Source organism: Schistocerca gregaria, chromosome 1, assembly GCF_023897955.1.
Source record: "Schistocerca gregaria isolate iqSchGreg1 chromosome 1, iqSchGreg1.2, whole genome shotgun sequence".
Classification (NCBI taxonomy): Eukaryota; Metazoa; Arthropoda; class Insecta; order Orthoptera; family Acrididae; genus Schistocerca; species Schistocerca gregaria.
In genome coordinates this window covers 646,409,159-646,985,874 of record NC_064920.1, presented here as the reverse complement: position 1 = coordinate 646,985,874, position 576,716 = coordinate 646,409,159, and the positions used below count along the sequence as shown (strand labels likewise).

Below are 576,716 nucleotides of genomic sequence, written 5' to 3'. Positions count from 1 at the left end.
ATTGTCGTGTTGAAGACTGTGGTCACCTTCCATGATCGCAGACTGTAAGATGGGAGCCGCTGGCCACAGTGCAGTGACACAGAGTCACCTATCTAGTATTCTGTAACAGGTACTTGTCATTAGGTAACGCTTGCTATCCCTTGTAGGGTGCATTACACGAGATATCGAAAGTATTGGAAAGTCATTTAGGTCGACTTCCGTTCAACCGGCACCCATGGGCCCAATATGGACGCAATTCACTCGTCGTCATTTCTCACACTCTTATTAGGACTGGTATCACAGGAACTTTGAAATCTCACAATCTTCCTCATATCCTTATACCATGGAGCATTCCTCCAACCATTGTGGCACAATGAGGGAGAGAAGAAGGGGTACATTGTCTTTCTGAGTGAATGAGCGACCTAGAGTGGTGCATGCGAACAGGCAGAGCCGCGTGTTTGGATAGTGGGTTTCTTTACCGTTCGTGGTGCCAGATGATGACAAACTTATTTGGGACTGCATTTAATTCTATGTAAACTTGCTTCACTTGAAAAATTCGTTGATGGCCACCTTAAATAATGACTTGTTCGTGACACTGTGCCTGTACCAATTTGCACCACAACTATTCATTCTACGTAACCTTTCACATGCTTTGAGTGACCCATATTATTCTATGTAGCGTGTGATATGTCGAGGTACATATGTAAGACTTCAAAGAGCTCCTTCTGTATCGCATTGCTACTCACCAGCATTGAACTCTCGAGACATTTAACCCGCTGTGGCCAACCTAAACGTATTATTCGATGTGGATCCAAGTCAACAACACGTTGATAACCACAGCAATTGAGTCTCCCTGTGTAGGAGACGTGTGCCACAAAGACGTGCATCTTGATAGCAGGTAAGTTGGGCGCTGTCCGGAGCTTCAATGTAGCCATCAGTATCAGCCAGAGGAAAATCATTCCGTGACAGAGCCATCACAGAGCAACATGATGCGGCTCCATATCTGTGTTTCCTGCTATAGTCACTGACGATGTAATTGGTTTAACGTATATGCTTTGTACACATTTTTACTCAACTCTATTTTAAGGAACACTAACGGCGCCTCCTGGGTTTTGTCCACACTATACATTTCTCGAGAAACTATGAGATAACGCCATCAAAGATGTTCGACCATACCTCGTACTCCATGTTTGTGGCATTTACTTCCTCCTTGACGCAAAATGAGACAATCACTCTTCTGTGTAGAGCCAATTCTCTCCTAGCGGTATTTCTAGCTGGTATGACGGCCAGTGTAATATCACGCCCCCAGGCGACCTCATCTAACACTCGCTGCGAGTGACAGCTCAAATTCAAGACTCTGTATCTGCAAATACTGTCTGGTTTCCTTGTCTTCAATTTACATTCAGCGCCCTTCATGCTCATGCTCCTGCATCATATATTCTGTTCTATAATTTAGGTCAAACACAAAACAAAACAATGATTTTTTCGCTTATTTCCATTTTTTTTAAATTCATTCAACTTGTAATTCTAGACAACGCCTGGTTTCCCTTGTATTGTTGTTGAAAACCGAATAAAACTGTTGATCATTACTGAGCTGTAAATGTCTATTTTTGCAACGTGACAATGACAGTGACGTCAGCATTGTATCATCTTCAAGCCGCTTGACCCTCATTAACGCGCTCACTGAGTGTACTAAATACAGCAGCCGTGGGCATCCAAAGAGCCGCCTCACTTCCACGATAGTCATTCTCAGCTCCCAGCTCTTCAAAACTTGTCTCTGTCAAATTCGTTCGAATCTTTCCCTCAAGCGAATGTACACAAAATATTTTTACACCGGTACTTGTTATTTTACTTCTCTTGTTATTGAAAAACCAGAAGAGTTCTCGTTATCACTGTAGAGGAGACGTCAATCAACTAAAATTTTGAATATGAAAATAATTGAAATAGATAGTTTGTATTTCAACAGGCCACTTCAGGAAATTACTTGCACAAGACTAGATGGGATCGTAGATGCCGAAGCCAGTAGTGCATGATACTGTAATATTTCAATAAATAATTTAAGTGGAGTACTGTGTACATGCTACATTTAGACGAAGAGGTTGGCTTAGAAGAGTATCTTGGCGAGCCGCGTCTAACCAGCCAGAAGGCTAATGACGCCCAAATACAAACGTGGCGGACTGCTTGTGTGTAGGGGAGATTGTTGTATCTCGGTACAACTGCCAGACTTTCACATTCTATCCAGCCCTGTAACTGAAGTTTAATATTTTCTTATTCCCCTTTTTAGTGCTGGAATTCACTTTCTGTGTGCTGCAGTCTTTTTCTGAAGTTGTAAAAATATCTTTGCACAGTTAAGATTTTTCCAAGTGTGAAAACACGTCAGAAGGTGCAACACGCCCAACTACCTATGAACAAATCTTATGTTGAAAAATAAGCATCTTCTCAATATTGTATTTCTCTAGTATCTGTTACATTTTAGTCTACTACATACCAACAATCAGTACGTCACATCAAGTTAAGCAGAAGAACCAGTTAAAAGTTACATACATTTTGATACAGAAGGTATAGCAAGTAGCAGATATTCCATGGTAAAACACCTTATGTTTCATTGCACAAAATGGTGCACGGCCGATGACACATGGTTTAACTGACATGTTGTATAAATAGTTTATGTAGTATTACACTCACCATAAAATTTTGCCCGTGAAGAATTAACAGTATATACCAAATAGCTTTAATATGTTGTGTAAGACTTAAATGTGTAGCCTCCCGCTGTAGCTGAGCGGTTCTAGGCGTTTCAGTCGGGAACCGAGCTGCTGCTACGGTCGCAGGTTCGAGTCCTGCCATGGGCATAGACGTGTGTGATCTCCTTAGGTTAGTTAGGTTTAAGTAGTTCTAGGACTAGGGGACTGACGACCTCAGATGTTAAGTCCCATAACGCTTAGGGCCATTTGAACACATTTTTTAAATGTGTATTAAGAAAAATATTTACAGATGCTGCAGAAACACAGCCTCATTTTCCACAGCAACAAAGACTGAAAAAAATGGCGGAAACTGCTTATGTTTGTCTCTAGTCCTCATTCCTTCGTGTGATTCTAATATCAGTCACGGCACTGAAATACCGAGCAGAAAACGTCGTGCCGTCATAGGAGAAGTAACCTAGCGGTACAATACTCCATATATACTGTCAGCAAAAAGGTATACTAGAAATTTAGGGTTCCACGCACCAGTTTGTAGAAACGGAAGCCTTAAAGGTCACTTTGTTGTCTGTCAGTCTGTCCGACAGTTAAGAATCCTTTTTTTCAGGAATGGATAGATGGATCGAGTTCAAATTTGTGTCACATACTAAGTAAGGTCTATGGCTCCCTGGCGGTGTAAAAATTATAAGCTTGTAAGTCAGTGCAATCAAAAGAAACGGCCATTTATGTCATATATTTTGTTCAAAACTCACTCATCGGAACCCATAGGGTGTAATGCAGAAACCTAGGATCATTAAATTTGGCAAGAAGCAATGTTTCAAAGTGCGAATAAAGGAAAATACTCGAAGACTGTTAGTTTGTAGTATATCATGTAAAAAATATTTTTTTTACATTTCTTACCCCTCTATCTGTTCGTCTGTTAATACCCTTCTCTGGAACATTTTGGCGTATCAAGTTCAAATTTATGTCAAATATTAACGTCTATGGCAGCGGTCGGCAACTGGCGGAGCGCTGTCGAAATCCGAACCGCAGAATGTCAAAAACTGGCCGGCAAAATATATTTTTAAAAGTATAAATTATGTACTTAAATTACTTTAAAAATTATTTTTCTGTAGGTAAAAATTCGTTTTCCAATGGCCTCCCCGCAGTGGTAACACCGGTTCCCGTCAGATCACCGAAGCGCTGTCGGGCTGGGCTTGCACATGGATGGGTGACCATCTGGTCTGCAGAGTGCTGTTGGCAAGCGGGGTGCACTCAGCTCTTGTGAAGCAAATTGAGGAGCTACTTGACTGAGAAGTAGCGGCTCCGTTCTCGTAAACTGACATACGGCTGGGAGAGCCGTATGTTGACCACATGCCCCTCCATGTCCGCATCCAGTGGCGCTTGTGGGCTGCGGATGACACGGCGGCCAGTCGGTCCCCTTTCGGCCTTGGTTCAAATGGTTTTGAGCACTATGGGACTTAACATCTGAGGTCATCAGTCCTCTAGACTTAGAACTACTTAAACCTAACTAACCTAAGGACATCACACACATCCATGCCCGAGGCAGGATTCGAACCTGCGAACGTAGCAGTAGCGGTTCCGGACTGAAGCGGCTAGAACCGCTCGGTCACAGTGGCCGGCCGTTGAGCTTTCCAAGGCCTGTTAGGACGGAGTTTAGTTTAGTTTAGTAACAATTTGTTTGAGCCGCACCTTATAATTTTTTCTGGTAGTGTGGAATTAAGTGGTGTGTAATTAGAATTCTTAATGGTTAATCACAGGCAAATTAAATACAGAGCTGCTATGATGTGTAGCGCAGAAGAGTGGGCTGAAGAGCGGCGGCGGAAGGGAGACATCGAATAAAAAGTAAAATATTTGCGTCTCGGACTGGTTTCTCGTCATATGGAATGGAGAAAGTTGGACGTCCGGCGCAGCGTGTTATATCGATCCACATAAAAGCTACGTCTCACGAATGCACCTCAAGAATTTTATGTGATGCACAAGAAAATCTGAGAAATCGATTTCAGATTCTAGCAACCTCTGAAATCTCTGTTAAATCGGAGACGACATATTTATTTAAACACAATTTTTTGTGCTGCTAACTCGAACGATAGCTTAAAGTCGCTTTATGAAAGAAACTTCGGGCAAGTTCACTCGGCGGCTCCTGTGCGGTGCCACTCTTTGGTGTGAGGCAATACACACTTTGACAAGATAGTAGCTCCTTTGCAGTGTGTTGGCAAGTGTTGTGTTGGGCGTCGGTATTTGTTATAAAGAACGGATCTAAACAGAGTACACAAATTTTATCGACAGTAGTTCTTATGACCTCGTACGGAGCGTTTCATTATTATCGGGCTTACAATTTTTTATTTACATTAATATGGACCTTAAAAAGCGTAAATTTGATACTGAAAATAGGAAGCTTTTGACTATGTGGACTGAACAATGTTGTTTTACCCTACCCGATAGACCTGGAGCTGATCCAGTTTGACTCATATGCAATAGAACTGCCGCTCTCGTTACAAGTGCCAATTTAAAGTGACACTACGACACAACTCGTCAGTGGTTTCATTAAGATTCTCGTCTACGCAATGAAACTCACCAAGAGAAATTTCACACATATTTAGCTTCTTACAAAAACAGCACGGCCTTGCTAGTTCCCTGTATAAGGGAGCAAGAAAAATCTGCAGAAGCAGCGATGCGTGTGTGTTGGACGCCTAATAAAAACCAGAAGTCATTTACAGACTCTGATATAGTAAAAAAAGTATGTTGGAAGTGGCCGTGGCGCTTTTTCAAGAGCAAAAGGATGTTGTTGCCGCAATTCAACGTATTCCATCGCCAGCAGGAAGTGCTACAAGATGAAACGTAGTTTCGGCTGCCGACAATAAAAGTAGTTACCTCGAACTTCTGCAGAAGGCGCCTTGCTATATTACTAAATGAATACTACTACATTGTTGACGAAGAACGAATATTCATTTTCGTGCGATTTTAGGATAGTGAAAGTAAAGAATTTATGGAAGAATTACGAACAATATCGCCGTTGAAAGGCAAGACTCTCGGAGAAGATTTATTAAAGACTTTTGATGACTTCCTGACAAAATAAAGCGTTATTCATTATAAAATGGAGTCTCTTTCAACTGAAGAGGCGCCGGCTGGGGTGGCAGAGTGGTTCTAGGCGCTACAGTCTGGAACCGCGCGACTGCTACGGTAGCAGGTTCGAATCATGCCTCGGGCATGGATGTCTGTGATGTCCTTAAGTTAGTTAGGTTTAAGTAGTTCTACGTTCTAGGGGACCGATGGCCTCAGAAGTTAAGTCCCATAGTGCTCAAAGCCATTTGAACCATTTTTGAACTGATGGGGCCCCAGCAGCGATCGAAAAGAAAAAGGACTAGTAAAGAGAATCTAAGACAATCATGCTGGGCTACTATGTTACCAGTGCATAATTCGCCAGGTAGTCCTTTGCGGGAAACTTAGTGTAACTCTGAAAGAAGTAATGGACAGTTTGATCAAGTTGATTAATTTTATGATATCTCGTTCTGCTCTTCAGCACAGACCGATCAAAGACTTTCTTTCTGAGACACATTCGGTGCATTCTGGCTTACTGTGGTACAATGATGTTCTGTGACTAAGTAAAGATCAGGTGATTGAACGTTTTTCAAATAAAAGAAGAAATAACATACTTCTCAGAGAACTTGGATTCACAAGAGGCAAGAACCATTTGGAGTTCCTAACAAACCAACGCAGTAATCTAGCATAAATGCGCTCAGTACCGAACTACAAGGAAGTGAAAAACAGATATGTGATCTAATGCAAAGTGTGTCTTCTTTCAGTTGCAAGCAGGATATCTTAGAAAAAAGCAAAGGAAGTCAAGAACCTTAACACAAAAAAGTTTTAATATGAAAATAGTTCTGAAACAGATATTTCAGTAGTCTCAAATTTTATGTCATATCTTAAGAAGGAATTTGCAGCACGAGTCCAAGACTTTTAAGATATAGGGAAGCTGTCGCGGTTCTTAAAATCGCCTTTTGAAGTTTCTGCAGCGTCAGAATGGACAGATGTGGTTACGAAGTTATTCTGCCTTTTAAACCCTTTACTGCAAATGGAGATAACACATTTGCACGAAGACATTTCCTCGCAAACGTATGAAACTGCATGCGCTAAAGAACTTTGGAATAAAGATGTCCCAGAAAAATATGATAATTATAAAAAATTAGCCTTACACCTGGCTACTATGTTTGGCTCCATATATATCTGTGAACTTTCATTTCAAAAATGAATTTTGTGAGGGACAAATATCGCTCAAGATTAACGGTCGCCCACCTTGAAGACACTATTCGCATAACCTGCTCCATATATATTTGTGAAATTTCATTTTCAAAAATGTATTTTTTGAGGAATAAGCATCGCTCAAGATTAACGGTCGTCCACCTTGAACACACTATTCGCATAAGCTGCTTCCCACATGAAGCTAACTTTTCAAAAACTGGCTCAAGACCGCAAATGTAATTTCTCCCATTGATTTTGTAATACAGATATGGTTATCTATTGTATTTCATATTTTGTGAGTGAAATGTAAAGTAAGAAATACTACAGAACATACATTTTCTCGATTTTTTAATACAAATATGCCTAATTATTTACTGCATTTCATATTTTTTGCGAGTGAAAAGAAAAAGAGTGAAGAATATAAGTTTTTTCTGGGTTTGTAATAAAAGTATGCCTACGTATTATGTTTCATATTAGTTTGAGAGTGAAAACCCGCCAAGGTAGCCGAGAGCGCTAACGCCCTGCTTCCTGGACTCGGGTTGGACCGCCGACCTGGATGTGGTTTTTGGGCGGTTTTCCACACTCCGCTAGGTGAATACTGTGCTGATCCCCACGTTCCGCCTCAGTTACACGGCTCGCAGACATCTGAACGCATTCACACTCTTTCATGGATTCCACTCGACACAGACGGTTGGGGTACCCCAATTCCGTCCTGGGGGGTGCGGGGTGATGGCAGGAAGGGCATCCAGCCACCCCTTTTAAACGTTAACGTGCCAAATCCGATTAACCATGGCCGACCCTGCGTAACTGCGGGACAAGGCGAAGGCGCAAGCGATATATAGAATTGGTTTGAGAGTGAACATTAAAATAAAACGTTATGATAAGAAATATGAGGTTTTTCTAATGGATCTTGATAAAAATTCTCGCTACTTTTTGTATGTCCGGGCTGGTCTGAGAAACTACTGTAGAGATTTTGGTAAGGTGTTGGTATTCCCAGGACCAATATCTTGTCAGTATCGACATCGATAACATGCAAATATCGTTGAGATTCTATACTCCCAAGATGTATGAACTATCTATATATACTATTAAGTTTGTATGGAACCCTTATTCTCACTTGGACTCTTTTCTTCTAATTAGTATTTCCAAGAATACTGTTGGCTCCATAGTACATACCGCATAAAAAACTATAGCAAGGTAAATGATATTAGACTTGCACACAAGCAGCCATCTACCGTTACTTCACATCTGAATTTAATATTGTAGGGACTGGCTGTATGGGAAGAACCATAGCTGCACTGTGTAGCTGCTTACGGAATAAGGCTGTTACAGATGGTATATTGGGGAGTCATTCGTCAGAATTTTTTGGATTTATTTCGACTGCAGAAATGGTGTTGAGTGCAGACAACAGGTCATCATTAGAGTTTTACGGCCGTGTAGCGACTAGCTGTTGGCCAGGTTGTGTAATAGCGTGGACGCTGGCAGCGCCACGGGACTCAGTTATGAGGCAGTTGTCGGCGCAGCAGTTCCGGTTTAGTACCAGCAATAGCCGTGAGCGGCTCTGTTACAGCCTCGGGACACTTACAGCGCCCTAAAGACGTCCAGAAAGGCCCGCTGGATCCCTCACGAAGTTGCCTCTCCTGCTTTCTCGGAGCTCCTTCTTCCCACGGACGCGCCAGCTGTTCTTGACAAGGAAAGCGTAAATGTACTCTTATTGCAATGAACTTCTCCACTGTCAACTGACTGCTTTTTACCACTGTTGATCGCCAGCTCAAGCCAACCCGTATGTGATTATTGCTACTAAATACACACTGAAAGTGGATGTTTGTGGTCCTGCTCAAACAGGCAACGAATGTTACAACAACACACGTATTTAACATAAATTATATGCGATCAACAGAATCGATCAATCATAATATGTGTAAATAGGCTGTTTAGGTTATTATATTGGTAACGCCACGTTGCGCTCTGTATGAAAATCACTGCCTGTGCTGTGTGCAGTCTGTGGCTGGGTGGCATTGTTGTAATATTCGCTATTGTAGTGTTGGGCTGTTGGCTGTTAACAGCGGTTAGCATTGCGCAGTTGGACGTGAGCCACAAGCAGTGGTGGATGTGGGGAAGTGAGATGGCGGATTTTTGAGAGCGAATGATCTGGACGTGTGTCCATCAGAAACAGTTCATTTTTAAGAATGGATGTCATGAATTGCTATATATATTATGACTTTTGAACACTATTAAGGTAAATACATTGTTTGTTCTCTATCAAAATCTTTCATTTGCTAACTATGCCTATCAGTAGTTAGTGCCTTAAGTAGTTTGAATCTTTTATTTAGCTGGCAGTAGTGGCGCTCGCTGTATTGCACTAGTCGAGTAACGAAGATTTTTTTGAGGTAAGTGATTTGTGAAAGGTATAGGTATGGGTTATTGAAAGTCGGACTGCGTTGCGCTAAAAATATTGTGTGTCAGTTTAGTGTTGATCAGAATAGGTAAAGAGCGAAATTTCTGAGTACGTTCAGTTTTGCTCAGCTGTTTGGAAATTAAATATTGTGAGAGGTTTATCAGCACAGTAATTCAATAATTTTTCTAAGGGAACGTTTCACATGTAACACTTTACAAGGAGGGACAGTAAAAACAACAGAAACAGTTACGTCGCACCGATAAGAATGTTGTGCTGTGATCTGCAGCCTTCATAGACTTTCTACCATCAGGCAAATACACTCCTGGAAATGGAAAAAAGAACACATTGACACCGGTGTGTCAGACCCACCATACTTGCTCCAGACACTGCGAGAGGGCTGTACAAGCAATGATCACACGCACGGCGCAGCGGACACATCAGGAACCGCGGTGTTGGCCGTCGAATGGCGCTAGCTGCGCAGCATTTGTGCACCGCCGCCGTCAGTATCAGCCAGTTTGCCGTGGCATACGGAGCTCCATCACAGTCTTTAACACTGGTAGCATGCCGCGACTGCGTGGACGTGAACTGTATGTGCAGTTGACGGACTTTGAGCCAGGGCGTATAGTGGGCATGCCGGAGGCCGGCTGGACGTACCGCCGAATTGCTCAACACGTGGGGCGTGAAGTCTCCACAGTACATCGATGTTGTCGCCAGTGGTCGGCGGAAGGTGCACGTGCCCGTCGACCTGGGACCGGACCGCAGCGACGCACGGATGCACGCCAAGACCGTAGGATCCTACGCAGTGCCGTAGGGGACCGCACCGCCACTTCCCAGCAAATTAGGGACACTGTTGCTCCTGGGGTATCGGCGAGGACCATTCGCAACCGTCTCCATGAAGCTGGGCTACGGTCCCGCACACCGTTAGGCCGTCTTCCGCTCACGCCCCAACATCGTTCAGCCCGCCTCCAGTGGTGTCGCGACAGGCGTGAATGGAGGGACGAATGGAGACGTGTCGTCTTCAGCGATGAGAGTCGCTTCTGCCTTGGTGCCAATGATGGTCGTATGCGTGTTTGGCGCCGTGCAGGTGAGCGCCACAATCAGGCCTGCCTAGGACCGAGGCACACAGAGCCAACACCCGGCATCATGGTGTGGGGAGCGATCTCCTACACTGGCCGTACACCTCTGGTGATCGTCGAAGGGACACTGAATAGTGCACGGTACATCCAAACCGTCATCGAGCCCATCGTTCTACCATTCCTAGACCGGCAAGGGAACTTGCTGTTCCAACAGGACAATGCACGTCCGCATGTATCCCGTGCCACCCAACGTGCTCTAGAAGGTGTAATCCAACTACCCTGGCCAGCAATATCTCCGGATCTGTCCCCCATTGAGCATGTTTGATACTGGATGAAGCGACGTCTCACGCGGTTTGCACGTCCAGCACGAACGCTGGTCCAACTGAGGCGCCAGGTGGAAATGGCATGGCTAGCCGTTCCACAGGACTACATCCAGCATCTCTACGATCGTCTCCATGGGAGAATAGCAGCCTGCAATGCTGCGAAAGGTGGATATACACTGTAGTAGTGCCGATATTGTGCATGCTCTGTTGCTTGTGTGTATGTGCCTGTGGTTCTGTCAGTGTGATCATGTGATGTATCTGACCCCAGGAATGTATCAATAAAGTTTCCCCTTCCTGGCACAATGAATTCATGGTGTTCTTATTTCAATTTCCAGGAGTGTATGAATAGCATTACATATCGGAGGTAACTGAAGATAAAGGAAAGTAAGGGCACTGAGAGGGATTATGTGTGCGAACATTATATAAGCCGTTAAAGCATAGAAACTTTTAATTGTTTCGTTGCAGGCTGACTGGTTCACTATGTAAGATTAGAAGGTAAGAAAACGATCTAATTAGGAATAATCTTCTGTAGCCTTTGAAACATGACCAGAAATACTGTATAAGCAACATTAAGAACGGATGACGTGTCGACTACGTGCAGAGTATTTATGGCTTTGCACTCGTCGGTGTAAACTTTGTCAGAGAAATTTAGTCAGCAACATTTGGAGTGACTACACGCCTCCAAATGGAGTATCAAGACGTACGTAAAACGTGAAATACCGCTCACGGTTTAGGCCTTAACTCTGTTCCGAGTGGGCGACTGCTGCCTGCAACGCAGTACGGAAGCGATTCTGATAATGGGACTTTTGATCAGAATGTCGCCAATATCTCGAGCCGTTATTGCCTGTAGATAAACCTCGATCATTCCGCTGTTTTTTTACTCAAGCACATCCTCATTTGGCCTCACAAGGGCTTAGTGGACCTCATAAAAGGCCTTCCTTCCTCAGACAGATCCCTGTGGAGGTACTATGAACCGTAACAGAGAGTTTCGCTTCGTCGGTAGCGACTCTAACCTGTTTTTAAAGAAATCATCATACGATACGCTTATGAGACGCTTAAGTGCGTGGATTATTTCGAGTGTACTTCAAATGAAACAGGGGGACTGATGACCTAAAGTCTATTCACTGAGAGCTGGGACGAAACATAAACAGTGTCCCGTGAGCGACAACGCTCGCTCCAGAGAAAGCATTTGGTGCTCACGTGTTACATAGGGGTGTGGAAAATCCTTGGCGCACACTTTGCAGCTGGCGGCGTTCGACTGGATGCCGAGCTGTCACAGCGGACCGTTAGAAACCTGGGCAACAATGTGCGAAATAAATTTAACAATAATGTTAAAATAATGTTAAACTGAGTCATTCTGTCGAAGCAGATTTATTTTCATTCAGGTTGCTAACGAAACGCTCCATTCACACACAATTAATTGTTAATTTTAATAACAATACCAGTAATAATAATGATAAAGGACGAAACAGGTTCACTCTGTCGAACTTGAACTGTTTTCATTGAGGTTTATAACAAACCAGTCCTCTCTCTCCTCTATAACTTTTTCTACGACATGGAGGACGCACTTGTTCCAGTCCTCTGCAGTCACTTTTCTTACTGCTTCTTCTAGTAGTACTAAAACTCCCGGCGTTTTGTATGTTTTGTTTTTCGCTGCAACATAGCCTTTGATTCTGGTCCACACTAACTCGATGGCGTTTAATTCACAGTGGTACGGAGGAATTCTGAGAACAGTTTTCCCTGCATTCTTCGCCATTTCATCTACTGTGTATTCGATGTGAGCTGTTCTGTGATTTTTAACTATATCTAAAAGTTCTTTCTTCAACATACGGTCTTCAAAATCGATGTTTTTAGATTTTAGCCACTCTGATATTTCGTGCTTATTGGAATTCGCATTGGGAACTTTTTATTTTCTCCGAGAACGGTACGACGCATTATCAAGAAAAATAACTGCATTTTCCTGAAGCTGACGAAGAACATATTGAAATCACTTCTCGAAGTTTCGGCGCACATCTCCTCATGATAATCTCCGCTTTTCTTGGATTCAAAAGTCCACAAAAATCCTTCATCGAACCCTGCTTTTATGCCAGTGTGGGCGATAATCAGACGTTTCCCTTTACCTGATGGGCCCTTGCTTCCGGTGGATAATCCGGACAGAAACGCTTGTTTTGAAGAATTGATAGTGTCATCTACCCAGACGTAGCTTCGGGTATGTCCTGCGTTCACCCACGCCTCGTCCAAATAGTAAATGGGTCTGCCTTCATCTCTCAACCGTTTAATGCTTCAAAGATAACGCCTCCTCCATAAATTGATGTCATCCCTGTCTATTAGCACGCTATCGCGCCCACGCCGGACATATTTGAAATTCATTTCTCTCAATAACTTATAAAATGTAGTTCTCCGAAAATTGCATCTGCATCTTCGTTCACGACTGTAAGCTCTTTGTCAATTGTTGGCAATTCGTCACAAAAAAAAATTCGTGTACTTTCCTTCGTATCGCATTTCTATCGAAGTTATCAACACTTTCAGAAAGTTTTTATAATTTTCCTTTCTTCGGAGACTTCAAAGAGTGTGTGGCCTTGAACTTACTTATCACACGATACACTGTAGAACGTCCAACACCTGTAGCTGCAGCTGTTTTCGAGACAATGTCACTCATCGACTGCTCTGGATGTAACAGTTCCGTTTTATACACATTAAGCACCATATGCTTCTCAGAAGAACTTAATGATTTCTTCTTTGCACGCTTCTTTGGTGGACTCAGAACTGACACGTCGACCTCGCTCGCTGAATCCATGGATGACATAATGAGGACAGCCGTATGTGATGCTAATGAAATAAGTGAATATATAAAATAAGAAACCATGCGATGCTATTGGATGCCCACATAAACAGTGAATGCTCAGCGTGACTACAAAAACATATACTTACTCTAATAATCAACAACTAGTATATCAAGAGGCTTTACAGATGAACTTAAGATATCCTGAAATCGCCGCTGTACAACACCTACTAAAGAGCTCGCACCTGCAACTGAGACGGCCACACTGAGTGCCGCACCTGCGAACCGCACAATGCATCTCTCATAAAGGACAAACGGTTGCACCCATCGCACTCTAACAAACTACAAAATTAAATTCAAACCTTTCTGAAACTTTTCTCGCTTACAACCCACAAAAAAAAAAATTAAAGGGGAAAAGTTTGTCGCTTACTATATTTCGGATGATGATTTCGTAAAAGTTCTGCATCAGACTTGAGTTTTTAATTTATTGCTTCACTATTACAGACTCTATTGGGCAGAAAATTTGCAGACGTTGTCAACATATAGTACTGAAGGGAATTATAAAATTATTTTGCTGTGAGACACACAGTGAAAGCTTAAATATTTCTCTTTTTCAGTGACAATAAATTTTCATGTAATGTAAAAAAAAAGGTGTCGGAAGGTGGTTCTCGGATCACTTCATCATATTCAGGTGCCAAATTATAAAAAACACGACTTTCAGTTTTTTAATTTCTGACGCCCCTGCCTTGTACACCCCTCGACGGCAGCGCTGTGGTCGCGCGCCTTGACGTGTTTACAGTACGTCTCTTGTTTCGGTGAATGGAGTATAGCAGTTTGGTCCCTCCCCCCACCCTCTTTCAAACCAACCAACCAAATGAAACAGCATTTTCTCTACAGTTAATTTTTATCCATTGACTAGAAATTGAGGGATACAGGCAGCTAAGGAAACAATTTCGTGTGTGTTTTTTTTTCCTTTTTCTTAAGTTATACAGTGTAAAACGAATAACGTAAAACTCCTTTTTTTAACAGAGGAAAAAGGAAAAAAATAACTTCAAGATGCTCCTGATGTGCCAAATTTAAACAGAGGCAAAATCTCCAAGATTGGCGATCTTTTACGCTCGAAATTTAGCGGGTCTTCAATGCGAGATATTTGTAATAGTTTCCACAACAAAACTTTGTCTCGGAACCTGGTTGAAAATCCAAAGAGATTCTGGTCGTATGTGAAGTATGCTAGCGGCAAGACACAATCAAAGCATTCTCTGTCCGATAGCAATGGAGATGCTGTCGAAGACTTTCTGCCAACGCAAAGTTACTAAACGTAGCCTTCCGAAATGCCTTCACAAAAGAAGACGAACTAAATATCCCAGAATTCGAATCGAGAACAGCTGCCAACATGAGTAACGTAGAAGTAGATATCCTCGGATTTGTGAAGCAACTTAAATCACTTAATAAAAGCAAGTCTTCTGTTCCAAACGTTATACCAATTAGGTTGCTTTCAGAGTATGCTGATGATATAGCTCCATACTTAAAAATCATATACAAGCGTTCGCTCCACGGAAGATCAGTACCCAACGACTGGATAGTTGTACAGGTCACACCAATATTCAAGAAAGATGGTGGGGTAATCGACTAAATTAAGGCCCATACCATTGACGTCGAAATTCAGGGTTTTGGAACATATATCGTGTTCGAACATTATGAATTACCTCGAAGAAAACGATCTATTGACACACAGGCAACATGGATTTAGAAAACATAGTTCTTGTGAAACACAACTAGATGTTTACTCGCACATGTTGAGTGCTATTAACACGGTATTTCAAACTGATTCGGTATCTTAGGATTTCCGGAAGGCTTTTGACACCGTACCACACAAGCGGCTTGTAGTGAAATTGCGTGCTTATGGAATATCATCTTAGCTATGTGACTGGATTTGTGGTTTTCTGTCACAGAGTTCACAGTTCGTAGCAACTGGCGGAAAGTCATCGAGTAAAATACAAGTGATTTCTGGCGTTCCACAAAGTAATGTTACAGGCCCTTTATTGAACCGTATCTATATAAACGATCTGGGAAACAATCTGAGCAGCCGTCTTAGGCTGATGCAGATGACGCTGTCGTTTGTCGATTAGGAAATTCATCAGGAGATGAAAAAAAATTGCAAAAGGTTTTAGAAGAGATATCTGTATGGTGCGAAAATAGGAAATGGACCCTAAACAACGAAAAGTGTGAGGTCATCTACATGAGTACTAAAAAGAATCCGTTAAACTTGGGTTACTCGATAAAGCAGTCAAATCTAAAGGCTTTAAATTGAACCAAATACCTAGGAACTACAAGTACGAACAACTTAAATTGGAAGAAACACATAGAAATGTTGCAGGGAAGGCGAATTAAAGACTGTGTTTTATTGGCAGGAAAAATGTTGCAGGTCTACTAAGGAGACTGTGTGCACTACGCTTGTCCGCCCTCTTTTAGAATACTGCTACGCGGCGTGGGATCCTTACCAGATACAATTCACGGAGTACATCGAAAAAGTTCAGAAAAGGGCAGCACGTCTTGTATAAACGCGTAATAGAGGAGAGAGTGTCACTGAAGTGATACACGATTTGGTATGGACATTACTACAATAAAGGCGTTTGTCGTTGCGGAGGAATCTCCTCGCGAAATTCCAAGCACCAAATTTCTCCTCTGAATGCGAAAATATTTTGTTGCCGCCGATCTACATAGGAAGAAACGATGACCATGATCAAATAAGGGAAATCAGAGCTCGCATGTAAAGGTATAGGTGTTCGTTCCCTCGACGCCCTGTACAAGATTGAAATAATAGAGAATCGTGAAGGTGCACCGATGAACCCTCTGCCACACACTTACATGTGATTTGAAGGGTATCCATGTAGATTTAGATGTAGATGTAGATGCACAGCTGCACCTGTCAATCCCGCTTACCGGGAAGATTCCAACTACAGGGTAGTTTGGAAAAAATGCTCCCTAAGTACTTAGCAAAAGCGGACTGGTATTTGACTTTCGCCTACCCTGTGGTGACGTGTTAGCAAAAACGCCCAAAAAATTGATCACATTCTCGGTTCCATTCCTGAAACAATGAAGAGCTGCCATACCGTTTATCCAGGTGACCGCATGCGTCTGTGATGGCGGAATATACGTCTCCTCCGGTTAGACGAGTATGTTGGGGATCACCATGTGCATAGGTATCCGAAGATAAACGACCAGTATCTCCTGCAGACAAAGTCATACGTCCGGCTCCTCGAAGCAGATGAAACGGTGTTCGTCCATATCGTCCACATTACGCCTTAGACAGATGGAGAGAGGGGCGGGGGAAGTGTCTGCCAGGGTGATAGCATGGAGTTTGTGTCGCATCGGGTATTTACCAGGAACCACTGTGTACCTAGTGGTGCTCGTTTTCGTTCTGTGTGTTGATATGTTGATGAACCGCGCTCAACACCGGCCGTCTGGGTGTCGTTCGTAGACAAAGTTCCAAGGGTGATTCCGCATTAACAAGTGATAGTTATTTCGCATAGTGGGTGCCCTAGAGTGAGGAAAGTTTTCATGGACATAGCCGTATTCAAGAAGAAAAAACTTGATATTTAATAGCGCTGGTGCAATTTATGCCAGAGTAGTCAGCGGTTGGCGCAAGTAGGTCGACCGAAAGTTCACTGATACTGTTGAGGTCGTGGTTCCATGACTTCAAAAAGATATGCAAGTAAAGAGTTGTAGAGCGCTCATGGACACTGACCAGGGCACCCCTTCGGCTACAGAGCGGGTCCAATATCCTTGACGCTGGCACAGTCGGTGTGGAAACGTATACGGGAACGGAGCAGAAAATGCGAGACAGCCTGTGGGTCGGCGGGCAGAGCTGTACCCTTGACTCCTTCCTGGGACGGGGCGTAACTCGTCTGTCGACGCCTGCGGAGTCGGCGACGGAGCCGACGCCGCAGCAGGCGAGATTACGCCCGCCCACCGTTGACGTGAAAGGCCGGCCGCCCTTCCGTCGCGGCACGGAATTGCGCAGCCTCGAAGCAGTTGAGCTCGATGCCGAGACGATCGCGTTTATTAAAGCTGGCCGTCCTCGAGCAACTCTGCCAATCCAGATGCGGTGGCCGATCACTTCGGGGAGATAGGAAGAGCACAGCAACTGACTGCAATCTGCGGCGCTCCAAGTTCAAGTAATTGCTGCCGCCCACCAGAATTAACTTGCTCCTCAGTAGGCAAAAGCTCGTCTTTGTGATATAGAGAATTCTGAACAATTTATCAATCATCAAAAAATTGGCTTTTAAGGATCATTAGTTAGAACCTGGTTCACTGAAACAAGAAAACCTTAATCATTATTTTGCTTAAAGTTTGTGTATGGCTGCTGGTCATTTTACCACAGTACCTCGATGTAATAATACTGAGGAATGGCAATGCTGACCGGAAGACCTCGAGGGATGCCTTGGCCACATAACAGTTTTCTTCCTCCAGTCAAAAGTGTCCCTTTCCTCGCATTGTGTCAGAGTTGTGTCTTCCTCATCGTTCTTTGATTTCCGGCATAGGCTTTACAACTGAGGAAAACCTCCCGAAAACCTTGGTCGGAACCTGGAGATGGAAACCATATTGATTTATTTCTGGGATATCATCCTAAGTGTATCTGATGAGTGTAATCAGCTGTGATAGATGTGCGTGCTTTGCTTAGTCATGTTTGTGTTGTATGGTGAGAGAAGGCAGGCGGTGGAAAGTGCTGACGACACGTAGTCTGCTCCTCTAGAATATTGCAGTCGGGCATAACTCTGCTGTTATCTTCGGGTCAATAAGATCCTAAAGGGAGTTTTTCTTCCATAACGTTTTTATGTTTAAACTCTAGAACTTGTTATGGATTAATTTGTTACGCATGAGTCCCTCGAAATTCAAAACATGTACAAATATCGCCCGCAAAATTTTACTTCTATGTATGCCATAAATACATTGCATTTTTGTGCCTGAAACCCATGTATCAAATTCAGGATAGGAAAGGATCCAACATCCACGCATGGAAGGGAGATCTACCAGATCGTTTTCACTAAATTAACGTTTATTTAAGAAAAACATACGGATCAATTAAATTCCTGATTAATTACAACATGAGAAACATCAAAATTGTAGTGACACATAATGTGACAAACTACTGAAATTTACGAATATAAGCAAAAGAAAACAGTATTCAATAAACACAAAGCATCTGAGTTTAAAACAATGAGAATGAAATTTTAATCATAATTTACAAAAGTTCACGAGATAATCCCGCGAAATTCTACAGCAGACAACACTAGCAGCAGTCGCTCAACCCAGATATAGCTCCAAGGAACTTAGACCTCGGACGTTGGGCTGGATGCTGCCAAGGAAGCGGCTCAGAATTTACTGCTGCAAACACCAAGGTAGACTCGCGTGTTTTGCAATCAACTGTGAACATAAATCACACGTAAGGCGGCACCCTCAAACACTCACAAATGATGAGGCACGTTTTAGCAACATACGTGCAACTCTTAATCTTATATAAAACAAATAGCGCCAAACTTATATATATATATATATATATATATATATATATATATATATATATATATATATATATATATGCTTTTAATCAAATCGGGGAAACTAGCTAAGATTAACAGAGAGAATTGGAATGGGTTTGGTCGTAGACAATAAATACATACGCCTCTGTCGAGGTAAGATGATAACCGAGTGCATGTAACTGACTAGGTGCACGTACAAACAGAGCAGCTGCAGTTAAACCCTTAAACAAGGCAAAACATTTTACTCAGTATTAGCCGTACGTAACTCAGTTATGACTAAAAAACATCAACGTAGATTAGAATAAATACACTTCAGTAAATCACAATTAGATTTCAAATTCATACCAGTTACCTGATAAATGGTTCAAATGGCTCTGAGCACTATGGGACTCAACTGCTGTGGTCATAAGTCACCTATAACTTAGAACTACTTATATCTAACTAACCTAAGGACACCACACACATCCATGCCCGAGGCAGGATTTGAACCTGCGACCAAATCGGTCGAGCGGTTCCTGACTAGGGCCTAGAACCGCTCGGCCACTCTGGCTGTCGGTACCTGATAGAGTACCATGACATTGCCACCAGGTACAGTGCCACTCGCCGGTGTTACCACTTCACTTCATAACTTCGCATCCCAAGCGGGTGCACACAAGCGGTTTACCACTTAACAGAATCATGTGGCTTCAAAGGAGACGCACTAACAATCATTGGCCACTCTCAAGCCAGGGAAGACTGCGGAACAAACAAATACATATTAATCACTGAACACGACACAATAATATTGCTCCAATTTTCCTTTAAATACTAAAACCCCCGGACCAGAATGTCCGTAGGCATGATGGTACGGTGCACTCTCCCCACCGTGAATTATCCGTTTAACTCCTCTTCAAATAACAGAAGCAGACCCTCGTCACCATAGTTACAGAGCACGACCTTCGTCAACTTATTTAGCGGCTGCCCAACATTCGACAAGTCGCTCGGCGATCCGACTGGGTACACGCGTTGTCCATCCCAAATCTGCCCAACCACATCCCGCTGCCAGGCACTGCTGATACAGCCCTCCCTTCTTCCGTCAATTGAAGTTCACAACTTACTCCGCCGCAGCCGAACCTCCACGCCTCAAACAGGAAAACCAAAGATAACTCACTATCGATACCGGTGCCAGAGGTTGTTGGGCGAGCAAACCGAGCCCCTACGGCTCGTAGACAATGCAGGTCTTTCCTTGCCTATTGTTGAAAAGTGTGGTCTCACGAAAATTGGCAATTGACCCCAAATACTGAAAAGTGTTATGTCATCCAAATGTGCTCTAAAAGGAATCTGTTAATCTTCTGTTACACGCAAATCAATCAAATGTAAAGACCGTAAATTCAACTAAATACCTAGGAATTACAATTGCGAACAACTTAAATCGGAAAGAACACACAGAAAATGTTGTGGGGAAGGAAAACCAAGGATTGCCTTTTATTGGCAGGACACTTACAAAATAGCACCTGAGTGTAGCTTTTTTCTTAAGGAAAGGAGCGGGGCTAAAGTACTCATCTCACAGGCGTTTCATCAACACCAGTATCACAACGCCCCGCTTAGTGATATACTGTGGAGAGGCATAGAATTTAATCCGGGATATCGAGTCAAAGTCAGGAACTTTACGCTACCTCCTGTCGTCCACCTATAGTCGCTTAATATTGGCTGTGAAGATGTCTGCCTTTGCGTCGAGCGACCTTGGCTACGAAAGTGGGTAACATTATGTGCAAAGTTTATCGTCGCCCCATCCCGTCAAGTTATCAACTCATGTGTACGAGCCTCTTTAGACAGTAACACCAGGAGTTGTGAGAACAAGAAAAACTACCTCTCTGGGGTCAACAACGCTACGGATAGCAATATATATTGTAGGTATAGAAATTGTCAGAATCTTCCTGATCACACTCAGTGACCCTGTGGCGAAGAAAATGTCTTTATAAATTTGGAACTACACGCGGTATACGTGAGGTGGCTGTGTCATCGAATAAAGTTGCTTGTATGATTTTTACGCTTATCAAATACTAAACATCTTTCTGAGAACATTTAAAGATGTTTTTAGCAAACCAATTCTTATAAAACTTCGCATAGCCTTTTGTAATACAATAGTTAAACCACAGTATGAGTTTAAGTTTAATATCGAATGTAAATTTTGAAATACACAGAATCACCTAAAAAGTTTTTAACTTTATGTGATAAATAACTTCCCGATAAGCTAATTTGTTTTGTGTAAAAGTCACTGACGTACGTCGTTTAACACTTTGTTACTAAATAATTGATGAAACAAAAATTTGATTAAATACAATTTATGCAAGATTTGTGTTTTCAGTCAACATACGTCCAGCCGTTGGACGCCCTATATTGATTTGTTATATTCTCTTGGTGAACGAGTGGGCGAATATGGCATTTATGTGCAGCATGATTCGTTGAAATATCTGATAATGAAATGTTAGTAAGCGTGGGAATCAGATTGGGCAGAGTTGCTTTGGGTCACAACTTGAAAGTGTGGTTTTTGTGGTTCAGTAACCTGATGTATACTTCCGTTTTTGAAATAGTGATAGAGTAATTTTTTAATTTTTTAGTTTAAGGAATTTATTACATTGGGATTTGTGTAAGCTGATTTCAGGATTTCGGACTTGTATTGGTCTAAGGAGGGAGACTGCCGGGTTGTACAGGTTAAAATACGAAACTGACGGACTAGCATTCTTTCGATCAATAAGAGATGATTATTCATGTAATTTGGGCCTAGGAGATGATTTCGTGCCTTCGTCTCAGGGAGTCCGTGGAGACTGTGCTAAATTTATTTTAAGCAGAATCCAAAATCTCTAAAATGGAGTGATTAGTCGCAGATTATGTCTGCAGATATTTCAAGCTTTTCTGCTGAGAACTGAGACTTTTCGACGGATATAAATTCCACGTAACGTGTTACGCGATCATTGTCCTGTTCCGAGTCCTAAGACTTGATCAGCTGCACATCACTTGAGCAAGTATTCAAAAACATTAAACATTGTGTACTTACAAACTCGACAAAAGATGATAGCTTATGGCAAATCGAGCAAGCCTGAATTCAGAGGTGACGTGGGTGTGGATGTTAACAATAAAATAGTGTCACCAATGACACCTCTGATTGATCAAGGAATTTCTATCAATGTACGGGAAGAGAAGAAAAAAACTGTAATAATCACTTCTCAGTATAAATTATGATATAAAAGAAGAGATCGAGAAAAGGAAATGGATTACTGACGAAATACTTTCACTGATTTACTAACACTGAAAGCATAAAGCCTGGAAAGATATAATTACAATAATATTGAAAAAATAAAAGATTAGAGCAGTTAAAATAAGTAGTTACGACGCGAGTGTAAAGAAATTGAAAGCCAGTGGGCTTCACATGATGATTTTCTGTTACGTGAAAAGCTAAAACAAAGTGTTAGGATATGCATAAGAAAAAATATCTCCACAAAGGAGATAATAAATTAGTTCTTGTGTTAGTCGCGGTAAACAAAGTCATATGGAAACACAATATTAGGAACCTCTTCGTCTATGATAGGCCAAATGTTGAGATTTCTAGGAACGATAATCTAACAGGACATCCAATCGGGAAAGAATACATCGAAAAAGGCGTACGAAACATAAAAACCAATAAAGCAACGTGACCTGAATAAATTCCGGTTGTGCTCATTAAACTTCTTGATGAGGAAAATATCAGTCTTACGAAAACCTTAAAAAAATTATGATACAGGTCATAACTCGGCCCAGTGAACACTATAAATTTTCATTCCATTATCAAAGGAAAAGAGTGCACGAATGTGTAAAGATCCTAGTCTCGTTAGCCTAATGAGCCATTTCTAGAAAATATATCTAAAAGTCTCCCAACAAAGGTTATATGAAAAATGTGAGAACTTCATTGGTGAAACATGTTCTAGTGCAACACTGCTATGATCTGAATAAAACTGGAGGCCTTCGTTTTCATGACAATGAAAAAGCCTTCCAGAGAGAACAACATCATGATAATACGGAAATTCTAAAAAGAACGAATATTGATCAGCAAGACATCCGCTGTTAGAGAATTCATATTGGAATTACAAAGCACAGGTTAATTTTGATAATAAGGTGCCGAGTTTCTGAATATCTGTAGAGGAGTTTGACCAGGATGTGTTCTGTCACCTCTGTTATTCAGTTTGTGCTCAGAGAATATCTTTCAGGAAGCACATTGTGATATAGAAAAAGGCATAAATGTAAATGTAAATGAAATCATCATACAACATTCCCTGTCCTGATAATACAGTCTTGAATGTCGAAAATTTAATTGATCTTCAACAATTGGCTAAATGGCTCTGAGCACCATGCGACTTAACATCTGTGGTCATCAGTCGCCTAGAACTTAGAACTAATTAAACCTAACTAACCTAAGGACATCACACACATCCAAGCCCGGGCCAGGATTAGAACCTGCGACCGTAGCAATCGCGCGGTTCCGGACTGAGCGCCTGGAACCGCGAGACCACCGCGGCCGGCTCTTCAACAACTCTTCAATACTTATCGACAACAAAACGACGCATATATGATTGTCACACGACTCCCCGACTCCTTGACAAATGCAAATCTTCGATTCATTGTTGCTTAATACAATGAGTAGGCACGTCTAAGTCCCTTGGAATTAACTGAAGAAAACTCCACAAGCCGCAAGATTGCTAATCTCTTGCGCTTCATAATGTGTGTGTACGCCCCACTTCGAGCCGGTCATCCAATAAAATATTTTTTAGAGTTCTTGGCTTGTGAAGTTTTCTTCAGTTACCATATATTGCAGATCGCTCCCCAGACTGCCCGTGTCGGGAATGTATATCTTGTAAGTGGCTATTTGAAGATTGGAGATCAGACATGAAGATAAAATGTTGCAAAGAGGACGCCTGTAAAACTTTCATAAAGTTCAAGAAAATTTCAACCTAGAGTTAGATTAGCAAAACGCTACATTTGATTTGTAATTCTATAAGGTTCGGAGAGGTGGGCACTAAATGTGGTGACAGCAAGGAAGATTGAGGGCTTTGAAATGTGGATATTGCAAAGAATGCTTAAATACCAAAGCTCAGCTGGAATAACTAATGCTGAGGTATTGCGAAGAACACACGGACAACGGGAAAACAAGTGGGATGACCATCTGGGCTTCCACCGAAAACAGGAAATGGTGGAGCACTTTACTGAAGGCGTTATCGCAATCTACAGCGACGCCCGCTGCGCAGAGTCTGACGGCCTCCGCCATCACAATTAAGTCGCGGCATTCCCTTGTGACTGTATGTTAAACTGTCCCCCAGGCTTCGTTTGCTCTGGGGAAAGAACGTGACGGAGTATTCTACTGAGGCGCATCGCGAAAACTTTGTAATCGGCGCTGAGTGTGGTGAGCGGCGTATAGCCCACGACTGTCGAACCTCGGGCAGATTTGTGGACTTGAATGATAACGCCCTCAACGAAGGCGACTGGGATTGCTTCGTCAGATGTCATCAGTCCTTGAAACAGTCTACCGCATTGTCATCAGTTCCCGGAAGGCTAGGTAAAACTCATCCGACAAGCCGTCAATGCCAGTCGATCTGTTCACTGCACCCTTACCGATTGCGTTGTAGACTTCGTCTCGTTGCCGACCGCGGTGGTCTCGCGGTTCTAGGCGCGCAGTCTGGAACCGTGCGACTGCTACGGTCGCAGGTTCGAATCCTGCCTCGGGCATGGATGTGTGTGATGTCCTTAGGTTAGTTAGGTTTAAGTAGTTCTAAGTTCTAGGGGACTAATGACCACAGCAGTTGAGTCCCATAGTGCTCAGAGCCATTTGAACCATTTGAACTTCGTCTCGTATGACTGCCACTGTCAAAGCATCCGCCTCTGTGTGGGGGAGTGTGTGCGTGACACAATGCAAAATGGAGGCGTCAGCTTCAGTATCGGCATCTTCTTCGCTATAGGCGATGACGGTAGTGCTCGACGAATACGTGAACGATGTCACTCTGATTGGTCACCTGCCGGCCATGAGGAGAGACCAGAGTGTCGATGAGCTTCCGACGACGCCGTCGTTCGTCTGACACTATATGATTTTTTTATGGAATATCCAAACCCCATGATCGTGGCGTCACGTCCGTACCGCCACTCCCTGCAATTTGCGGTGTGCCAGCGCAATTATCTTCGCCTTAGTTCTTTGTCATTGCAACTGGTTGTCTGGGGTTGGTGACTAAGTATCAAGATCGCGGAGAATCGCATAGTAGAAGTCGAAGATGTTCCGATGCCAGTTAGCCAAGTGCTTCCCATATCACGTCAGTGTCCTCCAGATCGCTGGTTTGGTGAAGTTCATCCACCACGTCAGTGTAGAGCGGTGGCTGAGAAGGTGTCGTTCGCAAGCTGCCCTTGTCTCGGTGACTTGCTGGCTACAAGCCAGGTCATGCAGATGACAAGTATTTAGTTTCCATAGTGCATGGCTGCTCCATACAGATTGGGGCAGAAGGAGGACCGTGCAGATGTGAGCACAATGGCTGGGAAAGGCCAGTGGCCAGTGGTCGGAACCCCATATCGCAGATCTAAGATTCTATGAGGCATATATCTTGTCTAGACAGATTGCGGAATGACTGGTATAAAGGTTATGGTCAGAATAGTCGCCATCTTGAACTTCCCATATATTATGGAGCAGGAGGTCCTGGATCACTGTACGCAATTCCTGGCATGTAGTATGGTGTGGAATGTGATCTTTTGTGTGAAGAATACAGTTAAAATCACCTCCTAATAGGCAGTGGTCCCGTCGCCCTAAAACTACGGGGACCCTTTGATGTCGTTGGTCAGTACCTGAAGGGGCGTAGATATCAATGAAGCGTGTCCCCATTGCAGTGAGTGGCATGCCCTGAGCTGATGTAAGGAAGGCGACATCGGTGACAGAAATCCCGTCGCGGACATAGATGTCCACTCCGCGGGCCATGGGATCACTCGCAGAGGCTGTATTGCCTTTAATATCTGACCCGTTGATGTCGTTGGTCAGTACCTGAAGGGGCGTAGATATCAATGAAGCGTGTCCCCATTTCAGTGAGTGGCATGCCCTGAGCTGATGTAAGGAAAGCGACATCGGTGACAGAAATCCCGTCGCGGACATAGATGTCCACTCCGCGGCCCATGGGATCACTCGCAGAGGCTGTATTGCCTTTAATATCTAGGAGACTGGGCATGGAAATTCCCGCAGGAGAGCGAAATCAATATTACAAGCCCAGAACATCTCCTGCATAAGGCAGATTTTCACTTTGGAACAGATGTTGTTGGTGTTGATGGTTGCTATACACTAGGCCTGGTGGCGGACTGCTGGAGGGTGGTCTACTCCAGTGTCAGGGAGGAGCGTATGTGTCGCGATGGAATGTCATGCCACTTGCACCTAGGGGGTTCTGGGGAGGGTATGATTAGTGTAGCGACGCCGACGGTGTAGCATGCCGTAATGAGTACTCCTTGACCTCTTCGTTGTGCCATGGAATGAGGGCGGGCATTTTGTCTTCAAAAGTTGGAATAGTGTTTCGTGGTGTAGTTTCGCCTGTGCTATGCTCATTAAGTAGTTCAGTGTCCACATGGTGCTTAAGGAGGTGGCGGGGGTGGGAGGTGGTGGATCTTTGTTGACCTGTCAGGCGCCGTTTAGGACAGGATATGTCTGAAACAGTGTCCACTTCTCCGCAGTATGGCCGTGGACTCTGCCATATAGTCAGAGTGCCTTCCTATGCAGGAAGTTCAAATGGCTATTCGAAAATGCGTATCGTATGCATGCCTAAGCCCGCGTGGTCGACTGTCACCTCACCAACACTGCCATCAGCATGACGGAAGCGGAGCCTCTGTTTAGTCTCGCATAGGATGCGTTCGCACGTCACGTCGGTAATTATTTTAACATAGACCGTGCTGCTCACGGTCGACAAATGTATTTCGATAATATCGGTTGCCGGGATCTTCATTTCCTCTCTCAAATTACCTCGAGTGCTTTCGTCGCACATAATCGTTGCAGAAAGTAAATCGGAGTGTAGATTTAAGGTAACGGTTCGTCGCGTATCGTAGATGGTAAACCGGCACGTAAGCAACGGCCGTCAATATGTAAACAAGGCGAGCTAACGTTCCGCACACGGAAACACTGATGCGTCCGCTCTGTTGCCCTGCCAAAGGCAGACCTACCACTGAGCCACCCGGACACAATGGTCATTGGAGCTGCGTCAGATTCCAATTCTCAACTTACCCAAACACTGCTAATGTAGTAAGACTAAGGCAGTACAAACAGGATGTTTCACTAAATGTGTTTGCCCCTGTAAGTTACGAAGTAATAAGCGAGGGAAATATTTCTTGTGGTAGGTCAGCATAAGAAACGTTAGACTGCTGAGGACCTATGAACATAGATTATTGTGTTATTATCCGAAGAGTTGCAGCAAAAAGGATAATTTTTTTTTAAATAGAACAATAGTTGTTTCTATCATGCGCTGGAATCAGTAACACCAGCTGTGTATACATCACTTTAAATTCCATTCCTGTCACTTTTAGTTTGGGAGCTATAACCCTTCAAAGTTTCAGGGGCAGATATCACACATGCTGCGCATAACGCAATGCGCCTTCTAAATGTGGTCCGGCCGAGTTGTAACGTAGCCGTTTGGACTGAGCGAGGAGCTTCCTCGATGCGCTGTAAACCCGACAGTTTGAGCCACACAAACAGACAGGGCTCAATATACCACAGTTACTGACATCGGATGAAGATGGCAGACACGAACAACGAGTACGTTGACATGTTGCTGATGCTCGGAGAGTGCCGACACGATGCCACTGAAGCAGCCATGGCGTACGCCGTGAGATACCCTTGGCGAAGAGCTCCGGCGGCCATTACGTACTTACGTGCCGACAACGACTTCGGGAAACAGGCAGCTTGGCAATGCGCCGCAGGAACAGACGAACAACTGCAAGAAGTGAGGAGGCGGAGGTGTTTGTTTTAGCTGCCGTACACCACGATCCTCATGTCAGCTTACGAGCCGTTGCTGCAGTCGATAGTGTCAGTGTCACATCTGTGTGGCGTATAGTACACAGCCTCAGGTTTCACCTGTACCACCTGTCACTGACCCAGAAGCTGCATGGGAACGATTTCCGTGCGAGAGTTACATTCTGTGAATGGGGTATGCGTAGTTTGGTTCAAATGTTTCAAATGGCTCTGAGCACTATGGGACTTAACATCTGTGGTCATCAGTCCCCTACAACTTAGAACTACTTAAACCTAACTAACCTAAGGACAGCGAACAACACCCAGTCATCACGAGGCTATGCGTAGTTTCACGCTGGAGTCTTTACAAGGTGTTATGTTCTCTGACGAGCCCACGTTCACCATTTATGGTGCAGTGAATCTCCATAACGTGCACTACTAGGCCGCAGACAATCCTCGGTGGGTACCACCTGTCGACCGTCAACGTAGGTGGTCTATTAATGTATGGTGTGGAATCCTTGGAGTTGAAATCATCGGTCCACACTACTTTAAAGGTACACTCACAGGTGAGGTATATCGCGTGTTCATAGTCAACAGTTTGTGTGTCTACACACGAGAGTCCGTATGTGGAAGCAGCACTGTGGTCACCCAGCCCATTCTGCGCGTGCTGCTGTGGAAGAACTAAACAACAGGTTTGCAGGAAGGTGGTTGCGGCGCCATGGTTCTCATTCATGGCCCTCAAGGTCGCCCGATTTAACACCATTATATTTCGTTTTGTGGGGATATCTAAAGGATCGTGTTTATGTTACTGAGCCCACATCTCCAGATGATCTAAAACGGCGCACCGAGGACACATGTTGCTCCGTGACACCGACGATGTTACATCTCGTCCGCAGATCCTTTAGAAGGCGCGTTGCATTGTGCATTCAGGAGCATGGACTCACATTTGCACATCTCATTTAAATCAACTACCCACCGCCAGAACATCCATCACCACCACACAGTCATGTATTATGTACAGTGTGTGCTATCTGCCCCTGAAACTTTGAAGGGCTATAGCTGGCAAACTAAAAGTGATAGGAATGTAATTGAAACTAGTATTACTGATTCCAGTGCATGATAGAAACAACTATTTTTCCATTTTAAAGATTGTATCTTTTTGCTGTAACTCTTTGGATAATAACACAATAAACTATGTTCATAGCTCCTCAGACAATGTAACGTTTGTTATGCTGACCTACCGTAATAAATATTTCCGTTGCCTATTACTTCGTATCTCACAGAGGCAAACAGATTTAGTGTAACACTCTGTATATTCGTATTTACAGCTAGAGCTAACACAGACCTAACAGAATGAACCGTAACACAATTGCATAGGCTTCCGCGGCCTGAGTCAGTCGACACAAAAGTTTTCTGGGTATGGTGCCACTACTGCTGGAGAAAACCAAAGTTTCGGCCACGGTTGCAGAGGCCTTCCTCTTCCAGAAGAAGGCCTCTGAAACCATGTAGTTTTATACAATAAGGCGCTCTACCATATCCAGAATGAACCCTCTTAACAGTGATGGCACTATGAACTCAATGGACCCTGTTGAGACGTGTAGTGCAGCTAGCTGTTTCTCAGTTTTCCTTAGCCGAGGAACACTACACGTGCTTTCAGGGCTTCCGTCCTTCTGGAGAACTCATAATGGCGAGTAAATTTGATACTAGCAGAACGACACATGAGGACCACCACATATGGTGTATAGTGTGCCCAAAGAATAAAAGTATATCAGATTAAGAACTGAAAAAAAAAACTTTTGTAGCTCAGAACCGCTGCAGAATGAAGGTCACATTGACAGGAGACAATGCACTCAGTGGGCTCGCAAGAATAAGAGATCATCTGGTCTGTGTGGTGAAAATAGCTCGCTACCGCCTCCTGATGCTGACAGTCATCGATCACGAGACGAGAGCGACAGATTAACGGAACACTAAAACAGGAGCTGACCGGCTAGTAAGCTAATGGCTGGAGTAGAGGCTTGGGATCACATTATGATGTAGCTGATATAGTCCCACGGGGAAAAAAACATCGCTCTTGCCACAAATTTCAAAAGACAAGTCAGACGTATTTAGTTTAGTGGTCGCTGGTGTGAAAAAAAAATCTGGGTGGAAGTGAGTGATATTCACTGGCAACGAACGAAGGTGATATGCCACATTTCAGTAAGGATGTAAGACTTCAGAACAGCACTTCACAACAGAGACAGGACTACGAAATCGAGTGCAATGGTATTCTGTTGGAAATTTACAGCAATTATATTTAATTTGGGGAATAGAACTGGAACAGAATTCATTACTTTCAATTTCATCATCGATTCGATGACTTTGCTTATTCTGATATGGCTTTCGCTAATTAGCATAAAGCAAATGAGTGGGACAATATGGAAGCAGATGGGAAATTTTGTTTGTCACCTGTTAAGGACAAAAAGAGGAAACAGTGCGAGAGGAAATCAACAAGCATGACAATGTACACGATACACTGGCTGAACTAATGATGACCGTAAGTCTACAGTCCACTAAACTCAATCGAAAAATTTATTAACAGTTAACAGTTAGCTAACATCAGTAATTTGGTACTTTCTCTCTCTTCTTCTTCTTCTTCTTTTTCTTCTTTTTATATATATATATATATATATAGCCATCAATATTGTAATTGGTTGCGGTTCACCACGAATTCTTCTATTGTGTATCCCTCTTCATATCAGATTACCACCTGTACCCCTATGTCATGTGGGATGTACTCTAATCCCTCTCTTCGAATACAGATTTCATCCTTTACAGCATCCTTTAGTACCAAGGGAGTTATTCTCTGATATTTAACACTTGTCCTGTCATCCTGTCTCTTCTTGCCCGCGTTTTCCATTCGTTCCTTTCTTCGCCGAATTTGTGGAGGAGTTCTTCATCCTTATCTTATGATTCCACGTAATTTCAACGTTCTTCTGTAGCACCACATCTCAAATGGTTCCATTCTGTTCTGTTTCGGTTTCCCACTCTCCATGATCCAATTTCCATACAATACTGTACGCCAGACGTACATTCGTGGATTAAGACCAACGCCTATTGCCAGCAGATTTCTCTTGGTCAGGAATGCCCGCTTTGTTCTTGCTAACCTACTTTTCACTCCTTTCTTCGCTATTCGAGTAAGCAGAGTCCTTTTTCGTCGTCTACTTCATTGTCACCAATTTTGATATTACGTATACGTTTATCCCAGTTTTTGGTGCTCCTCTTTACTTCCATTTTGCTTCGGGTTACTCTCAGTCAACGTTCTGTAGTCATTAGAATTTTCAGTCCATTCAGCAGGTCCTAAGATTCTTCTTCCCTTTCACTGACTTCCTTCTCACTGATGTCATTTCACCTTCAATTTCATTTCCAGACTTCAGACTTTCTTTTATTTCCCTTACATATGACTGTGCCTGTGGAAAGCGTCCTCCAAACACATACTTTTGTACTCTGACAGTTGGTCGCAGGAAGAACGACTAGTGCACTCACACGATGACGTAACACCATCACACTTGTGGAACTGTCTCAACGACTGTACAGGCAGAATATCCACAGCGTTGCATAAAGAATTCCTGCATTGGTGAGAGTAGAGGCAGCAACGAGCGCAGGCAGCAAAGGACTCCTCATACGATACTCGCGAGACAGACGACAGTAGCAGCGGTAGTGGATCAGAACAGCGGCACAAGCGAAGCAGGGTAAGGACTCAATGTGTAATCACCGAACTGTCACGAAAACAGATGTTCGTAACACATTATTATTAATTTGTAAGAGAAATGTATAAATAGAAGAGAGCACACACTGCATATAAAGTAACCTAACGTAGATGTACAAACACGCCACCCGAGGACGAGAGGCTCAATGTTTTGGTGACGCAGTCGCCTTCCGATAGCGAGTACAAGTAGACTGGGCGGAAGCTGGTGGGCGTAAGCGGCTGAATGTCTTTCTGAGCCACTACCTCCTGGAGAGCATCGGTGGCGGCGTTCTATTAACATAAGTGTTTTGTACATTCCTAATTTTTTGTCTTCTTAGTACATAAATTATTAACTTAAATTATTTCTGTTTCCTACTTAGTTTCAAGTTTACAAGAATTTATAGCTGCAAGACTTGAATTTTATTCAATTAATAAGAAATCAAATATGCTTCATGCACCGCATACGTAAAATTTACTATAGCGATAAAAAGACCTACCTTAGTGACTAGGAGGCAGGTCTCTTGTAAGATTTAAGACTTTCCCGTCGTACTGATTGCTCCATAAAATTTCGGGACGAACTGCCGGATGTCTGCAACTTGCTGCCACGATATTTCGGCGCAGAATCTTCTGGCCATCTTCAGGTGAATACAGACAGGAAAGGTACTGAGCTCACGTAATTAAGATATGAATTATTTGCATTTAAATACCTCAAATGGCTCTGAACACTATGGGACTTAACTTCTGAGGTCATCAGTATCCTAGAACTTAGAACTACTTAAACTTAACTAACCAAAGGACATCACAAATATCCATGCCCGAGGCAGGATTCGAACCTGCGACCGTAGCGGTCGCGCGGTTCCAGACTGTAGCGCCTAGAACCGCTCGGCCACCCCGAGCGGCATTTGCATTTAGAAGTGGCGACAAGACTGTCGTCATTGTCTTGGGAATGGGTGGATATCTTAGTCGAAGAATTAGTGAACATCATTGACTATAAGTATCACGCATCAAGGAAAGACGATGAACGAAGGAGTTAAAATTATGCGTGTGGAATGCAAATGGAGTTCGAAACAAGGACTTTGTTTCCACTAAAAACGTTGAGGATCTGTTATTAATATAAGGACATCTTTGAGTGTCTGAAACTTTCCGACTACGGAATATGACAGGATGAGGAACGGACAAAGTAGGAGTTAGGACGGTATTTTTACTACGCAATTACATCGCGCGCCGTGAAGAAAGGCAGCGACCATTACAACAACTTGAGGCAAGAACAGAACCATCTGGACAACAACGGGACAAGTAAAAATAATAGCGACATCCTTAAGACCAAATGTCCAGCTAATAGCTCAAGACATTCAGAAGAAACTTCACGGTTTCAACATGAACCAAAGCGAAGTAGATCTACGACAAGGCTGCGACGAGGTAAAAGTGCAAAGTTTGACCGACTTCCGACACGGGTGCCGCAGTAAGTTTCTACTCCATGATCCGTTATTAACTTGACGCGGAAATCTGTAGATGAGGCGACTGTGTGCGTGTTTGGAAGAGGTCTTAATTTTTCCCTACATCTGTTTCACCGCCTCTAGTGGTCTTTGTCAGTTTCATCGAAGAAGCTGTGCGCCGTCTTCCAGCACACGCAGCAGCGGAAATTCCTCGAGGGTCTTGGCGCGTGTTGACTAAAGCCGCACCACCGAAGACTAACATCTCGTTTATGGAGAGAGCAGCGTCCCGTACATTAATACTCAAGTCGGATAAAGGTAGTGTTACTGTTTAAGAATCATGAAAGAAGGTTGTATACGTGGAAGAACCCTGGAGATACTAAAAGGTATCAGATAGATTATATAATGGTAAGACAGAGATTTAGGAACCAGGTTTTAAGTTGTAAGACATTTCCAGGGGCAGATGTGGACTCTGACCACAATCTATTGGTTATGACCTGTAGATTAAAACTGAAGAAACTGCAAAAATGTGAGAAATTAAGGAGATGGGACCTGGATAAACTGAAAGAACCAGAGGTTGTACAGAGTTTCAGAGAGAGCATAAGGGAACAATTGACAGGAATAGGGGAAAGAAATACAGTAGAAGAAGAATGGGTAGCTCTGAGGGATGTGGTAGTGAAGGCAGCAGAGGATAAAGTAGGTACAAAGACGAGGGCTAGTAGAAATCCTTGGGTAACAGAAGAAATATTGAATTTAATTGATGAAAGGAGAAAATATAAAAATGCAGTAAATGAAGCAGGCAAAAAGGAATACAAACGTCTCAAAAATGAGATCGACAGGAAGTGCAAAATGGCTAAACAGGGATGGCTAGAGGACAAATGTAAGGATGTAGAAGCTTATGTCACTAGGGGTAAGATAGATACTGCCTACAGGAAAATTAAAGAGACCTTTGGAGAGAAGAGAACCACGTGCATGAATATCAAGAGATCAGATGGCAGCCCAGTTCTAAGCAAAGAAGGGAAGGCAGAAAGGTGGAAGGAGTATATAGAAGGTTTATACAAGGGCGATGTACTTGAGGACAATATTATGGGAATAGAAGAGGATGTAGATGAAGACGAAATGGGAGATACGATACTGCGTGAAGAGTTTGACAGAGCACTGAAAGACCTGAGTCGAAACAAGGCCCCCGGAGTAGACAACATTCCATTAGAACTACTGACGGCCTTGGGAGAGCCAGTCATGACAAAACTCTACCAGCTGGTAAGCAAGATGTATGAGACAGGCGAAATACCCTCAGACTTCAAGAAGAATATAATAATTCCAATCCCAAAGAAAGCAGGTGCTGACAGATGTGAAAATTACCGAACTATCAGTTTAATAAGCCACGGCTGCAAAATACTAACGCGAATTCTTTACAGACGAATGAAAAAACTGGTAGATGCAGACCTCGGGGAGGATCAGTTTGGATTCCGTCGAAATGTTGGAACACGTGAGGCAATACTGACCTTACGACTTATCTTAGAAGAAAGATTAAGAAAAGGCAAACCTACGTTTCTAGCATTTGTAGACTTAGAGAAAGCTTTTGACAATGTTGACTGGAATACTCTTTTTCAAATTCTAAAGGTGGCAGGGGTAAAATACAGGGAGCGAAAGGCTATTTATAATTTGTACAGAAACCAGATGGCAGTAATAAGAGTCGAGGGGCATGAAAGGGAAGCAGTGGTTGGGAAAGGAGTGAGACAGGGTTGTAGCCTCTCCCCGATGTTATTCAATCTGTATATTGAGCAAGCAGTAAAGGAAACAAAAGAAAAATTTGGAGTAGGTATTAAAATTCATGGAGACGAAGTAAAAACTTTGAGGTTCGCCGATGACATTGTAATTCTGTCAGAGACGGCAAAGGACTTGGAAGAGCAGTTGAACGGAATGGACAGTGTCTTGAAAGGAGGATATAAGATGAACATTAACAAAAGCAAAACGAGGATAATGGAATGTAGTCAAATTAAATCGGGTGATGCTGAGGGAATTAGATTAGGAAATGAGAGACTTAAAGTAGTAAAGGAGTTTTGCTATTTAGGAAGTAAAATAACTGATGATGGTCGAAGTAGAGAGGATATAAAATGTAGACTGGCAATGGCAAGGAAAGCGTTTCTGAAAAAGAGAAATTTGTTAACATCGAATGTAGATTTATGTATCAGGAATTCGTTTCTGAAAGTATTTGTTTGGAGTGTAGCCATGTATGGAAGTGAAACATGGACGATTACTAGTTTGGACAAGAAGAGAATAGAAGCTTTTGAAATGTGGTGCTACAGAAGAATACTGAAGATAAGGTGGATAGATCACGTAACTAATGAGGAGGTATTGAATAGGATTGGGGAGAAGAGAAGTTTGTGGCACAACTTGACTAGAAGAAGGGATAGGTTGGTAGGACATGTTTTGAGGCATCAAGGGATCACAAATTTAGCATTGGAGGGCAGCGTGGAGGGTAAAAATCGTAGAGGGAGACCGATAGATGAGTACACTAAGCAGATTCAGAAGGATGTAGGTTGCAGTAGGTACTGGGAGATGAAGCAGCTTGCACAGGATAGAGTAGCATGGAGAGCTGCATCAAACCAGTCTCAGGACTGAAGACAACAACAACAACAACTGTTCCCATGTCAGGGGAGAACTGTATCAATAAGATCAATATTTTGTTTAGTGACTGAGCATATCGCAAAATCGATAAGGATACTACTAATCGAGTGATAAGGAAAACAGTAGAAATTCTATCTAACAGTTCCCTACAAAAGGGAGGTCTTTAAGAGACTGAGATCCATTGTAACCAAGTGTCCACATCAGATATGACATTCTAGTGACTTTTATCTGCAGATTTCAGTCACCTAAGGTGGAAAGCAATGATTTGTTGGTCAGTTTGACGTCGTTTCGCTTTTTGCAAATGTGCCTTTGTTGGACTCATGGCATCTCATCGGCAATAGGTTCGGGATTGACATTACAAGGTTGTTCGAGTACACTCGCTCCTTGACGTACTTGTTATTTAACAGCGAGTTTTTTTAACAATATGACGGTGTCGAGATGGGACACCCTAGTCTACCCTGCTGGCCAATCATTTTATGAAAGATTTTTTGAAGCGAGTGCTCACGTCAGCCGTTTTAAAACTGACAGTATTTTGGTGGTACGTTGATGACGCTTCTATAGTTTGACCTAATGGTTTGGACAGTCTTCGAGAGTTTCTCCAACATCTCAGTTCTGTTGGTGATATCCGAAAATTTACTGTGGACGAGAGAAAGATGGTTGCTTAGCTTTTTTAGTCGTCGTGGTGCGATGGAAGGGCAATGGCACACTTCGGCATTCGTTGTTTCGAAAGCCCACTGCAAGTGACTGGTTGCCACCGTCCGGCCACCAACGATGGGAGTTCTAAGGACATTAATCCACGGAGATAATACCATCTCGGTTGCCGACAATATGAAAACTGAAGTGGACCACCTGCAGATAGTGTTCCAGAACACAGACCGCTACAGACGTACAAATGACAAATCAAACAAGAGGATGAGCCCTTCAAAACGATTGCTTATTTACTACATACGAGAAATATTTCAGCCAAAATAGGCAGAATATTTAGAAGTGATAAAGTTAAAGCAGTTTTTCGTCGTCCTTCTAAAATCGCGGCGCTATTGACATCTGTTAAAGATAACATAGAGTTGCGCAAGGCAGGTGTTTACAAAACTCTGTGCGAGTACGGCAAATCTTACACAGGACAGGCGACGCGCCCAGTGCAGAAACGCATCATAGAACATCAGCTGCAAACTCACCTCCTCCAAGCCAGTAAGTCCGCTATCGCCGTACATCGTATTTCCACTGGTCACTTGATGAAATACGACCAAACAAAAATTGTTGGCTATACGTGAACGTTTTGGAGCTCCATCATCAGTGAACCTGTGGATATACGACTGTCTGAGTCACTATTATAATTGAGACGGCGATTTCTAGTTAAATTTTCCATCTAATCCCGTCATAGAAAAATATTGTCCTCTACCTAGCCAACGTCGTTTGCCATGCGAAGACAATCGATCTGATGTCGATGAAACCAGCTTTCACTACGGAGGGCGCGTGACGCAGCGGACAGATTTGCAGATAAACAGCGCATGCGAAGTGCCAACTGGACACACCACGCACGTGCCGGTGGAGTCTTAAATACGTGAGCTCGGTGTCTTTTCTGTCAGTATTCACCTGAAGATATCCAGAAGACTCTGCGCCGAAACAGCGTGGCAGCAACTTGCAGACACCCGGCTTTTGCCCGAAATATGGCCATATGAAAAAGGCAGCAAATGAAATTATGAAATTAATATGTTACTAAATCTAATATTATTGTTACAGCGAAAACTTTTATGATGTCTGCTTTCTGACTAAAACTTCGACCCGAGAAATGAAGATAAGATCTCTGTCCTTATTAGGTTGCATGTTTTATCTTTGTTTACTGCTTCCAGCACGCAGCCTATTGTCATTTAGGCCGGAACGTGCTAACGACCTTCCAAATGGCAGATTTTTACGGCCGGGGGCGAATCGAGTGACGGTGGCCGGCCGCACGTATCGCCAGTATTAAAATATTAATTACGTGGCCGCGGGTGGCGGTCGCACAGCAATTAATTTTTGCAGTGGGCGCGTCCTGATTGCCTTCATTACGAGGACGCAGGACGCAGGCTTGCGCTGACCGCTGCCATTGCACCTGCCACACCTCTCCGCTCCTCTCCTCGTAAAATTTTCCGCTGGAAAAATTCCAGATCACACTTACCAAAATGTACACATAGTCTTTGTATTTATTACCATACATCCGCATCCACCGCACTGAAAGGTCCCGCCTTTCCAATTAAAGTAATTCCAAACATGCCGTAGGTGAAGCCTGAGTCTCCCTTCAAGAAAGATCGATATTTCGGTAGGTGAAAGAAAGTGTCTTTTGAAGCACGGAGGTTCTCTTACAGAAACGATCCATTTCGGTCGGATTCCGTGACTGACGCTTGTAAATGATCATCACCATACGGAAATGATTTTATTCTGGTTCTGATTAGTGTGCTTATGCAAGCAGTTGCGTCCTGGGATTTGTTTCTTAACGCTGGCCATACTGCACCACTTGTAGATAAACTTAGACATCTGTATAATCCTCTTTATAATATCATCTATATTCCGATGACTGGTCTCCAGTTATAGTGCCACAGAATTACCACGGACTTAGGTCCCTCTATTTTAATACTGAAATGTGTATTCAGTTTCATGTGCCGCAATTGCAATTATTTTCATACGTATAATGCTCGCGGCGGGTGTAGTTAACCTTATTCAATCCTATAAACAACTAGTTGCGAACCGTATGCTAATTCTCAAGTTTAGGATAGCTATAATAACACAGCCACGGCGATTGAGTTTAGCTGAATAATGTTATGGTACTGAGTTTCAATTGCACTATATCTTCGTCAGTAGATGCAGCTAAACTGATTACGGCACGTATGTACCTTCTCTTCGAAATCTACAATGTACAAAAACAAAATTGCCCTAGTTCGAAGAATGTACTTCACGTGTACAACTTATCACACACACACACACACACACACACACACACACACACACACACACACACACGGATCCCCTCCGTTCCGACGGAGACCTGCGTGAAGCCTCCGTGGTGGTGGTGGGGTGGTGTGTTGGGGCTTATGGGCGCTCAACATCGAGGTCATCAGCGCCCTGACACTCATTAAAAGGAACGAACGTGGACAGACCTAAGAAAACTAAAGCACACACTCAAAGAAAGCAGGAAAAGAAGGAAAATACTACAAAAGAAAGTAAAACCTAAGGAAAGGGGAAACATAGCAACAAGAATGTCACAGGAAATTGTTATTGGCTGGCCACTTACATAAAATATGGGCTAGCTTGTCACACAGTGAGGAAATTAAAATCCTCTCCCTAAAATCTTTGTAAAAACATTTGACATGGCACAGAACTTTAAAACTTTAGCCACATTCGTCCGAGTGTTGCCTAAAAGAGATGGCAGGTCCGCTGGCAAGTCAGCTGCGGCCCGCTGGTCAGAAAATAAAACGCAATCCAATAAAACGTGGCGTACAGTGACCTGGACGCCGCAAGCACCACACATTATAGGGTCCTCTCGCCGGAGCAGGTAGTCATGCGTCATAGGGCTGTGGCCTATTCGAAGCCGAGTGAGGAGAACCTCGTCCCGTCGATGGGGCTGAAAGGAAGTACACCACACACGCGTTGTGGGCTTGACTATACGGAGCTTACTGTCAGTCACTTCCAGCCACTCATCCTCCCACCGACGCATAACCCGTGAGCTCAACAGCGAGGTGAGTGCGTGCAAGGGGATAGCACACTGAGATACGTGTGGGGCGAGACACGCCTCCTTGGCTGCGAGATCTGCCCTTTCATTCCCAGCAATGCCGACATGCCCCGGAACCCAGCAGAAAGCTACAACCTTCCCCAGTCGCTGTAGTCGGAGGAGGGCATCCTGGATAGTCTGGACTGTCTTGTCCGCCGGATACAAACGTTGAAATAAGTGAAGGGCACTGAGTGAATCGGAACAAACAAGAAATTTACGAGAGGAAGAAGGTCTCGTGTGCTCCAGTGCCCGCAAGATCGCAGACAATTCTGCATCAATGACAGCGAAAGTCTGAGGCAGGCGGACCTTGAAGACACGATCTGCAAAAACAACTGAGCAACCAACAGAATCCCCTTGTTTCGACCCATCCGTAAAAACAGCTACATAGTCGTGGTGCTCAGATAAAATGGCAGAAAATGGTGCATTAAAAACTGTGGCTGGAGTGCAATCTCTCTTGTACTGCAATAAATCTAAAATCACTCCGGGCCTCTTCAGTAACCAGGGTGGCAGGCGGTTAAAACCCTGGATTTGGGGTTGTACAGACTCCACACCGAGGGACTCTAGTACACGTTGCACACGGATCCCAAACGTCAACGTAGCCCGGGGACGGCGGGAAAAAAGGCGGTCCAGAGGTGGATGGGCAACAAGATGGTGAGCAGGCGAGCTGGGAGCTGCAAGAAACCTACAAGCCTGGCGCACCAGCAGGATCTGCCGCCGGATGGTAAGTGGCGGTTCCCCAACCTCAGCACAGAGGCTGGGTATGGGACTGGTCCGATAAGCACCCGTGGCCAGTCGAATCCCAGCATGGTGAACAGCGTCAAGGATCTGCAAATAAGAAGGCCTCGCTGACCCATATACTGTGCACCCATAGTCCAACCGTGAACGCACGAAAGCTCGGTAAAGCTGAAGGAGACGCGCCCTGTCCGCTCCCCAAGACCTGTGGCTGAGGCACTTGAGGATGTTGAGTGCCTTCAGGGTTCTGGCTTTCAAGTCACGTAGGTGTGGTAGCCATGACAACCTGGAGTCAAAAATTAGGTCCAGAAACCGCACTGTGTCTCTAAAATGTAGGACAGTATCCCCCATATGCAAGGAAGGCAAAGTAAAAAGACGACGAGAACGACTAAAATGAACACAAACACACTTATCGGCAGAGAACCGAAAACTCGTCTTTGCAGGCCACTCCTCTAACCGCCGCATTGTTAGCTGCAACTGACGGCTCACGGTTGCAACACTGGAGGAGGAACAGAAAACAGCAAAGTCGTCCACAAATATGGAGCACTGTACCGGACTCCTCACTGTAGACGCTATACTGTTGATGGCTATGGCAAAGAGGGTAACGCTTAAAACGCTGCCCTGGGGGACACCGTTCTCTTGCTCAAAGCGATCAGACAGTGTGTTACCAACGCGGGTCCGAAAAAACCGCTGAGACAGAAAAGACCGAATGAAAATCGGGAGGCGGCCACGAAAGCCCCATTGATGCAGTTGTGCAAGAATACAGTGTCTCCAAGTAGTATCATATGCCTTACTGATATCAAAGAAGACACCAATACAGTGATGCTGACGGGGAAAAGCCTGCTGAATAGCCGTCTCGAGGAGGGTCAGGTTGTCGACCGTGAACCGAAATTTTCGGAATCCACACTGAAAGCGGCTAAGGAGCTGTCTGGTCTCTAACAGCCAGACCATACGCCGGTTAACCATCCGTTCCAGGGTCTTTCCAACACAGCTTATCAAGGAGATACTACGATAACTACTGGGACATGTGCGGTCCTTTCTTGGTTTGAGGAGAGGGATGAGGACTGCCTCCCGCCACGAGGTGGGGAACACTCCTGTCTGCCATATGAGATTAAAACATTCGAGGAGGATTTCCTTTGACGCCGCTGGCAGATATCGAAGCATGGAGTACCGGATGCGGTCGAACCTGGTGCAGTGTCAGAAGTCTCACCAAGAGCCGATTCAACTTCCCACATGGAGTTGTACGCCTCAGAACTGTTCGACCGAAAGTCCAAGTTCGCTCTTTCGACAGTCGCACGGTAGCGACGAAACGCTGGATCCTGATTTGCAGTGGCAGTAGTTTGCGCAAAATGCTCTGCCAGCGTCTGAGCAATGGCTCTGGGTGTCGTTTGGAGGCATCCCTGGTTCAGGACAGCAGCTATTGGTAAACGGCTATGTTTACCGGAAATCCACCGATGGCTTCCCATACTTTTGTGGAAGAAGTGGAACGGTTGATGGAGTCCAGGAACGCCTGCCATGACCTTTTCTTGCTCTCTTTAATGACACGGCGTGCCCTGGCTTTCGCGATTCGAAAGGCGGTAAGATTGACCGCTGTTGGACGGCATTTAAATCGGCAAAGAGCCGCACGCCTGTCCCGGATGGCTGAACGGCACTCTTCTGTCCACCAAGGCACAAGGCGCCGCTTAAGAGTGCCAGAAGAATGTGGTATGGACAGGTCAGCAGCATGATGGATCACAAGCGTGATGTGATCCACCCATTCTTGAATGCTATTGTGGCGGTCAAAGACAGCTAACCGAGTGAACAGTCTCCAGTTAGCCCTCCCAATTATCCGCGATGGTGGCCGCTGCTCCAGCAATACACCATCCAGGAGATGAATGCGGATAGGGAAGTGATCGCTGGAATGAAGGTCGTCAATGACCTCCCAGTGAACAGAGTCGGTGAGGGTTGGAGAGCAGAAAGATAGGTCAATGGCTGAGAATGACCCTGTAGCAGGGGAGAAATGAGTCGGAGTACCTGTGTTGAGGATGCACAACACTTGAGATGTTAGGAGGCTCTCCAAAATTCGACCTCGAGCGCAAAGAGAAGTGGAGCCCCACAGGACATTATGGGCATTGAAGGCTCCCAGGAGGAGATATGGGCGGGGAAGTTGGTCGATAAGATCTGTGAGAGCGTCTAAGGTCATTGCATCCAGAGGGGGTAAATAAAGGGAGCAAACGGTAAGCCTCCGAGGTTTCCTGTAAACACAAGCACAGGGGGCTTTGCTGTGCTAGGAGGTGCAGTTCCTCCACATGTGTCCGGAATCCATTCATGTTCCACTGTATAATGGGAGCCATCTATCAGGGTGGGAGTACCTTCATTCGCACTTTCTGTCGGGGAGGAGAGCCCCCAACAGACGGTGGCTCAGTTTTGGGGCGAGATGAGTGCCCCAGTCTGACATCAACCCCCATCGCCTCTGTAGAGGAGTCGAGAGAGACGTCAGAGACAATGACATCCACATCAGCAGACTGTAGAACGTCGGTCTCCTTTAGCGGGCGAGTCTTCACCTTTGTCTTTGGCTCCGATTTTCTGGCCTGAGGCGGCATTTGTGCCAAAACCTCAGAAGCCCTAGGCGGTGTAGCAGCGCTGGGCAGTGCACAAGACTGGACCCGGGAAGGGGCAGGCCTGGTCAGCAGGCGGTGGGGGGGGGGGGGGGGGGAGCAGCAGGCTTCACAGGAACGTCAGCAGCACACGTACATTGAGAAACGCAGGTGCTAGTGCTGACAGTAGCAACCTCCGTTTGTGTAGTGGCATCGGATTTCATCACTGGCTGTTCGAGAACGGAAGAAAAGGAAGCAGCGAACGTGGGCGGCTGCATGGACTTGTAAATTTTCTTCGTCTCACCATACGAGAGGCGTTTTGTAGTTTTAAGTCCCTGGATCTTCCGTCCCTCAAGGAAAACTCTGCAGTCCCTACTCCACACAGGGTGATCCCCAGAGCAGTTGACACACTTGGGAGGAGATGAGCAACCAACTCCCTCATGGGTGGCTTTACCACAATTCCCGCAAGTGGCTTCCCCTCTACAGCCGAGAGTAGTGTGTCCAAAGTCCATTTAAAACACCGCATGGGGTTGGGGTAATAAGGCCGTACATTGAGACGGAGGAAACTGGCCTTCACATGCTCTGGCAATTTGGTGGTGTTAAATGTAAGGATAAACGAGTCAGTCTTTACGAGAGTACCATCCACCCATTTCATAACGTGTTGCACGTCGACAATTCCTTCCCGGAACCATTCAGCCTTCAGTTCGTCTTGGGGAATGTCAACGAGATCTCTGCAAGTCACAACACCCTTGCTGTAGTTCAAGGTGTTGTGAAATTCACTCTCTATCGCAAACTCCCCAAGAAATTGCGCCTTCTGAAGGTTCTGGGCTTGCTGGAAGCTAGATGTTTCAACCAACAAGGTGCCATTTCGCAAGCGCTTTACAGATTTTAGAGTGCCAGCAATGCCTTCTAAGCCCTTCTGAATATAAAATGGTGAAACGTTTGCGAAACTCCCATCTTTTCTTTTAAATACAAGAAACACATTCGGCGAAGCAGCATGCGTTCTGTTACGACTACCTGAATCAGGAGGACTGGCTACACGAGCCCTCTTTTAGATTGGGTGTTAGAACCTACCAGCGGCCCACCCTCTCCGCTGGGAGGAGAAGAAGAAAAGTTCGAGGGTTCCATCTCGGTCCCACGAGCAGCTAGGGAACTACGAATCCACCTAGACAGAGCCCCGCGTGCCTAGGTAAGCCTCATACAACTGAGGTGCGGCAGGTTCCCCAGAGGTTGCCCGCTAACGACTGTTCCACCTCAACAGCCATGCATCTCATCGGCGCGCAGCACACCTTGAGATTGAGGGGTTGTTTATAGAGGTTTACTCCATCCTCGCGATCCGGGCGGCCAAGCCAAGATCCCCACTCCCTGAGACACACAACATTCCACCGCCGCGCCGCACGGTTGTCGTTGAAGCATGCCCAGAGCTTACGGTGACAGGGGACTGGCGGCGCTTACCAGTCCCCAGCTCAGGAACCCCGGGGTCGCTAAGCCCGTACCCAGCAAATGCATGCTGAGCCCCTGGGGGCGTGAAGCCTCCGTCTGACTCATCGAATGTCAGGAATGGAACCCCCCTTCCGGACTGGGAGCCCATCTGGCTCACTCCTAGCTACTGTGTATTTGTTCTTTATCAATCCGCCGTACTCCCAGCAGTTGGGAATGAAGGATGAGAAAGAAAACTAAGTGCCACAACGCTGACGACACATCTAGGTATGTAAGTATGTACGCATTCCTTTATGCGTCTAAATATGTAACATTGGTTATCAAAATATTTTTAGGTACGTAAAACGTCCTTTTGCTACTTTCATGTTAAGAAATGTACCATTAGGCCTTTTTTATGTCCACAGGCATCAACGCGTAGATTTACTGGTGTTAGACGCATACTAATCTACTAACATTCTCGACTTTTAGCGCTGTATAACGATTCGCTAGTCTGCAGAAAAACTATAAGACGACACCCCGAAAACGGTATGGCTGTGTGTATTAACTAAACTATAGCACAAAGCTGTAGATACAGCGATAATGAAGACCACAGTGAGCATTTCTGTGTAAGAGAAATGGAAGTCTCTAAAAAGGACAATCATATTATCGGTCGGACAAATGTAAGTGCAGCACAAGGAAAATAGCTGCGAAGTAATCTTGGGTAATAGAAGAAATACTTCAGTTAATCGAAAAATAAGCTAGTACGACAATGTTTAGGAAAGTACAGAAATACGGCAAAACAAAGCACATGAGAACCACACAAATATTAAGTGTAGGAAATCCATGGTGAAATTGGTGCAGCAGAAAGGCCAAGACTGATATAATGTGCAGAAAATTCAGAACAACCTGCGGTAAAATTAATAGCGACAGTGTCAGCGGTGTGAACAAGAGGAATTTTACTGTTAAACATAGAGAGTGGATAGCGGAAAGATTAAATAGAAGGGCTCCATCTGGGAAAGATACTGTTAGATGACGTGATAGTAGGAGAAATTGAAGTCGACGTGCAGGACATAAGATATCCAGTATTAGAGTTTGACAGGGCTTTGAAAGATTTGTGATCAAATAGAGTAAAAGGGATAGATAACGTTTCTTCGGAATTTCTAAAAATTGGTAGGGTAAGTGACAATCAAACGACTGTTCGAGTTGGTATGTAATATCTATAAGCCTCGGGACCACCATACTTTCGGAGAAACATCTCCATGCAAATCTTCAGCCAGAAAGGGAAGGTAAGTGCAAGAATTATAGCGCAGTTAGCTCCACAGATCATTCATTAAAGTTGTTTACAACTTTGATTCGTGAGATTAACAACAGAATTATCCCAGGTGGTGACCAATCCACCCGTCAACAGACGGAAACTGGGTCTTAGCATTCTGGGGGACCTGGGCTACCACGATCGCAGAGAAAGTCGGAGTTCTCTGGCAAACTACCATCAAAGAGACCCACTGACATCGGGACCTTCAACATCAACACCTTACAAAAACCAGGTAAACTACACATCTTAACATCAGAATCAGATCGACAAAAGGTACAGATACTGGCTCTGCAGGAAACACGCTTTACAGATGAAAACTCACTAGACTATGGTAATTACCGTATATTCAAAAGTAAAACAGACAAACGAATAGAAAGAGGTGGCACACCACTCCTTGGTATGGCATTTGTCGTTCACAAGAGCATGGTTGATTCGACTAAACAAGTCACTCCCCCTCCCCCCCCCCCCCCCCCGTAAGTAATATACTAAAACATATGCGCATACAATGTGGAAACAAAAAATACACACTAATTAATGTTATCCATCCACGAAAATTGAAAATAAAGGAGATCTGCGGAAGGTAGAGCAGTTATGATCTAAACTCTGAGAATATTATGGCATTAGTACTCAAAGATGACACAACGATATTACTAGGCGACTTCAACGCCCAGGCTGGCAAACAAAAGGAATACCAAAAGAAAGTAGGCAAATTCCCGGCCCATAAATTCACCAACAAGAATTGCATGAGACTCGCTGAACTGTGCCAACAGAGCAATCTGAAAATAATCTCCACCTCCCTGAGGAAACATCCTCGAAAACAGAAGACTTGGAGATCTCCTATACAGTCTTTCAGAGAATACGAGATCGACCACGTGGCCATCGCACACTCTTCTCAGAAGGAAATTCGTGACGTGCAAGTCCGGAGAGGAGCCGACATTGACTCTGACCACTATCTAGTGCTGATCAAAGCAAAATTTACTCCGAAAAGAACCCACCTGGCATCAATTCCGTAACAAGATAATCAAGAGAGCCAAAGAGGCAGTACCGCTGAAGAAAAATACGAAACACCCGTGGGGGGACTCCGCATGTGAAGAAGCACTGGAGGAACGAAAGAGTGCTTTCGAGAAATATAACTCTAAGAAGTCACTGGAGACTCAACAACATTATCTTCAGACCAGAAAGGAAGCTTCAAAAATTATCAGACAAACAAAGAGCAGGCACATGAAGGACCAGTTGGACTCGATAGAAAAAAAACTTGCAAGATCACAATACTCGAGACTATTACAGAATGTTCGCAGGGAGGATTCGAGTATACACCCCTCAGAACTTATGTTTCCGAAACCAGACGACAAACTCGCGCTGACCAACCGGGATAATTGTAGAGAATTGGCTCGATATTTCTCAGAGCTACTCAACTGCCACGTGCCCACATCAAGATGGCCCAAAGAGGCACCCGCACAAGTAAACCCAGAATCTTCACCACCTACCAAGGAAGAAATCCATAGACACATCTCTAGACTCAAGAATAACAGGGCATTTAGACAAGATGGTATAGTTGCAGAACTATTGAAGAGCATAGGCCAAAATACTGTTTAGGAACTCACACAAACCATCATAGACATCTGGAAAACGGAAAAGGTACCGGAGAATGGAAATGTACACTCATTCATCTGTTACACAAGAATGGTGACAGAACAGAAGTCAATAACTACATACGGATTTCTCTCCTTGAAGTCAGATACAAAATTCTATCCGCGTGCCTTCTTCAAAGAACACAAGAGCAGCTTGAAAACAAAATTGGTGACTATCAAGACGGTTTCCGACTGGGGTGTTCTTGTGTTGAACAAATTTTCAATTTGAAGATGCTATTGAAATATAGAGCAACCCGAAGCTCTCCGATCATCTATATGTTCGTCGACTTCTAGAAGGCATATGATTCGGTCTATCGACACTCCCTCTTTAACATCTTAGATGAACAAGAACTTGATCGAAAGACATTAAGACTCATCAAGGAAACACTCACGGGCACGAAGTCAAAAGTGAAATTCATTGGCGAATTGTCAGAGCCCTTTGAGATAAAGACCGGTGCTCGTCAACCTTGTTCTGGATAAAGTCATCCGAGAATGGGAGAAAGAACTGAAAACTCAGGAACACTGGAAACCCATTGAACTCGTACGAAAGAATGATGACATCATGGTCAGTTGTTTCGCTTTCGCTGACGACCTAGCGATAGCAGCAGCTTACAAAAATACAGCGATCAAACAGATTGAAGGCCTCAAGGAATGCGCTGAGAAAACTAAACTACAATTTTCATTCGAGAAGATCAAGTTCATTTTCACTAAATTCGACATTCGGAAACTGAAGAAAAAGTATGGGAAGATCAAATGAGTTTCACACTTCACATACCTCGGTGAGGTCATAGAACCAACAGGGTTGGAAAAGGAAGCACAGAAAGTTCGGTAACAAAACCTCAGAGGAGCATATGAGAGTGCGCGTGAAATCTACAACAAGAAATGTACGTCCATTCATACAAAGATCAAACACTATAATACATTGATTAAACATGAAGTGCTGTACAGAGCGAAACCTTGGTACTTAATAGAAAAGGCGATCTGGAGAACATCTTGAAGGACGAAAGCCGGCCGCGGTGCCCGAGCAGTTCTAGGCGCTTCAGTCCGGAACCACGTGACTGCTACGGTCAGATTCGAATCCTGCCTCGGGCATGGATGTGTGTGATGTCCTTAGGTTAGTTAGGTTTAAGTAGTTCTAAGTTATAGGGGACTGATGACCTCAGATGTTAAGTCCCATACTGCTCAGAGCCATGTGAACCAGTTTTTGAAGGATGAAACAAAGATCATCAGGAATGTGCTGGGACCACATAAAACAGAAGAGGATTACAGACTCAAATCGAGCAAAGTAACAGAAGAACTGTCCAACCTTGCCGCAAATATTAGGAACCGAAAGACACATTCATAGACTCCCATCTCCAAGGCTAATGCACAAGATTTTGACATACACTGCTAAACTGAAGAACATTCCATGGATGGAAGATATCAAATATGATTTGGAAAAGTCACAGATAGAAACGTCGGACATCCTAGACAGGAATCTTTACCGTCAGAAGATAAGTAGATGGGTAGTAAAGCCAGAGAATGAAGTCCCTATAAGTTCAGGGACCAAGTGGTGAGAAGAAAGGAAGAAAGCACATAGAGAAAGAATGAAAGCTATAGAGGTTATTAGAAAGGCGAATTATAAATGTAACGCTTTATCCGACACGGTCAATGCGTACATAATAATAATAACAATATTGAGGAGGACGGAAAGGAAAACAGAGGATCTGTTGGAAGATCAGTTTGGTTTGAAGAAAGTAAAGTCACAAGAGAGGCAATTGTGACTAACGGGGATAAAGGAGCCAAGACTTATGAAATATCAACACACTTTCATAGGATTTGTCGGTACAGTGAAAAAGTTTGACACTGTAGAATGGTGCAATATTTTCGAATTTCTGAAAGAATGTCATTAAGTTATACGTAAAAGAACCAAGAAGTAACTAACAGAATGAAAGAACAAGAACGAATTGTTCCTATTTGAAAGGGAGTAAGCTAGGCATGTAGCCTTTCAACCATTACTGTTCACTCTACACAACGAAGAAGCTATGACTGAAATAAACAAGTTTCACAGAGGGGATTAAAATTCAGATCGAAAGGATATCAATGATAAGATCTTCTAACAGCACTTCCAGTGAGGACGTGTTGAATAGAATGTACAGTCTGGCTGCGCACACGCTACGAATTGAGAGTAAATCAAAGAAAACCAAATAGTGTGGAATAGCACAAATGTCAACAACGATAAACTTAACATAAAAATTACGACCAAAAAAATGTACGAATTGAAGGACTTCTGCTACATTTGAAACAAATTAACACACAGCGTACGAATGAAGAGTTACTTCAAAAGCAGAGTATAACAGGTAAACAGAGCGTTCATGGACAAAGGAAGTACACTCATATCAAACGTCAGCCTTAACCTGAGGACGAAATTACTGAGAAAGTACGCTTGGAGCGCTGCATTGTATGAAAGTGAATCACAGACTGTGGGAAACCTGGAAGAGAAGAGAACTGATGCGATCTGGATGTCGTGCTCTCTAATAATAATGAGAAAACATGACTTGTAAGACAAGAAAGGTAGGAAATGAGGCTCTTCACCGATTCGACGAGGGTTGTGTTATCACGGAAATATTGACGACGAAAAAGGACAAGATGATAGGACATCTCTTAAGACATCAAAGAAGAATTTTCAAGAAACTTGAGGGAGCTGTATAGGATAAAAACTGTAGCGGAAGACAAATAATTGAAGATCCTGGAGGTAAGTACTACTCTGAAATGAAGAAGCTGGCACAGGAGAGGAACTCGTGGCCGGTCGCATTAAACAAGTCTGATGAACCATGACTCAATTATTTACTCTTAAACATCCCAGGATAATACTGAAATCATAAGTGCATCATGGTCTTCACCGGTAAAGCCTTTCACTTTTATTCTTTTAGTGAGCTGTCTGCTAGCTGGTTCGATGCGGCTCGCCTCTCTCGTGCCAACCTCTTCATCTCGAGTTGCACTTTCCCATCAATTCCCGTTCAATGTATTCCAGTCTTTGCGTTCTCCTACATTTTTTACCTGTAATCTCCCTCGAGGACTTCGCAAGTTACGTATTCCCTTTTCTGTGGAGTGTGTCCTCATTCCTTACCTCACCAGTCCACCTATTTTAAACATTCTTCTACAGCACCGCATGTAAAACACTCTGTTTCTCTTCTGTTTTGGCCTACAACAGCCCACGATGCAATGCTGTGCGCCCAACGTTCGTTATCACAAATTTCTTCCTCCAATTACGGCCAATGTTTAATAATAGCAGACTTCTCTTGCCCAGCAACGCCTCCTCTGAAAGGGCTAATCTGCTTTTTATGTCGTCAATGCTTTGCCCGATATGTGTTTTTTGTTTCCAGGGTAGCAGAGTTCCTTCACGAGGTTTACTTCGTGGCCCCGAATTTTGATGTTCAATTTATCGCTAATTCCGTTTTTGGTACTCCCCGTTACCTTCACCTTTCTATGGTTCAGTCTCAGTCTATATTTTACACTCATTAGACCATTGATTTTTAAACGTTCTTCTTCACTTTCGCTGGGGATGGCAATGTTACCAGAGAATCTGATCACTGATATCATTTCACCTGATATTTTAATCGCACTTCTGTACTTTTTTCAATTTTCATTGCTTCTTCGCATTGTATATTGAACAATGGGTGAAAAAGACTACATCCGTGCCACATACTACTTTTAATGCAAGTACCGGTACTTCATTCATTGTTTTCCGTTCTGATTGTTCTCTGTTGGTTCTTGTACGTATAGTATATTACCCGTCTTTCCCTTTATCCTACTCCAAGTTTTCTCAGACCCTTGAAATTCCTGCACCATTTTACATTGTTCGACACTTTTTTCAAATCGATAGATGCTATGAACGTGTCTTGATTATTATCAAGTTACGCTTCAATTACCAATAGCAACGGCAGAACTTGCTGTCTGGTGCTCCTACCTATGCGAAAGCCAAACTGATTGTCATCTAACACTTCCTCAGTTTTCTTCCCCGTTCCTCTGGACATCGTTCTTACCAGTATTTCGGATGTTCGGGCAGTGAAGCAGTAGTTATCCCGGTTGACAGTCCTTGCTATCTTGATATTCTGTGGTTGACATTTTAGCAAATTTTTGATGGTATGTCTCCAGCCAGGCTCAAAGATGCTACGCACCAACTTAAATAGTCGCTTTCGTAGGGATCGAATGAAGGGTAGAGCTACGGGTCGTAACACATCTGAAATGTAACGTCCACTGTTCAAAGTTCCGTCAGTGCGAACAAAAGATGACCGAGACCAGTAACCAATGGCACCCCATACCATCACACCGGGTGATACGGCAGTATGGTGATGACGAATACTCGTTCACCGCGATGTCGACAAACACGGATGCGACCATCGTGATGCTGTAAACAGAACCTGGATTCATCCGAAAAAATGACGTTTTGCCATTCGTGCATCCAGGTTCGTCGTTGAGTACACCATCGGCGACGCTCCTGTCTGTGATGCAGCGTCAAGGGTAACCGCAGTCATGGTCTCCGAGCTGATAGTCCATGCTGCTGCAAACGTCGTCGAACTGTTCGTGCAGATGGTTGTTGTCTTGTAAACGTCCCCATATGTTGACTCAGGGGCCGACACGTGGCTGCACGATCCGTTACTGCCATGCGAATAAGATGCCTGTCATCTCGACTACTAGTGATACGTTGGGAACCATCACGGCGTTCCGTATTACCCTCCTCAACCCACCGATTCCATATTCTGCTAACAGTCATTGGACCTCGACCAACGCGAGCAGCAATGTCACGATACTATAAACCGTAATCGCGACAGGCTACAATCCGACCTTTATCAAAGTCGGAAACGTGATGGTACGCATTTCTCCTCCTTATACGAGGCATCACAATGACGATTCATCACGAAACGCTGGTCAACTTCTGTTTGTGTATGAGAAATCGGTTGGAAACTTTCCTCATGTCAGCACGTTGTAGTTGTCGCCACCGGCGCCAGCCTTGTATGAATGCTCTGAAAAGCTAATCATTTGCATATCACAGCATTTTCTTCCTGTCAGTTAAATTTCGCGACTGTAGCACATCATCTTCGTGGTGTAGCAATTTTAATGGCCAGTAATGTATATGATTAACATTGCAAGATCACAGGTCAGTATAAGTGCGATATAGGCCATTGGAAGTGTGAAATGCTGGTGCGTTAATAATTGGTGGAACCGCCAACATCTTCATTGCAAGCAGGCAAACGTGCATCCATCGTCTTGTACTGATGCCGTATGTCAGTTTGTGGGATAGAGTTACATTCCTATTCCACTTGGTCTGTCAATACAGGGATGGTTAATGCAGGTCGTGGTTGAGACTGGCGCTGTATTCCGATTATGTCCCATATGTGCTCCGTTGGAGACAGATGCGGTGATCGAGCAGGTCAAGGCAACATGTCGACATTCTGTAGAGCATACTGGAATACAACAGCGGTATGTGGGCGAGCCTTATGCTGTTGGAAAACACTCCCTGGATGCTTGCATGAAAGGCAGCACAACAGGTTGGTTGGTTTGGGGGAGAGGATCAAACAGAGAGCTCATTGGTCACATCAGATTAGGGAAGGATGAAGAAGGAAGTCAGCCGTGCCCTTTCAGAGGAACCATCCAGACATTTGCCTGAAGTGCTGAAGTGATTCAGGAAAATCACGGGAAACCCAAATCCGGACGACCGGACATGGGTTTGAACCATCATCTTCTCGAATACGGGTTCAGTGTGAAAACCACTGCGCCACCTCGCTCGGTGGCACAACAGTTCGAATCACCAGAGTGACGTACAAATTTGCAGCCAGAGTGCGTGAGATTTCTCCTGCTGTCATACGTAATCGCACACCAGATCATAACCCCAGCTGTAAGCCCAGTGTAGACAGGTTGGTTCAAATGGCTCTGAGCACTATGGGACTTAACATCTGTGGTCATCAGTCCCCTAGAACTAAGAACTACTGAAACCTAACTAACCTAAGGACATCACACACATCCATGCCCCAGGCAGGATTCGAACCAGCGACAGTAGCAGTCACGCGGTTCCAGACTGAAGTGCCTAGAACCGCACGGCCACACCGGCCGGCAGACAGGTTGGTAGCATGTTCTCAGCTACCCTCATACTAACCAACAAACGGCTATCACTGGCACCGAGACAGAACCAGCTTTTATCTGAAAGCACAACAGACCTCTACTCAGCTCTCCAGTGAGCTGTAGCTTAACACCTCCGAAGTTGCAGGTGGCGGTGGTTTGGGGTCAGTGGAATGCACGCTACAGCGGCTCCGGCTCGGACCTGTCATTGAAGTAGCCGATTTGGAACAGTTCATTGCGTTACTGCGGTGTCAACGGCAGCTTAAATTGTTCCTGCAGATGCAGTATGACGAGCCAGAAGCATATACCGAATACAATAGTCTTCCATCTCGGTAGTGCCATGTCGCCGTCCAGAGTCCAATCTTCTTGCTATGGTACACTCTAGTGACCACCGCTGCCAGCAATCATGTACAGTGGCTACATCTGCTGAGTTTTTCTGCAGTATCGCAGAAGGAACATCCTCTTTTTCGTATCTCTATTACAAGACCTCATTGGAACACATGAGGTGTTGATAATGGCGTCTTTGCCGACTTAAACGAATTCTTCACCAATACCCATTCATCACTTCCACTGTCAAAGGTAACTAATCCTCACGACCGTTACTGCGTGTATTTAAAACAGATTTGATTTGCATCCTCATAGTGGCACTACGAGCAACACTCCTGCAAATGGTGCGAAATTTGAACAGACATGACCTTTCAGATGTAGAAACATGCCTACAACTTTCGTTAACGTAGCACAACTATTTCTTGGTGTTGCTTATTTTTTTAAGCCCATTTACTCTAATCTGGACGGCCGGAGAGGCCGAGCGGTTCAAGGCGCTACAGTCTGGAACCACCCGGCCGCAGGTTCGAATCATGCCTCGGGCATGGATGTGTGTGATGTCTTTAGTTTAGTTAGGTTTAAGTAGTTCTAAGTTCTAAGGGACTGATGACCTCAGATGTTAAGTCCCATAGTGCTCAGAGCCATTTGAACCATTTTAACTCTAATCTGCTACATGTCGAGAGCAAAAAGGATGTAGTTTGAGAGCTGTCAATTGTCATCGATGCAGATGCAACTCACCGAATTAGTATGCTGTAGCTTCATTAACCAGAGACTCTAGAATAATTACTGCAAATATTCAGAGTTGTACATTATCTAATGAGTCTGTATTTTATTGTGAGTTAATAGCAGTTTGTATTAGAAGAAACTAGGGCCAAGTGTTCAGTTCAGAATCTAAGTTGCAGCTTTCTTTCAAGTATTAGATTGGGTACTAGGTGCTAAACTGTGGACAGGATCAAAATTTATATTGAACCCATTGTAATCGCTACTGCAACGGGGAAGAGACATCTTAAGATACTGAATGAGGGTCCTGCAGATTTTTAGAATTCAAAAATCATTAGAAATTTAGATAAACCGAAATTTGCGAGGAAACTGTTTCTTGTCTTATATAATTTCACTGTATGATACAGAACCACATCCAGCTTCATTATCAACTGTGAGAGAATATTCATCTCCATCTCGTGATGCACTACTAATACTTTCGTGGGATGGTGGAGATTTGTCGGAGAAGAGTATCTTCCTAACACAGAAATATTGAGTCTACTGAAGAAAGATAGTAGATGAATGTGGACTTACCAATGACGAGTTGCCTTTTAGAAGGTGATAAGTACTGTATGCTCAGCACGAACACTGAATGAAACTAATAGTTTTTTCTTTGGACACTGAGCAGCGTATGTTACAGGAAGAAAACTATTAACTTGCTGAAGTGCAGATATGAAAATAACATTTTATGACAGTATTTGCAAGACAAGCTTTAAGTGTATGGAAAAGAAACCATATGGTTCTGATCGGGAATCACCTACCATTGTAAGGTTATTTGAAGAATTCAGGAATTGTCTTCTTGATAGATATACAAGCGCTACAACCTGTCATTGCGTATTGTGTTACCAGATGCAGCGTCAAAAACTGCCTAATCAAATAAGTTGGGTGAAACTAATTGAAAAGTATTCATTGAAAAACGAGATGTGTCAGCAAGAAAGCAGACAGCAGGCGAAAGCGAAACTGATTATGCATAATATTAACAACTATGTATAAATAAAGAAACATTCATCTCTTCAAAGCTAAACTAACAGTCCAGGAATTGCCATCAGTATTACAAATGTCTTTTTAAGATTAAGAGACTTGCAGTACCTCACAGTGCACAAGTCAAATGCGTAAACTCGCAAATATTATGGACTAAAACACATAGGGGATTTGAAAGTACTACGTACTACGAAAAGAACAAACAATTTGGAGCACTGAGTACTTACAAAACTGATCATAATATACTAATCACCTTTTTTAACCCATAGTTTACCCACTATGTAACTTCATTGATCTGGCACCTGACGAACTCTAACAATTATCAAGCATCATGCCATAGGACACCATGTTAAACCCAATTACAATACTGGAGTACATACAACACATAGTAGACAGTGTGACAGAGTACATAGGAACCCTGAAGTAACATCTAATCTTCACTCATAAAAAAATTCACAAAGATCATAGAATCTTAATCAAAGAACACTCTTATAAACTATATTATATTGCGTTACCATCTTGACATGTGGTAATCATCTTATTATCAATGCAGTTACAAAATGAAAAGGTGCAAGTGGACAAAGAAGAATTTATAATACCAACTGAATGATTGAACACACATTTTTGTCAGGCCACACAAAATTTTTTACATGGATTATGGTCGTATTACACTATATCATTAGATAAAATAAAATTTTCACACCACACAACTTTTGTAAACAGCTTCAACATGTAAGTTTATTTTATTTTGTATTATACCAGGTACCTAGTTGTGAGAGAACCGAATAAAATGTTTATTCATGGATGTGATACTAGCTCAACAACATTAATAACCACTTTAAACTAGCTGAAGGTTAGAAATTACAAACTAAGTAACATAACAATTATGACCATAAAATGTTAAAGGAGGTTGGAACACATATTAATGATATTAAATAATTCTAATACTGGTGTCAGCTTGCACACAAGATGTTATGACACTTTATTTCTGAAGCACCTGGTAGTATTAAAGTGCATCCCTTACTGTAATAACCATTACTTCACAATTATAATAAAGTGGATACACAATGTAGAGAATATATTAGAGGCTGTAGAGTATAAAGCTTGTAATCTTTGTAATGGTCTTGTTAATCTACAGACTGGGTTTTAATTGCTTCATGTTCTTGCCATGATCACAGAGTAGTAGGTAGTGTTACAGCACCTCCCTTTCTGTGGTAACTAATAATTTCCAGTCAAAAGAAATAGTTGTGCAATATATTTCTAGCTGATATACAACAAGGTGGAATTTTTGTAGGATTTTTGTTATGTAATTTTTGCTGATGTAACATTGTACAAATTTTTTGCAAGTCATGATAATAATTCAACTTTTGCAATAATGACGGAACTCACATTAGATACATGTGTATTTCAAACAGTAAGATTGTATCTGGCCATTTTAAATGTGTATGTAACAAATACATTTATATAAAGTTCACATTGAGAGTGAAATCAATAGTTTTGTTTTGTAACACTTAATGTATTTGTGATCGCAAATATATTTATAACATAAGAAATTGATGGTAGTGGTTGATGTACTTACACCATCATTGTTACATATTCACTCTTTAACACTTATATTGTTAATATTTTATGTTACTTGTCCTTCTAAACTTCAGACAAGTTAAATCACCTATGAACATATGATACCCATGAAGAGACATTGTCTTCAGTAGACACTGTCTTCAGTTCAAATAATAAATAATAAATAAACAAACAAATAAATAAATAATAATGTACTATTTTTAAGTTGCATACCAATATTTGTGACTTTTGACAGGATACATTCAATTTTTCTGAAACTTTTGTTATATGTAATGATTTAATGTAAAGTGGCCACAAATTGTATGCATTTTTTTATTTGGGTTGACTAACTTATGTGTTAATCATTTTGCTGGTATAATAAATTCTTCTTTGTTTCTCTTAGGCGTTGTAATTTCGTGAATGATTTAACTATAGGGAGATTACCACACGTCAATTTGGGAATACAGTATAACGGCATTTATAAGAGTGTTCATCGGCCCTTGGTAGTATCTTTAGTTACGACTCTACCAACTTTGACGATTTTTTTAGTGACTGAAGATCACATGCCGCTTCAGACTTATTACATGCTTCAAGTCTCTTACCTACTCTGTGCTGTGTGTTCTCCAGTATCGATGTTGGATTTAACATGGTGACTTGTGGCATGATGCTTGATAACTGTTAGGATTCGTCAGGCATCTGATCAATGATAACACATTAAACGTATACAATAAGTCTAGAATGGTGATTAGTGTATTAAGACTGTTTTTGTAATTATTTACAATGCCTAATTTCTTTGCTTTTCGTAGTATGTAGATGCTTGAGGATGGTCCGTTTCTGATCGAAACTAGTTGTTTAAGAAAGTTTTGATACATCTGTGTGTAAACCTTGAACCTTCAAAACCTCCTTGCCGCTGTAAAACAGCGTCTCCTCAAAATAATATTATTTTATGTCTGTGGTTGTTACGAGCTCTTTTATGTGCAGTTGGCGAGAAGCTGAAATGGCACTATACCTTTTAAATGTCGTGAGAGTGCATTTTATTTTATGACAGACATCAAGGTGGAAATAATAACATTTCATATGCAGGTGCGCTTAGCGCAGACGTTTGAGTATGTTACATTGATGGTAGCTTTTTTTCCATTACATGGTCAACGACCGCAACATGAGACTCCGCTGCGCGCATAATAAGGAATGAGGCGGTGGTTACATAACTAACGTATCACACACAGCAGCAGAGAGATAGAAACGACCCAATAACTGTCGTGTTGCGCTAGACCGCACCCGCCGTGGGCACCTGTTAGTCGCAGAGCAACTACTCATCCCTTACAAATGAAGTCGACTTTATCCCCAGCTCCTCTGTCCTGCACAGGAAGTCACTGTCACCGCCATAATCAGATAAGGTGATTGCAAGAAAATATTGAGAAATGGATAGCTTAAATGCAGGTAACAGTCCAGTCTTTACAGTATTATGTAAAACAAAACAAAAAAAGTCAGTGGTCAAATGACGCAAAAAGTGACTGCAATTTGAATTCTATAGACGACACACAAACGAAATAAAATTACGTATTCTCTTTGTTTATAATTTTCATGTAAACGTTTTAAATGAAATTATTAGTGTTAACATATTCCACGTAGTAGTAAGTATTTCTGATGTACGGGAAAAACCAATTATGTTGCTTAAGATGTACCATGAACAGTCCCTAACACAACACTGTACATTGGCGTTTTCTTTATTTAGACATAAAGGCCTATGGCTCATGATTTGTTTACATATAGATATGACCGATTCTCGCTTACAACACCGTACATGTACAGAAATAAGTTTTTATTGTGTGAAATAAGAATAACGTAGTGAATATGTTTTTCTATTCTTTTTACTCTGAGTGAAATTAAAAATTCTATCAGTAAAAGAGAGTAAACATGTTAATACTTTTTGTATTCCGATTCATTATTATGAGTGTTTGTAGGTTGTACTACTTATTCATCATGTCTCACCGCATTCCCGTTAATACTACTTTATGCAGTCTGTGAATAGTAGATAGTATTTCCAAAATATTAAATGAATAAGAATTTCAGATGTTGTGTAGAGGAACAGACCTACAGCGTAAGTTGCTACTTTCATTATACGAATAGCTACTGTCTTTAAGTTGAAGTGTATCAGTGTAGGGTGGACTAACTGCACTAATTTCAGTAAAATACGTGCACATCTTTGCAGCGGATGTTATTATTTATTACGACGAGGATTTCCAGAAGTTTTTCATTCGTACAGAGTTGATTTTCCTATCAGCTGGAGTATTGCCATTACGGGATAAATATTTGCCTAATGTTCTACTAGCCGACTGTTCAGTGATGAAACTGAAACATGCACTGTCATCGATGCACCCACTTCTCTTTTCGGGTCTCTCCCAGTTGTAATTTGTTAATTATGGGTGTAAAATTCTGTACATCTGTTACAGTTCGAAGACACAATTCCTTGGTTATAAACAAAATAAAAACTTCACGATAATATAAGATTGGCATGGTTGTAAATTAGTGACTATTTAAAATGAGTGGAAGTATTTGTGGTCATTTCTGTTTAATTCCCACCCAAGCACACACACACACACGCACACACACACACACACACACACACACACACACACAACAAATGAAAAATATTACCACACACACAAGGCAAACAAAGGACGGCAGATAAACACCCAGCGACATTTGGCAACACTACACAGCGAAAACACACATATTTTGAACACAAAATGCAAAGCAAAAGTGATGTATGCGATGTGTTGAATCAAACGTGGGTGAAAGAACGCCGGAAATCGGCCCACTGGAGCATGAAGACTAATGAACACGTCTCCAGGACCACAAGCATGAGGTAAAAGCGCTGGAAATCGTAACACCGAATGATTATTTCACATCACGGATTTTGTGCCACAAAAGTTGATTCTAACCCGAAAAACAAGACAAAAACACGACAAATACGAGCATAGATAATAACATAATATAACATATTGTAACTACCACATAATACCCTTCTTATATGTATAAAAAGCACATGAGTTACATATCACTGAAGATGCTTCACGAATAAAAGAAGCGAAATGTCTATGGCAATAAAAAGCTCCCTTCAATTAGTTGCATAGACGGAAAATAGTTTCATGAATTATAAAGCAACTAAGAAACGACGGAAAACAGAAAAAAGTGACGATATATATCATTGGTTCCTTCGCCATTATTCATTAACACTTGAAGATTCATTATTGCAAGATATTCGTGCCGTTGACACATCCTGTTTGTAAGTTATATAGTATTTTAGTTCCAAATATTTTGGTTGAAATTTCAGTTTTCATCTCTTGCAGTAAGACTATATCTACCTCTCACAGACAAATATTTATTCCAGTACCTCAGTCTATTTTCGGTTTGAATGACACAAACCTTTACTGTGGCTATGCAGTGCGTCTGAAAAGGTCAAAGAACGTTGCCTAGTGCCAGAACTAATATCGTTGACCTCAGTTACAGGTTGTGAAAGTTTTTATTTATTCCACTGCTACTCTGTTAATTATGTTTTCTGTTGCTGCTTTTATTCTTCGCGTACTCAGACTACCATCTCCCTGGGCTATGAGGTTAGCATTTTCTGACCTTCTGGCGTCTGGAACACCGTCCGTTTATATCCGACGCCTGTTATTGCCAGCGTCTCTGCCTCAGCGATCTTTCTACACTAAACTTGGTGGTCGTTTCTCCTGGTTTCTGTGACAGCCTGTGGACCTTCTTCTTTAATCTCAATTACGTGTACACCAACTCGTGTTGTTAAGTGTTATTGTCTCTGCTTGATTGAGCCTGTATTTTCAACAACGTACTTTAGTACGCGTCGTTTCTTTCCTACGATAGCAGCCCTATTTTTTCTTGTAAATTTTCAGAACTTTTGCAGTGGGGCAACAAATAAATGTTGTTGCAGTAGTCGCCCACAGCTAAGCAGTAACGGAAATTCATTCTACGGAATGTGAAAGACCAGTACACATCGGTATCAATAAGATACAAGAGAATACGATGTCGGCGTTGTCTTAGCACTTAACTAATGGTAGGAAGTGATGGTCATTTGAACCAGTACGAGTGGTTGCACGTGGGTATGTGACCCTGAATTTAGCAGCGAACAAGATTTGGACTGTTATATCTGGGACTGTTATTTTCAAGAAAATTCCTGTCCCAACGACGACTTACACATAAAATTTTCCTTATAAAATAATTGAAAAGAAGGAAGCTAAATTCGGACGATCGCCAAGGGAGTACACCTTTCTGAGAAATAATAAGTGCTGTGAAACAAGTACGCATCAGGCCTGTTAAAAATGTTCTGAATATTTGAGTCGTCGTCTTCAAGGCATTCGCGACTAACATCAAGTCACTACGTCCCGTCTCAAAACTAAGTCTCAGGACAGTTACAACGCATATTTAAAGCAAATATGATGTACACCATCATAGTGGCGGCACTAGCGCCACTCTTATGACTGATTGCACAAAAGTAAGCAGAATAATCTTTAACATTCAACCAGGGACTTCTTGTAGATACCTCTTCAAGGAGGTAGGCATTTTAACTGCAGCGTCGCAGTACGTATACTCACTAACAGAATTCGCCATAAATAATTTATCATAATTTGAGAACAACAGGGCTGTATATATCCGCAACACCAGAGGCGCAAATGACCTTTATTACCAACTATTAAAGCTGTCAGTGGCTAAGAGAGCAGTTAAATATGCAGCAACAAAAATTTATGATCATTTGCCCAATAACATAAATGCCTGATAGATAGCGAAGTAATGTTAAATCTAACTTAAAATAATTCTTCCTGGATAAATTCTTCTATTGCATTGACGAATTTGTACTTAAAAATAGTAACGAGTAGAAAATAAAAGTATCGGAAATGTTGCTTTCTAAATAATTAGTAGAATATTCCCCAAAAGTTTAACTAATGCTAGAAGACATTAAGAATCAATTTTATCTGTGTAAATTAATCTGTAAAGTAAGGAGAAAGGGCTACGATTTAATATAATTCCGATAAATAATGTTCCAGAAAAATGTTTATATATCGAAATTTTGAGCTCTGTAGAGGACGTTGAAGGCAGTCGCCATAATTTGTTCCAGCTGATATAAAAGCAGGGGCCGTAAGCTCTCTCTCTCTCGTTTGTTTCCGATGGCTGTTTCGTAAAATAAAAGTGTCGCTTTCGTATCTGTAACTTTTGGCTAAATAATTAGGTTAATTTAATTATAATAGCCATGTTTGATTCAAGAAACCTCCTTTCTCCCTCCATTAATGTCACATCACAATTTTCTATGTTGTATTTTACAACCTTTTCAAGATTCACCGAAGGAGAGTTGCCGACGAATTGTTTGGTGACCACAATTGACCGCTACTAGTGTTCAATTGGCATTTACTTTACCAAACTTTTATTTTAGCGTCCCTGAGATCCTTTATATCGAACTTTTCTATCAGTATCCGGGCAATGTAATTACGCAAACTGCATAATTTTGAGATCTGTCCCTGTCCTCTATACAACGCCGACGGTCAACGTTTTCGTCGGTCTGATGGGAATCTGATGCTGGATGTCGGAATGAAATTTCATTGCTAACAAGAAAACAATTTCTGTGCACCGTTCTACCATTCCAGGAGCTATGCCACCACCAGAACTGATTAAGAAGTTTCATAATACTACTATTTTTTTAATATCAGTGATATTATACGCCGGCGCATGAGCAGGGCTAAATAATAATGTGTTCAATAATGTTTACACTAACAAGTATACATATCCTATAAACTGAGCGTCCCACACCAATTCGATAAAAGAATCTTTAAAATGCTCTGTGCAACATGGAGCTAACTAACTACGCGACTGGCACGGAATTTGAACAAACGTCATATTTCAGATGAAGAACACGCCTACCAACTTTCGTTTATCTCGCACAATTCCTTCTTGGTGTTGGAACTTTTTGCGTCAATGTATGTACTTTCCATGCAAAACTGCACTCCAAACAAATACGTCCAGAGTAACTTCCTAAGATTTAAAGTTGCATATTTTATTTTGAGAAAAGACTCTCATGCTCCTTTCAGTCTGTATTCTATTTCCTCCTTACTTCCATCATCGACAGATGTTTTGAAAAGTGTCAAAGCAATAGTCCTCGTCAGTTCTAGCTCCACAGTAAGTCATTATACAAACCACCCACATTTTTCATGAAAATGAGTCAGCCTGACCTGCAGTTCAATTACGTTCCAAAGTACACTACTGCCCATTATAATTGGTACACCAAGAAGAAATGCAGATGATAAACGGGTATTCATTGGACAAATATACTAGAACTGATATGTGATTACAATTTCACGCAGTTTGGGTGCATAAACTATGAGAAATCAGTACCCAGAACAACCACCTCTGGCCGTAATAACGACCTTGATACGCCTCGGCATTGAGTCAAACAGAACTTGGATGGCGTGTACAGGTACAGCTGTCCATGCAGCTTCAACACGATACCACAGTTCATCAAGAGTAGCGACTGGCGTATTGAGACGAACTAGTTGCTCGGCCACCATTGACCAGACGTTTTCAATTGGTGAGAGATCTGGAGGATGTGCTGGCCAGGGCGGCAGTCGAACATTTTCTGTGTCCAGAAATGTAGGGTTTCGCAGGGATCGAATGAATGGTAGAACCACGGGTCGTAACACATCTGAAATGTAACGTCCACTGTTCAAAGTGCCGTCGCTGTGAAGAAGAGTTGACCGAGACGTGTAACCATTGGCACCCCATACCATCACACCGGGTGATACGCCAGTATGGCGATGACAAATACACGCTTCCAATGTGCGGTCACCGCGATGTCGCCAAACACGGATGCGACCACCATGATGCTGTAAGCAGAACCTGGATTCAACCGAAACAATGATGTTTTACCATTCGTGCACCCAGGTTCGTCATTGAGTAAACCATCGCAAGTGCTCCTGCCTGTGATGCAGCGTCAAGGGCAGCTGAGCCATGGTCTCTGAGCTGATTGCACATGCTGCTGCAAACGTCGTCCAACTGTTCGGGCAGATGTTTCTTGCCTTGCAAACGTCCCCATCTGTTGACTCAGGGATCGAGACGTGGCTGCACGATCCGTTACAGGCATACGGATAAGATGCTTGTGATCTCTACCGATAGTGATACGAGGCCGTTGGTATCCAGCACGGTGTTCCGTATTACCCTCCTGAACCCACCAATTCCATATTCTGCTAACAGTCATTGGATCTCGACCAACGCGAGCAGCAATGTTGCGATACGGTAAACCGTAATCGCGATAGGCTACAATCCGACCTTTATCGAAATCGGGAACGTGATGGTACTCGTTTCTCCTCCTTACACGATCCATCACAACAACGTTTCACTAGGCAACGCCGGTCAACAGCTGTTTGTGTATGAGAAATCGGTTGGAAACATTCCTCATGTCAGCACGTTGTAGGTGCCGCCAACGGCGCCAACCTTGTGTGAATGCTGTGAAAAGCTAATCATTTGCATGTCAAAGCATCTTCTTCCTGTCTGTTAAATTTCGCGTCTTTAGCACGTCATCTTCGTGGTGTAGCAATTTTAATGGCCAGTAGCGTAATTCCAATCGAAATCGTGGAGGCAGTGGAAATGCATGTTTATTTTCAATTGCAGTGTAACAATATTGATTTTCTCACATCCGCACACTTCTAGAGGTTGTGCTGAGTACGAGCTGAGACGATTTCGGCGTTCTGTGCCATCCGCAGAGGAACAAGGGCAGTTCAACAGAAGAACCGTCCCAAGCCCCGTTGGTTCAACAGGCAGGGAATGCGTTGGCTTCTGGTGGCTAAGGTACGGGGAGGACTGATGGTGGAGATAGTTGTTCATTGTGCCCTATCTGCTCCCTCAAGAGACTTTGCCAGGCAGCTGCACTCTAAATTTTACTGCTAATGACGATCTGCAAAACTTTTTCTGGTGGAAAGAGGATTCGATAAATAACACGGCCAGTTTTCGGTCCATTCTTAAGAGAAAACTCTCTAGGGAAGGTAACGATCTCAAAAGCTTTCTAAAGACACAGGAAATCCCTGGGAACGACAACAAGGACTTCGACCCCCTGTTCAGCAATTAGCCCAATAATTTTCCCTTTTATTTCTTTCTCTACGTGTTCCCACGCTAGGAAACATATAAAACTTCTACCGTTACGTAAATTTTTTATCCGAAAGTAGAGGTATCAGTACTCTTGAATGGAAGTGCTACGGTTTTGCTACGTTGGTAGGAGTAGAGCGGCGTCTGCTTAATTTTTCATAGGCGGATCAGAAATGTAACTTTCTGATTGACAATTGCTGCTTGAGACACTGGAAACGTCCACGGAACTAACGCGTTCTTGCTTTTTAACTTCACTTCCGGTTCTGCTCGCAGTAAGGTGACTTCAGGCTCTGCTTGCATAGAGGACACGTCAGCCTCCGTTTGCAGCAGAGACATTTCGCGTGTTCACCCTCAGCCGCACACCTCGCCAGAAGACGATGCAGTGGTGACGGGCGCAGAGGCACCAGCCACAGACAGCGCATTCACCCTCCAACGGAGGCGATGTTTTCGGGCCCCATCGGTGGTACAGGTCACGATGAATTCAATAACCGTCAACAATTTCTGTATTAGATTCTACCTGGCCACTGGGGCTGGCACACTTGCAGAACAACAACACTTGTATTTCAAGCATGCACGCATGTTATCGAGTTGTAGATTTGAGCCAGTACAAATATAATATGTTAGAGAGCTGAACGCACCATCAATAGCTTCTCTACCTTAACTTTGGTAACCATAAATCATTTCAGTTTTATCTTGCTGTTTGTTTGTGTTTGTGTTTGTGCTAATAACTCAGAAATTCATCCTAACTTAGAATTTCATTTCATAGCTAGTCGACTCTGTGCATAAGTAAGGAATGTGATACCCCCTACCACTGATCCATTTCTGTATCGAAAATGAGCGTTTATTAATTGCGTTGCACACAGTTTATTTAGCGTTGTTCATAGGTGGAGAGAACTAGATAGATAACCAACTGGCGTCATTTCTGCGGGAGGGGATGGGGGGTTCACGAAATGGTTCAAATGGCTCTGAGCACTATGGGACTTAACTCCTGTGGTCATTAGTCCCCTAGAACTTAGAACTACTTAAACCTAACTAACCTAAGGACATGACACACATCCCTGCCCGAGGCAGAATTCGAACCTGCGAGCGTAGCGGTAGTGCGGTTCCAGACTGTAGCGCCTAGAACTGCTCGGCCACCCCGGCCGGCTGGGGGTTCACAGTTTTCCTACAAAAATATAGCAATTCGGCTACTATTTTTAGTGGTTCATTTCCAAATCCAGTTCCCTCAGCATCGCCAGATTTAATTCGACTCGACTCAATCATCCATGTGTATCTTATACTTTTCACGTAAAAACGTGATACAAGCTGATTTCAAGACAATCTACATTCTATTTATTGTTCTTCCAAGTTCTTTACCTTTCCTGAGTGAATTACAAAGTCATCGACAAACCTTCTCCTCCTGATTCTTAGACTTGACCACCTTAATTGTGTGCAGGCTCAGACAGGGTCAAGGCCAGAATAGAAAGGATGTGAGCATCTGAGGGGAGTTCTTTCACTGAAAGAATTAGTTAAAAGTTAACACATTGTATTCAATAGGCGGAGCAAAACCAGGTATGCGCGTCAAAGCGGATAACTCAAGTATTCATAGAAACGTGCTGCCATCAGATAATTATGATTTATAAATTGCTGCTTGCCTGTCATTCAGCAGTAACAGTCAACTACGAGTTCGGAAATTAATTTAGTTTTATTTAAGAAATGTCTCTAAAGAATCTGTACAGTTAACAGTGCATTTTTATCAACTGATCCACTCTAAGCAACACAGCTGGCTCTTTCTCCTTTATCGAAAGTGCAGGTTTCATTGCTCAAATGCCGCTGGAGACAATTACGTTATATGACAAAAATAAAACATCTACAGCCGTCCTTATGATTTTATTTTTAAAGAAATAAATAAATAAAATCATAAGGACGGCTGTATGTGTTTTATTTTGTCACAAAAGTAAACGGCCATCGTCCCAGGGACCTCCTGCCAAAAGGATGGACATGCAAAACTATTACGTTAGTTTGTCCAAGAAACCTTTGCACACATAACAGTGATTCTAGTTAAGATGGCTACTAAATAACAAGAGATGTAAGCTTTTACTGTATGTTTTTCAAAACACAATTATTATCCACGTAAAATCCACCGTTACAAATAAATAAAACTTAAAGTTGTTACTTTAGTTGCTGACATGGAGTTTGAATATAATTTTTAGCTGTGTTCACTGAACTATGAAGAATAAAATTCGAGACGTTGGGCGTGAAAGCTACAAATGTTTTGCTCGTATTCTTCTTAAAGCATCGGCTTCACCATTTACAATTCCTTTGACATATTCTTATACAAATTTCTGTTTGCAGCTGGTAATTATTATTTACAGAGAAATAATACTTCCACCATTCCCTTACCCTCTCGTTATGTAGTCTTCTGTGGATAGAAAACCACGCTATTGCATAGTTACTCTTAAACAACTTGAAGCACTTAATTTCACTTACAGTCACAGCAACTACTTTCATCTCTGTTCAGATGGATACTGAATCTTATCGTGCAGCTTTTAGCGCTTTCAGACTGTTCTTGCACCACAGTGCTGTTTTATTTACAGACGCACAGCAAAATGATGTTAACAGAGCCACAGCATAGGAGCAACTATTCGCCTTCCTTTCTTATATAGTAGTGCTCATATCTCTGTTTTGGCGAGCTCCACGTCAGTAGTCGAACAGAGTAAATTCTACCCAACTCTCCATTGTTGTTAACTTTATTCAAGATGGCGTTTGCAATATGGTGGCGATAGACATGGCAACGTCGCAATGACGTCATTGTGGGAAGTTCAAATTTTGGTGGGTCAATTGGGCTACCTCCAACTAACCTAACCCCTCCTCTCCCCTTCCCCTCCCCTCCCGCAGAAAATGACAGAAAACAAGTAAAACTAATGCAATGCACAAACACTCAGTGCACGGTAAAAACACTTCCAAACTATCACCGACAGCGAACTGTTCTAATGTGTGCATGCTTTGATGCCACAAAGAGCCATTGCTCGCGCACCAGTGCAGATGGCAGTAGAAAGTCGCATTTAAAGTTAGAGTTCTTCGACTGTTATTCTGACGTCTCATGTCTATGTAAATAAGAGCCATGTCACCGTCAGGACCAGCTGCGTGTGTTTACCATTGCTGGTGCGAAAGCTCTCTAACTCTGGATACTGACATCACAGGTCGCACTATAGAAATCTGTTCCAGTGCTCCCCAGATTAGCACAGGGTACATTGTTACTAGCAATCGTAATGGGACACGGGAGACGTCTCCAGCCACGTATGTGCTTACCCAGCCACACTGTGTACCTGCCGGTCCAGTGCATCCCTAATTGGATTCAAATGGCTCTGAGCACAATGGGACTTAACATGTATGGTCATCAGCCCCTAGAACGTAGAACTACTTAAACCTAGCTAACCTAAGGACATCACACAACACCCAGTCATCATGAGGCAGAGAAAATCCCTGACCCCGCCGGGAACCGAACCTGAGGCAGCCCTAATTGCCAAGCGATAAATGTCTGCGGAGTGATTAACCCACACAGGCGCATTTAAATGCTCTCAATGTTATACTGATGTATCGTGTCTATGTAAATAGCAGCCAAGCCCCCTTCTAGACACGCTATAGAAATCTTCTGCAATGCAGAAGCGGTTAACGAAAATAGTCGAGAATAACACCGAATGCATTCTTCCTGATGCTCCTAACGGCAGAGCCCGTCCATCACACATCAGCCCATCACAGAAATCGTAAAGTGTCCCAGAAATATTTAACAGTCGCTTTTGTAGGAGTTTTCGTGACGTCTCAGCTTATCTGCATGGAAATTCTTTCCCTGACATGTGCCCAAAATACACCCGAGTGCTCTGCGTGGCTTTTAGAGCAGCGTCTACTTGCGATTGTTAACAGTAAACCTCTCGGTCATCACAGGACTTCCATCTCATGTGTGATTAAAAGTGACACATTCCTCTATATGAAAGAAGATATATGCAATGTACTCCATTCCCTTGTCGCATATTGGGTGTAAAATCGATAAAACTGTATTATAACTAAGATGATTCTAAGTTCGCAAAAGGTGTTTGTTAGCCACTGCGTCCGCAGCTCGTGGTCGTGCGGTAGCGTTCTCGCTTCCCACGCCCGGGTTCCCGGTTTCGATTCCCGGCAGGGTCAGGATTTTTCTCTGTCTCGTGATGACTGGGTGTTGTATGTTGTCCTTAGGTTAGTTAGGTTGAATTAGTTCTAAGTTCTAGGGGGCTGATGACCATAGATGTTAAGTCCCATAGTGCTCAGAGCCATTTAAACCCCCCCCCCTTTTTTTTTTTTTTTTTTTTTAGCTATTGCAATCTTCGTGTATGTGCTGTTTACAGAGTTTGTGGCGGCATGACTTGTAGTTTCACATGTCGGACGCCGGTGCTATGTGTTTATCTGTTTCCTTGTAAGAGGTATTCTCCATTATTAACCATCATTTTGTATAGCACTGATGTGGGCATAGTATAATTCCCGAACCGCGATCGGATGTGAATAGTGGACGCTATACATCTCTGGAGAGCTATATTGTATATGTGTCACGCAGAACCACTGTTGAAATGTAGTAGTTTTTTCGTTTTATAGTTAGTTACCAGAGTTTATCGTAGAGAAACCTGCACGAAGGAGGTATGTCACGCGCTGAAAATATACTTCTTATCATAATATGTGTCAAGTGCAGAACTGTGTACCTTAGGAGTGCATGTCTTGATGTTCTCTCTTACCAATACCCTCCTCGTACTGATCCCAGACACTAGAACGGTACTTTAAAATTAATAGCGTAGTTGATTTTTGTAAAATGTTGCGAGCTTCATCATGCGTAACAACCACCCATTTCTTGTTCTTCGTAACCATCTGCCATAAAAAAAAATGGTTCAAATGGCTCTGAGCACTATGGGACTTAACATCTGTGGTCATCAGTCCCCTAGAACTTAGAACTACTTAAAACTAACGTACCTAAGGACATCACACACATTCATGCCCGAGGAAGGATTCGAACCTGCGACCGTAGCAGTTGCGCGGTTCTGGACTGAGCGTCTACAACCGCTAGACCACCGCGGCCGGCATGTGCCATCAGGGGAGTGTTATGGGACCATTGCTTTTCACGATATCTATAAATGACCTAGTAGATAGCGTCAGAAGTTCCATGCGGCTTTTCGCGCATTATGCTGTAGTATGCAGAGAAGTTGCAGCATTAGAAAATTGCAGCGAAATGCAGGAAGATCTGCAGTGGATAGGCACTTGGTGCAGGGAGTGGCAACTGACCCTTAACGTAGTCAAATGTAATGTATTGCGAATACATAGAAAGAATTATCCTTTATTGTATGATTATATCATAGCGGAACAAACAATGGTAGCAGTTACTTCTGTAAAATATCTGGGAGTATGCGTGTGGAACGATTTGAAGTGGAATGATCATATAAAGCTAATTGTTGGTAAGGCGGGTATCAGGTTGAGATTCATTGGGAGAGTCATTAGAAAATGTAGTCCATCAGCAAAGAAGGTGACTTACAAAACACTCGTTCGACCTATACTTGAGTATCGCTCATCAGTGTGGTATCCGTACCAGATCGGGATGACGGAGGAGATAGAGAAGAGCCAAAGAAGAACGGCGCGTTTCGTCGAGGGTTATTTTGCAAGCGTGTTAGCGTTATGGAGTTGTTTAGCAAACTCAAGTGGCAAACTCCGCAAGAGAGGCGCTCTGCATCGCGGAGTATCTTGCTGTCCAGGTTCCTAGAGGTTGCGTTTCTGGATGAGGTATCGAATATATTGCTTCCCCCTACTTATACCTCCCGAGGAGATCACGAATGTAAAATCAGAGAGATTCGAGCGGGCACGGAGGCTTTCCGGCAGTCGTTCTTCCCGCGAACCATACGCGACTGGAACAGAAAAGGGAGGTAATGACAGTGGCACGTAAAGTGCCCTCCGCCACATCCCGTTGGGTTGCTTCCGGAGTATAAATGTATATGTAGATGTATTACATCAAATCACTTTTAAATCTGTTACTATACATCGATAAGGAGGGCTAACTTCTTCGACATGGAGGCAGCTGGAGAAATCTTGTGCACTTGGATGGGCAAGGACTCGTCATGATCCATTCATTCACGAGGCGCAGAATGTAGCGGTCTAGTTCTGGCAGCTGCAGACTAAAACGGTAACAGTGCTGCAGAGTGGGCTTGTCAAAGACAGTGCGAGGGGGTCCCTAAGTCTCTAATTTTATCCTAGGGCTGAAAGAATCCTCTGTGACTCCCATCCACATAGAGATAGATCGTAAATTATGCACAACGCTGGAGGTGCTAGAAATATGTAGAGTGCTGCATGGCATACTTTGATGATGTATGTGTTGGAGAATTAACAATCAATGGACGTACTGCACAGTCATCTATCCACATTCACAATGATACTTGTAAAGTAGAGGAGGGGTGGTTTAGGTGTGATACTAAAATTGGGAAACATGCTGTTGCATCATTGGTTGGTGTTGAAATCACTACAAAATTTCTAAAACTGATTACACTATCGACTGTGATGGTTATTATTACAGAACATCGACGGTGTCTTCTTCACTCCATCCGTCCACTGGTGTGCTGTTGGTTAACTGACTGACACCGCTTATTCGACTTGGAGAAAGAGTTTTGGTGGGGGGGGCAACACCTTCTGGGGATGGCTAGCATCGAAACAGTGATCGCATACTTGACTGCAATATGAGGATTCAGTCGAAATGGAACACAGAGCCATCAGCTATTCCATCACTGCGACAGATGATTTTAAATGTAGAGGACGTCCATCACATTCGGACTGCAGTTTGGAAACTCTCTCTTTTATTTACAATCACCCAGTGTGTGTGCAGTGTTGTGGTAGCAGCAGTAGCAACTTGATTTACACCGTACAACATCTAGTCTTCTGCGAGAACCACTGAATCAGAATGTGTTAATGTCAGTTTGGAACTTGATACAGACCTCGAAGTATGGCGGAAAAATAAAATGTATGGCAGTGTACAAACTGTGTTACAGCAGAAAAAAAATTGTTTCAAACAACGACACAGGGTCACATGGAGGTTCTCTTGCGACTTACAGTATAGTCAGTGGAATACGGTCATCCTCCCACAGGTGATGTAACTTGAAACTGGTCTGTGCAGTGGATCAATACCTGTATATTTCATAGGATCATCACATGTGATTGATGCTGACACACATTCGGTACTTTTTTTTATATATGGGAGGAGCGTTAAAAATCTTATCGAGTTCTCTATCGGATGGAGTTAGTCTAGCTTTTATATTTCGTAATTTTTCTCTGTTGGATGGTACAGAATAACGATGATAGAATGTTGGGGTGATAGACGTGAATGGGCCCTGAGGGACGTGGATCTGTAGTACCTGTTTGTAGTTTGGAGAATCACCACAATGCTGTAGCAAAATCCACATTCTTCCCCCAGTTCCTGTACTGTCTTTTATACTGGCTCATATTGCAGGAGTAGACTTCGTTTATCATCGACCTTACACATCATGCATAGTTGGCGGAGCTATGACAACATGTTCCCGTTTCCATCAAATGGTCAAAACACAGTCCTTTTGCAGTAACACAGAGTAGCATGTTTCTACACTGGTTGTGTTAGGTGGTAGATATAGCTTTCTCTGACTGCTACTCAGTTCTGACTTACATTGGAACTATGACATGCACAAAGCTGCAGGAATGATAGTGCAGAGTCTGAAGGGCAGTTGAAAGATGCATAGGGACTACCTAAAACCATGTTGGAATTATACTGCAGCAGATAGGTACGAGAAAGGTGCCTCGTTTTGAGATATGAGAGGCCAGAAATATGGCTCACCAGTGGCTGTATCGTTAAAGCCCTTCTCCATCAGATACAATGCAGGTATGTGACTGAATGGAAAGATTTGAATCCAAATCATAGACTTCATTTCTACCGAATGTGTAGCACTAGAGATCTGAGAAGCTAGCATACATTTCTGACGACATCGATCAGCACACCATCTACTACTGTTTGTCATCCTTCTCAGTCAACCATCGCCTATAACTCATTGGATGTACTGCAAACCTCTGACATGGTATCGATACAGAATGCATTGAAAATACTGGAGAAATATCTAGCGACAGCATGAGGAAATTTCAAGTACTGGTTTCATACCACGCTTCTTAGCCGAATCACTTTCAAAATTCGGTAATTTTATTACGAAGATGAACCGTCTGTGACACGTAACCACACTGCTGGTCTGATAATATACACTCCTATGATCACCGTCTATATTCATTGTCGCGGTATTTGTCTGTAAAAACAAGATGATTCTTAGGTAATGCCACATCTCGATTTACGATGAGAATATAGCTTTTAACATAGACACTTGCGTGCACCTGTAGAACCGAGATCACTTGTGACAGTAACATTCAGTAGTTGTTGCGATAGTGATTTTTAAAAGTCTGGCGGATTGTAAGACGATTACGCCTGTCTTTCTAAGACACAGTGATAGTACTCGCAAGAAAAACGTATGAGACGTGCCCACCCATCTCTGATTTTCTCTCAGTACTATTTTTTATCATCAGCAATCAGTTATTGGCGAAGTATTGTACTTAGTAGTAGGCGATGTGTGGTAGGTTCGCCTTGAGCATCAGGCTTTTGAAGTATGTGTGTGTGTTTTGACATGTGCAAAGGGAATTACTATGTCCAGTCGTGAGGAAGGAATGGATTTAATGTGGAATACTGTGATAGCAAAGGAGAAAGTTTGTTAAGTCACAGGAATAGTACAGATGTTTCTATTTACAGGGCTGCAGCCGTCAGCAGGGTGTATTTACGATGCTTCGCTTATTGTTGAATGTTGTTCACCTGAGACCACAATCGTGACATTAACTGTCAGTAGAGAGATTAAATATGTTTGTGACCGATTTCCTGGTTCGGTTCTGTCAAGGAGTGCGTGGTGTGCTGGCAGTAGCCCGTGGCGAGAATGACTACATTTCCGGCTAACAGTAGGAGCTGCCCGAATGGAGAGGCCTGTTTGGATGCAGCAATGTAGCTGACTTAACCATGTCGTCCTCTAGATGACTGGATAGTGAACTAATACTTTCTACGTGTTGGGCAGATTCCATCATTGCGAGTAAATTTATGAAGTTTCAATATAGAGTGTGGTTGTGCTGGACCATTGTTCCCTCCCACGTAAATCCTCCTGTTGATGGCTTCCACACATTTCGCGTCTTTATTTAGTTGAGGGAACATCGAGTGTGGTGTGTGCATCTAGCAGGCGAAAGACGAGGACAGGTATGCTGGTTCTCTAGACATGAGAAACAAATTAGTTGACTTTGTAAATTATAGGGATGATTTCGAGTCCATTGCATCACCGACATCGGTATTAGCGATTGGAAATATCAGATTCCTCTTTTTTTTTCGAGTTGTCATGTAAAGGTCTTCTCAGACAGGATACGTTTCTAGTTACCCAGTGGTTAGAGAACGCGCCATCTCGCAAAGTTTCGCGTTTCTAGATAAATAATTTTGCTAATGACTTTTTTGCATGTTCTTATTTAAAACAGAAAGACTGCAATACAAAGTTGCCAGAAAGAAGAGCTAGCTGTAGCGATCAGTGACGTATTAGAAGGGTCTAAGAGTTATTTGAAAGTCTCCAAAACGTACAATATCCCACAATCAACACTGGAAGGAAAGATGAAGAAAGCCCGCCAAAATGTGTATCTCCAGAGAAATCTGCTAGAAAAGATTAGGGCGATATGACACAGTTTTTGCAATAGACCTGGAAAATGGGATAAAGGAGTACGTGCGACTGATGGAGGAAAGATTGTTCGGTCTCACCTCGACTAATTTACGGAAACTACTCTTTGAGTCAGTAGACCAAAAGAAGGATTTGTCCCCCATTGAATACCGAAAAGGGCAGAGAAGACGTGACTATATATATTCTTAAATATGTACAAAGAAATCTCTCTCAGTAGATCTAAACCGACTTCTGTTACTCTTACATACTATTTCAAGCAAACAGTAGTTATCATTGGCTTCGCGCTCTTAACGAGAAACAGATAATTTCTCGAAATGTCTTTTATAACGTCGATGAGACCGGAATTACGACCGTTCCCAACAGACTCTCCAGAGTTTCGGCCTTACGTGGGATCATTTTTATCAGGAGAAAGAGGCACGCTGGTCACTGTTGCAATCTGTAGGAATCCTGCAGGAAATTTTATGCCAATTAGTTTACTTTTCGTGGCAAGAGGTCGAACATTTTGATGACGGATTAGGCACCACCTGAGGCCCACGTTTTGTTTCCACTTGTCAGGATAGCTATGCAGGGAAAGCTTCCTTTGTTGATTCGATAAGTTTGTTGAATTTTCTAATACCATACCAGAGAAATCAGTGCTATTGGTTCTGCATGGATATGCCGTTCATAATGAAAACGTTCTGCTGATTCGTCGCGCAAGAGAAGAAAAATATCTTCTATTGTGTGTCCCTAAACGCTGCACTCACACACTGCAACCACCGGACATTACTTTCATGTCTCCTCTCATTAATGAAAGCAAGAGGTTAGAAATTGGACGATCGGCTATCCCGCGAAACAAGTAACAATTTATTAAGTGATAAAGCTCTTTGGGAGCTCATTTACGGGACAGCTATGATGGAAACAACCATGAAGAGTTTTAAAATAACCGGAATTATTTCGTTAAACAGATATACTATCCTGGAGCATTTATGTGCTGCTGCCGAAACAACAGAAAAGCCTACGCCTAACCACCCACAAGTGGCGGCTGTAACGGAATCGTGCTCCACCCAGCGCTCAACGACAGAAGCAGGCAAGGTTGGTGATCAGCCCTTCAACATCTTTAAATCTTCCAACATCACCAGCAGTTCCATGTGCTCTTTCAATGCCAAGTCGCTTCAGAATTAATGTAACCTGTTTTTAAAATATTTTCTATGATATCGCAACCCCTCCCCTCACGAAGAAGAAATAATTGAATAGGAAAAGGAAATAGAAAGAGAGGGAACACAGCGATTCTTACAGAAATACTTTACAATACAGTACTTGAATAAAAAGAGACTGTCAATATGAAGAAAGTAAAGACAGGAAGAAAACTTTTTGACCCACCTATTGGATCTAAAGTAAAGGAGCATGGAAGGAGCAACCCCAACCACCCCCCCCCCCCCCCAAAAAAAAGAAAGAAAAGATAAAAGGAGAGATTTCTTCATCTGGAAATGAGGGATATTCCACTGAATCCTGACTGTTTTTTAATGATCTATATGTTGAATGCACTGCTGAAGAAGTTTGGATACAGCACAATGCGTGCAGGCAAGGGACACATGAAGAGTGCAGTGCGTATCAGGCAGGAGGGCAGTCTGTATGCGACTTTCGTGATAAACTAAAGGCCGTAATGTTCTTGAGTGTCTCAGTCTCGATAATTTATTTTCTGTGATACAAAATTCATTACTTTAATTTATTATGCAAACTGGAGAATAACAATAAATTGGCAACAGCAACTGAAAATTATTGATTTTTTCGAGTCCCCAGTTTTATCCAACCCCTTTTCAAAAGGACAATTTTTCCCTGATGTACAATTTGCTACCTTTCGAACGTGTAAGAACATTATTTAAGTGAAGTGGATTATCATTTGGTAGTCTACATAGTCTGAAGAGAGTAGCTGGGAAACTGATATAATTTTCATGTCCAGAAGTTCGAAAATTTAAAAAAGCTTTACATTATCCGGCTTCGCCACACATTACCTTACACACGGGGCCCGCCCTGGTCGGTCTGTGAGGCCGTCAGTTAGCTGTGGTGGTCATGTCAAAATTTCGTTGTCGGAAGAATGTTCGAGAAATGAAGAGAGTAGGAGACGGATCACGTCATTCCTACATGAAAGCCAGTGCCGGAGAGCTTGTAGATGGAGCCGAGGCACTTCGCGAGTATGGGAGAGAAAACAAGTGTTAACCTCCGGCAGCAGCCAAAGTGCGCCGGCTGCAAGCAAAAACTCTCTCTGGCACCGGCTTTCATCTAGCAATGACGTGATCCCCCTCCCACCTTCCTCATTTCTCAGACTCGTTCTGACAACGTCGACTTTACAAGACCACCGCGACTGCTTGAGGGCCTCAAAAACCGACCTGGGCGCGGCCATGTGTGTCGCGTCTACTGAAAATAAACTGTTCCACTGAAGGAACTCCCTTCAGATGCCCACACCCTTACCAGTTGAGATCAGGCCCAGTTCTAAGCCCGCACACTTGTTTGTTCTTTCTCCAGGTTGAATTATATGGATGATACGCTACAATCATGTCTCATTCGTGTCTCCACTACTCCTTCTCTTACATATGCTTCGGCTCTTATCACTGCTTCTTTGTTTGAGAAGATAGCTTTCCGTTTTCCGTAATTTGTAATGCACTAGACCACGCAATTCTACAGACCGCCGTCGGTCTCGTTGGCAAAGCTTCTTCTTGTGTGTAGTCTCCTCTAGGAAGCAGTGTGAACATTACAACCAAGTCATTTCGTCTCGACACAGACTTTCCTCTTAGAGACATTTGTACTTATACTGCAAGGGAAAGACTGCGCAATAATTAAAAAGGACTTCCCACGATTTCTTGTGTACAATTCTTTACGCTCAGCGTCCTAGCTAGTTAAGTTTGTATGTCTCCATAAAAGATGCTTGGCTTTAGTGCTTGTCTGACTTTTCACATGATAATAACGACAATGGCAGTCCATCTGGGCAAATATAAGAGTGAAATATGTCTATGGAAATAAGGTCTCTTTGAACATTTGAGGACAATTTTGATCATGGTATCCAAAAACTGTAGTCAATTATCGACTATACATGAGTTCCAATAAATTAAAATTTGACCATATTTATTTAAGTAACAGTCATTTATGATCGTGCACACCATGTCCTTTCGCTCGGCTCAATGTGCACAAAAACTGTCTTTTGACACATTGATGCATAGATTGACGAAATACAGAGTGATATTATTGTATGGTCTGTGTATTCGGTTTTCGTAGTATAGTCCGAAATCCAGATATTAAAATATCTGCAATAAAAACGTCAGTGTAATCGAAGCACTACCGAATGCTAAGGAACACATCGCGGTACCTTCAGTGAGCAGCAAATGCGGTACGTGACGCCGCTCACCTGCGCTGGCGCCAGTAATCGCAGTTTTCAGGCCGGCGATCATTGCCGCTCTGGCGTCCACTCGCTGTTGATTTAGCAGCTATTGCGGCCGCGTCGGAGCGCGTTATTCCTGATGGGATGGCGCCAGATCGCGCCTGATACGTGCTATCTGCCGACAGATACCGCCCACTGCTCTACGCCGCTATCGCAATGGACACATATCGATATATAAATTTCTGCAACTGATTGCGTTAAGACCGTCTAGAAAAACCTAACTGTTTTTGTTTGCTACTGTCAAATGGCCGTTTTTTTTTTTTTTTTTTTTTTTTTTTTTTTTTTTTTTTTTTTTGTTTGTGCTACGGTGGCAGATCCAATTTTGCGTCTGGTTAAGCGAAGAAGGATTTCATAAATAGTTACTGCAGTTGCGCATTCTATCAAGGTATTAGACCGCCATGTATTTAAGGCGACCCTGGTGTAAAATCTCTTAACGTTAATTTGACCTTGTGATGTCAGTCTCTTTCCCATCCCACCCCCCCTCCACTCCCATGCTCCTCCTTTCCCCTACCCGTCTGTCTGGCTAAAATAGCTCACTACTCACAAAGGTTCTGATTTCGAGTGCCAGTATATGTATTTTTCAGTTTTTCCTAATTTTCTTATATTTTTGGGAATTTCCTGATAATTCTACTGTTACATAGGACTGTCATTACCTCTACATGTTGGAATGTGTCTGAGAAAGATCGTAGGTTCATCACGCTGTAGGGACATATGTCGTTTCGTAACACAGATCATGACTTCGACGTCCTCAAAGGGTACTTTATCACGAAGTGAAAGCCCATTCTAGTGCTTATTACAAGATGAGTACAAATGAGATTAAATATGTGGTTTTTTTTAACCTAAAGATGTGAAGACTTCAACTGGAGATACGATATATACACTAATTCCAAAGCTTACACTTTTGAAGGTGACAATCTGTCCTCTTATGGTCCTTCCTTGCAGAAGGCTTCTTCCAGTAACGAATGGACGGTCGGGGTGGCCGAGCGGTTCTAGGCGCTACAGTCTGGAACTTCATTCAAGATGGCTGATTTTGGCGAGAAGTTTGAATTTCGGAAGGAAGATAGGTCTATTGAGCTACCTCTACTAACCTAACCCCCTCCCCCAGAAAATGGCGCTAAGTTCAAATTCCATCAGTATAATGCAATACACTTCTACCATTCTAAGAAAATGGCTGCAAGATAGGTCAATTGAGCTACCTCCACTAACCTAAGTCATCCGACCGCCACCTCTTCCTAGGGACTGGCGGGCAGAGGCGACCTGTGCTTGACATAAGTCCTTATTTTTTGCAGGTACTATTTTACTTAAAAAATTAGAGGAATTACCACAATCCAGTTTGGTCGCGAAAGGGTCTGGAATCCAACTGATGCAGTACACAGTACCACCACCAGAGGATGCTGTCATCCCTCCTGTGATGTAATCCAAGATGGTGGAAGGCAATCGTGGGAAACAGACTGTTCACCACAAGGTGTGGACCTAGTACACACTGCTGCCACCAGATAGCGCTGTCGTGCATTCTGTGACATAACGCAAGACAGTGGGGGAAAACGACGGAAACTGTGTGGCCACCATGAGGTGTGGACTTACTACACAGCATTGTCACCAGAGGGCGCAGTCATCTGTTCAGTGACATAACTCTAGATGACTGTCTGGTGGGGAAAATGGCTCGGCCTGCGCTAGGTTGCTGGAGAGAATAAGGAAAGAGTGTACTTTATTTATTTTGGAGCAATTTATTTGGGTTTTAAAGATAGTATATTTATAGCACCAATACAAAACACACACTCTGACATGCTTGGGGTCACGCCACACAGCCCACAGACCTGTAAACTACTCCTAAATAACGCTCTGCAGACACACAAACAACTCCCAAATTACCGAAATAATTTCACTGCAGACATGCAAACTCCTCCTACATAATGCAGTACACAGCTGTGTAGATATGCTCAGTACTCGTAAACTGTCCAAATAACACATAGTGGAGCCTACAGACCTGCTCACAAAATAATGTAACAGACAAGCGCAGGCACCACCCACCGCCGCTTGTGCACTGGGTCGCACAGAAGACTACCGCGCATGCTCCCAGAAGTCGAGATGTACCAGCAGCTGTCAAACCACACACAGGTGCCTGTAAGCATGAGGCGGCGACATCCCTTTCATACTTGACACCAGAGAAATTCCTCTCGAAATACAAGATCACCTAGGCACTGTTGCTGACGCGACCGGACAGGAGTGAAGACCTGTTTTCAGTGCGCAGACGCTCCGAGAGAACGGGCGCGTCGGTGTCGCCGCGAGCTACCGCCGGACACAAGCCAGCAGGAGCCATCACCCTCACGCCATTGCCGACGCCATGTGAAAGTTCTTCGAATGTTATACTGATGTCACATGTCTATATAAGTAAGCACCAAGTCTTCCTCTGGACCACGCGCGAGTGTGTTCACCACTGCTGATGTCATCCCCTCTCTCTACCTGTGGTTCAGTAAAGACCTATTTGCAGAGCGACTCACCCTTGCAGACGCTATAGAAAACTGAGCAATGATCCTAACCTGGAACTTAATCATGGTATGCAATTGTAAGGTGTGACGCAAATGCAACAACTTCCATGAAAACCCTGACATGATAAGCAAATCCAGTAGTATGTCACATAGCTCCGAATAAATCGCGACATTAAATTAACCAAAGTAATACGAGTAAGGAGCGAGCAAATGGAATACCACAGACTAACACAAGAATGCCTAAATGCATGTCATACCTTCCCACCGTGAGACAGACGTAGTTCCGAGGGGAGAGTTGCTTCGGAAACGCGAGCTGCATGCAGCTGCGCCGGCTGCCGCCCCCTGACGAACACCGACAAGATAACCCACGCGATGCCGCATTTTTGAGCGTATAAGGCTTCACTCTGAACTGCAGAAGTCTCATCTGCTACATCCCCTTTTTACATAATACTAGTGTCGACCGTCATTCAAAGCTCATGGTATTCACATTTGCTACGTAAGTTAAAATCTGAAACGCGATGATTTTTCTGTTATATAATTATTGAGAAGCCACATCAGCCACTGTAATTTACGACAAGTTAGATAAGTAATTAAAGATAATTGAGGGTCACTGTAGACCATTTTGATAGTTTTCTCTTTTGTGAAACTTAATTTAAACCTAGATTATAGATGTGATATGGCATAGGTCATCCTTCGATCCATTGTAGAACTTGGAAACCCATTCAGGGAATATTCGTTCACAATTTTGTTGAACGCAGTTGGTTTTTATCGTCCTGTATTAAAACATTTCATTTTATCAATAATGCAATTTATAAACAATGTTTCGTGAATAGAATAAAATTTCCAATGGTAAACTTAACTGCTTTTTCGACGTTATTTTACCAGCTAACTAAAAATAGGAAAGCCGTGAACCCCTTCCACTAAATTTAGTTAGTATTAAGATTCTTTTCAGGGAGTGCAGTGGAGCTGACGCTGAAATCATTAAGTATTTGGTTATATCATCGCCAGTCTCACTGAACTCTTCTGAACTCTACATGTCATGCGTGGTCTGGCGTCTCCTTACCAGCAACAGGTCGCAGGTTCAAACTAGTCAATTCCCTAAAAAACACGCTCAGAGGGCCGTTGCGCGAAAGTGGTAGGGAGACACGATATAGAACAACACAGACACCACGCAGAATGTTAGACAATTAACAAATGTTACTGTCTCATGTCGAAATTAAAATGTGATTCTTTCAATTTTTATTCGTTATTCCTCTTTGCATGCCCTTAAAAATGTTTCTACGAAATTTCATTGTCTCATGATCAATTGTTTTTTCATGATAACACTCTCAGGTAGCGAAAGTTTAATTACAGCCACCTAATAGATATTTTTACATGCTCATCATTTTGACTGGAAAAGAAGAGAATTCTGCTTGCGTAGAAGTTTTATGTTCCCAAGCAACTAACTTCTTACAGCTTTCTGAGGTTTATTTAGTAAGGATCTTCATCGTAATTTTTATCCGTATTTAGTGAAATTTAATAGCGTGCGTCCATTATATCACTAAGTAAACAGTGAAAAAGCGCGGCCTCAGCACATTACCTCATCACTGTAGTAGAAATCGGAAAGATTTTTTCTCTATAATTAGATTTTCACACACAGGAGTTACTTTGAAGTCACGAAAATATTAATATTGTAATTTCTCACTCGAGAGATTTTCTTTTCCTCTTTATAAATTTAAAATGGTCCTATTCAGCCGAAAACCATTGTATGGATTAAAATTTAAAAAAGAAACAGAAACGACGCAACCAACCACTGTTAATCTACATCTACATCTTCGTTTATACTCCGCAAGCCACCCAACGGTGTGTGGCAGAGGACACTTTACGTACCACTATCATTACCGACCTATCCTGTTCCAGTCGCGTATGGTTCGCAGGAAGAACGACTGCCGGAAAACCTCCGTGCGCGCTCGAATCTCTCTAATTTTACATTCGTCATCTCCTCGGGAGGCATAAGTAGGTGGAAGCAATATATTCGATACCTCATCCAGAAACGCACCCTCTCGAATCCTGTACAGTAAGATACACCGCGATGCAGAGCGCCTCTCTTGCACAGTCTGCCACTTGAGTTTGCTAAACATCTCCGTAACACTATCACGCTTACCAAACAACCCTGTGACGAAAATCGCCGCTCTTCTCTGGATCTTCTCTTTCTCGTCTGTCAACCCGAACTGGTACGGATCCCACAAAGATGAGCAATACTCAAGTATAGGTCGAACGAGTGTTTTGTAAGCCACCTCCTTTGTTGGTAGATCACATTTTCTAAGGACCCTCCCAATGAATCTCAACCTGGTTCTCGCCTTACGAACAATTAATTTTACACGATCATTCCACTTCAAATCGTTCCGTACGCGTACTCCCAGATATTTTACAGACGTAACTGCTACCAGTGTTTGTTCCGCTATCAATGTAATCATACAATAAAGGATCCTTCTTTCTATGTATCGCAATACATTATATTTGTCTATGTTAAGGGTCAGTTGCCACTCCCTGCACCAAGTGCCTATCTGCTACAGATCTTCCTGCATTTCGCTGCAATTTCTAATGCTGCAACTTCTCTGTATACTACAGCATCATCAGCGAAAAGCCGCTTGGAACTTAATAATGCTATATATTAGAACAAGTCGAGCCGTTACCGGTTTATAAGCGACAGGTTAATGTTGAGACTGCTACTCACGTTTAAAATTACATTTCGCTTGTGTTGTGCATGCGACGTTGGTTATTTTTTGCAGTAGTGAAAGTTCCTTGGGTTATTGGGTTTGTGGTGCTACGTAGGAAATGTAAAAATGGGCACTTCACGTAACGAAAAGACGTCGTATCCTATGGCATCAGTGCGTCAAAATTAGACTCGTTGAGTTTATATGAGTACCTCGGACTAACTCTTTGTAGGGATATGAAGTGGAACAATCGGATAGTCTCAGTCGTAGGTAAAGCAGGTGGCAAACTGCAAGTCGTTGGTTGAATACTGGGGAAATGCAATCAGTGTGCAAACGAGACAGCATACAAAACACTCCTGTGGCCCGTCCTAGAATCCTCGTTAAAGGTTTGGGATGCACGCCAAACAGGATTAATGTTGATAGTGAATGGATACAAAGAAGGGGGACACGAATGGTCACAGGTTAATTCGGACCATGGCAGAGAGTCGCGAAGATGCTGAAACAACTAGACTGGCAAATCTTTGAAGTTAGGTGCAAACTGTTCCATGACAATATATTTACATAGTTTCTAGAACCTACTTTAAGTGACAAGCCTAGGAATAAATTTAACAGCTCCCCCCCCCCCCCCCCCTTATAGATCTCATAGTGATCGTAAAGACATAACTGATTAAATTACAACACGTTCAGAGACATTTAAGCAATCATTCTCCCTGCGCTCCATATATGAATGGAACAGAAAAAACCCTAATAACTGGTGCAATGGTACATATCCTCTTCCATGCAGTGGTTTGCGGATTATTGGTGTAGATGTAGCTGTAGTTGTTACATGGCCTAACGATGACGGAAATAACATAAAATTTTGTAAGATAAAAACGGTTAGTTTTACTTTAGACATATCAAAAAAAGTTTTGCATCACCTCGGTTCCGAGAGTTCCAGAACCTGTACAGAAAATTGGAATGGAGATCAACATAAACATCATGTCCGCCGTTTTTAAGGCTCGTGAAAACCACTTATTGCATGTTATACCACCATACAGCGAAACCTTCAGAGGTGGTTCTTCAGACTGCTGTACCTTGTAGAGCGTCCTCTTGCACTGATGCATGCCTGTATTCGTCGTGGCATACTACCCACAAGTTCATCAAGGCACTTTTGGTCCCGATTGCCCAACTTCTCAACGGCGATTCGGCGTAGATCCCTTGGAGTGGCTGGTGGGTCACGTCTTCCACAAACAGTCATTTTTAATCTATCCCAGGCATGTTCGATAGGGTCAATGTCTAGAGAGAACGCTGGCCCCTCTAGTCGAGCGATATCGTTATGCTGAAGGAAGTCATTCACAAGATATGCACGATGGGGGCGCGATTTACCGTCCATGAAGACTAATGCCTCTCCAATATTTAGCCGATATGGTTGCACTATCGGTCGGAGGATGGCATTCACGTACCGTACAGCCGCTACGGTGCCTTCCATGACCACCAGCGACGTACATCGCCCCATCATAATGCCACCCCAAAACAGCAGGGAATCTCCACCTTGCTGCACTCACTAGACAGTGTATCTAAGGCGTTCAGCCTGACCGGTTTGCATCCAAACACGTCTCCGATTATTATCTGGATGAAGGTATATGCGACACTCATCGGTGAAGGGAACGTGATACCAATCCTGAGCGGTCCATTCGGCATGTTGTTAGGCCCATCTGTACCGCTCTGCACGATGTCGTGGTTGCAAAGATGGACCTCGCCAGGGACGTCGGGAGTGAAGTTGCGCATCGTGCAGCCTAATGCGCACAGTTTGAGTCGTAACACGACGTCCTGTGGCTGCACGAAAAGCATCATTCAACATGGTTTGATGAGTGCATATTGAATTATTAACAGCAGCTGCCCACTATGGTTATTTATATGTAAAATTATTCTATACTTTCCCATAGACGCCGTCTCTCCATGTTAATTTTCAACAAAATAACATGTAAATGTTTCTTGACTTTGACAGAAAATGCACCGTCCAGCATCATTAATGTGAGCGCCTTTCAAAAGCGTGAGGAATTATTTTTTGTAGCAAGGACGTGCAGGAAGAAAGTCACAGAGATGTGGAACTGACTCCAGTGCTGCGGCCAGGTGAGGTAGGTTCCCCGGTTGACGACCCAACCAAAAAATATATAAAAAAAGGCTCTGAGCACTATGGGACTCAACTTCTGAGGTCATCCGTCCCCTAATCCCCTAGAACGTAGAACTACTTAAACCTGACTAATCTAAGGACATCACACACATCCATGCCCGAGACAGGATTCGAACCTGCGACCGTAGTGGTCGCGCGGTTCCAGACTGAAGCGCCTAGAACCGCTCGGCCACCCCGGCCGGTTGGCGCGAACATCTCGAGTATAGTGATCCCATAGATTCTCGACCGGCTGTAAATCCAGTGAGTCTGGTGGCCAGGTGAGTAGCGTAAACTCAGCTTGAGAATCTTCGAACCACACACGTAAACAGTGAGCTGCACGTTGCATTACCCTGCTAGTAAATGCCATTTTAGCAAGGAAAGACAAACTGCGTGTAATGATGGACGTGTTTCCCAAAGATATATGCGTACCTTATTTGATCCACAGTGCCTTCCAGAATGACGAGTTCGCCCAGGAAATGCCACGAAAACTTTCCCCATCCACAACGTTCCCTCCTCCGGCCACGACACTTCCGACGATCGTTGCAGAGCCGTTCAGACCAGCGGCCATCCGTACGATGGAGTATAAAATGTGATTAATCTGAAAAGGCCATTGAGCCATGCGCGGCTCGTGTTCATGCCGTTTCTTGCTTGACAGTTTGTCTTGACGGAACTGTCGCCTCGTTTCTTATTCAATTTACTGGCAACACTAAGCTGCTGGTTTGCTTGTCCGTGAGTGGCAGCAGTAGCACTTATCGGTAAGTGCATTGTCGTACTATCTCTGGAGGGACCGCGAGTATTTCCGGTCGTCGTCTGTAGGAGTTCAGTCGGGACGCAGCGCCAGTGAGGTCCGGGCAGCCAACACTCGCCGACCGCTGGCGGCACACATGCACTGTCCGACGGAAGGAGACTGGAGTGGGAACGACCGTTGGTTGGTCGTTCTGTGGGTCATCTCATCTGGCGTCGTGTATTTGGTCTTTTGACCATCTGGGCCTCGTCGGTTGGTCATCTTCCCGGACGTGGGTCGGTTCCTTCCTGGTGCAGACGTGTCGGGTGCCGAAGGGGCAAGTGTTCCCTCTGCATGGGGTTCGGTCCCAGCCAGTCTGTCCGGGTCGTCGTGTCTCCGAGTTCCGAACGGACATCAAGGGAGTCGGGATGGAGCTGAAGTGAGCTCCTGACAGCCGTGACTCGCCAGATCTTTGCCGACACACATAATTTGAGTGGGAACGACCTTCATTGGTCATCCGGTCGGTCGTTTCATCGGACGTCGTGTATTTGGTCGCCGACCGCTTATGGAAATTCTGTGTGTGTCGACTTGTTCAAAATGGTTCAAATGGCTCTGAGCACTATGGGACTTGACATCTGATGTCATCAGTCCCCTAGAACTTGGAACTACTTAAACCTAACTAACCTAAGGACATCACACACATCCATGCCCGAGGGAGGTTTCGAACCTGCGACAGTAGCAGCAGAGCAGTTCCGGACTGAAGCGCCTAGAACCGATCGGCCACAACGGCCGGCTATGTCTACTTGTGATTTCTCCTTGTTGTTCCACAGTGATTGGTTTTAGGATTGTCGTAGTTCTTGCTGCAAGTGTTTACGTGGAACTGTGTGTAGCTTCTGTGTTTTGCTCTGAGCAGATATGAATGCTGTCTACGTACTGGAGTAGGCAGTCAGTCAGTTGAGATAGAGTAGCGAGTCTGTGTTTCCTCGCTGCGTTGATGCTGTCCGGCATGGCGTGTAGTTCGACAGTCTTCGGTGTTTGTTTATATTTTTGAGAGGTTATTGTGACTTGGCTGTATTTTGAAGACGCAGTGCTGCTGGTATTTTTGTTCTCGCTGATATTTTCCGTTTCGTGGCGTTGGTCGAGCGGAAGGAGAGTGATTAGGTTGTTGGTCGGTCCTTCGGCCGTCCCTGGGTCGGCTTGCCGTCCGAATATTTAATCTTACTTTTGGCTGCCTGTCTCACCTAAGCCGGTCGGTGTGGCCGAGCGATTCTAGGCGCTAAGTCTGGAACCGCGCGACCGCTACGGTCGCAGGTTCGAATCCTGCCTCGGGCATGGATGTGTGTGATGTCCCTAGGTTAGTTAGCTTTAAGTAGTCCCAAGTTCTAGGGGACTGATGACCTCAGAACTTAAGTCCTGTAGTGCTGAGAGTCATTTTTCTGTCTCACCTAAACCTATGTTAGAGTTATCTCCTACGGCTGACCCTTGGAACACTTCTGCGCACCACTGTTCTGTTGTTTTTAGATTGTGATTTTCTTTTATCTCAAGTACTGTGCGAGGCCTTCAGCCGCCTATTAATTTAGTTTGTTTTACTTTTAAAATAAGGCCTTCAGCCGTCGTAAGTTAAACTTGGAAGTTTCTTGTTTGAACTAATTTTTTTAAAAGCAAAAAGGGGAATTTTGTTCTACTGCAAATCCCTGTTATGCAGGCTTTAAACCATGAGTTGTTGTGTGTTCAGTATGTGGCCTTCAGCCGAGCTTTTATAAATTAAAATTTCAATATTTAATTGTTTAAAACCTTTTCAAATTTCCCTCTCAATTGGAAATTCTTGTTATCCAGGTCTCAAGCCTCAGTTCTTCCATGTCCAGTGTGTGGCCTTCAGCTGAGTTTTTATGTAAAATTTTGGTAACTAAGACCTTTAGCCATGTGTATTCCTTGAGGTAATTTTAATAACTTGTGTTCGGGCCTGTAGCCGTATTGTTTTTGAATCCTTTTAAGGGCATGTGTGATTAAGTGTTTTTACGAAAATAAAATTTGCGTGTTTTGTGCAACCAACAGTAACTAATTTTGGCCCCTTTCCACAAGCATGATCTGATTCACTCTGTCCTGCCACACCAGATTTCAGCCATCCGTCGCCACTCAGTAGACGTCCAGTTGAGGTAATGGCGTGCAAACCGCCTCAGCGCCGGTTTAGAATAGTGGCATCTTGTCATTCACGGTATACCTTAACCGTGGCGGCACGCGAACAGTCTACAAACTTAGTCGTTTCCGAAATGCTTTCACCCCTAGTCCGCAAGCCAATGAACAAGCCCTTTTGGACATCGTATCAATAGCTCAGTTGCCGCACTGTGATAGCGACTGCACTGTTTTCCGCATCCCCCTACGTGCTTCATTTATCCTCCACTGCCTGAGCTGCCACATGCCGTCTAAAAGTTGTTTTTGTTCGTTGACGTCGGACGTAGGCGGTGCTCGCAATTAATGTGACTGGGACTTGTAAAACTTGGAACTATTTGTGGCAACAAGTGAGGTTAAGTATGGCATCGCAGAGAGGAAGACAGCACTCACCACCGTTAGGCCAGAGCACGAGTGCACAGGGAGCCCGGACTGACGTTCGGCAGAGATCGGGCGGTTCCGGTGCACGGCGTGCGGCGCTTCTGCGCGGAAGGCGGCCGCCGTGTTTTTCAACAGCCGCCGCCGACAATCCCCGCTCACCCCTTCTCACACAATCCGTTGCTGCCCCCACCACGTCCCCACTGCCGCAGCTTGCATTGTCTTGCGCGTTCCGCAACACAGCAAGAGTCCCGTGGCCCGCCAGGATCCTCGGCAAATATTTCATTTCTTTGTTCCATGTAAATTCGGCACATTCTGGCGAGAGTAATATTTCGCGAGCCCGTTATTTGAGTTAGCCGGCTCCGTGGCTCGCCGCCCCCAGCGATATCTTCCAGCGATCTCGAGAACAACGCAGCTCCTTATGCACGTTGACAGCTTCGCGTCTCCTCCTCCTGCAAATCTCTGCGTATGTGCTTCAGAATTCTCGATCCTTCATCCGAGAACGTAAGTTATTTTAATATTATGTCACCATGAGGAATACAAGGATGTTTACAACTGATCCACTGATTCACGGAGAAGATTTTTGTACATAATTTATAAATCTTTCGTACAAATTATCTGAATTTCGATGAATTTCACCTACCGAACAGTCGCCATAACTTGAGAGAGCACCAGTGCCTCGAGTTAGCAGAAAGCGTTAACTATTGCCCACTTGGTGTGATAGCTTTGCGGTAGAGCATTTGGCTAATAAGAGAAAAGCTACAGGATTGAATCCTGGCTGCGTCAATTTTTTTCACTGCGCTTTAAACCTAGCACTCACGTTTCTGTGGGGTAGAGATTCGGCAGAAAGAAAGGTGGATCTGAATCCACGTTACACATTATGTCTCCATTACACGGTTGTATAACTGCTTAGGGACAGGCAGGTTGCCAAAATTTCATGCAGTTGATTACAGTCGTTTCATAAAAATAGCATAGCAAAAAAAACACCCGAGACCGAAACATGTGACTTTCATTATTTATACGTAGAGTAAAACGCAGCATGGAATACAGCTTTACCACATTTATATAAAGAAAGCTTTGCAGCGGAGCAGCAAATTACTCAATTTAAGCTTCCCGCTTTTTTTAAATCTAACATAGATGTGAACATCATTCTCTGCGTGTTGGAGCGAAACATATTATTTGTTTGGCCTTATAGAGATCAGAAAGGCATGAACACGATCTTCATGAACGGGATATAGAAATTTCTTGCGGATGAATACACAAGGCTTCGAAATACTTCGACAGATGATTGAAGGACGCATTTCGAAATAAGACTAAAAGAAGGTAAAAAAGATTGAAAAGTAAACACATCTGATTAGGAAATCCGTGCAAGAAATTAAGATAACGCGGCTCTTCGATCAGCCAGTTATAAGAAAGCACCGCGTGCTGTGTGACAGACAGAGAAAAAAAAATCTATTTTAAAATATTGAAAAATGAACAAATCTTAATATCTTGTTTTTGTATCAGAAGATCTCAGCGTACGTTCTTAAAAGCAGCGTCGCCAATTACGGGAAGCGACCTTCCGAGTTTCCTTTGTTACCGTGAGGCGATATGCAAATGAACTATTAGCTGAACTCGGAATCCTATTATAAATTCCCCCAGTACGATTCTTGTGCGCTTTTCTTTGCAATACAGGCCTCTTGATGAATCGGCCTCTTGATGAATCGGATTGGGTGGGGTAGCTTGCCTCATAGAAAGTAGTGATGGATGCAGATTATTAACATCAAGTTAACCCCATCAAAATTTTTGACTACGTTGTAGGATAGAGTTGGTGTGTCAATGTAGGTAGTTTGAAATATAGGGAAAGATAATGAGATTTATTCCATTTGAGAATTTACAAATGGTCATAAATCGTATTAACGAGGTGATGCCTCTTGAATGTGCAGATTAATAACTTGATAAGGAGAAAGAAGTACAATACGAATGTACGAGACACGTTTGAAAAGTCCGTGAAAAAATAAATTTTTTTTACGTGTTTGGGGTAAACCTTTTTCATTTTTCGACATAGTCTCCTTTTAGACCTATATTTGTTGATCCCTTCCGAATAATAGGAATTGCCCAAGTCTGCAAAATAGCTATTACTTGCTGCAATCACCTCCTCGTTTGAATAAAATCTTTGTCCCGCCAGCCATTTCTTCAAATCGGGGAACAAATAGTAGTCCGAGGGAGCCAAGCCTGGAGAATATTGAGGATGTGAAACGAGTTGAAATCCTATTTCCATTAATTTTGCTACCACAACTGCTGAGGTGTGTGCTGGTGCATTGTCGTGATGGAAAAGGACTTTTTGCGGTCCAATCGCTGGCGTTTTCCTTGCAGCTCGATTTTCAAACGGTCCAATAACGATGAATAATATGCACCTGTTATAGTTTTACCCTTTTGCAGACAGTCGATGAGGATTATCCCTGTCTAATCCCGAAAGACAGTCGCCATAACCTTTCTGGCTGAAGGAATGTCTTCGCCTTTTTTGGTGCAGTTTCTCCCTTGGTAACCCATTGTTTAGATTGTTGTTTGGTCTCAGGAGGATAGTAATGGATCCATGTTTCATCCAAAAAGACGAAACGACGCCTTAAGTCCTGCAGATTCTTCCTGAACAGCTGCAAACCATCATTGCAACACTTCACACGATTCCGTTTTTCGTTAAGCGTGAGCAATCGCGGAATACATCTTGCGGATAGCTTCCTCATGTCCAAATATTTATGCAAAATATTATGTACCCATTCATTCGAGATACCCACAGCACTAGCAATCTCACGCACCTTAACTCCTCTATCATCCATCACCATTTCATTATTTCTGGAGTCGTAACCTCCACAGAGCGTCGAGAACGTTCAGCATCACTTGTGCCCATATGGCCACTCCGAAAATTTTGAAACCACTTATAAACTGTTCTAATCGAAGGTGCAGAGTCACCGTAATATTTATCAAACTTCCCTTTAGTCTTCTGAGGCGTTTTGCCTTTCATAAAGTTATGTTTAATCACCACACGAAATTCTTTTTCGTCCAATTTTTGACAATCACTCGACTTTCGTGATTAACACGAATGCCAAACATAAAGAAATAGACCAATATGGCTGAAACTCGGTGTGTGTTCTTTTTAAAGATGTTACTAACTAAACGTGACCTCGACACGCGCCGGTGGTGCCATCTCTCGGAGCCGGCCGCGGTGGTCTCGCGGTTCTAGGCACTCAGTCCGGAACTGCGCGACTGCTTCGGTCGCAGGTTCGAACCCTGCCTCGGGCATGGATGTGTGTGATGTCCTTAGGTTAGTTAGGTTTAATAATCTCTAAGTTCTAGGCGACTGATGACCACAGATGTTAAGTCGCATAGTGCTCAGAGCCATTTGAACCATTTGAACCATCTCTCGGACTTTGCACGGACTTTTCAAACGCCCCTCATACAACTACAAAACCTAGCGATGCGGATTGGCACTTCCCCTTAACTAAATGAGAGTATCTAATCACAGATAAGGCGAGAATATGCTACGATGTTCAATAGGCCATCGGCCAACCATTTAACTTCTATGAACTCCAAGGCTGGTGGTGCTACGGCCGCGGCTGCGTGTATTACCTATTCTGCTCTTCTCCTCCATAACACGTCCCAGACTGGCTGTTTTCGTCGTGTTGTTATGCCGATCAGGTATGATGTCTCTGCAACCACAGCGGCGCGCGTACGCGACACAATACCGCGAAATAATCCGGAGTTCGGATAAGGTACACAGCTACTCCGCAATCACTCTGAATCGGAGTACTGCGTCCTTATCGGACGGACGCTGAAACGCAAGTGTCTCATTTCTACGAAAAATTTAGTGCGACGTGCCGCTCTGCTGGAGTGGCTGTCCAAATGTTTTCACCAATGAGCGCTACTCCCGTTCGACTGTTGAGTGCGCGGCGAACACCGCTTACGTCACGTCGATCTGGCCAATCTCGGACGCCTGTAGGGGTCGCCGTTCCACCGAAGAACCTTCCAGACGCTTCCTTGGCGCCAGCGTCTAAAATGGACACATTCCACTTTTCTGTCCCACGCTCAAAAAATATGGGATGAGGGATTCGCAGAGGTACATTACTTGCTGGCAATGTCTGCCGCGAGGCTCGAGGTTTTTGTGAACCCAGGCCGACACGGCCGAGGGAGAAACAGCGTCTCGTTGCGTGGTGTTCTGTCGGAAATGCCCCCTTCCTGTCGGGCGGCACAAAGCCCTGCCTCTGGAGACCGCCCTGGCAGTGCCAACGCGTACTGGGGAGCTGGAGGTTGTAAAACTCGACCTTCGAGCCAACGTGCTGCTGGCTTCCCGCCGACGGCACCCTGAGTACAATCCCGTACGAAACTCTACCCGCAAAAATTATTTGCACTTAATGCGATGCAGTACATTCTCATTGTTCTTCCCTTAGCCACCGTTGTAAGAACAGGGCGATGAACCGTATATATTAGTTCACATCCATGCTGCTATTTGTGATTACTGCCTTAATTAGCTCTTCAAAATTACAAAGTGGTAATTGAGGTAGCTGTTGCACTCACAAGTATGCCACCTTGCAACTTCAGCAACTTTGCTTCATTTATATTCACTATGTTCTTTCAGGAGCTCAGCAGACGACTCGACGTTTAGCTTAGTGCTTTCTTGAATCACACCAACAGATTTTTGCATGGCACTGCGAAGAAGTCTGCCATAAAGAGTCCACGACGAAGAAATGCGGCAGTGAATCTCAGTAGTGCGTCTCAGTACACATTAAGCTTGAAAAGAGAAGTGCCGTAACATGAGCTGAACGTACATCACGGGTGTTTTTCTTATTTTTTTCTTTTATTTGTACCACTTCACCCAGCTTTCGACACACATGGAATCACACACACACCACACACACACACACGCACGAGTCACGTGCAATACCTACATTGGTTGTAAATAAATTACTTACGTTACGTGCTCCATCATTGTCATGGCATGTCACCTAAATGCCAATTCAGTGTTGTTGGTGTTGTGGTCTTTAATCTGAAGGTTGGTTTGATGCAGCTCTCCATGCCACACTAGCCTCTTTATCCGCCTTCTTTATTCATCTCTTGGTCTCCCTTTGTGGTTTTTATCCCCCACTCTTGCCTCATATACTAAATTAGTGATAGTGATCCCTTGATGTCGCAGAATGTGTGCTACCAATCGATTCCCTCTTCTAGTCAGGTTCCGCCACAATTTTTTTTTTCTCTTCAATTCTGCTCAGCACCTCCTCCCTACCAAATCTTCACCATTCTTGTGTAGCACCACATCTCAAAAACTTCTGTTCTCTTCTTGTCTAAAGTGTTTGTCACCTGAGTTTCACTTCCATACATGGCTACACTCCCTACAGAAAAACTGAATTTTATATATACAGAGTGGTCCATTGATCGTGACCAGGCCAAATGTCTCACGAAATAAGCGTCAAATGAAAAACCTACAAAGAACGAAAGGGGGAAACCAGAAGGCACTATGGTTGGCCCGCTAGATGTCGCTGCCATACTTTTTTTTTTTTTTTGTAAATAGGAATCCCCATTTTTTATTACATATTCGTGTAGTACGTAAAGAAATATGAATGCTTTAATTGGACCACATTTTTCGCTTTGTGATAGATGGAGCTGTTATACCTGTAAATACCGCATTAATGCAATAAATGCTCCAAATGACGTCCGCCAACCTCAATGCATTTGGCAATACGTTAAAAGCGGTGGCTCGTTTTATTTTACAAGTTACTATCCCTCTGTGTAGGGGCTGTAACTTTTGATATTCTTTTTTTTTTCTTAAACCAACAAGGTAAAACAGCGGCCACTACTTCCATCACATCAAGTGGATTTAGTGCTCACGTACTCACACTGAGCCGTGAACACTTCCCAGTTTATCAATGGTGGATAATTGAAAATTATTATTACTATTATCGGTGCCATCCGTCCAATGGTCGTGCCAGGCGCGCGATATTGAATCTTGATTCTATCATTAATGGCGCGAGATCTGCACGACCTTGTAGCAACCGTTATAGTTCTTCATTATTCTACTGTGACACTAAGGATGGTTTCACGCAATGAAAGGGAGAATGTACAGACTAAAGGACTCATTTATTTGACAGTTGAATACTGAACAATTGTACAATCAAATGAGGGTGGGGGAAGAAAGAATTGAGTTCAGCAGCTTGCCCCAACGCTCGTTCATAATAAGCCACGATAGCAGGAGACAAAGAATTTTAAGGACGATAGCCGTATTTTCAAATAGGGTCCAATTTACTAAAGGAAGGGGTTGCAGGAATCCAACGACCACCACCAAGAATCAGCGAAAGACTAAGAAAGATGCTACTGTGGGTGAATCGCTAGGTAGCCTCCTGTACTAAAGGAATACAATCAGCAAGACGCGAAACTATTCATATAAGTTTGGCTCGCGGTCCGACTACGTTAAAGAAACATGAAGGGGCGCCAGACACTCACCACATGGCGTAGGACAAAGGAAACAAGTTTTCAAGCTAGGAAGACATAAATTCTGAGTCGAATTTTACACAGGAGAACTGAAAGAGCTACTGTCGGACGAAGTGGAAAAGTGAGCATGAATGTATGCACTTTAGTGCCGTACTGCAAGCTTCTGTGACTAACCAACACGTCCCGCGCATTATTCCCGACTGTATAAGGAAACCCCTACAGTCTTATAAAACGTAAAACATTGCATAAACCGTAATTCAAGGAACTCACATCAGTACAATCACCTATAAGGTTCCCCCTGGGCCGCAGGGCGCGAATCTACAGTGCACGTCGGCGCTCATGCTTACCGAACTTCATCTCCTGGAAGCAGCACCTCCAGCCTCAGGCACGGTCACACTAGAAGTGCCTGCTGCCCCCTTGTCCACTATCCATCCGCGGAGGGCGGTTGGCGCCCGCCCGCGAAAAACGTGCGCGCACCTGAACTGGCCAATCATAGAGCCGTAATTTCGCATGGAGGCGACCTCGCGACGTTCAAGTTGAGAAAAAATATCAGTTAGAAAGTTGGTAAGGCAGGTTGGGGAACTGAGAGCAGGAGAAACTTTGGCCCCTACTGAACTTTCAAACGCCATCACGCGCTACCCTGGTTATCGGAAAAAGGAAGACTGCTGCCCTCGCCTATAAATAAAGAAAATTCTGGCGCCAAGCTCCTCTCACAGATCCGTGTGAGACAAGCTGTAAAAATCGTCAAATAATTCAGGCAACCCATAGATATTATTAATATTACCTGAATTATTATTAGTTTACCAAATACCAGAATGCGTGGATTAGAAAGATGAAATGCGAGCGCTGAATGGTGAATGAAGTGCACGTCTTTCAACGTGTAACGACATTCCTCTCAACAGCGAGTAGTTCGCCTTCCGTAATGTTTGCACATGCATAGACAATGCGCTGACGCATGTTGTCAGGCGTTGTCGGTGGATAACGATAGCAAATATCCTTCAACTTTCCACACAGAAAGAAATCCAGGGACGTCAGATCCGGTGAACGTGCGAGCTTCGAGCACCAATCCACTTGTCATGAAATATGCTGTTCAATATCGCTTGAACCGCACGCAAGCTATGTGCCAGACATCCATCATGTTAGAAGTACATCGCCATTCTGTCATGCAGTGAAACATCTCGTAGTAACATTGGCAGAATATTACGTAGGAAATCAGCATACCTTGCACCATTTAGATTGCCATCAATAAAATGGGGGCCAATTATCCTTCCTCCCATAATGCCGCACCATACATGAAACCGCCAAGGTCGCTGATGTTCCACTTGTCGCAGCCATCGTGGATTTTCCGTGTCACTAAATAGAACGCGTGCAAAAAATCTGTAATCGTCCCGTACTTTTTCTTGTGCCCAGCGGCAGAACTGTACACGACGTTCAAATTCGTTGCCATGCAATTCCTGGTGCATAGAAATAAGGTACGGGTGCAGTCGATGTTGATATAGCATTCTCAACACCGACGTTTTTGAGATTCCCGATTCTCGCACAATTAGTCTGCTACTGATGTGCGAATTAGCCGCGACAGCAGCTAAAACACCTACTTGAGCATCATCATTTGTTGCAGGAGGTGGTTCACTGTTCATATGTGGCTGAACACTTCCTGTTTCCTTAACTAACGTAACTACCCGGCGAACGGTCCGGACACTTGGATGATGTCCAGGATACCGAGCAGCATACATAGCACACGCCCGTTGGGCATTTTGATCACAATAGCCATACATCAACACGATATCGACCTTTTCCGCAATTGGTAAACAGTCCACTTTAACAGGGGTAATGTATCACGAAGCAAATACCGTCCGCACTGGCGGAATGTTACGTGATACCACGTACTTATACGTTTGTGACTATTACAGTGCCATCTATCACAAAGCGAAAAAAGTGGTCCATCTAAAACATTCATATTTCTTTAAGTACTACACGATTGTGTAATAAAAAAATGGGAGTTCCTATTTTAAAAAACGCAGTTGATATCCGTTTGACCTATGGCAGCGCCATCTAGCGGTCCAACCACAGCGTCATCTGGTTTGCCCCTTCAAGCTAGATGAGTTTCGTCCTCTGTAGGTTTTTCGTTTGATGCTTATTTCGTGAGATATTTGGCCCGGTCCTATCAATGGACCACCATGTATATTCGGTGTTCACAAATATCTCTATTTTAGATAGGCTTTTCTGTCTGTTAGCAATACATATTTTATAACCGCTTTATATATCAAAACTTATCTACTTGGAATGCGTAACATTAATGCCTGCAGACAACTTTCCTGGTGTGTGCTACTTACTGCGCATAAATTAAGCGAAAGTGACTATATTCAGTAACATAACGACGTTCTCTGAATTTTATTCGTGGTCCCCACACAAAATACGCTACGCAAATGAAGTCGCCTGCTACAGTGCAAAGCCGGGCCGGGACGCTAGTTGTATAAACAATGCAAGTAGTTGTGTGGCTGCGCGTCTAAATATGGTTTCAAGATGGAGATGTTGACGGATACATGAGCTGCGACTGAAGGGTGAATGTAATAAGGCTTTTTCATTTAAAAAAAAAGACCCATAGCTGCAAGTCATTGTTTGCTGTTGGAAGTTTATTGAGCGAGTGTAATCCCACGAGAACAGGTGAGATTTTTGGTGTCTGGGTTGTTTGGTTTCCAATGGACTGTATTGGAACACCTTGCAAACACCCCCGGATCTCTTCGCGCCACTGCTTGGCCCGTCTCCACTTCAGGAGGCTGTTGTTAACTGACTTCTAGATCTAGATATCTTTTCTGCCGATTTCGACAGATTGGTTTACCAGTGGAACAAATGGTTAGACAATCGAGATTACCATGTGGAAAAGTAATATTTACTATGGTCTTATTAACTTACTAGGGGAGGCCACCACGTTTGGACGCGGGTTTACTGCAAACTTCGTACACTCGTAGTACACCATGAGGACAACAAAATGTGTAAGCAGTAGCGCCGCATGCTTCTCAAACGTTAGTGAGAAGTATGCGCTACTGCTTTATTCCGAAGATGATATACCAATCAGGCGTATACCGTTAACAGTTTCAGTCCAAATCAATGTGTTCAGTCCAAGTTAATGTTTCACTTCCATTTTAATATTTTGGTCAGACTGGTGTCATTGAAAAAAAATCATTCATTAGACATTTTTTACATGAACACCATCATATCTTGCCGAGATACTACAAACCCTCACATAAAGCTCCCGCAGTCATTACGAAGACAATATTAGACCAGTTATAGTGCGAAGCGAAGTGTTTAAGCAGTTTTCGAGCAACAATCCATACATGTGCGTATAGAACGGGAGGAAGACGTGAGATCTGATACAATCAGAAGTACCCTCCGCCATGTACTTCCCAGGGGTGCGAATATAGATGCAGATATAAAATTATGGAGTCTCCTGTTTCGTTACTAGTCGTACGCTAAAACAGATCTATCGGAAATATTTACTGAATCTTAAAGGCGAGAGTGGTGGGAGTTGGTCTCCCTCGGGGTGAAACAGCCGGGCGGAGACTCGACGCTGAAACGAGTGTCCGGCGCGCAGACTTCCAGGGACGGCGGCGCAAGCAATCTGGGGAAATGCACGGCCACCAGGCAACCCGCCCAGCGGCCGCCAATAAAGCGTATCGAGCGCGTCCAGTTCCCAACTCGGCGGCAGTCGGACGCAAACTTTATTCGTTCTCCGTCACGACCTGAACAGAGCGCGACCGCCCCGATGGAGCGGAATAACATTGGCGGGTCCGGCCGCGACCTCGTTCCGAACCGATTTCCACGCGATCCGGCAAAAAGTTGTCTCGCCGGCGCCAGCGCCGGACTGTTTCCCGCGATTAGACTGCGCCCGGGCCGGGCCGGCTTCTGCCACACACACTCTGCGTCGACTCCATAAGTAAAGAGGACGCGGCCGAGCGAATCACTCGCCGACTGCTGCTCGGCAATTATAGGGCACGTGTTGTTGCAAATTGCATTGAAAGAGAGTGCATACGCGAAGGGTCAGTTATCTGCTGCGTGCATATCCACGAGAAAAAGCAGATGCGTTTCTTCTCTCTTGTGTTTTCATTTGTTTGCGTTTTCCTTCCCAAATATCCATGTTCCTGGAGATGGCAGTCTGCCCGAAATAATTAATATGTATATATAAAAAAATTGTGAATTTTAATGTATTATCCAAGAACATAAGCGATTTATCGATTACAAAGATGTAAGTGTGAAAGGACGCTGCGAGCTAGCTACCGCTGAGACGGAGTATGTGAAGCTAAGAGCTTGTATTAGGTCGCGCGGTAGTAGGCAGTTGCTGCTCGGGAGTAGCAGGGGTGTCACTCCAGAGTCTGCTGCGATGCTCTGGAGTGGGCAGTCGCTTAGTATTAAATATTCACTGTAATAATTTCAGTGTTGTGTATTAATGATTTATGGAAGAAATAACATATGAAGTAAAATTAATTAAAAATCGTACAAATATTATTACGAAAAAAGATCATTGATGAAGAACCTTCCTACATATTGTTACGTCGATCTGCATTATTGTTTGGTGTTGTTGTCGTTGTTGTGGTCTTCAGTCCTGAGACTGGTTTGATGCAGCTCTCCATGCTACTCTATCCTGTGCAAGCTTCTTCATCTCCCAGTACCTACTGCAACCTACATCCTTCTGAATCTGCTTAGTGTATTCATCTCTTGCTCCCCCTCTACGATTTTTGCCCTCCACGCTGCCCTCCAATAGTAAATTGGTGATCCCTCGATGTCTCAGAACATGTCCTACCAACCGATCCCTTCTTCTAGTCAGGTTGTGCCACAAAATCCTCTTCTCCCAGTTCTATTCAATACTTCCTCATTAGTTATGTGATCTACCCATCTAATCTTCAGCATTCTCTGTAGCACCACATTTCGAAAGCTTCTATTCTCTTCTTGCCCAAACTATTTATCGTCCACGTTTCACGTCCATACATGGCTATACTCCTCACAAAAACTTTCAGAAACGACTTCCTGGCACTTAAATCTATACTCGATGTTCACAAATTTTTCTTCTTCAGAAACGCTTTCCCTGCTATTGCCAGTCTACATTTTATATCCTCTCTACTTCGACCATCATCAATTATTTTGCTACCCAAATAGCAAAACTCATTTACTACATTAAGTGTCTCATTTTCTAATCTAATTCCCTCAGCGTCACCCGACTTAATTCGACTACATTCCATTATCCTCGTTTTGCTTTTGTTGATGTTCATCTCATACCCTCCTTTCAAGACACTGTCCATTCCGTTCAGCTACTCTTCCAAGTCATTTGCTGTCTCTGACAGAATTGCAATGTCATCGGCGAACCTCAAAGTTTTTATTTCCTCTCCATGGATTTTAATACCTACTCCGAACTTTTCTTTTGTTTCCTTTATTGCTTGTTCAATATACAGATTGAATAGCATCAGGGATAGGCTTCAACCCTCTCTCACTCCCTTCCCAACCACTGCTTTCCTTTCATACCCCTCGTCTCTTATAACTGCCATCTGGTTTCTGTACAAATTGTAAATAGCCTGCGTTTTACCCCTGCCACCTTCAGAATTTGAAAGAGAGTTTTCCGATCAGCATTGTCAAGAGCTTTCTGTAAGTCTACAAATTCTAGTAACGTAGATCTGCCTTTCCTTAAATTTCTTCTAAGATAAGTCGAAGGGTCAGTATTGCCTCACGTGTTCCAAAATTTCTACGGAATCCAAACTGATCTTCCCCGAGGTCGGCTTCTATCAGTTTTTCTATTCGTCTTTGAATTCGCGTTAGTATTTTGCAGCTGTGACTTATTAAACTGATAGTTCGGTAATTTTCACATCTATCAACACCTGCTTTCTTTGGGATTGGAATTATTATATTCTTCTTGAAGTCTGAGGGTATTTCGCCTGTTTCATACATCTTGCTCACCAGATGGTAGAGTTTTGTCAGGACTGGCTCTCCCAAGGAAGTTAGTAGTTCTAATGGAATGTTGTCAACTCCGGGGCCCTTGTTCCGACTCAGGTCTTTCAGTGCTATATGAAACTCTTCACACAGCATCATATCTCCCATTTCATCTTCGTCTACATCCTATTCCATTTCCATAATATTGTCCTGAAGAACATCTGCAGTAAGGCAATCAATATTGCTATCAATATTGCTATCTAACGAACTTGAATGAGACCAGCTTTGTACGTAACCCGAAGATTTTTATCCAATTTTTTATAAAGATCATTCGTTTGCGTAAATGTGTTTTTTATGATGTGGCATAACTATTGTAAGTCAGTTTCACATCTAGGAAGATTTCCAAGTAATATATTACATGTTCCGCCTCCCAGTTTCAAGTCGTTTTTATTTAAACAAATTCTAAACGTGTCTCAGTGAAGTATCTTGCATTGTAGATTTTGCAACTGTATTTAGTTAAGTTGAGAGCAGAACAACGCTTTATCCAAGGCAACACCAGTACGAGGTAACAAAGTTATCCCACACAGCTGAAAGATTTTCACACAGGGACCACTTCTGTACTTACTTAGATTTACAGGGCCGTAGCAAGATCGATTAGATATGAATGTACTTACCTCTAATTTGTCATTATCGCGCACAGGCTTCAATTATTATGGGTTTACTGGTATTGCTTTTGTGCTAGTAGACAGATTGTTCAAAGTAGGGTCAGGTAAATATGCAGATACACGTAATCAGATACACAATTAGCACAACACTTTGTGTAACTGTTCTTTGTTAGACACGAACATCACACCTTACTTTAGACATAAACGTTAGAATGATTAATATGAAACCAAACGACAGTTAAGATAAAGGGCCAAAGTCAGCGATACCGAATAAAAAGCAAAAGCGCAGGCCTACTTTTAAGATCAGAAGGTACTGTTAAGCATCAAATTCGTATTTCTACAACATGAAGTCGATGCACATGATGAGAGAAATGTTGAGACACGTATTGTAAAAGGCTAAGAGAAGAACTGGATATTTTGTTTCTCAAAATCATATGCCTCCCGTGTGTGCAACTGTTATCAATCAAATTTTCATCACTGTGTCATCTAATTAGACTGACGGCAAGAAAATCAACATCAAAAACATTAAAGTAGAATAACGAAATTTCGAGATCACGTTTGTCAAGGTACCATATTTAATTGATTAAAATTGCAAGATCATAAGTTAATACAAGCGCGATATAAGTCGTTGCAAATGTGAAGTGCTGGCACATTCATAATCGGTGTAACCGCTAGAATGTTGAATGCATCCATACAAAGGTACATGCCCTGTGTTGTACAGTTGCAGTATGTCAGTTTGAGGGACGCAGTTCCATGCCTGTTCCCCTTGGTCCGTCAATATAGGGACGGTAAATGCATGTTATGGATAATGCTGGGGTTGTCGTCCATTGGAGACGGATCTAGTGATCGAGCACGCCCAAGGCACTAAGTCTACACTCTCAAGAGCTCGGGGTGTTACAAAAGCGGTACGTGGGTGGGCGTTATCGTTTTTGAAAACACCAACAGACTGACGTACAAATTTGCAGTTAGTCTGTGTTGGACAACTATGAGAGTGTTCCTCCTGTCATAAAAAATCGCACCCCAGGCCATAACTCTAGCTGTAGGTGTGGTGTGTCCAGCGCGCAAACAGGTTGACTACAGGCCCTCAACTGGCCTCTCCTTCTAACCAACACACAGTCACCTGTGACACCGAGGCAGAACCAGCGTTCATCAGAAAACACAGCAAACGTCCACCCTGCCCTCCAATGAGCACTTGCTTGGCACCACTGGTCGCAGATGACGGTAGTTGGGGATCAGTGGAGCGCACGGTGCAGGGTTTCTGGCTCAGAGCTGTCTTTGAAGTAATTTGTTACAGTTCTTTGTGTCACTGGCGTGAACGTTCAACTGGGATTGATGCTTATGCAGTCTCAGCTGTGATACCAGCTAACACAAGAGCAATGTTGGAAAACAAGGCTATTGGTAAGCTACACACAATACAGTGGTGCAAACAAAACATATTGCCCATAGTAGGACAGGAAACAGCGTACATAATGCTTAAAACACCTGGCAATTAAAATAAACAACACAAATTTAAAACGCGAAGCTGTAACAAGCTACCTAGGGGGTACACGTTGACGCGCGATGTAGCTTTAACGAATGATACAACTAGTCACCAACAAAGCCGAATGTATACTTCACAGACTAGCGAGATTAAATTCGGTACGATACAGACCACCGTAAAAATGTACCACTGTGGACTTTTCGAGTCGGTATTAAGTTTCGCAGCTAGTACATGGGCACACAGATTCGCTGTCATGAACAGGATCCCTGTTTGGTGGGGGTAGAGGATTGAGCGACTTGGACATCAGTCGATTCGCTGTATGTGTGCTTGGAATACACCTGATCGATATAACCATCAGGTATGAGGCTGCAACATACTAACTGAAGATGGGTAGGCCTGAGAGTGTTGCAGCACGTAGAAGATAGGCGAAAACTACTTGGCAAGAAGAGTGGGACGGGAGTGATAAGGGCCGTCGAGTGTATTTATTCTTTATCAATACCAGGGAGCTGTTATTGTTGCACTATGTCAACCCCAGCCGAGGCAGGGTTCTTTTTGTGACTGGACATGGCCCTTATTCCATTTTCCTGCAGCGCGTATCGCTTTCAGAAAACAAACGCTGCAGATAAGGAGAAATTGGTTTCCCATAACACTTACTTTTGAAATGCATTAGATACAGCCACTTACGTAATAACATAGAACACACAACGGAAACAACACTATATGATGCACTGAGGAACCCAAATACGTCGACACAGTTGAACACAATGGCCAAAACACATCAAAAGCGGAACACGACTTACAGAAACAGAATCATCAGTACAGAAGCCCAGAAGACAAAGACACTGAGACATAGATAGCTTGCGTAGCTCCAGTACTGACGATGATACAAGAGATCGTGACAACACTGCAATAACATTTACACAAAATAAACATAATGTGAAACCCGTGAAACATGCACAACTACTCATGTGAACGTTAATCAAACACTGCGATTTATACACTCCTGGAAATGGAAAAAAGAAACACATTGACACCGGTGTGTCAGACCCACCATACTTGCTCCGGACACTGCGAGAGGGCTGTACAAGCAATGATCACACGCACGGCACAGCGGACACACCAGGAACCGCGGTGTTGGCCGTCGAATGGCGCTAGCTGCGCAGCATTTGTGCACCGCCGCCGTTAGTGTCAGCCACTTTGCCGTGGCATACGGAGCTCCATCGCAGTCTTTAACACTGGTAGCATGCCGCTACAGCGTGGACGTGAACCGTATGTGCAGTTGACGGACTTTGAGCGAGGGCGTATAGTGGGCATGCGGGAGGCCGGGTGGACGTACCGCCGAATTGCTCACCACGTGGGGCGTGAGGTCTCCACAGTACATCGATGTTGTCGCCAGTGGTCGGCGGAAGGTGCACGTGCCCGTCGACCTGGGACCGGACCGCAGCGATGCACGGATGCACGCCAAGACCGTAGGATCCTACGCAGTGCCGTAGGGGACCGCACCGCCACTTCCCAGCAAATTAGGGACACTGTTGCTCCTGGGGTATCGGCGAGGACCATTCTCAACCGTCTCCATGAAGCTGGGCTACGGTCCCGCACACCGTTAGGCCGTCTTCCGCTCACGCCCCAACATCGTGCAGCCCGCCTCCAGTGGTGTCGCGACAGGCGTGAATGGAGGGACGAATGGAGACGTGTCGTCTTCAGCGATGAGAGTCGCTTCTGCCTTGGTGCCAATGATGGTCGTATGCGTGTTTGGCGCCGTGCAGGTTAGCGCCACAATCAGGACTGCATACGACCGAGGCACACAGGGCCAACACCCGGCATCATGGTGTGGGGAGCGATCTCCTACACTGGCCATACACCTCTGGTGATCGTCGAGGGAACACTGAATAGTGCACGGTACACCCAAACCGTCATCGAACCCATCGTTCTACCATTCCTAGACCGGCAAGGGAACTTGCTGTTCCAACAGGACAATGCACGTCCGCATGTATCCCGTGCCACCCAACGTGCTCTAGAAGGTGTAAGTCAACTACCCTGGCCAGCAAGATCTCCGGATCTGTCCCCCATTGAGCATGTTTGGGACTGGATGAAGCGTCGTCTCACGCGGTCTGCACGTCCAGCACGAACGCTGCTCCAACTGAGGCGCCAGGTGGAAATGGCATGGCAAGCCGTTCCACAGGACTACATCCAGCATCTCTACGATCGTCTCCATGGGAGAATAGCAGCCTGCATTGCTGCGAAAGGTGGATATACACTGTACTAGTGCCGACATTGTGCATTCTCTGTTGCCTGTGTCTATGTGCCTGTGGTTCTGTCAGTGTGATCATGCGATGTATCTGACCCCAGGAATGTGTCAATAAAGTTTCCCCTTCCTGGGACAATGAATTCACGGTGTTCTTACTTCAATTTCCAGGAGTGTATCTTATTATGAATAAATCAAATTAAAAGTAGGAGTAATTAGAATAGTCTGTGGAAAAATATTATTCTATAATCCACATTAAACCTAGACCCAACATTTTAATAGTTACATAAATGAACACATCATGGTAAACATAATAAGTTAAATGTAATATAAATTTAATATAAACTAAGCAAGCAAAATCCAAGAGTATAAATACACAACAGAAACAGAACATATATATTACGCAAGTATACAAAATTAATGAGTCCATTGCTCAATGAAGTCTAGTTTGAAACGTCCCCATAGAAGAATTATAGAAGACTGTGCTTAAACTGATACACAATATTTTTAGCGCAACGCAATCCGACTTTCAATAATCCTTACAAAAGAATGGCCCTGACTAACATTAAACTATACGTTTCACAAATCATTTACCTCACAAAAATCTTCGTTACTCGAACTCCTGCAATACAGCGGGCGCCGCTACTGCCAGCTAAATGAATGATTCAAACTACGGAAGGCACTAACTACTGATAGGTATAGTTAGCAAATGAAAGAGTTTAATAGAGAACAAACAATGTATTTACCTTAGTAGTCATAATATATATAGCAGTTCATGACATCCATTCTTACAAGTTTTACTCTACAAAAATGTATTTACAATATTAATAATAGGTTAATGGTGGCTTGTTATATCTCCTACAGCTATGTAGGAATTATGTATAATTTAATTAGATTACACTAGTATATAGTGTTTCAAAGCCATGCAGAATTTGTTTGCTAGTTAACCTAGTGGTAATAGTTGTTATGTAATCTAACAAACATAACTCAAGCAGCACTCTAACAAACAACACCGACGTAGATTAGACCCGCATGGACTGAGAAAATGGAGTTTTCCTGAAGAGGGATGTTCATGTGGATAACACTGACACGGGCAGAAGTACATGTCGACGCTGGACGTGAAGTTCAATACCAAGTCCTCTTCCCCAGGTGGTGTTCTTTCATTCTGTTCTTAAACTATAGCATAAATTTACGATTTCCTACTTCCAGATTTCTGTATTATTCTTTGAAAAACGAGTGTAACTGCCGTAAGTAAATAAAGGATAACACCAAAGTGCAGACAAAAGAATTCCACGCAGCCCCCTTCACGTGGTGCTGCGTGGGTAACAATGCCCGAGGCCCCAACTGCACAGCACAATTTTGCTGCACTGTGGTGGCCGTGGGTACTGGGCAAGAGGACCGTGTGGGACACTACGGCCTGCATAAAGTAGTACAATGGCAAGTCCGAGTAGTCGCATAATGCAGAGTGAAAAAAAAATGCTGCTTGTTACTGTGTTTCCAATAACTGCTCAATTTGTTGCTGCAGACGCAGTACGATGCGCCAGAGCCATAGGATGGTCTTTCCTCTAGGTACCGCCGCGACCTTACATTCTCATGACTACCATTACCTGCAGTCATGTACAAAGACAAAATTTCAGCCAAATGTCTCCGTAGTATCTCAGAAGGAACGTGAAGGTGTCGTAGCCGTACTACACTACGTCGTACAAACCCAATGACGTGTTGATAATGGTGTCTTGACGCCTTAAAGGGATTCTTCACTAACACCAATTAACCACTTCCAGTCTCAAAGGTAACTAACAATCATGAATGTTACATGGTGTATTTAAAGCAAACCTGTTTGTATCCTCAAAGTGGCGCTCCTTGCAATACTCTTCTGCGTCTGGCACGAAATTTGAACAGACATCATCTTTCAGATGAAGAAACACGCCTTATCAACTTTCGTTTACGTCGCACAACTCCTTATTGGTTTTACGATTTTGTTTTTCCGTCAGCGTATTTTACTGGTTTTCGTTTCTTTCTACTGAAGTGACCCTTTTCTCTCGTAGCAAACACAGGTGATTTTCTGTGGTCTTGAACAAAGTTCACGCAGCCTCATTCGTACAAGTAAGGAGCTGCTTATATTAACTGACAGTGTCGTTGGCATGTTAGTTACAGAAATAATCTTAAGAGTACATGCGTGAATAAATATACTCACCGAACGATCACCAAAATCCTGCGGTTCTCTACAAACAATAGAAGCATTACTGAATAGGCTGTTGTATTTTCCCGAGTCAATTCTAATGTGTAACTAATAAAAGAGAAAGCAAAGATGGATTAAGTGAGTATATTTTCTGAGTAGAATCAAGCCAGTTATCAAAAAAAGAATATTTCACGTCATTAAATATTGTCCTAATATCAACTACTCTAACCTGACTAAACTAAACACTGCGTTTAATATTTCACCTTTTTTTCATTTTCGTAAGTCGTAACCATTTTTAAAATTTGTTATAAACGTTATTCGGAAGCAAGTTACATTTCGTCTTTGTAGTTCGGAATGCATGAACATCAATGAAACTTACAAATAACAGTCTCCAGCTCCAATTATTCTCAAACACTAGGTTGTTTCAGGGAACGCATTTTAGGTGCATACATAACAGTCATAGAGGAAGAAAAGAACATTCATTTAGAGTCGATATCCACAACTGTCACTACGCTTTATGAACTTGCAGAGCTCGTACAGTGCTCCTGCAGGTGTCGGCGCTTTTGACGTGCAGCTTATGGAATTACAGGTCTGAAGATCTGGAACTGCTAATGACATTCCGGAATGAAATTTTCACTCTGAACCGGAGTGTGCGCTGCCAGGAAGTTACTAATGACATTATATGTTATTGTGATCATGAGGCCACGAAAGTTGTTTAAATGAAATACAAAATCCAACGGCACACGAAGCGCTAACGCCCCTTCCATCAGTGGAAGTTTAATCCTCCAATATGTTGTTTCGAAAGTGATGTTAAGGAAATACAGAACACTATACGTAAATCTAACGTCACTTATTACAAGTAACACTTGTATATACAGTTTTTTTATATTTTTATTTTACTACATTTGCGTTAATCAAGGGAACAGGAACAGAGGGTTAAGACAGTGGACGCATAGTTAGTTGGAGTGAAGCTTGGATTCCCCTCCGGATTTCTAACTCTCCTTCCAGCATATGTGCATTCAAGCAAATGGTATTGTAACTGAACCAAGGGCATATCCATCTTTGTCTCATCCTTGACTAGCTGCATCATTATCAATAAGTTTCAGCCTTGATATCGATGTCACGTTGAATTCGAAGTTTTTCCATGTTTCTATCCATCTTAGAATGTGATTAAACACATTTCTTTTCATGTCCTTTTAGTTCAGCCACCTCACCTTAAATGTTTTCAGATAGCTAGCAGTTTCACATACTTCGAAAATCGAAATCTTTTGGCAAATCTCAACTGGTCGTGAATTTCCTTTACCACGTCGGTTCTATTGGCGGGTAAGGCGGCAAAAGACATGTTTTTCTTGGAGGCAAACGAACTACATGCTTCACAGTCCAAAAATAATATTTCAGTAGACCAGTGAATGGGCTTTATTGCCAGTGGCAACTGCTCTGTAAGAGAACAAGAGGACGTGAACACGCTGACTTTCGACACCTTGCGGGATTTATTGGTTGTTTTTCTTTGAATGCTGTTAAACGTAACGTTGCCGCGCTACTGCTCCTCTCGACTTCGTGAAACTTGGCATCAGGGTCGCGAGCACACCTTCACTTGTGCAAGTTTTAAGGAGCTTTTACGCTTGTGTAGCTCGAGTAAAATAATTTTCTTACGGTCCAAATACACACAGATTTGATAAACAGTGAGCACGGTTGACGATGTGCACAGCTAGCCCTTGCCACTCAATTATAAGTTCACGTCAGTGTCACCAGATGGTAGCACGCTGCGGCAGACTTTTATCCCCGATCGCTCGGCATAAATCCTGCTAGATGATAGCACACTCTTCATATGTGCTAATTCACTCAGTATGTACTGTAGTAAAATTATATTGGATGTCAGTATATTAAGTTATGAGTTTTATCATACAGTAATACATCTGAGGCATCAATAAGCATAAGGACCTAAAGCACATCACCGTCGAGTGAGAGGTTGTAGCATTTATTCATGTATCTGAAATCTGTGAGTCAGGTTTGTGTGTGCTGCAGGTCCACATTATGACACGAAAATCCACGAAAAGCTGTATGAGTGGTTTCTCTGATATTCACTTAAATGTGTGAACGACGGCGGCGTGCTTTAGGCCCTTATAGATTTCAGCGCCACCTTTGTCTTCTGGTCATGTTCGTAGACATTATTGTTTCAGTTTAACCATTTCCACAAACGGCGCTTTGTGTTTGGAGTTGGTTGTTCAAAAAATGGGTCAAATGGCTCTGAGCACTATGGGACTTAACATCTGCGGTCACCAGTCCCCTAGAACTTAGAACTACTTAAACCTAACTGACCTAAGGACATCACACACATCCATGCCCGAGGCAGGATTCGAACCTGCGACCGTAGCAGTCGCGCCGTTCCGGACTGAGCGCCTAGAACCGCTAGACCACCGCGACCGGCAGTTGGTTGTTCACTGTGCCGGAATCGGCTTTCATGTGCAGTGTAAACATGAAGTGTGTTGAATCTATTTTAAGTGCTAACAGAACAGTAAAACTGTGAGGACAGGTCGTCAGTCGTGCTTGGATAGCTCAGATGGTAGAGCACTTACCCACGAAAGATCCTGAGTTCGAGTCTCGGTCCAGCACACAGATTTAATCTGACAGGAAGTATCATAGCAGTGCACACTCCGCCCCAGAGTGAAAATGTCATTCTAGAGACAGAAAAGTAAGTTACGAGAAAAAGTTAGTCGCAAAGGAACTACGTCTCCCAATAACAGATCCTTTGATTGAGAGAGTGACGAAATCAAATAAGCGTGACTACAAGCGAACATTTAAGAAGGAAGTGTACAGTTAATACAAGTTGTTGTGTAGACGGAGCATAAGAATATCTTATTTTGAGCTCGGAAGTAAATTCGTGAACTAATGCATCTAGCATGGATCTTGTACATTTGTCCAAAAAAAATTATGGAAAAGCACGAGAACTCTCTCTTACACAAAAATGCGAAATGGAGAGTTGTGAAAGCTTGCACAGTATTTCGTTATTTCCCTAAACTGTACTTAATTAAGTAGAAAACAAAAAAAATCCACAAAACAGTTCTTTCTTTCGTCAAATAATATATATAATGGGAATGAACTCTATAGATGTAGCAGTCAGGGTGAACAGGCTTACATGGTGGGGTCATGTCACACGCATGGGAGAAGCAAGGTTACCCAAGAGACTCATGGGTTCAGCAGTAGAGGGTAGGAGTCGGGGCAGACCAAGGAAAAGGTACCTGGATTCGATTAAGAATGATTTTGAAGTAATAGGTTTAACATCAGAAGAAGCACCAATGTTAGCACTCAATAGGGGATCATGGAGGAATTTTATAAGGGGGCTATGCTCCAAACTGAACGCTGAAAGGCATAATCAGTCTTAAATGATGATGATGATGATGATGATCTATTATTATTATTATTATTATTATTATTATTATTATTGTCACTGTCGTTATTCTTGTTGGCAGAGGCTGTAGTTGTATAAACGTGTTGATAAGCATAACTGTTGTACAGCAGATGGTATTAATTTCACTCTCTCAAATTATTTGAATCTAAAAATTTGCAACTTCAGTTATACTTTACAAAATTGAAAATTATCTTCTATATATATCATAAAGCGTAAATTAATGCACTTAATAACTTTGGAATACCTCAAATGATGTTAAAAAATGTAATCAGCAAATAGTGATTGAACAGTAGTCTCGGAAAATAGTTTCAGATGTTCTATTAAAGCAGTACAAAAAGAATTACAAGCCGAAATGTTGATTACAAGTTTAAAAAATCGCATTTTAGTGCAAGATAAATTGTATATCAATAAGTACAACTGTTTTATTAGATAGTAGACAACAATAATTATCTGTACGCATTTTATTTTCATTTGGCTTTAAACGGATAACAGTAAATAATGCTAATTTTGAACATTTCTCTGAATAACATATAAATAACTCCAAAACCAAAAATCACAGCAAAAAACTGACGCCAGGGAAAATATGGTGAAATGTTAGCTCCTATTAATGTGTAGTACTTACAGCTCATCTGTAACTAACAATAGCCAATATGACTGATTTTTTTATTAAAAAAAGGCAATTAAAGCGGGATATTTAACAGCACGAAGAATTCTGTCCACAGATACTACTCTTGTAAAATGTATGAACGTATGGGATCAGTAATTGTGTGCAGATCAAGTTTATATAAGGGCAGCAGGCATGTAGGCGTGGGGGAGTTCGCTTCTAGAGGTCGGCGAGCACGGGAGTGTGCTAACGAGCTGCGTTCAGTCGCGAATAAATTGCTCATAATTTTTAGGGCAATAAGTAGAATTTCTACAAGAGTTCAACAATTTACAGAAGCTTTCGAGAGTTGCAAACGCAGATTTTTAACTCTGAACTGCAGCGTTTTATTTAAACCATAGATTGTTGACTAAAAAGTTATGCACAACCGATGTTTTTCAACTTTGAGCATGCGGTGTGGTGGACTTACTACATGCTTAATCGAGCTTCCGAATCAGTTTTTTGTTGCACTCCTACTATTAAACAATGGTTCAATAAATATTTTCGTTACTGAACGTTAATAAGCTTTGTTAAGGACTTTAATTAATTTAGCCAATCCAGCCTGTGGTTTCATCAAGTTATAGGACGGCAACAGAACAATAACAGGATAATGTGACAGGTGGACGCCCCCTACACACATACAAAGCCAATGAACTTAAAAATTAGTGAAGTACTTAGTTAAGCTCTCTTACAGAAAGGATAAGTGCTTCACAACATCAATAGTAATTTGCAACCTTAAAAAGGAAGCAGTGCAATGTATTTCTTACATGAGATTATCTGAGTTGGCTGTAACGGCTTTGTAAGAATCATCTATGGAGTTAAACAATGCATAACACACTCAGTTTTTGGAGCTAGGCTCTTGTGAAGCATACATTTCTAAAATTGTAAAATGATTTCATATTCTGAAGTTGATAGTTTTAATTTCAGGAATATTACATCTAGAAGATTTTGTGTTCATGATTTGATGCAGAAATCTGAAAGTTGTTCTTTCCACTGTCATAATACCCCCGACTTACCAAGGTAATAAAACAAGAAAAAGAATTAGTCTTCTTATTTTCATTATATTTCCAACGCTACTACATTCTACCCTCAGCGAGCAATGAAAGAAGAAAAGAAGTTCTGTACTTCTCTCTAGTCGCAGTTCCTGTTAGCAGAAAGTATACGTGGGAGACGGCAGAGGATAGACGGTATTGGTGGCATTATACATTAAAGAAACAAAAGTGCAGGAGTCAGATATCATCCCACAGTTATGCAGGTCCAGACACAGTGACCAAACAGTTCCTTTCCCAAACCACAACATCAGATTTATAAGAACCAAGAGGTATGTCAGAAAGAAACTGAGAACAGAAGAACTGAAAGAAAAAGCAAGAAAGATGGCTTTTGAAGAAAGAACCAGTTAAACAGCTAATGAATGTGATGACCCAGTGCAGTGGAATAATATCAAAATTGAGCTAACAGAAGTTTTCATGAAAAAGGAAACTGGAACCAAGGAAACCTTGGGCAACAAAATAAATAATGAACCTAATTCAAGAAAGGAATAAACTGAGGAATAAAACAATTAAGATGTTATAAAAGAATACAAAATCACACAATGAAATTTAGAGAATAAAAAGAAGAGTTGACAAGAAGCACTGCTGGAGAGAGACTGAAATATCAGAAAAACGGTAAACAGTATCAGGTTTATAAGAACATAAGAGACCTCCAGCACAAACCTAGAGCAAAAACTGTGGTAATAGGAAATAAAGAGCAAATGTTACTGATAGACAATATTGGTGTACTTGACCGTTGGAACGAATACGTAGTAGAGCTATACGATGGAACTGGACTTCAAGAAAGAAATTTATCTAATTGAGAACATTAAGAAATGTGGAAGAGAAATGCAAGGTCCCCTAATCAAGGGAGCTGAATTTGAAAATGATACTCGGAGTCTCAGCAACAGGTGTTGATGGCATCTCTGCAGAATCGCAGAAAAATTTAGGTAACATCATGTAACACTACTTGTTCAGAGTAATAAATGACTGCTACGAAAGAGAAATCATGCCACAAGACTTCGAACAATACAGTATCACTACGATAACTAAGAAGAAGGGCAGCTAACTGCGCTAGTTGTAGAAAACTATCAACGACGTAAAGAAAATAGGACTGCAAGTATTAAGGACTGATTAATCAACTTTATTAGAACTAAAGCACAAAAATAATGATAAGTAAGGTAGAAGAAGAGGCCAGGATTAGAAAAGGAGTATCACAGTTATGTCCTCTATCACAGTATGTATTCAACGTGTTCATTGCGGACGCTGTTCAGATCATGAAAAAGAAGAAGACAAAGGGAGTAAAAGTCAACGTTGAAAGAATACATTCTATCAGATTTGCTGATGACATCGAAAAAGAAATGAACAGAATGCTGCAACCATTATGCCACACTCTTAAAATGGGGAAATTAAAAGTGAACAGATTGGAAACGAAAGGAATTGCACTGCGGAAAAAGTGAAAGAAATTAAAACCAATATAAAACTGATGACGTCAGAAGTGTACAGATGAAACAATTTTTGTATCTCGGTAGTATAATCACAGAGATTGGGCGTGTGGAAGCACACCTCTCTTCCAGTCGTTGTCGGGATTTTGACGTTGGAACAACTACTATCGGTCTAGTAGTTCCTCCGTTGTCCTCAAGATACTGAGTATATCCCGTCCCAGTTCCCCCATCAAGAAAAAGCTCCTGGCAGTACCGGGAATCAAACCCTGGCCCCCGGATTGCAGTCGGCCGCTCTGACTACTCATCTACGGAGACGGAGAGAAAAAAATTATGACACAACTTAGAAAATTAACATTTTATTAAGAATGTTCTAACGAAGAGCCATTCCAAGAACTGACTAGTCATAAGCGCCAATAATAAAGTTTCTACAAGCTGATCCTTGCAAAGAAGCAAACAACAACCTACCACTGTTTTAATGCTGTTTGTTTACGCCAAGTAGCACCGTTATCCGTTCCGAACTAACAGATTCGTCCTCGGCCGGCTGTTCACTTTTAGTACATTTGCTGTTGTTTACATTAGTTGTTGGCTCTTTTTTTCAGAAACTAATGTAAACAACGACATATGAAATATGTTCATGTGCAGCCGTCTGAGGACACATCTGTCGCTTCTAAACCGCATTATCAACAGTGATTGAATGCTGTTTCTTCTTTGCAACAATCAGCTTGTATTTAGTACACAGCCGCTGTCTCAAAAACGTCAGTATTCAACAAATTAACAGGAAGAAACTTCTTGTTCTAGCTGCCATTATTTCTGGGACACTACGTGTTATTTGTGATAATACATGTGCAGAAATACAGAATTAGACATTTGGCAAGTAGAACTGTAGCGAAAGAAACCTTATGTCTTTCAAATTTCAGAGTTCCAGAGGGAAGCACAGCCAGGCTAAACGCCGAGTATTGACGTTTGTTTGAAATACTTGTACCATGGTTTGGTACCTGGATCTAGCCCAGCGAGGTGCAAAAGACTACAATAACACTATAGCACTGAACATGCGATTTTTGGAAAAATGGCCCTTAGAAGTTTTCCCATGAAAAAAAAGTCAGACAACGAAGCTACGTTCTGCAGATCACATCAGCGTATGAGAACTACTCCGAAGATCGCAGTGAAGTTCTTCTACCTTTTCAAGTGAAAAGCAGTTTATAGCAAGGAATCAGTGATCGAAACCGACTCTATGATCGCTCTCTGACGTCTCATCATCTATTGGGCTACACGATATTTCTGGTTAGAAAACTCGCGGGTCAAGTCTCACTCGTTACTCACGTTCTAATGGCGAGTTAGCTCCTTTACTGCCCTTTGAATAGACTTTTAATCTCTGTATGTAGGTCACGCAGTTCGTAACTAATTTACTGCAAGAATCACTTTGCAGGCGTTACTAAGTTACTGCAAGAATCACTTTGCAGAAGTATCGCGTATGAAAGAAATTACATCGATTGAATGTTCAAGAAGTTAAATATTTTTAGCGTGATTGTAGTTATCACGAAGCACCTTTGAAAATTAAACAAAAAGTGAACTGCTCAAATCTACCACAATTATAGTTACAGGTCTTCTATAAATCTTCTACGCCCTGCTCATATCTGCCACAATTGTAACTACAGCCCTTCAATAAAACTTCTACGCCCTTCGTCACACTATTTTTCAGTTTACTTGCTCAGTGAGTAGTTACGTCAACGACTATCGGTTGACATATAGTCTTACTACAGTATTGTATACTCTCTCTTTCAGAATACACATGCGTTCTTTTCATGGATATGGCCTTTTTCTGACTATGTGTTTTGCACTGGGAATTAATGCCTGCACACACAACTCTATATTAACTTTGTATGGAAGGTAACTCGTCAAGACGTTCCAGAAGGTAGTACCTTAGTACCATCATTGTCCTCAGTATACATAAATAATTTTAAAGCTGTATTAATCACGTGCAAAAAATACTCTTTTCGTATGTAAGCAACACTTTGATTACAGGTAATACACCATACCTCCAGATGGAGAAAAATAAAGTTTGCAGGAGAGACAAAAACCGCTTCATTCAAAAATTCTAAAGCAAAACTTTCCGATATTTTTCCTAAAAAAATGTGATTATATGTGGTTGTGGGGTGCTCTATATTATGTAATTTGTATCCAACTTTGTGTTACTGGTAACTTAATTTTTCTTTTATTTCATCTGAACATGTTTCCTTTTTGTGGTAAACAATGTGGAATATAATGTTCAAATTAGAGTGAATTCCTAAGGGACACACCACTTAAACTAACCTGTACTTAGAACAACACACACACACCCATGCCCTAAGGAGGACTCGGACCTCCGGCGGGAGGGGCCGCGCGACCACTCTCCGCTGCGAATATAAATCAAAACCCTTATGTTCTAAGAATAAAAATTTATATTACATATTTTCCTCAAACTAAATATATTTTAAACATTATTAAGTCAAAAGATGTTCATGGACTTCAACATTCTTTTCATCTTCGTCTCTCTTTCTTATCAGATATGTCAAAATTTCATTCCGGAATTCATCTTTTCTTCCAGAATGTAAGTTCAACGTTATTAAATGTCATCCATTTTTGAGATGTTTATGGGTATTTTAGCTTTTTAGACAGGTTTCTTTTGAAGTTCTAGATTCACTTAAGTATCCATTAAATAAAAACTATACATTGAATGAAAGATATCAGCCCGCAGGCAATTGCCGTGAGTTACACCTGTTGCTGGAGGCCCTTTACTGACTGTATACAAGTTATGTACCTGCAGTAAACGATGCGCAAAACGATTTCTGAAAAGTCTGGACACGTTCCCTTTCTACAGTTAATGATTATACCGTTTAGCAAGCAATAACAACATGAATTCAGTTTGACACAAAAAATAATGTCATTTTAAATGTAGATAATTCGGTAGATTGTGTAACAAACATAAAATTTTTAGGGATAAATATTGACTGTCAGTTGAAGTGGAATGAGTATACAAATATACTAGCAAAAAGAATGTTACCTATAAGTTTCGTGCTGCCATCAGTATGTAACAGCAAATGCCTCATAGTTGCACGCTATTCCCATATATATTGAGTCCAACTATGGTATCAGTTTTTGGAGATAAGTGCAAAAATATGACCACAGTATCGAACTACACAAGAAAGTCGTCATAAAAACTCTAGAAAACAATGAGCCTCCCTATAAAAATCTGTTTGTGGAATTCCCATTCCAAACGCACCATGTGAGTTTAGCTACGATTGCATTATGCATTGTATGAAAAAATTCATAATTATTACACTGAGGTCTCTGTTAATGATCATGGAACAAGGTACAGGGACAACACGTTGAGTGCGTAGTCGATTTTAATTGGCTTTCCGTTGATATGGCAGTGCCTCGTGCCGGCGACCACCTCACGTGTTCTGAATTGGAGTACAAGCGAGCGAGCGACGGTGCGCCCGCGCCTGTTGCGCGGCAACCCTTCCGACGACCGCCCAGTGCTTGTCATCTAGCCACAGGCGTCACCGCGCAAGAAATTCTCTCGGCAGCTGCAGCCGAGCTGGGTATGGAAGCAAAGTTCACATCTGACGGTTGTTGAGTTGAAGTACAAACCGAAGTGCTACGGTAGGAAGGCCAGTCAAAGAACTCCACAGTTGTGTAGTGAGGGAATAGTTTCACACTGATTATTTTCAAAAAGCTTTGTAGTCCATAGTAGCAAAAATATCTCTAGAAAAGACACTGATTCCTTAAAGTGCTTTATTTTTACCACGTAAACGTCGCCGTATAATGCGGTTGCCATCATCCAAAAGTGAGAATTCGTCTAATGGCTCAATAGGTGACCGATGTAAGAGCTTTGATCCTCCAGTGCTGTAGAGACAAACTAAATGATGAAAGTGTGCAAAAGGGTAACAAAATAGAAAATTTTTGTGGACCCGTTGTCACAGATGAAGTATTTGAACACGTCAGTGAAAAATGAAGCATGTATGACACACAGACGACAATGGTTTCCAAACGTTTGAATGAATGGGCGCCAACAAACAGGATGAAATAAAGTAGTTGTTTCGATTGATTCTGTGTATAGGATTGCCGAAACATCCGTGCATCCATTTTATTGGTCGTAGAATCCAAGATAATCCAAGATAATGAGTAATATCGTTCCAAATTTTTTTCTAAAATGTTGCATTTTGCTAACAATACAAAAGTTTCCGCTTTAGACCGTCTGTCAAAAGTTCAGTTCCTCACCGTCGAAGCACGATGTATGGATGCACCTATAATAAGGGTCCGAGGACAAATTATATTCAGGCAATATTTCATACAGAAGAGATCCAGGTATGGTATTACGATGTTGAAAATACAGTTTGCGAATTTGCACTGGCAAATTACCCACAAAGGGAATATCACACCAACAAATGTTGTGACGAATTTATGTCAAGCTGCATTCAGGAAAGGCCATTTGTTATGTATCGATAATTGGTATACCAGTGTAGAGATGGCAACGAAACTCATAACGAGGAATAAGCGTTTGATTGGTACCTTCAAATAAATATAAAAGGATTTTCCAGAAAAACTATAGCGTCAAACTTGAAACGCAGGGAAGCAATTGCAAAAGAGAAGCCAAGAAATTACAATCGTGAAATGGAAAGACAAAAGAAACGTTTTCGTTCTTTACACCAAACATTCGATCTAAATGAAATGAGAGATTAACGCAAATCAAAAATTGTTACTGAGTATAATAAGGGAAAAACTGCTGTGACCTTCCTCATCAGTTGACTGCGTATACCAGAGACAGACAGTAAATTGGTATGCAAAGTTAGCATTCAATCTCTTTTCCAACACTGCTATTGTGAATACGTTATATGTATTCCAAGATGTGACTAGACGGGAAGCGTCAATTACAATATTTCGGAAATAGTTCGCAGATGCTCTCACCTGGCATTCACATAAAGAAACTACAATTAACTTCTACACATGAAGAAGCAAACACCAGCTGGAAACAAAGGAAGACAAGGGACATAAAGTGCGTAGATATTTACCTGAATGTTACAATACAAACAGAAAAACATTCGCGCGCAATGCAGCTAGAAAATTAGCTAAACAGTTGGCTACCTTTTGAAATTCTTCAAATCTAGACCCTATCTTCATGAAAATTACATTTGTTTTTTATCGTTGATGCTGCCGCTTTCGTGCACTGATGTCGTCCAAACGAGACATTCACTGTTAGGCAAAGAGGACAGACGGCTCGCGTAAGATGAGCTGATGGGTACATACAGGCTAATGTAACCTTTACCGTTTGAGGATAATTGAACCAAATTTGCACGTGTTCTCATTATGTTACTGGCTATAATGTGGATCTTTTTCAATTGTTTGTCAAATAATCTGATTAGAACATAGCTGGGTACTTTTAGAGCACATATTGTGACGTGAGGAACATTTTCTAAAAGGTTACTTTGCCTATCACTTTCAAAATGTGGTAAGTTGTTCAAATGTGTGTGAAATCTCTTGGGACTTAACTGCTAAGGTCATCAGTCCCTAAGCTTACGCACTACTTAACCTAAATTACCGCAAGGACAAACACACACACCCATGCCCGAGGGAGGACTCGAACCTCCGCCGGGACCAGCCGCACAGTAAAATGTGGTAAGTTACCCTTAGTAATTAGATAGAGAAATACTTGCATCAATTTCTTAATTTCAGTCTTAGAGCTCTCACAATATTTAAAAAAAAATATGTCTACGATACATAGCAATTTTTATTTCGCAAAAATTTAAATATATCTGACAGTAATGCACTTTGAAGAATTTTGTACCACAATATGTTGTGTTACAGTATGTACAAGGTCTCTAGAATATTTCACCTTTTTATCTGCTGTGGTTCAGCAGAAAACGTTCCTTATATACTGAAAATGAAAGTTGTAGGAAGTGCAGAAAAAAGATTTTATTCGCATTTACGTCAGTAACAAATACCTTAATGTTGGACACACTCATATATTTGGCCGTTTTGGCCTTCGTGTAGCTCTCTTCTTCTAGTCTTCTCCTTCTGGTCAGCCCTTTTGGCAATGTTCTTCACTAACATTCCAGAACTAGCAATACGCTCTGATTCTTCCGCTACTACCGTCTCTGAAAACCAGATCAGCGTCATATGACGAAATTCTGTCAGTAGTACAAGAGCAAATGCTATCTTCGGTCATCTGTTCTAAATGAGGTTCTTAAAGCTTTAGTTCGTGTTTTATATTCCACCATGTGTGCATTTCCTTACTAAATCGTAATTAATAGCATCGTAAATGGGTTCACAGCCTTCTATATCCTACAGAAATAACAAAATATCACAAAAAAGTACAGAATGGCATAGAAAACGAGGCGTAGCACTGCGAATTGGTTGAAACAAGGTGGCTTTTACATCATTTGTAACACGAATTGACCTATGAAAATTGGAGACAACACTTCTAACATGTTACAGAACTATCTGATGGCAAAAAAAATCAAAAGCCAAATTGTTTTAAAAAATTCAGCATTTGTGAACAAGTTTGCATACCTCCCCTTCCCCCCTTTAAAGGGTTGATTAACAGGTACTCAGAAAAGTTAACCACGAAAAGCAAAATAGTACTACAAAATCATCTTGTAGCGCAAGCGGTTGAAATAAATGGGAAAGATAACTGTAATCAAAATGTTATATGATACAGGATTACTTAAACAACATAAAAGTCGGCTTGGTGAAACTTCTTAAGGTTGATAAAAACTTTTAGGATTGGTAAAATTTACTGTCATGAAACGTCTCTTTTGTTGCACAATACACGTTAATGCATACAACTGGAAATTTTTAAGCTCAATATCTGTGATAAAAAAGGATAATTTTCTTTCATCTACTTGAACATAATGTCACTTTGGGGATCCATTTTTTCACAGGCGAAGAGGAAGTGACCCGTAACGAGATGTGATTAAGCAGTGCTGCGTAAGTTCCAGAAATAACTACAACTGTTAGTATTTATATAACTGCCATGTTTGTTAACGTTTAGTTGTTTATTCTTGTTTTAACCTGATATGTATAATACAATACAATGATCTGTGGCTTCACAATTCTTACTGAATGTCCATAGTTTTCGTTGTGTACATGGCCTGTTTACAGAATCTACAGAGTAAAGCGGTTTGTTTATTTTCCATTTCGAGTTTCGATGTCCTGCGATTGGATGGAGTCTGGCAATCTTTCTCTGTCACAGAAGACCTGGTTGAATGCGTTACAGTTATTTAAGGCTATTTTTGTCAGTTTTAAGACCGTAAGGTGTCTTTAATCGATGACAAAACTGAAAAAATGTAGTGGGCCAACTTCAAAGGACAGGTGTTTGACGTCCAGAGGCGGGAACGAAACGTCGGACCGCAAGCGCTACACATCGGCCGTTGGCTGCACTACTACCGCTTGCCAGACCAGCAAGTACGAGTTTCCACCGCTTGGTGCGCTGTCTCGTTGACCGTCGAGTCCGGGATACGTTATTGCTTCCGCGCCAAGTTAAAATGCCCTACAGTAAGTCGACGATTAGATAATCTTGCTAATGTAACAGTTTTCTCTCGTTTGGACAAAGTGCGACGATTACAGTTTCCAGTCCTCAGCCGTGATTCGCCAACAGACATTCATCTGAGCTTTTAGCTTGCCAGCAGTTTTACTTGAAAAGTCGTAAAGTATTTCCTGCATTAAAAACTGGATGATAACTGAATCTTTTGTCAAGTATCTGTTGAGTAGCTTTCTCAACACTTGCTTCAATTTATTACGAAATTTGATTCGATTATTTATTGACTTTGACGGTCGCAGTGTTGCCCAATATCATTTATGTAAACACCACAAAATATACTTTCGGAAATGTTGTCTGTGTTCAGTGTAACTTGTTCCTACCCGCTAACATTGCACCCATGGGAGCCATATAGATGCTTCTTTGCCTCTGGTGGAGAGGCGGTGGACGTAAATACCTACTGAAATGATTGTGATGTAATGTACTATAAATGACTTGGTCCATAATTACTAAATGCAGGATTAAATGTAAAAAATGAAAAAATGTAGAGAAGCCCCTCAGCTACGGAAGTAGCCTGGCGGAGTGGAAAAGTTGTGGCTGGCTTCAAGTGGACGAGTAAGGAGTCTGGGCTGAGCAGTGCTGTGGTTAACACATTGCTAGCGGCAGCGGTTCATAGTGGCTCATATTCATGCAGTTTTGAGGCCAGAAGAGGTTAAGGGCAGTATTTATGGGCCTCAGATGCTGTATTTGGTGATAACATTATCATGACATGGTTTTTGCCCTATAAAAATATTGTTTGGACGCCAAGAAGATCAGTAATAGGGCGAGGCTAAAAGTACTGCCCTATCGCCGCCAGGTTAACAGCCACTGTAAATTGCGCCGCCAGTCTTACACTATATTACAATTTTGGCAAACATTTTTGGAATACAGTGATCAATAGATTATTACATTTTGACTAAAGTTCAGTCTTGATCACACCATTTATGTTTCAATGACATAGGTAACGGGTTTCGGTTATTTTTCATAACCATCATCAGACCCATAGCTCCCTTAGGATGGTAGGCGGAGCTCTCCTCAGCTGCTACGAAGTCAAGATCAGTTGACTTCGTAGCAGCTGAGGAGAGCTCCGCCTACCATCCTAAGGGAGCCATAGGTCTGATGATGGTTATGTAAAAATAACCGAAACAGGTTACCTATGTCATTGAAACATAAATGGTGTGATCAAGACTGAACTTTAGTCAAAATATTCCACTTTATTGTTTCGTATTTGATACTCTGTAAATGGATTAGGTATTTGTGAAAATTTGCTTCATTTAATAATAATGGTAGTGTTACTAAAAACTCTATCTTACACCCGTGATTATTCCAAATCACAAACCTGGACAGGATTCCTACTGTAGTGAATTTAATTCCGAGTGTCCTAATTTATTATAAGAAAGGGGCTGAACTTGAATTTAACGTTGTGTTATCACTTGCACAGCCAATTATAATTTTGAGTAGATCAAAATACTGCTTATGAGAGTAAATTTGTTATTTAAAGAGTTATAGTTTGTTGGGCTTTACTTAACTAATAATTAATGATTAGAATACTTACATTTTCTCATACATATTGAGGTAGTTTCTTAATGAGCATGGTTCTTCAAACTATGAAAGTTTAAGGGTCCTCATGGACCTGCCTAGTTATTTAATGAATCAATGCAAAGGCTCCTTCAGAGCATGTGTAGTTAGATTTACATTCTGTTTAGTTGCTTCAAACCGAGTTTAAGAAAGAACTGTTTACTGTACTGTCTATTAAAAGGCGAGTTGGTTAATGAACAGGCAGAGATACCCTGTATTAAGCAATGAAGTTTCAGATTAAGATCATTAGTAGACCCCCCTGATTTAAATTCAGAATCATTTCAAGATTTTCCCTGTTAAGTATTGCTACTAGTATCACGTGTGTCGGTATTTGGTTTCATAAACTGTTGCACTTAGTTCATTTAAGGTACGTGTTGTTGGTAGGCATATGTTGCTGTTTCCCATTGTCAATTCGCTTATCTGACTTAGTTAGTAGCACATTTATCTGCAAGGGTAGGTTACTGTATTGTAGTGTGAAGATATATAAGGAAAGAGTTAAGTGAGTGTGTCAAGGAAGGTTAGGCTAGCCTTAGCACTGCCTTCTACTTTAACAATTTGTTTGTCACAAGAGTACCTAATTAGGCTTGTGACTTGTTTTAGTATGTAATGTTACAACTTGCTTTGTGCTGGGAGAACGTCTGTTCCAGACCCACCGTTTACTATTGTTCCTACTCTGCTGGAGTATTTCTGGAACGAATCCCAGTTTGATTGCTCTGTTTCCAAAAATTCCTCGGAGAGGTATAACGTTAGCATCGATTGCTGGTGATAACCTTAAAAGTTTCACGCTGTTCAGATAACCCATCCACATCATATGTATACCAATAATTCTATCAAAAGATGGACTAAAATATACATTTCACTTTGACAGTCGTTTTTTGAAGACATATGAAGAATATCTAAGTCACTTGGCAACCGTGTTGAAGAAGTACGTTCAGCCCGCAGGCCCGCGCCTGAATCAGATAAAATTCCTTTTTGTCCCCCAAGAAATAAAAATCCTGAAGAACCTAGTAAATGAGGATGGAATCCATTCCATGCCAAAGAAAACAATCGCAGTCACAGACTTTCCAACTACTCATCACATCTGTGATGTGAGAAGTTCTCTCTGAAGGTGATTAGATTAGTACTTGTTCTATAGATCATGAATACGACACTTCGTAATGATGTGGAACATGTCATGTTAACAAAAGGTGTCTATACAAGATATTACATTAGACAAAATATTACATGACACTCAATAATCTTTTTTTTTTTCTTTTTTGTGAAGGTTAGGAAATTACCCACTTACTATATCTAAAAATTCATCTAATGAGTAGGAGGAATTGCCATTAAGAAATTCTTTTAATTTCCTTTTAAATGCTAAATGGCTATCTGTCAGAATTTGGATGCTATTAGGTAAGTGACCAAAGTCTTTTGTGGCAGCATAATTTACCCTCTTCTGAGCCAAAGTTATATTTAACCTTCAGTAATGAAGATTATCCTTTCTCCTAGTGTTGTAGCCATGTACACTGCTATTACTTTTGAATTCGTTCGGATTGTTAGTAAAAAATTTCATGAGTGAATATATATATATATATATATATATATATATATATATATATATATATATATATATATATATATATATATAGATTGTGAGGGTACAGTGAAGATTTCTAGCTCTTTAAATAATTGTCTGCAGGATGATCTTGAATGAGCTGCAGCAATTATTCTGATTACGCACTTTTGTGCAATGAACACTCTTTTACTCAGTGATGAGTTACCCCAGAATGTGATGCCATACGAAAGCAGAGAATTAAAATAGGCGTGATAAGCTAATTTACTCAGATGTATATCGCCAAAATTTGCAATGACCCTAATAGCATAAGTAGTTGAACTCAAACGTTTCAGCAGATCCTCAATATGTTTTCCCAGTTCAACCCCTCATCATTGCATACACCTAGAAATTTTGAATATTCTACCTTAGCTACCGACTTCTGATTGAAATCTATATTTCTTAATTGGGTCATTCCATTCGCTGTGTGGAACTGCATATACTGTGTTTTGTCAAAGTTTAATGAGAGCCCATTTGCAGAGAACCACTTAATGATTTCCTGAAAAACATCGTTTACAATTTCACCAGTTAATTCTTGTCTGTCGTTTGTGATAGCTATACTTGTATCATCGGCAAAAAGTACCAGCTTTGCATCTTCATGAATACAGAATTGCAAGTCATTAATATATATTAAGAACAGCAGAGGACCCAAGACCGAACCTTGCAGCACTCCATTCTTGATTGTTCCCCAGTTTGAGAAATCAACAGTTTCTTGCATATTGTGTGAGCTATTTCTTTCAACTTTCTGCACTCTTCCAGTTATCTATGATTCAAACCATTTTAGCACTGTCCCATTCATACCACAGTACTTGAGCTTATCTAGAAGTATGTGCTCATGCTACCGACGATTCATAAAGCACTTCTGGACCAAAGCATGTTCCTTGCGGGGTCTAGTGCAAGGAGACGCCAAATTTTTGTGAACAAGGTGTAATAAAGACTTTTCCTTGTCCTTAAGGAGGCGCTGACATCTTCTCCAGTCCTAGCACTGTATGACGAAAATGCCATGTCGGAACGTCACGCCAACAATAACGGTTGGTGAAAATTCAATAAGGCACTAAAAGGGCGATAGCTTATGCTTCCAGTGTACCCTCTAAGAACTACTCTACAACTGAACGAAAGTGCCTTCCAGTTGCTTTTTCCATCACAAGTTCCAGCCTTATTTATTTGGCAAACCATTCACCACTGTGAAGCACCAAAATTCCTGATTCTGACTGACTAGCCTAAAGGATCCATCGAGTCGACTGGCGAGATGGTCACTGAGGCGTCGGGAGCACGACGCCACCATGGTATACGAGAGAGGACGCTAACAGTAGGAAGACGAATGCCTTTCAAAGAATTCTTTGTGTGGATACGGCAGAGTGGATGAAATCTCAGTCATCGCTGAATTAAACAACATTGCTCCTGAACAGAGGGCAGGTACATCACTGCTAAAACCATAGAACCCTCGAAGACGGAGGAAATGACCAAATTTCAATTAATAAAGGGACATGGTATAAGAGGCGCTGTGATCCAGTAAGGCGGAAATGGTTGTTCGTTATCCCAGCTCATGTACGGCCAGCCATCCTTAAGTTTTCCCACGACGCTCCAATTTCTAATCACAAGGAATTCATAAAAACTCTGGACAGATACACTGGCCTACAGATCAGTGAGGCACTGTAAGGAATGTCAACAATGAAAACAAGCGGAGCAGTTACCTCTGGGGCATCTGGTACGAATCCTGCCTGCAGTAGCGCCACTCCACCGAAATGGGATCGACCTATTGGAGCGGTTCTTAAGATCGGAAAGGGGAATAAATGACTGATACTCTACACTGCCAACCTCCATCGATATGTTGTCGCCAAAGTCGTACCAACTGCCGAACCTCTGGGAATTGCAAAGTGCCTTGTATAAGCCATCATTTTCAAGCACGGAACATCCCACATGATGATTTCCGATCGTGTAAATGTTTCCTAGTCGACACTAGTGTCAGAGGTGATTTCACGTTACGACACCACCAACTGGATGACAACTGCCAACCACCTACAGAGGATTGGTATCACAAACCCTTTAATAAGACGCTGACAGATATGCTGTCCATATACTCTAACGTTGATGGTGAACAAAGAGACTGGTATCTAATTCTGTCCATCGTGACAGTCGCATACAACACAGCAAAGCAAGACATTACATGTTCTTCGCTGTTCTTTCTGCTCGACGGTCGCGAAGTCGAAGTGACAATGGACACACAGTTACCCTGTCAAGCGGATGATTACGTGAAACACCTCACCAACAGCACTGAAGAAGCAAGGCATCTACTTCGCATACGGGCTTTGGGCACCCAGAAGAAACACCGAGAGTACTACAATCCCAAACACCGGCCAATGAGATGCACCCCGCAAAACATAGTATGGATTTTTACGTCTATGCAGAAAGTGGGACTATTGGAAAAGTTACTAAATCGCTACTTGAAGCTGCATCGTATTCTTCGTTGTTTGTTGGACGTAATATATGAAGTCGAAAATTATGACTCTTTGTCAAAAAGACATAAGTGCAAAGGCGTCGTCTATCTCCTTCGTATGAAGCCCTACTAAAATACACAGGTGCATATCGACGGTGGGAAGTTCAAGGGAACTGAAGACCCACTTGACGATGTTTCGATGTTATGGTCTACCTTCGATGCTCATCAAAGTGAAGAGGATTTAAAAAAAGGACCAGATATCGAGTCACCGCCAGCACCGCCATACGGAGGACCACTGACGGTATCTAGATCTTGGGTGCTGTAGTTGGGTGTATTGAGAACTTCTGAAGCAGTTCGTCGCTTTTTCTGCAGGAGAGGGAGCAATGCCGCATGCTGTGATGCATGCGGTCTAGAGTATTGATTAGCGTCACTGGCTGGCCAGTTGGAACTTCAGCAACGCCAGTTATTGGTTACTTCGTATTTACCGTTTCTGGAAGGTCCTTCAAAATCTCATTTTTGTAATGTTTGTACATATTCCCATCTCGAGTTGGTTTTCTGACCAACTGCTCAAGGTTGTATGTCGATAGCGCTCCTAGTCTTCGCTTCTGCCACCCGTGAGAAACGTGTAATTTTCCCAGTCAATGCACCCCAGATTAAAGTCTCCACCTATAACTAATGGATAATTTGGATATTTATTTCCTATGTACCCAAGACTTTCACTGAAACGATCTGCGTCGTTTGTTGCGGATTCTGGTGGCCTATAAAAACATCCTAATGCAAATGGTCACCCCTTGTCTGATTGACAGCTATATCCAGACTATTTCACAGTCCAACTCAGTATCGATCTCCACTGCGTTTAAACAGCTTTTAACAGCAATGAACACATCAACTCCCGTAGCATCAGTCTTATCCTTCCTAAATATTGTGCAATCAGAGTTCAATATTTCACTATTATTTATGTCTGCTTTCAACCATCTTTCGGTAACTAATACAATATTGGCATTACTACTGTCTATTTCGGAGCGTAACTCGGGGATCTTGCTACAGACACTTCCACAATTTACTAACATGAGATTCAGCATATTTAAATCCTTTGCAATGACGTGTTTGGGCGAACTAACAATTTTTAGAGTTGGCACACCCACATCAGTGTCATGAATTGGTAATTTTTCAGGACAACAGTTTGTTTCCCGTGGGGAGGAACCTAATTTAAAAAAAAAAAAAAAAAAAAAAAAAACCATGCGCACATCACAGGTACAGTGCTACCTGGGTAGCTGCTCCCTGTGTTTAGTGCACCCCTGTTAAATCGAGGACCGACCTACAACCTTCCACTCCATAGCGTAGGTCGAGGAATCTACAACCATTTTCGTCACAGAGTCGACGTCGCCTTTGGTTTAGATTCTCCGCTCGACTCCAAACCAGAGGACCCCGGTCCACCCTGGGTACGAAGCTGCAAATCGTCAGCTTGGCTTCCACTCCTCGAGAGCCGTCGAAATGACTCAAGGATTTCCACGAAACCCCGATGACTGGCATCGTTGGTGCCGACATGTGCAACAATCTTCAGCTGGCTGCACCACGCACGCTCGATAGCCTCCAGAAAAGCCTCTACTAACATCCCAGACAAGGTCCCCTGGCAAGCACACCGAGTGAACGTTGGACTTCTTCCCCGCCATAGCCGCTTTGTTTCTGAGGGGCTCCATGACCCGCCTAACATTGAAGTTCCCAATAACTAACAAACCCCTGCCCCTACGTGCCTGTCCGGACCTTGCTGAAGGAGCAGCCACTAAACAGGCAGAAGGTGCAGCCTCCCAACACCCCCCCCCCCCCCCCCACACACACACACACACACCTTCCCAGAGTCACATAGCACACAAAATTTATAAGCAAAGTGCATGGGATTTGGCAGGAGCCTGCTTCCCCCATGCAGCCTTCGCCTTGAGACTCGAGACCTCGACAGTCTGCCACCCACACCAAGGTGAGAGTGGGTCAGTCGGCTCAGTCGCTCCTGAGGTCGGCTCAGTGACAGAGAGCTGTAACACCCCCCCCCCCCCCCCCCCCCTACACATCAGGAACAGCAGAGACTGCTCCAAGCACCCCATCCCCATCACACCTCAAGGTGGCACTCTGGAGCCGGTTGACTGTGGCCAACAAAGCTTCCAGCTGCATTTGGATTGTGGCCAACTCCTCCTGCATCCACACACGACAGACACAGTCCCTATCCATTTACTTAATATGTGATTTACTACAAGAAACATAAGGAAACCTACTGCCGCACAATGTTAACAGCTACACTCTAGTTCGCAGAAAGGACACTCGACAATGAAAAACAATAAAAATGTATGATGGAAGCTAGATCTGGTGTTTATTTTCCTGCTAGAGGCTATCTAGTGAATTAAAGAAAGAAACAGTGACCTGCAGTAAGCTGCTAGGGCAACCTGGTGAACATTATTAAAGAATTAAACAGTAACCTACGGTAAGCTGCACGTACTGATTATCCCTCGTATTTACCATGTGAAAAAACGTTTACGTACATGCGAAAATGACCTAACAAAACTATAAAAACTGCTACCTTCAATGTCGAGTCAAAATGACACTAAATACTGAGTATTTTACACTGACAGATGCAGGTACAAAACAAAACCTTTAGTTCAGAATGAATCATGGACCTTGCCGTTAGTGGGGAGGCTTGCGTCCCTCACGGATACAGGTGGCTGTACCGTAGGTGCAACCACAACGGAGGGGTATCTGTTGAGAGGCCAGACAAACGTGTGGTTCCTGAAGAGGGGCAGCGGCCTTTTTAGTAGTTGCAAGGGCAACAGTCTGGATGATTGACTGACCTGGCCTTTGCAACACTAACCAAAACGGCCTTGCTGTGCTGGCACTGCGAACGGCTGAAAGCAAGGGGAAACAACGGACGTAATTTTTCCCGAGGGCATGCAGCTTTACTGTATGGATAAATGATGATGGCATCCTCTTTGGTAAAATATTACGGAGGTAAAATAGTCCCCCATTCGGATCTCAGGGCGGGGACTGCTCAAGGGGACGTCGTTATCAGGAGAAAGAAAACTGGCGTTCTACGGATCGGAGCGTGGAATGTCAGATGCCTTAATCGGGCAGGTAGATTAGAAAATTTAAAAAGGGAAATGGATAGGTTAAAGTTATATATAGTGGGAATTAGTGAATTTCGATGGCAGGAGGAACAAGACTTTTGGTCAGGTGAATACGGGGCTATAAACACAAAATCAAATAGGGGTAATGCAGGAGTTGGTTTAATAATGAATAAAAAAATAGGAGTGCAGGTAAGTCACTATAAACAGCATAGTGAACGCATTATTGTGGCCAAGATAGACACGAAGCCCACGCCTACTACAGTAGTACAAGTTTATATGCCATCAGGCTATGCAGATGATGAAGAAATTGAAGAAATGTATGACGAGATAAGAGAAATTATTCAGGTAGTGAAGGGAGGCGAAAATTTAACAGTCATGAGTGACTGGAATACTGGAATTCGAGAGGAGGAAAAGGGAGAGAAGGAAATATAGTAGGTGAATATGGATTGGGGCTAAGAAATGAAAGAGGAAGCCGCCTGGCAGAGTTTTGCACAGAGCAAAACATAATCATAGCTAACACTTGGTTCAAGAATCATGAAAGAAGGTTGTACACATGGAAGAATCCTGGAGATACTAGAAGGTATCAGATAGATTATATAATGGTAAGACAGAGATTTAGGAACCAGGTTTTAAATTGTAAGACATTTCCAGGGGCAGATGTGGACTCTGACCACATTCTATTGGTTATGAACTGAAGAAATTGCAAAAAGGTGGGAATTTAAGGAAATGGGACCTGGGTAAACTGAAAGAACCAGAGGTTGTACAGAGTTTCACGAAGAGCATAAGGGAACAATTGACAGGAATGGGGGAAAGAAATATAGTAGAAGAAGAATGGGTAGCTCTGAGGGATGAAGTAGTGAAGGCAGCAGAGGATCAAGTAGGTAAAAAGACGAGGGTTAGTAGAACTCCTTGGGTAACAGAAGAAATATTGAACTTAATTGACGAAAGGAGAAAATATAAAAAAGCAGTAAATGAAGCAGGCAAAAAGGAATACAGACGTCTCAAAACTGAGGTCGACAGGCAGTGCAAAATGGCTAAGCAGGGATGGCTAGAGGACAAATGTAAGGATGTAGAGGCTTATCTCACTAGGGGTACGATAGATACTGCCTACAGGAAAATTAAAGAGACCTTTGTAGAAAAGAGGACCACTTGTATGAATATCAAGGGCTCAGATGGAAACCCAGTTCTAAGCAAAGAAGGGAAAGCTGAAAGGTGGAAGGAATATATAAAGGGACTATACAAGGACGATGTACTTGAAGACAGTGTTATGGAAACGGAAGAGGATGTAGATGAAGATCAAATAGGAGATATAATACTGCGTGAAGAGTTTGACAGAGCGCTGAAAGACCTAAGTCGAAACGACGCCCCGGGAGTAGACAACATTCCATTAGAAATACTAGCAGCCTTGGGAGACACAGTCCTGACAGAACTCTACCATCTGGTGAGCAAAATGTACTAGACAGGCGAAATACCCTCAGACTTCAAGAAGAACATAATAATTCCAATCCCAAAGACAGCAGGTGTTGACAGATATGAAAATTATCGAACTATCAGTTTAATAAGTCACAGCTCCAAAATACTAACGCAAATTCTTTACAGACGAATGGAAAAACTGGTAGAAGCCGACCTCGGGGAAGATCAGTTTGGATTCCGTAGAAATATTGGAACACGTGAGGCAATACTGACCTTACGACTTATCTTAGATGAAAGATTAAGGAAAGGCAAACCTACGTTTCTAGCATTTGTAGACTTAGAGAAAGCTTTTGACAATGTTGACTGGAATACTCTCTTTCAAATTCCTAAGATGGCAGGGGTAAAATACAGGGAGCGAAATGCTATTGACAATTTGTAGAGAAACCAGATGGCAGTTATAAGAGTCTAGGGGCATGAAAGGGAAGCAGTGGTGGGGAAGGGAGTGAGACAGGGTTGTAGCCTCTCCCCGATGTTATTCAGCCTGTATATTGAGCAAGCAGTGAAGGAAACAAAAGAAAAATTCGGTGTAGGTATTAAAATCCATGGAGAAGAAATAAAAACTTTGAGGTTCGCCGATGACGTTGTAATTCTGTCAGAGACAGCAGAGGACTTGGAAGGGCAGTTGAACGGAATGAACAGTGTCTTGAAAGGAGGGTATAAGATGAACATCAACAAAAGCAAAACGAGGATAATGGAATGTAGTCGAATTAAGTCGGGTGATGCTGAGGCAATTAGATTAGGAAATGAGACGCTTAAAGTAGTAAATGAGTTTTGCTATTTATAGAGCAAAGTAACTGATGACGGTCGAAGTAGAGAGGATATAAAATGTAGACTGGCAATGGCAAGGAAAGCGTTTCTGAAGAAGAGGAATTTGTTAACATCGAGTATAGGTTTAAGTGTCTGGAAGTCGTTTCTGAAAGTATTTGTATGGAGTGTAGCCATGTATGGAAGTGAAACATGGACGATAAATAGTTTGGACAAGAAGAGAATAGAAGATTTCGAAATGTGGTGCTACAGAAGAATGCTGAAGATTAGATGGGTAGTTCACATAACCAAAGGACCGAAAAGCGATACAATAAAGGTTCTGTTTTAAAAATTTCAACGGATTGGGAACGTGACGGATGAACGTGCTGGAAAGGTAGGGCGACTGCGTACGGCAACCACAGAGGACAACGCGCAGCTAGTGCAGCAGGTGATCCAACAGCGACCTCGGGTTTCCGTTCGCCGTGTTGCAGCTGCGGTCCAAATGACGCCAACGTCCACGTATCGTCTCATGCGCCAGAGTTTACACCTCTATCCATACAAAATTCAAACGCGGCAACCCCTCAGCGCCGCTACCATTGCTGCACGAGAGACATTCGCTAACGATATAGTGCACAGGATTGATGACGGCGATATGCATGTGGGCAGTATTTGGTTTACTGACGAAGCTTATTTTTACCTGGACGGCTTCGTCAATAAACATAACTGGCGCATATGGGGAACTGAAAAGCCCCATGTTGCAGTCCCATCGTCCCTGCATCCTCAAAAAGTACTGGTCTGGGCCGCCATTTGTTCCAAAGGCATCATTGGCCCATTTTTCAGATCCGAAACGATTACTGCATCACGCTATCTGGACATTCTTCGTGAATTTGTGGCGGTACAAACTGCCTTAGATGACACTGCGAACACCTCGTGGTTTATGCAAGATGGTGCCCGACCACATCGCACGGCCGACGTCTTTAATTTCCTGAATGAATATTTCGATGATCGTGTGATTGCTTTGGGCTATCCGAAACATACAGGAGGCGGCGTGGATTGGCCTCCCTATTCGCCAAACATGAACCCCTGTGACTTCTTTCTGTGGGGACACTTGAAAGACCAGGTGTAACGCCAGAATCCAGAAACAATTGAACAGCTGAAGCAGTACATCTCATCTGCATGTGAAGCCATTCCGCCAGACACGTTGTCAAACGTTTCGGGTAATTTCATTCAGAGACTACGCCATATTATTGCTACGCGTGGTGGATATGTGGAAAATATCGTACTATAGAGTTTCCCAGACCGCACCGCCATCTATTGTTGACAATTGTTAACTACTGTAATTTCGAAAGTTTGTCTGCCTGAAAATGTACTGTTGTCCCAAGCATATTGCAACGGTGTATTTCTATTGCTGCTCGTTTAGTTTGTATTCCCGTTTCAAATATACCGGTCATTTTTGAAACACCCTGTAAGTGAAGGAGGGCAGACCGATCCCCTGGAGGCTTCTGAGTGTTGTTTTCTTTATTGTCTTTTTCACCGATGTGTAATTGTCTTTGCAAAAATAGACATAATGTCTTATGGGATAACAGCAATCAGTGATTTCATGTTACTTAAAAACCGTCTTGATTGCAATTTTTTTTAATTCCTATGACCGGTTTCGGTTCATTCAGAACCATCTTCAGATCTGATATTTCAGTTACAGGAGCAACCCGTCCAAGTCCAGCAATTTTCACATGCTGGACTTGGACGGGTTACTCCTGTAACTGAAATATCAGATCTGAATATGGTTCTGAATGAACCGAAACCGGTCATATGAATAAAAAAAATTTGCAATCAAGACGGTTTTTAAGTAACGTGTAATTGTCTGTTTAAAATCTATCATAGCCAATGATTAAAAAAATTCTATGTTTTACTGTGTTTTATGTAAGTAAGATTTGAATTTCGTAAAGTGGATATTTGCTGAAAGGTTATTGCCGTTGTTGTCTTTCCTTTTAGTCCGGTTTGAGCTACTTAAAACTCAAAGCTTATGGTTATATTTTATTTTTAGTTTGGAAAATTGATTGTGGTCCTTCAACCTTGGAACCTTATTCTTAAAATTACCTTTCAAGCTTAAACATTGCGGCTTGGAACCTTATATATAATTACTTTTGTATGTAATTGTAACTGCGTGTTTTCTGTTAATTGGAATTTACCTTGTTGATTTTTAAGATTTCTTGTTTGGAGGCCTTCAGGGTTGTAGGATTTGAAGTTTGAAGCTGGTAGTTGTAAAAGTTCGGCTATGTGCCACTTTGGTTGTAAATGTGTTATTAAATTACATTAAATTACAGTGTTAAGGTGAAACTGAACCAACCTTATTTTTCCCTTTCCACAATCCTAGTCACCTGGTCTGCCCATCGGGTTTAGCGGGCGTTTCACTGCCAACTCAACTATTTGGATACAAGTGGTGGTATCCTCTCGCGAAGGGAAGAATACAGAACACTTAGGAAATCACGGTAAATTCAATTTCAGGAGTGTGGGAACATTACAAAAGAATCACTGAGGACAACTGGTTTACTGTATACTCTGAACTTTTCACTACTTAACATGTTTTGAGTTTATGAATCAAAGATCACGAATCTTGCTGGGACCCGAATTACAGCAAAATCAATTACTCCACTAGCTTTACACTTTGCATAATGAGGTACTTTAACTATCAAGCTTGGGGGAAACGGTTAGATTTTAACCAATGGATGTGTTTAAGGCACATGGTCAGATCTTAACCAGAACACATTACACTTACAAGTTCACCCTCTCATGCCTGGATTTCATTGAAATAATTCGTAAATCAAAGCGAAAATATTTCCTACTGCGTAACTCAGTTGAATGAAATTGCTGCCCAACCAAATTTAGCAGCTATGTTCCACATAGAAATCCGCGATTACTTTAACCAATATTCCAAGGAGCACCAGTACTTACAGGTCTGTCGCTGGAGACAGAGTGAGTCCGAGGTGCAAGACAACAGCGCACTGCTGAATAGTCAACAGCATTTTCACTTGGTGGAGGAAGATTCCGTTTCCTTAACTAAGCCCAGGAACGGCCAAGACTTGTCACACGTGCCGTGCTCTTCATGCATCTGGAGCTCTGTCACACGCGTGCAGACTTCCCTGACTGCCATGCAATGGTGTCTGAGTGGAGGAAGCGAAGAGGAGGAAACTGTATATGCGCTGCCTTTAAACTGGAAAGCAATTACACAAGGAATACAAAACGTCTTCCAAGTATCTTGGTTTCATACTTCTCGACGACGCAGATTACAAACAAAACCATTTTCCACTCTTATTTTATTTATTTTTCGTGCGCTGGAAACACAATACAATTTATGTGTGTTCCAAACTGTTGACTTATGGACAGATGCAGCCAATTTGCCTTCGAGTTGCCAGGTAATCTTGACTTATTTTGTTTCATAATATAAAAATGCCTTTCATTCACATATGTTGATCGAAATATTTTATCACATTTGCAGCCTCATTATGGAGACGTGGAAACTCTTCCTGTAGAAAACCACATAGAACCCGTGGACGCTTTAATGTAAAAGAATTTGTCTTTTAAACGAGTATTATATTGCACATCGATCAGTTCCATCTATATATGCACAAAAGTGCTTTCAGCTGAAATGCAGCGGTCTCTTAAACAGCTCAAAAACAGATGTAAGTCTGGCGTGTCCTCAAAAAGTTTAGAAAACTATCCTTGTATTTCTTTCAGTACAATAATGAATTATTCAAAAATCGCGTTTCCTTTCACATTGGCGAGCTTATGTAAACGGACTGTTTTTGTCAGAATTTGTCCTTTCCAAAATGCGATTGCCTTTTTAAATTCGTATCCATCAAATCAGAGATAAGTTGTTTCCCACGTTGCTGTGGGTAGCGTGCAGTCAAGACCAGTTCAAACGCCAAGACTGCAACTAATCCGCAATGTTCTAATGTTCGTTCCTGCTTTCCTTTTTCCTTTATAAATTCAACAGTAGTAGGGTTTAATTGAAAAATCGTTCCAGACCTGTTCTATGACTTAATCAACGGACTTTTCAATGATATATAAGTTTCTCCATACTCTTTGCTTAAGTTACATCAATACTTGTTGCAACTGACAGTGTAACAATGTGTGCGACTTCAGCAAATTTACTGCTCTTACAATCAATTCCATTAAATGCCCCATGCCTGCAAAGTTTGCAAAAAATGTTCTTCATGTACTGCAAAATGGTTTCCCTACAAAACGTCTATCGACCGCTGTAATTTTTTGCCATTTTGTCAACTAAATCTGCAAATTTTTTCTGCATGGTTCAAATGGCTCTGAGCACTATGGGACTCAACATCTTAGGTCGTAAGTCCCCTAGAACTTAGAACTACTTAAACCTAACTAACGTAAGGACATCACACACACCCATGCCCGAGGCAGGATTCGAACCTGCGACCGTAGCAGTCCCACGGTTTCGGACTGCAGCGCCAGAACCGCACGGCCACCGCGGCCGGCCTTTCTGCATGGTGTAGTAATATAATTCCATAGTCACTAGAGGTATCCATCGATTATGCGACTGCATAATAAATCTTGACAATTCTCATACTTCTCTTCTGTGATTTTGCATTCAAATTTAAATGATTGTGACGAAAGATCGCCATACTGCTTCTTTTAGGGCAAACAGCCACTGGACCTGTGAACTGTCTTTATACCATGAACAGATAGCGAAGAATAAGGAGCACTGACACCATGATTCTGTGCAACAGAAGAAAGTCGTGCCGCTGCACCACACTGCTATAACAAACGTCGTGCTGTACCGAGTAAAGTCGAGACAAACCGATTTTTGCTGGGACAGGTCGAGCCTGGAACCGCATACTTGCAGCTCATAGTGCGCCCCTGCAGTTTTGCATGTCGTGGCCGACCCTGACCCAGCCTATAGTACTCCAGAAAATAGCGGGAATACTCTGAACGGAAGGTATGCTGTTTGTCGTAACGAGCCAAGGAAGGTTGGTACACCTAGAATGGAATGACTCTCTCTGACCTCCATCAGTGTATTCAAAATTGTACACTTACTCATTCACACTATGCAAAAGGAAAAAGGTTGCTGTCTTGATAATAATATGAAATGAGTTACTACAGACCTGTTTCAACAGCTCTCATATGCTATCAGTTATTTATTGTTGACGTTTTCAACCATTAGAAGCTTCACACCCATAAAACATAAAAATGGGAAATAAACAGAAAAACTCGATCTGTCCTCCTCAATGATTAGACTTTTCAGCAACTTAATCTGAAATTATTATTGTCATTTCAGACTAGATTACGTTGTTGCCTGTATTTGTAACAAATGTTTGTAAGCAACCAATTTTATTTATTTCAGATTATAGATCCATTTACTTTTAGTGTGTGTTTTTATTGTTGTCATGTTCACAATAACTTTTCCTTGCACGCAACATGCTGTAATACATTGCAGCCACAAGCTTTGGACAATATAATTATATTTACGCCAGACTTGTTATCGTGAGATTTTTCGGAAAGCCACAGGAAATGGATATGTACAGTTTTAAAATGTTGTGTGTCGCTCTGAAAAGGGTGTCCCATTAAAAAACTGATTTACAGTCAGGGATGCCGCTGAGGTCTGAGTACCTGAGACAAGTACCTGAGACACCTAAGTGAGAGCTTGAAGAAACATCTGAAGGAATTCTCAGTCGTTTTCTTGAGAAAATTCGACATGTAACCTACTAGGGAACCAGCCACCAACATAGCAGGTGCCTCAATGGGAGAAGGAGTGAAAACATAATAAAGTTTCCATATTAAACATTAGCTGCCGCTCAAGGAAAAGGTTGGTATCCTGTACTGAGAATGACAAGGGTGGTTACCCGCCTCGACCATTCATTGGATAACATTTCAAATTGAGTCCATAAATGACTAAAAAGGTACAATGGGAATTCCAGCGCCCTAAGGAGCAGAGTAGCGAACTGCTGAGTAAGGGAAACCTGAAGATCATTTGTGGGGTGATTCAGGAATTGTCCTTAGGAAATTATTTTGGTTCTTTGAGAAATCATTCAGAGTTCATTCCGTGGGACTCCGATTGAAAGATAATTTAGAGATCTTTGTGAGTTCTCATTCAGAAGTTATTCTGGTTCATTTGGAGATATCTGACTCTAATTCGGAGACGATTTTAAGAGCATGCTGAGACCTTCGGGAGACCATTCTGAGAAGACTGGAAGGGGACATTGGAGATCCTTTCAGGTGATACTCATGCATCATACTGAGTGATTCACCTGTTGTTTGGCATAAAGCATTCTGACTGCTTCTTCTACAGGCATAACAGCTTATTTTCTACTCAGTTTGTAGAGTAGTCTGATCCCCACATTCATTGCTATGTCTATTGTCACTTTGTAGCATTCTCACATTCTGTTCCACCTCGGGCGGTGTTTCTGGAAGTCCGATGCATGTATCTTTAAGTATGCGACTACGGTCCCCTCATCTGAGCTCAACTTGCAAAATTACATGGACGCCACCCGTGAAATATAATTACTGCAGATAGTTGAAACTGGATGTGAGCTGGGAGCCAGCGAATGGCCACTCCGATGATTACAACAGACACTGCTTTGGCCATTGAGTTGGTCTCTGGGTAGCAGATTTACTGGAGACTGCTTGCGCAACAAGCGTGGAACGAGCAGATGGTTAAGCTGCACTGAGCTCGCTCCAAAGCCACGATACATGAGGGTGAAAGCTATCAGCTGGAAACCAACGGATACACAGCATTACAAGAGACTCGTAAGGAGAGCAGTATATTGCGCCATCATCTCAGCAACTCAACACGGCTTTAAATGAAACCAAGTCTACAAATAAGTGGGATATAATGATTAATCCCATACAACTATCTATCTGTTTCTATTGATGATTTGTGAATGCTTTTAATAAATGCAAACTTTTCCCTGCTCCATTAATTTGAATTTATTCCGTTCTTATTCTATTTGCGTCTCATTTCCAATTCCATGAACTTTATTACGTTCTAGCACCCGTTGTGGGTCCATATCATTCCAATATTCGTAATAATGCACCTGAGCCGTGCTGCGGCTTGCGTTGGTGCTGCCTGTAGCTTTCCGTCCTCTGTTGGAGGGCAAACCGTAATGTTTAGCTGACATGTTTGCGGTTGTCTGTCTTCTTCTCGTGTTGACTGGCGCTACTTGGTTTCGTAAGTGTTGCCTGTCCGCTAGTGGCAGCAGCGGCGGTTATCGATATGTAGTAACTGTGGCGCTATCTTTGGGGAGACGTCGTGGTTCTTCTGGGTCGTGACAGTGTGCAGTTCGGCTGGGTACTCAGGAGGAGCCAGCTCCGCGCAGTGCGGGAACACGCCGGGACCGCTGGTGGCGTGCATGGACTGGCGGATAGAAGGCCTCTGGCCATGAGGGTGCACGAACTCGTTGTAAACCGGATCCTGCAAGCTTTAAGTAGAGTGCATTTTGATTAAAGTAGAGAAGCCTCCACCATTGTGAGATCTTGCGATCCACCAGTGACTTGGATTCGTGTTGCTGCTCGTAGTGTTGCTGAGGCAAAGAGCAGCGAGTGGAGTGCTCGGGGAGGGCGTATCTGATTAGCTTTCCTGGACTTCTAATTACTATTTATTGCGTTCAGTTTGTTACTATTTGTTAAGTTCAACCGGAGGTATTTTTTCTGCCTCGTAGCCGCTAACGCCCCAGTTACCTGCCCTGGGGGTTAGTGTATGTAACGGCAGTGTAAGTTTCCTCGCTTTGCCTGTCCTGTCCGGTGAGGTGGGTAGTTTTGACAGCTTTCTAGATTGTAGGTTGGTTGCCGATTCTTCTACTCTGGTACTAGTGATTCCTTTCTCGTACCGGGCGCTCTAAGCACAGTAGAGTCCAGACCACCGGTTCTGGTTTTGTCGTATTTTTACATCTTTGCATTTGGTTTATTGAACGTCAGGTAGCCTCAGAAAGATTATCATTAGTCATTCGTTACTGCCACTAGTCTGAGTTACCATCTTGTGAAGTGAATGCAACTCTTGGCTGCCTTTCTCATCGCCCGCAAAAGTGTTTTTTGCCGGACCTGTTCAGAGGTCGATCGTCTGTGACTGGTCCTTGTGTTTCATTATTGTATGTTTCTAAAACTTTTTTTACGTAATTGCCATTCTTGGCGTTACAGCAGGTTTAAATGGCTCAAATGGCTCTGAGCACTATGGGACTTAACATGTGGGGTCATCAGTCCCCTAGAACGTAGAACTACTTAAACCTAACTAACCTACGGACATCACACACATCCATGCCCGAGGTAGGATTCGAACCTGCGACCGTAGCGGTCACGCGGTTCCAGACTGAAGCGCCTCGAACCGCTCGGCCACACTGGCCGGCCTGGTTTAAATGGTTGTGCTACCAAGTCTACCATCATTTTGTCACACCTGTTGGCGATCATTTGCCTGTCTTTTTAAATTAACCTTTACTATTGCATTGCTGTTTTACAGTGTGTTTGTTAAATTTTTTTATAAATGCCGTTCTTGGCGTTAAAGGCCTTCAGCCGTGACTGTGGTTACTTGCCTTAAAATTCTAATTGGGATCACATTGGCTTGTTTCTAAAACATTATTTGCTGTGTCTGTATTTTATGCTCAATTAGTAAATTGTAACGCACTGAAACCACTGTTAATTACAGAGTTGTTTATTCCTTCATTAATAACGTGTGACATCTCTATTTATTGTTGAGTCTGGAATTACCGTTAAAATAAGTGTGTGTAGTTGCAAAAGGGAACCAATAGTAACTGATTAGCCCCCGTCCACAACCGTAACCGAATCCTGCCTTCCTTGACCACCAGGTCTGAGTACTGAATAGTTGTAAATTCTTATGACTCCTCCTTACCACCTTTCCTCTTTCTGATTCCATATACAACTTCTTGATAGCACTCCGGACACATTCCGACTATTTTCTTAATGTTAACGCAAACATTCATGGTGACCAACGTGCCGGTTTTATTTATAATCAACCAAATCCACAATTCTATATACAGATTGATCTGAAAACAGTGTGAAAAACTTGTATTGGTGTTGCAGAGTAGGTTGCGCTGAGAAATATTTGTTCAGAAAAAAATTCGATACGTTGTGCCGTTTCAGTTAAGTTATCAATGAAGTTAGCCAAGCAGGTCTCTGCTGGAACAGATTCAAGCAGCCTTCCAGAGACAGTATCGCCAAACGTGCTCTTCGTTTGGTTTCTGATCACCTACCTTAAATTTATCACTCCCGAGAAAGGCACATTTTAACTGGTAATGAACATTTCCACAAGTGGTAACTGACCGACTTACAGCTGTGGATTACAGCATTTTAACGCGTGCAAGTTCTTGAAATTGCGCGTGGAACAACCTGACTGGCTAATGTCAATCGGAAACGGTGCAACGTATCGAATGTTTATCGTACCAATTATTCCTCAGCACAACCTACCCTGCAGCATACTTCGAAGCTTTTCAGACGATTTCTGACCAAGCTGCATAATTTAAACAGGCCTGCATATTTACTGCATAGAAGCAAGAAGCACAACTTACCTCTTTCTGTTTATTATTCTTTTCATGTTTCATAGACCTCAAGGCGGTCGCCCCCACCGCCGACCTCGCTGAAACATTAGTGTGCACTGTTACTCGTACATGGCCGGCTCGAACGTTGGTGGTGCAAGAAATAATTGTCAGTGGTATGTGGCCGTTAAGGGAAGAAGAGCAGTGTAGAGATGACGATCCCCTGACATCGCGCCAGTGCCCTGTACTACATTCCAAACCTCTCTGCATTGTCTCACAGAGTGATACTGTTGAAGGTGATGCGTCCTTCGGATGTTACGTTTATCGGTCCTCTTGGTGATATTCGAGAGGAACAGGCTATGTTCCGGCACTGGGTTTCGACCTCTTCCATCCATCCTTCTGTAATAACATGACACGGCACAAGACTGCCCAACGACTCACACAGTCACCCACGAGACACAGACAGATACACAGGCCGCAGAAAGGTAACGGCAAGCCATCTCTCATAGGACATTACTTAGGACAACAGGGCGGGAGCCTAGCATTTGTCTCCAACCTAACTTCCTGAGTATGGGACGCAGTTAACTTTTTTAGTTCTTAAGACGTCTCATTCTGGTCGTAGTCACCAATTTCATTTACGTCGTATGACTGAAATAAATAATACTCCAATATTGACCTCACTCTTCATAAATAGTAGCTTTACAGTCAGATCAGTTTCATTTTGATTCCTACCTTTGATTAATATGACAGTGCATCATGATAATCTCCGCCAGTTCAAAAATTAGGCAATTTACCTGCATAACAAAGCTACCGGTGAACGTTATCCATATTGTCCCCAAGGCAGCATTATGGTCCTTCTGCTTTCAGCATTTACTTTGTGTACTTAGAGTTGAGGTAGTCTGTGCATCGCTATATATTGTGCATCTTCCTACAGAAACGTCCCTGAGTTTTTGAGAACAGGTCTTTATTTTTCGATTGTAAAATACGTGGCATCTATAACAGCAAGTAACAGTGAGGCTGTCACCTAGGTTACAGTTCTGACTGCACCCGCCACACCCTTAAGCTTAAACAAAGGAGTGTTTCGATAGATAAATATATGAAATTTATATCACATCAATTGTTTGTTGAAATGGATAGCCGACAATCACTGTACCGTTACAGATTTATGAAGCAATTTAGTTATAAACACAATAATTATTTAGAGAAAAAGTGTTGCATAATATCGTCATTGTAATGGCCAGAGCAACGCTACAGTAATTTAAAGCTCAAAGATTGGGCCTACTCAGGTCCTTTTAGTCTGAACATTTAAAATCTCCAGGAGTGCTGTTTGTTTGCACTGATCTATAACCACAAAGCATATTAACTATGATACAGTTAAATATTCAGCAGAACTACGAAGTATAAGGAGCCCAAGTCACTTTGTTAAACTTTTATTGCGCTATGTCCTGAATTATTGTATTTTCTTCCGTCAGATCGTTTACTGTGTTCGTACAATGTACCCACTAATAATATTTGTATTTGTCGGAGTCTTCCAGTTTCACTCAGTGGTTAGATTTAAGAGATTTTACAAGTTAATTGTTTGTTGTTAATGAAAGCGACATAAACAAGTCATTGGTTCTCCTTCTCTGGCATGTCTGTTCTGTTAGAAGGCAACGCAAGGTTTCCGTGATGACGAAGATTATTGGAACATTCCATATATCACCTGGAGCTAACTGAAACAAAATATTTACTAGAGGCTTGCCGTAAATCAAAACCATTTCAAGCGTAACAGACAACGAATAAAAATAGCAAAAGGTTACCAAAAATACTTTTATTTTGAATATTCAAAACAATATGTATAAGTAAATACACATATAAAGTAATTAGACATAAATATTGCACTGATTACATCTCGAATGTTCTGGTAACTTGTGTTGTACATCGGTTAATAGAGGCTTACCTCAAATGAAAAATCTGTTTGATGATATTTTTAAAAGATGCATTTCTATTCTGAATTCGAGTCACTTAGGTTTTCATGACATGAAAATACTGAGACGACATTTTTACTTGTGACTCAGACATTAGGTAAATGATGTATGGTTTGTCTTGAACAATAACGGACACTAGATTAAGGCTTACAACTGCGTTCCTTTCAGAACCTAATTGCAAATCGCTTCCAAAGCTTCATGCACTCCTGTAAACAAGATATTATACCTTTACAGTAAATAAATGTCCGTGGTACATACTCTTGAGTTAGTTCACAAAGAAATGTGTCCTCCCCAATAACGGGTTGTTCAACCCGAAAAAGTTTAACATCGTTATACGGTAAGGAAGATACTCTGAACATTTTATATCAAAGTGAAGGATAGGAAATGTGCTTTGACAACATAGATTTGGACACTGAATGTTTTAAGGAATCTCGAACACACTGCAGGTAACTACTCATATGCAAAGGCTGACTCGTGTGGACCATTAACAAGTTCTCGTCAAAGATAACTCACGGTCTTCTTACAAATACATATGATATTGTTTATAATAAATAAAATAAAGCCCTTTTTCTCAACAGACACGTAAAAAGTTCATAAATACAAAATGCTTCACATAAAACACGATTTAGTGATTTAGAAATGTTCTTCAAAAAATTAGTTACATTTGTCATTATACAGATTGAGATAACAATGCTTGACTCTTTATTTTTAACGGAAAAATGGAGTCCAAGAAGAAGTATTACATAGTAAAAGCGAAAAAGAAATCATAGACGTGTAATTATTATTCGGTAACTGTGTTGGGCACCACTCATCACTTCGCAGTAACAGAAGTTATGTTGCACAGTCACTGATCCAACTTGAAGCATTATGCACATAAAAATACGCTGACGCATGCATGAACTCACACTCACCTCGTAGTTTACTGATTACCGTGTCACTTTCACAAGTTAATGTTATGTCCTATATCACGCATATTTTCCGTCGGTGCAACAACTCTAGAACACTCTTTTTTTATTATTAAAGGAGTATCTCCAGTAACCAAGCAATAAATAAAACAAATCAGTCGCACAACAGAAGAAATACCTGGCGGGAAACATCTACAGAATCTTTCATAAACTGCATTGGGATAACAAATGAGTTTTATAGCACACGTCAGAGAGAAGGCAATGCGGCATGTTCTTACCTACGTGTCACCTTACTTAACGAATGAACTAATATTTAACGAGAGACACTGCTGTCATCGTGGATCAACAGTTTCTAGCGTCGCTTTAGCCTTCCTAACATACGGAGATACATTAAGGTATTAGAGAAATTTGGACGCCATCCGAGAAGAGTGTTGCATTCACGCAGTACAGTGAATATAACGAAGGGCAAGGACGAGGCGGTTCCGCCCACCTCGTGGCTGCTATTGGCTGCACGGCAGAAGAGGTCTGCAGCTATTCGTATCTATTATCATTCCAGATAAAAGTGTCTGAATAGTGATTCTGTTTTACCACGAGTACCGTCTTCTTATTAGATTATTATTGCTCTCAAAAACAGAGCGCACATAAAAGTTACAACGGCTTTTAGAAACGAGGCAACAGGGAACGTTCAGAGCTTTTTTTGGGGGAGGGGGGGGGGGATGAATATTCCTCCTTCAACACTCACCGCTTCAATTGCACGGCACAGTACCTGCTGATAAACATAAACATAAAGAAGTCTTAAGTAGTGAGAACAGGGTGGTGCGGATAACCCTGTGAAACGGCTTTCTTTAGAGTGATAAGAATGCTTGAGGAAAGCTTACCGTCTAACGTTCCCCACTTGATACTCTGCCTAGTTTATCGGAGGAAAAACAGGCCATCGTAGTGTCAAAAAGTAGGCGGTCAGTGCATGAGATGGACTCGGGATGGAAATTCGCCTGAAGTATCAGGTAACTGAGCGCAGACTATAGATACGTTGCTTAGTACACTGAATTCGACATAAATCTGACAGTACGTAATACTTTTTTATACTATCTTGGCACTTCCGTAAGATTCGTACAATAAATAGAATACATATTTGTTCGTAACACCGTGTAGTGGCTACGCATCCAGAACTCAAGTGTAACCCTGTTCTGAGTTGGCAGTTCTGGCGTCGTTTAACATTCGCCCTGCACTGTAGGCTGCACTCTTGGCTGCCGCACCGGGTCCTGTACAGCGTCGCTCGCTGCGGGTAGTCTACGGTAGAAGCGCGACGCCGCCGCTAGCGCACGGAGCCCGCGTCGCGGTGGCTGGGCCGGCGGCCTAGCGTGGCGCAAGGCGACGCGCGGCCCGACGCCGGCGGCAGGCCGGGCGGGGGCGGCGCGGGGGCGGCGGGGGCGGCGCCCAGGGAGCTGGCGGCCGAGGCGGAGCTGTGCCGCTGGCGCTGGCGGCGCGACGGCGCGTGGCCGCGGCGCAGCTGCGCACCCTTCAGCGAGTCCTCGTAGCTGCCCCTGCAAAGCCACACGTAGCAGCGCGTCGTACGAAAGTGTTTTAAGAAGTGATATGGAATGAGAACATTTACAATCAGTAGTAGGGAATGCAGGACCTAGATTTGTTGGAAGGGTCATGGGGAAGTGCAAGTTCTAGTCTAGAGTAGTTCTCCAGCAGTAATACAACCCACACCACACATTTACTCCTGGCAAATTCACGTCTTTGCCCACATGGCTTGATTGGGCCATTCTTCTTTGAAGGCACAGTTGCCGGTAAGGTGTACCTTCAGAAGCTTCAGACATCCATTTTACCTGCCATCCGAGACTTGAATGGAGACGGAAAACAAGATGGTGCTCCATCCCACTACAAAATCGTGTTAGGGCGTATCTCGACTACAATCTACCAGGAAGATGGATAGACCGTAGAGGTGCTGTGGAGTATCCACCACGTTCCCCAGACCTAACTCCTCTTGGCTTTTTACCTGTGGGCAATACTAAAGGACGTCGTTTATTGACAAAAGCCACGCTCATTGGATGAAATTCGAGTATCCTATAGTGATATTTTTTAAGTAGAACTTTAAGCTACACTTTCACCAAAAATGATGCAACTCCGTCAATTAGTTTGCAAGTTATGGACTTTTAAACAGTGGATACATTTTTTCGGACCCCTCTGTGTAATGTCACGTTTCACAAATGAAATATATGTCAGGCTAATAACTATGAGACAAGCCTTCTTGGTAGAACATTTTTTTCTATATTATTAAGTTGCTGGTCCTAATCTGCAACAATTACGATTGTGTGAGCTGTAAACATTTCACCTTTAGAGTTACAAGCTACGTTGAAAGGCAAGTCACTAACGTATGTATCTCACCAGAAAGAACAGCCCGAAATATGGAATCCTGGGGAACACTCGACATTGCCTTATGCTGACCACACGCTAGCTTATTTTTAGGTAAGTGAGAAATTAAAGTAATGTTCTACTTCTTACTGTTCAGGTATCGCTGCAATTAAATGAATACCTCAACAATAAGTCCATAATGAACTTTATCTCTCTTGAATGTATAAAACGAGCAGTAGTCGCCCTAAAAGAGCTCCCTGCGGAAAAAGTAAGTTTATGCCTGTGGCCACAGTCTGTACTGGGTAACGTGACACATTCTACACTCATGCTCATAAATTAAGGATAATGCTGATTGTCGCACGGCGGCGCTCGCAGCAGTCCACATACGCAGAGGTGTGTTGGTGCATGTCAGAGTACGGTGCAGCGAGTAAGTGTGCAGACGTATTCAAGCGTGCTAATGATGACTGTGTGTTGAAAATGGCCCAAAGAACACATATTGCTGACGTTATGAGGGGTAGAACACTAGGGCGACTTGAGGCTAGTCAAACAAAACAGGTCGTAGCACGGGCCCTCCATGTGCCACAAAGTGCGATCTCAAGATTATGGCAGCGATTCCAGCAGACAGGAAACGTGTCTAGGCGCTACAGTACGGAGCGCCCACAGTGTACAACACCACAATAAGACCGATATCTCACCATCAGTGCCCGCAGACGGCCACGGAGTACTGCAGGTAGCCTTGCTCGGGACCTTACCGCAGCCAATGGAACCGTTGTCTCCAGACACACAGTCTACAGACGACTGAACAGACATAGTTTATCAGCCGGATACCTGCAAGGTGCATTCCATTGAGCCCTGGTCACAGGAGCCCGTAAGGCCTGGTGTCAAGAACACAGTATATGGTCATTGGAACATAGGTCCCAGATTATGTTCGCGGACGAGTCCAGGTATAGTGAACAGTGATTCTCGCAGGTTTTTCATCTGGCGTGAACCAGGAACCAGATACCGACCCCTTAATGTCCTTGAAAGGGGCCGGTATGGAGGTCATGGTTTGATGGTGTGGGGTGGGAGTATGATTGGTGCACGTACACCCTTGCATGTCTTTGGCAGAGGAACTGTAACAGGTCAGGTGTATCGGGACGTCATTTTGCACCAGTATGTCCGCCTTTTCAGGGGTGCGGTGGGTCCCACCTTCCTCCTGATGGATGATAAGGTACGGCCCCACCGAGCTGCCATCGTGGAGGAGTACCTTGAAACAGAAGATATCAGGCGAATGGAGTGGCCTGCCTGTTCTCCAGACATAAACCCCATTGAGCACGTCTTGGATGCTCTCGGTCGACGTATCGCTCGCTGCACGTCTTCACACTCCTACGACACTTCAGGAGCTCCGACAGGCGCTGGTGAAAGAATGGGAGGCTATACCCCAGCAGCTGCTCGACCACCTGGGAAGAGTATGCCAAGCCGTTGTGCGGAATGTGTACGTGTGCATGGTGATCAAATCCCATTTTGATGTCGGGGTATATGTGCAGGAAACAGTGGCGTTTTGTAGCATATGTGTTTCGGGGCGGGTTCCTCAACTTACCACGAATACCATGGACTTAGAGATCTGTGTCAGGCGTGTCCCCTATGTGCCTTTGCTATTAGCGCCAGTTTTGTGTAGTGCCACGTTGTGCAGCACCACATTCTGCAATTATCCTTAATTTATGAGCATAAGTTTAGTTGTTGCGATTTCTCCATCCAGCTGAAAACCTATATATGAAGATTTTCTAGCGTTCATAAACAAATGCCTGAGCTCAGTCGTAATGCGAGAGAGACAGCTGGCAGCGGTCGCCACTTGCCGGGCGGTGGCGGTGAGAGCGACTCACCCGCTGCTGTCCGAGGAGTGGCTGGTGGAGTGGCCGCAGATGCAGCGGCCGCCGGCGCCGGCAGGCCTGTGGGAGCCGCCCACGCCGGAGTCCCTGGAGTGCAGCGAGGCGAGGCTGGCCTGCAGCCCCTGGTGCGCCCTGGCGCAGCCCGGCCCGTGCCGGTGGTGGCGGTGGTGCTGGTGGCGGTGGTGCTGGTGCCGCAGCGGCCCGCCCCCGCCGCCCCCGCTGTCGCCGGAGCGGCGCGAGTGCATGTCCACGTACGTGTCCGTCGTGTCGCCGTTGTACGCAGGGCCCGACGGTGCCGCAGACAGCGTGAACGGCGACGTCAGAGCCTTGCCCAGCTCCTCCTGCCGCCTGGGCAACACGAAACAGGGGGCGCTTCTTTCTCTGCACGTGGTATTTCGACTGTGTTCATTCCTTCTAAACACTCAACGAGCACAGTAATTTGTGGAACACTGATTTTCCTTCGCCTGTAGTTTTTCATCTCCACTAGCCGCGCAACAGCTCGAGAAAGCCAAGAGTGAGATTTATGGAAGAGCATGGCAGCTAACACAGTGACACAGTGTACACGATGCTTTAAGAAGACCCACGAGAGACCTGATGCTTGCTCAGTTCAATTTTTTGGATAACTGACAGTGACAAGTGTTAAGCTCGTCGGCCAGGGACGTAAAATGGGCGTTTCTGAAAAACGAAAGCCGTAAATGTTTATGACAGTCGCGGCAAACTACGGAAATAAGCTCTGACTCTACCGAGCACAAATGTTTGATATTAGCGGAATAATATTGAATCATACGTGTTTAGATATGTAAGTTAATACTCTCCTCTTCATGGCAATGGAAACTACTTTGTATAACGATATTATGTAACAGCAAAGAGGCCATCAAAGAGATAATAGGGAGGGCTATGTTGCGAAACAATGGGAAACAGAAGAATACCAGAAACATTACAATATAGTAAAGTCGTATGGCATTGCTGACAGACAAGAGACCTTGAGGTACCAGACAAGAAAAATAATACAATTATTGTAGCGTTAATTTGAAAGCCCATGTTGTGCGGAACTGAACTTGTTTAAATATATTGAACATATACTGTACTTTCATATGGTTACAGGTTATACGGAAAGGAACGCTCCTCTACTTCAGCGACCTCGGTATTGCCCTGGAGTGGGCCCTGAAATACACTGAGACGCCAAGGAAACTGCTATAGGCATGCGTATTAAAATACAGAGGTATGTAAACAGGCAGAATATGGCACTGCGCTCGGCAACGCCTATATAAGATAACAAGTGGCTTGCGCAGTTGTTAGATCGGTTAATGCTGCTACAATGGTGCGTTATCAACATTTAAGTGAGTTTGATCATGGTGCTATAGTCGGCACACGAGCGATGAGACACAGCATCACTGAGATAACGATGAAAGGGAATTTTCCTGTATGCCCATTTCACGAGTGTACTGTGAATATCAGGAGTCCGGCGAAACATCAAATCTCCGACATCGCTGCGGCCGGAGAAAGATCCTGCAAGAACGGGACCAACGACGACTAAAGAGAATCGCTCAACATGACAAAAGTGCAACTATTCTGCAAATCGCTGCAGATTTCATTGCTGGGCCATCAACAAATTTCACCGTACGGACCATTCAACGAAACATCATCGATATGGGCTTTCGGGGCCGAAGGCCCACTCGTATAAACTTGATGCACGACACAAAGCTTCACGCCTCGTCTGGGCCCGCCAACACCGACATTGGACCGTTGATGACTGGAAACAAGTTGCCTGGTCGGACGAGTCTCGTTTAAAATTATATCGAGTGGATGGACGTGTAGGGGTATGGAAACAACTGACCTTACATGTCAGCAGAGGACTGTTTAAGCTGGTGGAGGCTCTTTAACAGTGTGGGGCGTGTGCGGTTATAGTGATACGGGACCCCTGATCGTCTAGATACGACTCTGAAGGTGACACGTACGTAAGCAACCTGTCTGATCACCTGCATCCATTCATGTCTATTGTGCATTCCGTCAGACTTGGGCAATTCCAGCAGGACCATGTGTTACCCCATACGTTTAGAATTACTACAGAGTGGATCCAGGAACACTTCCCCTTGCCACCAAACTCCCCAGACATGAACATCATTGAGCATATCTGGGATGCCTTGCAACGTGTTGTTTAGAAGAGGTCTCCACCCTCTCATACTGTTATGGATTTTGTGGACAGCACTGCAGGATTCATGGTGTCAGTTCCCTCCAGCACTACTTCAGACATTAGTAGAGTCCGTGCCACGTCGTCTTGTGGCACTTCTGCCTGCTCTTGGGAGCCCTATACAATATTAGGCAGGTGTACCAATTTCTTTGGCTCTTCAGTGTATAAGCTGCGCTATCCTAGCGTCAAAATGGAAGTGAGTGGCAGATATTATACCTAATTATTACATTATTACATCTAATTATTACATATACGGGTCACTGTTCTCTCGCGACAATGTCGCAGCTTGTGAGTTATTATATCTTCCGGAAAACTGTTGGCTCAAATGGGGGTACTAAACCGCAAGTGGGAAAAACAGTAGCAGTGGCAGTATTCTACTCCGCCGGTGCATATGCATCTATCGTCTGGTGCAAATACGGCGACGCTGGGAAAGTTGACGTCGACTCAGCGAAAGGTGCAGTCTGATGAATATCTTGAACCTACCCCTACAGATAAGTTCTACTGCCCGTCTGGAATCGCTCGACCGACAATCCGACGCAAGATAATGGTGCTAAAAAGAGAGACAGACGTCCTTTACATCCGTTCAACAAACACTGTATGGTATTCGATCGCCTACCCAAGGGGTGAAATTGGGAAATAGCTTCTGCACAGCGACCGAGGACTACAAACACCGAATTCACTGGTATTAGGAACAACATGATCGAAAGGAAATCTAAAATCTGTCGGATTGTGGTGACATCCAGACAACTCAATAAATGTATTTCTGCCCTGAGGACCTCATGCGACCTACTCCTAATGCAACTGCCGTCGCATTGTTCTGGGCTAAACTAGCATAGATAATCTGTTCCGTTGTGTAATATGTAATTTGTACTGAAACTTAAAACAGTTTTATTGCCCTCGTAGACTAACGGTTAGCGTTATTAACTAGTAGCAAGAAGGTCCCGGATTCGATTTCCAGTGAGCACACCAGATGTTTCTATGGTGGAACGGGTTACAGCCAACCTCGTGAGGCCAAATGAGGAGCTGCAAGATTTAAAAATAAAAAAAAAAAACAAAGAAAAAAACAAAAAAACGGCCAAACTGACACGTAAACCGCTAAAGTGGCGTCAATTCAAAAGGCTTCCACCAGGATGGGAAACAAGCGAAATTTATTAATTTTTTGTTACCATAACTTGTACTTCTCTCTTTTTTTTAAAAAAAAAGCCAAGTTGATGCCTCTGAAACGAATAAAAATCTGTATTAACATTCTGTGGGTACCTGAAGATATAAGGTATCGTAAATTTTTACTGTTTTAGTCCTTATTTAAGGATTTCCCGGCGTAATCAAGGTTGCTAAACCTGCTCGCCAACTTCAGATGAAACGTATGGGTGTACAAACACTTCAGTGGGATGAATTCGGCATCCAGACGATAGTGTTTTTGAAGTGTCGCACCTAACACAGTTTCTTGGCGCCTGCGCACTCGTGATTTCGCACAACAATCAACTGCATTTGTAGTTTAAGCATCCACTCTAATTACGAAGTGCAGAGAGGACATTTGGCGTAGGAAGCTGGCGAGTGCGGAGCGACCGCAGGTTTAACGAGCTGCGCCTACGAACCTGAGCCTGTTCTTGCGGCGCGCGCAGCCGATGCAGACGGCGGTGGCGAAGGCGCCGACGAAGACGATGAGCCCGAGGGCGAGCACGACGGCCTCCAGCGACGACAGCCAGCGGCCGGCAGCGGCAGGGGTCGGGGGCCGGTGGGCGGGCGCCGGGGGCGGCGCGGACACGTGCAGCACGCGGAACCGCTCCAGCCGCCGCCGCACGTCCGCCTGGCGCGCCGTCAGCACGCTGCCAACACCGCGACACGTTCAAACCTGGCCGCCACTTGGAAAGACTACCAGTACATGGAAAGCAATACACAGCTGTCAGAGAAATTTGTAAGTTAGCAGCATTTACCTGCGTGGGTACAAAGCTAGTTCACATTTTCGTCTCTGTCCCACTCAAACAAACCCACCGACTCACGCAAATACCCTAGAAAATGAGGTATTTGTTGGTGCTATACAGCAGGTTTTAAACAATCTGGAAAAAAAATGTGTATAGACTGTATAAATAGGTGGCAGGAGCTCCTAGCTTTGGGGTGGTCGTGGCGCCACGTGCCGTGACTCCAGTCTGGGCGCCAGGAAGCAACAGAGCTCCCATGCGGCGGCTGACGTGGCGAGTGCCGTACAGATATGCCGCGTGGCACAGGGGAAACAGGGCGACGCTTCCGGCCCTCAGTGTGTGTGTGTGTGTGTGTGTGTGTGTGTGTGTGTGTGTTTGTGTGTTCACGCGTGGTACATATGCCCACCCCCAGGTGGCTGACGATCACAAATCGCAAACCACAAATTGTTGGACTGATGATTTGTGGACGCAAGTTTTAGTGGAGAACATTCACGTTCTCAAAACAACATTCCGTGCCTTCATTTCGAATAGTACTCTGTCCTTAATTGGAATACCACCCGATATTGACTGTGCCAGCAAAACAACGGCATTTGCTGGAAATCAGTTCAGAAACCTTACATATAGTCTTTAATGGAACACACGTCATTTGACGAGCACCCACTCCGAACAACTGTGGGAGAAAAGACGCTCGCATTTAGTTGTCTCCACACACCTAACACTGATTTGAACCACCGATATGCCATGTTACTCCTCATTTCGTGATGATTATCTGTTGGCGGCGCTAAGTATTCATCCGGTTAACAGCTATGGTCCATTCAAAGCTATGTTTTCCTTCACCAGAATATTTTCATTTCGCATAATCTCGATTCCTTCAGATATATTCTTCCCCGAACTACGCCGTCAGACAGTTTTCCGTGGAGTGTCGAGGTGGCTATCGAATGAGACACGTCATCGCTTCCCTATGTGTGTCAGCTATGTAGGCCGCCCAACTCAAATATCCCACTACACGCTTTCGAAATGTACCTGTGTGAACAAAGCAATACATGATCAGGGTACTAAACCGGTCATCCCCCACTTGAGCGAAATTCCATTTCTACACTACCGATTTTCCTGTTGCGTGCGTTAGGTTTCCTAAAACTTTGAGTTAAGAGTCTGCAGTTCAGGTTTTAAAATAAGTTTTAGGGCTAATATAATTGTCCACAATTTATACCCTATGAAATAGTATTTACGCAGAAAATAATTTAATAATAGCAGCCTGTAATATGTAGAGCCGTTTATTGGAGAAGAAAAATGAAAAGCTGAAATGAAAGGAGTTCTGCGTAGAACATCCACGCAAAAAATTGCAGTATTAAGCTGTTGGTATGCACCACCAGAATTTCTGTAAAAAGCTGTTAGTGTAAAATTTATGTTTCTGTCAGCTTAAAATTATTGATAGCCTTACATTAAATATCTGATAACTATTTCTATTCCTTGGCTGATGACCTCGCTTTAGAGTCTCTTTGCACCCAGTCAACCAACTAATCATTTCGATTTCTGCTTGTTATACAGGGTGCGGAAAAATTGTGTCACGAAATTGTAACCATGTATAGCTGATGCCAGCAGGAACAAAAATTACTAATGTTGTGTAGGTCGAAAACGCACCATTTTCATACTACGGAAACTTGGCGCCACGCGCTCCAATTGGTCGTGGGATTGCGGTGTTACCGTTCGCCTGTTGGCGGGCAGCGCTATGGTTGTCGGTTCACACATACGAACGGCCCTCGCCCCGTCACTGCCCCAACGTGATACGCACACGCGTCCAATATATCTTGCTGTTTGTCTTCACCTCACGTCAGAGGCATTCACACCTAAGCTGCGATTTAGTCATACAGTAACCATGGCGGCGCAGTATTCGTTTGAAGAACAACGAGATATGGACTAGCTGACGGTAATGCTCATGAAGCTAACGTTTGTATGAGGAACGGTACCCAGCAAGACGCTACCCACACCCGCAAACGTTTACAGCAGTTCACCGGCGACTTGGCGAAAGAGGCTCGTTAGCGAAATATCACGGTGATTCTGGAAGACCTCCAACACGACAGGATGCTGCATTTGAAGAGACTGTTCTCGGACGCTTCGGGGAAGCACCTATGACATGTACTAGAGCGGTTAGACACGACGTGGGGGTCACTCAATAGTCTGGGAGGTTTTGAGGGATGACGGCCAGCATCCATTTAGTTTCCACCCTATACAAGTTTCAAATCCTGAGCGGACTATGAACACAGGCTAGGGTTTTGCCGGTGGTTTCTGCGACGTTTTGCACGAGATCCCGGATTCCGCGCCATTGTGTTGTTTACCGACGAGTGCACCTTCCATCGGAACGGCCTTTATAACACTCGAAACGTTCATTACTGGGTAAGGGGAAATCCTCACGTCGCGTTCGTCCACGGACACCAGGAACGATTTTCGCTCAACAATTGGGGAGCCACTGTGACTGACAATCTAATTGGTCCAGTCCGTCTAACTCCTCGACTTATCGGGGAAAATTAAATTCACTTTTTGCATGAAACTCTACCCGAGCTGCTGGATGATGTTCCGCTGTGGTTGCAGCATGATGTGGCGCCAGCACAAAACAGTCGTGCTGTGCACGGATGCTTAAATGAACTCTTCGACTGGCGGGTAATGGGCAGAGGTGCCCCTGCGATCATCGGACCACACGCCACTAGATTTCTTCCTGTGGGGATTCTTCAAGGTTGTAGCTCACCCTCCCGGACGTGAACCAACCTTGAAATGAAGAGGAATTCATGGACCGCATTCAACATGCCGCCAATCACATCAGGGCAATGCCAGGAATCTTTGAAAGACTTCGGCAAAACTTCGTTCAACGTTATGAAGCTTGTGTCCCCTTAGAGGGTCCCCAGTTCGAGCACCTGCTTTAAGTAAACAATATACTAGCTACAGATAAGGCCCTTTTCAGGGCCGACACAATTTGTAACAGACCTTCTGTACGTGAACTGACAGCTGTTGACGGTTTTGTCCCCGGTACGTCTTAGCATGACTACAATGGATGTATCGGGACACCGGAGGATTCGCCCCCAGGTCCCCAGAGTGGAAGGCTGGCGCGCTACCATGGAGCGTGCGGGTCGCCTTGGATACATCGATATCTTCGGCACGCAAAGCATTTGCCGTCATGCGTTGTCCAGGGCCTACGCAACGGCAATCCCGTGGTCAATCGTAGCGCGTGGCGCCCAAGTTTAAAAATGGTGCGTTATCGACCTACACAGCATTAGTAATTTTGGTTCCTACTGGCATCAGTTATCCAGGTTAAAATTTCGTGACACAATTTTGCTCCACTCTGTATATACTTTTACATCTGTTTGCTTATCCTTCCATGTCTGTGCTAAGCAGCATATGCATTTAAGTTTCATAGAGCTCAGCTGGACTGCAGTTTTCTTGCTGTCAGCTACAAGAACACCGTCACTTGCCATTCTTTCCGTTGGTACATATTTCTGTTGCCCATCTAACTTCGGTTTTTTTCTCCGAGACGATACAAACAAATTACTTACTTTTGTAATGTGTCCATATCAATGACGGCGTTCATATGGGGGTCGACAGCGTACAAGTACAAGTCGGTCCTGTTAACAGAAGAAACATTACATGTACACTGCATACGTACACTCTAATGTAAGAGAAAAAAACACAGTTGTGCGCCAACAGTCGCTACTGGGGCACAGCGCTGAGCTACGCACCCTGAGACGATCTCGCTGTCCCGGCCCATGTGCGGCTCCAGCTTGCGCACCCGCACGTCGAGCCCCGTCGCGTTGTACAAGGCCCTGCGCACAACACAACAGTAAACTGCAGCACCGTCGTAAGAACAACAACAACACTCGAGTCTGTCTCCTGAAATAAACAACTTGAAAGCACTAGAAGGAAATTCGAAAGTCTCTACATGCGAACGGGTACTAACAAGTACTATTGGATGCTTATGCTACGGTTACTCTCTTGTTGTTCTTCGTTACCCAGACGCGACATGGGTGGCTCCTTCTTGCTCTCCAGTACCGCTATAGAAGAGCAAGGCTTCGGAGGAACCTGCTTTACTGAAAAGAGGTTCTTGTCACGTTACCTGAGACTACACTAGATGCGATAATTCCCAATAACCGTTGTCTCATCTGATGACCTGAAATACAGCTTTCGCCGTCAGCTGCTCTTACGCTAAATTCAATTCTTAGACGCGCCTTTCAATTTCTGTCTCCTGTGATGTGATCACTCTGCCATGGAAATGCGTGTTTCGTAACACCTCAGAAGTTGGACATTTACCTACATTCAAAATAAACGACGGCAGTTCATTCTTTGAGACCCAGTGAGTCATTTTAATCGACTAACATATCTTTGTTACAAACAGAAGCATTAAGCTATAACGTTACCGGGCATTGTACAATTTAGGGATACTTTTGGCACATCAAAGGCATGTATGTCGACAGTGTAAAATGAAGTGGTTTGTGTGATACAGTAGCAGGCCTAAATCCCACGATACGCAAGTATAAATAAATGAAAAAAATGAGAATATGACAAGTCTGGGTATACAGAAGACGTAGATAATCTTATACCTCAGTAACATAGTATCTGATTACAAATATAAACCGAGTCTGCCTAATAATAAAACGTTTGCCACTTCATGATTAAAATTAAAGTAAGGAATAAAAGCACACATTATATCTACAACTATCGAAATAATTATAATAACTGAGATAGACTACTGTTTCCTTCTTGAGACATGCATGGCTCGTGTTCGTACCACATCTCATTTGACATCCTGTTTTTCACTGTACTACCACCACGTTACGTTAATTTCAATTACTGCTGTCACGAAGTTGCCGCCATGCCTGCCCGTGAGCGGCAGCAGCGGCGCTTATCGATATAAGCACTGGCATATTATCTTTGCTGACTGCTATTATTTACCGGTTGTCGTGTGTTGGGGGTCAGTTCGGATCTGCCAGTGAGCTGGAACGCGCCTCCAGTGGTGGGAGTAGTAGATTTGGGATGCTGCGGAAATCGGTCGGGTTGGAGCAGTAGTGAGGCTTGCAAGCCATGACTTGCCCGACTGTCGCCGGCACACATGATTTGAATTGGGGACGGTCTTGGTTGATCATCGGTTGGTCGTCGTACTGGACGACGAATATTTGCTCGCCGGCCGCTTATGGGTTGGCGGTGTATGTCTTAACTCATGGTTTGGCCGTGTCGTTGCTCCGTCACTGCTTTGAGCATTGGTTGCGTTCTTCTTTATAGTTTTTGTGGAACTGTGTGTAGCTTGTGATGTCGACTGCTGAGTTAATTTAGTGCTGTGTCCGTGCTGATGTGTGGCAGTCGGTCAGTTGGCGTGAAGCAGCGCGGAAATCCCCGCAGGGCGTGGTTTGGCTGGGCCTGCTGGCGGTCTCTACGCAGTGTTGGAGTGTGTGGGGCACTTCTCATTGCTACGAGGTCCGTGGCTCACCGACCCTGGACACGAAAGTTGGGTTTGGATTTAATTTACCAGCAAGTAAAGACTGTTCACATTGTGCTATTTGGTTATTTGCAATTGAAGTGCACCAGCGGAATTTTCTGCCTTGTGGCCGTTAACGTTCCGGTTACTTGCCCTGGCCGTTGACGTAAATTTAGTCAGTGTCCTTTCCTCACCGTGTTGTCGCTGTCCAGCACAGTGTGTAGTTCGACAGCTTAACGTATGCTTGGTTGTGGGTGTCCATGCCTTTTATGTTTGCATTGAACTCCCGGTTTTGTGCTGGTTGAGTGCAACGCAAGTTACTCTGTCGGTGAGCCCGTCAGTTGGTTGGCTTGTCATCGGGTCGAGAATGGCCTGTCTCACTTAAGTGAACGTTAGTATTTCAAGTGCTGGCCGACCCCCAAAATTTCTGAGCACCGTTAGCTGCACTGCCTTTTCTTATTTTCTGCTGTGTGTATTTCTATGGCTCATAGCCAATGGTTTTCAATTAAAGTTGAATTGTTTTTAGTGGTGTTTTAAGTCATGGTCCTTCAGCGGTTTTAAAATTAAAAGTTTCTTGCTTTTCAGGTGTTAGATTGTTTGGGCCTTCAGCCTGATTAATACATTGTTTAGAGATAAAGCCTTGGGCCTTCTGCCTACTAAAGATTATTTTAGTTGTGCTTTAAGTCATAGGCCTTCAGCCGTTTTGGAATTAAAGTTCCTTGCTTGTTCAGTGTTAGATTGTTTGGGGATTTCAGCCTAATTTAATATAAGGCTTTGTTGTTTAAATTTATTTTACCTTGACTTTTAAGTAATGGGGCCTTCTACCGTTTTTTACATTAAGGATCTTTGTCTTTCGAGCATCAGACTGTTTGGGGCCTTCAGCCTAATTGGAGATAAGGCCATCTGCCTTGTGTTTTTTTATTTAATTTTACCTTGAGTCTTAAAACATCGGCCTTCAGCCATCTTTAAATTAAGGTTGTTGCTTTTCAAGGGTTAGAGTTTTGGGCCTTCAGCCAAATTACAGAACTTACTTCACGTGAGGCCTTCTGCCTTCTAAATATTCTTTTTTGCGTCTCAATTTTGAGTTTATGGCTTTTAGCCGGTTTCTTTTAAATTAAAGTGGTTGTGCCCTTAAAGCATAAGATAGTGTGGCTTATTCATCCGGTAACTAAGTTCAAGAATTTGTTTGGTGAAATAAATAAAGTTATATGTGTTCGAGTGTAACTGACAGCAACTCATTTTGGCCCCTTTCCATAATTGCAACTACCAGTCCTGTCCTGATAGTTTAGGAGGGCGTTTCACTTCTTACAACAGCTCTCGCTCTCGCTCTCGCTCTCGCTCTCGCTCTCTCTAATTCATACCACACTCTGTGTCTTTTTCTTCATCGACTGTTCATTAGACATCCCGCTCAGTCTTTCCAAAATCTCTTACTTTGTGTGTACGTTATTTTACAGCGCCCCCGAAGTGAAAAAAAAAAAACAATCATAGTCTGTTGTTGCGCACTCCACTGCCTTCTCTTGTATTACGGTCCAGTGACATTCAACTGAGCCGCGCACCGCCTCATATCGACGCCTGATGAGGGCGGCCAGAGACAGCGTTGCCGCACTGCAGCGTGGTGGTCTTTGCCAGGGCTTCATTGGAGCTGCTTGACAGTAGAAGTGAGGATTTAATGTCGCAAAGCCCAGCTGGTGTGGAAGAGGGCACAGACGCCACGCACTGAAGTGGACAGGTTGTGCACCGTATGTTTGTCGGGATGTGTTGCAGCGTGACGAAAGGAGTTATCGAGCAGTCTCGTTCGGCAGCGTGTTGCGTCCCTTGCAATGAAGATTTCTGCCACACAAGACTTAATCTTGGCTACAGGTTGCCAAGGCATATTGACTCGGCCATCTTATCCGCGCAGCAAGATTGTGTTGGATGTGGCGGGCCGTCATTTGTTAATCTGAGCCGCTCGTCTTGTTTTTTGGAGACCCGTTTTGATTGTACTGTCCCTGGCTGCACTTAGGCGATATTACATTCATTTCTGTTGAAGATAGTTTTACGTAGCTTTTCTTATGGTGAAACCAGCTAGCATTCAGGTTAGTTTCTAGAAGTGTATTAAGATAAGCCTATTAAGCATCTCAAGGTAGGGAGATTTTTCTGTTTAGCAAAAGTGACAAAAAGCAGATTACAGAGTACCTGACGGCTCAACACAAAAGTTTTGTCTCAAGTACAGATAGTGTTGAGGATCAGTGGACAAAGTTCAAAACCATCGTAGAATATGCGTTAGATGAGTATGTGCCAAGCAAGATCGTAAGAGATGGGAAAGAGCCACCGTGGTACAACAAAGCCTTGCAGACAAACAAAAATTACGCGAAGCGAAATGTAGTGTGAGGAGGGCTATGCAAGAGGCTTTCAATGATTTCGAAAGTAAAGTTCTATGTCAAAGCGGTTGGTGGATCAAAACAAAATGTCCAGACACTCTGTGACCAAAATGGTACTGAAACAGAGGATGACAGACTAAAGGCCGAAATACTAAATGTCTTCTTCCAAAGCTGTTTCACAGAGGGAGACTGCACTGGGCTTCCTTCTCTAGATTGTCGCACAGTTGACAAAATTGTAGATATCGAAATAGACGACAGAGGGATAGAGATACAATTAGAATCGCTCAAAAGAGGAAAGGCCGCTGGTCCTGATGGGATACCAGTTCAATTTTACACAGAGTACGCGAAGGAACTTGCCCCCCTTCTTGCAGCAGTGTACCGTAGGTCTCTAGAAGAGCGAAGCGTTCCAAAGGATTGGGAAAGGGCACAGGTCGTCCCCGTTTTCAAGAAGGGAAGTCGAACAGATGTGCAGAACTATAGACCTATATCTCTAACGTCGATCAGTTGTAGAAGTTTGGAACACGTATTATGTTCGAGTATAATGTCTTTTCTGGAGACTAGAAATCTACTCTGTAGGAATCAGCATGGGTTTCGAAAAAGACGGTCGTGTGAAACCCAGCTCGCACTATTCGTCCACGAGACTCAGAGGGCCTTAGACACGGGTTCACAGGTAGATGCCGTGTTTCTTGACTTCCGCAAGGCGTTTGACACTGTTCCCCGCAGTCGTTTAATGAACAAAGTAAGAGCATACGGACTATCAGATCAATTGTGTGATAGGATTGAGGAGTTCCTAGATAACAGAACGCAGCATGTCATTCTCAATGGAGAGAAGTCTTCCGAAGTAAGAGTGATTTCAGGTGTGCCGCAGGGGAGTGTCATAGGACCGTTGCTATTCACAATATACATAAATGACCTGGTGGATGACATCGGAAGTTCACTGAGGCTTTTTGCAGATGATGCTGTGGTGTATCGAGAGGTTGCAACAATGGAAAATTGTACTGTAATGCAGGAGGATCTGCAGCGAATTGACGTATAGTGCACGGAATGGCAATTGAATCTCAATGTAGACAAGTGTAATGAGCTGCGAATACATAGAAAGATAGGTCCCTTATCATTTAGCTACAAAATAGCAGGTCAGCAACTGGAAGCAGTTAATTCCATACATTATCTGGGAGTACGCATTAGGAGTGATTGAAAATGGAATTATCATATAAAGTTGATCGTCAGTAAAGCAGATGCCAGACTGAGATTCATTGGAAGAATCCTAAGGAAATGCAATCCGACAACAAAGGAAGTAGGTTACAGTACGCTTGTTCGCCCACTGCTTGAATGCTGCTCAGCAGTGTGGGATCCGCACAAGATAGGAGTGATAGAAGAGATAGAGAAGATTCAACGGAGAGCAGCACGCTTCGTTACAGGATCATTTAGTAATCGCGAAAGCGTTACGGAGATGATAGATAAACTCCAGTGGAAGATTCTGCAGGAGAGATGCTCAGTAGCTCGGTACGGGCTTCTGTTGAAGTTTAGAGAACATACCTTCACCGAGGAGTCAACCAGTATATTGCTCCCTCCTACGTATATCTCGCGAAGACACCATGAGGATAAAATCAGAGAGATTAGAGCCCACACAGAAGCATACCGACAATCTTTCTTTCCACGTACAATACGAGACTGGAATAGAAGGGAGAACCGATAGAGGTACTGAGGGTACTTTCCGCCACACACCGTCAGGTGGCTTGCGGAGTATGGATGTAGATGTAGATGTAGATGATTTTACATAAACTGATGGTATCTGTAGCTCATGAGTATTAAGTACTGCCAAGCACAGCTTAACTAGTGATTATTCTTGGCATGCATGTCCACTGAGTGGTTACATTTCTTATGTATTCAGTTGTATGGCACTTGTGTAACCATCCGTTCTATACGTTGTAGTCAGGTGGTCCGTTGGTACTATTGGTATTCGTAGCAAGTAAGGCTGACACCACCTATACGGAGCCAAGCTCATTTGTTGTGTTGTTTGGATGCCCTTGCTACAGAGGAGCTGATAAAGAGTTGTTATTTCTTTTCAAACCTTTCTGTCTATCAATCTCCCTAGTAATCAAGTGCTTAAGGCTCTGATTAAAGTGCGTTACTTTATTCTTATATTGGTTTTAAACTACTTTGGTAATTGAAATGGCTTAGTTTAAGTCGTACCCTTAATGATCAAGATCTTTAATCTACTATTTTATCTAATTTTAATTGACAGCTGGGTCAGAGTGTTTTTTTTTTAACTGTATCAAATTACATGCAATTTTTTTTTAAAAAAAATATTGTACCAGATTTCCTTTGTGGAGACCTCTGGAGAATAAAACTAATTTCTGTATTAATATCTTACTCTAATAGAGCCCTATAGCTACCGCTCCCCTGCTCTGTGCAGTTGCTACCGTGATAAATATGTTCACCATATCAAAATGAATACACAGTGATGCAGTATTTCATTTGAAATCAGACCTTATCATTTTCTATAATGTTTTATCTTTATAAACGTCAGCTGAGCAATCAAAAACATGATTCCGTGTAAGACAGATGAGATCATAAAACAATTTTTTTTCCATACCCTTAACGCATTAAGTGCCAGTGTCTTACTCTGAGGACAGAGCACATATTTATTTATAAATACACAATAAATTATTAATTTGCAACTGTTCTACTTCATTTGTTGATGCTTTTTATAACAAATGTATGCATACAGGAAATTAAAAATAATTAATCCTACCATTAATTGATTATTGAATACTAAGGCACACTTTTCGTTATTACAGGTATTTATACTTTATCAACAATTTAGTAATATTTGAAATATGTGGTAAAGTCTTTTTGCGATTTTTTATAGTCAACTATGTGTCTTTTAAACTACTTGCATTGTTAGCTCAATTGGAGCTATATTCATTGTTAGAAAATTTGGTGTACTCAAAATAAGACACTGGGACTTGGTGTTATCATTTCAGTTATTTGTATTGCTGCACGTTCAGATATGAAACTCTGCTACTGCTGATGTACTTTCTTTTTAGAACGTGGTAATTTTGCCAGATTTTGTTGCTGAGGTAAGTAACGACCCCTCTTTTATATATATTACAGGATATGAAGTTACTTTGAAATTTACAGTGTATTATGTAAGTATATTTATGAATATGTTATATGTTAGTATATTTATGAAGATGTTTCCCATTAGTAAATAATACAGTTCCCAATGGACAGTTTATCTGAGGCAAGCCTATTAGATTTGGCTTCAAGTTGTGGTCTCTCTGTGGAGCAATTGGCTATTGTTTCAAATTTGATTTATACTGTGGAAAGGATCCAGAAGATACTGCAAGGTATGACCTACTATTGGGCTCAAGCGTAGTCCTAAACATCTTGGACTGAATTGAAAAACCCGAAATCATTGTGTGTACTTTGACAATTTCTTCACTAGTAGAGATCTTCTGATTCATCTGAGAAATTTGGGTTTTCGAACAACTGGGACTGTCAGAGAGAATCGAGTTGGTGACTGACCACTACTGAGCAGCAACGAACTGAAAAAGACAGTTCGAGGAAACTATGACTACCAGTTCGACAAGAATGGTCAAGTCTTTTTTGTTCGATGGCACGACAACAGATGCGTTACAATTGGTACAAATTTTGACCAAGTTGAACCTTTGGGAGCAGGTACGCGGTACAGTAGACAAGCAACTAAGAAGACATAAGTGCAACAACCTGCCGTTTTGAAGTTGTGTAACGCGTACATGGGAGGTTTTGACCGCCATGACTGGTTAGTTGGAAAATATGCAACGGTAATTACAGGGAAAAAATGGTACTGGGTCCTATTACACGTATGCTGGAGATGGCCCTCGTAAATGCCTGACTCTTCTACAGACTAGTACATGGGAAAAATGCACAGGATTTACTGGATTTCAGACGTGTTGTTACAGTTACATACCTAAAATTGGACACTGGAAGACCGAATATTGGACGTCCAATGGAATACCCATCAAGTCAGTTGAGAGTGATACCAAACATCAGGTTTGATGGAACTGGTCATATGATTGTCAAAAGAAGCACGCAAAGAAGACGTGTAAGAGCTAAATTCAACGGGAAACCAAAAACATATTGTGTTAAATGTCGTGTAACACTGTGTGTGGGGTGTTTTGTACCATTTCACAATAAATAAATAGTTAAGACTTGAATACAGTTTCGTATGCTATACGATACTGTTAGATCCCAGAGGACGGCCATTATATTAAAATTTTATAAATATTCTTTGGCTATTTTTGTACTTATTGTGGTTCATACACTATGTACATTATAATTAAGGAATAAAAAATCAATTAAAAATTAATTTGGGACTTAATGGGTTAACACAACAAGTACTATAATCGTTCACGTATAGCATTGGGTTGCTACCAACATTTTAGGTATATCTCGAATGAAATCGGCAATTATCACCAGTTGTATCGTATTATCATATGCTACGCTGAGTGGTCAGCGTGGCGGATTGTCGTCCTACGGGCCCGAGTTCGATTCCCGGCTGGGTAGGGGATTTTCTCCGCTCAGGGACTGGGTGTTGTGTTGTCTTCATCATAATCATTTCATCCCCATCCGGCGCGCAGGTCGCCCACTGTGGCGTCGAATGTAGTGAGACCTGCACCAAGGCGGCCGGACCTGCCCCGAAAGGGGCCTCCCGGCAAATGACGCCAAACGCTCGTTTCCATTTCCCTATACTACGCTCCATTCCACTTAAGTTATCGCATTCTCTCACCACATGTTAAAGTGAGGGATTCATAGCATCGTTCTTGACCCCGTCGCGTAACTAACGCGTAAGCTTTCATGGATCACGCCTTTAACACTGTATCCGATATTTTGTCTGCGTAAATGAAATAGAAAATTACTTGTTAGCGCGGATTGGAACTTACGTGGTGATGTTCTCAACGTTCTTCTCCACCATTGTGGGCTTCGTAGCAACGACCATGATTACTTGCTTGTCATCTTCCAAGACGTATACCTGAAACAATTCGATAAACGGCTCTAAAACAATAGAACGTGCATGTTTTCTTTACAGTCAAACTTTCTCCCACACGACTTGTAATTAGGTATCAACAATCGTTTTATAACTCAGTGATACAAGTAACAATGAAATAGCATGTAATAAAAATAATAAAATTTAAAATTAAAAAAATTATAATCAAAAAAACAGAATACAGTTTAATATCACTGTGAACTGACATGGGCTACTGTTCAAATGTTTCAGCGGTTCCTCGCCGTGACCCAATCCAGAAAAGTTCCTATATTTCTCCGGAATTCTAACTGATCTACCCCGAGGTCGGATTCTACCAGTTTTCCCATTCTTATGTAAAGAGTTCGTATTAGCATTTTGCAACCATGGCTTATTAAACTGATACATAGTTTTCAAATTTGTCACCAATTGCTTTCTTCTGAATTGAAATTATAATATTCTTCTTGAAGTCTAAGGGTATTTCCTCTGCCGCGGGCATCTTGGGCACCAGATGGTGTGCAGATATAGGTATACCGTAACTCGTGGAATGGTTTCTTTCAAAGGGCACAACCTGTTACCGTCCACATTCGCTGATGACGTCGTCGACTGGGCGTTAAACCCCAATCCCATCAGAGTGGAAAAAAATCTTGAAAATACCACGTCCCACTACTGTTCCGAAGAACCCCCCAAAATTGCATTTTTTAAAATTATTTTATGACTTTGGACATCTAACTGGTGAAAAAAATTTGTGTGCCGGTAATGTGTCACACTCTACGTAATTTTCTACCACAATCACAGGAATACGTTGATTACTTTGCCCTCTATGCACGTTTCCACATAGCGAGATTCGCCTAATTTGACAAGCTAGGAACGCGTTCATACACTCCTGGCCATTAAAATTGCTACACCACGAAGATGACGTGCTACAGACGCGAAATTTAATCGCCAGGAAGAAAATGCTGTGAAATGCAAATGATAAGCTTTTCAGAGCATTCACACAAGGTTGGCACAGGTGGCGGCACCTACAACGTGCTCACATGAGGAAAGTTTCCAACCGATTTCTCACACACAAAGACAGTTGACCGGCGTTGCCTGGTGAAAGGTTGTTGTAATGCCTCGTGCAAGGAGGAGAAATGCGTACCATCACGTTTCCGACTTTGATAAAGGTCGTATTGTAGTCTATCGCGATTGCAGTTTATCGTATCGCAACATTGCTGCTCGCATTGGTCGATATCCAATGACTGTTAGCACAATATGGAATCGGTGGGTTCAGGAGGGTAATACGGAACGCCGTGCTGGCTCCCAGCGGCCTCGTATCACTAGCAGTCGAGATGACAGGCATCTTATCCGCATGGCCGTAACGGATCGTGCACCCATGTCTCGATCCCTGAGTCAACAGATGGGGCCGTTTGCAAGACAACAACCATCTGCACGAACAGTTCGACGACGTTTGCAGCAGCATGGACTATCAGCTCGGAGACCATGGCTGCGTTTACCCTTGACGCTCTATCACAGACAGGAGCGGCTGCGATGGTGTACTCAACGACGAACCTGGTTGCACGAATCGCAAAACGTCATTTTTTCGGATGGATCCAGGTTCTGTTTACAGCATCATGATGGTCGTATCCGTGTTTGGCGACATCGCGATGAACGCACATTGGAAGCGTGTATTCGTCATCGCCATACTGGCATATCACCCGGCGTGATGGTATGGGGTTCCATTGGTTACACGTCTCGGTCACTTCTTGTTCGCATCCCTGCGAAACCCTACATTTCAGCAGGATGATGCACGACCGCATGTTGCGGTCCTGTACGGGTCTTTCTGGATACAGAAAATGTTTGACTGCTGCACTGGCCAGCACATTCTCCAGATCTCTCATGAATTGAAAACGTCTGGTCAATGGTGGCCGAGCAACTGGTTCGTCACAATACGCCACTCATTATTCTTGTTGAACCCGCCATCCGAGGTCTGTTTGACTTAATGCCCAGGCGTTTCAAGGCCGTTATTACGGCCAGAGGTGGTTGTTCTGGGTACTGATTTCTCAGGATCTATGCACACAAACTGCGTGGAAATGTAATCACATGTCAGTTCTAGTATAATATTTTTGTCCAATGAATACCCGTTTATCATCTGCATTTCTTCATGGTGTAGCAGTTTTAATGGCCAGTAGTGTAGTAAGAGAGATCCTGCTAGAGGTGTCAGCCGAATTGCTTTCCGCACACGCAGTGAGCAACGGGAGGTGCGGCGGCGAGGCGACGGCAGCGACACTCACGAGCACGTTGGCGATGGTGGAGCGGCCGTCGTCGGCGCCGCGGCGGTCGGTGGCCTTGACGTCGAAGCCGAAGACGCGCCCGGCATCCCTGCGGAATGTGGACAGGGCGCGCACCCGGCCGCTGGCGGCGTCCACCGCGAAGCGCGCCTGCGGGCCCGAGCCGGCGCCTCCCAGCAGCGAGTAGCGCACCTCGCCGTTCGCGCCCTCGTCCGGGTCCTCCGCCTGCACAAACAGCGCGCACTCATCTTTCCACCGCGTTCTGCACTACAGATGTCTATAATCGTACAGGAATACTGGATGGCACACCCTGAGGAGAAAATCCTCTCTCCCCGTAAAAGTATATTATCTTTAACAAAATCATGTGGTTATCCTTGTAAAGATATTGAGCACAGTGATCATCACATAGAACAGTAACAAAATTTTACATAGAAGAGTCTTCATAGCATAAAATCACTTCTAGGTCCACTCCTCGACATCAGTGGATGGTATCCACAGTTCCTGCTCTGTACTATCACCTCCACAAGTCATTATTGGAGTACGTTCTGAAAATGACCCACATCTGGTGGAAATCTGCGCCCACTTATGAATAGAGCTGTTTTTATGCAATCAGGACTTTTCTATATATTACACTAAAAAAACGCAACGGCCTTGCCGCAGTGGATACACCGGTTCCCGTGAGATCACCGAAGTTAAAAGCTGTCGGACGTGGCCTGCACTTGGATGGGTGACCATCCAGCCGTCATGCGCTGTTGCCATTTTTCGGGGTGCACTCAGCCTCGTGATGCCAATTGAGAAGCTACTCGACCGAATAGTAGCGGCTCCGGTCAAAGAAAACCATCATAACGATCGGGAGAGCGGTGTGCTGACCACACGCCCCTCCTACCGGCATTCTCAACTGAGGATGACACGGCGGTCGGATGGTGCCGATGGGCCCCTTGTGGCCTGAGACGGAGTGCTTACACTAAAAAAAACTATGCACCACGAAAGAATTATCCGAATGGAATACAAATCGGTAAATGTGGTGCACATGTACGGAAAAATAAAGACGAGATGATATATTAAAGGAAAGAGCTTGCCGAAATGAGGAAGCCTATAATGCGTTGACCTAAAACTGGCCTTTATGCAAGCAGTTATTCGGCTTAATTTTGATACACTTGTTGGCTGTCCTCCTGGGTGACATCGTGCCACATACTGTTGCTGGCTTTCAAAATAGTATAATATAATGTGATGGTGTGGCCCTCAGCTACGTACCGTCAGACTCAGAGTTGAAATATTAAACGTTTTGGCTGGTTTCGTTGTCTAGGGGCTGGGATACGTAGTTTCCACATTACAAGCCAAATACTGCTGGGTCTACAGTATACAATATGAAAATACACATGAATCGAATGGTCGAAGGTTCCTATCACTCGGCAAATCCGAATTTTAAATGTAACATTTATAAATGACAGACTGCATTTAAATAAAATCTGCAGGTACTTTTTTAACGACTTTAAATGATGAGTACGAAAACAGAAGTACCTTTAAGAATGCCGTTTATTACTGCAAACACTTACTGGTGTCTATGGTGCAGCAATTACATAAAATATAAGATGAATAACACGGAAACGATGGATTCCTACTTCACGTAATTAGTTATGAACAGGAACATAGCTCGCCAGATATTCGCTTCTAAGCGCATCCTACGTCTTCACTGCAGAAGCCACGGATATCTCATAAGTGTGCAAGTCGGCACTACGAAATATTTCTACCTCCCACGACCACACGCAAACTGCTCCACTCTCCAAGTCTTTTCTGCGACCGCCCGCCGCGCCTTCGCGTCCTGCACTCTCTGCGTCCGGTCCAGTACTGACGCTCCTCCCCCACTTCCAGACAGTCTCTCCACGTGTCCTTTCTGGAACGATCGCTGTGATTGGCTAGAGCGCTCCCGCCCTGTCTCCGAGCCAATGCACACTCACAAACATAATGAAAAACATTCGAAATACTAGATTTGACATTTAAATAACTTGAAATGAAATAAATATTCCTACGGCTGGACCATAAATACACTCCAACACACATTATTAAATAAATACATAAACAAATTAAATAAACAAATATCAAAGGAATATAACCGAAGGTAGGCCAGTAGGCTAATGTCTCTGTGCTTTCTATAACATAGTAAATATTTAACCAATTTCTTCATGAATAGTATACATCGGATATAGACAAAGACACAGACGAGTACATATATTTTTTCGTCCACGAGACTCAGGGGGCCATAGACACGGGTTCCCAGGTAGATGCCGTGTTTCTTGACTTCCGCAGTGCGTTTGATACAGTTCCCCACAGTTGTTTAATGAACAAAGTAAGAGCATATGGACTATCAGATCAATTGTGTGATTGGATTGAAGAGTTCCTAGATAACAGAACGCAGCATGTCATGCTCACTGGAGAGAAGTCTTCCGAAGTAAGAGTGATTTCAGGTGTGCCGCAGGGGAGTGTCGTAGGACCGTGGCTATTCACAATATACATAAATGACCTAGTGTATTACATCGGAAGTTCACTGAGGCTTTTTGCGGATGATGCTGTGGTATATCGAGAGGTTGTAACAACGGAAAATTATACTGAAATGCAGGAGGATCTGCAACGAATTGACGCATGGTGCAGGGAATGGCAACTGAACCTCAATGTAGACAAGTGTAATGTGCTGCTAATACATAGAAAGAAATATCCTTTATCATTTAGCTACAATATAGCAGGTTAGCAATTGGAAGCAGTTAATTCCATAAATTATCTGGGAGTAGTTATTAGGAGTGATTTAAAATGGAAGGACCATATAAAATTAATCGTCGGTGAAGCAGATGCCCCACTCGACACTTGTTCGCCCACTGCTTGAATACAGCTCACCGGTGTGGGATCCGTACCAGATAGGATTGTTAGAAGAGATAGAGAAGATCCAACGGAGAGCAGCGCGCTTCGTTACAGGATCATTTAGCAATCGCGAAAGCGTTACCGAATGACAGATAAACCCCAGTGGAAGACTCTGCAGGAGAGATGCTCAGTAGCTCGGTACGGGCTTCTGTTGAAGTTTCGAGAAGATACCTTCATCGAAGAGTCAAGTAGTATGGTGCTCTCTCCTACGTATATTTCGAGAAGAGACAATGAGGATAAAATCAGAGAGATTAGAGCCCACACAGAGGCATGCCGACAATCTTCTTTTCCATGAACAATACGAGACTGGAATAGAAGAGAGAACCGATAGAGGTACACAAGGTACCCTCCGCCACACACCTTCAGGTGGCTTGCGGAGTATGGATGCAGATGTAGATGGTAAGGGGCCACTTTGGCCTGCAATAAATCATGTACTATTACATGCATGTAATTATAGCAATTTAGGTTTACTCTAATAGCTTTCTAAAGACACGTCGATCTACAAAATCGAATGAACCGTTCATATTTTGGAAATTCGTTGCTGGGTGTTACTTGTATAATTTATCGTCAGATACAAAATTTTAACTAATAAAGATACTGAAAATCTGACTACACCGTGAGATTTGTCGTGCAAATAATGGTAATGTGCATGTTTCTTTTTGAGGTATCATGATTCATCTGGCGCCTTCATCGACACAAAGCCCATTCCGCGACTCAGCATTAACATGGAATTATCAGTATCATGGAATTCCCAGCCACGTGGTCGGCCTGGACCACGCGCTGAGGCTACCCCTCTCGCTCCGGCTTACATACGGCACCACGCGGTCGCTGACGAGCCCCGACTTGCATAGCGACCCGTGCGATGCTCGCCAGCTCTGAACTTAAAATATTTCCAGGGCGCCACAACTCGCCCATTACCTCACTCTGTTCAGCTGACGCATTAGATCGTCAAAATCCTGAGCCGATTGGTGGGCGCTGCAAGTAATGCTCCACACATTCTCAGTTGGGTGAGGCCCAGCGACCTTGCTGGCCACTGTAGGGTTTGGCAAGCACGGAGACAAGCAGTAGAAACTCTCGCCGTACGCGGACGGGTTTTATCTTTCTGAAATGTAAGCCCAGGATGGCCTGCCATGAAGGGTAATAAAACGGGGAATAGAATATCGTCGACAAACCATTGTGTTGTAACGATGCCACGTGTGACAACCAAAGGCGTCCTGCTATGAAAAGAAATGGTACCCCAGACCATCACTCTCCGTTGTCAGGCCGTATGGCGGGAGACAGTCATATTGATATCCTTCTGCTGCCCAGAGGGTCTCCAGACATGTATTCCCCCTGGATTCTTATTGACTGGAGTAGTATTGTCTTCAATGATGAGTGGCGCTTCAAATGGTTCAAATGGCTCTGAGCACTATGGGACTTAACATCTGAGGTCACCACTCCCCTAGAACTTAGAACTACTTAAACCTAACTAAGCTAAGGACATCACACACATCCATGAGTGAGGCAGGATCGAAACTGCGACTGTAGCGGTGGCGCGGTTCCAGACTGTAGCGCCTAGAACCGCTCGACCACTCCGGCCGGCAGTCCCGCTTCGAACAGAGCCCCGATGACCAGCGAAGACGTGTCTGGAGACGCACTGCAGAGCGGTGAGGTATCAACGGCGCTGTCGCCCTCCATACGGCTTATAAGTGTTAATAACACAAAGACTGTATGTCATTATTACCTTCAATTTGAACTAATAGCGCAGGCCACGGTGGCCGAGCGGTTCTAGGCGCAACAGTCTGGAACTGTGTGACCGCTACGGTCGCAGGTTCGAATCCTGCCTCGGGCATGGGTGTGTGCGATGTTCTTAACTTAGTTAGGTTTAAGTAGTTCTAAGTTCTATGGGAGTGATGACCTCAGAAGTTAAGTCCCATAGTGCTCAGAGCCATTTGCGTTTGAACTAATAGCTTCTAGAACATTCTGGGAAAACAAAGGGTTATTGTGTAGACGCGAATTCGCGCCAGATCTTCCAATCAGAAATCACGCAGCCTGTGATTTGTATCTGTCTCTGTGAACGCTTGGACTGCGTCCTTTATTCCGAAAGGTTCTGCGCAAAAACTCCTTTGCGTGGCAAAAAAACCTACGGGGTGCTTAACTTCTGTGACGAGATAAAATGTGAAATAAAATGAGAAGAAATTTTGAGAAATAATGTTTCACTGAAGAATTAAACACCTAAATGTTCTATAAAGACGACGAGCGCTGCAATTTCAGCCAAGGAAAGACGCATGCGTGTTTTAAGGATATAATACTCAGCAAATTTAGTAATGAGTGACTATTATTTCTGTTTATCTAAATGTGCTGCATTATCAAAAAGTGTAGCTAAAATGTACATAGTTTCTATAAAAAATCGAAAAAAATTATTTTTACTTAAAACGGAGAAGAGGGTCGTTTCAGGTGGAATGGCTCGTTCAGGATATTATATCACGGATGAACCAACAGCTTAGGCTATACCCCAAATTACGCAGATAAGGTTATGTGAAATCGTTGAAGGCGTTGGATAGAATATTTAAGTTCGATGCTGTTCGAGAGCAATGGGTTATGTGCACGATCTGCCCTATCTTTCCTTCATTCCAGTCATCCGTAACAACACAAATACAGTAGTTCAGAAACGTTGCCCACAGTCCTCCAAAAAATGGTTCAAACGGCTCTCAGAACTATGGGACTTAACATCTGAGTTCTTGAGTCCTCTAGAACTTAGAACTACTTAAACCTAACCTAAGGACATCACACACATCCATGCTCGACCCGACACAGTCCTCTACACGATAAGGTACTTAGAAGGCAGTTTATAAAAGGCTAGAGGATGGCAACAGGAAACCGTCTCCATTGGCATCTGGATTTCGTCCATGAAAGAGCAAGGCGGAATTCCAGCTTTTCCCCAGTGCTTATAGTATGACTGACTATGAATACCCAAACTGGAGAAGGGTCTAAGGTAATTTATATGGTTTAGGCAGAAAGCAGACTTCGTACAAAGATGCTTATCCAGTTCATGCTGCACGCTGCATTCTGCTATTGGATGTAACTTGACCTTTGCTTCACGACGTTCGTCTAGAGAGCTTATTCGTGACCAGAGAATCGATATCTGATGTTTCCACACATTGACATTGTTCTAACCTCTCTTAATTTTTTTTCATAATACAAATCAAACATCAATAACAGTCAATTGCAAATTTATCTTTGAACTTATTGAAGACGACATTTACTTTCTCAGTTTTCGGCTTGAATTATTCTGCAGACTTTCTGTAGATTGTAAAGCAAGTTATCTCATAATTTTGACACCCTATTTGATGTTCCATTGTTGAAGGCTTTCTGTGTGTCATGGAATGTAATAAAACTTAATGTATGTAAACAATGTGAACCAGACGACAGAATGATATGATCTGTGAGTTGTCGCCCCGCCCACAGTACCTTGACAGTGAGTATGTGGTGGCCGTAGGTGGTGGAGGTGGGGATCGCCGTCACCAGGGGTCTCCCGCTGCCCAGGAAGCGGGGCGAGTTGTCGTTCACGTCCCGAACCAGCACCACCACGCGGGCCTCGTCGTGACCTGTACACATTGTCTTCTCAATTAACGCTGACCAGGAGTTGCTACTAGAACATGTTCATCCAAAGATCTCCTTGCACTACGCAATTTGCTATAGTGATAATTCGTTACACGTTACATAAAAGTTTTTGTAAAAGATGAAACAGATTTTTATGATTCTATCATTAGATTAATAATTATAAGGTATGTGAGTAACGTACAACTATTTTTTTTATGTACTGAAGTTTGATTAGTAGTCTCAGGCCCTGTTTACTGATTTGTCTCATCGTTTACGAGAATGTCAGTTTATTTTCTTTTCTATTATAGCTAGTTCTTAACTTCGGTTATTGGTTTTGTTTGTTTGTGCGATTCAAACAGCTACATTACAGAATAACCAAGTTATGAATAACGTCTTGAATTTTGTATATATTTACACCAAAACAACATAAAATCAAAGCCCATTTACACCACCGCGTGATCGGTCCATGCATCTGCAAGGAATTTATAACAGTATCCTCCAATAGTTCAAGTGTTACTATGCTGACGCTCTTTTAGCTACAGTGTGTAAAGGGCTAACTCTTGAAAGTGATAAGCCATTACAAACGCCTGAGTATCAGTTACAAGTTACATTGCCAGGTCTACGATTGTATCATATCTGGACATAATCAGAGATCGTTGAAAAATAATTACACCATGCATTAATGCTGTTTACGTGTAAGATCGAGTGAGGCTATTAAAGCAACTGTTAATGAACCTGACGTATCTCATTTTTCTCCTACTTAGTTTTTCCTTATTTTCGTGTACACCTGCGTCTAGCAATTTTTAAACACATGTCGTGCGAGTTAACTCCTACATTAGGACAATGGAGTCAGAGAACAATTGAGATAAACGATTTCATGGGAACATCTTACCATGTGGCGAAAGTGTCTTCAGGGCCTAAAACAAAATTATAATCAGGACTATAAATCTGTAATAGAAACAACAGACTGTAGCGACAGTAGCTGATAGTATTTCAAAGGAGACCAACATGAGTGCGCCAGCTCTCGCCTCTGCTTGGCATCTGGGCAGCAAGAAGGCGAATGTGCCAGCCTGGAACAGTTGAAAATAGGAGCATCGCCAGGCTAGATGTACACTAGAGGGCTCCAAGCACGCGGCCCATCCGCTTAGTCTTCACTCAACTTGGCTGCACGAGAAAGAGGATGAATAAACGTCGTTAGCTTGATGGAACTTGCCAAATGTGACCCATACTATCTCCGCCCCTGACAAAGCCACACGCTCAACACATGCAGCCACATTGCTGTCACTCGGCTGTATCCACTTGGTCACAGGGTGGGAGGGTGCCGAGTACCTATTCGTGACGCGGTTCCTTTACTGAGTACTGCGAGCCGCAGCGTACCGTGGTACGGCCAGGACCTTACTGTGTTGCACGTCTGCACGTGCTCGTCCGCGTGAAGACGAGTGAGTGAACTGTCGGCCGAGTGAAGCCGAGTCGCATGAAAAGCGAAGTGATGGGGAGCGACAGCCAATCACGCGCCAACGCCACGCAGGTACACTGTTCAGTGTGGGTCTGCAATCGATTACAGCAGCGGTCGTCAAACTGCGGTGCAATTCTTAACCACATTATGTAACTACGTGCATGTAGCAGCTGACAGCAGAATACAAAAACGCCAACCAACGTTAAGAGCTTCTAAAGCCTTTCAGACTCGAAATATTAAAAATTTGGTTGTTTTGATTTTTTCTTTTTTTTATTCGATTACTAGATGTGCATTGTTTAATACATACAGGTTGAACTGAAATGGAGCCACTACGCATGAAACGACGTTGCTTTTTGTGTTAAAGCAAAATGTATTTCCTTTCTGCAGACAGGCATAGGGCTGCTTGACAGAGACCACATTTCCATCTGATTGTGTGAGGTTCGTTCTTTGCGCCGTGCGGGGTAGCCACGCGGTCTGAGTCGCCTTGTCATGGTCCATGCGCCTCGCCCCGTCGGAGGTTCGAGTCCTACCTCGCGCATGGGTGTGTGTGTGTGTATCGTCCTTAGTATAAGTTACTTTAAGTTAAATTAAGTAGCATGTAAGCTTAGGGGCCGATGACCTCAACGGTTTGGTCCCATAAGACCTTAAAGCAAATTTCCAATTTCCTCCTTTGCGCTACGTTGTACACAGTACCTTAAGGTGCCATTTGTTGGTAGATGCTTTGCTTCTGTTGTATGTTTTTCAGTTTAACTACAACTTTACATTTTTTTGCTGATGATTCTTATGATGTATTTGGAATTCCAGATCTTTCTGATTAGTCTGCAAAGCGTGTTGCTATAGAATACTTCTCCCAAATCGAGATCACTGCCTTCATCTGACTCATCGTCTCCACTTTCACTGCTACTGTCAATCTGTGAGCCGGAATCGGAAGATATCTCTCCAAAAAGGAACCCCAGAATGTCCTCTAGCTTTTTTCTGCCACAGTGCATCGTGTGAAACTGTAAATGCAACAGCCGGTCACAGCTGGTGGTTTCTAAAGGAACCACCACAATAATCACGAAATAAATAAATAAATAAATGTAATTATTTTCGGAGCACGTGAAGTACAAATTGGAACATGGCAATTTCTGTACCTAATCCATGCGCTAAGCAAGTGTCATTTGAGAGAAATTCATTCAAAATTAGGAAACAAATACAATCGTTCGCCGCTTACAAAAATAGCTCCTACGTTTGCTTGTCTCGTTTTCTTCCTTTTTTTGTCATCAGTTTTCTGACTGGTTTGACGCGGCTCGCCACGAATTCCTCTCCTGTGCTAACCTCTTCATCTCAGAGTAGCACTTGCAACCTACGTCCTCAATTATTTGCTGTATGTATTCCAATCTCTGTCTTCCTCTACAGTTTTTGCCCTGTACAGCTCCCTCTAGTACCATGGAAGTCATTCCCTCATGTCTTAGCAGATGTCCTATCATCCTCTCCCTTCTCCGTATCAGTGTTTTCCACATATTCCTTTCCTCTCCGATTCTTCGTAGAACCTCCTCATTCCTTACCTTATCAATCCATCTAATTTACAATATTCGTCTGTAGCATCACATCTCAAATGCTTCGATTCTCTTCTTTTTCCCACAGTCCATGTACTCGAGACGTAGATTCTCAGAAATTTTTTCCCAAAATTAAGGCCGATATTTGGTATTAGTAGACTTCACTTGGCTAGGAATGCCCTTTTTGCCATTGTTAGTCTGCTTTTGATGTCCTCCTTCCTCCGTTCGTCATAAGTTAATTTACTGCCTAGATAGTAGAATTCCTTTACTTCATCTACTTCGTGACCATCAATCCTGATGTTAAGTTTCACGCTTTCTCATTTCTACTACTTCTCTTTACCTTCGTCTTTCTTCTATTTACTCTCAATCTATACTCTGAAGTCATTAGACTCTTCATTCTGTTCAGCAGATCATGTAATTCTTCTTCACTTTCACTCAAGATAGCGATGTCATCAGCGAATCGAATCATTGGTATCCTTTCATCTTGAATTTTATTTCCACTCCTGAGCCTTTCTTTTATTTACATCATTGCTTCCTCGATGTACAGATTGAACAGCAGGGGCGAAAGGCTACATCCTTGTCTTACGGATGCTATGACACCAGACTCATGCATTCTACAGACGAAAGTGAACAGTTGTTTTGTTGCTACTTCCCTTAATGATTTTAGAAATTCTGATGGAATGTTATCTATCTCTTCTGAGTTATTGCTCGTGTTACTCGTAAGATTTGAAACAAGTGAAGGATTTCCAGCTGCAGCCTCTGTGGGGCAGCATCTGCTGGAGGCGTAGCTGGAGATGAAGCTACTGTTCATATGCCACGAAATGAAAAAAATCCTAGAGCCACATTGTCTGAAAGGGTTAAGAGGAGCTTCTTAAACGTATTGTGTTACTGTTCAGTAACGAAGAAAAATTCTTACGCAAACAGTAATATTTTACGATGTGTTTCATATTCATTGACGTTTCTGGATTCGGTGATGTGTTAAGTAAAGATTGCCGCTTTACATTAGGGACAGAAGCGTAACTGGCGAGGCCACTGCGGGATGTGAGAGCGGGGATGTTTCATTCCTCGTCTTCCACTACTGATAACCAGTAACGTACGCGAGTGAGCTGCTATGGTGAATTTCAAACGAAAGTAACGCGGATCCGTGAATGCGCTGAGTGTAACAGTAAACTGAAACAGAGAGCACTCGACACGAAGTGTTACGAGTGATGGCTGCTTTTAACAGTCAGTACTTGGGGACCGGCAGACACCTTACGGCGCCATTACTATAGCTAGTCTGTAGCGGACTTGCAACGTAACAATTTATGTGCGTTACCAATTAATACACTACTGGCCATTAAATTGCTACACCACGAAGATGACGTGCTACAGACGGAAAACTTAACCGGCAGGAAGAAGATGCTGTGATATGCAAATAATAAGCTTTTCAGAGGATTCACACAAAGTTGCGACGATGGCAACACATACAATGTGCTGACATGACGAAAGTTTCCAACCGATTTCTCATACACAAACAGCAGTTAACCGGCGTTGCCAGATGAAACGTTGCTGTGATGCCTCGTGTAAGGACTTTGATAAATGGTCGGATTATAGTCTATTTCGATTGCGGTTTATCGTATCGCGACATTGCTGCTCGCGTTGGTCGAGATCCAATGACTGTTAGCAGAATATGGAAGCGGTGGGTTCAGGAGGGTAATACGGAACGCCGCGCTGGCTCCCAGCGGCCTCATTTCCCTAGCAGTCGAGATGACAGGCATCTTATCCGCATGGCCGTAACGCATCGTGCAACCACGTCTCGATCCCTGAGTCAACAGATGGGGACGTTTGCAAGACAACAACCATCTGCACGAACAGTTCGACGACTTTTGCAGCGCCATGGACTATCAGCACGGTGACCATGGCTGCGGTTACCCCTGACGCTGCATCACAGATGGGAGCGCCTGCGATTGTGTACTCAACGACGAACCTGGATGCACGAATGACATAACGTCATTTTTTTCGGATGAATCCAGGTTCTGTTTACAGCATCATGATGGTCGCATCCGTGTTTGGCGACATCGCACATTGGAAGCGTGTATTCGTCATCGCGATACTGGCGTATCACCCGGTGTGATGGTATGGGGTGCCACTGCTTACACGTTTCGGTCACCTCTTGTTCACATTGACGGGGCTCTGAACAGTGGACGTTACATTTTAGATGTGTTACGACCCGTGGCACTACCCTTCATTCGATCCCTGCGAAACACTATATTTCAACAGGATAACGCACGACCGTATGTTGCAGGTCTTGTTCGGGCCTTTCTGGATACATAAAATGTTCAACTGCTGCCCTGGCCAGCAGATTCTCTAGATCTCTCAGCAACTGAAAACGTCTGGTCAATGGTGGCCGAGCAAGTGGCCCGTCACAATACGCCAGTCACTACTCTTGATGAACTGCGGTATCGTGTTGAAGCTGCATGGGCTTCCAAGGTCTGTTTGACTCAATGCCCAGACGCATCAAGGCCGTTATTACGGCAGGAGGTGGTTGTTCTAGGTACTGATTTCTCAGGATCTATGCACCCAAATTGCGTGAAAATGTAATAACATGCCAGTTCTAGTGTAATATATTTGTTCAATGAATACCCGTTTATCATCTGCATTTCTTCTTGGTGTAGCAATTTTAATGGCCAGTAGTATAATATATGAATGTCAGTATTGGGGCTGTTGAGCAGAGAAGTTCGACGAGAGGTTGCCTAGAAGGGGGCGGAGGGCTCACCCAGGTCTCCGAGGTCTGGCGGGTAGAGCAGCACGAGGCGGCCGCGGCGGCTGTAGGTGGCGCGCACGGTGGCCTCGAGGCGCGGCGTGGCCTCGCGGTCCGGGCTGGCCACCAGCAGCAGCGAGCTGTTGTCGCGGCCGATGGCGAACCAGGCGGCGTGCCGCGACGGCGCCACGCTCAGGTTGAGCGGCAGGCCGCGGTACGGCGCCGACACGTTCAGCGCAGCCACCACCACCGGCGTCTCGCAGTTCTCCTCCACAGACACCTCCAGGTACCGAGGCGAGAACACCGCCTGCCGCGCCGACGGCCCTTCCGGCTCCGGCTGCACCTCCACCTGTCACACACACCAACACACACGTCTATAACGTTAACGCTGACGTCCACACTGAGTCAGCTACAAGTTAAAAACGTGTATTTCGGATCTCTTGTTTTCCAGCATGCATTAAAGTTAAAATCTTCTGGGTTGTTAGACCGCGTCATATTTCCTTCTAAAATAATCGACGATTCGACCCCTCTACTCCGATCTTCCTCGGTATGTTTCGGTGTTCACTATTGCTAGAATATTCTTCTAGCAGTAGTGAACACGGAAACATTATTTTAGAAGGAAATATTAGGAGGCCCAACAACCCACAACATTTTAAATTTAATGACAACGGCCACGAAAGCTTACATAGCCTTAGAGATTGTCCGTAGACACAGTGAACAGACATGGAAATACACTATGTGATCTAAAGTATCCGGACACCCCCAAAAACATACGTTTTTCAGATGTAACTCTTCAGGCTTTCCCGCAAGATCTTGACATGTGGAATAATCGGGTCTACTACCGGATGTTTGTGCTGCTCTGGCACAATAATTCGGCCACGTAACTCGTTGCCTTGTTCAGGTGCCACCTGAGACTGCCGTATTGGAGGATCTGGACAAGATCTTCCAATACGGCAGTCTCTGGTAGTACCTGAAGAAGGCAACGAGTTACGTGGCCCAAGTATTGTGCCAGAGCGACACAAACATCCGGCAGTAGACCCGATTATTCCACACACGTTTTTCATATTAGGTGCATTGTGCTGTCACCTACTACCAGGTAATCCATATCAGTGATCTCAATAGTCATTAGACATCGTGAGTGAGCAGAATTGGGCACTAAGCGGAACTCACAGCCTTCCAACGCAATCAGGTAATTGCGTGTCGCTTGTGTCATACGCCTGTAGTCGAAATTTCCACATTCCTAAACATCCCTAGGTCCACTGTTTCCGATGTGATAGTGGAGTGGAAACGTGAAGAGACACGTACAGCACAAAAGCGTACAGGCCTTACTCGCCTGTTGACTGACAGAGAGCGCCGACAGTTGAAGAGGGTCGCAATGTGTAATAGGCAAACATCTATCCAGACCATCACATAGGAATTCCAAACTGCATCAGGATTCACTGCAAGTATTATGACAATTAGGTGCAGGCGAGAAAACTTGGATTTCATGGTTGAGCGGTTGCTCATAAGCCACGCATCACGCCGGTAAATGCCAAACGGTGCTTCGCTTGGTGTAAGAAGCGTAAACATTGGACGATTGAACAGTGGAAATACGTTGTGTGGAGTGATAAATCACGGTACACAATGTGGCGATCCGATGGCAGGGTGTGGGTATGGCGAATACCCAGCGAACGCCATCTGCCAGCGTGTGTAGTGCCAACATTATAATTTGGAGGCGGTATTGTTATGGTGTGGTAGTGTTTTCCATGGAGGAGGCTTGCACCCCTTGTTGTTTTACGTGGCACTATCACAGTACAGACCTACATTGATGGTTTAAGAACCTTCTTGCTTCCCACTGTTGAAGAGTAGCTCAGGGATAGCGATAGCATCTTTCAACAAGATCGAGCACCTGTTCGTAATCCAAGTCTTGTGGTAGAGTCGTTACACGACAAGAACATCCCTTCAATGCACTAGCCTGCACTGAGTCCAGACCTGAAACCTACAGACAACCTTTGGGATGTTTTGGAACGCGACGTTGTGCTAGACCTCACCGAACGACATCGATACCTCCACTCAGTGCAGCACTCCGTGAAGAATGGGCTGCCATTCCTCAAGAGACCTTCCAGCAGCTGACTGAACATACGCCTGCGGGAGTGAAAGCTGTCATCAAGGCGAAGGGTCGGTCAACACCATACTGAACTGCAGTATTACCAAAGGAGGGTGCCACGAACTTGTAAGTCATTTTCAGCCAGGTTTCCGGATACTTTTGATCACATAGTGTAGCTTCACCCACATACAGCTATGTATTGTTAACCAGATCGAGACCGTCACACCGAGGAAGTGAGATTAATGCGTCATCATCAAGATCACTAGCAATGAAGATGTGCTTCGTGTCGCACAGTGTTGAGGGAGGCTATTATGGATCGCTCTGTTGGAACTGTCCATCGAACTGTTTAGAGAAGCCACATCACGACAATGGAAAATACAATTGGACGCATTAGCGTCATCGCAGCACAAGATACAGAGGCAACGATTAATGAATTCTGTACACGATGACAAAAATACAGAGGTAAAGATGCAAAAAGGCATTCGTTGTACGGGCTCAGAATGGTATCCCAATGCAAATTTCACCAGCCTATTAATCATCGCATGCAGTCTCCGTCCGGCTCAAGCCACTGGCTGACACGAGACCACACATTGTCAGATAGCACCTTAAACTTATCAAGTCGGCTACAACTACACGGACTTCATAGGTCGCAGGTGAAAATATGTAATGATACCGTGATCGATATCCTCGTCACAGATCTGTAAGGGCTATCCGGAAAGTTCGATAACATTTATGTTCCAGCACTATAGACAATCAGAACGTAATCAGTAATGATGACCCACCAGTGACATACTGAATGATACCACCTAAAAGAAGCCTTTTTCTCAGAAAAGCACTGCATACATCGGTTTATGAAGGGTGACGATACTGCCTTTTAATAGTAACTTAGGAGGGTGTTGGGAAGTAGGGTTGAAGGAGAAGCAGAAGAGAATAACTTGGAAGAATATTATAATAAAATTTGGGTACCCGGCATTGTCCGCGTATGTACTTATTCCAATCTTCTACTAGACCGTCTCCTCCTCTCTCTGACCATTTCCCCTTCCACTGTCTCTGTCCATCTCCTCATCCTCTTGTCTCTGCCTATTTCGTCCTCCCCTCGCTGCCTGTCCATCTCTTCGTCCTCCCGTCTCTTCCGCGTTATCACACTCCTCCTCCCCCCCCCCCTCCAACAGGAGGATGCTACTTCTGCAGTATTTATTTCCATTTTGTAACTAATATATACACAAAATTTGCTTTAAATCATGTCATTGTGTTTAGGGTGAGCTTTTTGCCCATTTCTCTGCCAGAATACGTACATGTCAAACATTTTTCAAGCATATTTAGCGTATTGTACACATATTTCACCAGTATGTCTTGCGAATTTCGCCCTGCACTTTCATTTCCACGCTGCTCAATGTTTACGGATACGTATTTTCTGTACCATGGCTGCACAATGATATAATTTTCCAGGTACATTCAGTGGTACACGTGAATACTGTCTGCAAAATGCGTCGCGAATACAGTTAGTAGTAAAGAAGTATTAAGTGAAAACGTTATGCATCACTTTTTACAGCATGAACAGCGATAATTTAGTGAGCGAGAAACTTTTTTCCTTTCATTTTGTGGAAGTCGTCATCGAGAAGAAGCTTCGTAAAGATTTGAAATAATGTATAAAGTTTATTGTAATACATGTGCATACATGCACACATACACACGTAACCGGAACAGAAGAGAATCGAAGCATTTGAGATGTGGTGCTATAGACGAATGTTGAAAATTAGGTGGACTGATAAGGTAAGGAATGAGGAGGTTCTACGCAGAATCGGAGAGGAAAGGAATATGTGGAAAACACTGATAAGGAGAAGAGACAGGATGATAGGACATCTGCTAAGACATGAGGGAATGACTTCCATGGTACTAGAGGGAGCTGTAGAGGGCAAAAACTGTAGAGGAAGACAGAGATTGGAATACGTCAAGCAAATAATTGAGGACGTAGGTTGCAAGTGCTACTCAGAGATGAAGAGGTTAGCACAGCGGAGGAATTCGTGGCGGGCCGCATCAAACCAGTCAGTAGACTAATGAACCAAAAAAAAAAGTCTGCAAGTGTTCTCATTCTCAAATGCTGGATGACTAAAGTACGTGTATTCTCGCGTCATGGAGCATACTAATTTACACCCCCACTGGCACCCCTTTGACGGGTCGATGGTTCTTACCCCACAGTGATTGTTGCCAGACAGTAAGTGATATGTGGGCCAGTGTCGTAGACAGAGATGTGGAACACACCTACATACGCGCATACATGCACACATACACACGTCCATCCATTTTTATAATTTGTATGGATTGTGAAGGAAGCAGATGACCAATAAAGACTCACAGACGATAGCCGTCACCAGTATTTAAAGACTGGAACGAACTAGAGTGGTTCTGTGAAATAAAGCACATATCAAACAGGGACTGTCCAATTGTCAGATCGATTCTGCTTTGAAGAACGTCTTGATTTACCACCAAGATTTTGCTGGTAAAATTTCTCTGTTGAACAAGTGGGTTCAGTCCAAAAACCGTCATCCTGTTCATAAAAGCATTTACAACAATGTACTAGGCCACATAATATGAATGCTTTTATGAAACTGATGACGGTTCGTGGACCGAAACTGGCTGTTCTGTAAAGAAAATTAGTCAGCAGCTCTTGGCTGTAAATCGTGACGTTCTTTATACACGAGCTGTGGGGCACAACCCTCTGAAAATACGACGGCCTACCTGTATGAGGGCAGTGGCGCTGAGGCTGGGCGAGCCCAGGTCGGCGGCGACGACCCTGGCGCTGATGACGGGTGAACGCTCGGCGTCGAGCGCGGCGCCGCCTCCGGACAGTGTGACGACGCCGGAGCGCGGGTCGACGGCGAGGGGCGGCGGCGGGGGCGGCGGCAGCAGCGGGCGCCGGCGCGCGCCGGGAGGCGGCGTGGGGGCGGCGTCCAGCAGCGAGAAGAGCAGCAGCGCGTTGCGGCCCGCGTCCGGGTCCCTGGCGGCCAGCCGCAGCACCTCCTGCCCCGCGGCCGCCGACTCGGGCACCGAGGCGCGGTACACGGGCAGCGGCCGCCCCGACGCGTCCGTCTCGATGGCCGAGAAGCTCTCGAACGCGGGCGCGTTGTCGTTCACGTCCAACACCACCACCTGCGGCACCGGCACAGAAAGCTCTATCACCCTGTCTCCTCAAAATTCTCCTAGCTGTGTGCCGAGTCTTGAAGTAAACAACTCGCCACTATTCCAAGTCTACCAAACAGCGGTAGCGGCCAGAAATACGAGGTCTTTCGCATCCTGACGACTGTATGAATATAGGTGAGCCGGAACCCCAATGAAAACTTTTCCGATTATGATCACTATAGTTTGCTGGATGTTCCTGATCCGTGCCGGCTCGTATCGATTGATCGATCGGGTCGGCATTGTATGATCTTTGGGCTCGGCCGTTTGAGTTGGCTTTTGGCCGCGACGGGCGTGTGGCGCTAGAGAGGGACAGCCGGAGAGCCGCGCGGCGCGTGAGAATCGGAGGCCAGCGTGGTTGAGCAGGCAGGGGCACGACGCAGAAGTTGTGGCGTGTTCGACACGTTTGCAGGACCGAACCTGGCTTGTAGTGCGGGAATTGGACTCGGCCAAATCATCCGAATCGAATCGTGCGGCCCTGATTTGGATCTGTAAAGGATTACAGAAAAGATTTGGTGAGAATTGCTTGTCATGTTTTTGGTGCGCATATTATACTGATCCTTGCTTCCCAAGTATAGGCACCAAGACTGGAAACTGTTGTCTTGCCAACCAAAAGGTCCCCTCTGTTTAGTGCTGTTTAAGTAAACACGTGTTATTGTGTTTGGCTAAACGTTTATCTGGATTTTGTGATGCGATATAGCCTGGGTAAGCGAAGTGTGTCCGTAGTTCGTGGTCTCGCGGTAGCGTTCTCGCTTCCTGAGCACGGGGTCCCGGGTTCGATTCCCGCCGGCACCAGAGATTTTTCCTGCCTCGAGATGACTGGGTGAGTGTCGTCTTCATCATAATGATTCATCCCTATTACGGTCGGAGGAAGGCAATGGCAAACCACCTCCACTAGGACCTTGCCTAGTACAGCGGTGCGGATCTCCCGCATCGTCCGCTACGCTCCTCGGAGACATCATCATCAAGCGAGGTGTGTTAATTTGGAGTGACGGACGGCAAAGCCAGTATGGTGAAACTGTAATATTTTTCCTGTGTGGACGTTGTTATAGTTGGTTCAAAACACAGGCTTAACATTGAATCTGCACGTTCTGTGTTACCTAATTGCATTACTTGTTCACTCGTAAACAGTGAAATGGTAGTCTTACTTGGCTGTTTAAGTTTATCAGTATCCTGTTAAGGGGTAATTTAAATGAGCCCCCTAGTTTCAGTGAGCATATGCTAACCTACTAGTGTAGTCTAAATTTCTAAGCTGAGTTCGTATTATGCTATTCGTCCTCGTCAATTAAGATTACGTCAAGGCCATTTGTTACTGATTCACCCTTGACTATTTTATTTTAATGTTCGCGAAATAGGATATTACTTTATACATCGTAGTTATTTATGTTTGTGGAATTAATGTTTTCCGTTTTCAGCCCCCCCCCCCTTTCTCTGAAATTGTGCAGTAGCACGGGCTCCATGACCTTTTCTCCAGTGTGTTGTAGTGTACCGTGTGCGGCACCCTGTCCAGCTGGCCCGCTTGCTGTTGTTTCTGGGTGTAGCCGCCTCTGGTCTGGGTCCAGTACCGCCCCCCCCCCCCCCCTCTGCTAGTTGAATTAGCCCGTGCCTTTGTGACGTCACCTGTTTTGAAAATCTGTCACGAAGTGGTGTATCTGGTTGTATTTTATTGTAAAAACACTTATGATATCCATGATTGGTTAAACTTTATCTCATTACTGTAGTCTTTTTGCGAGCTTTACTGTGTACAGAATTTAATTTACTTGCGAATCACTTAATGTCTATTTAAAGATTAATGTTGTTTGAATAGGGCGCTTGCCCATGATTGTAAGGATTCTTTGCTAACTTACCTAAACACAAAAAGTTTAAAGGTAAAATTTTATTCCCTAAAGAAAAGTTTAACAACAGTGTTGTTGTTGTAAACTGTGAATGTTGCTTATGTGACCCGGCCCTTACGCTCAACAGCAATTGCCTGATTAGGGTGGATTGACCAACAAAGTTTCGATATCCTTGGTGTCCAATTGTATATTGCAGAGTAGTTCAATTTCTTTCCCTAGTTAACGCTCTGGCTCTATCGGATGGAGAATAACGGCACAGCACAGCGAGTAAGTGTAATACCGACTCGCATTATTGGATATCAGCTTCATAATAAAGGCCCTGTAATGTGATTTTCTTTTACAATTTATGATCAAGTTCTTACTTCAGAAGACTCTATTCAATACAAACATAGACTACGGGTTCATTACATTGTAACACTTAACATACAACACTCAGCAAGCGCTGAATGTTTGCCGCTGAACTTGCGGATACGTTTTGTGTATGTAATCTTTATAAGTTCACCTGCATTAATATGAAGAAACACAATCTGCTAATATTTATTTACGTACTACACGAGTATATAATAAAAATGGTGGTTCCTACTTTAAAAAAGGCAGTTGATATCTGTTTAACTTACGGCAGCGCCATATAGCGGGCCACCATAGCGCTATCTAGTTTCCCCCTACAAGCTAGACAAGTTTCATTCTTTGTCGTTTTTTCGTTTGACGCTTATTTCGTGAGATATTTGGCCCGGTCACTATCAATGGACCACCCTGTATATCTGAGAGTAAAAGAAACAAATTTCAGAAGCAGGAGAATAGAACAGTCTGTAAATAGAGTCAAAGTACACATTAATGGATGGGACTGAAACAGAAAATGGAATGAAGGGAAGCGAAAAGTTTTTTTGTCTGGAAACGTAGTCAAGGAAGGCCATTTCAGTGGGCTTGTATGAGATTAACTACTCAGTTAGTGTATGTGAACAATAAAATACTTGTATATTGGTTCTATATCGTCTAATTTCTCATGCTGAGAATGAGTTGTGCGCTTGTGACGAACAGGAAAGGTGAAATGAGTCAATATATGTTTCTGTAATTGTCTATACTCACATTCGAAAACCACTGGTATTTAATGCGATGTGTGACCTAATAATAAAATTCAGGCACAGTAACTTAAGAGGGGATACTGATAGAGTGTGTACCAGTGTATGTCGTTTTCATTGAGGAACACACTATCAGCAGTAATTCTGGTTGCTGCAAATGTGGCCCATACAGTGAAGATGGCTAGAAGCCATTCAGTGACCAGTGAGTCTACAGAGAAGCTCCAATGTTAGTGCTGACTCACCAAAGAGTGTTGATCAGCTGCTCTAGTTGACACTGATCATACGTAGAGCGTGAATGAATGTGATACAGTGGCAAATTTAGAAGCTGACACAACAAAGTGGGAGTTCAAGAACGGACGATTGAAATCAAACTGAAAACTTTTCTAAGACAATTGTATTGTTATCATTGGAAGTCTAACAGCATTTTAACAGGTTAATGGTAAGACCGTGTGTAGAGAATTATTTCATAGGAACCAACTACGTATTTGGTACTAGAATGAAATTTTCACTCTACAGCGGAGTGTGCACTGATACGAAACTTCCTGGCAGATTAAAGCTGTGTGCCGGACCGAGACTCGAACTCGGGACCTTTGCCTTTCGCGGGCAAGTGCTCTACGAAGTAAGCTACCCAAGCACGACTCACGCCCCGTCCTCACAGCCTTAATTCCGCCAGTTTATGTATTTGGTATTCATCACCGAATCGCAGTATCGCAGTGCTTAGTGTTTATTATTTGTGTCTGCAGTTCCATTTCGTGCTAACGTTCGTTTTTTTTCCTTTTTCTTTTTTGGCATTCCTAATTTTATTTGTGCAAAATGTGGAGAGGAATTGTTTCATGATTTGCAGGTTTCAGCTGAGTAATGTCCACGGCAAGGTTAGCCAGTTGGCCTTGGCTATAATTATCCCCACTGTACTGGCCTACTTACCGGTGGAATTAACTTCAAACGATGTTTCTGCCGAGCGCAACACATTTTGTAGACAGGCTATCGATGTATACATCTCGCTGTAGGCAGAACACTTTAGTACGGAAGTACGTTTATGTATTATAGAGAAAAATTTCTCCTTCACAATGCCAGTATCTGATTCAGTGGCGCAAGTTGAATCACTGGCGCCCGGGGGACGTACCATTCCCTATCGACGTTACCCTTTTATTTCCTCCTATTTTTCAGCAATTCTTTTCGTTTGATAGAGTTCAAAATATAAGAGGGTGAGTCAAATGAAAACCTTAAATTTGTAATAACAAGTCGAAATTTCGCACCGTTATCCTGTAAGTTGGTAAGCGTGCTACAAATACCTTGCAGAATGGCCTGTAGGTGGCAGCATAGTGCAGATGCAGACATACCATCGCATTACCAGTATAAAGATTGCCGCTCCATTTGCGACTTGCACCAGGGAAGAACAGCGTTCTGTTATTCGGTTTTTGCGTAGTGAAGGTGTGAAACCTATTGAAATTCATCGATGAATGAAGGTTCAGTACGGTGATGCATGTTTGTCACAGCAGCAAGTTTATGAATGGAGTAGAAAGTTCGCAAATGGTGTGAGTTCAGTGGAAGATGCTCCTCGTCCAGGTCTGGCACAACGAGTTGTGACTCCACAGAACATTGCAGCAGTTGAAGCTAGAGTGAAGGAAAACCGCCGAGTAACACTGAATGACATTGCTGCATGTTTACAGATTAGTCATGGGTCAGCACACCACACTGTCCATGATGTGCTCCAGTTTCACGAAGTGTCTCCAAGATCTGTGCCATGGCAGCTGACTCCTGAAATAAGAGAACGACGTGTTGATGCTTGTGAAGAATTTCTTCGGCGCTTTGAACGAGAAGGTGACGGCTTCCTTGCAATAATCGTTTTTGGGGACGAAACATGGGTTCAATTCCCCCAACCGGAAACGAAGAGAGCGAGCAAGGACTGGTGCCATTCCTCATCACCAAAACCAAAGGAGCTTTGAACAGAACCATCAGCAGGTAAAGCTATGCTGACTCTCTTTTGGGACGAAAAAGGCGTCATTTTGCCTAGAGGGACCACTGTCACCAGTGCATCGTACACACATCTCCTAAAAAGTCATCTGCGGCCTGAAATCAAGTCAAAGCGACGGGTATTGCTGTCAGCAGGTGTCCTTTTGCAACATGACAATGCAAGGACCCACACTGCCCGTACAACAGTTGCAACAATCACAGACCTGCATTTTGAGTGTCTTCCTCATCCACCATACTCACCAGACCTTGCCCCAAGTGATTTCCATATGTTTGGACCACTCAAAGACGCAATGGGAGGAAAGAAGTTCCGTTCTGATAAAGAGGTACGCCACGCAGTGCATGAGTGGTTGCGCAGAATACCAAAATAAATTTTTTCTGAAGGAATTTATGCACTTTGTAAGCGCTGGAGGATCTGCATTGAGCGTGGGGGAGATTATGTTGAAACGTGATACAGCTTTGTAACGCTTCTGCACAATAAATAATATTTAAAAAAGTATTTAAGGTTTTCATTTGACTCACCTTCGTAGAGTGAGATTTAGAAAAATACCGCTATCCCATTTACAGTGTTGGTCAATTAAAGGCGCAACCGACTGAACAACAAACGCACAAAAACACTGCCGTTGCTTTGACTCACTTGACATAAGGACAGTGTCGCCATACAGTACTCTAAAAGAAGAAATGTGTCCTCACCAAGGAGAGATGGTGCTTACGGAACTGTTGCTGCAGTTTTAGTTCTACCCACTTGTTTTACTACCTTCTTTTCGCCTTCCTCTTTTGCCCTCCCTTTTCCTCTTTTCATTTTCCCTTAAACATTTCTGTCGTCTGTCACAGAACTGCGCCTCACGGAAATGGTGACCGGGCTACCACGCTCTGGTTACTGCACTGCTCCAACCCTCACTGCGCCTAATTTGTTGCGTGAGCTGCTGCAGCTGGCCTCACTGACCTGGACGTCGACGGTGGCGGAGCGTCGGAGCGGCGGCGGCGCCAGGTCGACGGCGCGCACCTTGAAGGCGTACACCTCGCGCTGCTCGCGGTCCAGCGGCCGCGTCGCGGTCAGCACGCCGTCGTCGGCGCCCAGCCGGAAGGGCAGAGCCAGCTCCTGGCCGCGTTGGCCGCCGCCGGGCAGCAGGTGGTAGGCGAGGCGCGCGTTGTCGCCGTGGTCCAGGTCGCGCGCGCGCACCCGCCCCACCTCGCGCTCCGCAGACGAGTTCCACTCGGCCACCTCGAAGCGGTACCACGGCCGCTCGAACTGCGGCGCGTGGTCGTTCACGTCCGCCACGCGGATGCGCAGCTCCAGCGTGTCCGACAGCCCGGGCCCGTCCGTAGCCACCACCTGCAGCCGCGCACGGGCACACTCGTCCCACATCATTCGGAAAAGGCTGTGGAGTTCCTAACAAGGGAACCTCCCCATCGCACCCCCTCCCCCCTCAGATTTAGTTACAATTTGGCACAGTGGATAGGCCTTGAAAAACTGAACACAGGTCAATCGAGAAAATAGGAAGAAGTTTCCAGAATGAGATTTTCAGTCTGCAGCGGAGTGTGCGCTGATATGAAACTTCCTGGCAGATTAAAACTGTGTGCCCGACCGAGACTCGAACTCGGGACCGAGTTCGAGTCTCGAACTCGGGACCGAGTTCGAGTCTCGGTCGGGCACACAGTTTTAATCTGCCAGGAAGTTTCGTATCAGCGCACACTCCGCTGCAGAGTGAAAATCTCATTCTGGAAACATCCCCCAGGCTGTGGCTAAGCCATGTCTCCGCAGTATCCTTTCTTTCAGGAGTGCTAGTTCTGCAAGGTTCGCAGAAGAGCTTCTGTAAAGTTTGGAAGGTAGGAGACGGATACTGGCAGAAGTAAAGCTGTGAGTACCGGACGTGAGTCGTGCTTCGGTAGCTCAGTTGGTAGAGCACTTTCCCGCGAAAGGCAAAGGTCCCGGTTCGAGTCTCGGTCGGGCACACAGTTTTAATCTGCCAGGAAGTTTCATATCAGCGCACACTCCGCTGCAGACTGAAAATCTCATTCTGGAAACATCCCCCAGGCTGTGGCTAAGCCATGCCTCCGCAGTATCCTTTCTTTCAGGAGTGCTAGTTCTGCAAGGTTCGCAGAAGAGCTTCTGTAAAGTTTAGAAGGTAGGAGACGGATACTGGCAGAAGTAAAGCTGTGAGTACCGGACGTGAGTCGTGCTTCGGTAGCTCGGTTGGTAGAGCACTTGCCCGCGAAAGGCAAAGGTCCCGAGTTCGAGTCTCGGTCGGGCACACAGTTTTAATCTGCCAGGAAGTTTCAGGAAGAAGTTGTGTGCAACTATGACAAAAAATTAGCAAAATATACAAACTGAGTAGTCCATGCGCAAGATAGGCAACATAAGGTGGTGTGAGCTCAGGAGCGCTGTGGTCCCGTGGTTAGCGTAAGCAGCTGCGGAACGAGAGGTCCTCCGGAACAAATTACATCTCGGATTCTACTATTTCCGGATCAACAGTATTTCCAGCGCGCCAAGGCCAACGGTGTCACGTGGATCCGTGTGCATGCGGTACGCTACATATTTTCGATGGACCGAAAGATGTATTAGACTTTTGGAACTTGGTTCAAAGGGCTGTGAGCACTATGGGACTTAACAGAGACTTGTGGAACTACCTATAAGAACGTCATTGCAAGATCGTACGGAACCCAAAATACAGACAGTATTTTTCTTATTACTTAGGGAGTGCCCTACGCGACCCTCCACGCAGCTGGATCATCGACAGGTAGGAGAAGACACCCACTGAGTGAGCTGACAAGACTAAGTTAGATTCTCGATGGAATAACATGACATACGTGAATACGTACCTGGATGATGAAGTGTAAGGAGAGTAGCGACACACCCTTCTGCATAATGTGTGCAGCACTTTTTTTACGTTTCCCCATATACATTCCCTCGGTGTAGGAACGTGCCCGAGATAGTGTTTTCTTTACTGAGAGCACGATGCGGTGCTAGATACATTTATTTTTGTTGTGGTATAAAGTAAAACCAAATTAAGAATGTATTGAAACAGTAAATAAAAATAAATAAATAAATAATAATTCCCACAAAAGATTTCCCCTTCCCATCTGGTTCAAGTCTTCCCTCGAGTGAAAAGTTTAATTTTATGTTTTCAGACAATTACTATCTGTCCGTCTGATGTAAGGTAACTGACGGTCTACACACGGAATAATTTGAAAACCTTAAAAACATATGTTTCGACAGAGCGCAGGGAAAACTGTGCGACTGTGAAACGGTTGCATTCATTTGTTGCAGTTTATGTGACAAACTCTTCTGTTTTCATCACTTTTTTGGGAGTGATTATCACATCCACAAGAAAATCTAAATCGGGCAAGGTAGAAGAACCTTTTTACCCATACGCCAAGTGTACAAGTTAGGTGGGTCGACAACATATTCCTGTCATGTGACGCACATGCCGTCACCAGTGTTGTATAGAATATATCAGACGTGTTTTCCTGTGGAGGAATCGGCTGACCTATGACATTGCGATCAAATGTTTCCGGTTCCCATTGGGGAGGCACGTCCATTCGTCTACTAATCGCACGGTTTTGCGTTGCGGTCGCAAAACACAGACACTAAAATTATTACAGTGAACAGAGACGTCAATGAACGAAGGGACAGATCATAACTTTGCGAAAATAAAGAAAGTCAACTTTTCACTCGAGGGAAGACTTCAACCAAGGATCTTTTGTTCCGCAGCTGCTCACGCTAACCACGGGACCACGGCGCTCCTGAGCTCAGACTGTCCTTGATGTTGCGCATTGGACTACTCAGTTTGTATATTTTGCTTATTTTTTCATAGTTCCACACCACTTCTTCTGTTTTCTCGATTGATCTGTGTTCAGTTTTTCAAGGCCTATCCACTGTGCCAACTTATAACTAAATCTGAGGGGTGTGCGATGGGGAGGTTTCTTTGTAACAAGGGAGCGATGTAAAGAGCAAACATTTCTATCTTTCGGGGTTGAATCTTTGACTATGAAACTGATCGTACTCAATAAAGGAAACTTCCCGACAGACTGTGACGATGAGTTACACGTACAAAATCTCAATGGACGTGAAAGTATGGCTTCTTGTAACACCACACAGGGTGACAATTATTGCACTATGCGAAATAAAATCCTCGTAACTTCTGAACGGTTTGTCTTAGGACGTTCAAACTGCACGGCTGGCCGCAAGGCATGATGGCAATTAGTATGCGCATGTGCATATTCACACATGCCTGCTTGTTGTCGGCCATTTTCACGTGAAAATGCCACGGTACGGCGTGACTGAGCATGTAGCACTTGTCAAGGCCTACAGTGAGAACAATAACAGCCCGACTGTGGCTCGAAGGAAGTTTGCGACCGAGTTCAAGGTGAAGACAACAGGTCCAAGTGTGCTAACAATCAAGAATTTGATTCGCAAGTTTGAGAGAACGGGTAGCGTTCGTGATGACAGTGTTGGCACTGTCGGTCGTCCAAACTGCCCCTGGAAATCGATTGGACGAGCTGCACAACAGGTGGGAATCAACCGGGACACACTGCGATAAATTGTTGTTGAAGACCTGCATCCCTTCCCATACAAAACTCAAAACCATCAGCCATTAAGCCCAATAGCCATGGAACAGCGGTTATATTTCGCCAACACTACTGTCCACAGTGAGATTTTGACGTGAGTGTGGTTTGGTTTAGAGACGAAGCCCACTTTCATTTGGATGGGTTCGTGAATAAGAAAAACTGGCGCATTTGGGGGACTGAGAATCCACATTTCACGATGGAAAAGTCTTTTCACCCTCAATGGGTAACTAAGTGGTATGCAGTGTCCAGTCACGGCCCGCGCGGGATAGCTGCGCGGTCTAGAGCGCCGTGCCAGGGTTTGCGCGGCTCCCCCCGTCGGAGGTTCGAGTCCTCCCTCGGGCATGGGTGTGTGTTTTCTCCTTAGCATAAGTTAATTTAAGTAGTGTGTAAGTCTAGAGACCGATGACCACAGACGTTTGGTCCCTTAGGAATTCACACATATTTGAACATTTTTCCAGTCACGGATGGTGACTACCGAACGGTACGTGAAGGCTTTGGAAGTTGGTTTCATCTCCGTTGCCCAAAGTGATCCTGATTTCGATAAGATGTGGTTCATGCAAGACGGAGCTCGACTCCACTGATGCAGGAGAGTGTACTTTGGGAACGGCATCCTGGCTCTATGGTACCCACAGCCCACTGGCTTGGGCCTCGATTGACCGCCAAGTCGCCCTCTGTGAACACGTGCGACTGCTTTTTCTGGGGCTATATTAAAGACAAGGTGTACGGCAATAACACCGAAACCAATGCTGAACTGAAAACAGCGATTCAGAAGGTCATCGACAGCATCGATGTTCCTACCCTTCAATGGGTCAGAATTTCGCTGTTCGTCTGCCATATCATCGCCAATGACGGAAGTCACATCGAACGTGTCATAACCTAATTCTGAATACCTGTAGTGACGTTTACATGTTGTGGCACGCCGTAGTTTATAAGTAATTTACGTTTTGTTTTTTCATATTGCTCAATAAATGTCACCCTGTAACAGTTCACATGGATCTTTCTGGGAGATATGTATTGATTAGGCAAACTCGTCAAAGTTTTCTAAAGCTGAGACCCTCTCGCAGAAAATCACGATAATTTGGCCCTGTCAGTCTGTTATAGCAAAGTGCAGAACTACCTTCGAGTAGCACGTACGTAATTTCTAAGCGATGCCAAGAATATAATCCACAGCTTCAAACCATGAGGCAACACTTCTCACGGTTGCTGATACAATCACAATTGTCCTGCTATACACTGAGAACACTCACATATACTACTGTTCCGTTCGACTTTATCGTCTGAACACAAGCCACAAACGCAGAGACTTCTAATTAACGTAGAATTACAGTGTATTAAAAATAGATATACTGAGCAATGGACGTATTTCTGCTCAGGCCAGCAATTTCCTCTACCAGCAGACGCCACGGGATGTCTTTTTAATCTGCAGTGGAGTCTCCGTTTCGTAGTTCCAGCCAATCATGGCCAGTTAAAGGCTAAGCTCTCAAGTAAGGTCATGCTCTGCCCAATGAATGTGAGGTGAGAAAGTATATTCACGCGAACAGCCACGAATCATCCCGTGAAGAAGACGCAATAGGCTATACAGTTGAAGGATTTAAGTAATACTGCACAACGTTACAGTCTGCATGGCGCCAATTAACCACAAATGTGACAAACAACGATTTGGAAAACACATGGTGAAAAGCGGGAAGAACGAGTTCTATTCTCGACCTGGTATGCATTTTTAACCTCTGATGGTCAATCACGGACAGGGGACCTCGGCTGGGTATGTAATTGTCAATGTCAATGAAATTGTCATATGCAACTCTCCAAACAAATGAAAATGTCATAGAGCCATAAATCTCTGGATATTGTGAATTTAATCGTTACACTAGTGCTTCACTCGAAGACTTGATAGCAAGGTTGGTGAATGTCATTGACATTGGCAAATACATTTTTAACTTACGAGACATATTCAATGCACTGCAGGTTCAATACGTTTGACCTGCTTTTTCATCTTTACATGTTCACTGATTCCATTCTCGTCATCCTTAATTTCAAAGGGTGTAATATATGTCCCTTATGACATGGCAAGTGATAATCCTCCAGCTACTCTCTTCCCCTGTGATGTTGTTTCTACACATCCTGTGCGAGAATCTCTGGCAGAAGTGAACATCAGTGACAATGAAAGGTACAATCAGTTCTGGAGGTGGCCTCATGTAGTGGTGTAACATGTCTCTCCTATGGAATAAAAAGTTACACTTCTGACCACTCAGGCCGACGAAAGATGTTCGTCTATACCGGAAACGTTCTTTAACGTGATTGATAGGTGTGGGACATCTAACTATACGCGATCTGCTTTGCTATATGTTCCGATGGCGTATAAAAGACGTCTGCTCCGGACATCAACCTGGCGCGACGGCGAATAAACCTGTCTACCTGCTGTGGCGGAGCGCTTTTTCTTTCGGCATCTCGGCCTGTCGGTGCCTTGGAGGCCACGGAGTCGACAACGAAAACGGTCAGATAGTTGGAGAGGAAATCTGTCTCCGCCTTTGAAATGTCATGTCCATACAGATACAGATGACATTAACGTTTCATATGATATATATGTTAATATTTTACATGAAACATTAATATTTAATATAATATAAATGCCAATATTTTAAAACCTTTAGTACAATTGTCGTAATGCGCATTAGGAAAGGACTGTTCACGGACAGTTGTAATCTAGGTTGCAGAATATTAACACTGTTGTAAACACAGAAGATTTCATACAAAGTGAATTCGTCATTTAGTAGCTTGAATAAATCAGAGCTCTCTTCTAGCACCCACACCTCGCAACAAGACGAAAAATTCCAGCGGCACGGTAAAGTAGCACTTCATAGCAGGACCACTACCATAAATAATTTCAAGAACGACGACCAAAGATATTTTGGAAGATAAAAGTTGACAAATGCGTGTAACCGGGTGACATATCATATACGGAGCGGACTTCACCATACTAGAGAAGCACATACGTTACATCGCAGTGGTTAAGGGAATTGCTCGCGAAGTAGGTAATCCAGGCGGAGTCATAGTCTGGCACAAATTTTCAATTATCACTACATACTCACGAATAACTTAAGATTTATTGCAGGTATGAAGATGTCGTGATTACCATTCTGTATTTATATTACAAGAAGTCGTTCAATAAGTTATGCAACAAACTTTTTCCTCAGCCAATTTCTGTTGAAAAATGCGGAATCGGTTGTGGGACATCGTGGAATCTTTCCGTTTCAGTTCCTGTAGTTTCATGGTGGTGGCGCTATACGTAGCCTTTGAAATGGCGTCTGTAACGGTGGTGCCTTCTAAGCAGAGAGCTGTTACTGAGCTTCTTTTTGTGGAAAACCAGTGCATCGTAGATACTCATAGGCGCCTGCATAATATCTGCAGAGACCTGGCGGTGAACAAAAGCACTATGAGTCACTACGCGAGGCGTCTGTGATCATCGCAAGAAGGTCGCACAAACCTGTCCGATCTCCCGCATGGCTGGCTTCTGTGGCCGAGCGGTTCTCGGCGCTTCAGTCCGGAACCGCGCTGCTGCTACGGTCGCATGTTCGAATCCTGCCTCGGGCATGGATATATGTGTGTGATGTCCTTAGGTTAGTTAGGTTTACGTAGTTCTAAGTCTAGGGGACTGATGACCTCAGATGTTAAGTCCCATAGTGCTTAGAGCCATTTGAACCATTTCTCCCGCATGCCGGCCGGCCGCTCACTGTTGTAACCTCTGCAGTGTGTTCATCGCCACAAAACTGTAAACGAACTTCTCACTTCTGCATGGATGATGGGGAGGTTATTGATGCAGCAAGACTTTGGCTGCGATGTCGACCAGTAGAGTGCTACCGTGAGGGTATACAGGCCCCCCAAGGACGGTGGCGTAAGGTAGTCCCATTGAACGGAGATTATGTGAAAAATAGGATTTTGTAGCCAAAAGAGTGGGAATGATATAGTGTATTTGAATCGTGAATAAAACCAATCTGTTTGCAGAAAAACAGAGTTGCTTTACTTATTGTGCGCCCCTGTGCAGTCATACTGCCTGCTGGCCACCTCCGCTTGCGCGGGCAGAAGTCGTTACTGAGAGCCAACGCCTCCATGCTGTGTCCACGACGTGATTCGGCATGCTTTGGCGCGCCATGTCCTCAGTCGCGTGACCGTCTCTCGCCTGTGTAGGCGTCGTCACGGACTGCCACCCGCTGCTGGAGTCAGCATCCTTGCTAAGTAGCTGACATCATCACTCCACTGGCCAAGTGAGTCACGGGCGGCCAGAGACGACAAGCCGCTCACTGTCCACAGCGCCTTCTCGCCGACCGCGAACAGTTTACGTTCTGTAGGCGTTGGCTTCTCCAGGAGTCCTCATGACTGTCACAGTTATGCTGACCACTGAATGAATGTTTCAACAACTGTGTTTTCATGATGAACCGTTGGACAACAAACAGGCATCCTACAGCCAGTAGACCACTACCCTGCCGAGGGTGATCAGCTCGTGTCTTTCTGGTCTGTAATAGCACGCTTCCACTACGCACCTATAGGACAACCATCTCAGCTTCTACAAGGATACGTGCACTCTCTTGAAATATCACCTCCTCCCCACAGGGCCCATACTTTCGTATAGGACTCCAACTGACACCTTGAGCTCCAAGCCACTCTACAACACTATTGCAAAATTACAGATTTTCCGCCAGTGTCCGTATGTAGTAGAAATGCAAGCATTGCAACGGCTGCTTGACGTTTACTTCCAAAAGAGGATCAAAAAACAGCCGCCATAATGGAAAAATCATTAATAGACAACGACGACAACTCATTAAGAAGGATTACGAAAGACCGACCTACCATCTTCAGATTGGGAAAATCACGGGCTAGGGACGTTAATGTAGAGCCGTTATTGGACAAACTACAACTCAGCGAGGAAGTGTTAGACGTGATAGCCAACGCTGACAATCTCCTTCTGTTGGTTGGCGGACGTCGCCGAGAAGATCTAGAACCAAAAGTAGAAAGAGAAATAACAATACTAACTGAGAGGTGCCAAGAAGCGAAAATGAAGGTTGCACCGAAAAAGTCAAGATATCTTCTTCTAAAAGGCAGTCTGATCAAGATTCCCACAGTTAGAATAGATGGAACACCAGTTCTCCGACGTCGCGAAGCAGGTTACCTAGGAGTAATCATTGATGAAAAATGGAGCTACACATCCCACATAGAAACCACAACACAACGAGCCATCATAACAGCATCTTGTTAGAGCATACAGAACAACTCCTGGGGGGGGGGGGGGGCCTCTATTGGTGCTGATGGGATTATGTTAACTAGATATAAAAATAAGAGATCAGGCAGCGTGGCACTGGCGTGCCAAAGAAAAGATATATAGGACTAGGGACATCTTGGGGGTGCAGGTAGGAGACAAGTGTGCTGTTGAAAGAAGGGGGGAGAAGTTGTGGCAACTATCATGGGAAAACGAAGAATCTGGTAGAAGGGTCTTCCAACTGCTGCCTAACATTAAGGAACGACTTGGGATGACCTACTTCGAGCCAAGTGGTGGATTACTGCACTTTCTCACAGGAATTGGGCCATACCGGACATACCTACGTCGGTTTGGAAAAAGAGCTACACCAGCGTGTGACTGTGGCGTTCAAGACGGTACACCTGAGCACATCTTCTATGACTGCTTGTTATACGATGATGTGGAGCATGACTTAAGACCACAATTACCGAATAACGATACCTATGCCCTAATACGACGTGCTGATACCTTTAATGTCCTTTAACATTCTGGCAAACGAGGTATCACAGAAGACCTTGAGGGAATTTTAAAGGAACCAAAATGAATAACAATAAACCTGGAATAGATTGAGATGTAGCCACCCACACCGCTTGGTGGGGAACTGGTCAGTCGCCACATGACCGGAATCCGCCGCGCTGCTGGACACAGCGGGTGCATCACCTTCCAGGCAAAGGCAACTGCACTCTTACTTTATGTACTAGAAGTTAGTAGTAGTATTAGGTAGAATAGAACACTAACCACACTAACAAAGTAGGGACTGCAGCGAAAAAACCAACTTGGCCAGCCCAGTGCCAGAGGCACGCTCATTGGTTTTAGCTGGGTGGGCAGGCCACAATAGTAGGTTTAGACATAAACTTTGCACTCGGCGCAGGTCGATAGGGCGAACAATCGATTGTGACGGCGAGAGTGAGTGTCGAGGTGCGCCAGAGCGGTTGGCGGGAATGGTCTGTGTGTGGAGGCCATTATTGGAATACAGGGTTTTTAACCGAGGAAGGTGTCACTATCGCCGTGGTTAGACCCATAAACAATAAATAAATACCGGGAAAGTGGTGAAGTATCTTTGTAAAAGTGATCACTGACGTTACTAGTGCCGATATTTAGTTTCGCGTCTACCGCGCCGGCCTAACCTTGGATTGCAGTGTTGGATGCAGTGATGGATTAGCGTGTGACGACAATGGCAAATGAAGAAAGCCTGTGCTGAGATTAGCCGTAATTAGATACGTATGACGAAGGCAGTGGCTGTCTCCTTTTTGTGTTTTGAGAACAGTATAAGTTCGCAATTAGTAAAACTGTGTTGGTGTACCTTATTACCACACATTCAGTATTATAGTATTGAACAGGACGAACTGGAAAGTAACAACTTCCGTAGCAGTCAATTCCGATTACCAGTCCCATTAGGTTCACAGTACATGTTAATAATAAATATTGGGCTGCTATTCGATCTGATAAGGTCTGGATAAAAACAGAGGTGTAACAACTGGTACAACTGTAATCGCTGCAGAGTAGATTAGCTAGAAATAGAATAGATTAATAAAATAGATTAACTTTGCTCATAGATATGTCAGTTGAAAAAAATTTAATGTAATAATGGTGCTGAACTATGTTGTATGATATGTAGACCCACTAATTATTATCGTGGTGGATTGTTTGTATCTTCATATCGTATTGTATTGGATTGTATTGTGTTAATAAAGAATTTTTGTTAAAAAAAAGTCACGCTTCCGTAGACACCGAATAATTTGAGGGTGCGAAGGTATAAAGTTTTTTTTTTGTTATGGTTTTAGGGCGCAAAACTGCTACGGTCATGAGCGCCCGGTCTGTGACTTAGGAAATGGTAAAAAGACGAAACTGGAAACCAGCAGCAATGGGAACGAAACCCAAAAAATTGGAGAAACTAAAAACAGAAGGAAAGCTTAAAAAACCACAATGGAAGAGGGTTGGTTGTCCCCAAAAAGAGATTCAAATGAGTGACGTCATCTCACTGGCACCAATAAACTAGAGAACGCGATCGGGTGAGCGCGTGTCATCTGCTAAAATGGAAGATATATCATGCGACAGTAGGACACGGGCGCGTAACGGAGTAAAATAGGGGCACTCAAGCAAAAGGTGTCTTAAACGTCCACAGCTGAGAGCAGTGGGGACAGAGTGGCGGAGGATCGCCACTTAAAAGTTGTCGGTGGCTAAAAAGACAGTGCCCTATCCGGAGTCTAGTTAAAATTACCTCCTCCCGACGACGCGTTCGGGAGGAAGAGGTCCAAGCACAGGGAAGAGCTTTCACGTCCCGCAATTTATTATTGGGAAGTGTCGACCAATGTGCGTGCCATAAAAGAACAACACGACGATACGAAACACTCCGTAGATCGGAGAAGGGAATCGTGCGAATAGCTGGCCGAAGAAGAGAGACCGCAGCCTTGGCCGCTATATCGGCCGCCTCATTTCCACAGATACCAATGTCTCCTGGGATCCAGAGGAACGCCACAGAGATGGCCCCCAAGTGGAGCAAGCGTAGGCAGTCCTGAATCTGGTGGACCAGAGGGTGGACAGGGTAGAGAGCTTGGAGACTGAGGAGAGAGCTGAGAGAATCTGAACAGATAACATACTGTATTCGCTGATGGCAACGGATGTATTGGACAGCCTGGAGAACAGCGTAAAGCTCCGCAGTATAAACCGAAAACTGTTTGGGAAGCCGAAATCGCGTTGGGATGAAGTCAATAATATAGGCACTTCCTATCCCAAACGATGTTTTTGAGTCATCGGTGTAAATAAATGTGGATTCCTTCATTTGTGCACATAGAGCAGCAAATTCCCGACGATAAACAAGTGAAGAGGTACCATCCTTGGGAAACTGACAAAGGTCACGGAGCAGGCAGGTCCGGTGACGGAGCCAAGGCGGTGCTGTACCCCAAGTTGTCAAGAAAGTCTTAGGAAAGGGGGAGGAAAGAGAATGGAGCAGTTGACGGAAGCGGACTCCCGGTGGTAGCAGGGAGGAAGAGCGGCCTGCATACCCTAAATCCAAGGAGGCTTCGAAGAAAATGTCATGGGCCGGATTTGCAGGCATGGAAGACAGATGGCTAGCATAACGACTCAGAAGGACAGCTCGCCGATTGGGCAGCGGAGGTGCAGCAGTCTCAGCATAAAGGCTTTCCACAGGGACTGATGACCACAGCAGTTGAGTCCCATAGTGCTCAGAGAGCCTTTCCACAGGGCTGGTGTAAAAAGCTCCTGACACTAAACGTAATCCACGGTGGTGGATAGAGTCGAGACGCCGAAGAATAGACGGCCGAGCAGAGGCGTAAACTACGCTTCCATAGTCCAATTTCGGGCGCACTAAGGCGAGATAGAGGCGGAGAAGGATCACTCGGTCCGCTCCCCAGGAGGTAACAATCAGGACACGGAGGGTGGAACATATAAGAGAACAGATATTTGACAGAAACACGTAAAGAATTGTATGAAGCGCAAACAAATTCGAATCGTCCGGAACAGGAGCACTCAGTGGTGACTTTGGCGTTCTGACCTGGAGGACGAACGTGCTCTCGGCTGGCAGGCGACGCAGAGGCCGTATCTCGCCCCTGGTGCGGTGCACGGCGAAGAAGTAGCCGGTGGCGTTGTCCGCCGGCCCCGAGGCGGGCGGCTGCGCCCACTCTGGACGGCGCCGCGACGCCGTCAGCCAGGCGTCGTCGGCGTCCACGTCCACGTCGCCGTCACCGTCGCCCACGAAGCGCGTGACGGTCCAGCGCGCGCGACTGTCGTCGCGGCTGGTGCGGTACTGGGTGCGCGCCCAGCCGCCGCCGTCCGCGGAAGCGTCCAGCTCCAGGAAGGCGTCGCTGGAGTTGAGGCTCTCGGCGACGGAGCGGTAGTGCGGCACGGACCAGGGCGAGCGCGGCCCGGCGGTCAGCACCTCTGCCGCCAGGCTGTACGACACGCTGGCGTTGTCGCCCGCGTCGCGGTCCGTGGCGACCAGCCGCAGCAGCGGCGCCGACGGCGGCGCCGTCTCCTCCACCGTCACTTCCAGCGGCGTCCGCGCCGACCCGCTCAGGTTGCGCACCTCGCTGCGGCGCGGCTCCCCGTGCAGCACCACCAGCTGCACGAAGCGCGGGGCGTTGTCGTTCACGTCCGTCACGCTCACCGTCAGCTTCGCTTCCGAACTCAAGTTGCCTGTGCAACGAAAGGACAGCGTATCAAGAGCAGTGCAACTCATTCCCGCTACCGAGAAGCGCAGACGGACAAAAGCTGAGATGTTTGCATACCGCAGACGTCTCGTAACATCTACATCTACATTTATACTCCGCAAGCCACCCAACGGTGTGTGGCGGAGGGCACTTTACGTGCCACTATCATTACCTCCCTTTCCTGTTCCAGTCGCGTATGATTTGCGAGAAGAACGACTGCCGGAAAGCCTCCGTGCGCCCTCGAACCTGTCTAATTTTACATTCGTGATCGCCTCGGGAGGTATAAGTAGGGGGAAGCAATATATTCGATACCTAGGGTGTCGAGGTCCATATTCATGACACTGATTAGACCTCTGATGACGTACGCAGCTCCCGTCTGGGGATGTGCAGCTCCTACACGACTGCGCCGCCTGCAGATAATACAGAACAAGGTGCTACGAATAATTACCAACGCTCCACGCTACACACGCACCGTGGATCTTCACCGTAATACCGCCTTGATACCCTCAAGGAAGTATTCAAAAAACACGGCATACGACTATACAGGAACTCGAGACACCCGAACAATCCTTTCATCCTCACCATGGGAAACTACGATCACAACCACAGGTGGAAGCACAAGCGGCCAAAGACACTGCTAGCTATGGCATAGCCACCTATGGCAAACTAACATACGCAAACAAGCGACAAATGTCGGTAAGCCCCTGCATATCAGCAACACTGACTGGCAACTACCAGCTGCTATTAGAGCCGACCAAGAGGCCACAGCAGGGACGAGCTCGCCCAAAGACGCACAAACAATCCGCCAACATTCCCTCACACTGTGCTTCCGGTATATGACTATCGGACACAAGATCGATAATAAACCTAACTGTTGCAGGTTGCTGACGCTGAACGAGGACTGCACCTGCACGCAGCGCCAGCCTCCGAGCAGCACGACCGCACAGCGTCGACATGCATGATACCCACTACTAACATAGCCTATCCTTGCACGACCTATCACAGGCAGCAAGACAACCGCTACTGCTTTTATCACCCGACCTAACCATCGCAGAGGTTTTCTTCCCTTGGCTCTTGCCTTGGCACTTTTTTTCCTCTGCCCTTCAAACCGCTACCCTTCGTTCGATTTCGATCCTATCTGTCTCCAGACGAGCGCGTATTAATGGTTAACCTTAACCACACGTACGCAAACATCGCAGCACTCACATCCTGCGACACCTCACTTTAGTAAATACTAGCCCTTATGCAGAGACGGCAGTAGACCTATTGTGTTGGCCATCATGCCAGCGTGGGCGTGGAGGGGCTCACTTCTTGTTAAAAAAAATCGATACCTCATCCAGAAACGCACCCTCTCAAAACCGGAATAGCAAGCTACACCGCGATGCAGAGCGCCTTTCTTGCAGAGTCTGCCACTTGAGTTTGCTAAACATCTCCGTAACGATATCACGCTTACCAAATAAGCCTGTGACGAAACGCGCCACTCTTCTTTGCATCTTCTCTATCTCCTCTGTCAACCCGACCTGGTACGGATCCCACACTGATGAGCAATACTCAAGTATAGGTCGAACGTGTGTTTTGTAAGCCACCTCCTTTGTTGATGGACTACATTTTCTAAGGACTATCCCAGTGAATCTCAACCTGACACCCACCTTACCAACAATTAATTTTATATGATCATTCCACTTCAAATCGATCCGTACTCATACTCCCAGATATTTTACAGAAGTAACTGCTACCAATGGTTCTTTTGCTATCATATAATCATACAATAACGGATCCTTCGTTCTACGTATTCGCAATACATTACATTTGTCTATGTTAAGGGTCACTTGCCACTCCCTGCACCAAGTGCCTATCCGCTGCAGATCTTCCTGCATTTCACTGCAATTTTCTAATGCTGCAACTTCTCTGTATACTACAGCATCATCCGCAAAAAGCCGCATGGAACTTCCGACACTATCTATTAGGTCATTAATATATATTGTGTAAAGCAATGCTCCCATAACACTCCCCTGTGGCACGCCAGAGGTTACTTTAACGTCTGTAGACGTCTCTCCATTCACAACAACATGCTGTGTTATGTTTGCTAAAAACTATTCCATCCAGCCACACAGCTGGTCTGATACTCCGTAGGCTCTTACTTTGTTTATCAGGCGACAGTGCGGAACTGTATCGAACGCCTTCCGAAAGTCAAGTAAATGGCACCTACCTGGGAACCTGTATCTAATATTTTCTGTGTCTCATGAACAAATAAAGCGAGTTGGGTCTCACACCATCGCTGTTTTCGGAATTCCTGTTGATTCCTACAGAGTAGATTCTGGGTTTTCAGAAATGACATGATACGCGAGTAAAAAACATGTTCTAAAATTCTACAACAGATCGATGTCGGAGGTATAGGTCTATAGTTTTGCGCATCCGCTCGACGACGCTTCTTGAAGACTGGGACTACCTGTGCTCTTTTCCAATCATTTGCAAAAAGTTCCGTTCCACAAGAGACTTGCGGCAGAAGACTCGTAAAACTCAACTCGCTCCGCCGGTCGATCAAATGCAGAGTGCTGTAGACGACGGCGACCAGGTCGATTTCAGAAAAGTAATCAATTCCGCATTGCCGATTAGTGAACGAAATACAAGTCTACCGAGTGTCTAAACAGTCTTTCGACTAGGGTCATAGCTTCCCAGCAATTAGAGCTTAACACGTTGATTTTAATGGAACTATATCGATAGCCATTACTGTTGTCGGTATACGTAAATGATCTAGTGGATAACGTCCGAAGCCTCGTCAGGCTTTTAAGACGATGTTGCGGTTTATAGGAAGGTTCCAGAGGCAGAAGACTTTAGCGAAATGCAGGGAGATCTACAGACGTGTGATGTTTGGTGAAGGGACTGCCAATTGGCCTTGAAAGTAAGTAAATGTAATGTATTGCACATAAATACACAAAGATATCCATTACTGTCCAATTATGCTCCTGGCAAAAAATCACTAGAAACAGCAAAAGCCGTAAAATACCTAGAAGAAAACTGTCTGGAGCGATGGAATGTGGAAAGATTACATAAAATGAAATGTAGGAAAGGTAGGCGCAACAGTGAGAGTCATTGGAAGAGTATTCGGGAAATGTACCGAGGTCCTCTCCTGACGAGGAAGGTGGTAAAAATCTTGTAAAGCTCGAGTTTTATCTCCGATATGAAGTTGTCTAAACACCTTGAAGACTTTACAAGAGAATATGAATTCCTCTGCTTACAATTAAATATGCAGTTCTTTAACAGTACACTGCTTGCTGACAGACTGAATAGTGCGTGAGACCAATATTAATATCACAGTAATATAAAGAGCATTTAAGTTATTAGCTCTATCATATAAATGTAAATATAACTATTGTCCAGAGTGAAAACTGCATTTATTGATACATCTAGAGACTAACAATCTTTTCAAATCCGTCATTGCATTGCAGTGAAGTTTCTGCATGGCGTTATCATTAATCCTTCAACATCGCAGCGCGTCAGCAATAGTTGGTTAATATATTAAAAAACTAGAAACCCGCCTCGATTGCGAAAAAAGAACCTAGTGTTAACCTAGGTTTCGGCGTAGATAACTACACCTTCTTCAGAACAATAAAACCCACAAGTGCCTAAGAAGACTTTTATCAATGATTAAAAGAACACCACAGCTATACATTTATAAACGAAAAAAGGAAAACACAAACAGTACATATGTACAAAGTCAAAACCACTACTTAACTTAATGATGTACGCTCCACCTCACAGCGGCCTATGTTCGCTGGGCCATTACCCGCCATAAACTGCAGCTACAAATGGTCGCTGACTTACAAGCCCGACCCGCTACCTATGCACATGCGCAAGACAAGGGAAGTTACTTGAATACGCATGGGTTGGGGCTAAATAGCCCATATATTCCCAACCGTGGATCAACGTATATCAAGAAATTGAATGGATAGAATAAATGACGAGCTAAGTAGGAGATGAAACCTAAAAATAACCGCACACGGTTGCTTATGCTAGGAAAGAAACATATATGAAGCTACCTATGACAACAGGAGGAACTCTTAAATAGTTAGCCTCGGGGGGGGGGGGGGGGGGCTGAGGGGACGTAATCTAAAGGTGTCGTGGTAATAAAGATACGTGGACAAAACGTGAAGTGTTCAAGGGGCTAAAATCACCTCCATCTTAAAGGGAAAATGAGAAAAAAAAGAAAAAAGATAAATAGCTTGACCCCCACCCCCAAGGCTAACTATTGGCTTTAGGAATAGTTTTTAAGAGTTCCTCCTGTTGTCATAGGTAGCTTCATATATGTTTATTTCCTGGCATTAGCAACCATGTGCGGTTATTTCTAGGTTTCATCTCCTATTTAGCTCGTCATTTATTCTATCCATTCCATTTCTTGATATACGTTGATCCACGGTTGGGAATATAAGGGCTATTTAGCCCCAACCCATGCGTATTCATGCAACTTCCCTTGTCTTGCGCATGTGCATAGGTAGCGGTTCGGGCTTGTAAGTCAGCGACGATTTGTAGCTGCAGTTTATGGCGGGTAATGGCCCAGCGAACATAGGCCGGTGTGAGGTGGAGCGTACACCATTAAGATAAGTAGTGGTTTTGATTTTGTACATATGTACTGTTGGTGTTTTCCTTTTTTTTCGTTTATAAATGTATAGCTGTGGTGTTCTTTTAATCACTGACAAAGGTTTTCTTAGGCACTTGTGGGTTTTATTGTTCTGAAGAAGGTGTAGTTATCTACGCCGAAACCTAGGTAGGTACTTTTTTCGCAATCGAGGCGGGTTTCTAGTTTTTTCATATATTATTATTAAAGGTGGCTAGTATGGGGCAATGATTTTGTTCTGTTGATCTGACGTGTTGTATACGCATCTTCATCCCACAGTGGAGCTCCTTAGTTGACATGGAAAGTCATCCGCTTGAGCGCTGCATCGTCTACAGACGCGCGTGCCCATCTGTAAAATTGTTTCCGAAATTAGAACATGTTTGCATTTTTCACGTTGTCGGAGGTGAAGTATACAGACTGGCGTAATATAGCTTACCTCGGTGTCACAACTTCCTACGCAGAGTGGGGTAAACTTCAAGGTGCCGCACGATTCAAACGGCCGCAACAGCGCGAAAATCGCCATATTTAACATATTTTTATTCGATAACATCTTGTCGTATCTATAAAACAATTGCTACCACGAATATTGTCTCATACATACCTTCCATTCACGTGGGAAACATTACCGTAGTTCAGTTAAAAAAATTAGTATGAGTATATTTGTCATTAAAGAATTCGCTCTTTACTTCAAGAACCTCTAGGCACTATTCAGCACGGTCAAAAGAGGTTTCGAATCTCTTTAAGAAGTCAAAAGTTGTTTGAAGCGAAAAAAACTAATAGCCACAGGTTATATGTAACAGTAAGACGCAAGCCTTCCTTATCAGCGATTAATGCACGTAACTAATAATCGCAAATATACGTTTTTGTAGTAATGGTTCTTGATTATTACTGTTATGATTGAAAGTTGTGACGATTCCCATTACAGCACGCCGTGCATTTTGTGCATTTTACTGCAAGTAATATTAAATTTCGGTATGCGTCATAAAGCGTTACTGACACAGGACGCAAACCGGGCTGTATTAAGGAGCAGCATGTAGTCATATCGGTAGGCACCTATTGTAACACTTGGTCAGGAAGCAGATAATGGGTGGGAAGAGCTATTGAATTGGTACGAGACGACGAAATGAGCTTGCAGTCTGAGCGTCAGAAGTGAATTTCTAATAACTACTGTGAAGCAAAATAGGGAATGGCTACAATTATGGAGCAGTCCTTATAAATTTGTACATTAATTATATACTTTATTTAGCTTAAGGGGAGCACACCATGGTTTACGTAGAAAAAAATCGATTTTCGGTTTTCATCATATTTCGATAGATTAAGGTTTTATTTAAATACTCTGAAAAGGATTTTGCTGAAAAATTTTTTTCGAGAATTTAAAAAGCGTTTCTCTACCACGTGTGTTTTTATGCCACGCCCACTTTTCTGTCACCAACTTTTCTGCACATATTTTAGATCTTTATATCCCCTACATTGCACGTTAGGATTTTTTTTACTCCCGAGTGTGTTGGCTGTCTTGGGAATGCAAAGGTCGGTATTCTTTAGCTTCTGCTGTTTGTAAACAGAGCGCTTTCAACCACACGGCTAGTTTTGTTCAAGTGTGATTGCGAGCACTTGTTACACTCACGTTTGCAGTGCTTGTTTACGTGTGTTTTGTTGTGTTTATTGAAGATGACGAAACGTAAAGGCATATTCAAGAAACGATAATTTAGAGTAAACAAATTTAAAGCTTTCTGGACAAGAGGTTATGTCGCCTGGCGACGAGGTTTGTAATTGTAATTCTTCAACAAGTGAATCATCAAAGAAGCTCGCACCATTTCAAGAGAGTTACAACGAATTAACTGTAAATGACAAGGGGTGCAGTAACATTATTATAAATTTGAGAATATTATCAGACGTAATTTCTAAATTTGTACAATGTAGACAGTGTTGTGAGTCACAGAGTGTGAAAATAGGTGATTGCCAGTGAGAGAAAAGGCCTAGCAATTGCTTTGGATTTAATTTGCACTAAATTCTCAACTGTGATTTCATTTATGAGTTCTTCAAAACCAAATGCAAGTGGCCCTTATGGAATCAACACTAGATTAGTTTATGCCTTACGAGCCATTGGCAAAGGCATGGCTGCAGGGAAACATTTTGTTCAGTGATGAACTTACATCAACCACCAAATAAATTTGAAAAACTGAATGCAATATTAGAGAGAGCTGTATGTGAGGTCAGTGAGGAAAGCATGAAACTAGCTGACAGGGAATCAGTGGAAGAAAATGATGGAAGTTCGGATATTGCAGCTGGACTTGATGGAAGTGGGCAGAAAAAGAGGACATACTTCTCTGAATGGTGTAGTGACTGCCACGCGTGTAGAAACCGGTAAAGTGTTAGATGTGGAGATAATGTGTAAATATTGCTTATGTTTTACAGTCAATGAACATAAAGAACACAACTTTGTGGCTAATTTTAGAGGAACAAGTGGTGGTATAGAAGTTCATGGAGTACAACAAATATTTCATCGCTCCGTAGAAACAAGAGGCATACGGTACACCAAATATTTGGGCGATGGTGATAGTAATGAATACAACAACGTGGTGAACTCTAAGCCATATGCAGATGCCATTATTAGCAAAACAGAATGTGTAGGATATGTTCAAAAACATTTGGGAACAAGGCTGAGTAAACTAACTGTTGATATGAGAGGAAAAAAATTATAAGGGGGAAAATTGTTGACCAGACAGGGTCGGTTAACTAAAACTAAATTAGAAAACTCGCAGGTATACTATGGGCAGGCAATTAGGAGAAGTAAAGAAAATCTGGAGGCAATGAAGAGAGATGTTTGGGTCACTTCTTCCATAAGTTCTATACTGATGATAAGCCATGTCATGGATTGTGTTCATCCGGAGAAAATCCGTCGTGCAAATACAACAGGGCTCAGGCAACTGGAGAGTCTTATTCTCACCAGCATTCTATTCCTGCTGCTGTTATTACAGCAATTAAACCTATTTTCAGAGACTTGGCTCATCCTGACCTTCTAAGAAAATGTCTGCATGGGCAGACACAGAACCCAAATGAATGTTTAAACAGCATAATTTGGAAATGCCTTCCTAAAACTGTATTTGCAGGCAGGCATACAATGAAACTAGGAGTTCATGATGCTGTTATTACATTCAATTGTGGCAATACTGGAAAGTGTTGGGTACTGAAAAAGCTGGGAATTAATCCTGATGAAAATATGATACTGGGCTGCACCATTGCGATAAAATGAGGATAGGCGATGCAGGTAGGTCTGCATCTAATATGGGCAAGAAAGCAAGACAAACATCCAGGAAGGTGAAAAAGAAGCTGAAAGACCTGCTAGAGGCAAAAGAAGGGCCATCATGTGCAGCAGGACAGTTTTAACTAACTGTAAGTAACAAATTTCCAAAGTCTGAACAGTTCTCGGGTGTCCGACTGGGTAGCGTCGTAATTTTGTGGAGAAATTACGACGATACCCTGTCGGATACCCGAGAACTGTTCAAATTGGAAATACGCCGGGAAAACTTCGATCGCAAATTTAAAAAGGTTTTTCTTTAAAGTCAATTTCCCGCAAACTAAAATTTTCAGTACATATACCCCATTATATCAGAAACTATCATAGATGAATGAAATTTTCAGAGACTCTGCATAACATAAAAATCCACCTCTGGTACTACATTCATTAATAATCCCCCATTAGGAAGTTCAAAAAAAAATTTTTCTCCCGAAAAAACTTAATATTTTTTTAATAAATTTAAAAAAGTATTTCTTAAAAACTATAAAATGGATAAAGTAGATTTCAGTACAGTTGACTCTATTAGCAACATGTAACCTACAATAAAAATATTAAGGTCCTGTATCAAACAGTTTTTTCAGAAATTTGTCAAATACTTGCCTAAACTAACATCGGTTAGATAGGCAGGGTGTGGTCCCCTTAAGAACAATAATTTCATAAAACATTTGCCAGCTTATTGGTAAGCAGGAAACAGCCTTCTGCATACGACACAAAGGTATCGGTCGTCGAAAATATGATATTCTAAATTAGCGACCTAAGAAGTCAACCAGCACTCAGACATGGTCTAGGGTACACTACGTGTCATTTTTGATGATCTTATGATATTATTTTTACTTTTTATACCTTTAGGTTGGTCGGCACTTGAGATAGAGAGTACGGAGTTTATAATCTTTAATAATAATTAATTCACGACAGCGAAATATACTGTCGTCATGAACTGTAAAGCTTTTCCTTCCTCCGCCTTCCCCTATCGTCATTTCACCTCTATGTATCACACAAAAATCTCTCATTACGTGGCATGGAAAAGAAAATTGAGAATGCGCTAGGTGACGATCAGTCTGGCTTTAGGAAAAGTAAAGGCACGAGAGAGGCAATTCCGACATTACGGCTAATAATGGAAGCAAGGCTAAATAAAAATTAAGACACGTTCATAGGACTTGTCGACCTGGAAAAAGCGTTCGACAATATAAAATGGTGCAAGCTGTTCAAGATTCTGAAAAAAGTAGGGGTAAGCTACAGGGAGAGACGGGTCATATACAATATGTACAACAACCAAGAGGGAATAATAAGAGTGGGCGATCAAGAACGAAGTGCTCGTATTAAGAAGGGAGTAAGACAAGGCTGTAGCCTTTCGCCCCTACTCTTCAATCTGTACATCGAGGAAGCAATGATGGAAATTAAAAAAAAAATGTTCAGCAGTGGAATTAAAATACAAGGTGAAAGGATATCAATGATAAGATTCGCTGATGAGATTGCTATCCTGAGTGAAAGTGAAGAAGAATTATATGATCTGCTGAACGGAATGAACAGTCTGAGTACACAGTATGGTTTGAGAGTAAATCGGAGAAAGACGAAGGTAATGAGAAGTAGTAGAAATGAGAACAGCGAGAAACTTAACATCAGGATTGATGGTAACGAAGTCAATGAAGTTAAGGAATTCTGCTACCTAGGCAGTAAAATAACCAATGACGAACGGAGCAAGCAGGACATCAAAAGCAGACTCGCTATGGCAAAAAAGGCATTTCTGGCCAAGAGAAGTCTACTAATATCAAATACCGGCCTTAGTTTGAGAAAGAAATTTCTGATGATGTACGTGTGGAGTACAGCATTGTATGGTAGTGAAACATGGACTGTGGGAAAACCGGAACAGAAGAGAATCGAAGCATTTGAGATGTGGTGCTATAGACGAATGTTGAAAATTAGGTGGACTGATAAGGTAAGGAATGAGGAGGTTCTACGCAGAATCGGAGAGGAAAGGAATATGTGGAAAACACTGATAAGGAGAAGAGACAGGGTGATAGGACATCTGCTAAGACATGAGGGAATGACTTCCATGGTACTAGAGGGAGCTGTAGAGGGCAAAAACTGTAGAGGAAGACAGAGATTGGAATACGTCAAGCAAATAATTGAGGACGTAGGTTGCAAGTGCTACTCTGAGATGAAGAGGTTAGCACAGGAAAGGAATTCGTGGCGGGCCGCATCAAACCAGTCAGTAGACTGATGATAAAAAAAAAAACAAAAAAAAAACGTTGCATCATAATCCACCAGCTGAAAAGTGACTGACTGAACGGTACATGTAAAGTCGATACCAGACCGACGTCAGCTCGTGCTTTAGTATCAGTTATCCAAACTGCAGCTCTGATCAAATTTACGGTGGCATCAGCAAAGCTTGCGGGCAATGTGGTATGGGTAATTTATGACCGAGCACGGAGGTATCTCGCAAAGTGTTCGCAAGATGTGTATGGGCTAAAGCCAAGGATGCTGACTGTGTCAGCCTCGCACAAAAGTTTTAAGTGTCAACAAACTCTACCCGATCGCCACGGAACACCTGGTACAGTATGTCACCCTAGGAGTAGCACTCACCGGTGTCCTTGGCGACGACGCTGAGGTTGTAGTGGTCGGCCTGCTCTCGGTCGAGCGGCGCGCGCAGGTAGAGACGGCCGGTGGCGGCGTCCAGGCGGAACAGGTGGCTGCCGTCGCCGCGCAGGCTCAGCGCGAAGGCGGCGTGGCTGCCGGCGTCGGCGTCGCTGGCGCGCACCGCCCGTGGCTGCAGCCGCACCTCGGCGCCCGGCGCCGCGTCCTCGCGCACGGCGCCCTCGTACCGAGCGTGCTCGAACGCCGGCGCGTTGTCGTTCTCGTCGTCCACGAACACCGTCACCTGCCACACGCCAGCCCCTTCACTCCTCTTCTCCCAGTCTACCCCCACCAACTCTTCAATCACTTCTCTCACTAGGTAAGTGCTTCGTTCGTTTCGAACTTTCCCATTATGACAGAATACTGACAGAAACCGTAAGTGCCTTGACCGTAAGAACCGATCTGGCATAAGGGACGTGGGGCATTGTACCAATAGACTGTACGAACATATAACTGCAGCGCAATCACTGCAGAACAAGTGGTGACGAGATGGATTCACAGGAAGAGAATGGCAAAAAGAGTAGACACTCGTCGTTCCAGAAGGATCTTGGGATTATTCGACTCGTTCTGACGAACAGACAGAGATAAAGGCAGATTGTCACCACAAACTGTTGGGAACATAACACTGGAATCTGAGTTGAGATCACAAGTTCCCATGAGACATTTCTCGCTGACACCCAGTCCGCAGGGACACTGAATGGCAGTCTCTGGCACTCGGCGATATAAAATTTCCTGGTAAATTAAAACAGTGTGGTGAAGTGAGCCTCGAAATCGGTACCTTTGCCTTCCACAAACAGGTGACCTACCATATAAGCTATCCAAGAACAACACATAACTCGCCCTCCCAGCTTTACTTCAGTTAGTACTTCATATCCAATACTCAAGCAAAAGGTAACAGGCTCGAGTCCCATTCTGATACACATTTTTATTTTGCCAAAAAGTTTCGAATCAGCACACAATCCGCTACGGAAGGAAAATTCATTCCAGTCTTCCCCCTGTTTGTGGTGACCAGATCGACGCCATTGTGTTCGTAGACGACCTGGTGAAAAGTCACAGGAGGAGCATGAATTCATGTTGTGGGGAACTATCGAATATGAGAACAGGACTGATTTGGTAATTGCTGAAGGGAAGCTTAATGTTCTCGAGTATTTGACAGGAATAGTGAACCATCTTGTCATACCTTTGATGACAAGCATACGAAGTAGCTTATTCCAACAAGAAATTGGTACAATTCACACCACAAACGCCTCGAGAAATGTATGGATTCCTGCCTGGACTGTGTGGTCCCCTGATTTGTCACCCACAGATCTTGTGTGTACTGCGACGGGACGACGTATACATTTTCTTACAGCCACCAGTCTTCATACACTGATGCGGAAGAAATTTCTCAGTCTGACATTCTGAGTTCGTCTTATGATACCTCCGTCAGCGGCCACTTTCGCTGACTCACAGAGCCAGCTGCCTGGGACGAGGGGAAAGTCGGATGTCATAGGGCGAGCGCCTGAGACGTGTTCTGCAAACACGCAGAGGGGCGAATGGAGGATGTCCTAGCCTTGCTTAAGAAAGGATACTTCGCGGAGAGCCTAGCGGACTATGGGAAACGTGCGAAAAACTGATGGTCCCCTGTAGCCGCTTGGATAGAACACAGACACAACAGCGTCAAGAATGCACACGTGGAGACTTGTGAATCTTTTGGCTCGCAACAGCCGCTTTTACCGGCCTTAAAAGGCGAGAACGTGTCAACAATTCTACACCCCACAGGCACTGGGACAGAGCGTAGACACAAAGTGTCAAGAATTCGCACGGAGAGGCATTTGAAACTAAATAATTGCGGAAGAAATCAGCTTGCTAAAAGAAATGTTTCCTGGGTAGTAATGAGGATGCTTATAGATCAGTTTCTTACACGAAGCACAGACGACAGACTGTCTAGGACTCATGCAGAGAGAGCCGTTACAAGGACGTCTTGTGTAGCTGCTTTCACAGCAACTTAAGAATGCAGAAAATCATCGAAGCAACGTGCGACCAACACTGGCAACAGCCTTGACAGTGAAGACATGCTAAAGCGCCAATTCCCTAGTCACACACTAGCCCACACAAGTCGGACAATTTCAGCTCTGCAATGTGAGGCATGGTCATGAAATGGCGTTCAGTCATTAGGTATCAGGGCAAAATTTAGTCCACCAACAAAACGCCGAGAGAGGAGTCGTTGACCTTAGCGGAATAGTGATGGAGGGGGAATAAGGGAGACCGTGCGGAAGCAAGAGGACGCGTGGGCACTTCGATCCATCACCGACATCCGTCTCTCGACACCGTGATATCGCAGCTTCGGCCCCGCAACCCACAACATGGAAATCGTTCCGCACCTCTCCACCAATATGGGACATGGAGGCCAGCAGATGACTCGTCACCGCAGAGCTACGAGGAGACACGTCGTCGCCACCATGCAATAAATGACTATGAAGAATGTTGAGACCGTCCACTCTCCCTCCTTCCCTTTAATAACTGATTCGTTTCCATGCTCACTCAAATCTCCTGAGATTTGTAATTTCTTTTTAAGTGTAAAAGGTATTGTAACAAACGCAAGCATTTCGTATTTTAATACTGTAACTAATGGTTCCGTTCGCACATCAGTCACCTGTTCTCATAACCTTTTGTTGTTTGAGGCCTAGGGTGAGGCGACATAATTGGTAATTTGCATGCTACGTGACATCACAGAGAATTTTGGAAGATTTACTACATTTTTGGCTCCCAACAAGGGGCAATGTAATTTGCAATCTGTATGTCAGTTTATGTGAAAGATCAAAGAATTCCCAAACCACTACAGTATGCATCGCAGTAAGATGAATGCAGGGGTTTATTGGTGGCCACAGGAGTCGGACTATTATTGCAGAGCATCGGTTCTGATTGGAATATGCTTTATGCGAGGATCATTTCTACAAAGTACACTAAATGCTTAATGATGTAACAGTTTAACATTTGCGTCAGTTGATGAAGCTCGTGAATTCTAATCGTTTCGGTACACTTTATAAACACCCGTGACATGACCGATGGGCTAAGATTTATTGAGTACATTTAAATTAAACAGGCAAGAGCCCCCAAATCGCCAGGAGCTACCGATAAACTCGCCACAGACAGGTCCCCAGTCATTATTGTAGTACCTGTTTTCGCGTCTTGGCCAATGAGTCATTCGCGCAACAATAGCGCTACTCACAATCAGAGGGACGTGACAAATTGACACCTTAACAGAACTTGGAGTTCACGAATGTCTGAAGAAACTGAAAAGTAGTCAAATTATGCAGGAATGCTTTTGAAGAGGAACATTCTTGACGAGACCGTGTCTTTTAGAGTGGTAAAGAAGGCATACCTGAAACGAAATTTGGTGCCAGATATTCGGTTGGTGAAAAGAATAATGTGAGTTGGGAAGTCAAATGTTTGAGATGCTCGTAGAACATTTTTCAGAACGCCGGGGAACAGAACCTCCTAGTGCAGGGTGGTACTGTCGCCACAGTCTCCACCCAAAAGAAGCTGTCACGCGAGTCTCATATCATCAGCTCATCTCTGTGAACCACCAGCCGGGATTCAATTTCTCTCAAGCTAGTAAGTAAAACTCTGCTGATTCTCAGAGTTACATTACCATATCAGACACATTATTTTTTCCTTTTTTCCAGTTGTAGTGCGTCAGAATAAGTTATGTAAATGATAACTGAAACCAATCTTACTGGGGTCCCTACAGACACAATTGAGGAAACAAACCAATTACAATACTTCATCTGGTACAAGTCATAAGGTATACAACTTAATTTTTTAACTGGTAAATAATTTAAAAATAATTTATCCAAAAATGAAGCCTTCAATAAATCCACAGTCATTACCTTCCTTATGATCGGCATATTTATATGAAACTTATAATTATGCATGCTTTACTTTTATATATTTTGTAGTTTAAGGTCTTGGTTGAATGTCCTCTGTTTAAGTTGTACAAAACACTAATAGCTCTGCTTGCAGAAAAGCTGTCACAAGCAGATACAAAAATGCAAAAAGATAACAGATTATTTACTAAGATTATAGTTGCTAAGGTTTGTTTTGAAGTCACCGTTACCTTTCGCTTCAGTTTCGCCACCTGCTTAATTAAAGAGTTTCTCATATCGCCCACGAGACAGAGTTGATCTCGTTCCGGAGCTATCTATCGCTAAGAGATATGAGATGGTCACTGGTAATCAAACCAAAGACTTCGCCGGCAACGCTGACCATTTGCCCGCACTTTGATATTTACCTAAAATTAGTTACAAGAAACTACGAAAAATCTAATCGAGTTGGCCGAACGGTGACATGGGCCTCCTTTTGCCAGCTTCAGTCGAGTTTCTCAGGACAGTTCACACCGCTATTTCATTTGTATGTCTCTCTCTTCATTCGTTTGTTTGAGTAATGGAGGAAGATTAGCGATTCATGTCGATCAACAAGGAAGACAGAATAGGAGCACTAGCTACGACAGGAGGATATGGGCAAGAATATCAGCCGTATCCTTTTCGAAGGAGTCATCGCACCATCTGTCTTACGGGATTCGAGGAATCCATTCAGCCTTTTAATATGGATGGCCACACAGGAATTGAAACGACCGCTCTCCAAAAGCGGATTCAGAGACCTAAATACTAAGTCATCTTGCTATGCGTTTATCTCACACTCTGACGTGTGACACTATAATATGTATGATTGGTTGACGATGCTCCGAAATAAACGAAGACCTTGACTAATTTGTTACATTTGGAATTGTTTCTAATGAATCGCAGCATCATTTGTACCAAAATGTCTCTACGGCCGGTATCGATCCTTAGGGCATTTTCAAGTGTTCACAACGGAACAACATGAGCCCCGCAATTACAATTACAGCAAAGAATACGTCTACGGAGTGACAGAACGGCTATTGTAAAATAAACCGCAGCGTTAAACAGCCAGTGTTGTTTATTTCCAACAAATCAATCTCGACTTCAAGAGAAACAACGTCGTCAACTGAAACCGCAACAAAGAAAATATCAGACTGTTTGAGGATTCTGAATTCACGATGCCGGAGGGACCATTGCCGCTGACATTTGTGAGTGTATTACGGGCGGTAACACTTGTTCCATTTCGATTACCAAAGCTGCTGTTGGAGTAGCTATTTACGTATCGGCTAACTTTATGTGCTGGTGTCTGATGCCACATTCAACAAACAGATGAAATGACAACGACAGTATTACTAGAAATTAACAGATTTGGCATTCATGTATGGATCCATGTACGTGCGGGAGAAGGAGACCTCAAAATATTAACGTAAGTTGCGTTACCACGCACTGCCACTCCCCCTCCCCCTTTCCCTCTCCAATAAATTCCATTGCTATTACTGTAGTATCGTACGGGATGGCGCCTGCAAGTCTGCTACCGTTCTTAGAGCCTTGAACCGGGAGTAGCCGAATTCCTCACTCACTCACTCGCGCTCGCTATACGGGTTCTAGCGAGAACAAGGAAACAATATGGCGTTTACATAACCAGGCGGGTTTGTCTTCCTTTCAGTCTCCAGCGGTCGCCACGCATTCTGTTAGCGCGAGTCTCACACCAGTGCTGGCACCACACTGCTGCCGCCAAACGCATACTCCTGGCGCTGGTCACCGTATCTTTCCGTTATCCGGCTATAAAGGTCGCGGCTCAACCGATTTACAACAGTTACACATCGAGTCACTCCGTGGCAGAGTGCCGACTGTCCAGTGTCCCTACCGGAGCTGCCGTCGGCGATCGCACAGTCTCTGCGGGCTGACGTTCTTCCGAATCCGAAGATCGAAAAGCACATCGTCGGCACATGTCAAACCTGTGTGTCCTCACCGAATGCCTCCTCTGCACCACTTCGTGGGTTGCCATCTCCGAACTAGCGCCTCACGGGGCATCACCTGCTAGGGACTTTTTCCACAACTGAAGACTGAACATCAGGCAGCAGACGGCCGGTCAAATTGTCGGACAATCGCCGTGTGCCCTCTCCGCATCTCTGCGTGGAACGTCACTTCCGCCATCGTGTCCAGGCTGTCACCCTGCTGGCCATCACTCAACCACTGATCACGGTCACCTATAACCAGTCAAAGTAAATTTCACTGTACAGCGATGCACTTTATGTGCAGTCCTAAGGGATCTGCTGCACACCAAACAGCGCAGCGGCGCACATCCAGGGAGACAGGGTTCAGCATCCCCTGTCAACGCTGACTTAGTGGCCCATCGCTGATCGGGCCCAGTTCGGTCGATGGTTACGAGAGCATCACCAGTGAGTAATACGAAGACGATACTTAGCGTGCGTTCAGCGACTAATAGCAATGTGTAAAAATAATTACATGTAGGAGACACAGGAAGCACGTCAAGCCACCCCATAAAGAGAATTTAAGTTGTTTTTCTTTCCTTGTTAGAAATAAAGTACTCTATGAATCTGCAAGTGTCATGTATAGATCATTTTGGATTCCTGTCACCAGCCATCGCAACTTCTCTCCGTCCTTGTCTGTGTCGACGCTGACTCCCATAGTAGCCAACACAACACTTCGATACTGCGCGAAGTTTTGCATCTAGAGGCTACTCATCTAGATATTTCGATACTGCTACGGGAAATTTTTAATGGCAACATCACTACCATTTCAAATTTCATTGCGTTCATGGAAAAAAATTAATTTTAGATCGTATATATGTCGGAAAACAAAATCGCACTAATATGCCATTCGTTGGTGTCTGACTGCATTCCGCTACAACTGTACGCCTTGCGGTAGTTTAAAGGTTATATCAGTGCGGGAAATCGATCTTCTATGCTTCGAGGTGTAGGTATACACACGATTTGCTGCCAGATCTTATTGTCACAGCGTGTGATATACAACGATTAGTTTTATTTAATCTTCACGCGGTACAAGATCAACTCATATGTACAGAAATTGAGGCTGCGGATGTAGAAACGGAGTATACAAGTTTCGCCGCTACGTCTCAGGCAGAAGATGCATGCTTTCCGCTGCTGGAACAGTAAGGCAGGGAAGTGCTGCAGGCTGCCGCGCAGGGATGTCACAGACGGTTTAATGAAATGGAAATGAGCGTTTGCGTCATTGGCCGGGAGGCCCCGTCGTGATTGGTGATGTGTATAGATTGCGGCAGCGGCCGTGTCTCATATTTTGAAAAGAGATATTCCAGTCTATAAGCGTACAAGATCGAAAACAATTACATTTCCGTAATTGTTAGATTTCTCTCGGAGCACAGCTGTTTCTTTCTAATTGCTTAAAAATGAAAATGTACAGTCGCAACCGCAAGACGCAAGAAACAAAGAAGGTTCTTGCAGTTGTGAGTGTTCACTTTTTATTACTTTTCCGCCTATGAATGACATTTTTATAAAGGTACTGCCGTCGCAAGCGAAAAGTTATTTCCTATTATAGCACTCTCGATCGTGTAATCTCTTTAAAAAAAGTTTAGACTAGAGTTTCGCCATTGAAAAGTCTAACCTACGCCTCTAGCATGAGGTCGAATTCACATGCGAAAGTTCGCAACATAACTGATCTTGTTTCATTACCGCAGTTAAACAACATATTTTGGAACTACACCGTTTCAGTATGAAAATCACGGATTACAATTTTAATTCGCAGACATGTAATCCAATGGGGTGCTTACTCAGACTGCTGGTAACAGTCGATAAAGTGCACAGCGTACGTGACGTCCCGTAAACGATGGCGATAATAATGTTTGGTTTGTGGAGCGTTCAATTGCGCGGTTGTCAGCGCCCATACAAAGTCCCAATCTTTTCTCAGTCCAATCTCGCTACTTTCATGAATGATGATGACAACACAAACACCCAGTCATCTCGAAGCAGGTGAAAATCTCTAACCCCCCCCCCCCCCCCCTGGTACGGAACCCGGGACCCCGTGTTTGGGAAAGGAGAACGCGACCACGAGCTGCGGATGTCGTACCGTAAACGTCACTGTCAAAAGTTACTGGTGTTCTGGTACTTAATCAGTGCTGTGCAAGATACATTCATTGGCTTGGTCGACTTTCCAGCAAATTTGAACATTCCAGAATTCGGACTAAGCTACAGATTAGGTTCTGACGGCAAAATTCATTTCAGAAGTCAGTAAAAATAATATTATATAAATACTGAAATAAAAATTCGCAGTGTTATGAGTGATAGTGAATAAGAAAATTGTTATATGGGCAATAACGTCAGCTGCCCTCACATGTCGGCCTACTCCAGTGAGCATAGCTAGTAATGTGCACCCCTTCCCCCATCCACCACCCCCACCACCGATCCACAGTCCCAGTGCACATCTACAGTGTCACCACCGAGCGGTGCTCTCAGAGGAGACTGAGCAGGATTGCACATCTATGCATTGTTCTGTTGAAATATGGTATGGACACTATGCATAATATTTAATAATTTTATAACATAACTTATCTTTTCTGTTGTCAACAATAGATGTTCCATTCCCTACTTCATACTCTTAGGTGCTTATGTTCTAAGGTTGCCTGTGTTCAAGCTATCTCCTTACGAACTTTCATCGAGATCGGTTTAGCAGTTTAGTCGTGTAAACGTAACAGATAAAGCTACTTTCGTGATTTAATAATATTCTACATCTACATGGATGCTGTGCAAATCACATTCAAGTGTCTGGCAGAGGATTCATCGAACCACCTTCATAATTCTCTATTATTCCAATCTCGTATAGCGCGCGGAAAGAATGAACACCTATATATTTCCGTACGAGATCTGATTTCCCTTATTTTATCGTGGTGATCCTTCCTCCCTATGTAGGTCGGCGTCTACAAAATATTTTCGCATTCGGAGGAGAAAATTGGTGATTGGAATTTCGTGAGAAGATTCCGTCACAACGAAAAACGCCTTTCTTTTAATGATTTCCAGCCCAAATGCTGTATCATTTCTGTGACACTCTCTTCCATATTCCCGATAATACAAAACGTGCTGCCTTTCTTTTTTTAACTTTTTCGATGTACTCCGTCAGTCCCATCCGGTAATGATACCACACTGCGCAACAGTATTCTAAAAGAGGACGGACAAGCGTAGTGTAGGCAGTCTCCTTAATAGGTCTGTTACATTTTCTAAGTGTCCTGCCAATAAAACGCAATTTTTGGTTAGCCATCCCCACAACACATTCCATGTGTTCCTTCCAATTTATGTTGTTCGTAATTGTAATACCTAGGTATTTAGTTGAATTTATGGCTTTTAGATTAGACTGATTTATCGTGTAACCGAAGTTTAACGAGTTCCTTTCAGCACTCATGTGGATGACTTCACACTTTTCGTTATTTAGGGTCAACTGCCAGTTTTCACACCATTCAAATATCTTTTCTAAATCGTTTTGCAGTTTGTTTTGATCTTTTGATGACTTTATTAGTCGATAAACAACAGCGTCATCTGCAAAAAACAGACGCCGGCTGCTCAGATTGTCTCCCAAATCGGTTATATAGATTCGATTCAGTAAAGGGCCTGTAACATTACCTTGTGTAATGCCAGAAATCACTTGTATTTTACTCGATGACTTTCCGTCAATTACTACGAACTGAGACCTCTCTGACTGCAAATCTCAAATCCAGTGATATAACTGGGACGATATTCCATAAGCAGGCAATTTCACTACGAGCCGCTTGCGTGGTACAGTTTCAAAAGCCTTCCGCAAATCCCGAAATACGTAATCGATCTCAAATCCCTTGTCAATAGCACTCAACACTTCATGTGAATAAAGAGCTACTTGAGTTTCACAGGAACGATGTTTTCTAAACCCATGTTGACTGTGTGTCAATAGACCGTTTTCTTCGAGGTAATTCATAATGTTCGAACACAATATTTCTTCAAAAATACTGCTGCATATCGAGGATATTAGTATGAAGTATGGATTAAACACATTAAGGGTTGTATAAACATTCTATTAATTACTTTTAATCGTATTACGCAGAAAATAATAATTTTAAAAAAGCATTTAAACAGATATGATACAGCTCAAACGTGAAAGGGTTAACGGCTTTTACAAGGATTTCAAACAGACATCGGCGACTGTTTTAGGTAAAATTTTAAATCAAGGTATATTTTTTTCTCAGTGATCCGATTCTGATGAAATAAAGACCGTATTCACCAAAGCTAAGCTCAAGCTACCTGTGAAAACACCGCTTAGCAGTCTTGGAGATTAGCGTGTTTGAACAGAGATAGATACAGACACGACAGTTTTAGCTAAAACTTTAAATTGTGACATCTTCTTTTGTCAGATCCGATTTTGATGAAATGTAGGCGTTATGTTGCCCCAAGCTATATTAAAATTGCCTATGAAAACCCCTTAAAAATTGGTCCAATTATTTTGGAGATTAGCGTGTTCAGAGAAACAGAAAGACACGACGGTTTCAGTTTTATTTTTAGTGTAGGAGAGATCCGTATTTGACAGTTTTCTTATTTATACTATGAAGACATGTTTTTTTCCATTAGACCAGTCCTTTTGTTGCTATTTGTAGTGCAACTGTCTCGGTGCACGGGACGTCGGCCCCTGTGTCTGTGGCAGTGTGGGTACCTGGTAGACGGCAGCGATGCCCCTGGAGGTCTCGGCGAGCGCGGTCAGGTGGAAGACGTCCTGCCGTTCGCGGTCCAGCGGCCTCTGCGCCAGCAGCGAGCCGTCGGCCCCCACGGCCAGGCTGCGCGCCGCCTCCTCGTGCCCGTTGGCCAGCGTGTAGCGCACCTCCGCCCCCAGTACGGCCTCCTGCGCCGGGGGCGGCAGCCGCCCTACCACCGACGCCGGCTGGTTCTCCAGTACGTGCAGCTCCACTTCCCGCCTGCAGAACAACGCAGAAACAACAAGTTATCACTACGTTACCCGTAATAAAATTTGCACTGAGGTGACAAAAGTCGTGGGACACCGCCTCGGGCCTCCTTTTCCCTGGCATAGCGCATTAACTTGACGTGGAGTGCACTCAACAAGTCGCTGGCTGTCACTTTAAGAACCACTAGACCGGGCTGTCTCTATAGCCGTCCATAACTATGAAAGTGTTGCCGGTGCATGATTTTGTGCACAAACTGATCTCTCGATTATGCCCCAGCAATATTTGGTGGGAGTCATGTCGTACGACGAAGGTATGTAAAAGACAGAGGCACATAAATCAATGTGACAGGAAAATTAAGTAGTGGAGATTAAAGGATAAAAATTTGAGAGAGGAGTTTACTGAAAAAGTACTGAGAAAAGTAAAATTGGCAGAGAATGTGCAGGAGTAGTGGAAAATAAATAGTGCTGTTATAAGGAAGACCGGAGAGGAAGTGTTTGGGTTAACATCTGGCAGAGGGGCGCCAAAAGATAAGGAAGCATGGTGGTGGCATGAAGAGGTGCATAAGGTTGTGAAGGAAAAGAAGGACGCTAAGAGGAAGTGGAATATGTCCGGAAGTGCTGAGGATAGGCAAGCATACAAAAGTGAAAAGAAGGAGGAAAAACGTGCCTTGGTTAAAGCTGAATCAGTAAGGAAGGCATACGAACAGCTACAGAAAAATCAGGATATGAGACAACTGATACGGATAGGCAAAAATCAAGAGATTAAGCTTCTAAGGATCTAACAGAAAAAAAAAAAAACAAATGAAAGATGAAACAGGAATAATTCTGCATGACCATGGAAAAATAATGAAAGGTGGTTGAATTATTTTGAGAAATTGCTGAATGAAGAAAACGTGAGAGTGAAAACTGAGGAAGGAGGGGCAAACGAAGGATTAACGATGGATATAACTAGAGATGAAGTCAAACGGACAGTTGAAAAGATGAAAAATGGGAAGGCAGTTGGCCCAGAGCAGATCCCAGTTGAGGTATGGAAGTTTCTCGGTAAAAAGGGATTTGAGCTCCTTTGGGATTTAATGAAGAAGATTTGGCGACAGGAGGAGATGCCAGACGAGTGGTGAACCAGTTTACTGACCCCAATATTTAAGGGGAAAGGTAATGTGCAGGACTGCAGCAACTATAGAGGTATTAAACTGATGTCACACACAATGAAATTTTGGGAAAGAGTTATAGAAGCAAGATTACGCAAGGACACTGTGGTGTGTGAAGAACAGTTTGGGTTCATGCCTGGAAGAGGAACGACTGATGCTATACATGCTTTAACGCGGATAGTGGAGAGACAGGGGGAGCTACAAGCCGAACTACATGTGGCTTTCATTGATTTGGAGAAAGTATATGAGAGAGTCCCAAGGGACGAAATATGGAGAAGCATGAGAGAGCAGTGCGTGCCAGAGAAGTATGTGAGGTTAGTGAAGGAAATGTACAGAGGAGCAGTGACACAGGTGAGAAGTAGTGTGGGCATGACAAAGGAGTTTCCAGTAAAAGTAGGGTTACATCAAGAGTTTGCGCTTACTCCCTACCTCTTTGACCTGATTATGGATGTGCTGGTGAAAGATGTGAAGAAGGAAGCACCGTGGAATATGATGTTTGTGGATGATGTGGTTCTTTGTGAGCAGGGCATCGACAGACTTGAGGAAAAGCTGGAGGATTGGAGGAAGGCACTAGAAGAAAGAGGGATGAAACGTAGCAGGGCAAAGTCAGAATATATAGCACTGAAGTATGTGCAGATGAGGTCTTGCTAGATCCAGGATGATGATCTGAAATCAGTCTGCAAATTTAAATACTTGGGGTCGCACATACAGAGGGATGGAGGACTGGAAAGCGAGATACAACACCGAATAAATTACGGTTGGAACAACGGAAGGAAAATGAGTGGAGTGTTGTGTGACAAGAAGGTGAGCATTGGGTTGAAAGGGAAAGTGTACAAGTTGGTGGTAAGGCGTGCTATGATATATGGGGCAGAGACATGACCAATCACAGTAGCCCAGGAAATTAAGATGGAAGTGGCAGAAATGGGGGTGCTGAGGTGGATGTGTGGGGTAACAAGGAAGGACAGAATTAGAAACGAATTTGTTAGAGGAGCTATGAAAGTGGGACCCATGGGGTAAAGAAACAAGAGTGCAGACTAAGGTGGTACGGACACTTACAGAGAAAAGGGGAAGAGTATATCTGAAACAGAGATTGAAGGATCGAGAAGGAGAGGAAGACCGAGGATGAGGTGGAAGGATAATATATCCGGGGACCTAAGGGAGAAAAGGATGGAAGAAGGAAGAGGCAATGGATAGAGAACTATGGAGGAGAAGGATCCAGAAGAGCAACGCCGATCCTACGTGACGTGGGACAAGGCGATGATAAAGAAGAAGAAGATGTCGTACGGCGTTGACGGCTAAATCATTCGCTAAAACTGTCCGGAACACTTCAAATACATTCCCACTAACTTGCAGAATATTTAATACTAAGTTTTGTGGTGGCTCGTAACCGTACATACGCAAGTATCCCGCAAACGGATCTACATCTACATAAGTGCTCTGCAGTTGGAGCTATAAGTGCCTGGCAGAGGTTTCATCCACCGAACATCAGACTACTGTTCCATTACGGAATGTGCTCGAAAAGGGAACAGTTTATTCTTTCCAGGCGAGATCTTACTTCTTTTATTTTACTACGGTGATCATTTCTCCCTATATAAATGAGTGATATCAAAATATTTCCGCATTCCGGGAAGGAAGTCGGTGACTGTAACTTCGTGAAAGGATCTTGCCTCAACGAAAAACACCTTAATTTTAATGATTGCCATGCCAACTCACGTATGATATTAGAGACACCCTCTCCCTTATTTCGCAACAGTACAAAATGAGCTGTCCTTCTTCCAAATGTTTTGATATCATCCGTCAATTCTGTCTGGCAAGAATCCCATGCCGTCCAGCACTTCTAAAAGAAAGAGGACGGAGGACGATAAAGCACAATGGGAGCAGTCTCTACACTCCATTTGTTGCACCTTTTAAGTGTTCTTCCAATGAATTGCAATCTTTTGTTCGATCCCCCACAACATTTTATGTGTGATCCTTCTAATTTCAGTTATTCGTAATTGTAGTTCCTTGTTGCTTCATCGAACAGACAGCCTTTAAAGTTCCACTATTTGTAGTTTGAGTGTGCAATTGTTACATTTCGCACCATTCGGATATTCTGTCTAAATCTTTTTGCAGATCTTTTTGATAATCTGATGTTTTTACTAGACGGTAAATGTCAGCTTCCTCTGCAGTCTTAGAGTACTGCTCAGATTGTCTCCTAAATATTTCATATAGGTTAAGAATTTATATAGATCAGGAACAACAGAGGTCCTATAACACTTTACGACTTTTCATCAATTACCACGAACTGTGACACTGATGACACAAAGCGCAGTCGTACAGCTGCGTCGATTCTACATAGACACGGAATTTTAGTTAAAACCTTCGCGTGAGTCACGGTATCAGAAGCATTCCGGAAATATAGAAATATGGACTTAATTGGAAATCCGCTATCGATGACAGTCTTTGACTCATGTGAATAAAGAGCCAGTTCTGTTTCACAAGAACGATATTTTCTGCATCGGTACTACGTGTCACAAGACCGTTTTCTTCAAGCTGATTCGTTATGTTTGAAAACAATAAATGTCCTAAAACTCTATGAAAAATTGATGTAGGTGATATGGATTTGTAATTCAACTGATTAATTACGAATGTTCAAATGTGTGTGAATTTCTAAGGGACCAAACTGCTGAGGTCATCGGTCCCTAGAGTAACTTACGCTGAGAACAACACCCACACCCATGCCCGAGGGAGGACTCGAACATACGGCGGGAGAGGCCGCGCAGTCCGTGACATGGCGCCCGAGACCGCTCGGCCACTCCGCGCGGCGATTAATTACAACTCGTTTCTTGTGTATTTGTGTGACCTGTGCAACTTTCGACTCCTTAGCTTGACACGTGAGTAAGGAGGTGCCGTCACTCACTTGATGTCCTGCGGCTGCGCCCCGTCCAGCTTGACGACGTGTATGGTGACGTTGGTGACGAGCGCCACGTCCGGGTCGGCCGCCACCACCGCCTCGAAGTCGTACAGCGTGGGCGCGTACTTGCCGATCTCGTCCACCACGGTGATCACTCCCGACCGCTCCTCCACCGCGAAGGGCACTGCGGCAGCCAAGGCAAGCCCTGATACTTCACAACAAGGTCACTGGCACATTACGGCGCCACACAAAAATTTAGCTCCCACACATAAACACACCAGACAAAACATTAGTCATCTGTACGAGACGCCAAGCTAATACCGTGTGACACCAGCCATCATAACGCCATCAACTCGGCCAGGAGAGGAGTAAAAATGTTCAAATGTGTGTGAAATCTTATGGCACTTAACTGCTAAGGTCATCAGTCCCTAAGCTTACACACTACTTAACCTAAATTATCCTAATGACAAACACACACACACCCATGCCCGAGAGAGAACTCGAACCTCCGCAGGGACCAGTCCATGACTGCAGCGCCATAGACCGCTCGGCTAATCCCGCGCGGCGGAGAGGAGAGCCCAAGTTTCTTCAAGTGAGCCACTTCCAGTTAAAGCCATTTATTTATTATTAAACCTGCAGAGCTACCGTCCGCCCCCGGTAACTGAGTGGTGAGCGCAACAGAATGTCAATCCTACGGGGCTCGGGTTCGATTCCCGGCTGGGTCGCAAATTTTCCTCCGCTCAGGGACTCGTTGTTGTGTTGTCCTAATGATCATCATTTCATCCCCAACGACGCGACACGGGAAGCCTTAGTCACATGACATTTACATTTGCAGGCTACCAAACTGCGAGGACTTTGATTGTCACGTTACTCCAAAATAGTCCCAGATTTTTTTCAATATTAAGATATGGGCAGCTTAAGGGACATGAAACGGAAGCAGTTGTTGGGAAGGGAGTAAGACAGGGTTGTAGCATCTCCCCGATGTTATTCAATCTGTATATTGAGCAAGCAGTAAAGGAAACAAAAGAAAAATTCGGGGTAGGTATTAAAATCCATGGAGAAGAAATAAAAACTTTGAGGTTCGTCGATGACATCATAATTCTGTCAGAGACAGCAAAGGACTTGGAAGAGCAGTTGAATGGAATGGATAGCGTATTGAAAGGAGGATATAAGATGAACATCAACAAAAGCAAAACGAGGATAATAGAATGTAGTCAAATTAAGTCGGGGGCTGCTAAGGGAATTAGATTAGGATATGAGACACTTAAAGTAGTAAAGGAGTTTTGCTATTTGGGGAGCAAAATAACTGATGATGGTCGAAGTAGAGAGGATATAAAATGTAGACTGGCAATGGCAAGGAAAGCGTTTCTGAAGAAGAGAAATTTGTTAACATCGAGTATAGATTTAAGTGTCAGCAAGTCATTTATGAAAGTATTTGTATGGAGTGTAGCCATGAATGGAAGTGAAACATGGACGATAAATAGTTTGGACAAGAAGAGAATAGAAGCTTTCGAAATGTGGTGCTACAGAAGAATGCTGAAGATTAGATGGGTAGATCACATAACTAATTAGGAAGTATTGAATAGGATTAGGGAGAAGAGAAGTTTGTGGCACAACTTGACCAGAAGAAGGGATCGGTTGGTAGGACATGTTCTGAGGCATCAAGGGAGCGCCAATTTAGTATTGGAGGGCAGTATGGAGGGTAAAAATCGTAGAGGGAGACCAAGAGATGAATACACTAAGCAGATTCAGAAGGATGTAGGTTGCAGTAGGTACTGGGAGATGAAGAAACTTGCACAGGATAGAGTACCATGGAGAGCTGCATCAAACCAGTCTCAGGACTGAAGACCACAACAACAACAACAAGCGACCAGTCGAATTGCGGTAGGGTGCCTGCGTGTACGCCAAACCAGAAACATATGCGTGCAGTCCGACAAACACGGCCCGAGTCGTACTGGAAGACCGCTGTCTCTAAAGCGTATTCATGGTGAACAAGCAGAATAACGAGCAACACTTTGTCAACGAGAATGTTCAAATAAACATCCTTCTTCATGTTCATAGTAACATCAGTGAATGGGGTCCAGTTCATGGTACGAAAAACTTTCCAAAATACAATCATATGTGATATAAATTACACCCTCTACAAACTTCGGGTTAAACGCCTCACTGGGCCATCGGTGCATTCGCCGTTCTGCATCATTAAGAAAGAGATGGAATACAGGTATGGCGCACTACACTAGCGACACCAGTCATTTGCAGTGCAGATTCTAAGTTGTTTGGCCCACTGAACACATACAGCTTTGGTAAATAAGAATATATGGCAGCCATGACAGCGTGTTGTAAGCAACGCCTTTCGCGATCTTCCACACTACAATGTCCATAGCATACAATTTTCTTCGTAGTTCTCCCCAGTAAACTGGCTGACATGTGTCTGCAATGACTGACAACAGAATTTCCCGTCTGGTTTAAAACAGTCAGTCGGTCTAGCTTTGTACCCCTTCTTATCATTTCCTGAAAATACTGGACACTAAACGAATCACACAGTGCAACAGACATGGTCACATTTTACATTTGTATTTACTGAGTGCTTGAAAAAGTGAAAATGTGTTCTAGCTATGCCATATGAGAATAAAATTTCAGTTTTAATGTTGGTGCAAAGTTACATTGCCATTCAGCGCAACTTAAGACCAGTCTTTAAAAAACAGAGAATTTTTCCGGTATCTAATTCTCTGGGTATATTCAGATCGTGCCAGAAGGCAATCAAGTGTTAATAAGAAATAAGAACAAAAAGTGCTAATTCAGGACAGCTGGTTTACTTTCAAATAATAAAATACACTCCTGGAAATTGAAATAAGAACACCGTGAATTCATTGTCCCAGGAAGGGGAAACTTTATTGACACATTCCTGGGGTCAGATACATCACATGATCACACTGACAGAACCACAGACACATAGACACAGGCAACAGAGCATGCACAATGTCGGCACTAGTACAGTGTATATCCACCTATCGCAGCAATGCAGGCTGCTATTCTCCCATGGAGACGATCGTAGAGATGCTGGATGTAGTCCTGTGGAACGGCTTGCCATGCCATTTCCACCTGGAGCCTCAGTTGGACCAGCGTTCGTGCTGGACGTGCAGACCGCGTGAGACGACGCTTCATCCAGTCCCAAACATGTTCAATGGGGGACAGATCCGGAGATCTTGCTGGCCAGGGTAGTTGACTTACACCTTCTAGAGCACGGTGGGTGGCACGGGATACATGCGGACGTGCATTGTCCTGTTGGAACAGCAAGTTCCCTTGCCGGTCTAGGAATGGTAGAACGATGGGTTCGATGACGGTTTGGATGTACCGTGCACTATTCAGTGTCCCCTCGACGATCACCAGAGGTGTACGGCCAGTGTAGGAGATCGCTCCCCACACCATGATGCCGGGTGTTGGCCCTGTGTGCCTCGATCGTATGCAGTCCTGATTGTGGCGCTCACCTGCACGGCGCCAAACACGCATACGACCATCATTGGCACCAAGGCTGAAGCGACTCTCATCGCTGAAGACGAAACGTCTCCATTCGTCCCTCCATTCACGCCTGTCGCGACACCACTGGAGGCGGGCTGCACGATGTTGGGGCGTGAGCGGAAGACGGCCTAACGGTGTGCGGGACCGTAGCCCAGCTTCATGGAGACGATACCCCAGGAGCAATAGTGTCCCTAATTTGCTGGGAAGTGGCGGTGCGGTCCCCTACGGCACTGCGTAGGATCCTGCGGTCTTGGCGTGCATCCGTGCGTCGCTGCGGTCCGGTCCCAGGTCGACGGGCACGTGCACCTTCCGCCGACCACTGGCGACAACATCGATGTACTGTGGAGACCTCACGCCCCACGTGTTGAGCAATTCGGCGGTACGTCCACCCGGCCTCCCGCATGCCCACTATACGCCCTCGCTCAAAGTCCGTCAACTGCACATACGGTTCACGTCCACGCTGTCGCGGCATGCTACCAGTGTTAAAGACTGCGATGGAGCTCCGTATGCCACGGCAAACTGGCTGACACTGACGGCGGCGGTGCACAAATGCTGCGCAGCTAGCGCCATTCGACGGCCAACACCGCGGTTCCTGGTGTGTCCACTGTGCCGTGCCTGTGATCATTGCTTGTACAGCCCTCTCGCAGTGTCCGGAGCAAGTATGGTGGGTCTGACACACCGGTGTCAATGTGTTCTTTTTTCCATTTCCAGGGGTGTATTTCTATTGACCTGGCACTGTTCATTTCAAACCACTGTCGCCAGAAGCCTTCTTCACAACAGGCGCAATTAATGTACTTATATGGATATGGTGTCCGTTCTTTCAGACATGTCCGAAAGAACAGACACCATATCCATATAAGTATAAACGTCTGGCAATATCGGCCATGACCTTCCTCTTCTGTGCGGGTGCACACACATTCCCCGAACTCTTACGAGACTCGGTAAGAATGTCTTCCACGAATAATTAGTGTGTTGGATAGGGACACTACGAATGTATTGTGTGGACGTACAAAGTGAGAATGGGTCTCGCCGGGGGCGTGCGCGAGATAGTCCCTGCAGTCGCACTACCCTCTGTGCCCTCGGTGGCTCAGCTGGATAGAGCGTCTGGCATGTAAGCAGGAGATCCCGGGTTCGATTCCCGGTCAGGGCACACATTTTCTCCTCTCCCCGTTGATATACATCAACGCCCGTCAGCAGCTGAAGTTATTAATATATAATTCTAATAACGCAATTAATGGATAATCACAAGTACTAGAGCTCGTAGGAGAGTTAGAAAAACAACTGAAATACCAACTACGAATCACACAACTAATAAAACTGCTACTTCTAGTACAAAAGAACCCTAGTAGGTAAAACAGCAGCCATTTGAAACAAACGTGGTAAGTGGTACAAAGATAGTCTGACTGGTAAAAATTTACCCTGACGAAATGAACCAGTTGTCATAGACAAGAGATACATTCGCCTCTAGTCTCCATTGGTTTCGATTTTTTTACAACTCCTTTACTATAATTTTAAACATAATTGTTTTTCAGCAACTGTATACTAGTTCCAACATACCATTATACAACCAATAGGTTGCAAATAACTGTTCGGTACATTGTTCTAGGTTTAGACATCTACTAAGGGTGTCTACATAGGTTAGATGTTCTTCCTAGATAGGCACACGTAGCAAAGGCTGGAACGTGTGTTATTTTATTTTTGACTTGAGAGTACCTGATCTTAATTCTGATCATTGTTTTCTCGCAATGTAATTTTGCGTTTCCTCAAAATTTCATTCTAATGAAAATACTCTTCGTCGTAGGTGTCGAAAACTAGGTCAGTGTACCGAACAGTTATTTCTAACTGGTTGACTGTATAATCCAATGTTGCCACTTGTGTGTAGGCTGTTTAGGTTTTTATGTTGGTAACGCCACGTAGCACTCTGTATGAAAATCACTGACTGTGCTGTGTGCAGTCTGTGGCTGGTTTGCATTGTTGGAATATTTTCTATTGTAGAGTTTGGCAGTTGGATGTGAACAGCGCGTAACATTGCGCAGTTGGAGGTGAGCCGCCAGCAGTGGTGGATGTGGGAGAGAGATGGTAGAATTTTGAGAGCGGACGATCTGGACGTGCATCCATCAGGAAGAGTAAATTTATAATATTGGATATCATGAACTGATGTATATGATGACTTTTGGACATTATTAAGGTAAATAAATTGTTTGTACTCTATCAAAATCTTTCATTTGCTAACTATGCCTATCAGTAGTTTGTGCCTTCAGTAGTTAGAAACTTTTATTCAGCTGGCATTTTTGGCGCACGCTGTATTGCAGTAGTTTGAGTAACGAAGATGTTTGTGAGGTAAGTTATTGATGAAAGGTATAGGTTATGGTTAGTCAGGGCCATTCTTTTGTAGTGATTATTGAAAGTCAGAGTGCGTTGCGCTAAAAAGATATTGTGTGTCAGTTTAGTGATGATCAGAATAAGTAAAAAGAGGAATGTTCAGTGTTGCTCAGCTGTTTGAAAATCAAATAACGTACAGGTTTCCCGGCACTGCCATTTTTATAATTTTTCTAAGGGGATGTTTCACACTGTTATTACGTCATTTGACGTATAGCGACTGCTACACCATTGCTTCGAGACACGTTAGAAACTCCGATTTCACACATCGACGAAGCGGATAATTTTATTCACGGCGTAGCCATGGCAGGCCCCGGCAGCTCGTTCCTGTAATTCTGTCTAGTCACCGCGTTGATCCACTTTGTTGTGCTGATTGCATACAGCCCACTGGCGAAAACACATCACTTCATTGCTGTTTGAAGTGACGAAAGGTTACATGACTGCCTGGTAGTTTCCCTACCTGAGGTTTCGAAGAGCATAAAACATGTACCTATGTTTTCTCCCCTATCCGATGGAGGAGTCTCTATCAATAGTAAAACGCTGGTGCAAGAGACCCTATGGAGAAGTTCCTAATTTAAACTGTGACGATGGAACTGAATCTGGTGATTAAGATCATTATGGCTCTGTTTATGCTTCAGTTTCTACTCAAATTCTGCTAATTCCAGCGTCTGGAATTGAACCTTCTGCTTCACATCCGTGACGGAAAAGAAAAATTTGAAAATAAGGGAGTCGATTCACAAATTTTTGTAATCGGCAAATGAAACACGTCTCAGAAACCACACCTGTTCATGTCGGGCACAAGCGACATTGAATAAAACGACGGGATCGCCGCTAAGTTAAGAGAGTTAATTCGGACTGTTTAACAGTGGGTAAGGTGCGCAGTAGCCGTGGACCGGCCGAGAGGACTCACCGCCCTGGTGGAAGCTGTGCAGCAGGTCGAAGACGGCGGAGCGGGCGTCGACGGCGGCGTTGGTGCGCAGCTGACCCACGCTGGTCCCCACCGGGACCGTGCTGCCCACCCAGAACTCGTACGGCGCGCCCACGAAGTCCGGCTCCGTGCTGCTCTCCGTCCCTGCACAGCGGTAAGCCACACTCAGCGTCCAATGGGGCACGCTACAGCCTAACAGCACTCCTGCCACTTCCTTGTTGTAAAACTGTCCCATTGCCGTGGCACCTCCTCAAGCTACGTAGTAAGAGGACTCACTTGTTCCACAGCCAAAGACCCTCTCATGGAAAGAGCTTGGTCAATGTCACGCGTTGGTCATTCCCTAGACCACGTCAAATCAGGGGCAGAACACGGCAAGTGCCATAACCCGATTTCCCAGAAATTTCGTCCACCGGAAGAGGGTCAAAATAAGCGTGCATCTTCTGAAATTGGAGTCTTCGAGCAACGGATGGTTGAGACTAAATTTGTTTCTAGCTAAGGGCAAGATTTCGACTACATTACTTCCGTTTTTTCCTTGACAACAGCAATTGAAATCCGGAAAGGTAACACTTCTTACAAAACTCAATTAACTACTGCTTTTACATCGCTCTCCTTATGACATAACTACATTCCCACAACCAAACAGCGTCGTCACACACTTTTTTCCTCTTCTTTATTCTGATTTCATGTCAGCGGCACAATCCGCTGCTCTTCAGCCGAGAGACATGACAGCTAATAAAAGAACAAAATTATGCATATAAAGACGATAGAAAGGGGGACATGAAAACAGAGTAAGGGGAGATAATGCAGGTAAAAATACACTGACATGCAAACGTTCATGGGGGGGACAATTAAAAAAGCCGACATAAAGTTAAAAAAACACACACAGTTGGCGATTCGTAGAGCACAAAAGGGCACTTAAGTCACACGGACAGTTTAAAAGTTAGCCACAGTATTAAAAACACTCCAGAACAAGACACTTTAAAACCACTTTCAGAGATGAAGCACACACGAAGAAGAATAAAACTGCCAGCAGGGGCCTGCCGAGGTTCTGGCCATGATGGCGTCATCTACCGCCGCCTCAAGGATCCCCCCCCCTTCCTTTCTGGCTGTCCTTGCTACCCTGTACAATGTCCCCTTCTCCTCTGCCTTTTACCCCGACCTGTGGAAGACTTCCCGTGTCCTGCCTGGCCTGAGAGGATGGAAAAGGAGGGGAGAGCAAGGTGCAGCAGGGGAGGGGGCGGGGTGCAAAGAATAGGGGCGTCAGGGAGTGCACCAAGAGGCAGAAGACAGGTGGGGCAGGAGATGAAGAGTTACAAGGCAGGAGGCGGGAGACAATATACAGGGTGCAGATGTGTTCAAGGAAAAGGAGAAGGCAGGGAAAGCGGATGAGGTAGTAGAGGATGCGCATGGGGGACAGAAGGCGGATGCAAAAGGCAAGATGGAGTGCATAGCATTCGAGGATTTGGTGGGCTTTATAGAACCTGGGAGGGGCGGAAATCCAAGCAATGCTGGCATAACAAAGTATGGAGCAGATCAAGGATTTTTAGGTGTGAAGACTGGTAGAAGGATGCACTCCCCATGTCTGGCCAGAGAGGAGTTTCAGGAGGCAGAGTATGTTGCGAGCTTTGTGTTGGATTGCAAGGAGATGGTGAGTTCAGGTGAGGTGGCGGTCGAGTAAGGGGACAACGTATTTGAGGATAGGAGTGAGGTGGATAGGATGGCCATAAATGGTGAGGTACAAAAATCATGGAGGCGGAAGGGGTGGGTGGTGCGGCCTATGATGATCGCCAGGGTCTTGGAGGGGTTTATACGGAGGAACCACTGGTTGTACCAAGCGGTGAACTGTCAAGGTGGGTTTGGAGGGTACGTTGGGACCGTTGAAGGGTACAATAAAGGGCTAGGAAGGCGGTGTCATCAGCAAACTGGAGGAGATGAACAGGTTGGGGAGATTTTGGGCATATCAGCAGTGTACAGGAAATAGAGGAGAGGGGAAAGGACAGAGCCTTGGGACACTCCAGCAGAGGGATAGAAGGTACAAGAATTGGAATTGTGGATAGTGACATAGGAGGGATGACGGGAGAGGAAGAAGCAACGAGATGGACAAAATTGACAGGGAGAGCATAGGTCAGGAGTTTGAAGAAGAGCCCGGGATGCCAGACATGGTCGTAGGTGTTCTGAAGGCCAAGGGAAACAAAGATAGAGGAGCGACGGGAGTTAAGTTGGAGGGAAAGAAGATTGGTAAGGTTAAGGATCTGGTCGTCAGCTGAGAAGGAATGCTAGAAGCCACACTGGGTAAGAGGAAGAAGGTGGTGCTGGTTAAAGTGGCGGTGAATACGGCAGGAGAGGATAGTCTCGAAGACCTTACTGAACACGGAGGTGAGGCTGACGGGATGTTACGAAGAGGTATCAGAGAGGGGTTTGTTAGGTTTATGGAACAGCAGGACACGGGAAGTCTACCACAGGTCGAGATAAAAGCGAGTGGAGAGGAGGGTAGCAAGGACAGCCAGGAATGACAGGGGGTGGGGTGGGGAGGGGCGGATTTCTTGAGGTGGCGGTAGGTGACGCCATCATGACCAGGGGCGGTGATGCGCCATCATGACCAGGGCTGGTGTTGCGTTTGGAGCGGAGGACGAGTGTGATGTCGTGTGTGGTGATGGGTTATTACACACTAGCAGGTTTTACTCTCCACGGCTTTAGTAGACAAAAATAAGACGTTATTCATCTCGGCCAGCTGTAAAATACAAAACACTAAATGGCATTACGTCTCAGTTATGTATCGTTAAGATACGTGAGGCGTTCATTAAGTAATGCAACACGTTTGTTTTCTCGGCCAATTTTGGTTGAAAAAGTGCTGAATTTACTGTGGAACATCACAGAAAATTCCCGCGTCAGCCCCTAAAGTTTCATGAGTTCCGATAGGGTGCGGCACTATATGTAACGTCTGTGAGTTCCGAGCAGAGACCTGTCATCGAGTTTCTTTTGGCGGAAAACCAGGGCATCGCAGATCTTCATAGGCGGTTGTAGAATGTCTACATAGAACTGGCAGAGAACAAAAGCACGGTGATTCGTTGGGCGAGTCATCTGTCATAATCGCAAGAAGGTCGCGCAAACCTGTTCGACCTCCCGCGTGCCGGCTTGGCGCGCACATCTGTGACTCCTTCAAAGTTGGAACGCGCAGACGAGTTGCAGACACTCTCTTTCGAGGTGATCGACAGATCACAATAAAATAGGTCGCTGCTCAACCGGACGTCTCTGTTGGTTGTTCTGACGTACTCGCTCACCAGTTGGGGCACTCAAAGATGTGCGCTCCCGGCATTTCTCGCCGCCTAACAGAAGACCATAAAAAGCAACGTGGGACCATCTGTGCCGAATTGCTCGCGTGCTGCGAGACTAATCGAGACAGTTTTTTGTCAAAGATTGTCACAATCGATGAAATATGGGTTCATCACTTCGAGCAGAAAACAAAACGGTAATTCATGGAGTGACGTCCCACCACAACTCCTCCGAAGAAAAAGTTCAAAACCGCACCCTCAACCGGTAACGTCATAGCGACGGTTTTCTGGGACTCTGAAGGGTCTATTATGTTTGATATCCTGCATCTTGATCCAACGATCAACTCTGAATTGTATTGTGTTACCTTCAGGAAATGGGAAAAAAAAGATTTCGGCGTATTCGTCGCCATGAATATGCAAACGAACTTCGTCTCTATGACAACACAGTGCCTTAGACAAGTCTACTCACGCGAGAAGAGGTCACAAAGCGTCATTGGACTGTTATTCCTCGTCCACCCTACAACCTGGTTCTCTCACCTTCCGACATGGATCTGCTTGGCCCAGTGAAAGATACACTGCGCGGGAAGCAGCACGTGAATGATGGAAAAGTTGTTGATGCAGCAAGACGTTGGCTCCGACGTTGACCAGTAGAGTGGCTCCATGTGAGCATACAGGCCCTCCCAGTAAGATGGAGTAAGGCCGTCGCATTGAACGGAGATTATATTGAAAAGTAGGGGCTTGTGGCCAAAGAGTGGGCAATAATACGTGCACTGGAATCGTGAATAAAACCAAATTGCTTTCAGAAAAAAAATGTTTTGCATTACTTATTGAACGTGTCTCTATATTAATGAGCGTGTCCCTCCCACCAAAAGAAGGAGACAATAAAACGTGATGTTAACATTGAAGCTTGGTTGAAAGATCTCGTTTTGCGGGAATCTCTCACCACACTAGCAGGCAAGTGAAAATATTTGACCGTGTCCTCCAAAAGTCGTATACCAACACTAAAATGACGTATTTCTGCTTGGTGCAAAGCTGATTCAAATACATGTCTCTCGTCTACTATACTACAGTCGTGGCTGACGCTACATTTTAGACATTCGCTTATATCTTTGGATTTTAGTTAGAATTATGACTTTTAGTTGCTTGTGGTTCTTGTGGCATTCGGCCTGACATGTAACGCTCCGGTGGTGCTAAGGCTGCTACATACAACTGCAGCCTTGCTAGTCTTATGATTATAAGTGACCTTTGATAAAAGTAAAACTGGAAGTTAACTGTGCAGCCAACGAGCAAAACGGAATTTCAGTCTCTTAATAAGCTACTAACGAACTCTAATTTTCGCAGTTTTGCCCAAAAGTATCACAGCAGAATACAATACGCGATTAATGTTAATGCTTCTCAACAGTGTTAGGTATTCGGCAGAATGAGGACCAGTTTTCAATTCTCCTCTGTCACGATATTGCTTAAAGGCTCATTACGTTAGGCCACGGTTGATTAGACGGGATACCTAGAAACCCGCTACCGGTTCTTGAGCTAATGGAGCAGAAAGCCGAGACGCCAGATTAACAGCACCGATAAAGAAGCTTTTCACGTTTAAGTAACAGGCGACGAAACAGCCAGCCGCTATAAAATAAACAGGAACGTGAAAGCGGAATAATATTTCCGTTACCTTCAAAAAATAGTTTCTTTATTATTATTAATTTACCTATCTGTATTTTTTTAATTTTACTTCCGCGAGATAATGTGACACTTTAAATTACAAAATTCGGTGTATCTCTCAGCCTTTTTAAATCGCTGCGGTTTTGTCAACAACATGCGGATGATGGATGACCTGGTCGCATCGCCTGGCATGCGACGCACTGACATGCTGGGGAGGGTGGTCTGCCAGACGCGGATAGAGTTCCCTCGACCCGACGGGTTGACGACTGACGCACAAGGCGATCTGAGTGTGGTTCTTACGCGGTCGTCTGGGTTAATACGGGACTGGTTGCCCAAGTCAGGCTCCAAAACACAACACACGAACAGTTAAAACTCGGATACAAACATAACAATGTGTACAGAAACATTCCAACATTAAAACTGTGTGCCAATCTGGTACACGAACACAGAACTTTGTATTTCGCGGACAATGCTCTTACGATTCAGCTATCCACACATGACTAAGGAGCTCCATACACAGCTTCACTGTTCCCAGCATCGCTTTCATAGTCTCCAAACTTCACATAAGAACGCCACGGCTGTGGTTAAACTACACTCCTGGAAATGGAAAAAAGAACACATTGACACCGGTGTGTCAGACCCACCATACTTGCTCCGGACACTGCGAGAGGGCTGTACAAGCAATGATTACACGCACGGCACAGCGGACACACCAGGAACCGCGGTGTTGGCCGTCGAATGGCGCTAGCTGCGCAGCATTTGTGCACCGCCGCCGTCAGTGTCAGCCAGTTTGCCGTGGCATACGGAGCTCCATCGCAGTCTCTAACACTGGTAGCATGCCGCGACAGCGTGGACGTGAACCGTATGTGCAGTTGATGGACTTTGAGCGCGGGCGTATAGTGGACATGCGGGAGGCCGGGTGGACGTACCGCCGAATTGCTCAACACGTGGGGCGTGAGGTCTCCACAGTACATCGATGTTGTCGCCAGTGGTCGGCGGAAGGTGCACGTGCTCGTCGACCTGGGACCGGACCGCGGCGACGCACAGATGCACGCCAAGACCGTAGGATCCTACGCAGTGCCGTAGGGGACCGCACCGCCACTTCCCAGCAAATTAGGGACACTGTTGCTCCTGGGGTATCGGCGAGGACCATTCGCAACCGTCTCCATGAAGCTGGGCTACGGTCCCGCACACCGTTAGGCCGTCTTCCGCTCACGCCCCAACATCGTGCAGCCCGCCTCCAGTGGTGTCGCGACAGGCGTGAATGGAGGGACGAATGGAGACGTGTCGTTTTCAGCGATGAGAGACGCTTCTGCCTTGGTGCCAATGATGGTCGTATGCGTGTTTGGCGCCGTGCAGGTGAGCGCCACAATCAGGACTGCATATGACCGAGGCACACAGGGCCAACACCCGGCATCATGGTGTGGGGAGCGATCTCCTACACTGGCCGTACACCTCTGGTGATCGTCGAGGGGACACTGAATAGTGCATGGTACATCCAAACCGTCATCGAACCCATCGTTCTACCATTCCTAGACCGGCAAGGGAACTTGCTGTTCCAACAGGACAATGCACGTCCGCATGTATCCCGTGCCACCCAACGTGCTCTAGAAGGTGTAAGTCAACTACCCTGGCCAGCAAGATCTCCGGATCTGTCCCCCATTGAGCATGTTTGGGACTGGATGAAGCGTCGTCTCACGCGGTCTGCTCGTCCAGCACGAACGCTGGTCCAACTGAGACGCCAGGTGGAAATGGCATGGCAAGCCGTTACACAGGACTACATCCAGCATCTCTACGATCGTCTCCATGGGAGAATAGCAGCCTGCATTGCTGCGAAAGGTGGATATACACTGTACTGGTGCCGACATTGTTCATGCTCTGTTGCCTGTGTCTATGTGCCTGTGGTTCTGTCAGTGTGATCATGTGATATATCTGACCCCAGGAATGTGTCAATAAAGTTTCCCCTTCCTGGGACAATGAATTCACGGTTTTCTTATTTCAGTTTCCAGGAGTGTATTATTCTGCAATATATATTCTCGAGGAAATCGAAAGAGGAAAGATTATTGGAAACACTGACTCAGCATACGGAAAAGTAAAAACACTCTTTGGTGAAATTAAAAGCAAGGACGGCAACTTTAATAATGTACTGAGAATTACACTGTTAAATGCAGAGGAGAGAGTGAATAGATGGACTTTATAAGGGAAACATTTGTCTGCTGACGCGAAGGAAGAAGAAACAGGACTCGACAGGGAAGAGACGGAGAATTTAGTATTTAAATCATAATTTTAAAAAGCTTTGGACGACTTAATACAAAAAAAGGATGAAGGGATAAATAATATTCGATTGGGATTTCTAAAATCACTGGGGAAAGTGGCAACAAAACGGCTATTCCCGCTGGCGAAAAACCATCAGACCTTCGAAAAAGCTTCATCCATACAATTCCTAATACAGAAAGAGTCGACAAGTGCGAGAACACTGGATTACGAAGAACGGAGAAGCGCAGTAAATGTCTCTGAGGAACCTGGAGTCCCAAGAGACGGGCAGGCCTTGGTGCTGAAAGGCCAGCATTTCAGCAAACTGAGGATGTGTTAGGTGACGATCAGTTTGGCTTTAGGAAAGGTAACGGCATTGGGGAGGCGGTTGATAATGGAAAGAAGAATGAAGAAAAATCGTGACACGTTCATTGCATTTGTCGACCTGAAAATAACGTCCTACAATTTAAAAAGATGCCTGATGTTTGTAACTCTGAGAAAAATAAGGGTAAGCTATAGGGAGAGACGAGTAACATACAACACGTACAAGAACCAAGAGGGAAAAATAAGAGTGGAAGACCAAACACGAAGTCCTCGGATTAAAAATGGTGTAAGACAGGAATGTAATTTTTCGAGCCTATTGTTCAATCTATACAGGTATATCGAAGAAGCAATGATGGAAATAAAAGAAGGAAACAAGAATGGAATTAAAATTCTAGGTGAAAGGATATCAGTGATAAGATTCGTTGCTACATTCCTATCCTCAGTGAAAGAGAAGAAGAATTTCAGGATCTGCTGCGTGGAATGTACAGTCTAATGAGTGCAGTATATGGATTGAGAGTAAATCGAAGAAAGCCGAAAGTATGAGAAGTGGCAGAAATGAGAACAGCAAAAAAATTAACATCAGAATTGGGGATCACGATGTAGACGAGGTCTAGGAATTCTGTTACCTAAGCAGTAAAATAACCCATGATAGACGGAGCAAGAAGAACGTAAAAAGCTGACTAACACTGACAAAGGGAATTCCTGGATAAGTCTACAAGTACTAACCACAGGCCTTCATCTGACGCAGAAGTGTCTGAGAGTATTATTTGGGGCACAGCATTGTATGGTAGTGAAACATGGGCTATAGAACATGGACTATGGGAAAACCGGAGCAGGAGGGTATCGAAGCATTTTACAGGTAGTACTACAGAAGAATGTTGGAAATTATGCGGACTGATCAGGTAAAGAATGAGAAGGTTCTCCACAGAATCGGCGAGGACAGGAACATTTGGAAACCACTCACAAGAAGAAGGGAGTCGATGATAGCACATCTGCTAAAACTTGAGGAGAAGAGCTTCCATGCTACTAGAGGGCGCTATGGAGGATAAAAGCTGTAGTGGAACACAGAGACTGGAATACATGTATTAAATAATTGGGGATGAAGGTTGCAACTGCTACTCTGTAACGAAGAGCATGGCACAGGAGAGGAACTCGTGGCGGACTGCATCAAACCAGTGAGAACACTGATGACACAAAAAAACCCTATTCTTCCAGGAATGTTAGTGCATCAAGAATTTAGACGGCGTAGAAATGGATTACTCACAGCCTAGGCCAGAACGAAGGCAATATTCCCCGTACGAGTCCCGGTACGGTACAATTTCAATCTGCCAGGAAGGTTCGAAACAGCGCTTACTCCAGTCCAGAGTAAAAGTCGTTCCGCTAACAGCTTCCGAAATTGAGGCTAAGCAAGTCCTCCTCACGGTGGTTAGATAGCGCACACACTGAATGACGAAGAACAAAGAGGCGTAACTCTTTCTGAGGAGAAAGGAGGCCTCGGTGCTGAAAGACCGGCATATCAGAAGGCGATAGTGGAGAAAGTAAAAATCAGTGCTGGATCAGTTTTCAAGGTCTTCCTCGCTGAATACAGCGACTGCTCACACCCGTTCAAAAAGGCCGCCATCACAAAGCAACAGCGGAAACGTAGTAGCATTGTCTGACTGCAGTGTGTAGCAGTACGGCCAGGAGACAGCGGAGCAAAGCAGGCAGTGGTTGCACGTGGTTTCACCAACGCCAAAAAGCCGATGGCGTAACCGTCGTCGGGTACAGCCGTGTTTTATGGAACTGCTCGTAGTGAGGCGCTTTCAGAGTATGTTCGTACGGGAAAAACCGCTACACGAGCATATTACCGATTCTACACAAGTCAGAGGTATAAATAAGAACCTCGCTACCTGACCCTCATCAATCCAGATTCAGTGTTTGTCGGGATTCACTTCTTGTTTCCTTTTCTTTTATTCTTTAAAACAGAAATTTGCAGTACACAGTTGGTACGGCACGATATATACAGCTGCTGATCGGCATCGCAGGTAGCATAGAGATGGCCCCTCCCACGCTTCCGGCTACCGTTACATTGGTCAGCAGAGCTCTGTTCCTTACACAGTTAAGAAGTGGCACACGTATTGTTCTTTTGTTCCCGTGTTTTGAGTGAGGGTGTGTAAAATGGCTTCGAAGCGATAGAAAGCGTTTGTTTCGACGGGGAAAAAGCTGGAAATACACTACTGCCCATTAAAATTGCTACACCAAGAAAAAATGCAGATGATAAACGGGTATTCATTGGACAAATATATTATACTAGAACTGCCATGTGATTACATTTTCAAGCAGTTTGTGTGCATAGATCCTGAGAAATCAGTACCCAGAACAACATCCTCTGGCCGTAATAACGGCCTTGATACGCCTGGGCATTGAGTCAAACAGAGCTTGGATGGCGTGTACAGGTATATCTGTCCGTGCAGCTGTTGTTGTCTTGCAAACTTCTCCATCTGTTGACTCAGGAATCGACACGTGGCTGCACGATCCGTTACAGCCATGCGGATAAGATGCCTGTCATCTCGACTACCAGTGATATGAGGCCGTTGGGATCGAGCACAGCGTTCCGTATTACCCTCCTGAACCCATCGATTCCATATACTGCCAACAGTCACTGGATCTCGACCAACGCTAACAGCAATGTCGCGATACGGTAAACCGCAATCGCAATAGGCTACAATCCGACCTTTATCAAAGTCAGAAAGGTAATGGTACGCATTTCTCCTCCTTACAAGACGCATCACAACAACGATTCACGAGGCAACGCCGTTCAACTGCTGTTTCTGTATGAGAAATCAGTTGGAAACTTTCCTCATGTGAGCACGTTATAGGTGTCGCCACCGGCGGCAACCTTGTGTGAATGCTCTGAAAAGCTAATCATTTGCATGTCACAGCATCTTGTCCTGTCGGTTAAATTTCGCGTCTGTAGCACGTCATCTTCGTGGTGTAGCAGTTCTAATGGCCAGTATTGTATGAATAGCCGCAGAATATAGTGGTAGGGGCATCGACTATGTCAGAATGGAATAAGAAACGAAAATTGAAGGCTTCTGCTGCAGAATGACGACTAAAAATAGTATGCAGAACAGCGCTATAGTAAAGAAGCTGGAAATGAAACACTGTATGATGCATTATTCGTTTGGTTCAGTGAGAAAAAAGAGCATGTTGTTCCGATATCCGAATCAGTCCCGCAGGAAAAGGTGCTACACTTGAGCAGCTGAGTGAAGAGCTTCTCACGGTGTACACTTTCACTCTCAATGAAATTTTTTACCACAGTTGCATGTCTTTTATACTCGTGACTAGCTTAGAACTTAGCCATTTGTTTTCAAACCAGACCTGCACTGAAGTCTTTAACGAAGTGGAACCTCACCGATATGCTTAGCTAACATAACAGAATCATAGAACAGATACGGTAGTAATCATGTTACAGCGTGTTACTTTAGCAGGACAAACTGTACAGTTTTGTATATAGGGCTATCCGAAAATTCAGTTACGAACTTCTAAGACTTGTAGAGGCCAGTGAATACATAATATTTTGAACAGGAACCCATGTCCGGGAACGTACCGTTTACGTTCCACAATGGTTTCAATTCAGATGTATAACGCGTCCACGTCTGTTGAGAGAAAAGTCTCAGAGTTGCTTGAGCTGGTATGCAGAAGGATACACGGGATGACGTGTACTACGTCAGACGGTCACCTGGAGGTCACATAACGTGCGCGTTGCTGCAAGACCTATTCAATACCTGTCCGTCTTCGATACAGTAAACAGAAATGATCCTTCTGTATAGCGAAGGTCGAGGTAACGGAAGAGCGGGTAGTCAGTTACACCACGAACGTTCTCCGCAACGTAGCACGCCATCGCTCAAACGTTTTGCCCAAGTTATGCAGCGGCTCCTAAACTAAATTACGCCAAGGACAACACAAACACTCACGCCAGAGAGAGGACTCGAACCGCCGACGAGCCGCGCGAACCGTAACAGGGCGCCTAAGACCGTACGGCTACCTCGCGCGGCATAGGTAAATGAAATGAAATGTTGTGTGACGAGGGCCTCCCGTCGGGTAGACCGGTCGCCTGGTGCAAGTCTTTCGATTTGATGCCACTTCGGCGACTTACGTGACGATGGGGTTGAAATGATGATGATAAGGACAACACAACACCCAGTCCCTGAGCGGAGAAAATCTCCGACCCAGCCGGGAATCGAACCCGGGCCCTTTGGATTGACTGTCGCGGTGACCACTCAGCTACCGGGGTCGGACTGGCATTGGTAAAATGTGTCGTATCAAAGGGTGTAAGTATGTAGAAGGGCTAACAGCAACACGAGCGTGTCTTTTTCGATATGGTACTATGACGACCCCCTCGTAATGACAGCTACTGCAGAGAAGCGAGCGTGGCTGACCTGCGCGGCCGACAGGCAGCACGTCCACGGAGACGACGGCGATGCTGAAGCGCCGCTCGCTGGGGTTCTCCGGCTGGTCGGAGGCCTCCACGAATAGCGCGTGCCGGCCCACGGAGAGGCGCGCGCCCGCGGCCACGGCCACCTCGCCGCTCTGCGCGTCCACCGTGAAGGCGGGCGCCGCGCCGCCGCCGCCGCCGCCGCCGCCGCTGCCGTTGGCGCCGCCGGCCGCCTGCACGGCGTACACCACCTGCCCGTTGCGGCCCAGGTCCACGTCCGTCGCCCACACCTGCAACACACCACCGCTGTCACACTCTGCGCGAGGCACACTAAGACAAATCTGTAGCAAACTTTGATTACACTGTCACCAGCAGGCAGTGGAGGTCTCTGGACGGTATAACGTTTAACAGTCTCTTGGATCCAGGGGGCGAAATATAAAGGCAATTAGATAACCTCCTCACACAAAATACACTGAAGTGACAAAGAAGCTAGTACAAGCATGCGTATTCAAATACAGAAGTATGTACAACAAACAGTCACAGCTTGCCGGAGATCGCTCTCCTCCCTACATCCAATCCAAAAATTTAGAAAAATATTTCCAACCCATGTTAAACAAAAATTAGTCCAAACACTTGTCTTGCCTAATCTTTACTACTGTGATGTAGTTCAACACGGCACAAATAGTGAAAATTCGAGATGCCTCGAGCTAGTGATGAATTCTTGCGTTAGATACGTGTGCAATATACGGTTGTATGATCATATCATCATATGAGTCCTTCATACTCTCAGCTAGGTCGGATACGCCCACATAAGGTACGCGATCTCCACACTATGTGCTTACTTCACCGATTTCTTAGTCACTGGTACCACCAATACTTATCTGACATCAAACACCTGTCATCATTCCACAACCGCAATACCAGATCGGATACGTCTAGCATCTTGGCTGTACCTTTACGTAACACAAAATTTTTCTCACGTGTCATTCTCCATCTCAGCCATACGACTATGGAACGCGCTCCCCTGTGATCTGCGTCTTATCCAGAACCACTCAACATTCTCTTCCTTTCTCCTCTCCATCATAGCTTCGAATTTTACCATTCTTTTTCTGTTCCTCTAACCTAGCTACCTCTTCTATATCTCTTTCACCCCATTCTATCGTCTCATGTCTCTGCTCGATGTGAATAACTCACAAGCTGCAAGAACATAACGACAAAATTCTCATCTAGCAATAGGACTGACATTCATAAAAGAAAAATGTGTTTACTTTCATATGCATAGTCATTACTATTATTATTATTATTCTTGATTGTTATAATTATTTTTTGATTGTTATAATTATCCTTGTACTACTGTTATTATCTCTATTTTTTTCTTTAACATTAATACTGTATAACACGTTGTATGTCCATAATGTTCTGTACAAACTTAAATTCGTTCAATCTGAGTATGCCTGGTTGGGTGTAAGAGAGGGCTTGAATGCCCTAATCTTGCCAGGTAAAATAAATGCATAAATAAATAAATAAACAGGCAAAAGGCGGCACTGAGGTCGGAAACGCCTATAAAAGACAGCAAGTCTACCGTGCAGTTTTTAGATTGGTTACTCCTGTTACAATGGCAGGTTGTCAAGATTTAAGTGAGTTTGAACGTGGTGTTATAGTCGGCGCACGAGCGATGGGGCACAGCATGTCCAAGGTAGCGATGAAGTGAGAATTCGGGTAAAACATAAAATCTCCGACATCGCTGCGGCCGGAAAAAGATCCTGCGAGGAAGGGACTAACGACGACTTAAGAGAATCGTTCAACGTTACAGGAGTGCAACCCTTCCGCAAACTGCTGCAGATTTCAGTGCTGGGCCAACAACAAGCGTCAGCGTGAGAACCGTTCAACGAAACATCATCGATATGGGCTTTCGGAGCCGAAGGCCCACTCGTGTACCTTTGATGACCGCGCGACACGAAGCTTAACGTCTCGTCTGGGCCCATAAACACCGATAATGAAGACTGGAAACATGTTGCCTGATCGGATTATTCTCGTTTCAAACTGTATCGAGCGGATGGACGTGTGCGGGCATGGAGACAACCTCATGAATCCGTGGACTCCGCGTGCCAACAGGGGGATGTTCAAGCTGGTGCAGGCTCTGTAATGGTGTGGGGTGTGTGCAATTGGAGTGATATGGAACCCCTGATACATCTAGAAACGATTCTGACAGTGACACGTAGGTAAGCATCCTGTCTGATCACCTACATCTCTTCATGTCCTTTGTGTATTCGAACGGACTTGGTCAATTCCAGCAGGACAATGCGAAAACCCACACGTCCAGAAATGCTACAGAGTGGCTCCAGGAACACTCTTCTGAGTTTAAAAACTTCTGCTGGCCACAAAACTCTCGAGACATGAAAATTACTGAGCATATGTGCGATTGCTTGCAACATGCTGTTCAGAAGATACCTCCACCCCCTCATACTTTTACGAATCTGTGGATAGCCCTGTAGAATTCAGGTGTCAATTCCCTACAGCACTACTTCAGATATTAGTCAAGTCCATAGCACGTCGTGTTGCGGCACTTCTGCGTGCTTGCGTGGGCCCTACACGAAATTAGGCAGGCGTAGAAATTCTTTAGATCTTCAGTGTATTAGCCACTCCTTAAAGAAGCAGACTGTTCGCTGAGGAATTCTGTAAATGATTTAGAACCTGGTGCCAGGAGGTCATACGATACTCTACCGTTGACACAACATATGGCAGTGAAGTGAAATAGGCGCAGTAAGACGAGTCGGTGTGGAGCCATCACACAGTGGCTTTAAGGAGCCATGATTACATACCCGTCACCATCTATCAATGGGGACGTACAATATGTCTACAAGGTATCGTGTACCACTAGCAGTCATGTCGCATGGCGTAAGGACAATGGTCATAAAAAGATACTACCTGACAAAGACAGCAAGCGATTGAAATGACATTCAATATTCATTGAGGCCTGTCAGAAACAGAAATAGTAAATGTAAGAAATAAATTTGAAAAATTGAGTCTAGCGTTTATCAGCGATATTGTGATTCATCCGCTAATCTCAATGGATTTAAAGAAAAAAAAAACACTTGAATGAACATTGCATAAATGTTTGTCATGGATATGCCACAACTATAGGAATGATGCTACACACTTGAGGTATCATTAGATACGTGTGTGCACCGTGATACCCTGTATAACACTGAGCTGGCTATTATCTAAGTTATTGAAGTCGCCCTGCAATGTGTCCTTGACTGTCGCATCGTAGACTGCTTGCTACACATTCGCGAATATTTCCTGCACGACTACTGCTAAAATTAGACGCTTCTACGATGTTCGGATCAGCTAGCGGTCACCTCCGTGGATACGAATGCCCGTTCATGTAGTAGATGTCGCTAACGTAAGTCTGTTCAAAATGGTTCAAATGGCTCTGAGCACTATGATACTTAACATCTATTGTCATCAGTCCCCTAGAACTTAGAACTACTTAAACCTTACTAACCTAAGGACATCACACAACAGCCAGTCATCACGAGGCACAGAAAATCCCTGACCCCGCCGGGAATCGAACCCGAGGACCCGGGCGCTGGAAGCGAGAACGCTACCGCACGACCACGAGCTGCGGACCGTAAAGTCTGTGCCGTGGCGCTCGACTCGGAGATACGCCTATGCGAAATTCTGGTGGCGGTAGAAATTTTCACCACCAGTGTTTGGCCGGATAGTGGAGTAGATGTGGTTACGCAAAATTCCTGATAACCAGACTTTATGTGAATATTCTGGATTCATTGCAAAGCTGTGTGCGATGTCTTATAAAGTGAGGGGATATGGCCCTGTCGATAGCGGTCCGTTGGTCGGATGGGAAATTTGAGTCCGGCGGTCCGCGCGGTGTGTCTTTGAGAGGAGTGGGCTACGCATCGGCACCGGGTCTCACCCCTTCTGCATAATCACTGCGCTACGTGAACATTACACTATACTACACACACAGCCATTACCATCACCTACACTCAACAGATACACAATTGATCGCGGGGGAAGAGAATTCTCTCTAATTATGCGACTGAACATCCCCTAGGAGTTTCCAAGCGCCATATCACTCTTCTTTGATGTCGTGTATATCTGGCACTACTACCTGATTTTCTGCAATTCTTCGATTACAGTGGTTTCGTCAGTATTTCTGCAGTCGTAAATACGGTGGTGATGTCCTAGACGGAAAGAGTTGAAGAAAGTAAGAATTCCATCACGGAAATGACACACAGCGGCACTACTACATTAAGGAAGGGTACAGGTAAGCGACGAAAGCGTGACGTGGAAATCTATGCATATGATTTTAAGTGGTTGCGATATTGGTAGACATATCATATGGAAGAATACACCAGCTCCTAACTTCCTAGCGCGGGGCATCCGAGGAGAACAAATATTTTATTTTATCTTCATTATTACAACTACTTTCTTAACTAAATTGTAATTGAGTTTAACTAATGAGAGATTCAGTAAAACTGCACATGATTAATTTATTTTCTCCAGCGAGCAATCATCTCTTCACTTGCAAATGACTTTTTACTTTGGTGAAAAGAAAAGCCCTTCTAGACCTTATCAGCGTCTGGATGTCGGCAGATTTTCTTGATCAAAATGTTCGCCTCCAGTCGCTTTATTCCTCTAATGCACGACTTCTTTCAAGGAAACCAATTTCAGTAAGAAAACGTTTCTGGCAGTAGAGCCTGACACACAAAGTGCAATGTAACAGGCTGAGCGTCGAAATTTTCATTTAGTCATTATTTTAGGTTTGTTGCCATACAGCAGTAAACCGAAAATATTGTTTCTTTATTTACCGTTGAGTTACGGAGACATGGAACCACAGTCAATGCCATCGTTAAGCATCATTTCACGTACCTTAAAAATCTAACTAGATGTACTCTAAATAACATAAATAATTTACTCTTGCAGTTTCTAACGCGTGTGTCTACGTACACTCGGCCTTCTACAAAGGTTATCTATTCCCAACTGTTTTTGCCAACATAATTACACGAAACACAGCCTAGCACGAGTCAGCCAGACTGTGTTTATTGCCAGACGGCATCATCATGTACATGCGAGTGGTGTCCTTAACATGAACGTCAATTTAGGGATTGTTGGAAAATGGCAACACCATGCGATCGAGGGTTGAAGAGAGCGTAGGTGCCTGCCTTGGCACCGGCTGGGTAGTACTAGGAACAACTAACCCCTCATATTCTTTGAAAAATCGAACTCATATGTTTACGACAGCTGAAAGGGGTAATTATTTTACAAATGAGTTAATATGTTAAATACGAGGGTCTTCCACAAAGTAAGTTCCGTTTCTATTTCTATCCGCGGCAGTTCTACGATCGCAGTTCCGAGCATGCGTGGCAGTTACTCTGACTCAAGGAGAAGACACGTGCGCCATTTTAAGATCGCTGCTGCCGACGTGTGCTTTGTAGTGCTTCTTTATAATGTCAGCCGTAATTGAAAATACTACCACGTGTGAAATCCGTTCTATGATTCGTTTTCTAAATACAAAGAAAGTTAAACCAAAGGAAATTCATCGGCAAATCTGCGCGGTTTACGGACAAAATGGCATGAGTGACTCAGTGGTTAGAAGATGGGTCAGACTGTTCAATGAAAGACGTCATCAATTGCACGATGAAGAACGAAGTGGACGCCAGTCTGTGGCTACTGATAAACTGTTTGACGCAATTGAAGAGAAGATTAAGCGCAACCGTAAGTTTACACTTAGTGCCCTTGCTATGGAAGTTCCGCAAATCTCACGATCACTAATTCCTGAAATTGTTACTGAAAAACTGAAGTGTCGAAAACATTGCTCACGTTGGGTACCCAAAATTCTTACTGAACAACATAAAAACAACGGATGGGCAGTGCACTTCAGTCTTTGACACTCTACAACGAAGAAGGCAATCAATGGAATGGAGGCACACTTCATCCGCAACGAAGGTTAAGCCTAAGCAAATCTTCACACGTCGAAAAGTCATATGCACCGTTTTTTGGGACAGAGGGCATTTTGCTGATTGATTTCTTTCCATGGGGCCAAACAATAAATGCACATGGTTACTGCTAGACCACTAAGAAACTGCACCGCGCAGTACAGAACAAAAACCGAGGATTACTGTCAAAAGGTGTTGTTTGTTTCCTCGATAATGCGCAATCTAACACGGCGAATGTGACCAAACGACTCTTACGGGAATTTCACTGGGACGAGTTTGATCATCCTCCGTACAGCCCGGACCTCGCTTCTAGCGACTTTAATCTCTTCTTACACCTAAAATCTGTCCTCGGTGGTCAACACTTCAACGACGATGACGAGCTGAGAGAACATGTTACCACATGCTTGAATACACAGGCGGCAACCTTCTATGAAGAAGGCATACAAGAACTTGACAAGTGCCTACAAAATTTCGGAAGCTATGTAGAAAAGTAGTTTAACAGTTGTAGATTTTTTTACAATAAACATTTTTTTGTATCTGTACACATTTGTTTTATATAACCAAACGGAACTTACTTTATGGACATACCTTGTACTTGATGCTAAGTGTGTCAGCGACAGAAAGTTCAGAAATTAAGTTGAAAGTTTTAACTAAGTCGCTAAGTGCTCTCATCTTCAAGTACTGGAAAACATAGTCTGGGTAATTTGCGTGCCGTGAGTTACGCTGCCCCAAGACATATTCACCGTTTCTTATTGTAATACTTGTCAGACATAGTGGTCTAGGGGTCTGCGCACATTGCGTTCCGCTACAGTAGACCATTATGTTCGGTCAGAGGGTTGGCTACCCTCTGCAAACTAACTTAGTGATTTATTCAATGATGAACTTGAAGAGCTGTCATGTGACGTTCGCCCAGGTCAAATGACGAGAAAAGTGACGAAGAAAATGAGAAAAAGACATTAAAGTGCTGGACCTTCAATATTTCAGTTAGCGTTTTAACCCAGGCTTCACCTCTCAACGACGTGAACACTCGCTGGAAACGACACGTGGTTCGGATTCCACTTTAAACTGTAGCCCCCCCTCCCTTTTCCCCTGTCGGATAACTGCTGTAGACATACAGGTCGCAGAAGTGGCGACCAATGGGATGACTTGCACCAGGCCAGTGAGCCACACTATATTCTAGCACTTGTCTTACTGTGTTAATCCTTTAACATAAGATTGTGGCTCTTAATGAGTAGATTATGACAGCAATCGGTCGATATATGACATATTAAAACTCAAATATTAGTTGTCCCTGGAAAGCGTTAGATAGGCAACCTGCAATGAAATAGCCCGGAGCGAGCTGTAGGGTAGATGCAAGCGACATTGCAGGGTCCGGTGGGTCTTACCTTTCCGATGACGGTCCCGGGTGCGGCATCCTCGCGCACGGAGAAGGAGTAGAGGTTGTCCGGCTGGAAGGCTGGGTTGTTGTCGTTGGCGTCGAGCAGCGTCACCTCGACTGCGACGCGGCTGGCGGCGGCGGCAGGGCCGGCGACGCTGGGGGTCTTCTCGCGCGCCACCACCGACATGTGCAGCGACGGCCGCGCCTCGCGGTCCAGCTTGCTCTGGTCGCGCACCGTCAGCCAGCCAGAGTCCGCCTCCACCGAGAACGCCTGCTCCGGGTCCTCCAGCTCGAACCAGAACTCTGCGTTCTCGCCCTGACAACGTAACAACCGCTGACGCCGCTCCAGCACAAAACAACTGCAGAAGCTACGCTGCCATTACACATGCAGCTATTCAGCTTCTAATGATATGGATGGACCTGCATTATACCACACGTAGCGAACGCTACAGGCAATTACTACTTCCGTAAAAGAAAAACGCATGCTTTAACTGTTTGTGTAAGCCAATAAATAGCACTACCTTTGTTACCTGAACGGCAACTGATACAAAATGACAACGCCATCAGCTGTTTGTTCTGTAGAGTACAAACTGAAAAATGTTGTGAGCGCAGGAAACCAAAAGTTGATACACTCATGTAACACTATTGGAAATTAGTAGCTCTATCAGCTTAAGAAGGGCGTAGAAGTGGATACATGCACTTAAAATTAGGCCTACGTCTGTCATTGCTTATCTGCTCTCCGGTTTTTCCAGCTCGGTATGACGGTGTGTGGCTTTCCCACTTCGTAATTTGTAGGACTGGAGGAAGTATCAGTGCAGCAGAAGTGCAGTAGCGAGTCGCATATTTAGCTTTAATATTTGTTTCGTAGTTTGGTTCATAATTTCTTTCCGAGTGTTCGTGGGCTTGTATATTTAATTACATAAAATCCTTGCGTATTCTCGTATTTGAGAGGAGTAATATTGCTTATTGATATCCGTAGAGTATAAATTCGAGGAGTCGTTAGATGTTAGCAGTAGGATGGATAGGGTGTGTGCGTGCTGCGTGCGGCCGCAGGAGGAACTGGCCGCGGTTTGCGAGCAGCTGAGCCGGCGGAGGGTCTGGCACGTCGCTTGAGACACCCCAGGTGTCGCTTGCTGTGTCCCTTGACTCTGCCGCTGGGGCACTTTCTAGTGTATCCGGCGCGTTGGGGCCGCCCTCACGTCACGGTGAGTGGCGGACTGCAACGCGTTAGCGTCGCTCGAGGCGGAGGGTCAATGTGGAGGCTGGCCGGCTGGCCTTGCCCGTTCATCCTGTCAGTGGGCAGGTAGCCTCTCCTTCAGCAGGGCCCGAGCAGGCACACGGGGCAAAAGCTTGGTGATTATTGGGAGGTCCAACGTTAGGCGGGTGATGGAGCCCCTTAGGGAAATAGCGTACAGGGCTGGAAATAAATCCAACGTGCACTCGGTTTGTCTGCCGGGGGACCTCATCCGAGATGTGGAGGCTATCGAGCGTACGGGGTGCAGTCGTCTGTAAGTAGTTGCTCATGTTCGTACCAATGATGCCTGTCGCTTGGGTTCTGAGACGATCCTCAGTTCGTACAGGCGGCTGGCGGATTTGGTGAAGACGGCTGGTCTCGCAAGCGGGGTGCAAGCAGAGCTCTCTATTTGCAGCATCGTCCCCAGAGTGGATCGGGGTCCTTTGTTTTGGAGCCAAATGGAGGGCCTCAACCAGAGGCTTCATCGACTCTGTGACGGTCTTGGCTGCAGGTTTCTAGACTTGCGCTACTGGGTGAGGAATTGTAGGACGCCCCTAGATAGGTCAGGGGTGCTCTACACAAAGGAAGCGGCTACTCGGGTAGCAGAGAACTTGTGGCGTGCACATGGTTTTTTTAGGCTAGGCAGTAGTGCAGGGAAATAAGGACGCGCTCAGTGTAAAGACACTTCAGCTATCAAGATATTAGCAGTAAATTTTCAGAGTGTTCGGAAGAAAGTTCCTGAATTTAGTGCCCTCCAGGAAGCGTGTGGCGCGCAAACTATTCTCGGGACTGAGACCTGGCTGAACCCTGAGATACGAAGTTCTGAAATATTTAGTGAGGATTGGAACGTGTATCAGAAAGACAGATTAGGCACCGTAGGAGGTGGTGTCTTCATTGCAGTTGAAAAACATACTGTGTCTACTGAGGTCGGAGTGTGATTGTGAAGTTATCTGGGCAAGTTTAACAGGGCTAGGGGAAATATAGTTAATTGTGGGGTGTTATTACCGGCAACCAGGTTCCACCGTGACAGTTCTAGAATCATTCAGAGTGAGTCTACATTCTGTATCGCAGAAGTAACCGGATCATGGTATATTAGTCGGAGGCGACTTCAACCTACCTAGTATAGACTGGGATGTCTAGGGATTCATTACAGGTGGTAAAGACAAGCCGTCGTGTGAATTACTTTTGAACACATATGAAAACTGTCTAGAGCAGCAAAATCGACAGCCAACGCGTAATGGAAATATTTTAGATCTGGTAGCCACGAACAGACCAGACCTCATCGACAGTGTCAGTGTTGAGACAGGGATTAGTGATCATGATGTTGTCATTAGGACTATGGTTACGAAAGTTAAAAAGTCGGTCAAGAAGGCTAGGAGAGTATTCTTACTAGAAAGAGCAGATATGCAGTTGTTAGCATCCCACTTAGTAAATGAATCGTCTTCATTTACTTCCGGTATGATGGACGTGGAAGAATTATGGGCAAATTTTAAACACATTTTAAATGACGCATTGGACAAGTATGTGCCGAAAAAGTGGGTTACGGACGGAAAAGACCCACCGTGGTTTAACAGCGCAATTCGGAGAACGCTCAGGAAGTAAAGGCACTTGTTCTCGCGGTACAAGAACGATCGGGAGAATGAGGACAGGCAAAAGTTAGTAGAGATTCGTTCTGCTGTAAAAAGAACAATGCGCGAAGCATTCAACCATAACCACCTTCATACCTTAGCAAAAGATCTTGCTGAAAACCCAAGGAAATTATGGTCTTACATAAAATCGGTAAACGGGTCGAAGGCATCCATCCAGCCACTCACTGATCAGTTTGTCCTGGAAACAGAAGCCAGCAAAACGAAAATTCAAATTTTAAATTTAGCATTTGAGAAATCTTTCACACAGGAGGATCGCACAAATATATCGCCGTTTGAGTCTCGTACAGATTCCTGTATGGAGGACATAGTGATACACATCCCTGGGGTTGTGAAGCAGCTGAATGGCATGAAAATAAATACATCGCCAGGTCCTGATGGGATTCCAGTACGGTTTTACAGGGAGTACTCTACTGCATTGGCTACTTACTTAGCTTGCATTTATCGCGAATCTCTTGCCCAACGTAAAGTATCGAGCGACTGGAAAAAAGCGCAGGTGACGCCTGTATATAAGAAGGGTAGGAGGACGGATCCTCAAAATTACAGACCAATATCCTTAACATCGGTTTGTTGCAGGATTCTCGAACATATTCTCAGTTCGAATATAATGAATTTCCTTGAGACAGAGAAGTTGCTGTCCATGCATCAGCACGGCTTTAGAAAGCATCACTCCTGCGAAATGCAACTCGCCCTTTTTTCGCATGATATCTTGCGAACCATGGATGAAGCGTATCAGACGGATGCCACATTCCTTGACTTATGGAAAGCGTTTGACTCGGTGCCCCACTGCAGACTCCTAACTAAGGTACGAGCATATGGGATTGGTTCCCAAGTATGTGAGTGCCTCGAAGACTTCTTAAGTAACAGAACCCAGTACGTTGTCCTCGATGGTGAGTGTTCATCGGAGGTGAGGGTACGCTTGTGTACAACCAGTATAAGGTTCCATGACAGCGATCTAATAACATACAGGGTGTCCTATATACTGAAAGATACTGGGGATTTTAGTGAGTTGCAGGAGGAAAATAAACTGCAGATGGAAACTCGTGCTTGAAATTGTCATCAACTAGGGCAGCACAGCATGGCATTCATACGAGATAAGGCATTTCTACGCAGAAGCTAGCTCCATCTTCTTCACTGGCGATCATGGTCATGGGTCTCGATGAATGAGTAGCAAATAACATTGCAAGACGTTCTACCTATGGTCCGTCAGCGAATGTCACATTTGCTGCCGAAGGGGTGGGCTACTAACGGGCGCCGGCGCCTACAGTTTCGATTCTATGCAGCGTCGTCGGAAGACGCTTCCAGACACATGTTCCTATCCTCGGTTCGTTCCTCAAGACACCCTCTACAACCACTACAAATGTATGGCAGCATTTCTTGGTCATTCTATAGGTAGTGCAGGGAATCGTCTAGAAAACTGTTTCAGGTTCCTTCTTTTACTTGAGGCTAGGTAACAACACAGAGAAAATTAAGGTTTCTGCACACTCAGGGTGTATACATGGACAAGGCAAAAAATTTCCGGATTTCCCGGTTGAAAATACACATTCTCCCGGATGAAAATACAGTTTTTCCCTGTTAAGTGACAGTATACTTTTCCTCGGCACTGTAAGACTTATCAATTCTTTGACTGTTTATGATTTTATACACTGACGTAGAATTACCGTGCACTTTATAAAATGAAACTCAGGGGAAAAAAACACGTTTCGGAAAGATCTTTGATGTGCAGTAACATGTACGCTGCATATTTTCGTGTTACGAAAGTATAAATTCGAATTCCACCAAACACCGCATGTTACTTTCCGAAGCATTGAAATCGAGAATTCGACGCGCTTTCGTAAGCCAGTCACAGCTCATATCATGTGATCTCGCCAGCTGATGACAGCATAGGACACGTGATGTAGTCAGCCAATAGCAAGATCACTCTTAAGTAGCGCGAACACACAAATAAGGAATGTTAATGGTTTAAATTAATATACATATTGTCGCTACAAGAAAAGCAAAACTTTCACGTATAATGTTGGTCTTGAAGATTAATAAGCTGCAAGAGAAGCTAAGCTTCCACATATAATGTTGATCTCTTTTCCGCATGTTACACTTTAAGATACATCACATAAATGTGCCAATAAAATGTTTAATAACGACGTAAATGTCTGATCTTCTGGGCTAAAAATTCTTCTAGATGGTCGTCTCCAAAGAGTTGATTTTTAAATGAGAATCAAATGTTCTGTGAGTTACGAAATTCGTGTACATTCTCGCATATAGTTCATCTTGCAAAAAAAGGAAATGAACTTTCAAAGGAACGCTTTTCAAACCACCATTCGCAATATTTTCCAGTGACCTGTCACAAATAGGTTCGGTTCAGCAGTTGCCAGAGAGCGCCAGATAACAGGTGTCACTGCACTTGCGCAGCTACGATGACGCAGGAAGGCCGTATGTTCGTACGTGTAAAACATTAGACTATCTTGCATTAAACCGAATCTAATGTAAACAGCTGTCACGTGACGCTCATCGGAGGCAATTTGTTGTTAAGAAGCATTTCATAGTCTTCCTAAAGTCCTTTACACACTTAGCTGTTGGCAGAGGCTTGTATGAGCACTGTGTTTTGTTGGATACAACGCATTTCCTTTGTGACTTAAGTTTTATTTTCTCTTTTATCCTCCCGTTCATGTTGTTTTGTTCCTGCATTATTATTCTGCAGTAGCGGGATACAGTAACAATCCGAAAAATTTAACTGGAAACTAAAACAATGAAAACTTCCCGGAGTTCCAAAAGAATTCCCGGGTTTTTCCCGGTTGTCTCTCGCATGAAAAAATTCCCTGGTTTTTTCCGGATCTCCCGGTTGTCCCGGGTTGTATATACCCTGACACTGATCAGCTTGAAGCTATAGGTTATCACCAGTACTCAGGTGCCTTTACAAAATTAATGTATTTTGTAAAATTGTCGCAAATAATGCTGCAACTGTGTTGGACCTCGTGACATTTCCCAGATTAGAGAAGAACGAGCATTGCCGCGGGTACATTACAGAGCGGCTGGGTGGCCGGGTGACGGCCGCGAGTCACGACTCGGCACGCCTTGCCAGCCTCCCACCGCGACCCGCGCCTCATTCCGCCTGCCAGCAGAAACCCCGCCACTTGTGTAACTGCTATGCAGGGGGCACGGCTGAAGTGATTGCGGTCGGGAACAGCACGTGCTTAGTGGTTCGTCGCCTGCGAGTCCAAAGACGCAATTACGAAACTTAATCTGCCTCTCTTACCGCCGCGAGCCCCTGTTAAAGCGCCACATTGCAAGGAACCAGCCCTGCTGTCACACGCTTACACAACTCTAGTGTTTCTTCTGACAAAGGTAAAAATGTCAAGTAGAGTGTACTTGCTCTTATGCGCTAGCAATAAAAGCAGGCTTTCTCAGCCGCTGTTCACTTCTATCAATATTTCCGCCCTCAGAGGCTATTGTTAATGCATAGAATTATTTACTAACGTTTTGTCCCCTTTTTCGAAAAGAAGAAAGATTTCCAAGAGTACGTTGTCCTCGATGGTGAGTGTTCACCGGAGGTGAGGGTATCATCTGGAGTGCCCCAGGGAAGTGTGGTAGGTCCGCTGTCTACATAAATGATGTTTTGGATAGCGTGGATAGCAATGTGCAACTGTTTACTGATTATGCTGTGGTGTACGGGAAGGTGTCGTCGTAGTGTGACTGTAGGAGGATACATGATGTCTTGGACAGGATTTGTGATTGGTGTAAAGAATGGTAGCTAACTCTAAATATATATAAATGTAAATTAATGCAGATGAATAGGAAAAACAATCGCGTAATGTTTGAATACTCCATTAGTAGTTTAGCGCTTGACGCAGTCACGTCGATTAAATATTTGGGCGTAACACTGCAGAGCGATATAAAGTGGTACAAGCATGAAATGGCAGTTGTGGGGACGGCAGATAGTCGTCTTCGGGTCATTGGTAGCATTTCGGAAAGATGTGGTTCATGTGTAACGGAAACCACTTATAGAAGACTAATACGACCTATTCTTGAGTACTGCTCGAGCGTTTGGGATTCCTATGAGGTCGGATTGAGGGAGGACATAGAAGCAGTTCAGAGGCGGGCTGCTAGATATGTTACTGGTAGGTTTCATCATCACGTGAGTGTTACGGAAATTCTTCAGGAACTCGGGTGGGAGTCTCTGGAGGAACGGAGGCGTTCTTTTCGTTAATCGCTACTGAGGAATTTTAGAGAACCAGCATTTGAGGCTGACTGCAGTACAAGTTTACTGCCGCCAAGTTATATTTCGCGGAAAGACCACAAAGATAAGATAAGAGAGATTAGGGCTCGTACAGAGGCGTATAGGCAGTCATTTTACCCTCGTTCTGTTTGGGAGTGGAACATAGAGATAAGATGCTAGTTGTGCTACGAGGTACCCTCCGCCACGCACCGTATAGTGGATTGCGGAGTATGTATGTAGATGCAGACGTAGATTTCGTGCCAATGTAACGTCATTAACCCACCTTAGCCCTCACAGGAAGATAAGCTCTGGCCGTTTTTTAGCATGTGCCTACGCCTACCTGTTTGAAGCGTTGCCAATTATGACAGTGGTGTCGCAGGACGCCACGCTTTCGCACCATTACAAAGGAAGGTTACGGGCACCTTTGAGAGGTATTTCGAGCTTTTGTGTCACAATGGTAGATATACAATGAAGGCTTTCACGACCGGATGGTACTGTTGTTGGTAATTCTACCGGGTTATATGGCCGTGGTCCATGGAATACTTACATTCCTAACGTTTCGTCCAATACTACGTTGGACATCCGCAGAGGTACGGGTGGTCCAGCTGAGTCCTGCCGGCTGACTCGGCAAGACTCAGCAGGACCAGCCATGCCTCTGAGGATGTCCAACGTAGTATTGGACGAAACGTTAGGAATATAAGAATTCCATGGACCACGGCCGTATAACCCGGAAGAATTATCAACAACAGTACAATGAGTTTCAAAAAGATGTGGATCTCATCGGGCAGACTTCTAGAGACACGTGGATCACCACGTGTCCAAACTGGCGAATGTAATCAGGTGACTGGTTTTGGGAGGTGACTGACCTGGTCCCTGTCGGTGGCGGCGACCTGCAGCACGCTGAAGCCGTTGGGCAGGTTCTCGACGATGCTGATATTGTAGGCGTCGACCTCGAACTCGGGCAGGTTGTCGTTGAGGTCGAGCAGGACGACTTCTGCGCGCGCGTGCGCGACGCGTAGCGGCCGGTCGGCCTGCGAGGCCTGCAGCTGCAGCACGAGCACGCCGCTGTGGCGTTCGCGGTCCAGCTCGCGCTCCAGGAACAGCGAGCCGTTCTGCGCATCCAGCAGGAAGAGCCGCTGCTCGTTGCCCGACACGATGTCGTAGCGCAGCGGCGCGTTCAGCGACGCGTCCTGGTCGTACGCCTGGATCGGCGGCGAGAAGCGCAGCTCCTGGTGGATGCGCGCGCCCTGCACACACACGCGCCGCCAGGTCCCACTCAGTAATGTCTCCCCAGCCGCAACTCCCCACAAGCAGCAATCATCTTATCGTAAACAGACCCTGGCATCAATATTAATAAACTGTTTGTATAACAGACGAGGTCAGGATGTGCACCATTCTGAGAAACATCCAGCTTTATAATGTGGCCAGCCACAGCTGTTGAAATTCATGGTAAACTGAATGCAGGAGGATCTGCAGCGAATTGACGCATGGTGCACGGAATGGCAATTGAATCTCAATGTAGCGAAGTGTAATGTGATGCGAATACATAGAAAGATAGGTCCCTTATCATTTAGCTACAAAATAGCAGGTCAGCAACTGGAAGCAGTTAATTCCATAAATTATCTGGGAGTACGCATTAGGAGTGATTTAAAATGGAATGATCATATAAAGTTGATCGTCGGTAAAGCAGATGCCAGACTGAGATTCATTGGAAGAATCCTAAGGAAATGCAATCCGACAACAAAGGAAGTAGGTTACAGTACACTTGTTCGCCCAATGCTTGAATACTGCTCAGCAGTGTGGGATCCGCACCAGGTAGGGTTGATAGAAGAGATAGAGAAGATCCAACGGAGAGCAGCGCGCTTCGTTACAGGATCATTTAGTAATTGCGAAAGCGTTACGGAGATGATAGATAAACTCCAGTGGAAGACTCTGCAGGAGAGACGCTCAGTAGCTCGGTACGGGCTTTTGTTAAAGTTTCGAGAACATACCTTCACCGAAGAGTCAAGCTTCCTCCTACGTATATCTCGCGAAGAGACCATGAGGATAAAATCAGAGAGATTAGAGCCCACACAGAAGCATACCGACAATCCTTCTTTCCACGTACAATACGAGACTGGAATAGAAGGGAGAACCGATAGAGGTACTCAGGGTACCCTCCGCCACACACCGTCAGGTGGCTTGCGGAGTACGGATGTAGATGTAGATGTAGATGTAGATGAATAAAATCGCAAGCAGATGTTAAGTGATGATTTACTCGCGACTGGTTTGGCTACATTCTGTGTCTCCGTTTGCAGATCTATGTGACACTACCAACCAGCGGCAATGCTGCATAAACGCAGCCAAACTGGTCGTCAATAAGTCATCACGTAATAGCTGTCTGCGGTTTTATCCGGTTAAATTTACTAAAACTGTGAGAAGGAATCCTCGTGCCTCCTTCATTGTACCCATTAAATTGCAAAAACAAAATAGTGGTATAATAATAGTAATAATAACCAATAAAATATATAGGCAAAATCTTTGGGGTAAAAACCACAACTTTCATCAACTCGAATCTTGCTTGAACAACACAGTACATTACTACGTGTGGTCCTATTGGAAGTGGTATTCCCGTGCTTTTCTCCAAACGTAGAACTGACTTACTCAAGCCTCTGTGAAAACTAGTATATTGCAAATTACCAAATATTTTCAGAGGTAAAAGAAGTGATAATAATAATAATGTCGTGTGACGAGGGCCTCCCGTCGGATAGACCGTTCGCCTGGTGCAAGTCTTTCGATCTGACGCCACTTCGGCGAATTGCCCGTCGATGGGGATGAAATGATGATGATTAGGGCAACATAACACCCAGACTTTGAGCGGGGAGAACTCCGACCCAGCCGGGAATCCAACCCCGGCGCTTTGGATTGACATTCTGTCGCACTGACCAATCAGCTACCGGGGGCGGACCAAAGGAGTGATAAGGGACGGATAAAGATTCTAGGTTCGAACGTGGAGCTTTACATCCATAGTATGGGACTTTACGCAGCCACCCTCTCTTTATGTGGCTAAACTGAATAGAAATAACTGTCGCTAAATTCCAGAAATTTTCCTCCATTTCACACATTACTCTTACCTCAAAGCAGATGCATTACAAGAGTTTCCAGTTTAGAAACTTAAAGTAGATACAATGACCACATTGAGAACGCAAAGTACGTACCCCAGAGAGCACATAACTGTTTTCATAACATCTGTCAGTTATAGAGTTGTCCATCTCCTAGTATGTATTGTTAATGACCGTGGCTGTTGCGAAAGAAGTCATAAAATTCTTGATATTTTCCAGTAGACTGATTTATTCGTGCTACTGTACTTTTCGGAAAACATTTTCAGGTGCCATTAGATGAAATGTGCAAATAATCTAAGTATTTCACCTAACGCACATGTAGATGGAAAGCATCTTCCAAAAAACGTAATTTGAGGGATAAATCAATGCAGTGGCATGGGCCAAACATTTGATTACTCCATCCAACAGTTACAGTTTACATACGCAGTGAAAACCGAAGGTTTATGATGATAAACTGACGCATAGGTGGTTCCTTGCTTTTACTATGAAGCTACTCTACTAAGCAAGATACACGTGTCGTAACCACGCTAAGACTATTGCGCAACAAGAGTGACACATCGTCAGAAGAGAGTACATCTTCCGAGTTTTGCTGAGGTACGAGCGTGTGAGTACTCCAACGTACTCCAAAGTTAAAAGTACGAGGGACAGTATGATTCTTGTGGGAGAAACGTTTAAATTGCACACAGACCCGCCGTGAAATTCTGGCGGTATATACACCAAATGCAGTGTCACGTCCAGCTATAGTGAAATGCTGCAAACAATTTGACCAAAGCCTCACATATGTGGGTGATACTGATCCACAGTACATCTCAGATCTTCCACTATGAAATTTCCATCTTTTCGGCAAGTTGGAAAACATCTGAGGGAGGCGAAGGAACAGATTTTTCAATAATGAGGGCGTTGACACAGTGGTTTTCCAATGGTTCGTGACCAAGGAACGGAGTTTGTCGTCGAGAAACTAAACGAGTAATAGAAGGTTCCTACCGTTATTTACAGAGACGAGATATTTGCGTTGAAAAATGGTGCAACGTATTTCTGTCAATTTGAAGTGAAGCGCAGCATGTAACAAGGGTTACTTTCCGAATCCTAATCACGTGTAACTTCCTTCTAATGTCCCATCGTAGATAAATCGTTATGTCTGGTGAATATAGGATGTCCTCTATTTTGCTATAAAGCAGTACTGTCAGATGATTGTGGGGACGTGGGGTCGAGTACCCTGATGCAATACGCTTGCAGTTGGACATGCATCGTGTGGCATCAAAAGATAAAATCATCGGACGAGTTCCAGCTATTTAAGTAAATTATTTGTTTCCAGTAAAGAACGTGCAAAGCACAAAACGTCAACCTGTGGCATGAAGTACATTGCCGACATGACAAATTTTAGTAGAATTCTCTAGTCTGTGAGAATATTCCTATTTAAAGTGCGCTGTTGTTATGAACTCATCAGTAACTTCTTATAAATTTGAACATTGTAAATTAGTCCTCTACAGCTACTTTCTACATCTGATATATTCGTCATAATTACGTCCTTCACCAGTAAAATACGCTCGATTTTGATTTTACATCTCTGGAATTCGATAACTTTCTGTAATTATGGGAACAGTACATTTGTGCTGAAGGAACTGTGCACAATATTTTATACCCAGAAGACTACTAAATCGTGAAAAACTTTCTGCATTTCTCTGACAACTAAGAGAGATGTAAACTACGAAGATTACATATTGAAAGCAATAGTTTGACTAATAAAAGGTAACCAAATTTCGTTACCAACATCTGGAGCTTATGAAATGCCCTATCAAAATATAAACACCCAATTAAAATATAAACATTCCTTTTTCAGGAGGTGACGACGCTGTATTTTGTGGAAGTACTGTAAACATAAATGGCTTGTTTTTTGTTTTCGTTTTATTAATAATTAGTAAACATCTGTACTGTCTGTATTACCTATTTTCATGAACAGTTCTGGGAGAATCTCATATAAAGCTGAGCTTGCATAAGAGACATGGTACGTCTAGCAAGCTAGTACTCAAGAACTGTGATGGGATTCAAGATGTCTTATAGTTACCACCTTTCGCACGATTCACGTGCAAATGTTAGTCGCCCTCCTTAACTTTACTCTATTACTTTTTGTTTTAGTTGTAATATTTATGTTGGTAATGTTTTTGGGAGAAATACAAAGACGCGTGCTGTTGCATCTTCACCGAATCCGCAACTGGTTCGGCTGTCGTGTCTGCCGTCTGTACTACAGTTGGGCCTCTTTCCGATTGGCTTCATAACGGATAGAAAACCGTTGTTCATGTGTGTTTTACTATCACCCAGCTTTCAGAACGAAAACACCTGTTCCAGCCTGAAGACACTACCTCACTCTCTTAGAAGACGTGCGTCGATCTGCAGACTCTGTAGTTCTCGAAAGCTAAGACAACCCAATATCTCTATTATACGTGTTCTTTAAGTCCTTGACAAAACCAGTCTCGTTTCAGTTTTCCTCAACCCTGGATTCTAAAATATAATCTTTATGCCTTGTCTCGCGGTCCTTGACACAAACGAAATTTCAGAGACCAGTTTGGCTCATAAGGTCCCACTCCATAAACATCGTCATAACACCACGCGGATGTGTCAAATAACTGTGAACGACGGAACGTGTGTTGTTGACGCACCATTAAAGTGAGACTATGATGCAAATACGGGACACGGCAATAATTCTGCCGACCGCAGGTCCCTTACTTCCGTGACTAAATGAAACTCAGTAGCTGGCAAGTCAAGCGACCATTAAACATTTAAGTGTAGCTTCTACTACATTCAGTTATTCAGTAACAAAAATCCTTCCCTATTGTATTGAAACAGACAGGCGTGATGCTTTTCTTTCTTTCTCAAAAGTGTAGCGTATATACGAGTTTCGCTAATTACATTGTGAACAAAGTTCTGTAAAATCAAAGGTTCATATTCGGTTCGACTGGAAATGTGGTGCCTTCCCAAGGATTAACTTTCGCATTTATGTTCTCATTGCCGCAAGTTAAATGTTTTGCATTTGCTGTCATAAGCTCAACGCTGATGCCTATGTGGCTCTGAGCACTATGGGACTTAACTTCTGAGGTCATCAGTCCTCTAGAACTTAGAACTACTTAAACCTAATTAACCTAGGAACATCACACACATCCATGCCCGAGGCAGGATTCGAACCTGCGACCGTAGCGGTCGCGCAGTTCCAGACCGTAGCGCCTAGAACCGCTCGGCCGCTCCGGCCGGCGAAGCTAATGTACTCGAATCTTTATTTATTCATTTCTTAAATAATTTGTTTTTCACAACCATAAATTCTTGTACTACTGACCTTCGGAGCAGAATTTCTCTCCTTCTTTAGAAACAGACAAGCAGCGTTTTGCTGGTGCCACTGTACTGTACTGTTTGCCTTTGATGGAGATAAACACTGCGACAGTAGGAACTAACTAGAAGAAGCTTTAAAATAAATTATAATCAGACCAAAGTAATATAAAATGATCGTATTAGAAAGCTATTTCTTCTGGGCTGGTGTTCCCAATCACATAAAACGTTTTTAAAACGTCACTGCTTTAACAGCCGAAGTTAATTATGTCTTCCAAAAAATTATTGAGAAAATATAGTAGAACTTACCAATGAAGCTGAGTTTTTGTATTTGGGACAATTGAAAATAAAAATTGCTTGGAGTGCTTTTGATAAATTAATCGACGATTTTAAAACTAAGATCACAAACTGTCTGGAAAGGGAAGTTTATCAGATTTTGACTTTAGGCAGAAACATACGGACTTTTAGTTCAGAAACTTTTGAGTTTACAGTTATCAATTTCGATTTGTAGAACAGATGTGTAGACGTTTGAGTAACGCGTGTCTCTCAGCGAGGTAATAGAGACATACACGTTGGAATCACCGTGAGAGACGGGAATACAATCCACTACATCAGGGTATGGACTGGAGTGGCAGACGTACCTATGGTCTGGAATGAAAGTTAAAATGAGGATAGTGAATTATTTAACAGGCAGATGGACTAAGAAAGGTCTTTAGTGGATCGCGGCAGAGCGGCGAATAGTGTATGGCATGAAACTTCCTGGCATATTAAAACATGTTCCGGACCGAGACTCGAACTCGAGACCTTTGTCTTTCGCGGGCAAGTACTCTACCAATTGAGCTACCCAAACACGACTCACGCCCCGTCCTCTCAGCTTTAATTCCGCCAGTACCTCGTCTCCGACCTTCCAAACTTTACAGAAGCTCTCCTGCGCAGGAGTGCTGTGAGGACGGGGCGTGAGTCTTGCTTGGGTAGCTCAGTTGGTAGAGCACTTGCCCGCGAAAGGCAAAGGTCCCGAGCTCTAGTGTCGGTCCGGCACACAGCTAAATCTGCGACGAAGTTTCATATCAACGCACACACCGCTGCAGACTGAAAATCTCATTCCAGTGTATGGCACGTTGAACCCATGGGATAAGGGTGGCATCTTTCACTAATAATTAAAACGTCCTGGGTTCCGGGTTCGAACCTAGCAACAGCTAGTAAAAATCATCATCACGAATGGTGACTGAATACTTCCAGCATTAGAAGCTCTGTCATGGGGGTTCAGGTATCGCTCTTGCCCATGGGTTGAGAAATTGCCCCTAAAAGACAGAAGAATCACCAGTGATCAATGGCATGAGGATGCAGAATGCAATGCACACAACTTCATTCAATACATATAAGGGGTATCCACAGGACACGTGGCCTGTAACTGAAAAAAGGGTTATGATGACTTCACCATTGGCAAAAGATTTTGGATTAGTTCCACCTTCGGATCTATTGGAGGAAACTGCCAAGGGGTAGGTGATAATGAGAAAAAGATGGAATAACCAATGAAGGAGTAAAGTTCTTTGAGTTGGAGCATGGAACTGCAGGAGTTTGGACGTAGTAAGAACGCTAGAAAATCTGAAAATGGAAATGCTAAGGCTCAGTCTAGAACAGAGGTGGCCAAGAATTTGGTTAGCGTGCCGTGCCAGAGACCGAGAGTCGTAGGACTCAGCCTGGCTGACACATTTGCCCCACCGCCACGCCACGCTATCTGAGCGTGAGGTGGGGGAGGGGGGAAGGGGAACTGCGAACGTGCCGCATTTAAACATCATGCTGCTGTGCAGTATCGACTTGACATTATAGATCAAAAGTCAACAAATTTGCGGTGATATTTATATTTGCCACGCTGAACACATAATATAATTTTTATCTGGTACAAATTGTCAGCATACGGACAGACACAAGCAATTCATAAGATTTTCGTAGTGGGGTTGCCTCATAATTGTGACTTATTGTGTTTCATAATCGAAAAATGGTCTACCACGCACATACGATGGTCGAGATATTGCAGCACGTTTGGAACCTCATTATGGAGACCTGAAGACTCTACTTGAGAAAAGCAAAGTAAATGTCCTGGAAATTTTAGCGTTAAAGAGATTTGTCTTTAAAATGAGTTTTTCTTTCAGTTAATTACATCTGCACATGTACAGTGGCGCTTTCAACTGAAACTGTGAACTGTCACGAAAACAGCTCGAAAACAGATGTAAGATTGTCAGAATGCCAATGAAATGACCTTTCAGTCATCTAAGTTTCCAAATTCTGTTTCATTGATCAACCAGTTTGACTATATATTAGGCCATCTGCACACCCCTGTGTACAGGCAACAACTGTGGCAGTATGAAATAAGTAAACAAGGTGGCCAGTGCAAGTCTAATTAGCAGTAATATGGAGTTACATATAACAATTCCAAACTAAACGGGGAGTAACATGAAAGTTAAAGATAAATTAAGGATTTAAGAGAACAGTTGCACACTGTATTAGTGTAAACTAGGGAACAAACTACATGTGCCATGTAATCGTAGTAGATAACTTACTAAACGGAAGTCAATATTGCATGCTATGCGTAGATAATCAGAGTTTAATGCTAATGTCAATGTCCGTGAAACACCTGGAGCAAAACAATTATAGTCATATACTGATGAGTACAAACTGAAGGTAAAATATGTAATTCTGTGTTGTGATATACTAGTAAAAAATAAACCACTTACTGGAAGTCAACCTTACAACTGTCTGTATCATCATGTCCATAAAACAAGGATATAAAGTTATGTCAAAGCAATCTATCAATCACATAGTCATTAGGAGCCACTTATTTGATAAAATATTTTAATGAACCAAACTATGAATCTGATGTAATATACCGTAACGAATTCCCACTAAACAGTGAGTATTAAAATACATCGGAAAGGGCATAACCAAAGTTGTCATGAAAGCCATAAGTCTGCTGGTACCAGGCGAGTGACTGGGTGATATACCAAACCATAAACTATGAAGCAAGTCTAAGGAAGAGTACTGCAATACACACACAGTACATCCGAAAGACACTCATTTCAGGCAGAACAATACCCCTATACGTCACGTAGTCCTTAAACAGGGGAAGACGAAGGATAGTATTACCTACGACAGAGAAACAACAAGAAAACATTTGTCAGAGTATTGCGTCATATATGAGTTGGTACCTATCGATGTCAAGGAATATACCAGAAGACTGTGCGGGGTATTAGCAAGACATTACAGGTACAGATGTGCAATCTGAATTAATAACATTTGTACTCGCGTGGAAACTAATAACCGCTGCGTACTATCAAAATAATGCAAAGAGCAAAAAGCTCGCAACACTAACACATGTGCACATGTGCAAAAAAGGTTGTGCTGTGAATGCTGTGAAGCACAAGTACGTAATCTATTGATGATAGTGAGTCTCCTACTGGCTCGGTGATTACACACAGCAATCCCTATCATAGTTGGTGTGAAGATGGCTACTCGGTTGCTTGGTTGATTTGGGGGAGGGGACCAAACAGCGAGCTCATCGGTCCCATCGGATCAGAGAAGGATGGGGAAGGAAGCCGGCAGCGCCCTTTCAAAGGAACCATCCCGACGCTACTTGTTTTGGACGAAACTAATTATCCTGATCACAAATATTTTTTGTGGGCTCGAATAATTAAGGATTATTTTTAAGAATCCATAACCTTTAACAATTATAGGTGGTTTATCTCTAATCTGAATATGTCACAAAATAATAGAACTTACTTTACACACCGTATTTACAGTTCATCCTTCCGCAATACTCAATATTTCTCCAAGCTCTTTTGTTTACATATGAAAATGACTTGCACCACACGTCAACAAGCACCTACTGATTACTTTGACTACCGTCACTTTGTACAATATTTGATCTATGCTACTATTTACATGTTGCTGTTCTGTGTCATGTATGTCTTCCAATGGATTCTGCTTGATTTATCGTCTTCGCAGTTGTGAGAGTTGTCGAGTTAATTTAAGCAGTGCAATACATATTTCAGTACAACCCTATGCCTCAAGCCGTATTTTATTGGTATATTTCTCATATAAATGGGGAAAGTGAACGACGAGTAAGGAAATGTCAGTAAGGCTATCCCACAGTTAGATATGATGATAATAGTAAGTTATCACAATAGCCTTATAATGGAAATGAGCGTTTGACGTCATTGGCCGGGAGGCCCCTTACGGGGCACGTCCGGCCGCCTTGGTGCAGGTCTTACTACATTCGTCGCCACATTGGGCGACCTGCGCGCACAAAATCCCCGACCCAGTCGGGAATCGAACCCAGGCCCGTAGGACGGTAATCCGTCACGCTGACCTCTCAACTATCGGGGGGACAGCCTCATGATGAATCTTAATAACTGATACGGAATCTAATTACTGAATCTTCAACTGATGTTTCTTTGAAACGTTGTGACAAGTGGTGAGAAGATAGGTGGCTGTATGTCAGTTAGAAATACAGCCTTTTGTCACAGCGGAACATGGGAGTATAGGGACAGGTTGCAGCTCGACTGAGTTAATTGAGGTGTTGTGAAACAGACACTTATCCTCCTGTCGCGGAAGGCAACAGGCTTGAAGGGATGTAGCTGGCGCTTAAAAATTCTCACGTACTCCATTCCGCCATGGTGTCTTGGATGACAGCCACAGATCCAATGGAAGTCCAGATGAATATTCCCCAGAGCATACTACTGCCCCCGCCGGATTCCATCTTGGGAGCGGTGTATGTTCCGAGCAGCCGTTCGCCACCATTCAGACACAACCATCGGCATGATGTAACAAAAAGCGCGACACGTTTCCACTGATACACGGTCCAACCTCGATGATACCAAGCGCACTGCTGTCGAAATTGAAAATGTCATTGGGTGCACATCGGGGAAAACAGAGGTCATCACTAATGTCATGTTTACCTGTGCTCTGTCATCAGATCTGCCACAAATTTTCACCTATCCTGCGTTACAGAACAGTCAAACCTTCTATCGCGTCCAGCATCACCCAGAGGTTATTTGAAAAAGAGCATAATAGCAATAATACGGGTATTCCATCAGATACTGTCCAGTATCTGCGTTTTTTATCCACGGAAGACGCGCAGCTTTATGTGCCGTTGTGAGCAATGGTATTTTGCGATTTACCTGACTCGAAATGTCCATTCGCTGTAGTTCCGCTCGCAACAGTCACTCGGGAATTGGTTGAAATTATCCTGCATTCACTGACAACAGCACTTCCTGGGGGGTTTGAAACCGACTGTCACCGGAAATGGGCACACTAGTCTGCAGTTTCTGTCGGTTAGGACCTTTTTTTTTCACGACTACTGCTCTTAAGCCGCGTCACATGCCTGTGAATGGTACACGTGGTAATTACGCTGGACAATTCGCATTGATACACCAACAAATCGTGCAACCTCATCCATGGCGTGGTCTTGGATAACGTTCAGGTAAGACAGCTCATTTCTGCCGTCACGTCACGTCTTCACTTCAAACCGCACAGCCAGCTGGCACTTCACTTACATGACCTACGTCAGCGGTGGAGCTTAGTACTAGTCCTCCATCAACTACAGCGCTACAAAGCGCCCGGTATGCCCTTTCAAGCTTACAAGATGAACAGGCGAAATATTGTTACGCGCCTTCTGCTGGATGCACAGAAGTATGGACACATTTTTTGGAGTTTACATCGATCTTCCTCCGATGAATAGGGTTCATTGTCTGCAGTTACTAAACTGTTACGATATTCTCGAGGTATGGGAATGATAGCGACAAACGCTTGTACTGGTGTCGCCGTCGTAAGATATAGAAGGTATGTGGAGTGAAACTAACACTCATCGGGCTTTACAGTGTTTGTCGACATAAAAGTTTTCTGAGTATGGTACAGCTATAGTAAAGCCAACGTTCCGCCCACGATTGCAGCGGCCTTCTTCTGGGTCTGATGGTCCCGGACCCAGAAGACCCAGACCCAGAAGAACGCCGCTGCAATCGTGGCCGAAACGTTGGCTTTTCTATAGCAGCAGTAGTTTTTACATTATGACGCGGTACCATATAGTTTTTACATTATGACGCGGTACCATACCCAGAAAACTTTTATGTCGACTGACTCTGGCCGCGGAAGCCTAGGAAATTATATTTACAGTGTTTGTTGGAAGAATCTGCTTTCGCCATCTGAGTGGCCTGCAAACGACGGAGGGGAATATTTGGGGAGTGATCGCTCCCGTTGTCCCTCGCTCGCCTCCGTCTGTGCTAACATCAGAGTGCGTGACACAGAGGCGGGTTGGAGACGGTTCTAGACGAAGAGGGGAGACGAGAGCACAGGAGAAAGCAATTAGTGGGTCCTGACCGCGGCCATCTGGCGTCAAGACCACACGTCATGTCGACACGGAGCGGCTGTCTCTTGTCAAGAGAAGCCAAGTACTTGCGCAGTGCTCTTGCGTGTCGTACTGAATACACAGTTGACTATGCAATCGCGCGTTGCCAACCACACCGTTTCGCTTTATCGCGCAGTCCGCTCAACGCAAACTTGTGTAAGGTGTGCTTCTGCACTTCAAATAATCAGTCGAACCTGCTATGACGCCTTCGGTGAGGTAGATTGGTATTGTTTGTGAACCTGATGTCTCTGCACAAATACTGGTGACGGGGAAATGAATCAGCAATTTCGATTTGATAGATTTCATTATGGCGCCTAACTTAAAAAAGAAAGCGGTCGCTCGTCGGAGGCCAAGAACGTAGAGACCAAAGACTCCGAAATGTTGGAGGATTTTTGTCTTTAAATACAAAGACATAATATGAAACTAGGAAACATTAAAAATAAAAAGTAAAGAAAGTTAATTATAAACTTTTAACGGAAGAAGGGACATGGTAGTTGGACATTCGCAAAAGGTCAGTTTATCATGCTTGTAATGCACGTCTAAATGATCTACACCAGCAATTAAGTAATTTTCTTTCCAGTTTTCTCTTCAAGAAGGTTTTGTCTCACAGTCAGTTTTGCATTGTTTCTAGTCTTTATCTGATATCCGCGAATTAAAAGCTACCAACACTGAATTATTACGCAGTCAACTGAAGCTGCCAGTTCCATCAACCAGATTTGTTTACACTGTGCGCGGCCCTACAACCTGTTCGGCAGACGAGTTCCTGTGTTCCATATTTAGCAATTCATCGTCACGTTTTCAATTTATTTGTAATTTAAATTACTTGTGATTCACTGTCCGCCTTTCTTCGTAAACACATCATCTGATGATGACTTGCTAAGCAGGCGAAAGCGATCATGATACCACTTGTGTGACCTCGGCCTGAAATATATAACCAAAAAATTTGAAACCAAAAATGGTTATCAGGAATTAGCAGCAGAAAAGTAAAGGTAAGCCGTGACACAAAGATTAGACAACGTAAAATACACACATCAAAAACGTTTTTTATCACCCCGGTTCCCATAAATCCTGAAGATAGACGTTAACTGTGGATATTGTAACACAGACACAGTCCTTTTGATTGTTCAGAGATATCATTAAACCCGCCTAAAGACATAAACAACCATGCATGAGCAGTGTCTATTACATGGACGGGGTCTGACAGCCGATCAGTTCGAGTCATTCCACCAGGAAGGAGGTATACGGCTCATGTTGTCTGTAGTTCAACCATGCCTAGACGGTAATTACTGCGGTTCGATCGCGACCGCATTGTTACTTTGTGATAGGAAGGGCTCTCAACAAGGGTAGTGTCCAGACGTCTCGGAGAGAACCAATGCGATGTTGTTCGGACATGGAGGAGATACAGAGAGACAGGAACTGTCGATAACAAGCCTCGCTCAGGCCGCCCAATGGCTTCTACTGCAGTGGATGACCGCTACCTACGGATTATGGCTCGGAGGAACCCTGACAGCAACGCCACCATGTTGAATAATGCTTTTCGTGCAGCCACAGGACATCGTGTTACAACTCAAACTGTGCGCAATAGGCTGCATGATGAGCAACATCACTCCCGACGTCCATGGCGAGGTCAGTCTTTGCAACGACGTTACCATGCAGCGCGGCACAGGTGGGCCCAACAACATGCGATTGAACCGCTCAGGATTGGCATCACGTTCTCTTCACCGATTAGTGTCGCATATGTCTTCAACCAGACAATCGTCGGAGACGTATCTGGAGGCAACCCGGTCAGACTGAACGCCTTAAGCAAACTGTCCAGCGAGTGCAGCAAGGTGGAGGTTCCACGATGTTTTGGGGTGGAATTATGTGGGGCCGACGTACGCCGCTGGTGGTCATGGAAGGCGCCGTAACGGCTGTACGATAAGTGAATGCCATCCTCCGACTGATAGTGCAACCATATCGGCAGCATATTAGCGAGGCATTCGTCTTCATGGACGACAATTCGCGCCCCCATCGTGCACATCTTGTGAATGACTTCCTTCGGGATAACGACATTGCTCGACTACAGTGGCCAGCATGTTCTCCAGATATGAATCCTATCGAACACGCCTGGGATAGATTGAAAAGGGCTGTTTATGGGCCAACCATTCTGAGGGATTTACGGCGATTTGCCGTTGAGGGTGCACCAACAGTGCCTTGCTGAACTAGAGGAATACAGGGAAGCATCAATGGAAGAGGACGTGCTACTGTGCATTAGAGGTACTGGTGCGTACAGCAATCTGGACCACCACCTCTGAAGGTCTCGCTGTGTGGTGGTAAAACAGGCAATGTGTGGTTTCATGAGCAATAAAAGGGCGGAAATGATTTTTATGTCATTCTCTATTCGAATTTTCTGTACAGGTTCCGGAACTGTCGGAACCGAGGTGATTCAAAACTTTTTTTGGCGTGTGTATAAAACAAAAATATCAGTCATTTAGTTCATCAAAAAGTAAGGCATTTCTGATAAGAGAAATACCAACAGAATAATTTATTTACATGATAAAGTGAGTTTCTTCAAAAAAGAAACGAAAAACAGTGCTACATGTGAAACAAACAGCTTTATCCATCCAGATGATTCTGTTTTGCGCCCCTACTTCGTTACTTCTCGTTGCTTGAAAGTAGTAATGCATCTTTTACTGCTTTTTAGAGAAAACTGCCAAGAGGATAAGGAGTTATATCGAGGTGGAAGTTAGTTCTTGCACATGAGTGACATGCCCATTTCCCTCTTAATCGTCCCTTACAATCTGGGAAACTTGTCAGATAAATATTTTGTGGCTGTTATTGTCGTTGTGTTCTTGAAGGACCAATTTAAGATGACACTGAAACCTGAATCAACAGTGAAGGCCCAGGTTTTTTTTCACTGTTCCCTTCGTCGTCCATTAAACGCATGAATGCCCACGGTCACAGGAGCTTCAATTAGCTTTTCTCCATTGGAAAGTTTCTCTAGTAGGTAGCGAATCACTGACTGCTACCATTACATAAATATAACGAGGGAAAAAACATTTTTCGCGAATAAGAGTCAAAACACCATATAAATCATCGACAGTGTCCTCCAAAAGTCGTTGAACAACATTATAGCCGGCACAGTCGATATATTAAGTCTCCATCGCACACGTTATGTGTTAAAGGTTACTTGTATCTCACCCACCCTGTCGTTAGCAGCTTCTTCGACGAAAACTACTTTGTAAAAAAAAAAGAGCGAGGCATATTGAATGTTAAAAGTAAAGGGCAGACGATGAACAAGTTTTCAGAAGCGGCTCTGGGACGTATGATATAAGTCCCGCGCCGAAGGTGTTTCCGTGAGTAGGAACTGGTAGCATTTAGCAGGTAACGCAGACGGACTCGCCTCGCGCTGGCAGTACTTTCGCTCGGGGCGCCCACCCGCACCCTCAAATGTCAGCACCGTTTGTCCTTCCCTTTCACTCAGCTCTTCTCCTTGCTTTCTACGCTGGCCATCATATTTTCTCTCGGCCCAGCATTGTCTACAACTTCTTAATAGCCGTTAGCTAGCAGTAAAACCGCTATCACTAGCTGCTAAGGCGAAGCAGTAGGCAGGAATGAATTACTTCCTTGAACACCTTCATTAGGTTCAGTTTGGAATGTAATAAGGCGGAGTGAAAGCTTTTTCAAAGACAAAGTAGTTATGCTGTTTATTCTATCGTATATGAAAGAGTGTTTATGAGCTCGATTCGCTGTTATGGTTCTTTCCTTCTCTCTTAAAATATTTTCGCTGAAGTTCCCCTGTTTTCTCCCGATGAGGCTTTTTGCACTTATAGACCAGTTATTTCTTCCTATTGATGATGGTCGATAAGGCTCTTTAATTTAGTTGTGTCCCACAGAATAGCCTTTATAGAGCTCATTTTCTGGAGGTCTCTTTCATGTTGGAACTAGTAGTTGTTGTTAAGTTTAATTCAGAAGGAAACCTCGAAAACACCTTTAGTCAGTAACCACAGAAACCAAAGCTAGCCGAAGAACTAAATCCATCAGTCACTCTAGAACCGTTCTTTCAAGCAGCGCGGCTTTAAAATTTCAGGTACCTCTTCCTGGAAGTCTTGCAGATTTTCTCAGACTGCTGGTAGAATTCATGGGATTTTTAAACATCTACATTTTACTTTGGAATGCAATATAGGAGTGAACAGTGATCAAAGTGTTACAAATATTTACTATCAAAAACAATCTTGATCACAATTTATTTATTACGGTGACCGGTTTCGACCACTACTGTAGTCATCTTCAGACCCACAAGTCGTATAAAGTTAATTAAAGTTTCATATACAACTTGTAGGTCTGAAGATGACCACACCAGTAGTCGAAATCGGACACCGTAATAAATAAATTGTGATCAAGACTGTTTTTGATAGTAAATCTATATTCTGTTCTTCACCTACATATTTTTAAAGCAGTCTGGGCTAAAAAATTTTGTTAGGCTTTTTTAGAGGTACTTTATATCTTAAATTAACGATTAGGTACAATGATTAACTTTTCTGGTGCGCATGATTATTAAACCTCAGTTACTAGGTTGACTCGGTTTTGCGTTCCTGGATATTGAATTTTTGTTGTACTTATTCTAGGCCGTCCTGCAGTCTTTTTTGTAATTTATAAACTGCCTCATTAATAGATTAGATTATTAATTCCGCAAGATGGATATGTAACAAATATTTGAATGTAACATTTTTAACTATCTTGCCGATCCGAATTCCCAATGCTTAACCATTGCTGTATCATAGATGTCTTTCCATGTGTTTTGATTTTGGGTCTAAGATTTGAAATGTATTTAGGCTGCAATGGAGCTTTTGAATAGAGTGGCATCTTGTTCCTTGCTTAGATCTTCTGTGGATCAGTTTGCTTAGACAGACGTTGTAGGGATTTATTGAATTATTTGTTGAGAATTGAACTACTTAGTGTATGTGGTGGTGGTGGTGGTGGTGGTTAGTGTTTAACGTCCCGTCGACAACGAGGTCATTAGAGACGGCTACTTAGTGTAGTTAAATGCACTTCTATATACAGATTTGCGAGAATATGGTGTTATGAATTGTTGCCTTGGGTGTCAGGTAAAGTACCCACAAGAATTTCTTTAAAACTAATAAACTAAAGGCGAGAGCTGAAATTCTAGGTTACAGAGGAGTATAGAGGGATTATTCGTCCTACCAAAGATATAAATCTTATATGTAGTTTAAGTTATTACATGCCTGCTGGCGGTAGGTATGTACGATACCGTTTACACAACCACAACACATAAAACATTGTAAGTTCATCCAAAATACCACATGTTGGGCGGTCATATCTGCATTCATAAGGCACAATATCCATTAATTACTTCATGGCGACACATTTATTTAGTAATTAATTGTTTTTTACTCAGCACGTTTCCATCTGATGAAATAAAGCTTAGAACCATGTCCCTTACATGCCGTACGTTTTTCTGCTTTGCTAATTCTGTTTCCAAACGTTTTTCTTGTCGTATTCGGGCGACTGTTTTCATGACGTGCCAACTGTTTTTATTTTGTTTCCACTTCAGTGCGCCATCTGTCTGTGAATATTGTAAACCTTATCATATTACAAGTCTTTGTGTTTCGTATTTTCTGGGGCGTATATTGGGTACAGACCAGAATTTGCCTAACAGAGCGTGTGAAACCGCCTAAACAACACAGTCAGGCTAGCCGGTATACCAGACCAACGTTCCCTAATAGCTGAAAGCTATGGCATTTCATGTGTTCCCGGCGGAGCTATAGCAAGTACACTTCCCAGGTTTGCCGCCGGATCGTAATGCATAGCTCGCACAATACTTCATCGATGCAACTGCTCGACATCATCAGCTGGTGGTAGCTGCTGCTGTCACTGCTACAAGGCTCGATGAAATATTGTGCGAGTTACACAATATGATCCAGTAGCAAACTAAGAAGCGTATTTTAGCTCAAAGTTGAACTATACAAGCAGGTCTTCGTGACTTTACAACTGTAAAAAGGATTGTCCACCTTTGTTTCCTCTTTCGAGCTATGTTCATATAAATACCTTCGTGTATTATAAGTAAAGATTTAGCTTTTTATCTATCTGCTGTAAAACAAAATATTTTTCCTTGTTTTGGTTACTTGTAAGTGCTTCAGCGGGTGAGCTAGATCGTTGGTCTTTTCATTTTTTTCCCCGTAAGAACTTACATCGATACTTTCAATACGACTCAAATATTTGATAAACATTACTTATAGCCTTTTAGTGCTAAGCAGTCATCTGCAAGACAGTAGTGAACCATACGTAGTTTTGCTCTGGACATTTTGTTGGTGTACTTACAGTGATGGGGTAAGACTCGTTGATCTGCGTGCGGTAGACGTCCCTGGTGAACTTGGGCGGCAGATCATCGTTGTCAACAACGGACACCACCAGCTGTGTGGTTGAGTTTCGCGCTGGCGTGCCGCGGTCCTGCAAAAGATACATGCACACTGCCAGGGCACAAGAATTCTCTCGTACACCGCTATCGGATTACGCAGTTCCCGTTCAAATGATCAAATGGCTCTAAGTACTATGGGACTTCCTGCATTACAAGGGAAGATTTAGCTTTTTATCTATCTGCTGGGAAACAAAATAATGTTTTCTCCTTGGTTTGGTTACTCGTTAGTGTTTCGGCGGGTCTTCTCGTTCGTTGGTCTCTTCCAGTTTTTTGTCGTAAGAACTTATATAAGATACTTATATAAGATACGTTCAATATGACTCACATATTTCATAAACATTACTTCTAGCTCTTAAGTGAGGTCATCAGTCCCCTAGACTTATAGCTACTTAAAGGAAACTAGCCTGTCACACACAGTCATGCCCAAGGCAGGATTTGAACATGCGACCGTAGCAGCAGCGCGGTTCCGGACTGAAGCGGCTAGAATCGCTATGCCACAGCGGCCGGCCAGTTTTCGTTCGTCTCCGCCAAGTTCAGTCTACAGAGCTCTCACGTATTCTGAACTATCTTCAGTGTTACTGTCTTCGATGTACAATATGTACCAAAATACCAGTGACGATTTTCAAGGGTTTGTAGCTGCTTTGAGGAAGCCTTGTCCGGATAAATCACCCGACGACTCCACAGGGCGCCGAATTAATAGCGACCGACGTGTGTCGTTACGCGTTCCCTTGGCAGCGAAAACGATAATCCACGGCCACTTACCCACTCGCGAAGTCATTGGAAACCATTGTTACCAGCAACAAAAGCAGAAGCGACCAGCCAGAGGACACTGCAAGATGACTAATCTCGGCCCTTTGCTTTCAGTGTGCAGTGAGATGGGCGCAGAGGACGCAGCGCAGTTTTAGTAGCTCTTGAGACTGCTCATAAGAAAAAGCCAATCAAATTGAAAACAATATTTGTTGCACCCTTCGGTGTAAGAAGAAAGCAGTAAAGATATTTTCAATGTTTCCGTAATGATAAGAAAAACATACGGCAGTAGGTTTTTCAATTACATGAGAATATTAGGGAGTGTAGTATGCACCGGGATATTTTTTTTCTCAGATTTGTTCATGAATGACGGTGGACTAGAAAGGCAACAGCCTGCTACGTAGAGTAATTTTATTAAATTTTTCTGAATGATTGCATAACGTTGTGTGTCTAGTTCTAAACTTTTAAAACTGTACTGTTCAGTATTGTTGCTAATTGTAATACTATTTTTCAATACATATAGAGAGAATGGAGGAAGACAGTTAACAAACAATATCTACGCATTATTCTGAAACAGAAAAACAGTCCAAGAAAATGGGTGGGGAGTGAAGACAAAAAAAGGACTAACAAGAAATGCAGACTGGAGACCTTACTCAACACAGACAAATTCAGACTAGAAGTCAAGAAATTCAAAGGTTTTCAAGGAGATAAAACAAACAGAGAAACAAGAGGAATCAAATGATCTGACAGAGAAAATCGAGTTTATTCTCAGAAAATGAACGAGTTTTGGAGAATGATGAACGAAAAGATAAATGAATAATTATCTCGACCTGGTCCTTAGTCGGCCTGAAAAGGAGTAAGAAAAGGAAATAATTCTTAATTAATATTTCACCTAAAATTATTACGTATATTTTTCAAGCTGAGATATGGGGAAAATATTGATACCCATTTCCTCGCCCGGAAATATTTCAACTTTTTCCTTCCACGGGGATTTTCCCCCCTGACGATTTTAATATTTAGTGGAACAGACGAATCGTATCACAATATAATCTTCAGTTTTGGTGGTGAAACAATCTATATCCATACGTCATGTTCCAATACATTCCTGTCATTTTCTGGCTGCTACACGTCGCCTGCTACAGGCCACTTCTCTGTTCGTCTCCTCCTTGTACACAGGGGCTGCTCGCCGCTGTATTCTCGGTCTCCGGCAACTAGCTGACTGTGGCAACCAAGGACGCAATCTTACATGTTTTTAAGGCTCCTAGTTGCTGTCGACTTCGCTGTTTCGAATGTAACCAAAGACAAATGCTGATAGTGAAGCTATGCACGTTACATCAAGGAACACAAATGTTCAGAAGAGAGAACACATGAAACCAAAGATAAGAATACCAGACTCCATGATATAGGAGAGGAGTTTATCTGTACGTGTGACACATTAACAAATTTCTTGTTGAGTTATATGTGAGATGAAGTGTCCGGATTGTTCAGAAACGTCACAAAATGTTTTCTGAAGCTGATGAGGAGTGCGCAGCGTTAAGGAAGCAGGAGGCACACGACGGAAATTGCAGGACCGGGTCCCGGGGTAGCTGCCAGGCTGTATGACGTTTGTTGCGGTGTCACGTACGAAGGCAGCGAAAGGAGAACCGCAGCTTTCCTTGGCTTCGTTAATAACGGCGTTGATCGTCGCAGCCGCTTATGAATTACGTCACTGTGCAAGGCGACGAATGAGGCTCCGGGAGGATGGCAAGGACGGCGGGAACTGCGGGGTTGTCGAGCAGTGGCAGAAAATACAACGTGGATCTCAAATTATACTCACTCACAACAATAAACTACTATTCTCGGCTTTTCTTACGGAAGGAAGAGTGTACCTGACGTCTAAAACAAACGAGAAAAGCTATTTTATGTATCTACTTATTTATTTTCCACACTGGGCCCATGCAAACATTTATACAGTTTTTTTTCTTATGGTGAAACTTTAATTTTTTTTATTTTTTATTCAAAACGAAGAAGGTACAAGAATTAGAGGAATTAGTAACTTACAAATTCTCCAACATAATCTTCGAATTTCTCACAAAGAATAGTTACTTTCCAAATTACACGTCTGAAGAAATACGCTGGCTTGGAATTCAGGTCGCTGCTATAGACATTCAAGAGTGGAACCGGGATTCGTCGTCCTGCAGACACACTTAGTGCAACGAATGGAACCGGTATTGTTTGACACGAAAGTTTTGCATACAAAGTGCCATATCGTTGGTTGTAGTACTAACAGTTCGCGGTTCGTGTGTTCGTCAATTTTGGAGATGAAGTTTTTGTACCTTGCATGAAGTGAGCTAAATTTGTCTGGTGCCTGATAAAAAACACCGTTGTACTGTAATAACAACTAATGTATAGTACATTAAACGATGCAAAATACACCCTCTGTTCACCAAATTTGCTTGTCGTGCCGTAGTGGCGCACTATGTAGATAGTATGTGAAAATGGACCCTTTTGGTACGTCGCTTGGTCACACGTGCATCAAAACGTCTTTGATACAAACCAGCGGCGAACCGTCGAACCTTTACCAGCTTTGACGGGCTCATAATGGCATCTTTTTCGAGAGCACGATCGTTATAGCATGAAGGTTTGTGTAGAATTAGATCTGAGACAGAGCTGGGACCCCAGCAATGAAAACATTTAGTATCGCCATATGATCTACATCTACATCCATACTCCGCAAGCCACCTGACGGTGTGTGACGGAGGGTACCCTGAGTACCTCTATCGGTTCTCCATTCTATTCCAGTCCCGTATTGTTCGTGGAAAGAAGGATTGTCGCTGTGCATCTGTGTGGGCTCTAATCTCTCTGATTTTATCTTCATGGTCTCTTCGCGAGATATACGTAGAAGGGAGCAATATACTGCTCACTCCTCGGTGAAGGTATGTTCTCTAAACTTCAACAAAAGCCCGTACCGAACTACTGAGCGTCTCTCCTGCAGAGTCTTCCACTGGAGTTTATCTATCATCTTCGTAACGTTTTCGCTATTACTAAATGATCCTGTAACGAAGCGCGGTTCTCTCCGTTGGGTCTTCTCTATTTCTTCTATCAACCCTATCTAGTACCAATCCCACACTGATGAGCAGTATTCAAGCAGTGGGCGAACAAGCGTACTGTAACCTACGTCCTTTTTTTTCGGATTGCATTTCCTTAGGATTCTTCCAATGAATCTCAGTCTGGCATCTGATTTACTGACGATCAACTTTATATGATCATTCGATTTTAAATCGCTCCTAATTCGTATTCCCACATAATTTATGGGATTAACTGCTTCACGTTGCTGACCTGCTATTTTGTAGCTAAATGATAAGGGACCTATCTTTGTATGTATTCGCAGCACATTACATTTGTCTACATTGAGATTCAATTGCCATTCCCTGCACCATGCGTCAATTCGTTGCACATCCTCCTGCATTTCAGTACAATTTTCCATTGTGACAACCTCTCGATACACCACAGCATCATCTGCAAAAAGCCTCTGTGAACTTCCGATGTCATCCACAAAGTCATTTATGTATATTGTGAATAGCAACGGTCCTATGACACTCCCCTGTGGCACACCTGAAATCACTCTTACTTCGGAAGACTTCTCTCCATTGAGAATGACATGCTGCGTCCTGTTACCTAGGAACTCCTCAATCCAATCACCCAATTGGTCTGATAGTCCGTATGCTCTTACTTTGTTCATTAAACGACTGTGGGGAACTATATCGAACGCCTTGCGGAAGTCAAGAAACACGGCATCTACCTGGGAACCCGTGTCTATGGCCCTCTGAGTTCCTGGACGAGTAGCGCGATCTGGGTTTCACACGACCGTCTTTTTCGAAATCCATGCTGATTTCTACAGAGTAGATTTCTAGTCTCCAGAAAAGTCATTATACTCGAACATAACGATAAACGATCAGGGAAGATCGTGTTGAGTGGATTGCTTCTCCAACCTTTTGACATATTATGGGAGAAATCGCCAGAGATTTGCTGACAATGTTGCCTTGACCCAATACGAGACTATCAAAGAAGCACGCTGCGCCCTTCTGACGACGGGAGGTGGTTTTGAGGCGTGGTAAGCAACATTGCATTCCTCACAGCAGATCGTAATGAGTTTCACCCAGGAGTTATCTTTTCCCATTTGAAGAAACAACAGTGTATCATACGTTCCTTGGTCGACATCAAAGTTGGAGGTGAGATACAGAAAATCTCTTCTAATCGAAGCTGGAATTTTCTCTGTGTGAACTTTAAACAAGTCATAAAGTTACTGTAATGTTCCTTCCTCTCGTGCTCAAGTTGCGTTCTGAACCCAAGAGCGCTTGGCTTGCGAGGCAAATCATTCGATGTATTGGTTCGAAGATTTCGCCTCTGTAGCTAAATTATCAACGCGGTTGGCTATCATGCCGAGGTCCCGTTTCGATTCCCGGTACTGGCAGCAATTTGTGCTAGCTGGGAGGACTGCAATGGGGTGCATTCAGCCTTGTGAAGCCAACTGACCGAGTAGTAGCGGCTTTGGGTCAATAAAACAGACAACGGCTGGGAGAGGGCTGTGCTGACGCCACTCGACTGCTTACCCTATCGAATGACGTCACTGAGGACGAAACGGCGGTCGGTCGGTACAGATGGGCCCGCCAGCGTATGTGGACGGATTTAGTAGGTCCCGGCTTAAATGCAGCTACTGGTGAATTATTAAAACGAATTTAACAAAGTGTGGACAGACCACTTCGTAGTTAGGGTAACGACACCTATGAGTAGGGCCTAATCATCTTGCGTATTAATAAACCACTTCGGCAGTATTTAGTCCTTCATTTTAAATCACTGCCGGTTTCGTGCCACTAAAAGCCAATTTTTCAGATGAACATATAAGTAAAACATCAGAGCAAAACAGCTCGGAACTCTTTGTATCCAACATTGGCTCTTTGTTAGAACAGAACTCCGTTGAAAAGAGGTATACCACTGAATAAAATATCTGGATTCCAATTCAATATGGTGGATGATTCGCTTCTCCAGTAAATACGCAGTCGCAAACGGGAGAAGCGGTCGCGTCCTGTGTCATACTGTATGACACGGCCGGTTCCCCTTTTCGCGACGGCGTATAGACCGGAGAAGCGGAATCTTTTACCAAACTGGATTGAAATCCGGCTGTTTTATTCAATGACATACCGTCTATTAGAGGTGTTTTTTTCTACTGGACAGTCAATGTTGGGTACAAAATTCGGAGCTGTTTAGCTGTAATATATTATTTATATGTTCACTTTAAGAACTGGCTTTTAGAGCCAAGTTATAAACAAATAAATACAGCTGAAGCGGTTTATCCAATTCCGACAGCCTCGTTTTGATCGAGAGTCACTGCTGATCCGTAACACCACACTTCAGAAACGTAAAATATTTTAAAGTGTCACTTCTGGCACAAAGAACGCACGACTTGCCTTTTAGTGTGTGCCGGACTGACTCTCCGATTTCGAGAGTTCCTCACAACTCCCTAAAACCACCGAGCGAGGTGGCGCAGTGATTAGTACACTGAACTCGCATTCGGGAGGACGACGGTTCAATCCTGCGTCCGGCCATCCTGATTCAGGTTTTCCGTGATTTCCCTAAATCGCTCCAGGCAAATGCCGGAACGGTTCCTTTGAAAGGGCCCGGCCGACTTCCTTCCCCATCCTTCCCTAATCCGATGAGACCGATGACCTCGCTGTTTGGTCTCTTGCCCCCAAGCAGTCCAATCCCTAAAACCGTTTGAACATTCCGACCTGTCAGTCAGTCACCTTTAGGAGCAGAGCAGAAAAATTGTTGCTCCTCAAGGAGGTACTGATTCCTACCAGTCCTTTTCCCAACTTTATTTCCAACAGGTGCTTACTCTTTAAGCGAGCTTAGTAGTTTCCGATTACGAACCGCTTTAGATGGCGACTGGACAACGCCCCCTTCCGCTGGACTATAGGGAAACGACAATGTACCTCCTAACCGTCAAGAGTAGGGGCCTAGGGCGCGTACGGGAATGATCGTTTTGAGTGGAAGGTTTGGTGAATGCCTGGTGAGGGGTTAGTTGTAGGATATAGACTCTTGGCCGTAGGTACGTTATTTCGTGATAGTACTAAGGCTTTGTAATGTTGTGTGTGCCTCACTGCCATTTTTAAAACTAATTTGTGCCTGATTTTATTCTGAGAAGCTCAGTAATGTATGTAAATACCGTAAATTTAAATGTGATTCAAAAAGTACTTGAAGTGAAGTGAAGCGCAGCTGGACAGCAAGAAACTCTTTAGCGCGCAATCCCCGCAACGATACTAGTTGTGAATCTTTGGGTATGGACTCTAAAAAAAAGACAATTGATTTATTAGAGAAAAAAGAAGACTGTTGATCTGTAAGTTGTGGAAATAGGGCGTGTTGCTAGGCCGTCGCACAGAACGTATTGTTACATTTAATGGAAATTGTAGTGATAAAACCGCGAAAAGTATGTGTAAGAGCTGCCAAACATTTAAAGCACTCCGTCTTGAGGCCACGAGCGGTCTACCGGGACCATCCGACCGCCGTGTCATCCTCAGTGGAGGCTGCGGATAGGAGGGGCGTGAGGTCAGCACAGCGCTCTCCCGGTCGTTATGATGGTATTCTTGACCGAAGCCGCTACTGTTTGGTCGAGTAGCACCTCAACTGGCATAACGAGGCTGAGTGCACCCCGAAAAATGGCAACAGCACACGGCGGCCTGGATGGTGACCCATCCAAGTGCCGACCACGCCCGACAGCGCTTAACTTCGGTGGTCTCACGGGAACCGGTGTAGAGACTGCGGCAAGGCCGTTTCCTGCCAAATATTTATGTATACAAATTTTCTGGAAGTGATGTATAGAAATATCGTATTTTTGGAAAAGGAGGTGCGTGAACTTCATTGTTGTCGTCGTCTATCAATCGACAGAATTGTAAGTGTACAAAGTTCACAAAAAATGCAAGAAAAGAAATGCATTCTCTAAAGTTTTCATTCAATACGTAACAACGTCTCATAATTTCTTAATTACAGCAATTGGATTATGTTCTTGGAGTATGGTGCTGAACAGCACTGACCAATTTTGATGTAGCAGGACGTGTAGTTTGAAGGAAGTTCGTGTGCCAAGCAATCTCCTTTTCTCACGAAAAGCGGATCGCTGTTTGATCTTATTTACTTAGAACAGTGGTCCCATAAGTATGAAAAGCTAAGAAAACTTTGGCTCAAAGCTATCCGCAATACTTGGCTCTGAGCCCTATGGGACTCAACTGCTGTGGTCATTAGTCCCTTAGAACTTAGAACTACTTCAACCTAACTAACCTAAGGACATCACACGCATCCATGCCCGAGGCAGGATTCGAACCTGCGACCGTAGCAGTCACACGGTTCCGGACTGCGCGCCTAGAACCGCGAGACCAGCGCGGCCGGCTATCCGCAATACGGTCAAGTAACTAACAGAGTCGTATTTTAAACCGCAAACAACAATAACTTCCCCCAAATTGTAATACGTCACCAACTGGTGCAGAAGCTGATCATTCAAGGAGGCAGCAACCAAAACTCAGGTACCAGTTACGACTTAAAAGTAAAAATCTCGATCAAAAATCAATCTCTCTCTCTCTCTCTCTCTCTCTCTCTCTCTCTCTAAACACGTACATATATATTTAAGATAAAAGTCATTTTATAGCTTCTATCGCTAACCCTAGTATTCGATTTTCTCCTACGTAGCTCAGTGTCAGCGACGCTGTTGCGCGTGTTGCGGGACGGCGTTAGCTGCTGGGAGGCACTCACCGTGGCCAGCAGCGTCAGGTCGAACTCGACGTCGCCGGCGTCGTAGTCCAGCGGCCGGCGCAGCACGAGCGCCGCCCGGGGCCCGGATCCCGCCTCCAGCGAGAAGCGGCCGCGCTCGTCGCCCGCCGCGATGCTCAGCGCCACCTCCGAGTTGGCCGTGTTGGGCTTGTCGCCGTCTGTCGCGCGCACGTCGCGGAACAGCGTCGCGCCTGCGCAGCCGCCACACACACAGCGTCACCTCCAGCCGCAAAGTGTTGTCAGGCGCCTCCACTACAGTGGTACCATTAGAGATACACAGTACGCTACGTTTCTGCGTGTGCAGATAGACTCTTTTTCCGTAAAATTCTTCAGAAGTCATTTTACAAAATGACCCATCAGAGTTTCGGCTATAGTTGAAAGAGGGCTTTGATCATGAAACTTCCTGGCAGATTAAAACTGTATGCCGGACCGAGACTCGAACTCGGAACCTTTGCTCTTCGCGGGCAAGTGCTCTACCAACTTTTTTTTAATCTCAGTTTGTTCTATATTGTTCGCTGTATTTGTTCGGGGCGGACGTCCTATGACACCCGTTGAGGTTCTTTGTTGATCTGTTCACTCAGTTTTTTATTTCAGAGGATAGCTAACCTTCTGACCGAGCACGCTGAGCTATCATGCCGGCTTCCAACTGAGCTACCCAAGCACGACTCACACCGCGTCCTCACAGCTTTACTTCTGCCAGTGCCTTGTCTCCTACTTTCCAAACTCTACAGATGCTCTAATGCAGAACAGCCCCAGGCTGTGGCTAAGCTACGTCTCCGCAAAATCCCTTCTTTCAGGAGTGCTAGTTCTGCTAGGTTCGCAGGAGAGCTTCTCTAAAGTTTGGAAAGTAGGAGACGAGGTACTGGCAGAAGTAAAGCCGTGAGGACGGGGTGTGAGTCGTGCTTAGGTAGCTCAGTTGATGGAGCACTTGCCCGCGAAAGGCAAAGGTCCCGAGTTCGAGGCTCGGTCCGGCACACAGTTTTCCTCTGCCAGGAAGTTTCATATCAGTGCACACTCCGCTGCAGAGTGAAAATCTATCTGGGCTTTCATCATGTATGTAGTCGAGCGGCCGAGTCAGTACACATCTGGAGTTGTGCAACTTTACACAAAACGTACAAGGGATAGTTGTGAAGTTTTAATTATCACCTCGAAATAATTAAGTTGCGTAACTGATTTTTAACGTTTCGTGTATGTAGGAGGAAACAACTCAGGTACGCGGACAATGAAGAAAACGGTGTACGTGATAGCCCACGCTTTTTCTGCATCTCCGTGACTACACCGCAATATGCACTTCACTGCTCGGCAAATGGCTCATCTAACACTTTCACACTATCTCTCTGCTGTTTCACACTCAAACGGGACTCGGGAAACACGAACACTTATTTTTTTCCGAGCGAGCACTGATTTATTTTATAACGATAGTCATTGATCCTAATGTAGGTGGGAGTTAACAACATATTCTCGCATTTGGAGGAGAAAGTTGAGGACAGAAATTTCATGAAAACATCTCGCCACTAGGAGAAACGTTTCTTATCCTTTATCCTTTTTTAAATACCTGTCATCCCAGTTGGTATCGATAGCTACGATGCAACGGCGTAGGTGCAAGTTCGTAGGTTGCCACTAGGACACAGACACCGACGACAACGCCCTGTGGCCGTCGCTGTGCAGCTCTACGAGCGCCGCTCCAGATTCAGCCCATTTTGATTCCGAGTAGACGACTAAGCAACATTGTTTCTATTTCATAGTGGGCGAGCCACTACAGATTTTGCCTGTGTAACTTTTGTTAGCTTTGAGACCTGTACGGCTTCGCACCTACGTTGCTCATCTCAGCCAAAGTTAAGTAAAACCACTTTTAATTGCAGTACCAAGCATTTCACCTTTTCCTGCTCATACTCACTTCCTACATTCGGCCCACCCTTCACTTTACAGGAGCAGACCCACTCGCCGCCTATCCAGGTGGGATACAAAAATATCCCTGACATTGTCTTTCGGTTTTCGCTATAATACAGATGACGCTGCCATTCTTTGACCTTTTTCGGTGTCCTTCGTCAATCCTACTCGTGAAAGAGCAGTACTCCATAAATGGATGGACAAGCGTAATGTTGGCAGCATCTTTAGTAGATGTGTTGTGACTTGTTTGTGTTCTGCCAATGAAGTGCAGTCTTTTGTTCACCTTCTTCACCACATTTTCTGTGCGATTGTTCCATTTAATTTTTCGTAATTGAAATCATCAGATATTTGTTGAACTCGCAGTCTTGAAATTTGTGTGGTTTATCGTGTAACCAAAATGTAAACGGTTCTTTTTTAACATTTACCTCTATCACTCACACTTTTTATTGTTTCGGTTCGAGTACTATTTTTCGCACATTCCGTGATATTGTTGGTATCTTTCATCTGTTATGGTTAACAGAAATAAATAGTCGCATGAGAACATTTCATAGGGCAGTTATAAAAGAGGAAGATTAGACGATGCAAAAAAAAAAGACAATCGAAATGTCTGTTCGTTTCGGTACGAAAGACAGAAACATACATAATACTGACCTTTAAAAGCATGTCGCTCTCATATGTAAATTTAAATTACCACATTATCCTAAAGTTTGAGCGACTGTCTTAGATAAAATATTTGATACAAATAACAGGAAATTATGAAATACATTACCTTTCAAGTGAATTTCAAACTCACCTACGGGCGTAAGTTCATCGACAGTGACATGGTACGGCGCATTCACGAACACAGGACTGTGGTCGTTCACATCCTCTACGTACACCGTCACGGACAGGAATGAAGAAATCTGCACAAGTGGGAGGGAAATGTTTAACCAAGTTTCCCAAAACGAAAAAATAATTCACTCAGACAACCAAATGCGCTGCCTCAGCGCCGTACAAATACAGCCCGGTCGGCAATGCACAATGACTTATGCACGCACACACACACATACACACATACATATAAACTTCACATCACATTTACTGAAGTAAATAACACTCTCTCTCTTTTATCGTGTGCATCCCGTGTATGCTGTAGCTGTTCTCATGATTTGGCAGTTTAATTTTTATTTAAATTTCTGCCCGCATGCCCTTACTGTTGGCACAGTCGTCAGTTAAGGTAATGAAGAGAAGCCTTGAGCACCATCTGCCTGCAAATCATCTTAAAATTGGGTCTGCATGTTATCGTATGCAAACAGTTTGTGTATTATTTGCTGAGGCGGAGGTTGGGGACCAGGTCAGCATTTACTAAAACGAGCGAGGAAAACCGCCTAAAAACGATGGTCAAGCTGGCCTACGTACCATCCCTACGGCCGTTAATGTGCGGCTTGGATGTCTCCACGTCTCGCTCACCTATCACGCAAGCCAGCGGGTGTGCGTTAAGCGGTTAAACTAACAACACTGTCAAAACCGATATACGGGTTAGTGTGCTGAGCGCTTATAGGCTGCACGGTAACCAGAAAGCATCATCTGGTGAGGCAGACTTGTCCACAGCATGTAAAATCCATAGCCGTAATTTGGTGTACTACGGAAAGCACGGTGGTATTTCTCGGATGTTGACCATCGCAATAGTAGCAGTGTTTAGCACTAAATATTAAAAATACTATAATACTTGGTGGTGATGTGAGAAGTGGTGGAGAACTTTTTCTTGGCGGTTACATTGCTTCCACTCAAATATTACGTGCTGAGAATGGGTTTCAGGCTGAGGTCGTGAAAAGAATTTCTCTATAAGTGTGCTGCGTTTATCTGCTGATCCAGTGGTAACACAACACAGTGCCTGATAAATATGTCGCGTGCAACTAAATTTGTATCCATAATATAATTATATGTACGAATGCGTAGTGTCTGTTCTTTCTCCTTGGCGGCGCAGTGGTTAGCGCAGCTGCCGAGTAATCAGAAGATTCCGGGTTCGAGACCCGGTCCGGTACACATTTTCACTTGTAGCCACTGATTCCGTGTAATGTTCCGATGCAGCTGACATCATTAATCCCTTACCTTTCCTTTCCTTTCTCCCACTCCACCCCAATTTACATAATATAATTTTGACTTATGTACCTTTTATTATCTTATTGATGTTGTAATATAATTAAATGTCAAAGAATTAATTAAAACTGACTAATTAATAAAGAATATTGTAATTATGGCGTAGTGAAAACGCTGGCCTAGTCAGGGAAGTTTGTTATTGCATAGAGCCAAAAAATGCGTCTGAAGTAAGGAAAATTGTCGCTCGGCTCCTGTGAGCAGAGTTGGGCAAAAGTAGTTAGCGAAGGGGAGCTGCTAGCGACAACTGATCAAGTGCACATGCGATGCGAGGGAATGTAAGGAGTAAACCGCAAATTTTTTAAAATATAGCCAGGCAGGAATATTATGTCGTTGTAAATGGGCACAGTACATTATCATCAAGAGGAATAAATAAATATTCAAGAAGAGTACTGTAGGTCCAGATCTGTTTTATGGAGCGACGATAAAGAAAAGCCTGTTGCCACACATTGTCAACGAATGATGCCTTACATGGCACCAACAGCAACTTATCAATGTAAGATACAATAAGTTTCATCTTCAGATTGTACATAGCAGTTTTTCTTATTTGAGTAACAAAGTGTTTAGTGGAGCAACTGTTATACTGGAAACGCTCTTTACTTCAATCATTTACCTAACAGGGTCCTATCCTTTCAAGTTTCAACATTACTGATTCCAAGAATACAGCCAGAGAAAGAATAGGCAAATATCGATGGTGATGAGCTTATTTACTTCCGATAACTAAGATAAAGAACTACCCAAAACTGCCATTTAACAACAGTGACCTTTGCTGCTTGGTAGAACGACTAGTTAAAGAGTTATGTCTAACAGTAAAAGAGAGAGAGAATAATTTAAAAGAATATTAACTGTGTATTACTTCAGAAGAATATATTTAATTTTTTTGTGTGTGCTGCAAATTCTGCTCACATTTGCAAATTACATAACAGTGTAGTGTAAAATAACTTATTCTTCACTAAATAAAATATTGTGAACTTTCCAGAAATAGCTCACTATAATAGAAAAGAAATATTTATGAACATTTGCATTTGTGAAATCAGTGAGAGTTTGCATTGCAGTGAGTAGCGTAAAGCTATTAATTACGAGAATTATTTTTCAAATAGTTAACTTTCATATACATGTGTTCAGCACAAATTATTCTGCTGGCTTTCTGATTGACTTTAGTTGATGGTGGTATTGACTGTGTTTTTGTATGTGTACTGCAGTCAGTGCCTTCGGTTCCTTTCTCGCCCGATTTGAATTCGATGATTAGTTCGTAATAACAATTCATACACAGTTAACAATCACGCAGTAATTTTTGCTCGTACACTGAACTGACGACCGTTCTTAAGCGATTTGCTATCTAAAATTACAGCAAATTCTGTTTATTTCTTCGAAATTTCGCGAACTGCTTCTATGTTTACCTTCTATGTGAAAATTTCTTTCGATCGTTATCGTGCGAAAGCAGACGAGCGATAACAATTCGGTTATTACTGTATCTGCACTTTCCGGATTTTCATTATTCTTCGGCACAGATGTCTTTCCACTTTTCAAGACAGCAGGGAATATCAAGAGCACGTGTCGTTTAAGAACCCTGATCAGCCGGCAGTGTAGGTCCGTCGCACAGTGAGCAGGGCTTTGCGCTGCAGCGCACGCACCGTGTCGTCGCCGTCCTGGTAGTCGCAGACGAGGCGGAACTTGAGCACGTTCTGCGGGCTGTCGCCGTCCACCAGGTCCTCCAGCGAGCGCGCCAGCGCCACCGACACCAGCTGGCTGCTCAGCTCTCGGACCTCGAAGAACGTCGCGTCCTCCGCCTGCAGCAACGCACGGGCCCAACAACATTTACATGGAACGAATACATACGGCCGAATGGCTATACGAACATTACAGTTACAAAAATACACTACTGGCCATTAAAATTGCTACACCAAGAAGAAATGCAGATGATAAACAGGTATTCATTGGACAAATATATTATACTAGAACTGACATGTCATTACATTCTCACGCAATTTGCGTGCATAGATCCTGAGAAATCAGTACCCAGAACAATCACCTCTGGCCGTAATAACGGCCTGGATACGCCTGGGCATTGAGTCAGAGCTTGGATGGTGTGTACAGGTATAGCCCATGCAGCTTCAACACGATACCACGGTTCATCAAGAGTAGTGACTGGCGTATTGTGACGAGCCAGTTGCTCGGCCACCATTGACCAGACGTTTTCAATTGGTGGGAGATCTCGAGAATGTGTTAGCCAGGGCAGGAGTTGAACATTTTCTGTATCCAGAAAGGCCCGTACAGGACCTGCAACATGCGGTCGTGCATTATCCTGCTGAAATGTAGGGTTTCGCAGGGATCGAATGAAGGGTAGAGCCAAGGGTCGTAACACGTCTGAAATGTAACGTCCAGTGTTCAAAGTGCTGTCAATGCGAACAAGAGGTGACCGAGACGTGTAACCAATGCCACCCCATATCACGCCGGGTGATACACGCTTCCAAAGTGCGTCCACCGAGACGTCGAAAAAAATGGAGGCGACCATCGTGATGCTGTAAACAGTACCTGGATTCATCCGAAAAAATTACGTTTTGCCATTCTTGCACCCAGGTTCGTTGTTGAGTACACCATCGCAGGCACTCCTGTCTGTGATGCAGCGTCAAGGGTAACCGCAGCCTTATCGTCTCCGAGCTGATAGTCCATGCTGCTGCAAACGTCGTCGAACTGTTCGTGCAGATGGTTGTTATGGTTGTTGTCTTGGAAACGTCCCCATCTGTTGACTTAGTGATAGACAAGTGGCTGGACGATCCGTTACTGCCATGCGGATAAGATGCCTGTCATCTCGACTGCTAGTGATACGAGGCCGTTGGCATCCAGCACGGTGTTCGGTATTACCCTCGTGAACGCACCGATTCCATATTTTGCTAACACTCATTGGATCTCGACCAACGCGAGCAGCAATGTCGTGATACGATAAACCTCAATTGCGATAGGCTACTATCCGACCTTTAGCAAAGTCGGAAACGTGATGGTACGTATTTCTGCTCCTTACACGAGGCATCACAACAACGTTTCACCAGGCAACGCCGGTCAACTGCTGTTTGTGTATGAGAAATCAGTTGCAAAGTTTCCTCGTGTTAGCGCGTTGTAGGTGTCGCCACCTACGCCAACCTTGTGTGAATGCTCTGAAGAGCTAATCATTTGCATATCACAGCATCTTCTTCCTGTCGGTTAAATTTCGCGCCTGTAGCGCGTCATTTTCGTGTTGTAGCAATTTTAATGGCCAGTAGTGTATTTGATTTAATTTCGTCATGTACTTCACAACTGATTCTCTGCAGTAATCCTTCTACTCGAACGAACTGGTACTCTGACTGATTGCAAAAGCATAGAATTTTAAATCATTACAGAACAACCTCTCATAAATTCTACACCTACATCTAAAGTGAGGTGTCAAAAGTCTCGTGATACGTTTAGCATCGTGTAGGGCCTCCTTTGGCCGGCGTAGTTCTGGAACTCGAGGTGGCATGAACTTAACAAGTCATTGGAAGTCCCCTGCAGAAGTACTGAGCCATGCATGTTAATTGCGAAAGTGTTGCAGGATTTTGTGCAAGAACTGACCTCTCGATTATAACCCATACATGCAAGATGGGATTCATGTCCGGCGATCGCTCGCTTAAATTTTCCAGAACGTTCTTCAAATCAATCGCGAACTACTGCGGCCTAGTGACAAGTTTGGGAACATGAGATCCATGAATGGCTGCAGATGGTCTCCACGTGGCCTAATATAGGTATTTCCAGTCAATTATCAGTTCAGACTGACCAGAGGACCCAGTCCATTCAAGGAAAACACAAAGCACACCATTACGGATGCATCCACAGCTTCCACAGTACCTTGTTGACAACTTGCGTCCTTGGCTTCGTGGGGTGAGCGCCACACTCGAACCCTACCAGCAGCTATTACTAACTGAAATCTGGACAGGTCATGCATTTGCAGTCGTCTAGGGTCCATACGAGCCTGGGAGAAGTGCCGCTGGCGATGAAGTGCTGATAGCAAATGCACTCGCGTCGGTCATTTGGTACCGTAGCCCATTAACGCCAAATTTTATCGCACTCTCCTAACGCATACGTTTGCCGTACGTCCCCCACTGATTTCTGTAGCTATTTCACGCAGTATTGATGGTCTAATAGCACTAACAACTCTACTCAAACACTGCTGCTCTCGGTCGTTAAGTGAAGCCGTCGGCCACTGCGGTGTCTGTGGTGAGAGGTAATGCTTGAAATGTGATATTCTGGGCACACTCTTGATACTGTGTCTCTCGGAATATTGAATTCCCTAACGATTTCCAAAATGGAATGTTCCATGCGTCCAGCTCCAATTACCAATCCGCCGTCAGAGACTGTTAATTCCTGTCGTGCGGCTATAACCACTTCGGAAACCTTTTCACATGAATCACCTGAGTGGAAATGACAGATCTGCCAATGCACTGCCCTTTTATAGTTCGTGTACGCCATCTGTATGTGTACATATCGCAATACCATAACTTTCTTCAGCTCAGTGTATACTCAGCAAGCTACTTTACAGACTGCTGGAGAATACCTTGGGTACCACTATTATTTTCACCCTTTCATTTTCGATTCAGTAATGGTTTGCAGAAAAAAATGGAGTCTTTTGTTTTCCATGATGACGTTGGAAACTGAAGAAGTGAATTAAATTTCTTCTTGCTTAGTAGGCAGATATGCTGACCATTACACCTCCACAGCGTTATGGTCAACGTAGCTGCACGAACTATCCAAGTCAAATACCCAACCCAACACTATTCCAATGTTGGAGACCCCTGGCAATAGTGACAATATAAGGGGAGATGTGAATTGGAGTTTGTGTTGGGGAGGGTACTTGACTTGGGTAGTTCGTGCAGCTATGTTGACCATAATGCTGTGCTGCTGTAACGGTCAGCATATCTGCCTAGTAAGCAAGAAAACGTGGGTTCAAGGCCCGGTCACAGCACGGATATTAGTTCACTTTTTCAGCCTCCGACGTTATCTTAGATAAATTGGAGACTTATATGTCTCAGGGAAAATTTATTTTAAGATCTTTTGCTTTCCGTTGATTTCTTAAATCCGTTTCGTCTTTGTAACTGATTTCATTAATAGTATCTAGCTTTCTTGGAAAAAGCAGTATATCAGTAGTTTGTGTTTGTTTCTCATTGCCCGACAGTTTTTGTCACAGAATAGTTCCTTGTTTCTCCTTAGCTCGAGTTCACGGTCACTCGAAGCTTTGCAAAAAATCGTCATTGCTTTCACTTAAATTACTTTGCTATCAAAACATTAATAGGTATGGCGGTTATTCGTAAATTATACAAAGAATTCAGTGGTGTTATACAAACTGTCGTCGGAAGTGCATCATGTGACCAACACATGTAAAAGCACGATATTGCTCCGCTTGGAAATGACCAAAGACTCAAACTGCAACCTTGAAGTTTATAAATAAATCAATTAAGTGCACAATGATGTCTTCTTAAACAGAATAATGCTTGGTGGTCAAATACAATTGTTTTTTCTTATTATCGAAGCCAGGAGACGTAAACAATATATCAGTATTTGAGAGGACCAAAATAAAAAAAAACATTCTACTATTATTCCCCATCTTACGCCTCGCAGACTGACTTCCAGCTGCAACACACACTCACCTCCAGACTGCACAAAGACCTGGACACACAGTGTAGAGGCTCACCCACCTTGTCTATGGGCTGCAGCGAGAGGCCGTGCCTTGGGTGCACCTCGACCTGTAGCACCTCCCCGCCCACCGGCACGTTCTCCGGCAGCCGCACGAAGCGCAGGTACTCGCCCGCCGGCGAGAACTGGCACCCTGCAACAACACCAACACAGCACCTCACCTCACCTCACTGGAATGTAAGCCTTAAGCGTGCTAACTGATTTACTGCTATACCGTTGTCCTGTAGTACTGCCGAACATCATTATCGTTGTACCTCTATTAAAGAAAAAGCATAGAGTACAGTCTGTGCCTTTCATCTCATATATTTCTGGTGTGGGTTGACGACACAAAGCGCCGCCGTTGTTAAACGAGACGGAAGCGTGAACTTGTCAAAGAGAGTCAGTTTCAATATCGATTTGCAAATGTGACACGCGAAAACTACCACGCTACGGGAAAACAGGTGAAAATTAGGTAGCGGAATGCATTAAGTAGCGGAATGCATTTTTTTTGTTACTTTAACTTTTAGTCGTCATGCTTGATATCACCCACCCACGAATTACACTCTTCTGCTAATCTCTTCACTTCAGAATAGCATATCCATCCAACGACCTCCTGTCTTACACTCCTCCTACACTTCTGGAAATTAAAATTGCTAAACCAACAAGAAATGCAAATGATAAACGGGTATTCACTGGACACATATATTATACTACAACTGACATGTGATTACATTTTCACGCATTTTGGTACATAGATCCCGAGAAACCAGAACCCAGAACAACCACCTCTGGCCGTAATAACGGCCTTGATACGCCTGGGCATTGAGTCAGAGCTTGGATGGCGTGTACAGGTATAGCCCATGCAGCTTCAACACGATACCAAAATTCTTCAAGAGTAGTGACTGGCGTATTGTGACGAGCCAGTTTCTCGGCCACCGTTGACCAGACGTTTTCATTTGGTGAGAGATCTGGAGAAAGTGCTGGCCACGGCAGCAGTCGAACATTTTCTGTGTCCAGAAAGGCCCGTACAGGACCTGCAACATGCGGTCGTGCATTATCCTGCTGAAATGTAGGGTTTCGCAGGGATCGAATGAAGGGTAGAGCCAAGTGTCTTAACTCGTATGAAATGTACCGTCCACTGTTAAAAGTGCTGTCAATGGGAACAAGAGGTGACCGAGACGTGTAACCAATGGCACCCCATACCATCACGGCGGGTGATACGCCAGTACGGCGATGACGAATACACGCTTCCAGTGTGCGTTCATCGCGATGTCGCCAAACACGGATGCGACCATCATGATGCTGTAAACAGAACCTGGATTCATCCGAAAAAGTGACGTTTTGCCATTCGTGCACCCAGGTTCGTCGTGGAGTACACCATCGCAGGCGCTCCTGTCTGTGATGCAGCGTCAAGGATAACCGCAACCATGGTCTCCAAGCTGATAGTCCATGCTGCTGCAAACGTCGTCGAACTGTTCGTGCAGATGGTTGTTATGGTTGTTGTCTTGGAAACGTCCCCATCTGATGACTTAGTGATCGACATGTGGCTGGACGATCCGTTACGGCCATGCGGATAAGATGCCTCTCATCTCGACTGCTAGTGATACGAGGCCGTTGGCATCAAGCACGGTGTTCCGTATTACCCTCGTGAACCCACCGATTCCATATTTTGCTAACACTCATTGGATCTCGACCAACGCGAGCAGCAATGTCGCGATACGATAAACCGCAATTGCGATAGGCTACAATCCGACCTTTATCAAAGTCGGAAACGTGATGTTACGCATTTCTCCTCCTTACGCGAGGCATCACAACAACGTTTCACCAGGCAACGCCAGTCAACTGCTGTTTGTGTATGAGAAATCGGTTGGTAACTTTCTTCGTGTCAGCACGTTGTAGGTGTCGCCACCTACGCCAACCTTGTGTGAATGCTCTGAAGAGCTAATCATTTGCATATCACAGCATCGTCTTCCTGTTGGTTAAATTTCGGGTCTGCACGACGTTATCTTCGTGGTGTAGCAATTTTAATGGCCAGTAGCCTAATTCTTTCCTGACCTTCCGTTCCCTCATGGTTCTTCTACGTATTGTATATTACCCATCTTTTCCTATAGCTTACACTTATTTTTCCATTCTTCTATCATTTTTCATTGTCCAGGGCTTTTTTCAAATCCACAAATCCCGTAGCGGACCTTTGTGGCCGAGTGGTTCTAGGCGCTTCAGTCCGGAACCGCGCGGCTGCTATGGTCGCAGGTTCGAATCCTGCCTCGGGTATGAATGTGTTTAACCTCCTTATGTGTTTAATGTCCTTAGGTTACTTAGGTTTCAGTAGTTCTAAGTCTAGGGTACTGATGACCTTAGATGTTGAGTCCTATAGTGCTTAGAGCCATTTGAACCATTTGAAATCCCATGAACGTGACCTCATTTCCCTGAAGTCTTGCTTCCATTTTTAGTCACAACCGTAGACCTGCTGCTAAGATGAGTTTACATTTCCTAAAACCAGACTGATCGTCATTCAACAGATTCTCAGTTTTCTTTTCCATTCTTCTGTATATTATTCTTACCCGTATCTCAGATGTACAAGCCTTTAAGCTGATCCTGCGATAGTCTCGCATGTATCCGGCCTCGCTATCGTCATTATTGTGCAGATGGTGTTCTCCCAAAAGCCCGATAGCATCCCTCCACACTCAGAGAATCTACACATCAGCTTGAATTGTCAGTTCCTTGCTTCTTTCCCAACGATTTCAAAAATTCCGAATGGATGTTATCTACCCCTTCTGCAAGTTATCTACACATCTGTTAAGCTCTGACTTTATACTACACTGATTCTTCCGCGCAATTCTCTTGAACTACAGTCTACTCACCATTATTATTAAATTGTGATCACAGTACATATATGTTCCCGATATCCTCTACATCTACTGTCTGATTAGGAATCTCTGCCTGACCAAGTTGTGATCGAGCTGAACTCTTTATGGGTCTGCAGACCTTTTCCAAATGCCCATATACTCCAGTAAGATCTTTCTTCTCTTCTTTCCCCTACTACCACGTTCCAACCCTCACAATTACTAGATATTCATCTACATTCATTTACATTCTGAATTATCCAGTCATCATCCTCATATACTTTGTCTATCTCTTCATGTTATGCTTATGACCTCGACATATCTGCCTGAATGTTGCTGTTGCCATTGGCGTTGACGTTGTCGTTTATGGCGACAACGACTCTCTCTCTGAGGTATTCAAAGTAATTCACTCTCTGCCCCACCTTCCTACTCGAATGAATCTGACTAATGTTATACTCTTTCCTGCTGGTGTTGATGTTAGCCTTATTCGTCTGCACAGAAATTCTTATCTTTTTTCCCTTTCTTTCACTGATTCCACTATATTTAGACTAAGCCTTTGCATTTACCTTTTCAGATTTTCTAGTTTACCTACCTCGTTCGAAGTTCAGCTCGGTCTCGTAGCATGTTACCCTCTCTTCAGATTTTTCTCTTACAGTCGCAACCCTTTTCGCCGGCCGGGGTGGCCGAGCGGTTCTAGGTGCTACAGTCTGGAACCGCGAGACCGTTACGGTCGCAGGTTCGAATCCTGCCTTGGGCATGGACGTGTGTGATGTCCTTAGGTTAGTTAGGTTTAAGTAGTTCTAAATTCTAGAGGACTGATGACCTCAGATGTTAAGTCCCCTAGTGCTCAGAGCCAGTTGAACCATTTGAACAACCCCTTTCGGTGGTCCGCTCCCGGAGATATGATCGGGAAAAAAATCTGGAATAATTTCCAATGGAGAGATCATTATGACACTTTTTTAATTATAAGCCACATGTCCTACGGGCGCACACGGTGTGTCTTTAATGCATTGGTTTTCATTGCCTTCTGCGTCCTGATGCGGATGTCGGAAACAAACATGAAGTTAACTCATAAAAAGGAAACGATGCGGGGGAGCTTTACTTATCATCATTGCGTGTCGGAGTAACAATGCAGTCAGTATTCTTGTCGGTACTGACCGCAAAGAGATGGTGAAACATGTGTAGCATGACTATGGAGGAATTCTGAATTGTTTAGGGTGGAACTGATACTAAGCAATTTTCTGTAGTAAATGAATTCAGGACGTTTCAGATAAAGTGCCTGTGTCTGAACCTTACAAAATAATAAGCGAAATGATTATTTCCTTAGGCAGCTAAACGTGAGAAACGTTTCTCTTTTCAGCGGAGTTACTGCAATTTTATAAACAGAAAATTACTTCTTCTTTAAATCAAATTTCTATCAGTTTCAGTTATGGAGCTAGAAACAATCAAAGTTTTAGGAGTGGGAGCAAGATGCTGAACATAACTGACTGTGTTCACATGGATGTTCTGGTGGCGGAATATTCATTTAAGTGAGATGATCAAGTGAGTTTCTTTTTTTTTTTCCTTGATTGAATTTCGATTTCCCCCCTCCCCAAAAAAGGGGGGGCGGGCTGGCAACAGCTTAATATGCCGCTCTTCAGCCTTCAAAAGAGTTAAAAAGATAATGAGAAGATAACAAACAATAAAAAGAGGCAAAAAAACGGTGACTTTTTAAAAACTGTAAAATGGCGGAAAGTTGTGGAAGTTAAACACAGGGTTGTTGACGCTAATTAAAACACACAGTAAGTAGACAGGCACAATTAGAAAAACACGGCGACAGTTTGGTTTCTGTTCGCAACACGTAAAAAAGGGGACACGCAACACTGAACACTCACGTAAACACCGAACACCACACTATGGAGTAGGCACGATGATGACACACTGCAGGCTAAGGGGGGAGTACCCGGACAGATGATGGGGAAAACCGGGGGGGGGGGGGGTGAGGAAGAGAGGAGGATAGGATAGGATAGGATAGGATAAAGCAAAACTGGGGGAGGAGCCGATAGAAGGAGAGGACAGGACACATAAAAAGGAGGGCTGCAGGGAGTATGCGAAAAGGAGTGGCGATTCAGAAGAGTGTCCATTTCCCTAAATGTAAATCTAATGTGTGTCAATACTAGGCAAGTGTAAGCGTCTTACGAGGCCTGTAAAGAAATTTAGGAGCTGCGTATTGATGTAGTTGGTGCCACGTGAAGTACAGTATTGACACTAGACCCGCAAATTTACACTATGTGACCAAAACAGTCCAGACACACCCCAAAACATACCTTTTTAATATTAGGTGCATTTTGCTGTCACCTACTGTCAGATACTCCATGTTAGCTACCTCAGTGTCACTAGATATCGTAAGAGGGCTGAAAGGGGCACTCTGCGGACGTGGTCAGGTGACTGGGTGTCACTTGTGTCATACGGCTGTACGCGAGATTTCTACACTCCTAAACATCCCTAAGTCCACTGTTTCCGATGTGATAGTGTAGTGGAAACGTGAAGGGACACGTACACCACAAGTACGGGTCTTATTCGACGATATTTCTTTTCAGTATTATGCATGTTTAAGAAGGTTCCACCATCACTGCGTGTACACTTGCTTCCTACAAGTAAGACCGGTCTGTCTGTTTTCTCCATAAAATGCTGCTAGTAGGAAATATATCGGGTTTCCATCTCAACGATCTCGCGCATCAACTGCAGTAAATAAATATTGCTTCGCAAATATCCTAAAGCTTGATTACTCTGCCGTGACCAAAGTAATACCGGAATATTGAACAGGCTATTAGCTGCGTTGCTGCACCTTGTAGGTGATTCGCCGTGGCCAACCGGGTCGCGTCCTGAACCTCCTCGCACAGACCGGATAGCGTTTCCCACGTCCTACCTGTGGAGAAACGGTACTGAACGAAGTCCATATCCGGGTGAAATTAGATTCTTATCTCTCTTCCTACTGAATAACAGTATAGGCATTTTATTTCTTTCCATTTATGAAACTGGTAATCCGTGTATGACTCATGTTATGCACTGTGGAAACAATAATCCACGACGAATGAGATAAGATGAAACGTAAAGAAATTTTGTTACGAAAATCGGTTTTTGAATTAAAATTTAGACTCTATTTGTCGATCGCATCTGAGTGCCTTCCCGTTACTTCTAGTCATCACGTAATACAAGGGTAGTGTGAAAAGAACTACGCCTGTATTTTTATGGCAACAATTCACCAATTTCGATGAAGTTTCCGTTTAAGTCATTGCTTTTGTTCTGTTTCTACGGCGAGTAGATTCCATTCTTAAAATGTACTATGGGAGGTCTGCAAAATATCCATCTCTTCAGCATTTACTGGCTACTAATTTCTTTATATGCGGAAATAATCGGAAGGATCCACATGTGCTGAACCTTTGTGATTTCAGCTAATTCAAGTATCCTCCTTACCAACCAAGATCTTTCTCTTTTCATCAGATGGTGCAGTGTACACAAATTTTTGTCTCCCTTAGAACTCTCTGTGTCTTAGAATACCACTTTTTGCACATATATATCCACTTTGAACCTGCCATTGTCGTTATTATTATTATTGTTATCAACAGCAGTAGTAGTAGCACCTCTACTAGAATTAAGGTTATTTTCTAGCTCTTGGTCGGTACCCTTAATCACTATGTTCTTACAAAAATTGAAATCATTTTATTTCTATTTATAACATTTTATTTTATTTATTATATTAAGTGACTATAATGTCAAAATATAATGCATGTTTGGAACTCTGGTGCGATGTAAGAGAGGGCGTCAAGGCCGTAGTACGGTCAGATTAAATACATGAATCAATGTGAAACTTCCTGGCAGATTAAAACTGTGTGCCCGACCGAGACTCGAATTCGTGACCTTTGCCTTTCGCGGGCAAGTGCTCTACCATCTGAGCTACCGAAGCACGACTCACGCCCGGTATTCACAGCTCTACTTCTGCCAGTATCCGTCTCCTACCTTCCAAACTTTACAGAATCAATGTGATTACAAAACAAATGTATCCTTCTTTCTGTTGACATATCGACAACCATTCAGCTCGAGCAGTGCTGTTACATATGTAATGTGAATGTTTGCCCCTCTACCCTAATTCTTTCCTACTGACTTTCCACGAGGGCTTGAGTACCATTATGTAACTTAACGGGCATCTCACTCATTACCGAGTGAAGCCAAATGTCATGTCAATTTGTTATGGCAAAGCCGTATTGACAACTTTGCGTACCTCTTCTGATATTTAATTGTTCCTTTAGACTGTATGGACAATATGTAGTTTATTATAGCAAAATAATTAGCTGATGAATCATTGAACGTGTGACATATTAGAAAATTCCAGGAATTCCCACATTGCGCAACGGGAAAAACAAATTGTGCAGTAGTCATGTATGATACAAGTTCCTAAATGTTTCATCAGAATGGAAATGCTTTCTTGTTTACGGTTTTGCAACTCAATCAGTACAGACGGAACTCTTATAGGGCCACTATGCTGTCCGTTTGTCTGTGTGACTGACTGTTAAAAACCCTCTTTCTCAGGAACGGGTGGCTGTATCAAGTTGAAATTTTTATCACATACTGAGGGCTATGGTCCCTTTGCGGTATAATACATAGGAGCTTGTAAGCCAATTCAATCAAAAACTACGACCATTATACCACATACTTTGCTGGTCGCAAACAAGCTCATCGAAACCTACAGGGTACTCCCCCGTTGATCTATAATCAAGAAACTTAGCAAAAAGGTAGATTTCACAGTACAGCCAAGGAGCAAAAACGGAAGTCTGACTCTCTGTCTCTTCGTCCATCGGTTTAGCCCCTTTCTCTCAGGAACTGGTAGACTTATCACGTCGAAATTTGTATCGCACACTAAGATCTACATGCCTTTGGTGATAATAATAAATGTAAGCTTCTAAGTCAATGCAACCAAAAGGTACGACCATTTATGTCAAATATTTTGATAGTTGCAAACTCACTCTTCAATACCTGCGGACCACTTACCGTTGACCTAGAATCCTGAAACCTGGCAAGAAAAAACCCGAAAATTGTTAATCTGTTATTATATCTCACACGAAAAAGTACTTGTTTTGTCAGTCGCCATCCTACGTCAAACTGTAAATTAAAATAATCGGTAGTTATGCATTTAGGCTGACTGGGTCGCGCTGGTAAGAGCCAAACGTCAGGCAAGAAATGGATTTATTGCAGTATAAAGCGTTACGGCTTTTATCCATCATCATATCCCCAGGAGCGATTACTGCACGTAGATACGGCGTTTTACATACAAATGTGTGTCTGGTGATGGATGAATTCCGAAAAGCTTCATATAGCAATAAAGACATTTCCAGCCTGATATTCGAGTTTCACGTTTGCGACCAGACAGCCTGAATTGGGGATTGGGTTGTTTTGAAGGAGGAGATGAGACAGCGAGGTCATCGGTCTCGTCGGATTAGGACGTGGAAGGAAGTCGGCCGTGCCCTCTCAAAGAAACCATCCGAGTATTTGCCTGGAGCGATTTAGGGAAATCACGGAAAACCTAAATCAGGATGGCCGGACGCGGGACTGAACCGACGTCCTCCCTGAACTGGGAACTACTGGTTATTATAATACTGGGCGTCTGCCTCCTGCATGACTTTATGACGCATTCATATCATTGAAATTAAATATTCTCGAAAATCCGTGGGACCGGTATCTTGGGTTTCAATGTCGATAACACGCAAAAATAGTAAAAATTCTCGATTCCCGGAATGGACGAACTGTCTGTGTACATAATGAAGCCCGTGCGGAGCCCACAGAGCGCGTGTCCTGCTCGCACCTGACCATTTTCTCCAGCATACGACGTGGATGCGGCACAGCGTGAATGACAATGAACGCGTACGTAGTTCCAGGAGCGGTTCTTTAAAGACCCGTTCTGCTCAAATCACGTAATGACAAAACAGCTTCCACATTTGTTTACTCGGCAGTTCATTCGAACGGGAACTCTTTGCAGTAGGAAGACAGTGAAAGCAAAAGCTACTTTTTATGAACAGAGAAGCGAGGTGAAGCGGTAAAAGGTGTCATTTACGGCAGAGGGAAAAGCCTCTGCGAAACCGAATGCTGCGCCAAGGCCAGACGACAGACGGCTGAGTTTAACGCGGCGAATCGAAAACGATTCGCTACAGCCGGGCTCAGGGCGGAGTTGCAGATGACCCGAGTGAATGGCGCTTTTAGAGTTGCGCAAGAAGAGAGCGGTAGAATTTACCAGCAATAATAGTCAAGCAACGAAAGCGAAATCCGCGTCAAAGCACACTCACTCTAGGAACTGGGTATCGCATTCAGCGTGCCTTAAAATCTGTCACATTTTTCGAGCACTGGTGAGTGTTTTTATTTAACTGAAAACAGTAGATTCGCAAAAACGTAACGGATCCTGATACTCATTCGCTTTGCGCTCCCAACAATCACTTTCCGAAAAGATATAATTTGTCTAACAAATTGCAACTACAGTTCTAATACATACGCCTTATGACAGGTGGTACACAGCGCAGCTGTATCATTCTATTCAGTGCTTGTGTCACTCATAGGCAAGAATTATTACCACCAGTCTCCAATACTTTCAAATTCTCTAATTTTGCCATCACATTGAGCTATGTTTCGGGGAAGAACAATTTTGTTTCGTATTGTGACACCCTGGAATTTTAGGCATAAGTATGATGTCTTCTACGTAGAGATTCCCACAGAAATCTACCTACCTTACTTTTTATGCTACACATCATTTCGATTGACTCTGTAGACACTTCGAGTCCAGTAAGGCTTGCATCTGCCTCCGGATTAAATGACTTTCGAAGTAAGTGTAGCGCTATGTAGTTTTTGCGCATGCCTCTCCCCTGCTTTTCCCATGGGTGATACGTCGCAGGACCCCTTCAGAGCTGGGCGGTTTAGTATACCCGCTCGCTTTCTTTTTACGTCACTTTCCTTCGTTAATTAAAGATATAGATTACTTTTTAAAATTTTTGATTGTTACTGTTGTTTTTTTACCATCAATAAGCTCACAATATATGATTGCAACAAGTTTTATATTGTGCATAAGCCCACAGTAATTTTATATAGATGGTCAGGTGGCATTCCTTATGGATATCGGGCACCTCGAAAAATCCACTTTTATTTGTGGTGCACCGCTATTCACAGCTTGTAACCACAGCATATGATCGCATAGCTTATACTACATACGCTATCCAGCGACGAGACACGTAACTTTGTAGCGGGTCTGCCGCCTATGTGTCAACACTCCGCCGCCAGCGTTGTGCCGCGCGGCAAGCTTATGAGAGTTATGTTCACCACCCGCACGCATGAACGACACGAGAATTTTATCAAATGTGTGCATATTATCAACTGTGTGTGCATTTTATCAGGTGTGAGCATTTTATCAACTTTATGAATATTTTAAACTTGATTTTCCTCAAGGTATGTATATGTGGGGAGGTCTAAAATGGTTCAGATGACTCTAAGGATTATGGGACTTAACACCTGAGGTCATCACTCCTCTAGACTTAGAGCTACTGAAACCTAACTAACCTAAGGACATGACATACATCCATGCCCGAGGCAGGATTCGAACCTGCGACCGTAGCAGCAGCGCGGTTCCGGACTGAAGCGCCTAGAGCTGCTCGGCAACAGCGGCCGGCATGGGGAGTGCCTTTTATGCTTTGATTTAACGTAACCTAATATGGCAATTTTATAACACGTTCCATGACGTACGTGGACTTTGGTATATTTTATGTAATCTGTGATATGAATTGTGTAACCGCCCCCCCCTCTGATGTTTCCCTCTTAGATCAGATATTGCCAGCACTAAGACTGTCAAAATCGACCATCTTGGAACAATAAAAGGGTCTACACTGCTATCGCAGCGTGCGAAGTGTGTTCATTCCTCACACCGAAAACAGCTGAACACGTCTGTGGCGCTGATGCACGGAGTAAAATCGAGATGAGTCCAGCAAAACTTTCTGCTGTGTTATGCGGTTGTGCAGAATGTCGAACAGCACTGAAGAATTTGTCGTAGAAGCGTCCTACAAGTGAGCCTATTAATTAATGAAGTACAGTTCAGGTTATTCCAATGAATTTCAGTTTAGCCTCTGCCATTACCAGAAATAACTTCGCATAAATAGTTGTGCATCGCTTGCATATCTGCTATCGTGTGCGAAATTATTAGTTTCACAGGGAGCAGGGAGTGACATAAAAGTATCTTTTGGAATTGATTGGGAGTGGGAGTCATGAGTCTTCTAACGGGTACCATGACTTTCTCTCTTGTGTCAGCCTCATCTCACAGAAGCACTCACACCCAAGTCGTCAGATATTCAACTGATGTATTCTAATCTAATGTAAAAAAAAAAAAAAAGTTAAGCACTTCGTTGCTAGTCAGTTCGGGGTAAAACCTCGAGCTTTCGAGTATTATCTCCATAGTCTTTGCCATGAGCAACTTAATGTCACAACTGCCTTTGTGGTGGCCGTATGTAGCCCATAGATGGCTTCTGGTTAGTCGGAAATTATGTAATACTGCTGCGTGTGGTGTCAACGTCCACACTATTGGCAGCACCACTCCCGTACTAACGTAAACCTGGCGACGAGTACCTGTGTCTCTTCTCTGTATCGAGAGCTCGCTTCCATGCACCACTAAGATTGTATCCGCTGTCACGGTTGAAGTTCTTCCCTCACATTCTTATTACCGAGCGAGGTGACGCTGTGCTTAGCACACTGGACTCGCATTTGGGAGGACGACGGTTCAAACCCGCGTCTGGCTATCCTGTTTAAGGTTTTCCGTGACTCCCTTAAATCTCTTCAGGCAAATGCCGGGATGGTTCCTATGAAACTGCACGGCCGGCTTCCTTCCCCGTCCTTCTCTAATCCGATAGGACCGGTGACCTTGCTGTTTTATCCTCTCCGCCGGCCGCGGTCGTCTAGCGGTTCTAGGCGCTCAGTCCGGAACCGAACGACCGCTACGGTCTCAGGTTCGAATCCTGCCTCGGGCATGGATGTGTGTGATGTCCTTAGGTTACTTAGTTTTAAGTAGTTCTAAGTTCTAGGGGACTTATGACCAAAGATTTGAGTCCCATAGGGCTCAGAGCCATTTGAACCATTTTTTTTATCCCCTCCCCCAAATCAATCAACCAGCCATTCTTATTACTACAACTCCTTTAATAGCAGAATGCCTGCATGTATGGGACTGGGACAAAATACGGCCTGGGACAAAACGTTTATTTCTTCAAGATAATTTTGTGTTTGTTTGTGAGGCTGTGCTCAGCAACTGCAGATTTCTCCAGTTCTCGATATTTAATACGCCGTTGATGTTGTGCAGGTCATGGTGCCCTTCACTGCTAGTACAGGTCCCATGGAAGGCCAGGTGGATGTCCCTTATAGTATAACACTGCCGCCATCAGCCTTCGTCTGTTATTGAAGCAGATGAAGGATATAAAAGAAACTTCCACTCTGTAGCCGTTGCAAGGAAAGTTTTTGGAGGACCATAGTTGTTGGCTGCGTCAGGACTCACTCCTGATCTTTGCCTTGAACACCTCAGTAGCTCAGTGCCTCTCTCCTACGCATCCAACACTGCTGAAACAGCTGCGTTTTCCGCTGGAAGATGCTCGCGGAGAAAAGCTGTAAATGAGATTTTTAAAATGTCCGCTGTCCTAACAGCTCACAAAGTCTCTATTACGTCTTTCCTCTCAGAGCAGCAGTGCAGTTAGGTGTGAAGTAGAGCTGGGAAGTAAGGGAGAGCTATGTGCTGTGGATTCGAGTCACAAAATCTCATAGGAAGTTTTCGCCTGTTAACAGCAGGAAAAAAAGCAGTGATGTTCGTTCAGAAAGCAAGGGTAGTGCACTTTTTCGGCATCGCAGTCATCCAACGTTCACGCAGAGGACGGTGGCACGTTGTTGGACAGGCCGCGCACCGTGCGTATCGCACGTAGATCTCACGCCCACTAACGAAAGCTGCGTTGCCCGGACCGTTATCTGTGGCCACCTCTCGCCTGTTATTTTTTATGACCATTCCTCCCGACAATCTCCAAAGCGACCCGCCGCCCAGTTAAGAACGTTCATAAAGCGCTGTTACTAGCGGTATCGCCCCCTCAGTGGATTTGCCATTGCAGCCGCTCACTCCGTAGCGGTTCCACACAGTCTCAGGTTTTACGTCCGAGCATTACTGTCATACGAATGAGTTGCGAGTTAAATCAGCTTGCTGCGGCAGTGAGATAAGGCTGACTTTGTTGTGAAACTACTTCGTTAGGACAGTGAACTGCGCTCACGATAGTCTTGCTCCAGATATGGAAAGCAACAAGCCACTATATTACTTTCTCTGAACACTTTCATTCGTCTACGAAGGTGTAACGCATCTACTGTATTATATGAGACCAAAATGTAAAAATGTGAATGTAACAGTTTTTGGTGGAGATAATGTTACCTTAAACTATAAATCCACGCTACTAATCATCATTGTCTGGAAGATGACTGAAAACGTACCTGAAACATTGGTTTATTATGCAATATAACGCAGAGTTATATATTGATGGCACCACTTCCTTTACGTAAAAATTATTTCAAATGTGTCTTGTTATCACAAACGAATTTTCTTTCGCTCATCAATACTATAAGGCGCGAGGATTTCCTTGCAGTAAACGAGTCAGTGGAACAAATAAATACAGATACGACGGGGACAAGAATGTGTTTCGTAAGAGGTCTTCGTCATTCTACTAGAAGTTTTGCACTTCACTGTGTAGTAATAAAACATCGAAAACGTGACCTACATTTCGATACAAGCAACAGCGCTCAAGTGGTGGTATAATCCCTGTTCAATCTAGATGTCGAAACAAAATCGTGAAATGTCGTCTTTGGAAACAAAAGACTATTACGTACTTTGCTAAAGGCGATATTTTTCCTTCAAAATACATTTTTCTGGAATAAGTATAACATTCGAAGCAATATTACAAAATTATTTATTTATTGGTTACATGATACCTGGACAAAGTGTAAATTTTACTGGTCATTTAAAAACCATTAGCTGCCCATTGTGGTGAAATTGTAAAAATGCATTGTATTATTCTTTGCTGATTATACGACATATACTTTGGCAACCAGTTTTGGCCAGAGAAGCGGAAATATTTCTTCTTGGTCCCGGTCATACAAAATATTTCACATCTTGCTTTGAAATACATAATTTCAGCAACATTTTATCTGTGTAATAACTGGCCAATGCAGTTTTTTTGTCAGTCTCTTGACCGGTTTGATGCGGCCCTTCCGAACTTCGTCTCCTGCATTAACCTCTTCATCTCTGACTAGCACTTGCAACCTACGTCCTCAATCATTTTTTGCGATGTCAGTGTAGCGTAAAAATTACGTTTCACATTATCTAATGGCACTTTGTGCAAAAAGAGGAATCTGACCGAATACGACCTTCGCTGTTTCACACAAACAGTGAAATTTTTTAGTGATACGACATTGGCCTTGAGAAAATAAGATATTAAATGAATACATTCCAGGTGAATTAAAAAACGTTCGGGCGATAGTGAATTGCAAGAAAATACAGTTCATTCAAACGGGTGCAAAATACCGTAAATAGGATGCGCAGAAGGCCCCGCTCAGTCGATCGTCAGCATCGGAACTGTTGCCAACGAGTCAGGTGGAGAGCTCCACTACCAACGACATTCAAAGTTAAAGATGCCACCAGTACAAAGCAGGTTAACGGGGAAAGTTCTTCATAGTCAAAGACACGAAATGGTTATAAACGCCTAGGAAGATAGAAGCTGTGTTAGGTGATCCACTGAAACTAAAATCCACATTGAAACGAGTTGGCGAAGCGACTGGTGTATCGTTGAATTCCCTTCGGAAAATGAAGAGAGAACTGGAAAGATTCATGGCTGGTGAATCCTCAACATTTTCAACACCTAATTAGGAAAACCCCAGGAGATCTTAGAAGTCCAGTTACGACCGTTTCAATGAGCACCTCGTTTGCCGCTTGGTGAATAAACTCTACATTACTGATAAAAGAAGGCCCACTTTGAAGGAAACTCATAAAAAGGGACAGTTTAATAAATCTGCGAGGAAGTATAAATACACTTCATAAAATTCTTCGCATTCTAGGATTTAGATGTAACAAGCCGGCGAATAACCAAAAAGTGCTCCAGAAACAGAGTAGTTCATGGGCGTAACGAAGTATCCAAGAGCGTAGACGTGAGTTAATATGCTCACAGTTTACACGCGGCCTCGTGCTGTTGGAGTGAGACTACACGACAGAGTCCGTTGAAACCTCTCTCGAAAGGTATGGGGATCATCATCATGCATGCTGGTGGGATGGGCGCTTTTGTACCGAATGCCTATGTAACGTTTTGTTGTGGGCTGAAAACAGGGGGTTATCAGAGCGACGTGGATTTCTCAAATTATGAAAAGTGTCTCAGGAGGGGATTAATACTTTATCTACTACCTTACATTGTCCTCATTACAGTTAACGCTACTTACCGCAATACGCAACTGACTCATCCTCAAATAGTGAATTTCACGAGGAGAAAAAAGGTGTCCTGGTTAGCAGAAATAAGGAATACCTTTCCACAAAGCATGCTGAGACCATAGGTGTATTCATTGATCAAAATGAAAATGCCAGGGCACATAGATTAAAAAATATATGTTTTAATCCAACGGGGTCATAAAGAGTTAGGACTTCTTCCATACTAACCAGAATTGAGCCCTTCAGTGCTGATATAGACAAGGGTAAAGAAAGGCGTTTCTGAACGTAACATGACAGTCAGAATGGACACATTACTAGAATTTACAGTTGAGTAAATTTCTCGACTGGAATACTAGTAGAAATACCATGAGCACTCAAAGAAAACTGAAGAGCTGTGCTTTTCAAATGAAGGTTCACTGAACCAAGCGCTAGGGATAACCATGTATGTGGGAAGTGGTACAGACTCGAATAGAGGTAGTCACAGTGATGGACTCAATACTCATTCCGCGAGTGAAGAGAACAGTGAATCAACTGACACTACCACTGGAAGCGAAACGGACACGGCTAATGAAAATGAAGAACTATTTTCTAAATGTCTTTTGTATTTGTAATGTCTAAAGATCTGTTAACGTCTTCTCAACAGTGAAGCCACTTTTATGATCAAGTTCTTTTCACACGGCTACGCTCGTAAAACAAATCCGGACGTTTTATTATGTATACTCCTGCCGCCTCTGATCTTTTTGCTCTTCCCCCACACGGCAATGCGTCTTCCCCTTTCTTGTATTTCGCCTTCTACGAATACGAGTATCCTCCTCCGTTTGCGTGAAATGTAGCTTACAAACTGACGCCATTACGTCACTGGGACCGCGAGTTAGACAGCAGAGAATGTGTTGCTGGTGGAGCACATTGGTCAGCTAACAGCGGGGCTGTGGTATGTTTCAATACAAGACAATTGGTACCACGACTCTCCTATCCAATTCTTTCAGATACTCTTCTTTGGGTTGAGAGAGATATTCTCCCCCATATTAAACTGATTACAGCTTCTGCTGAAGGGCTTAAGACTGATAAAAGCGATTCTAAGCAAAGTAAATTACTTACTGCTCAGCCTCATGTATACATTTAAACATAGAAAAATTTATTCAGCCGGCCGGTGTGGCCGTGCGGTTCTAGACGCTTCAGTCTGGAACCGCGTGACCGCTACGGTCGCAGGTTCGAATCCTGCCTCGGGCATGGATGTGTGTGATGTCCTTAGGTTAGTTAAGTTTGAGTAGTTCTAACTTCTAGGGGACTGATGACCACGGATGTTAAGTCCCATAGTGCTCAGAGCCATTTTAGAAAATTTCTTCATGTCGGTGGTATTCACTATACCCAATCCGAATGACACCATTTGGCAGAGGATGACATGGCGTCCGGACACCATCATGTGATCCTCTAGGCCTGATCGCACACTTGCTTTCCTTTTTTGCTATCAGTTTCCCACCTGAAAAGAAAGTCTTGGTAAAGCGACGCGCTCTCTCGAATGTTCTTCTATGTGTTTAATTCCACACTTATCAACAGTGTCACTAAGTTAACTACATAACTTTCATTTCTGTTTATCTCTGGATTTATTGTGCTCGACTGTTTTGTTGCTTTTAATGCTAAGGCTACAAAATTCCTAGGAAACTCACGTCTCCAGTAATAAGGTACCAATTTTCCTCTTTCGGAGGCATTAATCGGTATTGGTAAATGGAAAATTGTACTGAAATGCAGGAGGATCCGCAACGAATTCACGCATGGTGCAGGGAATGGCAATTGAATCTCAATGTAGACAAGTGTAATGTGCTGCGAATACATAGAGAGTAAGATCCTTTATCATTTAGCTAATTTATAGCAGGTCAGCAACTGGAAGCAGTTAATTCAATACATTATCTGGGAGTAGGCATCAGGAGTGACTTAAAATGGAATGACCATATAAAATTAATCGTCGGTAAAGCAGATGTCAGACTGAGATTCATTGGAAGAATCCTAAGCAAATGCAATCCAGCAACAAAGGAAGAGGGTTACAGTACGCTTGTTCGCCCACTGCTTGAATACTGCTCACCGGTGTGGGATCCGTACCAGATAGGGTTGATATAAGAGATAGAGAAGCTCCAACGGAGAGCAGCGCGCTTCGTTACAGGATCATTTAGTAATCGCGAAAGCGTTATGGAGATGACAGATACACTCCCGTGGAAGACTCTGCAAGAGAGACGCTCAGTAACTCGGTACGGGCTTTTGTTGAAGTTTCGAGAACATACCTTCACCGAGGAGTCAAGCAGTACATTGCTCCCTCCTACGCATATCTCGCGAAGAGACCATGAGGATAAAATCAGAGAGATTAGAGCCCATACAGAGGCATACAGACAGTCTTTCTTTCCACGAACAGTACGAGACTGGAATAGAAGGAAGAACCAATAGAGGTTCTCAAAGTACCCTCCGCCGCACACCGTCAGGTGGCTTACGGAGTATGGACGTAGATGTAGATTGTTTCTCGGTTCCCTTTGTCACAAATGGGATTAAGGGCATCTATTCATGACTTAGCACAGTGCTGCTGTGGCTCCCAGGTAAGAATGGCAAGACGGTCACCGTGGTTCTAGCCTGGAACACTGACTCACTGCCTGAGTGGACGTATGGCCGGCTGGCGAGGCCCCACGTGCACCGGGGCCGGCCGCCGGCGACCTGTGGAGTCGATCGCGTGGCGGCAGCCACACTCGCCTCCAATCGCTTCGTTACGAAGTTCCCCCAGACGCTTACAGCCGCAGCATTCCGGACAAGGTCCGCACGACATCTGCATAACAATGGTGGCGATAGTTACGAGCGGCCCGCCGGAATAATGGCCAATAAAAACGCCCTTCACTGCCCGGCCTAGTTTACATGCCGTTTTATGTGTACACAGTCGGAATGAAAGTCACGGAAACACTCTTACCTGCTTGCAGTAAAAGTGACGGGCCCTTCACTCCGGCCGCTCACAACTTTTGTAACGTTTGTCCCACAGACACGAAAACGACTGCATGAACACTTCCTGTAACACACGGCAAACATCCTGAACGAAAGGGGACACGAGAGGGAACAGTCTGACATCTTCGAAAGCGAGGTCGTTAGGACGGAGAACAAGCTCCTGGTATGGGAGGAAGAGGAAGGATCTGCAACTCCTCGTGAAACTCAGTTCGCTCTCTTCGTTCATGATATCCAGAGCGCCGTAGACAATGGCGCCTAGATTGGTGACTGTTCCACACAAAAAAGTACTTATTACGGATCAGATTCCAGGCTGGATTCAGAACTATATTAAAGTGTGAACTCAACACTACGACACTACGATCTTTACGGAAAAAGATCGTCAGATATGAAGGTAACGTCGGGAAGACTCCGAGTGAATGTTATAGTACTGTCAATGTTTAAATTATACACTGCTGTGAAAAACTAAAGGACGAAAATAACTTTCGCGTCATGTGCGACACCCAAGTTAACATAGCTAGATGAAACTTGGGCGATACATAGAAAGAAATCCCACTGTTCAGTACAGTATAGTAAAGTAGAATATAGAAGGTATCTGAAAGCAATAAGCAATGAGGCGAACAGAAATGACACTTTTACTCAAACACAAAAAACATACCAAAATCGCCGCGATTTATATCGGTCCACTGGAGATTACAAAAGGCGCTCTTAGTAGCGTGTGTGATCACCACGAGCAGCAATTCGTGTTGTTTACCTTGTTGTCATTCTGAGAGCAACTTTGGTAAGGAGTTCTTGTGACGGGGCGCTCCATTCCTCCTCCTTCAACACGGTTTACCACTGTTGGATCGACGGTCTCCTCAACGCATTCCACATGTGCTCGATGGGATTTAAGTCGAGCGAATGGTCTGGCCAATTCTTTCACTCAATATCCTCTCGTTCCAAGAGCCCCACAACTGTGCTGTAAGTTTCGGTCATACACTGCCATCCATAAAACTAAAAAATGGTTCAAATGGCTCTGAGCACTATGGGACATAACATCTATGGTCATCAGTCCCCTAGAACTTAGAACTACTTAAACCTAACTAACCTAAGAACATCACACAACACCCAGTCATCACGAAGCAGAGAAAATCCCTGACCCCGCCGGGAATCGAACCCGGGAACCCGGGCGTGGGAAGCGAGAACGCTACCGCACGACCACGAGATGCGGGCACGATAAAAGTGAAACCAGAGCCGAATTCACCCGTGAAGGGATGCTTATGGGGAAGGCAAACAGTGTCATAATAACGATGAACGGCGAGCGCCCATTTACAAAGATTTGGAGGTCAGTACAACCATGCAAAGTTATGTCTTCCCACACGCTAGTACCTGCACCAACAAAACGTTCATGTCCGACAATGTTCGTGGGTCCTCTGCCTTATGACGGTACGTCCAGCATCACGGAGACGTTTACTGTTGAAAAATTGAGAGCGTACATTTAAAAGAGAGTCGAGCAACGTATTACTCGTATTTCCTTGATAAACGTCTCTTGAAGTGATCACGAAGAGAAAGTCATAGAAATTACGGCTCTTATGGAGGCTTACCGACAGTCATTATTCCACCGCACAAGTCGCGAATGGAACAGGGAAGAAGAAAAATAGTGATCTCAGAAGTAACCTCTGCCACACGCCCTAAGGTGGTTTTCGGAGAATAAATGTAGATGTAGATGGAGGATGCAAATCAGCAGTACTTTTTTCCCTCCTCTTTTTGTTACCCTGACATTTCTCGGCGCCTGTGTGTACTCTTGTACAAAAGTACTAAAAATTATCAGAGGTAAATGAAGATCATTAATACCTAAACAGAGACTCTCAGGTTTGTCATTAGATAACAAAAGAGAGAAAAATAGATTGTCTTATGCAAAAGACGGAATTATAAAAATCGAAAACTGATATTTGATTTATCTAACCAGCCAAGTTACGTTCCGCTAGAACCAAGCTAATCGTACACTATCTGTAGCCTCAGTCTGCCAAGACACCCAAGACAGAAGTGACGTAAGTTCCAGTAAAATGTAAGTACACATATTACATTCCTCTTATGGTTTAAACACTCGTAGTCTGTATGTTTAACACATTTAAGTACATCGCAAAAAAAAAGAAAAAACTATAAATGGAAACGATTTAATAAACATTCACACAAAATTTTAGAAAAACATAACCAAGGAATGAAAATTTATAAAAAATCTTTATTTTCAGGCACATTTTACTGCGACTAAGGAGTCTGTAACGGGAAAGGAATAAAACTTGGTTAAATCATACAAAAGGAAACAAATATACTGAAATACTGAAGAACGTGAATATATATTTTTGTTTTAAGAAAGAGTGTGTAACATAGTGTGGGTATATTGAATATCCCAACATGCTCCTCAACAGACGGCAAAAAGTTATGAAATGTAACTACTGAAGAATATCACACATGCAGTACACGGTCATATACACCGTCATCAGATCATGAAGTATTATGAAATCTATTCAAACACAGAGGGATTTCCGTCATCCTTAACCACTACGCCAACTCATTAAATCTTCTGACGAAATATCTCAAACACGGCAGCAGAAGATAAGTTAATAACCTACTAAAAACTCAATGCTTTTACTTTAATTGTAATGAATATTTCAAAAGCACTAACTATTTCAGGAAGTAGTGATGAGAACAGAGTGATCTACATTGTTGGAAAAAGTGTCATAGTTTGTATATTTTTCAGTGTTTCATCCACTTCAAATTACCTATGGAAAAAAATCTACCAAAAATGATCTGATCCACAACAAAGTATCTTCCTCTGACTCACGAAACAATAGAATAATTTGTAACGACGTACTTAAGCATTCACAGCTCCCACAACCGACTTTACTGTACTTTGCAGATTCCTTTTCCATATTAAGTTTTACAGTATGGAACGTTAATGATCGTATGAATTAGTTAATGCCTTGCTTTTGGTATTTGCTATAATTAACTTTTTTATTCCATTGCTATTAAGTAATAACAGTTTGTTATTCAACAACATCTCGAAATTTCGCTGGACAAAAACAGATTGTTCCGAAGCTCCGTCATCGTGAAAGAGGATTCTCTGTTTTGTAACTAATGACTGGTATTCCACTTCCTGGGGACTTATTTTGTTCGAAATGTCCGAACGTGACTTCTCTCAGAAATACTGGTACAGTTAAATGATATCTATCAAGTTTCACAAAGAGAAGAAGGTGAAAACAACAGATAATAGTAGAATGCAATTTTCTTTAGACTACCATCTCCGTTACTGATGTCGGTATCATCCGAAGAAAATACATGACTATCACTTAACATAATTCATGGAACTAAATTCAATTGGCAGCCAACCATCGACGAAATCGCAGCTGTTTTGCTGGTACACTCAACTGTAACGTCTTCAACAACCGAAAATTTGTTCCATCATTATGTGAATTTTTCTGCTTAAAATCTGTTGCCATGAGCTAACACTGCACTGAATTATGACGATTTATAGATCACTTTGTGAAATTTAGACCTCTGACTGTAGGACGTTTTCGCCTTCTGGCATGAAATGCAATTCAGTTCACTGGGATACACGTGCATTTGAAAGTACAAGGAATGAAAACAGTGAAATGAAATACCAAAAGCAAAACGTTCATGATGGAGTTAACATTTCCTGACTGCTGATACATCGGAGGAGCATACAAAATGTGCTTCCTTGGTACAAATCGTGCCCTATCGCCCAATAGATGTTTGTACTGCGGTCTGCCGCATTCACTGTATTTCTACTCCTTCTGTTTATCTATTGGAGAATGCTAGCTGTAACCTAAGTCCAGACTGTCTTCTACTCACTGTGAAGATTAGTGGGAGTTCTGTAATGCTCTAGTGGGTATCGTCATCTACATCCACATTTGGCAAGACACTTCAGGACGTGTTGTGTACGTGAAGAACATACGTCTGTATGTTTCCATATAACCAATAAATTCTCTGGTTTTACCATCATAGACATTTCGCGAGATCTGTGTGAGAGGACTCAATGTGTTGGCTGACTCTTCTCAGAACGTACGCTCTCGGAATTTCAGCAGTAAACGACTCTCTAGTATCTGCCACAGAACTTTGATGACCGCAGTTTATCATGCTTACTAATCAACCCTATGAAGAAACGTGCTGCCCTTCCGTGGTCTGTCTCCTTTATCAGGCCTTCGTGGTGAGGGCCCCAGATGGAAGGTTAATTCTCAAGAATTGGTAGAAGGAAGGTTTTTGTATGCTGTCTTTCATAGATGTTGTTGATCGTTCCAATACATATCGCTCAGGACATAGACATTTGAAAGTTGTGAATTTTAGGTGATTTATAGCCACCCATGTAGTCACACAGTAATTGTTTATAGTAATTTTTCATTGCAGGGTGTCACACGTACTTATTGGGTAGGTAAACTACCTGTCCCTGCATCTGTCATCTATCTTCTATAGGACTTCCAGCTCACTGATCTCTCGATATTGTGGAGCATAACGAACAGCCTCATAGAGTGAAACTTCCTGATTGATTAAAACCGTACGCCCGACCGAGACTTGAATTCGGGACATTTGCCTTTCGTGGGCATGTGCTCTACAGAATGAGTTACCCAAATACGACAAACGCCCCGTCTTCACAGCTTCACTTTCGCCAGTACCAGATCTCCTACATTCCACTCTTCACAGAAGTTCTCCTACGAAACATGCGAGACTGGCACCACTGGAAGAAAGTGATCATGCTTGGTAGCTCACTTGGTAGAATACTTACCTCAAGAGGCAAAGGTCCCGAGTTCGAATCTCGGTCCAACACACAGTTTCAATCTGCCAGGAAGTTTCTTCCCTGCGCACACGCCGCTGCAGACTGAAAATCTCGTTCTGTTTCATAGAATTTGCGAAATTTGCTTAACTGCAAATTTCGATGATTTTATGTGCTGTGTCGTCCGAACAAGACACAGTCAGAGCAAACGCACCACAGCCGCAAGATGGGAGCTGGTGCCAATGCCATGGAGACACCCCACTTGCGCGAGTTCCACCAGCGCCACGGAAGGCGCTGAGGACGAAGATATCGACTTCGCCTCGACCAATTGCCGGCCGAGTACAATCCGTCAACGTCCGGGCACCAAGGGGGAGAAGTCTTCTCGGAAGATAGAAGAGCAGCTCTCGCCCACTTGGTTATAGATCATCTTCCAGGCCTGACTTAGGGAACGTCCTTTAGTGAACTCTTTGAGGAGAACACACAGATATTGTAAATTCCATTTGTTATCTACTATGAAGTCTGCCTACAATTATTTGCATTTGGACACTGAGGGCCTTTCTTGTGCTATGTTACAAGTAGCGTCCGCCCCCGATAGCGGAGTGGTCAGCGCGACAGAATGTCAATCCTAAAGGCCCGGGTTCGATTCCCGGCTGAGTCAGAGATTTTCTCCGCCCAGGGACTGGGTTGGTGTTGTCCTACCCATCATCATCTCATCCCCATCGACGCGCAAGTCGCCGAAGTGGCGCCAAATCCAAAGACTTGCACCCGGCGAACGGTCTACCCGACGGAAGGCCCTACTCACACGACATTTACATTATTACAAGTAGTGTTGCAGACTTCTTATTCGTCAAGACACGAAGATAACTCATTTGTGTGACTTTGTTACTAATTTTTTGGAGTGTTGTAAAGCCTTCGTTCTCCTATGCTGTTACCTCACCTTGAGGCACCGCTGTGCAATAGTGACAGGGAGAAATTGTCTCTGCGACGTAGTACACCAGAAGCCGTTTCACAAACTCACAAACTCGGACTGCCGCAACAAAAGTAGCAACTCGGCCTCCACCGCAGTAATGACGAGTCCCTTACAAAACTGGCGACAAGGGTTTACAACAGCATGAAGACAACAGCTATGATGTAAAATGGCACTGGCCATCACTCAAAATTTATCTGCACCGATGTCCTACAGAATGCAGGCTGTTTTGGAAAGATTGGTAGCGTTACGCCATATTAGTTAGCAGTTTACATTATTTCTTCCAGCTCCTGTAACGGTTCATGTGATATGATTTAAGATAATATTGAAAGTTTTTTTCAGTCCATCTTGTCATTAATTAAAATCAATTGAAAATTACCCATTATGCTGCATTTAAAACAAAGCTCTTTGTTGTGTAATGCACTGGATATCACTGTGACTGAAAATATCTGTAATTGTATACTGCTGCATTCTGCGGAGTCAGACCTTCATTTTAAAAGTCAGTTACTCTTCAGCGATTGTGAGTGAATATTATTCCCTAAATGAATCCTATACAAACTTCACAGTCGAAGACCCTTTCTCGTGAGTGGGAACCGATAAGGAAATATATACAAAGCATTCATTTCGCCATTACTAAATAACTACAATTTATCTTTAGGCTGTCTTCACCATATGGCAGCGCTTTCGACACAGTTTCGCCAGAGATAGTGTTGCAGCTGAGGCCGTTCTCTTGAAAGGGGCGCCACGCGCCGTACGAAGCGACGCCGTCATATACCACGGGGTGTCATATGGCTGTCTCTGTAGTCTGATCCACTAAAGATGGCAGTTCTTGCACGTTCAGACAAGGACGGGGATTGCACTGCTGCCAGTTCCAAGCGACAGTTGCGGTATGTGCTTTGCGCTTGATGAAAGCGTGTGTTCCGCAATTTCTGTCTCTCGATTGGTTGTGTAGAATTTGTCGTTCACCAGCACCATCACCATGGCAAGTTGCAACAAGTGGAATACAAATTCACTAAATAACTAACTGCAGCAACGTATAATTCTCCCTTTGCATACAAAATTCACAGCAGAGCATTCAGAACACTACTGAACGCTCATTGGATGCCGGAGAACGCGTGACGTAGGTGAGCAGAACAAGGCTAAACTCGACCGCCATCGTTCGTGACTCCAACTGTAGTCTCGCACCTAAGATAAAGGCGGTCAACACGTCAGCTACTCCCACGCTATTGAGCCTATACTATTTACCGTCGAGATCTACGTCTACATTTATACTCCGCAAGCCACCCAATGGTGCGTGGCGGAGGGCACTTTAGGAGCCACTGTTACCTCCCTTTCCTGTTCGAGTTGCTTATGGTTCGCGGGAAGAACGACTGCCGGAAAGCCTCCGTGCGCGCTCGAATCTCTGTGATTTTACAGTCGTGATCTCCTCTGCAGATATAAGTAGTGGAAGAAATACATTCGGTACCTCATGCAGAAACGCACCCTCTCGAACCCTGGACAGTAAGCTACACCGCGATGCAGAGCGCCTCTCTTGCAGAGTCTGCCACTTGAGTTTGCTAAACAACTCCGTAAGGCTATCACGCTTACCAAATAACCCTGTGACGAAACGCGCCGCTCTTCTTTGGATCTTGTCCTCCGTCAACCCGATCTGGTACGGATCCCACACTGATGAGCAATACTCGAGTATAGGTCGAACGAGTGTTTTGTAAGCCACCTCCTTTGTTGACGGACTTCATTTTCTAAGGACTCTTCTCTCCCAATGAATCTCAATCTGGTACCCTCCTTATCAACAATTAATTGTATATGATCATTCCACTTTAAATCGTTCCGTACGCATATCCCCAGATATTTTACAGAAGGAACTGCTATTAGTGTTTGTTCTGCTATCATATAATCATACAATAAAGGATCCTTCTTTCTATGTATTCGCAATACATTACATTTGTCTATGTTAAGGGTCAGTTGCCACTCCCTGCACCAAGTGCCTATCCGCTGCAGATCTTCCTACATTTTTCTGCAATTTTCTAATGCTGCAACTTCTCTGTATACTACAGATCTGCTGGACGGACTCAACGACGGTGAACGCTGCTTCGGTGCTCAGTTTTACGTCGCGGATCCTGCTTGATTTATTGGTGCTTGTTCTGTCGACGACTCTTGGCTGCGAACTGGTCTCCAAAATGTTTAGATTAGCGACACAAGTCGAGTGAATTCCCACCATTTATTGAGTCTTCTGTTCGTTCAGTAAAGTGGTGGCGAGTAGTACTTAACCCCAGTCCTCAAACCCAAGAGCTAAATTGTCAATAGTAAAGTGTTGGCAAAACAACTCTCGCGTACAACGTATCGCTCAACCACAACCCACAACTCTTACAAGAAGTACCCGCTGTAACTGCCATAATGTTTCTTCGTCTATGGAGATGATTTTAGGTGTGAGCTTGAACGCGCAGTTCCACGTGCCTAGAAAAAGGAGAACCATCTACCCATCAGCAGATTTGTTGTTAATGATTTAGCCACAATGACGTTCAAATGTGATGTTGACTGTCATTCAGACACAGATATGCCGACACTTTCTCCGTTCAGATCAGAAGCAATAGCGTAATCGCGCAGCAGGTCCGGTTTGTCAGCCGGCCGCACAGTGGCGGCAGTTAAGCGCGAGAAAGAGGAGCAGACCCGTTAGCCGTGACATTGACTCCGTTCAGCCAACCCGGAGCACTTTCACTGGCCGCGGCCATCACTAGGTAGCCCGGCTACGCCGCAGTGGCACAGCCCCGTAGCGAGACGCAGCGCCTCTGTTTTCGTAACAGCCTCTTTGTCTTTCTTCCCATCGGCAGCGCCATGGCGGTACTCATGTCAGATCCACTGCGTAGCTTTGATTTATTTTAGGTGGAGCAAAAAATAAGTTGTGGAGGCAGTATAACGCATGAGCCGCAAACGCTCGTCATACACGAAGAACTTAAACAGTAATATTAAGTTATAATGGGGTCCACATCCAGATCGAAAATCAGAAGTCCAGAACTTTATTTTTAGGCTGACGTCCAGATCGAATATGACAAGTCCAGAACTTTATTTTAAGTCTGGCAACTTACACGCAAACTCCGTTTTATACCAAATACAACATCGACAAGCAATTTCCCGCCTATGATTAAATTCGCAATGAAATAACTGTTAAAAGTGAAACGTCCCCTTTGAAGAATTTATACCTGACTGTGCTTAAACTGACACACAATAGTTTTTAGCGCAACGCAATCTGACTTTCAATAATCCCTACAAGAGAATGGCCCTGACTAACATTAAGCTATATGTTTCACAAATCACTTACCTCACAAAAACCTTCGTTACTCGAACTACTGCAATACAGCAAGCGCCACTACTGCCAGCTAACTAAAAGATTCAAACTACGGAAGTCACTAACTACTGATAGGCACAGTTAGCAAATGAAAGATTTTAATAGGGAACAAACAATGTATTTACCTTTATAGTCATGATATATATATCAGTTCATGACACCAATTCTTACAAATTTCAAAACTCCGCCATTTCTCTCCCCACGTCCACCACTGCTGGCGGCTCACCTCCAACTGCGCAACGCTACGCGCTGTTAGCATCCAGCTGCCGCTGCCCAACACTACAATGGCAGACAACAATGCAAACCAGCCACAGACTGCGCACAGCACAGTCAGTGATTTTTCATACAGAGCGCTATGTGGCGTTACCAATAAGAAAACCTAAACAGCCTACTTACAAAAGTAGCCTTATCTGCATGTACACGCATCAAAATAAGTTTTTCATCACCTCGGTTCCGGAACCTGTAGAGAAAATTGGAATAGAGAACAACACAAACATCATTTCCGCCCTTTTAATTGCTCATGAAAACCACACATTGCATGTTGTATCACCATACAGCGAGACCTTCAGAGGTGGTAGTCCTGACTGTCGTACACATCGGTATCTCTAATACCCAGTAGCACGTCCTCTTGCACTGATGCATGCCTGTATTCGTCGTGGCATACTATCCACCAGTTCATCAAGGCACTGTTGGTCCAGATTGTCCGACTCGTCAAGGGCTATTCGGCGTAGATCCCTCAAGAGTGGTTGGTGGATTACGTCGTCCATAAACACCCCTTTTCAATATGTCCCAGGCATGTTCGGTAGGTTTCATGTCTGGAGAACATGTTGGCCACTCTAGTCGAGCGTTGTCGTTATCCTGAGGGAAGTCATGCACAAGATACACAAGCGCGACAGAAAGTCAATCCAAAGGGTCCGTGTTCGATTCCCGGTTGCTTCGGAGATTTTCTCCGCTGAGGGACTGGGTGTTGTGTTGTCCTAGATATCATCATTTCACCCCCATCGACGCCCAAGTCGCCGCAGTGGCGTCAAATCGAAAGACTTGCACCCTGCGAACGACCTACCCGATGGGAGGCCCTAGTCACACGACATTTTTACGATGCCTCTTGAAACACCAAATACTTTGGCACCCACAATACGAGCACCAACAGTTTGAACACGTTTGAATTCAGTCAGCTCCGACATAACGCACTGAAAACCACACAGAACACTGCTCTGACCGTGACGGACACTTGCAACATATCGAGGGCGTCGCACAGCTGCCGTCCGAGTCCGTGTCCGTGGCCAAAAACAACAGCACAACCTGCAGGCTTGCCTAGCATCTGCATTTATGTTCAAGCATGCTTTTCCCGCGCTGTTTCGATATTTTTGTCCAACACTGTAACATATTCACCCTTGAACACAATATTCTCATACAAAAGCACTCTGAAGGAAAAGTGGAGAATCGAAAACATCGAAAGGAAAACGTATCAACAACACGTAAGTGGCTATTGACATGTATGTTGTAGCAGTTTACCACTAAACGTGTCATTACAACTTTTAGAGCCCATAAAAAGCCAAGCATTTTACGCATCATTAGCTGTGCACCGTTAAAGTCGTAAAGAACTTGCCTTTATAACGACAGCATGAGCTTTCTCCAGGTATGTCTCTCCTGCCTGTTGTCTCGTGTACTTTCCTTTTAAATGACTTTGCAGATAAATATTCAAAGGTGCGGCACCGACAAGTTACGAAACATACTGAAACTGGTCTTATAAGCTACTAGAGTGTATAAAAACATTCACATTTGACAATAAAGGTGACAATTGAAGTCTTTTACAATATCCTTCTAAGTACTTTGACATATAAAGCAAACTTGCACCAGCTGCACATATTCCCGTGGTATAACATTAGTCCCGCTCTATACGGAGTGAATCACTTAAAACGTGCACCACAAATATTGCAGTAATGGAAAGGGCTATTGATGTGCGGTTTTCACAGAATGGATTGACAGTCAGGGGCTCGTACTGTTACCCAATAAACAGATTGTAATAATACTTAGTAGGTGTATTTTTTGTACAAACATGCACATTTTTAATGGAACAATGACTATTGACATTAATAAACTAAAAGTAGGGTAAATTAGAATGTCAGTGTTGTTTGTTGCTGGATTCTAGCACGGATCGCTTACGAGCACTTGTACAATACGTGTGGTAACACACAGCAAAGAATAACGCAGGTGCATACACTAGTTATTTCGATTCTGATAAGTAACGAGGCCGGCCGGTGTTGTCGAGCGGTTGTAGGCGCTTCAGTCCGGAACCGCGCGAGTGCTACGGTGGCTGGTTCTAATCCTGCCTGAGGCATGGATGTGTGTAATGTCCTTGGGTTACTTAGCTTTAAGTAGTTGCTACGTCTAGGGGACTGATGACCTCAGATGTTAAGTCCCATAGTACTTAAAGCCATCTGAACCATTTGAACCAGTAACGACATTACTGACCATTACAGGTTTCATTCAACACGACCAACGGCGGCGGAAGTACACGTTTCCAGTCTGGTACGGAACGGAAACTGCACACGTGCCAGCATTTCAGTGGCGATGTCCGAGGAGGTTGCAGTAATACGTCGTTGCATGTCATTGGGTGTAGTTGGTATGTCCCAGTAGACAGCTCCTTCCAACTTTCCTCGCAGAAAAATGTCTACCGGTGCCAAATTCGGGGAACGGCCCGGCAGAGGTACAGGTCCTCTGCGTCCAACCGAACGATCTGGAAACAATTCGCCAAGACATGCTCTAGTACTGCGTGCACTATGTGCTGGACAGCCAGTATGTTGGTACCACAGGTTCTTCCTAGTGCACAAAGGAACGTCTTCTAGTATCTGTGGAATATAGTCTGCTAGGAGGCTTCGTTTCTTGTGCGCGTTCGGTGTTCCGTTTATGAAATACAGGCCAATGAGCTCGTGGTTCACTATCTCACCCCAAACATTTACACTCTATGGACGTTGATGTTTCACCTGACGAAGACAATGGGGATTGTCAGCAGACCAATAGTGGATGTTCCGGCGATTTCCTGGTTCGAAATGGTTCAAATGGCTCTGAGCACTATGGGACTTAACATATGAGGTCATCACTCCCCTAGAACGTAAAACTAATTAAACCTAACTAACCTAAGGACACCACACACATCCATGCCCGAGGCAGGATTCGAACCTGCGACCGTAGCGGTAGCGCGGTTCCAGACTGAAGCGCCTAGAATCGCATGGCCACCGCGGCCGGCCGATTTCCTGGCCATGACTGACAAATGTGGCTTCAACACTAAACAAGGTACATGACGCATATGCAGTATCCCATCTTAATATCCATGTACAGAAGTTAACACGATTCTCAGAACCGTTTCCATACAGCTCCGTTTAAAAAAGTGTATATTCGCACGAAATATATTTTAAAAGTAATATTACAATTTATTTATTGGTAAACAACACGAACCACTGACTATCAACCCATTCAGTGAAAACCGTAGATCAATAGAACTTTCCATTTTCTTAATGTATGCGGTGGAAGTCTTACACACACACACACACACACACACACACACACACACACACACACAATAAAGTAAAAACTGTAAACAATCATGTGAGAACGGAATATTTTTATTGTGAGATGTGGAAATGAGAATAATTTCTCCATTCGAGCAAATTGGCACTACGATTTAGTATGATGTCCTAGCCCGCACGGCTAGCCGGGCGGTCTAACGCAGTGCTTCCCGAGCGGGAAGGCGTGCCGGACCCCGGCACGAATCCACCCGACGGATTAGCATCGAGGTCCGGTGTGCCGGCCAGCCTTGGATGGTTTTTGAAGATGGTTTCCCATCTGGCCGGCGAATGCGGGCCGGTTCTCCTTATTCTGCCTCAGTTACAGTATGTCGGTGACTGCTGCGCAAACACTGTCTCCACGTACGCGTACACCATAATTACTGTAACATCCAAACATTTGGGGTTACACGCGTCTGGAATGAGGGCGGGGGGGGGGGGGGGGGGGGGGAGGAAGGGGAAGTGTCCACTGCGGCCGAAAATAACCCTGGGTTCGGTGTGGGGCGGTGAGTGGACTGCTGTAGCCTGTTGTGGGGCTCTGAACCACTGAGGGCTCCAGTGGTGACGAAGCCTCTCCGACGTTTCTAGGTCCCCGGCTCAATACATAAATACATATATGGCTTCCTAAGTACATTAGTTTAGCGTAAAAGATTAGGTGTTAGTGAAATGCAGTATTCCTGTAGAATAAAGTACCAGAATACCATTTCCTTTCAAGTAGCACTAACTGGTCATCCAGTTTAACGCATTCATCCGACTGGCGTTAACTCAGTAGGAAATAGCTTCTGATCTGTCTGAAGAGGAAAGTTTAAAGTCAGTGTGTGATACCAGCTTTAATTTACGGCAATAAGGCAGGGACTTTTAGTACGGAAACCGTTCAAAATCTGTGGATAACTCAGAGACATGTGTCTGGGGCTACTGCGGAGTGTATAACAATCAAAATAGAAAACTGACACGGGTGAAAGTAGAAGCAAAACTATCAAGTAAAAATCGGTCCGCAAATGAGCTGTTTGCAAGCTTTAAATTATCATTGGTCTTTCATCCTAAAGTTTATTGAAGTTGAGATTGTTATTCACGAGACAAGTTTCGCTTTCATTTATAACAGTATTTTGCCTTTTGTTTATATGTTCTAAAGTCCATTTCATTTTCCTTCACCGTTAGCGGAGATCGAAGTCCAATAAAACCAGTTTCACATTTACTTTTTCGCAGCTTTCCAAGCTTTTATGAACCCTTTTCTTCTAACGCTGTTTCTGTGTTTTTCTTATTTCACTTCACTAGTGTAAATCTCATAAGAGAATCAGTAATGCAGCTTCACGTCTTCCTCTCTCAGTACTGAGTTTTCAACGCAAAAACAAAATGTTTTCAAGGTAAAACAAAACCTTTTTGTCCTGATTAATGCAAATGTATTTTAAATGTATGCTTTTTGACCAAGTCCCTTTCTAATGGGACTCTAATTTTAGTTATATTCTTTGTTAAACATTGCGGAATGTGGTACGTTCATGATGGGGTAACGGCACATTTTTCTGCAGATTTAATGCGACATATAACAAGCTAATTTGATCCACGCGAGATGAATAGGTCTTGTGAGACTTGTACCTTGTCTTCCAAGATTATCTGACTTCAATTCTCTGGATATTTTCTGTCTGGGCCCATCTTAAAAGTGAAGTTTACATCTCTGCCGTTGATACGGCTGAAGAACTGCTGCAGCGAATTACACATACTCATCAGACTTTACGAAATAATTCGGGGACGTTTGAAAGAATTTATAACCTACTCCAGAGACAAGAAAAGTACTTCACTGAAATGAGAGGACGGCACGTGGAAGACACGCTTTAACGGCTACAAGGACACACGAAACTGTCACATATAATGCGCTGAAGTAGAATTGCATTTCTTGTGTTAAAGGTACTATGAGGAGTGCCATCATCCGTAGTGAACGATTCTTAATACTGATTATAACAGCCACATAGAGACAAGAATTATATCGCTATGAGTTTTTAGTGACAATTACTTTTGTGGACGAGAGATAAACTAGACATACAAAAGCTCGGAAGTTAGAATATGGTCCAGAACAAAGATTACAGACACTTCACTAGAAAAGGTAGCCTGGCAGTTACTTCAAGTTGCTTCGAAAAACAATTCCATTTTACACCCTGCCTGATATACAATCAACATCTTTTATACCACGATCAGATAATTTCGGGGGTTTGTCATCTTCAGGTGCGTACTCCAATACTTGTATATTTACACAACTGATCCTAGTAAAAATGACAGTGATTCGCGGTGGAAAATGAAACTGTCTTCCAATAAATTTGGACCCGAAATGAAAAGAAAAAAGATTTATTCAAAGTTCGTCTTTATCTGTTGTTATTTCGGTGCACACATTAGTTTCTTCTTCCAACTCTGTATTTCATGCGCAATTTCTTAAAAAATTTCCGGTGTATACAACGACAATGCACACATTCTTGAAAAATAATAATGTTTCAGTACTGTAGGTGAACGTCTTAGGCCGTATATGATCTCTGAACAGATGAGGAACCGAACGGTTTACAATAGACTCATGGCTGCACTGACGTTGCTTCACGCATGCGTGTCTAAATAGTTTTTCGTGAGCGATTTTTGAATGTGTCTCGGCATGGCAGATCGCAATTTTTTCGACAAAATAAATTATTAATAGTAATTGTACAATTTTTAAATAAGAGACATTTTCACATAAAGTAACACACACAAACGTATTTGCTATTAGGCAAGTTATAAAAGTTTCAAGTTTTTTTACCACAGTTTTTCTTTCTCTTCTTTGCTAAAGCAACAGAATTATCACCACTAAGTGTTTGATAGTTCTCTTAATCTTGTTGTCCTTCTTACATTTATGGCGTAGTCTTATTTTTAGGATGTTGCCAAAGATTACAATATACTTCCAGTGTTCGTTTTCAATGTGTGATAAGCAGCCATAGTATGTTGCTAGTTGGTGATGTATAATGTGTGTGTGTGAATTTGTAAGGGACCAAACTGCTGAGGTTATCAGTCCCTACACTTACACACTACTTAAACTAACTAATGCTAAGAACAACACACACACCCATGCCACAGGGAGGACTCGAACCTCCGACGGGAGTGGCCGCGCAGCCAGTGACATGGCGCCCCTAACCGCACAGCCACTCAGCGCGGCATGTATGATGTATGTTGCAGAATACGCACTCACTCACGTCATCTTCAGGCCACGAGGAGGACGCGGATAGGAGGGGCGTGGGGTCAGCACACCGCTCTCGCGGTCGTTATGATGGTATTCTTGACCGAAGCCGCTACTAATCGGTCGGGTAGCTCCTCAATTGGCATCACGAGGCAGAGTGCACCCCGAAAAATGGCAACAGCGCATGGCGGCCTGGTCACCCATCTAAGTGCAGACCTCGCCCGACAGCGCTTAACTTCGGAACGGGTGTATCCAATGCGGCAAGGCCTTTGCCATGTTGCAGTATACGCAAACATCTAAAATGAAACTTCGCTCTTTGTTTTCAGGTATAGAGTCTTTCTGGTCGAATCCTTGCAGTTGTACCAACGTTTGCAGGAGTTGTCCTGTTGATTAATGACGCAGGAAATTCCACACATCTCCTGTGTGTCCATAGTAAACCTATGGATTAACATATCATCACTTCTATATGTAATGCAGTAGCTAGTCTGACTAACATGTAATGTGTATTTTGCGAAGTTTTACATATGTCGGGAATTTGTCGTTGACGATGGTGCACCATTTCGATGGTACCCAATTCAAGGACCGTAGCCCACCGTGAGACATTTGCACTCCAGGAAAAGCATCATGTAAAGAAAACAGGTCTTCGTGGGTGCCCATCCGAAGCACGGAGTTGAAAGATAAAGAACAGGAGAACTCCGACACACTTCCAAGAGCAGTGAACTCCCCTAGCTTTTGACGAATTTTGAACAGGAAGAGAGTGAGTGGTTGTGCCGTGCTACAAGATCAACATGCGACAGTGGGACTCCTAACACAATCAAGTAGATGTTCAAAATGGCTCTGACCACTTTGGGAATTAACATCTGAGGTAATCAGTCCTCTAGAACTTAGAACTACTTAAACCTAACTAGCCTAAGGACATCAGACACATCCATGCCCGAGGCAGCATTCGAACTTGCGACAGGAGCGGTCGTTCGGTTCCAGACTGAAGCGCCTAGAGCCGCTCGGCCACACCGGCCGGCCAAGCAGATTTTGTGTGCGAAAATAGCGAGGTCACCTCCTCAGTAGCATCTTTGGGAGGAACCCCGCACAGAACAGAATATTTCAAAAGACCATTTTTCTCGCATTTTTTTGGAAAAATCTTTTTTAAACTGACACGGTAATAACTAAATAAAATATGTAGGCATTCGGTGAATTATGTATTTAGAGGCTCGTTTCATAAAGAGCGTAAAAATCTAGAAACATTTTGAAAATGAAATAAAATATGAAATGCCTTTAGTAAAAAGTTTCCTACAACTTACTAGGGAGCTGCTTGGTTGACGAATAATTTATACTTGATGACGTCAGTCACAAATTCGAATACTGGATCATAAATACGCGCTGTTATAAAACGAGTCAGTCGAACGCACTTGACCTTTCCGTTTCCCACATCACCACGGCGCCAGTGAGGAGACTGCGACTTTCCCTATTAGAATTGCTCATATATAACTAGGAGACTAATCTTCACATACGAAACTTCGACTGAGCAGAGAAACTAGTTTCCGTTAAAATGTCACGGGTTAAGGTCTCTCGTAATATTCGTCGGGTGCCCGGCGGTGATGTAAACAGCCGGTGTGGACTGTGGCCGCATCTCAGCCGCTAGAGAAAGGCTCTACACGAGGACCTCTGCCGCTCTCGTTCTCACGCTGACAGCCGAGTCAGCGGCAGTGCGTCAAGTTCAGTGTGTGGAACACTCGTACTCTCCTGTGTTTTACAGCTCGTTGCTCTACTCTGATCAAACATTAGGCGTTCAATGTGTAACACGCGAGCATTATCACTCTCTTCTTACTATTTACATTAAAGTTCGGTCTCCAGTTGCATAAGCAAAGAAACTTTACCTAGGTTTCGGCTATACTAATGTAGCCTTCTCCAGGAATGTCGCAATTTAAAATTAAATTAAAACATGTCAGATATTGGCCTTATCACACTTAATATGTAAGTAGTACAGATACATAGTCATACGACTGCGCCAGTTCTACTGATGAGTTGCCGGTAAGCCACAGCAACGGGCGAGACGGGTGGGCCGCGGGCGCTGAGTCGTAGCCGGGATCCGCGGGCAGCGATGCAGCGAGCTCAGCGTCCGCGTTCGGAGTGCTACTGACTGTAAACCAGTAAATGTCAACTACTACCTCATCTACGTCATAATCGGTGCGTTCGTCAAGGCCGTGTGGAAGATCACCCCAGTCCCCCTGGTCCTGCACGTGGCGGATTCCAGCTGTTAAGTCGACCTATCCACGAACAGGCAGGACGGGATTGGAGTGCTGGACGCGATCGGTGATTACTAACTACTCACGAAAGTCTCTCAATACCATTCTGGCGTGTGTAAAATCAGCCTAAACACGCTGAACTAATAAGCACTCTATTTACAATCACAACTTAATACACTCCTGGAAATTGAAATAAGAACACCGTGAATTCATTGTCCCAGGAAGGGGAAACTTTATTGACACATTCCTGGGGTCAGATACATCACATGATCACACTGACAAAACCACAGGCACATAGACACAGGCAACAGAGCATGCACAATGTCGGCACTAGTACAGTGTATATCCACCTTTCGCAGCAATGCAGGCTGCTATTCTCCCATGGAGACGATCGTAGAGATGCTGGATGTAGTCCTGTGGAACGGCTTGCCATGCCATTTCCACCTGGCGCCTCAGTTGGACCAGCGTTCGTGCTGGACGTGCAGACCGCGTGAGACGACGCTTCATCCAGTCCCAAACATGCTCAATGGGGGACAGATCCGGAGATCTTGCTGGCCAGGGTAGTTGACTTACACCTTCTAGAGCACGTTGGATGGCACGGGATACATGCGGACGTGCACTGTCCTGTTGGAACAGCAAGTTCCCTTGCCGGTCTAGGAATGGTAGAACGATGGGTTCGATGACGGTTTGGGTGTACCGTGCACTATTCAGTGTCCCCTCGACGATCACCAGAGGTGTACGGCCAGTGTAGGAGATCGCTGCCCACACCATGATGCCGGGTGTTGGCCCTGTGTGCCTCGGTTGTATGCAGTCCTGATTGTGGCGCTCACCTGCACGGCGCCAAACACGCATACGACCATCATTGGCACCAAGGCAGAAGCGACTCTCATCGCTGAAGACGACACGTCTCCATTCGTACCTCCATTCACGCCTGTCGCGACACCACTGGAGGCGGACTGCACGATGTTGGGGCGTGAGCGGAAGACGGCATAACGGTGTGCGGGACCGTAGCCCAGCTTCATGGAGACTGTTGCGAATGGTCCTCGCCGATACCCCAGGAGCAACAGTGTCCCTAATTTGCTGGGAAGTGGCGGTGCGGTCCCCTACGGCACTGCGTAGGATCCTACGGTCTTGGCGTGCATCCGTGCGTCGCTGCGGTCCGGTCCCAGGTCGACGGGCACGTGCACCTTCCGCCGACCACCGGCGACAACATCGATGTACTGTGGAGACCTCACGCCCCACGTGTTGAGCAATTCGGCGGTACGTCCACCCGGCCTCCCGCATGCCCACTATACGCCCTCGCTCAAAGTCCGTTAAGCGCACATACGGTTCACGTCCACGCTGTCGCGGCATGCTACCAGTGTTAAAGACTGCGATGGAGCTCCGTATGCCACGGCAAACTGGCTGACACTGACGGCGGCGGTGCAGCTAGCGCCATTCGACGGCCAACACCGCGGTTCCTGGTGTGTCCGCTGTGCCGTGCGTGTGATCATTGCTTGTACAGCCCTGTCGCAGTGTCCGGAGCAAGTATGGTGGGTCTGACACACCGGTATCAATGTGTTCTTTTTTCCATTTCCAGGAGTGTATTAGCTCCGATAATGCTGCTTCAGCGTTTTAATAATTTTATCTCAGTAACTTGCGAGGACTCAGTGCTCTTCATAGTTTTTAATACATTATTTTCAACGTTTTTAGTCCAGTTCCTGAATATGGGCAATGGCTTTCAAGCAAGGCCTAATGTTGCCAGTCTCTTCATAATTCTTTACGATTCTCTCTATCCTGTCGTCCAGCTCCAAGTACTTCTTCTTCCTCTTCTTGCCTTCAACATTCATTTCCAATTTCATGTACATGCAGTTTGTGAGCTCTGCTTCCTTTTTCAAGCAATCCTCCAAATAGTTGATTTTAGGGTGAGGGTTTCCAATAATACTATTTATTTTGTTGTGCCACCCTTCAACAGCATTCGTCGTTCGGTGCCTTTCTCCGTAACAGTTCCACATTTCTATTAGATATCCTCATTCTCTAGCCAGTTATCCATAAATTAGTCAAAATTTTGAGAGAACCATCCGTTATCAGGAGCTTCTGCATGAATCTCAATCCATCCATTGCTTACGTCCTCCGGTTTTACAACTTCCAGCGCTGCACACATGCTATCGTGAAGTCTTAAATCCTCGTTCTAGCGGTACTCCCCAGTTAGACCGAGAACTCGAATTCTTCTCCATAAACTCTTCTTCATATGGAAATAGAATCCATTTACTTCAGTTGTGGGAAAAACTTGACGATACTTGTTTAGGCCACCACTCAGAGACTGCCTATTATATCAAACAAAACAGACAAACGTATGTGTCTTTCTTCTTATTAGGGAGCAGTGCAAATACAGTAGGAAGAATGTTTATTTCTTTAATCGGGCCCCCTAAGTCTACGTGTATAGTGTAGATCTGTGCAAACTGTTTGCTGCATCTCTTGAATGTTCCATCCATAAAAAAATGGGAACATGTTTTTAAACTTTCCTTTCTTTTGCTTCCACTAAAAATAATTATTCTCACTTCTAATCTATCGTCTTCCAGAGGAAAACTATTGCCATCTCCCATTTTTAATAGATCTTCATGAAGATCAATTTCATAAGAGTTCTTAGGCTCTTGTTGGTTCCCCCACTCTTGACTCCATCGACGACGCATGGTTCTCTTCATAGGTTCTGAATTAGGCATCACTGTAACACTCATAAACTTTATTATGTAGATTTCCCATTTCATCCGCATATATCTGCGATAACTGTGTAGTTTCTTCTCGAGACTTTCTCTTTGCTCTTTCCACTTGCTTTCTCAATTTCAGAGCTGCATCGTCAGGTGGTCCACAGAGATGTTCTAATACGGTCAACACTTCTCCTTTCCTCAAAAGCAGCTTTCCCTTGCAATGATCTGCTTTTCGGCGTAAGCACATCCATGTAATAACACCTTCTTTAGATTCCCTCTGTTTAAGATACGCGTAACCTTTCTAATGAGCAGGAGGCGTGTCCTTTTTCGTTGTAATAACTTCCATACTGATGGCCACGTTAGGAACTTCGAAAGCAAACTGGGCGGGCGCGTGAGGAGGAGGAAGGGGGAGGAGGAAGGGGGAGGGGACGACTAGGGACCGAACCCTCCGGAGCAGGTAAAACCATGGCAAATGTCCGGCGTGGCAACTGTCCGGACGCCGTATTAACATTTTAAGTCTGACAACGCCAGTATCTGGCATGTTTTAATTTAATTTTAAATTGCAACATTCCTGAAGATGGCTACATTATTATAGCCGAAACCTAGATAAAGTTGCTTTGCTTATGCAACTGAAAGCTGAAATTTAATACAATTACATCTTACAGTTGCTGACTCTGCTGCACCATGCTGGCTATCTGGCATATTGTCTTTAGTTCCCGTGTATAGCTGACTTTGTCCAATGCAGTTCTGTGCCAAATCTGTGTACCACGTATCTGAAGCTTGAATATTTATATGTCAGTGGGTAACTGGATTGGTTGTGAATGGTCGTACTTTAAGTTTCCTATACATTCAGAACGTATACTTTTTATAGACCCTGTGTATGCTGATGTCTAGAAAATTTAGTTCCTGGTCTACTTCTGTCCCAATGATCGATTTTACTTTAGGGTGGACTGTGTTTATGTCACTTTATAGTTGTTTCATCAGGGTGTCTGTTTCATGTACCAGGCAAATGATGACACTCACATAGTGGTACCAGTATATAACCTGCCATTCTTTTGGATATACGTATAATTTCATTCTATTTTTTTTTCTCAATGTGGTTCATGGAACTCCTTGTTGCAAGTGAAGTACTTCTGTTCTATTACAAGTTTCAGAATATCTCAATTTGTTCTGTGTGTTTCTGCTGTATTTCCATGGTCTGCAGTTGTTCTTTGATATTATTTATTGTTTCTACTATTGGTTCATTCGTACACATACAGGGTGTTTCAAAAATGACCGGTATATTTGAAACGGCAATACAAACTAAACGAGCAACGATAGAAATACACCGTTTGTTGCAATATGCTTGGGACAACAGTACATTTTCAGGCAGACAAGCTTTCGAAATTACAGTAGTTACAATTGTCAACAACAGATGGCGCTGCGATCTGGGAAACTCTATAGTACGATATTTTCCACATATCCACCATGCGTAGCAATAATATGGCGTAGTCTCTGAATGAAATTACCCGAAACCTTGGACAACGTGTCTGGCGGAATGGCTTCACATGCAGATGAGATGTACTGCTTCAGCTGTTGAATTGTTTCTGGATTCTGGCGGTACACCTGGTCTTTCAAGTGTCCCCACAGAAAGAAGTCACAGGGGTTCATGTCTGGCGAATAGGGAGGCCAATCCACGCCGCCTCCTGTATGTTACGGATAGCCCAAAGCAATCACACGATCATCGAAATATTCATTCAGGAAATTAAAGACGTCGGCCGGGCACCATCTTGCATAAACCACGAGGTGTTCGCAGTGTCGTCTAAAGCAGTTTGTACCGCCACAAATTCACGAAGAATGTCCTGATAGCGTGATGCAGTAATCGTTTCGGATCTGAAAAATGGGCCAATTATTCCTTTGGAAGAAATGGCGGCCCAGACCAGTACTTTTTGAGGATGCAGGGACGATGGGACTGCAACATGGGGCTTTTCGGTTCCCCATATGCGCCAGTTCTGTTTATTGACGAAGCCGTCCAGGTAAAAATAAAGCTTCGTCAGTAAACCAAATGCTGCCCACATGCATATCGCCGTCATCAATCCTGTGCACTATATCGTTAGCGAATGTCTCTCGTGCAGCAATGCTAGCGGTGCTGAGGGGTTGCCGCGTTTGAATTTTGTATGGATATAGGTGTAAACTCTGGCGCATGAGACGATACGTGGACGTTGGCGTCCATTGGACCGCAGCTGCAACACGGCGAACGGAAACCCGAGGCCGCTATTGGATCACCTGCTGCACTAGCTGCGCATTGCCCTCTGTGGTTGCCGTAAGCGGTCGCCCTACCTTTCCAGCACGTTCATCGTCACGTTCCCAGTCCGTTGAAATTTTTCAAACAGATCCTTTATTGTATCGCTTTTCGGTCCTTTGGTTACATTAAACCTCCGTTGAAAACTTCGTCTTGTTGCAACAACAGTGTGTTCTAGGCGGTGGAATTCCAACACCAGAAAAATCCTCTGTTCTAAGGAATAAACCATGTTGTCCACAGCACACTTGCACGTTGTGAACAGCACACGCTTACAGCAGAAAGACGACGTACAGAATGGCGCACCCACAGACTGCGTTGTCTTCTATATCTTTCACATCACTTTGCAGCGCCATCTGTTGCTGAAAATTGTAACTTCTGTAAATTCGAAAGTTTGTCCGCCTGAAAATGTACTGTTGTCCCAAGCATATTGCAACAAACGGTGTATTTCTATCGCTGCTCGTTTAGTTTTTATTGCCGTTTCAAATATACCGGTCATTTTTGAAACACCCTGTAGATGTGATGGAGAAAGATATAAGGTTTGCTGTTGGTGGTACATTGTCTTTCTCCTTCTCTGTGTGTTAGCAGGTGTTTTGTACATTACTATTGTTTATGTATGTGTACAATTTCTGCAGTAACGTATGTCTAATCAAGTGGTAAGATAGCGTATTTTTAAGTTGATTACTAGTCTGATTGGAGTGTTATTACTGTGAAGTTCTGGTAGACAGTTTACGTTAGGTGCTTTGGTGTTCTTCTGTGTCATGTATTTTCCTCGAATTTTCGTTACGATAACTTTAAGGCTTTTGTGGAAATCTCTTATATATCTTCGCTACCTCAGGGTGTAATCATTCATGTAGTAATATCGTTCTCATCTATGAATTCTTCTGTTTTGTTGAAGTATTCTGTTTCACTCATAAATACTAGCAAGTTTCCCTAAGCTGCTTTGGTCATAACTGCTTTTTGTCATTGTGGTTCCTTATTCAGTTTTCTAAAAATGTATTTTCTACTGTTTTTTATTATTGACTTGATGTGAGTCTTGTTCTTTTTGATTATGTTTTGCCTTTTCGGCTACTAGTTGCCTTTCAAGTTGGCCTTTATTCTGGGTTTTTCCAACATTTTCTCCTGTTTTGTGTGTTATGTTTTTGTGCTCAGGTTGTCTCATGCTTTGTGTTAAATGTTTCTGCTTATGTTGTGTTTAATGCCCTTTTTATTTTATGATATGTCAGTTAATCTGTTATAGGACTTGTGTTGGGCACCTAGCCTGACTTCATTACACTGCTTTTACATTGACTTTCATAAAGCGATAAATAGTATTATTTAACAGAATTTATTAAACTTTAAGCTAAGGATCGTTTAATGCAGCTCTAATTTTACATTTGTAAATTTATTATAGATCTGCCTGGAAATGCTTTCCATCGTGTTGGAAACATCATCTTCATTCATGTGTAAGTTACACATTACCCCAAACTGTTCATCTTGCAAACGCCATTATGATATAAATTATTGAATTTCGTGCCTCTACAATTATAACTGGCTGACTTCATTCGTTTCTCTAGTGATACTACTTCGATTCTGGCTTACTGGGTCCTGAAAATAACCATTTTTGAGGCCTCACCATGTCAGAATGCTTAGATTTTCGCAACAGAGTCCGCATTCGTTCTGTTACTTATTTATTATTCTTATACACCTTAAGAACCTCTGATACTGTCTTAAGAGAATTTCTCGTACCTTTATTGGAAACAATTCTGTTATGTGAATGCGGAATCAGCTGCTATGATACATATTTTCTAAACTGGAGGAGGAATGAGGAGAGAGGAAAGGAATTAACCGTTGATGGCAGCTGCAGTGGAACTGTATGCGGAATAAGCAGCAGCGAGTGAAAATGTAGCTGCACCGGGATTCGAACCCAGGATCACCTTCAAACAACACACATTCATACAACTGATTCGTCTCGACAGGTAATGAATTCACCACTTCAGTGCGAATGCACAAATACATTCGACCATCTGCGGTAATCTCAAACTAGCGAGCATTGAGGTCCTGGACAGGGACTGTAGATAGATGGCGCTAGGTGGAAATGTAGCTCGACCGAAAGGCGTGACGAAATAGTCCACGCATTTTCGATGGACACTGTGTGTAGATGGCGCAGAGGTTAATGCAAGTGCCTAGTAACCAGGAGATCCCGGATTCGAATCCCGGTTTGGTACACATTTTCACTTGTCCCCACTGGGTACGCAAAAAAGTCCCGCTGCAGCTGACATCAGTAGTTAATTCTCTTTCCTTTCATTTCTCCCTCTTCCACTTTCAATTTACACAACAGTTAGTTTTGTGATACAATACGTCATGTTTCATATCTTATATTTGTCTACGTCTCTGTCTCTCCCCTACGTTGTTTCTAAGACTTTAGTACGTAACGTACTTGAATTTCTGTACAAGTTATTTAATTTATTTATCAGGAATTATTGTTATCAAAGTACTTCCACTGACTCCTGCATTTATTATTACCTAGTAAAGTTCAGTGCTGAGCGATTTCAGCGTTTTTTCATCCATGATATAACGTCAAACGACTGGCAAAGGATAAGTACAGCAATTGGTTATGTACGAATTTAGAAATGTAAATGGTACATCAAAAATTGGTAAGTACACCGCAAAAACCATCAAATAACTTTCTTTTCTCTGGATTTGTAACGCATAGTGTCAGTTTGATGAAGATAACTGTCATAATAACCGCTGCAATTCCATCGGGACGATCCATTCACTGCTCGTTTACTTGAATCCGCTGTACTGCTTCCGGCCGAAAAATTGCTTTTCAACGTCAACAGCACTGTGGCCTTTCACCAACAGTAGCTGTTTAGAGAGCGGCACGTTACACGGTTTAATAATGATATAATAAGGAAATGAATCGCAATGATTCGGTTTGTAACCGCAGTAAATCTTGCTAGTGGTGAGCGAACCGAACTCAGTGAAAGCAGGAAGACCGCAGCATCACGCAGAGTACCACCACTCTGTAATGAACGATCTCTGAGGCAACTTAAAGTGCCTAAAAATTCCCGGTGCAATCAGTGTTTTGGACAATTTACGGTAATAAAAGTTGTATAACAGTGTTTCTGTTTAATGGTGGTGTCTAAATGACCGGCAGTGAATAGATAATGTTGAACTCCAAAGTCTGACAAGTAAATGTACGCTCAAAATGCATTAGTCACTATTTATTCGGCAGAAAACAATACAATATAGCACGTATTCGTTGCTTCCAGAGTAAATCCGCGTAAAACATGACACTTTCAGCGTCCATTGCACGTTATTCTAGCGTGTTTGGAAGAAGCTTCTACTTATAGCACCATATAGAACATGTGAAAACTAAAACTGAACATACTGAAGCAATTTTCTAGCATGAATGAATACTTATTCATATGCTTGTAAACTAAATACGACCAAAACTACCTGCGACAAAGTGCCGTAGACAAAAATGTCAGTAACGTGTAATTTCTTCATCCGTCTAGGCAGTGATCCACAACTTCTTCTGTCTGCTGTCGCAACTGAGCAAACATTGTGACCTGTAACGTAAATTCGACCAAAAGCTACCCGTCATGTCCGGCTGGCAGAAAGATGGGCACACGTGCTGACCAAAGGACTGGATAGAAGTGGGAACGGCGTTGGGTAACGCAATGAGTTTACTGCTCTGTGCAGACATAACATCTCCATTTTGCAGCAGAAACAACAGCGAAAAAAAATTATTTGAATGTATTATGCTCTTTTGAGCGTTTCCTCAACAAATACGGCGTGGTTTTTTTCTGTAATTTACTCCTTCCACAAGTACTTTATTTAAACCTTTTCCGGCGACATGATTGGTTTGGAGATATGCAATTCCCCTCCTCCCCCCCCCCCCCCCCAATCCCTCAAATGCACACAAATTTATGTTTAAAAGCATTGTGGCGTTTGAGAATGGGATTAGGTAAACCGAAACCAGTCATGCCAAGAGAAAATATTAAAATAAAGTAACTGTGTAAATAATAAATTTCAGATCCGATAATCGTGGACTTCATTATAACACAGAAAATAAATCAGGTACCATGGGGGATGTATAATTCTGTAGATTCGGCTTCACATTCCATGATACTAGAGTTCGACCTGTATGACGCTGTTTCATATACAGCATGATTATAATTAAACTTCCAAACCGCTCTAGAAATAACACCACTCGTCACAATGACGTCAAACTGCAACGGAATATTATCGGAAAAGGCAGAAAACATATAGCAGAAGAAAAATAAATAGTTATAAAATGTAGCAATCGATAGCGCCATAAGCATCATAAGTTAATAGTGCTCGACTACAAATGACAAATGAATCATACAACAATGCCTTAGGTGTACATTTGACAGGTTCGAATCCTGCCTCGGGCATGGATGTGCGCTATGTCCTTAGTTTAGTTAGGTTTAAGTAGTTCTAAGTTCTAGGCGACTGATGACCTCAGAAGTTAAGTCACATAGTGTTCAGAGCCATTTGAACCATTTGAAAAACCAGGAGTCAAAAACTAGTGTAGCGACGAATAATCTAGCCTTAATGCGTATATAATACTCACGCTCATGACAGTTTTACAAGCAACCAGCGAAAGACGCTATAATACATTTTTTATTAAAACACAATGAAACATATTTCCAACAGCTTGTAGTAATCAGTCGGAAGCCAGATGCAGAGTATTTATATCTGTAGATTTTATAGCAGTGTATAAAATAGGCGTAAGCGGACCTGGTGGCCTGGGGGATATCGCATTGAGAGGTCAGAGAGTACGAACGTGTGCTGGTGAGCGGCGCGTCAGTCGCAATTAAAACTTTTCAGGCGACAAGTCTCGGGACTCATAGACTTTCTGGGAGAGAGTTCGGGACCTGAGATAACTTTTCTATGCTCGCACTCGCAGACCTCAGCTGTGGAAGGCATGGTCGTGTTTAGAGACTTCTGAAATCTCAGCATAGGTTCACGGCCTTGAAAAGTTATCCGCAACCGATTTTTGAACTTTAATTTTGAACCGAAACCTGTTGTGCCGACTTCCTGGCTCTGCTAGTGGATTCTCACGTCATTAAACAATGGTTGAATCAAATGTCTAGCAGTACTGAGGTATGTGACGATCCTTATCCGTGCAATATCACGAGAATGGGAGGAAAGAAGGTGGATGAGAGGGTGTCGATAAGTTTTCTTCATCGACCATGGGATAGTTATGCCGCATAGTCTGTGTCAATATAAACATAAGACAGGTAGGAAGATATTTCTGTTTATTAAAAGCGATAAGAAACACATTTCAACCTCTCTGAGCTGTCAATATCAAACACCGATATCTTTGAGAGGAAATATTGAGTATAAACGGATAAAGACCAAGAGTATTATATAAGATTCCTAACGCACATATGTATTAAAAAATTGTGAGGGATGACATTTGCGAGTGACTGCAAAACAATTCTTCTACCACCAATGTCTATCTTGCGTAAGGATGGCAGAGACAAGAGAAATTAAGGATCTTATGCAGGCATACACACAGTCATTTTTCCCTGGCTCTATTTGCGAATGAAACAGGAGAGAGGATCACTCGCAGTGTTCCAAGTTACCCTTCGCCATGCACGGCAGCATAGCTTGCGGAGTATCTATGTAGATGTACAGGGTCAATATAGAAAGACCCGCCTTGGTTCAACAGAGGTTCGACAGCATTGTTAGAAAGTTGCTGCTAAACCAAAAGGTGCTTCAATGCAGATTCAGACGCAGTCACAATCTCATAAACAAACAAAACACGAGTTACCTAATTAGTTACATGTTCCGTAAATCATTTAAAACTATTCCTTTATCGAACGAGTCAGTTTACAGGATATGCATACAAGTTTAGTGTTAATATTAATTGAACACATTACTTTTTAGTCCTATCGTGCAAATACACTTAAACAGTAGCTCTTTTTTGTTACAGACTGCTAGTGTTTAAATATAAATTCGTCATTGGAATAGAAGTTATCAAAGCGAAATGATCTGAGGTTAGGTTTAAAACTTGCCTTGAATCTGTCAGACTTTTTATGTTATTCGGCAAATGATCAAAAATTTTTGTTGCTGCACACTGAACTCCTTTCTGAGTCACTGGTATCTTTAATAATAGATAATAAAGGTTGTAAGTGTGGACGTCACCATTCTTCTCAAATTGTGATTGACTGTTTTGTGAAAGTTTCATTAGCGAACATAAGTATTCGTGCAGTTAAAATTCCTAATTCCTTGAAGACATGACGACAGTGGGTGAACATCACATATTATTCTTACACCTCGCTATTGTGCAATCGATAATTTCTAAGTGATGTGTTACCCAGAAATTATTCCATAACACATCACTGAGTGGAAATATGCAAATTATGTCAGGAGACTGATTCGTTTGTTTCCAAGACTATAAATCATACGAGGAGCGAAAGCAGCCGACCTTAAATGTCTGAGAAGCTCTGTAATACACTTCTTCCAGATCAAGTTGTCATCAATACGTACATCCAAAAATTTTGAGCGTTCTACTTTGTTTACTGATTCTTGTCGTGAACGAAGTCGAAAGCAGTTTGAGGAGAGCCATGCGTGAGGTGTCCAACGAATTCGAAAGTAAAATTCTATCTACTGATCTCACAGAAAATACTAAGACGTTTTGGTCTTGTTTTATGTCAGTAAACGGATGAAAGCCATTTGTTGGTTGGTTGGTTTGGGGAAGGGGACCAAACAGCGAGGACGTCGGTCCCATCGGATTAGGGAAGGGAGTCGCCGTGCCCTTTCAAAGGAACCATCCCGGCATTTGCCTGAAGCGATTTACGGAAATGACGGAAAACCTAAATCAAGATGGCAGGATACGGGTTTGAATCGTCGTCCTCCCGAATGAGAGTCCTGTGTGAAAAGCCATTTGTCCAGAGACCATGTTACCATAATGGCATCGAAATGAAGAATGACAAAGAGTAGGCTGAAATACTCCTCTTTCCAAAATCGTTTCGCTGAGAAAGATATTACTACGGATCCTCTCCCAGTCATCATACGAACAATAAAATGGCGTACTATAATATATGAACGAGGGAGAAAATCAATTAACGCTCAACAGCGGAAAAAATAGCTGGTTTGACGCGATTCTATGTTAAGCGGAAGAACTCGTTTCTCTTCTAGCGGCAGCATGCTGCAGACCGCTGGAGAAACCAAACATGTTAATACCGTTGTATAGAAAGGTCATCGAACACACACCTGTATTATTACGGAATTTGTGAATACATTTTCTGCTCGCATATTATGGATCTTTCTTCTCCTTAGGAAAACATGGTTTCCAAGAAGAATGGTCTTGTTAAGCGTCGTATGTAATAACATTCAGGGGTAACTCAACGTTAAGGAAGAAAGTGTTCATTGATCAAAAACGTGTTGTAAGATTAACATGTAGCGCTCGGCCACAATCATTTTATAAACATCTGTTTTAGGAATTTTTCCCTCATGAATTTTGTTGTAAATAATGCACTGCAATTCAAAAGGAACAGTGGTGTACACAATTACAACACCAGAAGAAAAAAATGACATACATTACATTGTGGTTGTCTATAGCACAAAAATGGGTGCTCAATGCTGTCAACAAATTTTTTTTACGATTTACTCAACGATACAAAGTGTCTGACAGGCAGCAAAACTAAATTTGAAAACAAACTGAAAAAGATTCTTCGTGGCAGCTCTTCTTATCCCATAGAAGAATTTCTAATTTTATTATCTGTAAAGGTGACGGTAGGAATTATTAACACGCAACGGTACTAAAATGAATTATAAATGATCAGCTTGTAGCTATATTTGCATATGAATGTTTAATGTGAATATAAAATGACTTGTTCCACATGATTGCGATGAATCGTACAAATGATTCACGGAACATGCAACTAAGCAGAAAACAGCTTGTTGTGTTCGTTCAATAAATTAACTAGGCAATAGCTGGCGCGTGGAGAATGATTTCGGTTTCGTTGACTTCCGAAAAGCGTTAGATAAAATTCTGTACCGTCGCCTAGAAAAAGTAATACAGGCGTACGTAATATCATACCAGCAGTGCCATTGATCTGAAGAGTTCATAGCAAATAGCATACAGTACGTCATTCTTAAAGGAGAAAAGTCTTCACACGTGAAAGAAGTGTATCTTAGGACCAATTCTGTTCACTGTATACAGTGACATTTAAGCCATGTGCTTAATATCATATTGGTCCATCTTTGGAACGTAATACAACAGCGCATCTGCGTGACATGAATTCGACAAGTCCATGGTAGATTGATGGAAGTATGTGGCACTAGATTCTCACGCACAGGTCACGCAATGGCCGTAAATAACGGACAAGTAGTGTGCGGGTGCGGAGATGGAGCCTGACATCATCTTCAACGTATTCCATCGGGCGATTTTGTTAGCCACACGTCAACCCCACAAGATTGTGGCTTTGTGACACAGACTGTTGTCTTGCTGTCATCGCCGTTTGGGGTGACATCAGGCATGTAGGGACGCAGATGGTCCGTAATAATGTGCACATAGTTCTCAGCTATCATGGCGCTTTCCATTATATCGACATCTACATCTACAATCTACATCTACATACATGCTCCGCAAGCCACCTTACGGTACGTGGCAGTGGGTACCACTACTAGTAATTTCCTTTCCTGTTCCACTAACAATTGCCTCAATTTCTCTTATCGTATCTTCGTGATCCTTAAGCGAAATGTACGTTGGTGGCAGTAGAATCGTTATACAGTCAGCTTTAAATGCCGGGTCTCTAAATTTCTCAACAGTTCCCCTCTAAAACAACGTCGCCTTCCTCCAGGGATTTCCATTTGGGTTCCTGAATCATCCCTGTAACACTTCCGTCTTGTTCGAACCTACCAATAAGAAATCTAACAGGCCGTTTCGGCACTGCTTTGGTGTCTTCCCTTAATACGACATGGTGCGGACCCCAAACACTCGAAAGTGCTCAAGACTCGGTCGCAATAGTGATGGCCATTTTGAAGGTTACTTATAGCTCCGGCACTTATCGGAACTTCATGAAACTGTAGGGGCTGATGCGGAAATATTCCACGATGTCCCACAACGAATTCCGCATTTTTTCAACCGAAACTGACCGAGGAAAACACGTGTTGCATTACTTATTGAACACCTCTGATAGATCATGTGCACGGCTGCAAGAGGAGATGAATTACAACATCAAAACGAGTGGAGGAAATCTGGACCATACTCCCACGCCTTGACAGCGGCGCGCGTTCCTTTCAGATTACGCTGATACAACAGCTCCCTACTTAGCACTCATATACAACCGCTCGCTCACCGATAGATCTGTACCTACAGATTGGAAAATTGCGCAGGTCGCACCAGTGTTTAAGAAGGGTAGTAGGGGTAATCCATCGAACTACAGACCTATATCATTGACGTCGGTTTGCATTACTCTATTCAAACATTATGAATCACCTCGAAGGGAACGATCTGTTGATACGTAATCAGCATTGTTTCAGAAAACATCGTTCGTGTGCAACGCAGCTAGCTCTTTATTCGCACAAAGTAATGGCCGCTATCGACAGGGGATCTCAAGTTGATTCCGTATTTCTAGATTTCCGGAAAGCTTTTGACACCGTTTCCCACAAGCGACTTCTAATCAAGCTGTGGGCCAATGGGGTATCGTCTCAGTCGTGAGACTGGATTCGTGATTTCCTGTCAGGAAGGTCGCAGTTCGTAGTAATCATCGAGTAAAACTGAATTGATATCAAGTGGTCCCCAGGGAAGCGTCCTAGGACCTCTGCTGTTCCTGATCCATATAAATGACCTGGGTGACAATCTGAGCAGTTCTCTTATGTTGTTCGCAGATGATGCTGTAATTTACTTTCTAGTAAGGTCGTCCGAAGACCAGTATCAGCTGCAAAGCAATTTAGAAAAGATTGCTGTATGGTGTGGCAGGTGGCAGTTGACGCTAAATAACGAAAAGTGTGAGGTGATCCACATGAGTTCCAAAAGAAATCCGTTGGAATTCGATTACTCGATAAACAGTACAATTCTCAAGGCTGTCAATTCAGCTAAGTACCTGGGTGTTAAAATTACGAACAACTTCAGTTGGAAAGACCACATAAATAATATTATGGGGAAGGCGAACAAAAGGTTTCGTTTCATTGGCAGGACACTTAGAAGAAGCAACAAGTCCACTAAAGAGACAGCTTACACTACACTCGTTCTCCTCTGTTGGAATATTGCTGCGCGGTGTGGGATCCTTACCAGATGGGATTGGCAGAGGTCATCGAAAGGGTGCAAAGAAGGGCAGCTCGTGTTGTATTATCAAGTAATAGGGGAGAGAATGTGGCAGATATGATAAGCGAGTTGGGATGGAAGTCATTAAAGCAAAGATGGTTTGTGTCGCGGCGACATCTATTGACGAAATTTCAGTCACCAACTTTCTCTTCCGAATGCGAAAATATTTTGTTGAGCCCAACCTACATAGGCAGGAATGATCATCAAAATAAAATAAGAGAGCTCGAACGGAAAGGTGTAGGTGTTCGTTTTTCCCGCGCGCTGTTCGGGAATGCAATGGTAGAGAGATAGTATGATTGTGGTTCGATGAACCCTCTGCCAAGCACTTGAATGTGAACTGCAGAGTAATCATGTAGATGTAGATGTAGAGCGTCTAGAGGCTGCCGCTGTCGCAACCATACCGAGCGGTCACGGCCGAGGGCAGAGCAGACGCGACAGAGACCGATGGAGCGTGCGGCGCGGAAGAGGCGGCGGCAGCGGGCAGTGGCCGCGAGCGTGGCGCAAGAGCGTCTCAGCCGCGCAGACCCCGCTAGCCGGGAGGCGCTGACCCTGCGCGAGCCTCCGCTGACCCCGCCAGCCGCTGACCTGCCAGCCCGCCGGTCGCAGCATCCGCCGCCAGCGGCCGGCGCCGAGTCCCCGCCATTCAGCGGAGCGTGCCACTGCCGCACACGCAGCCCCAAGCCGCTGTACACCGAGACCCACGAGAAAGACAGGCTGCGGCGCATACGTCACGAGAGTAGGCCAGAGCTAATTCGCTCGCTCGCTCAGCTCGGCACACAAAAAATGTTCAAATGTGTGTGAAATCTTGTGGGACTTAACTGCTAAGGTCATCAGTCCCTAAGCGTACATACTACTTAACCTAAATTATCCTAAGGACAAAAACACACACCCATGCCCGAGGAAGGACTCGTAACCTCCGCCGGGATCAGTCGCACAGTCCGTGACTGCAGCGCCGTACACCGCTTGGCTAATCCCGCGCGGCTCGGCAGTCAAAAAGCGTTTCTGTACCTGTCAACTCATAACTGGGTATTTATGTACAGACGAGAATAGCATTTGCTACTGGAGTGCGCTGTTGTGGAGTGTTACTGATTGCTTGTACTGCAAGGTATAACGTCTTGTTTATGGCATTCAGTCACTTCTGCGTAACAGTGCTCATTTCATACAAGATGTACTACCTATGAAACCGATAACAATTTTGGCATTTAATTTTATTCTGCCTAATATAGCAGAAATAAATTAATCATAGGCCTACGGACACCCAGTCGTTGTAGTACTAGAAATGAGGAAGACTGCATAATAACGGATTCCAGTAGAACATGTAGTTGTCGTTTGTACGTAAATACCCAATTACGAGTTAACAGGTACAAAAACGTTGCTGAGATCAGCGAGCAAGAGAGCCAGCTCAGGCCTACACTCCTAATGTACACGTCGGTGTCTTTCTCTTGTGCCTCGCTGTACACTGTGTGACGTAGGCATATGCTGCCGACATTCGCCACTCCAAGGCATTTCCGTTGACGTATAGAGCCTGGAAGAAATGCTTCCTCAGTATCTCCATACTTATTATATCTTACGTTTCCCGTCCAAGATGTATGAGATAGGCAGTTAAATGTTTCCACAATCCATTTCGTATACTGCTTTCAATAGAACTCACCTAGCGTAACGTTGCCTTTCTTCCAACGATTGCCGTTTACGTTCATTGGGTTTCTCTCTTTGCACTAAACTTATCGGCTATGCGCACTTTTATGTTTGTAGCAGCACGCCTCTAGCATCTTTCTTGAGGATCAGTTAATAATGATCTCAGTCACTGCAGCAGTACTACAGTCTTGCGTTCTGTGTAAGTAGCACATGCTCTACATTTTCGCAGAACCTTTCACATCAACAAATATCGCACAGTGACAAACCAGCATGAGGGATGCACATTTTCCATTCCGGATGTGGACCTCACATCTGTGGTCGTTGTGCCAGTGTCTTGTATGGTCATACGACACTCTTATTAGGGACACCATACCGTGTTACTTCCTCCTAATACTTCTATGCAAAATATACATTTCCGGCCAGCGATGCCAACGATCATCTCATTTGTCACTGAGGTGACAAAAGTCATGGGACAGCGATAAGTAAATAACAGATGGTGGTAGTGTGACGTGCACAAGGTATAAAGGGCAATTCACTGGCGGAGCTGTCAATTGAACTCAGGTAATTCTTGTTCTCAGGTGATGCATGTGAAAAGATTTGCGACGTGATTCCAGGCGCACGATGGAAACTAACAGACTTTGAACGCGGAATGGTAGTTTGAGTTACACGCGTGGGACATTCCATTTCAGAAATCGTTAGGGAATTCAATATTCCGAGATCCACACCGTCGCCGGCCGCTGTGGCCGAGGGGTTCTAGGCGCTTCAGTCAGGAACCGCGCTGCTGCTACAGTCGCAGGTTCGAATCATGCCTCGGGCATGCATGTGTGTAATGTCCCTAGGTTAGTTAGATTTAAGTAGTTCTACGTCTACGGGACTGATGATCTCAGATGTTAAGTCCCATAGTGCTTAGAGCCATTTGAACCATTTTTCCACAGCGTCAAGAGAATAGCAGATTTCAGGCATTATCTCTCACCACGGACAACGTACTGACCGACGGTCTTCACTTTACGACAGAGAAACGGCGTTTTCGTAGAGTTGCCAGTTTTAGCAGAGAAGCAACACTGCATGAAATAACCGCAGAAATCAGTGTGCGACGTACGACGAACGTATCCGTTAAGACAGTGCTGCGAAATTTGGCGTTAATGAGCTATGGCAGGAGACGACCGACGCGAATGCCTTCGCGAATAGCACGACATCGCCTGCAGCGCCTTCTTGGGCTCGTGACCATAGCGGTCGTGCCATAGACGACTGGAAAACCGCGGTCTGGTCAGGCGAGTCCCAGTATCAGTTGGTAAGAGCTGATGGTAGTGTTCCAGTGTGGCACAGCCCCCACGAAGCCATGGACACAAGTTGTCAACAAGGCACTGAGTGGAAATGGTTATGTTCGGCTAGTTGCAGACCATTTGCTGCAATTCATGGACTGTGCTCCCAAACAAAGAGGTCATTCTTCGCGTCTGATTTGATGAACATTCTAGACAACTCGAGTGAATGATTTGGCCATACAAATCGCCCCACATGAATCCCATCGAACATTTATGGGACACAGTCGGAAGTCAGTCAGTTTACAACATCCTGAACCAGCAACACTTTCGCTATTAAGTAAGGTTAAGGAGGCAGCATGGCTCAATATTTCTGTAGGGGGCTTCCAACGACTTGTCGAGCCACTGCCACGTCGAGCCGCTGCACTATACTGGGAAAAAGGAGGTCTACACCACATTAGAAGATATTCACTGACTTCTGTTCACCTCAGTTCAATATGTGGTAAGTATTATTATTACGATGTTGGTTGATGATGCCCATAAAGGAGAAATTAACTCACTGGCAAATAGTGAAATTGTTTATTTCAAAAATAGCTGATAAGCCGGCGTTGCCCACTTTTGTATATTTTCAGATCTTAGTCCATCTCTTCTCTTCGTCCATCGCCTTCTCCCTCATTCAAGTCCCTCTCCTTATCGCCTCTTTCTGTTGACCTTTTATCCCCACTCTCTGTCCAACCCTTCAACCCCTCTATCTGTCCGACTCCTCCACCCCTCCCTCACTGTCCATCTACTCCTCCTCCCCTCCTTGTCCATCTGCTTCAGCCTCTCTCTATGTCCATCTGCTCCTCCTCCCTCCATCTGTCGATCTGCTCCTTCCCCCTCTTTCCAACTCCTCCTCCCCACCTCTCTCTCTGTCCATTTCCCACTCTGTCGATCCATTTCTTCCCCTCCTCTCCCTGTCCATCTACGCCTGCCCCATCTACTCTCTCCCCTCCTTTCCCCTCTCGCTGTCCATCTCTCCTCACTCCCCCCCCCCCCCCCACCACGAGGTCTTGGGCGCCTTGTTTCAGTTCGCGTGGCTCCTCCCATTGGAGGTTAGAGTTCTCCCTTGGGCATGGGTGTGTGTTGTCCTTAACGTAAGTTAGTTTAAGTTAGATTAAGTAGTCTGTAAGCCTAGGGACCGATGACCTCAGCAGTTTGGTCCCATAGGAACTTACCACAATTTTCTGCCCCCCCCCCCCCCTGTTCCTGTCCATATCCTCTTCTTTTCTTTCTCTGTCCATCTCCTTTCCCACCCCCCTCTATCCATCTTTATCCCTCAAATCCACGCTCCCCTCTTTCTTCCATCACCTCATCCTCTCCCCTCTATCTGTTTCCATCTCGTTCTTCCCCCTCTCTGTCTGTCCATCTCTTCATCTCCCCAGCTCTCTCTATTTGGTTGAAATCGATCCAGTGCTTTAGGAAGAGAGTTTTACCCACGCCTGTGCCTGCGTACCCACATGTCACATATATTTGACATATATTTAATATAATTAATATAATTGACACGTTTTTTTACACATATTTCACCGGTGTGTCTTGCCTTCAGTTTCATTTTCACTTAGTGCAATGTTTCTAACCTCATATCTCCAGAACTATGGTACAATGATACAATTTTGCAGGTGGATGTATGTACTAGATATATGCAGATACTGTCTGCGAAATGTGTTCTGAATCAAACTAGTGGTAAAGAAGTAATAAATTAAAACATCTTGCATGATGCTGCAGTTTTAGTGCATGAACAGCTAAAACATAGTAATCGATAAACCTTTTTCGTTTCATGATTTTGTGGGGGCTCTCAGCGAAAAATTTCGTTACACTTCGAAATTGTATGTAAACTTTGTTGCATGTCACTAAGTGCCCTCTTATTCAAATACTGGAAAAATATAATGTGGCTATTTGCTCGCCGTTAGCTACAATTCTTTTACACCCGCATCCCCACCCCTTCGCTATGTAACTAGTTGTTACACCCATAGCGATTCTTTCAAGACGGTAAGCGATATGTGTACCTCGTTTGGTTGAAATCGGCCCAGTGCTTTAAGAGGAGACGTCGCACGAACGCACATGGATACATACATTTTTATAATATGTATGGATAAAAGAAAAAACTACACAGAAAAATGACTTCCTTTTTAAAAAACACAAAAGCCACTGTACAGCGGCTCGTTAGGGTACACCGCACCAGTATTGCCGGGTTTTCTTTGCTACACCATTCACGTATTGACCGAGGGAAAAATGACGCCTCTATACGTCTTCTAATCTCTCTTATCTTAATCTCATGTTCGCTACACGAGATACATTTTGATGGCAACGTAATGGCTGCACAGCCTTTCACCAATACAGGTTCTCTAAATTGATCCAACAGGGTTTTGCGAGAACTATGTCGTAGTTCTATCAAGAATTCACATTTAAGATCGCCGAGGATTTCCGTTACACTTTCCTGTGGGCTAAATCGACCTCTTACGATCCTAGCTGCGCATTTCTAAATTCGTCAGGTCTCACTGGCTATACTTGCTCCATAAGGATTGTAAACGCAGGAATGCAACTCTAGAATTAGTCGTACTAGATTCAAAGAAAATCATTCACTCCCTTTTAATATACTTGCTTCATGTTTAATTCCATATCGTAAGGCTCTTTAGTTGTACACTAGACATTCAAACGAACTAGGAGGTCTGCAAAAGCTTATCATTGTTACTGCAATCGGATACTGTACCAGCATATTGGATTTATCTATATTTGAACTGTAAATACATCGTCTATTGGTTTCGAAGGATGACACCTTTCTGCACACATCATCCGTCAACAATCAATCTCTTCTACTGAGAACACGATGGTTCCTTGCAGCAGGTGTGATGTTGCTTTCGTTTCGTTGAATATCTTCCTAGCGCACAGCACTGATTACCAAGTCTGACTCGTACCATTTCCGATTAATGACACTGAGACACGACAGACTGAAACGAGCGCCGAGGCGGTTTGTTTTGGTTTGAGCGCTCGGTCGCTAGTCAGCATGCGTCGTTGACGTTTGACGGGAGCCTGCGTGGATTGGCGGTAGCGGCGGGACCCACGTGCTTACGCCAGAGTCCCACACCTCCGGACACAACGTTATCCTGATACACATTGACGCACGTGGAGCGTCAACCACTAAATGTTCAGTAAAGCACGTGCTCCAAATTGAAGAGTTCAACGAGATGTTGAACATTCGGATTATTTGCGGAAGAGAAGTATTTAATTAGTTAATGACTGGAAAAGTAACCTGTAAACAAGTAATATGTAACTAAATTCTGCAGTAACCGTAACAACAATCATGTAAATTAAGCCACAGAGTAGATTCACCTAGCAAATGAGAGCGCTAGTCGAGGCGTATAACGCAAGCTGCTCGCGTATTTACTTATGCCCATAATTATCCGACGAGAAGCGTCTGGGTTCAGTTACTCATTAACGTCGGCATCACTAATGATACAAAACAGATACACAATCAGCATTCTACATCTACATCTATACACCGCTAGCCACTTTACGGTATATGATGGAGTGTACTTATGCACCACTGTCACTTCCTCTTTTTCCTGTTCCAGTCGCATGTAGTTCGCGGGAGGAACGACTGCTGGAAAGCCACCGTGTGGGCTAGAATATCTCCAATTTTTGTCTTTATGGTCTTTTCACAAGATATACGTGGGACGAAGCGATGCATTGGCTGACTTTTCTTGGAAGGTACGCTCCCGGAACTTGAACAATAAATCACACCGTGATACGGAACGCCTCTCTTGCAGCGTCTGCCACTAGAATCGGCTGAGCGTCGTGCCTTCACGCTTTCTAAATGAACCTGTAAAAATACGTGCTGCTCTTCTTTGGATCTTCTTTATTTCCTGTATCGATCCCATATGATACGGATCCTATACCGATGACCAATATTCAAGTATTGCTCGAACGAGTGTTTTGTAAGCTAGTTCCTTTCTTCATGGACTACATTTCTTAAGGATTCTTCCAATGAATCTCAGTCTGGCACCTGCCTTATTCGCAATTAATTTTAAGTGCTCGTTCCACTTCAGATCGCACCGTACGCATACTCCTAGATATTTTGTGGAAGTAACTGCTTCCAGTAATCGTTCTGCAATTTTGTAATAACGCGATAAAGGGTCTTTCTGTTTGTTTCCGCACTACGTTGTATTTGTTTACGTCGATGATCATTTGCTGCTCCCTCCACCAACCATCCTCTGCAGGTCTTCCTGCTTTTCTCTACGATTTTCTAGCGTCGCGACCCCTCTGTATACAACAGCCTCATTCGCGAAAAGCAGAACTTCCGACGTTACCTACTAGAACATATACATATATAGTGAAAATTAACGGTTCTGTAACACTCCTCTGGGTCACACCCGAAATTAATTTTAAGTCTATTAATTTCAAGTCTGAAGACTTCTCTCCTCTCTCAGTGACATGTTGTGTACTGTTTACTAGTAACTCTTCTACCCAATCACACAGTCGGTCTGATACTCCGTATGCTCGTATTTTGTGAAGTAGGCAGCAGTGGGAATTATATCGAATATCTTCCAGAAGTCAATGAACACGGCATCTACGTGGGCGCATCTATTTACTGCTTTCTGGGTCTCATTGCAGCATCTGTTGGAAAACGTAAGCAAACAACGTTAACAACATTTAAATTGTATGTTTTCAGTGATTAATTGCCGTTTTCGCGTAGTTAGATTTTTGCGCAGTTCTGCCAATAATTTAAACTCTCTCTCTCTGACATCAGCAGATTGACCAGTTCACTTCCTAAAAGAATGGTGTGCCACATATATGTGTGCACTAAATGTTCAAAGCACAGTTAAGTTAAACTCAAAATAGACCTAATTACGTGAAAATTACTGCCACTTTCATTACGATTGAGGGCCATGTCTTCACCCTAAAATGTGTTGTGAGATCATTTTTTATCAGCCTGTCGGTGCGTATTTGGTGCTTTTGTAGATCAGGATAAAAATTTTACTTTAGAGTGGTGGAGACGAGTTGCTTGTCACAGTTTACATAAACCTGGGTGTGGGCTAGAAATAGGGCAGCCACAGTGTGTTGGAAGCGTTCGAAGCGGCAACATCTGTGTCACTCGGGGCACTAGTTCAGCTACTTGCGTTCCGGACTTCTTATTATTTCGTGTGAGATTTCAGCGTGGACTTTGTTGACTGATTTTGCATTTGTGGACATTTGAGATTTTTTTGTGAACGCTGTGAGTCGGGACTTCTAGCTCCGGCCGGAGAATGCGAATCAGGCACTCAGTCGGACTAGTGGATTTTCGCGTGTATACCCGGTGTACAGTTTGAATGATTTCGCAGTTCATGTTGTTGGGATCCGATTCATCTTCGAACAGTTTCAGACTTTGCACTGTGAATCTTACATGGTCAAGCTTCTATTTTTCAAGCTTTTAGATCTGTAAACTTAACCGTTTTTCAGCGGAACTCTGAATTTCAAAAGCTAATACGAACAGTTTTTGATCTTCAAACACTACAAGCGGTTTCGAGTTATATTTAGATCGGAGTTACGACAGTTACTACAGCAATTACGTCACTCTCAACCAGTCCTCTCTTGAATCTGTGAAACTGATTTAACAATGTTGTTAATTTGATTTTCCTAATCGTGTCGACGGTGACATTCTTTAAACACTATATTTCCAAACTACCCTATTTATTTCCTTATATACGGATATCAGCGAGATTTAACTTAATTTCTATTGAGAAAACAGCAGCTATCAATGCGACCACGACTCCTACGACACGAGCGGAAGAGTTTATTCAGAGGTCGTAATGAAAGTTCTAAAGCAGTAATAGCATCGCTTGAAGACTGTTTCGAGCCGTCACATCAGTTTGTTGATTTACACAGGTTGCGGTAGTGCCGTCGTTGTATAACGTGCGACTGTAGAGCTGGTGAATTAAAGGTCCACTCGAGTTGCAAAAGTGGCCGTTTCCAAGCGACCGTTGCGGTATGCGCATACCCTTTCTTTGTGCTTGATGTAACTTGTATGCTTCAAATTGTCTCACTAGCTTGTGTAAGAGTCAGCCAAGACAACTCGCAACAAATGGAGTAAAACGTCAGTAAATAATTCGCTACGATCACATTTAATGTTCGCATTGGGTACGACATTCACAGTAGAGTGCTCAGAACTCTACTGAATGCCCGTCAGCTGTGGGAAATGCGTGACATAGGTACGCAGAACGCACCTAAACTCGGCCGCCATAGTTTGTGGCGCCAACTATAGTTGTGAATTCTTATTTCGAGCATTCCAAGCGATGTGCGACGCTGAATTAAGCAGCGAAGATTTACAACCGTAAGGTTGACTGGAACACAGCTGTGATTTAATAGACATGATCGTATCGGGGACGGTGTACCTTGCCTTCATCCGACGTTTGAACTGACATCACCAATCAGTTGAGGTGGTCGTGCTGCTTAATTTGAACTCCAAAACTCGGGGCAGTTTGGCGTTCTTCACCTTAACAAAGCATTGCCAGAAGTAGCAATAAGCGAAAAGAATAATAATCTAGGGCCAATAGGAAATCGAACAAATTAAATTGGAAACAGTAATAATGAAAGGCTTTCGTACCAATGAGAAAGTAGGGGGAGGAAGAAGGAAGCGTTTCTCAAACTGTCAAATTCTCGGACTCTTGATGTGTATGTGAAATACAAGTCTGTAATAATGGAGCTAACAAGTGTGTCAGTGACGTTCGCATGGACTGTCGATCACGTAGATGAATGAAGACCATCTGGCATGCTACAGTGCAGCGGATCTCGGATCACACAGATGCGTCTCTGCTAAAATATACAGTGAACATGATTTTCACCTCAGAGAAACTTGATGGAATGAAGGTAAGAAAAACGATGGAAGGCGACGCAAATGGTGCCATGAGGCCAGATGTCATTAGGGACACGGCGAGATCAAGGCTGAGAGGAGGAAGCGTCAAAGAACTTCTTATGATACTATATGATCACTGAACCGTAATGATTTAATGGACAGCAAAAAACTTTACTCAAAGTGACTGGACAGGAATCTAAAAAGGTTTGTATAATACGTTTCCAGTATCGTATTTTCTGCGCAATCCTACTTATGGTAAATCAAAGAAAGTGTCACTAATCTGGAAAATGAACACACGGAGAAATGGCAGCATTTTCTCTGGGTATCGTTTTCTAGTACCATTATCAGTGTGGGAGGTACTCTTGAGCTGTTTGCTTACAAATCTGTCCTTGTGGATCGCGTACAACGTTCTGTAATTACCGACTTCTCTATGGAGGATTTTGTCTTTTGATTAGATAATGAAAGTTGTCAAATGACTTTATGTGTTAACAAACTGTCGAAATTTCTCAACTGAGACTACAAAATTTTATATAGATATTAATCAAATCTTTGTAACCACATTGGATCTAGTGCTAGTTATTTGGATGATCCTCCACACAGTCCTCTACAGTTGTGGGAGTCACTGCAGACAATACCATTCCACACAGCTTTTGTGACCTAACAGTATGCTTTCAGCGCTCTCACTTTGGCTATGTGATGTGTAGGTTCCAAATGGAGCTTACTCTAGGCGGCAGAGAGTGGTTCAGCGGTTCAGCTAATGCTATTGACCAGTGCAGCTTAGTCTCGTTTCTACTACAACTACCTAAACCAGTAGCACACGACGCTCACGTTGCTCGACATTATCGAAGCTACACTCTTTCGATTGTCGACATACAGTCGCGAGCGGCCTGTGGTATCTGTGAGACACTTGGAAGGAAAAGTTTCTGTTATCATAACTGCATGTGACAGGATCAGTTGTGACATAATTCTTAAAAACCGCCAAGTTTTAGTAGGGAACGAGCAAGGAAAGTCGTCATTAAAATACTCAAATTCGGGAGAAAGTGAAGTTCATACCTCCATCCCGTTACTCAAAATCCAGTTTTCAAAATGGTTCAAATGGCTCTAAGCACTATGGGACTTAACATCTGAGGTCATCAGTCCCCTAAGACTTAGAACTACTTAAACTTAACTAACGTAAGGAAATCACACACATCCATGCCCGAGGCAGGATTCGAACCTGCGACGGTAGCAGCCGCGTGGTTCCGGACTAAAGGGCCTACATCTACATCTACATCTACATCCATACCCCGCAAGCCACCTGACGGTGTGTGGCGGAGGGTACCCTGAGTACCTCTATCGGTTCTCCCTCCTATTCCAGTCTCGTATTGTTCGTGGAAAGAAGAATAGTCGGTATGCTTCTGTGTGTGGGCTCTAATCTCTCTGATTTTATCCTCGTGGTCTCTTCTCGAGTTATAGGTAGGAGGGAGCAATATACTGCTTGACTCTTCAGTGAAGGTATATACTCTAAACTTTAACAAAAGCCCGTACCGAGCTACTGAGCGTCTCTCCTGCAGAGACTTCCACTGGAGTTTATCTATCATCTTCGTAACGCTTTCGCGATTACTAAATGATTATGTAACGAAGCGAGCTGCTCTCCGTTGGATCTTCTCTATCTCTTCTATCAACCCTATCTGATACGGAACCCACACTGCCGAGCAGTATTCAAGCAGTGGGCGAACAAGCGTACTGTAACCTACTTTCTTTGTTGTCGGATTGCATTTACTTAGGATTCTTCCAATGAATCTCAGTCTGGCATCTGCTTTACCGACGATCAACTTTATATGATCATTCCATTTTAAATCACTCCTAATGCGTACTCCCAGATAATTTATGGAATTAACTGCTTCCAGTTGCTGACCTGCTATTTTGTAGCTAAATGATAAGGGATCTATCTTTCTATGTATTCGCAGCACTTTACACTTGTCTACATTGAGATTCAATTGCCATTCCCTGCACCATGCGTCAATTCGTGCAGATCCTCCTGCATTTCAATACAATTTTCCATTGTTACAACCTCTCGATACACCACAGCATCATCTGCAAAAAGCCTCAGTGAACTTCCGATGTCATCCAAAAGGTCATTTATGTATATTGTGAATAGCAACGGTCCTGTGACACTCCCCTGCGGCACACCTGAAATCATTCTTACTTCGGAATACTTCTCTCCATTGAGAATGACATGCTGCGTTCTGTTATGTAGGAACTCTTCAATCCAATCACACAATTTGTCTGGTAGTCCATATGCCCTTACTTTGTTCATTAAACGACTGTGAGGAACTGTACCGAACGCCTTGCGGAAGTCAAAAAACATGGCATCTACATGTGAACCCGTGTCTATGGCCCTCTGAGTCTCGTGGACGAATAGCGCGTTCTGGGTTCCACACGACCGTCTTTTTCCAAACCCATGCTGATTCCTACAGAGTAGATTTCTAGTCTCCAGAAAAGTCATTATACTCGAACATAATACGTGTTCCAAAATTCTACAACTGATCGACATTAGAGATATAGGTCTATAGTTCTGCACAATTGTTCGACATCCCTTCTTGACAACGGGGATGACCTGTGCCCTTTTCCAATCCTTTGGAACGCTACGCTCTTCTAGAGACCTACGGTACACGCTGCAAGAAGGGGGGCAAGTTCCTTCGCGTACTCTGTGTAAAATCGAACTGGTATCCCATCAGGTCCAGCGACCTTTCCTCTTTTGAGCGATTTTGTTTCTCTATCCCTCTGTCGTCTATTTCGATATCTACCATTTTGTTATCTGTGCGACAATCTAGAGAAGGAACTACAGTGCAGTCTTCCTCTGTGAAACAGCTTTGGAAAAAGAACCACTCGACCACAGCAAGTTTTTCCGCGAGTGTGCTAAATAGATCTGTACGAATGCAGGGATGATTCTGTAGTTGAGAAAATGGCTGACCCCATCCTAGTTCATCTCGTCAGGTCAGAAAGATTGTTATTCCATATCGCACACAGGGAGAAAGTATTTTTTCCCTTAGCACTTACAGTGGCAATAAAAGTTGTACACATTACCATCTTATTTGCTTATCCGACTCTTTTTTGTGTTCTCTATCGATTTCCAGTGTTTATGATGTTGTAAAATCTATTTTCGCCGTTTCTCACATACAGTACGAACCCGTCATTTTCATGTTAAATGGTTAACTGATTCTTTTGTCGCTGCTTGGTAGAATAACTTCATATTTATAAATATAAATCACGGAATTGTGCATTATCTCCAGTATTAATTTATTTGATTAGCCGGTTTTCATCTTAAAACACTACGGTTAGACTATAACTGACTATCGTCATATTATAGTCAACAAATTCGTTCTGACATCTGTCTCCATAGCTGCGTGGTCAGCATAGACGCCTGTCATGCAGAGGACCCGAGTTCGATTCTCGATAGTGCCAAGGACTTCTTCTTGGTGGAGGACTGGTACAGGATGTACTCTGCCCCCAACTGCACATTGAGGAGCTACCTGATTGAGAAGTAGCGGCTCCATGATCTGGAAATCCGGGAAAATGGCCAGGAGGGCCGTGTGCTGTTCACACTCCCCTCCTTAATGCACCTGCATGGCGCTGCGTGGCAGAAGGGGATACGGCGGTCTGATGATATCTCTTGGGCCTTAAGGGTCCGTACGAAAAGCTCGTTTCATATTCCTTCCTAAGGAGTCTCTGTTGCTTCTTATTTTACGTCATCCGATTTTAAAAACGTAACCTGAAACTCTAGGATATATTGCAGGCTTAGATAGACCCCATCTGTATACAATCGTTGTAAGTAAAACTTAAGATGATGTACGTAAATCTGCCGTACTGCTAACAGACCGATGTGCTGAAAGCAGCCAGTTATTATATTGCTTTTATACAGCTAATGTCTACCAATCCTGCAACATATCCTATGGAGTGTTATCTGACCTGTTTCCTTCAGCAGTCATGCTTTGTGCATTTTCGACAAACATCTTTTGGTTGTACTCGATTTTATTATGACAATCCACCAATGTTGTTTGACTCTTAACGTGGGTAATTTCCAGGAAGCTGGGACTCCGTAATTGTTGATCTGCATAGGTAAAGTACAACAATTATAAACCTGAAGAGAACTGACGTCAAACCGGCAGTTGTAAATGAAACACCATCACACAGCTATGCGGCTACTGGAAACACCTCAGCATTCTTGACTTCTTTAACTGTTATAATTTTTCTGATAATTTGAATGGTTATTGAATGTTGAATGTAGAAACCCATAAAACATCGAAAGCGGTTGTCTGTAGAAAGATGATCAGTTAAAAACCAAACAAGTGGGTGAATTTTCAGAGTGATCTGATTTGTCGCCAAGATGCTGGTGTCCTTGAGTGGAGAAAATCCAGTGAGACCGGATAACCTCATACAGGTTCTACCCCGAGGAACGGACGAGAATTTTTTCGCGGCTTCTTTCGGTGTGGGATAACTACCTCCAGTAGCTTCCCCAACATACGGTACGACGATTTGGGCTACTGCATTACAGTCTGATCCAAAATAAACGTATATTTTTAGTACTTTACACAAAGAAACGAACTCATTCTATATTGCACCATATTCTCGAGATTCCTGAGCTGAACATAAGACGGTTTTGTAATTTTTAGTGGAGTTTTTGTTAGTATTAAGAATAGAGTCGCAATGTGGGACCAATCGATAGTTGGATTAATAAACAGCAAATTAAAATTCATCAAAAAGAAATTAAAGAATTAGTGAAAACTATCAAAGGAGCAGACTCAACAGAAAATTTAAAAACATAAAAATGAGAGGCTTTGCTTAGTTAACTAAAGCTAACCAGCAGGTGTTTCGTTCCAGTTATCTATACAAAAAAGCCAGAAATATTAATAAAAATTATATGTTCACATAAATTATTATTTGTGCCCTCTTATTAGCAGATCCTTCCAGAATGTGTAATGTTGTGCTACAAACTTTGCACACTGCTAGTACTGCTATTTGTTGAAGTAATCCATGCGTCAGATGACACTGACCTTACCGGAGGCATGTTAAGAAATTTTTTTCTCACCTCAGAGGCTGGAAGGAGCTACACGAAGGCCGGGCACATGAATTCACCTCGGTTCCTTAACAATCATTACTTCCAGCTGCTCCTTCCATCAATGACACATATCCCCGTAGCAAAAGAGAGAAGTCACTGCCAGAAAAAAAAGGAATTTTATATTTGCCGCAATATTTATTCAGCAGCCTTCTTTTTCTACTGCATTTGCCACAGGTTTGGTTTCCTCTAATACCCATCACAAAATATCTTGATGAGGTATGATTCCATTGAGAACGATGTCCTCAATGATCGCAATTTTATTGTTGTAAACAAGAAAAATGGCAGTCTCGGTCGTAAGGTCTTTGAAATCATTTGTTACAGCAATTCGATTTCAGTCACTCTCGGTGCTAAAAAATGTGTGACATAAAATCAGACACGCTGACCATATTATATAATATAAGCAAAGTCACATCGAGTACATTACAATTATGATGTATAGTACATACCAGATGTTAAGGTCTTGAAGACTCATGTAATAAAAACACATATTACAACTTCAACATGGCGTCAGTATACAAGAACATAGCAGCTAACGAACAAATTTTGAACTGAGCTTGCAGATTAGCCACATGCAGCAAAGCTCGGTACCGTGATGCAGCCAGCCCCCCGGAGTGGCCGAGTGGTTCTAGGCGTTTCAGTCTGGAACCGCGAGACCGCTACGGTCGCAGTTTCGAATCCTGCCTCGGGCATGGATGTGTGTGATGTCCTTAGGTTAGTTAGGTTTAAGTAGTTCTACGTTCTAGGGGTCTGATGACCTCAGATGTTAAGTCCCATAGCGTTCAGAGCCATGACGCAGCCAATCACAGAGCTCTCTTTATTCAAATGACTCTGAACACAGGATACATTTTATTAAAAAAGAGTCAAAGATTTTATGTAAAGTAACTAGAAAACAATTAAAAATTAAAAACACAGTGTTTCTAATCCGAGAAATAAGGAATACAAATGACATAAAAATAAGGCAATAAGAGAAATTACGGCCATTGGCGTATCATCCACAAAACCATCAACAGACAATACCAGAGTTTAAACGACTGTAGTACAATCAATTATAGAAGAAATTCAACAAGTATAACAGTTTGCACATCACCACTTTATATTGATATTCTTTTTGCTTCACTTGTAAATGACATCTTCTAAACCAAACGAGTGCAGTGAGCGACTGCGGTACGCTTCATAGAAAAATACCGTAAATGCCCATTATTATACATAACGTACCCATCTGTGGGAGGAATAATCATGAAGTTTGATGTTATGAAACTTGCAGTACAAGGTGTAAACGAAAATTACTAGAGGAGAATCTTAACACATCGAGTATAGCATGTGTACTCTTTTTGTAATGGGTTATTAGAATAAAGAGTGCACTGTGATGCCTACGTCATGTACCAAGCTTTGCTGAATCTGATTGTAATCTGTAAGATCAGTTCAAAATTTGCTGCTATGTTCTTCAGTACTGACTCCATGCTGAAGTTGTAACGTATGCTTTTATTACATGAGTCCTAAGACTTTAATATCCGGTATGTACTACACGTCATAATTATAATGTACTCGATGTGACTTATGCTTATGTTATATAAAATGGACTTCATGTCTGATTTCATGTCTCATACTTCTATAGAATTCAAGTGGTCACACAGTGACTGAAGTCTATTTACTACAATAAATGATTTCAAACTGTTTGTAACGAAGGTTGCCATTTATCCTGTTTACAAATATCTTGAAGTTGCAGGCAAAAGGAAGTAGACCTGGAAAGTAGAACAGGTTTCTCTGCAGGGACCATACATTGAAGTGCAGTCGGGAGGTGTGGCCAGATGAGGAATTTCGTAACCCGAATATGTGTCACCTCTTCCAGTGCCCTTGAAACCTGAAGTATTTTCACATCAAGCGCCGGGAAAAACCATATAGCTCCCAAGACTAATATGACAAATAATTGAGGGCACAATACAAGATACAGAGGTGATTAATAATTAACGCGAAGTTCGAGCAGGCAGGTAAACTATTGCGGCCAGTGGATAGTTTCACTCGCTGTAAAAGGACTTCGTCGTAGCAAGGAGATACACGTTACTACCGAACAATCTTTAAATGGCAAGGAAAAGAAATCAGGTGGTCCAGTGTGGCTCCAAGATCAAAGTTAACTCCCAGTTTTTCTCTCATTTGCGACTCGACCGTCCTAGAGAGAAGATTCCTGAGCAGTTTCCTCCTAGTCACGCATTACTGGAACACGTTCCCGAAGTCGACCAAGCGCGAAGGCCACGGTGTTCACTACAGACGTCAAAAGAAACGGACGAGAGTGCAGCCCGCGCTGGCGGCGAGAGAAACGCTTCCAATAGAAGCGCCACGCCTCGCGTAGTGCTAAACCTTGCTTTTCATCTCAACACAGGAAGGCTTTCGACACTGCACCTCGTCGTCTGTTACTAACCCAGACACGACAGACGGAGTATCTTCCCAGATACGACATTGGGAGGATGAGGATTTCAGTGCTTGAGCTCTGTACGTTATAGCGGACAGCGAATATTCAGAAATAAAGAAACTAACATCTCATGTGCAGCAAGGAGAGACTATATGATCTCTCATTTTATTATTATTAATAAACTATTTATCATACAGGTTTAGCAACGACACTGAAACGTCCGCCACTAATGTTATCTACAATGAAAGTAACAACGTTGGACTATCGGGAAGAAATGTAGAAAGACTTGGACTCAATATCCTCTTCGTTTAACGGATGGCACATCTCTTTAAATGCCAATAAACGTAAGATAATAATTACAACGAAGACCCTGGTAGTTTTCGATGACGGGATTAGTAGCGAATATTGTTTCAATATTTCCTGATAAAGCTATGAAGCGAGATAAAGCGTACGGTGACGTAAAGTCAATATTTGGTAAAAAGAATAGAAGAGTGTTCAGTGGAAAGGGTTCCGGGAAGTCCTGTGTATCTGTAAAGGAAATTGCATACAAAATGCTCGTACGACCAATTCTATACTAGACCTATTGTTCCAGCGTACGGAGTCCTTATCAAATAGGTACGACGTCCAACTGCTTATGACATGCCCTTCTGGGATCATAATACTTCGGTATAATCCATTAAAATGTGAAGCATTTAAACGGAAGTATTGAAAGAAAGACGATGCCTTCTGTTGAACGTTACTGGATACACTTAGGGCGCCTGTACTCGACAAAGACAGTGTGAGTTATATTACGCTGCCAACATCTTCTTTTTCTCTATGATCAAGAGAATAAGACAAGAAGATCTGGGAGCGTACAGAGGTAAATTAACAGCCATTTTCTTCTCGCTTTCCAAGCGAATGTAATAGGATAAAATTCGATAATAACAGTACATGGAACATCCGCCATGAACTGTACTGCGTCTTGCGAAGTATATACGTAAATGTAGATGTAGAACGTGTACCTACTCGCTGCATGACCACACATTGTAATTTTTCTATTTCTTTGCGTGTTTAAAAACTTCCGCTATGCGGTCCGTAGAATGTTGCGTCCGAACAATGGTAGCAATAAACAATCGATTGACTTACGACTGTGTTTTTACGGATATTTATGGAAATGACAGTAAAGCTTGTTGCTGAAAAATTTTTCGAGTCGTACTAAAGACACTGTCGTGCGTAGTGCCACATCTAAAAGGCGAATAATCATCGTCCCACTGCAAAGGCCACTTAGAAGATATTTTAAACTAGTACATTCGAGGTTCGTAATCAATAGGATGTTTATGTAATCACGTCTCCCTCTTTTATTGTCCAAATATTGATGATGACTGTTACTTCCACTGCCAAGATACGAACTGATTACCATGGGTTGAATGTTACCTATCCAACTATATAGGGTAGAACTTGTTTACGGAGGCATACAACTGCAGTGACACTCATAAATAAATAAATGAATAAAAATTAAAAGCAAGTGACGGCTTCGTTCTAGCTTGAAACCTTGATCATGGAGATCTGGTGTGGCCAAATTACCTATAATAAATTAATGTAATATCCATCATCCACTACTTATTACTAAATTTCGGAAATAACGGACACGTTTCTAGAGACAACTTTGCAATATTAACTTTAAATCCACGCACTTACTGATCATAAGTAATATCACCGAACTGGAAACAGGAGTTTTCCAGCGCGTTTGGTAGTGAATTCTAGTTTGTGAATGACGTCTGAGCGGAGGGACATCATAAGCTGCCACGGCAAACCAGCTGGCCGAGTCCGAGACAAAATCGGCAAGCAGTCACGTTGGCAAAAACACAGACGGCCTCCATTCCGTTCGATCCACGGAGAGGAAAAAAGCAAAACTCAGCAATGAGGCCGCTGCTGTAAACACAGGATGTTAACGGGACTGCGACTCTTCGAGTCAGTCACAACACTGCTTTCATACAAAAGTAGTAATGCCACTGCTCGGTGTCATCTACCCGCAGCAAAAACTTAGAACTGTTTTGCTGCGGAAGAGACTGTCATAATGGCTTGGTTCAAATGGCTCTGAGCACTATGCGACTCAACTTCTGAGGTCATCAGTCGCCTAGAGCTTAGAACTAATAAACCTAACCAACCTAAAGACATCACACACATCCATGCCCGAGGCAGGATTCGAACGTGCGACCGTAGCGGTCGCCCGGTTCTAGACTGTAGCGCCTAGAACCGCACGGCCACTCCGGCCGTGTCATAATTTTTCCGTGCTACAAAACTGATACCAGCCGAGGGAAGATTCAGGTATATATTACTGGTGCATAACCTAGACCAGCAGTGAGCGCATTTATAAATTATCTCCCCGAGATATACTTCACCTGCACAAATACTGTACAAACGAAGAGTCATTGGCTTTGAAGCAGAATTATCTTTTTTTTACTCCCATAAATCACTTTCAGTAAATGCCAGGTAGTTCGTTTGGAGGGAGAAAACCTGCTGTTGTAAATTTGTACGACGTATAGAGTTGAAATTCGTTATGGTATACTGTATATATTTTTATTTTATATATGTGACAATGGATGTATCTGTTGATTTGTATCAAGTGATGACTGCGAATTCACTTACATAGTACTGACCTTGAGCCTTAGTCTGTTTTCATTCTGTCTCTGTATTTGTATGACTGATGATATCATGACTGTTTGTGGGGTACTGAGTCACCGCCGGCCGGTGTGGACGAGCGGTTCTAGGCGCTTCAGTCTGGAACCAAGCGACCGCTACGGTCGCTGGTTCGAATCCTGCCTCAGGCATGGATGTGTGTGATGTCCTTAGGTTAGTTAGGTTTAAGTAGTGCTAAGTTGTAGGGAACTGATGACCTCAGAAGTTAAGTCCCATTAGTGCTCAGAGCGATTGAGTCACCCAAACTAGTTGCAGTATAATACAATAACATCAAAACCCCGGCTGCATGTGATCCATTCTATTACGTACGTCCTCGAAAAGATGTTGAACCCTAATACATCTTCCCTTTTCTAATTCGTGATGCAATACTTGAACCACTTTTCCAGTCAGCGGCATCACCCTAACATCACCGAAGCCGGCATGGGAAACTCCGCTAGAGATACCAAGCGTGTGGTACAAGCTCACTCAAAACATACGATTCTAGTCCCAATGCCAACCACAGTTTTGGTGCATGAGCTATGAATATATGAGCGAAGTGCCCGGCACAGAATGAATGAATTGTGCTGAAAACAAAATTAACCTGTTCGTCATAATGGGGAACCCTTCCAACACTTAACCCCGATCACTATACTCCCACTCTTCCGAACGCAAAGAAAGTACGGGCGTTAACGATCTCATCCATCGGACGAAACACTGTCAACTATCACAAAGCCTGACTCAATGAGAGAGAATTACTATACGTGGGATTTAGTGTGGCTTATTTGTGATTAGGCCTGGGGGTGACAAACTGCATGTCAAATCAGGCGGATAACAATTTTGACGCAGAGATTCGAAGTAGCTTCCTCTGGGCTGGATGTCATTATCGTAGTTCTCCGGCTCCGGAAGTGGGTGACGTAGAAAATCATTTTTGACCTGACATTTTGGCAAATCACCAATGGTGTTGTTCACTGATGGAACCTTCTAATTTGGTCTTACACATCGATGTTGAAAATCTCGTTCCACATTCTTACGTTAGGTAAAAACATGAAAAATTCACTGAGAACTGGATGCGAGTTCTAGGCAAATAAAGCGGCTTCATAGCACCTAGTATGTGCAGTAAACCAAAATTCTCAGTATTACATTCAGTTCACTCACCACCTTAGATTTAGTTTGACGTTTCTAACTTAAGGGTGCGGCTTTTAAATGGTTAGATATTTAAGTCATTCAGTGCAAGCCTTCTTAGGCAATTAAGGAGGATTTATTAGTTCACCTTAAAGAAGACAAAACTGGCAATAGTCTGGTCAAAAACGGTATAGGGAAGTTAGAGGTAATCTAAACAAGGATGGTCTCAACGGGATTGCAAACTAACTACTTAGAACGCAACGACAAATATGAGGTCCGCTATAGAGTCGAAGAGTCATAGTATTTAAAACATTCCAGCAGAACTGTTCGGAGTCCCTTCTGATACATGCAGTACGTAACTCGTCGTGTGTTTCTGCAGTGGCGCTAGTGCCAGCGTGACTCTTCTTCCGGCTTCAGTTCGTAGGTCGTGTTTTTGCTTTACTGAAGTAAGAAGCCCCCATTACTGTAATTAAATAAAAGACACACTCACTTTGGATTAGGCTCTTTATTCGGCACATTCATTGCAAACAAACTGCTGCGGGAACCGGCAATTAGTGTTTCGCCACAGAGCTGCCGGTTACCGCAGTAGGGATGAGCCGGTGCTTTCACTCCTGCCAGTGACTCTGGCTGTACCCTCGCCGCTTTCACGTTCTAATTGCCGCGCCATGCTTCGTACGTCACCACACTACTTTTCCTGCTACCGCCTGCGGTTTGTTTACATCGGTCAGGTTGATGCACGCACTCTCGCTAACTCCATGCTTCTCATCAGCTCAACACTGTACGTCAATAGCCGTCGGTCTCGGCGGCTGCGCAGTTAGCGTGGCGGAATGCTAACTGAAGGTGTCCGGGTTCGATTCCCCGCCGCGTTGCAGATTTTTCTCAGCTCTGCGATTGGGTGTTGTGTTGTTCTTACTTTCGTATCGCCATAATTGGCATTACACTGTTGAGATGGCTGTATGGGCTCGTACCGAAACCCAATATTTTTTTAAAAAAAAAAAATGCCTCAATAGTCACTGCAGTTTCATACGTTTCCTTAATAGTTATTGTTCGGCCTGTGATAGAGTGTTTCTAACGCTGTGGTCATCATTATGGTTAGTTAGTAAAAACTGTAGCTCTGTAAATACTACGAAGTGCTACGCTGTGTAACGTGCACTATCCTTTAGAGGAAGATCTTGTATGGCTAGTTGCCACCGGCTATTTAAACTGTATACCAAATTAAAAATGAAACAACTGATAGTAACTTACAGGATGTTGGAATTAATATTGCGGCAGGTCTCAATATTAATACCAAACAAGCCTTTTTTAACAGCAATCGCAGGTTCGACGTTCATAATAAATAAGATAAAATCAATTAAACGTAGAGTCCAGCATGGGAATGGAAGAACAGGAGGAGTGGTTAAAGTTCACCGACGTGTTAGCCTTTCTGTCCGAAATTTATATCACAGAAATTTGAAATAGACAGCCAACGTAGCATAGAATACAGAGTAAGAATCAACATAGAGCACAAAAGTGATGTAAACTTGTAGAAATGTAAGTACATGAAATGTGAGGATTGTGCTACCTACGAAGCAAGATGACACAACATGGCGAAGAAAGAGAGATACCAGAAACAGATACGAGTAGTTGAGAAAACTTTGTTCAACAAAACAGCCCTGCTGGTATCAAATGCTGACGCAAAAATGAAGAAGTGTCTGAATCCTTAGGGCGGTGAGAGAGCAGCAGAGGATAAAAGTTGCAAGGACAGACACGTCAGAATCAAGAGTGTTCAGAAACGAATAGGTTAGTATAAGACACCAAGAGATAGAGGACCATATTTTTTATGTTATCTTCGTAGTTTCTATATATTAGATGACCTTTCTTAAGTACATACGTGCGCTTTGGCGGCGAAATGATATCTTCCGTGCAGATGCACTCACTCGTCCGAGATCTTGCGAGTCTCAGCTGAATAGTTGTGAGCAGATAGAGGATAGGGATAGACGGAGAACACCACATCTAGTGTAGGGTGCGTAGAAATGTGGTCTTGACAGGAGCCGTGTACGAATGGCCGTCACGTTTAAGGCAACCGTTGTGGAGAAGTGAAACATCCGGGTTAGAATCCCGGTCCGACACAAAATTTCACTTGCATTTACCATCATAACGACTGGGAGAGCGGTGTGCTGACCCCATGCCCCTCTTATCCGCATCCTCCTTTGAGGATGACACGGCTATCGGATGGTCCCGGTAGGCCACTCGTGCTTTTATTTAATGCAATTCCCGTATGCAGTTGACTTCTGAAGAACTTCTCTTTCATTTTGTTGTTGTTTTTTCCTTTTCTTTTTCTGTTTTCTCCTCGTCCACGTTTCATCGCAGTTTAAACGCTAAGTTTAAAAAATGTTTAGTAATTACGGAAACTCTGGGGAAATCCAGATGGTATACCGCATAATGGAACCAATAATTAAACTGTTCTTTCCCTGTGACATTTCTAAAATAAGTGCAATACTTGCGACGAAGCGAGGTAGCGCAGTGGTTAGCACATTGGACTCGCATTGGGGAGGTCTAAGGTTCAAACGCGCGTCCGTCTATCCTGATTTAGATTTTCGGTGATTTCTCTAAATCGCTTGAGGCAAATGTCGACATGATTCGTTTGAAAAGGCACGGCTGACTTCTTTCCCTTACCCGATGGGACAAGTGACCTCAATGTTTGGTTCCCTACCCCCAAATCAACCAACAAAGAACAACTAGTTCAATATTTGCCCTACATATAGCTCATGAAGATGATTATGAGACACACTCCCACGCAGATGTCAACCTCGTATATGTATCTTCACTGCACCAATTTATCACTGTGAAAGCACAGTCCTGCGCATTATTTTCCTGTATTCTGCAAAACAAAGTTAATTCTTGCCAAGATATTAAATGTGTAAAACTTTAAGTTGTCCGTAAAATTTACTTCGCTTTTCTGCGTTAGTAAAAGTCCAAAAAATTTATATACATGAATGTTAATCTAATCCAGGGTAACATGTTTCAAGAAGATCAGAAACATTTGTCCTTTTCATTGTCGAATCCTGCCTCGGGCATGGATGTGTGTGATGTCCTTAGGTTGGTTAGGTTTAAGTAGTTTTAAGTCTAGAGGACAGATGACCTCAGATGTTAAGTCGCATAGTGCTTAGAGCCATTTGAACAATTTTTTTTCATTATCTTTTTCTTTCCTTATTTCCCGCATAAAATTATCTTGGTCAACTTGTGTTTTGTTTTTAGTGTAGAAACTCAAGACATTTTTTTCTAACCATTTACTGGGATATGTAAATTTGCGTTAACTGCGAAATAGTTTACCGAAAAGCCCCAACAGTAGGCACGAGGATACATATCTCCTCAAATAAACATGGCTGTGTTTACACGCTAGTGCGAAATGGCGACACGATTAATTTTGAATAATTTCATGATGGATGACTTCTTCTGCTGCAGAGACCGGTCTGGAACGGAACGTTTATTTCGGCCGCGCGTGTCACAGGCGGCAGCTTTCGCGCTGGAGAAGCCGCTTTCCAGTGGCCACCGCCGACTCCGACTGCGGCCACAGGTGGCTCGGCATCCGCGCGGGTGGAGTTTCACTCCGGCAGCCGGCTCTCAGCCCCACGAGCCACGAAGCGACGCCACCGCCGCCGACGTACAAACACCGAACGCGTCCCTGCTGCAGAAGACGGCCGGCGTATCAATTAGCGGCTGGCGGCGGCGCAGAATGTCAGCTGCGGAGGGAGGGTCGTCGAACCTCTGGCTGATACGCCACGGGAACCTGACTCAGCCGGCGGCCGGGAGGCTGGCCCGCGGGCGCTGGTGCGGGTGGGTGAAAGCGGCCGCCCCGCTGCAATCCGATAGGCTTTCCAGGGGCTCTGCACTGCTCTGCTGCTGCCAAGCTCCCACTTGTCCAATAGAGTACTTCCCGCTGATATAATCGCAGAATCCGTAACACTCTTATGGGTTCTAGACCGCAGTAAGACGCTGAACCAACGTTTCGGCCATTATTGCAATCGGCCTTCGTTAAGATATGCAACAGTGGCCGATACGTTGTGTCAACATCTTACAGTATAATGTGATCCGCAGGATGGATAGTGTCACATACTTTCATGAAGCCACTTACTACAACAGTGACCAAAACGTAGGTTCAACATTTACATTATGACGCAGTCAACATTATACTTGCCACTTACGCACTTACAGTAGCGCCCGAAACGTCCTTTAACCTGACGCGATCTATGGGGTAGATAGTACATATACATCTACAATTAAGTTCCTGGCAGAGGGTTCATCGAGCCACCTTAAAGTTACTTCTCTGTCGTTTCACTCTCGAATAGCGCGCGGGAAAAACGAACACGCAATTTTTCCGTGCGGGCTCTGATTACTCTTATTTTATTATGATGATAGTTTCTGACAATGTACGTGGGTGCCAACAAAATATTTGCACACTCTGAGGAGAAAGTTGGTGATTGAAATTTCATAAGAAGGTCCTGACACTGCGAAAAAAGCCTTTTGCTTTAAAGATGCCACCTTAGTTCGTTTATTATATGCGTGAATACAAAACGAGCTGTCATTCTAGGAACTTTTTCGTTGCCCTCAGTCAATCCAAAAAATGGGTTCAAACGGCTCTGAGCACTATGGGACTTAAATGCTGTGGTCATCAGTCCCCTACACTTAGAACTACTTAAACCTAACTAACCTAAGGACATCACACACATCCATGCCCGAGGCAGGATTGGAACCTGCGACCGTAGCGGTCGAGCGGTCCCAGACTGTAGCGCCTAGAACCGCTCAGCCACTCCGGCCGGCCAGTCAATCCTGTCTGATGCGGATCCTACACCGCACAGCAGTAGTCCAGAAGAGGGCGGACAAGCGTAGTGTAACCAGTCTCTTTAGAAGATCTGTTGCATTTTGTAAGTGTTCTGTAGATAGATCGCAGTCTTTGGTTTGCTTTCCCCACACCACTATCTGCGTGATCGTTCCAGTTTAACTTATTCGTAACTGTAATCCCTAAGTATTCAGTTGAGTTTGCAGTCTTCGCATGCATGTGGTAAATCGTGTGACTGAAATTTAACAGATTCTTTTTAGTGCTCATATGGATGACTTCACACCTTCCATGACCTACATTCAACTACAAATATTCGCAACCTACAGATATTTTGTCTAGATTAGTTTGCAATTCGTTTTGATCATTTGATGACATTACATGACGGCAGATGAGGGCGTCATGTGCAAACATTCTACGAGGACTGCTCAGATTGTCTTTTAAATCGCTTATATTGTTCAGGAACAACTAAGGAACTATAACACCTCTTTGGGGAATGCCAGATATTACTTCCGTTTTACTCGATGACTTGCAATCAGGTTCTACGAACTGTGATCTTACTGACGGGGAATCACGAATCAAATTAAACAACTGAGACGAACATAGTCAAGCAATTTGATTAAAAGTCGCTTGTGAGGAACGGTGTCAAAAACCTCCTGGAAATCTAAAAATATGGAATCAATTTGACGTTCTTCGTCGATAGCACGCATTGTGTCGTGACGATAAAGTGCTACTACATATCATGAAGAAACCACCTACACCAATGGACGAAACATTTTACAATATGACGCGGTCTGCAACCTCGTAGATTTTTATGAAAACTGAATCCTGCTGCGAAAACCTACGAACAGTCGCAATTTCAGTATTTCAGCAGATTACGATACACTGTGTGCGAGGATGTCACTGAGTACGGCTCTTCCACAAGTACAATCAGCGTTGCCACATGAATTTAAGAATCCCAGTGCCTCTGAAGAGGCTTCCACGAGATCTACAGAATAAATAGATTTTGACTTGAGCAGCACTGTACCAAAACATTACGCCATAGGTCAGTACTAAGTGAAAGTATGCCAGCAACCTTGTCTGTAAATCAACACAGCGAGAGAGATTTCATGATCAACGTAGATTGCCTGGTTTTGTCGGGATCAGCTCACCATCTATTCTGGCGATCACATTATCAGCACTTTGAACGAGGTGCCACACTTATATCCGTACAACCACCATTGCTTGATCCAGACACCAAAGGATTGTTTCCTGAGAAAGAACACTGACGATTTCCTCCCAAGTCCTTTCAAACGCAAACTCAGCTACTGCTCTGTCTCTAGCTTGATTGAGGTTAACTGTGTGTGTCTAATAGTTGCTTCTATAAAGAGTAGAACATAGATTTTGTTTGTTCGCAATGTAAAATAGGTAACGTCAAGGTTGGGCTGCTGTTTTATGAGACGGCATCTTTTAAGTTACGTATTGTCAGTTCAGTACGTGCAGTAGTCAGAGAATCTCCTGGAAACGATCTCTTAATACCGAGAAATATTTATTTTACTCTTTGAGTGGTAAATGCAACTTGATGATTTGTAGCTTGTTAAAACATTCCGTCGGACTAGGGCCTGGATATATGCACTGATATCCTCATTAAGCCATCGGAGAAAACTTAGCCGACAGAATCAAAGCAGCAACTTGCCACCAGCTCATTTCATTTCAAACTTAACAGTAACTCACGTATGATGTCGGAAGGCTAGAATGCCAAGACAAACGAACACAACAGAGAGTTTGTCTTTACAATCTCCGGAAATGCAGACCACAATAATCATAAAAATAATAATAATATAATAACAATGCATGAATCTCTACGAGAGTAAGAAATCATGACCATTCTCAGCCGCTGTACAAAACCTGAGAAAAAGAGAAGAAAACTTTTAGAAAACATATGGCTATACGTGGCAAAATAGAATTTAAGTCACGATGGGACCAATACACTTTTTCACGCCGATAGATATCTTCATTGGCACAGTAAGCAGAAGAGACTTCATATTCTAATGACATGCTGGAAAACTCAACAAAGACCCGATTCAGATCCGTGCATTCGTCTCTCTGCCCGATTTATCGCGACAATGAGGTCAGAATTTCCTCTGACACAACGTATATTTAGCATCTCTCAGCAGCTCCAAGACAGACTTGCAAGCGAGATCTAGCTTTAAAGCGATTACCAGGAAACAAGTGAATGAAAAGAAGTCGAACTTCGAGTCGTATGTTTGTACCTGGGTAACCACGGAGGTAACAAAAAGAAGGGAGGTGGGACTACTGAGTTACGTTGTCCGTTTTTTTGAAGCCAGAGTGAGCGGCGCCTGCCGCCATTTTCTGTTGCCCAAAGTGTTAGCGCACTACTGTTTACGATTGTTTCTTGTTCATTGTGTCTGTCATGTGTGAGCAACAGCTGTTTTAAATACTAAGATTACAGTGCTTAAATGAACAACATAGTGTAAGGAAGGCAATTGCGAACGTTTTTCTGTTCCTGGGTGATTCTTTGCACCAGTAACACGGCTTCGTTAAAGTAACTTGCTTGTTTGTTGTTATATTTCAGATAACCAGAAACAAAAGGAAGTGATGCGAACAGTATGCTTTCGTAATCCATTTCATTCCACTTTTATTGTATTTGTATCGATAGCAAATGAAATTGAAAATCCGAAGTCAATGCTGGTTTACTCACTGGTAACGGTACTGCTTCTTGTTCGTTATATTTTCAGGTTTCAACTCATACGCGCAACATTTTTAGTGTTCACTTTTGCAAAAAACTTACCTACGTACTCTTTGCTAGCCCATAAACGTGTACAATGAGAAAAGAAGTAAGGCATACTATCGTATTTTGTGCGTGTCTACGGGCTGAATGATTATTGAAATGTGAAAGAAACGGGACTGCATATGCATATCAGTGCCTTGGTCTCACCGTAGATTAGCCGTCTTCTCACTCTGAAATCTTACCTATGATGCGTCATTCAGTATGTGGCCAATAATAGCAAATTACAGGGTAAATAACGATATAATTTCTTAAACATCTTCCAGCATTTTGGAATGCTATAAAAGTGATAAGGAAATGGTCTCAAACGGTGGCCACGAGCACGTCAGTGACGTCACGGAGAGGTATCACCGCTGTGAACTAAGGAGGTACGAATGCGGTGAACCTGATGTTCTGGGCTAGTTAAGATGGCGGACATCGGCATCACTTTTGTGACATAATGACATACCCCTTCTTTTTTTACCTCAATGTGGGTAACATTTGAATTATATCTGGTGGCTAATATCGCTGTTTGTACATTGTCCTTATTGTAAAATTTATCCTTTGGCACAAGACATCGCACCGTGGAAAACCGTAGCGCTGATTTGTAGCTGAACATTTGCTCTTTTATATATTCAGCTATAAATTATACAAAATGATTACGTCAGATAATACAGTCTGGCAACCATTTAGAAAAATATTTTGTTATAGCCGTGAGTCCCATTTCGCCACAAACCAGAACTTTAATTTTGCTTATGTTGCCTAGCACTAGAAAAGACTAACCTTATAGTATTTGTCCCGTTATTTGTAAAGTGAGTCAAGTCGAAAATTAACCATGTTAATAAGGAAGTTCAAAACGTAATAATTAGGGGCCACCGAAAATAGTGAAAGACAAATTTTTCCGTCAGAACTGTGAAAGAGAAATTTGTTACGATTGCATGCATTTCACGCCATCACTGAAGTGCCTTGGCTGAAGTTCCAATAATACACCACTGTTCGTCTGATTCTGATCTTGTTATTTTCCATTCCACACTACCCACGTAAACATATCTCATCACCTGTGTTGCTTCAGAACAAGCTATCACTCCCTTAGCTGCAATAAATCGAACGCCTGAAATTTATCAAATCATCAACTACTAGTCGTATCGTCTAGCAGTGACTGTCGACGTGACTCATGATTTATTGTTCACTCAGTTATGGACTAATTAATTCAGTTAATTACTTCTTCCGAGGTTGTGATGCAGTCTCACATTCCTATTTCTTTATGTTTAAAACATCCGCCTTCCCTATGAATGTTTCACGTAAATGCTTCATCTGAACGAGTGCAACAGTAACGGTTTTGAGTCCACGACCAATTATTTAAAAAGTTGAAACGATCCCAAATGAAGTATTCCTCAGGGTTAATGTTGTTGTTGTTGTGGTCTTCAGTCCTGAGACTGGTTTGATGCAGCTCTCCAAGTTACTCTATCCTGTGCAAGCTTCTTTATCTCCCAGTACCTACTGCAGCCTACTGCTTAGTGTATTCATCTCTTGGCCTCCCTCTACGATTTTTATCCTCCACGCTGCCCTCGAATACTAAATTGGTGATCCCTCGATGTCTCAGAACATGTCCTACAAACCGATCCCTTCTTCTAGTCAAGTCGTGCCACAAGCTCCTTTTTTCCCCAATTCTATTCAATACCTCCTCATTAGTTAGGTGCTTTACCCATCTAATCTTCAGCATTCTTCTTTAGCACCACATTTCGAAACTTCTATTCTCTTCTTGTCTAACCTATTTATCGTCCACGTTTCACTTCCAAACATGGCTACACTCCATACAAATACTTTAAGAAACGACTTCCTGACATTTAAATCTATACTCGATGTTAACAAATTTTTCTTCTTCAGAAACGTTTTTCAGGGTTGATAAAGCTGACGAAAACGAAACCTGCAGTCTTTGGCGTAAACTATTTAATCTCAGAAGCACTCTAACTCACAAAAAATTGCAATTTATCTAGGCAAACGTGTCTCGGCAAAAGAAGAATCTGTGTCGATATCAGAGTTCACTAAAGGCAATTGTATAACAGCACTTGATCAGAGTTGTATCCTATACAAATTCTGTATTGGATGAGTTTTACGTCGGTAAACTTTGGATAACAAGGGAAAATTGTTACGGCAGAGAATTCCCAATCCGCAGCCAATAGAATGCTGACCCTAAACTCAGTGGCCTCTTACGTTAGTTAGTTTTAGAGAGTGGACTATGTACAAGCACCTCTCTTCCCTCATATCGACGATCATTCACAGTTGCACAAACACGGCCCTACGTTCTCGAAACCCAGCATGTTAGCTGCCACGACGAATAAAGGCACATGTCACTTCACTCACTGGTCGGTGGAAGACAATGGCAGCAGTGCGTCCACGAGGATGATAGTAAAGCAGCAGTAGTGCATTTTCCGGACCTGTCTACAGACCCCTTTTGTGGGTATGGGACTTCCGTTCTTCCTCGTCTGTAAACAAATCTCACCTGTCTATCCTTATTTCTTACGTATACTGCAAAACTTCATTTCTACGTTTTTTCACATATACGTTGTTGTCAATTATACGTGTTTTTTCCGTGTTCCAGCGAAATATCCACAGTGTGCACAAGTTATGATGCAGTATTCCAGAGTGCGTTGCCGGGAAGTGGACAGATAAGGCCGATATTAGACTATAATAAAATTTGATAGAGTAATAAGGAACTTTGTCAAAGTTAGGCATTGGTAAAATTTTCTTTGGTCAGATCTAGCACCTTGCCTTATATTTGATCATAGGAAGCGTTCGTCTCATGTTTACTGCATGGCGAAATCAATCGCTTGGAGCGCTAGCATCGCTGCAGCTGTCTGACAATCCGCAGCTCGTGGTCGTGCGGTAGCCTTTTCGCTTCCCCCGCCCGGGTCTCCGGGTTCGATTCCCGGCGGGGTCAGTGATTTTTCTCTGCCTCGTGATGACTGGGTGTTGTGTGCTGTCCTTAGGTTAGTTAGGTTTAAGTAGTTCTAAGTTCTAGGGGACTGATGACCATAGATGTTAAGTCCCATAGTGCTCAGAGCCATTTGAACCAGCTGTTTGACACAAAATGTTAATCGCTATGACTCCCAAATTCATATGGTGGACGAGGAAGACACTGACGTTGAGGATGATATAGAAGAGTCTCAGCATTCCTCCGTGACGTTTAACGATGCAGTAAATGCGTTAGGTATAATTAAACAATTTGTGACGTGCCGCAATGTTTCTGACGAAATAATGACAGAGTTATCCCGTCAAAGAAAAAACAAGCAAAAATTACGGACGTTTTCTTCTGTGAAGAGGTTTACATTTTTCTTTATATCTTTGTTAAGTATGGTACCCAGTAAGCCTATATAACGTTTTGTAGAAAGTAACTTTTTATTTACTGGATTTTTAATTTGTGTTTACCAATTAATTTGATAGCATGGTGCTATATTTCATATACGTTCTTCAATATATATATATATATATATATATATATATATATATATATATATATATATATATATATATTAGTCCGTAGAAAAGCGTGTAAACGAAATTTTAATTTACTTCGAAAATGCTACGGAGACAGTTCTTCAGCAAATTGTACATGTGCTAAAGCCTTTGTTATATAATGTTTTCACATAACGCACTTTGCGTTGCTAAGTATTAATTGGAAAACGGTGTTAAACTCGACCTACTTTCGTGTACTTATCTTACTGTTTCGAAGTGAACTTCTGCAAGTGAATGTAAACAAACAGCACCCAGTGAAAGACCCATTCCAGTACGTGAGGTAGATAACAACTAGAAACGTGATGGCTCATCTTCGCCGCTAACGAATTTATGCCCACAGAGATGGTGTACGTGCTCAGTTTTGCTCAGCCAGCGACGTGCTCGTACAACGGCTCTCTTAACTCAGGCCTGATCTCGTGATCTGCGTAGCACTGGGCTTTCTAGATTTAATGGATGGAAGACAACGACCGTCTAAAGCTTTGCCTCGATTATCTCTATCCCAGCACAGGACCACCAGAAACAAATCGCTGGACATAAAGTGCATACCACACCAAATCAAGACATTGCTAATTTGGAAGGTTTTTTTTTCTTTACTTCACTTTATACCTACCTTTCTTGGTTACGATATCTCTTTCTATTGTGTAAAGTGTAACAACACTTTACTTTTGGAATGTTCTGCTATAAATCACCTATTAATATACTCATTTATTTACAAAAATAATGTGTAAGAAAGCGACCTGCTATACACACAATGTGTGTGTGTGTGTGTGTGTGTGTGTGTGTGTGTGAGAGAGAGAGAGAGAGAGAGAGAGAGAGAGAGAGAGAGAGAGAGCACCAATACTACTCTGAGTCGTAGAGCGCGTCTGAGAGTTTTCGTCTGTGCAGTGGATAACGTGTCTGTGTCGTGTCGGAGTAGGACGTACGCCAAATACAGTTACATTCGGAGTACGGCATGGACTTGATATTGAGACGGACATTCTGAAAAGAAAGTTTCAAACTATTTTAGGTGTGAAAGTATTATGGAGTGCTGCGAAATGAACTGGCATTCGACCTGCGAGTGAACAGTGATTTTTGTCGGCTAGGTTAAATTGATTGCCGTGGTGTGAGTTGCAGAAACTAACATCTCCACCTACATTTATGCTCGGGAAACCACTGTGAGGTGTATGAAAGAGGGTACGGCCCATTGTACCAGTTATTAGGTTCTCTTCCTGTTCCGTTCACATTTGGATAGCGGGAAGAATGACTATTTAAATGCCTCTGAGCGTGCAGTATTTATTATAATCTTGTCTTCACGATCCATATGTGAGTGACACGTAGGGGGTTTTAGTATATTCCTAGAGCCGTCATTTAAAGCCGGTTCTTGAAATTTCGTTATTACGCTTTCTCGGGATTGTTCACGTCTATCTTGAAGAGTCTTCCATTTCAGTTCCTTCTGTATCCCTGCGATACTCTCCCGCGAGTCAAACAAACCTGACTATTCTGGCTGCCATTATCTGTATACATTAGATATCCCCTGTTAGTCCTGTTGGGTACGGGTCCCACACTCTTGAGCAATATTATAGAACCGATCGCATGAGTGAGTTGTAAGCAATCCCCTTCGTAGACTGACTGCACTTCTACCAGTGCACTGCTTCACCCGTAACTGAGCCTAGGCAGTCATTCCACTTCATATCCGTACAACGTGTAACACCCAGGTATTGGTCGATACCAATAGTGACTCATTGAAATTATAGTCATAGAACACTACATTTTTTAAATGAAGTGCACACTTTTACACTTCTGTATATTTAAAGCAAGTTGCCAATTTTTGCACGACTTTGAAATCTTACCAAAGCCGGACTGAATATTTATGCAGCTTCTTTCAGACAGTACTTCATCACAGATAACCGTATCATCTGAAAATGTCAACGTTACTATTACCATTATCTGTAAGGTCTCTGATATGCAGCATGAGCAGCAAGGGTCCCAGTACGCTTCCGTAGGACACACCTGAAACTCTACTTCTACATTCAACGATGACTCTCTGTCCAAGATAGCAAGCTGAGTTCTCCCTACCAAAATGTCCTCAATCCAGTCACAAAGTTCACTTGATACCCCACATGATCGTACTTTTGACAATAAGCGTAGCAATGGCACTGAGTCAAATGGCTTTAGGAAATCAACAAACACTGCATCAACCTGACAGCCTTGATCCAAAGCTTTCATTATGTCATGTGAGAAAAGTGGTTAAAGATATTTCATTTGAAGCTTAGTGAGTTTTCACGCGCGTTAACTCATTAAAACCAAGTTTAAAAACAGTTGTCAGTTTTCTGAATTAGAAAGTTATTTGGCAAATGTGAATTCGTCAATGTGACACGTGTAACAAAACAGACTAACTATGATTTCACGATGTGTGAACTAAACTCTGAAAGCAAAGAGCTTTCAGTAGAATGGATATGTCTCACAGTGGTGAAGATGAACGAGTGGCTCATAGCTCTTAAGATATATATTTTATTTTAGAACCAATATTTATTAGACTTTTTTGCGTTCCACATTACCGTCTTTAAAGTTTGTCGATGATATTCTTATTCACTCTGCTTATTTCAGTAACTGTTATTTCACTATGCCCAACGATAACTTGATCTACGAATGGCGAAACAGAGATAATGGAAGACGTATGCTGCTATCTCGTTGCGCGACAAGACAGGGATCGAGTAGGGAACGCAGTTGTGTGGAGACTATGCCTACGAGATAATCAAAGGGATACAAACACAAGAGTTATCGACTTGAAGATTTCTTTATTACTGCAGTGCTTAACTGGATGTGCTTGTAAAGGAGCCCTGAAATCCTTGCCTTCCTCCACACGCTTCTAAGAAACAAAGTGGACTTGCAACGACAATATCAGTATGCGCAACTGTGTTTTATAATCCATAAAAATATCTATAGATTTCGGGTATTCGATGTTTCTGTATTTTATTTCAGCGACTTACTAGTCCTGCCCTATAACGCCCCGCTTACAACTGTAGGGAAATGCAGAGGTTGGAATACATGCAGCAAATAGTAAAGCGTTAATTTTACCATGCGACTGAGAAAAAAGAAAAGCATGAGTCATCCTAGTCAAGGACGAGATGGTTTCCAGAAAGCTAGATGTAAGATGTTCATTCGGAGCACCTGACGAAGACGGCTAGGTCAGTCGTTGAGCTACTCCGCACAAATTAGATTGGTCAGCACAGCTCACTTCCGAAAAATTTGTGCCAAATAAACCCATTATATATCAAGTTAGATATGAGACCAACTAAAGCTTAGCCGAGCGGTCTAAGGCGCTGCAGTCACGGACTGTGCGGCTGGTCCCAGCGGACGTTGGAGTCCTCCTTCGAGCATAGGTGTGTGTGTTTGTCCTTACGACAATTTAGGTTAAGTAGTGTGTACGCTTAGGGGCTGGTGGCCTTAGCAGTTAAGTCCCATAAGACTTCACACACATTTTCCATTTTTTCCATATAAAGCCGGCGAAAATGATGCAATTTTCCCTTAAGCAGAATAGTTGCAAATCGTACCTATCAGAATCGGTACAATAAAAATACTTCAGACTACGAGTATTGTCTTTAATATGAGGCGGTATACCCGTCTCGGGACTTTAGATCACCTACTGAGATTACTGGGAGGTGGATGACCGAGATGTAGCGGGATCTAACACTGTTTTCCAGAAAAAAGTCATCAAAATTAGGCTGAATAGGAGACAAGAGGTGCTACAGTACAGATGACAACACTGTACGATGGATAGACGAGTGTCACGTGGAATGATTGCGTGTGACGGCCAGGACAGCAATCTGCCATTCATAAACTAGCGTTCATCCCGCTGAGCACCTGGGCACTAACCTAGAGGAGCAGAATATGTGTCAGCGCATAGGGACATTCGCTCGCTCTCAAGTCAGCAAACACGCATAGTAATGAAAAGAACATTGGAGAAAAATCGTGATGCTCTTCTAGCATTTTGGTCGTAGTGAAAGCCTTCGGCAGTATAAAGTAGAATAAAATGTTCACTATCCTTAGATGATTGTGACTAAATGACATACACTGACGAATAATCTATAACATCTACAACACCAACGTTGGAGTAATAAAAGCGTAAGATTAAGAGAGACCGTGTTAAGACTTACACTACGTGATCAAAAGTATCCGGATACCCCCAAAAACACACGTTTTTCATATTAGGTGCATTGTGCTGCCACCCATTGCCAGGTACTCCATATAAGCGACCTTAGACATCGTGAGAGAGCAGAATGGGGTGCTCAGCGGAACTCACGGACTTCGAACGTGGTCATATGATGGGTTTCACTTGTGTCATACGTCTGTACACGAGATTTCCACACTCCTAAACATCCCTGAGTCCACTGTTTCCGATGTAATAGTAAAGTGGAAACGTGAAGGGACACGTACAGCACAAAAGCTCTGTTGACTGACAGAGACAGCCGACAGTTGAAGAGGGTCGTAATGTGTAATAGTCAGGCATCTATCCAGACCATCACACAGGAATAACAAACCGTATCAGGATGCACTGCAAGTACTATGATAGTTGGACGGGAGGTGAGAACACTTGGATTTCATGGTCGAGTAACTGGTCATAAGCCACACATCACGCCTGTAAATGCCAAACGACGCCTCGCTTGGCGTAAGGAGCGTAAACATCTGACGACTGAACAGTGGAAAAACGTCATTTGGTGTGACGAATCACGATACACAATGTGGCGGTCCGATGGCAGGGTGTGGCGAATGCCTGGTGAATGTCATAGTGCCAACAGTAAAATTCGGAGGCGATAGTGTTATGGTGTGGTCGTATTTTTCATGTAGGGGGCTTGCACCCCTTGTTATTTTGCGTGGCACTATCACATCACAGGCCGACATTGATGTTTTAAGCATTTTCTTGCTTTCCACTGTTAAATAGCAACTCGAGGATGATGAATGCATCTCTCAACGCGATCGAGCACCTGTTCATAATTCACAGCCTGTGGCAGAGTGGCTACACGACAATAACAACCCTGTATGGACTGTCCTGCACAGAGACCAGACCTGAATCGTATAGAACACCTTTGGGATCTTTTGGAACGCCGACTTCGTGCCAGGCCTCACCGACCGACATCGATACCTCTCCTCAGTGAAGGACTCCGTGAAGAATAGTTTGCCATTCCCCAAGAAACCTTCTAGCACCAGCCTGAACGTATGCCTGCGAGAGTGGAAGCTGTCATCAAGACTAAGGGGGGGGGGGGCGGCAACAACATACTGAATTCCAGCATTACCGATGGAGGGCCCCACGAACTTGTAAGTCATTTTCAGCCAAGTGTGCGGATATTTTTGATAATATGGTGTGTGTATAGTAAGATTGTAACTTATCATCTCCATTGTTCAAATTGGACATCGAAAAAGCAACGAAACGAAAAAAAGTCGGAAGGTGAATAAATAAGTACAAGAGGAACAATGATAAAGGAAATGAAAGAATTCTTGTTCCTTCTAGAAAGCAAGATTACATAGGATGGTCGAAGCAAGTAAGATACCAAAATTAGATTGGCACAGGTGAAGAAAATCTTGTCGAGTAAGAAAACTCTATTGATATGAGATATAATAATGGAAATGAGGAAGAACTTTCTGAAAGAGTACATCGGAAGCACTGCATTGTATGAAAGATCGTCTGAAATCTGAAGAAGATGAATCTGGTTGCATTTGAATTGAGTGTTACCCAAGAACGACAAAAATTAAGTGGACACACAAGGTATGAAATGATTTACGAGACAGAATAGACGGGGAAAAAGTTTATGAAAAATCCTCAGCTTGTTGAGGGACAGATTAGTAGGGCATCAGGCAATAGTGAACTAGGCGTTGGAAGTAGCAGCAGAAGTAAAGATAGTAGGGATTGACAGAATAGATTATAGGGGATACTGGGTGTAGTATTTGCACAGATATGGAAACGCTAGCATAGGAGAAGGAAAGACGGTGAACAGTATCAAATAAGTCGAAACACTGGTCAATTTAAAAGTATATATATTGCTGAAAATAAACACGACGGAACATTGCACAAATGTTCGCTTTTGTGATCAGCGTGACAGCTACACATGGACACATCGATTCCGGGCAGGTGGAAGGCATTGGCGACGGGACCATGTCAAGATAACTTTGTGTGATGGTCCAGTTTTCTCATTGTGTTCAGTGGTGATTTCATGGATAAAGCCATCATCATAATTTAAAATGCCGTTATGAAATATCAGTGATATTTATTTACCAGACATAAGCAATGAAAGCCACCAAGAGCTGCTAATAAAATAAACTTTTTTTGTTACCATTTCTGATCGGAACAATCATTATTTGGTAATGCTTAGTAGGTTCAAACAGACCCACACTCAAGGAATGAGCGTAGGGGAGCAGATGCAGGAATTATGCATCGCCGTTCTAGGCAAGGTCCTATTGGATGTTTTTTGGCGTTGCCATCCTCCGACCTGTTATGAAGTGCCATTCGTATATGTATGTGTCTGAGTGACTGTTGAGTGCCCGTACAGTGTTTGCTTTTTTTGGTTACACATCAAGGGAAAAGAACAGATGTACCCGGGTGTCAGTACATAGCTTACTGCTCTCGAACATTGCCGAGGGAGCCGCCGAACATAACGTCCCCACCCGACAGACATGGTTTCCATAGATCACTCTAAGCAACTAGCGGAATTGTTCCTTTCAAAAAAGCACGGACGATTTCCTTATCCACCCTTCCGTAAACCGAGCTTGTGCTCCCTCACTGATGACCTCGCTGTCGACGGGATGCTGAACTCCGGATACCCCTTACTTTCTCCCATCCGATGGGCGGATCACCACTAAGATTGTCACATACTGTCGCTTTATGAGACATTGTGAAGAGTTTTGGAATTTAATCCAAGACATTGACGCAAAGACTGGTGATAGGACCTTCACAGCACCACGGCGCCTCTCCCTGTCGGCCAAACACTGGCTGTGAAGATTTTCCGGCAACGGGATTCAAACTGGTTACCGCCGAGTTCAGCGCTGCCACAAAGGCGTGCGTGAGCGACCTCGACTACGACGGCATTTAACACTTAGGAAGGACACGCTTAAATTACGAATGACTCATTAAATCCCAAAAACCCAACAACTGCACACTAAGCAGAGAGACTGTGTGTCATGTTTGTAACTCTATTGTGACTATTCACTAACGTAGCCCTCCCGGTTAACCGTGCGTTCTAACGCACTGCTTTCCAGGTGGGAAGGCGTATGGGTCCCCGGCACGAATTCACCCCCCCCCCCCCCCCCCCCCGGCGGATTAGTGTCCAGGACCGGTGTGCCGGCCAGTCAGTGGATGGTTTTTAAAGCGATAGGCGATTTTCCACCTGCCTCGGCGATTGCGGGCTGGTTCCCCTTATTCCGCCTCAATTACACTATGTCGGCGATTGCTGCGCAAACACTTTCTCCACGTACGCGTATATCATAATTACTCTACCACGGAAACACTGGGGTTACACTCGTCTGGTGTGAGACGTTCGGGGGGGGGGGGTGGAGGGGGGGTCATGTGGAAAGGTTTCCGACGTGATTACGACCACACGACGGGAATTAACAAATCTTGAACGCGGATTGGTAGTTACACTCGTCTGGTGTGAGACGTTCGGGGGGGTGGAGGGGGGGTCATGTGGAAAGGTTTCCGACGTGATTACGACCACACGACGGGAATTAACAAATCTTGAACGCGGATTGGTAGTTACACGCATGGAACATTCCGTTTCGGAAATCATTAGGGAATTCAGTATTCTGTGAACCACAGTGTCAAGAGTGTACCGAGAATTCCAAATTTCAAGTATTACCTCTCACCACGGACAACGCACAATGGCCGACGGCCTTGACTTAACGACCGAGAGCAGCAGCGTTTGTTCCGTAACAACGATCAGATTCTTATAAATGACGAAGTGCCATATCACCGGGTCACAATCGTTCTCGACTGATTTGAAGAACATTCTGGAGAATTAGAGCGAATGATTTGGTCACCCAGATCGCCCGAAGTGAATCCCATCGAACATTTATGCGACACAATCGAGAGGTCAGTTCGTGCACAAAATCTTTCCGCAATCATGAACGACTATAGAGGCATCATGGGGACTTCCAACGGTTTTTGGAGTCCATGCCACGGCGAGTTGGTGCACTATGCCGAGCAAAATGAGGACGGATACGATGTCTGGAGGTGTCACGTGAGTTTTTTCACCTCATTGTAATATACCGGGTGATCAAAAAGTCAGTATAAATGTGAAAACTTAATAAACCACGGAGTAATGTAGATAGAGAGGTAAAAATTGACACACAGGCTTGGAATGACATGGGGTTTTTATTAGAACAAAAAAAGGTCAAAAAATGTCCGACAGATGGCGCTGGACAGCAAACCTGCTACCGTGACGGGTGAGAGGTACGTCGATATGTTAGAGAATCGCATCATCCCCAGCCTGGCTGATAAACATCTGCTGGAACGTACGATGTTTATGCAGGATGGCGCTCCATCCCACATTGCTAGACGCGTGAAAGATCTCTTGCGCACGTCGTTTGGTGGTGATCGTGTGCTCAGCCGCCACTTTCGTCGTGCTTGGCCTCCCAGGTCCCCAGACCTCAGTCCGTGCGATTATTGGCTTTGGGCTTACCTGAAGTCACAAGTGTGTCGTGATGTACCGACATCTCTAGGAATGCTGAAAGACAACATTCGACGCCAATGCCTCACCATAACTTCGGACATGCTTTACAGCACTGTTTACAACATTATTCCTCGACTACAGCTATTGTTGAGGAATGATGGTGGACATATTGAGCATTTCCTTCAAGGAACATCATCTTTGCTTTGTCTTACTTTGTTATGCTAATTATTGCTATTTTGATCAGATGAAGCGCCATCTGTCGGACATTTTTTGAACTTTTGTATTTTTTTTTGGTTCTAATAAAACCCCAAGTCATTCTAAGTATGTGTGTCAATTTGTACCTCTCTATCCACACTATTCCGTGATTTATTCAGTTTTCAAATTTATACAGACTTTTTGATCACCCAGTATATTTAAACAATATTACCTGTTTGCCTTGTTGATGATAACGAGCAAGAAGGTAGTTTATTAATGTTACTGCTGGTTCAGAGCCGTCGTCTCACACTCGTAGCGCTGAGGAGGTCAGTGGCCTGAAGCCATCTATTTCATAAACCACATGCTGTCATCCCATGAGACATTGAGGCGAGGAAAAAAATAATCCGGAAAACTGACACTGTTAGAAATTTTATACCATTATCACAAGCACTTCTCCCGCTCCTTCCCCCCCCCCCCCCCACACACACACTCCTCCACCCAAACCATCTCCTCACGCCGCGCGGGATTAGCCGAGCGGGCTAGGGCGCTGCAGTCATGGCCTGTACAGCGGAACCCGGCGGAAGTTCGAGTCCTGTCTCGGGCATGTGTGTGTGTGTGTGTGTGTGTGTGTGTGTGTGTGTGTGTGTGTGTGTGTGTTTGTGCTTAGGATAATTTCGGTTAAGTAGTGTGTAACCTTAGGGACTGATGACCTTAGCAGTTAAGTCCCATAAGATTTCACTCACGTCTGAACATTTTTTAAACATGTCCTCACGAAAATTTCTGGAGAAATTTTGGAAACTTGTGGGAAGGTCGTACGGGTTCAAACTGCTCAGGTCATCGGTCCCTAAGCTTACACACTACTTAATCTTAAACTAACTTACGCCAAGGACCACACACACACACACACACACACACACACACACATGCCCGAGGGAGGACTCGAACCTCCGACGGGGGAGAGCCTCGCGGACCGCGACGAGACGCCCCACACCGCTCGGCTACCCGTGCGGCGAAAATTTTCTTCACAGCAACAGTCGGTTGCATGTTAGTCAAGGGCAACTGGGTATATGCGCATTTGTGCCAGCTACGGAGGAGGGTGCCTTGCAAAGTAAGAGTGTAGCTAGGTCGAAGATCGGACAGCGTCACTTGCTCGTTCGATTTTCAAATGCAAGCCAGCACTGGCAGCGGGTAATGTCTGTGTTGCTGCGCCGTAAGGACGGCTCCCCGGCTTGCTGAGCTGTATGTGGTAGGGTAGGGTAGCGTAGGGTCAGTGAGGCACGGCTGCCGGCCATCCTAGGCGGAGCGGGCGCCGTAAATCGCCGTCTTTACTGCCCGCCTGCGGCGCGCGCAGCCGAGCGTCCGTGGAATGTGGCGCCGGAACCTGCGTGGCTCCAGCCGCCTCGTCCCGCCTCTCTCACATTAAACTGCGCGGCACGTGCCTTGCGCAACTCGACAGCTAGTTCCTCTAGGCCACAGTTGGTGTCCCACTACTCCTCATACACTGGCAGTACCACTGCCTTTTCATATGCTCCATAGGCAGCATTTACGGATACTCAGCTGTTTGTCTCACAGTGCTCATTATAGTGGCAGACAGTGCTCCGCCGAGCTATCTGCTCAATCGCAACTCACAGAGAGCGGAAGAGTTTCAACCAGTCGTCGTCACCATTTAAAGGGTATACCCAGCTATTCTGCTTTGGCCTCACCTCGAAATTGTTGACCCGAACATCTTCCCTTGTCCACCGTTCCTCTCTCCTTGTTTTGTTGTACCAGTTTACAACAGCCTTTCGCATTTAGGCTCCATCCATTCCAGCCACAGGCTCCTTCATTTTGCTCTTATAAATTATTTAGCTTATGTATCTTCAGTTATAGCCTCATAACTACGTTTGTCTTGCTGTCCAAGTCTATGGCGCGACTTGTTTAAGAAATCTGAAGGACAGAGCTCTACTTGACAAATACCATACTGCTGCCAGGCTTTCATCAGTATCGTCATAATTCTATAGACAGGCTATGCATTAGAAATGCACGTATTCTAATAAAACTGATATTAACTACAGTAACTAAATTCACTGTCTCTACTATTATTATCAATTTCCATTTTGCGTCTTGTAAGTTCTGGTTCTTCTGCATTCCCTCTCCTACTTCTGTGTACTTCCTTCTTCTTCTTCTTCACTTGCCATCAACCTTCTTCTGTTTCCTCCTGCCTTGCTATGCTGTAGTTTTTTCATATTTTGCCCCAAGACATTTATTTTTCTTTCACTTCAGTTGTTGCTTTCTTTATTATTGCTATTAAAATTCTCGTTATTATCTAATTATCAGCATATTGAAGATTGCTGAAGCAGTATTTGCTGCGAGCTGAGTAATATTTGAAAAAGTATCTACTAAAAGTGTGTCTAAAGCCTTTATATAAACGAAAATAATGCAAAAGTTATTGGGTTATTGTCTTAATAACGATGCAAATCTCGGGGGGGGGGGGGGAGGCAGAAAAAATGGGAGAGGGTAGGGGGAAGGCTGGCTTAGCTATAAATTAGGTCACACACGCACACACACACACACACACACACACATAAGCACGACCGCGCACCCACATAAACCAGTCTTGTGTGTCTGTTTAATGTTATCTGAACCATTCGGCAGCGAACAGATCACTCCCCTGTTCATAGACATAATGTGACGCTCCAGGGCACTCCTCTACATTGTCATCTATTTCTTCTTTTTGTCAATTAATGTAATTTGCGGTTGTCAATTCCATATTCCTCCACTTTTAGCAGATACTTTTTCAAATATTACTCAGCACGCAGCAAATACTGCTTCAGCAATCTTTAATATGCTGATAATTAGATAATAACGAGAATTTTAATAGCAATAATAAGGAAAGCAACAACTGAAGTGAAAGAAAAATAAATGTCTTGGGGAAAAGGAGACGTAGCCAATCACAGTACGGATGCCGAAAGTGCCTCTTTTACAAGAAATTTAATTGTAAATTCTTTGGTAACACAATAAAATTTTTAAATTATGAAATATAACCAGTTACGTCTAAAACGTATTGAAGGATTGTTATTCTACCTGAACAGGCAATGTTTTATGGGATACACGGCTCAGCACACGTTTAGCTTGTTTCTTATTTAACAAACAAGACGAATGAAGTTAGACTAAGCTATCCCTTAAACAACAGAGTGCAACCGTAAGATCTGTATCGCTAGGAATTAGAATGTGCGATTTTCAGGTATCAATTATTGGCCTAGTGCTTTTATTGGTCTGTATAAATTATCCAACTATTAATGGTATATAATTTTGGGGTTACCTCTCACTTTTACAAAAAGCATTCACTAAGCAAAAGACATCTATTTACGCAGTTCGGAATATTAACAATCGTCTAACTGAACGTATATTCATGGATTATATTTGTTGTCAACAATCCATTTCAGTTTGTTACATATTAAAAAACACAATACTAAAAGAAAAATTAATCTGCCATATTCTCTAGGGAACCTCTGGAACAGAAGGATGTGTATCACACAACTACGAAATACTTTACGGTCTGTACTTCTGGATGTCTAAGATCCGGTAGAAGGAAAAAGTATTTTCAAACGTAGATAAAATTTCTTTCACCTTGAGAAGTCTTTGTTTTGTGCAAGAGAGTTCCTGAATAACAAAAAAAGACAGGTAAACGCCCGGTACGTAGCCACTGAAATATAGTTTCTGCAAATTTTTGTTCATTACCATGCTTCAAATCATACCGTTTGTCGTGGACATGATCTAAATGACACATAACTAAATTAAACTAAAGCAAGTCAGGAGTGATTAGACTACCGTCTGTAAAGAATCTGGAAACAGTAAATACTCTCGTCGTGTTAACACTACCTTGAGCACTTCTAAATGAAATGTCACAATCAAATGTCCCAGCTGTTAAAGCTGCTTTTCATTGTGACTTTGGAAAAATCGTGCACATAAAAATGCCAGTATCGTACTCGTAACATCATACTCGTTACATAACAGCGCTTGTTGCATCAGTTTGCCATTTTAGACATTTACTGATAATATCTGAACGACCTGATTACTAACAAGTTTATTTTCTATTTAAGCAGTGCCAGATTTTGAAGTACTTTGGAGGAATGGTTCTTCGAGAATGCCTTGAATGATTTACGTCTTATATGATCCTTACTGAACCAATGCTCTTAAAGGCTTCACTGCATCTACATTCAGTAAACAGCAATAATTATTAAAAGGATACCGTAGTAGGAAGCTACGCACATTACGTGTGTGGTTCAGTTTACATCATAACGCTGCCACTCAGCTAAACCCAACAAAATAGAAAAATCAGAATAAAATTTTCACTCTACAGCGGAATGTGCACTGATATGAAACTATCTGGCAGATTAAAAGTGTGTGCCGGACCGAGACTCGAACTAAGGACCTTTCCCTTTCGCGTATAAGTTCTTTACCGACTGAGTTCCCACGAACTTCCACCAGTACCACGTCTCCTGCCTTTCAAACTCCACAGAAGTCGTCCTGCGAAATTTTCATTAATAGAACTCCTGGAAAAAGGACACCGAGGAGACATGGCTTAGCCGAAACCTAGAGGATGTTTCCAGAATGAAACTTTCACTCTGCAGCGGAAAGTACGCTGATATGAAACTTCCTGGTAGGTTTAAACTGTGTGCCAGACCGAGACTCGAACTCCGGAACTTTGCCTATCGCAGGCAAGTGCTGTGTCGACTGAGCTACTCAAGCGTTAGAGCACTTGTCTGCGAAATGCAAAGGTCTCGAGTTCGAGTCTTGGTTCGGCACACAGTTTTAACTTAACAGGAAGCTTTCTTATTTGTTGAAATTAAAGGTGTAAGAAGATGAAGTACTAGCTCTCTATATGACAAAACTGGCAAGAAAATTGGTCTTGGCCTTCTTGAGGGAACCATCTCAAGGTTGGACCAGAATGATATGGGGGAAAGACAACAGAAAACGTACATCTGGATGGTCAGACGGAGATTTGAAGATAGTATCATCCGAGTGCGCGCATTTACCGTCAGGCAGTCTCATGTGTCCCGAAATCTTCATTTGTTTTTGTGGATAGTGTTATTTGAAATCAACTCGCTAGTACTACCGTGTCTCAGTACTTCAACTGTAATGACCTTCACTTACATGTAAATAACTCTCCAACCGGTCCGCTCTAATTACAGGCTCCACCGAAACGTGTAACGGCATTCACACTGGGACCACTTAGTGTCAGTGGAGGTAAGGTAAGTCGGTAGGCGGTGAACAACACTGTAATGGACTTCTTCTCTCCGAGCAGCACCTCGCAGCAGGCGTTCGAAATACATTAACGGTATACGTCCTTGACTCTCCAAGTAACCAACACTGACACTCACCGGTGTGGCAGCCTTCTTACATTGTGGTAGGAGATTCATTTTAAATGAGTGTACAGATATGTATTCTACAGTTTATCTTCTTACTTTGATTCTAACTTTGCTGTTAAGAAAAATGTCTGCAATATCAAGATACAATGCGTCAGGATCCTTCAAAGATATTAAAACACATTTAGCACAACATAAATTGCATTTATTCAGAACTTCAGAATCACTCTAATAATTGAAAATCGACACTTTCGTAAATAGTAGTATTATCTTTTCATCATACACTTTTCTAACATAGTACAAAGCATCCTGACCTGCTCAAATGATTAATTCAATCGCCCATTAACAGCAATTTCAACATCAAATACATACAGAGTGACCTCTTAAAGCAGCAGAGCTCATTTCTCGAAAGAATGTGGCTTCCTGAAGCAACATAAATAAAGTTACTGAAGTAGGTATGTATCAACGATAATTCTGAAAGAAATAGTTTTCTTTGACAAGGCTTCAGTTGATTCCTCCCTCATTTCTTTTCTAATTGAGCTGTTGCTTAGCGTCCAAAGGCCTCAAAGTGTACTAGTCGTTGCATCTAAGATCCTTTTCTTCGTTTTTTCGTTCGCTCGTTCCTTTGTATAAAAGTTAAAAAAAAAAAAACATGTAGAGAAAGCGTAATAGCCCCCCTCCCACCCACCCCCACCCCACCCCCCGGTCTCTCATATCGTAAAGTTTAAAGAAGTTAGAAACAATTCTTCATACTTTCCCGGCGATCTGTTGACATCTTGGATATTCGGGAATCCAGCCGGATGTTCGCGTTGTTCTCGCACGATATTTCAACAGCGTGCCTCGCTGTCTTCTTCAGGTGCTACCTGAGACTGGTCCTTGGGTGGATCGAGTCCAGTATTTATGCCTGGGAGGAGCAGGGCGTTCCCTAATCGGTCCGCGCCGAGTCGAGTGTTCCATCTGTGGTCCGCGCCCGCCAGACTCGGCTTGAAGATGTCAAGTTACAAACAGTTTCTTACATTGGGACAGCCATCATATGAGCACATAAATTCATCAAGTTTATCGGAGAAAGTATATGCAAGGAAGGAAATGAACAAGAAATCACTGAGTGAAACGCAACAACAATGGCACGCTGCGATACCTTCGCGTACATTCAGCTTATAATATTCAGTATATGCCGAAAAGTTTAATTCTTACTCGGGACAAAGATAAGAGTGTGCAAATTTTTATTACTTTTCAAAGTCGCAAATGTGAACGTACATGGCTCGACGTATTAAATCAAAATGTTTTACAGCACCGCCTGCTCCGCCCCTAATTCCACTGGTATTATTTTGAGCTATTTACAAGATTTTCTTGGATTTAAACAGATCATCGTTTGTTGACAAGGATAAAAGTAAATTATTCAGACGCAAATCATTGCTCATCTGACGAAAATGTGATAGAATGTGTTTAATCATCATAAAGCAGAATCAGTGACTGTAAATGAAAGACGCCCTCACCAAAGCTAGACTCGTATCTATTAGCTCTTTCGTTTAAAAACGAAACAACTGTTAGCTACAGTTTCTGTCGTACTCACCAGTGACTAGAGTACAGCATGTCGCCAGCAGAATTACTAGCCAAGTTGTCATTTCAGCTCCTGTAACAAAAAATCAGTCTCTTACAAAACGACTTACCAATTGTTTAACTTCACTACAAAATATTTTAAGGTGCACCGCATATTATTATTATTAATGATTAAGAAAATGCTTGTAATCGCTGATATATATTTCCATTTTCAGGTTACGTATACCATTAACTTGTTTCTAGTGGCTGAAATAGTCAAGCATGATTAGATATTGAAGAGCACGGTACGTCTACGTACAAATAACTATGCGACTACTTTCGATGGCAGACTTAAATTTCCTCAACGCCTGCTTCATCTAATCCACTTGCCTTTTCAACTAAAGAAAGTGCTTCAGGTTTCTGTTGTAGAAGTCAAAGTTGGCACGTTTACTTGCTCCAGGTCTGAGGCAGATGACGCTCAATTTGAAAACAGACAGATAGCATGTTAGTAACGTACAATCGCTCTCAGACAGGGCTACGGGAAAAACGTAAAAGGAGAGAATCGAGCTTTTGAGACTTGTTGCTACAGAACGGTGCTGAAAATTATGTGTACTAATTTTATAAATGAAGAGATTTCCCTCAGAATGTCAAAGTTAAAAAATATGTGGAAATCACCAACCAGAGGAAGGAACTGGCTAAATGGCCGTTAGACGCCCAAGTCCATACAAATAAGAACAGGATGACAGGGCATGCGTTAAGCCGCCAGTAAATAACTTCCATGGCACTATACAGGGCCAGGGAGAGAACAAACTGTAGGGATAAATAGATATTGGTATATATATACAACAAACAGTAGAATTTCTAGGATGTAAGTGCCACTGAAATATGAAGAGACTGCTATAAGAGGAAAAATTGTGGCGGATCCGATCAGAAAAATGGGAAAACTTATCAAACAAACAAAATATGACCCCATGATCAATTAAAATTGTTAATAAGAAAACAGTCAATACAGTAACAGCACTCTGTTCTAAGGTTGAAACTGTTAAAGAAAAGCGTAGATCCTGCCCCATTTCCGCCGTCGAAATCCACCTCGTCTGAGGGTGTTAGGGATTACTTGTATACACAGGGTGAGGCAAATAAAAGAGACGACGATTGAATACGATTGGACGTGACTGTATGCATACAACCACACTCCGCGATTCGCACACCACGTGTACGCCCACCATGTGATCCGTGCGTAGTTCTGTCTGTGTCAGTGTGAGTGGAGCAGTGTAAAGGGGACGCTGGAACTCACAGTGAAGCAACGGATGTTCGTTGTGGAAAGTTACGTGACAAAAAATTCGTTGAAACGGTATGGTTAGACTCTGGTGTCAAAGCGCCAGCATAGAATACCATGCAACGCTTAGTCCAAAAATTTCTTCACACAGAATCTGTTTTGAACAAGTCAAAAAGCATTCCGAAACGTGCCCGCATCCCTGAAAATGTGGCTGCAAATAACCAGAAAATGCTTCAGGATACTACGAAGTCAACCCGACGCCTGTCGCAAGAAAACGGCATATCACGTCAATCATGCGAACAAATACTCCACCGGGTCCTGCTCATGGAACACTACAGATTGTCTGTTGTTCATGCACTAAAACGTGTAAATGCTCCTCTGCGCCTCCAGTTTTGTGAGATGACTATTAACGGCTTGGACATGGAACTATACTTTATGTCTGCTGAAGCCTGGATTCCCCTGAATCGCAGAATAACAGCTTATGGGAAGCGGAGAATCCGCATAACTATCACGAAACACCATTGCACGATCGGAAGGTTGGGTTTGAGTTGCAGTGTCTGCTCGCCACATTATTGGTCTCGTCTTCCTTCATCAGACGCTGATTTCGGAGGTTTACATTGCCAAAATTTTGTAACCATTTGTGGCAACATTAACGGAGGAGAAAAAGACCCAAAGTTACTCTGAACCAGATAGAGCAGCTGGCCATATAGCCGGCAGCACTATGGAGAACATTTACACAGTCTTCACTCCTGACAAAGTTGTTAGGTCTGGTCGCGGCCCTAGCTGGCCACCCAGGTCACCAGAGCAGTCACAGTGAGATTACTTCGCTACGGTCGCAGGTTCGAATCCTGCCTCCGGCATGGATGTGTGTGATGGCCTTAGGTTAGTTAGGTTTACGTAGTTCTAAGTTCTAGGGTACCGATGACCTCAGATGTTAAGTCCCATAGTGCTCAGAGCCATTTGAACCATTTTTTTGAGATTACTTTGCGTGGGGAGCCCTCGAGTATAAGGTGTATCGCAGCAACTGTCGTTGTCTTCAAGAACTGAAGCGGAACATTTCGGATGAGACTGCAGCAATCCCAGCAGTCCAGCTTCGATCCGTTTTCAGCAGTCTGCTGACCAGTTCCCATAAGTGCCAAGAGATGAATGATGGACACTTTCAACACCTGCTACAGTCAGGTTAGTATCGTATTTTCTTTCTTCTGATGTGTTTCTTTGCTCCCTGGATGAACTCTGGTCTTCGGGCAACTTTTATTTGCCCCGAATAGTAGGTAAGCGTTACATTGAGGTTTACAGCTCCGGTTAACTTTCCAAAATATGGAGTAGGACAAACTAGCAAATGTGATATAGTTCCATGGACTCCTTTAAAATTTTCACCTGCTTTTTTCATAAGGTTTCACCTGAATGAAAATGTTATCTACGTTAGTGGTTGCTGGGTCATCGCACTAATACAACGATTTTACATAAGTTGAAGGGGAAAGAACCGTGATTAAGACGCATTCTCACAACATAAGTTTTTTTGTTGTTGCTTCGGATTTTCAATGCCTGTTTGTATCAGCGTGATTTTCAACTTTTGTTTCATTACTCCTTCCACGAAAACTGTGCTCGAATTTCTTGCGAAGCATGTGTGTAATGCTGTAGGTAGTGACAAAAGAGTTTGTGACATGTTTACATGTGAAATACAAAAGCAGTATGTGTTTGTTGCTTTTAAATTTAGCTTGGAATGTTTTCAAAACTGTGCAGCAGTAGATCACATTTAAGTCTGTGTATGCTTCTTACTCTGATATCGGATGATCACTATTCCACAGCCCTGCTGAAACTTCACTAGACATCATTGTATAACCAGTGATAAACTTTTTTGAGTAATCGGTGTTAGTGTTCTATCTCACCAAGATACAAGAATAACTCATTAGCTGAGTTCCAGGCACAGATTTTCAGGAGACAGTGTTTGGGAGTTTTACGTCCATACATCTTCAGTTCCTAAATGCAGCTTTCACTAGTTGGTCTGCCGTTACCCAGTGTTTAATGCCGTCGTGATGAGACTGAGGTGATATGAATTTAATCCACAATATATTTTGACTGTTGCTTGACAGTCCTTCAATAATTAAAGAACGCATGTCTATATGATCTGTGCAACTGTTTCCATTCAGCCGACCTTTGGGTCAGCATATACTGTATGTCAAGGTAGAGACATGCCTTGAGTATTTAGAACTGTTGAGCACTGCACGAACAGAGTGCTACAAGCTGCGACAACGAACACGATGATTCGAGTCGAACCGATTATGACATGTGGTGCATGATTAAGTTTCCATAAGGGAAGTTCCTAGATGCTGTGACGTTCATAACAAAGTTTTTACGGTCTGCACAGCACGTTTACTGTATGTTGTTTACGTCGGAAATGGTCCTGAATGTTTAAAATTGAACGAGTGGACGTCGACGATCCTGAGAGATCGCGGCGACTCCGTAGAAACGGGCGTTTCTAAAAGGAAAGCTAGACCCGGTACCGTGACACACTCATCTCACTCCCAGATCACCGAACGTCCTGAATATTCACGACACACTGATGACGCTCGCTTTACTGAACTAAAAGCTGCGCACCTATGTTTGTGTATTTGTGGTCTCCTTCGGCCATGGAGGAACGCTGCAACTTGCAATTTCTTTTCACCACCAATTCTAAACTACGCCAAGACTTCACCTAATATGTTCACAGATCTGTCTTATTTTACTTCCGATACTTCTAGAAATGTACCGGCAAATCAGATATCTGCACCTTCCATCCAGTCCTTTTAATGTCAAATAACCTGTGACCATCATTACCTACCTTCTATTATCTATCTGTCAGTCTGCCTTACCTATTTGTGTACTTCTATCTTCTCTCTCTAACTATCTATCTGTCTTCTATGCACACATAAATTAAAGTTTCTGTCCGTATGATAGGGCCGATCACAGGAACTACTGTAGGGATTGCGATACAGTTTTCCCTGTTTAGACCGATTCATAAAAAGCTTTGTGTAATTTATAAACATTTCTTGGCTGAGCTATGGTTAACGAAGTCCCTAGCTGCTGTGAAATCAATACCGTTGCCACCTCGCAGTGAATGGCAGAGCTCCTCGAAATCATTAAGTTATGTGGTAGTGATGAAATTCGGTTACATCGAATTGTCCTCTGAATTTTAATCATAACGCTACATAATGGCACATAAGGAAAATTACCGCTGCACCATAAAAGTCGTCCGCTCGTAGATAATCACTGCTACACGTGCAGAGGGGACGGCGCAAGAGACGGGGGAGTCTGGGTATGCAAATGACAGTGTCTGCATGTAAAAAATAAATGAGGTCCACAACTTCCACAAATTAATGACACAGTTGATGAATACGTACCTTCATCTAGAGGATTTCGGCGATTCCGCCCATCCCTAGTACTGACTCAAGTTACCGAAATTTGGAACAATAGAGTTCAGCACTCGAGCTATGAGCAGATCAATACAAAAAAACACTTCATGTATCTCGAAGCAAACTATCTTACGCTATAACCTTCACGTACTGATATCGTTTTGTATATTGCATAAAGAAGCAACCAAGGAATAATGATAGTCGCCTTAGTTGCAACTGAGGATACAGATATTCGTCTCTGGAAATATCATTCGATTTTAACCACTGAGTCGAAACTCCACTACAGTAGTATTTTTGTCTCCTGGTTAGATGTAGGACCAATAGTCATTATTTTATAAAGCATTTTACTCACCACTTTGTGGCGTTTATATCACTTCGGTATCATCATTTCAATTTTACTACTGGGTCACATCGATTGCCATAGGCACGCATCTCAAGGAGAGACAGGCAGACAACGTGCTCCAGCTCGACGTATGGTCAGCCACAGGAGCGTGGGAATGAGTCTGTCGAGTCGACACTGAGATCCTGTGATTTAACGTACATTTAAAAAATAAAAATAAAATAAAATAAAAAAAGACCTATGGAAATTGGTGACAAGGTGGATGAACTTGGATCTTAATAATTAATCTGAAATAAACGTAACTTATTGAAATCATAGGCTGATCTTGCTGGTATATACAAGCATACCTGCGTTTTATCTTTCTAATAATTTTGATATAACAATCAGGTTAACAACGCAGTATGACGAATAAGAGTAGTATGGCGAACACTGACGAGCTGTATTTTTCACTGGTGAAAGACTCCACTATAGATCCCAGTCTCAAGCAGTCTGTCAACGTGTCACATGCAAATGGTTCTGCCGTAGCCTTAAGCTGTAGACAGCCGGCAACAGTATCTGTTGGTGACAAATGGTCCACTATAGCAAATTAGTTTAAAGTTAGAAAGAGCATCGGATGTTATTTAAAGTGAGGATGAAGGATTTAACTACAATAAAAGAACTTGAAAAAGGAACGACCAGTTGCTTTGTGAAAAGATTGGTTTGAAAGTAAGAAATAGAGTAGATTAGAGAAACATTTGCTACGTGTTTGAACGAAGCTGAAAATCATATATAGCATCAGAGATGCTCATACGTTAGTGCCGAAAGTAAACCACTGAGGGAAATTCCACCAGATAAATATCTTATAGTACTCTTTAAAATTCTAAGATTTTAAATACTGAACCGAAAATTCTCAACCGGCACCTCATCTGCTGCACATCATTTTGAGGCTCGTTCATAAGGGGCCGCAAATGTTTAGCTAGTTATTTTATTTCTTACTTTTATGCAAATCACTTCAAAAAATATCGAACCGTTCTTTTTTCCAATTTATTTATTGTTTTCAAGTCTTGTTCTGAAAGCACGAAATGTAATCTATTTAAATATCGATCGGTTCCGGTATTCTACTGTTATCAAGAGTATACAGCTCAAGAGAAAGCAGAGAAGTTTCAATTTTCTTGCACACATCACTTGATTTTAATATGTGGCCTGCTCTCAAAATGTCCTGAATTTATTTCTTGATACGAAGGAAGCATTTCGACAGTTAAATACTCAGCAAACGTAACATTTTACGCTCAAAATACTTAGGCGCTGAAGAGATGAACTTCCTGACAGTTCAGTTATATAGCTAGCAGCAGTTTTTCCCTCAAATTACTAATTAAGTTTTTGTAATTAACTTGGTTAATTTAAAGCAATAAAATCTTTTTTTGCAGATATAGACCTAACGCTTGTCAAATTGAATTAGTCCATTTACCACTCTCCGTTAGGCTACGAAAATGTGAACAAAAATCGATTGTACAATTCACAGGAAATCTTGTTTTCGCTACTCCCAAACATTTAACAAATAAAATTGTTTTTGAAAACATTGTAGGAGACAGTCGGCGATCAAAATAGAATATTTGAAACTAATTACAAAACAGTCTATATCACAAAGGTACGTTTTTTATTACAAGATGACCGATTTCGATCATCACACGATCGTCTTCAGACCTTCAAATCCATAATGATGGCCAATGGCTGTACACGGAGCAGGAACCGCTAAATGACAGCAGTTGACTATCGTCATTCAGAGGTTCCTGCTCCGTGTACAGCCATTGGCCATAAGTATGGATTTGAAGGTCTGAAGACGATCGTGTGATGATCGAAATCGGCCATCTTGTAGTAAACGTGCCTTTGTAGTCTAGACTGTTTTATAACAAATTTCAAATAATATTGTGGTTAGTTTAATTCGATACGGTGTTCGTAACTACTAACAGACATCACCTCCTTGACTCTACTGGCTCTCGCTCGGCAATAAGTTGCTGTGTGTTCGTGTTTTTTCATCACACCAATGGCATCCCTTCTTTTAAACAAAAAATCTTCATCATTCAAGATAGAGTAGCGATCTTCAATATCATCCTCGATTTCACTGTATATTTGTCAGAAAAGAATCTCTGACCGATGGAGAAGATAAGCAATACAGAAGATAACAAATAATGGAGAAGACGCGAGGTACGGAGATCTCTTAGGCTCAACTGTTTCAGTTCATACCACGTAGCCCTCCACATGCAACTTCAAATAGGGTAAAACTTACGGTCTTAGCATCGTTGACGCACTCATGTGTCAAGGCAGAAATTTCGCTTGCAGTGAAAATTATTAAAAGATACGCTGTGACTTCCATCTTAGTAACGACGTGTAATAATGCTTCAGTCCGGCTGTGGCTCGGTAATTGATCCACACTCAAGTCCCGTAAGCCTTATCACGAGAATGATTAATATTCAGGTCACTGCGGATTTCAGAAAAGTGTGTCCATCTTAATGTACGATACGTTATATATAGAGATGTATCAGACACTGCATTGCATGAGAAGTATTTTTTGGAATGTCCTCACTTTAATGATATGTTATGTACGTGACGCGATATCATTTACCCGAAGGCGTGAAAAGCATATGACTCAAATGCGATCTAACGTCGTACAATTTTTGAAGACATTATAAGTTAAATCTAAAAGCAATAAGTGAAAAGCAGTAAGTGATTACTGCAAACTCATAACTTCTATGTTTCACATATAAATATTTCATATGCTCTTTCCACACTAGCCACGGTATTATTATTATTAGCACATTACTGTACATCACAGCAAGCAGCTTCTTCGAACACTTTAATGGTGAATCAGCGGATACTCAATAAAGATAATGGTATGAAGGAAGTTGATTGAGTTCACAGCAGCAACATAAATTCTAAGTTTGTTCAGCATAAAAAAATCATTTTTTTCAGTACTGCTGATAAGTTATTTATTGCCCGAAAAATCCAAAGTCATCTTCTATTGTCAGTTCAGTTTACGTTTCCTGGTTGCCAGTCACTCTTTCGAGGGAACTTCCGACATCTACGCGTTTAATTTATTCATTGCTTTTCAACAACACTTTTTTGCAAGCACGACGTGTGGCCTAAAAATGTTTAATTGTCATTTGGATACTATTCCATGCGTTTATCACGAGAAATATCATAGTTTCGAATGCATGTAGCTGACATGGAGAGGAAACGATCTAACCGTGATGCTAACAACGAATGAAGATGCTTTTTTTAAATATAAAGTGAAATGCACGTGGCAAGTTGTATGTAAAAATGCGAGAAAGTTTTGTTTATTGTAAACGAATACACAGGAAGTCGTGTTTTTTTACGTCGTTAAATGGAAGTAGATCTACTGGAGGCCGTCTGGCTACTCCGCGGTGGGTTGAAAGGAAATGAAAACTAGAAAGTGGAGACCCAGAAATTTCTACGGCTTCGGGGAAATGTGCTCCTTAGTCCAGCCATTAGAACCGCGGAGCTACTTCTATCCTGACGGCATGGTCTGTCCGATTGGCGTTTAACGTCTCGTCGACGGTGAGGTGATTAGAGACGAAACACAAGCTCGGGTCAGGGAAGAGAGGAGAAGAAAGCTGCCAGTTTTGTTGTCGAAGAATCCATCCCCGTAATTGAGTTAAGTGATTTAGCGAAACCACGAAAAGACTTAACCTGAGCGGCCGAACGTGGATTTGACTAGACGTCCTCCAGCGTATGAATCCGTAGCGCCACTTCGCCCTGTGCCTCTGAAGTAAGGGAAACTTTGTATTCTGTACCTCATGAGTACCACGAAGTCCAGATAGGTGAAACTGAATAACTTGGGAGTATTTCAAGACGTCCTACTTGCTGCGGCATTCCAATTAGTCGAGGATGGGTCCGGTGCTAGTGGCTCGAATTGCCCCGTACACACGTCAGCTTTCGGGAAGACACATCGCCCGCGAGACTTTACAGCCGTTTATTGCTATTGTGGCCGCCGCTGGCTCCGTTAGGCCCTCTGGTACGCCACAGTACGTGAGGTGAGAGCGGGCCGGATGCCCCACGGTTCCACCGCCCATCTACACCCAAGCTCGGCCTAAGCCCTGGCCACGGCCATTAAAGTCACGGCGCTTCCCGTCACCCTAACTAATGCCCACTAAATTGTGCCCCCTCCCAAAACACCTGCTCAGTCGGCATCCAGTGAAAGAACTCTGACCCACTGCAACGAGGATGTTCTCCCGATATTGGTAACTCCTCTGAGCGCACACTCGTAAATCTACATCTACATCTACATTTATACTCCGTAAGCCACACAACGGTCTGTGGCGAAGGGCACTTTACGTGCCACTGTCATTACCTCCCTTTTCTGTTCCAGTCGCGTATGGTTCGCGGGAAGAACGACTGCCGGAAAGCCTGCGTGCGCGCTCGAATCTCTCTAATTTTACATTCGTGATCACCTCGGGAGGTATAAGTAGGGGGAAGCAATATATTCGATACCTCATCCAGAAACGCACCCTCTCTAAACCTGGACAGCAAGCTACACCGCGATGCAGAGCGCCTTTCTTGCAGAGTCTGCCACTTGAGTTTGCTAAACAACTCCGTAACGCTATCACGATTACCAAATAACCCTGTGACGAAACGTGCCGCTCTTCTTTGGATCTTCTCTATCTCTTCTGTCAACCCGATCTGGTACGGATCCCACACTGATGAGCAATACTCAAATATAAGTCGAACGAGTGTTTTGCAAGCCACCTCCGTTGTTGAAGGACTACACTCTCCCAATGAATCTCAACTGGCACCCGCCTTACCAACAATTACTTTTACATGATCATTCCACTTCAAATTGTTCCGCACTCATACTCCCAGATATTTTACAGAAGTAACTGCTACCAGTGTTTGTTCCAGTATCATATAATCATACAATAAAGGATACTTCTTTCTATGTATTCGCAATACATTACATTTGTCTATGTTAAGGGTCAGTTGCCATTCCCTGCACCAAGTGCCTATCCGCTGCAGATCTTCCTGCATTTCGCTAAAATTTTCTAATGCTGAAACTTCTCTGTATACTACAGCATGATCTGCGAAAAGCCGCATGGAACTTCCGACACTATCTACTAGGTCATTTATACATATTGTGAAAAGCAATGGTCCCATGACACTCAGCTGTGGCACGCCCAGAGGTTACTTTAACGTCTGTAGATGTCTCTCCATTGAGAACAACATGCTGTGTTCTGTTTGCTAAAAACTCTTCAATTCAGCCACACATCTGGTCTGATATTCCGTAGGCTCTTACTTTGTTTATCAGGCGACAGTACCGAACTGTATCGAACGCCTTCCAGAAGTCAAGGAAAATAGCATCTACCTGGGAGCCTGTATCTAATATTTTCTGGGTCTCATGAACAAATGAAGAGAGTTGGGTCTCACACGATAGCTGTTTCCGGAATCCATGTTGATTCCTACAGAGTAGGTTCTGGGTTTCCAGAAACGGCATGATACGCGAGCAAAAATCATGTCCTGAACTTCTACAACAGATCGACGTCAGAGATACTACACTCCTGGAAATGGAAAAAAGAACACATTGACACCGGTGTGTCAGACCCACCATACTTGCTCCGGACACTGCGAGAGGGCTGTACAAGCAATGATCACACGCACGGCACAGCGGACACACCAGGAACCGCAGTGTTGGCCGACGAATGGCGCTAGCTGCACAGCATTTGTGCACCGCCGCCGTCAGTGTCAGCCAGTTTGCGTGACATACGGAGCACCATCGCAGTCTTTAACACTGATAGCATGCCGCGACAGCGTAGATGTGAACCATATGTGCTGTTGACGGACTTTGAGCGAGGGCGTATAGTGGGCATGCGGGAGGCCGGGTCTACGTACCGCCGAATTGCTCAACACGTGGGGCGTGAGGTCTCCACAGTACATCGATGTTGTCGCCAGTGGTCAACGGAAGGTGCACGTGCCCGTCGACCTGGGACTGGACCGCAGCGACGCACGGATGCACGCCAAGACCGTAGGATCCTACGCAGTGCCGTAGGGGACCGCACCGCCACTTCCCAGCAAATTAGGGACACTGTTGCTTCTGGGGTATCGGCGAGGACCGTTCGCAACCGTCTCCATGAAGCTGGGCTACGGTCCCGCACACCGTTAGGCCGTCTTCCGCTCACGCCCCAACATCGTGCAGCCCGCCTCCAGTGGTGTCGCGACAGGCGTGAATGGAGGGACGAATGGAGACGTGTCGTCTTCAGCGATGAGAGTCGCTTCTGCCTTGGTGCCAATGATGGTCGTATGCGTGTTTGGCGCCGTGCAGGTGAGCGCCACAATCAGGACTGCATACGACCGAGGCACACAGGGCCAACACCCGGCATCATGGTGTGGGGAGCGATCTCCTACACTGGCCGTACATCTCACGTGATCGTCGAGGGGACACTGAATAGTGCACGGTACATCCAAACCGTCATAGAACCCATCGTTCTACCATTCCTAGACCTGGCAAGGGAACTTGCTGTTCCAACAGGACAATGCACGTCCGCATGTATCCCGTGCCACCCAACGTGCTCTAGAAGGTGTAAGTCAACTACCCTGGCCAGCAAGATCTCCGGATCTGTCCCCCATTGAGCATGTTTGGGACTGGATGAAGCGTCGTCTCACGCGGTCTGCACGTCCAGCACGAACGCTGGTCCAACTGAGGCGCCAGGTGGAAATGGCATGGCAAGCCGTTCCACAGGACTACATCCAGCATCTCTACGATCGTCACCATGGGAGAATAGCAGCCTGCATTGCTGCGAAAGGTGGATATACACTGTACTAGTGCCGACATTGTGCATGCTCTGTTGCCTGTGTCTATGTGCCTGTGGTTCTGTCAGTGTGATCATGTGATGTATCTGACCCCAGGAATGTGTCAATAAAGTTTCCCCTTCCTGGGACAATGAATTTACGGTGTTCTTATTTCAATTTCCAGGAGTGTAATAAGTATTTATGCTGGCGGCAAAACTTCCTATACTGGTGCATGCCACCTACTCTCTTTTTAGATCAGTGGTCGTTAAACTTAGTTGCGCGACAGCGAATGCCGACATAGTGGAGTGACACCTCGGGCCGCATATGTATCGATCTTATTATTAATTGGTAACCTACGTAATTTAGTACGAGTCCGCAACAGACTACCTGCGCGGAAAGTTTGCCGCCAGCCCCCAAGTACTGATAGCTAAAAGTCGGCACCATTCTGAATATTTTGTATAGACTATTCTCTGTTCCAGATTTCTGCAAACCTCGGCGATCTAATAGTTGTCACAGTACAGTCGCGTGATGAAGTGTTGTTGGTTTTACTACATGTGGGAATCACTTTCATTAATAATAGTATTTGTACTTATATTTAAGTGCAGTATTAAATATGAGACACTATCACAAAAGTCTGACAAATGATTTAATGTTAGTTTTCTCTAAACACTGCACTATATTATAACCGCTTTAAGTAAATTAATGTTCCTTGCTACAAACATGTACCGTATTTGAAGATGACAGTCTTTGCAAAGCGCAATCGTAAATCCATATTGCTTATATGTCACAGTTTACACCATAGCACCTGGTCGGTACGAGTCGTGGACACCAGTGAGTTGGTGGCACTGGAAGACAGACAGTAAAACATCTCCCTCTCATATCCTCAAATCCCGTAGCGACCACGCTACTTACCCCTCTGCACAATCACGAAGGGAGTCCGAGAGGGTTCAGTTTTGGGTAAACTACTATTCCTATGTGATGACCTTCCATTTAACATTCAACAAGCGGAATGGGTACTTTACGCAGGCGATCCTGTCGTTATAATAAATCCCATTAGAGAGGAAGCAACAGAGCATATTGTAAATGCTGTTTTCCACACGATGTTGTAGCTGATGTTTTCCACACGATGTTGTAGCACATGAGCAGTCCAATACAACAAACAACCGTACTAACAACTGCTATAGCACGTGAGCAGAAGTCAGTAAATAGGGAAGAATGCTCCAGATTTTTGGGTGTACATATTGAACTGGAAGAAGCGTATTAAAAATATTATCAAACAATCTTCAGTTACTTTCGCTCTTCTTGTAAGTGCTAATCTTGGAAATAAACGAGTTAAACTACTGATATACTTCACGCAGCTCAACTCAATAATGTCTTTTTTCTGCTGTCATCAGTCTCTGACTGTTTTGATGCGAGTCGTCACGAATTCGTCTCCTGTGCTAACCTCTTCTTCTCAGAGTAGCACTTGTAACCTACGTACTCAATTATTTGCTGGATGTATTCCAATCGCGGTCTTCATCTACAGTTTTTGTCCTCTACAACTCCCTCTAGTAGCATGGAAGTCGTTACCTCATGTCTTAACAGATGTCCTATCATTCTGTCCTAATTATCAGTGTTTCCCACATATTCCTTTCCTCTCCGATTCTGCTCAGAACTTCCTCATTCCTCATTCCTTACCTTATCAGTCTACCTAATTTTCAACATTCGTCTATAGCACCACATCTCAAATGATTCGATTCTCTTTTGTTCCGGTTTTCCCACAGTCCATGTTTCACTACCATACAATGCTGTACTCCATATGTACATTCTCAGAAATTTCTTCCTCAAGTTAAGGCCTGTATTTGATATTAGTAGTCTTCTCTTGGGCAGGAATGCCCTTTTTGCCATTGTTAGTCGGCTTTTGATGTCCTCGTTGCTCCATCCGTCACTGCTTATTTTACTGCCTAGGTAGCAGAATTCCTTAACTTCATCTACTCCGTGACCATCGATCCTGATGTTGAGTTTCTCGCCGTTCTCATTTCTACTACTATTCGTCTTTCTTCTTTCTTTACTCTCAATCCATACTCTGTACTCATTAGACTGTTCATTCCGTTCAACTAATTATGTAATTCTTCTTGACTTTCATTTGTCATCAACAAATCATATCACTGATATCCTTTCACCTTGAATTTTAATTCCACAACTGAACCTTTCTTTTATTTCCATCATTGCTTCCTCGATGTACAGATTGAACAGTAGGGGCAAAAGTCTACACCCTTGTCTTACACACTTTTTAATAAGGGCACGTCGTTCTTGTTCGTCCATTCTTATTATTCCCTCTTGGCTGTTGTACATATTGTATATGACCCGTCTCTCCCTATAGCTTATCCCTACTTTTTTCCGAATTTCGAATAGCTTGCACCATTTTACATTGTCGAACGCTTTTTCGAAATCGTCAAATCCTATGAACGTGTCTCGATTTTTCTTTAGTCTTGATACCACTACTAACCACAACACCAGAGTTGCCTCTCTTTTTTACGAGTTAGCCCTACTTCTCCAGCGCAGTGAGCTCTCATAGACCTATCCCCTCTTTTATGTATGGTGAAGGATGTACGAACAAATAGACATAGATATATTGATTCCAGAGAGTGGAATGCATCTGCAATAGGAAGTATCCGAGAGTGGGGCTGCCTTTATAGTAGTAAGTATCCCAGAATGTGGTGCACGAATCCCAAATTTAAATGACACGTTGTGTCATATTGCACGACATGGCACATACCATGTTGGATGATGTTATTGCATATGTCATGTTATATCATATGACATCATGGACCATGGTACTTCTTTTGATATGATACATTATACACTCCTGGAAATTGAAATAAGAACGCCGTGAATTCATTGTCCCAGGAAGGGGAAACTTTATTGACACATTCCTGGGGTCAGATACATCACATGATCACACTGACAGGACCACAGGCACATAGACACAGGCAACAGAGCATGCACAATGTCGGCACTAGTACAGTGTATATCCACCTTTCGCAGCAATGCAGGCTGCTATTCTCCCATGGTGACGATCGTAGAGATGCTGGATGTAGTCCTGTGGAACGGCTTGCCATGCCATTTCCACCTGGCGCCTCAGTTGGACCAGCGTTCGTGCTGGACGTGCAGACCGCGTGAGACGACGCTTCATCCAGTCCCAAACATGCTCAATGGGGGACAGATCCGGAGATCCTGCTGGCCAGGGTGGTTGACTTACACCTTCTAGAGCACGTTGGGTGGCACGGGATACATGCGGACGTGCATTGTCCTGTTGGAACAGCAAGTTCCCTTGCCGGTCTAGGAATGGTAGAACGATGGGTTCTATGACGGTTTGGATGTACCGTGCACTATTCAGTGTCCCCTCGACGATCACGTGAGGTGTACGGCCAGTGTAGGAGATCGCTCCCCACACCATGATGCCGGGTGTTGGCCCTATGTGCCTCGGTCGTATGCAGTCCTGATTGTGGCGCTCACCTGCACGGCGGCAGACACGCATACGACCATCATTGGCACCAAGGCAGAAGCGACTCTCATCGCTGAAGACGACACGTCTCCATTCGTCCCTCCATTCACGCCTGTCGCGACACCACTGGAGGCGGGCTGCACGATGTTGGGGCGTGAGCGGAAGACGGCGTAATGGTGTGCGGGACCGTAGCCAAGCTTCATGGAGACGGTTGCGAATGGTCCTCGCCGATACCCCAGGAGCAACAGTGTCCCTAATTTGCTGGGAAGTGGCGGTGCGGTCCCCTACGGCACTGCGTAGGATCCTACGGTATTGGCGTGCGTCCGTGCGTCGCTGCGGTCCGGTTCCAGGTCGACGGGCACGTGCACCTTCCGCCGACCACTGGCGACAACATCGATGTACTGTGGAGACCTCAAGCCCTACGTGTTGAGCAAATCGGTGGTACGTCCACCCGGCCTCCCGCATGCCCACTATACGCCCTCACTCAAAGTCCATCAACTGCACATACGGTTCACGTCCACGCTGTCGTGGCATGCTACCAGTGTTAAAGACTGCGATGGAGCTCCATATGCCACGGCAAACTGGCTGACACTGACGGCGGCGGTGCACAAATGCTGCGCAGCTAGCGCCATTCGACGGCCAACACCGCGGTCCCTGGTGTGTCCGCTGTGCCGTGCGTGTGATCATTGCTTGTACAGCCCTGTCGCAGTGTCCGGAGCAAGTATGGTGGGTCTGACACACCGGTGTCAATGTGTTCTTTTTTTCCATTTCCAGGAGTGTATAACATGACAAGGGTAGTAACACTAACAAGTAATAAAGCGTGAATATGTCAAGTTGTTTTGATTTAAATTTCTTCGAAGCTGCCACTTAACTCAAAAATCTTCTCTAACTGTGCCCAGGATATATTCGCGTTTTTTGTGCTACAATAGGAGCATTTTTCATTCAGGTAATATTAAGAATCTTGTTTTTGCCCTGATATATACCTATAGACACTGAATGTGACACATTAATAACACATTCTGACTTCATATTTAAAGTCTCGGAGATGGCAAAAGTTAAGCAAAGTGCAACGACAAAGAGTGAGGGCGGAGTGGATCGGCGATGGGTACCGGAGGTAGCACAAATGAGATTATAGTTTAAACGTTGACTGTAAATATAACACTACATTTCCTCGAAATGTGTTAATTTTTGGCCTTCCAGGCTCAATCTGTGCAGGGCAAATGTGTTTGCCATTTGAGCCCTACACAATCTAATAATTTGAAAACGGAGAGCTTGGTATGGTAGAAATAGTAATTTAAGATGACGTTTCTGCAAATGTATATCTAGAAAATCGGCATTAGCGACGTATTATCAGAATTACTGAAAAGTTCTTACGGAACATAAATGCAAGCACTGTTAACGTATGTTGCGTAGTCCGTCAGGAAATTGCAATGCAACTTGAATGATGCATTTTTTGTTTGAAGCACACATGAAGGGGAAGGTACAGCTGATGAAATATTTGGACAAAGGAAAAGGTATAAGTAAATCCAATATAAATCCAGGACAATCTATGAATAATCAAGGTATATAAAATCAACCGTCATGGATAAACACAAGCATCGGCTTAGAACATTTAACATCCCTCCGAATAGAATAAAAAAATTACGTAAGAACAAATTTATACCTTTACGTAACATAACATTGGCAGTGAGATAATTCGGTTGGAAGTAACTCGATTTAAAGATGGTTAACTCAGAGACGGGTACCGATCCTCAAGTGTTCAGATCAGTTCAAGCGGGGAAAAATGAAGCCTAACACCCTCGTGTTTTTCAGTCACGTGAATATAACCAGAATGCTTGCACCTTGGTGCAGTCTCCCTGTTATGCTGATAGTTGCTGGCTTTGAGTTTAAAATGTTGCGGTGACCACTTGTGATCGATGCTCTCCAGGGCAGAGAGCGCTTTGTGCTTAAAACGGTAGGTGGCGTCAGACTGGAAAACACGCGCCTGGCACTCAGAATGGCCGGCGCAGAAAGCTCTGACGTTTTCACAAGAGACACCTAAACTTTCCTGTTTTCACAGGCGTACCGTTCCTGAGGACACAGTCAGCTAGTGACTTATCGTCTAGCGAGATTTATGAGGGTGACGTAAGCCTGGAAGTAGTGGGGGAATAATATGGGATATTTGAACAAGAAAAATAAGACATGATTTTGATAAAGATCTGAACATACGAGAAAAGAATCGAATAGGAAACACCGAAATATCGTAAGGGACGTTCGAATTTATTATAACAAACGTATTTTTAAAAAGTTACAAAAGAAAAAAAGTCTTTTATTTCGAAGGGGCCAGAAGACGAAAGCGGATATCAGTTAAACAACGCCGTGGAAAAACATATTTTTTACGGACCAAATACTAATTAATCACTTGCCTATGTGCAGCTATAAATTTTGTCACAGCTCTTGACTGATTCAGATTAGACTGCTAGTTGAAGTCATTCTAGGCAGTAGAGCTACGACAAATTAAACAAATGAATTACTTTTCTGGAAGTTCTCAGGGTCTTTTACTAGTACGCCAGAGAGAGCCCTGTGACAGATTACCACAATATACGTGAAAGGTAATAAAGAAGGAATAATAAGAGCGTAACTGGCATGCTGGAATGATACGTTACGTTGAACACGCGAGGAGACACAAATATAGAAAACGGAAAACATCGTCATTCCATAACAAGAAAGTCAAATTTAGTATATTTGTCAAGAAACGTTTTACACCAACTGCACCTCTACAAAGCGTGGGGATTAAATTAAGTAAAAGTAGTTTGCTGGAAAGTACGCATCTCCCCACACCTGTGAAATGAAAACTTCCTATTCACTCATCCATTCATTCATTCACGCAATCAGGCCCAGTGGACTAGGTGCCACCACAGTTAGAGCTCACCATCTGTCTCTGTCTTCTGCTGTCTGTCTCCCAGCTATAAGTCTTCTCTCACTCCATCCATCCACCTCTTTCTAGGTCCTTCCTCTGGTCTGCTGCCTGATGGGATCTAGTCCATTGTAATTTTGGGCCATCTTGTTGCCTCCATTCTAACTACATGTGCAGCCCATTGCAGGCTTTGCTTCTCACTCCCAAGACGTTGGGCTCCTTGTCCAGCTCTTCCAATTCTGTGTTATGGCGTCTTCTCCATTCTCCAGTAGTCTGATTTCGGACTAGCCCAAATATTTTCCTGAGGACCTTCGAATGTAAGCAGTCGGCTAAGGTCTTGTTTGCGAGTGTTACAGGTTTGAGGACCATAAAGTACTACTGGCATTATTAATGTCTTATACAACCGTAGCTTTAGTTGTTGAGAGACACTTCTACATTTTAATATAGGGTCTAGAGAATGATAGCATCTGTTTCCCGCCTGCAGTCGTGCTTTTATCTCTGCTTCAGTTGATGTTACTTTTGTAAAAATTGATCCAAGGTATTTGAACTATTTCACTTGTTTATACCTGGTGTTGTTCACAAATAAATCTTGAGAGTTTTGGATCTTTCTTCCTATGGTGATATACTCAATCTTTTCATAGCTAATTTGTAGACCGATCCTAGCTGCCAAAAACTCCAAGGTCTGGATACTTCTTTTCAGATCTTCTTGTGTACATGCTAATAGTGCAATGTCGTCTGCATAGCCAGATATGTAATGTGTTCATTGCCAATTTGAATGCCCTGGAAGTCTTCTTTGTTGAGATACCGCATTACCTTCTGAAGTGCCACGCTGAAGAGGACAGGTGATAGCCCATCTCCTTGGAGTAATCCTGTTACAATTTGGAAGCTTTCTGTCATTTTATTGCCTATCTTAACCTTAAGCATTGCGTCATTTAGGCATACCTCTACAAGTTTGACCAATTTCTTTGGTATACCAAACTCTGTCATAGTTCTAATCAGGTTAGGTCTATGTATACTGTCGTAAGAATTCTTGAAGCCTACAAACAGGAGATGTATCTCTCGTCCGTATTCGTACATTTTTTCACAGACCTGTTTTAGGACAAAAACTTGGTCCGTCGTTGTTCGTCCCGCTTGAAGCCTCCTTGGTATTCTCCAATTATGTCTCATGCTAGAGGTTTTATCCGTTCTAATAGGCTGTTAGAGAAGATCTTATAACAGGTGTTGAGTAGCGCTATGCCCCTATAGTTGTCACATACTGATTTGTCTTTCTTTTTATACATGGAGCATATCACAGCTACCTTCCACTTCATGTTTTGCCCAAATTTGCTGGATTAGCTTGTGGATTATGAAACAGAGCATTTCGTCTCCAGCCTTGAGAAGTTCAGCGGGAATTCCATCCTCTCCTGGACTTTTACCATTCTTAAGGTTTTTTATCTGGTTCCTTATTTCTTCAATGGTGGGTGGAGGATATTCTGGGTCTACTGTTACTGGGTCACATAACTCGAGTAGTTCGGTTGGTTCATCAGAGTTTAGTAATTCTCTGAAGTATTCCACCCATCTTCTCCCAATTTTTTGATGTTCTGTTAACATTCTTCTATTGGCATCTCTTATGAATTTGTGTTGATGGTATGTCCCTCCTTTAAAACTTTTCATTTTTCTATAAAGTCCTTTATACCTTTTTCCATGAAAGTCTTGTTGAGCTTCCTCCATGATGCTTTTTACATATTTTCTCTTTGGTTTCCTGAGTGTGGCTTGTGTCTGCCGTCGTATTTCTTCGAACTTTGATTTTTCTTCTTCCTGCATATTACTTTGTATCCACAGTAGCTTGGCCCGTTGCCTCTCCCTGATAGCTTCCTCACACTTCTCATCTAACCACACTCTTTTTCCCTTAGTTCGCTTTGGGATTACTTTTTGGGCTGTTTCTTTAATGGTCTCTGCAACCGCCTTCCAGTTCTGATGTACCGCAGTGTCTCCTTCCTCCTCATTCAAAGCCTCAAAACGGTTTGTCAGTGCTAACTTGAAAGTTATTCTTGTATTATCGTCAATCAGACTCTCCTGGTCATATCGAGTGACTCTTTGCATTCTTTTTTACTTCCTGGGTCTGCATACTGTTTTTCTCCTTCCCCTGACAAGGAATGGTTTGATCCACATTCCGCGCCTCTTGCCGTTTTCAAATGAAAACCGCCTGCTAGGTAGTATTCAGAATCATATTGCTCCACCCATGCACTGCAGTATGTTAAGCATGCTGTCGATGCCGTCAAGACGATGGCCAAGACGGAGCCGCTTACGCCCGTCCCAGCTTTCGACGGCGGTCCTCAGTGTGTGAAGGGGGGGGGGGGGGGGCCTTCGACGACTGCATGTTTCTACAGGTTCAAGAACTCTCAATCGCGTTCATATCAGCAGTTCGACTCAGTTGATCCCTGCCACATGGTGGAAGACGTTTGTGAGGTGAGCAGGGAGCTATTAAAAGAATAGCCGAAATGTTGAATGTCGAATTTATGGATGGACATTAGACTGGAGGGTCTTGTCAGATTCTATACATCCCTCAAATGGTCCACAGAAGTTATGAATGATATCCAACAGTCAAGCATGATACACTACCAAAGCATGACTGCCTCATCTCTCTGCAGATATCAGGCATTGATACATGGCCACCTTCCTACTCTTATATGAGGACCTCCAGATGTCAAATCTTGCGGTCGTCGATGAAAAGAACCCAATGATGTCAATACAGAAATCTTTCTAGATGATCCCCAGCCAATTTTCTTCGTGTAAATGTGCCGGGGACTCTGGTACTGTTGTCCTTAATGGACTCTTAGAGGTCAAATTTGTCGTGTGGAGACTGTTTTCCATTATATGATTAGATACGACCCAATCAGGTCGCCCCCAAAGGTGCAGCTGGTATTCTTAAGCTGCAGGTGTTCACTGAGATCAAGATCGTCAATGATGTGTGTCTCACTATTGCGGTGGAGTGTTTAAATGACGTCAGTGTGGTTACTCCAGTTTTCTAAGCACCACTTTCCTTGTTGATAATCATTCAAGCAATGAAGATACATATTGACAGGCTGAATAGGGTATAAAAACCGCATTGTCCCGTCTAAATTGGAAACACAACGCCTTCAATTGAGATGCACGGCGAATTTAGATTTACTTTTACGTCAGTTACACGGGTCGTTTACGTGGCGATTTCCTATGGTCACTGTAGTACTGAGAATGAGATCCGCGGTCAGAAACACGTAGTCGGTCACTGTGATTCGAGAAGGTCGGACAAGCGTGGATCTGCGACTACACGTGTGCGACTCGAGCAGGAGGCCGGCAGGTGGGTTTCACCTGCGGCGCCTGGTTTGCCCGCAGCCGCGTTAACGTCAGGTGACCCCTGACCTGTGGACCGCTAGCCTGGGAGCGCCTCGCGGACGTGCCCACGTCAACAGCGCTGCCCGACCAGGCCGTGCCTATAAACGCCGGCTCGATTAAAAGCTCGATTAAAAGACTTCCCACCGAGGAAAGCCGGCGCGACGGCCAAAAGCCTGGAGTCTCCTGCAGGCGTGCCAACCGCGACTCGCGCCGCCTCAGTGTGTGCTTCACCTCCGGCCACGTTACTTTTGCTGTGACCGGTACGATTCGGTGGTAGTTCAGTTTGACGCCACCATTTATCCGGATATATCTGAGAGCAAATATCCTGTATGGTTATACAGTACTCGAGTAAACCTCCATCTAAGAGTAACTCAATAAATTAGTGTGCACTGTTACACTGTAAAGTCACGTCCAACGTCACATATACACTACGAAGAAAACATTGGTTTGCTAAAGTATACACGGTGGTCCATTGATTGTGATCGGGTCAAATATCTCACGAAATAAGCGACAAACGAAAAAACTACAAAGAACGAAACTTGTCTAGCTTGAAGGGGGAAACCAGATGGCGCTATGGCTGACCAGCTATGGCGCTGCCATAAGTCAAACGGATATCTACTGCGTTTTTTAAAATAGGAACCTCCATTTTTAATTACATATTCGTGTGGTAGGTAAAGAAATTTGAATGTTTTATTGGACACTTTTTTCGCTATAATAGTCACAAACGAATAAGAACGTGGTATCACGTAACATTCCGCCAGTGCGGACGGTATTTGCTTCGTGATACATTACCCGTGTTAAAATGGATCGTTTGCCAATTGCGGAAAAGGTCGATATCATGTTGATATATGGCTATTGTGATCAAAATACCCAACGGGCGTGTGCTATGTATGCTGCTTGGTATCCTGGACGATATCATCCAAGTGTCCGGACTGTTCGCCGTATAGTTACGTTATTTAAGGAAACAGGAAGTGTTCAGCCACATGTGAAACGTCAACCCTCACCTGCAACAAATGATGATGCCCAAGTAGGTGTTTTAGCTGCTGTCGTGGCTAACCCGCACATCAGTAGCAGACAAACTGCGCAAGAATCGGGAATCGCAAAAACGTCGGTGTTGACAATGCTACATCAACATCGATTACACCCGTACCATATTTCTATGAACCAAGAATTGCATGCTGACGACTTTGAACGTCGTGTACAGATCTGCCATTGGGCAAAAGAGAAATTACGGGACGATGACAGAGTTTTTTTGCACGCGTTCTATTTAGCGACGAAGCGTCATTCACTAACAGCGGTAACGTAAACGGGGATAATATGCACTATTGGGCAACGGAAAATCTACGACGTCTGCGACAAATGGAGCATCAGCGACCTTTGCGGGTTAATGTATGGTGCGGCGTTATGGGAGGAAGGATAATTTTCCCCCATTTTATCGATGGCAATCTAAATGGCGCATTGTACGCTGATTTCCTACGTAATATTCTACCGATGTTACTACAAGATGTTTTACTGTATGACAGAATGGCGATGTACTTCCAACATGATGGATGTCCGGCACAAATAGCTCGAGTGCGGTTGAAGCGGTACTGAATAGCATATATTTCGTAACAGGTGGATTGGTCGTCGAAGCACCATACCGTGGCCCGCACGTTCACCGGATCTGACGTCCCCGGATTTCTTTCTGTGGGGAAAGTTGAAGGATATTAGCTATCATGATCCACCGACAATGCCTGACAACATGCGTCAGCGCATTGTCAATGCATGTGTGAACATTATGGAACACGAACTACTCGCTGTTGAGAGGAATGTCGTTACACGTATTGCCAAATGCATTGAGGTTGACGGACATGATTTTGAGTATTTGTTGCATTAATGTGGTATTTACAGGTAATCACGCTGTAGCAGCATGCGTTCAAAGAAGTACATGTATCACATTCGAACAACCGAAATAAAATGTTCAAACGTTTAATTAAAAAAACCTACCTGTTACCAACTGTTCGTCTAAAATTGTGAGCCATATGTTTGTGACTATTACAGCACCATCTATCACAAAGCGAAAAAAGTGGTCCAACTAAAACATTCATATTTCTTTATGTACTACACGAATGTGTAATAAAAATGGGGGTTCCTATTTTTAAAAAAACACAGTTGATATCCGTTTCACCTATGGCAGCCCCATCTAGCGGGCCAACCATAGCGCTATCTGGTTTCCCCCTTCAAGCTCTACAAGTTTCGTTATTTGTAGTTTTTTCGTTTGACGCTTATTTCGTGAGATATTTGTCCCGGTCACGATCAATGGACCACCCTGTACACCGAAATCTGCGCAAACCAAACCCCTGTTGCCGAAGACGTCCAAAACGTTGAGACTAACAGACTTCATTTAAAACACTCACGGTTGTACAAACACGGAGAAAGACCTTCATTTTTAATTATGCTTTTAACGATCGGCGTCACTATGACTTACCGCACAGCTTCGGCACAACGGAAGCTAGAGTTTGAGCTCGACAGAATAATAACTAGAAAACTTAATAATAAAACCCGTCTACTGACTTTTATAGCGTTTTCACTATGCCAATGTACTTTTCCAAGTTAAAAGTTCATCGTAAGAGCTTCAGCTTTGTTGAAGGACCTACAATGCTATGCCAACAGCCAAAGATGCGAATCTCTGGGAGTTACACCACATTCTTAAATGCGGTTTGCCAAATTGTGGTGGAACATAGAAGGACATTCAAAAGAATATTGCGGGTTGTTATGGAAACTGATAATAGGCCTGCAAATTTTGTTGATTTCTTTTGTATGTGATCTCATATTGAAGCAATTCTTACATGATCAACATACAAAACATTGAAAGATGAAATTACAAGTTCTAGAGAACATGAATATTGTATATATACACTCCTGGAAATAGAAATAAGAACACCGTGAATTCATTGTCCCAGGAAGGGGAAACTTTATTGACACATTCCTGGGGTCAGATACCTGACAGAACCACAGGCACATAGACACAGGCAACAGAGCATGCACAAAGTCGGCACTAGTACAGTGTATATCCACCTTTCGCAGCAAAGCAGGCTGCTATTCTCCCATGGTGACGATCGTAGAGATGCTGGATGTAGTCCTGTGGAACGGCTTGCCATGCCATTTCCACCTGGCGCCTCAGTTGGACCAGCGTTCGTGCTGGACATGCAGACCGCGTGAGACGACGCTTCATCCAGTCCCAAACATACTCAATGGGGGACAGATCTGGAGATCTTGCTGGCCAGGGTAGTTGACTTACACCTTCTGGAGCACGTTGGGTGGCACGGGATACATGCGGACGTGCATTGTCCTGTTGGAACAGCAAGTTCCCTTGCCGGTCTAGGAATGGTAGAACGATGGGTTCGATGACGGTTTGGATGTAACGTGCACTATTCAGTGTCCCCTCGACGATCACCAGAGGTGTACGGCCATTGTAGGAGATCGCTCCCCACACCATGATGCCGGGTGTTGGTCCTGTGTGCCTCGGCCGTATGCAGTCCTGATTGTGGCGCTCACCTGCACGGCGCCAAACACGCATACGACCATCATTGGCACCAAGGCAGAAGCGACTCTCATCGCTGAAGACGACACGTCTCCATTCGTCCCTCCATTCACGCCTGTCGCGACACCACTGGAGGCGGGCTGCACGATGTTGGGGCGTGAGCGGAAGACGGCCTAACGGTGTGCGGGATCGTAGCCCAGCTTCATGGAGACGGTTGCGAATGGTGCTCGCCGATACCCCAGGAGCAACAGTGTCCCTAATTTGCTGAGAAGTGGCGGTGCGGTCCCCTACGGCACTGCGTAGAATCCTACGGTCTTGGCGTGCATCCGTGCGTCGCTGCGGTCCGGTCCCAGGTCGACGGGCACGTGCACCTTCCGCCGACCACTGGCGACAACATCGATGTACTGTGGAGACCTCACGCCCCACGTGTTGAGCAATTCGGCGGTACGTCCACCCGGCCTCCCGCATGACCACTATACGTCCTCGCTCAAAGTCCGTCAACTGCACATACGGTTCACGTCCACGCTGTCGCGGCATGCTACCAGTCTTAAAGACTGCGATGGAGCTCCGTATGCCACGGCAAACTGGCTGACACTGACGGCGGCGGTGCACAAATGCTGCGCAGCTAGCGCCATTCTACGGCCAACACCGCGGTTCCTGGTGTGTCCGCTGTGCCGTGCGTGTGTTCATTGCTTGTACAGCCCTCTCGCAGTGTCCGGAGCAAGTATGGTGGGTCTGACACACCGGTGTCAATGTGTTCTTTTTTCCGTTTCCAGGAGTGTATTATTAGTGAAGTTTAAGCAGACTGAGTAAAATATGATATATTTACTGGCAAAAAATAGTAATGAGCAAGAGGTAATAGGAAATGGAATGGAGCCAACTACATATATGACTGTACACAGTGTAGTGAACAACATTACATCACTATTTACGTCATTTGCGGAACTAACAACCATAACTGTTACAAGTCATTTGTTTTTAGGTTATTTAGTACCTGAAATTACAGGGTGACAATTATTGAGCTATATGAATTACAGTCGTCCTAACTTCTGAACGTCTTGCGTTAGGACCTACAAACTGCATCGTTGGACGCGGAGCACAATGGGAATAAGTGCGGCTTCATTCAACGACGAAGCCTACTTACATTTGGATGGGTTCGCCAATTAGCAAAATTGGGGCATTTTAGGGGACTGAGAATTCGCATTTCGGGATCGAGAAGTCTCTTCACCCTCAACGGGTGATTTTTTGGTTTGCAGTGTCCGTGATGGACGGTGACTACCGAACGGTACCTGAAGGTTTTGAAAGATGGTTTCAACCCCATTATCGAAAATGATACTGATTTCGACAAGATGTGGTTCATGCATGACAGAGCGCGACTCCTTTGAAGCAGGGGAGTGTTTGATGTCCTGGAGTAGCACTTTGGGGACCGCATTCTGACGTCACCAGCATGGGCCTCGATTGACCGCCACGTTCTTTGGATCTGAACAGATTCGATTTCTTTTTCTGGGGCTAGATTAAAACCAAGGTGTACAGCAATAATCCCAAAACTATTTCCGAGCTGAAAACAGCCATTCAGGAGATCACCGACAGCATCGATGTCCGACACATCAGCGGGTCATACAGAATTTCGCTATTACCACATCATCGCCAATGATGGCAGACATACGGAATACGTCATATTCTAAATCCGAGTATCTGCAGATGTTGAATAAAGTGCGTGCACTCTGTAGTTTGTAACTAGTTTACGTTTTTTTTCATATACAGGTAGTTCAATAATTGTCGCCCTGAACGTGGGGAAAGAGCAATCCATTAATACTTATTTTCCTCTGGGCAGCAGGACAGGTGTTGAAGCGTGCACGTGTAGACACAAAACGGTTAGTCCTTACTGATGTGCTTAATCCATGTATTGGTGCAGTTACAACCGTGGAGAAAACATCAGCTCGCGAAGTGTGAGACGAGATTGTGAGAAGACTATTTAATGCGGAGGAAAAACAACCAAAACACTGAGTTGTGTATACAGGGTGAGTCACTAGCTATTGCCAGCAAGGATAACTCCAAAAGTATGATAGAAGCCGAAAAGTTTGTTGGACAAAAGTTGCTTGGGACAACGGGGGCCATAATGTGACGTTGGTTTTCTGTTGCTAGGTGGAGTCGCTTTAGAGATATGAAGGCCAACTTCGTTTGTTTTTATTTTTTTTTAATGGGATGCTACAGTTTGATACTTATTTTCTGATAGCGGCTATCGAGACGAATCGAATGATGTGTAACAGTAAGATCTTTGAAGGTCAACGAGGGTCACAAAAGTGGCATAAACGTCCATTTACAGAATGTATCATGTTGCGGGGCCAACCTTGCAGTTTGAACATCCTAACGCAAACCGTTCAGAAGTTATGACGATTGTAATTCATATAGTTCAATAATTGTCACCCTGTACTTGCAGGTACTTACCTACCTAAAAACATAAGACTTGCAACAGTCATATCGTGAGTACTACCTCGTCCCAAAATATGGAAAGCAAACGGCTGTCATTAAAGGAGAAGTGTTTCTCAATATCGAAGAGGAATAAGTGCTCGAACCTCTTCAGGTATGCGTTTTAGAGCCCACGTTTACTGAGACTTTTTTGCATATAGTATCGTCTGCTTTCAACTATATCGGCTTACGACATTAATTATGATACACCCCATACATATACAGACAGGAAACGTTTCGTTTAAACATGTAGATCCTTTAAATCTGCTTCTATGTTGCCACTTTTTTGCCTGTTTTCAACAGTAATGACTAACGATGAACGAGGTTCCTACGCGTAGACACTGACTCAGTAATCTCATAATCAGAGGTTTTTGCGATGGGTATTACTATTCGTGACTATTTTCATAATTGAGTACCATGTCCCATGTTTATTTAACTTTTCATTTTTCTGAAAGAGTTTTTCATTTCTCACGCGTGTTCTGGTTGTTGTGTTGGCCAAAGACGTCGTGTAAACTGTGTGTCAGTAAGATAAGAGATAGTTAGGATAAGAGATGGTCGACCTGAGTAAAATCTACGGATGCAGGCGAAGTGATTTATTTGGGCTCAGGAGATGTGGATACTTTAATCAAAAAATAGCGAATAAAGATGCCCTTAGTTCACACACAATTCGATGGACAGGGTGGCTTCTGTTCTGCAGAAATTGAATGATTTTCTCTACAAGAACGAGCGAGGAATATTTAATTTTCACTTTTTTTGTCGTTGCAGGTCTCTTTTCAGATTAATCATTTAAGGTTCATTTTGCTGACAGATTATACAAATACCTTGACATCTAATACTTCGTTATAGATTATTTCTGTCTGAACCTGCTTGATTTATTCTTTTGTGTGAATTGAAATGTCGTCACTGTGATCGCATCACGGCCATGGACCTTATAAAGGATTACGGATTGAAATCTGTAGCATGATCATAAAATTTTTGAGAATAATTTGAAAAACCGCGTACCACATGGCTCCTAGTGACCACCAAGCCTTTTATCTTAGCATACTGGAGATCGAGACCTGGGCCAGCGCGGCTTTTACGAAAACGTTGGAATTTATTTTAGAAAATGGTTCAAATGGCTCTGAGCACTATGGGACTCAACTGCTGTGGTCATTAATCCCCTAGAACTTAGAACTACTTAAACCTAACTAACCTAAGGACATCACACACATCCATGCCCGAGGCAGGATTCGAACCTGCGACCGTAGCAGTCACACGGTTCCGGACTGCGCGCCTAGAACCGCGAGACCACCGCGGCCGGCAGGAATTTATATTTGTTTGGTTCAGTTTGGTTCTCATTCCATTTTTGATTAGCTGTGGGAAAGGGAAACATTAGTGACATCCATGTACGTAGGAAACAAGCGAGCGTTTGGAGAGTCGTGAAGTAGAATTATTTAAATAAAGCTTTCAGTCAAAATCCAGTATCCGCTTTTGCTTACAGAATAGTGAACTATACCCTTTCAAGTTTTGATTTTGCCTGTTTTGTCTGTTTTTTACTGTAAACTAGAAGCAAAAAAGTACGAGTAAATGATTAACAATAACCAAATGTTGTCAAGTTACCTTACGGTAACAACTTATAGGTGACGTTTCACGAAGTTTCCTATTCGTTACCTTCCCAAAGTATTTAGATTTCATCAATGAAACCTATCTGAAAATTCTGTATTTGCCTGCATTGGGAGGCCACCATTAATCAGTCACAGAACATAGAAGTTTACTGATCTGGTGGAATTGCATTTTCCTGGAGACATATGCGTCTCAACTTCATCTCTGATAAGGATAAAAGCTGAAGTAAGAAACGGAAATTTGTGCATATGCCAGGACTTGAACCTGGGTCTCCCCCTTGCTAGCCAGAGGTGTTATCCACAACATCACCTTAGCATTACGACTAATATAGCTACATGAACTTCTCTAGCCCATTGGCCTCCTCAACACAAACTTCAATTGACAACTCAGCCCATCTTTATTTTCCTCTTCTTAAACAGATTGTATTCTCGAGACTCTCCAATATTGGAGTAGCACCCCAGCTTGGTATGTGATGGAGAAATCCTGCCTATACCTTAGTTGTAGATGATCTGTTAATGTCATGGAATTACGTTGTCCTGGAGACATACTGAATCTCAACTTTATCTTTGATAAGATTAGTTTCTGAAGTAAGAAATTAAAATTTGTGCCAGTGTGGTGTAGTGGATAAGTTATCAGCCTAGAAAGCTGAAGACCCAGATTTAATAACTAATTTCTTACTTAAGCTTCTATCCTTACGAGAGATTATATTGAACTAACAGTTTTTGTACCTTAAGTATTGTTCTACAATCTCGCCATCAAAACTGATTTAAATTACTTATACAAATGATAGCGTGCAGCTATGACGACTAAGGAAAGGTAAAGTGGTATGATGCAGACTGAACTATTTACTCCACTGGGCGTCACCACCTGTCTGCGGCTGCCGCGCTAAGCCAGCTCTCACGGCTGCGGCCGGCACCATTACCATCGCTCTCCCTCCCTCCCTCCCTCCCACCCTCTCTCTATCTCTCTCTCTCCCTCTCTCTCTCTCTCTCTCTCTCTCTCTCTCTCAGATTTCATGACGATACAGCATGCTGCACAGACAGACCACCGTTAATTGCAGGGATTACCTGGTTTCTCAGACAACAAAGTAATGCCGCCACCCTTCAGAGAAGAAGCATCCGTGGTTTCTCGTTAATTTATGTTCAAGCCAATAAAATATGTCACAGAAAGTTGGACAATTTCTCCTCTCTTCTATAGGTCTATCATGTCTCTGGTTACTTACTCACGTAAACTACTAACACGTTTTTCTCTTCCGCTGGAAACTCGCTCTTGTGAATTTTTGTTGTTCAGTCACCAGACTAAATGCCTTAAAGCTGGAACAAGGTAAGTACAGTCTGCTTACTTAGGGGTTTTACTGTGCTAGAATTATGGGTCTATAGCCGGCCGGTGTGGCCGAGCGGTTCTAGGCGCTTCAGTCTGGAACCGCGCGACCGCTACGGTCACAGGTTCGAATCGTGTCACGGGCATGGATGTCTGTGATGTCCTTAGGTTAGCTAGGTTTAAGTAGTTCTAAATTCTAGGGGACTGATGACCTTAGATGTTAAGTCCCATAGTGCTCAGAGCCATTTGAGCCCACTGGGTCTATATCTTTTTTTCTTCTTTCAGAGCTTCCTGTATGTTTCACCTGATCACTTCAAGAGTCAGTAGAGTGTATTCAACTCAACATTGTCAAAAGTTTGTTTCAAATCTACACTGAAGCGCCAAAGAAACGGGTATTGGCAAGTGTACTGAAATACAGAGATATGTGAATAGGCGAAATACGCGCTGCGGTCGGTAACGCCTAAATAATACAAGTGTCTGAGGCAGTTCTTAGATCGGCTACTGCTGCTACAAACGCAGGTTATCAAGATTTAAGTGAGTTTGAACGTAGTGTTGTAGTCGGCACACGCGCGATGGGACACAGCATCTCCGAGGTAGCAATGAAGTGGAGAGTTTCCCGTATGACCATTTTACGAGTGTACCGTGAATATGAGGAAGCCGCTAAAACATTAAATCTCCGACATCGCTGGGGCCTGAGAAAGATTCTGCACGAACGGGACAAACGACGACTAAAAAGAATCGTTCAGCGTGACACAAGTGCAACAGTGCGCAAATTGCTGCAGATTTCAATGCTGGGCCATCAGTAAGTCTCAGCGTGCGAACCATTCAACGAACCATCATCGATGTGGGCTTTCTGAGCCGAAGGCCCACTCGTGTACCCTTGATGACTGCACGACACAAAGCTTTACGCCTCGCCTGGGCACGTCAACACCGACAGCGGACTGTTGATGACTGGAAACATGTTGCCTGGTCGGATTTCTCTCGTTTCAAACGTGTACGGGTATGGAGACAACCTCATGAATCCGTGAACACTGCATGTCAGCAAGGGGTTGGTCAAACTGGTGGGCGGTGTGGGGTGTGTGCAGTTGGAGTGATATGAGACACCTGATACCTCTAGATATGACTCTGACTGGTGACACGTACTTAAGCATCCTGTCTGGTCACCTGCATCCATTCAAGTTCATTGTTCATTCCGACGGACTTGGTTAATTCCAGCAGGACAATGCGACGCCCCACACCTCTAGAATTGCTACAGATTGGCTCCAGGAACACTGTTCTGAGTTTAAATACTTTCGCTGGTCACCAAACTCTCCAGACACGAACATTATTGAGCATGTCTGGGATGTCTTTCAACGTGCTGTTCGGAAGAGATCTCGACCCCCTCGTACTCTTACGGATTTATGGACAGCCCTGCAGGATTCTTGACGTCAACTCCCTCCACTACTACTTCAGACATTAGTCGACTCCACGCCAAGTCATTTTGCGGGCTTCTCTGTGCTCTCGGAGGCTCTACAACATATTAGGCAGGTGTAGCAGTTTCATTGGCTCTTCAGTGTATAAAAGCGCCATTTGACCATATTCTGAAATTTTTTAAAACATACCTTTAATAAAACGTAAGTTATGTACAATTTTTTATTCAGTTTCATAATCTCACAGATGCTTCATGTGCAAGAAACGTAACAGATTTGTTTATCAAAATAATTTTGTGTGTGGGACGTAACAGTCGGAGATATACAAATTCTTCTTCCAGCCTACCTGCCCCTATCTACGCGGCAACCATTAATGCAGTTCAACTTGCCGTATTATAGATACGGCCGTGAATGTGTACTGAGCCACAGTGCTTAAAGCAGCCCAGCTGGAAAGCTTCACCGGACCTGTTGAGCCTGCTGACCCTCACATGAGGTTGCGTTGTCAGTGCATCCTAACTACGGAATAATCAGGTATATATTTTGTCGGAGGAAGGCAACGGCAAACCACCTCCACTAGGACCTTGCCTAGTACGGCGGTGCGGGTCTCCCACATCGTTCCCCGACGCTCTGTTAAGGAGTATGGAACTTCATCATCATCATATTTACGTAGGTAATTTTTCTGTTATCCTAACGGGAGCAGCAGCAACATGAACAAACCAAGCTCTAACGAGATTAAGAAGCAATTAAGACTAGGTAAATATATACCAATCACGAAACAGAGCTCAAGTCCAACATGGGAAAAGCTATCGAGCATTTATAAGGCTGCTTCAACTAAATAGGTAGGTGTGTCGCAATGCAAATTGTTTAAAAAGTTACTAAACACACATTCGGGAACGTCGAGTGTGTTACGACATGTTGATAAATTCGATCAGCAGTTTCCTCACTCCATAACTTTTTTTAAGGACGGCAAAAACTTTCTGGCTGACAAATGAGTGGAAATGTGAGCTAAGGACTTGAAGTGCTATTCCTTATTTATGTAAATGATATGTCCTCTGGTATTACGGGTAAATGTAAAATATTTCTGTTTGCTGATGAAACCAGCTTGGTAGTAAAGGATGTTGTGTGCAACATTGGCTCGGTTTCAAATAGTGCAGTATATGACCTAAGTCCATGGCTTGTAGAAAATAAACTAACGCTAACTCACAGTAAGACTCAGTTTTTACTGTTTCTAACACACAATTCAACAAAACCTGAGATTTTAATTTCACAGAACGGGCATATGATTAGTGAAACTGAACAGTTCTAATTTCTAGGTGTTCAGATAGATAGTAATCTGTCGTCAAAGCCCATATTCATGGTCTTGTTCAAAGACTTAATACTGCCATTTTTGCTATTGGAACGGTATCAGAAGTGAGTGATCGTTCGAGACGAAAATTAGTCTACTTTGATTATTTTCATTCGCTTATGTCATATGGTATTATATTTTCGGGTAACTCTTCCCATTCTAAAAGGATATTTTTGCTCAGAAACGGGCGGTTCGGGCAATGACTGGTGTAAGTTTACGAACCTCTTGTCGACCCCTTTTCACGAGCCTGGGTATTTTTTTTTGACATTGACCTCTTTATATATATATATATATATATATATATATATATATATATATATATATATATATATATATATATCCTTACTGTCATTTCTTGTTAAAAATATTAGCTTATTGCCAAGAATAAGCAGCTTTCACTCAGTTACTACTCGGCAGAAATCAAACCTGCATTTGGATCGGACTTCCTTAATTCTTGTGCAAAAAGGTGTGCAGTATACTGCTGCATCCATTTCCAATAAGCTACGACTCGAATTCAAAAATCTTAGCAGTAAACAACGCGCTTTCAAATTGAAACTGAAGAGTTTCCTCATGGGTCTATCCTTATATTCTGTCGAGGAGTTCCTTGAAAAATTAAGCTGATTCTTGTTGTATTGTTGACTGTGTTTACTTAAACTTATCGACTGACTTTTTTCGGATTCATGAACATTTATTTTTATCTGTTATTACTTTTATGTTGTAATTTCATGTAATGACACGTTCCATAACCTTGGAGATTTGATCCTCAATTTGATCCCTCGGAACTTGACGTGTAAATAAATTTAAAAAAGTTATAGGCCAAATATTGACTGAAGTGGGAAAAATTTGTGACTTAGTAGGAAAAGAAAAACTTCTTCTTTCACACATGTACTTTTTAGATTAACATAATATCAAAAACGAGCTTCGCGTTTGCTGAAATGCATTTGGGGTGTTTAGAATGAACTGTTTTGGTCACTTAGAATGAATTCACCGAACCCGAAATACACCTTCTGGGAAAAGTAATTAAAATTGTTATAACTGGGTTCATATTTGATTGAAACACACTAAGGTTACAGAAACTAGGCTCCCAAAACATAACTTTAGATTGCGTTGCAGTATAAGGATCTCGACATTTCGAGATGGTTCTCCTTACTATAGAAAATATATATTGGTGGTGACCTGATGATGGTTCGAATTTAGAATAGCCAGAACTTGTGGCAGCTTGCCTGCATGGCTAACTGGCAAGCATGAATACGTTAGAAGCGGAATGTGTACACTCCTGCTAACACTACTCAAAGGTAAGCCACACGCCGCTAAAACATCCTGAGTTTCTATGGACTGTGTGTTCCATTATAATGGGTTACTTTGGTAGGATGATTTCAGAAAGCGTGATATCCTTCATCAGATATAAGCCTTTGGTCTTTCCCTCCCTCCGATACACCTTACGGGGCCAGAGATACAGTTGTCTTTCTCGCTCAGCTCAGCTTGTGATTATTAATAATGTGAAGGTAAAGTTTTTAGGATCTATTTGCGTATTGAGAGGACTGGTTTCTCCATTAATTCCTTGCCCCTCAAGCAGTTTCTTACTAGCTGCTTCATCATTCTTAATTCTCTCAATACCTAAATGAATCCTATAAAAATATATGCGGATCCTATTAATAATCACATTATCGTAAATGTTACAGAAAAATTGCATTTAATCACCTAAATTGAAAAACGAAAGCGAAACCGCAATACACATCCTGGAAAAAGTGATTGAAAGTGCTATAACTGTGTTCACATTTGGCTGAAAACAAAGCGTGGAAAATATTGCCTACAATACTAAAACTATATTTTTCGCCGTATTTCAAGCTGCGGTGTGAACTTAATAAAGTGCAGTGTGTAACTGACTTGTTTGTGAACGGTGCCAGAGAGGCGTCATGTGTTGGTCACGTAGAGCAGAGTGCCGCACAAGTGACGCCTTAGTGTTGAATCTTTAACGGGCGAAGGATTCCATGCAAATCAAGTATCGTATTCACGAAAGAACACTTTAGATATAAATATATGTACATTTATATTATATGTTAAATGGGGTGACTGAAGCCGTGCGCCGGATTTGACTGGTGACGTACAGTTGTTATAGAGTACGACGTCATGTTGGCAGCAAAAGAGGTGGATTAGAACAGTGATGGTATTAATTTTTACGATATATTTATCTGGAATGTACGTTGTGGTTTTGGAGTCATCTGTAGCACTGCCCGAGAAATAGGTTTGGTTGAATGCTTAAATGACGAAGATAACGAATGTGATGTCACGAGTTAAACTAAATTTCTTTCTAACGCGCGAATTTTATGTGTACTGCATTTCCATGAGCCATATATGTCTTCCATTTGAGGACAAGGATCAAATCAAACGGGTGATTTAGAAAGGTACCGTAACAGGCCAACGAAGCAAACTGATCCACTACTTCAAAGTTCCACTTGCGTTTGCCGTACAATGATTGCTTTAATTTACTGAATCCTATGCACTGAGAAACAAATACTTGCAAAGAGTTTTCTCCATACGGAACGCCCTGCGACATTCTTCCCGGACTTGAAGCTTCGTCTAGCGACTGTGCGATGGATTCCTGTTCCGTGGACAGGGTTGCTTCTAGAGAAGAATAGCGCAATAAATTGGAAAATGGAGAACATATGTGTGCGCCGTGCATCGCCTCGCCTTCCCGGAAAATGAGGTTTCCCGCGCACGGAACGCTAGCAGAGGGTATGCGACGCTTTCTTACGCTGAGCCGAAGCGTTGTTCGCATCGGAGAGATTTATGGTCTGTCGCTCGGCGGAAATCGCGCGCTGCAGCTCCGCAAGCCCCTGCTTTCCCCGTTGACAGGCAAGTCCGAAGCAAAAATCATCGACTGGAGACGCGCGGAGGTCAACAGCCAAGGAAAAATGCTGCAGGAATACACTGGCGGCAGGCACACTTATACAGTACGCAGTACGGAAGAACGCGGATTGTTGTCACTTAGCTTGCCGATAACTATATCAGCATATAAATCTTTGTTCCACATGGAGCGTTACTGTCTGTGGCGGAGGGTACTTGTGGTACTACTACTTCCTCCTTCCCTAGTCCCCTTCCCCACTGTTCCATTCGCGAATGAACCTCTGTAAGAACTCGAAATTTCTGTGCCGGCCGGAGTGGCGCTACAGTCTGGAACCGCGCGACCGCTACAGTCGCAGGTTCGAATCCTGCCTCGGGCGTGGATGTGTGTGCTGTTCTTAGGTTGGTTAGGTTTAAGTAGTTCTAAGCTCTATGGGGTTGATGACGTCAGCAGTTAAGTCCCATGGTGCTCAGAGTCATTTCAAGCATCTAATTTCTGCGAGTTTTCCGTCCTTGGCGTATGTGGCAGTCAGTAATATGTCGCTTAACTCTTTCTAGACTGTACGTCCTCGGTATGTCAACAATAGACCTTTCTGTTATGAGCTACGTCTGCCACTAGAGTACCTCCGCAGCGCCCTTTCGCTGACTTACCGATCCAGTAACGAAACGCGCCGCTTTCGTTGGATCTCCTCTATCTCTTCCATTAATCAGATCTGGAAAGAGTCTGCGACCGGTGAAAATACTCAAACATCAGTCGAACATGTATTTCGTAAGCCATTTCTTCCGTGGACTAGTAACACAGTCTAAGACAGAAAAAAACGACGCACCACGAAGTAATTATCCGAATGAGATGGAAATGAGTAGATACGATATGCATGTATAGAGAAACAAATGACTACAGGTGGTGGTGGTGGTGGTGGTTAGTGTTTAACGTCCCGTCGACAACGAGGTCATTAGAGACGGAGCGCAAGCTCGGGTTAGGGAAGGATTGGAAAGGAAATCGGCCGTGTCCTTTCAAAGGAACCATCCCGGCATTTGCCTGAAACGATTTAGGGAAATCACGGAAAACCTAAATCAGGATGGCCGGAGACGGGATTGAACCGTCGTCCTCCCGAATGCGAGTACAGTGTGCTAACCAAAATGACTACAATTTCAGAAAATAAATCGATTATTTATTCAAGAGAAAGAGGTTCAAAAGTGGACAAGTCAATAACAAGTTGGTCCAGTTCTGGTCCTTGTGCAACCAATTATTCAGTTTGGCATTGACTAACAGAGTTTTTGGCTGTCTTCCTGAGGGATATAGTGCGAAATTCTGTCCAAATGGCATATCAAAAACACTCAGTCGTCAGGCCACGAGTGGCCTACCGGGACCATCCGACCGCCGTGTCATCCTCAGTGGAGGATGCGGATAGGAGGGGCGTGGGGTCAGCACACCGCTCTCTCGGTCATAAGATGGTATTCTTGACCGAAGCCGCTACTATTCGGTCGAGTAACTCCTCAATTGTCATCACGAGGCTGAGTGCACCCCAAAAATGGCAACAGCGCATGGCGGCTGGATGATCACCCATCCGAGTGCCGGCCACGCCCAACATCGCTTAACCTCGGTGATCTCACGGGAACCGGTGTATCCACTGCAACAAGGCAGATAATCAAAATCCGGAGATGGTTGGAGGGACCTGTCCATAATGCTGCAAACGTTCTCAGTTTGGGGAGCGACCCGACGGTCTAGCTGGCGAGCACGAAGACGAGCAGCAGAAACTCTAGCCGTAACGGGTGGACACTATCCTACTGAAATGTAGCCCCCGGATGGCTTGCCATTAAGGGCAACAAAACAGAGCATAGAATATCGTCGACGTACGGCTGTGCTGTAATGATGCCATGCCACGGATGACAACCAAAGGGGATCCGCTATGAAAAGAAATGGCACACCAGACCATCACACCAGGTTGACAGGCCACGCTCGTATCCCACTGGTGTCCGTCGCGTCTTCGCCGATCACCGGGGTCAGTTCGAAGCGGAACTCATCTCTGAAAACGATTATAACCCAGTCAACGGGGCCGGCCAAAATGGCCGAGCTGTTCTAGGCACTTCAGTCCGGAACCGCGCGCCTGCTACAGTCGCAGGTTCAAATCCTGCTTCGGGTATGGATGTGTGTGATGCCGTTAGGTTAGTTAGGTTTAAGTAGTTCTAAGTTCTAGGGGACTGATGACCTCAGATGTTAAGTCCCATAGTGTTCAGAGCCATTTGAACCATTTTGAACCAGTCAACAGGGTGGAAGGCGTGTCATTTCTTTTCATAGCAGGGCCCCTTTGGTTGTTAACCGTGACAGCTTTAATACAGCGTTACGTGGATGATATTCTACGCCCTGCTTTGTCGTCCTTCATGGCGAGCCATTCTGGGTTTACATTTCAGCGAGACGAGACGAGAGTCTCTACTGCTTGTCAACGTGCTTGCGAAACCCTACCTTGGCCAGGAAGGTCACAGGATCCGTCCGCAGTTGAGAACGTTTGGAGCATTATAGCTACAGCCCTCCAACCATCTCGGCATTTTGACGAAACAAAGTGGAAGGGAAAAGGTGAGACGAGTTTGCGAGGAGAAGGAAAACTGTACTGGAGTGAGAATAACAGGTCTGGGAGAAATGGTGTGGCAGTGATGGTGAATAAGTATCTACAAAGCTGTATTGAAAATGTGAGATATATATCAGACAGGATCATAACCTTAAACCTGAGATTCCAAAAAGAAACACTAAAAGTAATCCAGACTTATGCACCTCAAGTGGGATGTAGTGAAGAGGAGAAGATGGACTTTGAAAATGTGTTAGAAAACCATACAGAGAGCGCTAATATAGTGATGGGAGATTTTAATGCACAGGCAAAGACAGAAAGGGATTTGAGCAAGTATTGGGATGCTTTGGATATGGAGGCAAAAATGAAGAAGGGGAAAGACTCCTGGATTTGTACCAGAGGAATGGAATGAAAATACCAAACAGCTGGTTTACGAAGAGAGAAAGTCATGTTATCACCAGATACAGTTGGGATGGATGAACGAAGAGTGTAATTGATTGTATTCTAGTAGATAGGGAATGGGGAGAGAAAGTAACAAATGTGAAGCTAATTCCAAGTGTGAGTGCAGATGGAGACCATAGATTACTGGTGGGACAATGGAAAATGAATCAGTGTGTGAAAAATAGAAAACAGAAGAAAGTGATGAGGATAGTGGATTGGAAATTGAAGGAGAGTGAATGTGCTGAGAAGTACAGAGAATTAATCACACAAAAATTTCCAAAAGAAGTTTTCTGCGATGTAGAAAAAGAATGGAGTTTATTCAAAGACACTTTAGTCGAAGCAGCACAAAATGTGTGTGGCAGAACATTTGGAAAGGAAAAAATAAGACAGACAAGTTGGTGGGGTGATATCACAATCCAAGCAGTTAGAAGAAAAAATGAAGCACGGGGAAAACGGTGGAAAACTAAAAATGACGAAGACCATAAAAGATATATAGAGGAAAAGAAGAAGTGCAAAGCAATAGTGGAAACAAGCAAAGAAAAAGGCATGGGAAGAGTTTACAAGAAAACTTGAAGATGTGAAGAGCAATAAGAAAATGTTCTATAAAGTGATGAAAAATAAAAGGAAGGCTTCTGAAGTACCAGTAAAGATGGTAACAGAGGACGGTGCCATTACTGAAGATCCAGGGAATATATAAGATCTATGGAAAGAACATTTTAAGAAGCTGTTAAACGCCGAGGAGCAGGTACATGAGGAAACAACAAATAATGGAGAAATTGAGAGAAGTTGGGAAGCAGAATTAGGACAAATTACACGGGAAGAAATGGAAAAAGCTGTGAAGAAGATGAATGGGGGGAAAGCCCCAGGACCTGATGAAGTATCAGTGGACATGGTAAGAGCAGCAGGTCCAGTGGGAATGCAGTGGCTGTATAGAGTACTATCAAGCGTGTGGAGAAATTGTAAAATACCTGACGACTGGAGAACAGGAGACATTGTTCCCATCTTCAAGAAAGGCAATAAAAGACTTTGTAAAAACTACTGGGGAATAACCCTCATGAGTCATACAGCCAAGATTTTTGAAAGAATTTTACTAAATATGGAATACGTGAAAAGATAGAAAAGGAGCTGAGTGAAGAACAGCATGGGTTTAGGAAAGGGAGAAGCACGATCGACCTGTTATTTTCTATCCGTCAACTGAAGGAAAAAAGTTGGGAGTATATCAAAAGGGTGATAATGGTTTTTATAGGCAAAGAAAAGGCATATGACTCAGTTGACAGGGAAAGACTCTGGGAAGAACTGAAGTAGATAGATATAGAAGATGGATACATTAATGTTATAAAGACAATGTACAGAGGCCACAATTGTAGAATTAGAACACCACTGGGGAACTCTGAATACTTCTAAATAAGACAAGGACTTAAGCAAGGAAGTATTCTATCTCCTGAAATTTTTAATGTTGTGATGAGGGGAATGAATAGGGCAGTTAAAGATATAGTAAAAGAAAAAGACAAAAAGATGATTTTTTGCAGATGATATGGTATCATGGGGTGATAAAGAGGTAGATGTACAGTTACAGCTTGATGCGTGGAAGGAAATAATGAAAAGATATAGATTAAAAATAAATAAAGATAAGAGTGAAGTAATGGTATTTGGAAGAGAGAAAGGAATCAACGTAAATATTACCTTGAATGGAGAACCCCTCAAAGTAGTAGAAAGTTTCACTTATTTAGGGAGTGAAATATCTAGGGATGGAAGAATAACTAACGAAATTAATAGGAGGTTACAGGAGGGAGGCAATTTCTACCAAACAATAAAACACCTGATTTGGAATAATGAAGTTTCAGAAAGAGCAAAACTCCTTATGTATAAGAATTATAGCATCCCTATTGTCACCTATGGTGGAGAAACATGGACAATGACAGAAAGGAACTGGAGCAGACTGCAAGCAGGGGAAATGAAATTTCTCAGAGCAGTTAAGGGAAAAACAAGAATGGACAGAGTAAGGAATGTAGAGATTAGAAAGGACCTCAAACAAGAAAGTATGACAGAAGAAATTGAAAGAAAGAGATTAAGATGGTATGGGCTTGTTAAGAGGATGCATGGGCAGAGACTCCCCAAAATTATGGAAGAACTAAAGATGGATGGGAAAAGACCTAGAGGGAGCCCAAGAACACTGTGGAAAATGGGAGTGAGAATATCTGTTGAAAGGAGAGATGTGACCTGGCAGCAAGTGGAGGAAGAAAAGTGGTGGGAGGACTGAGCCAAATGGAGAGGACTCGTCAGCACCCAGACCCGGCAGTAGCTGGAGCGGGATTCGGATATAGATAGAATGCACTACTTGGACAGTACCACTCAGAAGGACTTCCAACAACTCTACCAATCAATGCCAAGCCGAACAATTGATCGCATAAGGGCCAGAGTTAGACCTACGCGTTATGAAGCTTTTTCTCTTGAATAAATCAATCAATATTTATGAAATAGCTATCATTGTTGCTCTGTACGCGTCCATCACATCTACCGATTCCTTCCAGATGATTCTTCCAACGAATCTCAATGTTGCATACGCATTTTCTACAGATAGTTTCATCTGTTCATTCCAATTTAGATCGCTCTGGACAGTTACTTCTATGTATCTACAGCTGCCACTGTTTCCAGTGTTTTGTCACCACTGGGTAGTGGGTCTCTTCGCATATTTATGCACAGTTCGTTACATTTACTGACGATCAGGGTCAGCTGATAGTTACTGCAGCAATCGTCAGTCCGCTTTAGGTCTTCTTGCATGTCGCTAGTTACACAACCTTCCTACCGACGATGCCATTGTCCGCGAATAAACTCAAGGAGCTTTTTACTTGTCAAACTAGATCATTAACATACATTGTAAACAGTAACGGTTCTATCACACTCCATTCTGATACTCCAGGGAATATCTTTTATTTGTCGACTGTGTTCGAAAGGAACTTGGTTAGAAGGTAAATGGAAACTTTGATTCTAATCGTAATAGGCCTAGTAAAAAGTATGCTCAGATTCATGGGCAGGCATATGAAAGATGTACCATGTAAAATGAGATGCTTCTTTCGAAAACAAAATCTTTGAGGTGCTAAGCGTGAGTTACATTTCACCCTAAGTAATCCGTGACCTTAAACCGCCACCGAACTCGGGAGCTTTGCCTTTCGCGGGCAAGTGCTCTACCGACTGAACTACCCAAGCACGGCTCACGACCTGTCCTCATAGCTTCAATTCTGCCAGTACCTAGTCTTCTGCCTTTCAAACTTCACAGCAGTTCTCCTGAGAACCTTGCAGAGCTAGCACTCCTGGAAAAAAGGGCATTTTGGAGACATGGCTTAGTCACAGCCTGGGGGGATGTTTCCAGAATGAAATTTTCGCTCTGTAGCGGAGTGTTCTTCCAGGGGTGCTAGTTCTGCAAGGTTCGCACGAGAGCTTCTGTGAAGTTTGAAAGGTAAGAGACGAGGTACTGGTAGGATTGAAGCTGTTAGGACGGGTCGTGAGTCGTGTTTGGGTAGCTCAGTCGGTGGTGCCCGCGAACGGCAAAGGTCCCGAGTTCGAGTCTCGGTGTGGCACACAGTTCTAATCTGCCAGGAAGTTTCATATCAGCGCACACTCCGCTGCAGAGTGAACATTTCATTCTAGGTATAATTTGTCTGATGAATACGAGGGCTGCAAAAAATCAATATTTTATTTAATAACTAGCGAATCTGGCACTGCTTCGCAGTTGTTAAATATGTATGGGATTTGGATGTACGTCATAGTCTCCTTCTTTTCCCATTTCTTTCTGTCCTCCTCCTCCTCCTCCCTTCCTTGCCCACCCTCTCCTCCCCTCTATCTCTGTCCATCACCTTCCTTCCACTCCCTGTTCATCTCTTACCTCACACTCTTTCTATCCATCTTCTCCTCCTCCCATCCTTTGTCCATCTCCTGGTCCCCTCTCTGTTCGTTTACGTCAACCATATGATGTATTAGTCACTTATTTACCACCGAAGAAAAGGGACTCACTTTTTATGTCGTTTGCGGGGCAGTCTGAAATAGGTGTAATTTGTCTGGTGAATACAAAGCCTGGAAAGTAATCAACATTTTATCTAATAATTAGCGAACCCGGCAATGCTTTGCAATTGCTAAATATGATTGTGAATTGAATATATGTCATAATCTCCTTCTTACCCCCTCTCTCTATCCCTCTCCTCCTCCCTCTGTCCTTTGTCATTCTCCTTCTTCAGTCTATCTTCCCTCCGATCCCTATACATCTCTTATTCCACACTCTCTCCTCATTCATGTTCATTTCCTCCCCCTTCTCTGTCCATCTCTTCGTCCCTCCCTTACTGGCCTTATTTACTGTTACTACAAACGGAAATCTGATTGGGAATAGAGGTCAAAACGAATGGGTAAATCGATTGGAATCGTTAGTATACCGTGTATGGGAGATACCTTTCCAGCTGCTGGATCTGTGAGGATAGTAGCTTTAAAGGCAGTATTTTCAATAGTTTTAATTTACGAACAGGTTGGATTATGAGGTTAGCTATGAACACAACTCTCCTGTTTTCTGTTAAAAATGACTGCGAGAAGCGAAACAAAACCGCACGTTTTCGCTGCACAGCTTAGCATTTTCTTTCCATCAGCCAGTTAACAGAAAGTGCTTATATATTCAGTAGTTTTGGCTGTGTAGCGTCTGTTAAAAGGTAGTCACGTTGATCAGGAAGGGATCTTTCAATTTGTGTTGCTTTAGTGATATCATAAATTTATTGAAACGAAATAAATCGGATTTTTTTTTCTTTTGACAACAGTTTGTTGGAAGTTTTTATGTGTTTCTCGCAATGCTTGGTGATTAATGATACTTTTTGTCTTTCCGATCGGAGAGGAAACGAATAGCGCCGATGGTTTATTATTCCACCACAGTACCAACGACTGGCCTGGGGATTTATCAAACGTCATTGCGAATGGCATTTTCCCAAAGAAATGAAATACGAATTGAAATCAGCTGAATGTTTGCAACATACCAGATTACCGGGAACTGACATGAACTCAGTCTTTGCAACACACCAAAGATATGATCACCATCTATAAGACGCTGAAATATCCATTTCAATGGTATTATTTTCGCAAAATAGCAATATTCAATGCAAAATCCGTTGTTATTATGAAAATATGCGACAGCAGAACTGTCAAACTCAACTTTTTTTCATGAAAACATGCGAGAGCAGAACCGTCAAACCGACTACTCTTTGATTGAGATTTTCTCATAAAAATACCATCTACATTTTCGATTTTTAGGGTGGATTTTCCAAGAATTTTCTTTCATCAAACCCTCTACTGACTATTACGAACACAACAAGAAAAATATTAGCCGAATCGCTTGAGCCATTCTCAGGTGAAGATCTTTCATACATGACGAACCGATTTTCATTATAAAGATGAGAACTTACTGTTGTTTACCCAACTCTCTTTCAAAACACATCACTCGCCTATTCGCTCATTTATACCAGTGGTGTTCCCACTTTTCCATGTAGTCTCGGAAAAAAAGCACTCCGTCTTCAGGTCACAACTGGCCCATCGGGACCATCCGACCGCCGCGTCATCCTCAGATGAGGATGCGTATAGGTGGGGCGTGCGGTCAGCACACCGCTCTCCCGGTCATTAAGATGGTTTTCATTGATCGAAGCCGCTACTATTCGGTCGAGTAGCTCCTCAATTGGCATCACGAGGCAGAGTGCACCCCGAAAAATGGCAACAACGCATGGCGGCGTGGATGGTCACCCATTCAAGTGTCGGCCACGCCCGAGAGAGCTTAACTACGGTGATCTCACGGGAACAGGTGTATCCACTGCGGCAAAGCCGTTGCCTAGTTTCGGAAAGCTTGTTTAGTAATGTCCTCTAGTGACCGTGGAAATTCCTTTTCATATGAGCAGTGCAACAGAGATTTTAATGTAGGAAACAAGAAACCCACGTAAATAAGACTTTCGGAAACAAGAAAAGCCACGTACAGTAAGACTTTTGCAGTAAAGAGCCCGGCAAAGAGCTTACAAATCTCGATGGCCAAGGGTGTTTTCATGGTGCTAAGCCCATGAATTTTCTTTCCACCACCTATCTCCTTTTGCTAAGTTTATCGTGCAACATTAATCAGAACATTTCCTTTGTAAAGTGTCACTTGATCTTTATTTCAGTGTCGTAGCTGTAAACTTGACAAACTGACCCTTTACGTGAAAGATTCGTCAACATCATCTTGTGCAGTGAGTTACTTGGAAACTTTCCCTCGACGTTACTTTTACTCTTCAGTCATCAAAACCAGTAACAAGCTTGCTGAAACTCAGTATATATTCAAAGTTTCGGCTAAAATGTCACGATATGAACTAGCTGAGATTCCGATCGCTACTTCGAAGCCCGTCTTGTCGAGAATACATGTTTGTCACTATTACTTACATGGCTTCCACTGTATTCAGAGATCGTCTAAATGAAGTAGGACATGCAAAAACACTCTACTATAAATTCACCTTTTCGTTCGGTGGGTGGGATACTATCTCACACAGGTTTAAACGAAGTATTTTTGCAGCAGGCACAACGTTCTTAGCACAATTTTAACACTGGAGCTCACCGTACGTAACGCTGCTACTCTGTTGTTCCTTCAAAGTTATTATGCGTGTCGTCATTCCCAATTCCATACACTGCAGTGACGCCTTGTTTCCTTACAAGAGTTTATAGTTACTCTGTCCAAAAAAGCGCTTCTCCATATCCTATTGACTCTCCAGTTTTCCATCAACTGCGCATATAATTCAGGTATTCAGATACAAACCTGCACAAAATACATAATTTTTATTCTGACGAAGGCGAAATAACACGCGTACTTCCAGCCAAATCCGTTGGAAGTTTTCGTGTGAATACCATCAGGTGCCTGGCATTTAATATTAATTTAAAATATTTTATAAATTCAGTAGTTAAATTAATAAAACGTATAGGACGAGAGGATATAAGCTATATGGAACTTAGAGCAATTATAGTTTATACTCATTCTGTTTGTAAGCTGTGTTGGATCTGCAAATGGGTCTAACGTGCCGAAACTGGTTATAGGGTAAATAAAGACGAATCAACAAAATTGATAAGCTTGCTTTCTTTGGAACTTCTGATGACTGTATTTAATGACATTAAGCTTGCAAATGCACTGTAAGTAATGTACATCTGCAAGCTTTCGTGTCCCATTGTCATTGAAGGTAAATCTAACCGCCGTTACCAGAAGATCCCCCAAATGATTCCAACAGAGTGGTCGAAACGTCAACTTATGAAGAACAAATTTGAATAGGAACATGTAGCAGCCCAACAATACGGAAGATTCTACTTTCAACTGTATATAATACCTGTAGTTACACTGGTATCAAATTTGGTATCCAAAGCGCAGAATGAATAATTTACTGAAAGTAAGTAGCCTGTGATGGAGTAGGCTGTCGAAATAGACTGGTATGAACTAAAAAGGCAGCTGCCAATGTGAAAGACAGTTAACAGTGAGGAACATCAACATAATTTTCCTGGCCTTCGCTAATGCAGAGGGGGAATTGTACACAGCACAAAACAACACTAAGAACACGTCTCTCCGCTCGGTGCTTCATTTGGCTAGAAGAGCGAGTGCTTCTCAGTGCAAAATTACATCTTTGAGAAAAGTTACGACGATCTCAGTGAAGAATTATAACTGAACTTCATGGAAGGTCTCATAATCTGCTGAGAAACATTAGCGCTAGTGAACTACGGTTACTGAGGTCTACATACCCGTAGTGTCTCAAGACAGCATTTAACGGTATCGCATACTACATAGTTCTCAGTCTCATAAAGAGGATAATCTTGATGCGTAAGCTTCTATGCACGATAATATCTCTCAGCAGTAAGGCAGCGCAGAATTTTATCCGGCAACAAATATTTTGCTCCGTCCCTGTTCGTTATTTCCGTTAGTTTCCGTCCAACCCACTCGAAACCAGCTATGCAGGTTAGCTAGGACGCCTCTTACACTAACAAACTTAAGGAAACGGTGATATGTGGAAAGCAGGACCACAGTCTTACTGTTAGTGTTGGTTAACTGCCCGATAACCAATTAATTGACAGCTCAGTCCCCGAAACCACGTCGCTTGCGCTGAATGCACCATATAATGCGTCACGCAATAGTTTTAAATGAAATACGTGACAGACTTTAACTGATCCTCGTACTGCACTGAACAAGTAAAATATCTTACATCATTAAGAGTTAGGTGAAGATTACACACTAAATTTAGACGCTAAAATAAAGCCTCCTAAAAGAAAAATGGCTCTGAGCACTATGGGACTTAACTTCTGAGGTCATCAGTTCCCTAGAACTTGGAACTACTTAAACCTAACTAACCTAAGGACATCACACACATCCATGCCCTCGGCAGGATTCGAATCTGCGACCGTAGCGATCGCGGGGTTCCAGACGGTAGCGCCTAGAACTGCTCGGCCACCTCGGCCGGCGCCTCCTAACATTTAGGAATGTAGTTTGGATTCCGTAGGAATGTTGGAACACGTGAGGCAATACTGACCTTACGACTTATCTTTGAAGAAAGATTAAGAAAAGGCAAACCTACGTTTCTAGCGTTTGTAGACTTAGAGAAAGCTTTTGACAATGTTGACTGGAATACTCTCTTTCAAATTCTGAAGGCGGCAGGGGTAAAATACAGGGAGCGAAAGGCTATTTACAATTTGTACAGAAACCAGATGGCAGTCATAAGGGTCGAGGGGCATGAAAGGGAAGCAGTGGTTGGGAAAGGAGTGAGACAGGGTTGTAGCCTATCCCCGATGTTATTCAATCTATATATTGAGCAAGCAGTAAAGGAAACAAAAGAAAAATTTGGAGTAGGTATTAAAATTCATGGAGAAGAAATAAAAACTTTGAGGTTCGTCGATGACATTGTAATTCTGTCAGAGACAGCAAAGGACTTGGAAGAGCAGTTGAACGGAATGGACAGTGTCTTGAAAAGAGGATATAAGATGAACATCAACAAAAGCAAAACGAGGATAATGGAATCTAGTCAAATTAAATCGGGTGATGCTGAGGGAATTAGATTAGGAAATGAGACACTTAAAGTAGTAAAGGAGTTTTGCTATTTAGGAAGTAAAATAACTGATGATGTTCGAAGTAGAGAGGATATAAAATGTAGACTGGCAATGGCAAGGAAAGCGTTTCTCAAGAAGAGAAATTTGTTAACATCGAATATAGATTTAAGTGTCAGGAAGTCGTTTATGAAAGTATTTGTTTGTAGTGTAGCCATGTATGGAAGTGAAACATGGACGATAAATAGTTTGGACAAGAAGAGAATAGAAGCTTTCGAAATGTGGTGCTACAGAAGAATGCTGAAGATTAGATGGGTAGATCACGTAACTAATGAGGAGGTATTGAATAGGATTGGGGAGAAGAGAAGTTTGTGGCACAACTTGACTAGAAGAAGGGATCGGTTGGTATGACATGTTTTGAGGCATCAAGGGATCACAAATTTGGCATTAGAGGGCAGCGTGGAGGGTAAAAATCGTAGAGGGAGACCAAGAGATGAATACACTAAGCAGATTCAGAAGGATGTAGGTTGCAGTAGGTACTGGGAGATGAAGCAGCTTGCACAGGATAGAGTAGCATGGAGAGCTGCATCAAATCAGTCTCAGGACTGAAGACAACAACAACAACAACAACGCATATTATCTAAAATTCTAAATACTTTCGTAGAATAGTCAAACATGCCAAGCGAGAACGACTGACGGTATATGCCAATGCTAAATGGAAAAATCAGTCGCGCGCGCGTGCGTGTATGTGTGTGAGTATAAGTGTGTAAGTGTATGTGCTTGTGTGTGTGTGTGTGTTTGTGTGTGTGTGTGTGTGTGTGTGTGTGTGTGTGTGTGTGTGTGTGCAGCACGGCTCGGATCTGCCTGAATGCGAAGGAGTTTACATGGCCAACAATCATTCCTGTTGTTAAATGAACTGACCAACTACAGGACACCTGGCCAACAGGCCTTCTGTAGCGTTGTACAGGGAATATGTGCTACTCCACAGCATCTTTGGAATACAATAATGAAATTGTGTGTTTCTCAGCAAAAGTTTCATCTGTCCTTACGACCCAAAGGAATGACGAAAACATACAATTCCACAAGACCGTGAAGTAAATGAGCACGTTGAGAAGTTTGGGGCTAGTTTCGTAACATGAATAAACCAATCCCTGTATTTCGCTAGTTTCCTACAAATGATGCGTAGCGTTATATATGGATTTTGCTGTTTTCACGCTGTTATATGTGCCCTCTAAGAAGAATCCCGCCTCAGAACAATATTTGTGATTTTTAAAACGTGTCCATCGGTATTCGACGTTTCTGTTTGTTCATAATATTCTTTCAAAGTACTCACGAGGAAACGCCGTGCTCGTTCGCATTCGCGTAAAATCGGTGCTGGAAACAGTGCTGGAAACAATTTCTCTGCTCATTTCAATCAAGTGCTGGAAGCTCACTGTGATTGCAGTTTACGGCTTATTTAGTAATGAAAAGTCTTTTCCTACTCACCTCAGTAAGAATGTCACAAAATGGACTACCGCGAACTCCAAGCAGTGAACGTTGAGATTGGCTGACGCTATGTGTTCAGTGGCACTGGATGATTCTCCGCAGTCCTATGCTTGCCCCCTGATCTCGAAGCGTCTGAGAGTCTTTTCATTTATGTAGATGTTTAGTTGCAACGTGACTGTTTCTAGAATAACCTTATTGTCACTCTGATACCGTCAAAGAATGAGAACTCATTAACACGGAAGTTTCCTATCTCGAAAACCACCAAGAAGGATTTTCTGTCTTATCTATGTTCTTAAATGTCTCTCAGTTTCTTATATCGAAACAGTCTCTGCATAGCGGCGATATTTACAGAGAGACTCACGCTCCTACCCACGTAATCAATAAACGTCTGCCTCTTCGAGACTAAAAAAACCTCGATTGCTGTAACGTAGGAACTATGGAATTGACTTCAGCAACAATAATAACGGGAGTGCGTTGAAGCTCGACTAGATTACTCTATGTAGCCGCCGCTGTCCACCGTATTTATAGAAATACAAACTAGAGACCATAACACTGTTTGTCAACTTTCTCCAGTGGCTCACGAACGAGACAGTCGATACCTTAACCCTGGAAACTGTACCGCAGTGTTCGATCACGCAAGGTTTCCAGAATAACGGCTGGTGAGGGTTAGGTGCAAGCATGTGTTCTTCAAGTCATCTGCCTGCTTGTCCGGGAACGCGATGCGAAGGAACGGGTGGACTGCCGTTTAAGGTTGTCGGCGATCTTTGGAATCCGAGGTGCGCTGTCCGTGCCTCCTTTAACGGAAAACACCGATGGTGAGGCGGTCCGTGTGTCAGCTTCCAGGAGCCAGACAAGCAGCTCCTGCAGTTTCCAGGACTGCAGCGCCAGCTCCCTTCATAAAACTCTGTCAACGTTCCCGCCTTCTCATCACTTGTATCCATTTAATACGTTTCGATTCTATGCGGAAAAGATCTAATTCACTGTAGAGAACTTGAAATACCAGCTTTTGTACAGAGATTGCAGCGTTGGTGGAAGAGCAATCATACTGTCGATAAAATTCTTCTGGAGTGTTCACGGCATCGTCATTATACGAAATTGTCCCACGTTTCGGCCACTATTCTAAGTGCTCTTCCTCAGGGCTGTGCTGAGCTGACAGTGACATCGGACACGGGAAAGCTGCTCTTACAGGAATCATATTCTTTGAGAACCAGTTTCTAACCACAGATGAAAAAGGAAATATGAAGAACTTATTTAATTTTTATTCGTTCCAATAGTATTACGTTACAAATTACTTGTACTAGACTTTCACCAAATCCGAGAAATGAATTGGAATTTTAATGCAGCTCTCGTACTAATATAGTTGAAAACACACCATGAAACTGCATCTGTCTCAGAGCATACATCGATGGTAAACTCTTTAGTCCGAATTATACATGCGAAGTGTAAAACGAGGAGGGAAATATAATATTCCAGTTTGTGGGCATGCATTAGACTTTTCAACAGAAGAAGATTATGGACAAAGCATTATTCTTCTCGAGCTACAGCCGCCTCTGATAGCCCTGCTGTTGTGGGATATTAAAACCCAAATTTTCATTATTTTAGTTGGACCTACAGAACGCACAAAACTTGGCTATGGCATTTTTGTGCAAGTTGTGTAGGTAAAGCGACAATAAAAACCGCAGATGTAAAGGACTGTGATTCTCAATGTAGTTTCGGCGATCATTTTCACGTGGGTTTTTATTACAAAATAATGCACAATATAGACTGGCACACGGTGAAATTTAGTTCATTTGAAATGTTACTGTGGCTGACTGCATGCTGTTTCTCTCCAGTGCATCTTTTTCCCGTTCGTCACTTATTTGTCACAGCGCTGTTAACACAGTGTGTGTCTTTCTACAGCATGTCAACTGCAGTATGAGTACCTGCTGTTGAAATTTTCTTTTAAGAAATGGGAAAGGTGCCCATGACCAGCTGTACGAAGAAACATAGCTTGTAACAGTGTTGTGGCGAACGGAAAGAGATAATAAGGTATTCTAATGAAACACATCAGCATACAATCAGTTACTACAAATTTTGCATAAACTAAATTACACGGTGTATTAATTTATGTTTCGTGTCTCTCTTTCACTCATGGTTGCCAAATTATCTTTAAAATGAAGAACTGTTTGCATCAAGAAGGACACACAAACTCTTTACTGTTTTTGTGCAGGCACAGACCAGCCTCAACAATACCTGAAAGTGTACAAAGAACTTTTAATTTAATCTCGTTGTACCAATCCTGCCTACTACCCAGACTTTCAAACCGATGAGAAATGGATTATTTTTAAAATTATTTTGTTGTTTTCCCTTCATCAAAATGACGTCTCTTACTATATGAGTACGCAGTTTCGCTCCTGAGACCCCATGATTACTTCTCACTTCTTGACTGTTGTTTTTTTTATTTATTTCGTGACGTCGGTAATTAGAAAACTTGGGCTTATTATAAATAAACTAGCCGGCCAGAGTAGCCGAGCGGTTCTAGGAGCTACAGTTTGGACCCGCGAGACCGCCAGGTTCGAATCTTGCCTCGGGCATGGATGTGTGTGATGTCGTAGGTTAGTTAGGTTTAAGTAATTCTAAGTTCTAGGGGACTGATGACCTCAGAAGTTAAGTACCACAGTGCTCAGAGCCATTTGAACCATAAATAAACTACCGATCTTTTTGCGATTGCTCTAAACCGGTAATAGTACTTCCGTTAACCATGTGAAGGTTCTCCTAGTACAGGTAAAGAAATACGTTCTGCCTGTCAGTATACGCTCAGCCCCAAACTTCACTGCGGACGGTGCCATAAAATACTGCTATGCTGCAGCGTTTCCGAACTTCAGACTAAACGGCCAGTACCGAAAGTATCAACATGAACAATACGGAATGGCCATGATCAGAACTTTCGAAGTCGGTGTTGGGAATGAAAAATATATATTATTTTGTTTTAAGAAAATAAATTGGACTATATTTCTTTTTTTCTTAATAACACTTGCAACCACAAATATCTGGTAACTGTCGTGCAGCTGCAACAGAACCTGGGGCGAGACGGTGATGCTAACAGTGAAATGATCAGTTAAATTAAAACGGCCAGGAAAAAGCTAAAGAAATTCTTTGTGACGTTTAGTGAAGCAAGGAAATCAGATGTAAAGGGACATAGGCGAAAACAATAAAAAAAATGAAAAAGGTTGACAATTCATGACTTTAGTATACTGTAAGGCTTATTATCAATTTACATTTCCTTCCAAGTTTGACCTTAAAGTCTAATCATATTGCCTAAGACCTACACGATCACGATACGCGTGTAAGTTTAGAAGTAGCATAATGTCAGATGCCTAAAGAAAAACTGAGTCATCCAGTCTTCACCGCCATTTTCAGTTCTTTATTAATCGGGTGCTTCAGTTTGTTTTTCACTGCCAAGTGAAACTTGAACTCCTTCACTGGCAATCCAAACAAAATGCCATCCATGTCCTTTCAATAGCCCACAAGATCAAGCTCTTACTCGTTGAAGAAAACACGACAAAATTTTCCCCTTGGCTTGTAAGTTCGGAAAAGTCTCACTTTTGAAGTCTATTCTGAACTGCTCTCTGAAAGGTTGTTTTAGAAACAATGAACTGAATAGTGGCTTTCCTTGATCATTTTTATCAACAGCCATTTCTGTCTCTTCCACGTTAGTGTAGACCAAATCTGACGATTAGTTTTGCGTTCGCATGCTCTAACCATACGTGAAAAAAGAAAAATTGTCATTAGCAACAATATGAAAGACCTGAAAACACAGTACATCTACATCTACATCTACATCCGTACTCCGCAAGCCACCTGACGGTGTGTGGCGGAGGGTACCCTGAGTACCTCTATCGGTTCTCCCTTCTATTCCAGTCTCGTATTGTACGTGGAAAGAAGGATTGTCGGTATGCTTCTGTGTGGGCTCTAATCTCTCTGATTTTATCCTCATGGTCTCTTCGCAAGATATACGTAGGAGGGAGCAATATACTGCTTGACTCTTCGGTGAAGGTATGTTCTCGAAACTTCCCCAAAAGCCCGTACCGAGCTACTGAGCGTCTCTCCTGCAGAGTCTTCCACTGGAGTTTATCTATCATCTCCGTAACGCTTTCGCAATTACTAAATGATCCTGTAACGAAGCGCGCTGCTCTCCGTTGGATCTTCTCTATCTGTTCTATCAACCCTACCTGGTGCGGATCCCACACTGCTGAGCAGTATTCAAGCATTGGGCGAACAAGCGTACTGTAACCTACTTCCTTTGTTGTCGGATTGCATTTCCTTAGGATTCTTCCAATGAATCTCAGTCTGGCATCTGCTTTACCGACGATCAACTTTATATGATCATTCCATTTTAAATCACTCCTAATGCGTACTCCCAGATAATTTATGGAATTAACTGCTTCCAGTTGCTGACCTGCTATTTTGTAGCTAAATGATAAGGGACCTATCTTTCTATGTATTCGCATCACATTACACTTCGCGACATTGAGATTCAATTGCCATTCCGTGCACCATGCGTCAATTCGCTGCAGATCCTCCTGCATTTCAGTACAATTTTCCATTGTTGCAACCTCTCGATACACCACAGCATCATCTGCAAAAAGCCTCAGTGAACTTCCGATGTCATCCACCAGGTCATTTATGTATATTGTGAATAGCAACGGTCCTATGACACTCCCCTGCGGCACACCTGAAATCACTCTTACTTCGGAAGACTTCTCTCCACTGAGAATGACGTGCTGCGTTCTGTTATCTAGGAACTCCTCAATCCAATCACACAATTGATCTGATAGTCCGTATGCTCTTACTTTGTTCATTAAACGACTGTGGGGAACTGTGTCAAACGCCTTGCGGAAGTCAAGAAACACGGCATCTACCTGTGGACCCGTGTCTAAGGCCCTCTGAGTCTCGTGGACGAATAGCGCGAGCTGGGTTTCACACGATCGTCTTTTTCGAAACCCATGCTGATTCCTACAGAGTAGATTTCTAGTCTCCAGAAAAGACATTATACTCGAACATAATACGTGTTCCAAAATTCTACAACTGATCGACGTTAGAGATATAGGTCTATAGTTCTGCACATCTGTTCGACGTCCCTTCTTGAGAACGGGGATGACCTGTGCCCTTTTCCAATCCTTTGGAACGCTTCGCTCTTCTAGAGACCTACGGTACACCGCTGCAAGAAGGGGGGCAAGTTCCTTCGCGTACTCTGTGTAAAATCGAACTGGTATCCCATCAGGACCAGCGGCCTTTCCTCTTTTGAGCGATTTTAATTGTTTCTCTATCCCTCTGTCTCTTAGAACTGTTAGAATAAATATGAACAGTAAAACACTAGGTAAAAATGGTACGCTACTTGGGGCAGAACAGAACGTCGGTCCTTTCCGCCTCCCCCCCTCCCTCCCCCCATGTGAGTAGAGTTTGTACAGAACTTTCATCTACATCTACATTTATACTCCGCAAGCCACCCAACGGTGTGTTGCGTAGGGCCCTTTACGTGCCACCGTCATTACCTCCGTTTCCTGTTCCAGTCGCGTATGGTTCGCGGGAAGAACGACTGCCGGAAAGCTTCCGTGCGCGCTCGAATCTCTCTAATTTTACATTCGTGATCTCCTCGGGAGGTATAAGCAGGGGGAAGCAATATATTCGATACCTCATCCAGAAACGCACCCTCTCTAAACCTGGACAGCAAGCTACACCGTGATGTAGAGCGCCTCTCTTGCAGAGTCTGCCACTTGAGTTTCCTAAACAACTCCGTAAGGCTATCACGCTTACCAAATAACCCTGTGACGAAACGCGCCGCTCTTCTTTGGATCTTCTCTATCTCCTCCGTCAACCCGACCTGGTACGGATCCCACAATGATGAACAGTACTCAAGTATAGGTCGAACGAGTGTTTTGTAAGCCACCTCCTTTGTTGATGGACTACATTTTCTAAGGACTCTCCCAATGAATCTCAACCTGGTACCTGCCTTACCAACAATTAATTTTATATGATCATTCCACTTCAAATCGTTCTGCACGCATACTCCCAGATATTTTACAGAAGTAACTGCTACCAGTGTTTGTTTCGCTATCATATAATCATACAATAAAGGATCCTTCTTCCTATGTATGCGCAATACATTACATTTGTCTATGTTAAAGGTCAGTTGCCACTCCCTGCACCAAGTGCCTATGCGCTGCAGATCTTCCTGCATTTCGCTGCAATTTTCTAATGCTGCAACTTCTCTGCATACTACAGCATCATCCGCGAAAGGCCGCATGGAATTTCCGACACTATCTACTAGGTCATTTATATATATTGTGAGTTGTTGCTACCGATACAGTGTTAACTGGAGCAAGAAATTCCACGGATTTCTTTCGATGGCCGCTCCTGCCCGCTAGTTCACCCTCTGTTTATCCGATACGTCACTTGGTACAGTTGTCCGAGCAACTGGCCGAGGCAAGTTTGTTGATCCAGAGAAAAATAAAAAAGTAAATGTTCAAAACAAAGACTGCTTTGGAAGTGTAGCCCCACAAAAAGTAACAGCCCAAGGTGAAAGCCGTAGACTGCAGAAATGAAATACAACTTTTTTTAAAGTACTCAGTGTCTACCGCTGAGTAAGTGTAAGCACATTCGTGCAAGCGACAGCCTGGCTACGCTACCTGCAGCTGTTCGGTGGCAGTCAAGCTTCCGCACTGCAGCCATCTGTCACGTGCCGCCGGGCGGGCGAAAGTGGCGCTAATGCTGAAGCTCCGGTTCGAAGCGGCGGGATGCCGAGGAGAGCGAATCGTTTCCTCCCTCGTCGAAGCGGAGAGATACGCCTTCTCGCATTTCGGCTGTCACTTTGTGGAACGAAGAGCAGCGGACCGGAAGAAACAGTCCAACTCCTGTTGTGCAGGCTATGCGCTAATCAGCCGGCGGTAAATTGAAAACGCGCCACGACAAGCATCTGAAACGCTCGTAACGAGCGAGGAGATCAGATTGCAAGCTGTGTTCCGAACCGTAACAACACTCCGTGACTAAAAGTTCTTCTTTATTTCATGGTGGCACGACTTTAACCGGCGCCTGCGAGGTAATCGATCGATGCTTTTATAATGGTATTTCGCTACTTATTTTATTTATTCGTCGTATGTAAAACAATGGAATGTAGTCGAATTAAATCGGGTGATGCTGAGGGAATTAGATTAGGAAATAAGACACTTAAAGTAGTAAAGGAGTTTTGCTATTTGGGGAGCAAAATACCTGATGATGGTCGAAGTAGAGAAGATATAAAATATAGACTGGTAACGGCAAGGAAAGCGTTTCTGAAGAAGAGAAATTTGTTAACATCGAGTATAGATTTAAGTGTCAGGAAATCATTCCTGAAAGTATTTGTATAGAGTGTAGCCATGTATGGAAGTGAAACATGGACGATAAATAGTTTGGACAAGAAGAGAATAGAAGCTTTCGAAATGTGGTGCTACAGAAGAATGCTGAAGATTAGATGGGTAGATCATATAACTAATGAGGAGGTACTGAATAGAATTGGGGAGAAGAGCAATTAGTGGCACAACTTGACGAGAAGAAGGGACTGGTTGGTAGAACATGTTCTGAGGCATCAAGGGATCACTAATTTAGCATTGGAGGGCAGCGTGGAAGGTAAAAATCGTAGAGGGAGGCCAAGAGATGAATACACTAAGCAGATTCAGAAGGATGTAGGTTGCAGTAGGTGCTGGGAGATGAAGAAGCTTGCACAGGATGGGGTAGCATGGAAAGCTGCAATAAATCAGTTTCAGGACTGAAGACCACGACAACAACAACAATGTAAAAGATCTACAACCCTCAAACTAAAAGCAAAAATAAAAATCACAAAATTTACAAAGAAAAGTTCAAAATCTCAAGTTTAACAGAAAATTCATAGAAGTCACAAATTCTGCGAGGAATTCTTAGACACACTATTCCACATTAACAAACCTGTATCAAAATTTTACACCCTATTAACAGCTACAGCCGACGCGCCTAGAACGTAATTACGTTTGCCAGAGTATCTTCTCTATGAGCACTATTGGACAATGTGCTCCACAGTCTTAAGTACTGCCCAGCATTCTTATTCACGGCTATCGACGACGCCTCTTATACGCACGACAGACCGCGTGCTAGTTTGTCCTGCCCGGACCCTGTTCAAGCATCACCAGATCTTCCTGAGTTGTGAGGATCCAATCGCCATTATACTCGGGCTTTCGTAGCTGCTATGACGGAAACCTTTAGACTTTCATCTCTCTTTAAAAGCTTCCTCCAGAACAAAAGGATTGACGCTGCTACAGGACATCTTTTTCCACACAGATACAAAGAACTTCAGGATGGACCGAAAAACATTAGCAGTAGGTTGTGGACTCGAAATATCCTTGGGAGTGTGAGTAAATCTCTACAATACCACTTTTAAAGGACAACAATGGAGTAAATGATAATAAGTACGTCATTTCTTAAATGTCTAATAAACAGTCAACATTTCAAAATAAAGCGATAACAGGCTACAGTACGATTTTCAATACGTCTTCGCATCAGATGAAGTTTCCAGCTTCCCATTGTTTCTAAAAATTTTGATGCCTAGCTGACTTAAAGTATCTTAGAGTCTCTTCTTCAGTTTCACAATAGCTCTAGTTGAATGTGTGTTACGTGGACCACTACACCTAGCCGTCAAGCAAATCTGTGCAAGTCATATCGACATGTCCAGTAAATATTAAAGGAAAGCAGTGTCTGCTGTATTGTCGGGAGATTTGCGACCGTACTGATAATTGGTAGTCGGGCGTCATCCTGTCAGAGATACACTCACTGCAGGAATAGCGTGATCGTTAAACATGGGTCACACATCTAAATGTGAGTTGCAGGTATGTGATGGCTCAGGAAAATTTATTTCTGTACAAAGATTCATACACTACAGACGAGGTACTTACGTAATACTGCTGGTTCAAATGGCTCTGAGCACTATGCGACTTAACATCTGTGGTCATCACTCCCCTACAACTTAGAACTACTTAAACTTAACTAACCCAAGGACATCACACACATCCATGACCAAGGCAGGATTCGAACCTGCGACCGTAGCGGTCAAGCGGTTCCAGACTGAAGCGCCTATAACCGCACGGCCACACCGGCCGGCCCGTAATACTGTGTCATTGTCTCCAGTCAACCGTGCTTTGCAACCTGAGGCGTCAATAATTCACAATCAAGACAAAGATTGACACAGGCACGCAAACGTACTGTCGAGTGGACATAATTGAATTATAGATGAATCGCTGTAATGTGCTACTAAAACTCTGTAAGATATACCACAGTTCGTAATTATGTAATTAAATGCATAAAATGGTATTTCCCATAACGTCGGCACTATTTGTTGTTCATCACATTTGTTGTTTTTCACTCTGATATCACCAGAAACTGAACTACCTCACCATTGTGCCATTATGAGTTACAGAGCTGCCATAAGCAAGTTCTCGTTCGAACTGAGGAAGGAGCTGGTTGTTTTTTATGTCAACGACGTATCTCCTTGTGGACAACATACAAGTCAATGAAGATGAGACAGTACTTGATTCGCTCTTCAACGCCATTTGTCTGTAAGCTTCATAAACCTGTTCAGAATGGGTACGATGCCATTCATGCATACGAAGTTCCGATTAGTTCCATTCTAAATGAGTAACACAGTGAAAACTTGCACACGAATTACATTCGTAAGTAAATAGTATTTGTTTCCCGCTTCAGAAAGAAACCATTGCTCACTCCCATACTTGCTCTTGTATCCACCATCTAAATGAGGGATTCTGTAATGACCAGTGTCCTTAGTAGAGCGTTTACCATGGTTACTGTTTCCTAGACTTTTAGTTTTAAAAGCTTGTTCAGCACCAACAGTACGCAACTGTAGAAGAATAAGGACAGAAAACGTCAGCACCAGTTGCAATGATAGTACATAATTTTGCAGTTTAAGCCTCTGACCAGTATTAAAATTCTACAACTAGGCTCTTCTATATCCTGTCTGGTAAAAGATATCGTTTGATAAGTTAAGATAATATACATTCAGCATGAGATGTGCGTTATCTTAGTATGACAATTATGACGTAATGCACCTGGACTTCACATGTAATAATATGTTTAGAAAGGAGAGAAATTCACAAGAGTCAGCTGTGAAACGAATCAAGTAGCATATACGAGTCTCCATTATTTATGTCTCTGATACGAACGAAAGTTGCCGAAAGAGAAACTCACCCAGCCAAATGTATAGCTCGAGTTCGTAACTTTATGCGTGCCTTTTCCCATCCGCTCTACGACATTTCACCCCCCCCCCCCCCCCCCCCATAAAACCATACGGTCTTTGACGACTTACGTAAAATTGTTTACTGTGTAACTATTGGCGATATCTCCCTCTTAGCATCATTAGACAAACACAAAAAAAAAAATCTTATGGGAGATCATGAAGCCCCAAAAACCTACGCGAACAATTGTTCAATTCGTAATGAGGAAAGAATCATTTACTTAAAGAACAAGGGCTGAATACAGAATAAGTGTAGCGCTTTACTGTGTGAATTAAACAGGGACAATACCGATCTAGGTAAGAGTACGTTAGCGACGAGTTAAGGAGTCTTGCAGCTGGATTCATGCTGTCCTACATCCCTTCTTACCTTGTGCATATCTAATATGCACTACATCTCTAAGCCTACATTTTTTTTATCTGTGTCTGTACCTTACAAAAATTACTATATCACTGATCTATCCACATTGTCTAAATGGGTTTGTATATACTCAACATTTATTACATTATCTATCCACTTTATTAACATTATTGCTCTGTAGAATATTTTTAGGCTTCACTTACAATAAATTCGTCCTAATTTTTACGACATTTTTTCGTTCTGTTCAAATGGTTGCGGATATAGTTCAGTCACTTGAACTAATGTATTCTCATTCTGCCTTTTATTGCTGTCATTTTTTGTAATTTCCCACCGTACATAAGGAATTTTTGCACGTCTAGTCTGGGTTCTCTCTACGAGAGAATTAATATTTATCTCACATAAGTCTTTTTACTACTTTTCACCTTGTAATATACTAGCCAGATGACACGCTGAGGCCGCCGCCCAGGCACAACAGCCGTTTGAAACCAGGGCCGGCAAACACCAGTGTCGTTTGGGGTCGCATGCCGAGGGACGCCCCAAAGCATTAACCCAGCAGCGAGAGCAAACGTTTGCAAATGTGAAGGCAGAAGCGACCTGTGGGTTCGTCCACACACGTACACAAACACACACACACCCTCAGGCATACACAATCAGATCACAAATATCGAAAAAGAAATTTAAAAAATTTACACTCGAAAATTGGCAATGACATTCGATGTTCGACAGTAATATCTGACAGTCGGAAGCACAAACAAAAAATAGTATCAAAACACGTGTTCAGTTCCTAGAGCTGTGGAGTGTGGGAAACAAAAACCCAAATGGCAATTATAAGAAGAAGAACAGCGCCACAAAACGGAACTGAAATACAGCATGTACGAAATCGTCCACGAAGCCCATAAGTAGAATTTAAAATACATATTACCAGCCATCAGAACTGTTTATAACCTATATAAATACATTGTCCCAAAATGTAAAACAAATAGTAAAAATATCTGCATATTACAGGCCACTGAAAATTTCTTGCAGAGAATAAAGGCGAAATGCGTATGACACGAATATTGTATTTCATTCAGTTGTAGTTAGACGGTCAACAAGTAAAAATTTACAAAATATCGTAATATTACACGCAACTGAGGAAGACAGAGCTACAGAAGTTGAAGATATTAAGAAAGATGTTAAATAATTGAACTGGCGAGAAGAATAACATTAGCAGGCTAGTCAGGTGTACGACCACACCCAGGGGGGAAAGCTCTGCAGAGTGCGAGGAGAGAGATCATCCAACAGTCATGGACTTCTCTTCGAAACTGCGAAGGAGGCATTTCCTGGAAAGTCTCGGCAGTAGAGACTTCGCTCGCGGACATCACAGTAATGACGTCGATGATGACCTTAATAGGACTTTCTTCTGAGCATCACTGCCTCTAACGCCACACATTTAGTTCTGGCCGCTGTCAGTCAGACACACTGCATGCTCCAGCCACGCCACTGCTGGGAGACGCTACCATCCGACTCCAGCGCGCTTTCAGCTGCGCCGCCAGGAGCCCGACCAATGCCTGGTAAATGACTTGCAAAACAGTACACCCACCAAGTCTACCTGCTAGTTCCGTTTCTCTCTTAGTGAAATCCTAGCAGCAACCCTGAGAAACTTGCTATTGGTAGTTGGCATACAATGAACACATTTTTTCGTCAAAATAATTTTTTTTGACAAATCTAATTACTTTTTTGCTGCTGGCTTTCTGAACCCCTTATTTACGAGGGTGAGTCAAATGAAAACAATAAATTTGTAATAACAAATCGAAATTTCGCACCGTTATCCTGTAAGTTGGTAAGCGTGCTACAAACAGCGTGCAGAATGGCCTTAGGTGGCAGCATAGTGCAGATGCACACATACCGTCGCAGTATCAGCATAAAGATTGCCGCCCAATTTGCGACTTGCACCAGGGAAGAACAGCGTTCTGGTATTCGGTTTTTACTTAGTGAAGATGTGAAACCTATTGAAATTCATCGACGAATGAAGGTTTAGTACGGTGATACATGTTTGTCACAGCAGCAAGTCTACGAAAGGAGTAGGAAGTTCGCAAACGGTGTGACTTCAGTGGAAGATGCTCCTCGTCTAGGTCAGGCACAACGAGTTGTGACTCCACAGAACATTGCAGCAGTTGAAGCCATAGTGAAGGAAAACCGCCGAGTAACACTAAATGACACTGCTGCATGTTTACAGATTAGTCATGGGTCAGCACACCACACAGTCCATGATGTGTTCCAGTTTCATAAAGTGTCTCCAAGATCGGTGCCATAGCAGCTGACTCCTGAAATGAGAGAACGACTTGTTGATGCTTGTGAAGAATTTCTTCAGCGCTTTGAACGAAAAGATGATGGCTACCTTGCAAGAATCGTTATTGGGGACGAAACCTGGGTTCACTTTCACCAACCGGAAACGAAGAGAGAAATCAAGCAATGGCGCTATTCCTCTTCACCAAAACCAAAGAAGTTTCGAACAGAACCATCAGCAGGAATGTTACGCTGACTCTCTTTTCGGACGAAAAAAGAGTCATTTTGGAGCATTACAGGCGTCATTTTGGAGCATTACATGCCTAGAGGAACCCCTGTCACCAGTGCATCATACACAGACCTCCTAAAAAATCATCTGCGGCCTGCAATCAAATCAAAGCAACGTGGATTGCTGTCAGCAGGTGTCATTTTGCAACATGACAATACAAGGCCCCACTCTGCCCGTACAACAGTTATAACAATCACGGACCTGCATTTTGAGTGTCTTCCTCATCCACCATACTCACCAGACATTGTCCCAAGTGATTTCCATATGTTTGCACCACTCAAAGATGCAATGGGAGGAACGGTATTCCGTTCTGATGAAGAGGTACGCCACGTGGTGCATGAGTGGTTACGCGGACTACCAAAATAAGCTTTGTAAGCGCTGGAGGACTTACATTGAGCGTGGGGGAGATTATGTTGAAAAGTGATACAGCTTTGTACCACTTCTGCACAATAAATAATATTTAAAAAAATATTTAAGGTTTTCATTTGACTCACCCTCGTAGAAACAAAATGCCACTCAAGCGCAAATTACTATGTTCTAAGTAATGAATACGAAATTGGCCACGACAACACCTTTCGGCATTTTTGTGCTAAGTTGTGTATCTAGTTCTTGAGAAGTTATTTATACAAGAAACATTATACCTCAGTGATACTGAAGTGCCTGCGTTGTTGAGAAATGCGATCCAATGTTCCTTCGGACAGGCATGTATGTCCGAAGGAACACGAACAGCGGCGACTGCAGCCGTTATGAAAAGCGCGAAATATATTCGCATTTGCAAATATGGACAACCATCAGCTGTATAATGAAATAATGACAATGAAAATTTGTGCAGGTCAGGGACTCGAATCAGCTTGTCACCTTATCATTAAGCTATCCCAACAACACAGGCACTGCAATATCGTATTTATCCGTCGACACTTGGCAATCAGCTCTCAATTAGTATGTCTCGCCTCTACGAAAAGACACGCAACAGACGTACGAGCAAGGGTTATAGACACATGGTTGACGACAAATGGAAGTTTTGGTGTTGCTCTGAGTCCAGCTCGTATGGTCTATTGGTAACGCGAGCACTCGTAATAAGCAGGAAAGCCGGCTTCTAGACCGAGTCCGGCATAACTTTTCACTGTCGTCATTCCATCATACAGTTGATGATTGTTCATATTAGTAAATGCGAATACGATTCACAACTCAGCGATGGCGTGTCAGTGTAACTACTGCGATGGTGTAACTACTGCGATGACATCCGAAAAACTCTACCTAAAATATGAGAAGGATCATACAGGAGAGTTTCATTACATCCTTTAAATTTTATCGGTAGTTTTTCATTCAGACATTTTTAGACTATACGTACGTTGTGATAAAATTAATCTCTTTGAAGTGATAATACCAAAGTTCACTCAGAACATGGTGACTAGAATGATATAGCGCTCGGTTGTGTCAGGTGATGTGGCAGATGACATTTACGGATGTCTCCCGCCGAACGAATCGTTCTGTCCACACTTGGACCCAGGTTTCTAAGTCTTTTGAATCGAAGAATCAGTCGTGTGATGTGGGTTACAACGAAATTCCTATATTTCATACAGAGGACACTGTGCAGTTCGATCCAAACTCAGGAACTTCGTTTCTGGCAACTGTAAGTCCACATCAGTCACAAAGGATTCATGTTTATCATGATCCGATTTTGGGCGATCTGTGCTGCTGGAGACAGGAATTTCATCCGATATCGGTCTTGCAACATAAGTTTAACAATTAATTATATCCAGTCTTTGTCGACTTTTAGTCGCAGGAATAAGTGTCTAAGAACATTTATGTTATGTTACGTTAACCGGGGACCTAGAAATGACGGAGAGGCTCCGTCCCCACAGCAGCTGCAGTGGTCCACAAACCCACGACGACTACCGCAGTCCACTTCACCCCTCCACCATCCCTCACCGAACCCAGGGTTATTGTGCGGTTCGGCTCCCGGTGGACCCCTCCGAGGAACGTCTCACACCACACGAGTGTAACCCCTATGTTTGTGCGGTAGAGTAATAATGGTGTACGCGTTCGTGGAGAACTTGTTTGCGCAGCAATCGCCGACATAGTGTAGCTGAGGCGGAATAAGGGGAAGCAGCCCGCATTCACCGTGGCAGATGGAGAACCGCCTAAAAACTATCCACAGACTGGCCGGCTCACCGGATCTCGACACAAATCCGCAGGGCGGACTCGTGCCGGGGACCGGCGCTCCTCCCCGCCCGGAAAGCCGTGAGTTAGACCGCACGGCGGGCATCTAAGAACATTTACTACACTAAAAATAAAATCTACAACTGTATCTATAAACTGCAAGTCATCTTGTGGTTATCGGCGGAAGGTATTCATTGTACCACTCACACCTGCCCTCTTTCTTCTTGCAGTCGCGAATGGTGCGTGGGAGGGGGGATGTTGGTAAGCCTCCGTGCGAGCTCAAGTATCTCCAATCTTGGCGTCATGATCTTTTCGCAAAATGCACGCAGGAAGAAGCGATATATTAGCTGAGTCTTCCAGGAACGTACGCTATCGGTATTTTGACAGCAAACCACATCATGGTGCAAAACTTTTCTGTAGTAGCATCTGCCACTGCAGTTCGATGAATGTTTTCGTCATGTTTCCGTGATTACGAAAATCTGATGAAACTCTATGCTCTTCTTTGGATCTTCTCTGTTTCACCTGTCAGTCCTACCTGGTAAGGATTTCAGACTGGCGACCAGTACTCATTTATTTATCGAACGTGCGTTTTTTTAACTGACTCCTTTAGGGGTAGACTACACTTCCTGAGGATTGTTCCAGTTAAGATATTTCTGACAGCTCCCGTAGCTGCGGTTAATTCTATGTGGTCGTTCCACTTCAAACAATAAATCATATCTCTAGATACTCTTAATAACCGTTCGGCAACCGTTAATATACAAAAACGGATCTTTCTGGCTGTTTGTGCACAATACAAGTACTTTACGTGCCACTCACTGCGATCCTTTGCATTTCTTCCAGCTTTTCGACAAACTTTTCTGTCACTGCGACTTCTCCGTATAAACAGCATCCATCATTCGCGAACAGCCTCATGGAGCTTTCGTCTTTATACTCTACACACTTTATATGTTTACTGAAAACAGCAGTCGTCTATCTATAACATTCATTTGGGATACACCTTTACTTACTATTAATTCTGAAGTTCTCTCTGCGTTAAAAATGACAGGGTGTATTCAATTTACTGTAAACTCCCCAATATAACCACAAATCTAGTCTGATATTGCGTTCGCAGGTACTTTCTTCATTAGGAGACATCATGAAACTGTATCATACGTCTTCCGGATGTCACGAAACACGGCTTCTATCTGGGCGCCGGTATCTACTGCCTTCTGGGTCTCGTAAACGAAACGTGCAATGTCTCCTTCTACAAGGGAAATTTTTCGTCTCACAAAAACGAGCATAAGACGTACCTCAAAACTCTGTAACAGACTGATGTCAGCGATATATGTCTACAGTTATGTGTATCTGTTCGACGGCTCTTCTTCAAAACGGGAATAACCCATATATTTTTCCGATTATTTGGCACTCCTCTTTCCTCCAGTGGTCAATGGCAGACAACTGCTAGAAGAGGAATAATATCTTTTGCACACAGTATGTAGAATCGCATAGGTATCCAGTCAGACTCATTCGTGTTTTCTCTGTTAAGTGGTTTTAGCTGATTATCTATTCCGCAGTCACTTACTTCGAGGTATGCTATTTTAGCGCTGATGTGACTATTTAAAGAAGCAATTTCGGTAATAATCTAACTGAGGCCAACAATTTTGGGAAAAGAATTTTAGTTTTTCCACCATTTGTCTCTTATTTTCTTGTCGATGTGATTATAGTCACTGAGTACCTGAAGAAAAGGCTTTGATCAGTTTACTAATATAACATTAGACGAAAACATAGTATTTATTGACACATTGGTAAACACAATTTTACTTTCCTGTTTGTTGAAAGTTTTACGCACGCTTCTCTTTGGGGTAATTTAGGGTTTCTTCTGTTTGTCGACTTGAATTTGACCACGGTTAAATCTGCAGATTACTAACTTATCTGGCAGTGTTCAGGTGACGAAGGTCTGAGCATACACTCCAGGGTTAGAGGAGTGAAACAATGTGCCCGCTCCTCCATCGAGACCGCAGTGGGGCGAAAGGGAAACCGAGTTTCGCGTAAACGAGAGAGACCTGCTGACACACGGTAGACGAACGACATGGGTCATCTGTTAGCAAACGAAGAAAGCACCTTGTTGCTACCGCCGTCTCCTTACACTGCGAACATGCAGTCGGTCTTCTGTTGAAAAGCTTTCTGCGAGTCACGCTAGCTTGCAAACTGTACCGTCTGTAGCGTGATGGGAACATGAGATGCGGTCCAAATGCTTCAGAGAACTAGTTGTTCCCATTTTATTACCTGTACAGCATCATTGCTTGCAAGAAATTCCTTGTCTTTTTCCGAAACAGAACCTACTTTATTTGGTCCATAATGCAGGTAGAAATAGTTACTGAAAATGTACAATTAAAATGTTAGATTTTTAATAATGGCAATAAACGAGGTAAACTAAGAAGGAATGATTGTTTATTAACTCAGATTCGTTTTGCTACGACGCATGAAATCTTCATGTTTCTGTAAATAAAAATATCTAGAGGTGGAAATTGCCTTTAAAATATAATCTTAGCAGCATGTTTAAAATAAACTGTTCAACGACCTCAAGATTTTGCATAAATCGAAAATACGATCCTCCACTTTACTAAATGATCTGTTAGATTAATGCTACGTTGCTTAACAGCGGCTTTCCTGACAATCTTGCGGAGCTCAGAAATGTTGTCGAGAAAAGCGTAATAACAACCTAATACTTGGCTGTAGAATTAAATATCCATAGTGTAGGACAAACCGTACCCTAACGTAGGAATGAAAATCTGGTCTTGAAGAACTATACGTGATTTTCACTTGGAGTGAACCAATTAATGAATTATCAATACGTACGCCAGAGAGCAATTGAAAATTTCTGCTCGACGCTTTTCCCCATCTTCCTAATTCCTCAGCTGCAGCAAACAATGAATACCCAGGCCTACAAGATGTGACGTATTTCAGTCTCATAACATTCGCAGAATACTGAAGAGTTGAACCAGAGAACAAAGCTTAGAAATATTGTACAAGATACTCCTTAATGGAGTTGATATAAGTAACAACGATATAAAAATGAAAAAAAATGCAACCAAGCATAGGAAGACCTGCAGATAACCAAGGTTCTGTCAAGAAATCAAACGTGCTATAAATATGTTGGTGAAAAAACTCATTATTGGGACTGTAAACGCAACGATTTTGCTGTTACTTGATTACAACATAAATGGCGACATAAATCTGTATCGAAAATAGAAGCCATACGGATATCCACTTTAATAACCCTCTATCGAACAATGCTCAAATACTTATTGTTTGTTTGGGACACTCATCACGGAGAGAAGCTGAAGAAGATTCATTGAAATGCAGCATGTTAGGTCACAGGTTTAACCAGTGCAAGAGCGCCATGGCGTTACTGAACTAACAAATTTCATGTGAAAGGCACCTTGCACCAAAACAAACATTCCAGTAATGGCGAGGGAACAAATCCCAAATGAGCATAATGACAAAATCGGAGAAATTAGACTTGATACGGAGGTTTACGAAAAGTCCTTCTTCCCAGGCACCAATCGCGAAGAGACAAACGGTAATGGTGCATGAAGTACCCTCCCGTGCTCCCACGGATTGGCTTGCATAGTATAATCGTTGAAACCTTCCCGTCTAATATTGGATGAACGTTTGCTTGCTGACTGAACGCTGCGTCTCTTAAAATCTTTTAACTGGTGCTCTGTCAAGACTACATGCTGATTATTACGACGAAACATAAAATGTGTTGTCGCCGTGGCCCTCAGTCGTTACCTGAAATTATTAAGACTGATTCTTACCTTTAATTATTTATACTGGATCGCCATCTGACTGCTACAGCAAATTAACACTTTGAAAGAAGCGGTGTGCTCGCCAGCCACTCGCTATATGTAGCGCAATGCTAGTTTTTAAGAATTTTTGTAAAGAACTATGCCCCTTGTAATTGTTTGTCAAGATCGTTCTCAGAATATAGTTATGTAATTTTGATGGAAAATTAGGTATGTAGCGCAACGCTACTTTTTAAGAATTTTTGTAAAGAACTATACCCCTTGTAATTGTTTGTCAAGATCGTTCTCAGAATATAGTTAACTTCTACCAGATTAAATGCATTAAGAATTTTCTATCCCAAAATCATTCACGTAAATGCTTTGCGGAATTTATTGTTATCTTAAAAGAAAAGTCTAAACTGAGCTTCAGCTTTTATCAAATCTAAATTAACTTCAACTTAAAGAATTCCAGTCACAAAGTATTATGAAACTCCACCAGCAGCTTATAATTATGTTAAAGAGAAGTAAGTATATTCATTCCACAGTTTGCTGTAGCAGTCAGATGGCGATCCAGTATAAATAATTAAAGGTAAGAATCAGTCTTAATAATTTCAGGTAACGACTGAGGGCCACGGCGACAACACATTTTATGTTTCGTCGTAATAATCAGCAGGTAGTCTTGACAGAGCAGCAGTTAAAAGATTTTAAGAGATGCAGCGTTCAGTCAGCAGGCAAACGTTCATCCAATATTAGACGGGAAGGTTTCACTGTGGATGTAGCAGTAACCTTGATGAACTAACACTAGGAATTCGCCTTTACAGAATACAGAATAACAAATGAATTACGGGAAACCAGTTCCATTATGAACGGTTCATTCTGATAAATATTTTTTTGTGTTAAGTGTCATGAGAATAATTAATCAAAGCAACAGCTGTTGATAAAATCGTTAGGTAGATGTGCCCTGTTGGTATTATATTAATGTTACAAGCGTTAGACGGTTCTTGTATTCTAAATATATTCTTGAACGATCTGTTAATGTTAACACTTGTTTTAAAGAAAATATTTAAGACGCGTTTTGAAATATAATACACTGCTAGGACCCAGCTGCATGCAGGGTGTAGAAGCGGCTGGCTACCGTACTGTGGGTCGCCAGTTCAAATACGACCACCAGGCAATGTTTGTTATTTAGAATTTATCGTTTCTAGAAGGTTCTGGAAGTTTCTTATGATCGTAATTTTTGCATATTCAGGAGTATTCGATGCTTGTATAAAAACCAGCACTGTTCTTCCAGCAGGCAGTTGAGTTCAATGTGTACGTTGATGTCCGCAACAAATGAGCTTTCAGCGCTCAGTGTTGCACTTCATCGACGACCCTGCTCAAATTCAAATGATTCAAATGGCTCTAAGCACTTTGGGAATTAACATCTGAGGTCATCAGTCCCCTAGAACTGAGAACTACTAAAACGTAACTAACCTAAGGACACCACACACATCCAAGCCCGAGGCAAGATTCGAAGCCGCGACCGTAGCGATCGCGCGGTTCAAGACTGAAGCGCCTAGAACCTCTCGGCCACAGAGTTCGGGAAGACCCTGCTTTCGTATTTGACTTGATTGTGGTTACGACGTGACAGTATATTTTCATTATTTAATATCATTATTTAGTTAATAGACTGAGAAGCATAAGTATATATATATATATATATATATATATATATATATATATATATATATATAATTTTCAGTGGGGATACAATATAGAAAGGAATCTATGGGATACGTAAGTGAAATAAGTACTCATTGCATGGTACAATAATCGTAATACAACTGTTTTGCGATGTGTGTCACTTATCCAAATTAATCCCGGCCATAGGACTTAACTAACAGTTTTATTTTAGTTTCAGTTTCCACTCGCTGTGCTATGAAGGAACGAATAAGTGTAGGCACGAACGTTTCTGATGCGTGGAAAAAAAATTATATTAGCGAATACTAAAATAATATTTGTGAGTTTACTTAAATGATAGGAGTTTTGAGATTAATTAAATGAAAGGAGTTGTGCTTCATTCTAGAAAGTTTGGAGCACACCTCCTAAGTCTTAAAAAACTGACGCGAATTTTATAAACAGCAGTCCATGTACACTTCATTTACCAAAGTTTACTGGAAATATGGACATAATTCCATTATATGTAGATTTAGAGCTCACTCAATCGTCTCAATATAATGCGCGTAACATAGCTCCACAGACGCTGAAATTGTTTCGTTTGGTGGCAGGTACGAGGTAGGCAGCGATGATTTCTCTCCTCTTTCGTACAGTCATTATTGTTTCGGGGCTCTAAACATTCTAAGAGAACAGGAATAACAGTAAAGGAGCCGCCCGAAGTGGCCGAGCGGTTCTAGGCGCTACGGTCTGTAACCTCGCGACCGCTACGGTCTGTGTGTGATGTCCTTACGTTAGTTAGGTCTAAGTAGTTCTAAGTTCTAGGGGACTGATGACCTCAGCAGTTGAGTCCCATAGAGCTCTGAGCCATTTGAACCATTTTGAACAGTAAAGGACCTGTTTGTGATGCGTTAGTGGAAAATAGTTGTGAACAGGGATATAAGGAACTGAAATCTTGTACATTTAGTCAGAACGGCCGAATGAATAAACTGACGTATAGTGAACTACAGTACAACAATAAAACAAAGCATAGTCATGTGGGGAAAATGCCTAATGTACTGAAATGCAATAGAAGTCCAAAGCGGCTAGGAATTAAGATGATGTCAGTTCATCAGATACCTTTCCCCGGTGTCAGCTGAGGAATCTGCGAGGAACTGGAAAGGCGGGTCAAGGGGGGCCGCAGCCGCCAGTACATTTGTGCCGTTCCCCTCTGACGTCAGACGTATCACCGCCATATTCTTGAGCTGAAAGCGGCGAATCCCGCTAATTGCGCCGAACCAAGATCTTATCTGAGGAAACGAATTAATGCATCCGTTACCGCTGCTACTTGCAGTGGCTGCTAGCGTGACATGTCGATGATCAGCCAGTTTTGCCCATTAGCCGGATGTAAAGGGCTCGTTAATGAAGTAACTGAGGAATAAGAAAACAGTTTTGACTGTGAGAATTTCCGTATAAGTATATGCACCGCAATCTCATGAGAATGGTAAATAAACGTTACAAAACCAAGTCAGACACTTACTGTGTAAACAACAACCAGACCAAAGGAGTTCCCTGAAAAATGTATACCTGATGAACCGTTGTGCTTGAGAACTGTCTTTGGATTAGGGGCTGTAGTAATTACAGTAGCCACAAACTTATTTCCCTTTTTATTCAAACGAATTAAGTTTAGAATGATGCATCCATCATCATTCTGCAGCTGCGTGGGCCATAAACGTAAACTGAATAACGAAACCATAGACATAAAATTCAAAATTCATAAGAAGATCACATTCCGTTCGAAGAATGTTTAGAGATTACGTATTACCTTCAATTTCGTGTTTTTGAGACTACATAGAATGGGGTCAGACAGTTGAGAGACATTTTTGCATCCACACGAGTACTGTCAAAAACGCCTTTTTCTTGGTGATTTCCGCCAATCGGTAACATCTGTTCTCAGTTAGCTACCAAATGGCGTATGACGGGGGGTACGTTTGGTACCATTATCATTTCGACTGTCGGTAAATCTCCGTAAGAATCGTTTCTCTGATTTTCTCGTCGTTGTCTTTTTGCGAGACGTGTATGAGAGGAGGTATACGTTGCTCGGCGCTTCTTGGAATGTACTCTTTCGGGATTTCAACTGTCGAAGTCTGCGTGATGCAGGATGCATCTGTTGTATAGCGTCAGGCATTAAAGTTTGTTTGGGATTCTCCATAACGCCCTCGCGCAGACTAAACGATCCTGCAACGAAATTGGTATCAATAATAAACGTCTTTCATAGCACCTGGTGATTTTCGCTAACTTAGCAAGTAATATCTGGATCGACACAGTTTATTTATTTATTTATTTCATTTATTTGTTTATTTTTCAAGTTCCGTGGAACCATGCGAGCCAGTAAGTAGTAGACAGAATACTTATTAGAAAATGTATAACAAATTAATTAAAGGATTAATAAAACATAAAAAAATGTGAGAGAGTATGGAATAAATAACACATTACAGAAAATAAGTTCTTAACTCATGCGTGGAGTTCATGTACATAACAGATGGGGTGTGCCACAAGGAAAGCTTTCAGCCTATATTTGAATACTTGGCATTTATCATCCGATTTCTTCAGTTCTGCTGGAATCTTATGATGAAACTATGAAGCAGTTTCCTCTGAATGAGTCAATAATGTCAATAAAAAATTCTATGTTGGAATATAAGTACAGAGATTGCATAGTTATAGTTCCGAGATAACTGAACAACGGCCTACACGAAGTCGGAGTATTAACTCCGTATCTCTGCCTGTTTGTTCCATGCAGGCATCTCCCCAGTTTACGGCGTTCTTTATGGATTCGTAGGGCTAGGTACAGAGCCTGTCAGCTGGCGTCACACACCTCCGATAACCGCTGGGAAGCTGAACTTCAACATTTTATGAGATCCTATAGCGTTCCCTTATTGTAAGGACGTATAAATGGCGACGGATAACTTACGACTTTCCGGATAATATGAATGTGCGAATAACAGTGGATATAACCATACACTACAGAGGTCGGTCGTTGGAAGCCCAGAAGTACTGAATGAATTGTTAGCGTCTCAAGACTAGTACATCGTTCGCTGTATGGGCCTTACGTAGAAGGCTTTAGGGAATGATTGTCTGCATTATCCAAACATTGTTTGAAAACCGTAAAGATATGTTATACTAGTTTCCAGAAATATTGCGTAAATGTTCATATGCCTTCGTGGGAAGCAAACACAGTCAGTCCAGAAGAAGGAACGTAAATGTGGGCATCGCTGTATGCAACGCCACAAAGCGGAAATTTAAAGATCAGGTTACAATGTGCAAACTACATTAATATTAGTGCACAACACATTGTATCTTCGCAGCGATATGCACCACGATGTGGAAAAGAAACTGACAGATAACTGCAGCCAGAGAAAAGAGAAATCATAACAACTATTGAGCGTATAAAAATAAAGAAAAGCAAACAGAAAACAGAAACAGCGTCGAAGTTATGGCAGTGAAGAAAACAGACGTCACAGTCAGAAATGCAATGTAAAATAAATTGCACTGAAGATCGTAAACGGTTTTCAAGAGTGAATGTTCAGGCTTAACTGTAATGTTGCATTGTTAGTACCAGACGTTTCTCTTTCATTTTAAGAATATATTTGACGGTATGACAACAGCGAGCTTACTGTCACCTTCTATAATCAACTATGGTACTCACAGCTTTCTGCTCAAAGCATCCCTCGACTTTCTCTGACTGCAAGAGGTCACATGTCACCGCTAGAGGACAAGCTGGAGAGGGAGGTACTAAAATATGCGAGAGTGGTTTACTTGATGCTGTAAGGTGTAGGAAGACAGTAAAATGTTGCGGCCGTGTAAGAATCTGAAGGTTACGGCTGTCAGCTAGAGCACTGGATGTGAGTGAGTTGTAAGACGACCACAAACCAACTGAAAAGATGATGACAACACAAACAACAGATACATACGCGTCACTAACCAATTTTCAAACAAGGAGCATTAACAGAGGTGTGCCGGCCGGTGTGGCCGATCGGTTCTAGGCGCTTCAGTCTGGAACCGCGCGGCCGCTATAGTCGGAGGTTCGAATCCTGCCTCGGGCGTGGCTGTGTGTGATATCCTTAGGTTAGTTAGGTTTACGTAGTTCTAAGTTCTAGGGGACTGATGACCTCAGATGTTAAGTCCCATAGTGCTCAGAGCCATTTGAACCATTTGAACAAAGGTGTAACTGCTGGACTGGATGTACAAACTATCCTCTTGCACTGGATTTCTCGGTGCAGAGTGGCCAGTTAGTGCAGTGGGAAGGAGCAGTCAGTCAGGCTCCTCCCACAAGCGCAAGTCATCTCGAGACGCAACCGAGTGACGCAAACTGGTCCGTGTCCGCGTGCTGGATCGTGAATCTGACTGCGCAGTTTGCACAACCAGGAACCTTTCTCTTTTCACTCAGACACTTGATGTGACCTAGATGATGTATGCAGGGTGTGATCATAAATGACGTTGAAATACAGTTTAGTCACAATAAATAACTACGAATATGTAGAATAAGAACTATTTCTCCTTCACAATGAACATGTAATATTTTTACTGCTACAAATGGCATCTAAGCGTGAGTGAATCGTAGCGCCTAAGATAAGCAACAGACAGCAGGTTTCGATTGTGAAGCATTCTTACGGTAAAGTGCAAGTAGTATGGAACAATATGTAGTGCCCACAGATGGCAAACTCTTGTCTAAATCCATTCTCTCAGAGGTGTTAAGGTCGCCGCATCGTGGTCGTGATCGCAGAGAAAAGAAGGAGAGGGAGAAGTTCGTAACAGGTTGAAACCTTTATTCGGTCTGTGAGGCGTTCTAGTGCAGCACAACAGGTGGCGTAATACCGTGAATATCAGACGTAGAAGTTCGAGACCCAGATCGGCACACAGTTTTCACTCATCACATACAACCAACGTAGTGTAACTCGGTGCTGAGTGAGGTAAGTCTTTCCCTGCTCGACCATCTCGCACTTGTTGCTGTATTTTCGCAAATGGTCATGACTGGAGTCGCTCACGTCTCATACGTGGTCGAATGAGGGATGGGTCATGCAGAGCATGTAGGGCACGATATGATTCCGAAATCTACGTCGTAGTATCTTATCCCATTATCCCACTGAAAGAGCTCGTCCTCCTTGTGCAGCAGGTGTAGCTCGTGGCAGCCACTGTTTCCCCTTCTCTCCATTAGCCAGAGGGGAGTTGTATCTGAGGCCCCGCAACAACGTGCACCCTGGAGCGGAGTCTCCTTGCAGATACCTTCATAACCAAAAAATCGTGCTCACAGTCCACATCTGCCCCTAGAAATTGCGTGAAGTTTAAAATCTGGTTTCGAGCTCTCTGTCGTACAACTACGTAATCTGTTTGAAACCTTTCTGTATCTTCAGATCTCTTTCACGTATACAATCCTGTTTAAGGATTTTAAACAAAGAATTACCGATCATTAAATTACGCTCTGCGCTAAATTCTACTAGGAGACTTTGTCTCTCATGTGTTTGCCCCAGGACATACTCCCCTACGGTTTTTCTTTCTCTCCCTTTTCCTGATATCGAGTTCCAGCATCCCAGGGTAATAAAGTTTCGACTACCTGAATAATTTCTTTTATCTTATCATATATTGTTTCAATCACTTCGTCATCTGCAATGCTAGATGGTAAATAAACTTGTAATATTGTGCTGAAAGTAGACTTAGTGACTATCATGGTTACAATAATGCGTTTACTATGCTATGCCATCTTAGGCAATTTATAACACTTAAAACACTTGATAATGGAACTTTGAAGCCGAAATCATGATTGTGTAAGTGTATATGTAACACTGTAAATACACAACAGTCTAATGGCGGTAATGACTTTAAAGAAAGGTATGCTGTGTGTGTGTCTAAGCTTATACGCTTCTCTATTATTTAAATTCATTATTAGATTAATTCCTGCACTATTGCTATTTGATTATATATTTATAACCCAGTAATCACCTGATCAGAAGTTCTGTTCTTCTTGCCACCGCACTTCATTAGCTTCGACTATATCTTACTTCATCCTACCATGGTCCCTTTTTAAATTCTCTACACACCTGATCAAGGGCTCTATCATTCCACATGCCGACACATGGGATGCTGGTTTTGTTTTTTCTAATGATGAGATGCTCCTGAGTAGTCCCCTCTCGGATATCCGAAGTGGAGACTATATTACTTATGAAATATTTCATCCAAGAGGATGCCACCATCATTGAACCATTGTGTACAGCTGCAGTTTTCCATCGCCTTCAGTACCAGAACAGCAAGGCCATGTTGTCTAATGTTACATGGCCAGATCTGTCAGTCATCCAGACTGTTGCCCCTGCTACTGCTGAAAAGGCAGTGGCTCTTCTTCAGGGACCAGGGTCAGTGCGGCCTCAACAGATACCCCTCAGTTGTGGTTGCACCTACGGTATGGCTATCTGTATTGTTAAGAAACTCAAGCCAGCCCGCCACGGCAAGATCTATGATTCATGGGAGGAGATATTGGAACACGAAAAATGATATTCAGAACTCGCAATTAGTTGATAAACGGTCTGTAACTCTACAGACTAACTAGCAGAGGTTAATCAGAGATAACTGCACTTCTCTCGTGATAGAGTTAGCGCCTTTCCTTACGTTTCGTATTCCAGGTTTAGGTTTCCTGTTGTTTCCGTAAAGCGCTTAAGACAAATGCTCGTATAATTCCTTTTAAAAGGGACACGATTGTTTGGCTTTCCAAATTTGAACTTATGTTTCATCGCTAATAACCTCATCGTCGTCGAGACGTAAAACCCTGAACTTATTCCTTGATATCCAGTGTCTCGATACTGAATCATTATGATAATGGCTGCAGCGCAAATATGTGAATTATTGAATGTGTGCCGTGTTTGTAAAGACTCGTGATATTGGCTGTTCTTCTAGTTCCCTCTCTGTCAGAGATAAATTGCTCACTGCTCAGCGCCGTCTCTGGTTTTTCGTTACTGGCAGTGGTATATGACTGCAGCGTTTTCTGACTTCCGCCTCGGTATGGGGCACAACAAAGCTCCATCACAACACATTTTCTTCTTTACCTGTGAGAAACTCGTTATTTCAGTATTAGAATGAAGAGATCAGGCCTTGTGAGACATGTAACAACATCTCGAGCAGGACGTGTCTACACCATCTATATCTACTATCAATAGTCCGCAAGGCACCCGACGGTGTGTTCCGGAGGGTACTTCCTGTACCACGAACCAATCCCGCCTTCTCTGTTCCATTCGTCAATGGCACGTGGGAAGAGTTATCGACGGTAAACCTCTGTATTAGCTCTACTTTTTCGAATTTTCTCTTTGTAGATATTTGGCGAAACGTAAGTGGAAGCAAGTGGTGGTTGTCCGGCTGTTCCCGGAACTTACTCTCTCGGAATTTCAATAATAATTCACAACGCTTCTCTTGTCGAGTCAGCGACTGGAATTTGCGGAGCATCTCTGTAACTTTCTCGTGCAGATAAAACGATCCCATGACGAAATATGGCACTATTCGTCGGATATTCTCTAGCTCTTCTATTTAACGTAAGTTACCACAAATTCACAGAGCTGCAAACAGACAGCTCCCCACGTCGGGTGAATTTTCAAATAATCTCTAGAAGCTACCAGCTTTATCTATAGCACACAAATGAGGCCATGCCTCGGAAACGCGAGACACATGCCATATCATAGGCGTTTTCACTAGTGTGCAGGTATACTCAGGGCAATATAGTGACAAAGGTTAATGAGACAACGGATATAACAATCTTGGTCAACTATTGAAAGATTATTTCTAAAGTTCAGACAGACTCTAGATATACAAGTGTTAAGCGACTTTTGTTGGTCAAAACTTCTTTTTCTTCTGTCTCCTGACTGCTTTGGTATGGTCCACCACGAATTCCTAACCTGTGCCACTTTCCTCGCCTGAGAGTAGCACTTGGAACCACCGTCCTCAATTATTTGTGGAGTATGTGCCTATGTCTTCCCCTGCAGCTCTGTCTACTACCATGGAGCTTAATCCTTGATGTCTTAACACATATGCTATTATCCTGTCCCTCAAAACCGTCTAATCTGCTTAATATATTGGCCCCTACAACTTTATGTATGCAGGAATCCCTGTTCACCTAAACCCCCGCGGAAAGAAGAAAGCGTGGGTGTCCTAAGAGGAGTTGCAGTCAAGATGTCCGTGACGCGATAGATGCAAGAGGACTACGTGAAGAAGACGGGTATTATTAGAGGAGGTGGAAAACTGGAAGGAGAGGCGGTGCCACCAGAAGAACACTGGCAGCATGATCATGATCCCTCTTTTCAACCGATGCTCTGGATTAGTAAGCAGTTCCATTCGAGCAATATGCGACTGAGGTGGTTCCTTCACAGGGCATTGTTTTCAAAATCTGTGATGGACAGATGAAAATTGAGTTGATAACTGACTTACCAAGACGATCAACAATTTGCCCATCGACGTATACCGGTGCCCCTAACAGCACCACAATTTCCATCTTGCAACAGCCGTAATTGGCGACGAAGTTGAAGTGTTGCACTGCAACCAACTTCAAAATATACACTACTGGCCATTAAAATTGCTACACCACGAAGATGACGTGCTCCAGATTTGAAATTTAACCAACAGGAAGAAAATGCTGTGTTAGGCAAATGATTAGCTTTTCAGAGCATTCACACAACGTTGGCGCCGGTGGTGGCACCTACAACGTGCTGACATGAGGAAAGCTTCCAACCAATTTCTTATACACAAACAGCAGTTGACCAGCGTTGCCTGGTGAAACGTTGTTGTGATGCCTCGTGTAAGGAGGAGAAATGCGTACCATCACGTTTCCGACTTTGATAAAGGTCCGGTTGTAGCCTATCGCGATTGCGGTGTATCGTATCGCGACACTGCTGTTCGCGTTACTCGAGATCCAATGACTGTTAGCAGAATATGGAATCGGTGGGTTCAGGAGGGTAATACGGAACGCCTTGCTCGATCCCAACAGCCTCGTATCACTAGCAGTCGAGGTGGCAGGCATCTTATCTGCATGGCTGTAACGGATCGTGCAGCCACGTCTCGATCCCTGAGTCAACAGATGGGGACGTTTGCAAGACAACCACCATCTGCACGAACAGTTCGACGACGTTTTCAGCAGCACGGACTGTCAGCTCGGAGACCATAGCTGCGGTTACCCTTGACAGACAGGAGCGGCTGCGATGGTGTATTCAACGACGAACCTGGCTGCACGAATCGCAAAACGTCATTTTTTCGGATGAATCCAGGTTCTGTTTACAGCGTCATGATGGTCGCATTCGTGTTTGGCGACATCGCGATGAACGCACATTGGAAGCGTGTATTCGTCATCGCCATACTAGCATATCACCCGGCGTGATGGTATGGGGATCCATTGGTTACACGTCTCGGTCACGTCTTGTTCGTATCCCTGCGAAACCCTACATTTCAGCAGGATGATGCTCGACCGCATGTTGCAGGTACTGTACGGGTCTTTCTGGATACAGAAAATGTTTGACTGCTGCCCTGGCCAGCACATTCTCCAGATCTCTCACGAATTGAAAACGTCTGGCCAATGGTGGCCGAGCAACTGGTTCGTCACAATACGCCAGTCACTGTTCTTGTTGATCTGTGGTATCGTGTTGAAGCTGCATGGGCAGCTGTACCTATACACGCCATCCAAGCTCTGTTTGACTCAATGCCCAGGCGTATCAAGGCCGCTTTTACGGGCAGAGGTGGTTGTTCTGAGTACTGATTTCTCAGGATCTGTGCACCCAAATTGCGTGAAAATGTAATCACATGTCAGTTCTAGTATAATATATTTGTCCAATGATTACCCGTTTATCATCTGCATTTCTACTCGGTGTAGCAATTTTAATAGCCAGTAGCGTAGATACTTCGAGTGTTTGTATACACTTAATCATATAATAAGATTCCTTACTGTTTCCTGTATTTTAGTTATTTTTGTTTCATTTTTATAGTCTGAAGATATTCACTAGCGTCAGAGACACGTAATCAACTAGATTACATCGCAACTGTAACTGTGTGAAATACCGAGTGTCATGTTTAAACAGTTGGTGCCGCGTGCCTGATGGATTGCAGCATCTCGAACTGCACGGCATCTAGAGGTGTACCTAAGTGAAACCCCAGCAGGCACAGGTGCAAGTCAGCGCCCCGGGGAGGCGGCTGCGGTGCGGCGAAAGTGCCCGGGATGGTACGCGGCACGCACAGGCTGCAGGTCCGTCTAGTCCCCTGCCGGCTGCCTTTCACTCGCGGCTTCTGCCCGCCGTGGCGTGGGAAGACGGACGGCCCGGCCAGCACCTGCTGCACGGGGGCAGCCGTACGTTAAGGCGGCGCCCGTCTCAAGGACGATCCTTCCCTGGTCTCTAACAAACACACCTCTGCTAGCGCCGCTACGGCAATACGGAACGTCTGATGCGAGGTCTCCAGTTACATTACGTACCGTACCTGCGATCAGGTACCTACCAGTCAAGAAGTGAAGGGTTTAACGTTCCGCCGACATCGAGGTCATTAGAGAAAGAAATCGGCCGTTCCCTTTAAAAGGAACCACCTCAACCTTTGACTGGAGCGATTTAGGGAATCACAGTATATCTAAATCTGGATGAACAGACAAGAATTTAAACAGTCGTCCCCCCGAAACTACCAGTGATTAACACTAGCTAACCTACATAGTAGCAAAAGTGTTGATCGAAAACTTATTTTTGGTTCCTGTCGTTTCAAATAAGTCCCACTGCGTTAAAATACATCAGTCGAGTTACTCTACAGATAACTCAGCAATATAGAGTTATACTAAGCTGTCGCTAGTCTACGCATAAAAGACAACGAATCGAACTAATGTGTTTGGATGCCTTCTAAGATTTCGGTATATGACTGCAACTCCCAAAGCAGCCACATTCAGGCGAATTTTCAATCGCTACAACCAGTGGAAACACATCAGTAATTATGAGATACATGTAGATCACTACCTGAGCTGTTGTTTGAGAAATGGTTTCATTTTCGCTATCTGCTACATAAATCGAAAATTGTTACGTGATCGTCACAACGTAACTGAGACACTGAAACATCCCCTTAGAAAAATTTATGAATTACTGTGCTGATAAACCTCTGACATTATTTGATTTTCAAAGAGCTGCGCAGAACTGAACGTACTCAGACATTTCACTCTTTACTTATTATTATCAACACTAAACTGACACAGAATAATCAGTTTCTGACCTCCAGTCTTACAAATTTACTGTCTCTGATGGACACACGTCCAGATCATCCGCTCTCAAAACTCCACAATCTCCCTCCCCACGTCCACCACTGCTTGCGGTTCACCTCCAACTGCTCAACGCTACGCTCTGTTCATATCCAACTGCCCAACACTACAATAGAGAATATTTCAACAATGCCAACCAGCCACAGACTGCACACAGCACAGTCAGTGATTTTCATACAGAGCGCTACGTGGTGTTACCAACATAAAAACCTAAACAGCCTACTTACAACACACAAATACATCTACATCTACATGAATACTCTGCAATTCACATTTAAGTGCTTGGCAGAGGGTTCATCGAACCACAATCATACTATCTCTCTACAATTCCACTCCCGAACAGCGAGCGGGAAAAACGAACACCTAAACCTTTCTGTTCGAGCTCTGATTTCTCTTATTTTATTTTGATGATCATTCCTACCTATGTAGGTTGGGCTCAACAAAATATTTTCGCATTCGGAAGAGAAAGTTGGTGACTGAAATTTCGTAAGAAGGTCTCGCCGCGACGAAAAACGTCTATGCTGTAATGACTTCCATCCCAACTCGCTTACCATATCTGCCACACTCTCTCCCCTATAACGCGATAATACAAAACGAGCTGCCCTTTTTTGCACCCTTTCGATGTCCTCCGTCAATCCCACCTGGTAAGGATCCCACACCGCGCAGCAATATTCTAACAGAGGACGAACGAGTGTAGTGTAAGCTGTCTCTTTAGTGGACTTGTTGCATCTGCTAAGTGTCCTGCCAATGAAACGCAACCTTTGGCTCGCCTTCCCGACAATATTATCTATGTGGTCCTTCCAACTGAAGTTGTTCGTAATTTTAACACCCAGGTACTTAGATGAATTGACAGCCTTGAGAATTGTACTATTTATCGAGTAATCGAATTCCAACGGATTTCTTTTGGAACTCATGTGGATCATCTCACACTTTTCGTTATTTAGCGTCAACTGCCACCTGACACACCATACAGCAATCTTTTCTAAATCGCTTTGCAACTGATACTGGTCTTCGGATGACCTTACTAGACGGTAAATTACAGCATCATCTGCGAACAGTCTAAGAGAACTGCTCAGATTGTCACCCAGGTCATTTATATAGATCAGGAACAGTAGAGGTCCCAGGACGCTTCCCTGGGGAACACCTGATATCACTTCAGTTTTACTCGATGATTTGCCGTCTATTACTACGAACTGCGACCTTCCTGACAGGAAATCATGAATCCAGTCGCACAACTGAGACGATACCCCATAGCTCCGCAGCTTGATTAGAAGTAGCTTGTGAGGAACGGTGTCAAAAGCTTTCCGGAAATCTAGAAATACGGAATCAACTTGAGATCCCCTGTCGATAGCGGCCATTACTTCGTGCGAATAAAGAGCTAGCTGCGTTGCACAAGAGCGATGTTTTCTGAAGCCATGCTGATACATCTAGCTACCGTTACTGTTACGTTGTACTACACGTTACCTGATGATCGTTGAACGCAAATGGAACTGGAAAGTAAACGTTTTGTAAACGGATTCAGCAGAATATAATCACCCACCCAACCTACAGTCTTGACTTGGCGCCCAGTGACTATCACCTATTCCCTAGGTTAAAAGAACGTTTGGCCGGAAAAGCGATTCAGCTCCGAAGACGAGGTGAAAGAAGAGATTCATAGGTCTATGTACTTATAAAAAACTAGGAGCTCTATTTTTGGGATTACCCTCGTAACTTATTGCATCAAAAGCTAAGGGAGCACAAACATTCGGAACAGGTTTGAAATTCTTTCAAAATAGATGCATCATCACGAGTCGGACCATGGAGGTTTGGACCACACCGGTAATCGTAAGAATGCCTATACGAACGCCAGATCAACGACTGAGGAACAAAACAAAAATTGTGCTAGTATTCCACGGCACTTGAAATGCGAGATTTTCAAGTCAGAAAGATCATGTTTGACATTCTTCTGCGGACGTCTTGCTGGGGAGGGGAAGGGGGAGAGGAGAAATATCGAGTAGTCTGTGCAACGCTCTTAAGGATCTCCTGCTGAAAGTAGCCACAACTTAGCACATCACGCACCACACTGGTGATGACGGTACTTCGGGATTATGCGAGGAGGAAGGAGGGAACTGGAAGGAGGGATGGTTGATTTTCGTGTACTTGGTTATACGAGCAGCGGCTACTGTCGTCGGACAGGCTACAGTATAAGACCGCATGTTACATGCAAGAAAGTTCATGTTAAGCTGCATCAAGGTAATGACAGGCGCCAGTTTGCACGCCTGACATTTTGGGCAACTGCCTATCTGGGATGGACACTAGTGTCACAATAGCCATACGAGCCTTCGGACTTCTTTGTGAACAATTCAAGGCTCATGTGCGTGATAACAAGTCTCAGAGTTTAATGTGACTGTTAAGGCATAAAAGTGTGGTGAATACCAAATAGCTACAGCTATTTTAGCTATTTCGATTCAAGTCAAGGGGACAAAAGAAGTTGTGACGGGTGTATTGTCTTGAACCGAATGCATTATACGTCGTGTAACATGATTCTTGCACTTTCTTGGTGATTACCTTTGCCAAAAGTACTGTGAATTTTGATTTGCTTATTGACTTTCTTTAGTTTCCGGTTTCTATTATATTTTCGCTTTGGTGAATTACTGTAATTCATTCCTACTAGCCTGTTCATCTTATTGTGTTCGAAATGTTTTTGTATCGTCGGTGTGGTTGTTAAAAGAACGCCGTCCCTTGCTGCTAAGGTGTTACACTGTTTATTTTCCTGGATATTTTTCACCTGGGTATGTGAAGCTTCATCAGAGTGTTCTCTACAAAATGAGTCACAACATTATAATAAAATATGACACAAAAGCAATAATGGATTAAATAAACAACTCGAGGGAAGTGCTGTTGCTGTGATTATTACTGTCTGCGATTAATGTACTTCAATCCCGGCAGTTGGTTTTTCTTGTTCTTTCACCGCTCTGTAAGAGATAAGGACGTCAGCTGCTGAATATTCAATCTAGAATAAAAATTATTTCTTTCACGTGTCTGCGGTTCGAGCCCGGCATTACTAAATTTTCCATCTGTCATTTATTACTTCTTTTATCTTTGGAACTGCCGAGTAGCAGTGTCGTCCGGTTCGAATCCTGCCTCGGGCGTGGATGTTTGTGATGACCGTAGGTTAGTTAGGTTTGAGTAGTTCTAAGTTCTAGGGGACTGATGACCTCAGAAGTTGACTCCCATAGTGCTCAGAGGCATTTTAAGCAAGTGTCGTCCGGAGTCCCATTACTAGATCGGTACGTCGGTACAGAGGTTGGATGGAGGCAATGGCATAACACGCTCAATGGACCATGCCTTAGCCGTTAGAGGTACTCAAAGTACCCTCCGCCACACACCGTCGGGTGGCTTGGGGAGTATGTATGTAGATGTAGATGTAGAATGTAGTTTTCAAACCAACTGTCTGGTAGATGACAGCTTTACCTTTCGATATCCGCCCAGTTATGGCTGTCTTTCGCTAACCACTGGCGATTTCAACGCACAAAAACTTCATCCTCAGGCACACTGCGTGTATTACATGCTGTCCACTACATAAAGTCATGATAGGGTACATATCAATACATTATCTTGTATGGCCGCAGCACAATACAGGCGGCTGAACATAAAAAATAATACAAGAGAGTAAATAGTTTTTATTCTCCTTGATAATACTGGTGTGGTTTCCTCAGTCAAGAAGGGAGAGAAGATTTAACATCTGCTCTATGACGTGTTCACCGGAGATGAGGAAACACACTAAATACACAGGGATGGAACAGGAAATCGGCCGCTTTAACGAATGGTGTGTGGGAAAAACGTCTGATGTTCAATCAGTTCCAGTTTCTTTGTTTTTGTCTTGGTCATTTTGCGAGATATTTGTAGCCAGGGATAACACGTCGTTTGACATTTCTCGGACCAAGCGCTCCGCAAATCATGATGTTCTTGTTGTTGTTGTTGTTGTTGTTATGGTCTTCAGTCCAGAGACTGGTTTGATGCAGCTCTCCATGCTACTGTATCCTGTGCAAGCTCCTTCATCTCCCAGGACCTACTGCAACCCACATTCTTTTGAATCTATTTAGTGTATTCATTTCTTGATCTCCCTCAACGAATTTTTACCCTCCACGCTGCCCTCCAATACTAAATTGGTGATCCCTTGATGTCTCAGAACATGCCCTACTAACCGATCCCTTCTAGTCAAGTTGTGCCACGAACTCCTTTTCTCTCCAATTCTATTCAATACCACCTCATTAGTTATGTGATCTACCCATATAATCTTCAGCATTTTTCTATAACATCACATTTCGAAAGCTTCTATTCTCTTCTTGTCTAAACTATTTATCGTCCACGTTTCACTTCCACACAAGGCTACACTCCAAACAAATACTGTCACAAACGACTTCCTGCCACTTAAATTTACACTCGATGTTAACAAATTTCTCTTCTTCAGAAATGCTTTCCTTGCCGTTGCCAGTCTATATTTTATATCCCCTCTACTTCGACCATCATCAGTTATTTTGCTACCCAAATAGCAAAACTCATGTACTACTTTAAGCGTCTCATTTCCTAATCGAATTCCCGCAGCAGCACTCGATTCAGTTCGACTACATTCCATTATCCTCGGTTTGCTTTTTTTATGTTCTTACACGGGGAAGAAAGTGAGAGGAGAAAGTACGAACTGGATTAGACTAGGAAAAGGAGTAAGACAAGGATACTGTTTATCACCTACTCCTTCCAACCTCTACTTGGAAAATATGATTGACCAATGCTCATTAGATGACAAAGGAGTAGAAATTGGAGGAAGAAGAGTAGGGTGTTTGAGATTTGCTGATGACATGGTCCTTCTAGCCACAGGGGAAAAAGAATTACAGGATTTGGTGGACACCATTGGAACTAACGGAAAAATATGAAATTAAACTTAACACAAATAAAACAAAGGTACTGGCACTAGGAGGAAATAAGGAAATAAAAATTATGCTGCATGGAGAAATTCTAGAACAGGTGCAAAATTTTAAGTATCTTGGAAGCAGGATAGACTCCGACTGGAAGTGCACCACAGAAATTAAAACAAGGATAGCAATGGCAAAACAGGCGTTTTATAAGAAAAGGAGAATCTACTGCAGCAGTCTGGACAGAGAACTCAGAAAGAGACTCATAAAATGTCTTGTATGGAGTGTTCTATATGGCGCTAAAACGTGGACTATGAGGAAAAAGGACAGAGAAAGGCTGGAGACTTTTGAGATCTTGACATGCAGGAAGATGGAAAGAATAAGTTGGATGGACAGAGTAAAAAATGAAGAGGTACTGAGAAGAGTGGTAGAGAAAAGACAGTTACTAGATGTAATAAAGAGAAGAAATAGAAATTGAATTGGGCATATATTAAGAAAGAATGGCGGACTGATAAAAACAGTTTTAGAAGGTTATGTAGAAGGGAAAAGGAAGCGAGGAAGGAAGAGATTCCAGATACTGGATGGCATGATGGACGGTACAACATACAGCAGCCTTAAGAAGGAAGCAATGGATCGCAGAAAATGGAGAGGCAAAGGACCTGCTAATATAGCAGATAACTGATGATGATGATACGGGGAAAACTCCCCATCGACAACCACAACGGAGAAAGGCAAAAGAAGAGAAAACGTCGAGCGTCACGACGCCACCTATGGACTTACAGTTCTGTGACACTTCCAAAAAGATATTTTTCTAAATTGTTTTCCACGCACCGCACATAAGCCCTAGTTAGATGTGTACGCGGTAGACGAGTTGCGAGGAAAGCTCTGTGCGCCCACACGGCAGGCAGCCGGCTACGCTGACCGGCGGGCAGCGCGGCTCGCCCTGGGGCGGGGTGACCGCTTCCACTGTCAAGGCCGGGGTCGCCAGGGTCGCCGGGAGAAACCGACCCACTGACCGACAGCGCCGGGGATCGCCAAGAGTGTGAGCGCGGCTCATTAGCCGCCGACACGCGCTACTAGCTACTTACTAGACAACCAAAGGTACGTGCCACCACAGTTTACGGGAAAATGTACACAGAAGTGCCAAAGAAACTGATACAGGCAAGCGTATTCAAATACAGAGATACGTAAACAGGCCGAATACGGCGACTGCGGTCGGGAACGCCTATATAAGACAACAAGTGTCTGGCGCAGTTTTTAGATCGGTTACTGCAGCAACAATAGCAGGTTACCTAGATTTAAGTGAGCTTGAACCTGGTGTTATAATAGGCGCACGAGCGATGGGACACAGCATCTCCGAGGTAGCGATGAAATGTGGACTTTCTCGTACGACCATTTCACGAGTGTACCGTGAATATCAGCAGTCCGGCGAAACATCAAATATCAGACATCGCTGCAGCTGGAAAAAGATCCTTCAAGAACGACACAAACGACGACTGAAGAGAATCTTTCGACGCGACGGAAGTGCAACCTAATTGCTGCGGATTTCAATGATGGACCATCAACAAGTGTCAGCGAGTGAAACATACAACGAAACATCATCGACATGAGCTTTAGGAGCCGAATACCCTCTCGTGCACCCTTGATGAGTGCACTACACAAAGCATTACGCCTTTCCTGGGCCTGTCAACACCGACATTCGACTGTGACGACTGGAAACGTGTTGCCTGGTCGGACGAGTCTCATTCCAAATTCTATCGAGTGGATGGACGTGAACAGGTATGGAGACAACCTCGTGAATCCAAAGACCTGCTTAGCAGCAGAGGACTGTTCAAGCGGGTGGAGGCTCTGTAATGGTGGAGAGCGTCTGCATTTGTATTGATATGGGGACCCCTGATACGTCTAGATACGGCTCTGACAGGTGACACTTACGTAAGCATTCTGTGTCATTACCTGCATCCATTAATGTCCATTGTGCATTCCGACGGACTGGGGCAATTCCAGCAGGACAATGCGTCATCAGATACGTCAGAATTGCTCAGTGTGGCTCCAGGTACATTATTCCGAGTTTAAACACTTCCACTGGCCACCAAACACCACAGACATGAACATCATTGGGCATATGTGGGATCCCTTGCAACGTGCTGCTCAGAACGGTTCTCAACCCCCTCGTACTCTCACAGGTTTATGGACAGCCCTGCAGGATTCATGGTGTCAGTTCCCTCCAGCACTATTTCATATATTAGTCGAGTCCATGCCACGTCGTGTTGACGCACTTCTACGTGCTCGCGGGGGGCTATACGATATTAGGCAGGTGTAGGAGTTTCTCTGGCTCTTCAGTGTAGGTGCAAGTAACGCTAAGCCGAATAACTCTGAATGTTTACGATGAAGGTGTTACATACTGTGCTCCATAAGTAGTAAGTATGTTAGATAAAAAGTTATATAAATCGCAAGTACCTCTTTAGTGTGACCGTAATATACAAAGGAAAAACGGCAATGGTCGGATATCGAGAAGGCGTCCTTTTCCACAAGCCACGACCTCGATTTATTTCTCAAAACAAGCCTTTTGAAAGCACTTTTGCTTATTGTAGCGAATAGTAGTTAATCCTAAATGCATTTGCTTAGACGCAAACAGCTTGGAATACTCGATAAACCAGTTCGCGCAGTGCAGTTCAGATGCTTCATAGCCAAAATATGGTTTGACTGTTTTTTTCCCTGTATGATTTTAAAGTTATTATCTACCGACTGTGGTTTCAATACCGGTAAAGAAGAGGAAGTGAGGGAAAACTTAGAAGTAACGCACTAAGCAGAAAAATCAATTCATAGGAGAATGGCAAGAAGAATAGCAATATCAATCGTATTAATAGTAGATCCAAAGGAGAGGGAGTTGCACGGGAAGGAAGCTACGCAACTTTCAGCATGTAAATGTCTCTTAATCACAATGGTTGACTTGAAAAGACTATGATATGTGATGAGGAGTGCACATTTTACTTGTTCTTTACTTAGTTATTGCAGAGAATTTTTATCCACGATACTGCTACAGGTATTTAAGGTTGCTTTGTAGGAACTGTTGGGCCATCATATGCTGACATTTCTCTTTATTGTAAAGTTTTTCGCTTCCGTAGAAGTTTCAAGCTGTCTTGGATAGATTTCAATAATGTGTAGGTGCATGGTATAAACTGAGTTGGCAACAATGCCACTAGCAAAGCTTTGCTATTTTGAAACGCGCACCCCAAAGTGATCAGCTCTTTATTTGTCATCTGTTTGCCAATACCGTAGATAATTTCAAAGCAAGACACTAGATTTTATGAATGAGTTGTACCTCCCAACTTATTCTCACACTGCCGGTCGCTGTGGGCGAGAGGTTTTAGGCGCTTCAGTCCGGAACCGCGCTGCTGCTACGGTCGCAGGTTCGAATCCTGCCTCGAGCGTGGAGGTGTGTGATGTTAGGTTTCAGTAGTTCATAGTCTAGGGAACTGATGACCTCAGACGCTAAGTTCGATAGTGCTTATCGCCATTTGAGCCACTTTTATTCTCACACTTCTTCATTTATGTAAAACTTTCATTGACTTGTTTAATTCATCCTTTTGGACTATATTAAAATTTAAAAATTTTCCACCCCTTAAAAACCTACCGCCCTAGGTTGTGGGAACCCCCCCCCCCCCCCCTCCTCCTCCACCTCCTCCTCCTCGCCCCTAGAGATCCCCTTCGTTTCAACAGAATTACCGATTACCGCATTGATATGAATTTGAAGTATAATTATGAAATATGTTGTATCCATGCAATATGACTTATCTGACGAGTACTTGATTCTAAAACAGCATTCATATGAAATACTAGCTCCTCTGTTCGTTCGCGAGACCCGGAAGGCTTGGATAATAGAAGCCAGGTTAATATTGTGTTTACTGACTTCCGACAAGCCTATATTGTTCCGCACTATCTTCTAGTAAACATAAGACATCCTAACGGTATATCATAACATGTATGCGATTAGACTGAAGACTTACTAGATAACTAAACCTTGTATGTCGTTCTTAATGAGTGGACATCATCAGGAGTGAAAATAACGACCGGTGTGCCCTAAAGTAGTGTCACACTGTTGGCAACATTCAAAAGATAACGTTTGTAGTTCCAGAGACAGCTACTATGTCGTTCTATACTGGTTAGTGCCCGTTGTAAATTTATTATTAACTTTGCTCTTTGTGCAAATATTAGCACAAAACAAAATAGTTATGTGTATTGTAATGCGCTTAAATAAAAGGAAAGATGCGATATCGTTTTACTGTATAGTCGGCGATCAATTAACGGAACAGTTGCTACTGTTCATGTTAGAGTTTCTGCTACAGTTAATCTGAAACAGCAACACAAGGACAAACTATCTGAGAGATTTGTTGGAAGGATTCTAAGTAAGAATACCTCAGCCACGAAGAAGGTCGTTTGGGCTCTTAGTAAGTTGGATTAACTGAGGAGATAATTCGAAGATAAGCTGCGCGATTCGTGTTTCTTTAGCCACCGCAAGAGTGTTGCAGAAGTTGTCAACGGACTGCAGTGTGTTATGCAACAAGAAAGGCAGAAGACTTTTACAATTTCAAGAACACAGATTCCAACAAAGTTCAAAAGTGTGTGAATTCCTAAGAGACCATCCTGCTTAGGTCATCGGTCCCTACACACTACTTAATCTAACTTATGCTAAGAACAACACACACACACACACACACACACACACCCATGCCCGGGGGAGGACTCGAAACTCCTGCGGGAGGGGCCGCGTAGTCCGTGGCAAGACACCTCAAACCGCGCGGCCACTCCGCGCGACGACAAATTCAAATACGAGTTAGCAACCAGAGTTTCCAATATGCATATCACATAATGACGACGGCGACAGATTTTGAAAAATATTTACATTATAACGTCACAGACAACCCCTTGGTACGAAGAGCAAATGCGTTTGTTGATAAATCAAAAACAGCATTCTGAAGCAAATCATTTTATACACTACTTAGCCAGAATAGCTGATGACCGCTGGTGACCAGGACCCATAAATTACGGCTCATAGAGGCGCCGAGCGCTATGTGTTGCACTTTTCGACGCTCACAGCTACGTAGATCCATACAGAAGGCAACAGTCTCGACAACTTGGCGTCTACGAGTCCTTTACGAACAACAGTTAAAAAATAAAAAAGACCCTTGCACCGTTAAGCGGGAATATGGGTCAGAGAACACCTGGAACCTGGATCGCTGTCGACGGATTCTGTTCATCGATGAGTCCAGACTTTGTGATAGATGTGATGATCGGCGCAGGAAAAAGGGGAGGCGGGCAGGGTCCAATGCGCACGTCAGGCACACAGTCCGACAGGTAGAGCAGGCAGGTGGATCCTTCACGAGATGGCCCAGTACACTATCTGACCCAAAGTACCCTGACGAATGTATAAAATGCGTATCTGAACCGTCAGCTGCTCTTATTTTAAACCCAAATTCTACCGGTTTCTGTCTTGGTAGAATTTGGTTTTACAATAAAAACAGCTGATGGTTCAAATATGCATTTTACACATTACTTAACGGTTGTTGGCAGTCATCTTCCAAAAATTTTTATCCTGACAGTCATTAGTGGACATTAATATGGGTTTTGTCCGACCTTAGCCTTCAGCTTGAACTCTCCTGGGGACATTTTAATGAGATTTCTGAATGTCTGTGGAGGAATGGCAGGCCATTCTTCCTAAAGAACCGATGACAGAGAAGGCATTGATTTCGAACGCTGGGGACTCGAGCCAAGTCGACGTTCTTAACTCATAGCAGAGGTGTTCAGTTGGGTTCCAGGCCAGAACACTGAGCAGGCCAGCCCATTAGAGGACTCTTTCTGTTCATAAACCATTGCCTCACGGACGCTGCTTTATGATATGCTAGTGTAAGAAATCATCTTCTTCGAACTATTCCACTACTATATGCAGAAAACAATGCTGTAAAACGTATTAATACCCTTCCGCATGTACCAATTTTTAAGCGCAATACAGCAACTACATCCTAAAAACAAAAAACACTGCCATATCGTAACACCAGCTCCTCCTTACATACTGAGACTGCACTTGATGGCAGGCAACGTTCTCCAGACATTCGACAAACCCAAACCTTTCCATTAAACTGCCACGTCACACGTTCCAGCGTGATTCAGTACTCCAAATCACTCGTTTCCAGTCATCCACTGTCTATTTGCAGTATTGATTAAATCATCCAAAGCACCACTGCAGAAATGTGTGGCTTATGTGGATCTTCTCGACCACTGTGCCACACGTTATTTAGCTCACTACGGTCATTTTGCTAGCTGGACTACTGGTAGCACTTTGGTATTCACAAGTAATTAGCTCCACTGATTTCATACCATTTCTGACAACCAGCCTCCGCAGTTCTCCAGGACCCCTGTCCGTTAGTACGTGATGTTCGCCTGGTCTCGGTTTAGCTATGGCTGTCCTTACGCTTTTCCATTTCACAATCACGTCTCCAACAGTCGACGTGGGCAGCTTTAGAGAGGAGGTCCCTAATGGACTCAGGTGAATGCCACGACTAGGCCACGTTGGAAGTCACAGGCCTCCCCTGTCTGTCTCTCTACCGACAACAGAATACTCCCTGTCTCCTTTTGAACTGGCCTCTAGTGACCAATTCCGCATTGCATAATGGTGTCCGTATACTTTTATTCAGACGTTAGACGAATCTCGTCCCTGTGGACGCTAATTTTAGGGCTGTGCAGTATCAGGACACGATCCGCTAATGTACTGACAAGCCCTACAGTCAATATTTTGATGACGGACCATAATGCACCAGCACACTGCAACCATCTCGTGTACACTTTCCTCTAGGACGAAATACTTATCGATGGCAGCTTGTACAATGGACCCTACTGTGAAATTCTGGAACCACCGAAACTTGAAGTGCGTCGTAGCTACTCTCTACTCTCTTATGTACTCAGAAGGGCCGTCGTCGAAGAGTGGGATATGCACGAGCGGGGACGATTTGACCCTAATGCACGAAGAGGGTCAGCTTGGTATTGAACGTTACCGGGCAGCAGATTTTGGGGAGCCACATGTGGAAAGATATTCACTGTCGAATAGACTGACTGTTTTTCGTTGTTATTTTGTTTCATTTCACAGCAAAGTTATTTCGTAGGACTTATTTTATCGTTTTGTGCTCACGTCGCAGATTGCGTGTGATGCAAAACTTTTTTGAGCAGTTTATTATTTCAAAATAATTGATAAATGTAAATGTCGTGTGGTTAGGGCCTCCCGTCAGCTAGACCGTTGGCCGGGTGCTGGTCTTTCGAGTTGACGCCACTTTGGCGACCTGTGCGTCGATGGGAATGAAAATGATGATAATTAGGACAAGACAACACCCAGTCTCTGAGCAGAGAAAATCTCCAACTCAGCCGGGAATCGAACCCAGGTCCTTAGGATTGACATTCTGTCGCGCTGGCCACTCAGCTACCGGGGGCGGACAAAATGATTGATTATTACTACATTCCGACATGTGTTACGTTCGTGCATAAGTTCGTTCCGTTTTTCCCGTAAGTTTAATAAGCACAACATACACACATAACAGAGGCTTTAGTCATCAACACTGGTTTGTCCTTCACTATTTACAAGTCTGGAGTCTGGAGTAAGTTACGCTGGAGTAACTTTTAGATTCAGTGACTTTAGAAATCACGTGATTTTGTGGCGAAGAAGTCGACGAGCCATGTTCGGAGCTCATTTTCATCCGGGAAGGACGGTCTTTGAAGGTTCTTCGATAGCGAACGGGAAAGGTGAAAATCTGTGGGCGCAAGATCAAATGAATAAGACAGATGCGCAATGACTTCCCTGCCAACTCCTGTATAGTGTTTTTTTTTTGTCAGTCTGGCAGAATGCGGGCGGGCATTATTGTGGAAAAGCATCACTTCACACCATCTTTCTGGTCGTTGCTCTTGCTCATTTGTTGCCATAAATGTCAGAGGTGATGGTCATACTTCGGGGAAGCAATTCGAAGTACACCACACCATCGCTGCCCCACCAGATGCATAACACTGACTTCTGTGCGTGCGCGCATGTCTTTGTGCGGGGAGTTGCTGTTTTGGTTGGGCACAACCACTTCCTTCTGTTCCTTATGTTAGTGTAAAGGCAGCACTTCTCGTGACCAGTATACAGGATTAGGAGTGGTCGATATTGTTCACGAGCCAATCGATGGAGAGTAAACAAAGATGCACACATAACTTTGTGTACTGCCTTACGGCAGGTCTTGTCATTGGGGAAGCCTCGTCAGAGAGGTCCACCGCATGAGCGTCTAGGGAAGTGATTCCAGTGGTGGTTTCCCGTTGCCTTCCACTAGCGATGATGAAATGATAATGATGACAACACAACACCCATTCCCTGAGTGGAGAAAAGCTTCGACCCAGTCGGTAATCGAACCCGGGCCCTTCGGCGTGACAGACCGCCGCGCTGGCCACTCAGCTATCGGGGCGGACAAATGCACATATGGCCACCCGCTAATTTTTGTGATTTTGGCTTAGAGCCATCTATACAGCCGGTTATTGAACCTTCCCCACTGCATGCAAATGTCGCACGATGTTGGAATGATCACAATTCGTCGCATCTGCCAGTTCTTGTGGACACTGTCGTGTGTCATTGCGGGTTAATGCTTTTAAACGCTCTTCATCAAACCCCGAAGGTCTTCCTGAACGTGGAGAGTCACTAATGTCAAAACGATCCTCCCTAAAACGAAAAAAAACATTTTCTTGCCACGCTGTGTCCAACCCATTATCCCTAGCCGCCTCTGCTGCCGTCACCCCTATAATGAAATGAAACAGAAGATGTCGGAACTGTTCCGATTTCTGCACTTGGCACTCCAATTTCTAACTTCCATAGCTCCATTCATTATCTTCAAAAGACAAAGTGACAATATATAATCTCAAATAGCAACAGTGAACTATAAAAAAGAAGACAATCGATAAATAAACCAGAGTAAACGGAAGACCAACACAAAAGTGGTAGGAACTTATGCACCAACCAAATAATTTTGATTCGTACGGTTCAAAAACATTCCCGACGTCCGGTTTTGGAGACCATGACGTCGAGGGGATCTCTTGTTCGTTGTATCCAGTCAGAACTAGTGTTCGAACCAGTCAGCTGCTGCGTGTTGGAGCCGCTTAAAATATACAGATAAGGTTTAGTGTGAATGTTAATATGAATGATGTGCATTAGTCTGTTTGCCACAGAAGACTACTGCTGTTACGACAAAGGCTGTAAGTGTTACTGCACACTTCCTTCGCCAGGGGAGCTGAGAAGCCAGGCTGTCTTCTCCCTGCCCCTGGCTGCAGGCGGCCGTTACGAACGAGGCTCCACTTTCGCTGTCCCTCTGGCAAAGTACCGCGTCGGAGCGACACCACATTACAGTGATTGTGTGCAACGCCCGCTGTTCACTCGGTTATTACCGGTACCACAAACATAGAGACGGGGCTGGGAGAATGTGCACTAACGCCAGCTGCCAATATGCGCAGGTGTTCGCCCGCACGCTGCGGCCAAGAGATTAGCTGTATTGGGTAGTGCCTGCTGAAATCAACTTGGCGGCCCAGCTGTGCTTCATAGAGAGTAATTGGTCACGGGTGGCTGCGGTTCTTGGCGTTGAGTAACGCCTTCAGCATGACTCATAGGCGTCACCGTGCAGCGGGAGCAGTTAAATCAACGAAAGTGATGACACGGAAAGGATAACAGTTTCGCAATTTCACCTTTCCCCTCAGCGACACTGCTTCCTGTCGTTAAACACGGAGATTGTCTTGAGAGAGCGCCAGCTACAAGGTGAACCAGAACTGCACAGACGAAATTTCAGAGGTTATTCAGCGACAATTTTCGATTATTTTGGTACCAGCGGAAAAAATAGTCTCATCTGAGCACAAAAAAGCTAATATGCTCCTGTTTTAAAACGGTACGTCATTCTACCTCCCTCACCACATTTAAAAATTTTGCCAAAAATTTTGGCTTGCGAACATATTCGCGCTCTTTGTAATATGTTTAACTCGTATCTCACTCCCACAAACTCCCCTGGCTGTAACTCCCTCAAATCCACACGCTCATAAAGAATGTCACACGTACGGATATACAGTGGTGGTTCATTGATCGTGACTGCGCCAAATATCTCACCAAATACGCGTCAAACGAAAAAACTACAAAGAACGAAACTTGTATAGCTTGAAGGGGGAAACCCGACGGCGCTATGGTTGGCCCGCTAGATGGCGCTGCCATTGGTCAAACGGATATCAATTGCGTTTTTTTTAAAAAATAGGAACTCCCATTTATATTACATATTCGTGTAATACGTAAAGAAATATGAATGTTTTAGTTGGACCACTTTTTTCGCTTTGTGATAGATGGCGCTGTAATAGTCACAAACATATGGCACGCAATTTTAGACGAACAGTTGGTAACAGTTAGGTTTTTTAAATTAAAATACAGGACGTAGGTACGTTTGAACATTTTATTTCGGTTGTTCCAATGTGATACATGTACCTTTGTGAGCTTATCATTTCTGAGAACGCATGCTGTTACAGCGTCATTACCTGTAAATAAGTGGCGTCAAATCGAAAGACCTGCACCAGGCGAACGGTCTACAAGACGGGAGGCCCTAGCCACACGACATTTCATTACCACATTAATGCAATAAATGTTCAAAATCATGTCCGTCAACCTCAATGCATATGGCAATACGTGTAACGACATTCCTCTCAACAGCGAGTAGTTCGTCTTCCGTAATGTTCGCACATGCATTGACAATGCGCTGACGCATGTTGTCAGGCGTTGTCGGTGGATCACGATAGCAAATAGCCTTCAAACTTCTCCGCATGAAGAAATCCGGGGACGTCAGATCTGGTGAACGGGCGGGCCACGGTATGGTGCTTCGACGACCAATCCACCTGTTACGAAATATATGCTATTCAATACCGCATCAACCGCACGCGAGCTATGTGCCGGACGTCCATCATGTTGGAAGTATATCGCCATTTTGTCATGCAGTGAAACATCTTGTAGTAACATCGGTAAAACATTACATTTGAAATTAGCATACATTGCACCATCTAGATTGCCATCGATAAAATGGGGGCCAATTATCCTTCCTCCCATAATGCCGCACCATACATTAACCCACCAAGGTCGCTGATGTTCCACTTGTCGCAGACATGGTGGGTTTTCCGTTGCCCAATAGTGCATATTATTCCGGTTTACGTTACTGCTGTTGGTGAATGACGCTTCGTCGCTAAATAGAACCCGTGCAAAAAATCTGTCATCGTTCCGTAATTTCTCTTGTACCCAGTGGCAGAACTGTACACGACGTTCAAAGTCGTCACCATGCAATACCTGGTGCATAGAAATATGGTACTGGTGCAATCGATGTTGATGTAGCATTCTCAACACCGACGTTTTTGAGATTTCCGATTCTCGCGTAATTTGTCTGCTACTGATGTGCGGATTAGCCGCGACAGCAGCTAAAACACCTACTTAGGCATCATCATTTTTTGCAGGTCTTGGTTAACGTTTCACATGTGGCTGAACACTTCCTGTTTCCTTAAATAACGTAACTACTCGGCGAACGGTCCGGACACTTGGATGATGTCGTCCAGGATACCGAGCAGCATACATAGCACACGCCCGTTGGGCATTTTGACCACAATACCCATACATCAACACGATATCGACCTTATCCGCAGTTGGTAAACGGTCCGTTTTAACACGGGTAATGTATCATGAAGCAAATACCGTCCACACTGGGGGAATGTTACGTGATACTTACACGTTTGTGACTATAACAACGCCATCTATCACAAAGCGAAAAAAGTGGTCCAACTAAAACATTCATATTTCTTTACATTCTACACGAATATGTAGTAAAAATGGTGGTTATAATTAAAAAAAAACGCAGTTGATATCCGTTTGACCTATGGCAGCGCCATCTAGCGCGCCATACATAGCGCCATCAGGTTTCCCCCTTCAAACTATACAAGTTTCGTTCTTTGTAGTTTTTTCGTTTGATGCTTATTTCGTCAGATATTTGGCCCACACTGTATATCCGTATGTGTGACATTCTTTATGTGAGTGTGGATGTGAGGGAGTTACAGTCAGGGAGTTTGTGGGAGCGAGATACGAGATAAACATATTACAAAGAGCGCGAATATGTTCGCAAGCCATCAATGGACCACCTTGTATATTGCATAAGAACTCCAACCATCATCCGCAACAAAAGAGAGGTACCACTGAAGTCTTGTTGACAAAGAGCCAAATCAATTTGCACGCCGGAACACTTGGACGCCGGTTAAAACATCTGAAGCAAGCTTTCGAGAAGAAAGACTATTCACGCAAATAAGTATATAGTGTTGTGCGACTTAATAGCAGCAGGAAAAAGGACAAAAATAGAACACATTCATGGATGAACTGATCAGGTCAGCATGATTTTTAAAGAAACATCACATCACCAACTAAGAAAATATTTCACTCCGATGTGTAAAAAGATAAACGCCCTCCTCTGACAGAGAAATTGGAGTACATAAGATTCCGTCTATATCGGAACTACAGGAGAAGGGTGAATACAAGATAAACAACATAAAAGTCTTCGCCGACTACTGAAAACAGAAAAATCAGCTGTAAACAGAGCATGCTCTTCACACTAGAAATCATGAAGCTAAGTTTTCTGAAACAATAATATTATCTACTAAGACGAACTGTTATCCACGACTATATAGAAAAGCCATCGAAATATACACTGAAGAGCCAAAGAAACTGGTACACTTGCCTAATATTTTCAGGGCCCGAGCGAGCACGCCGAAGTGCCGTAACAGGACGAGGCATGGACTTGATTAATGTCTGAAGTACTGCTAGATGGAACTGACACTATGAGTTCTCCAGGGACGTACATAAATCCCGAAGAAAATGATGAGGGTGGAGATCTCCTCTGATCAGCACGTCCAAGTCCGACGGAATACACAATGGACATGAATGGATGCAGTTGATCAGACAGGATGCTTACGTACGTGCCATCTATCAGAGTCGTATCTAGATGTATCAGAGGTACCCTATCACTCCAACTGCACACGCTCCACGCCATTACAGAGCCTCCAACAGCTTGAACAGTCCCCAGCTGACATGCAGGATCGATGGATTCATGAAGCTGTTTCCATACCCGTAAATGTCCATCCACTCAATAAGAATCGAAACGAGTCTCGTCCGACCAAGCAACATGTTTCCAGTCATCAACAAACAGTCCAATGTCGATGTTGACGGGCCCAGGCGAGGCGTAAAACTTTGTGTCGTGCAGTCATCAAGGGTACACAAGCTGGTCTTCGGTCCTGGAAAGCCCTTATCGATGATGTTTCGTTCAACGGTTAGCACGCTGACACTTGTTTATGGCCCAGCATTGAAATCTGCAGCAATTTGCCGAAGAGTTCCACTCCTGCCACGTTGAACGATTCTCTCAGTCGTCGATGAACGCGTTATTGCAAGGCCGCAGCGATGTCGGAGATTGGATGTTTTTCAGGATTCAAATGGTTCAAATACCTCTAAGCACTATGGGACTAATCATCTGAGGTCATCAGTCCCCTAGAATATAGGACTACTTAAATCTAACTAACGTAAGGACATAACAAACATTCATGCTCGAGGCAGGATTCGAACCTGCGACCGTAGTAGCAGCGCAGTTCCCGACTGAAGCTCCTAGAACCGCTCGGCCACAACGGCCGGCTTACAGGATTCCTGATATTTACTGTACACTCGTGAAACGGTCGTACGGGAAAATTCCTGCTTCGATAACACCACATTCAAACTGAGTTAAATCATTCAAACTGAGTTAAATCATTATAACCTGCGGTAACCGATTTAACAATTGCGACAGACGCTTGTTGTCTTACGTAGGCGTTGCCGACCGCGTCGCCATATTCTGCCTGTTTACATATCTCTGTATTTGCATACGCATGCCTATGTCACTTTCTTAGGTGCTTCAGTGTTCACGGAAAGCTATTGAAGGGCGACGCAACAACGTCTCGCTGGCATGTTTTCTCATCGACGGCAACTCCATTACACATGTGGCGTCTGTTTGAGGGTTGTTGCGTTACTCTCTGTTATATGTTGTCTTGTTACATGTTTCGCATTGGTGTGAAGGTATTTTCCCATAAATAAAGGTAAATGGGGTGACGAACCGAATAAATCAAATTACACCACTGCTCTGTAACGAGCCACCGCACACTGTGGATACCTTATGCCAAAAAACTCAGAAAATGTCCCTGAACAACCTCTGAAATTTTTTTGGTGGATTTCCGGCTACCCTGCACATCTACATCTATGATAATGTTTTGGACAAACTAACATGGCGGCGCTAGTATCAAGGCAACGTACAACGTATGTCTGTAGCTCCATCTCCCCTTGATTTTTTTATTTCATGCTCTGCACTGTGGCGGAACGTAGAATTCTACGCAGTGACGTTACCACCTCCTCGTCCACGTGCATTTTGACGTCCCGGCAGAGGGCGCTTTCAGCAATTTACAGCATGCGAGGCAAATTGTAGGACGTACTGCTCCGCATATTTAATCGGGGACGTTTATTGGTAGACAAGCACTGCTGCACTGTTAAATCATTCTAAATATCGGCAGCCTCGCATTGACCTGTACGACACGGTTGGAATTGTCACTAATCCTGCACCACTAATAAGCGGCATGCAGGAGTCTGACTACTTACAGAAGGCTCTCAGATCAGATCACAGCAAACAGGCACTGCTTCAAGTCTGCAGGCTTTCGCATGCCTTCTCATTGACGGTCAAGTCTTTTGAGTCATTAGGCCATGTCATATTCTTTTCAGACTTCTTAAATCCTCTAGTGTTCAGCATCCAGGGACCACGGTGGAATTCTGGATAGGTCCCAGCACAGGAATCGAAATATAGAGCAGTAACGTGACGTGGCCTAACGATTTAGACCATAGGTGTTTCACCATCATTTACTACACTGCCTACAGCTGGTATCAAGAAAATACCGCCGATGATCCCCAAAAACAAAACATGATACTAGTTCAAAGCTAAAAAAGGGAAAAGAAACACAATAACATTGCACATTACATTTCCATGGGAACAAATGGAAATTATTTCCTCGAATCAGACCTCTTCAAGGTTGCTATATTCATTAAATATCACGTCTTGAAGGCTCGACACTCTGCTTGACGAGAAAATCAGAAGAAGGAGCAGACGTCCATGTTTGCGCACGAAATGCTCCAGCACAGTCTTTCACCCCTTCTCCCCTCCCCCCCCCCCCCCCCCCGGCAAAACCCGCGACTTTCCTTCTACACCCCCGAGTGTTGCTGGCTAACCCCAAGTTCGCGAACTTCAGCCAGATCCACGGAACTAACATTTGGTCCCTTCTGGCAATCAGCCAATGGAGTAGAACACATTGGCCAGTTCGTGATCCAGCGAAATTCTTGCGGAAAGCGCTGCTTACTTACTGGAATTTTCAAAATATCACACTCTAAAGCCAAAAAAAACAAAAAAATGACGCACCACGAAGGAACTATTCGAATTGGAAGGAAATCGATAGATGTGGCGTACATGTACAGACAAAAGACTACAATATCAGGAAAATTGAATAACTTATTCAAGAGAAAGAGCTTCGCAAATTCAGAAAGTCAATAAAGCGTTGGTCCACATATGGATCTTATTCAAGCTGTTTGTCATTGATTGAAAGAGTTGTGGGTAGTCCGCCGAAGCTATATCGTACCATATTCTGTCCAGTTGATGCATTAGATCGTCAGAATCCCGTTTTCGACCTGGATTCTCATTGACTGGAGTAGAACTGCCTTCAGTGATGAGTGCCGCTTCGGCCGGTGTGGCCGCGCGGTTCTAGGCGCTACAGTCTCGAACCGCGTGACCGCTACGGTCGCAGGTTCGAATCCTGCCTCGGGCATGGATATTTGTGATGTCCTTAGGTTAGTTAGGGTTAAGTAGTTCTAAGTTCTAGGGGACTGACGACCACAGCAGTTAAGTCCCATAGTGCTCAGAGCCAAGCCAAGTCCCGCTTCGAAGTGAGCCTCGATAAATGGAAATGCCGTATGACTAGGGACTCCCGTCGGGTAGACCGTTCGCCTGGTGCAAGTCTTTCGAGTTGACGCCACTTCGGCGACTTGCGTGTCGATGGGGATGAAATGATGATGAAAGACACACAACACCCAGTCATCACGAGGCAGGGAAAATCCCTAACCCCGCCGGGAATCGAACCCGGGACCCCGTGCGCGGGAAGCGAGAACGCTACCGCAAGACCACGAGCTGCGGACAGTGAGCCTCGATGACGAATGGAGACGCGTCTGGAGAGGGCTCAGACACCAGTTCACTGTTGACCGCCGTACGACACGAAAACCAGGAGTGATGGCCTGGGGTGCCATTTCTTTTCATAGCAGGATCCCTTTGGTTTTCGTCCGCGGCACCCTTGCAGCACAGTAGTACGTCGACAGTATTCTACGCCTCGTTTCGTTGCCCTTCTTGGCATATCATCTTGGGCTTGCATTTCAACAAGATAATGTCAGCCCACACAGGGCGGGAGTTTCTGCTGTTTGTCTTCATGCTTGCCAAACCCTACCTTGGCCGGCAAGGCGCAGGATCTTTCTCAGTTGGGCAGTTTTTGAACATTACAGGCAGGACGCTCCAACCAACTCCGGAATTTGACGACCTGACGCGCCAGTTGGACAGATTTTGGCATAAGATTCTTCTGTAGGGAGTCCGACAACTGTATCACTCAATGTAAAGCCGATTAACTGCTTGGATAAAGACTAGAGGTTGAACAACGCGTTATTGACTTGCCCAATTTCTGGAGATCTTTCTTTGAATAAGTTATTCCAGTGTTCTGAAATTGTAGTCATTAATTTGTCTATACATATACAGCCATTCGGATAATTCCTCCGTGGTTTGTCTTAGGGTGTGGTTCCAGCACGTACCAGAAACGAGCCCCATCCCGCCGTCCACGCTGGACATAGTACGCTACGATAGGATGCTAAAAACCGCCCTTGACGTCCACAGTTGCCCATAGGCACGGCCAGGTATGATAAAGCACAATTGTTGACTGCGATCTATCCCACTCTTCCCTTTTCTAAATCACGAATTAGAAACAAGTAATAAGCAAACAAATTTCGAATCATCTCTGAAGAACGCCGCCGTATCTTCTTAATGGCAGTGAAAGCGTGCTCCTGTCAAACTTGTCCAGGCGAGCTAGTTCTCCGTCGATTAACATCTGGCCGTCGACGACCTCCTTCCTTCATTTCTTGTCTTCTAGTTGCCTCGCCACCTGAGTCTCTGGCCTGTGATTCACGTGTAGCGCCAACCCCCGACGGCCTGGAGCTTTGCGTAAATAACTGTAACAGGGCAAGGACGCGAGGCGGCCGTTTCTTTCACGAGATACGACGTTTCGTGACAGCGGCAGTCAGCCTGGGGTGTTATGAAAGCGAGGCGGGCCGAGCCAGATGTGGGCTGGGCCGGGCCGGGCCGGACGTTGGTTCAGCCGGTCGGTATCGCGGCAGATCTGGCCGGGTGAGAGGCGGCCGCACTGGGTCACTCCGCCTGACGAATGCTGGGAGACCAGTCCGCGCGGCGGCGGACTGGTCCTCGACCCACCCCGCGACTCCCAACTGCCGCTCGAGTTCTTGACTCTCAGTCACATCGCGGAAGTGTCACAATTCCGTGCTTGTTTTTCGCATTCTTAATCAGGTCGGGCCAGTATTCCAACAGAAGCGCTCCAGGTATTTTAGAGAGTTTCCCAGCATCCAGAATGCACTTCTGATCGCCAGATACTTCACACATAATCGGTACACACCCCTGCCCTTTAGTAGGTGCACTTGAACCCTCGTCAAGGCGAGTGCAGAGTCGTTGACCCACAATTTCATTTATACACTGTGCAACACCCTTCTGCGATAGATCCTTACATATTATAAAAATGGGTGTACGTTGCCGTGTGTGTGTGTGTGTGTGTGTGTGTGTGTGTGTGTGTGTTCCACATGTCTTCCTAAACCAGTAAAGCGCTTCCAACCAAATTTGGTACACATGTCCAGTACTGTCAGGCAAGAATCATTGTGGTGGTAAGAGCTCCAGGTATTTTAGAGAGTTTCCCAGCATCCAGAATGCACTTCTGATCGCCAGATACTTCACATATAATCGTGTGTGTGTGTGTGTGTGTGTGACTAGGGACTCCCGTCGGGTAGACCGTTCGCCTGGTGCAAGTCTTTCGAGTTGACACCACTTCGGCGACTTGCGTGTCGATGGGGATGAAATGATGATGAAAGACACACAACACCCAGTCATCACGAGGCAGGGAAAATCCCTGCGTGTTTGGCGCCGTGCAGGTGAGCGCCACAATCAGCACTGCATACGACCGAGGCACACAGGGCCAACACCCGGCATCATGGTGTGTGTGTGTGTGTTCCACATGTCTTCCTAAACCAGTAAAGCGCTTCCAACCAAATTTGGTACACATGTCCAGTACTGTCAGGCAAGAATCCCCAAGAATCCAAAAAAGAAATCATAGTTCAGGCCATATGGCGTCATAAATAATGAGATTCATCAAAAACTGCCGCATCACGCCTGACTTAAATTTATTACTCCTTTGCTGCTAACTCTATTCGCAACACATTTCGCGCGCAGTATCCACACATGCCGCTGACTGTATCTACACAAATACACCATTCTACGGCAGGCCGGAGTGGCCGTGCGGTTCTAGGCGCTACAGTCTGGAACCGAGCGACCGCTACGGTCGCAGGTTCGAATCCATCCTCTGGCATGGATGTGTGTGATGTCCTTAGGTTAGTTAGGTTTAATTAGTTCTACGTTCTAGGCGACTGATGACCTCAGAAGTTAAGTCGTAAAGTGCTCAGAGCCATTTTAACCATTTGAACCAACACCATTGTACGACGCAAAGTTCAAGAGATATGACATCACAAACACTGAGGTGCGTGAAAAATTGCCGCATCATCCATGATGTTTTAATACATCTATTGTTTACTACTACGACATTCGTACAGTCGAGTCAGACTAACATAATCCCTGACGCCTGACAGCGCTGTTGACAACTTTCAATTGCGAAGCGCAAACAGCTGTACGCAAAAGCAGAAGCATTCTATAGACCTATGAAGAGGCGTTGCCATTGAGACATGAAGCGGTTGTGCCCACCGCTCCTGAAACTATCCGCGATCATATTTCTTAATAGGGATACTGTACTTAAAAATTTATTTTATGCGTATTACTTTGTGCGAGTAGCCGGCTGAGGTGGCCGGGCGGTTCTAATCGCTACAGTCTGGAACAGCGTGACCGATACAGTCGCAGGTTCGAATGCTGCCTCGGGCATGGATGTGTGTGATGTCCTTACGTTAGTCAGGTTTAAGTAGTTCTAAGTTATAGAGTACTGATGACCTCAGAACTTAAGTCCCATAGTGCTCAGAGCCATTTGAAACTTTTTTTTTTTTTTGTACGGCTGTTTCATAGCGTCAAAAGTGTTTTCACGAATGCATGGAAACAAAATATTTTCGATACTTCACTACAAACATAGTTCATTCCTTTTTTTTTGCGCTTCCGACAGAAAACAGACAAAATGAATATGCGGGCAACACGGCATTTGTCACCTAGTCCACAGTATATGTCGTTGTTTTGAGAAGAATCTTCAAGTGCTCGTAATGCTGTACCTTCGTCCTTATTATAAAAGGAACGTGACGCTATGTAACGAGTCTTCTACCATATAACATCGTCCCAGAGACGCAAATTGCATTATAGATGTACCACTATAAATTTTGTTCACAGTTATGCACGGTAAGTAAGCGCACCGAAAAGAAATTATTCACCCCAACGAGATACAACGTTCATACTACTCATCACTGCCTTAATGCTTCATAACAGCCTCAGTTTTGTTAATGAGAGCAGAAGTTCTTCAGTTATGTCATGTCCAGCTGAAGTCACACGCTGATGATCAGATCCCTTAGGTGGAGGCACTGGAGGACCCTCCTAGAAGATCGAATAAAGATCGGGCGTCAGTGGAAACGGCACACAGCCGACTAATCCTTCTAAAACTAGTACCTCATGTGGTAGAATTCGGCCGACGGGAAACACATTGATGTGGCCCTAAACAAGTCATCCGGAATCATATCAGGATGTTTGATGCACACGCCGACAGAGATGACCTACCCTCTCATAGGGATGACTCCCCCCAGTATAAAGCGCCAACTAGAAGAAACAGGTGACAGATAATCGTCACGGATACCAAAAACAGCTCTAGCAACTACCCTGGAGAAAAAGTTTCCTTTTGACGTCGTAACCAAACAACGTCACCGGCGAAGACAGGAGACTTCAGCTATGAAAGGAGGCAACACAAAATCCTGTCCTGGAACTGACGGAATACCGTGCTGGTGGAAGTGGCAAATCCTCCACAATCTGGAATTCTTTCAAGGAGATAATGACTAGGGTCTCAAACTACAAATATAACCTTGCCTTATGGGGCTAATTCGATGGGGAACCACTACTTGACTGTGGGAATGTCCAAACGGACGATCACCTACTGACGTACGCAAACCACAGCAAAAGCTATGCTTCGCAATATTTACGGTTAGCTCATGATAAGGTCATGTGAGTAGCTGATTATTGGGCCAAAAATATCTAAACTTTACATTTTATTACAATTGACTTAAACTGGATTTTAACGTTTCTTGGTCTGGACACGGAAAATAAATTAATGAAATCGTTACGTGATGAAATTGCGCCATTATTCATTGCTACGTCTCGCCCGCTGTTCTACGTAGTCCCAGACATTTCATGTGGACTAAGACTGGTTGATTTAGCGGGGCCGTCGAGGCTCGACAGCGCCTGCCTACGTGTCGAAAGAGAACTGTATGCGTGGAGACCTTTCAAAATGGCTGTTTCACGTTGTAAGATAAGAATGTCTCCAAAATATTCATCATGAACATACAGAAAAAGAATCAACATGTAGTCACACATAATATAGAAATAAAGATCTTCGTTCATGTTCACGGTAATCTGAATTAATGGGCCCAAGTCATGGTACAAACCAAAACTCCACTACAGTCAGCTACTGCCCAGTTTCTGTGTCTTAGGGCCCACTGAAGATCTGCAGCCTTACGTACAGCAGAGAGTACCTTCCTTTTGCGAAGTATCCGAGTCCACATCTTCACTGTAATATTAAGTCGGAAACTGATTGGGGCGGACCTGCATTCACTGACAGCGGCAGTTCCTGCCGGGACTCCATTTCATCCTTTATGCTCTTCAGAGTCCACGGTATCACGATTTCGGTTCTGATGCTAGCGTGAGCTCAAGACGATATGCTTGAAGTGGTTGATGTAGAAGACGGTTACAGTTGTTTTCTGCATAGTCTTGTGGCTGTGATACTGTTGTCAGACGTAGCACTTACAACCAATAAGAAATGTGCAATAAACGACAACTGGAAAACTGTCTACCCCGCTGAGTACTCGCCGTTCTCGAAACAAAAATAGCACACGTCGCAACGTAAGTTAATGGGACATTTTTCTAGTACTATATCCTGCATGAACATGAGACACTTATTTTTTTGAAGACAAGTTTCACCCGGAAAAGGAATCTCACCTGCCTGTTACGGTAATTCGGAAAGGAAAGAAGCATTAACCGTAGCAGAACCGAAGTAGCGAAATAATTAGAGGTCTCTCTAAAACGTCTCTTCTCAGTGCGACGCAATTCCACTTTTGCTTTGCCACCTGGTGATGTAAGGCTAACCCCGTGATCTCCCTTTCACGGGTCACTAGCATAATTCATTGCAGTTGCGTAAAGCACTTCATTCTCGCTACGACGTTCGCCTCGACGGCAGGCGAGACAAGAACACAAGAAGGCTGTGAAATAGGCGACCATTTCGAGGAAATTGCGTGCAGTCGCCGTAGCAGTTGGCTCTTCTTCCCGCATCATTTGTGGAACAGCTGAGCGCCCTTCAGGTGGCCTCTCGACCCTCCCACCCACCCAACCTTCCCCCACCCATCTCTCCCTTCCCTCTCTCTCCATCGTACCAGGCTGCTCTATTGCAAATGAAATTGTGAAGTTTTGCAAGAAAAATTTGGAAAAAGGAAGAAACTTCCCGTTTTTGAAAAGGAAGTTGCACTTCGTCACATTCGTACTTGACTATTACTTATGCTTCCGTACGATGTTCGAAATTCCAGATCGCAGAAATTAAATGCGTTTTTGTTGGATAGTTTATTGTTCAAAATTTATCTTCTCGGATGATACAGAAAGGCCAACAGATTCCTCAGATGACAAGTATAGTGAATGAGAATTGAGATAAAGCTAGCCCTTTGCGCATTGCTCTGTCGCCACATGAGGACTCGACTACAAAAATGACTCGGTTTGGTCAGCACACGTTACGTAGTTCGTAGCGCAACGATAAATTTAGCCACCAGTATTCACGATGCAGCATTCGTCGCTTCACAAGTTTTCAACATCGAATATCAACAACAGGACACCACACAGCATCGCAGTGGAGGGTTGATGCGGATGCAAAACCAAAGGAGAAAGGGAGGCAGAAAGTGAATTTCTTTACCTATTTCGATGTCATTGGAGAGAGAAGATCAGGTTTATTTGGTTGGTAAAAGGAAAAGACTGTATCCAATTTTAAGGAACCACCCCACGATTTATTTGGAGGGAACCAGATTATAACGTATAACAAGAGGGTCGGATAGGAATTTGCACTCCACACCATCCTCATACGTGTTACACTGGTTGTACACTACATCAGTTACGTCTAAGATCACGAGAAACATAATATTAGTTCAGTGTGTAGTTAAATGTCGCTTATTCGCTCGAAAAGAATCGCGTGTATCTAGCAGGCGAGAGAATGGTATACGGTATACGAGTATCCCTCACAATTTCATGGACGTAATATCCTCTCGTCGACGTCTGGTTCAATGGTCTTGCAGAAGTAAAAGATGTACTGAGTCATCGATATATTTAACCTGGCCTTTTCTGTTCTTTCGTCATACTGAAACTGGGGTACCTAACAAAACTCCTGTGACAGCTGTGTACAACACGGCGCCCTTTCACCACGTCAAAGAGTTCATGTGGTGGAATAGCGGCAAGGTCAGTTTTCTATATGCTCGTGTTGTTTGGAAATATTCGGTCAACGTCATCCTTCAGTCCGATAGTTCATGGGAACGGTATGATCGTTCTGGTTATTTACTACTCTTCACAAACAAGGTGTGAAAGATAATTTTTTACAGCATACCCTAGTGGTGTAGGAGAAATAGAGGCAAACAGTTTGATAAAGGACATCTGTGGGCTATCAAACCGGGAAACAGTCTCAAACTGGCCTACAACAACCACCTAAGTTACAACGAGTGCGCTCTGCACAAGATTTTAAATACTGTCACGTCCTTTTCTGCTACCGGTTTAATCCGATCAAATTTTTGAAATTTTTGATTTCGCTGCCATTAATAATTCAAGCTTTCCCCGGAAGGTTATGAAAGCAATAAGACTGTCGTGAAAAAACTACTTACGTTTGTAACTCAGTGTAACCTTAATCTTTACAAGTACAGTAGTAGTAAGGATGCCAGAGAAACGAAGCTTTGAATGTTAATTTTCCGCTGTTAAAATTATCAAAACTTTGAGGCAAAATTTACACAAATGTCGGTTTTTCAATTTATAAGCGCAGCAACAAGGTGTTTTTTAATACTAGGTGATGATTTCAGCGAGAAAAAGTGTCGAGCTTCAGCAACATAGCGAGGGGCGTAAGAGGGCGAGAGGATGTTCTAAATCCAATGACGATGATTACTGGTTTCGTGCTAAACGTCCAGGTCATCAGCGTCCAGTTTCTTCACGCAAGGTGCATGCGCTGTAGGTTAAGTAGCCTTTGTAGGCCAAAGTGACGTTGCTTTCCTGCTCGGTAGATCACAAGTGTCCCATTTCAATTTGTTCCTCTTGATTCCCCCTGTATAACTGTCGTAGGTTGTTAACAGCTATCGTTTATGCACTATATAATAGCACCAGTCGTTTCTGAGCCTAGCCGTAAGTTCGGCCCGCCAAACACACGTGTAGCGCCAACTGCTGTATTCAGGCGTAGAATATTATTACAGCGTTTAGCGCCACGCTCCTTCATAAATCTGTAAACGAACGATATTCACTCATATTTAAATTGCTTAGATCACAATGCAGTATTGTAAGAATTGATCTGAACTCCGCTACTAGTTAAACAGTAGTTGCTCTAATGTAGTGTGAGGAGGGCTATGCGAGAGGCGTTCAATGAATTCGAAAGTAAAGTACTATGTACTCACATGGCAGAAAATCCTAAGAAATTTTGGTCTTATGTCAAAGCGGTATGTGGATCAAAACAAAATGTCCAGACACTCTGTGACCAAAATCGTACTGAAACAGAGGATGACAGACTAAAGTCCGAAATACTAAACGTCTTTTTCCAAAGCTGTTTCACAGAGGAAGACTCCACTGTAGTTCCTTCTCTAGATTGTCGTACAGATGACAAAATGGTAGATATCGAAATAGACGACAGAGGGATAGAGAAACAATTAAAATCGCTCAAAAGAGGAAAGGCCGGTGGACCTGATGGGATACCAGTTCGATTTTACACAGAGTACGCGAAGCAACTTGCCCCCCTTCTTGCAGCGGTGTACCGTAGGTCTCTAGAAGTGCGTAACGTTCCAAAGATTGGAAAAGGGCACAGGCCATCCCCGTTTTCAAGAAGGGACGTCGAACAGATGTGCAGAACTATTGACCTGTATCTCTAACGTCGATCAGTTGTAGAATTTTGGAACACGTATTATGTTCGAGTATAATGACTTTTCTGGAGACTAGAAATCTACTCTGTAGGAATCAGCATGGGTTTCGAAAAAGACGGTCGTGTGAAACCCAGCTCCCGCTATTCGTCCACGAGACTCAGAGGGCCATAGACACGGCATCACAGACAGATGCCATGTTTCTTGACTTCCACAAGGCGTTCGGTACAGTTCCCTACAGTCGTTTAATGAACAAAGTAAGAGCATATGGACTATCAGACCAATTGTGTGACTGGATTGAGGAGTTCCTAGATAACAGAACGCAGTATGTCATTCTCAATGGAGAGAAGTCTTCCGAAGTAAGAGTGATTTCAGGTGTGCCGCAGGGGAGTGTCAAAGGACCGTTGCTATTCACAGTATACATTAATGACCTGGTGGATGACATCGGAAGTTCACTGAGACTTTTTGCAGATGATGCTGTGGTGTATCGAGAGGTTGCAACAATGGAAAATTGTACTGAAATGTGGGAGGATCTGCAGCGAATTGACGCTTGGTGCAGGGAATGGCAATTGAATCTCAATGTAGACAAGTGTAATGTGCTCCAAATACATAGAAAGATAGATCCTTTATCATTTAGCTACAAAATAGCAGGTCAGCAACTGGAAGCAGTTAATTCCATAAATTATCTGGAAGTACGCATTAGGTGTGATTTAAAATGGAATGATCATATAAAGTTGATCGTCGGTAAAGCAGATGCCAGACTGAGATTCATTGGAAGAATCCTAAGGAAATGCAATCCGAAAACAAAGGAAGTAGGTAACTACGCTTGTTCGCCCACTGCTTGAATACTGCTCAGCAGTGTGGGATCCGTGCCAGATAGGGTTGATAGAAGAGACAGAGAAGATCCAACGGAGAGCAGCGCGCTTCGTTACAGGATGATTTAGTAATCGCGAAAGCGTTACGGAGATGATAGATAAACTCCAGTGGAAGATTCTGCAGGAGAGACGCTCAGTAGCTCGGTAAGGGCTTTTGTTAAAGTTCCGAGAACATACCTTCACCGAAGAGTCAAGCAGCATATTGCTCCCTCCTACGTACATCTCGCGAAGAGACCATGAGGATAAAATCGGAGAGATTAGGGCCCACTCAGAGGCATACCGACAATCCTTCTTTCCACGAACAATACGAGACTGGAATAGAAGGGAGAACCGAAAGAGGTACTCAGGGTACCCTCCGCCCCACACCGTCAGGTGGCTTGCGGAGTATGGATGTAGATGTAACGTTGGAACTCAAGCTATACCAATTTCTTTGCAGAACTGTCCTCGAAATTGGAGGTCACTTTTCAACGTTTCAGCAGTCCAACGCGTGAACGGAAGATGAAATTTGAAAGTCGATGAAAAATTTGTGCAGTATTATAAAAAAAAGTAAGTGCACTAGAATGCACCCGTCTGGGAGTGGTTTTTCGGAGGCGTATATTTTCCATTATTCGAGTTGGAGACTATCACTTTCCTCACCTGAAACGAACCGCCGATTACTATTTCAGTCGTAGGTCATCAGATAAAGTTAATTATAAATATAACCGAAAATTTCAGGTAGGTACCCTATATATATATAAACGTAAAATGACTAAAAGTGAGACATAAATCATCTACTCATTGCAAATAATCTCTGTTGATTCCAAGTGACAATATTAAAACTGTGAGGTATCTGGGCCGAACCGTACTTACTGCATGTATACAACGCAAGCCACACTATGGTGTGTGGTGGTGGGCACTTCGTTACCAATATCACTGCCCCTCTCCCCCCTTTCTTGTTCCGGTTGTGAAGGGCCCACGTGAAGAAACGCTGCTAGCAAGCCTCCGTTCTAATTTTACTTTTATGTTCTTTCCGCGAGTGGAAGCACTAAATAGTGTGACTATTCTAGGGATTTACGCTCTCGTAATTTTTACACTAGATCACATCGAGATGGAGCATGTATCTGTTGTAGCGTCTGCCAATGGAGTTGGATGAGCGTCTCTGCACACTTTCAGGCTTACTAAACAAACCTGTGACGAAAATAGCTACTCTTCTTTGGATTGCTATTTAGTCAATCAGTCCGATCTGATACGGGTCACACAATTACGAGCAATATTCAAGTATTGGCCAAACGTTGCTTTTGTGATCTACCTCGTTCGTGCATGGAGTACATTTCAAGTATTCCACCAATGAATTTCAGTTCGGCATTTGCCTTACCAGTGATTAGTTTTATGTAGTCGTTCTACTTTCAATCGTGCCGTGTGCATATCCCCATATATTTATTGGAGGTGATTGCTTCCAGCCATTCTTCTGCAATCGTGTAGTCACACAGTAATGGATCCTTTTGACTATTTACGAGCAATACATTTGTCTATGTTGAGGGTCACCTGCGAATGCCTGCGCCAAGGCTCGATTTTGTTCAGATCTAACTGCATTTCACAATAACATTTTATAGTGTTGCGACGTCTCAGAATACTCCAGAATCATTCAAGAAAAGCCTCATAGATTGGTTGATTTTCTTTTTTTTCGGGGGGGGGGGGGGTTCACCGGTTAGGGAAGGATGGGAAACTAAATCAGCATGGCAGGACGCGGGTTTGGACCGTCGTCCTTCTGAATGCGACTCCAGTGTGCTAACCACTGCGCCACCTCGCTCGGTAAACCTCGTAGAACTTCCTACGTTATCCACTAGGTCGTCTACATAAATCGTGAAACGTAATGGTCCTATAACATTCCCTTGGGGTAAGTCTGAAGTTACTTTTACAACACAAAAGTTTTCGGCTTTATAATCATGATATGGTGTGTCCTCTTTGATAAGAACTTTTCAGTCTGATCACAAAGCTGGACCGTTATTCAGTGAGCTTGTACTCCTTCATTAAGCGACAGTGCGAAACTGTATCGAACGTCTTCGGGGAATCAAGGATCAGAAAACTGGGCGACTGTATTTGCTCCCTTCTCGATCTTATGGACGGACAGAGCGAGCTGAAGTTAACAACATCGTTATTTGTATAATCCATGTTGATTCCTACAGAGGAAGTTTTAGGAGTGCAAAATTTTACAGCTGACTGACCACAACGGTATAGCCTTTAGTTTTCTGCGTCTATTGGACGACCCTTCTTGAAAATTGGTGTAACGTGGTATTCTCCTCAAATCACTGAGAATTCTTCCCTCCGCCAGCGACCTACGTTACACTCCTGTTAGGAGAGAAGCATATTGTATGGCATACTATACGAATAAACGTTAGTGTCTCATTAGGTCCAGTCGCTTCTCCTCTGTTGAGCGGTTTTAGTCGGTTATCTGTCTAGTCTGGCGATCACTTATTTCGACGTCTGCCATTTTAAAAGTCTGTGTGACGGTTTAAAGTAAGAACTATAGTAAGATCTTCCTCAGTGAAACAGTTTTGCAAAAATAAAACTAGTATTCCGCCCTTATCTCTCTCATCTTGTCTTCGATGAATTTATGGTCACAGAATGTTTGGAGAAATAGTTTTGATTCGTTTACTCATTTGAAGGCATATGCAATATTATTCAATATTTTTAGAGCCAGTCTACAGTTTCGAAATACCGTTTTATTCATTGCTTAACCCCATTCTTTAACTAAGTCTGGTGTAACAAAGAAATCTTACTTTTATTTCTTCCGACGCTTTTGAACACGATGATCCTATTTTTCTTTCGCTTTTAGAATTTACTGGCATAACGTTAGGACCGCTACTGGAAAAATCGATGAGCGCCGAAGTTTGAAATCTTTCATGTGTGGTCAAAACCATTTATACAGTCATATAGCAACTCAAATGAAGCTGGACAACGGTGAAACTATGTACATCTCTGATCGTAGAAGGTTAACCTCGGTCAGTGCTGATCCGCAGACGAAGCAAGAGGACAGAACCGATTACCGCTTGAACTATAAGTTAATACTGCTCCGCCCCTCACCCCACCCCCATCCCACCAAAGATAAGTGCTGGTATATTTTATCCTAGCAGGGAAGTTAATATTAGCAAGGACCACTACTTACAGCACCGAATACGAATTACTCGCCATTCTGGAGAAATAATGAGTGCATAGCTTTGCAAATACACTCCTGGAAATGGAAAAAAGAACACATCGACACCGGTGTGTCAGACCCACCATACTTGCTCCGGACACTGCGAGAGGGCTGTACAAGCAATGATCACACGCACGGCACAGCAGACACACCAGGAACCCCGGTGTTGGCCGTCGAATGGCGCTAGCTGCGCACCATTTGTGCACCGCCGCCGTCAGTGTCAGCCAGTTTGCCGTGGCATACGGAGCTCCATCGCAGTCTTTAACACTGGTAGCATGCCGCGACAGCGTGGACGTGAACCGTATGTGCAGTTGACGGACTTTGAGCGAGGGCGTATAGTGGGCATGCGGGAGGCCGGGTAGATGTATCGCCGAATTGCTCAACACGTGGGGCGTGAGGTCTCCACAGTACATCGATGTTGTCGCCAGTGGTCGGCGGAAGGTGCACGTGCCCGTCGACCTGGGACCGGACCGCAGCGACGCACGGATGCACGCCAAGACCGTAGGATCCTACGCAGTGCCGTAGGGGACCGCACCGCCACTTCCCAGCAAATTAGGGACACTGTTGCTCCTGGGGTATCGGCGAGGACCATTCGCAACCGTCTCCATGAAGCTGGGCTACGGTCCCGCACACCATTAGGCCGTCTTCCACTCACGCCCCAACATCGTTCAGCCCGCCTCCAGTGGTGTCGCGACAGGCGTGAATGGAGGGCCGAATGGAGACGTGTCGTCTTCAGCGATGAGAGTCGCTTCTGCCTTGGTGCCAATGATGGTCGTATGCGTGTTTGGCGCCGTGCAGGTGAGCGCCACAATCAGGACTGCATACGACCGAGGCACACAGGGCCAACACCCGGCATCATGGTGTGGGGAGCGATCTCCTACACTGGCCGTACACCTCTGGTGATCGTCGAGGGGACACTGAATAGTGCACGGTACATCCAAACCGTCATCGAACCAATCGTTCTACCATTCCTAGACCGGCAAATGAACTTGCTGTCCCAACAGGACAATGCACGTCTGCATGTATCCCGTGCCACCCAACGTGCTCTAGAAGGTGTAAGTCATCTACCCTGGCCAGCAAGATCTCCGGATCTGTCCCCCATTGAGCATGTTTGGGACTGGATGAGGCGTCGTCTCACGCGGTCTGCACGTCCAGCACGAACGCTGGTCCAACTGAGGCGCCAGGTGGAAATGGCATGGCAAGCCGTTCCACAGGACTACATCCAGCATCTCTACGATCGTCTCATGGGAGAATAGCAGCCTGCATTGCTGCGAAAGGTGGATATACACTATACTAGGGCCGACATTGTGCATGCTGTGTTGCCTGTGTCTATGTGCCTGTGGTTCTGTCAGCGTGATCATGTGATGTATCTGACCCCAGGAATGTGTCAATAAAGTTTCCCCTTCCTGGGACAATGAACTCACGGTGTTCTTATTTCAATTTCCAGGAGTGTACATAAGCGCTGTGTTTTCATCTGTATTGTGGTCTAATGAAGGGTTCAAACACGAAGACCTATGTCCCCCTTTTGTGAAGGAATAAAAATAATTTTAATGTTCCTTCGATGAAGAGGTGGAGTAAAATCTCAAGCAGAGAAAGGATGAGGAACGAACTATTCTTACTTTTCAAAAGAAGCGCTATAGTAGTTGCCTTAACTGATTCACGGATACCACAGAAAATCCTAATTCGAGGTTAGCAGGCAGGTGGGTTAATCATTGCACCGCGACATTGCGCCTCCTCTTTTGTCTGGAAGCTACACTAAACAAAACACGTGCAACCGAGGACAGTGGCCGCTTCTGGAGCACTGTATATTGCAAGTGAATGTTTTCCTTTTTTTCACGTTATATTCGAGGGAAATACATTTTGCTATCTTAGTGAGCGAGTCACTTTGCTATGGTTAAGGTCTGAAACGAGGATGTGGCCGTGCAGTTTCTCCATTCCAGACAGCCAACGGTTCGCCAGTGCTCTCTCTTTCCCTTGCCTGCCTGTGGCTGCTTCCCCTCGCGCGGCAGGTACCGGACAGATTAAATTAGTCGGTGGCGAGTAAGATTCGTCGCGCCGACAGATAAGCCAGAGAGCGGACAGTACACTGACGGCCCGCGCAGCTTCACGGGGCAGTTACGGTAGCGGCAGGACGTGCTTCGCCGAGAATCACCGCCACAAACGGGAGAAACGCCGCTCTGCGCTTGCGACAGCCGGCCACAACCAGCTGCCGGGCGAGAAACCGCCGTGACGCCTCGCCGTGTCAACAACCACAGGCCAACTGCCTCGCTGCACCGCACCGCCCCACTGCTCCCGGCGCTTCAGGAGACGTCACCGGGATGAAATGGTAGACTCGTGAACAGAGACAGTCGTTGTGACTTCTCTCGTTACAACTGTTCAACTGTGTGTGAAATCTTATGGGACTTAACTGCTAAGGTCATCAGTCCCTAAGCTTACACACTATTTAACCTAAATTATCCTAAGGACAAACACACACAACCCATGCCCGAGGCAGGACGCAAACCTCCGCCGGGACCAGCCGCACAGTCCATGACTGCTAGGCTCTGTCGTTACTCCGTTTCGTTTTCTAAGTTCAAATTCCTCCAGTAATGTGAAGGTTTCTTAAGCACACTGAAGAAAGAATTTATTATCCCTAGAAGACATAATCGTAATAGCATGTAATAACGCCACAGCCTTTAACTCTTGATTTTAATAGTAATAGTAACCTCAGACTTTTTGCAGTCTACGCACTTATCTGTAATCAAGTTCTGTCCGAAAGACGCTGCATAAACATTCTATCATATCTTGATGGCGCTTCAAAGCGGTGCAAAAATTGGCCGCTTGCTCTCAGTGTTCAGAAATGTAAAACTCTGCACTTCGCAAAACGAAAACATGTAGTACCCTATGACTACATTAACAGTCAGTCATAGGTGGAATCAGCCATCTCATACAAATACCTGGGAGAAACACTTTGTAGGGACATGAAATGGAATTACCACATAGGCTCAGTCGTGGGTAGAGCAGATGATGTACTTATTTGTAGAATACTGGGGAAACAAAGGAGATGGCTTACCGATTACTCGTGCGACCCTTTCTAGTATATTGTTCAAGTGCGCGGCATCCGTAACAAATAGCAGCATCAGAGGATACTAAACGTATATGGAGAAAGGCAGCAGGAATAGTCACAGGTTTCTTTGATCCGTGGGCATGTTTCACGGAGATGCTAAGAAAGTGAACTGGCAGACTCTTGGAGATAAGACGTAAGCTTATTTCGAGAAAGCCTACTAGTAAAGATTCAAGAACTGGCTCTAACTAATTATTTTAGAAATATTCTACAGCCCCCTATGTCTCACTCACACAGGCGTGGTTCAAATGGTTCAAATGGCTCTGAGCAGTGTGGGACTTAGCTTCTGAAGTCATCAGTCCCCTAGAACTTAGAAATACTTAAACCTAACTAACCCAAGGTCATCACATATATCCATGCCCGAGGCAGGATTCGAACCTGCGACCATAGCCGCCGCGCGGTTCCAGACTGAAGCGCGTAGAACCACTCGGCTACACCGGCCGTCAGCTGCGCAAAGAATGGACACTTGCATTCAGTGTTCAGGAATGTAGAACTCTGCACTTCACAAAACGAAAAAATGTACTATTCTATGACTATCATATCAGTCTTAACTGGAATCGGCCATCTCATATAAATACCTGAGTGAAACACTTTGTAGGAATATGAAATGGAATGATCACATAGGCTCAGTCGTGGGAAAAGTGGGTGATGTACTTATTGGTAAAATATTGTAGAAACAAAGGAGATGGCTTACAAATCACTCGTGAGACTCTTTCTAGAATATTGTTGCAGTGTGCGGGACCCGTAACAAGTAGCGCAAACAGGGGATGCAGAACGTATGTAGAGAAAGGCAGCGCGAAGGGTCACAGGTTTTTTTGATCCGTGTGCGTGTTTCCAGAGATGCTAGGAAACTGAACAGGCAGAGATAAGACGTAAACTATACCGAGAAAGCCTACTAATAAAGTTTGAAGAACCGGCTGTAACTAATTATTCTAGGGATATACTAAAGCCCCTATGTGTCACTCACACGGGCATGGTGAGGACAAGATGAAACCCTAATAACTGGTACAATGGAACGTACCCTCTGCCAAGCACTTCACAGTGGTTTTCAGTGTACTGATGTGCATACCGACTTCGCTACGGCAAGGGAAAGAGCCCTTACGTTTCTTCAGGTATGTCATATCCAAATGAAGTCAGTGACTGATGATTATCTCCTGTACATTTATCGAATCATTTTCATATTAGTTCCCACGTTTCATACGCTGTTTCGAATCATATCGGACATTATCTATCGAATTGAAACCAGGTGACATGGTGGGACAGTCGAGATGTGATATGCTGCCTAAGTGTTCGTCCAACTGCGACCGTATTCATTCAGCACTCTGGACACAGATGTTGTCTTTTTGGAAGACAGGAATGTCCACAGCATACTCACCATGAAGATGTAGGAGAAAGGGCAAGAATGGGTCATCTAGAATTTTGCAATAAGGATTTAGGTTCATGCTTGCGGTAACCTGAATGAGCAGTCCCCGGTCACGGTAAGAAAAACACCCGCAAAGCATCACACAACAATCCCCAACATCAAATACACCTAACACACTGCGGTTTAAATGTCTGACTGCGCCGTCGATACGCTAGACGTCTTGCTCATTTGAAAAGAGTCTACGCCGGGTGTTGTCGACAAGTTGTCAAGTCTTTAACCTTTCTTTTTTTTGCCCGCGGAACATGTGGAGATTTATCTGCCTCTATGAACAATGATATTTTTCGAGGTACACTCTTGTAATTTCCATTTCACGGAAGTCCCTTCGCAGCGTTCGTTCGGAAACTGCCCGCCTCCACAACTGACGTGTGTTGTCTACGAGCAGAATGCCACCCGAGGGGATCGGGTCCGGTTCCTGAGAGGGGCGGAGATTTTCTCCGCGCTGGGACAGCGTATTGTGTTGTCTTCATCCTCATCGACAAGCAAGTCACCGAAGTGGCGCCAACTTAAAAACCTTACACCAGGCGACCGTACATTCGGCAACTGGTTCGGACCGACCACCATTCACTAATAGCAACAACTGAAATCGAATGTCACAAGGCGTGACATTCGGCTACTGTCACTATCGGTTAGGACGCATCTACAATAACTGTTCTTATTTCGCATATATGACTGTGAGTGTCACACCGCTCCTTATAGCCGCGCGGTCTCGGGCGCCTTGCCACGGTTCGCGCGGCTGCCTCCGTCGGAGGTTCGAGTCCTCCCTCGGGTCATGGGTGTGTGTTGCCCTTATCGTACGTTAGTTTACGTTAGATTGAGTAGTGTGTAAGTCTAGGGATCGATGACCTCAACAGTTTGGTCCCTCAGGAACTTACCACAAATGTCCCAAATTTACCGCTCTTTGTAGTCACGTCGAACTGTCGGCGTTGATACAAATTGGGCAACATCACTCACATAGTGGTCATGGGCAAGTCCAAACGACGTGGCTGTTGTCCGTCATTCTGTCACATCTCCACGTCGGCCCATCTTATGCACCGATTCCTTTCAGCCGACTGCCACACATAAACACTGCTCGGCTACCATGACTTACGTTTTCGACGGTCACGTGACCGTCTAGTACCAGTCCATATCACTTTCAGTACTTCAAACGGACCAAAGTGTTCATTTGAGGGCGCCACTATTATTTCGTATTATGGGCTTAAGTGCATTTAAGCAATCGGGAGTAGCATGATGCTTTTCGGAAGAGAAAGTGCCTGTAGTTGGCTGTCTGGCGTTGGTGGTTGCAGTAGCACGAGAGGTAGCACATAAGGACGCAGGGTGTCCGTGGCGCAACGACATGGCGTCAGAGTTACTTCCAGTTGTGACGTGTAGGGTTCCTGAACCATGAGCCCAGGAGTAACATCACTGTGACTCTCCAAAACTTTGGAAGAAATGAACCTGTACCCAGGTCCACGCCACACTTGCCGCAGATGGTCACCAAGGATAGTACAGAACCGCAATCCATCGCTGAAGCCAACGCGACGCCATTCGTCAGCAGTCAGCGCTTCCCAGTCACGACACCACTCCAAACGCAGCCATTTTTGCTGTGGTGTTAATGACACCCAATGCATGGGACGTTAATTCGCTAGACAGACTGCTGCTAGACTCAGACGAATGGTGAAAGATTCGTTGTTCTCGGTTGGCAGGTGGAGATGTGAAGGTGTTATGATATGCTTGATGCACAATACTGCGATCCTCCCTTGTGGTGGTCAGATGTGGTCGACCGGAACCTTGAAGACGAGTCTACCTGCCTTCCCATGGAGTCCAGCATTGAGCACTGTCACATCCGAACGCCCTATAAATCTGGATATTGCCCTACTCGATTAGCCAAATGAAGGCCAACAATGAGGCCCCTTTCCAACCCTGTCATGTGCTGATAATGGTAACTCACACTAGTACTCGGCATCTCGGAGTCCTTCACTGTGATCATTCAACATCTGGTGCTGTTCGCATCCCTTATAAACTCTACGAAGCCTGGTAACAGCACTAAATAAGAACATCACTACCTGTCACACAGAGTTGCAACTCCAATCATTTACATACCCGCCGATGGTGTGTATGTGTACTAAGTTACATTAAATCCATTAATTTCTTCCGGGTGCTTCACTTCTTTAGTAAGGGAATGTATATCTTCGTCAATATAACCTTTTATTGGCTGTATTAGTCGGATTCCAGGCGAATGCTATGTTTCGTCAGTAAACTTAAAAGTGGGTGTGCCATGGATATAATGGTGGAAAAACGAAACACAAATTACAGAACAAAAGGGCTCTGCAGTGTTCAAAACGCAATCGATAAAAACGTTGTACTGATGATTATAAAAGTGTATTACTCCGACTGAAGATGGATGAGAGGCCGAAACCTGTCTTGCCATGAATAAAGCTGTACGAGAAGTGTATGGTTGCTGTATTTCGTCAAGTATTTGTGTCGTTTATGTTACATAGTGCTGAAATATTAATGATATTCCTAATGCCTTCAGATCTTTCAGCGGGAAACTCATGCTGCCCACCTTTCATTGGTTCTTTGGAGAGATGCTTGTTAGTACTCCCAACATGCCTCGCTTAAACTAAGGCGAAGGTTGAGTTGTTCCTTTGAAAAGGACAAAGCTGATTTTCTTCCCCTTTCTGAGCTTGAGGTCCCCAGGGACCAAATTGCTGAGGTCATAAGTCCCTAGACTTACACACTACTTAAACTAACCTATGCTAAGAACAACACATACACCCATGTACAAGGGAGGACTCGAACCTCCGACGGTAGGAGCCGCGCAATCCGCGGATACCGCTCGGCCAGTCCAAGCGACGTTCTTAAATAATATCTACGGAAAAAATGGAGATGGGAAGGGCAGTGAGAAGCTGGACGAAACTCAACACTCGTAACAATTGCAACAGTACCCAGCGGCTTCCCCACTGCCCACACTCACTTGTCTTTAGTGACCAACCTTCAAGCGCCAGACGGGCATCGTTCTGCAAACGTTTGAAAAAGACACGATTTTCATATTCCACGACTGATGACTAATGATATCGTATCATTTTGGACTTCACGCGTTATTTAGAGTAGTGGGACTGATTTGGGCACACGAGGATTTATCTCACATAAACAAGCTTAACAAATCACATGTGCAATACCTGCCTGTGGAAACCTTTTACAAGTAGCCAGTCATACTCTTCGTCGCTAATGGAAGAATACACAGTGCAAGTGAACTACAAATACTTCTTGAGAAACACAGGACAGCAGCACTCGCCAATTTTATTTACAGGCCATGTAAAAAAATATGTGTGGCTGGACCTATTAAAGCTATTTAAGCAAATACTGGTGGATTTGCCCAGCATATCGCAGTTTTGTCTACTAAAAATCTGACAATTGAGGTGCGCGAATATAGAAAAGAAATTTACAGAAGGACTGCCTAATACTGGTTATATATATTAATAGGGTCATTTCGTCTGTGATGATGCAGTCTCTTGCTACAGACATATTGCGTCTCACAAAAAGTAACAATGCAGAAATAAGCGTCGATAAAAGAATCATATAACATCATGCCTTCCATGAAGGAGTGTTATTGTAAAATCCACTCTATCTCAATAGTGAAATCATTACTTGAAAACACAACGAAAGCCTTCGCAGAGGAGAGCCTAGTACAGACGTGAAGATTGGAAACATAACGAGTGTCATCTACCCATAACAATTCCAAACGCATAAACAATGTGGAAAATAGTAAATTGCCTTTCTGACAATAATTGAATAATCAGCGCACGTGATAATCATATGAGGTATGAATTTTTCGAATCCAGAAGACCTCTCATTTCTAGACATTGTTTCTATGGTTTGTGAACAAGGCTGGTAATTGGAATACTTCATCTGTTTAGAAGTACTGAACTTGAAGATAACTAACGACCAGGTAGTGCAGAGTTTCTAGATATCATCTTCACAAATGGAGTTAGAAACTATGACCTATCTCTTTCAATAGGCTAGTAGATACTTCGGGCAGTTCGAAAGTGATACATGCCCTTTTCCTCAGCTATTGCAGCCAGCAGAGCAGCCATGAAGCTGTGTCTTGTCTATAGGTGGACGCTCAGACTTGCGTGTCTTTCGATACGAAAGTGTTACTGGGTGGATCAGTAAGACCTGACCACACTGCTGCTAATCTGCATCATCGTGTCGATGCAACAGTTGATGTTTCCATAAACGACACAACAGGGCTCGGTCAAACAGAGATCCTATTCTGGAAGAATGCCTTCAACGACACACGATTGAAAGCACCAAGCGACCAGCTCGACCTCGCGACCTGAATCCCACGGTTCACGTCAGTGATGCTGGAAGTGACACGTTGATGGTTGCAGTCGTTTTTCCCAAATCCTTGGTCTACCGCCCTGAGAGGTGCTTTCCTTGAAGAACTGTAGGAACTTCCTGCAAAGATAAGACACCTCTGGAGGCGTACTGATTCTCGCAGTTCCTCCCACCCAAAATTCGCTGACAGTTGCTTTGCACGACGAGAGGCATCTAGCTCGTATGAAAGTAGCATACACAGTCATTAGCAATATTAAACTTCATTCTTAACGTTTATTTTGCAGCACCGAGGTGAACACATTTACTGCGTACATTTGAAACATTATCTATGTTCGAATAATTTATTTGCCTCAACTGTATTCCCATGTTTTATTTTAACTTTATCACGCTTTTAAGGAGGCACCTACGTTGCAACCGACACACAATACACCTTGCAATACATAGGACACACAACTTTATGACTTCTCACTACTTTTTTTCCTAGAATTATGCAAACCAGTGCATAACAACACACAAAGTGGGACATACGTTAAGAAATTCTTTCTACGCCCGTGTTTAATGTCAAACAAAATGCGCTATCTGATTAACAAGGAAGGTGAGGCCTCCATCAAGGTGTTCGAATCACCTTCCATATGCAACAACGCCCTACCAGCATTCCACAGGTGACCCACGAAAAAGCATCGTCCACGGTAACCACGTGTACGAAACAAGTCTCCCCAACGATCGCCATAAATATCCACGCACCCTGCTGCCTAGAACCCGTGACAGCGCTGCTGATCACGAATACAGTGGATTAGCTAAATTGCAAAGAGGAATCATGAATGGTGTATTCAAAAGAAAAGAAAAACTTACAAATTTTGAATGTGTAATAATGGAGCTGGTTTCATAGCACACCCTTCCACACGAATTTTGTTGCCATTTAAATGTCACTGCACCAGGATTCAAACTTCCGACCAGCTGCTGTAATTAGGTCTTCTGTGGTCCCCTAAATTACTCCCCGTCCGCCTCGCTGTGCGGTCAGTGCGGCAAATTGCAATCTGAAGGGGTACGGGTTCGATTCCAGGTTGGGTCGGACATTTTTTCCCCTCAGAGGCTGGATGTTGCGTTGTTCTTATGTTCGGATTATTATACGACAAGACAATCATGACCAATACATAGTCGTATTGTCTTTCCATTACTGAGATGGCTGGACGGGCAGGAACAGAAAGCCAATAAATTGAAATTAAAAAAAAAACTCTACGACAGTTTGTTTAACACGGCGCCGGCTGACTTCCTTTGCCATTCGCGTCGTTTCTGTTATTATGTCCTCTCTTCTATTTCAGTGTATCATTCGTCATCTGTATCGTAGGAGATGTGCAGGACTCACAGAAATAGCGATGTTAGATTAGAATCTACCTCTTCTATTTGGTGAAGTCCTGTACAGCAAAGAGAATGCTGACTGCCAGAGTGACAGGCGGGTTCCTTTTCGTTTCTGAGAGGCAACGAGTGCACAAAATTACTTCTTTGTCATGACGAATACTCTGGAAAAGACGAAAGTCCATAGTATATGGCATTATTTCAACGTATTTTTCAACGTCAAGACACAAAAATGATATAATTTGTGTAGTTCATAGCACTTCTAATTGCCAGCAACAATGCTGTGTTTTGTCTGGTTTCAGTCACAGATAAACTCAAGAGAAGAAACTGTTAAACGAGGCAGCGTAAGAATGAATTTTATCTCATGCCACTCACCACGATTTAGATTTAACTCGATTTGTCGAAACAGTTCCACGTGAGTGGTTATTTGATAGGTAGCGAAATCAGGATTGTTTGTCTCCATGGCTCTCAAAGATACAGTTGCCCCACAAATGATTTAAATATTTTCTTTCAAAGCAATTGCTTGAAAATCAAAAGACCCATTTTTACGTTTTTCTCCCACAAAATACATAATTTCTAATTCCCGTGAAAACGCTCACGAGTTGCATGGATTATTTATCACATATATTGAGCATTTCTGTTGTGTTTCGCTTTCTGTGATTAATATTACACTACAGGAGTCACACACGCTCTTACAACACTCCACCTGCTTTCGCACAAACGTTTGAAAAACTGTGTGCTCTGCTGTTGTCTGGGTGTTTTCCATAATTCATTAATCCACACCAAGTTGTCATTTGCACTGTCGCTTCTTCGTGCTTAAAATATGGTATATTTTATGGTAGAGCTTCATGTTAGTCAGTACTGTTATCGTCACTGATGGCTGTCAGCAACTGACGTTGATTTAAGAGGAAATAATGATACCAGCAAAAATCTGACGCAAGACTCCGAGGGGGAGTCACAATGTTTACATGGCGTCAGAATCGCTAAGTTTGAATATTGTGCTCTTCACTCACCAGCGTTAGTGGAAAATTGCAGAAAGGACGGATGCCGCCATGTGACGACGGAACAATGCAACGGTGTGTCCGGGCGGCGTCAACACAGATGGACGCACGCGATTGTTGTCGGCAGAGAGGTCGCACACAGCCACTGTTAGTGAACCGGGCGGCGTACCGCGGCTTACTGGAGCCGGTTTGGGCTCTCCCGCCGCGCTAAAGTGTGGCCACCATGTTGGGCGACCGCAGCGCCGCTACGCGAGCAGCGTGCGCAATCAGGTCTGAGAGCAGCCGCCGCCGCTCCAGACGACGCTTCGTGACGCGGCGGACAGGTATTCGTCCGGCGAAGGTTTTTTGGTCCGCTGCTCCGTCACATCCTGCTACTCGGAGAGCTGACCGTGTATTCCGTTTGCGCAAGGCAGAAGAATACAGGATTTGTTGGAAGATTCTAACAATCCCAAGATAATTCAGAGATATTTTAATGACGATTATCTGTTGTAAGAATGTTTAAAGGAATACACTTTAATAGACCACATATTACTGAAGTCTGATATTGTGAGAGAGGAAACAGCGAACTTAATGTAATTTATTGAACAAAATGTTTTGGATATAGGAAACCTTTTACTGCCTAGACTGCATTTTATATTATTCAGCTAAAGCATTATTGTACTATTATTAATTTATTATTATTTAATTTCGTGATAGAAACTGCATTCTAGGAAGCAAAAGACATGTTCATATATAACATGGTTAACAAGAAAAATTGACTGACAAAGCAAAGAGTGATTGTTACGACAGTACACAAAAACACTAGGAACGTATTATACGATCATTATGCACAATACACAATGACAAAACCATGAATTAAGAAAAATAAATAACTCTCAACAAGAGCTCTCTATTTGTTTGTCCTTTCTGCTTTTCATTTTAACTTTAGTCTACTAGCTGAAAGCGTTACGAACTCTCCCCCTTAGCTGACGGTGTTATACCGCTGGCAGTGTTTGGTGATATACTGCTCTCCGGGCGTCGGTTTCTACGCCTGACATGACTCCAGTTATGTTATGGGACCGTATACATTATGTAACTGATTATGTTGGAGGCCAATGACTGTTCGGATCCGTAACATTCCACAAGTCGCACGTGTTCTCTGGGCGGTGCTAAAGAACAGTCATTTCAAGGCAAATATCTAAAGCCAAGAAGCAGAGGCACTCACATAGTCTCAAAGATCTCCTGGCTAAAATGAATTTGTCACAAGACGTGGACTCACACGGTTTTTCTCAGGACACTCCAGTATAAACATTGGACCTGTTATCAAGATTTGTCCTATCAACATTGAAGGCACAAAAAAATTAAAAAGCCAGATCTCACAGAAGATTTTATCAAAATGTAACATGAATGTTGTTGCTGTTTAGGAAAATGAATAGGAAATGAATCAGAGAGGAAAAACTCATAGCTTTGGAGCTAGGAGCAACATACCATCGTGAATGAAATTTTCACTCTGCAGCGGGGTGTACGCTGATATGAAACTTCCTGGCAGATTAGAACTGTGTGCCGGACCGAGACTCGAACTCGGGACCTTTGCCTTCCGCGGGCAAGGCAAAGGTCCCAAGTTCGAGTGTCGGTCCGGCACACAGTTTTAATCTGGCAGGAAGTTTTTTAACATGCCATCGTGTTTATGGAGTGGAAATATATGTACGATCGCCAAGCAAGAATATACATCTGTACTCTTTATCTGCTCTCAATGACATTCACGAGGTTACAGTAAAAATTGGAGAACTAACAGTAATTAATATATACAAAAATAACAGTAATTAATATATACAAACCTCCAGCTATTTCTTGCCCCACACACGTCATTCCGGTATCACAATAGCACGCCATATACCTTGGAGATTTTAACAATCACCATGCTCAATGGACTTATAAAGAAAGTTATGAAATCGGTGAAGCCGTTATAAACTGGGCAGAAGACAATAGCTTATATTCGCTGTTTGATGCAAAAGATTAAAGAACATTTTTATCCGCAGTTGGAACACAAGATTTCCTACACAGCCAACACCATCCAATCTTGACTCAAATAGGGACAGAATCCCACTCGTATCATCGTTCTTGCGTCCTAGATGGCACCTTAAAAAGGTAAATTTGGGCGTATTTGTTAAAAATCTAGACAAATGTCTTGGGTGGCTCCCTCAAAAAGCACAAAGCTATGAGAGGCTTGTTGGAGCTATGATAAGTGCAGCAAAGAAGCCAATCCCTAGAGGCAACCGAAAGCAATATATGCCAGGTCGCAATGAAACTAATGAGAAACAATATGATGAATTTATAAATAGCGGATAACCTACTTCCTAACCTCAATACAGCCAGACTTATTGGTGAACAGGGACTGTTGAGTCACTCAGTTTTCAAACATCAAGTAGAGAAACGTAGTCATTGCTGAGAAAGTCGGATGTAAACAAAATTTAAGTAAGGGACAAGTCTTATGTCAGCTAATAGGATTGCGTCACATTTACTGTCCACATCAGGAGCACCTAGCGATAAAACTCATAGAAGGTACATCAGATGCAAACTTACATTGCTCAAGAAGAACGTTAATGAACAATCAGACTTCTCAAGAACTTTCTCTACATCTGAAATTCCTGCTGGTCTTAAAACTCTGGAACCTAGAAAGGCTCCATGAAATGATGGAATCCACCAGAATTTCTTCTGCGTAGTGGGAACTACGTAAAATGATGGCTGGCGGATTCCTTCTCTGACATTATGATTCATGGATCAGTCCCACAAAAAATGAACTAAACAAAAATCATTGTAGTACTCAAGCAAGTTGGATTACGACCGCGACGGAGCTGTGCTGATCAAGTCTTGTCATTGACAAAAATTGTTGAAGCAGGATATCAATTCAGTCAGAAAAGTTCAGTTGCTTTCGTTGCTCTAAGGGTAGCATATGACGACGTTTGGTGGCATGGACTGCTTTGAAATTCGTTCAACTTACCCCATGCAAACGGACAACAGAACTAATTGATAACATGTAAGCTGGAAGGATATTTACAGTAACTACAGGAAGAGACACCATCTGCCCAAAAGTACTCAATAATGGCTTGCCACAGGGATCTGTCCTTCCTCCTGTCTACCTCAAAAACGCATGAAATTGCTTTGCATCCAGAAGAAACCCTCTAGATTCGACCAGCCTCGGGCAATTTGGACTACCCTGAAACGCATTCGAACGGGCCATGGAAGATGTGCAGACACTCTCTACAAGTGGTGCAAATCTTCATCACCATCGTGATGGAACGACAGACAGTTGCTCATAAACATATCCCTTACGTGCCTACAAGAGTCCTTTCAAAGATTTCCTGACAGCGACGAGTGGTGTGATAAAATACATAAAAGACCTTGATATCGATATATAGTTTTGTCAATTGTGTTATTTTATGCTGGAAGAGCTGTGTTTAAATTTTGACAAGTAGTAGTCCCTTAATATTTGTAGGGGGACTCGGGGCAGAACGGGATAGCGGGGCACAATGGGAAATTGCTCTTTTCTAGACTATACAGTGCTGCGACCTGTTGTATGGGCATGTAAGTATTTCTCCGAATGGAAGGGAAGTTAGGGCAGACATTTTTATTTAGTTTGAAGTGCGATATCTAAGTGAATTGTTGCCCGTCACGTTACCGCTTGCGTTGTTCTAACGTTTGGTGAATTTCATCGCCAGGTAAGCTGTTAATTGTTAATTGTACACCCTAAAATGACACATTCCTTTAAAGTGCACGGCATTTGTTATACTTTAGTTATTTGATGCGTTTAAATATATCAGTTATTACACTACATAAAAGTTGTTAACCTCAAAAGTGCTCTTGGTGCGGAATAGGATGGGACAGAATGGGATAGTGTCCCGTTCTGCCCCGTCATATTTTGATGCAGGTAGGAAGCAAACTGTATCCTTTTTTCTTTCCCCCTTGCTGTTCCAGATGGTGCTAACGTACATGAAGAAGCCTGATAGACAGCAATGGGACGTAAAAGCGATGGAAATGGCAGTTTCAGCCGTTTCATCTTCCCAAATGGGATTTTTAAAAGCATCTAAGCAGTTCAACGTCCCGAAATCAACATTGGAAAGATATGTGCCTAAAGCTACGAATAATCCTGACTACATAATTGACAAATCAGATGGGAAATTTAAAAAGGTGTTCACAGCACAACAATAACATGAGCTGGTAACATACCTCAAGTCAATGGAAAGCAGACTTTTTGGTCTAACAATGAAAGATCTCAGATCACTAGCCCATCAACTAACCGAAAGAAATGGCTTACCACACATATTTGACAAACAAACGTCTAGCTGGACAAGACTGGGTTAAAGGATTTATTACGAGGCATCCTACATTGTCTATTTGCAAACCAGAAAATACTTCTGGTGCTCGAGCAATGGGATTCAACAAAGTACCAGTTTCACAGTTTAACTCTCCCAACCAGCTATATTCGCCGAACAACTGAGCTTTCCAGATATCGCTCGAGGCTGTCATTCCAATCCTAGTAATCTGTCAAAATACTCTGCGGATTACAAGACGAAAAGGAAAAACCGTCACATTAACAGATTCTCGTTGTAAGAAGGAACTGCAGAATGCTGTCGCACGTAAATTAGGCCTACAAGGCAAAAATATCAAACTGTACACCCAAAAAAAAAAAAAAAAAAAAAAAGCAGAGGACATCAAAGACCTTAAGAAAAGCAAAAAAGGAGAAGATGATGGAGAAGAGAGAGAGAGGGTGCTGAGTGTCTCTACTGTGGGGAATAGGTATCAACAATATAGTACGATTAAAAGTCTCAGAGCATTTAATGGTAACAAAAGCACAGGTAAAAAAAGGTAGGTAGATATTAACGTCCCATCGGGGTCGATATTAAACTTGGCTTCGATATTTAAACTTGGAAGGAAATTGACCGTAGCCTCTTCCGTCATTCGCCTCCAGGATTTAGAGACGCCACGGATATATCTGAATCCACGGATATATCTGAATGAGACTGATTATATGGGATTTGAATATCACAGCTATTAAATACGGGTCCTGATTTTTTAACCTCATCCGCTAGATTCTTAATTCCTGCCTCCCGTTGCTTGGACCACCCGACTTCTGATACTTCTCATACACTCCGAGTAAACAAACTACAGTGAATACACTATATCACTCATAAAACAATTAATTATCCTTTCCTTTTTCTCCACAGAACGATCACAGAGGTCATTTAAAGAAGCTTTAATATCTATAAATACTTATGTTAAATGTTTTTATAACGCCACTACAGCCTGAGGATGAGGTATCACCTCAAAACATATCACTATATAGATAATTTATTAATCAACAAATGTCGTAATATGAAAACCATTACCTATAAAAAAATAGTCTGCTACATGACAAGGGACGTCATCCAATAGTTCGAATTGTAACAGCGAATACACGTAAAGCACGACATCAGTTGACTGTAATTCATTAATGCCTGAAGGATTTATGTGAGAGCCGTACCACACAGAACTGCATCAATGGCCTCTGCTAAAAGCACGGTACAGAGAGCAGTGATTATAATTAGTGCAGGGACACAGTTACTGGACGATCGAACGAAGGATGAGAAATGTTGCCTGGACTGGTGAGTTGCTGTATCACACTGTGATGGAAGGATACGAGAAAAGACAGGATTCACTTTTCTCTGTACGGTACAGAAACTACAAAACGACGAAGCTATTAGAAATAATAAAACAAGGACGAAAGTCTTGCCAAACTTACCAGCAAATGTAAACGAGAATTGATCCAAGACATACAGGACTGGCGTTGGAAGAAAATGTAAGGCTAAAAATGAGCTGGCAGACAAAGATAAGAGCGGTATAGCACGGATTACAGAGAATATTGTGTGTATTAAAATATAAAACTCATCAACGCAGAGGTTGGTTTGAACGTGGAACTGCTTTACTAGGCTTGGCCGTGTAGGAGGTGTCACGATCTAGCCTTCATCCTTTGAACTGACTTACCCGTCCGTTTATAGGGAACCTGCAGTTGGACTCTGAAGCAAGGAACAACTCGACATTTTCATGTACACCGTATAGGTACCGGCCAGAGATTTAAGAAGCGGTAAGTCAATTATTCGTAGAACCGACCCCAGATTTTAGGGTTTGTAGGCTTACACCAGGGTAATCACCGCGCTACTCTTCCGTGCAGTATGCACTTAAAAATGGCAAGTTCTACATCCACACCTATGCTGGGTAAGCCACCAAGCGGTATATACCACTGTCTCTTCCCCGTTTACATGTTCCAGTGGCGAATGGTTTCCGAAAGGAAGAATTGTTGGTAAGACTGTGTTAGCTCCAGCCTCTCCAATCTTACTTGCCAGATATTTTCGCAAGATATACGTAGGAGGAAGCAGTACATCGGATGACTCTTCTACGAACGTGCGCTCTCGAAATTCTTATAGTAAACCACCACGATGATGCAAAACGCCTCTCTTTTAGAGTCTTCCGCAGGTGTTGGGAGGCTATGTCTGTGACTCTTTCGTGCTTACAAAATGAACCTATGATAAACCGCACTACTCTTCTTTGCATCTTCTTTTTTTCCTCTATCAGTCCTGTCAGATACAATTTCCTGACTGATGACCCCAACATTCAAGTTTTGGTCGACCGAGGATTTTGTATCTTCTTTTTGGATGGACTCCATTTCCTCAGAGTTCTTCCAACAAATCTCCGTCTGGAATATGCCTTACCGACTATTAGCTTTATGTAGTTGTTTCACTTTTAATCGCTCCGCACCCATATTCGCAAATATTTAATGTATATAACTGCTTCCTGTGATCCTTCTGCAGTCGTTACTACAACAATGGGTCTTTCTGCTTGCTTATGCACAATATGTTACATGTGTCGATGTTGACGGTCAACTCGGAAGCCCTGCACCAAGCGTAGATCCTCCGCAGATCCCCCTGCATTTCGCTATTATTTTCCGTCGCTGGAATTTCCTTCATTATACACTAGGTCGCTTATATATAAAAGTAATGTTCTCGTAACCCCGTTGGAGGAAAACTGGAAGTTACTTTTACATTTATCTCCTTTAAGCGCGACATATGTGTTCTGTTTGGTATGATCTTTTATACAGTCACACAGCTGGTCTGATACTCCGAACTCTCAAATTTTGTTCATTAGACATCAGTGCGAAACTGTATCGAATGCCTTCTGGAAGCCAAGTAACACGGCATCTACGTGAGCGCCGGTATTTCTCACAGTCTGCATATCGTAGACAAAAAGAGCGAGCTGGGTTTTACACAATCGTTGTAGAATCCATGTTGATTCTTATGAAAGAGATTTAGATAAGAAGACGCTAGAATTAAAAAAAAAGGTGTTCCAAAATTCTATAAAACACCATCGATGATATAAGCACAGGGTACAAAGAAATGGCATTAGTCAAAATGCATAGAATGTTCTGCATATCGTAGACAAAAAGAGCGAGTTGGGTTTCACACAATCGTTGTGGAATCCATGTTGATTCTTATAGAAGAGATTTAGATGAGAAGACGGGAGCATTAGACAAGGTGTTCCAAAATTCTGTAAAACACAATCGGTGATATAAGCACAGGGCACAAAGAAACGGCATTAATCGAACTGCGTAAAATCAAAATGGGATAACTCTGGCTGGTAGTAAAAATGTCCTCCCAGGATCACAGGTGTATGTACAGGTACCTACTGGAAGATCTGTTTTTTGGGGTCTACAGCAGCCCGTGGAGGCCTGTGCATTTGTAACACTATGTTTAAAATTCCTCATGTGGCACTGTATCAGACTGATTTAGGGGGTAATCGATCAACAGAAGGCTACTTGCTTCGCTTCATGAACCGAATGATCATAGACGTATTGCACATATGTGAAACTCTCTCGAGAGGCATCTGCACAACTTGGAAGATACCCCACACTGGAGGAGGTCTGTAAGAGGTGTAATTTGCAATAGAAAACAATTTAGCGTCAGTTATGGTACTCTACGAAGCCCCTGAGTCTAAAAGAGTAGTCTGAGCAAGTTGCGTCAGAAGCAATGAATAGTCTTCACGTCTGGTTCCATTAAAAAAAAAAAAAAAAAAAAAAAAAAAAAAAAAAAAAAAAAAAAAAAAAAAGCGGCGGTTAGAATTTTCGTTTTTCTTGCACTTCGGACGCAGAGCACCGGATCCCCTTGCTACGGAAAATAGCTGTTGTTGCCCCATCTGCGACCGCCTACCATGTAGAAGCCTAGAACCTAATGTAACGGAAATATTTCGAAACTAGTGTTTCCGGGTTTCCGGTTCGACACTTTAATGAAGGTGTGTTGAGGAGGGACAACGGGACTAAGCTTCATTAATTATTTGGACCATGTGAAAACGGCTCTGCTGCTATTAGCCGCATTACAGGCACAACCACTGCTACATATGAAATTATTTCGACATGAATTATTAAACCTGCAAGCTCCCTGTAAGGAAGCAAACAATTAAGAATTACCAGAATGAATTTTTACACTGCAGCGGAGTGTGCGCTAATCTGAAATTTGCTGGTAGATTAAAACTGTGTGCCGGGCACACAATTTTTCTGTCACGAGCTTTCTAAACAGCACACACTCCGCTGTAAAGCGAAAATTCATTCTGGAAACAGTTCCCCAAGCTGTGACTAATCCATATCTCCGCAACATCCTTTCTTCCAGGAGTGCTAGTCCCGCAACGTATGAGGAGAACTTTTGTGAAGTTTGGAAAGTAAGAGTTGAGGTACTGGAGGAAGTAAATATGTGAGGGTGGGTCTTGAGTCGTGCTAGGACAGCTGAGGCGGCCGGCACTGTAGCTTAGCGTGTTTGGTTAGACGATTGGCCATCTTTTGTAATATAAAAAATATTGACCAGGTGTGAGTAGGACTGGCGCCCTGAGGGTTCCGTACAAACTTGATTACGTATGCAGTACAGGTAGGTTATCCATCCTGGGAACCGAGAGTCTTGAGGATTTCTTCTGTTATCGACATTGCTACTGGGTAGACATCGGTCCCAGGAATTCCAAGACTTTCAAAGTCTGATGTCGGATAAAAAATGACAAAAGAAATGTTTTTTGTGTGGTATAATTCCAAATTAATAATTTTCTGATTTTTTTTCCTTTACTTGACTCATACATCAAAAGTTTTACAGCTCTCTGCTGGCTCTGAGTCGTATATTTACATTGTTTGGTGGTAAAGTTCGACCAGTGTATGTTAAATGCCGCCATGTAGTGCCGATTTTCTTGCGCAACGATTGGCGAACCTGTTGCAAATTATAATGGTATACGAAAACGCGAGTTAAAACCTGTTTGTGAAAAATCCACCGATATCATTTAACTGCAAAGCGATAGATGTTTTCAACCATACCATGTACGTAAATCGATTAATTCTTAGAACAGACCACTGATTTTTTTTTTACATGTATACGTCTTTCACTATATTAGGATTTCTTAGATCATATGCATCATTTCCCTATTTCAGAGTTGCTTTGGCAACTCGTCATTGTTACCCCAAGATTACAGATATGCAATTTATTGAACAGTGTTGATATCAATGACAGTGTGAAACTAAGGAATGCCTGTATACTTGCAAACCATCAGTATACAGGCGAGGACTGATATGTAATTTTTAATGTGCCTTCTACTAATAAAAACAAATATCAGGCATACACTGCTCGAATTCCAAGCTGCTGTAGTTGAGCCAGTGATTCAGATATAACATATACTGTCAAATATCTCCAGAAACAAAGAGTTAAATCTGTGTGGGCAAAGACGCCAGATATAGTCTCGATAAATGAAGAACAGATAACCTTAATTCTAACTGCAACTAATGTTTTGAAACGAGGATTTAGATCTAAGATAGATAAAATTAAAGGTATTATGCTAAACTAAATTTGGAGCTATTGTGTGGTACTCCGTATGTACCATACTAGGTTTTTTCTTTGATGAGGCTTAATAAAGCAGTTAAGAAAACTTCGAAAAATATATTTATTTATAGGTGGTAATAAGTTCATTGTGGTTTTGAAATATTGGCCACAAATTGAATGGTAGCTGACAGTTGTGGTGGAAGTGTAGGCCGGTCAATGTATCCCCAAATCCTTGCTAACTTATCCCCAAATCCTTGCTAACTTTCACCACCTACATATTTTTCCATTACTTCCTCTGCATTTTAGAAAATGTGTTGTACTAATTGGTATGCATTCCTTTGCTACAAGTCCCTCTGTTCACTAACATAAATATTTCAGAAGTTAAAAAAAACAGTCATGATAGTCACATCTGAATCTGAAAATCGATCACAGTACACTCACTTTACGTATTGTAAAATCTTGCTTTTTGCCAAATCTCATGATTCTAGGTAAACTGGAAGAACCTCATCGATTTTGATGAATGAGTTTGTGACTATCAAAATATGTGACATAAATGTCATCTCTTGTGATTCCATTGACTTAGAAGCTCAAATTTCTTCCACCACCAAGGGACCATAAACCTTAACCTAAAACATAAATTTTAACTCTGTACGCCTATCTGTTCCCAAGAAGAAGGATTTTTAAAGGTCAGAAAGAGAGAGAAAGAGACAAACAGACAGACAGACAGACGGGCAACAATGTTATCCTGAAACACATCGGATGGAAAAAAGATCGTTAGAGCATCTGCCTGCAGAAGGCAAGGGTCCCAGGTTCGAGTCCCTGTCCCGCACACAGTTTTAATCTCCAAGGAAGTTACAAGTAAGAATTTTTTCTTGTACATCAGGTCGCCTTTGACAAAGCTGTTTCCGTATAAATTTTAGTGGTCTTGGTCACAGTTCATGTAATAACTAGAGGACAGGTTTCAGTTGGCTAGTAACCATTTTCAGATCTGCGGAAATACACAGAAAAATTGCCGTTCAATGAATGTAAAAACCTAAAAACATTAAAAATGAACGTCTCTATAAAAACATTAAAATATAAAATACTGTAAAAAACCTACAGTTGACAGGCTTTCTACTATTTTTAATGTATTAAGGCTTTAAAAAAAAGTATTTCTTAAATGTTGTCAGACGCTTTTCATAGTAACTGAAAAGCAATTTTTTTGTTTGTTTCCATAGATCTGAGGACAGTTGATCGTTTTCTTTACACTGCATTGCGATCCAGACCATTGAAATACACGGTAAAGAAATGATTGCTTATGTTTCTGTTACTCTTCGTAGGTTCCATAGCTGTTTTCCCTATTCTTATGTGCTAAGCATCCTGTGAATACCGTTTAAACGAGCGAGACGGCCCAGTTTTGGAACACGGAACGCCTATCATGGAAAAGAGGAACCCTGTCTTCCTCTTGGGATGAAGGATTTTTCCTTAAACCTCTTAAGAAGAATTAAAGTAGTAGCATCAACAAACTCGTTATGGATAATTTACCTTACCGGGATCTAAATGAAGGAGTACTACCTATAAGGAGCAGTACTATCTATAGGGAGCAGTCAAATGAAACGAGACAGATGTAAAAAAGTGAGCAAACTGTTTTATTTCAAAAATAATTGTAATACATTTATCTCACTGTGAGGCGAGACGAAAATGTCTTCATAGGAAAAACCCAGGCATGCACTTCTTCGAAGCAAGTCTACGGTCACGAATGTCTGTCTTCAGGTCTCGCATGTTGTTGCGACTACGCTGCACAAGTTTCGCTGGGAAGTCCTTATACATCCTCCATACAGTCCCGATCTCTCCCCACGCGTTTTCCATGCTTCTGGAGCCCGAAGAAAGACATCCGTGGCTCTCCATTGGCCTCGGAAGAAGAAATACACGCCTGGGTAAAATCATGGTTCCGTAGGCAATGGCGAATATTTTTCCATGTAGGCATTGATCGTCTTGTCTCCTAGTGGGATTAATGTATTAACAATTGTGGCGATCACTTTTGAAATAATAAACAGTTTACTTTTTCCATCTCTCTCTTTTTCACTTGACTGCCCCTTATATAAACAGCAGCCATGCTTTCCCAGATTTTTACCCCTATTTGATTTGATCATTCCACTTTTACTGTTGTAGTTGTTTTTTATGTTTGTATGTGGAATGCATCTTCTGCGTCCGTAGATTTTATGAAGCCATGGTGAAACACAATTGATCATTGGGTGCATCTACTTTTTAGCTACCGAGATATTCGACGAGTACGTATTCATTTTGCCTTGTTGTTTTTCTGTGTATTGACTATGCTGAAAATTAAGAAGCGATGGCTGATAGTGCTGTAGTGCTGATAACTCTTCGCCAGAGGTCATTACGCACACTGTAATACTCGAATGCAGCTATAACTTTCACTTACTGTGTCTGGAAAAATGTATAATGAAATGTAGGCCTACTTACGAGGTGATAATTTTATACATTCGACTCGCTTAGCTTCCTTAGGCAGTTGCACTCTCTCATTAGAGACCTTTTGTTCTCATTGCAGAGACACTAAGTGGTCTGCAGAAAGCCTTCTCTTATTGCGATACCAATCACTGGAGCAAGCGATACCTGATGCTATCTGCCACCGGACAGAAATCGACCTCTCATCCACAAATTAATCGCCTTTCATCTCAGATTATGCAAGCTAATTGGTGTTAAGTGCTGACTTCCTCCACTGCCGGTACCCACCTAGGCGGTACTGCGAAACACCAATAATACCAGCATGCTGGTTGGGATTGGACTTATCAACGACGCTTATTTCGTCGCATTCTGAAAAGCAGTTGTCTAAGCTATCACTTTCCTCTTCTGCAAATACACAAAATGTGTGGCGTATTTAGATTGAGAAGAAAATTTTCTAGAGTAGGGACGAAGCAGTGAAGACACTGGGTTCGTTTACGGAAGCTATGGAGCTGAAATACATTTTCAGCCATCAGGATTTAGGTGTTCGTGGCTGACCTTATCACTACAGAGAATGAAGTTCCCAACCGTTAACGTTCCTTACCTTTGCCCAATGAGGCTACTTTTGCGTCTCTGATAATATCGTCGTCGCTAACCTCATTTACATACTTCCTTTTCGAAATAGAATAAGCAAGAGAAATATCGCAGTCTTTGAGATATCGGACACGTATTCGATTCAAATACCCGTCTGGCTATCCAGATTAAGGTTTATTCTAATTTCACTGAATCGGTGAAGACAAATGCCGAAACAACTCCTTTGAAAGCGCACGACAGAGTTTGTATTATATCTGTAATACCTCGACGCCGACGAGACGTTAAAACCTAAACTTCCTTCCTTACTTTGAGAAAAAATTGGAGGACATTTTCTGATCCTCAAAATACGTCCAGAGCAGACACTGTCATAAAGTGTAATAAATCAGAGAGAACGTTCTACATAGGAGAATACAGTATGAACAGTGAATGTCTTGCAAGAGTACATACATCGAAAAATGTCCTTCTATGACTCCAAATTAATGAGTCATTTACCATAAAGGCATCTATTAAAGAACAAAGGAACACACGGCTTATATATTACATAAAAAAACGAGTGATATAGAAGAAAATTGTCATATGGGTACGTACATGATCGAATTTCACAAGCAGTAAATGCAATGTTTCAGAGGCATTGTCAATCAGGGGGCATTGTCCAGATCAAAACAAATGATAATCCACTAAACAGTGAAAAAGCAGATTGCATAGAGTGGGGATTAACACCATGAACTATCATTGATATTGTACAATAATGGAAGAGAAATATAGTGGTAAACAATAAATCATGCGTTAAAATCTAAATTCTAGTGGTTTCTCAATAAATTAATTAAGAATGTACGGCATCACAAATACAGGAGATATCGAGCTACAATGGGACACATTTAGAAAAAACAACACAGTTCAAGAAAACCTAAGATCAGACAAAATAACCTCAGACAAATTCAGCAAAGCTGGAATGTACCAACTCACCCGTTACTCCTGTTAGGCCCAATACAAGCGGACGATGTACACAATGTACACAGAGGACACGAGAGCTCTAAAGAGTGAGCACGCACTTCACTTTCGCAGAACACCTAATGAACAAAAACTGTAATCCCACTAATATCGAAAGTGATCTACACATCTTAAAACTCAGCAACTGTTTATACCGACAACTAACAATAGAATTAAGTGCAAAAGGCTATAGTGAAAGGTAAAAACATAATAAACGAAAACACAACATTATGCAACAACACATTCTTTACAGCTCTGAAAGAACTGACACAGAACAGAAACAACACACACGCAAAAGAACCACTCCCATATCACACACAGAGACGTAAATGAGTAACAGAAATCGTCAGAACACCCGCTTCAATTTTTGTAGCCTTCTCACAACATGTGATACATTAAAACTTCCTGGCAGATTAAAACTGTGTGCCGGACCGAGACTCGAACTCGGTAGCTTTGCGTTTGGCGGGCAAGTGCTTGGGCAGCTCAGTTGGTAGAGCACTTGCCCGCCAAAGGCAAAGGGCCCGAGTTCGAGTCTCGGTCTGGCACATAGTTTTAATCTGTCACGAAGTTTCATATCAGCGCACACTCCGCTGCAGAGTGAAAATCTCATTATGTGATACATTTCTCGCGACACACGCGAACGGCAAGATGACGTAATGTTTTGGGTTATGAACGAAGTGCGAAAGTATTTTTTTTTTTTTTTTTTTTTTTTTTTGTGTATAAAAGTAGCTGCAAGCCCTCCAACGAACGTAAATACCCGAGAGACTAAGTGACAGCCTAGAACACACCAAAACATTATCCACAACGCTTCCGCAATCGTAATTGTATAAAGCTGGCATACGTAAGTTCACGGTTTTGTATTTTTTTAGTAATAGTCGCTCACACAGTGGCAGATGACATGATGTACGCCGAGGAAAATAGTAACAGAAGAACACAGAAAATATACTGCAAACAGCTTCAACAATCTTAAAACCATGCTGTATTGTGTAATAAATAAGGTATTATGAAAGTATTCACAAAAAACAATATTTTAAAAACAAACATTACGCATGTAATAATGTTTACAGTGTTTTATAACTATGCTATTTTCTGTATGTTTTACATTTAAAGAACCCACTGTTGATGACAATATTTGTCGCTGACACTAGGTTGTGGAATAAATAAATAAATAACAGAAGTGTTTTGCATCTTGTGGAATAAATAAATAAATAACAGAAGTGTTTTGCATCAAGGTGGATTCACAATTGTTGTTAATAACAGACGGAAAGTCATCGAGTAAAACAGAAGTAATATCCGGCGTTCCCCAAGGAAGTGTTATAGGCCCTCTATTGTTCCTGATCTACATTAACGACATAGGAGACAATCTGAGTAACCGTCTTAGATTGTTTGCAGATGATGCTGTCATTTACCGTCTTGTAAAGTCATCAGATGATCAAAGCGACTTGCAAAATGATTTAGATAAGATATCTGTATTGTACTAAAAGTGGCAATTGACCCGAATAAGGGAAAGTGTGAAGTTATTCACATGAGTGCTAAAAGAAATCAGCTGAATTTCGATTACGCAATAAGTCACACAGATCTGAAGGCTGTAAATTCAACTAAATACATAGGGATTACAATTACAAATAACCTAAATTGGAACGATAACATATATAATATTGTGGGTAAAGCAAATCAAAGACTGCGATTCACTGGCAGAACACTTAGAGGGTGCAAAAGGTCTACTGAAGAGACCGCTTACACCACGCTTGTCCGCCCTATTCTGGAGTACTGCTGTGCGGACTGAGATCCGCATCAGGTGGAACTCATGGATGACATCAAAAAAGTACAAAAAAGGGCAGCTCGTTTTGTATTATCGCGAAATAAGGGAGATAGTGTCACAGACATGATACGCGAATTGGAGTGACAATCATTAAAGCAAAGGCGTTTTTCGTTGCGACGGGATCTTCTCATGAAATTTCAATCACAGTTTTCTCCTGCGATTGCGAAAACATTCTGTTGGCACCCACCTACATAGGGAGAAATGAACATCACGATAAAATAAGAGACATCAGGGCTCGTATAGAAAAATTTAAGTGCTCGTTTCTCCCGCGTGCCGTTCGAGAGGGGAACGGTAGAGAGACAGCTTGAAGGTGGTTCATTAAACCCTCTGCCAGGCATTTTACTGTGAATAGCAGAGTAACCACATAGATGTAGAATAAGTAAAAGTTGCAAAATATTGACGCTAATTCTTTATGGAAGACAAGCTCACATAATATCAGTTTTGGGTCCGTAGAAATAAAGGTATACGTAAGGCAATGTTGATCTACGACTTAAAAGACAGGTTAAAGGAAGCAAAACAATATTTATAACCAGTTCACAACAGTCCGTTTCGACAGGTCTAGCCTCACATGCCCTCTTATCTGTGCTGTGGTAGCTGTACGATCTGCCGCTGCTGTCCTTACAATACGACGAACCTCGCAGGCGTCTGCACTGTGTGGACGTCCGGAACCTCGTCTATTGGTGTGAGAATGTTCACGTGACCACTGATACCAGCAGCGTTGCACAACTGACGGAGCATGTCCAACTTGTATGGCAATTCTCCGTAAACATTAGCCCTCCACTCGGAAGGCCACAACTGACGCCTTTCAAACCCGTTCACTTGGCTGTAGAAAGGACGAGTGCATCTCCTTGGCATGGTTGCTTGCTTACTTCACACGTTTGCACCGTACTGAGGCTTCCGGCTGTGAGCATTCACTATTAAAGGGTTGACACAGATGGCCCTCTGGTAGCTATGCCATTACTCTATCTGTTGGCGGACGACGTTGAACGATCATCAGTACATGTACTATACGCCAGGTGGCATACGGCGTCGTCGGGTCAAAACTGACGTCGTCTTTTCAGGTGTACTAATTTTTTTTTCCAGAAGTGTATAAAGTTTAAGGAAAAAACAAGTTTTATTCGTCACCAGAGAGTGGGAGAGTGATTAGAAAGGACGGAGAGGCTCCGTCCCCGACGCAGCCGCAGTGGTCCGCAACCCCACGACGACTACCGCAGTCCACTTCACCCCTCCGCCGCCCCACACCGAAACCAGGGTTATTGTGCGGTTCGGCCCCCGGTGAACCTTCCCAGGGAACGTCACACACCAGACGAGTGTAACCCCTATGTTTGCGTGGTAGAGTAATGGTGGTGTGCGCGTACGTGGAGAACTTGTTTGCGCAGCAATCGCCGACATAGTGTAGCTGAAGCGGAATAAGGGGAGCCAGCCCGCATTCACTGTGACAGATGGAAAACCGCCTAAAAACCATCCATAGACTGGCCGGCTCACCGGACCTCGACACAAATCCGCCGGGCGGATTCGTGCCGGGGACGGGCGCTCCTTCCCGCCCGGAAAAGAGTGATACTTACTCCACTATGTCTATCAGAAAGCTCACATCAAAGTTTTTCTCGTGAGAGAAACGTTAATTCAGTAGAATTCAGCTGTACGACAAAATGTTGAGTCGCCCATACGGAAAATTCTTGTGCCTCGATCTATGCAACTGGCTCTCACAGCATCTTTCTAAGCGGAGCGAAAACCGAGTCAGTTGCGGTTCTCGTCAAGTGCGACAAAAATGCCACCTCTGACAGAATGAAAGTGTGGGAAGAATGAACGTAAACACCTCCGAGGGGCGGGGGAGGGGAAGGGCAATTTCGTTGCAGAGTGCTCGGTTTTAAAGCTACTAGACCGGCCAGAGAAATTCGAGAAAACTCGATCTAATTCTCATTACCACGGCTCTTCGTTATCGTCACGGTGGAGTTCTGTGTCACCCAAGCGGACGATCGTCGAAGGGCAGTGGGAGTGACGCCGGCAAACAACAGCTCTCCGCCCTTTCACTTTCGCGCCAGCTGGAGAGGACCGCAGGAGCGGACTGTGTCCGCCACCGGAAGCCGCCTGGGTCACCGTAATCCGGCGAGTCCGTGGAGCGCTTTCGCCGCTACGCGACGCCACGGGAGACCGGCGTCGGCGATCGCCCGTGGTAACAGCCCGGCACTCCGTTTCCTCCGGCGTGTTCTGTAATTGTGTCCAATTGCTGCGGCTGCCCTGTTGTCCGCCGGTGAAAGCCGCAGTTCGATTGAAGGGCCGCCTTTGGACCCCTGACCATCAGCTGCTCTAACTGACCGTCACTAACTGGCGTCGCGGCGTTCCTCGCAGTTGTGTATGTGTGTGTGACTCGTCAGATTTCCGGCATCCGTACACCTGATATTGGAGAACGTCTTAATATTGCTATATACTGCTAATTCAACACTCCAATTTGTTTGGAGTCACTGCCTGTGAGAGAATAAGTTTATTGAACTGAATTTAGGGATATAATACCGATTGTGAATGGATACTGAAAACAAACCACCTGGAAATCGTTTAATCACAGTGGCAATTATTCGACATTTAGGGATTTGATGATGTACATTTTCTGAGCCACATCGGAGCATTTGATACAAAGTGAGCAATACAGGATAAAAACATACGCGGGGCGTTCAGTAAGTAACAGAGCAGATTTTTTTTTTCTGAAATCAGGTTGGTTTTATTCAAGATTTCAATACACCTTGGAAGACAATCTCCGTTAAATTTGAGGACCTTACGCCACCTTACTGGCAGAGCTAGTATGCCGGCATGTGTGTCACTCTGCTGGTCAACGCCCGAGCCAACATCTTCCTGCATCAAGAACCTCTCCATCATTCAGGTACTGCTTCCTGCGGAGTGCATCCATCATTCGACCAAACAGATGGAAGGTACAAGACCCAGGCTGAAGGGGGTATGAGGAAGAACAGTCTAATGAAGTTTTGTGAGCTCCCCTCGGTGCGCAGACTTGCGTAAAGCGTTGTATTGTCGTGGAGAAGGAGAAGTTCGTTTGCACCATTGTGTTGACGAACGCGCTGAAGTCATTTCTTCATTACCCTGTATGTAGCGCAATAAACTTACGAGTTGATCGTTGCACCATGAGGGAGGACATCGAACAGAATGCACTCTTCAGAATCACAGAAGACCGTCGCCATGAGTTTACCGGTTGAGAGTGTGGTTTTGAACTTTTTCTTCGGAGGAGTGGATTTTTCTTCACTCCATAGATTGCCGTTTTTTTCCAGTTCGAAGTGATGAAGTCATGTTTCAATGTCTGTGACGATGTTCGACGGAAATTGTCCCGATAAACCCCGCAACGCGCAAGCAATTCCCCACAGATTCTGATCCGCGGATCGCCTGAAATGAGAGTGCCCGCACGGCCCAACATTGCGGGAGTCACAGCAGTGCTGTGGTACGAGAGATGACAGGTTTGGGCGACCTTGCTACAATGAGACAGACGCCTTGCCCAACGACTCACCGCGCTTTTGCTCAGTGCCAAGTCTCCGCAGACATTCTGAAAGTGCCTATATATATGTGCGATGCTCTGGTTTTCTGCCAAAGAAACTCAATGGCAGCTCTCTGCTTGGAATGCATCTCCATTACAGACACAATTTTGAAGGATAAGGTAGCGCCGTTCCCTTTCGGAACTTCATAAAACTATAGAGGCTGGAACAAGAATGCTCTATGACGTATGATAACAATCTCAGCATTTTTTGAGCCTAAATCGGCGAGAAAAATAATGTTGCTTTACTTATTGATCACCCCTTGTACAGTGTCAGATTAGAATCAAGAGAACAGACAACTCACGAAGTTTAGTGCAACAGAAAAAAATTGTCTCGTAAGTAAGCTAAAAAATTAGAGACTTGAAAAAGTTATGTCCTGAGAGTGCGCAGACTTGCGTAAAGCGTTGCATTGTCGTGGAGAAGGAGAAGTTCGTTTTCACCATTGTGGTGACGAACGCGCTGAAGTCATTTCTTCATTACCCTGTATGTAGCGCAATAAACTTACGAGTGCGTTCTGCCCCTTTTGTGATCGTGTTCGCTGACGCACAGTACTGCAGCGGCACTCGGCCAGACGTAGTACGTCTGTTCATAGCGGTTCGCCAGAGCGAAGTGGTTGACTGTTAGTCGCGAGGTGCCGGACTGAAATCCTTGTTCGACTACACAGATTTATGGTTTTCGTGACTTCCTTAAATCACTTCATTTTAACAACTCACTTCCGCTTTCCTTTCTCTTCCATGTCTAGTTCAGCTAGTCTTTGAAGTCGACAAGATTAAGATTTTAACGTTCTTTTCTTACATGTCTTCTAGCAGGAGAACGTTCCATCATTAGTCTTTAGCTCATAGGGAAAAAGTAAGATACATTATACAACTCCAAAAACTGCGTTGTCCATCGGTCACAAGGGTAAACTTCACAACCCATAAGAGAGGAAGAGTTGTAAGAGGGCAAATTCCACTCATTTCAATCTGGGCCAGTGTCCTATATTAAATTCCAAAGCTTCCACTGTCTATCTCGTACTGAGCACACGTCACTGCTGATCACGACATTCGTCGGAAAGGGGCGTTGAGCTCGGCAACTCCCTTCATCCTATTCGTTAGTGGAAGGTGGTGCACCAGCTGTAGCACGGTCCTCTCTTCTTCTTCTGTTGCCATGTTCATCGACTGCGAGTTCTGCATGCTCAACACACTGTACCGCCAAACTTCCACGTCTGAATACGTAGATTTAGCTTTTTCCTCTGAAGCTCTACGGTTAATGGTGGGAGTGTTCCTTTCAAGAGCACAGGACCGACTTCCTTCCCTTCGTTGTCCAATATGAGTCTTACGACGGAAACTGTTTCATTAGGTTTGAGAAAAGAGAAGAACTGAAACCCAACTGGTGATGACTGAAAATCACTGAAAATAATTTGGAGGAGATAACGTATTTGGATCCAGGTCTAGAACAACCCACGATTTACAAATGTTGTTTACTCTCACATTAATTATTTCTTATCTTCATTTCGAATCGTTTCCCGTGTGTTTATTGCATATACAGAGTATTTCACAATTCATGTTACACATTTCTAGAGGTTTTAGCGGCGACTTAGTAGATCAAGTTTTGCGTAGGAACTACTGTGCGAAAACATCTTCAAACGACGCATGAGGGCGCAAATGTTACAGTCGCCGGCGCCTGTAAATCTATGCAAATACAAGGTGATTCCGTGATGATGTTACAAACTTTATAGGGTGATGAAGTATAAATGCATCAATCTGAGATACGGGTCCCTGTACCGGAAACCAACGAGTCGAAAGCTGTAAGAGAAAACCGTTCTGATACTTCTGAAAATAGAATACATGTGTTGGTACCGTTTCTGCTAATATTGTAAGGTAGGCAACTTTCAGAGGTGGTAGAACGGATCAAGACAAGAAAAAATTGTCCAGTAAACGCTGTCTGTAACATGCGTACTTTAAGAGCTATGAGCCCTTGTTCAGTAGAAGAGATGTGTTTCACAGTAACGAAGATGAACAATTACTCACAGCTCCACAGGTATGCATAGTGGAGCCCAAGTTTTTTCTTTGTTTTGATTTGGTCCCTACTACTACCTCTGAAACTTGTCTACTCTCCAGTCTTAGCAACAAGAGTAACAGTAGATGTACTCCACTCTCAAAGGTATCAGAATGACTTTCGCTTGTAGCTTTCGACTCGTTCGTCTCCGGAACATTCCCTCAAATTGATGGATTTCTCCTTCTCAATCATCCTATAACGTTTGTAACATCATCATCTTGTATATACACTCCTGGAAATTGAAATAAGAACACCGTGAATTCATTGTCCCAGGAAAGGGAAACTTCATTGACACATTCCTGGGGTCAGATACATCGCATGATCACACTGACAGAACCACAGGCACATAGACACAGGCAACAGAGCATGCACAATGTCGGCACTAGTACAGTGTATATCCACCTTTCGCACAAAGCAGGCTGCTATTCTCCCATGGAGACGATCGTAGAGATGCTGGATGTAGTCCTGTGGAACGGCTTGCCATGCCATTTCCACCTGGCGCCTCAGTTGGACCAGCGTTCGTGCTGGACGTGCAGACCGCGTGAGACGACGCTTCATCCAGTCCCAAACATGCTCAATGGGGGACAGATCCGGAGATCTTGCTGGCCAGGGTAGTTGACTTACACCTTCTAGAGCACGTTGGGTGGCACGGGATACATGCGGACGTGCATTGTCCTGTTGGAACAGCAAGTTCCCTTGCCGGTCTAGGAATGGTAGAACGATGGGTTCGATGACGGTTTAGATGTACCGTGCACTATTCAGTGTCCCCTCGACGATCACCAGAGGTGTACGGCCAGTGTAGGAGATCGCTCCCCACACCATGATGCCGGGTGTTGGCCCTGCGTGCCTCGGTCGTATGCAGTCCTGATTGTGGCGCTCACCTACACGGCGCCAAACACGCATACGACCATCATTGGCACCAAGGCAGAAGCGACTCTCATCGCTGAAGACGACACGTCTCCATTCGTCCCTCCATTCACGCCTGTCGCGACACCACTGGAGGCGGGCTGCACGATGTTGGGGCGTGAGCGGAAGACAGCCTAACGGTGTGCGAGACCGTAGCCCAGCTTCATGGAGACGGTTGTGAATGGTCCTCGCCGATACCCCAGGAGCAACAGTTTCCCTAATTTGCTGGGAAGTGGTGGTGCGGTTCCCTACGGCACTGCGTAGGATCCTACGGTCTTGGCGTGCATCCGTGCGTCGCTGCGGTCCAGTCCCAGGTCGACGGGCACGTGCACCTTCCGCCGACCACTGGCGACAACATCGATGTACAGTGGAGACCTCACGCCCCACGTGTTGAGCAATTCGGCGGTACGTCCACCCGGCCTCCCGCATGCCCACTATACGCCCTCGCTCAAAGTCCGTCAACTGCACATACGGTTCACGTCCATGCTGTCGCGGCATGCTACCAGTGTTAAAGACTGCGATGGAGCTCCGTATGCCACGGCAAACTGGTTGACACTGACGGCGGCGGTGCACAAATGCTGCGCAGCTAGCGCCATTCGACGGCCAACACCGCGGTTCCTGGTGTGTCCGCTGTGCCGTGCGTGTGATCATTGCTTGTGCAGCCCTCTCGCAGTGTCCGGAGCAAGTATGGTGGTGTTGTAACCGCAGAAAAGCCAAGTCTAAATGCAGTTGTTCTCAGACGATACACCAGAAATCATACGGGGAGATAGAGTTAACCGGGGACGCCAGGCGTGTCAGAGGGGTCACAAAAGATAACGACGCAGCCAGATAGCCGAGGCGGCGGTCCAAGCGGCCAGGCAGCTGCGCGTGATAAGCAAGGAAGCAGACTCAGCTATTAAGATAAACAGGGCGCTCTGGGCAGGTCCCTTAATAAACAATAACTTGCAGTATCAACACTCTTGGCTAGAGGGAGAAGTCTGGGAGCGGAGAGAGAAAGAAAGAGGGCCCTAGGTGGGGACCGCATTACGTCATGAGGAGCCAATGAAGGGCTCAGGACGCAGTGCGTGACCATATAGGGAGAGGCCCCTCTACCCCTCCACCCAGCTTCTGAAGAAAAGTACTGAAGTTAATACTAAAACAATCCCTAATAAGGAAAAGTTGCACTCAACGCTACGTCATGCCAAGCGCTGGCGGGGTCGAAGGGGAAGAGCTAACAAAACTCGGAGGCACGCCGCTCCGGGGATCTCTCTCTCTCTCGGGTTTAGGCAGCGACGGTAGTCAGCGTGAGTAGCAGCCGACTTGGGCTGAGGGCGGGCTCCAGGCAGACAATGGAGATAGTCGCCGATGAGCGTTTAGGCAGCGACCGCGGGACTCTGACGTAGGGTGCTAGTGTGGGCAGCAAAGTGCTGGAAAGTTCTATCAGGCAGCCAGAACGGTGGAAGTCAGTCACCGTCTCTGTAATGGGCTTGGCTATTCTGTAGGTACAATCACTACGCAGTTAGGGTGATCTGTATTCTTTATGAATAAATTAGAACTTTTATAACGTCCATACGAGTTTACTTCTACCAACATCCTAGCCTTGTACCTTCACACCAGGGAATTTAACATCTTAGCCAGATCAAAAGTCTCCCTCTCAATTAGGTCAACCGGCTAATTCCCGTTTACGAACCGTGTCGCTCATTCCCTCGCAAAACCCACGCTTGGGACGCGACAGTGGGTCTGACACACCGGTGTCAATGTGTTCTTTTTTCCATTTCCAGGAGTGTATATAGATTTACAGGCGCCGGCGCCTATAACATTCCCGCTTTGTTGCCTCGTTGGATGACGTTTCCGGACATGGGTTCCTACGTAAAACTTGATCTATTAAGTCCCCTCTACAATGTTAACATGAATTGTGAAACACCCTGTATATGCCCATATGCTGCTTCAACTACCCGTCGAGCCTAAACATTTTTTGCGATTATTTTCCTTTTATTCGCTGTCCCTATACATCATTTGTACCAAACAATCCCTCGGTTTTCGTCACATTGCGTTGTAGAGGTACATCAGTGTGTAACTCTCATGAAGGTACATTTGGCCTCAGACATAAAAAAAATCGTCCCAGAATTCGTATGAAATTAGGGAAAAAACCGGGAAACCGGAACCAGGGTTATAGTGTGAGAATTACAAAGGCGACTAAGAAGGAATACCTGCCCTGCATTTTAATCACTGCAGCACCTTGCTTAGTGCCGAAAGCGGAATGCTTGTTCTGAATCGAAGAGTGTGATTTCAGGTATGGGAACATGGGGGTTGGAACTTAAATAATGGCAGCTATTTATTCACAACCGACACAAAAGTGTTACATGTTTGCACCTTTTACTGTCCTTCAAAGTAGTCACCAGCGTTGTGTAGAACCCGTTGCCAGCCATGTGGAAGGCGTAGTATACATTTAGCAGAGCCTGTTCTGATTATGGTGCGAATGGAGCGGTCTACTGTCTGTCGAATCTCAGGAACAGTTCCGAAACGAATGCCACGAAGTGGTTCCTTCATCTGCGGAATCAAATCAAAGTCATAAGCACTTAAGTCCGGGGAGTATGGTGGATGGTACAGTACTTCCCAGTCCCTTCGAGCGAACAGAGCATCCACAGCTTGTGCTGTATGTGTCCGCGCATTGTCGTGCAAAATAATGGGTGGGTTGCGCAGAAAGTGTTGCCGCTTCTTTCGCAAAGCTGGTCGCAGATGATGCTCCAAAAACGAACAGTAATACTATGCATTGACTGTCTGCCGTGGAGGAACTTAATACGTTAGGATAACACCATGGCAGCCGTACACGAGAATCACTATAACTTTCACCGTACTGTGGCTCTGACGCACTTTCGACTTTCGCGGCGATCCATAATGGCGCCATTCGTTGGACTAGATTTTCAGTTTTGGCTTCTTGGCATTCGCTTCAGAACTGTTCCAGAGATTCGACAGGCAATAGACCGCTCCATCCGTACCATCAACAGAATAGGCTCTTCTAACGGTATACTAGCTTTCCACATCGCTTGCAAAGGGTTCTACACGACGCTGGTGACTACTTTGAAAGGCAGTAACAGGTGAAAACATGTAACTCTTTTGTATCGGTTGTGAATAAATAGTTGCCACTATTTAAGTGTCAACCCTCGTATATGTGTCGTGTATGAATACTATGGCAATTTACCTGTTGTTGCCCAAAACTCACTCCAAACCCGGTTTCGGACGCTTTGCCACGGTTCGCACGGCTCCCCCTGTCGGAGGTTTGAGTCCTCCCTCGGACATGGGTGTGTGTGTTTTCCTTAGCGTAAGTTAGTTTAAGTTAGATTAAGTAGTGTGTAAGGCTAGGAACCGATGACCTCAGCAGTTTGGTACCATAGGGAGTTACTACAGATTTCCAGTTTCACTCCAAACCCGGTTACTCCGACCGTGAAAAGTGCCGACGGCGATTTTATTTCCACGTCTTGTGTTGACAACTGACGCCGGATTAATTAGTCTGCTTCGTGACTAGAACATTAAGAGTAGAAGCGATAACGGTCACTCGTCCACGGTGAACGTGAAAGCATTTCAGGATTTCGAATGCTAAGCAGCAGTTTGTGAGCTGATGAACCAGTGAGCTGTAAAAGAGAGGGCGTATCGACAGATGAAGTCGAGCATTTCGGCAGCGGAACTCCAAGCTGTAAAAACTTGAAGATGCTCGTATGCAAGTAGCGAATCAGAAAATCAAGTATACGATGACTGAACTTGAGAAATTCCAGGGCACAAAACTAGCTGGTGGAGCGCTAATGCCGGAATGAACGGCCAAAGGTGGAATGTATAAGTGTTGCACTACGACTTTTCAATATACAATACAACCAATTGCGCCTTTTTCAGCACAACGTTCAACGAGATTGATAGAAACGAAGACCTGTTTCTATATTATTTTCTTTAGGAGTTGTGAGAGTCAAAATACCGACTATGTGAAATAACAGTTGTAACGGGAAAGTCCATTATTCGCAAAGGTAATTACAAAGAGGAGCTGTACACTAAATAACAGCCACTAGGAGTATTGCGAAGTGATACATAAACAAGGTACATAATTATAACAGTTCGTCCGCAAGCAATAAGAGGAAATGATAACCTTAACAAATGAATCACAAGACAGCTAATTCAAAGAGAAATTAAATAGTTTATTTAGGTGAACAGTAGGACAGGCGGAGCGGAGACCATAAAAGTCAGTTAGACTACTTGTTTTCCAGAAGGAAACACATAAAGGAAATAAAGAATACCAAGGTTCCATACAGTGAAAGTGTGGCAGCGCAACACAAACCCGTAGGGGCCGATTATGAAATGGTAGTGGGGAAAAGACGTAAATGTAACAAGCGAGGAGAAAAAAGAATAAAGTGTTGGAAGCTGAAAGAAGAGGAGTTGCGAGAAAAATTCAAGGAAACAGTATTAAGAGAAGTGAAATTACCAGAGGGTGTACAAGAGTGGTGGAGTTACAACAGCAATGTAATTACAAAAGCTGGAATAGACGGGCTCGGTGTAACAACAGGGAAGGGACCACCAGGAGATAAGGAGGCGTGGTGGTGGAATGGGGAGGTTCAGAAAGCGATAAAAGTGAAGAAAGAGGTAAAAAACAATGGGACTTAAGAGGAAGGCATGAGGATAGGGAAGCCTACAAGATCGCAAAAAGATGGGAAAAAGAGCAGTGGCAAAAGCAAAGGCTGAGGCAATGGAAGAGGCGTACGAAGGGCTGGAGAGAAGGCAGGACGGCAGGCAACTCCTATGGACTGCTGAAGCACGAGATAGCGCTACCAAGAACATTATATCAATGAGGCAGATAAAGGATGAATCAGGTGTAGTGCCACACGACCTTGAGAAAATCCTGAATAGGTGATGGGAATACTTTGAAAGACTATTGAATGAGGAAAATGCACGAGAGAAGTATGAGGATGAAGATATAAATGAGGGAATGACCCGAAGTATAAGTAGGGAAGAAGTCGAACAAGCAGTGAAGAAAATGAAAAATAGGAAGGCCCTAGGGGCAGACCAAATCCCAACAAAAGAATGGAAAAGTATGAAAGAACAGGAAACTTATGTTGTCTGGGATCTAATGCAGAAGATTTTGAAAGGAGAAAGAATGCCGCATGCGTGGAGGAGCAGAATACTGGTTCCCATATATAAGGGGAAAGGGGACATCCGAAACTGTGTCAATTATAGAGGGATAAAACTGATGTCACACACAATGAAGATCATTGAATGGATAACTGAGAAGAGGTTGTGTCTATAAACTGAAGTATGTGAAGAACAGTTTGAGTTTATGCCGGGAAGATGAACAACCGACGCGATATTTGCACTAAGGCAACTGATGGCAAGGCACATAGAAGTACAAGCCGGACTGCATATGGCCTTTATCGATCTTGAGAGAGCATATGACAGAGTGCCGAGGCAAGAGGTATGGAGATGTCTGAGAAGTAAATGCCTGCCAGAGAAATATATCAGTGTGGTGGAAGACATGTATGAAGGTGCAACGACACAAGTCAGGAGCAATGCAGGTGCAACAAAGGCATTTCCAGTGAGAGTAGGATTGCATCAGGGATCTGCCATCAGCCCATATCTCTTTGACCTTGTCATGGATGTACTAGTCAAAGATGAGAAAAAAGAGGCACCTTGAAGTACGTTGTTTGCCGATGATGTTGTAATCTGTGAACCCACTCAGGAGGCGCTTCAAGACAAGCTTGAACAGTGGAGAAAAGCTCTAGAGGAAAGGGGAATGGGAATCAGCAGGGTGAAAACAGAGTATTTGTGTACAAAGGATGCCAAAGACCTGTATATTAACCTGCAAGGAGGACAACTGACGCTGGTCCAGAAATTTAAATGCTTAGGCTCTCTACCCCAAACGCGGAAAAACCAGCTGATAATCAACGCCATAGGATGTGGAAGGCAACGGGAAACCATCGCATCAAAGAACTATGGTTATCCCAAGTATGAGCAGTAAACCATGTCAGTATCTTCCGTAAAATGTTCCGGAGATAAAATAGTCCCCCAATCGGATCTCCGGATGGCGACTGCAAAAGATATAGACAACGTGAAGGAAAAGGATCACAATTTTAACATAGCCACTTGGAATGTGAGAACACTGCTTCAGTTTAGCAGGCTAGAAAATGTAAATCTTGAAATGGAACGGTTCATGTGATCGAAGAGATGAAAATCGGAGGGAGGCAAGTCCGGGCTGTACGGCGGGCTACAGGAGCGCCTTCTTTGTACCTACAGTATGCGGCCGGAGAAGGAAACACAAGACACGTTATGGGCGCAGAATGAAATCAGACCAAACCCCTCAGCTGTACTTCACACTTGGAGGGAAACGCTATTTTCTAGGCGGCTTTACGTGCTCACTGAGCGCTCAGAACTGAAAGAAACTCTGTACAACGCATCTGCGTAAAGCTTCACAGAACTTGGACTGTTGTTTCAATTTCGTTACTGATCAGAGGTTAAAAAAAGTAGCCCTCATAACCAAAAGTACTTCGTCATTCTCTGTCTCTTCCAATATCTCTGGATACTCGCTAAGCTCAACGCCCTCGATAATCTGTTTTACATATTCGAATCACCCACTGTCTAAATCACTATTTTTCTGGCAAAGAATCCACTGTTTCTAAATGTTCCATCTATGGACTGAATTCCTCACCTAATCATTCCGGTACGATATTATTACATGTTTTATTTGTCCACAAAATTTTTAACGTTTTCTGCTTGCACAACATTTCAAATTGTTACAGTTTTCTCCTCTCCGCATTTTAAAGTGTTCAAGTGCCATTCCCAGAACGAATCAGTGTTCTAAATATGCAGTATCAGGGTCGAATTCCTCTTTTATTTAAGATTTGTTCCTTTACACTGGAATACTTTTGCTGTCTTCCGTGTTTTCGCCCCCTTATACAATTCTACATTATAGACAGAAGAGGTCCACCAGTTTAGTGAGTCGTTATTATCTTTTCTACTGCTGTTCATTATTTTCATCTAAGTTTTGTTCATTGTTGATATTCAATTTCTGTGCTAATTAATCTCTTCCATAAGTTAATAACTCTTGTAAATATTGTTTGTTCTGACAGAAGTACCCTCGCGATCATTATTAAGCTAATCTGCTACGCCATGTACTTCTGCATATTCCACTAATTCTGAGTTCACAGGACGCTCAGATAGTGCTGTATACCTCATTAGTCTTCAGTGTATTTAAAACATGATGCTGTCATATCAAATTTAGTGAACTTCAGTGCAGGATTACCAGAAAGATACTACAAACACGGGCAAGGCTATGAGCAGATATTTTGTTTCGTGCTGAAGCAACATAGCACGTATTCATCTTTTGGATTTGCAGCTCTTGTATTTTTTCCGTGTTTGCAGGTAAAATTATTGGATACAAGTGCAAAACACTGTTTTTTTCTTTTTATCCAAACATGCTTCGCCACCTCGGTACCATCATCAATGTGTCTTGTTTATTAAAAAGCTGTAAAGGTGAACATATTGTAGGTTGTAACTGATGTAGCATAATGACGCCTAAAGACAATATTGGTTCACCTTTGTTCTTGGTTTTACATTTTGCAGGACCATCTGTGTGATGTGCTGCAGTGATAGTTTGTCACATGGAAACCAGACGATGTAAACGTGAATTTTATCAGCGAATTAACAACCTAAATTTTACAACCTAAAGTATATTCACTTTTTACAGATTTTTAATAAACAAAACACACTGATGATGGCAAGTTTACCATTTTACTTGCCCACGTCGGTACAGGATATTTCATTTTCGCCAGGAACAGATGTTCCAAGGATACGTGAGAGTAACGTGTAACTTCATCTGACTCTTACTCTCCAAAAGACATTCGCCAGAAAGATAGTGTCGAACTTTCTAAACCGATTCGCCCTCTCACTGCAACTGACATACTCCATCGCGTGTCATGCTTCCCCGTTGACGCTTCGATATATGGCGTATGAAATGGTCTCGAGACCGTCACGCTCGAGTGATCGACTTTCCAGGGTATGCTAAGCGTCGGTGAAGTGTAAACGTTCGATGCATAACAGAAACTGACGCTTTCGTAGAAGTCGAAAATAAACTCCCAGTCAGGAGCAATATTTAGGATCCTTAAGCTACACAAACGAAAGCATTAGGATTTGCGTGTTAGTTACTAAATAATTACTCCTCATCCTGCGATGAGATATTAAAAAGTATTTGTTTGTAGAGGTTGATTCGTACATTGGTTAGACAACAAGAATCTAAAGTGCCCTGTAGTTTTCTTGTGACATTGAAATGAGACCGTCTTTTCGAATAATTCTTTGGCAATAGATTTCTTACACACGTTCAGATTCCATTCAGCAATTGATATCGACGTTCGTGGCATGTCAGTTTATAGATGGAAAGTTTTCCGTTCACAGAAAAACGGACTTCACTGAAGCTCTTCTACTGCAAATAATTTTTCATTTAATATAGATATAGTTTTCATTTAGACTTTCAGAATTACATTAACATGTCGCTTAATATATTGATAAGCGTACACTGATAATGGCTGTAGCCAATTTATAACCCATATTCAATAACGGTATCATGTTGGTACCGGTGCGCATAACTGAGTGTGCGTCACATCTTCGTTCTACATCGTGCTACCGGATGAGGGAGAGATATCTTTTGTGGGTGCAACGTACCTCGGTCGTTAATGTATGTGAGGGAGTTGCCCATTATACCTGAATGGTGGCACACAGTATTAGTATTAGCATTAGTGACGGTGGCAGTAACGCTGTGGTGTTTGGGACATCTGGACATTTTTATCTAACTTAACCTGTGTAGAAAAAGTAAGAGTGTAAACGAAAGTCCACGCACAGACATTAGGCATTGGAAAAAATGATATGTTGTTAGTGGAGATGTGTAATTGATTATCTTCTTTTATTTCTTACTGACACAACCACAAGCCCGGACGCAGTGGCCGAGCGGTTCTAGGCGCTTCAGTCTGGAACCGCGCGACCGTTACAGTCGAAGGTTCGAATCCTGCCCCGGGTATGGATGTGTGTGATGTCCTTAGGTTAGTTAGGTTTAAGTAGTTCGAAGTTCTAGGTGACTGATGACCTCAGATGTTAAGTCGCATAGTGCTCAGAGTCATTTGAACAACCACAAAAGAATTTCACATTTGGCCAGCCAGTGGTGGTCATCAGATTGCCTAAATGCACATGCTGCAAGCACCGACATAACATTAGCAATCGCTTTGCGGATTATAGCGGCCGTGCGAGGTTCATAAACCGATTAGCAAGTCGACAGACTTAGGTTTATAGTACAATGTCAATCTTGTCGGCATGATTTGTGGAGCCACTGTGACCCTATGCTTCACTGGACTGAACAATGTTTACCAGAAATCATTATTAAGATGTAAAGTTATTTGCTGTATTGATGGATAACTGTAAAAATCCTGTAGTGATATGAAAGCTAATCTGAAAACATATTTATATGCAGTAGACCATATTTTGTATTTTGCCCTCCACGAAGTGACATCGTGTGTAAAGGCGCTACAGAAAGTAGGGAGACAGCTTCCGTGCAGCGCCGACTGTAGGCGTTCGTCTGCAAGGCCAAGTTGCCTGACGGCCGTCACCTTGTGAATACAGGTTTTACTTCATTAACCAGTTTGCTTGAATAATGGTTTTTTATAGGCATACAAAACTTTGCTACGGTCCCAGGTGAAGAGCCGTGTTTTAGGTGTACGAGCTACGGCAGCTGCTTCAGGGATAACAAAGTCATTAGACCAGATGTCATGACTACGTAGGTGAGGAATGGCCAGTGTGGTTAAGGGACGGACTAACTGCTCATTCCCAAAGCGACTCCTGGAATACGCCCTCCATACAAATAATGGTGCTATTCAAGCGATGAGCATGCCACTGAACCAAAATATTCGTAATTTCACTATAAGTCAAATGGTTATTGATTGATATAATGTTACTGAAATAATTAAGAAAGACCTAAATACATCAAAACTTATACAGGCACACTGCACTAATGCCATGGAACACAACTCCTTATGAGGTCTATCTTATGAACCACCTCCTCAAACTACGAATGTACAGGGTCTAAATTCTAGTTTTCGGAGTATACTACAGACGGATGTTACGAACTACAATACACAAACAACTTGGGAAAACAATTTCTTTGAAAATCAGATGAAGCGTCTCTGTATAAATCGTTTCACTGACTTTCAAGGTTGATACCTACTCTTACGTTCCTGAAACAGCATTGGTTATGTGTCGGTGCACCTATAAATTCAAACTGAGAGAAAAATGATTAGCTGGGTAGTCCATCTAGCAGCCATGGTAATATCTCAACGCTTAATTACCATATCTCAATCGTATTTCATGTCTAAAAATCACTTTCCACATTATCTAGGTGCATATTAAGAGTTTAATATGATAGAGATGGGCAACCATCATATATTTAAGTTCTCACACTATGTTTTCCTTGTTCCATCTCTCTGGTAGCCTGCTTGGAAGCGTGTTTGGACTTGGGGAAAATGTCTGTGAATGTAGGGACAGCTTAGCAAAATGCCATCTGTAGCAAAGGCGAAGTCTCCTGGGTCGGAGAGACACCAGCGAGCGATGAACCGTCGCTTAAGTCGACCCAGGTAGAAAGTGCAACTTATTGTCTGTGTGCCGGCTTCCGGTCCGCGGTAGGGACTGTGGGTGAGTAGCGAGCAGCCTCACTGCGCTAGAAATCGTCGAACAGGTAACATCTAGCTTTAGTCCTTAGCATTGTGATTTTGTATTGTGTTTAAGCTTAACTGAATCTTTAAATCAACTCTTAGTAGGCTTCAGCTATTATGTAATAACTCATGATACCTTGTATATGCAGAATTTGAGAATAATTTCGAGACTTTTTGAATTTATGGCATTGTTTTCTTTGTGCTCTATAACTTCGGGATTCTGGGCAAGAGGCCACATGCATCTATGAGTGTGACTAGTTTCCTGAATAAATCTTGTAATTGATTACGAGCAGTGCATATGGTTTTTAACAGTCTGTAATCATATTAATAAAATGCCACTGAGTTTTATGCAGATCTGGGTGTTTTTTTTTTTTTTTTTTTTTTTTTTTTTGCATGGGTGGCGGCCAGTACCAAGTGCTTTCTTCGTGGTCTATAGTTTTATTTGGTCATCTTTCTTGTCATGAACTTTTTTTACATATTTTATTGATTTTTATTTGTAATGGGAAGCCACACTTTTACTAGTGTATTTCAGTGGCTCTCAACTTTTGGGAGAATTGTTCAAAGGACGTAGTTTCTATTAATTGTTCATAACTGCAATCTCGCCTGATATTTTTATAAATTTCAGAATAATTTTCTGTTAAAGTATTCCAACATCGAGGACAGTTTCTCTCTCAGTTTTAGATCTTGTTTTCTTTATTAAATTACTGAACAACTTCTTTCTTTGCGACAGTGATTAGTCTGAATGTGTGCATGTGAAATCCATCGAGCGTGTATGTGAGACTCGCGACACTGCTCATTTCAAATGATCATGTTATTCATGTATGCGTTTCAGCCCATTTTACAAACAATGTACAGTACCAACACTCTACGGTAAGTTAAGGTTTTTCTGTTAAACATGTATTTGTCCACGTCCTTCCCTTTTAAAGATTTAATTCTCAAATACATGTATAAAAGGCATTCCACTCACTATTTATTCAATTTCCTATCGTGGCTCTACCAGGCCAGCTTAGCTCATATTTGTATGATTATTAGCATAGTTAAGAGCATTTTCGAAGCTGCTCCACCTACAGAATTAATCAAGAATTATCACGGTATATCAAGCTTTCATTAATTTTTCCTGAATTCGCGATTAACTACTTTTTTTAAAGCAAACGCTCAAGGGAATTAAATGGTACGTCAATTCAGGTGGCTGCCTGTCCGAGATATGTTCTGTAATAAGTTCCTAATTTAAATTCACGCAATAATGTACCAGGCATCGTAACAGAATTACTTACCATGAGCCAATCTACCTATATAATTAAACTGGTACGTTAAACATAAACACGTGGTTTATATTTATGTGCAACTTACTACATTTTAGTGTTGTTCTCCATGTACTTTTATTTCTTGTTTCTCCTGCTTCGTTAATATAGGACACTTATCAATTGCACCAAAAAGTACTTATTGAGACCTGTCAATTGCGACTGTTTGTTTCTTACACAGAAATGGTCAGACTTGTTATGTCGAAACCTTCCGTAAATTTTTTTTGCCAGTAATAGTTAACGCTACCTGAGACACACAAGCCAAATTTCTACTCCGAAACACCTAAGAATTGCGAAAGCCGGTGTTCCCTGACTTGGTGACTGCGAATAAGAGGTGCGTGTACCCGTGGGCATCGCTGGTCGTTGTTAGGGCGCGTACTGGGCAGGATCCGAGAAATGCAACCAGCCGGCGCAGCGCTCTTTCACGAGGAACCTCGATCCAAGGCCTTGTTAAAAACGGAAACAAACCTTTCTTTTCTCTACGGATCTTTCTGGTAGAGGTAAATTCGCTTCTTAATAAACGTTTGGAATCGCATTAAAATAGCTCTCGCCGGACACTAATGAAGTTTAGTCTGGCTCGGGGTAGTGAAACCTGCGCTTTGTTTCCCAGTGCTAGTATTCAATACGAGAGTAACTGGCAGTGAAAAAGATTTTAATTACCTTAGGCTTTAATGCTCGACAAGTGTAGCAGTTTCCTATATCATCAAAATAAAATTTAATCTGAGTAGGGCCTGTGAAATTCTGCCTTCCGGATAAGATCACGAAACTGCACATGAAATTTACGTTAGATATTTCAATAAGGAAGATAAGTAAATAGAATACATTCCGCATAGCTACACCGCAAGGATAAAGTTAGCTTTGGTCTTTAAATAATACTCAAGATACGTACAGAAAGGTTTGAATTACGCGCGGAAACGTCTCCAGAATCAAATTGGGTTAATAGTCAAAGCTATGACTCTAAATAAAACGATGTGTCATGCCATTGCTTTAAACATACTTTAAAGTCCAACAACATTATGTACGATCAATCCCATCGTGTATATGATTGAAACCTTATGAACGTTTTTCTGTTCGCTATGGAGATACGTAACATTGGGAGAAAACGAGTGGAGATTATGTCATGTGCGAAATTGTAGTTAAACGTTTAGAAAACGAGTATAATCAGTGTCGAAAGATATCACTTTCATGGCAAACTTCTTTAAGAAAAAAAAGTACAAGTCCACGAAAAGAGTGGTAAAGGGTATTCAAGAACTGATGACGAGAAGAAGAATAGAAGACGATGAAGAAGAGTGCGACACTGAGTCGTGCGGCGGCGGGATGAGGCGACAGCTGCAAGAAAAGAAGAAGGTCGGTGCTGGAGCACTGGTTAGTCTTTGCGTTCTACTGTCCCTCTCAGTACACATCAAGGAAGCAAATGTCATGCTAGACCTATTTGAGACCGCTTTGTCGAATGGGCAGGCAAAATTCAATTTTAAACATCATTTTGTTTGCAATGGGAAACAAACCGTCGCCTTCCATCAACGCTAGGCGTCGCATGATACTATGAACATTATTTTTAGGGCTAACTTCAACTATATGTTAGAATAATTAAACTTCCAATATCTGCCGAAACACCAAAGAAAATACGCCTGACGGCTTTTAGGACAGACACCCGTATGTAAGGAGAGACGTTGCTAGCAAAGTTCTCGAAGAGCTCTTGACCGATTTTCGTCAGCTCTGTAATAAATATTCAGACGAATGCAGGCTGCATAAGTTTTTTGAAGAACAATATACATGTTTCCTGTTAAAATACGCTGTCAGAAAGAAAAAAAACTGTACTACTCTGTGATGTGAAAAAGTGCGGTTTTGTTGTCTTTCGTGCAGTTAGTTTTAACTAAACTGGTGTCCAAAATTAAAGCAGCAAACCACTATTTCCCAGTCCTGCGTCTAACTCAAGATATAATCATACAAACTGTCAACAGATGTCCGTACAATCATGTCCGTGCACGCAAAATGGCGTTCTGGTCAACGGACAACCACACCTACGATGACATCAGGGCACCTATCAAAGGGGATAGTGTTCTCCCGGTAGTCCCACATCCACAGTCGCTGTGTACACAGTCACAGACGGTGCAGTATGGCACAGAGAAGAGGCCTACGAGGCTCTCTGCGGTGGAGAGCCTTGGGAAGAATTGAAGCAGGACAGTTGCAAACTAATGTGTCCCGATGGCTTAATGTGACTTGTTCTGTTGATTTAGGACGTGGTGGCAGCTTACAGAGATCGAAACTGTGTACAGAAGACCAGAGCCGGACCTGCCACGTGTAACATCAAAAAGAACCGTTATTTGGTTGTAAGGGTACGACAGTACCCCTCACAACTGCAGAACAATTGGCATCTGACCTCACGGCATCCAATGGACTCGTTGTAGCGAGGCAGACGGTGTACAGAAGGCTTCGATAGAGTGGCCTTTATTGTCGGACACCTGCTGTAGGTGTACCTCTGACGCCTCTACACAGAAGGGAACGTCTAGAGTGGAGTCAACATTCCACACGGACAGTCGAACAGTGGGCCAATGTTCTTTTCATAGATGAGTCCCGATTTTATCTGGAGAGTAATTCTCGAGGGATTCGCATCTGGAGGGAACATGAAAGACGATTTCAGGTCCCAAAACGATGTGGAAAGAGATCGATATCGATGACGATCCGTAACAACATGGACCGGGATTATCTTGACCACTCGAATATCTCTTCATGGAATTGTACGGTTAAATCGGCAAGGTTTAACCGCAGTCAGGTATCTCGACGAGATCTTGCAACATCAGGAGCGGCTATTACGAAGTGCTTTGGGCCTAGACTTCGTATTTCTGAACGATAATGCTGACCTCATGGGGCTTTCGTGGTTGATGTTTTCTTAGAAACGGAAGATGTTGCACGCATGGCGTGGCCTACTCGCTCTCCCGATCTGAATCCCATAGAGTACGTCTGCGATGCACTAAGGACACGTGTTTCATCACGTCAGCTTCCACCAATCACGCTCCAAGACTTGCGAGCAGTGCTGCAGGAAGAGTGAGCGTCATTGCCTCAACATGAGATTGATGACATGCCCCGTCCTTTGTCAGACATATACTTCTGCCAGAGGTGGTCACACCCCCTACTGAGCGCATTAAACAATTATTGTAATGTGAGACCTTAACTTTTCCCGGCGAATTGAATGTTCAAATAACTTACGGGTTTGCTGCCGAATGACGTCGTCGACCACCGCCGACATTTCGACAGGAGCACACCCTGCCATTCTCAAGGCACAAATGCAAAAAGGGCTACCTCACCTGTTGAATAATAGTAACTATCGTCATTTCTGATGTTGGTTATCTTTGATTTGTTTACTTTGCGGTTACTGTGTGCGATATCTTCCTTGTTTCTTCTCTGTGAACCGAGGTATTAAATTTCCTTGCACATTGCTTCCTTTTTGCATTTGTGCCTTGAGAATGGCAGGGTGTGCTCCTTTCGAAATATCGGTGGTGGTCGACGACGTCACCCGGCAGCAAACCCGTAAGTTATTTGAAAATTTTTGTAATGTTTGTGTAAATGCATTAAGTTGGAAAAAACGAAGAACATTTTTGTCTGCCGTTACGCATATTACAGTTGTTAACGGTGTCTATTCTTTACATTGTTTCTACTTCACTACCACTTATTTACACTGTTTTGTGGCAAAATAAACGCAGCCTTGCAGAATTTCGATCTTTTGCTTTAACTTTGGACACCAGTGTACGATAGCGGGCATTTAAACCAATAGACAAATTGTTTCTCCCGTATATATAATTTCTTCTTATATATAATTTTACAAGAAATTTCTGTACAAAACTATGAGCTGCTTAATTTACTTCCTCGATTTTCACAGAAAACAGGAAAGTTGAATTTATGGCTTATCAGCTTATTACAATGTTAAAATAATACTACAGTACCCATATCGTCGGAAACCTTGTAATCCTACTAGTTTGCTGCTTACGAGTGCGCGAAAAACTGTCACTGAAGCTGCTAGCATCACAGACCCAGCAACAGGAGAAGTCTGGCATATCCCTTACACCAGTAATCTCAGCCAGTCTAGCTACTAATTTTAAATGGTTGAAATGGAGCTGAGCACTACGGGACTTACCTGCTGTGGTCATCAGTCCCCTAGAACTTAGAACTACTTAAGCCTAACTAACCTAAGGACATCACACACATCCATACCCGAGGCAGGATTCGAACCTGCCACCGTAGCGGTTGCGCGGTTCCAGACTGAAGCGCCTAGAACCGCTCGGCCACTCCGGCTGGCCCACACATTTCAAGCTACTTCAATTTCCAACTAAGGATTTTTTGGTAATAACAATCAACATGGCTAAGGATGAGAGAGGGGTCAACAGGAGATGGAGAAAGAGAGGGGGCAGAAGGATTTAGTACACATATCCAATTCCCATACATACACTCCTGGAAATGGAAAAAAGAACACATTGACACCGGTGTGTCAGACCCACCATACTTGCTCCGGACACTGCGAGAGGGCTGTACAAGCAATGATCACACGCACGGCACAGCGGACACACCAGGATCAGCGGTGTTGGCCGTCGAATGGCACCAGCTGCGCAGCATTTGTGCACCGCCGCCGTCAGTGTCAGCCAGTTTGCCGTGGCATACGGAGCTCCTTCGCAGTCTTTAACACTGGTAGTATGCCGCGACAGCGTGGACGTGAACCGTATGTGCAGTTGACGGACTTTGAGCGAGGGCGTATAGTGGGCATGCGGGAGGCCGGGTGGACGTACCGCCGAATTGCTCAACACGTGGGGCGTGAGGTCTCCACAGTACATCGATGTTGTCGCCAGTGGTCGGCGGAAGGTGCACGTGCCCGTCGACCTGGGACCGGACCGCAGCGATGCACGGATGCACGCCAAGACCGTAGGATCCTACGCAGTGCCGTAGGGGACCGCACCGCCACTTCCCAGCAAATTAGGGACACTGTTGCTCCTGGGGTATCGGCGAGGACCATTCGCAACCGTCTCCATGAAGCTGGGCTACGGTCCCGCACACCGTTAGGCCGTCTTCCGCTCACGCCCCAACATCGTGCAGCCCGCCTCCAGTGGTGTCGCGACAGGCGTGAATGGAGGGACGAATGGAGACGTGTCGTCTTCAGCGATGAGAGTCGCTTCTGCCTTGGTGCCAATTATGGTCGTATGCGTGTTTGGCGCCGTGTAGGTGAGCGCCACAATCAGGACTGCATACGACCGAGGCACGCAGGGCCAACACCCGGCATCATGGTGTGGGGAGCGATCTCCTACACTGGCCGTACACCTCTGGTGATCGTCGAGGGGACACTGAATAGTGCACGGTACATCCAAACCGTCATCGAACCCATCGTTCTACCATTCCTAGACCGGCAAGGTAATTTGCTGTTCCAACAGGACAATGCACGTCCGCATGTATCCCGTGCCACCGAACGTGCTCTAGAAGGTGTAAGTCAACTACCCTGGCCAGAAAGATATTCGGATCTGTCCCCCATTGAGCATGTTTGGGACTGGATGAAGCGTCGTCTCACGCGGTCTGCACGTCCAGCACGAACGCTGGTCCAACTGAGGCGCCTGGTGGAAATGGCATGGCAAGCCGTTCCACAGGACTACATCCAGCATCTCTACGATCGTCTCCATGGGAGAATAGCAGCCTGCATTGCTGCTAAAGGTGGATATACACTGTAGTAGTGCCGACATTGTGCATGCTCTGTTGCCTGTGTCTATGTGCCTCTGGTTCTGTCAGTGTGATCATGTGATGTATCTGACCCCAGGAATGTGTCAATAAAGTTTCCCCTTCCTGGGACAATGAATTCACGGTGTTCTTATTTCAATTTCCAGGAGTGTATTTAGCATTTGCGAAGCAGATCCAGGTTCGCTGGTATACGTACGAGGAGTGTCTCCTAAGAGCCTTCAGCCGCATTTTCTGTGGTGTTGCATGATATATTTGCAATTTCTCCTATTCTATGTGTAGCTGGAGTCCGGCCAAGGAATTACCGCGCACCAACACTTCCATGCGACGCGCAGTGCTGACAGAAAGTGCTGGATCATTTACCTGTTACGAGCAAAACGATTCTAAAGCGGAGCCACAATCCGCTCTAGGGGTGGGCAACCAGGACATTTGTCCGGGGAGCCAACATTTAGGAGCACTATTTTGGCAGTAGGTGTGAGAAAAAATGCTGATGTGTTAAGTGTTCAGTAACAGAAAAATATTATTGCATGGGAACATAAAGTGTAAGTCGTAGCCACGCCAGTTGGTCACCTACAGTTTCATTACTGTGGTGACGATTCTCGCTGCGCGGTCTGTAGCTGGGCGGTCGTCTGTTCGATCCTCGCCGCTCCCTGCAGTGGAGAAGGTTCTCCGCTCACTCCGAGACACCGCCGTCGTGGCTGTGTGACCCATTGTCAAGTGGCTCGCGGTGAAACGAGCGGCAGCCGTGCGCCATTTGCTCGATGCACACGAGTGATTTATTATTGCAAGTTCGCAACGTCAATGTCTCGCGCTTTTCAGCAGTGCATGCGAAACAACGGAGCTACGAACTCGCCACGAGATGGGGGCAGGCGCTGCTTTCGCCAACCACCCCGGTGCTTAGCAGCAGCCGTTGTCGGTAAACGGGTAAGTGTACACGCGTTCGCAAGGTTGCCGTCAGCATGTCATGGATGCTGCCACTTTGGACGTGGAATTTTTCATTGAAAATTTACACTGAAATATGGGATACATATCACAAGGAGTATCGTGACCCAACAATCAGAAAAAGACAGTCGCATGGTTGCAAGTGTGCATGAAAACTTAAGTGAGGGTTTTGCTGCGAAGCCGAATCAGGAGAGGTATGATACAGGTAAACATCACTTCTAAACTCTTTTTATGTTTGTGATCTACAAGTTCTGGTTTTGTTTGAACCTGTCCATTTTAAAACTTGAAATAGTTCTAAGCATCCGGTGCCTTACTCCCTGGTGATAGCGCTTACATCTGAATGAACAAGTCTTCGGTTAAGAATAACAATTTAAAATAAATTCTATTACCTGACATTCAGTGCAAACCGCCCTTTATTGTACTGCAGCCACGAATTGCGAAACTGCACATATTTTAATAGTGATACGAAGTGAATAGTCTCTCACTTTTAGGAATAAATTGATTCAGTGTTCACCACTATTGCTACCGACCAGATTTAGATACATTTGCCTAGCCATGGTGCTTCGCCATAATTATCTATTAAGTTTTCAGAGAAAACATTTCTTCTAATGTTAGGTCAACTTCCCTCTTGGGTTGATGGGATTCCATTGTTCAGATCGCACAGCATGATTTTCAAATCTCCTAGAATTTTTAGTAGTGGGACACCCCTCCCTGAAGAGACTGGTAGGAAAAAGACTGACTCTGCTCTAGAGAAAAAGGATCTCACGACACGAAATTCAAATGAAAGTCAATAATATATTGATACATATCCTTTATTTACTCAGTTTGCGAGAGATGTGGTCACTTGACTTAGGTAGACATCATGACTGCATCCCCCACCCTTGCTACCCATGACATAATAACTGTAACCACAAGGGAATGGAATGAAGTACTGTATAGTAGCCACCGTCTGGGGTCTCCCCGTCTGCGTCTATCGTCTGGGCCCCACCACTTAGGTCAAAACAGCCCATAATTACAGATACGTTACTAAATAACACCGACCATGGACCGGATATGGGCCCCCTTCGATCTCGAGACCCCAAACAAGGCATTAAGTAGCAGCACTCTGTTGATCGGCAAATTCCAGACTCACTTCCTGTCTCGCTTCCTGTTGCTCTCGAGAAGCCATCCCCTGTTTGTCTGTCTGAATCGACGTCTCCAAACATGAAGATGAAAGTTTCCATCTCTCCTAAGTATACTATATTCCTATTGGCTAATGCTAGAGACAAAGGGAAAGCTGACGCAATTTCGATATCAAAAATTAATCCATTTTCACTACGCTGTCAAATTAATTTTTTAATACTTTACGTGAGTCAAATAGATCGCTTAAAACACTCACTTCCACCCTACAATGATCCTTTTTCATAATAAAACATATTTTCAGCGTTTGAGTACACACGTAAACATTATACAAATCAAATAATGAAATTTCCGTCACAAATAGATCGTAATTCTAAATATATCCGGGGCCTTGTACGCGTGCTCCTCCACCACAACATTTCCACTAAAAATATATGGCGAAAAAAAAATCCTGACTATCTTACAACTCGTGATCACGAATTATGCACCGCCAACTGCAGGGTAGCCCCGTCCGTAGTGGCTCGGAGAGAGAGACCCACACTCAAACGCATGCGTGCACGCAATCAGAAACAATAATTGTTCAATCGGGAATATGACGTCGCGATTGGGTTTTTAAAAGTACTACACACTTCCTAAATTGATTCTCTCCACTGTATTCGGAAGGAGGCAGGAATGTTTCACTTTGGTATAGAATAGAAACAACAAATACCACTGCAAGACAGAGTCCACTGCGATGTATTCAGAAGCGCTTAACACGATACTCTTAAACCACAATCCAGTCCTCAACAATAAGCTTTCCTGGCTAGATTTTGAAGACAGCTGAAGACACTCACACATCCCGTGCACTCATCTCCCACACGTCCACACACGCCGCGCCAAAACCATCAAATGCTGCCATCACCAAGGTTCAGGGACGGAGAAATACAGCCTCAGTCGTGGATGCGTGTGTATGCCAGAGCGCACCACCCCCGGCTATGGAGGATATCCGGGGATGATTGGAATGGCAGGAATTCGGATGTTACCAATACGTCCAGCGCAAACGTCCGTCATTTTGAATCATCTCTCACGCAACACACACACACGTCCTCTTCTGACGCGTTCACCCAACACACTGGTTGCTTCACAAGCCCTCGCTGTCGTGGGCAAGATCAGACAGGTAGGCACATTCTTTGTACACGTCAAAGGCTGAGCTAACCTGTTACTTCCGGTTGCGATCTCCTCGTGACCGCCCTTGCAGGCAGCCGTGGTGCACAGCGAAACTAGCAGCGGTAGCTTGGACGCATACGCTAGTTCTAAAAAATTCCATCCCGACATAGACCACCCTTTTTAAAAAACCCACTTTCCCCAATCCGAGGCAACGACCGTACAACTCTAATTTCTCAAGCGAAATGTAAATTCCTCCCGTTTATATGAGTTACTTTCCAAGATAGAAGAAATCGGACAATACACGTGTTTTCACATCGCTAAAGTATTGTTACTTGTTGTGGAAACCCTGTACAGGACTATGGCAAAGGCTGTATTCCCTCTAAGTATGCTTTCATCAGGTAGAAAAATATATTGTCTTATCTGTCACGTCCTGCATCACAGGACTAGAATATTAAACTCATTTTCGGCTCATGATGTACTGCTAACATCTACCACTGTCACAGGACGCCTTTTCCCTTTCGAAAGGTAACCAAATGCCTCGCCGCATACGCAGTCTTAAGGTAACAGCACAGAGAAGTTGTAAATATAAGTTTTATACTACGTATTACTTTATAAATTAGGTAACACACCTGATTTTATTACGATGGTTGTCTCTCCCTGAATAGTAGGACGATTGAAATATCGTTAAAATATATCACCGCAACGAAAAAAAAAAAAAACGCCAAGAAAAAATCATATCGATCGTGCCCTATCCATCGCCTACACCCGACAGGAGACGTGTCACGGATATGAAATCGATAGGATAATTAATTACATTGATCATGAAATTCACTTTGCATGACGAGTAATTTTTTCTTTTTCAGCAGTCGGACTACACTCCCCAGGTAGTTCAAATGGCAATCCTTGGAGGGAAGACCATGTTCTTTTCCGAGGAACACAACTGAGAACCGACATTTGAAGGTGAACACAAACGGATTCTATCGTCGGCAACATACTTTACACTTAAGGACAGCACTATTAAACGCACGATCACCACGGCTATGCTATCGTCACCCTGCATAAAAAGCGGTCTTAGTTCTACAGCCACACATAATAGTCGCTGATAATGTAATGCTCCAGGTAGAAATGCTGTCAGTGATTAGCAATGAAGTCTCTCCATTCAACCACATACTTGCGTTGGATCCTATGGAAAAGTCTTTTAATTATTACAGCCACAGGTGAATAATATTCGTGCCACTCTCATATCCCAAACGAGTCACCTTTTTCGAACCTATTTGCTACAGCAAAACTCCAGCGTGATTTTATACAATTTCTGTGCATCTTGTAACCGTTCATCAGTCTCAGCCCCAGCCTCCCTGCAGCTTCGTCCATGTGATCGTCCCAATTTAACACAGAACTGAGCAGTAGTCAGAGTCCGCTATATCCACCACCTTCTGCAACCCGTGTAGAAGCAGGGCGAGCTGAGTTAGTGCGACAGGACCGTCTTGTGACCACCCGATGGAAATGGGAAAATGTTGTCGTGGCTCCACCAAAGGTGTACGTCATATAAGTTCAGCACCAAAACGAAGCTGCCTCCTGCAACGGAAGATAGTATTAAAGACAGTACGAACAGTTATGATGGTGTTTCTTTCCGGAAAAATGAGGAAGATCTCACATCATACAGGAACTGCAAGAAAGACGAGGATTATGCTACTGCATGGCCATGCGTTTCCAAACAACATATAGGTACTACATCCGAAGGAGGTATGTGTCCCTCAGGGTGTATTCACGTCTTTCAACCAAACATTATATCATCGTTATTTTGTACCATCCAACAAAGAAAAACTACAAACAATAAAAGCTCCGCTAACTTCATGCGACACAGAACTCGATAAGATTTTTAGCGTATCTATCTCTTCTGATATATGTAAAACAAATACCGTCTGCGTGATGGCATCGAGCTGTGGCGATCCTATTAAATACACAGGTGTTGATCTGTTGGAGCAGGTGGCCAATGATCGAAGACGCTTCCACAGACCAGTGTAAAGTTTCATCAGCTGTACTGTAGGAGGACCGTAGCCCACAGACTATTAATTGCCAGAGTGCGACCCTCTTTTGTGGTTTGATACATGGTTTTCTTCTGCTGTAACATCCTTTGTACACCGCCATACATCTTTTTTTCCGCCATGGCTTCGAGGTCTGTATCAGATTCTAAACTTCCGTTAATACATTTTGCTCCCTTGGCTCTCACAGAAAACTGGACATCGCACAGTGTAAATCAGGTTGCCTCTGCTCCCACATCACACACACTGGAACATTAAAATAAAAGACAGACACAATATAAGGAAACTTGAAGAGCTTTGTGGAATTGTAGAACGTTTCCAAACGCTGTCCGAAGGTTACTAATGACCTCTACATTTAAACTCATCTTCCACAGTGATGGGATAGCTGATGGCTCGGTGTTCAATTTCGATTGATCCCTCATATTGTAGTCAGGCACGCTATCACTGTTTCGGTGCAAGCCGTCCCCAGAACGTGTTGCCCTCATTAAGTCACTTTCTCCATCTCAAACAAGCGATATCAGTCAACCATTATGCGGTAATCAAGAGCGTACCAGTGGACAGATGTGATGGAAAAGACGCCACCAACGTACTGTAACAAGCATCAGAGTTCATAAATTTTAACAATTTTATCGGTTTTTTACAGCGCCGACCAGTGACACGGCAGCATACTTCCCAATTTCTACATCATCGCTAAACCAGCCCTCCACTACTTTGCGAGTAACATTGCGAATGTAGATAGATGACTGTGCAGAACGTCCATTCGTTGTTGATTCTCGAACGTATACACCAAAGTATTCCAGACACCGATCTACATATTTCTAGCACTTCGATCGTAATGCATAATTTACGATTATGATTGCCCATCTTTCCCCGTGCGGATAGGAGTAGCAGAGCATTCTCACGTTCTTAGGATTAAGTTAGAGACTGAAAGATCTCCTCGCATTGTCTTTAACCAATGCTCCCCGCAACATTGTCACCGACGTAGTCTGCAGCTGACCAGAAGAAGACCGCTACATTCGACGTTTCGTGAAGGAACAGAATGAACTGCGTCCATAACTACAGTCCTGCACCCATCCAAGAGCACAAGATTTCTCTGCATGCGCGAGTGTCGATGGATATTAGCACACATTATCGATTATCGGTGTACAGTAGACATGAAAGTGTTGTGATGAAATAGTAGATGGTTAAGAACAAGAAATACGTGGTTTTTATGATGATGGCGTTTCAGAGGGACAGAGTTTGAAGCATTTTACGTAAATCAACTGTGCTATCAATTATAAAGTATTGTTCTTGTGTCTAGGGTCAGTATCAAGACGATATTGGTAAGAGAGAACATAATCAGATGCACTCCTAAGACTACATGTCTCTGCCCTTAAAACACGCTATAATGTTAGATCGTTGCCATTTCCAACATATAAGTCGTATGAAATGCAACGCTGTTACCATCCCAATGTTAGAAATATATTTTCAGCGCATGACATACGTTCTCCTTGCAGGTTGCTCTACGATAAATTATCGTGACGAACTGTAAAAAGAAAAACTACTTCTTTATAACATCGATTCTTTGTGATACAGGCACAATACAGCTTACCAAAGGTGTACAGGGCCCACTGTTCACATTCGTTCGGGAATTATACAGGCTGATTCAAAAAGAATACCACAACTTTAGGAATTTAAAACTCTGCAACGGCAAAAGGCAGAGCTAAGCACTATCTGTCGGCGAATTAAGGGAGCTATAAAGTTTCATTTAGTTGTACATTTGTTCGCTTGAGGCGCTGTTGACTAGGCGTCAGCGTCAGTTGATGCTAAGATGGCGACCGCTCAACAGAAAGCTTTTTGTGTTATTGAGTACGGCAGAAGTGAATCGACGACAGTTGTTCAGCGTGCATTTCGAACGAAGTATGGTGTTAAACCTCCTGATAGGTGGTGTATTAAACGTTGGTATAAACAGTTTACAGAGAATGGGTGTTTGTGCAAAGGGAAAAGTTCTGGACGGCCGAGAACGAGTGATGAAAATGTAGAACGCATCCAGCAAGCATTTGTTCGCAGCCCAGGAAATCGACTCGCAGAGCTAGCAGAGGGCTGCAAATTCCACAATCAACTGTATGGAGATTCCTACGAAAAAGGTTAGTTATGAAACCTTATCGTCTGAAATTGGTTCAAGCACTGTCTGCAGCTGATTAGATTAAAAGAATCGATTTCTGTGATTTTATCCTTGCTCAAATGGAAACAGATGAATCTTTCGTTTCAAAGATTGTGTTTAGTGATGAAGCAACTTTCCACACTAACGGGTAAGTCAACCGTCACAATGTCTGTATATGGGGCACTGAGAATCCGCGGGAAACAACTCAGTATGAGCGTGACTCTCCTAAGGTGAACGTTTTCTGTGCCATTTCAGCCAATAACGTTTTTGGTCCCTTTTTCTTCGAAGGTGCTACTGTAACTGGACTACAGTATCTGGAGATGTTAGAGAATTGGCTGTTCCCTCAGCTCGATCAAGAAGCACAACAATTCATATTTCAGCAAGATGGAGCGCGACCACATTGGCACTTATCTGTCTGTAACTACCTGAACGTCAACTACCCGAGGCGATGGATCGGCCGCCAGGCAGCCCGTGACAGAGCACTTCATCACTGGCCTCCAAGAAGCCCTGATCTTACACCCTGCGATTTTTTCTTATGGAGGTATGTTAAGGATATGGTGTTTCGGCCACCATTGATGATTTGAAACGAGAAATAACAGCAGCTATCCAAACTGTTACGCCTGATATGCTACAGAGAGTGTGGAACGAGTTGGAGTATCGGGTTGATATTGCTCAAGTGTCTGGAGGGGGCCATATTGAACATCTCTGAACTTGTTTTTGAGTGAAAAAAAACCTTTTTAAATGCTCTTTGTAATGATGTATAACAGAAGGTTATATTATGTTTCTTTCATTAAATACACATTTTTAAAGTTGTGGTATTCTTTTTGAACCACAATGTACTATGTTCCGATCACGCCTATATAAAATGGTCGTTAGTAATGGAGAATTCCTCTTACAAAGAAAGAGACAAACAAATATCAGAGGTGTTTGACCTGTGAAATTAAATGTCATGCTGCCACTAACTCCGTAAATAGGGCAACTACCAAGCAGATGTATACACGGGGGTTGCAGTACCTCACGAACACCTGCCGCTAACTTAGAATCACCGTAGTTATGAAACTGAAGACTCGAGTTTATGCTCAAGATGCCGCAGGGGAATGGAGTACGCCATATCAATCTTCGTTCGTCTAGAGGAATGTGTAGAAACAGGATGGACATGTTTCATCATCATAACACAAGAGATGGAAGTCCTCCGATGACTGAAAGGCTTGCTGTTAACGATCGCAAGTAGACAGTGTTCTAAGTCACATACAGAACACACTGTTATATACGTTAAGAACGCAGGTTATGTAACACAATTGATGCATCCCGACAGAACAACGGAAAAAATGGTCAAATTACCTACAGCAACATCTCTCTCTCTCTCTCTAGGATTCATCATCAGTCTACCAATAAATCATAGCTCGTTACAACTCCATCTCAAATGATTACTCCATCCACTCTCACTCATCCTTTAACGCAGATGCAAGTAAGTTTAGAGGCAGATGGTTCTCTTCTTTCCAGGAAAGCATCAAAGACAACAGCCAACTTGCGTGTATCACTATTACCTCAACAGTCATACAGTAGAATGTTGCCTCTACGAAAAAAATTACTGTTTCCCTGGTTCCCGGTGCGTCCGTGTCAACATTTCTCGTATTCCTCTTGCTGTCGCGTTGTCCTTCCCTTGTACAAGGATTTTTCTGCACCAAGCAGAAGACATGCAAGTACTACTCTCTCAATTTCTCCGCAGTTCAGAGTATTTTGATTCAATTTATACTATTTTCCGTGAGTTTTGCGTAATTTTATCGGTTATAATACTTCCACTCGTGCGATCATGACATCACTTCTCGTTCGGTAATCTGAACTTGGTTGTAAATGTAGTGCAGTTTCCAACACCTAGCCCAAATGCACTATTTTTCTGGTCGGGCAACATTGTGCAGCACTGTACTAGAATGCATCCTGTCACTGCCAACCACATATTGTACAGTTGCAGTGCGTTTGCTCTGTTTTCTATACGTCTGTGTCGCGGAAGGCTACCATGACCCAGAGTAGGCCCGAGTTGGCGTTCGAGTGTGGATCCACAGCGCGGTATATCCGGAGCGAAGTTGGAATGGGAATCCATAGTACACCACACCCCGGATGCGGTATACTATGGATGTGCATCCCAACATCTGGGTTATAGACATCGAACAACTTTGCCTGTGGACTGACTCATCCATTGTGCTGGCATGGCTCGCTGCTCCATCCACGCGGTGGAAGACATTCGTCGGGAACTGTGTTTCCGAGATACAAGACACCACAGTAGCTGCCATACGGAGCCA

The 576,716-nt window shown here is 43.6% G+C and overlaps 1 protein-coding gene and 1 non-coding gene across 3 annotated transcripts; one reads left to right on the top strand and one right to left on the bottom strand.

Annotated features, from left to right (window-relative positions):
- Positions 1 to 146,388: 146,388 nt before the first annotated feature.
- Positions 146,389 to 527,298, bottom strand: LOC126361083 (cadherin-89D). Of its 2 annotated transcripts, none has more exons than XM_050007764.1 (26): positions 527,146 to 527,298; positions 400,612 to 400,671; positions 301,089 to 301,219; positions 297,018 to 297,173; positions 294,041 to 294,149; positions 291,340 to 291,548; positions 282,717 to 282,845; positions 264,443 to 264,823; positions 256,491 to 256,799; positions 249,147 to 249,432; positions 237,203 to 237,364; positions 230,401 to 230,578; positions 226,108 to 226,366; positions 215,507 to 215,801; positions 204,356 to 204,996; positions 191,926 to 192,315; positions 185,657 to 186,067; positions 180,847 to 181,180; positions 174,966 to 175,102; positions 168,606 to 168,827; positions 166,253 to 166,341; positions 157,235 to 157,318; positions 157,052 to 157,120; positions 153,183 to 153,413; positions 149,391 to 149,744; positions 146,389 to 146,711 (listed from the first exon to the last, which is right to left on the bottom strand). In XM_050007764.1, the coding sequence occupies exons 2-26, from the start codon at positions 400,661 to 400,663 to the stop codon at positions 146,483 to 146,485; spliced, it is 5,847 nt and encodes a 1,948-aa protein (XP_049863721.1). In that variant the 5' UTR covers positions 400,664 to 400,671; positions 527,146 to 527,298; the 3' UTR covers positions 146,389 to 146,482. The 2 variants fall into 2 exon arrangements, with proteins under 2 accessions (XP_049863721.1, XP_049863722.1); XM_050007765.1 differs by having other exon boundaries at positions 146,389 to 146,705.
- On the top strand, positions 234,989 to 235,063 carry Trnat-ugu (transfer RNA threonine (anticodon UGU)). The gene has a single exon. It is a non-coding gene; the product is annotated as a tRNA-Thr (tRNA).
- Positions 527,299 to 576,716: the final 49,418 nt, after the last annotated feature.

Bases quoted from the DNA above. Each gene is read 5' to 3' on its own strand.
- LOC126361083 (XM_050007764.1), bottom strand. From the start codon at position 400,663: ATGACAACTTGGCTAGTAATTCTGCTGGCGACATGCTGTACTCTAGTC. The intron at 297,174-301,088 runs GTGGGTGAGCCT...GCGTTGCTGCAG, and splicing joins CGCTGCAGCCCATAGACAAG to GCGGAGGACGCGACGTTCTT. The intron at 256,800-264,442 runs GTCAGTCACCTC...TTACGTTGTCAG, and splicing joins CCGCCACCGACAGGGACCAG to GGCGAGAACGCAGAGTTCTG.